General features: G+C 38.3%; 5 protein-coding genes and 2 pseudogenes across 14 annotated transcripts; 3 read left to right on the top strand and 4 right to left on the bottom strand.

Annotated features, from left to right (window-relative positions):
* Positions 1–14,290: 14,290 nt before the first annotated feature.
* On the top strand, positions 14,291–82,702 carry SANBR (SANT and BTB domain regulator of CSR). 2 transcript variants are annotated; one of them, XM_047782004.1, is made up of 21 exons: positions 14,291–14,429; positions 21,852–22,010; positions 30,490–30,676; positions 31,604–31,697; positions 34,906–35,144; positions 36,619–36,677; positions 38,340–38,500; positions 43,437–43,523; positions 45,685–45,795; positions 48,911–49,034; positions 51,860–52,012; positions 61,533–61,678; positions 62,403–62,502; positions 64,301–64,333; positions 65,398–65,497; positions 73,905–73,996; positions 75,112–75,140; positions 75,218–75,291; positions 75,755–75,843; positions 80,040–80,131; positions 80,994–82,702. In XM_047782004.1, the coding sequence occupies exons 2-21, from the start codon at positions 21,861–21,863 to the stop codon at positions 81,028–81,030; spliced, it is 2,157 nt and encodes a 718-aa protein (XP_047637960.1). In that variant the 5' UTR covers positions 14,291–14,429; positions 21,852–21,860; the 3' UTR covers positions 81,031–82,702. The 2 variants fall into 2 exon arrangements, with proteins under 2 accessions (XP_047637960.1, XP_047637961.1); XM_047782005.1 differs by lacking the exons at positions 14,291–14,429; positions 21,852–22,010; positions 31,604–31,697 and having other exon boundaries at positions 30,576–30,676.
* Positions 44,667–44,982, bottom strand: LOC125128042 (cytochrome c-like; annotated as a pseudogene).
* Positions 82,703–129,899: 47,197 nt separating the features above from the next.
* C5H2orf74 (chromosome 5 C2orf74 homolog) lies at positions 129,900–133,206 on the top strand. The gene is made up of 4 exons (XM_047782804.1): positions 129,900–130,123; positions 131,184–131,297; positions 131,398–131,551; positions 132,907–133,206. The coding sequence occupies exons 1-4, from the start codon at positions 129,900–129,902 to the stop codon at positions 133,078–133,080; spliced, it is 666 nt and encodes a 221-aa protein (XP_047638760.1). The 3' UTR covers positions 133,081–133,206.
* Positions 133,207–143,781: 10,575 nt separating this feature from the next.
* Positions 143,782–171,059, top strand: LOC125128040 (activator of 90 kDa heat shock protein ATPase homolog 2). Of its 2 annotated transcripts, none has more exons than XM_047782003.1 (9): positions 143,782–144,002; positions 145,248–145,438; positions 164,077–164,162; positions 166,670–166,784; positions 167,863–167,951; positions 168,640–168,750; positions 169,134–169,235; positions 169,932–169,983; positions 170,194–171,059. In XM_047782003.1, exons 1-9 carry the CDS (start codon positions 143,923–143,925, stop codon positions 170,364–170,366), a joined length of 999 nt encoding a protein of 332 aa, XP_047637959.1. In that variant the 5' UTR covers positions 143,782–143,922; the 3' UTR covers positions 170,367–171,059. The 2 variants fall into 2 exon arrangements, with proteins under 2 accessions (XP_047637959.1, XP_047637958.1); XM_047782002.1 differs by having other exon boundaries at positions 168,634–168,750.
* USP34 (ubiquitin specific peptidase 34) lies at positions 170,971–427,814 on the bottom strand. Of its 5 annotated transcripts, none has more exons than XM_047781997.1 (80): positions 427,584–427,814; positions 388,615–388,702; positions 380,167–380,587; positions 369,767–369,817; positions 369,453–369,602; positions 356,560–356,627; positions 354,459–354,651; positions 353,336–353,397; positions 342,339–342,420; positions 342,159–342,251; positions 332,086–332,211; positions 331,782–331,911; positions 331,113–331,148; positions 330,513–330,643; positions 328,546–329,159; positions 324,982–325,196; positions 319,861–319,976; positions 319,641–319,768; positions 312,991–313,080; positions 311,825–311,920; positions 304,755–304,837; positions 302,117–302,271; positions 299,192–299,305; positions 296,680–296,779; positions 296,384–296,543; positions 293,608–293,734; positions 293,364–293,511; positions 283,626–283,726; positions 283,209–283,418; positions 280,487–280,612; positions 278,437–278,559; positions 277,638–277,721; positions 276,785–276,871; positions 269,035–269,235; positions 266,741–266,823; positions 261,797–261,837; positions 261,505–261,629; positions 259,913–260,065; positions 258,504–258,608; positions 256,343–256,398; positions 256,115–256,235; positions 246,293–246,476; positions 245,696–245,856; positions 241,638–241,703; positions 239,675–239,821; positions 239,531–239,587; positions 239,358–239,435; positions 238,441–238,535; positions 235,083–235,255; positions 231,560–231,713; positions 229,877–229,955; positions 227,124–227,177; positions 226,917–227,012; positions 221,976–222,040; positions 221,812–221,887; positions 221,658–221,705; positions 221,502–221,567; positions 220,558–220,638; positions 214,012–214,097; positions 213,167–213,335; positions 212,987–213,061; positions 211,695–211,846; positions 208,060–208,108; positions 207,865–207,969; positions 207,741–207,785; positions 206,788–206,892; positions 204,725–204,872; positions 198,909–199,543; positions 196,387–196,544; positions 194,352–194,430; positions 192,830–192,956; positions 189,456–189,563; positions 187,505–187,609; positions 187,264–187,388; positions 186,124–186,247; positions 176,203–176,282; positions 173,799–173,939; positions 173,545–173,688; positions 172,410–172,569; positions 170,971–172,218 (listed from the first exon to the last, which is right to left on the bottom strand). In XM_047781997.1, the coding sequence occupies exons 1-80, from the start codon at positions 427,624–427,626 to the stop codon at positions 171,611–171,613; spliced, it is 10,644 nt and encodes a 3,547-aa protein (XP_047637953.1). In that variant the 5' UTR covers positions 427,627–427,814; the 3' UTR covers positions 170,971–171,610. The 5 variants fall into 5 exon arrangements, with proteins under 5 accessions (XP_047637953.1, XP_047637952.1, XP_047637955.1 ...); XM_047781996.1 differs by having other exon boundaries at positions 235,047–235,255; positions 427,584–427,794; XM_047781999.1 differs by having other exon boundaries at positions 235,047–235,255; positions 293,364–293,433; positions 427,584–427,794.
* Positions 370,706–370,799, bottom strand: LOC125128528 (uncharacterized; annotated as a pseudogene).
* Positions 427,815–458,260: 30,446 nt separating the features above from the next.
* On the bottom strand, positions 458,261–502,856 carry XPO1 (exportin 1). 4 transcript variants are annotated; one of them, XM_047781992.1, is made up of 25 exons: positions 502,689–502,856; positions 499,240–499,371; positions 492,981–493,082; positions 489,367–489,439; positions 476,465–476,526; positions 476,181–476,225; positions 474,871–475,052; positions 473,684–473,732; positions 473,487–473,606; positions 472,266–472,394; positions 471,345–471,503; positions 469,980–470,177; positions 469,008–469,146; positions 468,626–468,807; positions 468,387–468,543; positions 468,134–468,297; positions 467,424–467,558; positions 466,910–467,093; positions 466,484–466,590; positions 463,225–463,419; positions 461,752–461,920; positions 460,970–461,104; positions 460,725–460,884; positions 460,546–460,642; positions 458,261–459,343 (listed from the first exon to the last, which is right to left on the bottom strand). In XM_047781992.1, the coding sequence occupies exons 2-25, from the start codon at positions 499,363–499,365 to the stop codon at positions 459,197–459,199; spliced, it is 3,216 nt and encodes a 1,071-aa protein (XP_047637948.1). In that variant the 5' UTR covers positions 499,366–499,371; positions 502,689–502,856; the 3' UTR covers positions 458,261–459,196. The 4 variants fall into 4 exon arrangements, with proteins under 4 accessions (XP_047637948.1, XP_047637949.1, XP_047637951.1 ...); XM_047781993.1 differs by lacking the exon at positions 471,345–471,503 and having other exon boundaries at positions 502,689–502,848; XM_047781995.1 differs by lacking the exons at positions 499,240–499,371; positions 502,689–502,856 and adding an exon at positions 491,777–491,840.
* Between the last annotated feature and the right edge of the window lie 509 nt (positions 502,857–503,365).

Below are 503,365 nucleotides of genomic sequence, written 5' to 3'. Positions count from 1 at the left end.
AGTAAAATCTGTTTATCTTAGGAATATTTTTCTAACACCCACTTCGTCAAGTCTTCAGGTTAAGCACATTAAGTTATCTATATATTATTTTCCATATGTGTTCTACAATTAGAGGTTCTGCTTTATTTGGTTAGAGTAATTTTGGAAATTCTGTTCTTGAAACAAATTTTTGATAAAACAAATTATTAAATTTGGTTTTGGGACATCTAAATTGAATGCTAGAAGTGAAGCAGAAGTAAAATGTTGAGTCGGTGCCATTTAGATTTTTAAAAGGTGGGTCTTGAGGATGATAGTTGTGATTGGTTTTAAAGATTTATAAGGAGAAGAATATAGCATGGAATGAATGACAAAAACAATTTGACTTTTCTTAAGGTGTTTAATTTTTGGTTAAAAATGCTAAATTGGGAGTTCCCATTGTGGCGCAGTGGACATGAACCTGACTTGTTTCTATGGGGATGAGAGTTCAATCCCTGGCCTCACTCAGTGGGTTAAGGATTCAGTGTGGCCCTGAGCTATAGCGTAGGTCACAGACGCAGCTGGGATCCTGCGTTGCTGTAGCATAAGATGGCAGCTGTAGCCCCAGCCTGCGAACTTCATGTGCCGCTGGTGCAGCCCCCCCCCCAAAAAAAAGCTAAATTGGGAGTTCCCGTTGTAGCTCAGCAGGTTAAGGACCCAGTGTAGTCTCCATGAAGATGTGGGTTCGATCCCTGTCCTTGCTCAGTGGGTTGAGGACCCAATGTTGCCCCAACCTACAGCGTAGATTACAGATGTGGCTCAGATCCAATGTCACCATAGCTGTGGCATAGGCAGGCAGCCGTAGCTCGGATTTAACCCCTAGCCCCAGAACTTCTATATGCCACAGGTGTGGCCATAAGAAAAAAATTTTAAATAAAAAGCTAAATTGCAGTGTACATTATCTGACTGGTAACTATTTGTGTCTGAAAATTCCTTTTCTATTAAGAATCTAGAAGAGGAATTGAGGACTAGAATAAGAAATTTTGTAATGTTTTTATCCTGACAGTTTTAGTATAATTTTTAAATGATTAAATGTAATGTTTAATGCTCCAACTTTGTTGTTTTTAGGAACTTATTTAAGGACTGCTACTTGACAGAAATGATACCTGAAACTAACACATTTTCAATTAAATAAAATAATCACAAGTTACAAAAAGAAAACAGGTTTTATTTAAATTTTTTCTGATTGTAGTTTATCAGTGTAGAAAGAAAAGGGTAAGAGGAGTATAAATTTTCATGTTTTAATATTTTATTTAGGTGCTTGTTTTAGTCTGTCACTGTGTCATAATTATACATTAACTTGAATGCTACTGTTCTTGATGTTGTGCTTTCTTTAATAGAAAAAAGAATAGATACTAAGTGCAGTTAAAATTTTATTTTTAATAGATTGTGAAGTTACTTTTAAAGTATCTTAAACTTGGAGTTCCCGTCGTGGCTCAGTGGTTAACGAATCTGACTAGGAACCATGATGTTGTGGGTTCGATCCCTGGCCTTTCTGAGTGGGTTAGGGATCCGGCATTGCTGTGAGCTGTGGTGCAGGTCGCAGATGCGGCTCAGATCCCACGTTGCTGTGGCTGTGGTGTATGCCGGCGGCTACAGGTCCGATTAGACCCCTAGCCTGGGAACCTCCATATGCTGTGGGAGCAGCCCAAGAAATGGCCCCCCCCCAAAAAAAAGACAAAGTATTTTAAACTTGATATACATTTTTTTGTCTTTTTTTTGTCTCTTTTTTTTTTTTTTTTTTTTTGCTATTTCTTGGGCCGCTCCCGCGGCATATGGAGGTTCCCAGGCTAGGGGTCGAATCGGACCTGTAGCCACCAGCCTACACCAGAGCCACAGCAACGCGGGATCCGAGCCGCGTCTGCAACCTACACCACAGCTCACTGCAACGCCGGATCGTTAACCCACCGAGCAAGGGCAGGGACCGATCCCGCAACCTCATGGTTCCTAGTCGGATTTGTTAACCACTGCGCCATGATGGGAACTCCAGATATACATTTTTTGAAGACAAACTATTAACTCTTTTTCCAGGATTACAGTTAATATAAAAATCTGTCTTTTTCTTCTTATCTTTATTTATATTAAGTACTGCAAACCAGTGTGTCTGTTCTATTTCCTTGTGTTTTAAAGAAAATATTGGATTTACATTTATATAAAAATTATCTTGGAATTACCACTGGCATGGCGGTTAAGGATCTGGCATTGTCTCTGATGTGGCATGGGTTTGGTCCCTGTTCCAGGAACTTCCATTTGCTGCGGGTATGTTAAAAATCTAGATTTTGGGAGACCTAGATTCTAGTCTGAACACCATTACTTACTGTAAGATTTAACTCGCTTTTCACTTTCTTCATTGATGATATTGGAGATAACTGGTAAGAGGTTATGGCAGTTAAATATTTTGTAAATTTTTCCATGTATATTTAAACTTCTTACCGCCTTTTAAAATGTCACAAGGTGTTTATATCAATCTAGTGTTTCAGATTCACATGTAATTAAAAATTAAAATTAGTTCACTTGTACTTATAATCTTGCCCAAAATGTAATTTTAAATTACTTTGCTGAATATCAGAACAACCTAGAAAAACACAGTGGGATATTTGTTCAACACACAGAAATTTTGTTTTTTAAGCATTGCCTTCAAGTGTCCTTTATATTATATAGTTTATGGGGGAGGAGGTGTTGTTTGTTTCTTTCTTTTTTGGCCACCCCACAGGATGTGGAGTTCTCAGGCTGGGATCAGATTGGAGCTGCAGTTGTGACCTAAGCCAGTGGGATCCATTTAACCCATTGTGCCAGGCCAGGGATCAAACCTGCATCCCAGTGCTCCCAAGACAACACAATCCTGTTGTGCCACAACAGGAACTCCTGTATAGTTTTTTGTTTTTGTTTTTGTTTTTTTAACTTAGCCTGTCTTATTTGGGAGAATGAACTGTTTCTTTTAAAGGCAGCTGACTCAGGAATCCTGTGGGGTACATATTATATTACCTCCTATGCATAGTTTTTCACATTTAAAGAATTAATGTTTAAGTAATCCAACTTAAGTCTTAACTGTATTTCTCTGCTCATATAAGTGTTTTGTTTTTTAAAGATTTCATGTGCTCAGAATTGAGCCAGTCATTGATTATACTCTTTACTAATGACACCAATATCACTGGTCTGGGAAACCTAAACTTTTGTTCTGCTTCGTTTTACCTTAATTGTTTTTCTTCATCTCTTGCAATTCCATACTCCCCACTGTCTACTGTATTTAATGTTTATTCTCCCAAGCCATCTTCCAAATTTTTTATTTGTACCAGTTTGCACTTAGACCAGCAAGACAGGAGGATTTTCATTTCCTATAGATCTTCAGCAGCAATCTATATTTTCTGATTTTTGTTAATCTGATATGTATGAAATTGTATATTGTCTTAATCTTCTCTATCTGAGAAGGCTGATATCATTACTCATAAGGCTGAACATATGCTTTTTAGTTATGTTGGTTTTCCATTCTATAGACATGTCTATACTTAGAATTTGCCCATTTTTCTATTAGGTTTTTTCTCTTTCGGATTATAAGAAATTCTTTATGTAGTTTGTATAATGTTTCCTTGTCAGGTTCAGATGTTGGAAATAACTTGAGCTTGTCATTTAGTAGTTCTTGTCTTTAATGTCCTTCATGGAAAAAAAAAAAATTGGGGGGCCACACCCACAGCATATGGAAGTTCCCAGGCCAGGGATTGAACCTGTGCCACAGTTGCCACCTGTGCCACAGCTGCAGCAATCCTGGATCCTTAACCCTCCACTTCCTAGAAATTTTAAATTTTGCCTCCAATTGTTTGTATTTTTAGGTCTTGTTCTATCAGTGTTAGAGTTTTACCATTTACATTTAATTTAATTGGAATTATTTTTTAATATAGTATGAGGTATGAATCCAACTTTTTCTCCAGCTAATCATTAAAGGAAAAAGGGTTATTAACAAAACCAGGAGTTCCCGTCATGGCTCAGCGGAAACAAATCTGACTAGCAGCTGTGAGGATGCATAATCTATCCCTGGCCACCATCAGTGGGTTAAGGATCCAGTGTTGTGGTGAGCTGATGTGTATGTTGCAGACGCGGTTGGGATCTGGCATTGTTGTGGTTGTGGGGTAGACCAGCAACTATAGCTCCGATTCGACCCCTAGCTTGGGGACCTTCATATGCCACAGGTGTGGCCCTAAAAAGGCCAAAAAAAAAAAAAAAGTTCGCTCTCTAGAGGAAAATGATCTTGGATTTACTTTCTCCTTAGCATTATTTCCTTGAAAATCTACTGGCCTAAGATAAATATAGAATGCTAGCTGCTTACTCAGCAACATTTTTTTAATTGTAAAAAGCACAGGCTTTGAGATTTCTCTGAGTAAGGTACAACTGGTAACCAAGCTTGTCCCTCTGCTACAATGCACCTTCAGGGATTTTTACAACATAGTGAGTGGTTCTTGTGGCACATGAGGCTTACTTAAAGTGGATGCTCTCTATATGCCATGTTTACTGTGCTGTCCCTTGCCCCCAAGCTAAGTGACCTTGGTGCAAAGTTATATTCTTTTGGGTCATGTGAGTGTGAATGTTGAAAGATGTGCCTCTCCTAGAACAGGGAGAGGGCTGCTTTAGGCTCTTCCACTTTTAAGCGTCCTGTGGTCATCCTTCAGCACTCAGAGTATATCAAAGCAGAACACTTGGGAGTTCCTGTTGTGTTGAAATGAATCCGACTTGTAACCATGAGGTTGTGGGTCTGGCCTCTCTCAGTGGGTTAAGGACCTGGTGCTGCCATGAGCTGCGGTGTAGGTCGAAGACTCAACTTGGATCCTGTGTTGCTGTGACTGTGACATAGGCCGGCAGCTGTGGTTCCGGTTCAGCCCCTAGTCTGGGAACCTCCATGTGCCGCAGGGGCAGCCCTAAAAAGCACGCGCGCGCGCGCGCGCACACACACACACACACACACACACACACACACAAAAGCAGAACACTTGTGTATTCTCAAAAGATCCAAAGAGCAGAAGAAAAGAAAAAGGACTTCATCAGCACATAGTCTGGGAAGCCAGGTATAGCTAATAATCTAGGCTCATTCAGGCATTATCAGATTTTTTTTTTTTTTAATATATGGCATAACATATAGCATCATGTTGAAATCTCTTGAGTCATTCTGCACAAATCTGAACTGGCTGCTCTTCGCCTAATACACAGTTATCTTGGGTTCTGTCTTTGTTTTCCTGGGGAGTCTTATGATCTTTCTCGTTTCCACACCATACACTTGCCTGTTTCTTGGTTTCCTCTCTTAGGTAAAGCACACTTGGCAGCCTCCCAAGAAAGTCTACACGGTATGAGTCTTTGCATGTCTGAAAATCTCTTTAATTCTACTCTTGATTTGAATAAAAGTCTGGATATAGAATTCCAAGTTGGTTGTTATTTTTCTTTAAAATTTTGAAGGGATTTCTCCATTGTCTCTAGCTTCCCTTGTGGCCACTGAGAAGTCTGAAGCTGTTCTGATTCTTGAACTTTTGTATGTGCCCTGTTTTGTTTGTTTTTATTTTCTTCTCTGGAAGCTTGTAGAATTGTAGGATCATTCTGAGGATATTAATGATTATAAATTATTTTGTTTTGAAGTTTTGACTTTCCTACATAGTCCTCCCCCACCCCACGTCACTGTGTGTTTATGTTTTATCTCTATAATGATAGACTTTCCTTCAGTTTCTGCTGCTTATGTTTAAAAGTCTGAACAACTGACTGAAGGCTTTGAGCAGACAGGCAGGGATTGTGAACTTTGTGTGAGAGCTAGCTTGGAGGACATGACATAGGATTTGCTAATACTTCCCTGAATTAAATTTCTATCCAGTTTCAGGCAGGATGACCACCCACCTGACTCATAAAATGGTCAGGAAAACAGACCAGAAAGCACTTTAACTGTAGATAGGCAGCTCCAGTGAGAGAGTAGAGAGGAGGTGGAAAACTGCATTATATATTTTCTCCTTCCAAATTCAACAGCCAAATCTTCCCTCCCCTAAAAAGCAGTAGGTGAGACAGGGAGAGAAGGAGGGAGAACGAGGCACCAGAGTTATTCTAGAGAAATATTTCCATGTGAAAATATGGAGTAGGAAATTGTGTTTGATTGAGTAGAATGTTAAATTGAGTGTGTATTTTAGGGAGTTCATGCTGTGGCACAGTGGGTTAAGGAATCAGCATTGCCACAGCTGTGATACAGGTTACAGCTGCAGCTCAGGTTCAGTCCCTGGCCTGGGAACTTCCATATGCCGTGAGTGTGGCCAAAGAAACAAATTCAAACGTATATTTTAAATCTGTGTGTATATTGATTTTTTTTGTCTCTTTCCTGTTTCTAAAAGAAATATATTTAAAATCTTCAGTTGATATATTTTCATGGTTTTATTAGTTGCTATTTTATATGTTTTGCCTACTTTATGTTTTGTACTTGTCATACTTGCTGTTTCTTTCTTTTTTTGTTTTTTTGTTTTTTTAGGGCCACACCCATGGCATATGGAGGTTCCCAGGCTAGGGGTCTAATTGGAGCTGTAGCTGCTGGCCTACACCACAGCCACAACAACATGGGATCCAAGTCGAGTCTTCAGCCCACACCACAGCTCATGGCAACACCAGATCCTTAACCCACTGAGTGAGGCCAGGACTTGAACCCACATCCTCATGGATACTAATTCGCTTCCTTACCACTGAGCTGCAATGGGAACTCCATCTGTTTATTTTTTTATAGGTCAAATTTTCTTCCACAGGTTTGGAAGTTATACGTTCTACTTTTATTCTTTTTGTGGTTACTTCTAACCCACAATTATGGTTATTTTTCTCTACCAATGCTTAAACATCAGTATTAGGAGTCCCTTGAGAGGCAGCAGGCTAAGGATCTGGTGGTGTCACTGCAGCGATCCTGATTGCTGCTGTGGTACAAGTTCAGTCCCTGGCCCAGGAACTTCCTCATGCTGCAGGCATGGCCAAAAAAAAAAAAAAAAAATCCTCCTCTAAAAAAAAATAATAATAATAAAATTATCAGTATTGGAATCTTATAATAACGAAGAATGTTGGCATACAATCATCCTCCCTGCTCTCTCCAGACACCTTCCATATTGTCTCCCTGCATCTAGTCTTTCACCAATGTTGGTATCAATTACAGTTTTTATTCCAGATTGTTATCGTTTTTTTATTTTTAATATTTGGCTAGTTGAACAAACAACTTATCTGAAGTTACTGTTTATCCTTATTTACTATAAAGTTTTGTGCATCATTTACATATTTTTAACCATCAGACAGGTATAACCACATGGTATTAAAAAATCAAACTGTGATTAAAAACATATAAGAGGAGTTCCCATCGTGGTGCAGCAGAAACGAATCTGACTAGGCACCACGAGGTTGAGGGTTCAGGCCCTGGCCTCACTCAGTGGGTTAAGGATCCAGCGTTACCATGAGCTGTGGTGTAGGTCGCATACATGGCTTGGATCTGGCGGTGGCGGTGGCTGTGGCATAAGCTAAAAGCTGTAGCTCTGATTAGACCCCTAGCCTGGGAACCTCCGTATGCCGCTGGTGTGGCCCTAAAAGACAAAAGTAAATAAGATACTCCCCTGCCTCAGTCCAGAGTCCTGGTCCCAGAGGCAACCACATTTAACTCCTTGCTATTCTGTTTTAACCTTTTTATTTCTAAATAATACACTTATTTTGCCCTTTGACTTACCAACTTTAGAGGTTTTCTATTACCCTCTGCATCGCACCTCCATGGAATATTTGACTGCCTTACACTACTATCCCACACTTCCCCTTACCCACTTTCCTAAGATTATTTTAACTTTTAGTTAAGTCAGTGAAAATGTTTGCATTCTTGTGACCATGGAAATATTATTTCTTTCTTCCCTGTTGTTTATTTATTGAATAACTCTGATTTTCCTGGCATTGACAGTGCCTTTTTTTATTTGCCTTTTTCTGTGTACTGTATGTGGCTACAAGGAGTGGTGCCTGAAGCTTCCAAGTACTGGTCCTTTCAAGGGTTCTGCAGTATAAGTGGCCTTAATTGTTTTCAGAATCCCTGTCTTAGGTATAATTTCATCCCCTCTGCGAAGTTACCTTACATCCATTTGCCTTCTGACCACTTCTGAAAGTCTCATTCATCGTTGTCTTGTCTTTTATGCTTTTCCTGGTTGCTTAATATCCCTCATTCTTTTACCATCATTTTTGGGGACATTTTGAGAGGAGAGGAGAATAAGGTGAATAAGTAATCTCTTGTAATTAACTAGAAACTAAACATGGTTTTCTGCAGCCATGTTTTATATACCCTTGAGCAAGTTATGTATAGTACTGCCCATTCCACTTACCTCCCCCTGTTCTGTGTTGAACTTAATTCAGCAGGTTTTTCCCAACCCCTTCCCATCAAAAACAACTCTTGTTGAGGTCACTTAGTGACCATTACACTGCTATCCGGTGATCAGTTCTCAGTCTTCATTCTTTTTTTTTTTTTTTTTTTTTTAGAGCCACACCCTGGCATATGGAGGTTGCCAGGCTAGGGGTCCAATCAAAGCAACAGCTGCTGGCCTAGGCCATAGCAACTCAGGATCTGAGCCATGTCTGCAACAGCAACACTGGATCCTTTGACCCACTGGGTGAGGCCAGGGATCGAACCACATCCTCAGGGATCCTAGTCGGGTTTGTTACCACTGAGCCACTATGGGATCTCCAAAGAAGTTTTAGTTTAAAGCCAGTACAGTAAGCTTCAGTTGGAAACTAAGCCCTAGAGAAAAGACTACAAGTCATTTAGATAGCATACCTCTTAGAGGGCATACTTAGAATTGATACTGTAATTGCCCCCAACAACTTCGTTGTATTTATACTATTCATCATGCATTTGATTCCAGGATCTGTGGATCTTTGGATTCATCTTTTAATCAATTCTGGAAATTTCGCGTTATCTTCATTCTGTCTGTTCTCTGTAGAACTTAAATTATACATATGTTTAGACCTCATCCTACCTGTCTTTCATATTTTTCATCTATTTTTTTCTGTGCTGCAATCAATGATTTTTCATGTATACAGTATTTACGTGTTCACTATTTAGGTATTTCTGACATGTCACTGATTCACTAAGGTTTCTTTAAATTTCCATAATTATATTTTAATTTTTTTTTTGTCTTTTTGTCTTTTTGCCTTTTCTAGGGCTGCTCCCACAGCATATGGAGGTTCAAAGTCTAGGGGTCGAATCAGAGCTGTAGCCGCCGGCCTACACGCCAGAGCCACAGCAACGAGGGATCCCAGCCGCGTCTGCAACCTACACCACAGCTCATGGCAACACCAGATCCTTAACCCACTGAGCAAGGCCAGGGACCGAACCCGCAACCTCATGATTCCTAGTCGGATTCGTTAACCACTGCGCCACAACGGGAACTCCATAATTATATTTTAAATTTAACTGTATTTCAATAATTACATCTGGAAGTTTTTTTCAGTCTGCCTGTTCATTATTAATCATTTATGTAAGCATGCCATGTTAATGTCTACAGAAGTCCAATAGCTGCAGTCTTTGGAAGTTAAAATGCTCACTTTTTTTTGCTGACCCTCACACATAATATCTGGCCTCTTCACATTTATGGTGACCTTTATGAGTTCATTGCTTGTTTTTTGTTTTTTTTTTCTCTCTCTTTTTTTTGACCGCACCACAGCATATGGAGTTCCTGGGCCAGTGATCAGATCCATGCAGCAGTTGCTACCTACACCAAAGCTGCAACAATGCCAGATCCTTAATGCACTGTGCCAGGTTGGGGATGGAACCCAAATTCCTGCCAGAGACACCACTGATCTCATTGCGCTACAGCGGGAATTCATATTGCTTGTTAATATGTAAATTCTGCAGGCCAAAATTGGGGAAGGCATGACTACAGAGAATTCACCTCTGCCTCTGCTAATATAATGGGGGAAATCATTATTGTGGGACAAATTTCAGTCCTCCCTTGAAGGTCTTGAGTAAGAGTAGGAGATCTTTAACTTCCCTTCACTCTCACTCTGAGCCCAAAGCTCAGAATCCTGACAGCTAAATTGCTGTGGCAATCCACCCTCTGGACACCTATACCCTCTCTTCTGCCTTCAGTTTCCCATCAGTTTTGATAGATTTTTCCCTCTCTCCCTACTTGCTATGAGATCAGTAGTGCTTTAATGTATGTATCCCAGCCAAGGTCTTACTTGTTTAGTAAGAGAGTGTCATCACAGTTGCAAAAGTAGAAGTCCCTCCAATTTCCAGACTCTCATAGACAAGTATTTGAAATTTTACCTTGTGGAAAATCCAATATATCTGTGTTTTTGTTTGAGTTTTTTTTAAAACTAATTTTATAAAAACTAATCCTTACATTGAAATTACCCGGGAAATTCAACATTCCCAATGGAACATGAGGAGAAACCAGGAGTGAAGGAAAGGTATTAACACTGGAAAGTAAACAAAACATCATTTCTATTAATAAACCAGCAAGCATGTATATGCCATCTTATTTTTCTTGTTTGCCAAAAAATCTTCACAGGTCTTTAGGACAGACATTTGCAAACTTCTGCTTTAAGACTTGAGAAGATAGCTAAGTGCCTTCTGACTCAACAATGGAAAAAGCTGCTACATTTATAATAGTGTAGTTTTATGTATTTTTGTCATCTATGGTAACATTCTTTGAAATTCTCTGAAAATTGTTCATCCATATATGATAAAAGCAACTAAATTCACAAATTGGAAAAACCCACTTCTTACCTATTGTATTAATGATTAAACATATAATCCTTTACTCTTTTTCCATTTGTATGTGAAAGAACAAAATTTTAAAGCCAGGGACAATTTCTTAATATGAATGGCTAACACCTTTTCCATCCAAAACTTATTAATACTCATTAAGTTCAAAATAACCCCTTAGTTTATTTCCAGTGTAATGCTCACACCCATAAAAACCAGCATTCTTGCATTGCTGCTATTTAAGGGACTTGCTAAATCAAACTGTACATACCTGGTTGTGTTTTTTTGTTTTGTTTTTTTTTTTTTTTTTTTTTTTTTTTTTTTGCTATATCTTGGGCTGCTCCCACAGCATATGGAGGTTCCCAGGCTAGGGGTCAAATCGAATCTGTAGCCGCTGGCCTATGCCAGAGCCACAGCAACACGGGATCCGAGCCACGTCTGCAACCTACACCACAGCTCACGGCAACGCCGGATCGTTAACCCACTGAGCAAGGGCAGGGACCGAACCCGCAACCTCATGGTTCCTAGTCGGATTCGTTAACCACTGCGTTACGACGGGAACTCCCAAACTGTACATACCTGGTTAAGCTGACTGTGTAACCAGGTGATTACACAAACTCCATGTAACGAGGCTAATGAGCTAATTGGCTGCTCAAATGAATACTACCTTTTCTAGTCTCTTCGTGTGTATGTTGTAGCTGTTGGGATAGAAGTGGGAGTAATGCGTGTGACTTCTAGATTATGCCTTTAGAAGTATTGGGCATGCATTCCTTATTCTGTCTCCCTTCTGTGGGGTGTGGAAGCAGCCATTTCAGACGCCTGTTTAAACTACTGTATTTTGGGTCTCTATGTTAAAGCACCTTGGTCTGCACTAAAATTAATAGAGGGATAGATGATCATATAAGAAGGTTTAGACTGGGTGAGGACAGGAAGTGGATGAAGTTTTAAGTGAGATTGCCCATTCCACAGAAAAGGCCTCAGGAACAAACATCTGCACAATGCCCAAGATTCTTCCTCCAACTGTTTGGGTCACTGCAGAGACACAGGTTGGATCCCAGCCCAGTGCAGTGGGTTAAAGGATCCGGAATTGCCACAGCTGTGGTTCAGATTCAATTTCCGGTCAGGGATGTGGCCATTGAAAAAAAAGGAGGAAGAAAAGGAGTCTTCCTTGGGCAAATGTCATTCAACCTAAGGAGTAGGACAAGTCACTTGAACTTAATCTGTTTGACCTTAAAATGAAAAGACTGAAGAAGTTATCTCAAGGATCCTTTCTAGTTCTGTCATTCTATAAACATATATTGTTCTAGAAAAGGCTGGAGAGTGGTGAAGAAAAGCTTCAGATGTTAAGCACCTAAATTGATCCCTCAGAGATGCACAGTAGTATGTGAATCAACAGCAAGAACAGATGTTATGGATGGAGTCCAGTAGCAGAGCTCCATTCTCTTCTGTCTCTGCCTGCAAACTGGTTAATTAACTGACTTTATTTCTTTTGACCAAACCTTGCTAAAAGCACAGTGGCAGTCAACAAGAAACTCACATTCTGACCTTTTCTAAACCACTTCACTCAGAGCCCTAGGCTTAATAATCTGCCTTTCAAGTTAAAGCAGGTGAAAATATGTTTGGGAAGCGTCACCAGCCTGCAGATTGTGTCTACCTGCCACATGTACCTTGGATCTTTGTTACTGTAGCACATCACTTTCAGGGACTAACTTTCTCTTTTAGGGAATACAGTGAGATTCTGTAACAACAGATGCAAAATACAGTGGCTAAAGCAAGACAAACATTTTTCTCATGTAACAGTTCAGAGGTAGGCAGACAGTCTGAGGCCTGTTATGCAGCTTTGCCTCAAAAGGTAATTCAGGACCCAGGTTCCTTCTATTATTTCTCTGCAATCAATCCCACATGGGTTTTTCTTATCCTTGTGGCTTAAGCTGCCTCACCACCATCACAACTGAGTTCAAGCTTATGTGAAAGTGTTACCTGAAAACTGGGTTGCCCCAAGTAAGAAAAATGAAGATCTTTCCCAAAGCAGTGTCTCCCTGAATAGCAAAACTGGATAAGTTTTCAGGTAAAGGCACATGCAATTTCATGAAGGTGTTTGAGTGGAGGAGAATTCAGCATAGACTTGGGGCAAAGATTGGCTGAGTCCAAGTCTTAGTTGATTGAAGGCCAGAGGATTAACATCATTATTCCATCCTACACCTGGGTGGGGGCCTTAGTTCCTGCAGAACTCAAAGACGGATCATTATGAATATCTCTTGAGGAGGAGCTAGGACTCTGCTCTATCACTGCCTTTTCTCTGTTCCTGCACTCCTTTGTTCCCTTAAGATCATTATTTCAAGGGCAAGCATTGTGGCCAGGCATAGATCACAAAATGGCATAGGCCAAAATGGCTTCCCTTATTTCAAGAAAGCCATTCCTGGTTCTGTTTCTCTGGGGACCCCCTAACCTATCTGATTACAAAAGGAAGACAGGGCTGCAGCACTATTTACAATAGCCAAAACATGGAAACAACCTAAATGTCCATCGACAGAGGAGGGGATCAAGAAGATGTGGTACATATACACAATGGAATATTACTCAGTCATTAAAAAGAACGAAATACCAGCATTTTTTGCAACATGGATGGACCTAGAAACTATCATGCTAGGTGAAGTCAGCCACACAATGAGACACCAACATCAAATGCTTTCACTGACATGTAGAATCTGAAAAAAGGACAGATTGTACTTCTTTGCAGAACAGATGCTGACTCAGATATTGAAAAACTTATGGTCTCTGGAGGAGACAGTTTGGGGGGTGGGGGATGTGCTTGGGCTGTGGGATGGAAATCCTGTGAAATCAGATTGTTATGATCATTATACAACTACAGATGTGATAAATTCATTTGAGTAATTAAAAAAATAAAATTTAAAAAATATATTTAAAAAAAGGAAGAGAGGGAGTAGAGACCAAATAGCTTCTCTTTAAGAATTTACCTAACTAGCTTCTTTGTGGTACAAATCTTGCCTAACTTTAATGTTCATACTTGCTGAACCTATCAATGTATGAAAACTTAATGTGTAACCCACAGCTATTTACATTTTTCAAGAGATGCCTCCTGCTGAAGACAATGCTTCACCCAAATACTTTCGATGTCCCTCAGATCATGCAGCTTTCCCATTCTACTTGACCTAAGGAGCTATACAAAGCCAACAACGGTTTAATTCATTCTTTATCTGAGTTCTTCTACTTCCCCTATGCTCCCCTTTCTTCTGGACTCAGAGTTGATCACCCAAGTTCAGGGTTGGGGCATGTGGTTGCTAAGAGACAAGACGCTGAAAGGATGGCAACGCTGCACTGCGGCAAGCCTGAGAGAGTGAATGCGAGGGGGGCGGGGAAGAAAAAGGCTTAGGCTAGGCGCGGCGCCCGCTCACCGCCGCAGCTTCTCTACTCCCGCCCGCGCAGCAGGATCTCGTCTCTCATTGGCTCCGCTGCAGAGGCGCTGGCCTGCGATTGGCGGGCGGGGTCGATCCGGCGTTTCCCCGCCCATGGCGCTGGTACCCCGCCGCCGCCTGTGGGCTAACTAGGACAGCTAACTAGGACGCCCCGGCCGGGTTTGCGGGTTGGGTTGTGGGATCTTCATGGCCCCGGCAGTGCTGGCTTCTGCCGGTGAAGGAGACGCAGCGAGGGTCGCCGCGGCCTTGTGGAGGTGAGCGAGACGCCGAGGGGGTTCAGGTGCCGGCTAGGGGCGGGAAGTGCGGCGAGAGGCGGTACCGCTGGCACCTAGCAAGTTCCCTCCATGGCCTCCTCCCCAAGAGGAGGGCTGAGCTGGGCCGTCATTCTATTCGCCCAAAGTGCCCCCAAACGCCCCCACCCGCAGCCCACAGCCTGCCGGCCCTGTCTGCTCCAGAGCCCCGAAGCCTGCAGACCACCTGAGGGAGCCCCAAAGTCTGCAAGCTCGGCCTCGCCCGGGTCCCTTCCCTGCAACTGCCCCCGCCTCATCCCATTACCCGCCTGGCTCCTTTGTCCGCCCCCGGCTCTCTCTGCACCCAGAGAGTTTCGATCCGTGCGGGGGAGGCCGAGAGTCTGAAAAGGACTGGGGTGCCTTGAGGATGTGCCGCTCCGTAATCCCTGGGCCGAAGGTTTGCAGGGCTTTGATCCCGTTATCCTGCGTTTCAGCTGTGGTTTTCTTTGCTCCTTCACAATGAAAGCCAGCTGCCTCGGTTCTCAGTTGTGTCGGAAAGTCAGGGCACAAGGCTTATACCCCAGTGCTGGGTGACTCCGTGTTATCGCCCACTCTGTTATGCCAAAGGCCTTTGACCTGCTCTGCTGCCGCCCCCCACTCCCACTTACCATCCTCCACTGCCTAGGAAAACAAGTCTGTCTGCAAGACCATTTTTATATTTGAAAAAAAGGAAAAAGCAGATGCCAGTCGTGGACCTCTATTTTGTCTTAATTACTTGGATTGGTCTTATTAATACATTTAAATAATCCAGCATTATGGGAAAGGGAGAGAAGACATGAGATGTGTTCTTAAAAAGTGTAGTGTGTTAAACAAATAGAAGTTTTATTTTTGGCAAATAACATGTTTCACGTTGAAGAGGTTTTTGTTTTTGGTCTTGCCTGTGGCATGCAGAAGTTCCCTGGCCAGGGATCAAACCTGGGCCACTTCAGAGACAACACCAGATCCTTAACCCTCTGAGCCACCAGGGAACGCCTAAAAAATACAGTTTTCTTGTTCTATCATGAATAGGAGTAGATCTAGTAATACTGCAATTTGAGCTTCAAATTTTTCCCCATTGTCAGTTTTCGAGAAGTCTGTACTTCTTTTCCAGAATGGGGTGCACTGTGACAGCTATTCTGAGAGAATTTATGTATTTTTAAAGGTTATCCATCAGTTCTATGCCTTTCATACTTACATTCTGACTCTAAGGGATGCTTTCTTGAACTTTGATTTAAGTGAAATTAATACTGGATAATTTTCCCTTGCTTTGGTATTATTCAGTTGTGTAAAGAAAATATTGGCAGGAGTTCCTGTTGTGGTGCAGCGGAAACGAATCTGACTAGGAACCATGAGGTTGCGGGTTCGATTCCTGGCCTCGCTCAATGGGTTAAGGATCCAGTGTTGCCGTCAGCTGTGGTGTAGATCGCAGACACGGCTCGGATCCCTCGTTGCTGTGGCTCTGGCGAAGGCCGGCAGCTGCAGCTCTGATTAGACCCCTAGCCTGGGAACCTCCATATGCCTCAGGTGCGCCCCTAAAAGGACAAAAAGACCAAAAAAAAAAAAAAAGAAAATGTCAGCAGAAAAAAATTTTCACATCTAGATGATTTATTTTTTTTATTATTATTTTTTTTTGTCTTTTTGCCATTTCTTGGGCCACTTCCACAGCATATGGAGGTTCCCAGGCTAGGGGTCTAATTGGAGCTGTAGCTGCCGGCCTACACCACAGCCACAGCAAAGCGGGATCTGAGCCTCATCTGCAACCTACACCACAGCTCATGGCAACACCGGATCCTTAACCCACTGAGCGAGGCCAGGGATCAAACCTGCAACCTCATGGTTCCTAGTTGGATTTTTTAACCACTGAGCCACTATGGGAACTCCTAGGTGATTTATTCTTAAACATATATATTATAAGTAGACATTATATTTGAAGTACACATACAAATTTAAAATATGAACAGTATTTTTGATTAGCTAACAGGTGCCTGCATGTTGTAGACTACAATAAATATTTTAGAAATTTTAAAAGAATTGTTTTGGAAGTGAAGAAGAAACAGCATGCAAGTCCTTGCCCTGAATTCCATTTTAGACTTTCGTATCGAGGCCCAAACAAAATATGATAAAATACTCCATGCCCTAACATACATCTCAAATTGTATCATATGAATAGTGATGATAACCTGGACATATGAGTAAAGAACAATGAATTTCTGTAAATCTATTATCAACTGGGCTCAAGGCAATGTTTTATAGTTCTTAAACTAATTTGGGGAAATTTTTATGCCAATAATGGCCAAAAGAGAAAGGGGAAAATAATAATAGTAATAACAAATTATTTATTGAGCATCTTTTGTATGCCAGGTAATGTTATATATATATATATTGTTTAATCTCTAGCCTTAAAGGTAGATACTATTTTCCTTATGTTACAGCCAAGACCATTAAAATCATAGGTTGTACTGGAGTTCCTGTTGTGGCTCAGTGGTACCAAACCCAACTAGTATCCATGAGGATGCCAGTTTGATTCTTGGCCTTGCTCAGTGGATTAAGGATCCCATGTTGACGTGAGCTGTGGTATGGGTTGCAGACACGGCTTGGATCCCATGTTGCTGTGGCTATGGCGTAGACCTGCAGCTGCAGCTCTGATTCTACCCCTTGCTTGGGAACCATGTGCCTCAGGTGTGGTCCTAAAAAGAAAAAAGAAAGAAAGAAATCATAGATTGTACTACTGGGAGTGGTAAACTAGATAAGAATCTAGATCTGAATTTCTACTCATTTTATTGAGAACATACTTCATTGGAAAGTTGCTGTCTCTCCTTTCATCTGTTACATTTATCTTTATGAATCTGTGTAATCTGAGGATCTTTGGAAAGATGATGTTGCTACTACAAACATTTTATAGTAATATGTGCCAGGTAGCACTGTCCGTATATCCTCAAAAATATGTGGCCTAGCTACTATTATTCTTTGTTTTTCAGATGAGGAAATTGAGGCATAGAGATATGTAATCTGAACCAGATAAATCCTAAATGGTAGAACCAGAGCAAAAATTTGGGCAGTCTGGCTTCAGAGTCCATACCCAATGCAATTCTGACCCATCAACAAGGTATCTCTCTGGTTGCTAGGAAGCTGTGATTTTAGAGTGCTTGGAATTTTTCTTTGTTTCTTTTTAATGTTCATGCAGAAACAGGTAGGATGACTTTATGATGTCTGCCACCTGATGTCCTCTATCAGTGTTTTATGTAAACAATTTCATTTTACCACCCATAGTTAACTGAGAGCTTCTGCATTCCAACTCTCCAACCCACATTTCAACATCTCACATAATCCTTAGCACAATCCCAGGAGGTAGATACTGTTATTTTATACTGCATCACATTTGTGAGGTCATTTTATTGTCTTCAGAGTGCTTTTAGGAGTTCCCATATGTGGCTTATTGGGTTAAGGGTACGGTGTTGTCACTGCTGCAGCTTGGGTGGATGTTGTGGCGCAGGTTCAGTCCCTGGCCCCGGAACCTCCACATCCTATGGGCACGGCAAAACAAATAAAGAAGTGCTTTCACAAAATTATTCTTTTCATTATTTCTTTGATGTCGGAGGTATTACTTACCATCACTTCATTTTTAATGCAGAAGTTCAGATGACTTGCCTTGACTAACTTGTCTGGTGTTAAAACTCAAGAGCTTCAGACTCCTGTGTACATTGCTTTTTTCCACTGTTCTGGTCAGTGGATCTTCGCTTTACGCTTCTTGTCCTAAAATAGATAATATTATTCCATAGGAACAGCTTATATTTGGAGATTATATTCCTAATTCAGATTCAACATCAGTTAAGTCATAGATATGACTAGCTGTAAATCTTTGTCATTATTTTCATCTGTGGTTTTTTTTTTAAATGGCTGCACCTGCCACAAATGAAAGTTCCCAGGCTAGGAATTGGATCATGGGATCTGAGCCGCATCTGTGACCTACGCCACAGCTTGTGGCAATGCTGGATCCTTAACCCACTGGGCAACTCCAGGGATCAAACCTGCATCTTCTCAGACACCATGTCGAATTCTGAACCTGCTGAGGCATGATGGAAATTCCTCATTTGTAAATTTGTGTTCTAACTTGAGATACCTATCCTTGGCAAGTGGTGGGGCTTCAATAAGTGTTAAATTTCTTTTTTCTTTTTTTTTTTAATTTTAGCTTTACTGAGGTATAATTGACATAAATTCTTAAAATTTTCTAGGTTTGAAAGGTGTAGTTTCTTTTTCTCTTTGATATCATAGCCTTCTCTTTCCCTTGTCTCACAAACAGAAGCTTTCAGAATTGTTTCGTTGAATCATAACTAACTTTAAAATGTTTAGACTCTATCCTAAACCATCACTCCCAACTGCTGACTCCCCTATGCAGTACTTCTTGAGTGCAATGGAAAGAGCATGGATTTGAAAGTCAGTTTTACCTGGGTTTAAATCTTTGCTTTGACTTCTGTTAGCTCTGTGGCCTTGTACAAATTATTTAACTTTTCTGAATATATTTCTTCGCCTTCTAAAATTTGGGAAAGGGAGTTCCCGTCGTGGCGCAGTGGTTAATGAATCCGACTAGGAACCATGAGGTTGCAGGTTCCGTCCCTGCCCTTGCTCAGTGGGTTGACGATCCGGCGTTGCCATGAGCTGCGGTGTAGGTTGCAGACGCGGCTCGGATCCCGCGTTGCTGTGGCTCTGGCTGCAGTTCCGATTCGACCCCTAGCCTGGGAATCTCCATATGCCGTGGGAGCGGCCCAAAGAAATAGCAAAAAGACAAAAAAATAAATAAATAAATAAAATAAAATTTGGGAAAGCATCTATCTTACAGGGTTGTGAGAATTTATTTAAATAATGTATATAAAAACCTTAGCACAGCTCCAGGCTCCTAGTAAATACTCAGTAAATATATTCTTAACGTTTTCTAAGCTTGGAACTTCCTGTTGTGGCTCCTCAGGTTAAGAACCGGACATAGGAGTTCCCGTCGTGGCACAGTGGTTAACGAATCCAACTAGGAACCTTGAGGTTGCGGGTTCGATCCCTGGCCTTGCTCAGTGGGCTGTGGTGTAGGTTGCAGACGCGGCTCAGATCCTGCGTTGCTGTGGCTCTGGCGTAGGCCGACAGCTACAGCTCCAATTCAACCCCTAGCCTGGGAACCTCCATGTGCCACGGGAGCGGCCCAAGAAAAGGCAAAAAGACGAAAAAAAAAAAAAAAAACCGGACATAATGTACAAGAGGATGCAGGTTTGCTCTCTGACCTCGCTTAGTGGGTTAAGGATCCAGCATGCCACAAGCTGCGGCATAGATCACAGATGCGGCTCGGATACAGTGCTGCTGTGGCTGTGATTTAGGCCTCAGGGGCAGCTCTGTTCAACCCCTAATCCTAATGCCACAGATGCAACCATTAAAAAATTTTTTCTTCTAGAGTTCCCGTCATGGCTCAGTGGTTGACGAATCCGACTAGGAACCATGAGGTTGCAGGTTCGATCCCTGGCCTTGCTCATTGGGTTAACGATCCGGCGTTGCCGTGAGCTGTGGTGTAGGTTGCAGACACGCCTCGGATCCCGTGTGGCTGTGGGAAGGCCTGCAGCTACAGCTCCGATTCAACCCCTAGCCTGGGAACCTCCATATGCCATGGGAGCGGCTCTAGAAAAGGCAAAAGAGGAGTTCCCGTCGTGGCGCAGTGGTTAACGAACCCGACTAGGAACCATGAGGTTGCGGGTTCGGTTCCTGCCCTTGCTCAGTGGGTTAACGATCCGGCGTTGCCATGAGCTGTGGTGTAGGTTGCAGACGCGGCTCGGATCCCGCGTTGCTGTGGCTCTGGCGTAGGCCGGTGGCTACAGCTCCGATTCAACCCCTAGCCTGGGAACCTCCATATGCCGCGGGAGCGGCCCAAGAAATAGCAACAATAACAACAACAACAAAAAAAGACAAAAAAAAATTTCTTCTAAGGTTGAAATGAGTAACAGCGTTTTCTCTTTCATACCATGGCTTTCCCCTCTTCCATAATGCCACAGCAGTTGTGTCCCTCCTGTGCCCCTCGATGGCTCCCCTCTGCTTTGGCTCTCAGCAAATGATAATAAAATGATCTGTCTGCTTATATCCTCACCTCTCTGCTAGTAAACTCCTTGAGGACAGAAACATGCCATATTTATCTTTGTTTTCTCCAGAGCTTGGCTCATGGATGGTGTTCACTAAATGTGAAGTGAACTAATCCATTTGGAAAGCCATCTAGAGACTTTTTCCTTGGTCATCCTGTTGCTTGAGGTTCTCGGGTACCCATGTTACTGGAATGAACCAAAGGATGTGTGATGGGAGGAGATACAGGTGAGGAGCCAGGTGAAGAAGCAAGGAAAGCCTCTACTCTTGTAGGAGTGTGTGTGTGTGTGTGTGTGTGTGGAGGTACCTTGGCTTTTTATATATGACAGGGTGTGTGTGTAAGGATTAAACCTTATCAGGCCAGTTGTCACATTGCTTCTGAAGACAAGGAAGATAACTTTCAAAAAAATGTTCCTAATCTGTAAAATCAATACTAATTTGAGTATTAAATCTAATACTGCCCGTCACTTATAACTAATAATCACATGGCACAGTAATAATGATTATGCTTCTCCTAAAATGTTGTATTAACTTTATTCTCCATTTCATTTGATTATGTCAAAATTGAATATACCAAGTCAAAATTAAATTCCGGAGAGAATTAAATATGCCAAGGCATTCTCTTGTGGCACAGTGGGTTGAGGACCTGGAGTTGTCGCTGCAGCAGCTCAAATTGCTCCTGTGGCTCAGGTTTGATACCTGGCCCAGGAACCTCCACAGGCGTGGCCAAAAACAAAAAAAAATTAAATATACCAAACCTTCCTTGTTTGTAGCATGGACATTCACTAACAGAGAAACAAAGAAATTAGGGCCTAGGGCTGCAGTGAAATTATAATTCTTTTTAATCAGGTTTTTTTAAATAGTTTAATTCCACCATCCATGAACTGCTAATCAAAATATAAATCATGCACAAATAAGGATTTTTTAAAGGACCGTATATTGTAGTAAAGTTTTTCTCTCAACATTATGAAAAATTTTAAACATAGAGCAAAGTCAAGAGAATCTTGTAATAAACACTTGTATACTCATTAGTTAGAGTCTACCATTGACCTTTTATTATACTTTCAAATCACATATTTACCCATCTGTCCATCCTTCTATCCATCCATCCACCAATCCATGATATTCAAATGCTATTATATTTGAAGATATTTGAACTGTATATTCTGTATTGATTTTAGGTCAGTTTTATTTTTCCTTTATGTAATAGATAATTCTTAGGATTGGTTTATAACTGATTTATAATATGCAAACATTTGGATTTCAGATGCAAATAAATCTGTTTGTCTCCTCTGTCTCTAGTTCCAAAAGATGAGTCGTGGATATTCAGAAAACAACAATTTCCTGAACAATAACAACCAAATGGTGTTGGACATGATCCTTTACCCGTTAATTGGAATCCATCAGACCATCAACTGGGAAACTGTGGCAAGGCTTGTGCCTGGGTTAACACCCAAAGAGGTATATAATAATCTTCCAGATAGCTATGGAAAAGAAATAAGAAAAAAAAATTGTCATTTTAAAGGAATAACTACTAGGAGTTCCTGTTATGGCTTAGCAGGTTACCAACCCGACTAGTATCCATGAGGACTCAGGTTGATCCCTGGCCTTGCTCAGTGGGTTAAGGATCCTGTGTTGCTGTGAGCTGTGGTGTATGTTGTAGATTTGGTCGGCTTGGATCTGGCATTGCTGTGGCTGTAGAGTAGGCTGGCAGCTGTAGCTCCAACTCAACCCCTAGCCTGGAAACTTCTATATGCCTCTGGTGCGGCCATAAAAAAGTAAAGGAATAACTACTAAGAGAGAAGAAAAAATTTGAGTTGTACATGTTCATATGCCTGTGCAAATACTGAATATGCATATCATGATTAGATCAGTCTCTATAAATTATATATTAACCTACTTGGTATTTTTATTTTTTTAACCTTTTTTTTTTGGTCTTTTTGTTCTTTTTTTAGAGCCGCACCCACAGCATATGGAAATTCCCAGGCTATGGATCTAATCGGAGCTGTAGCCACCAGCCTATGCCAGAGCCACAGCAACGCCAGATCCAAGCCGCATCTGTGACCTACACCACATCTCACGGCAACACTGGATCCTTAACCCATTGAGCAAGGCCAGGGATCAAACTCGCAACTTCATGGTTCCTAGTCGGATTTGTTTCTGCTGCGCCATGACAGGAACTCTAACCTACCTGATATTTTAAAATTCTACCATGTCTTACATGTTTACAACTGAATGGGTGGATAAAATTTTTGTAAATCCAATTTTATTAAATTCCTAATGCTATGTTTCTTAAACTTGTATGATGTACTGACCTTTTTAAAGGAAAAAAGCTTGAAAACTCCCAGCAATGACTGAAATTATTATTATAGTGGAAATTAAATATATACTAATACTAGGTATAAATATACCTATATGACCATAAACCAAATTTACGTTTTATAAATACAAGTGAAAATGCAAACCAACATAATTCAAACTAATAAGCTTACTTAATATGGTAAGTAATAGTGTTTTGCTGAAATTAAATTGCTGATTAAAATGCAAATATTGTGTAGTTTCTTGTGGCACAAAATTTTTAGCATTTAGCCTGAACTGCCATGTGCCCCTCAAAGCCTTTCTTCTTTCTCCACTTCTCTCTCTTTAACCTAGTAGGCAGCTTTGCATTGCCCCAGGATGTTACTTGCTTTCCCTGGGCACTAACAAATCTCTTCTACCTTTGTCCTTTAGTAAAACTAGCTTTGGACAATTAAAGTATTTCTTTTTTCTTTTCTCTCTCTCTCTCTCTCTTTTTTTTTTTTTTTTTGGTATTTTTAGGGCTGCACCTGTGGCATATGGAGGTTCCCAGGCTAGGGCTAGGCTAGGCTCTAGGGTGCAGATGCCAGCCTACACCACAGCCACACCAGATCTGTCTGTGACCTACACCACAGCTCGTGGCAACGTTGAATCCTTAACCCACTGAGCAGGAGATTGGACGTGCATTCTCATGGATGCTAGTTGGGTTCGTTAACCGCTGAGCCACAATGGGAACTCCCATATGTGAATTCTTAAAGTGGACATGTAGAAAATGTACTACTTTGTTGCTTACTTTTTCACTCAGTGAACATTTCCATGTGTCAGTTAATAGACTTCTCAACATTTGATAATAGTATTGTTTTTATTTGATCTATATCATAATTTCCCAAACCTTTTTTTTTTTGCCTTTAATGTTTCCAGCTTTTGACTGCTACAAATCCACTGTAACAAATATTCTCCTTTCCTTAGGAAATAATCTCAGAAGCAGAATTGCTTGGTTAGAGGGCATGTGCCTTTTGAAGGCTTTTGTCAATATTGTGCACAAGAAGTGTCATCCCTGTTATGCTCCAGTCAACATAGCTGATAGATCCTTGCACTAGAATTCTAGTATCATTTATGTGTGTCTTTTCAAAATTCTTATTTATGTATGTATTTAACTTTAATAAATGTTAGTTAGCTCATTATGGTTTTAAGGTTTTTTTCTTTAAATCCTGAAGATGGTGATTTTTTTTTTTTTTGGCTGTGCCTGTGGCATATGGAAGTTCCTGAGCCAGGGATCAAACCTGCTCCACAACAGTCACCCAAGCTGACTGCTGTAACAACACTAGATCTTTAACCCACTGTGCCACAGCTGGAACTCCTTTGAATGTTTTATATGTTATCGTTCCATGTCCTTTTTCTATTTGTGAACTTACTGTTTTGTTACTAGTTTAATAAGTTTTCTTGTTTTTTTCTGTGCTTCTTTATTTATTAAGCTCTCTTTAGTGTCCTAAAATAGAATTTTATATTTTCCATAAAGCTGTCAATGCCAGATCCTTTAACCACTGTGCTGGGCAAGGGATCGAACCTGATCCTGCACAGCAACACAAGCCTCTGCAGTCAGATTATTAACCTGCTGCACCACAGTAGGAACACCTACTGTTATTTAATTTTTTTTTGACTCAGTGAATTTTTATTGTGCTTTAGTTGTACAACCATCATCACAACCTAATTTTACATTTCCGTCGAAAACCTCCAGCCTATCCCTACCCCTCTCAGCCTGTCCCCTTTGGTAACCATAAGTTTTTCAGTCTGTAAGTCAGTTTCTGTTCTGCAAATAAATTCATTGTATCCTTTTTTAGATTCCACACATAAGTGGTAGCATATGACCTTTGTGTCTCACTGCCTAATTTCACATAGCATGATAATTTCTAGGTTCATCCATGTTGCTGCAAATGCCATTATTTCATTCCTCTTTATGGCTGAGTAATATTCCATTGTGTAATACCAGATCTTTATCCACTCCTCTGCTGATGGATATTTAGATTGTTTCCATGTTTTGGTGATTGTATATAGTGCTGCAGTGAACATTGGGGTACATGTATCTCTTCAAGTCATGGTTTTCTTTGGCTAGATGCCCAGGAGTGGGATTGCTAAATCAAATGGTACTTCTGTTTTTAGTTTTCTGAGCAATCTCCATACTGTTTTCCATAGTGGTTACACCAGTTCACTTCCCACCAACAGTGTAAGAGGGTTCCTTTTTCTTCATATCCTCTCCAGCATTTATTGTTTGTAGACTTTTTGATGATGGCCATTCTGGCTGGTGTAAGGTGGTACCTCATAGTAGTTTTGAATTTGCATTTGTCTAATAATTAGTAATGTTGAAATCTTTTCTTGTGTTTTTGGTCCATCTGTGTCTCTTCTTTGGAGAATTGTCTGTTTAGATCTGCCCATTTTTTGATGGCTTTTTTTGTTTGTTTGTTTTTGTTTTTTGTTTTGGTATTGAGATGCATGAGGTTGTTTATGTATTTTGAAGATTAATCCCTTGTCAGTTGCTTCATTTTCAAATATTCTCTCCCATTTTGTGGGTTTTTTTGTTTTGTTTAGGATTTCCTTTGCGATGCAAAAAATGTTAAGATGTTTAATTAGGTCCCATTTGTTTATTTTTGTTTTTATTGTCATTACTCTAGGAGGTGGATCCACAAAGATAATGCTGTGATTTATGTCAAAGAGTGTTTGGCCTATGTTTTCCTCTGAGAGTTTTATAGTATCTGGTCTTATGTTTAGTTCTTCAATCCATTTTGAATTTATTTTTGTGTATGATGTTAGGGGGTATTCTCATTTCATTCTTTTGCATGTAGCTGTCCATTTTTCCCAGCATCACTTATTGAAGCAGCTGTCTTTTCTCCATTGTATTTTCTTGCCTTCTTTGTCATAGATTAGTTGACCTTAGGTACATGGGTTTAATTCTGGGCTTTGTCCTGTTCCACTGATCTGTATTTCTGTTTTTTTGTGCCAGTACCATACTGTTTTGATGACTGTAGCTTTGTAGTATAATCTGAAATCAGGGAGCCTGATTCCTTCAGCTCCATTTTTCTTTCTCAGGATAGCTTTGGCTATTCTGTGTCTTTTGTGCTTCCAAACAAACTTAAAAATATTTTGTACTAGTTCTGTGAAAAGTATCCTTGGTAATTTGATAGGGATTGCATTGAATCTATAGATTGCCTTAGGTAGTGTAGTCATTTTGACAATATTGATTCTTCCAATCCAAGAGCATGGTATGTCTTTCCATCTGTTTGTGTCATCTTTAATTTCTTTCATCAGTGTCTTATAGTTTTCAGAGTACAGGTCTTTTGTCTCTAGGTAAGTTTATTCTTAAGTATTTTATTATTATTGATGTGATGGTAAATGGGATTGTTTCCCTAATTTCTTATTCCAATCTTTTGTTGTTAGTATATAGAAATGCTGTCAGTTTCTGTGTATTAATTTTGTATCCTTATGGGAAGGAGTGGTGCCTGCCCACTGGTAGGTGGAGCTGATTCTTATCCTTCTGGTGGGTGGGGCTTTGTCTCTGGGTGTGCTTAGAGGTGGCTCTGTGCTTTGGAGGTCTTTAGGCAACCTGTTTACTGATGGGTGGGGCTGTGTTCCCACTTGATTTGTTGTTTGGCTTGGGACTTCTCAGACTTAATGGATGGGGCCAGGTTTTTACAAAATGGCCACCTCTAGAGGGGTTCATACTGATGATTATTCCTGAGATCTTTGCCTCCAGTGTTCTTCCCCCACAGTGAGCTACAGTCACCCTGTTTTTGCAGCATATCCTCCAAGAACTGTAGGCAGGTCTGACTCAGATTCCTATGGAGTCCTTGCTTTGACCTGGGATCCAGTGCACATGAAAGCCTGTGTGCACCTTTCAAGAGTGGAGTCTCTATTTACCCCAGTCCCACAAGGCTCTACCATACAAGCCCCGCTGGCCCCCACTGCCAAGTGCTCTGAGGGCTCCTCCTCCCAGTGCTAGGTCCCCAGGCATGGGACCCTGACCTGGGGCTCAGGACTCTCACTCCTATGGCTAAGCCTCTGCAATATAGTTACTTTTCAGTCTGTGGGCTGCTCACAAAGTGGGTATGAGGTTGCTTGCGTCACATAATCACTCCTTCTCCTGTCTTAATGTGGCTTTCTTTTGTCTATGGGAGTAGGATTTTTTTTTTTTATAGTTTCCAGCCTATTTTGCTGAAGGTTGTTCAGCAGTTGGTTGTAATTTTGTGGCTGTTTTATAAACTAAGCTCCAGTCCTACTCCAACATCTTAATCCCATCTCCCTTACTGTTACTTCAAAATGTATCTTTTTTTTAAAATGAATGTTGTTATGTTTATAGTTGTACAATGATCATCACAATCCAATTTTATAGCATTTCCATATCTTTTTTTAAAAGTCATATATTTTTTAAAAATTTATGGAAGTATAGTTGATTTATATAACTTTTCTATTAAATACAGTAACCATTAATTTAGCTTATTTTTCTCAGTTTGTTTTCAACCTATAAGTTACTATAATTTCTTGTATACAAGTGTTTAAAAGTTTATGTTAAAATCAAGAATTCCTGTTGCAGCTCAGCAATAACAAAACTGGCTAGTATCCATGAGAACAAGGGTTTGATCCCTGGCCTGGCTCAGTGGGCTAAAGATCCAGCGTTGCTGTTAGCTGTGTGTAGGTCGCTGACATGGCTTGGATCTCCTGTGGCTGTGATGTAGGCTGGCAGCTGCAACTTTGATTTAACCACTAGCCTGGGAGCTTTCATATGCCTCGGGTGCAGCCCTAAAAAGCAAAAAAAAAAAAAAAAGTTTTTGTTAAAATTCATGAATCTTTTACTTTGATGTCTTCCTTTTTTGTCATGTTTAGAAAATTTTTCTCACCTGAAGGTTATGTATAATACAGTCACCTGTATTTTCCTCTTTTTTTTTGCTTTTTTGGGCATCTTCATGGATACTAGTCAGATTTGTTTCTGCTGAGCCACAAGGGGAACTCTGCATTTACCTTAGCTGAAATCATAAATTGAATTTTTTCCAAAGTGACTATACTGTTTTACATTCCTGCCAGCAGTGTTTGAGGGTTCCAGTTTCCCCACATCCTTGCCAACACTTTTATTATGTCTTTTTTTAATACGCACCTCCTAGTGGGTATGAATTGTTAACTCATTGTGATTTTGATTTGCATTTTTCTAATGGTTAATGGCATTGAGCCTCTTTTACTATGTTTATAGGCCATTTGTAGAGCTTCTTTGAAGAAATATCTATTCAGATCCTTTGCCCATTTTTCAGTTGGGCTGTCTTTTTATCATTGAGTAGCAAGAGTTCTTTATATATTCTGTTTACAAATCCCTTGTCAGATATGTAATTGGCAAATATTTTTTCCTATTTTATAGGTTATCTTTTCATTGTTTTTGTTTTTGTTTTGTCTTTTGTCTTTTTAGGGCTGCACCCAGGGCATATGGACCTTCCCAGGCTAGGGGTTGAATCTGAGCTATAGCCTCCAGCCTACACCACAGCTCATAGCAACACCCAGATCCTTAACCCACTGAGCAAGGCCAGGGATCAAACCCACATCCTCATGGATGCTAGTTGGGTTCATTAACCAGTGAGCCACGATGGGAACTCTATCTTTGCATTTTCTTGATAATGTCCTTTTACATTTTATTTATTTATTTATTTATCTATTTATTTATTTTTTGTCTTTTGTTGTTGTTGTTGTTGTTGCTATTTCTTGGGCCGCTCCCACGACATATGGAGGTTCCCAGGCTAGGGGTCGAATCGGAGCTGTAGCCACCGGCCTACGCCAGAGCCACAGCAACGCGGGATCCAAGCCGCGTCTGCAACCTACACCACAGCTCACGGCAACGCCGGATCGTTAACCCACTGAGCATGGGCAGGGACGGAACCCGCAACCTCATGGTTCCTAGTCGGGTTCGTTAACCACTGCGCCACGACGGGAACTCCTCCTTTTACATTTTGATGAAGTCTAGTTTTTCTAATTTTTCTTTTCACTTATGCTTTTACTCTTATATCCAGGAAGCTATCATCTAATCCAAAGTCATGAAGATTTTTACCTGTATTTTCATCTAATAATTTTATAGTTGAAGCTCTTATATTTAGTATTTGGTCTGTTTGCAGCTAATTATTTTTTTGCCTGTTGTTGTTGTCTTTTTTTTTTTTTTAGGGCCATACCTGTGGCATGTGGAGGTTCCCAGGCCAGGGCCTAATTGGAGCTACAGCTGCCAGCCTATGCCAGAGCCACAGCAACACAGAATCCAAGCCATGTCTGTGACCTACACCAAAGCTCACAGCAACACCGGATCCTTAACTCACTGAGTGAGGTCAGGGATTGAACTGGAAACCTCATGATCCCTAGTCAGATTCGTTTCCGCTGCACCATGACAGGAACTCTGGTTTCCAGCTAATTTTGTGTATGGTGCGAGATGGGGGAGTCCAACCTCATTCTTTTGCACATAGATAGGATGTAAATTTTGCTTAAATACAAGAACATTTAGAGACAACATTTTCGTGAAGGACTGCTTAGCCATACTATGCTTAATGTACTCAGTATTTTCTAATCTCTTGCATTTTATTTTTTTTTCCAATTCCTAATTTGGATCTTCTGAATTGACTCCATGACTAACAGTGGGTTAAGAGAAAACACTGTGCTAGAACAAACTATGCCCAAATACATGGCCATAAAATGTTACTACAGTATTTTGTACAAGGTGAACCTTACTGTTAGTAAGAACAAAGACTTTTTTTTTTTTTCCTGTTTTTGGCCTCTCCTGGCTGCATGCAGAAGTTCCTAGGCCAGGGATTGAACCTGAACCACAACAGTGACAATGCTGAATCCTTAACCGCTAGGCTATCAGGGAACTCCAAAGACTCATTATTCTAATAAAAAAAATCTAGTGTCTCCATTCTCTTGGGATAGATCACGATGGAAATAATATGAGAAAAAGAATGTATATATATGCATGCCTGGGTCACTGTGCTATACAGCAGAAATTGACACAACAGTGTAACAGCTGTACTCTAATAAAAAAATTTTTTTAATTAAAAAAAATCTAGTGTCACAAATTAGATACTTTTTGATTTGCTTTCCACTGAAGGTCAGAATTTGGTTTTGTTCCTGGTGGTAACTTAATGTAAAAATAAAAGCCAAGTTTTTAAATTATTAAAATTGTCTGATGTAGACCATGGCGAAATATGGTCTATAAAGCCATTCTTCATTTTTTTAGATGAGCTTAAATATATTACGCCTTTGAGTTAAAACATATTTAAAAAAACCTACCCTAAATTAAAAAAAAAAACTAGAGGCTTTTGTGTATTGAAATATATGCTAATTTTCTGTTACCCAGCAGATTAGTATTCACTTTTTTTGTTTTTGTTTTTTTTTTGCTTTTTAGGGCCACACCCATGGCATATGGAGGCTCTCAGGCTAGGGGTCTAATCGGGCCTGCACCACAGCCCACGGAAACGCTGGATCTCCAACCCACTGAGCGAGGCCAGGGATTGAGCTCGAAACCTCATGGTTCCTAGTTGGATTCATTTCCACTGCACCATGATGGGAACTCCTATAAAAATTATTTAAAGGCCTCCCCACACCTGCATTTCCTTCCTTTATGTCATTACAGTGTGCAAAGAGGTTTGATGAACTGAAGAGCAGTGGAAGCTCACCTGTGGACAACCAGTATAGTCCCCTAATGGCTGCTGGAGAGAGTCCTATTGAAACATTAGCCTCATATATCAAATCCTCACTTCTGGACACACAGGGAGAATTTCAGGAGACTCCACTTGGTCAAGATGCAGTTTCTAGAACAGGTAAGGTTTTAAAAACAAAATGCAGTGCTTCTCCTTATGATAATTCTGCAAAATATTATGCATTCCAGTCGACTTTTCTTTATTTAAAGGCTAAGAGAAACCTTAATAGAAAAATCTACTAGTATTTGTATTTTCCTGAACTTCAGAAATTTATCTTTGCTATATTTGAAAAAAAAAAGTGAATGTTAATATACAAGTCAAATTATTACCAAAAAAGTTTTTTACTATATCAAAATATACTACTCCAGCCTGCTAGCCTAGCTATGTTGTAAATTTTAAAGAGATTGGATCTATACCTTTTGCTTAAACCTTTTTAACTGAGAGGATCTTGCTTGTCTCTCATGTTATTGTTTTTACAGCTCCCCGTTATTGAAATCAATAGGAGCTTCAGATGACACAGCAGCAGGGTAGTAGAGATACCTTCCACAATTATGTTGAAAATAATAACTGGTTTTAGAAATCTTCACAGTGTATTGAATTATTTTAGACTCAGTAGTAGCAGAGTATTGATAGAAGAATTTGCTTCAGGAAGAGAAAACTATTTTGCAGGTTTTTGAACATTTGATCCCTATGCCTATGCATCATTTCAGTATTTGGGGTAGGGGGCGTGGAGTGGAGGAGAAAAGAATAGCTTAATTGCTTTGCCAGGCAAAGGGGAACATAGTGGACTCATGGCTTCAAAACTTGTGTGTCCCTCATGTCAGAATTTTTTAAACCTTCGTTGTAATGGTAGCAAGTTGTGGTCCTTTTCTTATACTATTTCTTCCATTTACCTTTAGAAATACTAAGGCCCCTGACAAAGTACCTTTAACTAGTCTTAAAACCATGCATTTATAGTATAACCATTCAATAAGTAAAAACCCATTCTCAGCTAGAAATGCTAACCTCCCCGCTTTGTTTTTGTATGTGTTTGTTTCTGTATTTAAGGAAGACATAGTATAGCTTCCACAAGGAATTGTTCTTCAGAAAGTGAAAATTGTACTACTCATAATGGTGGAGAAAAGACTGAAGAATCTGAAGGGTAGGAGGCTGGTTCTTTGCTAGATAAGATTTAATATGAATATCATCTTTAAATTATAAAATACATGATTGGTGATTGTATATATCAGTTACCATAATTTAGGAATTTCTCATGATACAACTGCTGAAACAGTTGAAATCAGTGTAGTTCACGTGTTAAACTATAAACAATTGCTTGATAGCTAAACATATCTCATTCATATTACTTATAAATTGGACAACAGTTTACCACTTTAAAAATTCATCCTCATCTCATAAATATTAGAAATAATATATATTAACATAAAATTTTAAAAAGTAAATTTTAAAACCCAAAGAAAAATCTCTGCCATTAGTTATCCAGCTTTATTAAAGAAACCGTATGTATTTTAAGAACTGTTTGGGAAGTTCTCGTTGTGGCGCAGCAGTTAATGAACCCAACTAAGTCCATGAGGACTTGGGTTCAATCCCTGGCCTCACTCAGTGGGTTAAGGATCCAGTGTTGCCGTGAGCTATGATGTAGGTGGCAGACAGGGCTCACATCTGCTGATGCTGTGGCTGTGGTGCAGGCTGGCAGCTGCAGCTCTGATTTCACGCCTAGCCTGGGAACTTCCATATGCCGTGGTTATGGCCCTAAAAACCAAAAAAAAAAGGACTGTTTGAACATGATAACTCATTACTGAAACATTTAAAAATTAGATTATATCTTTCAATATAATTCACACTTTGATAATTTTGTATTGTTTTATGTATTTAACATAACTGCACATACTTTAAATATTCATTTTGATGAGTTTTAACAAATAGGTTTATCATGTTACCATCACCCAAATGAAGCTAACATTTTCATCATCTCTGAAAGTTCCTATGTGTATTTTCAATTTTGTTAGTTTTTATAACAACTTTATTTATTTACTTATTTTGAGCCACGACGGGAACTCCATTTACTTATTTTGCTTTTTTAGGGCCACACCCATGGCATATGGAAGTTCTCAGGTGAGTGGTCAGATTGGAGCTGCAGCTGCTGACCTACGCCACAGTCAGCCATAGTCAAAGCACCGTGGGATCTGAGCCACATCTGCAATATACACCATAGCTCATGCAACTCAGGATTCCTAGCCCGCTGAACAAGGCCAGGGATCAAACCTGCGTCCTCATGGATGTCAGTCAGGTTTGTCACTGCTGAAACACAGCTAGAATTCCTGTAACAGCTTTATTAATATATAATTCACATAGTATAAAAAATTTATCTTTTTGAGGAGTTCCTCTCGTGGCGTGGTGGTTAATGAATCTGAATAGGAACCATGAGGTTGTAGGTTCAATCCCTGGCCTTGCCCAGTGCGTTAAGGATCTGGCGTTGCCGTGAGCTGTGGTGTAGGTTGCAGACGCGGCTCAGATCCCTCGTTGCTGTGGCTCTGGCATAGGCCGGTGGCTACAGCTCCAATTAGACCCCTAGCCTGGGAACCTCCACATGCCGTGGGAGCGGCCCTAGAAAAGCCAAAAAAAAAAAAAATTTATCTTTTTGAGAAGTTCCCTTATGGCTTAGTAGGTTAAGAACCTGACTAGGGTTTGATCCCTGGCCTCACTCATTGGGTTAAGGATCTGGCATTGCTACAAACTGAGACGTAGGTCAAAGATGTGGCTCAGATCTGGCATTGCTATGGCTCTTGCGTAAGCTGGCAGCAGCAGCGCTGATTCGACCCCTATCCTGGGAACTTAAATATGCTACAGGTGCAGCCCTAAAAATAAAAAGAAGGCAAGTGGCAAATTTTATGTTAGGTATATTTTACCACAATAAAAAAATTCACCCTATTATAGTTTACTGAATTTTAGTTTATTCACATAGATTTTTAGCTGATAGGTTTGTGTGGCTCAAAAATTTGTCAATTTTTTTTTTTACTAGAATGATCTAGTGTTTTATTTTGTGGTCCAAAAAGCCACAGCAATTTTATGTTTCATTATATCAGCCATTACCTGATTAATTTTGACCATGCTTTCTCTGGAAGAACAATTTGCAAAGTTATTTGAATTCCTTTGACTTTGACAGAACATTGATCTCTAATCCTTTTTCTATAGCCAATTTTATTTCAAATCTAATTTCTTTGTATTAAAAACTTGAAGTTCGGTGAAACACATTATATTCATATCGAAGGAGAGTGTAGCTTTTCCTGTTTAATCTTTTCCTTTTGTTTGTTTTTCTTTTTTTTCTGTCTTTTTGTCTTTTCTATGGCCGCACCATCAGCATATGGAGGTTTCCAGGCTAGGGGTCCAGTTGGAGCTGTAGCCACCGGCCTACTCCACAGCCACAGCAACGCGGGATCCAAGCCACATCTGAGACCTACACAACAGCTCATGGCAACACCGGATCTTTAACCCACTGAGCGAGGCCAGGGATCAAACCCACAACCTCATGGTTCCTAGTCGGATTCGTTTCCACTGCGCCACAACAGGAAAACCTAATCTCTTCTTTTTGTAATGACATGAAGCAACTAGTGTTTCTTTTTGAGGTGATATAATTTTCAAGGGCATATAAATTCAAGGAGTATATAATTTTTGAATCTTCCTTATTATCTAAACTTACTCTTAAGTTTTTCTTAAATAGGTAAATAAGCATGGTGTAGTCTTAAGAATTTTTTAACCACATTCACTAATTTTTACTTATTGAATGCCTAGAAACAAACTTTCTTGCTATTAAAAATAACAAAGCAGCTATGCTAATTTTTTGATACTTCAATGAATAATTTAACTGTTTTTCCCAATAATAGTAAGAAAATTTTGGTATTTAATCTTTTAAATACCAAAATTTTGTATTAATATAGTATTAATATAAAATATTAATAAATATTAACTATTAAATAATAGTATTTTAAATACTATTAAAATTTTGGTGTTTAATCTTCTCATACCCATTATCATGTAAAAGTGCTATTTTATGTCCTTCGCAAGAATAAGAATGTATTGTTTAATTTTTCTTTGTGAACTGGTATTTTTAAAAACAATGTGATTAGCATATAATTTGAAGTTAGTAGTTTAACTAAAATTAGTCATAATTTTCAAATACAGCTCAGGTTATCAAGACATGAAAACTTCTGAATGTCAGATCCTATAAAACTGATGTTTGGTTAAGACCCTCAAAAACATCTTATTTTCCTACTTCCAATAAATGTAAATATTTTTGGCTTCTCTTCTAAAACTAATAATTTCGTTTCTGTGTAACATTTTTTATGAAGGCCAAACATGGTGATTCATGTATGTGATGAAGCAAAAAACTTGAAAGAAGATTTTATTTGCCCACGAGATCTTTTGATATCAGAAATGAAGTACTTTGCTGAATATTTGTCTATGGACGCCCAGCGCTGGGAAGAGGTGGACATTTCAGTTCATTGTGACGTTCATATTTTCAACTGGTTGATAAAATATGTTAAAAGGAATACTAAGGAGAATAAAGATTGTGAGATGCCCACTTTAGGTAAAGGACAATATAATATTTATTTTGTAGTGAAGTTTTTGTGTTAGCTAGTAGTTGCTTCAAGCCAAACATGACATGTGGAAAATTATTTGAACATTAGTATTTATGCTCCTATTTGTAGTCACCTTTTAAGAAACACCTTATCCTTTTTTAGTAAATTATAGTGAATTTATGGCAAGTGGGTCGGTCTCTAGATGAGTTATTTTTATTGTGTGGTACAGTGACCACTAGCGTCCTAAAGGTCCTTTTAGGGGATCCACAAAGTCAAGAGAATCTGCTTAATAATGCAGCGTATTATTTGTCTTTCTGTCTTGTGTTGACATTTGTTTAGCTGGCGCAGAAGTAATAGAGAGTAAAAGGGAGTTTTAGCACACATCAGGGAAAGAGCATCATACTGAATTTATTGGTGGTAACTTCTTCAACACCATATGCTCAAGTAAAGGGGCAAAAAAGAGAAAATACAATTGCACTTAATATCTTGATGAGGCAGTAAAAATTACTAATTTCATTAATGCTTGATTATTTGAGTATACATCTTTTTGATAGTCTATAAAAGCAATCTTTATTCTAAGAAAACTCATAATCGCTCATCATCCAGACCTTGGGTCTTAACTGGAATGGGTTATGTTACAGTTTCTGAGGAACTTTTTTTACCAACTCCTTCCTACCTTCACCATTTCTCTTTGAGAATCTTTAATCTAGAACTTTTGTTTAAGGAAAGATTAGGATTACTTATTTTAATCATTGTCTTCATAGTCTTTTTTTTTTTTTTTGGCTGTGTTTGCGGCACCTGTAAGTTCCCAGGCCAGGGATTAAACTTGCACCACATCAGTGACCCAAGCCGCTGCAGTGACAATGCCAGATCCTTAACCCACTGAGCCACAAGGGAATTCCTGCAGTATTTTATTGAGGAGGATATCTTAGTACTATAATGGTTAAAAATTTGTTTTCTTTTCCTCTGGTCATGCCTGTGAAGTTTTACTTAGTCTGCCTTCAGGAAGCAGTTTTGCATTTCTGCAATAGTAAATTTTATATTGTCTTTCAAAATCTTTTAAATTAAGTATTTGTTCATAACAAGCATTAAAATCACTTTTGAAGTAACTTCACTAATAACAAGCTCTCTCATTAATCATTTATACATTTTTTTCTTAGTGTGATTTTTGTGTGATGCGTTATATTCTCATTTTTAACTGTCTTTTTCTGTGGTTTAGTTAAGGAAGAGTTTGCACATATCATATCTTGGGTCTTGGAGGCTTGATATGAATCTAATTCCAGGGCAGATTTATTATATGTTTTCTCTATACCCTAAATTTTAACATCACATTTTCTTTTTTTCATGTATATAAGCCTTAGTAAGGCCTTATTAAATTGTTCTTATTAAGTAACATCCTCTTTTAAGGTGAGAAGGAGCCTGTTCTAAAGAGATTGAAGAACAAATCAGAAGGAGAATTTAATTTTTTTTCTTTTTTTTTAGAGCCAGGAAATGTCATTTCAATTCTTATTTCTTCAGAGTTTTTAAAAATGGATTCACTGGTAAGTATTAATAAAAGATCCAAGCTCTTCTATGCTTGATTTAGCATATGATTTGATTTTTCCTTCAAGTGTCTAGAAAATTCTAAGGTGTGTTACTGAAGTAGTTACTAATTCCAGAGTGTGAATCCATTAGAATAAACTGCTAGTGTTTGGAGGTACTTTTTTTGGCAAGATATTAACATTTTATTTATTTATTTATTGGCTTTTTTTTTTTTTTAGGGCTGCACCCACGGCATGTGGAGGTTCCTAGAATAAGGGTCTAATTGGTGCTGTAGCTGCCGGCCTGTGCCACAGCTACAGCAACATCAGATCCGAGCCATGTCTGTGACCTACACCACAGCTCATGGCAACTTCAGATCCTTAACCGAATGAGCAAGGGCAGGGATCGAACCCGCAACCTCATGGTTCCTGATTGGATTTGTTTCTGCTGCGCCATGAAGGGAACTCCTGGAGGTACTTCATTTTGTTGGGAAGGGGTTAAGGCTACTATTTATCTATCAAAGTAAGCATTTTATCCTCAAGGGGGCAGTTAGCTGTTCATTTATTTCTGCTGAGCCACGACGGGAACTCCATGTGGTTTTACTTTAAATGAGTATTTGCTTTTAGCCTCTGGTTAAACTACACAGAGAAAAATGTTCCTTTGCTGTGTTAACAGATGTGAAGTTTGTTTATTTGTTTGAGATTTTACTAGTTCCCTGTATATCTGCTCCTTAGTCTATCCTCTTTCATTAGCTGGTATTAATTGCTTCAGAGAAGGGTTTCAGAAAAAAAAAAAGCAGAGACTGGAAGAGTCTCTAACTTTTGATTTTTGAAATCTAAGCCCAAAAGGATGATTTCTAGGCCATAGCAAAATATTTAGAGAATACGTAGTTACCAGTGTTTCTCCTCCAAACCCAAATCTACTTCAAAAGCAAATAAATGTCAGAGTTCCTGTCATAGCCCAGCAGAAACAAATCTGACTGGGAAGTGTGAGATTGCAGATTCGATCCCTGGCCTCACTCAGTGGGTTAAGAATCTGGCGTCGCCCTGATCTGTGGTGTAGGTTGAAGACGCAGCTCAGATTTGGCGTTGCTATGGCTCTGGTGTAGGCCAGCAGCTATAGTTCTGATTAGACCCCTAGCCTGGGAACTTCCATATGCCTTGGGTGCAGGCCTAAAAAGACCAAAAAAAAAATAGTAAAAAAAAGTAAATAAATATCACTTGCATTGGAGAAAGAAGAAAGTCAGAGAGAAAGCACAGTGAAACTGAGAAAGCCCAGAAGTGACTGAAATTATTTATCTGCCATTCAGAAATGTGGAGACTGAAAATTGTCACTACGTTTCGTTATGAGAAGTCATAGATCTTCTACCCTTGAATTTGTGGACTAAGATTTATACCTGCCACAGTCATGGAAGTTATTCATTGCATGTTGTTTGAAATATTCTAAGAACTTTGAAAATTATTTTTCCAGCTATATGTGTATGTTTTTATAAATTGACCTGCTGGACCACTTTGGAACAGTGTAGGTTAACCCAAATAGGCAAAACTCAGTTATTGCTAGCAACGCATGGATTATTGATGTGACATTATCCATAAGCCACTGCAGTGACAGTGCCAGATCTGTAACCCACTGAGCCACAAGTGAACTCAACATTCATTTTCTATTCTCTCTTTTTTTTTCAGGTTGAACAGTGTATTCAGTATTGTCACAAAAATATGAATGCCATAGTAGCTACACCATGCAACATGAACTGTATTAATGCAAATCTTCTTACACGTATAGCTGATCTGTTCACACACAATGAAGTTGAGGATTTAAAGGACAAGAAAGATAAGTTTAGGAGGTAATTTTTTAAATTTAATTTTAAAAGTCATGTTCCTATTAAAAGAAATGTATTATTTCTATTTCATTTTAGTAAAAATTCTATTCTAGAATATATTTAGAAATATATTTACTTTTTTTTGGCCTATAGCATATAGAAGTCCCCTGGCCAGGGATCAAACCTGCACCACAACAGTAACCTGAGTTACTGCAGTGACAATGACAGATCCTTAATATGCTGTGCCACAAGGGAAGTGTTTTATTTTATTTTACTTTTATTTTATTTTTTCTCTTTTGGCCATCATGTGGCATGTGGGCCAGGGATCAGATCCAATCAGAGCCACAGTTGCACCCTAAGCTATAGCTGCAGCAACACCAGATCCTTAACCCACTATGCTGGGCTGGGGATCGAATCTGTGTCCCAGCACTCCCAAGATGCCACTGATCTTCTTGCACCACAGCAGGAATGCCTCATTTTATTTTAATTGAAGTAAAATATATCCTGAGCTGATGGCTCAAATTAGTAATTAAAGAGGTTCCTGGTGGCCTAGCAGGTTAAGGCCTAGTCAGGTTTTGGTGGGGGTTTTTTTTTGGCTTTTTGGCTTTTTAGGCCCGCACCCGAGGCATATGGAGGTTCCCAGACTAGGGGTCTAATCATAGCCACAGCTGCCAGCCTACACTACAGCCACAGCAACGCCAGATCTGAGCCATGTTTGTGACCCACACCACAGCTCACGGCAACGCTGTATCCTCAACCCACTGAGCAAGGCTAGGGATCAAACCCACAACCTCATGGTTCCTAGTTGGACTTGTTTTCACTGCACCACCACAGGAACTCCAAGGCTTAGTGTTTAAGGGAACTTCTACGTGCTGCAGGCATGGCCAAAAAAACCTAGTAATTAAATTAGTTCCTTTATATAAGGCACATATGAGCAGGTTGTGGTGGTGAATGACATTAAAAATTATTAAGACAGGCTTTAGTGTAAAGCGGAAGAGTGGTATGAGATGAGGTTTATAGTTGTCATATCAGTTAAGGGCTACTTAGGTCATAGCAAGGAGTATATACTTTATTCTAAGTGGGAATGGAAGCAGAGGAGTGGCATTTCTGCTTGTTTTTAAAAGCTCATTATGCGGAGTTCCCATCGTGGCACAGTGGTTAACGAATCTGACTAGGAACCATGGGGTTGCAGGTTCTGGCCTTGCTCAGTGGGTTAAGGATCCAGCGTTGCCTGAGCTGTGGTATAGGTTGCAGATGCGGCTCGGATCCCGCGTTGCTGTGGCTCTGGCATAGGCCGGCAGCTGCAGCTCCAATTCGACCCCTAGCCTGGGAACCTCCATATGCCGAGGGAGCAGCCCTAGAAAAGGCAAAAAGACAAAAACAAAAACAAAAACTCATTATGCTTGCTATGTGTAGAATAGACTATAAGGATATAAGAAGCCAAACCTACTAGAAGTGTGGTGCAGTGGTCTGGTGAGAGATGAAAGGCTTTAGACTGAAGTGGAAGTAGTGGTGCTGAAAGGAAGTAGATGGATTCAGAGTATGTTATTAGAAAAATTTGACACATTTTCAAACGGAATGATATGGGAAGACAGAGTATTCTAGGATAATTACCAGGTTTTAAGGTTGAGCAGCTAAGTGAGTGGTAATGTCATCAATAAGGGAATAAGGGAGTTCTTTGATGGCTTAGTGGATTACATCTGTGTTTTCACTGCTGTGGCTTGGGTTGCTCATGTAGTACGAATTTGATCTCTGTCCCAGGAACTGTCACATGATGCCAGTGTGGCAAAAAAAAAAAAAAAAAAAGAGAGAGAGAGGGAGGAGAGAGAAAGAGAGAACCTGAAATAAACTTTGCAACTCTCATTTAAAAAAAAAAGATAGGGGAATCACTAGAGTGAGGGGACTCAAGAGATGGGTTTGAGTATTGTTAAGATTAATATATTTAATACACTTCTTACACTCTTGGACATTCAGCTAGGATGACAGGTACATAGTTGGATATATAAGTCTGTAATTTAGGTCAGAGGTCAGGGCTTAAAATAGAAATATATGAGTAGATATGGTTTGGAGTTGCCTGGTAGCCTAGTGGGTAAGGATCTGGTGTCACTGCTGTGGTTAGGTCATTGCTATGTTGTGGGTACAGTCCCTGGACCAGGAACTTTTACATGCCACAACCAAAAAAAAAAAAGTAGGTGAGGTTTGAAACCACAAACTGGATGAGAATTCCTAGCAAGAAAAATCATACTTTATCCACTGAATTGCACTGGCATCTTTACTGTAAATCAGGTGACAATCTATGTGAGATGTCTCTGAATTCTTCATTTTGTTATGTTGATTTCTTTCTTATGTTAGTAGTACGCTGTCTTAATTTCAGCTTTCTAATGTTTTATGGTGTCTAACAATCTAAATTCTTCAGCTTCCGAGTTCCCGTTGTGGCTCAGCAGTTTCAGAACCCAACATAGTATCTGTGAGTGTTCAGGTTCAATCCCTGACCTCGCTCAGTGGGTTAAGAATCCAGCATTGTTGCAGATCCTGACATAGGTCACAGGTGCAGCTCATATCCTCTGTGGGTGTGGCTGTGCCTGGCAGCGGCAGCTCCAATTCAACCCCTAGCCCAGGGACTTCCATATGCTGTAGGTGTGGCCGTAAATTCATGTACATATGTATGTGTGTATGAATGAATGAATGAATTCATTCATTCTTCAGCTCTGCCTTTCTTTAAGATTGCTGTTTTGGAGTTCCCATTGTGGCTCAGTGGTTAACAAATCCGACTAGGAACCATGAGGTTGTGGGTTCGATCCCTGGCCTCGCTCAGTGGGTTAAGGATCTGGCCTTTCCGTGAGCTGTGATGTAGGTCGCAGACACAGCTCAGATCCTGCATTGCTGTGGCTGTGGTTTAGGCCGGTGGCTACAGCTCCGATTAGACCTCTAGCCTGGGAACCTCCATATGCTACAGGTGAGGCCCCAGAAAAGACAAAAAAAAAAAAAAAGATTGCTGTTTTGGTCATTTTATATCCTTTGCATTTCCATGGAAATTTTACAGGAGTCCCTGCTGTGGTATAGCATGTTAAGGATACAGCATTGTCTCTGTGGTGGTGTGGGTTCAATCCCCAGCACAGTACAGTGAGTTAAGGATGTTGCTGCAGCTGGGGTGTGGTGTAGGTTGCAGCTGTGGCTGGGATTCGATCCCTGGTCTGGGAACTTCCATATGCCATGGGTGTGGCCATTTTAAAAAATTTATAATCAGCCTGCCTATTTTCTCTCTCCCTCATACACTCACATACATACACACACACTTCACATTGGAGGGTTAATATTCAACCTGTAGATCTGGGAAAGAACATCTTAATAATATTAAGTCTTTCAGTTCATGAACATGGTAAATAACCCTCAATTTATTTTAGCAATGTTTTGTAGTTTTTAGTGTAGAAATATTTTCCTTTTTTATTAAAATTATTCATAGACATTTAAAATGTTTTGGTGCTATTATAAATCCTGTTTTTATTTTTTTGTCCAGTGCCTGTGGCATGTGTAAGTTCCTGGGCCAGGGATTGAACCTGTACCACAGCTATAACTAGAGACACAGCAGTGACAGCATTGGATCCTTACCCTGCTGAACCACAAGGGAACTCCTATTTATTTTATTTTCAAATTGTTAACAAGAGAGTATTGATTAAACTCTCCAACATTTAGAGGTTCAGAAGAGAAGTAGCCAGTGAGGGACTTGAGAGGAGTCAGGGGGTCAAAGGAAAAGCAAAAGGAAAAAGAGTTTCAAAAAGGAAGAAGTGATTAGAGTAATTAAGATTAGATTAGAAGTGGTCAAGTTTAGAGTAAGATGAGGACAGAAGCACAGCTAATTGGATTTAGACAACTTTTTTCCAGCTTTTTTGGTCTGAATGATTGCAGAAAAATTTAGCAGTAGCTTTTAGGGATAGGTAGACTCAAGAAAGGATTGTTTTTTTCTTTTGCAGCTGCACCCATGGCATATGAAAGTTCCCAGGACAGGGATCAAATCCAAACCCCACCTTCGACCTACACCACAGGTACGGCAATGCCAGATCATTAACCATTGTGCTGGGCCAGGGCTTGAACCTGTGCCACCTCAGAGATAACACCAGATCTTTAACCCACTGTGCCACAGCGGGAACTACAAGGATTTTTTTTTTTTTTTTTTGAAGAAGGGAGACACTGATTATGTTTATATATGCTGATCAGGATGATTCACTAGAGTGGGAGAAATTGGTAATGCAGGGGATTACCCCACACTTTAGTCCTTAAAGGGAATGAGACAGAGGGGAATTGTCTAAGAACTAAATACTTGAAAATGAGATCAGGATCCTAAATCCAAATTCTGGCCTTTTAATAGCAGACATTACTTGAGGGAAAACAGAGACAGTCAAGATATACACTTGGCATTAATGACACACTTAGATGACTGAAAGTGCATGCATAACATTATTATGTTATGCATAATAGTAAAGTTATTAACATTTAATTTTTAATGCTGTGTCTGGCACTCTTTAAAAACACTATCTAACTTAACCATCATAAAACCTTATGCATTTGAAATTATTAGCCCCCTTTTAGAGATGAGAAAAATAAGGTTCAAAGAGGCTAAGTTGCCAAAGATCACATACCGAATTATTGATAGACCCAGGATTGTTAAATTTCCAAAATCCTTAGTCTTGAATATTCCTTAACAAAGGACTGAAAGACAGTAGATAATGTGTCTCATTTTTCTGAGACAGAAAATGGATTCTTGATCAAGTAGTTCTCATTAGTAGGTTTATTTATTTAGAACAATAAACATGTGTTGTAAATTCCCAAGAAAGGACTTTGTAAGGATTTATTAGTCATTTTCTACATGTGCAGATAGCTCAGCATTTATTTTCATCATTATCAAGTAACTTTAGTAAAGTAGATATAGAAAATTAATTTGTTGATCATTTGTTTTTAATAGTAAACTTTTTTGTAAGAAGATTGAGAGACTGTTTGATCCTGAGTACTTGAATCCAGATTCTCGGAATAATGCAGCAACATTATACAGGTACAGTGAAGTGCTTTTCTTTGGTATGCTATATAATGCAACTAAATTCTTTAATTTCCTACATTAAAATTTTTCTGCTTGAGTGTTTTTGTATCTTTTTTAAAATGTTTATACAATTTTTAAAGGTTTCTTTCCATTTAGAGTTATTAAAAAATATCGCCAAATTCCCCATGTTGTACAATACATCCTTGAGCCTGTCTTATACCAAATAGTTGGTATCTCCCATTCCCCGCCACCCCTATGTTGCCCTATAATCGCTAGTTTGTTCTCTATAACTGTAAGTCTGCTGCTTGTTTTATTCACTAGTTTGTTGTATTTTTTTAGGTTCCACGTATAAATGATATCATATGGTATTTGTCTTTCTGTGTTTGACTTATTAATGCCCTCCACATCTGTCCATGTTAGTGCAAATGGCAAAATTTTGTTCTTTTTTAGAATTCTCACTGTGGCACAGCAGGTTAAGAATTTGGCATTGCTGCAGCTATGGCTCGAATTCAGTTGTAGGCCTGAGAATTTCCATATGGTGCAGGTGCAACCAAAACAAATTTTTGTTCTTTATGGCAGAGTAGTATTTCATTGTGTGTGTGCCACATTTTCTTTTCTTTTTTTTTTTTTTTTTTTAGATACAGATAATTTTAATGAAATTGGCGTAGTTAAGACCAAAAAGATAAATGGGACATTGTCAGTTTTTCTTCAGCTCATGCCTTAACAGGCTAGTGAACACAACTTGGAACACTGGTAAATCTTGCTCTCTATGAGATAGTGAAGGGATCTTCTCAGTATTTAAATATATTAATATAACCAGTTATAGAAATCTAAATATAAAACCAGTCTCCTATAGGTTCTGAGAAGGTATTTACCATTTTCCTGAAAAGTTTAACATTCCACATTCAAGTTTAATCATCTCTGTAGAAGGGGGAAACAGTGATAGTACTTGTTGAACTGGAATTACTACTAAAATTCAAAAAGCTGACCATATTCATTTAGCCACCAACCCATCTTATTTAAATCAGGACCATCCAACAGAAACAATTCCATCAGCCATACATGATCTGAATTCTAGTGTATGAAATCAATTTAAATATGGTACACATAAAAGTCATGAGGCATTCGGTCTTGTAATAAATAAGGCAGTGACCAATTTTACTCATTAGCAGCTTTTTTGAGATAAGCTACCAAGTCTTCCCTTTCTCCCTTCTTAATGCCAGTGAAGATCATTTTTGTTCCAGGGATGTACTTCTTGGGATTCTCCAAGTACTCCATCAGTGTCTCCTCTCCCCCATGTGATGTCTTTGTTCTTGTTAGCATCTGTGTAAGTGAATCCAAGAGCCTGACCTGTCTTCCACCCAAACAGACCATGGAGGTTTGGACCAGTCTTGTGCTTGCCTCCCTCTTCTACAGTATGGCACTAGGCGTACTACTGAACAAAAATCTTCTTGCCCTTCTCAACATCACCCATTTTAAAATCATTCTTTTGCCGAGCTCAACAGACAAGTGGCCACTCGCAGGCTGGATGTCCCGTTTTCTAGCCTATTTTTAGTTTATTGAGATATCTCTACTGTTTTCCACAGTGGCCGCACCAATTTACATTCCCACCAATGTGTATGAGGATTCCTTTTTCTCCACATCCTCACCAATATTTATTTGTGTGGTTTTTTTGTTTGTTTTTGTTTTGATGATAATCATTCTTTTTTTTTAATTTTTTTTGTCTTTTCTTTTTTTAGGGCTGCACCTGCATATGGAGGTTCCCAGGCTAGGGGTCAAATTGGAGCTGTAGCCACTGGCCTACACCACAGCCAAGCAATGCAGTATCTGAGCCGAGTCTGCGACCTACACCACAGCTCATGGCAACGCCAGATCCTTAACCCACTGAGTAAGGCCAGGGATCGAAACTGTGTCCTCATGGATGCTAGTCAGATTTGTTTCTGCTGAGCCACGACGGGAAGTCCTTGATGATAGTCATTCTGACGGTTGTGAGGGTATATCTCATTTTGGTCTTGGTTTGCATTTCCCAGATGATTAGCAGTGTTGAGCATATTTCCATTTGCCTGTGGGCCATCTGCATTCCTCTTTGAAAAAATTTCTGTTCAGTTCCTCTGCCCATTTTTTTAATAGGGTTGTTTGGGGCTTTTGGTGGGATTAAATCTTCTTTGTGTTATAGATGCTGTTTATGTAAGAAACTTTTAACAAAAGAAACTGAAAGAAGAATTTCTTGCATTCCTGGAAAAATCAATGTGGATCAACATGGAAATATTATCTACATTCACATAAGGTATAGAGAAAATAAAATACAGTTTTTAAAACATGAATTCAGAGTGTATTTATAAAAGTAAAACTACTCTTATAAAGACTGGGATAACATCTTTTTTGCATGTGATCCAACTTTGATTTAGAAAGTTGTTACTTTGAAAACAAAGTTGCTATAAAAGCTATATTTTATTTACTGGGTAAATTTCATGATGTTTTAAAACTTTAGTAAAAATTATTATTTTGTCTTTATGGAATATGGAAGTTCCCAGGCTAGGGGTTGAATGGAGCTGCAGCTGCCAGCCTACACCACAGCCACAGCAATGCCAGATCTGAGCTGCATCTGTGACCTATGCCACAGCTTGTGGCAATGCCGGATCCTTAACCCACTGAGCGAGGCCAGGGATTGAACCTGCATCTTCATGGACACTAGTCAGGTTTGTTACTGCTGAGCCACAACGAGAACGCCCAGAACCTTAGTAAAAATTATTATGCATTAATCTTGAAAGATAGTCTGGTTAGTACCATTAAAATGATTTCACTAACAGATTTTAGTTATCTATCTAAGTGTTATATTGACTTTGACAAGAGCACCAAATTTACTTTCAGATGAATTTTGTTAAATGAGGAAAAATGTCTTTAAAACTGGATTTTCTGTAATCTATTTATTCTTCATACTTTGTCAGCATTCCTTTAATGCATAGTCCATTTTTATTTCCCTTTTCATTTTTTTCTTTTTTTTTTGTCTTTTGTCTTTTTAGGGCTGCACTTGCAAAAAGCATATGGAGGTTCCCAGGCTAGGGGTCCAATCGGAGCTACAGCTGCTGGCCTACACCACAGCCACAGCAACTCCAGATCCTTAACCGACCGAGCAAGGCCAGGGATCGAATCCGCAACCTCATGGTTCCTAGTTGGATTCGTTTCCACTGCGCCACAACGGGAACTCCCCTTTCCCTTTTAATTTCAAAACTGTTCTCATTCTGAGTTGGGGAGTAGAGGGAGAGTGTTATAAGTTGGTATAATGTCTCAGGAAAACAAAAGCTTTAAAGCCTATATGTATATTCCCTGACAATATCCTACCGCTAGGAATGTATTCAGAGAGGTAATATTGATTTGTGAAAGCATTTAATAAGGACATTTACTGCCATATATAAATAGGAAAAAGTGAGAAAACACTCAAATGTTTAAATGAACTTAAATATATTCATTGTAATAGCATATAGGTATAAATCACATCAGTATAAATTCTTCATATGTAGCCTAAGAGAATGTAAAAGAATATTGTTACATAGAAAGTGGTTAGTCATAAATTAAGGAAAAAGACAAGGCAGGCTATAAAACAAAACTAGAGACTGTTCACTAAAATGTTAACTTTAGTGATGTTACCTTTGAGTGATAGTATTATGAATGATTTTCATTTTCTTTTTGGTTTCTTTCCTATATTCAAAATGTACAACACTTTATTATTAAAAAAACCACAAATGTTAGATTTCATATTTTAAACATTAAAAAAGAAATCCAGAGAAACTAATTTTTTTTTCTCTTTATGGCCACACCTGCAATATATGGAAGTTCCCAGGCCAGGGGTTGAATTGGAGCTGCAGTTGTAACTACACTACAGCCACAGCAGTGCCAGATTCATGCCACAGCTTGCAGCAATGCTGGATCCTTAATGTACTGAGAGAGGCCAGGGATCAAACCTGCATCTTCACAGAGATGTCAGGTCCTTAATCTACTGAGCCACAACAGGAACTCCAAAGAAACACATTTTACCCTAGTATTAATAGCACAGTCAACTTTAAAATGTTTCATTTTTGGAGTTCCCATCATGGCTCAATGGTTAAGGAACCAGACTAGTTAGTATCCATGAGGATGCAGGTTCAATCTCTGGCCTTGCTCAGTGGGTTAAGGATCTGGTGTCACCATGAGCTGTGGTGTAAGTCACAGATACGCCTCCGATCCCATGTTGCTGTGGCTGTGGTGTAGGCCGGTAGCTACAACTCTTATTAGACCCCTAACCTGGGAACCTCCACATGCCGTGGGTGTAGCCCTAAAAAAACAAAAGACAAAAAAATAGTAATAATAAAATGTTTCATTTTTATCTCCATATAAATAGTAGGGAGTATTCATTAAGTAGTAGAAATTTTATACTTTTTCTTCTTTTTTTTTTTTGACCACACCACCCATGGCATGTGGAAGTTCTCAGGCCAGGGATCGAACTTGCACCACAGCAGCAACCTGAGCTTCGGCAGTGACAACGCCGGATCCTTAACCCACTGAGCCACAACAGAACTCCTGTACTTTTTTGTCTTGAGATTTGATTCACCTTTTGAAAATTATTGCCATTTTGACAGCAATAATTATTAATATTACTATGTGAAAAAACTGATAATAATTCAACATCCATTTTTGTTCAAAGTGGTTTTTTGCAGGTGAGCTGTTGATAACATTTTAAAAATTGTTTTTAAATAATCTAAAGCAGATGTGACAATCATTTGTAATAACTTGATGGCATTTTGTTATTTATTGAACTAAGGACAAAAATAGCAGAAGTTCAGAAAGACTAGGGACTTGGATAAAAATAGGAATTTGTTACATATGACCGGAGCAAGTGAAGTTTTAAGCCTTGTCTGTTTAAGTTTATATCGCTTAACTTAAAAATGTGTATTACCAAGACCTGATTATATATTATTTTATTACTCACTTACTAAAAATACCTTTTGAAAATAATATAAAGAACTAATACATTAATGAAATGTTTAGAATCATCAATAATTAATAGCTTCTTTTATAATATGTACAATTAAAGGTTCCTCAACTGTTAGCCTACTCAAACTATATTTAGTATATAATCCTATCTCTGCCAGTCATTGTAGTCCATTGTAGTCTATCCCACAGCCATCATTTGGGGAATGTTCTTGGAAATAAACCACAAATTTAAAAATGCTTGCTTGGCTTTTCAAGGGCTGTGACCAAGTCTGTGGAGTCGCCCCGGGGAGCCAAAGCTGTTCTTCATCTTCCACCTCCCACTGCAGACAGTAAAGACCATTCATACCATAACAAACAAACAAAATTTGCTTAAAACAAATTGTTTCTATTGCTTGCTTGTAAGATAATATAACTGAGGCTCTTTTCCTTAGAGATAAGACTTGGGATGTTCATGAGTATTTGAATAGTCTTTTTGAAGAATTAAAATCTTGGCGAGATGTATATTGGCGCTTATGGGGAACAGTCAACTGGCTAACTTGTTCAAGATGTTATCAGGTGAGTTTGTTGGGTGTTTTTATTTTATTTTATTTTTTATTTTTATTGTTTGGTCTTTTTAGGGCTGCACCCACAGTATATGGAGGTTCCCAGGCTAGGGGTCGAGACGGAGCAATAGCCGCCGGCCTATGCCAGAGCCACAGCAATTCCAGATCTGAGCCGCGTCTGCGACCTACACCACAGCTCACGGCCAGGCCACCCACTGAGCAAGGCCTGGAATCGAACCTGCAACCTCATGGTTCCTACTCGGATTCATTTCCACTGCGCCACAACGGGAACTCCTGGGTGTTTTTAAACACTGTGCTCTGCAAACATTGAGAGCAGGCTCTTTTGATATATGCTGTTTAATTAATTTCAGTGTGTTTGGATAATGTCTGACATCTTTTTAAGAAATTAGTGACAAAAAATGATGGTGCTATTAAACACTGCTTGCTTTTGACTTCAATTCTCTTACTATGAATCTTCCTTTGTTTTTATTTCCATTGCTGAAGCAATGAATGACTTGCTGAATTTTTATAAAGCCAACAGGTTTTAAGTGAGCAAATCCATTTTTTTCCCCAAAGGAAAAAAAATACAGAATCCTTCTGCCTTTTATTATTTCCAGCCAAACTGTTTCTTTGTTAGCCCATAAATTTCTTTAGAAATTCAGGAACACCTTTGCAGACAGAGTGCTGTTATTAAGATGTGCCCTTGTTATAATAATCGCGTTATGACAGAGGCTTTGTTCATTTTCTTCTAACTGAAGTCTGTCATAAAAACACAAGAAAACTTGCTGTTTGAAGGTACCTATAATAAATCCTTTTATAGAATAAATAGATCTTTATTGGTCACAATCATTCCTAATTATAAACCCAGAGTGTTTTACATAAAATTTTATATGAATCCCTTAGATCTCCATGTCACCAGTAGTTTTCCTCTCTCACTTGGGTAATGATTTTCAGTAGAGGGAAGGAAGAGCAGAGAGCAGCTTATCGTAACAAGTGAGATAGGCAGTCATGGTCCTCCCCACCATGAGGTATCACTTATAATCAAAGATATTGGGCTTCTCTTAGCATGTCAGAATGCAGAAAATCTGAAGAATTTTTTCCTCTCTTCATAGCAAATTGAATATTTATAAGTTTTAATATTTATTGTGGCAGGCTCATAAGCTCATAAAATATTTTGTGTGCAAAATACTTTGTGTATGAATGTGCACCTTATAGTTTTTATCAGACTCAAAAAATTTTATTTAAAAACCATTGTTTATTTAAAAACCATCATGGCACAGCAGAAACAATCCGACTAGGAACCATGAGGTTGCAGGTTCAATCCCTGGCCTGCTCAGTGGGCTAAGGATCCGGTGTTGCCATGAGCTGTGGTGTAGGTTGCAGACGTGGCTCAGATCATGCTTTGCTGTGGCTATGGTGTAGACTGGCAGCTACAGCTCTGACTGGACCCCCAGCCTGGGAACCTCCATATGCTGCGGGTGTGTCCCTAAAAAGCAAAAACAATACAAAACAAAACTATTGTTTGAGGAGTTTCCATCGTGACTCAGTGGGTTAGGAACCTGACTAGTATCCATGGATGCAAGTTCAATCCCTGGCCTTGCTCAGTGGGTTACCAATCAGGTGTTGCCATAAGCTGTGGTGTAGGTTGCAGATGCAGCTTGGATCTTGTGTGGCTACTGCTGTGGCGTCAGCCGACAGCTGCAGCTCCAATTCAACCTCTAACCTGGGAACTTCCATATGCTGCAGGTACAGCTCTAAATAGAAAAAATAAACAAGTAAATAAATAAATAAAAACTGTTGTTTGATAATCATAATTGAATTATAGACTATCCTTGTTTTTGTGTTTAAGATCAGATCTTAAAATTGTCAATTTGGTTACTTTCTTAAAATTATCTTACCAACTTGTAAATGTATCTGAAACATAACCATTAATATTATAACTGAACCTTAATAAGTTTATTCACCAGTGATTCAGAGTTACTCCACGGTTTTCACTGATACTGAACATTGATGGATGAAAGGAACCTAAAACTCTTCTTCATCATCATCTGTATAGCAAATATTTATAAATATTTGATATTTATAAATATCAAATCTGTGTGCTCATGGATCCTAGTCGGGTTCATTACTGCTGAGCCATGACAGAAAAATTTTTTTTTTGTAACTTAGGGCCACACCCACAGCATATGGAAGTTCCCAGGATGGGGGTCACATCGGAGCTACAGCTGCTGGCCTATGCCACAGCCACAGCAACGAGACATCCCAGCTGCTTCTGCGACCACAGCTTACGGTGACACCAGATCCTTAACCCACTGAGTGGGACCAGGGATTGAACCTGCAACCTCATGGATACTAGTGGGGTTCGTTTCCTGAGCCATAATAGGAATTCCTGGAAAACTCTTTATGTGATTGGATGACTATAAAATTAGACATACATCAAGATCAGTTTCATTCTGATATGAATTATGAGTAAAGTGTTTTCATTTTTGCTTTTTAATAGCTTTATTGAGGTATAATTACATGCCGTAAAATTCATTCATTTTAAGTGTACAGTTTACTGATTTTTTTCATAAATTTACAGAGTGGTGCAATCATCCCCACCATTCAACTCTAGTACATTTTCATCACCCCAGAAAGATCCCTCATGTCCATTTGCTGCCACTCCCTAACCCAGTCTCACCTTTAATCCCACCACAGATCCGCTTTGTGTCTCTGGAGGTTTGCCTTTTCTGTACATGTAATGTGGTGGAACATACAGTATGTGGTCTTGAATAAAGCATTTTTGAGATGTATAATTTCATTATGAGACTAATACTTGATTTTGTGTATTTTATTTAGGCTTTTCTCTGTATAGAGTTTTCACATTGTCAGTATCACTCAGAAACAGTGATTTATCCTACTGCAGGAAGCTCAATGAGTACTGTTGGCACTGGAATTTATCCCTGCTGTAACCAAAAGGTTCTCCGATTTGACCCCACTCAGTTTACAAAGGTAAATTTTGAATGTTGCTCTTTTGTAGTTATTGTGCTAACACTTCATATTTAAATCGTTTCTCCTTTTACTAATTTTTGTTTGTTTTGTCTTTTTAGGGCCACACCCCCGGCATGTGGAGGTTTTCAGGCTAGGGGTCAAATTGGAACTGTAGCCGCTGGCCTACGCCACAGCCATAGAAAGGCAGGTCCAAGCCGAGTCTGTGACCTACACCATAGCTGACGGCAACGCCAGATCCTTAACCCACTGAGCGATGCCAAGGATCAAACTCGCGTCCTCATGGAAGCTAGTCAGGTTTGTTAATCACTGGGCCACAACGGGAACTCCTCCTTTTACTGTTTTTAAAATATAAATATACATCCATATAGAAAAGGCTTGATACATAAATAAGAATAGTAAAAAGTATAAATCTCTCTTTATACCAACTCTCATTTTGTACCTCTTCTTAGAAGTAGCCACTGTTCACCTCTTTCTTCAGACCTTGTTGTATACATTTCAAGTACAAATTATACATTTGTTTTTGTTTTTTTCGTTTTTGGCCACCCCTTGGCATATGGAGTTCCCAGGCCAGGGATCAAATCCAAGCCACAGTTGCAACCTAAGCTGCTGCTGTGGCAATGCCAGATCCTTAACCCCCTGTGCTGGACCAGGGATTGAACCTGCATCCCAGTGCTCCCAAGATACCACCGATCCCGTTGTGCCACCGCATAAACTCCTTTACATAGTCTTTTTATATTGGAAATGGGATCATATTATTCATATTATTCTGTAATTTGATTTTTTCACTCAACAACATAGCTGGGTGATCATTCTATGAAACATTTTGCAGTGTAATATCCCAAGATGTGTATTTCTCACAGTTTATTTAACCGGTCTCCTGTTGATGATCATTTAGGTTGTTTCCAGTTGACACTATTACAGTGTTGCAGTGACACATCCTTGCACATATGTGTTGGTTAGAGTCCTTGTTCACTAAGTTAGAGTCCTTGTTCACTAAGACTTTTGAAAATGTTATGTGATGTAAGGAACCTAAAACTCTTCTTCATCATCATCCATACAGTAAATATTTATAAATCACCAAAGTTGTTTCATAGTCTGTGCAAGGCAGAGATTAGTGTGTAAAATTAAATTTCTGTCTTCATGGAGTTTATAGTTCAGGCAGTAATATCAAAATCAGGGGAAAAGCATGCAAAAGAATGCTTGATGAATTTCTGTAATAAGCTGGTCAGATCTGGGCCTTGAGGTCAATGAAAACTTTGTTCCTCCTTAAGGGGAGTTGGTATTTGGTGGAGATCTGAAGGGGAGTAGGAATATGAAGCAAAGTGGAAGGAAATGAGCCCTCTGGTCAGAATAGCAAGGCCAGGAGGAACATAGTGGATAAACGAGACTGTGAGAAACTGCCTGCTATAGAAAACATGCATAGATCAAGACAGGGCTAGAGAGATCAGTATGTGTCGGGCCATGCAGGGGCAGGAACTCCAAGGCTGTGTTTGAGTTTTTTCTTTATTTCAGGTTTTGACGATAGCAGTTGTGTGTGGAGAATGGCTTGGAGTGAAGTCAGGTACAAGAGGAAGCCATCAGAGTCGTGTTAGAGAGATGATGGCGACTTAGACTAGGGTAGCGGAGACAAAGATAAATGAATTCAGTGTTTAGGAGGTAAAACTGAGCTGACTTGATTGATCGTTTCACAGAGGGAATAGGAGGAGTCAGGGATGACTCAGGTTCTTGCTTGCGCTCCTGGGAAGATGGTGGTGCTCTTCACTGATGGGGAAACAACAGAAGGACCACGTCTGGAGAGGAGTTCTGTTTAGGACATTTTGAGTCTGAGGTGCTTTATAAGATAACCAGGCAATGCGTGTTAGATATATGGGTTTTGGTGCTCAGAGAGTAGCTGGGCTGAAGGCTTTGTAAGTCTTCTTGCAAATAAGTGATCATTGAAACCAACAGCTATAGGTGAGCATAAGAGCCTAGGGCCTACAATGGAGCCTAGAGAAAGTCCAGCACCTGTTGGTTGAATAGAGAATCATGAGCCTGCAAAGGAGGGTGATCAAGAGCAGACAGAACAATAGGAGGAAAACCAAGAATATTGTTAGGAACGTCAAGAGAGCAGTATTTAGAGAAAGTGTGTCCACGATGCTAAAACAGTGCTAAGAGGTCTAATAAAGTAATGAAAGAAATGTGTCTTTTGGCTTTGGTGATCTGGAATTCATATGAGTGAAGAACTGTTTTGGTGTAGTGCTAAGCTTAGAAGCCAGGTTAGTATGAGCAAGGAGTGAGTAGAAGGAAAACAAATGGAGACAGTGTGATTGTCAACTCTTTGGGGAAATTTGAGAAAGAAAGGAGATGGATCATTATGAATAAATGAGGTTATTTATTGTTTCTGTTTTGATAGGAGAGACCTTTTTAAAGGTCAATAAGAAAGATCTAATTGAGGAAGAGATATTGATAGTATAAAGTTTATAAGGAGACAGTAAACCTATTCCAATAGGGTGGAATATTAAGTATGTGTGGCAATATCCATTAAGCCAGGAGGAAAGCCCCTCTATTGTAACAGGAGAGAAGAGTAGGATGGTTTCAGATAGTAGTAAAATTGTGTTTTGGGGAGTTCCTGTAGCGGCTCAGCAGTAACAAATCTGACTAGTATCCGTGAGGACGCAGGTTCAATCCCAGGCCCTGCTCAGTGGGTTAAAGATCCAACATTGCCATGAGTTGTGGTTTAGATCACAGACGCAGCTGGGATCTGGTGCTGTGGCTGTGGTGTAGACCAGTGGCTATAGCTCGGATTCAACCCCTAGCCTGGGAACTTCCATATAGCACGGGTGCAACCCTAAAAATACAAAAGATAAAATAAAATAAAAACAAAAATAAATGAGACGTAATTAAACTTAAAATCTTCTGCACAGCAAAAGAAATCATAAACAAAATGAAAAGACAACCCACACAATGGGAGAAAACCTTTGCAAACAAAGCAGCCAGCAAGGGAATATCCTCCAAAATATACAGCTATCTCATGCAGCTCTGTATCAGAAAAATAAACAACCTAATCAAAAAATGGGCAGAAGATCTAAATAGACATTTCTCCAAAGAAAACATATAGATGGCCAAAAAGAATATGAAAAGATGGTCAGCATCAGTAATTATTAGAGAAATGCAAATCAAACTACAGCGAGGTATCACTTCACATCAGTCAGAATGACCATCATCAAAAAGTCTACAAATAATAAATCCTGGAGAGGGTGTGGAGAAAGGGAATCCTCCTACACTGTTGGTGGGAATGTAAATTTGTGCAGACACTGTGGAGCACAGTATGGACGTTCCTTAAAAAACTGCTGGTAGCCTAGCAGTTAAGGATCCAGTGTTGTCACTGCTGTTGCATGGATTTGACCCCTGGCCAAGGAATTTCTGCATGTCATGGGCAGGGCCCAAAAAAACTCTAAAAATAGATTATGAATAATGCTGTAGCGAACATTGATGTAAATATAAACCTGTTTGATGTAATGATATTTTGAAATGGAAGCCTCCCAGTCTGTGAGTTCTGTGGATGTTTGCTTAATGATAGAATGGGAAGTTCTTGTCATGGCACAGCAGAAACAAATCTGACTAGCCGCCATGAGGTTGCGGGTTCAATCCTTGGCCTTGCTCAGTGGATTAAGGATCTGGTGTTGCCATGAGCTGCGGCATAGGTTGCAGATGCGGCTGGGATCCTGCATGGCTGTGGCGTAGGCCAGTAGCTGCAGCTCCAATTCAGCCCTTAGCCTGGGAACCTCCATATGCCATGGGTGTGGCCCTAAAAAGCAAAAAAAAAAAAAAAAAGTAATAAGAATGAGAGGAGAAGGATACTTCCTCAGAATTTTAGTTATCTCTCTGTTAGAGGTTATTAAAGACCCTTTGTACAAATCAAGGTGACAGAAGAACTAAAACAGTATGACAACAAAATTATAGAATGCAAATTCAAGAACAACAGCTGGATCTTTATGAGACAGAGAATAGCCAAAGTTTGCCTAATGCCTACAGCACTTCCAAGGCTGTGTACAACAGCATCTCCAATCCCATCACCAAGAAAATGTTGTTGAGTTCATTGACACATGTGCAGCAGCTTCTCATGGACAGAAGAAAAGCATAATGTGGACCTGCACACAGAGCTCATGCTCCCACCACCTCCCAGAAATCCTCACCCTTTGACCTAAGACCTGCCTCCAACTTCAAGATTGAGAGGAAAGATGAGAGAGAAAAAGTGTCGTTGCCTCATTTTTTTTAAAACCAGGGAAATTCAAGAAAGAATATGTCTTGATGGCCATACACATTTGACATTTTTCTTTTCTTTTCTTTTCTTTTTTTTTTGCTATTTCTTGGGCCGCTCCCGCGGCATATGGAGGTTCCCAGGCTAGGGGTCAAATTGGAGCTGTAGCTGCCAGCCTACGCCAGAGCCACAGCAACGCGGGATCCGAGCCGCGTCTGCAACCTACACCACAGCTCATGGCAATGCCGGATCGTTAACCCACTGAGCAAGGGCAGGGACCGAACCCGCAACCTCATGGTTCCTAGTCGGATTCGTTAACCACTGCGCCATGATGGGAACTCCTACATTTGACATTTTTCTAAAAAAAAGAAAAGTATTACAGCAGCCTGTAAGTATTTGATGTGTTTGTTTCCCCAGTACTACAGTATATCATGGACTTAAACATTTTATTTGTATCTGAGAAACTCAGTCTTACCTGTGAAATCTGAAGACTGAAATAGCCAAAGATTTAAATGAGATGGAAATCAGTGAAAAAGAGGCCTTGTTTATATATATGGATAACTTTCACTTGTTTGATTGATTGACTGATTTTGTTTCATAATGGCAACATGCATATGGAAGTTCCCAGGCTAGGGGTCGAATCCAAGCTGCAGCTCTGGCCTATGCCACAGCAATGACCTACACTTCAGTTCTCTGCATCACCAGATCCTTAATCCACTGAGTGAGGACACAGATCAAACATTCATCCTCATGGGTACTAGTCACATTCTTAATCTGCTGAGCTACAGTGGGAACTTAGACTTTCACTTTATAAAGTTAACAGTCTGGAACATTAAGCATATACAACACTGTATTTGTTTAGAAAATGGATTTCAACTATGGAAATTTTTCTTTTTTTTGGGGGGGGGGGTCTTATTGAGGTTTCCAGGCTAGGGGTCTAATCAGAGTTGTAGCCGCCGGCCTACGCCAGAGCCACAGCAATACCAGATCTGAGCCGCATCTGCGACCTACACCACAGCTCACGGCAACGCCAGATCCTTAACCCACTGAGCAAGGCCAGGGACCGAACCCCCAACCTCATGGTTCCTAGTCGGATTCATTTCTGCTGCGCCACAACAGGAATTCCAGAAATTTTTCCTTTTTAAAAAATTTAGGGGAAGAGCTCCCATTGTGGCTTAGCGTTAACAAACCCGACTAGGTTCCATGAGAATGCGGGCTCACCCTGGCCTCACTCAGTGGGTTAAGAATCCAGTGTTGCCATGAGCTGTGGTGTAGGTCACAGACATGGCTTGGATCTAGCATTGCTGTGCCTGTGGCATAGGCCAGCAGCTGCAGCTGCAGCTCTGATTCAGCCCCGAGCCTGGGAACTTACATATGCCACACGTGTGGCCCTCAAAAGACAAAATAATCAAAAATTTAGGGGAGTTCTGTGGTGTAGCAGTTAAGGAACTGGTGTTTATCTCTGAGATGGTTTGGGTTCAATCCCTGGCCTGGTGCAGTAGGTTAAGGACCCAGTGTTGCCATAGCTTTAGCATAGGTTACAGCTGCAGCTCGTATTCGAACCCTGGCTCAGGAACTTCCATGTGCTATGGGTGCAGCCAAAAAAGAATTAGGCGACGTCATTAAACTTTCTTGCTGTCATTTGTCATGGATTTCCTACATTTCTGAAATCTTGTATGCAAAAACAAATGACGGAATTGTTAATTATTGCACTGTATTAAACGACTTGGTTTGGCTTACATTTTAAGAAGTTGTTTTAGAAGTGTAAAAAAAAAGTAAAGCTCAAAAAAAAGAAAAAAAAAGAAAACCTAAAAATAGAACTACCATTTGATCCAGCATTTCCACTCCTGGGCATATATCTGAAGAAAACTATAATTCGAAAAGATACATGCACCCCAATGTTGATTGCAGCCCTGTTTGCAGTAGCCAAGATATGGAAGCAACCTAAACGTCCATCAGCAGAGGAATGGGAAAAGCAGATGTGGTACATACATACAACGGAATAGTACTCAGCCTTAAGAAAGAACAAAATAATGCCTTTTGCAAAAGCAACATAGATGGACCTAGATATTATCATATTAAGTGAAGTAAGTCAGACAGAAAGACAAGTATATCATGTCACTTGTATGTGGAATCTAATTTTTTAAATGATACAGACGAACTTATTTACAAAACAGAAAAAGACTCACGGATTTCAAAAGCAAATTAATGGTTATCAAAGGGGAAAATGTAGGAGGAAAGGATAAATTAGGAATTTGGGATTAACTACACACACTACCGTATGTGAAATAGATAACCAACAGGGGCTTACTGTGTAGCACAGAAAACTCTAGTCAATATTCTATAATAACCTATATGGGAAAACAGTCTGGAAAAGAATGGATATATGTATAACTGATTCACTTTGCTATATACCTGAAACTAACACATTATTATAAATTTACTCCAGTAGAATTTTTTAAAAGTGACAATTTAAATAAAAACAAATGCTAGAACTGAAAAATATAGTAACAAGTTTAAGATCATTGGCAAATTTAATAGCAAGTTAGATGTAGCTGAAGGATTAGCAAAAGATAAAAGTTAGAAGAAACTATCCATAATGAAGCACAGACAAAATTATGAGAAATATAAGAGACCCAGAGAATGTATGTCTTCTATTTTTAAAATTGTAAAAGAAACAAAATTTGCCATAACCGTTTTTTTTTTTTTTTAATGTATTCATCAGTAATGTTGAGTATATTCCTGGTGTGCAACCTACCTCCAGAACGCTTTCCTCTTGCAAAGGTGAAGCTCTGTACATCATCAAAAATTCCCCATGCCTCCTAGAAACCACCATTCTACTTTCTGTCTCTGACTACACTACCTCTACTGTGGAAGCATACAGTATTCGTTTTTCTGTGTGCAAGAAGGTTTAACTTTTTAGAGAGGTTTCCCATTAGAAGAGAAAGAAAATGTATCAGAGGCAAAATTTGAAGAGATAATGGCTAAGATATTTCAGAATTGAGAGACACTGATTTATAGATCCAGGAATTTCATTGACTCCAGTAAGATAAGAAATCCTATAACGTACAACATGATAAATATAACTAACGCTATTATGTGTTATATGTGAACATTGTTAAGCAGTATGCTGTATTCCTTAAACTTATACAGTGCTGTGTGTTGATTATATTTAAATAAAACTGGAAAAAATGTTTAATTAAAAAAATAATTTCTTTCAGAAAAAAATCCATACCTACATATTTCATAGTGGAATTGCAGAAAGAAAGAGAGAGAGAGAGAGAGAGAGAGAGAAAGAAAGAAGGGGGAAAAAAAAAGGGCATTTTAAAAGCAGCCAGAGGAGAATAATGTAAAATTCCTTCAAAACATCAGTAATTAGAGTTTGTTTCAGCAATAGCAACAGAAGCTAGGGTATAGTCCACTGGGTCTTTAGTGTATCAGAACAGTTAATAATCTAGAATCCTGTCTTCCTTAAATATCCTTTAAGAATGAAGGCAAAATAAAGATATATTTAGGCAAAGAAAAATTGTAGGAATTTGCAACCAGCAAACTACTTTAAAAAGGGCATACTAGTGGATGGTCTCAAGATACAGGAAGGAATGAAGACCAAAGAAAGAAACGAGCCTTTGGTGATTAAGACAGGGTGGGGAGTTCCCTGGTGTTCTAGTGGCTAAGATTCAGCACTTTCACCACTGTGGCCTGTGTTCAAAATCCCTGGTCTGGGAACCAAGATCACACATCAAGCTACTGCACACTGCAGCCAAAAAAAGAAAAAAGACAGGATGATACTGATGAAGTTTGAACAGATGGACCAGTAGAAGAGAATGAAATACAGTTGACCCTTGAACAACAGTGATTTGAAATGCATGGATCCACTTACACATGGATTTTTAAAAATAAATACATGCAGCACTACATGATCTATGGTTGGTTGAATATTTGGATATAGAATGCTGAATATGGGACTTGAGCATCTGCAGATTTTAGTATACATGGGGACTCCTGCAACCAATCCCCCACGGATGCTGGCTGACAAAGATGCTGTTATAGGCCAGTGGGCAAAGGATAGACTTCCCAGTAAGAGGTACTAGGACATTGGGATCTTAAAATGGGGGGAAAATAGCTGAAACTATTCCCCCCCAAAGCCTGTATGTGAAACAAAAACTAGAGCTATTAAAAGATAATACCATAAAGGAAGGGATTTTATTTTAATTTTTTTATTTTTTGGCCATACTCCTGGCATGTGGAAGTTCCTGGGCCAGGAATTCAATCCACCCACGCCACAGAAAGACATGAGCTGCAACAGTGACAATGCTAATCCTTAACCTACTGTGTCACCTGAAATCCCCAGGGAAGGGATTTTAAATTCAAGTATATTAAGTAAAATAAATTGGAACTCAGGAGACAAACTCACAGGTGGGACCAGGTGTTAGCAGCTTATCTTATGAAAGATTCATATTAAGATTTTTTTTTTTAACTCGGGTACAAATCAATAATAAGACAATAGGAACTTCACACAAAGTTCCTTGTTCAGAAAACATGAAAAGGAAGTCATGGAGAAATGCAAACTAAAACCACAGTGAGGTACCACTGCACACATGATCACCAGAATGACAAGTTAAAAAGTCTCACCAAGTGTTAGAATGTAGAGTAATGAGAACTCTCCTCCACTGTTTGTGGTTATATATTTTGGCACATGTGAGCACTTGTGCATCAGGGAACATATAAAAGAGTGTTCCTGACAGTATTACTTGTAATAGCTCCAGACCAGAAACAACCCATTCACTAACTGTAGAATAGATAAGCAAATTGTGATTATCCATGCAATAGAACACTATACATTAAAACAAATAGTGGTTACATGCAATAACATGGTTGAATCATGAAAACATAGTATTTAATAAAACAAATGAGGCAAAACTAAACTCTGGTAGTTTAGGGATGCATTCTTAAGGGTAAAAGGATAAAAGCAAGGAAGTAAGTACCATGAAATCAAAATAGAGGAGAAGGCAAGTATGATTGGGAATGGGCCCATGGGGATTCCTGGATATTGGCAATATTCTGTTTTTTTGGTGTGGATGGTGTTACATGGATATTTGTTAAGGTATACCTTTATATTTCACGTTCTCTTCTATATAAGTGTTATTTTTCTTGAGAAAATTTGAAAAATCATTGATAGGATGGTATTCCTGGGCAAAGAAGAACAGAAACATCCAGTCATCTTTAAAGGAATATTTCTGTAATGAACCAACCTCTCAAATTTAGTTTCTTACATGACAGGGTTGTAAAGTAAAGGACCACACGGTTGCTCTTCGTGATCACAGTGAAGGTGAAGATTTGCTGTCCTGTCCGACTGCTAGAATACTGGATGATCTGCACAAACATAAAGATGTCATTCTTGTGCCTTTTGCTAAAGATACAGTTAGGTGAGGTGGGGGAAGCACCCTACTGCTGCTTTTTATTCCATGTTTCTCATCCTAGAATCCTCTATCTGCTAGTGCCTCCCCAAATCTGTAATGGCAGTCCCCGAATGTACGTTATTTCAAAGAGCATAGCTGAAGTTATATGTCACCTTACAATAATAGCAAGCAGGCCTATATTTGATAGAAAAAACACCTCAAAATATTGGTGATCCAGGGGGAGGAAAAACTAATAGAAGGAGTTCCTGGTGATTCCAAAGGGTAGGGCCCGCCATTCAACTTCAGAGAGTTTTTAACACTTTTCCAAGTAACTTCAGCCCATTTTAGTTTGATTGATAGAACTAGAAAAAAAAACTCATGGTTGAGATTATCTTTGCATACTTTTGAACCCTTGGATTCAGTAATTTCTGAATTCACTACCATCATTTTTCAATTGCAGCAGGCTATTGGGCTGGGGGCCGGAGGACCCTCTAATAGAGGCTGTTTTCAGAAACCATCATAGCCTGTTTCACCACTTGGTAGGTATGATGCTTTGCAGTGGAGCTTCCTTCAATGTGCAGTGGCTTCTACAAGGAGGATCACTAGATGCATTAAGAAATGTAAACATTGAGGTGGCATACTTTATACTCAAGAACTATATTTCTGAAGAGCAGTTTATAAAATATTTGCAATAAAAATATTTAAATTCTTAAATCGAGCACTTCTCCATAAAATGTCTTTTTCTTTCAAGTGATTCTGGGGATGGTCCCTGTGATGAAAAGAGTCTAGACTGTGATGTTTTACTGGAGCCAAATACACCATGGGGCCCCAAGAGTGGGGAGCTCAATGCTGTAAGTAGCTTGTTGCCTTTATTCTTTATAAAAAGTTTTGTGAATATAAATATATTTTTATTTAATTTATATTTACATTTTATTTAATGAAATGTATTGGGTATTTAATGAATTTAATTTATTAAAAGTAGTTTTATAGGACTTCCTGTCATGGCGCAATGGAAATGAATCCATCTAGGACCCAAGAGGTTTAGAGTTTGATCCCTGGCCTCGCTCAGTGGGTTAAGGATCCACCATTGCCATGAGCTGTGGTGTGGGTCACAGACAGGGCTCGGATCTGGCATTGCTGTGGTTGTTACAGACTGGCAGCTGTAGCTCCGATTAGACCCCTAGCCTGGGAACCTCCATATGCTGCAGGTGCAGCCCTAAAAAACAAAACAAAACAAAACAAAAACTGGGGGCACTCAATGCCATAAGTCTCTTTCCTTTATTCTTTATTTATAAAAACAATTGATGACATTTAATCTTTGACAGAAACCTGATTGGTTTAAATTGAAATTGAAAAAATTGAAAAATACGCATTTCCTAACTATCCTAATAATGCTATATGAACAGGACTATAAGCGTGATAGGATACATTCCTTGCCCTCAGAGAATTAATAATTAACTTAAATTCAAGGGAAAAAATATATAGTCTTCAGGATTTATTATGGACAAATTATTTGAGGAATGAGGATAGTATAGGATATTTTATCTTCCAGTCCCATAAACTATTTTGTATGAAATTCTTTTTGTTAATTGTAATCAGTAATACATTTAGTTTTTCCAAGGTTTCAAAGCTGAGGGGTTTTTTGTTTCTTTGTTTGCCTTGCCTTCTGCATGCAGAAGTTCCCAGAGCCGGGGATCAAACCGTGCCACAGCAGCGACCTGAGCCACAGCAGTGACAACACCAGGTCTTAACCCACTGAACCACCAGGAAACTCTAAACTGAGGTATTTTTAAGATGACCAGAAAGCTTTGATTCCTGTTACTGACAGCAGTGAGTCTCTGTTTGCCTATGAACTTCCTGTCTTTATGTTGGTTGAAACAGCCTTTCCTTGAGAAGGTGAAATATTCATGTAAAATGTGTTTAAAATTCTAGATGGCTATAAGTATTTATTTATTTATTTATTTGTTGTCTTTTGCTCTTTTAAGCTGCACCCACGGCATATGGAGGTTCCCAGGCTAGAGATCCAGTCGGAGCTGTAGCTGCCAGCCCATACCACAGCTCACAGCAAAGCATGATCCGAGCCCTGTCTGTGACCCACACCACAGCTCACGGCAACGTAGGATCCTTAACCCCCTGAGAGAGGCCAGGGATCCAACCTGCAACCTCATGGTTCCTAGCTGGATTTGTTTCCACTGTGCCATGATGGGAACTCCAGTAAGTGTATATTTATTAACACGTATTTATAAATTATATACAAAATAGCAAATTAGATGTCTTAAATATCTGTATATCTATCATCTGGTTCCTTAATTTATAGTAAAATATGAACATTAAAAAGTGATGGAAATAATTCAAAATACGACTACAATTATATTATCTACATGTGATTTACTTGTCCTTTGGAAATGATACTTGAAATGTTGGGGTTTTTTTTTCTTTTTTGTAAACATACTACATCGTCATCTAGGCAAGGCATATAAAAGATTGTAATATATCACTTTCAGATAAGTTTAAAATTATGTTTCAGGATGGAGTTGTTCCATACTTGCAACTTTTTCTAACTCTTCCACAATATCTATATAAAAATAAGTAGCTGCAATCTGGGTAGATGCGGATATATTAATCGCTTTTTTTTTGTCTTTTTTATAGTTCTTGTCACTGAAAAACTGGACTCTGCAGCTGGTAAGTAAGCAACTATATTCCACTTTCATGAATCTCTTTCTTCCTAAATCAAAGTTTAGCTTAATAGAATCTCATCAGTATCTTATTTTACAGGTATTAAATGTTAAATGTGTATATCATGCTTTTTAGCTTTTATAATTTTACACTTACTAAAAATGTCATTATGTAAAACAGACAAATACTCCATTATCTGGCTGCATGATCCATAAATCCTCTTAAATGATTTTTTTAAAACTCACTTTTAAGTCACATTTAAGACATTGAACAAAGCAGCAGATCTATGAAGTTCTCGATTTGGCTGATTGATTTTTTTTTTTTTAACCTATTTGCCATTACTATCCCACCTGCCACTAGTATTTACAAGAATGGGACAGGAATTTGGATCACTGATAACAGATAGGAGGGTGGATAGATGCAGGAAACTTGATGCAGATACGTTAAGTAATCCAGGGCCACATCCACCCAAAGAATGTACACGTGCCTATTTATGAGACTGTGTTAATATCGACAATTATTTTGTTTTAATTTAATCTTAAGGAAAATACTTCCTGTTGAGTGATAACACGTGCAATTCAGAAAATACTAAGTATCTGTTGTGTGTCCATCACTCTGCTAGAATCTATGAAGGAAATAAATTAAAAAAAAATTTTTTTTTCTTTTTATGGCCACACTGCGGCATATGGAAGTTCCTAGGCTAGGAGTTGAATTGGAACTGCACCTGCCAGTGCAAGGCTGGATTTTTAACCAACTGAGCAAGGCTAGGGATTGAACCCATATCCTCACAGACACTGTGTTGGGTTCTATGTTGCTGAACCATGATAGAAACTGCAATTTTTTTTTTTAACTCCAAATTTTTTAAATATTTTATGTAATGTGATCCTGTCCTAAATGTAGGAATTCTTACATCCGTTTCCTGAATGTTGTGCTTAGGCAGTAGTCATTTTTTCAGTTCTTGTTTGGCTCATTCATCCAAAATAAATTTAGATAAATATGTTAGAGTTTATTGGTGATGTGATAATCTAAAGTTTTAGTAGGATGTGTTTTTTTTTTTTTTTTTAATTCAGAAACAACAGTCATTGTTTTCAGAAGAAGAAGAATATACTACCGGATCTGAGGTCACTGAAGATGAGGTTGGAGATGAAGAAGAAGTATCCAAGAAACAAAGTATGGATTTCTAAGTTAAAATCAAGTCTCATTTTTATGAATGATTGTATTCTGAAGGCTTCAATTCAAAGGATGAGGAATTGCCTTTATATGTCTATATGGTAGGTTACAACATGGAAAAAACATAAAGGAGGCCAAACTCCTCCAGATTCATCAAGATTGCCTAACCCTGATACTAACCCAGAGTACTTGGTATTATTATTATTTTTTTAACGTTAGCCATTCTAGTGGGTATATAGTTCTAGGCATCTTTTCATGTTCTTTTTGGCCATTGGTATATATTTTTTGTTAAGTATCTTTTTAAATCTTTTGCCAGGTTTTTAATTGATTGTTTGCCTTAATGAATTGTAAGAGTTCTTTATATATTTTTGGGTACAAATCCATATGTTTTGTTTTGAAGTCTAGTGGTGTGAGTCCTCCAAAATTATTCTTTTGTTTTAGTTTATTTTGGTTTATCTCTAGGTGCTTTGCTTTTCCTGTGCCTTTTAGAATGAGTGTGACTATTTCTCAAAAATATTCCTGGTATTTTTATTGGGATTGTGTTGAACCTGTATATTGGTTTTTTGGGTTTTTTTAAACAATGACAAGTCTTCCAATCCCATGAACACAGACTCTCTCTCCATTTAAGTCTTCTTTAATGTCTCTCAATAATGTTCTGTAGTTTAACTATGCAGATGTTGAACATCTTTTGTTAAATGTATTCCTAAGTTTTTTCTTAAGCTTTTATAAATGGAAGTAGGTTTTTAAATTTTTCCAATTGTTCATTAATGGTAATATTGAAATACTGATCTTTGTATCCCTTGACCATGGCTAAACTGACTTAATTTTTCTTTACCTATTAGATTCCTTTCCAGTAGTATGTCTTTAATATCTTTATCTTGCCTTCTAGCAATGGTTAGGATGTAAAGTTGAATGGAAGTGGTGAGAAGGTTCCCTTATGGCATAACTGGTTTTCTTTTTTGGCTACAGCTGTGGCACAGGCTGCAACCTCAGCAGCACAGGTTTGATCCCTTGCCCAGGAACTTCCACATGCCACAGGTGCAGCCAAAAAAAAAAAAAAAGGTGTCAAGAACAGACATTCTTGCCTCCTTCCTTATCTTAGAGAAAAGCATGCAATATTTAGCCATTGAGTATGTAATGTTAGTTGATGGTTTCTCATAATGCCCTTTTTCAGGTGGAGGACATTGTTTTCTATTTCTGATTTGCCAAGTTATTATAGTGAATGGGTGTTGATTTTTGTCAAATGCTTTTTCTCCATCTATTAAGATGATAATATAGTTTTTCTCCATTATTATATCAAAATGATGAATTAGATTGATTTTTTGACTGTTACATCAGTCTTCTAAGGTAAACTCCACTTGGTCATGAGGTGTTTTTCTTTTTATGTGCTGTATTTTACTTGCTCGTAGTTAGTTAAAGATTTTGTGTTCATTTCGTTTTGTTTGTCTATAATTTTCTTGTGATGTCTTCAAGTTTTGATATCAGGTTAATACTAACCTCATAAAATGAGTTGAAAAGTGTTGGCTTCTCTTTTCTGAAAGAATTTGTATAATATCTGTTTTTTGGGTTTTTTCTTTTTGTCTTTTTGCCATTTCTAGGGCTGCTCCTGCGGCATATGGAGGTTCCCAGGCTAGGGGTCGAATCGGAGCTGTAGCCACCAGCCTACACCACAGCCACAGCAACGCGGGATCTGAGCTGCGTCTGCAACCTATACCACAGCTCATGGCAACGCCGGATCCTTAACCCAGGGATTGAACCTGCCATCTCATGGTTCCTAGTCATTTTCGTTAACCACTGAGCCACACCGGGGAACTCCATTGTATAGTATTTGTATTCTTTCTACCATAAATGTATGATGAGATTCAATAGCGAAGTCATCTGGGCCTGGGGTTTTCTTTATAGGAAGGTTCTTAATTATATCTTTAATATGGTGCTATTCAAGTTTTCTGTTTCTTCTTTAATCTGTTTTGACAATTTTTGTCTTTCAAGGAATGGTCCATTTTATCCTAGTTGTCACATTTATTGGCATAAAGTTGCTCATGGTATTCCTTTTCTTTTTTCACATACTTCTGTGATTGCTATAGCTTTTTTGTGTTTTGATTTTTGACTTTGCCTGCACATGAAGAAGTTCCAGACCAGGGCTTAAACCCTCGCCACGGCAATGACAACATTGGATCCTTAACCCACTGAGCCATCAGGAAACTCCTTGTGGTATCTTCTTATTATCCTTTCCTACATGAAAGATCTCTAGTGAGGTCCCTCTTGCATTACTGATATTGATAATTTGTGTTTTATCTCTTTTCTTAATCAATTTAGCTAGAAGTTTATTAGTTTTATTGCTCTTTTCAGGAACCAGCTTTAGATTTCATTGACTTTCTCTATAGCTTGTCTGTTTCATATTTCATTGATTTTCATTCTTTTTTTTTTTCTCTCTTTTTGCTATTTATTGGGCCACTCCCATGGCATATGGAGGTTCCCAGGCTAGGGGTCTAATCGGAGCCGTAGCCACCAGCCTATGCCAGAGCCACAACAACGCAGGATCTGAGCCGCGTCTGCAACCTACACCACAGCTCACGGCAACGCCAGATCGTTAACCCACTGAGCAATGGCAGGGACCGAACCTGCAACTTCATGGTTCCTAGTCAGATTCATTAACCACTGTGCCACGACGGGAACTCCTGATTTTCATTCTTATATTTAGTGTTTCCTTGCTTGTAATTACTTTAGGCTTAATTTCTTTCTTTTTTTTTTTTTTTAGCTTCTTAAGGTAGAAACTTGCATCATATTTTTTTTACTTACCCTTTTTTCTAATGTAAGAATTTAAAGCTATAAGTTTCACTCTAAACACTGCTTTTAAGTATTCCCCACAGATTTTCATATATCTTGTTTCATATCCAATACAAAAATATTTTCAAATTTCCCTCATGATTTTGTCTTTGACCCACACATTTTTTAGTAATGTGTTTAATTTCTAAATATTTTCAGATTCTTCTGTATTCTTTTCAATTATAGGTTTCTTTCTTTCTTTTTTTTTTCTTTTCAGGGCCACACCCATAGCATATGGAGGTTCCCAGGCTAGGGGTCCAATCAGAGCTGTTGCTGCCGGCCTACACCAGAGCCACAGCAACGTCAGGTCCAAGCCACGTCTGCAACCTACACCACAGCTCATGGCAATGCTAGTTCCTTAACCCACTGAGTGAGGCCAGAGATCGAACCCACAAGCTCATGGTTCTTAGTCAGATTTGTTTCCTCTGCGCCACAGCAGGAACTCCCAGTTATAGATTTCTAATTTAATTCCATCATGGTGAGAAAATATACTGTTTGTTTGTGGTATCATACTTAAATTTATTGAGACATATTCCAGATATGCATGAAAAGAATGTGAATCTGCTGTTATTGGTGGAGTGGTCTGTAAATGGAGGGTCAAGGTGGTTTGATTTTTCTGATACAAGCCTTCTGTAATCATGCTCATTTTCTGCCTACTTATTGTGTCAATTAGTAAGATACTAGTGCTATAATCTCGTTATAATTATTTATGTATTTTTCCTATCAATCTCAGTTTTTGCTTTGTGTATGTTAGCTCTTTATGATTAAGGACATATACATTTATAATTAATTGACATTTTATCATGGTATATCCCTCTTCGTCCAAAGTAAAACTGCTTATCTTAAAGTCTGTTTTGTTTAATATTCACATAATCTGCTCCAGATTTCTTCCGTTTACCATTTGGATGACATATCTTTTTTCTATACTTTTATTTTCAACCTCTTCGTGTTTTTTTGATTTAAAGTGCATGTCTTGTAGATATCATATTGTTAGAAATTGCTCTTTTATCCAGTTTGACAGTCTCTGTATTTTGATAAGAACACTTATTCCATTTATATTCTCAGATATTTTGTTTCTGTTTCCCCTTTCCTGCTTTTTTTTGTGCTAAGAAAATAATTTTAGTATCTTATTTAGTTATATTTCTTTGCATTTGATCTAAAGATTACAACATACCTCTTTAACCTGTCTCAGTCTACTTAAAGCTCCAGGTAAAATATAAGAACCTTAAAATAATGTTATTGTTTTACTTGCCTCCGCTTCTTTATGCTATCATTGTCATATATATTAACAGTGATATGATTTTTGCTTTAAACAGTTGTATGTCATTTAGAGAAGAAAACAAGAAAAAAGTATACATTTTAGTCTTTTATATTTACCCATGTTTACTATTTCTCTTTGTATCATCTGATGTTATTTTCTTTCACTCTGAAGGTCTTCTTTCATTATTTCCTATAGTGCAGGTATAGTAGTGAATTCTTGTTTTTAATTTATCTGAAAATGAAAATGTCTTTATTTCACTTTTGTTTTTGAAGTACAGTTTTATCCATACAGAATTCTTGGTTAACAATTATTTTTTTCAGAGTTCCCGTCGTGGCGCAGTGGTTAACGAATCCAACTAGGAACCATGAGGTTGCGGGTTCGATCCCTGGCCTCGTTCAGTGGGTTAACGATCCGGCGTTGCCGTGAGCTGTGGTGTAGGTTGCAGACGCGGCTCGGATCCTGCGTAGCTGTGGCTCTGGCGTAGGCCGGCGGCTACAGCTCCGATTAGACCCCTAGCCTGGGAACCTCCATATGCCGCGGGAGCGGCCCAAGAAATGACAAAAAGACAAAAAAAAAAACCCAATTTTTTTCTTTAAGCACCTTTCATTGTCTTCTGGCCTCCGTTGTCTCTGATAAGAAGGTCAGTCATTGTGATAAAATTGTGTAATGTGCCCTTTTAATCTTGTTGCTTTCAAAATTTTCTTTTTATATTTTAGAAGCTTGACTGTGATATGCCTAGAGGTGGTTTTCTTTGTGTTTATCTTAGTTGAGATGTGTTGAGCTTCTTGAATCTATAAATTAATGTTTTTAATAACATTCGGGGTATCTTACAGTCATTATTTCTTTAAGCATTTTTTTCTACTCCTTTCTATTCATTTTCTGGAGCTCCAATACACATATGTTAGGCCTTTGATGTTATCCCACAGTTCTTTACGGCTGAGGGTTTTTTTTTTTCTTCTTCAGTCATCTCTCTATTTTTTTAATTGAATAATTTCCAGTGCTTAACTTCATGTTCACTCATTCACTTGTCTGCCATTTCAGATTTTCTCTTGAGCCTATCTAGTACATTTATTCATTTCAGTTAGTTGCTTCTCGGCTCTAGAATTTCCCCCAGTTCTTCTTTTAGAGTTTACATTTCTCTGTTAAGATTCTCTATGTGCTTTAGCAATACTACCATTTTTCCTTTGAACATATTTATAATAGTTTCTTTGAAGTTATTTTCTCCCAAGTCCAACATGCTAACCCTCTCAGAATCAGTTTTTATTGTTTCTTTTCTGAGTGGGTCCTATGTTTCACTTTCTTTATCTCATAACTTTTTGGGTGAAAATTGGGCATTGTAGATTATCTTTGTACAACTCTGAAATGTTTTGTTCTTCTGAGAATTGTTGGGATTTTTGTTCAGTTCAAGTTAATTGCTTACAAGAACCAAACTGCAGAATCTGTCGTTCTCCCCCAACTCCCTCCCCCCTACCCCAGAATGCAGTGGGTGGTGTCTCTGCACAGCTTTGTTTGGCAGCTCACTGCTACTGCTGCTTTAGTTTGGCCCACAACCACCACCGCCGCCAAGGGCCACACCAGCCTGTGTAGTTTTGTCATTAGCCAAGGATTTGGACAGAATTTTTATTCAGATTTGGAGGCTCACACCTGCTTAGTGGTTTCCTTGCTCTAGGGGGCCCCTCTGGATTTCTAGTTATTTTTCCAGTCCGATGTTTGACCTCTGATACCTCAAGCTAATAAAGACTTCAAGCCAATAAGACTTCTGCTCTCAGGAACTCCCACTGTGACACAATGGGATTGGGACGTCTTGGGAGCGCTGGGACAAGCATTCGATCCCCTGGCCCCAGCACAGTGTGTTGAGCATTACCGCAGTTGCAACTTGAGTGTCAACTGTGGCTCAGATCTGAACCCTGGCCTGGGAACCCCATATGCCATGGGGCTGCCAAAAATGGAAAAGTAAGACATAGGCTCTCAGAAATTCAAGGCAGGGAGAAATCGTTTAGTCAAAGGCATAAGAAACCCCCACATCCCACAAAGAGCAGTTCTATCTTGCAGGGGTCAACACCTGACCCTAGTTTCTGCTTGACTTTTCTTTTCTTTTCTTCTCTTTTCTCTTCTTTTCTTTTTTCATATTTGAGCTGCTAGAGTTCCCAGGCCAAGGATCAGGTCCAAGCCACAGTCATTACCTAAGCGGCTGGATCTGGGCAGGGGGTCAAACCTGTGACCCAGCGTTCCCAAGATGCTGCTGATCCCATTGTGCCACAGCAGGAACTCCTCTGCTTAACTTTTTAGCTGGGCTGCCTAGGGTCTCCCATATGCTTGTATCATTCCACACTCAGCTAGGAATTTGGGCAGACTTTATACTCATATTTTTGATCTCAGATCTGTGACTTTCTGCTTCCAAATCTTTCCCTTTAAATTTCCAGCTTCTCTGAAGCTTTGAACTCTATCATCTCCCTGGGACTGAAGGCTGTAATTTTCCTCCTCGAGCTGGGGGGGTAGGGGCGTGCCCTCAGACAAGAAAGCCACAAACTGACAGTTCTTGCCTCTTGCATCTTTCAAATGTAAACATCGAACTTTGTCTTCATTATTTGCCACTACCCACGGATGGTTGGTTGTTAATATTTTTGTTCTGTTATCATTGTTTTTTGGAAGGAATTGTCCAATCTTTTCACATTGTGATTATCATACATCCCACCTTATCATGGCTTTTAAAAAGCAGCATTATAACTCTTAGTAATCTCCTGCTTTAGCAAAGAGAGACACATGTCAGGGGCTCAAGCTTGCCAGCAGGCAAATAAATTTATCTCGATTATTGTTGTTGTTTTGTTTTTATTCTCTTGTCTTCAAAGTTATCTTTTATATAGCACATTTTATAGGTTTTTCATTTATGATGATATAAAGTTTCCCTTTTAAATGATAGAGCAAAAAGTGTGAAGATGATGCATAAATAATTGATATTTGGGAAACAGTGATCCAATGTATTATTCTTACCTTCAAACATTGTCTTTAGAGAAATACCTTTTCCCCCTCCCTATTTTCTGCCTCTCTGTCCTCTGCTAAACTGTCAGCCAGAATAAATTGAGACTGTTGACTACAGGAATGCCCTAGTTAGGAATATAGTTGTCCCAAATCTGCTTTTCCCCCAAATCCTTTCTGTCCTACCTCCATTTTCACTTTCATGGCTCCACTTGCTGCATGAACAAGACATTTTAAAGATTTTTTTGTGGAGTTCCTGCTGTGGCACAACAGTATTGGCCATGTCTTGGGTGTGCTAGGAATGCAGCTTTAATCCCCAGCCTGGTTCAGTGGGTAAAGGATCTGGCATTACTGCACCTGCAGCTTAGGTTGGGACTGCACCTAAGATCTGGTCCCTGGCCCAGGAACTCCATATGCTGCAGGGCAGCCAAAAAAGAAAAAAAAAAAAGATTTTTGGTTTTCCGTTTTTGCTTCTGTCTTTTTGCACTGCACCTGCAGCATATGCAGATTCCCAGGCTAGGGGGTCAAATCAGAGCTACAGCTGCTGGCCTACACCACAGCCACAGCAACACCAGATACGAGCTGTGTCTGCAACCTACGCCACAGCTCACAGCAATGCTGGGTCCTTAACCCACTGAGTGAGGCCAGGATGAACCTGCATCCTCATGGATACTAGTCAGATTTGTTTCTGCTGAGCCACGGCAGGAACTCCTATAGTAATTTTTTGTATTAAAAATTTTGAATTAGGAGATGACTTCACTGTCAAATTAGACTCAGAGAAATAAATATGTGGTTTCCCCACATTTTTCTATATTTCATTTCACTGGGACTTTGAAATCATTGCCCTCATTTCCCCCTCCCCAAAGATTTTCATCAAATAGAACAGAGAAAAGTAATTAAAATGAACCTCCATAAAGCACTTTCAGTTTGACTTCTCCCTATATTTACTTTGATCCAAAGGTAATTTGTTAGTTTTAAAAAACAGTGTTTTTTGGAGTTCCCATTGTGGTGCACCAGAAACGAATCCAACTAGTATCCAAGAGGATGTGGCTTCAACCCCTGGCCTTGCTCAGTGGGTGGGGAATCCAGTGTTGCTGTGAGCTGTGATGTAGGTTGCAGACGTGGTTTGGATCCTGTGTTGCTGTGGCTCTGCATAGGCCATCAGCTACAACTCCTGATTCGACCTCTAGCCTGGGAACCTCCATATGCCGTGAGTGTGGTCCTAAAAAGCAAAAAAAGAAAAAAAGAAAAATTATTTTCCAGTGGTTTTATTGTTTGGATTTGACAAGTACATTGGAGAAGTATATGGGACTTATGCTCATATCATTGACCTTCTGTTACCAGGGAAAAAGGAGAAGCCAAAGAAATTCACTAAACAACCAAAAAAGCAGATGTCTTCACCCTGTGGTCAGAAGAAAGAAAAGGCATTGGAGAAGGTAATTCTGTATTATCCATTACTGTTCTAAAGTTCATATAGAGAAGTAAGCAAGCAAATATAGCCAAGAAAAATCTGAAAAAGCAGAGTAGCGAGTACCACAGTGGAATGCTAGCAGTGTAACATGAGTGAAGAGGCATTCCCTCGTGACAGAGTGGATAAAGGATCCAGCATTGTTACTGCAGTGGCTTGGGTCACTGCTGTGGCGCAGGTTCAATCCCTGGCCTAGGAACTTTTGCATGCCACTGGCGTAGCCAAAAAAAAAAAAAAAAAGAGTGAAGAACCTCTGTAAAAATTGAAAGATCTCTAAGGTGAATTGACACATGAGGAAAGGAGAGCGCGGAGCACAATGTATAGTGGCATGTTATGCTACCACTTATGTAGAGGAGATGAAGGAATATCTCTGATCTTCCTTGTATATCTGTAAAATATCTGATAAGATTGTTTGCCTTAAAGGAAGGGAACTGAATGTCTTGGGGACCAAGACTTTTTAACTGTATGTGCTATTTGTCCTTTTTGGATTTTGAACCAGTATTACTTATTCAGAAAATAAAGTAGGCTTTAAAATGTTTAAATAAATTATATTATATGACGTTTTAAAATTATTCTTTTTTTCCTCATGCCTTCAAAGGAAGGGGTAAAAAGCCAGGTAGGAACAAAAGGACAGTATAACTATAGTTGGCTAAAAGATAAACTGTGGGTTCCAAAAATGTGTGAAAAGCTGGGGTTGAGACAAATTCCACACAATTACATTGGACAAGTTGTACGTCCATCTCCATGTTAAGGACCACAGGCATAGAATGAGTGAATTCTAAAAGATTGCGTGGGGGTGTGGGGGGGAGGGTGCCACCACATTAGACAGATAAAGCTGGGTTCTTATTTCTAGGTCTGTTTCTCTTTGAACAAATTTCTTAACTTCTCTGAAGCTGTTGTATTATAGAGATAATAATACCACCTCTCTCACATGGTTGTTTCAAGGCTTCAATGAAAGAATGCTTGTAACGCCCTTGGTAGAGTATCTTGCACTTAATAAATGTAAACTCTTTTTATTATTACCTGTGTAACACGCATCAGTAAATATATTCTAATTGGACCTTAATGTCTGCTTTTTTTTAGTCAGCGTCTAGAGATGCATCTCCTTTCATGTGAGTATGGCTCCTTAATCCAATCAGATATCCACTCTAAAAGCATCAGTACTAATTTTCATTGATTTTTTCAATAGCGTGAGTATGCAGAAGAATAAGTGGGATGCCACAAGATCCTTAAGATTCAACCAAGACGCACAAAGAGAAGATGGTAAGTGTTATTTGGATAAAATTAGGTATAAATGACCATGATAGGAACTTTTTATTTTATGAAGTATGTTCAGTAGCTTTTAAGGTTCTAATTGGAATAAGACCCAGAATTAGCACCTTCCCTTAGGCATTGACCAGAGTTTTATTACTGGACAATCCAAGTAATATATTGTTTTATGCATCTGTGGTTACGAATTCTCTCAGATTGACTTTTGCTCACTACTTCCACTCTAAAGAAAACTGAATATGTTTTCACCTGATTTACAGTAATTTTAAAAGCAGTACAGTTACCTGTGTATGAGCCGTTTTGCCACTTGGAGCCTAAAATTCTTCAAAGATAAATAGGTATATGTATCTATAAATAATATCCAATGGTATTTTCATAAACTCTTGATGATTGTAATCTTTAAGAAATAAATAAAACGTCCTCATAAAAAGTAAGTTTTATGAATTTCTACCTTCAGATCAGCGGCGGATGTCTGAAATTACAGGGCACCTAATAAAAATGAGATTGGGTGATCTGGACCGAGTCAAGTCAAAGGAAGCAAAAGAAGTAAGAATTGTGTACTGTGCTTGCTTATATATTCCTTCCTACTTTATTTTCATCAAGAGTATAAAGAGATTTTAGGCAGAATTTTAAAAGATAAGATATTTTTATGTATTATATTCTGTACCAATTAGCCAGTTCATTTACATAAAAGTTTTTCCCCACCTTTTATTATCCCTAGTCCATAGAGTCGTCTGTAACATACAGAGTAAAGTACATTGTCCTTGGAAGTGTAATGTCCCACCAAGAGGAGGTTAATTCTATGCATTTCTGACTATCCAGAGGGTGGCTTCCTGGACGTAGCTGATTTTGATCAATTCTGCATGAATGCTTGGATGTTATCTTTATTTTTTGTTTGTTTGTTTTATGATTTTTACTTTTTCCGTTATAGTTGATTTACAGTGTCAGTTATATCAGTTTCTACTGTACAGCAAGGTGACCTAGTTATATGTATAGGTATATCTCCTTTTTCTCACGTTATCTTCCACCACATTCCATCACAAGTGACTAGATGCAGTTCTGTGCTATACAGCAGGATCTCATTGTTTATCCATTCCAAATTCAATAGTTAGCATCACATTGTTTATCCATTCCAATGCAGTAGTTTGACCCAGGCTCCTAGCCATCCCACTCCGTCCCCATCCCCCTTGGCAACCACACGTCTGTTCTCCAAGTCCATGAGTTTCTTTTCTGTGGAAAGGTTCATCTGTGCTGTATATTAGATTCCAAATATAAGTGATATCATAGTATTTGTCTTTCTCTTTCTGACTTATTTTACTTAGTATGAGAGTCTCTAGTTCCATCCATGTTGCTGCAAATGGCATTATTTTGTTTTTTTTTTTTTTATGGCTGAGTAGTATTCCATTGTGTATAAATACCACATCTTAATCCATTCATCTATCAATGGACATTTAGGTTGTTTCCATGTCTTGGCTATTGTAAATAGTGCTGCAGTGAACAATGGGTGCATGTATCTTTTTCAAGGAAAGTTTTGTCTGGATATATGCCCAAGAGTGGGATTACTGGGTCATATGGTAGTTCTGTATTTAGTTTTCTGAGGTATCTTCATACTGTTTTCCATAGTGGTTGTGCCAGTTTATGTTCTCACCAGCAGTGTAGGAGGGTTCCCTTTTCTCCCACACCTTTCCAGCATTTGTTATTTGTTGACTCGTTAATGATGGCCATTCGGGCAGGTGTGAGCTCGTATCGGATGGTAGTTTTGATTTGCATTTCTCTAATAATTAGTGATGTTGAGCATTTTTTCATGTGCTTATTGGCCATCTGTATATCTTCTTTGAAGAAAGGTCTGTTCAGGTCTTTTGCCCATTCTTCAATTGGGTTGTTGGGTTTTTTGCTTAGATATTATCTTTAAAAGTGTTATTTTGCTGAAAATGATGACTAGCAAAACCTATACTTTTACTAGAATTACATGTTAGTCATATTATCATCATCATTGGTATTGGTATTATATATTCACAATAACTCTTGCCCCTAATTATTTAAAAATTTAATCCCCTATAAAAGTTCTAAAAGAAAACATAGGAAAAACATCTTTTTTTTTTTAAAGTAGCTTTTATTTTATTTTATTTTTGTCTTTTTGTTGTTGTTGTTATTGTTGTTGTTGTTGTTGTTGCTATTTCTTGGGCCGCTCCCGCGGCATATGGAGGTTCCCAGGCTAGGGGTCAAATTGGAGCTGTAGCCACCGGCCTACGCCAGAGCCACAGCAACGCGGGATCCGAGCCGCGTCTGCAACCTACACCACAGCTCACGGCAACGCCGGATCGTTAACCCACTGAGCAAGGGCAGGGACCGAACCCGCAACCTCATGGTTCCTAGTCGGATTCGTTAACCACTGCGCCACGACGGGAACTCCAGGAAAAACATCTTTATCACCATGGGTTGGACAAACATTTCTTAATTGCAACCCAGAAGCATGATCCACAAAAAAATTGGCAAATTGGACTTCAATTTAAAACTTTGTCTTTTTGCAAAACTCTACATAAAAGAGACACTTGCACATGTTCACTGCAGCACTATTCACAATAGCCAGGACATGGAAACAACCCAAATGTCCATCGACAGATGATCGGATTCAGAAGATATGGTATAGATACACAATGGAATACTACGCAGCCATAAAAAAGAATGACATAATGCCATTTGCAGCAACATGGATGGAACTAGAGAATCTCATACTGAGTGAAATGAGCCAGAAAGACAAAGACAAATACCATATGATATCACTTGTAACTGGAATCTAATATCCAGCACAAATGAACATCTCCTCAGAAAAGAAAATCATGGACTTGGAGAAAAGACTTGTGGCTGCCTGATGGGAAAGGGAGGGAGTGGGAGGGATCGGGAGCTTGGGGTTATCAGAGACAACTTAGAATAGATTTACAAGGAGATCCTGCTGAGTAGCATTGAGAAGTTTGTCTAGATACTCATGTTGCAACAGAACAAAGGGTGGGGGAAGAAAATGTAATTGTAATGTATACATGTAAGGATAACTTGATCCCCTTGCTGTACAGTGGGAAAATTAAAAAAAAATGTAAAAAAAAAAACTTCGTCTTTTTGAAAGGCATTATTAACAGAAGGAAAAGAAAAGCCATGAACTATGAGAAAAAAATATATATATATAATATTTATCTCAAAAGATTTGTGTCCAGAATACATTAAAAATTCTCAAAACTCAGTGATAAATAATCCAATAAAAATAAGTGGGCAAAAGATGAACCATACACTTCATGAAAGAAGGGATACAGGTGGCGGATAAGCACAGGAAAAGATTCAACATAGTCATTAGGGAAATGTAAATTAAAACCTCAGTGAGATACCACTATATACCAACTAGAATGTCTAAAATTTCTTTTAAACATAGTGGTGTGGATATAGAGCATCTGGAACTCTCATATATAACTAGTAAGGATGCAAAAAGGAATGACCACTTTGGAAAACAGTTTGGCAGTTTATTGTACACTAAACAGATCAGTTCACACACATTTTTATAGTGGCTTTGTTTAGAATTGCCAAAAACTAGAAACAACCCAAATGTCCCTTACCTGGTAAATGAATAAAACTGTGGTACATATAAAAAAGAATGAGGAGTTCCCATTGTGGCGCAGCGGAAACAAATCCGACTAGGTTGCAGGTTCGATCCCTGGCCTCGCTCAGTGGGTTAAGGATCCGGCGTTGCTGTGAGGTGTGGTGTAGGTTGCAGACGTGGGTCAGATCTGGCATGCTGTGGCTCTGGCGCAGGCTGCTGGCTACAGCTCCAATTAGACCCCTAGCCTGGGAACCTCCATGTGCCATGGGTGCAGCTCTAAAAAAGGACAAAAGATAAAAAAAAAAAAAGAATGAGCTACTGATACATAGGTGAATCGCCTACACATTATGCTAAGTGAAAAAAACCAAAGATTCAAAAGGCTATGGACTAGGTGACTCCATTTGTAATAATGTTCTAGAAAATGCAAAACTGTAGAGACATAAAATAGATCAGTGCTTCCCAGGAATTGGTGGTATCACACTGGCACAAGGGAATTTTCTTGGGGGTAATGGAACTGTTTTGTCTCCATTGTAACAGTGGTTACACAACTCTATGCATTTGTCAGAACTCAGAACCGTATATTAAAAAAGGTGAATTTTACTTATTAAAATACATACAGGAGTTCCCATCATGGCTTAGTGTTAACGGATCCGACTAGGATCCATGAGGATGTGGGTTCGATCCCTGGTTGCTCAGTGGTTTAAGGATCCAGCGTCAGCATTGCTGTGAGCTGTGGTATAGGTCACAGATGTGGCTCGGATCCTGCATTGCTGTGGCTGTGGCATAGGCTAGCAGCTGTAGCTCTGATTCAACCCCTAGCCTGGGAACCTCCACATGCCATGGATGTGACCCTCAAAAGACAAAAAATAAAAAGTAATTATTTTAAAAAGAATACATATAATTCAAAGAGCCTGAATTATAAAAATCAAAATTAACTTCCTTCTAAATTAAAAAGTCATACCATTTCAGAGTTCCCTGGAGGCTCAACAGGTTAAGGATCTGGCATTGTCGCTGCTGTGACTCAGGTTCAGTCCCTGGCCCAGGAACTTCCACATGCCCTGGGCACAGCCAAGAAAAAAAAATACCATTTCAACAAAGCAGAGCTGCTATTGGTTCCACAAAGATAATAACTTAACCTTGCTCCTTTACTCTGCAGTTTGCAGGAGGTATTTATTCCAGGCTTGAAGCGCAAATCAAGGCCTCAGTGCCTGTCAATGCACGGCAGAGCAGCTCAGAGAAAAACACCAGGTAAGTAAGCATAAATGAATTCAGAATGCCCCTGGCTTTGAAGTGATGTATCTATATATAGAGATATATATATATAATTTTTTGTGATATATATCTATATATAGATATGTATGTATATATATATGTAATTTTTATGAAAAAAATCATATGAACACTAGAAGCACATAATTTGATTTTAGTTTTATTTTGTTTCAGAGACTAGATCATCAGGAAATTGATCAGAACCATATTTTAATTTAAAAGTTAAGACTTTAAAAGGTCATGAACAAACATTTAATGAAAGTGTGGTTTTTAAATTTTTTGTTTATTGACTCAGCTGTTTTGAGCCAGCTGCTGATGAAAATGTGAGCTATAGAGCTACTGTGAATTAGCAGGATTTTTATACTGTTTGTAGGTTATATATGACTACTTTGTATAAATCATTGAAATCTTATTCATTGTATTTCTCTTAATAAAATCTAACTTACGGGTCTTGTGTCATTTTACCTCACAAATTTTATTTGAAAGATAAACAGTTACTAAAATTTGATCATCAGTGCTACAGGTCCAAATGCCTTATCTGCAGTTCTGAAATCCAGAAAGCTCAGAAACCCAAAAGTTTTTTCATACATTTATGGCAACTCAAGCCCAATCTGAGCTACTATGGTGCTGTTTATAGTTTTTATTTACCATATCATCTGCTCCGAAGTAATTATCTGAATTCCAGAGTACATCTTTTGTAAGAGTTTTTGCAAATGGATTATGGAGTTACATGAAGTTTCATTAAACTTTGACATTGTCAAACAATCATAACCTAAAGCAGTAGCAACTTCCTATTACTTCAGAAGCACTTCTGACCTTCTTTTCTGTTTAAAAAATCTAGGTCTAAAAGTCGTTTTGGTCAAAGTCGTCCTGCCTAAAGTACCTTAATATATAACTAAGAAGATAGAAGACACACCTCTGGACATCTGAAATTGCTCACTTCTTGAAGATATTCAGAAAGATGACATCTAAATGTTTTAAGTTATTTATTATTCTTGCAAGCCACATAAATCATAGTGCTGAGGGAACTGTATTCAGTAGGTCATAGTGAAACTTGTTAAGGCTAATTTTCCTTTGGTGTAATATGCTAGGCAAATTGGCATACTTAAGGCACCTAGTATTTGTTATCCTTAATTTATTTGAAAGAGGCCTAAACTCTCAAGTAGCTAAGAGCTTTTTAAGACCTTAAAAAATTAGGGCACAACTGGTAGTGGTAGTAGCGGTGTGCACTGATTATGTCTTTTGGGCTGTGAATCTTGTGATAGCATTGAGAACTTCAATTTGTATGATGAAATTTCCAATGATGCTAATTTTAGGTTTGCATGATTATTAATGAGTGACAGTCTCAAGACTGCATTAAATAAGGTTTCAAGGGAGGTATTTCCTGTGTTGGGCAGAAGGCTTAATTTTTTTCCGTGTTATTCCATAGGAAGCACAATGTTAATCCAATTCTTTATTTATTTATTTTTTTCAGTTCTTACTGCTTATTTATTGGTCATCTGAGCTGGAACTACTATTATCTCTTTCTTCTTTAAAGCTAGTGCCATTCTGAATTTGTTAAAATAACTGTTGATAGTTTTAGGACAGTTAACTATTTCAGTTGTATGAGACACCCACTGTTCAGTTCTCAGGGTGCTAAAACTCAGTCATGTTTCAGTAGCTACTCAAATAGCCCCTTAAGACAGTTTACAGTTGGTTATTACCTTAGAGATGTCTAGAAGGGAAGATACACAAATGCTTTTGATGGATAAAAAATTGCACATATTGAAGAGAAATCAAAATAAAATTCTATTCTATAGATCATGTTTTAATTTTTTTAACTAAGGAGAGAGAGTCCTCAGGGAAAATTTGTTCTAAACTATAAGGATATAAAAATTGTGTGTTTGGAAATTACTTACATGTAGCTCTTTAAGATGCATTGTTTCTATTTTTAGTTTTCTTTTGCCTCAATTTTGAAACTTCTTCAGATTACTAGAGAACAGACGTTTTTGTTTGTTTGTTTTTTGGGGGTTTTGGCCACACTCTTGACATATGGAAGTTCCCAGACCAGGGATCGAACCCAAGCCACAGCTCTGACAACACTGGATTCTTAACCCGCTGTGCCACAAGGAACGCCTAGAGAATAGACTTTAATAAGTGTATGACAGAACAGCACTTTCTATTGAAATGTCAAAGTGTTATACTCAGTTTACCCGTACAGAAATCATTTTTAATGAGTGTTTCAGTTAGTAAATGAAGCTAGATTGTATTTGATGTTATATTTGTGACTCTGCCAAGATTTCTGAACTTCCGTTTGGAAATTTTGTTGCAGTTGGTATTTTTCAATTGTTTGATATTTTTGAAATAGATTATAAAATTTTTATTTTCAAAAAAATATATTTTATAGTACGTGATCTGTACACCCTCTTAAATACCACAGTCTTGCTTAGTTTACTGTGTTCTCTGATCAAAAGGGTTTAGGTTTATACATGGTATATGGTGCTGTCATGGTCACAAATAAAGAGAAAAATGGGGAGCTCCCTGGTGGCCTAGCAGTTAAGGATTCAGTGTTGTTACTCTTGTGGCTCAGGTTCAATCCCTGGCCCTGGGAACTTCTGCATGCCGCTGACGTCAGAAAAGAAAAGATAAAAGAGGAAAATATGTTTGTTTGATTTTTAACTAATGGTAACAAGGCAAGTTATTTCTCCCCTGGGGAACTGTAGCACTGAATTGATTTTCACAAACAGAATTTATCAGAATTTGATTTTCTTCAGAATGTGCTGTTTATTTTGTTAATGTCTGTCTGTAGTTCATAGCACAGGTACCACAAACATTTGAATTAAAATCTTAATAGCATTTCTTTTGCCAAATAATTTGAGGTTTTACTTTACATTAATTCTGAATTCACATTTCTTTAATTGAAATAAACATTAATAACAAACTATGTTTGCAAAGTCCCTTGATCTGAATCATTCCATCTTTTCAAAAAGATCTGGGTGGGTACTATATCACACGTTTTCATGAGAGAGGTGAACTTTGTAAATTTTAAGATTGTTTTAAATGAGATTATCCTGGTAAAGATTCAGCAAACATTTAAGGGATAAAATACTGTAGAAAAGGTAGTTCCCTTTTAACTCAGCAGGTTAAGGATCCAGCATTGTCACTGCAGTGGCTCTAGATACTGCTGTGGCACAGGTTCGATCCTTAAATTAAAAAATACTGAAGAAAAGATAATTTGGTAACAGTGCTGATTCCATACCATTGCATCATTTTGTTATTTTCCTTCAGAACACTCAGCCAGGTATTGTAAGATAGGCTAATTGCTTTGGAAACTGAGGCCTAAGTCCCATCATACTAATCTGCCAAAGGCAAATCTTAGTATAAAAACAAGCAAAAAGTACCTTTTATCTCCAATACTTGAAATTCTTCAACCTTCAACTATTCGTTGAGAAACTATCATGGGAGTTCCCGTCGTGGCGCAGTGGTTAACGAATCCGACTAGAAACAGTGAGGTTGCGGGTTCGGTCCCTGCCCTTGCTCAGTGGGTTAACGATCCGGCGTTGCCATGAGCTGTGGTGTAGGTTGCAGACGCGGCTCGGATCCCGCGTTGCTGTGGCTCTGGCGTAGGCCGGTGGCTACAGCTCCGATTCAACCCCTAGCCTGGGAACCTCCATATGCCGCGGGAGCGGCCCAAGAAATAGCAACAACAATAACAACAACAACAAAAGACAAAAAAAAAAAAAAGAAACTATCATGAATCTCACCTTTCCTACCTCTCAGTTAAAAGGCACGGGGGATCCCTAGCCAGTCCAAGTCTAATAGACCAAGTCTGTCATTTAAAGCTCATCTATTGGAGAGGATGATATGGGCATAATATTATTCCCACCTTTTTAGGACTGTTAGAAGAGTAAATGATTTGGAGGGCTAAAACAATTAGCACAGTATTTTTCTGGCTAATACTAAACTGTCCAGAAATGTTAACTACTATTATTGCATTGTTATTTTAATATTTTGGGAAGTGCCCTTCAATTCTTTAAGATCAGAGATCAATATCCCTCTTCTTATAACTTGAGTTGCTAAGACTGATGTGTGTTTGTTCCTGTTTAATGCAAGAAGAAAAGAGGCACCTCATACTTGAGTGATTACTGTGACATTATTTATTACTTAGTTGTAATAAACGTCTTGCCTTATTTAATCAGCATAAACGGGATTCGTAGGAACTAGGTAGGAAAACTATTTCTTCATACGTAGTAACTTGTGCAGTTTTCAAAGAGGTCTACAGAAGGAGAGGATGAAGGTTGCAGCAGTGTCTTACAGCAGTTCTTCCAAGATTATTTTTCCTTGAGAAGATGTAGCTAGTTTACTCTTGCTGCTTGTATATGACAAGACCAGTTCTTATCAAACTAGAGGAGGCATAGAAGAGAAATTGCTAAATGTATATGCTGAGGATGGTTCTAGCTCTTATTTTTCTCAGTGTCTGTCTCCTCTCCCTCTCCCTCTCTCCTTCTCTCACCCACACACACATGTGGTATCATATCCGCTTTATAGGTAGAGAACAAAGTTCAGACAGGTAAACACACTGGGATTGGAATCTGGGCCTGTCAGCATGTTCCAGCGTCTTTTTGAAACAATTTTACCTTCAGAAGTTTGCCTGAAACATTCTCTCCTGGAGTGCTTCCTCCTGGCTCACTGGCAGCTGCTTCAAACTGAACACAAGTGACCTCAGCTCACTTCCTGTGGTTCCACTCTTGTTTATTCAACTGCCTACTTGACATTTATATTTGGAATACCAGTAGGTGTCTCTAACTTCACATAATAAGAACAGGACTTACGATATAGCTCCCCAGCACCCACCTCCAACTCCCTGCTTGTCCTATAAATGGCACGACTGCCCACTCAAGTGCACAAGCCGAATATCTAGAAGTTATTCATCATTTCTCTTTCCTTCACTCCCCATATCCAATTCATCAAGTCTCTTACACACCCTATATCCATTGGCTTCACTCCATCTTCAGAATCACCACTCCAAGTGATTAACATCTCCAAGCATTAACACAAAATCCTACAAATGCCTCCTAAGTGATTCCAGCTCCCACTCCCACCTCTTATCCACAAACCAACTGTAATGATTTTGAAAAGTGAGTCAGGTTGTATCACTTCCCCGAGTAACAGTCCAGTAGCGCGCCATCACACCCAGAATAAAATCCAGCCTCCATGCTGGCATTTACGAGGTCCTACACAGCTTAGCCCCTGCCAATCAGGTCTCCTTGCTACTAAGTTCCAGTCACATAACCTAGCTGTTCGCTGATAAGTAAGCTCATTCCCAACTTTTAGTTCCTTTTCATTATCTGTTCCCACTCTCTAGAAGGCTCTTTATTATAATTCAAATTTTAGGTTAGATGTTATTTATTTACTCCCAGGAGGCATTTCCATGCACCTAGTCTAACGCAGCTGCCCAAGTCACTCTTATCATAGGTTATTTCTGTACAAATATGACATTATTTCAACGTTGTTCTTTTTCGTTTGTTGCTTTGCACTCTGTCCCCCATGCCTGAAAATGAAATGCATCCAAATTGGAAAAGAAGTAAAACTGTATTCACAGATGACAAGATCTTTTTTTTTTTTTTTTTTAATGGCCATACCCGCAGCATATGGAAGTTCCTGGTCCAGAGATGAAATCCGAGCTACACCTGCAACCTACTCCATGAATGTAGCAACGAAATTTTGCCCACTGCACTAGACCAAGGATTGAACCCACGCCTCCACATGGACCTAAGCCACTGCAGTTGGACTCCTAATCCACTGCATCACAGCAGGAACTCCAGCATGATCTTGTATATAGAAAATCCTAAGAAATTCACCAACAACTATTAGAACATATAATTAAGTTCAAGATTTCAGGATACAAGATCAATATCCAAAAAACAATTTACTTCTATTCACTAGCAGTGAAAAATCTGAAAATGAAATTTAGACATAATTCTCTTTACAATAGCATCAAAAAGAATAATAAATTCAACAAAAGAAATATAAAATGTATACTCGAAACTGCAAGATATCCCTGAAAGAAATTACAGAAGATCTAAATAAATGGAAGGGTTATCCTGTGCTCATGGATCAGAACACTTAATATTGTTAAAATGGTAACACCCCTCAATTTGATCTATAGATTCACCATAATTCCCGTCAGAATGCCAGCTGGCTTTGTAGAAATTGACAAGCTGAGGAGTTTCCCATTGTGGCCCAGCAGAAACGAATCCGACTAGGAACCAAGAGGTTGTGGGTTCAATCCCTAGCTTCGCTCAGTGGGTTAAGGATCCTGTGTTGCTATGAGCTGTGGTGTGGTTGCAGATGTGGCTTGGATCTGGCATTGCTGTGGCTCTGGCATAGGCTGGCAGCAAGAGCTCCAATTAGACCCCAGCCTGGGAGCCTCCATATGCTGTGAGTGTGGCCCTAAAAAGACAAAAGACAAAAAAGAAAAATTATTAAAAAAAAAAAAAGGAAATTGACAAGCTGATCCTAAAGTTTATATGGAAACTCAAGGGACCCAGAACTTCCAAAACAATTTTGAAAAAGAACAAAGGACCCACACTTCTGATCTCAACTCTTACTACAAAGCTTCAGTAATCAAGACAGTGTAGTACTAACATATAGATAGACATATAGGTTGATGAAACAGAACTGAGTCCAGAAATAAACCCATCTATATATGGCCAACTGATTTTCAGCAATAGTGCCAAGACCTTTCATTGGGGAAAGAAAAGTCTTTTCTATAAATGGTGCTACAAAACTACAGTTTCATGCAAGAATGAAGATAAACCCATACCTCACAACGTATATAAAAAACAGACTCAAAATGGAGACCTAAATGTAAGGGCAAACTATGACACCCTTAGAGGAAATCACAGGAGAAATCTTCACAACCTTGGATTTGGCAATGGATATTTAGATATGTCACTAAATACACAAGCAACAAAAGAAAAAATAGATAAATTGGATTTCACCAAGATTAAAAACACTTGTACTTCAGTGGACACAACCAAGAAAGTGAAAAGACAAAAACAAAAAAGAAAATATTGTAAACCGACTACAATTAAAAAAAAAAAAGTGAAAAGACATCCTATAGAATGGGAGACTACTTACAAATCATATGTATGAAGGACTTACATCCAGAATTTATAAAGAACTCTTACAACTTAGTATTAAAAAGACAACCCAGTTGTTGCTCCTTTTTGTGGTGGTTGTTGTTTTTGTTTTTGTTTTTTTTTTCATATCCTCGACATAGGGAAGTTCCCAGGCCAGGAATTGAATCTGAGCTGTAGCTGTGACCTACACTGTAGCTGTGGCAACACCAGGTCCTTTAATCCATTGTGCCAGGCCAGAGATCAAACCCTTACCTCTGCAGCTACCCAAGCTGCTACAGTCAAATTCTTAACTCACTATACCACAGCAGGAACTCTGACGACCCAGTTTTTAAAGTGGTAAATGATTTGAATAGACATTTCTCCAAAGAAGATATACAAATGGCCAATAGCACTTGAAAAGATGCTCAACATCATTAACCATCAGGGAAATGTAAAGAAAAACCATCATGAATTAGCACTTCACATCCAGCAGGGCAGATATCGCCAAAAAATCACTTAATAATGTTGCTGATAATATGGCAAAATTAGAACCCTCACACACTGCTGGTGAGACTGTACAATGATGCAACCACTTTGCAAAGCATTCTGGCAGTTCCTCAAAAAAATTAAACATAGAGTTACATTTATCCACCAATTTATCCTAACAGGTATATCATTTTCTATTTAGTCTCTTCTTGTGTTTACCTAAATCCACACATCCATGCACAGAACAATATTATCTGCCTTTTTTTTTTTTTAACAGATGGAGAAACTGAGACCCAGACATGGCAACTTGTCTAAGGGCAACAGAAAATGGTGACCCAAGCTGTGTGCTCTTGATGACGATATCACTGTATTAAGGTAACACATGCATGTAAAGCACTTAGAACAGTGCTTGACATAAGTAAGTGCTCAAAAAAATGTAAAATATTATTATTAGACCATTATTACTTAGAAATAACTATATTGTGCTCACTCCCATTTTTGGCCTTGGCCCATGCTGTTTCCCTGTCTTGGCTGCTCTTTTGCTTTGCTGCCTGTGGAAGATTTCCCCTTGCTCCAAGACCTTGCTCAAATGTCACCTCCTCTGTGAAGTCGCTGACCTCTCTCTTCTCTGAATTGTATGGCACTCACAACAGCGTCACAATTTAGCAGTCAGAAATTCTCACTGCTTTTGCTATTATTGGTCTTAACTCCCCAACCAACTCTTATGGTCTATAATAGCAAAATTATATATGAAACATGCATGACAGTGTTCACATTTGTTAATTTTGAATGGTGGGTTGTTTTAGATTCTGCCTGTGGATAATATATTTTCCCAAATGGAAAAAAAAAAAAAATGAGGTGTTCTCATTGTGGCTCAGCAGTAATTAACCCAACTAGTATCCATGAGGATGCAGGTTTGATCCCTGGCCTAGCCCAGTGGGTTAAGGGTCTGGCATTGCCATGAGCTGTGGTGTACCTCGCAGACAGGCTCAGATCCTGTGTTACTGTGACTGTGGCATAGGCTGGCAGCTACAGCTCTGATTCAACCCTTACCTAGCCTGTGAACTTCCATATGCCTCAAGTGTGGCCTAAAAAGACCAAAAAAGGAAAAAAAAAAAAAAGAAGAAGAAGCCAGCCAGAAGCTATTTATAGACCGTTGAAATTATGAGAATTTCAAAAAAATTAAGAAAAAGCAAAGCTTCAGCAAGAAATGTAGACAACTGTCAGAATTATTTTACATCATGAACAAATACTTGAGGGGGGTTCTCTAAAGTGTATTCTTTTTTTTTTTTTTTTTTGGTCTTTTTGCCTTTTCTAGGGCTGCTCTTGAGGCATATGGAGATTCTCAGGCTAGGGGTCTAATTGGAGCCATAGCCACCAGCCTACGCCAGAGCCACAGCAACGCAGGATCCGAGCCTCGTCTGTGACCTACACCACAGGTCACAGCAACGACAGATCCCCAACCCACTGAGCAAGGCCAGGGATCGAACCTGCAACCTCATGGTTCCTAGTCAGATTCGTTAACCACTGCGCCACGAGGGGAACTCCAAAAGTGTATTCATTTCTAACCATAGTAAGTAGCTGTATGATAGTATGAGTGTATGGAGTCATATACTCAGGTAAGGAAGATAACTTTTTCCCAATAAGTACTGGAGCTGAATGTTTGTTAAATGACATCTAGCTTTGTCCAATGAATCAGCTAGTCTCTCTGAGAGTGGTTCTGGAATGGGGCCTAGAGTTAGTTTTTTTAAAAAGTGACCAGGTGACTCTATTGTGCAGTCAGGTTGAGAACCATACCGCTGTGAGACTAACACTGCAAACCTCAGCCAGAGGCCAGGAGCATTAAAAGAGTATCTAGAAAGCATAGGTTCTGACCTAGAGTGCTGCCATAAGGTGGTGCTAAAAGTGCAGTGAAACCATAGTATAAATCACATTGTTTCATGCTTGCTTAGTCTTTCTTACCAAGTGCGCATATGCATATTTTTTGTAGAAGGAAACAGAATATGGGAGAAAGAACTCATAAGAGAATAGCAAAAATACATAAGGAACCCTAGAAAGCAACTGAGAAAATGGAAGTAAATCGGAAGAAAACCCCAAGGAATGCCACTTATAAGATCAAGTTTAAAATGGATGCTCTTCTTTAATGCCAGAATTGCTTATTCTCATAGCCATATTTTGCATGTTTATCCTATAGGTTTTATATGCATTTAGAGGTCTCTAATAGTTCTGAAATATCAAGAGGGGAAACGTTTTAAAAAAACAAGAAAGTGATGGGAAATGAATTAATGCAAAATTTAGAATATAGAATAATGAAATGTTGGAGTTCCCGTCGTGGTGCAGTGGTTAACAAATCCGACTGGGAACCATGACATTGCGGGTTTGATCCCTGGCCTTGCTCAGTGGGTTAAGGATCCGGTGTTGCTGTGAGCTGTGGTGTAGGTTGCAGATGCGGCTCAGATCTGGCGTTGCTGTGGCTCTGGTGTAGGCCAATGGCTACAGCTCTGACGGGACCCCTAGCCTGGGAACCTCCATATGCCGTGGGAGCGGCCCTAGAAATGGCAAAAAGACAAAAAAAATAAAATAAAATAAAAAATAAAAAAATAGAATAATGAAATGTTTCTCCTTTTAGTAAATATTCAAACTTAGCAAGACCACATCTTCTAAGTGAGTAAGCTAAAGTCCAGATTATCTAGGCAGCTAAACTCTGCACTGTCCTCACCACAGTTAAATGAAGACCTACCGCCCTGTCCCTTCTATCTAGCTGGGCAGGGACACAAAGACACAGAGAAACCACATTGGACCATGGATTTTCACCAGTATGTTAATAGAGGTCATTTCAGGGATGGAGGAGGGGGTCAGGGTAAGACTTATAGATGCTCTTTCTTTTCATTTTTGTTTGCCTGTATTTTCTTTTTGCTTTCTTTCTTTTTTTTTTTTCTTTTTAGGGCTGCACCCGCGGCATATGGAGGTTCCAGGCTAGGGGTCTAATCGAAGCTACAGCTACCAACCTACACCACAGCCACAGCAACTCCAGGTCCGAGCCGCATCTGCCTACACCACAGCTCATGGGCAAGGCCGGATCCACTGAGCAAGGCCAGGGATCAAACCTGCGTCCTCATGGATGCTAGTCAGATTCATTAACTGCTGAGCCACAATGGGAACTCCTTCTTTTTAATTATTATTAAATATTTCAAATAGAGAAGTGCAGAGGATAATACAACAAACATTCAGGTATCTATCACCCAGCATTTTAACACAGTAGCATGGTATATATTTTTTAGGAGAAATGAACCATTCCAAATACCCTCACCCTATTATAGAGGATCCCGTTTCTAGCTCTTCCTTTCCAAGAAGTAAACACTTCCCTGAATTTGATATTTGTTATGCCCATGCATGTTGTTATATCTTTACTACATATACTGTGTATCCACAACATAATGTACTATTTAAACTTTATATAATGAACTTATACTGTACATCTCCTTAAGTGAGCTTTTATACTCTAAATTATGTTTTTAAGATTTATACATTTTGAGACAGATAGCTTCTGTTTATTTACTTTAGCTACTCTATGGTCATATATTCTATGAAATCTATGAAAATGTATCCATTTCCTGTCAATAGACATTGAGTTGATTTTCATTTTTTTTCTTAGTGCTATGATAAAAACTTTTGATCATTGTCCTTGTGCATTTGTGAGTTGCACAAGTTGACCAAAGATTTCCAAACTTTTCTGCAGAGTTGCTGTACTGGCTTGGCCTCCTGTTTACAGTATGTGAGGGTCCCTGTTCTGTTTCTTTAACAACGATTAAGGTTATGTCAGTCAGGATGACTAAAATTAAGCCACAATAACCAACAATGACCAGTGGCTTAATTCAGATGTTAGCTTTTATTTTTATTTTTGGCTATGCCTGTGACCTGTGGGAGTTCTGAGGCCAGGGATCAAACTTGCACCACAGCAGTGACAACACCAGATCCTTACCCTCTAGACCACGGGGAAGTCCCAAAAGTTTGTTTCTTGCTGCAAGGGCAATGCAAGTTAGCTGTGAAGAGCTATTTCCCACAGTCACTCAGGGACCTGGGACGAGAGGCTCCATTCTGACCCATGCTTCTGTGAGGCTGGGGGAAAAGAACTAAAAGGCTTGTGCTCTGACTGTGAAAATTTCTGCGAGGAAATGACACTCCTCACTTCTGCTCACATTTCATTGGCCAAAACAAGTCGTGTGATCACCTCAAAGGATCCCCATCCTTACTTTTAGGGTCTGAGTATTTTCGAATGGTTACCAAGGTACTGAAAGGTTTTAATTTTTATTAGTCCAGTGAGTATGAAATGATGACTTGTTATTTTTATTTATATGCCCCTGATTATTACTGAGGTTGAGCATGTATTCAGATGTTTATTGACTATGTGTGTTAAGTCTTTTGAAAATTGCCCATTTATCTCCTTGGGACATTTTTCTATGGAAGTTTTAAAATTTGATTTTGAGGATTTCTTTATATTCTGGCTACTAATCTTTTATTGATTCTATGCACTATAAATATCTTCTTCCAGACGGTGGCATTACTTTCCACTTTGTTTACGGTATCTTTGTTCATGGAATTTAATTTTAAAGTAGTCCTATTTGCCAAATTTTTCCTTTATGGTTGGTACTTTCTGCATCTTATTTAAGAAAAAGTTTCTGGAGTTCCCGTCGTGGCGCAGTGGTTAACGAATCTGACTAGGAACCATGAGGTTGCGGGTTCGGTCCCTGCCCTTGCTCAGTGGGTTAAAGATCCCGAGTTGCCGTGAGCTGTGGTGTAGGTTGCAGACACGGCTCGGATCCCGCGTTGCTGTGGCTCTGGCGTAGGCAGGTGGCTACAGCTCCGATTCGACCCCTAGCCTGGGAACCTCCATATGCCGAGGGAGCGGCCCAAGAAATAGCAACAACAACAACAACAAAAAAGACAAAAGACAAAAAAAAGAAAAAGTTTCTTATCCTAATATTTTAAAACCCTATAAAATACTTTCAGAAGTTTTGCCTTTTCACACTTAGATCTTTAATCTACCTGGTATTGACTTCATGTATGATAAGAAGTGAGGATCTGATTCTTATTTTTTCCCATTTAAATATAAAATGAATTCAGCTTCCTACTTTCTTCCCTGATTTATAATGCTGCCTGTTATCATGTCTCTATGTATGTATAGGCTCTTCTGGGATCCTTGCTTTGTTCCGTTTGTCTGGTCCTATGCTACAACGACATTATCTTAACTACTATAGCCTTATAAAGGCCTTTATATCTGGTTGAGTAAGTCTAACTATCTTGTTCTATCTTATTTTTTAAAAACTGTTTACATTGGTTTAAAAGTTAAAGGCTATAAAAAGATTGTTAGGAAACAGAAACCATACAAGGGGAGTTCCCACTGTGGTACAATGGAAAAGAATCCAACTAGCATCCATGAGGATGTGGGTTCGATCCCTGGCCTTGCTTAGTGGGTCGGGGATCTGGTGTTGCCATGAGCTGTGGTGTAGTCGCAGACACAGCTTGGATCCCGTGTTGCTGTGGCTCTGTTGTAGGCCAGCAACTGTAGCTCCGATTCAACCTCTAGCCAGTGAACCTCCATATGCCATGGGCCCTAAAAAAGCAAAAGAAAAGGAAGAAACCATATAAGGTGTTTCAATCAATAGATGATAAGAAATTGATCGAACAGGCAGTGGAGAATTTAAGAGATGAAAAGAGGACACTGAGGTATTGCAGGCAACAACCACCACCCTTGGGCTGAGGGAACAAAGTGAAGTTTCCTATTTATCATTTGTGCTTTTACTTGGTGAATGATGTCTTTTACCCATTCAGAAGGTTTTTACATTTACCTATTCAAATTTACCAATCTAGTCTTTCATGACTTTAGGTTTTTTGTTGTTTTGTTTTGTTCTGGTTTTTTGGCTGTACCCCAGGCATATGGAAGTTCACCAGCCAGGGTTTGAATTTGAGCCACAGTCGTGGCTCTTATAGCCCACTGCACCAGGCTGGAGATTGATCCCATACCTCTGCAGCTACCTGAGCTGCTGCAGTCGGATTCTTAACCCACTGCACCACAGCAGAAACTCCAGGCTTTGAGTCACATGTAGAGAGGCCTTTCACATTTAAAGCCTTCTAGAACTTGTATGATTTCATTTTTCCCATTGCAGTGTTTGATTCCTTTGAAAGTTTTTATAGTAAAATGTGTGAAGTATGGATCCACCTTTAGTTTTCTTTTGGATGGCTACCCAGTTTCCATGGTGTCAATAAACACACATACTGGATTGAATTCTTTCCTCCACTGGTTTGAGATGCTGAATTTATTACATACTAAATTCTGGTTTAAGGTAACGCTGACTGCAAACTCCAAAATGGCTCAAACACAATAGAAGTTTACCTGTCATTTGAATAAATTCCTAACAAATGTTCCTTATTAATAAATAGCTTCCTGTCTGGTGTTGCCGTGAGTTGTGGCGTAGGTTGCAGACACAGCTCGGATCCCGCGTTGCTGTGGCGGTGTAGGCTGGCAGCTGTAGCTCCGATTTGACCCCTGGCCTGGGAACCCGCAGCCCTAAAAAGACAAAAGACAAATATATTGTTTATATATAGATAGATAGATAGATATAGATATATACACACATATATCTTCCTGAATTGGTAATTTGTGAACCCAGCTCTTATTTTCTGGTTCCACACTCTTCAAAATGGCTTTCAAGTATCCCTGCTTATCTATCTCAAGTCAGAGGGTAGAGTAGAAGATTACTTGTGAGAAACTTCTGGGGCAAGCCTGCTAACGAAATACTTCACTTTTGCTCAAATTCTGTCACCTTGAACTCAATCACATGACCACACCTATTTCTCCATTTATTGAACCTTTTCCTTTCTAATTAGTTTTTCTTGCTACTTTCTACCTTTCTTAATGTTGTCAGAGGTTAATGATTTTTACAAGTTTTTAAAGAACCAGTCTTTTTTTAAAAAAAATTTACTGGAGTATAGTTGACTTGCAATATTGTGTTAGTTTCGGGTATACAGAAAAGTGGATCAGTGGTGCATACACAAATATTCATTTTCATATTCTTTTCCCATATAGGTTATGAGAGAATATTGAATAGATTTCCCTGTGCTGTACATTAGATCCTTGTTAGTTATTTTATAATTAATAGTATATATATGTTAATCCCAACCTCTTAACATATCCCTCCCCCAAACATTTCCCCTTTGGTAACCATAAATTTGATTTTGAAATCTGAGTCTATTACTGTTTTATAAATAAGTTCATTTGTATCATTTTAAAAATTAGATTCCACATATAAGTGATATCATGTTATATTTCTTTTTCTGACTTACTTCACTTAGTATGATAATCTCTAGGTCCATCCATGTTGCTGCAAAATGGCATGATTTCATTCTTTTGGGGGGCTGAGTAATATTCCATTGTATATGTGTACCACATCTTCATCCATTCCTCATTCGATGGCCATTTAGTTTGCTTCCATGTCATGGCTATTGTAAGTATGCTGCAGTGAATATGGGGGTGGGTGCATGTATCTTTTCAAATTTTGATTTTTCTCCAGATATATGTCCAGGAGTGGCAATGTTGGATCATATGATAGTTCAGTATTTAGGTTTTTTTTTTTTTTTTGGTCTTTTTGTTGTTGTTGTTGTTGCTATTTCTTGGGCCGCTCCCGCGGCACATGGAGGTTCCCAGGCTAGGGGTGGAATCGGAGCTGTAGCCACCGGCCTACGCCAGAGCCACAGCAACTCGGGATCTGAGCCACGTCTGCAACCTACACCACAGCTCACGGCAACGCCGGATCGTTAACCCACTGAGCAAGGGCAGGGACCGAACCCGCAACCTCATGGTTCCTAGTCGGATTCATTAACCACTGCACCATGACGGGAACTCCCAGTATTTAGTTTTTAAAGGAACCTCCATACTGTCCTCCATAGTAGCTGCACCAGTTTACATTCTCATCAACAGTGTAAGAGGGTTCCCTTTTTTCCACACCCTCTCCAGGATTTATTGTTCATGGAATTTTTGATAATGGCCATTCTAATGGTGTGAGGTGATACCTCATTGTAGTTTTTACCTGCATGACCCTAATAATTACTGATGTTGAGCATCTTTTCATGTAGTTTTTGACCATCTGTTTGTCTTCTTTGGAGAAATATCTGTTTAGATCTTTTGCCCATTTTTTGATTGGGTTTTTTGTTCTTTTGATATAGAGCTGCATGAGATAGTGGCATATTTTGGAGGATAATCCCTTGTCAGTTGCTTCCTTTGTAAATATTTTCTCCCATTCTGTGGAGTGTCTTCATTTTGTTTATGGTTTCTTTTGCTGTGCAAAAGTGTTTAAGTTTAATTAGGTCCATTTGTTTATTTTTGTTTTTATTTTCCTTACTTTGGGAGGTGGATCCAAAAACATATTGCTGTGATTTATGTCAAAGAGTGTTCTGCCTATGTTTTTCTCTAAGACTTTTATAGTATCCAGCCTTAAAACAAACAAACAAAAAAACTCAGAGTTCCTGTTGTAGCTCAGTGGGTTAAAAACCTGACACATAGTGTCCGTGAGGGTGTGGGTTCAATCCCTGGCCTCACTTAGTGGGTTAAGGGTCCAGTGTTGCTGCAAGCTGTGGTGTAGATTGCAGGTGCAGCTTGGATCAGGTGGTGTTGTGGCTGTGGTGTAGGCTGGCAGCTGCAGCTCCAATTTGACCCCTAGCCTGGGGAACTTCCATGCGCCACAGGAGCAGCCCTAAATTGAAAGAAGAAATTTAAGATTATGACTCATTCCTTTCCACTCTCTTTCCCCACCTCCCAAACCAAAACTTTGGAGATCAATACTGACCTTATGAAATGCATGATGCTAGTTACAGACCGCTTTTGCTGACATGAAAATTTTTTTTTCACATTCTTAGATCATGAAATTTTTAAAAATTTAGTGCAGGAATTCCCATTGTGACTCAGTGGTAACGAATCTGACTAGTATCCATGGGGATGCAGGTTTGATCCCTCACCTCACTCATTGAGTTAAGGATCTGGCATTGTCATGAGCTGTGATGTAGGCCATAGATGTGGCTCGGATCCTGTGTTGCTGTGGCTGTGGGGTAGACCAGCAGCTGCAGCTCCGATTCACCTCCTAGCCTGGGAACTTCCATGTGCCATGGGTGCAGCCCTTAAAAGACAAAAAAAAATTAGTAGCGAGAGCACTTTTTTAGAGCCCTGCTGGCATGACTATATAGTAATTAGTTTGTAAATACATAAATTGTCCCAAACTTGCAAAATACTGTTTGCAAAAGATACTTCTCAAAGCTCAGCTAACAGCAAGCTGACAGATTTATTTCCCCCCTTTTTTTAATCTAGAGAAATCATATATATTGCAAAATCTTGTAATATTCCTCAAACTTGTGTAATATATGACAATGTAAAACCCACATTGTCTATATAAAACTGTGCATTACACAGACAGAAGTCAGAGTGCCTAGACAGAAGTAAATTTAACCTAATTGACTATCTCCTGTGATAATAGTACGGTCATAAAACCTTTATTACAGACCAGTCACCAATGTGGACTGGTCATTTCCTGTTAAACTGCAGTTCTACTTATTGTATCTTTGTTTTCTTTTTCATTAATAATTTCCTTTGTGCTTGAGCACATACAAAAGTAGCTTCTGTTCATTGATAGGGTAAATCAATATTATAAATCTATTAATTTTCCCCAAATAATCTACAAGTTTAGTGTGACCTCAATAAAAATACCATTTTTTTTTCCTGGAACTAGATGAGTTGATTATAAAGTTAATATGAAAAATAAATATATAAGAAGAGCTGGGGGGGTGTTCCCGTGGTGGCGCAGTGGTTAACGAATCTGACAAGGAACCATGAGGTTGCGGGTTCGATCCCTGGTACTCACTAAGTGGATTGAGGATCTGGCGTTGCCGTGAGCTGTGGTGTAGGTCACAGACTCGGCTCGGATCCCGAGTTGCTGTGGCTCTGGCGTAGGCTGGTGGCTACAGCTCCAATTGGACCCCTAGCCTGGGAACCTCCATATGCCGCAGGAATGGCCCAAGAAATGGCAAAAAAAAAAAAAAAAGAAGAGCTAGGAAAATCTTACAAAGAAAATCCAATTTGGTGTGTAGGATGGACTGGCCCTATCAGGATATGAAAGCATTGAAAAGCCTCTACAATTGAAACTGTGTGGATTACTAGAACATGAGAGAAAGTCCACAGACTCAAGAAAATAAAGTACACGGCAATGGTAGCATCTCAAACCACTAGGAGAGATGGGCTTTTTAATAAAGCATTAGGACAACAGAATATTTTGAAAGATAGTTTTAGATTGTACCTGATCTCATACATTAGAATAAAACCCCAAAGAGCTATTATTTATTAATTAAATCATACAAGTGCTAGAAGAAAACTACATGAATTCCACTATAATCTGGGAGTGGGAGAAGTAATAAAGAAAAGACTAAAGATTTTACTTTTTTTTTTTTTCTTTTTAGGGCTGCACCCACAGCATATGGAAGTTCCCAGGCTAGAGGTTGAATGCGAGATGCAGCTGCCAGCCTACACCACAGCCACAGCAATGCAGGATCCAAGTCAGATCTGCAAACTACTCAACAGCTCACAGCAATGCCAGATCCTTAACCCACTTAGTGAGTACCAGGGATTGAACCCACAACCTGATGGAAACTAGTTGGATTCTTAACCTGCTGAGCCACAACAGGAACTCCTGAAAACTTTACTTTAAAAAAAAAAAAAAAAAAACTTTATTGTGGCAAAAATAAATAAATAAAAAATAAAGTCAGGAAATATTACAACCTAGAGAAAATGTCAAAGGTTTTATTACATAGGGCTAATCTCACTAATATACAATAACTTTTTTTTTTCTTTTTGTCTTTTTGCCTTTTCTAGGGCCGCTCCCACGGCATATGGAGGTTCCCAGGCTAGGGGTCTAATCAGAGCCATAGCCACTGGCCTACACCAGAGTCACAGCAATGCGGGATCCGAGCCACATCTACGACCTACACCACAGCTCACGGCAATGCCGGATCCTTAACCCACTGAGCAAGGCCAGGGATCGAACCCACAACCTCATGGTTCCTAGTCGGATTCGTTAACCACTGCACCACAAGGGGAAGTCCTACAAAAACTTCTTTTAAAATTAAGATTAAAAAGAAAAAAGACCAAAACTTGCGAGAAAAGAACAAAATATTAAATAGTTCACAAGAAAAAATATATGAATGGCCTTCAAGATAAACCACTGAGAAGCATCTCAACGTACTATAGGAGAAATGCAAATTAAAATTACATTGAAGTACCAATTCTCATAGAGGAATCTGGCAATATCTAGCAAATATACATAGGCATTTATCCTTTCACCCAGGAATGCCACTTTTAGGAAATTACTTGGAACTTCAAACCTTACAAATATAATATTACTCATTGTAGCGTTATTTCCACATAATAGCAATAATGTAAAAACACCTCAAATGTCCATCAGCAGGAAACTGGTTGAGTAATAATAGGACACCAACACATTTGAGTACTAAACAGCCATTAAAAAAAAAGGACAGGAAATTGCTGTGTGACGCAGCAGATTAAGGATCCTGTGTTGTTGCAGCTGTGGCGCAGGCAGAAACTGGAGCACAGGTTTTATCCCTGGCCAAGGAACTTCCACATGCCATGAATGCAAAAAAATAAAAGAACAAGGATGAAGATTATTTCTATGAATTGATATGGATATATTGTTAAGAAAAGAAGGAAGAAATATATAAAGCAAGGGTCTTTTGTTCAAAAAAGAAATAGAAACAAGAATCTAGATTCTGTTATTTTATATATATACATACATATATATATACACACACATATATACATATATATACGTATATATACATATATATATATATATTTTTTTTTTTTTGGCTGCACCTACAGCATGTAGAAATTCCTGGGTCAGGGATCAAACTGAGCCACTGCAGTGACCAGAACCACAACAGTGACAATGCCAAGTCCTTAACCACTAGGCCACCAGGGAACTCCTAGATTCTATTTTTAAACAACAAATTCACTTTTATTTAGCAATATAATTGTTGAAATAATATCCACATTTGTTCAACAACAAATGTTTATTTTTTCTAAAAGAAACAGAAAAGATCAAAAAATGAAACTATGGGGAGTAAGAATGAGGTGGAGGCGTTAAGAGTTGGAAAAGTTAGGCTTCTTTAAGGCGTAACTCTTTACATGGTTTTGATTTTTAAAAACTTTATTTTGAGGAATTCCCATGTGGCTCAGCAAGTTAAGGATCTTGAGTTATCACTGCTGTGGCTCAGGTTGCTGCTGTGGCATGTGTTCGACCCCTGACCTGGGAACTCTGCATGCATCAGGTGCAGCAAAAAAAACAAACAAACAAAAAAACTTTTTTCTTTTTTTCTTTTTTTTGTCATTTGAGGCCCAGACTCGGGCATATGGAAGTTCCCAGGCTAGGGGTTGAATCAGAACTACAGCTGCTAGCCTACACCACAGCCACAGCAACGCCAGATCTGAGCCAAGTCTGCAACCTACATCACGGCTTATGGTAAAACTGGATCTTTAATCCACTGAGAGAGGCCCGGGATCGAACCCACATCCTCACGGATCCTAGTCAAGTTTGTTACCACTGAGCCACAAAGGGAACTCCCCAACTTCATTTTGAAATCATTATAGCTTGGCTGAGTACTATAACACAGTCAAATTGGCACATAAAATTATGACAGTGGGGATAAAACAGGAAACATGAGAGTCAAGGGATGTTTAGGAAGTAAAACCAACAAAACTTGGAAATTGACTTAGGAAATGGTGGGAGAGAGGTGGGAAATTGAGGATAATCTCAAGTTTTTTTGCTCAGAAGATCCAGTAGCTGAAATGAGAAATAGAAATAGAAGAGCAGACTTGGAGTGGGGCATCTGGTAGAATTGTGCCCAACTTCTTTTTTTTTCTTTTTATGGCTGCACCTACAACATATGGAAGTTCCTGGGCTAGAGGTTGAATCGGAGCTACAGCTTCTGGCCTACATCACGGCTACAGCAATGCCAGATCTGAGCCAATCTGAAACCTACGCCACAGCTCATGGCAATGCCAGATCCTTAATCCACTGAGTGAGGCCAAGGATTGAACCTGCGTCCTCATGGACACTATGTTGGGTTCTTAACCTGCTGAGCTGCATCAGGAACTCCTGTGCCCGGCTTCTTGTCATTCATGCTGAAACAAATATGCCGGTAGAGAGACCCTCCCATGAGCACCGAGTGATAGACAAGCTTCTTCTTGCCTGATTCTTAAATGCAGCCATCAGCCAAGGAACATTGAAGAGAAAGCCTGACAGAGAAAGACCAATATAAACAAAGAGAAAAATGACCTGAAAGGAAAAGCTAATTCAGGTAACAAAATAAAACATTAAAAAATAACTTTAATAAATGTCCTAGGAAAAATTCGAGAAAATTTGCATCTGTCAAGTAAATAAAAGATAACACAAGAAAAAAAGAGAATAAAAAGGAGGTCTTTTACTTGCTGAAATAAAATCATGCAATAATAGATAAAATTGGAGTTCCCATTATGGCACAGTGGAAACAAATCCAACTAGAAACCATGAGGTCGAGGTTTGATCCCTGCCTTCACTCATTGGGTTAAGGATCTGGCGTTGCCGTGAGCTGTGGTGTAGGTTGCAGATGTGGCTCGGATCCCACATTGCTGTGGCTATGGCATAGGCTGGTGGCTACAGCTCTGATTCAACCCCTAGCCTGGGAACCTCCATATACTGTGGGTGCAGCCCTAAAAATAAATTAAAATAATAGATAAGATTAAGGAAATTGCTGAGCTCGTAGGGAGGAAATGATGACTGGGACCTTTTGATCCTTCTGCGACCTACACCACAGCTCACAGCAACACCAGATCCTTAACACACTGAGTGAGGCCAGGCATGGATACTAGTCTGATGCATTACCGCTGAGCCATGGTGGGAACTCACTCCACATTATACCATTTTATTTTATTTTATTTTATTTTTTGTCTTTTGTTGTTGTTATTGTTGTTGTTGTTGTTGTTGCTATTTCTTGGGCTGCTCCCTCGGCATATGGAGGTTCCCAGGCTAGGGGTCGAATCGGAGCTGTAGCCACCTGCCTACGCCAGAGCCACAGCAACGCGGGATCCGAGCCACGTCTGCAACCTACACCACAGCTCAAGGCAACGCCGGATCGTTAACCCACTGAGCAAAGGCAGGGACCGAACCCGCAACCTCATGGTTCCTAGTCGGATTCGTTAACCACTGCGCCACGACGGGAACTCCCACATTATACCATTTTAAATAAGGAGCTATGGCTTGTAATGAATTTATCAGATAAAACACAGCATTGCATATACTTCTGATATTATAGCATCAGTATTGAGGCTGATTGGTTGTTCGGGAAAATTGAATTTGAAGGAAAGGTTTCCATATACTGTGAAAAATAATAGTTGGGTTAATGGGTGTGTCTATACAGCATGCTTGGGATTAAGATAAACCATGCAGTTAGCAGCTGTGTATGCTCTTTGTGACTTGAGTCCTAGCAATCCAGCAGAAATATACAAGAAACCAGAAGCGTGGAGGAAAGAGACCTCTAATAGTGTTCCATCCACAGTTGTCAACTACCTAGAAGTCAGTTCATTGTGTGCAGAACTCAGCAAGCCACCGGCAAGCTACTGTGTCTAGAAAAATGCTGTTAGACATTTTGAATATAAATAGATGAGTAAACATTCAGCCATAAACTAAACTTTAAATAAGAAATACATGGATAAAATGACAAGAGGCTGGGAAGGAGACAAGAGAAACAAGCACCTGCAAAGATGTTTTCCCCTAAACTGCACAAATTTCATGCTAGACTGCAAAGATCACATGAGGTATGTATTGCACTATCGTGTCTTTGTCAATCAGCAAAACTTGAACTTAGCCATTTGGGGCTGTAGAAAGTGTATTTTAGTGACTTTCTTTTTCTTTTCTTTTTTGCCACTTTCTTGGGCCGCTCCTGTGGCATATGGAGGTTTCCAGGCTAGGGGTCGAATCAGAGCTATAGCCGCCGGCCTACGCCAGAGCCATAGCAACTCGGAATCTGAGCCAAGTCTGTGACCCATGCCACAACTCTCAGCAATGCTGGATCCTTAACCCACTGAGCGAGGCCCGGGATCGAACCCAAAACCTCATGGTTCACAGTCAGATTCGTTAACCACTGAGCCACAACAGGAACTCCGTAGTGGCTTTTTTAAATTGAGTGGCACGTTATGGAGTTCTTGTTGTGGCTCAGTGGGTTAAGAACCCACCTGGTACCCATGAAGATGCAGGTTTGATCCCTGGCCTCGCTCAGTGGGTTAAGGATCCAGAGTTGCTGTTAGCTGCAGTGCTGGTCACAGATGTGGCTTGGATCTGGTGTTGCTGTGGCTGTGGTGTAAGCTGGCAGCTGCAGCTTCAATTCAACCTATAGTCTCGGAACTTCTATAGGCTACAGGTTCGGCCCTAAAAAGAAAAAAAAAATGAGTAGCATTTTATGAAATTAACAATATAAAAATGGGATATGGTTGCTGAGCTATTTTTGTACTTTACTCACAAGTGACTGAGTAGGAAAAAATTGGCTAAAAAGGAACTAGAACACTTTCACTGCCTTAGCTAGAAATGGGCTACAAAATTTTCTCAGGATTTCCCATTGTGGCGCAGTGGAAAAGAATCTGACTAGTATCCATGGGTTGTGGGTACGATCCCTGGCCTTGCTCAGTGGATTAAGGATCTGGCATTGCTGTGAGCTGTGAGGTAGGTCGCAGATGCAGCTTGGATCTTGCGTTGCTGTGGCTGTGGTATAGGCTGGCAACCGTAGCTCCCATTTGACCCTTAGCTGGAAACCTCCATATGCCACGGGTGCAGCCCTAAAAAGCAAAAAGCAAAACAAAAAAAGTTTTTTCAAGGTCTAGTGCACAATTGTTCAAAGCACAGAGAGCTCCTAAAATTTAATGCATTTTCTTTATATCTCTAAATTTCCTTAAATATTTAACCATATATCAGGAAAACAACAACTGGAGAGTAGAAGTTCAACTGAAGGCTTTTTTTTTTAAAATCAATGACACGTATATAAAATATTCAAAGACCCAGGTGCATCTGTGTGAGCTGTGCGTATATAAATAGTGCTATTTTGTGTTTCATATTTAATGATATTCTACTTTGGAGCTCCTGTTGTGACTCAGCAGGTAAAGGAACTGACATAGTGTCCATGAGGATGCAGGTTTGATCCCTGGCCCCACTCAGTGGGTTAAAGATCTGGCATTGCTGCAAACTGCTATAGGTCACAGATGTGGCTCAGATCCATTGTTGCCATGGCTGTGGTATAGGCCTGCAGCTGCAGCTCCAATTTGACCCCTAGTCTGGAAACTTCCAGATGCCGTGGGTGAGGGCTTAAAATGAAAATGATAATAATAATGCTATTCTACTTTTGGAATTTGAGTAGATGTGTATAAAAATGGGTTTAATAGTGCATCATGGATCTGATTTATCTTACATTCATCATTTCTTAAAATTCTTGCATATACTTTTTTCAGTCTTTTTAGGGCCACAACTGCAGCATATGTAAGTTCCCAGGCTAGGGGTCAAATCAGAGCTGTAGCTGCAGGCCTACATCACAGCCAGAGCAACAGCAGATCCGAGCTGCATCTGCAACATGCACAGTTCACAGCCACTCTGGATCCTTAACCCACTGAGTGGGGCCAGGGATCAAACCCATGTCCTTGTGGATACTAGTTGGGATAGTAACTTGCTGAGCCACAGTGGGAATTCCTGCATTTTTTATAATAAAAAATAAAAGTGAGGCCCAAGAAACAAAGACAAACAAGGTATGCCATTATGAAATTCGCAATGCATGGAATAAAAAGACTCTAAAACCTTCCACGGAGGGGAAAAAAACAAGTCATATTCAAAGTATAGGCAATTGAAATGACATTTTATTCTCAAGAACAGCACTGAAAAGTAGAGAACAATGGAGAACAGTAAAGAAGACAATAGAAAATGCTTTGAGGGCTTCTCTTGTGCAGGGGGTTAAGGATCCAGTGTTGTCACTGCAGCAACTTAGGTTTCTGCTGTGGCACAGGTTTGATCCTTGGCCTAGGAACTTACACATGCCATGGGCACAGTCAAAAAAGAGAAAAAAAAAAAAAGAAATTGCTTTAAATCTAGAATTTTGTGTGTAAACTATCACGTGTGAGAACAGAGTGACGGGATCTTTAGTTAATCAATGACTCAGGAGTTCCTCTGTGGCACAGTGGGTTGAGAGGCCGACTGCAATGGCTTGGATCACTGCAGAGGCATGGGTTCAGCCCTGGCTAAAAAGGATTCAGAGTTGCTGCAGCTGCAACTGGGATTCTGTCCGTGGTCCAGGAGCTGCTATGTACCACGGGTGTGGTTATAAAAAAAAATTTTTTTTAAATCAATGACTCAGGAAGTTTACCTTCCACACATATTTTTTCAGGAGATTATTTGTATATGTAAAACATCAACAGAAGGAAAAAGAAGGTGTGGTTACCCAAAAAAACAAGAACCCAGCAGAGGAGAGACATGAAGAGGATCTCCTTTCAGTTACCCACTGGGACAAGAGAAGATGGTACCATCCAGAAAAGTCTTCGGCTCTTCAGTGAACAGTGGTTAAACAATCATCATAATGTAAACATTGTTTTTTGGTTTTCAACTTTTAGAATCAACCTATCTGGGAAGGGGCTGTGTTGAATCCTTTGTTCATAGATCACCCTTCTTTCCTACTTCATTCAAGCTGTGCCTTGGTCTTTTACTGGGCATCACAGCTGGTAATGAGTTGAAGATGTGAATCCTCTCAGTGTGACTGCTGAGGTTGAGAAGGAAGCCAATGACTAAATCAAAAGCCATGAGGGGACCGTGAGTGGAGGCTTGAACTGATTATAACTGGATTTAGAAAAATGCCTGAATGTTATAAAGTAAATTCATTAACCCGCTATATAAAATGTGGTGGGGTTTTTTTTGTTTGTTTGTTTGTTTTTTTGGACTTTTTGCCTTTTCTAGGGCTGCTCCCGCAGCATATGGAGGTTCCCAGGCTAGGGGTTGAATTGAAGCTGTAGCCACCAGCCTATGCCAGAGCCACAGCAACTCGGGATCCGAGCCGCATCTGCGACCTACACCACAGCTCACGGCAACATCGGATCCCCAACCCACTGAGCAAGGCCAGGGATCGAACCCTCAACCTCATGGTTCCTAGTCGGATTGTTAACCACTGAGCCATGAGGGGAACTCCCTAAAATGCATTCTTTTAATTTTCACATACACTGGAACACAGATACATTTAAAGAAATCTTTAAAGATTATTCAATTAAACTAAGGAGCATTGTGTGCTAGATAATGTTGGTTGCTTTTTTTCCCATTTGCTAAATAGAATTCAACTTTTGTTCAGGTATTAAGCAGTGAAATGCTTTCAAGGGAAGCTGGCCCTTTACTAGCCCCAGAATATAATTTTTTTTTTTAATAGGGCCACAGGTGTGGCATATGGAAGTTCCCAGGCTAGAGGTCGAAGCAGAGCTGCAGCTGCCACCCTACACCACAGCCACAGCAATGCCAGATCCTAGCTGTGTCTGTGACCTACACCACAGCTCATGGCAACACCAGATCCTTAACCCACTGATCAAGGGTAGGTATGGAAGCTTTGACCTCATGTACTAGTCAGGTTTGTTTCCCCTGAGCCACAACGGAGACTTTTAGAAGATGAATTTCGATTAGTCCAGGCTAGTAATGGTGAGTCAAGTTCCCTTGCCAGTGATTCATTTAAGAATGACCATGTGATTATGGATAATGAAAGGTGAGGGAAAGTCCACTGTGGAGCTTCTGGGAAATTTCCCTGATGTTTAAAACTAGGCATGAGTAAGGGATGTACTTTTCTTCCCTTTCAGGCCTTTGGATGTTGTAATATCAGAACATTAAGACTGGAGTTGCTAAAACTGCATTGAGTAGAACCAAGAGAGAACCAAGCTGCTACACTGAGAGATGGAAGAGGAGAACAACTTAAAGTCTTGGGCTGGTGATTAACTTTTTGGCTAAATGACTTTTCAGGGCTTTTTGTGAGAAAATGTGATTCTTTTATTGTTTCAGGCAGTTGAATTGGATTTCCTGTTACTTGCAAGCAAATACATCCTAACAGATCCCACATTTCTGGGGCCATGGTCATAGCCTGGCGGCTACAGCTCTCATTTGACCCCTAGCCTGGGAACTTCCATATGCCATGGGTGTGGGCCTAAAAAGCAAAAAAATAAATAAAAATAAAAACAGAACTCATCATCCCTGGAATATCTGGGCAGTTTGTGGAAGAGTGTTCTGCAAGTGGGAAATGATGGGCTTCTTGCTAAAAGGACTTTTGGCTAATTAAGCAATTGTTTGGAAAAACAGGCCATAAAATTTACCATGAGAAATGTGCCTTCCCTGTACCAGGAAGAGAAGAAAACCCTTATCACTATAGGCTGGGAATAGATACTGAAGTGGATTGCTATATACAAACTTACTGAAATAACTCATCTGTTTTGCCCTGCCCTCATCTATCTTGTAGCCACCTTTCCATAATTTACTGTGCCTAGACCAGACCCCTTTGCCTTGTCATTTCTTCATAAGTTTATTGTTTCTTTGTCTAAAAGGTATAAATGCTTTCTAATCTAGTCACTCCTTTGGATCTTCATTCTCTTGTGATGGTCCCATGTATATGTATGCCTTCCTCCTGCTAATATTTCTTAATGCCAGTTAAATTCTAAGGCCCAGCTGGAGACCTATGAGGGTAGAGAAGAATTTTTCCTCCCCTATACTCTCGTCAGCTTAGAAAAGCCTCAGCTCATACTTTAAATCATCCCTCTTGACCCAACATTTACCCTTCAGCCACTATCCTGTTTCTCTATTCTCCCTCTCAGCAAAAACTGAATTTTTCCTCAGCAGTGATCTTCAGAGTTTTTTGCCTACAACACCCTAGAAGAATTTTGTAAAGTTATGTACCCCTTTGGCATGTTTTTAGTTTAACATTTACATTTTTTCATATTGTTTACATAGTTGCAAAGGCTGTGATTTCCAGAATAATGTAAACGTTGGTGTTTTAATATTGGCACGTCAATCTTTAAAATATCCAGTACATCTAAATATGATACTCATCATTCACTAAAAAACCAAAAGCAATTTAAAAAGCTTATCTTTAGCACACAAATTGTACATCATTCCTTTGCTTAACTCTAGTTCTAATTCACTTCCCCCACAGAATTTTATCCTGATATATCTTCAAAGTCTTTTGTTTACCTATCATACTTCTTTGGAAAAAGCATATATGAAATTAAAATGTTTACATTTCCCATGACCAGAAGGCTCTAAAAGATAACGTGTCTTGTGGATTTATTGTAATTATTCAAACATAACAGATAAAAATCACATTGAAGTAACATTTTATTGGAAATGCTGTCAATGAAATGAGTAGATTTTTTTCAATTGGCTTATATTTTTGAGGATAGCTCAAAAAGGTTGGGACTCAGCATCAATTTTATTTCAATTTTTTATTATAAAAACTTGTTCACCTTACTGAGTCAGAAGAAAAAAAAAAGAAGAAATTCTATTATAGCAGTATCAGTTATTTCTTTGGACTCCTAAATTAATGCCAAAAATTACTGTGTACTATCATCACATTATTATCTATCATCTTACTCAATTTGATTGAAAGAATATGAAAACATCTGACTTTCAAGATAATTTCTTGGAGCTACTACTTTCTCAACTCGATGTCCATGTCTTGAATTGTCACTGTGCTGTGTCATCCCTGGACATTTTACACCCCAGAGAGATGTGCTGTTGTTATAGCCAGAGGAGATACATACCTTTCTTTTGTAAAAAGGGAAAAGGGTGACTGAAAGCTGAAGTGAGAAGGGAGAGGCTGTGCCCACAACAAAGACTTGCTCTTGGGAAGAGCATTTTTAGGAAAATGCACCTTTAGAAAAGAGTTTATCTTAAATGGAGGACTTGAAATTTGATCCCTTGAAAAGTCTTTGGGTTCCCTAGTTTGAAGACCACTGATATATACATGCTTTTTCTACTGACCTCTATTCACTCTTAAAATCCACCCTCCTTGCCATGCCATTGAAAATACTTTTACAAAGGCCATCAACAATATCCACACTGGTAAGTCCAAATAAACACCAAGACTAAGAAGCAGTTACAAGCTTCAGGACAAAATGAAAAGAAATTCTAGAAAGTTAAGGATAGGGCATTGCTATAGATGTGGCACAGGCCGCAAGTGCAGCTCGGTTCCAATCCCTGGCCTAGGAACTCCCACATGCCTTGGGCAAGGCCAATAAAAAAATTTCTAACTCTAATGCAGAAATCTGACCCAAAGTTGCTCTTAAAGAATTTTCTCTCACAGTGGTCAAACACTCTGTGCCCATTTTATAGTGAACATTACTAATAAAGACCGGGATGTAGGGTACATTAGTTTAGGGACAGGTCTCCCCATCCATCTGGCTCCAAATAGGAATGCCACAGTTGTGCAAGAACTTTGATGAAGCATCTCACAAGGTATGGGCAGCTTCTGAAATGGTAGGAAGAACCATGTTTTCAAGACATATTTGCCTCAGCCAATCTCCATCACACCTTTTTACCATTAGGTACTATTTGACATTGAAGTCTATTTATTTAGAAAGGGAAATTTAAAATATTAAGGTAATGTTTGGCAGAACTCATTTAAAAAATTCACTGGTTCCCAAAGAAACTGCTCTTTTCAAATCACAGATAATCAGAGACTGAGCATAAGATGTTTTTCAAGGAGGGGAGAGTAGAGCCAACATTATAGCTCTTGGTTGGAGAAAACAGTCCTCAGACTTCCAGAACCACCTCTCCAGGATTTAGTTTTAAAATGCTGGGCATTGTCTCTAGGAGCTTTCAAAAAAGTCTCACAAAATGCAGAAACATGACTGGTGCAGCACCTTTTTCGGAGTGGATGGTATCTTCCGATAAGGTTTAACTCTTCATCGCGTCAACCAAACTGAGAAGTCAGAGCATCTTTTTCTCTTTTTGTAAACAATAGATTCCCTCGCCCCGCCCCGGGCTTTTCCGTCTGGGCGCCTCTCTGTAGTGCAGCTTATGGAACACGAAGAGTATATAGCCTAGTATTAAGCTCTTGACGCCCTTGAAGGTCATTTATCACCAACTTCCTCCTCAATATAAAGCATCAATTCGAAAAACTTGCTTTAGACACTGTTTAGCGAGGGGCGGTAATAAATACCCGCTGATGTAATGTAGGGGGTTTTTCGTTTAGGAGCCACAGGAAGAAGCCTTGTTTGCAGTAGAATTCCTTCTACAAATCGGGGATGGTGACTCGGGACATATTCCGACAGCAGGGGGCCAGGCGAGACCTGCACCGCCAGCGCAGCAACAAACGCCTTCAGGTATTTGTGGAAAAGCTAAGAGGGCAGGTTTAGGAGCATGCGCAACAGATTTTCCGTTGGGAAGCAGTGAGCACGCGTACAGCTGATTCGATTCAGGTGAGACTCTTCGGAGCGCGCTGTGGAGTCCCGGCTCCCGGTAGCTGTGGTGGGCGAATCTGTGGATTCCCCCCTCCCCCCTTGGCTGGATTCCAGACTCGTGGAAGAAAGGCTGGTATATTCGTTTTTATGGCAAGAGTTTTTAAATCTTTTTTTTTTCACCTTCTTGAATCGTTGTTTTACAAATACAAATGTATACTGAATATGCAGTGTAAAATACCTAGCAATTGGCAATAAGCCAATTGGCAAAGGACTGGGGAACAAAGGCATCACAGAAGAAATAACCACAAATAGGCCTTAAACATGCAAAAAGATGCTTGGCATCAGTTGTAATAAGAGACAGCAAAGTAGAACTACACTAAGATACTATTTTTAATTACTCATGGGATTTGGAAACATTGAAGCCTTTGGTGCTATGCCATATAGGATGATGTGGGGGAAACAGGCGCTGTCTTACAGTGGGTTTGAGAGAGCAGAAGCTTGCAACCCTTAGTGGTTATCAAATCACAGCTGTATTCACACTTTGAGCCAACAATCACACTTTATGGAATTATTCCTATACATACACTTATTTACATGTGAAATGTAGAAGGTTGTTGATTGTAATTAGCAAAAGGTGGAAGCTACCAGAATATCCATGAAAGGACTGATTTTTTTTTTTCTTTTTTTACGGCCACACCTGTGGCATATGGAGGTCCCCAGGCTAGGGGTCCAGTCAGAGCTGTAGCTGTCGGCCTACACCACAGCCACAGCAATGCCAGATCTGAGCAGCATCTGTAGCCTACACCACAGCTCATGGCAATGCCGGATCCTTAACCCACTGAGGAAGGCAAGGGATAGATCCTTCGTCCTCATGGATACTAGTCAGATTGGTTTCTGCTGAGCCACGCTGGGAACTCCAAGGACTGATTTTAAAAACAGTGGTATATATGCACAATGGAGCATTACACAGCTGTGAGAAAGCATGAGGAGTTTCCTGTGTACTGATTTGGAAAGATCTCCAGGATATCTTGCTAAGTAAAAAGCCCAGGCAGGTGCAGAACAGCATGTAAGGTGTACCTTTTGTGTAGGAAAGGAGAATAAGACTTTATGATCCTTTCTCATTTCCCTATAAGTTTTGGAAAGATACGCAGGAAACAAGTAATCATGATTTCCTATGGGGCGGAGGGGAGGGCAGAGATGAGCTGAGGGACTTATGGATATATACATTATAATATACTGCTTTTTGAACCTTGTGAATGTTATCCATTAGACACAAAAAATTAAATTACAGTAACTTAAAAAAATCAGCAATATGTAGTATAAAAAATGAAAAATCCTCTCTTCTAAGGATAACCACTAAGTTGGGTGTATGCTCTTCCAACATCTTACTTGCTTTAATCTTAAAAGTCTTTTTAAAAATTCCATTACAATGTATGTTATTCACATGCTTCAGAAATATGGAGGAAAGGATTGTTTGTTTTTTAAATATTCTGAATATAAGTCCTTTGTACATGAATACTTTTTGGCTTGTCTTTTCACTTTAATGTGTTTTGATGAACAGAAAGTCTTAATTTTAACGTGGTCCAATTATCAGTTTTTTAAATGGATGATGCTTTTTCTCTGGTACTGTTTAACAGTCTGGTATTAAACCTCTTTATTGAGTTCTTAATTTTTTAATTCTATAATTTCCATTTATTTCTTTATTATAGTTTCCAGTGCTCTGCCAAAGTTGTCTTTTTTCTATGAATATATTAAGAATTGCTATTTTAAAATTTATGTCTGATAACTCTTCCAGTCTTTTTTTTTTTTCTCTTGATTTTTAAATACATCAACTTGTCTCCTTGTGTGCCTGGCTGTTTTTTTTTTTTTTTTTTTTGAAATGTCATTGCCTATGAGAAATTATAGAGAGAATTTGAACCCTAAAATTATGCCCTTTTCATCAGGAGAGAATTCATGTTTGCTTCTGACAGACGGCTAGGAGCACTGTCAGTCTCAGAGCAACTTCATTCATTCCAAAATTGGGCTTCAGTGCTTATGAGGGCTGGTTCAGCCTACTCCTAGAGTGTGACCCTTTGTATCCCAACTCAGAGCCTGAGGATTTGCCCTAAATGGTGTTCCCCTGCCCCATGAGTCTGTACAAAGCTCTATTCAGCTGCTCAACTGCATCTTTTCAAACTGGAAGATTGTCAGAGCCCCCAAGTACTGGACTGAGCGCCATAGATTTCCGTCTATCCATTTTCTCCTGATTCTTAGCACATAATTCTTCATGGCCTTATTTGCTCTTATGTGCTTTCAAATAGATATTTTAAAAACACTTCATCTAGGTTTTCCAGTCGCCCCTGTAGGAAAATTGGTCCAAATTGCCAATTCTGCAAAACGTTTTTATAACTTGAAAAAAAAATTGTGTGTTTCAAGACTTTAAAGGAGGAAAAAAGGCTTTAATTTTATGTTCTTTTTGTGTGTTTTGAGAGTAATACTGTCTTGGAGCCTTATCTATATGGTGAGCTTAAAGATAAAATATTTACAGCTGATTTCCAGACAGGCTTTTATAAAGCCTGTGTTGTTCTTTAAATCAGAAACTTTTGGGAGTTCTCGTCATGGCGCAGCGGAAACAAATCTGACTAGGAACCATGAGGTTGCGGATTCGATCCCTGGCTCAGCGGGTTAAGGATCTGGTGTTGCCATGAGCTGTGGTGTACCTTGCAGACATGGCTCAGATCCTGCGTTACTGTGACTGTGGCGTCGGCTGGAAGCTACAGCTCTGATTATACCCCTAGCCTGGGAAGCTCCATATGCCTCGGGTTCAGCCCTAAGAAGACAAAAAGACGGGAAAAAAAAAAAGAAAGAAAGAAAGAAAGAAAGAAAGAAAGAAAGAAAGAAAGAAAGAAAGAAAGAAAGAAAGAAAGAAAGAAAGAAAGAAAGTCTCAGAATATAAGGACTATGTTGTGTTGAGGCTGTGGATGGTGGAATTAGACTTGGAAATAGAGGGTACTTAAGCTGAGTGTGTTTTGAGAGCCCGATGTCTCTTTTGCACTGTCACTTCTCTGCCTCCATCTCTAGTCTCGGTAGCATTTCATGTAGGTGACCACTCCATTCTTCTTCTTCTTTTTCTTTTTTTTTTTTTGCACCCATGGCCTATGGAAGTTCCCAGGCTAGGGGTTGAATTGGAGCTATACCTGCCGACCTATACCACAGCCACAGCAATTCCAGATCTGAGCCATGTTTGTGACCTACACCACAGCTCGCAGCAACACCGGATCCCTAACCCACTGAACGAGGCCAGGGATTAAACCTGTATCCTCATGGATACCATTTGGATTTGTTTCCACTGTGCCACAGTGGGAACTCCACCCCTCCATTCTTCTTGAAGCATTTTCTCTGAACCCTTATTCTCCTGTTCCTTCTCTCTCTCTCTCATTCTTGATCTGTTTCACTGACTTATTTTCCTTTTCCTCACCTCTGGTTCCCTAGAGCTTACTCTAGGGTTTCTTTTCTATCTAAATTCTCTTCCTAATTGATCTCATGCTGACCCATGATATTAAATGTTTTGTGTGCACAGAAAAAAAAATCATGGACTTGGAGAACAGACTTGTGGTTGCCAAGGGGGAGGGGGAGGGAGTGGGATGGATTGGGAATTTGGGGTTAGTAAATGCAAACTGTTGCCTTTGGAGTGGATAAGCAATGATATCCTTCTGTATAGCACAGGGAACTATATCTAGTCACTTATGATGGAGCATGATAATGTGAGAAAAAAGAATGTATACGTGTATGTGTGACTGGGTCACCTTGCTGTACAGTAGAAAACTGACAGAACACTGTAAACCAGCTATAATGGAAAAAAATAAAAATCATTGAAAAGGGAGTTCCCATCGTGGCGCAGTGGTTAACGAATCTGATTAGGAACCATGAGGTTGCAGGTTCAGTCCCTGCCCTTGCTCAGTGGGTTAACGATCCGGCGTTGCCGTGAGCTGCGGTGTAGGTTGCAGACGCAGCTCAGATCCCGCGTTGCTGTGGCTCTGGCGTAGGCTGGTGGCTACAGCTCCGATTCAACCCCTAGCCTGGGAATCTCCATATGCCGTGGGAGCGGCCCAAGAAATAGCAAAAAGACAAAAAAAAAATCATTAAAAAGAAAAAAAAATATTTTGTGTGCAGAAAAATCTCAGATTTGCATCTCCATCTTAGATATCTTTCCAGATCATCTACTTTAGTTCCTCCTTTTTTTATTAAAAAAATTGATACATAACTGGCATACAGTGAAGTAGACAAGTCTTAATCATATAGCTATAAAATAAATTTTACATATGTATACATCCAAGTAGCTACCACCCAAATCTAGATATAAGGCATTTCTACTATGCCAGAATGTTCCACTGTGGCCTTTCCGTTCAATACCCTTTTCACAGGTCTCTACTATTCTGACTGCAATTTTGCCTGTTCTTGAACATCATATAAATGGAATCATACAGTGTCTATGTGTCTGGCTCCTTTCACTCAACGAAATGTTTTACAAATGTGTTTGTATTGCTCTATATATCAGTATGGCACTCTTTTATTGCTGCATAGAATTTCATTATATGAATATCCCACAGTTTATTCCTTTTCCAGTTGTTAGATATTGCTTTCCCCCCAGTTTTTGATTATCATGAATAGAGCTGGTCTGCTATGAACAATTTTGTACATCTTTTTTTGGGCTACTCTATGACACATGGAGTTCCTGGGCCAGGGATCAGATCTGAGCCACAGCTGCAGAAAAACTGAATCCTTAACCCTCTGTGCTGGGCCAGGGAACAAACCTGAGTCCCAGGGCTCTAGAAATGCTGCTGAGCTGATCCCGTTACACCACAGGGGGAACTCCTTTTTTTTTTTTTTTTACTATAATGCACATATTTCTTTTTATCCTATCGCATGCTTCCAAGATCTGATTAGATGGCTTACATAATACAGCATCCTAAGAAGAGAAACATTGACCTTGACTTTTTCTTCCAAGTTCTTAAATTCAGCAACAGTTAAAAAAAAAAAAGGCTAACACCCAAAATGAAGTGTTGTAAATCTGTGAAGATAACTGAAATCATCGGTGATAAAGAACTTTAACAGTTCCCATCATGACACAGCAGAAACAAATCCTACTAGGAATCATGAGGTTGTGGGTTCGATCCTTGGCCTCACTTAGTGGGTTAAGGATCTGGTCTTGCCGTGAGCTATGGTGTAGGCTACAGACGCTGCTCAGATCTGGTGTTGCTGTGGCTGTGGCATAGGCCGGTGGCTCGGCTCCGATTCGACCCCTAGCCTGGGAACCTCCACATGCCAAGGGTGTGGCTCTAAAAAGACAAAAGACAAAAAAAAAAGAAAAGAAAAGATAAAAAAGAACTTTTCAGAAAATTATAATTTTCCAACCCTAAGCAAACGTTCAAGAGAATTTCCTCACCAAGTTATATTGACTCCCTCTGCTGATGATTTTTTTTTTCTTCCAGGAACCTACAAATTATTAGCAGCTTCGAGGACAGGCAAAGAAACACATGTACACAAACATTTGGTTTCTTTATGCTGGTTGTAATTGTGCCAGGGAGACAAAAAGCAACACTCACAGTGGCCAAGACACTCTCAATCCACAGACCTAGTGCCTTTTGTTGACTATGTTAGCCCTTTTTCAGTGATCTTTTCTTCTCCTTTATTTCCTGGCTACTCAGAGTGTGGTCCTCCAACCAAGAGCATCACTGTCACCTGGAAGCTGGTTGCCTACTGTTGTATAACAATTTATCCCAATATTTATCAACCTAAAACAACACATGTGTTTTACCTCACTGTTTCTGTAGGTTGGGATTCTGGGCATGGCTTGAATGGGTTTTCTGCTTCATGGTCTCTCATAAGGCTGCAATCAAGTTGGCATCCCAAAGTCTGTGATGTTGTCTGATGGCTTGACTGCCACCAACCCTGAGAGCAGCCAGCTGGGGTCTGAGTGAAAGAGTGCCGAATTATTTATTTATTTATTTTTGGCTTTTTGGCTTTTTCCCATTTCTAGGGCCACTCCCGAGGCATATGGAGGTTCCCAGGCTAGGGGGCTAATCGGAGCTGTAGCCACTGGCCTACGCCAGAGCCACAGTAACGCAGGATCCGAGCCCCATCTGTGACCTACACCACAGCTCAGGGCAACGCTGGATCCTTAACCCACTGAGTAAGGCCAGGGATCAAACCCGAAACCTCATGGTTCCTAGTCGGATTCGCTAACCACTGTGCCACAACGGGAACTCCGTGGAGTGCTGAATTCTTTACCTGCATAGGGCACCCACACAGCTCAGGCTAATTCTGTTCATCAACTCAGTGATTTGGTCAGATCCCCTAATCCAATTCATCATCTCTAACAGCTTCAATCCTCCTTGTTTGTTCTTTTTCCTGATTTCCAAATAAGCTCTCTGGTTCTAGTCTCTGCCTCTTTTTTTCTGGCCTCATTTCCCATCATGATGCTTAGCCTCTTAAGGGCTAGGCCTGAATTGGCCAGCATTTTTTTTGTTAGAGTCTGTGGGTCAAAGTAAGTCACTGGCCAGCTCAGATTCCAGGGCAGAAGTGACTTCCCCTCATAGGAGGAGTGGCATGCATGCCCAGGGGACAGGAGAATTTTTGGTGGTCATCCTTGCACATAATCTACCACAGAAAGAAAAGTGGAGGATACAGATTTTTGCTTTCAAAAATTAACAGGTTATTTCCCTTTTTAAGAGGAACAAAATTCTATTTAAGAAACAAACTAACTCTAGGAACAATAAGGGTAAAGGGCTTAAAAATAAATTTTTTTGTTTTTTTTGTCATTTTAGGGCCGCACCCATGGCATATGGAGGTTCCCAGGCTCGGGGTCCAATCAGAGCTGTAGCTTCCGGCCTATGCCACAGCCAGAGCCACAGCAATGCGGGATCCAAGTTGTGTCTGTGACCCACACCACAGCTCACAGCAATGCCGGATCCTTAATCCACTGAGTGAGGCCAGGGATCAAACCCGAAACCTCATGGTTCCTAGTCGGATTCGTTTCCACCATGCTGCAATGGGAACTCTGGAGATAACAGTTTCTGAAAGAAGAGTTTATCAATGTTTCTCCTGAGATAGAGAGAATGGAATTCAAACTCTGGCGAATGTTCTTGGTCTGTTGGCATAACAACCTCAGAAAGGGAACCTTCTCTCTTCCACCCTCAGACATAGCAGCAGCAGCAGAGAGAGGAGGGAAGATGGGAGTTCAAGAAGATGCAGGTATGCCCTTTTCCTGCCCACACCTCTGATTCCTCTAACAGAGAATTCCCTGCAGAGGAATTACTGAAAGCTTGGGAATAGCGAGAGGGAATTACAACATGGTGGGTGACCCAAAAACTGGATACAAAATATTATGGTCTAAGGGGAAAAAAACCAAAAAAACAAAAAAACATGACTCTTCTACAAGGTTCCTGATCTTGCTTTCTTGTCTTTATTTATTTTTTTGGCCATACCCATGGCATGCAGAATTATCCAGGCCAGAGAACAAGCACTACAGCAGTGACCCGAGCCACAGCAGTGACAAAGCCAGATTCTTTAATACAAAGCTAGCGGGGAACTCTGTTGTCTTTAAATCCACCCTTCACTTATGTGTCAGATGTGGCCACAAGAAGTGACACAGGAGAGAATCAGGAAAACAAAGTCTACACTCACAAATCCTGGAGGCAGGATGCACAGCACGTCATGCGGGGCCACATGGGAAAGCACCTGTGTTGGTTAGGAGCTGAAAGGATCAAGGGAGCTGAGACCACAGCCTTTATTGGAGTTTCCACAGGAAAAGCAAGGCAAGGCAGGGGAAACAGCTTAGAACTGACTAGTTTTTAAATAATTTTTGAAGTACCTTTTATGGTTCAGTGGTAACAAACCTGACTAGGAACCATGAGATGGCAGGTTCAATCCCTGGCCTTGCTCAGTAGGTTAAGGATCGGCATTGCTGTGAGCAATGGGGTAGGTCACAGACAAGGCTTGGATCCCACGTTGCTGTGTCCATGGTGTAGGCTGGCAGCTGCAGCTCCAATTCAACCCCTAACCTGGGAGTTTCCATATGCTGTATGTGAGGCCCTAAAAAGCAAAAAAAAAAAAATTTTTGTGAGTTCCAAACTATATGGATGGTCTCTAGTTGCCTAGTGCCTACCCCTGGGATGATTAAAGTAGAGGAAAATTGCCTCCTGGGGTGCCTGGACCAGACTGGGGAGCTATTGCTCTGATTGGTTAGTATGCATAACCAAAAGCATGCTCCTACTTGAGCCTTTTGCTATCTCTAAGAACTGGCTAAACCTAGCAGGGCCTAGCCAGAAAGGTTTTTAATATGTCAAAATACCATAGTATAAACAAAATAAAGGAGTTCCCGTCGTGGCGCAGTGGTTAACGAATCTGACTAAGAGGTTGTGGGTTCGATCCCTGCCCTTGCTCAGTGGGTAAACGATACGGCGTTGCCTGAGCTGTGGTGTAGGTCGCAGACACGACTCAGACCTGGTGTTGCTGTGGCTCTGGTGTAGGCCGGTGGCTACAGCTCTGATTCGACCCCTAGCCTGGGAACGTCCACATGCCATGGGAGTGGCCCAAGAAATGGCAAAAAGACAAAAAAATAAAATAAAATAAAATAAAAATAATACAGGCTGTATTAGTCATATATTGCTGCATAACAAATGATCTTCAAACTTCACAGCTTAGAACAAACAGTTTCTATGGGTTAGGATTTTAGGAGTGGTGTGGCTGGTTGATTCTGGCTCAGAGTCTCTCCTGAGGTTACAATTAAGATATTGGTCTGCAGTAATCTGGAGACTCATTTGGAAGAGGATCCATTGGCAGGCTTATTCTCATGGTTATTGGCAAGAAGCCTTAGTTTCTTGCTAGTGGCGGAAAGGCCCTCCGTTTTTCACCATAGCTGCTTGAGTGTCTCCACAGCATGACAGCTGGCTTCTCCCTAAAGAGGTGACCCAAGAGAATAGCAAGGAGGAAGCCACAATGCTTTGTAAGACCTAGACTCAGAAATCATAGGCCCTCACTTCTGCTACTTTTTATTCACTGGAAGTGATTCACTAAGTCCAGTCAACACACAAAGAGAAAGGAAGAATAACTAAGAATTAAAACCGTTAGGAAGTCCAGCACGAACTTCATCTCCACAAAGTTAGCTCCATGGCAATGTAGCAAAAGCGAGACTATGAGTTTGTCTCAGATCCAATGATTCAGTCTTTTGGAGGCCATGGATTTTAAACCATGAAATTTCTTCTTTTTGTGGATTAGAGATGGGAGATTTGGGGAGTGAATCAAGGTGAATTGGTTTGGGGTCTGCAAAGGTGGAGGCTCCAAAATGTCCCAAAGTGAGGTTTTCAGAGAGAGGTTCTTTAAAGTCTAGAAGAGTCACTGGGCATAAAGACTGGGTTAGGTTGTGTAGGGCCAGATGCTGCCAACCCACTGCCATAGAATGGGCTCTTTCTCTTTTTTAGGGCCACACCTACCGCATATGGAAGATTCCAGATTAGGGCAATTGGAGCTGCACCTGAGGCCTACGTCAATACCCGTGGCAATGCAGGATCTGAGCCACATCTACGACCTACACCGCAGCTTGAGGCAAAGCTGGATCTTTAACCCACTAAGCAAGGTCAGGGATCAAACCCGCATCCTCATGGATACTAGTCGGATTCTTAACCTGTTGAGCCACAACGGGACCTCCAAGTGGGCTCTCTTCTTAAAACTACCGCTACAACCTGGCTGTACTGTTTACCAAACATTATCAAACATCAGAGAAAATAAAGGGAAAATATAAATGTGGACAAAGAGGAAGAAGACAATTTAAAATGTGAGAGTATATCAACAACATAAGGATACAAGTTGCGGAATTAAGAATAAGTGTCTTCAGGAGTTCCCGTTGTGGCGCAGCAGAAACAAATCTGACTAGGAACCACGAGGCTGCGGTTCTATCCCTAGCCTCACTCAGTGGGTTAAGGATCTGGGTGTTGCCGTGAGCTGTGGTGTAGGTCGCAGATGCAGCTCAGATCCCACGCAGCTGTGGCTGTAACTGTGGCCATCAGCTGTAGCTCCAATTCAACCCCTAGCCTGGGAACCTCCATATGTCACAGTGTGGCCCTAAAAAGCAATAAATATATATATATATATATGTGTGTGTGTGTGTGTGTGTATGTATATTTATATATATGTATGTGTTCAAATCCCAGTAGTGGGTCATCCTACAATATTATCTGACCAGTTCTCCTCATAACAGTCAAGGTCCTCAAGAACAAGGAAAAATCAGAGAAGAGTCCAAGGAGATGTGACAGCTAATGTGTAGCATCCTGGACCAGAAAAAGCCATTAGATAAAAAAGGAAATCTGAAACAACTATGGATTTTAGTTATTAATAATGTATCAATATTTGAACTTCTGTTGTGGCGCAGTAGGTTAAGGATCCAGCATTGTCACTGTGACAGCCTGGATTGCTGCAGTTCAGGTTCAATCTCTGGCCTAGAAATTGCCACATGCTGCAGGCACAGCCCCCCCCCCCCCCCAAAAAAAAAAGAAAAAAAGAAAAAAGAAAAGCCCACTGCCAATATTGGTTCATTAATGATAACAAATGTACCTCACTAATGTAATATGTTGATAACAGGGAAAACTGGATGTGAGGTATCTAAGAACTCCGTACTATTCTCTCAATTTTTCTGTAAATCTAAAAATGTTCTAAAAGATAAAGCTGACTTATGAGTTCCCTGCTGGTTCAGCAGGTTAAGGATCTGACATTGTCACTGCTGTGGCACCGGTTCTATCCCTGGCCTGGGAAATTTTGTGAGCTGTGGGCGTGGCCAAAAAAAAAAAAAAAGGAGGAATTGCTGTTGAGAAAACTGTCATAGGCAGTGGGCTTTGGGATGCAATCAATGGCAGCCACAGGAGTGTTTTAGGGCTGGCATCCTAGACTTCTAGCTGTAGTCACTCTGTCTGGCTTCCTTGGTTTCCTTCTTACATTCCATTGCCAATACCCGGCTCCAAAATTTTACCACTTGCCTGGATTAATATAATTTTTAGCTTCCTTAATACCAAGCTCTTTTCACTCTCAATCCTTCCTGTGTTCTGTCCCCAGAACAACTAAAATAGTCACAATCTACCTTATTTTCCATTATACTTAAAGTCAACTCTAAAAAAAGTTTTTTGTTTTTTGTTTTTTCTTTGTTTTGGTTTGGTTTGGGTTTTTTGCCCAACAGTAGCCAAAATCTTACACAGAAAGGAAGCATTAGGTAATCAGTGATGTACAATGAGCATTCTTACCTTGAGCTTGAAAAGATAACAGAAAAGTTGAAAGTGTTTGATTAATCAAATTTAAGTAAATTTCTAAAAAACTAAATTTGCTCAAATGGCAAATTTGTGAATCTAGGGGTTCTTTTAATTCAAATAAGGCAATAAAATTTTGTGATCAAGGAATACTTTGACACCTATACTAGAGGCTAACTTCTAGACTCAAGAAAATTGCTTCCAATCAGGAAGAAAAATGCGCTTATGAGAAAGTGCTTATTTATGAAATGTGTTTCTTAAAATTTAAGTCACATCACCAGTGCATTATTTTCTTTCTTTTTTTTTTTTCTCCCACAGGCAGGAATAGCTGTTGGGTTCTTCAGATGATTGTGATTTATTATCCCTCTTTGTACTAACTAATGAGACAAATTGTAATGAAATTGTAGTGTCTTTAACAGTTTCTAGGAGTTCCTGCCATGGCGCAGTGGAAATGAATCTGACTAGGAACCTTGAGATTGCTGGATCTATTCCTGGTCTTGCTCAGTGGGTTAAGAATCTGGGTGTTGCCGTGAGCTGTGGTGTAGGTCACAGACCTGGCTGGGATCTGGCATTGCTGTGGCTGTGGGGGTGGTGTAGGCCAGCAGTGTAGCTCCAATTCAACCCCTAGCCTGGGAACCTCCATAAGCTTCCCGTGCGGCCCTAAAAAGACAAAATACAGGGAGTTCCCGTTGTGGCTCAGTGGTTAACAATCCGACTGGGAACCATGAGGTTGAGGGTTCGATCCCTGGCCTTGCTCAGTGGGTTAAGGATCCGGTGTTGCCGTGAGCTGTGGTGTAGGGCACAGACGCGGCTCAGATCCCGAGTTGCAGTGGCTGTGGTATAGGCCATCGGCTATAGCTCAGATTGGATCCCTAGCCTGGGAACCTCCATATGCCATGGGAACGGCCCTAGAAAAGACAAAAAGACAAAAAAAAACCCAAAAAACAGTTTCTAAACCTAAAGGAAAACATTGCTTTTGCCTTAACAAAGGTTGAGAGGAGACTGAATCTAAGAAATTAGAAATAAGGTTTGTTTGTTTATTTGTTTGTTTGTTTTTAAAGGGAGTAAGTAGAAGTTAAAGATAATAGATCAAGGAGTTCCTGTGGTGCAATGGGAGTGCTGGACTTGGGTTCGATCCCCATCCTGGCGCAGTGGATTAAGGATCTTGCGTTGCTATGCCTTGCTGCATCTGGGCTTGATCTGATCCCTGGCCAGGGAACTCCATATGCCATGGGCGGCCACAAAAGAAAAAAAATAGTAATAGATCAATATGTAAGATATTTGGAACAGAATGACACAAAAGGGATGAGATTTAAGATAAAAGATAAAGCCAGGCAGAGCCTCCTTGACTGCCCACTTGCTTCTCTCAAAGTACCCTACCTGAATAGGTCTATTTCTTGCCTAAAAAAGAAAAGGTAAAGCCAGAAATCAATTAGTTTTTAAGATAAAAGCAAAGGTTAGTATTTGGTAAAAGATTTAATAGTATCAGAGTTGTGCTCACATATTTATGTACAAGTATGTCCATCAGTGTTATTTATAAAAGAAGTGGGTTGTCTAACAGTAAGAAAATAATTATAATGCTTATATAAAATGAAAAAAAGTATAGATATTAAAAATGATCCTTTTGAAAGATATTGGGAAATGTTCATAATAAAAATGATGTTATATTTAACAAAGTAAATATACACTGGCTCCAACTTAAAAAATTATAAAATACATATGTATTTTCTCAAAATGCTAAACATAGAAATACTATGTGACTCAGCAATTTCACATCCAGGTATTTACCCAAGAGAAATTAAAACATATGTCTATGCAAAAACTTATTCATGAATGTTCATAGTAGCATTATTTATAATAGCCAGAGTGGAAAAAACTCAAATTTGCAAAATTTGATGTATTCATAAAATGTTATTCGGCAATAAAAAAATATGAGGTACTGTTACATGCAGCAACATAAATCTCAGAAACGTTATGCTAAGTCGAAAGAAGCCAAACACAAAAGACCACATATTGTATGATTCTGTTTGTATGAAATGTCAAGAATTGGCAGATCTATAGAGAAATAGATTAGTGGTTGCCAAGGACTGGGGAACAGGGAGTAGAGAGTGACTGCTAATGGCTAAGTCATTTCTTTTAGAGGTGATAAAAATGCTTGGAATTTAGGTTATGGTGATGTTCGTGAAACTATATATACATAGATCAGTATATACAGTATAAAATATCGGTATATTTCAACAGTTTTTCTCTCTAGATGGTGGAATCATAAGAGGTTTTGTTTTCTTTTTTTCTGCATTTTCCAAATTTTCTAGTGAAAGATGTCATTTAAAACAAATAAATGAGAGAATTAGTAACCAGCACTATTCTAAATGTGATTTGCGGAGTTCTCATTGTGGCTCAGTGGTAAAGGATCTGACTAGTATCCATAGGATGCAGGTTCAATCCCTGGCCTCACTCAGTGGGATAAGTATCTGGTGGTGTTGTGAGCTGTAGTGTAGGTCGCAGACATGGGCTTGGATCCCACGTTGCTGTGGCTGTGGTGTAGGCCAGTAGCTGCAGCTCTGATTCGACCCCTAGCCTGAGAACTTCCATATGCTGCATGTGCGGCCTTAAAAAGAAAATACATAAAATAAAAATAAAGGTGGCTTTGTGAGCTGGTGCTGATCCCCAGGTGTCACTGGTCTGCAACTAAATGCATAAATTGAGGTAAAATACCTAGAAACTTTAAATAACTATTCTACATTGCTGTGATATCCAAGTGTATGGTCAGTTTTTTTGGCCATGCCAATGGCATGCAGAAGTTCCTGGGCCTGGGATCGAACCCAGGCCACAGCAGTAACCCAAACTGCTGCAGTGACATTGCCAGATCCCTAATTCGCTGTACCACAGGAGAACTCCTGATTACTTTAATTCTCTTTTACTAAAATATTGGTCCTCAGTGGATTGGGATTAAAAATAAAAACCTACTCCTTCACCATAGATAGTTAGTGAAGCCCTGCCCTAGAGAAATTCCTTAATATCCTTTTCAGAAATGTCAAGATCAAAGGGATTGATCGAAACTGAAACATTGTAAGAAGATATAGGAAATCATACTAGTACCAATGATTAGAGCAAATCATGTTTATAAGGAAATAAAAGCAAAAGGCTTATGGATTGAACAGAATGAATAGAAAGGGAGAAAAGAAAAAAACAACAACACTGCCATCAGTTTCAAACTGTCAAACAAAAATGCAAAAGGAGGTCTCCATCTGCCTCTCGATGATGGTTTCCACTGCTTGTAACAGGTGTGGCATTGTTGTAGGGGTAGGAAGGGGGAAGGGGGTTGGAAAACAGTGTGAAGCGCAAAACGCTCAGCCTGTCTGAACCCTGTGGCCGCCTGGAATGTGACATTGCCTCTTCCCTGGTTTGGATCCCTGAACCTCCCCAGAACCAATGAGCCAGGTCAGCTTTAACACGTTTCCCAGACATCTCGGGAGTGTGGAATCCAAGACCAATCAAAGGCTGTGGAATTTGATCTGCACTAACTGTGTAGCATGGGGCAAGGCAGAAGGTGCTCAATTTCATGGCAAAAACGTTCTCTGCCTGCAGCCTCACACTGCCCTTCACAAACCAGAAGGGTAGAATGGGACCACCGGGAGAATGGCTCAGTTGATGAATCTTCAACACTGTATTCTTGCATCTTCATGAACCCTGCAAGACAGAGGGACTTTAAAATGTGGCCCAAGATGGATGTGTACATGGATGTTGTGGCTACCATGGTTGAAGCCAGGCATGTACTGACCCAATGTGGGTCATTACAGCGTAATATTAAAAGTACATTACTTCTGACACAAAGACATTTCAATTCCAGATGAATAGATATTAGCTATAAAATTTTGCTAACTCTTTTGCAGTGAATTTGTAGGCTCTTCTGCTTAACTATAGCATTAGGGGGATTGGTGCCCAGTTCCTTAATGAGTGAAATGCTGCCTTGGTGTCATCACCAAATGCTGCCTTGGTGTCATCACAAGGACAGCGTTTCCTATGATATAGCTCAATGTTACTTGTTCCATGAGAAACAACTGGGTGATGAATGGATTACATAAAAACCTTATCAAGCTATAATGACTTTGATGTTTTAAATGGCTTCTTCATGAAAAGGTTAATTGTGAATCATGAATAATGAAGGCTTCTCTATAGAACAATCTTTCTCTTGTGTAGACATCATATATTCTGAAACTTTAGCCATTTGTCTTGATGTTTAATATCATTTTTTTTCTTTCTTCCTAAAATAAAACCTAAAGGTTTTGGCCATTAATGTAGAAGGAAAAAAAACTCTTTCAATCCAAGTGCCTTGTTAAATAAACAGCTCAATGTTGATGAGTTTCAGAAACTTCCATTTAATTGTCTAAAATCTGAAATAAGACCTCCAATCAGCACCCCCCCCCCAGCTGTGGTAGGGAAAAAGGCTGCACTAATTATATGAAAGAGAGAAGGTACTCATTTCATTCCACTTGTCCTTTGAGGAGAGGAGGGAACCTGTTTAATGTCCAACAAGGTCAGGACTAGTTGATGGGCTCAGTGGCTCTTGTGTGAGGAATAAAGGAATCTCACGTTAGAAGTTTTAGGGCTTAGAATGGGAGGCAGTGTGATGTTGGTTACACTGTGTTTTGGTCAGCAGTCTTGGGTTGCAGGAAATAAATGCCACTCAAACCAGCTTAGAAGAGCATTGGCTCATGTAACTGAAAGCCCAGTCCAGGTTTCAAGCCTTCTGGCATGGTTAGATCAGGCAGAGTCATTTGCAGTTTGACTCTCTCCATACCTCTCTCTCAGCCCGCTTTCTTCTGTGCTGGTAGTTTCTGCACATGTCTTTTTTGTCTTTTTTTTTCCCCCCGAGGGCCGCACCTGCAGCATATAGAAGTTCCCAGGCTAGGGGTCTAATCAGCTACAACTGCCAGCCTACAGCACAGCCACAGCAGCATGGGATCCGAGCTGCATCTGCAACCTACACCATAGCTCACGGCAACGCCGGATCCTTAACTCACTGAGTGAGGCCAGGAATCAAGCCCGTGATCACATGGATCCTAGTCAGGTTCACTATTGCTGAGCCATGATGAAAACTCCAGGAGTCATACTTTTGTCAGAGGACCTCACCAGATCACATGGATCAAGACTTCAGGAGGTGTCTGAGGATTCACATGCACCCCAGACCTATCTGGAGCACAAATTGTGGGGACCCTGTCACCAAGAGTCCAAACCCTCTGGCCACCAACCCCAAAGGTGACTGAAAGCAGGAGAGGGAGGCAGGACAGAACTGCTCACCCGAGGAGGAGTTGTCTGACTGCAATGTGCAGATGCCAGCAGTGTCAGAAAAACCCCCTTGCTCTAAAGAGAGCTCCCCATCTGCTGGCTGATGCCTGAAATTCTACCTCGACTCTCTCTCTGGCTTTTGCTGTAAGCCCTTGAGAGTGGAAACACTTTAAGTTTCTATCAGACATTCTTGGTATGAAGGATTAGAAAGCAGGTTTTGATAATAGGAGGGAATGAAGTTTTCAGGGTTCTGGGAGTCTGGGGTCAAGGAATAAATGGGGAGGAAGGTGAGAAGTGATGAAGAATATGAAAGAACAGCCACTTTCCATCATGTCCATGGCTGGAACTACGTGAGGCAAGGGTTTGTGATGCAGGTAGGTGCCATAGTGTCACTGAGTTGAAGTGGCAGCCTAAAGAGCAAGAGGGAAGGAAGCCCTGTGGGGAGTGATGGCTTCATGGAAAAGCAGTCCAAGAACCAAGTCTCAGAGGATTTAGAGGTGGGGACAGATAAAAGTAGGGGAGGACAATCACAGTGGGGAAATAACATTGAGCAAATGGATGGAGATTGAAACAAGTTCTCTATGTGCTGGTTGTCTTGTTTTTCCAGGGCCTGCCTTGTTACCAGGCTACTTTACAGATGGGTTACCTTTCCTTTGATACACAAATAATTTTTTTAATTGTGATAAAATGCATACAATACAAAATTTGCCATTTTAGCTGTTTTTTAAGTGTACTGTCTAGTAGCATTAAGATATTCACATTATTGTGCAACCATCATCACTAGCCATCTCTAGAACATTTTCAACATCCCAAACAGAAACTATATCCATTAAATAGTAACTCACCATTTCCCTCTTGCCCCAGCATCTGGTAACCACTCTTCTACTTTCTGCATCTATGAATTTGACTATTCCAGGAATGTGATATAATTGGACTCTATGATACAAGTCATTTTGTATCTGGCTTACTTCACTTAGTATAATGCCTTCAACCATTCATCTATGTATCACACATACCGGAATTTTATTCTTTTTTAAGGTTGAATAACATTTAATTGTATGTATATACCACATTTTGTTTATCCACTCACCTGTCAATGAATACCTGGGTTGTTATGGCTATTGTGAATGAGACTGCTGTGAACATGAGTGTACTATTTGAATCCCTGCTTTTACTTCATTTGTGTGTATACCCAGAAGTGGAATCGGTGGGTCAAATGAAATTCTATGTTTAATTTTTGGAAGAACTGACATACCACTTTCCACAGAACTATACCATTTTACATTTTCAACAGCAATGTACAAGGGTTCCAATTTCTCCACATCCCTACCAACACTTTTTTTTTTCTATTGTATTTTTAATAATAGCCTTCTTAATGGGGTGTGAGGTGGTAGCTCATTGTGGTTTTGATTAGCTCCTTTAATGGTTAGTGATTTTGAGTATCTTTTCATATACTTGCTAACCATTTGTACATCTTCTTTGGAGAAATGTCTATTAAAGTCCTTTACCCATATGTGAATTGGGGATTGTGGGGGGTGGGGGGGTTTAATGATTTTTATTTTTTCCATTATAGTTTATTTACAGTGTTCTGTCAATTTCTACTGTACAACAAAGTGACCCAGTCACACACATATATATGCATTCTTTTTCTCACATTATCCCCCATCGTGTTGCATCATATGTGACTAGATATAGTTCCCTGTGCTATACAGCAGAATCTCATTGCTTATCCACTCCAAATGTGTAGTTTGTATCTATTAGCCCCAGACTTCCAGTCCGTCTCACTCCATCCCCCTCCCCCTTGGCAACCACAAGTCTGTTCTCCAAGTCCATGAGCTTCTTTTCTGTGGAAAGGTTCATTTGTGCCATCTATTGGATTCCAGATATGTGATATCATATGGTATTTGGCTTTCTCTTTCTGACTCACTTCACTTAGTGTGAGAGTCTCTAGTTCCATCTGTGTTGCCACAAATGGCATTATTTTGTTCTTTTTTATGGCTGAGTAGTATTCCATTGTGTATATATACCACATCTTCTTAATCCCTTCATCTATTGATGGACATTTAGGTTGTTTCCATGTTTTGGCTATTGTGGATAGTGTTGCAATGAACATACGGGTGCATGTATCTTTTTCAAGGAAAGTTCTGTCCGGGTATATGCCCAAGAGTGGGATTGCTGGATTATATGGTAGTTCTATATTTAGTTTTCTGAAGTACCTCCATACTGTTTTCCACAGTGGTTGTACCAGTTTACATTCAAATCGGGGATTGTTGTTATTGTTCTGAGTTATAAGATGTCTCTTTAATTTCTGCTGTATATAAAAGTGACCCACTGAACAAGGTGAGGGATTGAACCCACATCCTCATGGATACTAGTTTGGTTCATTTCTGCTGCACCACAGAGGAACTTCCAAAGTGCATTCATCTTAAGCACAGAGTTTGATGGATTTTTTCATATGTCTAGACCTGTGTAACTACTAGTAGATTTATATAAAATATTACTATTGTGCATTGTTAGTGTACATGAGATGTGAGATGATTTGGGCTCTTAAAATCTCAATCTAGCGGCAGTGTAGAGTAAGGCGGCTGAGACAGGCTCTGATTCTTCTTCATCTGGGAGTCTTAACTGGAGGAAGCACCTAAAAATTCTTCTGACTCTGCCAGGAGTGACAGAAGTTCACATATTCTGCAAAATCAGCTTTGTCCTGAGCCCTCCAACAAACTCGATACACACATACACACACACATTCATCCAGTATTTGTGAAATTTGCAGGTTCTGACTTGGTGAAAAATCCAGAAATAAAGGACTCTATCCAATATTCTGTGATAATTTATAGGGGAAAAGAATCTGAAAAAGAATGGATGTATAACTGAATCACTTTCTTGTATAGCAGAAATTACCACAAGCTTGTAAATCAACTATACTTGAATAAAACTTAAAATGAAGTGGGGAAAAACAACAAAGATAAAGAAGTCCCTGCCTTTCTTTAAGAGAAGAGTCAGTGTCGCTGCATCCCCAAAGACCTCCCAGGGCTCACCTTCTGACTTTTTCGAACATGGTTAGCAGCAGCTGCCATACTCCTGATACCCTCTTGTTCTTCTCAGAAAACCCTAGCTCTGTTCTCCCTGTCCGTGCCATAGGCATCACCTACTCACCTGAAATTGGGTCTGATCATCTTATCCTACTCCTGTGTCTTCAGCTCTGGCCTCTAGAGCTGCCAGTTGTCTTGTGTGTCCAGGAATTTGGCCCAATGATGTGGGATCTGAAGGAAATGGGCCAGTTAGTTAGCCTGGAGTGAACACCATTAGGAGGTAAGTTGATCCCTGACCTCAGGGCTATAGAGAGGGATTTTTATAAGAAGGAGGTAAGCTGATTGTTTATGGTCTATGAAATAAACAGTATCATGAGCTCAGGTTAAGAAAGAAAAGGTTGGCATTTGGAGTGTAGAAAGAAAATCTTTGTCCGAAGAGTGGCCAAGGTGGTGCTGTGTGGCTTCTGCTCTGGTCCTCTCAGAGTAGAGGACACTCAGACTGTAGCTGAGGGGAGAGTTTCGTGGTTCTCCTGACTTGAGGTGATGGGTGAGGTTGGGCTGGTGCTCTGATCCCTCTAACTGAGCAGTTCCAAGATTCCGTGATGTCACTGAGGAGAGAAGAATGGGGAGCTGGGCTTAGCTCAGCTACTCCAATTCCTCTCTCCTCTGGATTCTGATAGTTTTTGGGGTGAGGGGAGGTGAGCTGAGTCCCACGTGTCCCAGCTCAGTCTCCCCTCTAGCCACCTCAGCCCCCACCACATTTATGGAGAGAGATTAACCAGTGTGAGTCCACACCATCAAAACAAACAGAGCATCTTTTATGAAGCTGATCAAAAGAACAACAATGAAAACATCCTTTTATTCTTCTGTTTCTAGAAAACTTAAAAGAACAAGAGAACTACATTGAAACTGAGCTGGAAAAGTATATTTGGACAATCTGTGATTGTGAGAGTGGATGAGTCTTCTAGATAACTCTACGAGCTTTGAAATCACAGTATTCACTTTCTTCATCATCCTTCTAATTTGCTTCAGTTTCATCTTCTTTTTATTGGTGTTTTTTTTATATAAATGGTATAAATCCATGCTGATAAATTGGGATCAGATTTCAAGTCACTCTAGCAAATGTATCTAGAAATAATATAAAACAATTTAAAATAGAGCAAATAATAATGTAGCAGCTATCTGTTTTTTCTATTTCAGGGTTTTAGAAATGCTAATTTCCTATTTAAAAATGAAGCTCCATATCAAGCCTTAATTAACATCAAGACCATTCTTCCTTTTCCGATTTTTTTGCTTGTTTGTTTCCAGTGCCCAAAGCAGGACAGATGAAGAGACAGAAAAAGGTCCTTGTACAGATGCCAATGGAGGTGAAGATTGTACAGTTGCCAATACAGAGATAAACAATTTAGAAGACCAAGAAAAGTAAGTCATTATCTTAGAATATGGTAGAATGCTACTTTTGTGTGTGATAACAGTGGCTAAGAGGCATGAGTTTTAAAAATGTTGCTGGTTGATTTTCTAGGACTCTTGTACCCATGAGGCCTGGCATTCTTGTCCAGAGACGGGTTAAAGAAGCGACAGGCACATTAGGAAATGGAGAGGAAGTGGAGGATGAAGAGGAGGACAAAATAAAAGAAATGCAAAAGCTTGAGAATGCTGGAGAAAATCATCAAGAGGTGATGGGCTTTTCTGTGCTCAAGGGGCAGATAGATTAGAGTTTGACTGAAGAAGAGGTAAATTCCGTGGCTAGGTATAATAAAGGATTGTCTTGTCTGTAACTGAGGTTTGTATCTGGAAGGAGTGCAGTGTTCACAGTCATTTAAACTGTTCTCCTTAGTTTATTAAATCATGTTCTTAAACCAATTACACATGCCATGCCTGGGCACTCACTTCATCTTCATTCTTATATTTGTGTTTTTCTTAACAATTGCCCTTCGGAGTTCTCTCTGTGGAGCAGTGGGTTAATGACTCAGCTTGTCTCTGTGGCAGCACTGGTTCGATCCCCAGCTTGGCACAGTGGCTTAAGGATCTGGCAATGCCGCAGCTGTGGCAAAGATCACAGCTCTGGCTCACACTTGATGACTGGCCCAGGAACTTCCATATGCCATGGGTGCGACTGAAAAAGAAAAAAAAACATTCCCCTTCACTTTGCTTTACTCAGAGTCCTAAGATCATAGAGCTGGAGAAGGCCTTGGAGGTCATTGAGGGATTCAACCCTCTCATGCTACAAATGAGAAAATAAGATGAACTGTTCAAAGTCACTCCTCCACGATGGCAGAGCTCAGGACCAGACACCAAACACCTGCTCTACTTCCAGGCTTCTTTTACAATTAGCATGTAAACTGTTTCACATGCATTGAGCTCCATGTTTGGGGCTCCCTAATAAGAACAACTCACATGCCTCATCCCTGCCAACTTAAAAATCATGGCCAGCTGGAGACAGAATGATGGTCCAGGAAGCTCTTGGGTTTAACTGCTTCGTAGAGAGAGTAACAGATGTTGCCAAATGCTATTTGTATTTTTTTAATTTTTTTTATTTTTGCCAAATGCTATTTGAATATAGCAATGTATACTTTTATAAACATAGAAATATGAAAATTAGATCATGATGGAATATTACTACTTGCCTATATCATTTAGAAGTCCTTTTTCTTTTTCTCACTAACAATGTACATATAACATTACATATATACATATACACTTTTTTTTTTTTGTCTTTTTAGGGCTATACCCATGGCATATGGAGGTTCCCAGGGTAGGGGTCTAATTGGAGCTGTTGTTTCCAGCCTATGCCAGAGCCACAGCAACACCAGATCTGAGCCACGTCTGTGACCTACACCACAGCTCACAGCAATGCTGGATCCTTAACCCACTGAGCGAGCCCAGGGATCAAACCCTCAACCTCATGGTTCCTAATCAGATTCATTCCTGCTGTGCCAATACGGGAACTCCAATATAACCTATATTTTTAAAAGCAGGGTGTATTGCATTCATAAATTGATCTTATAATTTTTGTCCCATTCTCTTACAGAATGACTATTTGCTAAAACCACCCATACCTGTCACTGGAAGTCCTTTGGTCATTGATAACCATAAAAGACCCTTAAAAGGAGTGACGTTTTCTAGGGAGGTAATTGTTGTGGACCTTGGAAAGGACAACCCTATAGCCCGAAGCTATACTCGATTACATAAAGAGAGAAAATGAAGCTCAAAAAAGGCTGAGAGTGGAAGAAATATAACCTTAGACTAACAATGAAATGGCTGGGGGTCCAAAATCTTATTGAAACAGCAAAAAATGGAAAATTAAGGAAATACAAATAGTATTTTACCTTTGTGCAGAAAGAAATGGGCTATGTGCAAAATGCTATAAGTAAAATACCCAGAGCTTGAATATAGATTTTTAAAAATTCAAATCTGAGTTCAAGAAATTAATTGTATTAAGTGTCCTTAAAATTCTGTCTAATCAAAGACTGTTCTCACATGTGAATAAAGTTATTTGTGTTTGTGCAAATGTCTTTTAGGTTAATCACACTCAAGGGTGACTTTGGAACCAGCACGGATTCTTGATGCTTTGATCACAGGCCTTTAGGACCAGTGATATTACTGGTATCATCATGGAAACTTCCAATAACTAGGACTAGGATCTCCTCTACATAATTCCCTTTGAACTCAGCCCTAAAACCTTTCTCATACTAACAACTGCTTTTTAAGATTAATACCAAAACAACTACCATCAACACCAAAATATCCTGTTACTTCAGACAAATCCTGAGATTATACTATTCTTGATTTCAGTAGTTTAAAATTTGTTTTTCATATGTGGAATATGACAGTACAGACCAATATAACATCATCCAAACCATTACAGTCAACATTTGTAAAAGGTATAAGGGGCTATGTGAGAGATTAAAAAGCAGAAAACAGGAGTTCCCGTCGTGGCGCAGTGGTTAACGAATCCCACTAGGAACCATGAGGTTGCGGGTTCGGTCCCTGCCCTTGCTCAGTGGGTTAATGATCCAGCATTGCCGTGAGCTGTGGTGTAGGTTGCAGACGTGGCTCGGATCCCACATTGCTGTGGCTCTGGCGTAGGCCGGTGGCTGCAGCTCCAATTTGACCCCTAGCCTGGGAACCTCCATATGCCGCGGGAGCGGCCCAAGAAATAGCAACAAAAACAACAACAACAACAACAAAAAAGACAAAAGACAAAAAAAAATGCTGGAAAAAAAAAGCAGAAAACATAGCATTTGATTAAGGGCCTGGCACATTGTCATGTATATGGCATATGCTTAATAAATGTTGACTAATGGGGAGAATAAGTGACAAAGTATTTATAATGTATGGCCAATGCTAACTGGGGGTGTATTGACAACTTTTGTTGAGAATTCCCTGTGGTCTGGGACCTTTCCACTGTGGGGAGGAAATGGAACTTACTGGAGTGGGAGGTTTGGCTAATACAGGCAGAGAGAGGAGTGTATTTCAGATGGTGAAAAGCAAAGCCAAGGCAAAGAGGTGAGAATGGGTATTGATTTTGTGGGACACCAGTTAGCTGTAGTGAGGTTGGCCTTGAGGGGAGTTGAGAGGTAACATAGAGAGTAGTGAGGAGTCAAAGTAAAGTAATTCTTAGGATCCCATCCCAGGTATAGAGTGGAAAGTGGAGTAAAGCAATGTGCACTGGAGTTCCTGTCGTGGCTAGGTGGTTAATAAATCTGACTAGGAACCATGAGGTTGTGGGTTCAATCCCTGGCCTTGGTCAGTGGGTTGAGGATCAGGCATTGCTGTGAGCTGTGGTGTAGGTTGCCGATGTGGCTCGGATCCCACATTGCTGTGGCTTTGGTGTAGGCCGGTGGCTACAGCTCCGATTGGACCCCTAGCCTGGGAACCTCCATATGCCTCAGGAGTGGCCCTAGAAATGGCAAAAAGCCAAAAAAAAAAAAAAGGAAAAAAAATGCAATCTGCACTGGAGGGGGTCTACAGAAGGATTCAGAGCCCATGAGACAATAAGTACAAGTAGAAAAACAAGTGGCCAAAATTTTTAATTGCTTATCCTGACTTTGTAATCAAAGAAATTCAAATCAAAACAATAATATGTGAATTTTAAAATCTATCAAGTTGTCAGATAAAGAAAGATGAACGACACAGGTAAAGGGATGGGTAAAAGCATAAATAGATGTATAAGTTGTTAAGTCATTCTGGAAGCTACCTGGGCAGTTTCTGTCAAAATATATCTGCCTTTTAACCTTGCAATCCTGCTACTTGGAAATTATGATACACTTGAAAGACTTCACTGATGTATAAACTTGCTTGCTTTTTCTAGCAAGGTTTCAGAGAGAGACCAACAGAGTGAGCATGAAGATTGGCGGGGTTTGAGCAACCCAATCCTGGACATGACATCCCATCACTTCTGCTATATACTCTATTCATTGGAAGCAAGTCACTAGGTCCAGCCCACATGCAAAGAGAAGGGATATACAAGGACATGGAAACCAAGGAATGGGGGTCATTGATGGTCATCCTAGAGGCCGCCTACCAGAGTCTCAGGATTGTACTGCCTTGGTTGGCTGGGTAGTCCTCTCTGGGAGAACTTGACTTCAGTAGAGGTCAAGAGCACTACCAAGTGAAGTGCATTTGCTTCCAGAGCTATTAAAATATGTGATGTGATTATAATGCTATGATATAATGTATTGGCAGAGGGGAATGTGACTCTCAGAGAGGTGAAAGACATCAAGGCAAGTTTTGCAGAGGAAGAAATATCAGAGCAAAGTGAAGGTGAAGGAGGTGAGAGTGGGAAAAAGGCCCCCCCAGGCAGAGGCAGAGGGTCCTGCAAGTGCAGAGGCAGAGGGTCCTGCAAGTGCAGAGGCACAGATGTGTTGGAGAGCCCCAGAGTTTGGCTGCTGTGTAGGATGCAGGCAATGAAACAATTCAAGACTCCTGGAAAGGCAGGCCAGGCCAGCCCTTGAGTGAGCCTTGATGAGGGGGTGGACATGAGGATTCATTGATAAATGTAAAGTAGAGCTATTATATAATGGTTTTGTTAAAAGAAAAAAAAAAGATTGCTGTGGATGTAGTGGAGGATAGATTGAAGAGGAGAGAGACTGGTGGGGGCAGGAAGACCATTAGGAAGGCCATTGAAAAGATCCAGGCAATAAAAGGTGAAGAGCAAAACAGGGTGGGGTGGAATAAAGAAAAATGATTCAAGCAGGAATTTCCCATTGTGGCTCAGTGGGATACAAACCCAACTAGTATTCATGAGGACACAGGTTTGATCGCTGGCCTTGCTCAGTGGATTAAGGATCCGGCATTGCCATGAGCTGTGGTGTAGTTTGCAGACACAGCTCGGATCTGGCATTGCTGTGGCTGTGGTGTAGACCAGTAGCTGTAACTCCAATTCGATCCCTGGCCTGGGAACTTCCACTTGCTGCAGATGCAGCTCTAGGAAGAAAAAGAAAAAATATATAGGAAGCAGACTTGATAGGCTGTCCAGTCAGCCATGAGGGATGAGAAAGTTTGCCTCACTGTACAACTCACAGTGCCCCTTGAGCTGGGCAGGGTGGAGTCAGATAAGTAGAACATCCAGCCCCTGGATGGTAGATGATGGTGCCCATAGGCCTACAGAGGGAAGCAAGGAGGGGAATAGAAGGAGGAGCAGGTTTAGGGAAGTGGCAGTAAGTTGGGGCTTATAAGTTATTCTCCAGATATACATCCTGTCTTTCTTCCTTTAGTAACAACCCCTCTCCTGTATTTCATCTGGGAGTCTGTGACTAGGTTCTGGTCATTGAGGTGAGCATAGAATTGATGTCTGCAACTTCTGAGTCATTCCCTTAGAGACACATGCCTGCTTTTGATCTTTTCCTCTTCTTGCAGGTAAGAATATGGAAGTGGCTGTGAGCCGTCTTTGACAAAGCAGATGAGGGTAGCATCTCAGAAGTGGAAGAGCAGCAAGGTATAGCCCAGAAGCCACATACACCCAGCTTCCACACTGCTCCTGAAGTACTAGTGAGAGAGGAATAAACTGCCAACTGGTTTAAACCATTTTGGGTGAGTGGGTGGGGCTTGGGGAGAGTTTCCTGCTACAGAAGCCTGGTCTGTATCCTGACTATTAGAGAAGTTATGTAAAAGTGGGGTGGAAGAGTTCCCATTGAAGCTCAGTGAGTTAAGGACCCAGCGTTGTCTCTCTGAGGATTTGGGTTCGATCCCTTGCCTTGCTTGGCAGGTTATGGATCTGGTGTTGCCCAAGCTGCAGTGTAGTTCACAGACGCAGCTCAGATCTGGCATAAGCTCCAGCTGCAACTCTGATTCGACCCCTGGCTGGGGAACTTCAATATACTGCAGGTGCTATCATAAAAAGAAAAAAAGAGTGGGGGTAGGAAGTGTTGGAGGAAGATGTTCCTCCTGCATTTGTGCCAAGGCCACCCTCGAGTGCTCCTGACCAATGTCTGTGCTGGCAGGATACTATTCCTTCAAAGATGCAAGACTCCTCTGACTGGCAGACTGGTTCCAAGAGTTGCCTTTGGCTTGGCTGAGAAATTAGGATTAAAGTGGATATTTAGGAGTATTTGGATTTGTTGGTAGTTTGTGTATAGGAATAGAGGAAACCACCCAGGGAGGGTGAGGATAAGACAGCAAGAACATTTTTAAAAGTGATTTATTCATGCCTGGAACTGTTATAAGAGCTTTAGTTGTATTAATTCCTTTAACTTCACACTACCTATTAGGGCAACTGCTAGTTGTCCCCCAATATCTATTCTTCCCTTCTTTCTTGGGAACAGAACTCTCATATATTGGCTGGGCACATGGTTGACTAGAACAAGAGTGACACTTCCCAGCCTTCCTTGCTAGGTATTGTGTGATGTGTTCTGGTCAATAGGGTCTAAGCAGAGTGCTGGGATGTGTCTTAATGTGTTGAGGATATACTCTTGCTCTTTCTTCTTCCTTCTAGTTAGAAGGTGGATGTGTTGGCTAGAACCAGACTCTAATGTGGAACCCACGTGTTGAGGGTTATTGATGTAAGCTCAGGTCCCTAAAGACTGTATATCTTCTATACTTGCCACAGACCACCTATTTTTACATGAAAGGAAAAAGCACTCACTTAGTGAGAGCTTCTTTTATTATTGCTACTTTGTGAGAGCTTATTTTACTATTGCTACTTTGTTACTAGCAGTTGAATCTAATGGTAAAACAGATAGGTAGTAACACAATCCCCATTTTGCAAAGTACAAAGAGGTGATGAAGTACAAAGAATTTAGGGAATTTGCCCAAGGTCATTCAACTGGTAAGTGCCAGGGCCAAGACTTGGATCCAAGCACTGGGCTTCAGAGCCTGCTAGTGTGGTCTGATACTGCTATGGGAGCTACAACGCAGCATTCACTGTTGTTGGTGTAGGAAGACTCTTCACTCTGGCTTTCACACCCTCCTCAAAATGTCCTCATTATAGCCTTAGCGGCCATTCCGTTTGTGTCCAGCCTACTTCCTCCCCATTGCTTTCCTGCTGTTCACATCATTGCTGATGCTTTTCTTCTTTGGTCTGGACTGATCTCTCCCATTTCTACTTTCAAAGCCCAGTTCTCGCCTTTCATATCTCTTCAACCAATGTCTTCTTTTACTCCTATGAAATGATTCATTCAACCAATATTTTTTCTTCTATGTATTAAGAATGACACTATTTGGAAAAATCAAGAAAATAGTCACTCAAATCATTTTCTGTGTCCTGTAGTTTATATGAGGAACTATAGTCAAGAAAGGCTAAACTAATGCTTCATTAATAGACATATGAACCGAGGTTAGTGTAAGTGACTTGCTCAATCTTCTGGCATATGGAAAAGCTAACAATGGGACATTCCTTTGCTAAATAGCCCCCAGTGTTATTATATAAACTCATCTATGGGAGCCATCTTAAAATAAATCCTTTTAACCTCTCCCCCTCTAACCCCTGCCTTCATTCATTCAACCAACAATATTTATTAAGATCTGCTGTGTGCCAGGCACTGGGGAGTCTACAGTGTGCAAAACAGATCAACAGCTAGTTGTAAGCTATCGTGCCTACCTTTGTGTTTGCTACAGCAGTGGCTTTCAAACATAAAAAAAACCCAAACCAAAACAACTACCCACTTAATATAACCATATCATACCACACACATGTGATAATTTAAGAAGCAATATTTACCTCTACCACAAGTAAACACTCATATTTAAATTCTATTTCATTAAAATAAAAATGATGGTGATGTCCGCTGAATTGAATTTACAGCCTATTAATACATTGGAGCATACAGGTTTGAGAAATATTTGTTCCTTTTTCCATCCATTTATACAAACGAGCCTCTCCTGGTGCCTACTGTGTGCCAGGCACAGCTCAGAGCCTAAGAGCAAATGACTGCACACAGTGTAACCACAAACTCTGCTGGGTCTGGGGCCAATGTGCATGCTGGTATAAACAAATGTGAATGGAATTAAATTCAACCAAGGGATAGGCATCAGAATCATAAAAATAAATCAGAATGGTGACTTCCCCAAAAGCAGAATCTTAGCCACTCCTAGACCTACTGTGGTGTGAAACGTGAATCAAAGTCCTGACTCTAGTGCATTGCTAACAAGACTCAATCCTGGATACATTCTTTTCAACTTCTTTCTTTAAATGGAGAAAGTGTAGTGCAGTTGTGTTCAGAAGGGGCGACAATGATTTGGGCTTACCATGGTTCAGATGGGTTATGGAAAAAAAAGATACATAGAGTATTTTGCATTTCTTCTCCCAAAGCCTGTCAGTGTCATCACTCTCACTTTGCTGTAGGTAAGATATCACCTGAAGTTTTCCAACTTGCCACCTCGTTCATCTCTCCCTCTCCCCAGATTACACTGACCAAAACCCAGCTTGGCATAGAAATGTGCATCTTTATCCTTTCTCTGTGGGTTTTCCCACCCCAGGTTGAGCTCCACCTGCCTTTGGACTCATATCCTCTCATTGCTTCTGGGGCTTTCCTCTACCTTCTGTCCCTCTTTCTCCAGCTAGTCCCCATCAGCAGCTTAAAATGTTTAAAAGGAAAAGGCACAATCTCCCTTCACCCCATTTCCCTATCCAGCTACTGTCTGCTTCTCTTACCCATCCTGTCAAACATTTTGAAAGCATGGTCTCAACCTTCTCACCTCTCATTCATTCCTCTGTCCACTCTTACCTGGCTTCCACCCCAGTGGTTGACTGGAACTGTCTCTGCAAAGGGCCCAATGACCTGCTTGTCAAACCAAAAGAACAATTTCTCTGTTATCTTACCTGCCCTCTTCCTTATCTCACACTGCTGACCATTCCATGAGGGCCCTTGGCTTCCATGATCAAATACCTTGTTTTCTTCCTCCTTCTTTTCGTGCCTTTTCAGGCTCCATCTTCTCTTCCAGTCCCCTACATGCTCATCTCCAGAGTTATAACCTAAGTCCTCCCCTAGCCTCTTTTCACTCTAGTCTCTCAAAATGATGGTAACTAACCAAGCTGAAAGTTCTAGTCTCTGAAAAACACTTCTGTTACTCCATTGCAACATCTGATCCATTCATTGGTTCCACTTTCAAATGCCTATCATATCTGCCTCTCCTCTCCACCTTGATATTCCCCCCTTCTAATTTTTATCCCACTCTGGCCTGTTGTTCAACTTGTCATAAGAATGATTTTTCTGAAACACAAGTCTGATCATGTCATTTCTCCATTGAGATCACCCCCAGTGTTTTCCTGTTTCCTACAAAACAAAGTCCACAATCCTCAGGAAGCAAATGAGGCTTTCCATGAGGGGGCAGTTTGCCCATTGGCAGCCTCATCTCCTGTAGCCCCCTTATAGGACTCCATTAGAGCCTCCTTGGTACAAAGTACTTCTCCATGTGTCTGTGCCTGGGCACTAGCTGCTCCCTCTGCCTGGTGTCTCCTTTGCTCTGTTAACAATAGGAGTCCTCACTCTACACGCTCCTCTGAGAAAAGAACCACACGAACACTACACTCCCTAGGTTAAATGAGGCACTTTCTCCTCTGTGCTTCTAGGGCACACTGGATTTACCATGAAGGTGAATTCACACCCCATGTCCTACTCAGTTTTGTGGTCACTTTAGCACATAGCTGACTTGGACTAACGGATGCTTGTGGTGTAATGCTTAGCCACCCCGGTACTGGACGGCTACCTACACTAGAGGCTAGAACCCATGCTTTGACCCTGAACATATCTGGACTCAATCTCCACCCCCCCCCATTTTTACTTTGAATAAAATTAATCTCACACTTACAGAAGAATACTTCACAGAATCCTCAGATAAGCTTCACCTACATCACCAGGTGTCAACCTTTTGTCACACTTGCTTTATCTACTTTTCCCTCTAAACTGAGTTAATTGCAGCCCTTATGACACTTTACCCATAAATATTTCAGCATGTATCTCCAAAGAACAAGAAAGCTTCACTTTGTAACCGAAGTTTAATGCTCAGAAAATTTAACATTGACACAATGTTATCTAGCAGGCAGTCCGAAATGCAATTTAAATCTCCCCAATTATGTCATTTTTAACTATTTGTTTTGGATCCTGGAGCTAATTTAGGATCAATAATTGCATTTGAGAGTTCCTGCTGTGGCACAATGGATCAACAGCATCTCTTCAACGACACAGGTTTAGTCTGGCACAGTGGGTTAAAGGATCCAGCATTGCCCCAACTGCAGCACAGGTTGCAGTTGTGGCTTAGATCTGATTCCTGGCCTGGGAACTCCATATGCCGTTGTGTGGATGAGAAAGAAAAGGAAAAAAAAAAAAAAAGAATTGCTTTTATTGAGTTCTCCTGCAGCAAAGTGGGTTAAGGAAACAGTATTGTCACTGCAGTGGTTTGGGTTGCTGCCATGGTGTGGGTTCAATCCCTCATCCAGAACTTCTGCATGCTGAAGGCATGACAAAAAAAAAAAAAAAGAATTGCATTTGTTGTCAGTCTTCTTAGTCTTCTTTTGACAGTCATAAAATGCTTATTTTGTCACCTAGGCTAGATCCATTTTGCAGAATTTCCCTCAATTTGGACTTTTCTGATTGTTTCCTCATGATTAGATTCAGAATAAACATTTTTGGCAGGAATGCTGCATAGGTGATGGTGTACACATGTCCGTTTACTCCATTATTGGTAATGCTGACTTTGATCATTTGGTTAAGGTGGTTAATTGCCAGATTTTTCCCTTGTAAAGATCACTTTTCCTTTTTGAATGTAGTTAGTAAGTAAACTGAGCAGGGATATGTATGAATGGTATACCTTCAAATTGCATGAATATCCTCTTCCCCAACAATCTTTTACTCACTGACTTAGGTTTTTTTTTTTTTTTTTAATTGCAGTAAAATACACACAACAGAATCTACCATTATGTATATAGTTCAGTGGCATTAAGTGCATTCATAACATCGTGCTACCATCACCACCGTCCATCTCCAGAATTTGTTTCATCTTGTAAAACTGAAATTCTACATCTGCTAAACAATAACTCCCCACTTTCCTCTCCCCTTAGCCTCTGGCAACCACTGTTCATTCTGTTGATAGGAACATAAGTCTTATTTTCCCCCAGATTCCAATTATACATCTCTAAACCTCACTATGTGCTTCCTTTTGTAATATTCTTTATGAACTGGATAAAAGATTAACAGCTAATCCACAAGAAAACAGTGCCCATCAGCATTGCCAATGAAATTCTATTTTCTTGAATATCTTGTGTTACTTGTTCGTGACCTTGGTGAAGCAAAAAAAGGTGAAATTAAAATGTCATTTTGTTTTGGGGGCAGTCAAAACACTTTGAAGCAGCCTGTTTACAAAACTTTTGTAGTTTTTGGAAAATGACTTTGAAACGTAGTGGCTCCAGCAAGCAAATGGAGAAAATATTGTCCACTAGTTGATTTTGTTGATGGAAACAGACCACGGGCAGAGGACAGGTCATCACAGGGAATAGAACAGGTATTTTAAGACTTCCAACATACCCGTCTGCCTGGTAAATAAATCTCCCCAGACCAGTCAGCAACATTTTCCAGATAGTTGGTGCGAAGTTTTTGCTGGAAGGTGAAAATTCGTTAATATCCCCTTGATTTTTGTAAAACCGCATCAATCTGCAATAATACGTGCTTGCAATCACATTCTTTTGTCATCAATACGGATTATTACATGAGTAAAATGTAAACATTCCTGAAATAACTAGGAACTTGGTAGCTCGTGCAACTTGAACAGCTGTAGGAAAGGTGTGAGACTCAGCGCCCAGGGGAGAGCCAGGGCGCACCAACTCCTTAGGAACTTTCAAGAAAACATGGAATATGGTGTAAGGAGAGCACGCTCCGCGGAGAACACCCCTCACCGTGAGCGCGCTCCGACCTCACAGTCGGTCGCCCAGCAAACAGGGTGACCAAGTCCCTCAGGTCGTGTCCTCGAGAAGACCCAACACCGACAGCACGATTGGTGGCAGCCTGACAGCCGCTTCCTTCCTGTAGCCCCAGGGTGCCTTGAAGGCGCCCCTTAGCGCCCCGCTCGCTAGCGCTTAAGGTAATCACTGCAGTAATAATGATGAATCCTTGAGAGGCGTCCGGCCTTTCGGAGGCGCCTGAGGTCCCCCTTTTCCAGCCCCTGCCCTTGCGATGCCCGAGTCGGGGCCCAGAGCCTCCCCAAACCCCGCTCGGCCTCTCGGGTCGCCGCCTCCCGAGCGCGGTGCCTCGGACCCCTCTCCCACCCCACGTCAACACCATTCCCCCTCCCCGCCCGGGTCTCCTGGGCCCCATCGCTCCTCTCCTGGCCCGCACCGCCTGGGGCCAGGCCTCTTGGGCCCAGACGCCCCCAGCCATCCTCCCGGCCCCGCCCCGCGCCCTCGCCTCTCGGAACCAGCCCGGCTCCCGCTCCCCCGGCGCTCCGCAACGGGGCGGGCGGGGCGGGGTGGCGCAGGGGGCGGGGATTTCTGGCACTTTCTGGGCGCCGAGAACGCTGCGATCCCGGGCTCGCAGGCCGGAAACGTCGGCTACGGAGCCGCACCGCAGCCGCGGCCCTTCCTTGTTCTCCGCTGAGGCCGCGCCGCTGTGCAGACATGGCCAAGTGGGGCCAGGGGGACCCGCGCTGGATCGTGGAGGAGCGGGAGGACGGGACCAACGTGAACAACTGGCACTGGTGCGGCCGGGCGGGGGCCAGGGCTGCGGTTTCTGGGCCTCCTCCCTCGGGAGCCGCCGGGCGGGGCGGAGCGGGGGGACCCTCTGCGTGCGTCCTGTGCCCGGGGGAAGGGGCAGCCGGGGTCTCGGGCCGCCTCCCGGGCCGCGGTGAGCTCCGGGCGGGGCGGGGGCTGCACAGGTGCAGAGGCTTGTCTTTAGCCTCAGGGCTCGGAGGAGCCCGCGGCGCCTGGGAGACCTGGGGGTCTTACCTGCACTGGCTCTGAGATTTCACTTTGCTGTTTTGAAAGTTAGGTTGGGCTCCAGGAATAGAAGTCACTCCTGACTTGCCTCTTTAGTTTTGGCAGTCTGTGACCTTAGGAGCCTTCTCTCCCCCAAGCTCCTTGAAGTTTTGGGGAGTTAAAATGAAGCTAGAAAGTGTGTGTGTGCGGGGGAAGGGAGTACATGTGTAGTGGAAAGAACAGGAATTTGGATCTCAACTCCGCATCTAACTTGATGGTCTCTGATGAGCGCTGCCGTCTAGGAACTGGAACTAGTTACCCATCTTTTTTCTATCTCTTCTGGAACATGGGCTAATTTCTGCCTCCCTCTCCCTTCTGCCAGAGCTTCGGAAAGTGATGCTCTCTGCCCTGCTCCTCTGAGGGCTGTGTTACCTCAAGGCCATCAAGGTGATGCTGAGGCAGGTTTAGGGCAGAGCAAAGCCTCAGCCTGTGAGGGGATCTTTCCCTGGGGAACCCTGGCCTGGGGTTGGGAAGAGCTGACCTCTCATTTCCCAGACACTGTCACCATGGGCATTTAAAGGACTTTCCTCAGCTTATTTTCACCTCCTAAAATGGGAACATTGTTTGGGGAGATTGTACAAGATAATATATGTGTGAAAACACTTGATAATTTGTCTTACGATAAAAATTACTTCAGTTATGACTACCTGTTCATGTGGCCCATGCTTTGCCCCTCTATTTCCAACAGGTGAGATTCCTAGGCCTCCCTTCGCCCAAATAAGCCAGTGTTTCTAAAGCAAAATACCACCCAACATATCTTAGAGAGCTGAGTGGGAGCGTTAGGAGATACTGGGTAGAAAGCTGATTTGAGAAGTGTGTAAGTTTGGGGGTGGTAGTTCTCTCACCGCTGCTTGAGAGGAATTGGGCTCATCTGCGCTGAGCCAGGGCACTGCTCTGACTCCCAGGCTGGACATGTGGCTACCAGCTGGGGCCTCCACTCATGGCTCTGCCCTTCTGGTCCCTGGCAGGACGGAGCGGGATGCCACCAGCTGGTCCAAGGGGAAGCTCCGAGAGCTCCTGGTGGGCATCACTGTGGAGAATGAGGCTGGCCACTGCGAAATCAGTGAGCTGAAGCAGGTGGAAGGCGAGGCTTCCTGCAGCAGCCGTAAAGGAAAGCTGATTTTCTTCTATGAGTGGAACATCAAACTGGGCTGGAAAGGTAACAGGGGCTTCCAGATACAGGAGGGGCTGGGGATAGCATTGAGGCAGAGTTGGTTGACTGACTAGTCATTTATTCCACAGATTTTTTTTTCTTGTTTTTTTTCCCACTTTTCAGGGCCATACCCGAGGCATATGGAAGTTCCCAGGCTAGGGCTTGAATTGGAGCTGGCCTACGCCATAGCCACAGCCACAAGGAATCTGAGCTGTGTCTGCGAACTACACCACAGTTCACGGTAATGCTGGATCCTTAACTCAGCAAGGTCAGGAATTGAACCTGCATCCTTGTAGATACTAGTCAGGTTCTTAACCACTGAGCCACAACAGAAACTCCCATTCTGTAGATATTTTTAGAACTCCTGCTCCGGGCCCCTGAATTGGTGTATGTAGTGCATGCACCCTTAGTGATGCCGAGTTCCTTGTCCCACCAGCTGGGGGCTTCCCTTTCTCCCAGCACTAGTGCTGCTTGGGGTTCTTTGCTCTCTGCAGGACTCTAGGGCCAGGCACTTGTGAGACCAGAGTCTGGTGGACTAGTGTCCTGTAGTTGCTGCCTGCTTCCCCGACATACCTGCCTGCTGGCTCTTTTGAGGTTTGCATCCTGAGCAGAGCCACCTGTCTCCATTTTGTAAGAATATCCGTTCCCTTCCTTGTATAATTTTCCTCCCCTGATTTATTTCTCCCCAAAGCACTGATATCTGGTATGTTAATATGGTTGCATTATTATTGTTCTGGATCCCCCTTTTCTATTTATCAGAGCAGAGATTTTTTTAAAATACAGACTTTATTGAGGTCTAATTCACATAGCATAGAGTTTGCCCATTTTAAGTGTACAGTTCCATGGTTAGTACATTCACAGAGATGTGCAGCCATCACTATAGTCAATTATAGAATATTTTCATCTCTCCCCCCAAAACCATGTACCCATTAGTAGTAACTCCCCCAGTCCTTGCAACCACTAATCTATTTCCCGTCTCCATGGGGTCGCCTGTTGTGGACATTTCATATGAATGGAATCATACAAGTATGTGGCCTTTTGTGACTGGCTTCTTTCACTTAGCATGTTTCAGGTTTCATCTGTCTTGTAGCGTATTTCATTCTTTTTTAGAGTTGTCTAATGCTCTGTGCATAGATGTAGCATAATTTGTTAATCTTTTCATAAGTTGATGGACATTTTGACTGTTTTTCAGCCTTTGGGTCTTGGGGTCAAGGATTGATTGGTTTTGTTTCTAGCCCCAAATCACTGAAACGTGTGTGTTTGCTAAATGAGTATATTTCTTTTACGGTGCCTAGCTCTTGGCTAGGTCGACAGCCCTTACTGAGTAAGTATTTGTTGAAATAACCATGATTGTGAAAACAAAGGGAAAAGGAAGAAGAGAGAGGGTGAGATCTGATTCTGGAGGATCGTGCTGTGTTAAAGTTTGGGCCTCAGCTCAAGAGTCAGCTCCTTTCTTGAGAGTTTGGGTTAGAGAGCTGCCCAGTAAGCTGGTATTAGACCTCTGTCCTCTTGGTTATCTTGCCAGCTTGAGCCAGGCCAGGGCCCAGGGAGGTGTTCAGCAAACATCAAAAGCAGTTCCAGGAGTTCCCATGTGGCTCAAAGGTAACAAACCCAACTAGTATCCATGAGGATGTGGGTTCAATCCCTGGCCTCACTCAGTGGGTTAAAGGATCTGGTGTTGGCATGAGCTGTGGGGTGGGTTGCAGACATGGCTTGTATCCAGTGTGACTGTGGCATAGGCCGGTGGCTACAGCTCCAATTCGACCCCTAGCCTGGGAACCTCCCTATGCCATGGGTTCAGCCCTGGAAAAAAAAAAAAAAAAAAAAAAAGACAAAAAAGCCTTGAACCTTCTGGGTGGGGGTTGGCTCTTAGCGGCTGCTGCTGGCTGGATCATAGCAGGGCCTGGCTCCTAACATGCCCCAGTTGCCCCAAGACAGGGCTCTGAGGGCCCCAAGGAAGCTCATGGTCTTGTGTCTCTTCCATCTTCTTTAGCTCAAAGCAGCAATCCACTCTTTTGCAAGATAAGACCCACCCATTCCCAAGCAGCAGCCAGGGCGCAGGTCAAACAGGGCTTGCCCTGACTTTGTGTGCCTTATCCTGTAACAGTGAGTCCTAGAGGTGGCTAGTGGGACCTGCTGGGAGGAGGCAGTAAATACTCTGGTCTGGCTTATTTTTTTTGGCCTTGCCTGCAGCGTGTGGAAGTTCCTGGGCCAGGGATTGAACCGGAGCCACTGCAGTGACAATGTCGGACCCTTAACCTGCTCCACCACAAGAGAAATTCTTGCTTGTTTAAAAAATTAAATTTTAGTTAAACCTTTTCAACTTTACTGAAATATAATTGGTTTATAGCATATGTTTAAGCTGTACATGATTTGATGTATGTATATATTGCAAAATGATTTCTACAATAAGGTTAATTAAAATATCTGTATCCTCTTATAGTTAAAATTTTTGTGTATGTTGAACATTCTTAAAATCTGATCTCTTAACAATTTCCAAGTATATGGTACCGTGTCATTCACTGTTGCTGTACATTACATCCTTAGAATTTATTCATCATGTAAGTGATAGTTTCTGCCCTTTGTATCTTTTGACCATCTTCACACCGTTCACGCCTCCCCATCAGTCCACTCTGTTTCTGTGATTGGGTTTTTCTAGATTACACATACAGATGAGCTCATACAGTATTTGTCTTTCTCTGACTTATCTGACTTAGCATAATGCCCTCAAGGTCCATCTGTGTTGTTACAGATGGCAAGATTTCTCTTTTTGTGGCTGAATAATAGTCCATTGTGTAAATGTGCCACATTCTTTTTATTCATTCATCTGTTGGTGGACACATAGGTTTTTTCCATGTCTTGACTACTATAAATAATGCTGCATTGAACATGGGGGTGCAGCTATCTCTGAGACAAGGATTCCATTTCTTTTGGCTACATATATAGATGTGGAATTGCTAGATGATTTGGTAATTCTATTTTTAATTTTTTGTGGCACCTCTATATTGTTTTTCCATAGTGGCTGCACCAGTGTACATCCTCACCAGAACTTATTTCTTTTTGATAGTAGCCATTCTAACAGATGTGCAGTGGTATCTCTTTGTGGTTTTGATCTATATTTCCCTGATGACACATTTCCCTGTTGATTAGTGATGTTGGATATCTTTTCATGTACCTGTTGGGCATTTGAATATCTTCTTTGCATAAATGTCTTCAAGTCCTTTGCCCATCTTTTTTTTTGGCTGTGCCCATGGCATGCAGAAGTTTCAGGGCCAAGGATCGAACCTGAGCCACAGCAGTAACAACACTGCATCCTTAACCCACTGAGCCACCAAGAAATTCCTTTGCCCATCTTTTTAATGGGATTATTTGATTTTTTTTTTTGCTGTTGAGTTATAGGAATTCCTTACATATTTTGGATATTAACTCCTTAACTCCTTATCAGACAAGATTTATAGATATTTTCTCCCATTCTGTATATTGCCTTTTCTTTTTTAATGGCTGCATCTGTGGCATGTTCCCCAGACCAGGGATCAAAACTGTACCACAGCAGCAACCTGAGCCTCTGCAGTGACAGTGCCAGATCCTTAACCTGCTGCACCACAAGAGAACTCTGTGCCTTTTCATTTTGTGCCCTATTTATTTTTTATTATTTTTTATTTTTTTATTTTTTGGTCTTTTCCTCTTTTTAGGGCCACACCTGTGGCATATAGAGGTTCCCAGGCTAGGGGTCTAATCGGAGCTATTGTTGCTGGCCTACGCCAGAGACACAGCAATGCCAGATCCGAGCCATGTCTGTGACCTACACCACAGCTTACATCAATGCCGGATCCTTAACCCACTGAGCGAGGCCAGGGATCAAACCCACAACCTCATGGTTCCTAGTTAGATTTGTTTCTGCTGCACCACGACGGGAACTCCTTGTGCCCTATTTTAAATTCCACATGTGATGTCATCTGCTATTTGTCTTTCTCTTTCTGACTTCACTTAGTATTATATAATTTTATTGATTATTTCTTTTACCATACAGAAGCTTTTTAGTTTGACTAGTCCCACCTGATTATTTTTGCTTTTGTTATTTGCGATTTTGATATCATATCCAAAAAGGATTGCAAACCCAACGTAAAGGAACTTTTCCTGTTTTATTCTATGAGTTTTAAGAATTCAGATCTTACACTTAAGGATTTAATCTATTTCAAGTTCATTTTTGTGTATGGTGTAAGATAGGGGTTCATTTATATTCTTTTGCGTGTGAATGTCTAGTTGTCCCAGCACCACTTATTGAAGATACTGTCTTTTACCCACAGAGTATTCTTGTTTCACTTGTTGTGTATTGGTTACCATATATGCATGGGTTTATTTCTGGGCTCTATATGTCTTTTTTCATTGCAACACCATACTGTTTTGATCACTCTAGCTTTGTAGTAAAGTTTGAAATTAGGAATTGTGATGCATCCAGCTTTGTTCTTCTTTCTTGGGATTGCTTTGGCTATCAGAGTGTTTTGTGATTCCATGTGAATTTTTGGGGGGCCATACCTGTGGCATGCAGAAGTTCCCAGGCCAGGGATTGAACTCACGTCACAGCAGTGACCTGAGCCATCAGCAGTGACAATGCTGAATCTTTTACCCATTAAGCCACAAGGAACTCCTTCTGTGTGAATTGCATTGAATGTATAGATGCTTTTGTTTAGTACAGACATTTTAACAATATTAATTCTTCCAAGACATGAACATGGGATATCTTTCATCAGTATGTTAAAGTTTTCAGTCTATAGATCTTTTATCTCCTTGGTTAAATTTACTCCTAAAGGAGTTCCCATTGTGGAGCAGTGGAAACAAATCCCACTAGGAACCATGAGGTTGTGGGTTCAATCCCTGGCCTCACTCAGTGGATTAAGGATCTGGCATTGCCATGAGGCTTGGATCTGATGTTGCTGTGGCTGTGTCCAGCTCTGATTGGACCCCTAGCCTGGGAACTTCCATATGCCATGCGTGTGGCCCTAAAAAGCAAAAAAAAAAAAAAAAAGGAAAAGAAAAAATTTACTCCTAAATATTTTACCATTTTTGCTGCAATTGTAAATGGCATTGTTTTATTTCTTTTTCAGATAGTTCATTAGTTCCAGGGCCAGGGATCAAACCCAAGCCACTGCAGTGACAACACCAGATCCTTAACTCACTCTGTGAGTCTGTTTCTGTTTTGTAGATAGGTTTGTTTGTGCCGTATTTTAAATTCCACATGTAAGAGATATCATATGGTATTTGTCTGTCTTTTTTTTTTGTCTTTTTGCCTTTTCTAGGGCCGCTCCCTCGGCATATGTGGAGATTCCCAGGCTAGGGGTCTAATCAGAGCTGTAGCCACCAGCCTACACCAGAGCTACAGCAGTGTGGGATCCAAGCTGCGTCTGCAACCTACACCACAGCTCACGGCAACGCTAGATCCTTAACCCACTGAGCAAGGCCAGGGATCGAACCCACAACCTCATGGTTCCTAGTCGGATTCGTTTACCACTGCGCCACAACGGGAACTCCTGTCTTTCTTTTTCTGACTTCACTTAGTATGATAATCTCTAGTTGCATCCATGTTGCTGTTGATTTTATATCCTGAAACTTTACTGAATTTATTAGTTCTAACAGTGTTTTGGTGGGATCTTTAGGATATCTTGCATATACAATCATGTCATGTACAAATGGAGACAATGTTAGTTTTTCCTTTCCAACTTGGATGCCTTATGTTTCTCTTTCTTGTTTGATCTGGCCAGGACTTCCAATACTGTGTTGAATAGGCGTAGTGAGAGAGGGTACCTTTATATTGTTCTTGATGTTACAGAAAAAGTTTCCAAATATTTCACCATTGAATATGATGTCAGCTGTGGGGTTGTCATATATATGACCTTTATTATATTGATTTTTTTTATTTTTTGGCTGCCCAATTGAGTATGAAGTTCTTGGGCCAGGGATCAGATCTGAGCCCCAGTTGTGACCTACACCACATCTGTGGCAACACTGGATACTCAAATTACTGTGCTGGGTCAGAATCTATCCCATGTCCCAGTGCTTCAGAGACACCACTCATCTCGTGCCACAGAAGGAACTCCACAAATGCTTTTGCTGCATGAATTGAGGTGGTCATATAATCTGTATTTTTCATTGTATTAATGTGATCTATCATGTTTGACTAGGGTATGAGCTGTTCTTCATCCAAGGGATTAATTCTACTTGATCATAGTGCAGATTCTTTTAACATACTGTTTCTTTCTTTCTTTTTGGCCACACCCTCATTCCCAGGTCAGGAGTCAAACCTACACCACAGCAGTAACCTGAGACGTAGCAGTGACAATGCTGGATCCTTAACCCACTGAGCCATATGAGAACTCTGTAATGTATTGTTCAATTCAATTTCCCACTATTGTGTTGAGAATTTTTGTATCTATATTCATCAAAGGTATTGGCCTATAGTTTTTTTTTTTGGTGGTATCTTTGACTGGTTTTGGAATTAGGAAGATAGTGGCTTCATAGAATGTCTTTGGGAGTGTTCTCTCCTCTAGAGTCTTTTGGAAATGTTTGAGAAGGATCCCTGTAGGTTCTTCTCTGTATGTTTGGTAGAATTCACCTGGGAAGTCATCAGGTCCTGGACTTTTGTTTGTAGGGTTTTTTTGTTTTGTTTTTTTGTTAATTATATATTCTATGTCACTTCTAGTAATTGGTCTGCTCAAATTATTTCTTTTTGATTGTTTCGGTGGGCTGTATGTTTCTAGAAAGTTGTCCATTTCTTCTAGGTTGTCAGATTTGTTGGCATATCATTGTTCATAATGTTCTCTTATTTATTTAATTTTTTTTTTGTATTTCTGCAGTATCGATTGAGATTTGTTCTTTTTCATTTCTTATTTTGTTTATTTGGGTTCTCTCTTTCTTCTTTTTGGTGAACTGGCCAGAGGTTTGTCAATTTTGTTTACCCTTTTAAAGAACCAGGCTTGGTGTTACTGATTTTTTTTCTGTTGCTTTTGGAATCTCTATTTTATTGATTTCCTCTCATCTTTATGGTTCCCCTATGCTAACTTTAGGTTTTGTTTGTTCTTCTGATTCTTTTAGGTGGTAGATTAGGTTGTATATTTGAGGAATTTTTCTTATTTTTTGAAGAAGGCCTGCATTGCCCTGAATTTCTCTCTAAGAACTACTTCTGGGGTATCTCATAGATTTTTGTACTGTTTTGTTTTCATTGTCATTTGTCTCAAGATGTATTTTAATTTCCTTTTTGACTTCCTTGTTGACCCATTGCTTTTTTAGTAGCATATTGTTTAGTTTCCATGTAGTCAGTTTTTTCTCATTTCTTTTCCTGTGGTTGATTTCTAGTTTCACGCCATTGTTGTCAGAGATGCTTGAAATAATTTCTGTCATTTTTAATTTGTTGAGGTTAGTATTGTGCCCTAGTATGAGGTCAATCCAAGAGAATGTTCCATGTGCACTTGAATGTATTTTTTTGAATGTAATGTCCTGAAAATATCAATTAAGTCTAACTATTCTATCATGTCATTTAGGATCTCTGTTGTCTTACTGATTTTCTGTATAGAAGAACTGTCTATTGATTTGTATGGGGTGTTGAAGTCTCCTATTGTTATTGTATTCCCATCAATCTCCTTTTATGTCTGTTAATATTTGTTGTATGTATTTGGGTGCTCCTGTATTATGTGCCTATATGTTGATGAGTGTAATATTCCTTTCTTGAATTGATTGCTTTATCATTAAATGGTGTTTTTTAAAAAACATTTTTTTAACTTTTTTATGGCCACATCTGTGTCATATGGAAGTCCCTGGGCCAGGGGTCAAATAAGAGCTGCAGCAGAGACCTACACCACAGCCACAGCAACACCGGGTCTGAGCTGCGTATGTGACTTATGCTTCAGCTTGCATCAATGCCGGATCCTTAACCCACTGAGCCAGTACAGGGATCAAACCCATTTCCCCACAGAGATGTTGGGTCCTCAACCCTCTAAGCCACAATGGGAACTTTCTTTCTTTATGGCCTATGTTTTAAAGTTTATTTTGTCTGATATGAGTATTGCAACTCCCACTTTCTTGTCACTTTCAGTTTGTATTCTTTGCCCTAAGGTGGGTCTCTTGTGGACAGCATATTGTAGGCTCTTGTCTTTTTTTTTTGGGGGGGGAGGGTTTTTAGGGTCACACCTACAGCATATGGAAGTTCCCAGGCTAGGGGTCGAATTGGAGCTGTAGCTGCTGGTCTGTGCCATAGCCACAGCAATACAGGATCTGAGATGCGTCAGTGACCTACACCGGATCCTTAACCCACTGAGCAAGGCCAGGGATCAAACCCGCTTCCTCATGGATACTAGTTGGATTCCTTAACCACTGAGCCTAGCGGGAAACTCCCTGTAGGATCTTGTCTTTTTATGTAGTCTGCTACTCTGTCTTTTTACTGGAGCATTTAGTCTGTTGACATTTAAAGTAATTATTGATACATAGTATTTATTGCCATTTCAGATATTGTTTTCCACTTAATTCTGTTTCTTTGTTAATTCTTTGTTCCTTTATTTTTTATTTTTATTTTTTGGCTGTTCCCGAGACGTGAAAGTTCCTCAGTCAGTGATCAAACTCATGATACGGCAGTGACACTGGATCATTAACCTCCTGTGCCGCAAGGGAACTCCTTGTTCCTTTCTTTTTCTTTTTATGGTTTTGATGATTTCCTTTTCTTTATGCTGGAGTTCTCATTTCTTTTGGTTTTTGTGAATCTTTTGTTTTTGATTTGTGGTTGCCCTGTTTCTCAGGTATGTTAATCTCTTCCTATCTGCTTGCTCTTGACTGATAGACAAAAAGGCTCAAACACATTTTTAAAAAGTCTACATTTTATTACTCTCCTTGCCCATGTTTTATGGTTTTGATATCCTTTTTTATATCTTCATGTTTATCCTTTTGCGGTTACTTGTGTTTATCATCGCTTTCACAAATAGATGGTTTTGATTTTTATTCTTTTTCATCTGTAAACTAGCTTAAGTGATTATTTTCTAATTCTTTTTTTTTTTTTTGTCTTTTTGCTATTTCTTTGGGCCGCTCCCACGGCATAGGGAGGTTCCCAGGCTAGGGGTCGAATCGGAGCTGTAGCCACCGGCCTACGCCAGAGCCACAGCAACGTGGGATCCGAGCCGTGTCTGCGACCTACACCACAGCTCACGGCAACGCTAGATCCTTAACCCACGGAGCAAGGGCAGGGACCGAACCCCCAACCTCATGGTTCCTAGTCGGATTCGTTAACCACTGCGCCACGACGGGAACTCCTATTTTCTAATTCTGACTCCCTTCGTCCTCTATTGTCTTAATTACTTTTCTATTTAGAGGAGACCTTTCAGTATTTCCTTTAGGATAGGTTTAGTATTGCTATATTCTTTTAGTTTTTGATTATCTGAGAAATATTTACTTCTCCTCCTATTTTAAATGACAGTCTTGCTGTGTATAGTATTCTAGGTTATAGATTTTTCCCTTTCAGAAATTTGACTATATCTGCCACTGCCTTCGGGCCTGTAGCATTTCTTTAGAGAAATCAGCTGATAGCCTTTGGGGGTTCCTTTGTGGTTAACTCTTTTTTTTTTTTTTTTTTTTCTCTTGCTGCCTTTAGAATCCTCTCATCTTTAACTTTTACCATTTTGATTATAATATGCCTTAGCATTGGTCTGTTTGGGTTCATCATGTTTGGGACCCTCTCTGCTTCTTGTGTCTGGATATTTGTTTCCTTTTTTAGATTTGGGAAGTTTTCAGCCATAATTTCTTCAGATACATTTTCCCTTTTCTCTTTTTTCTCCTTCTGGGATCCCTGTTATGCACAGATTGGCATGTTTTGTACTATCCCATACATCTCTTATATTGCTTGCTTGCTTGTTTCTTTCTTCCTTCCTTCCTTTCTTCCTTTCTTCCTTTCTTCCTTTCTTCCTTTCTTCCTTTCTTCCTTCCTTTCTTCCTTTCTTCCTTTCTTCTTTCTGTCTGCTGCCCTGATGGTTGATTTCCATTAGTCTATCTTCCAAGTCACTTATTCTTTCTTCTACATTACTTATTTTGCTATCCATTGCCTTTAGCTCAGCTTTCATCTTAGCAAATGCATTTTCTAATTTTTCTTTGTTCCTCCATATAGTTTCTAGCTCCTTTTTAAAGTAATCTCCATTTCTGTTGATAGCTTTTTAAAATTCCTTCAGTAATTTTCATTACTTCCCTTTTGAACTCAGTGTCTTTTAGACTGTAGAGGTTTCTTTCATGGTTTGTTCCTTCAGGGAAAGTCTCCTGTTCTTTTAATTGTGAATGTTCCTGTGTTTCTTCATTTCGCTTATTTCTCTTATTCTGTCAGTTTAGGAGAAACTATTATTTACTGTAGTCGTGGAGGGTTATTTATATGTGGGATTGTCTCTGGGTAGCTTACAATTTTTTTAGCACGAAGACTGCTTTTGGTTTGGATACTTGCTGACTCTTTCCTCAGCATGTTCAGGCTGTTTTCCCCTTGGTAGAGGGGGTGTCAGTGTACAAGCTCCATCCAGATGACTGCAAATTGCAAGGTTTTTTTCTTTTTTTATAACTAAATAGTATTCCACTGTGTATATGCACCACATTTTCTTTGTCTGTACATGGGACACTTAGGTTGCTTCCATGTCTTGGCTGTGGTGAACATGGGGTTGCATATCTTTTCAAATTAGTGTTTTTGTTTCCTTTGGATATATACCCAGATGTAGAATTCATAGATCATATGGTAGTTCTATTTTTTAATTTTTGAAAGCACCTCCATACTCTTTTCCATAGTGGCTGCACCAGTTTACATTCCTATCAACAGTGCACAAGTGTTCCTTTTTCTCCACATCCTTGCTGACAGTCATTATTTTTTGTCTGTTTAATAATAGACCTTGTAGCAGGTGTGAGATGATATCTCATTGTGATTTTGATGTCCACTTCCCTGATATTTAGTATTGTTGAGCACTGTTTCATGTATCAGTCAGCCATCTGTGTGTTTTCTTTGGAAAATTATCTCCTCAGATTGTCTGCCCATTTTCTTTCTTTTTTTTGGCCATACACAAGAAAATTCCTGGGGCAGTGATTGAACCTACACTATGTCAGTGGCCTGAATCACTATAGAGACAGTTCTTTTTTTATTTAGTTCTTAACCCAATGCACTACAGTGGGAACTCCCCATTTCTTTTTGTTGAGAGGTTTCTTTGTCGTGCGGAAGCTTTTCAGTTTGTCTAGTTTCTCTTGTTTATTTTTACTTTTGGTGTTAAATTAGATGCAAAAGTTGTTGCCAAGACCAATGTCAGGGAGCTTCTTGCCTATATTTTCTTCTAGGGGTTTTGTAATTTCAGGTCTTATATTCAAGTCTTCAATGAATTAATTTTTTTTTTTTTGTCTTTTTAGGGCTGTACTCGTGGCATATGGAAGTTTCCAGGTTAGGGGTCTATTCGGAGCTGCAGCTGGTGGCCTACACCACAGCCACAGCAACACTGGATCTGAGCTGTGTTTGTGACCTACACCATAGCTCATGGCAACACCAGATCCTTTAATCCCTTGGGCTGGGCCAGGATTGAACCCGAGTTCTCATGGATACCAAACTTGGGTTCATTACTGCTGAGCCACAATGGGAACTCCAAGTTTTTAATACATTTTTGAGTTAGTTTTTTGTGTGTGGTGTAAGATAGTGGTCCAGTTTCATTGTTTTGCTTGGGGATGCCACTTTTCTCAACATTGTTTATTGCAGAAACTGTCTCTTCTTCACTACCTATTCTTAACTCCTTTGCCATGGTATAATTGACCATATCTGCATGAGTTTATTTTGGAGCTCTCTATTCTATTCCATTGATATGTGTGTCTGTTTTTATGGCAATACTATAATGTTTTAATTATGGTGCCCTTGTAATATAGTTTGAAATGAAGTATGATGCCTTCAGCTTTGTTCTTTCTCAAGATTGCTTAGACTATTTGGGGTCTTTCTGGTTTCATACAGATCCTAGGATTGGTGTTCCCATTGTGGCTCAGTGGGTTACAAGCTTAACTGTATCCATGAGGATATAGGTTTGATCCCTGGCCTCACTCAGTGGGTTAAGGATCCGGCATTGACGTGAGCTGTGCTGTAGGTCACAGACATGGCTTGGATCTGGTGTTGCTATGGCTGTGGTGTAGACCAGCAGCTGCAGCTCTGATTTAGCCCCTAGCCTGGGAGCTTCCATATGCCACAGTTGCAGCCCTAAAATTAAAAAAAAAAAAAAAATCAAGGTTGTTCTATTTCTGTGAAAATGGCACTGGAATTTTAAGAGCCATCCCATTGAATTTGTAGATTTTTTGATATTTCCTTTCTTCTGCTAACTGTGGTCTTAGTTTTTCTTTTCTTCTTTAGTTCCTTGATGTGTAGAGTTAGATTCTTTATTTGAGATATTTCTTTTTTCTTGTTGTATGAGTTTATAGCTACAAAATTCCCTCTTAGAACTGCTTTTGCTTCATCTCTTAAGTTTTCATGTATTGTGTTTCCATTTTTATTTCTATCGAGACATTTAAGAAATATCCCTTTGATTTCTTTGAGCTCTAAGTTGTTCAGGAATGTTTTAACCATGTCTTTGTGAATTTTTCAGCTTTCCTCTGGTTAACTGATTTCTAGGTTCATACCGTTGTGGTTGGAATACATACTTACTATAGTTTCTGTGTTTTTGAAAATATTGATATCTGTTTTGTGGCCTAACATATGATTTATCCTAGGAAATATTCTGTGGGTGCTTCAGAAGAACATGCATTCTGTTACTGTTTGATGGAATTGTTCTATATATGTTTATTAGGTTTATTTGGTCAGTAGTGTTTTTCAGGTCTGATATTTTGTTTTTGTTTTTGTTTTTTTGGTCTGGATGATATATCCATTGCTGAGTGTGGGCTATCAAAGTCTCCAATTGTATTGTAAATCTCCATTACTTTTGTATTGCTATTTATCCTTCCATACAAGTTCTGTTAGTAATTGCTTTATGTATTTAGGTGCTCCAGTGTTAGGTGCATAAATATTTACAGTTGTTATATTGTGTTAATGAATTGACAACTTTAGCTGTATATAGTGACATTCTTTGTTTCTTTTGACCATTTTTAGCTCAAAGTCTACTTGTCTCATGTAGGTATAGCTACTCCTTCTATCTTCCTTTTTTTTTTTTTTTTTTTCTGCTTTTTAGGGCCGCACCTGAGGCATATGGAGGTTCCCAGGCCTGGGGTCTAATTGGAGCTACAGTTGCCAGCCTACACCACAGCCACAGCAACACCAGATCCAAGTCACATCTGTGACCTATACCACGGCTCATGGCAATACCGGATCCTTAACCCACTGAGTGAGGCCAGGGATCGAACCTGCACCCTCATGGTTCCTAGTTGGATTCGTTTCCACTATGCCACGACGGGAACTCCAACTCCTTTTTTCTTTTGGTTAATACTTGCTTGAAATATCTTTTTCCATGCCTTGCCTCTCAGTTTATATGTGTCCTTAAAGGTAAAGTGAGGCTCTTGTAGGCAGCATGTTGTTGGATCTTTTTTTTTAAATCTATTCAGCCATTCTTTGATTTTTTGATTGGAGAATTTAATCCATTTGTTTAAAGTAGTTACTGATAAGGTATGGACTTACTCTTGCCATTTCTTAATTCTTTCCTGTTTTGTAGAACTTATGTTTTTTCCTTCCTCCCTTGCCAACCCTTGGTCATTTGATGCATTTTTGTTGTGGTATACTTTGATTCTTTTATTATAACCTTTTGTGATTTTTTTCTTTGTAACTCTGAGGCATATATATAAAACATATTTATAACATCCTATTTAAACTGATAACAACTTAACTTTTTTTATTTGTGGTTGCACCCCCTGGCATGTGGAAGTTCCCAGGCCAGGGATCAAAGCCATGCCACAGCAGCAATCTGAGCTGCTGCAGTGACAATGCCAGATCCTTAACCCACTGCACCACAAGGGAACTCCAGTAACAACCTAACTTTAATAGCATACAGGAATTTATACTTATCACCCCCTCACATTTTATGTTCTTAATGTTACAGTTTACTTTTTTTTTAAATGGCCACATGGACGTTCTTGGGCTATGGATCAAGTCTGAGCCCCAGCTCTGACCTATGCCTTAGCTGTGACAGCACCAGATCCATTAACCCACTTCTCTGGGCCAGGGATCAAAGCTGCATCTGCACAGGAGCCCAAGCCACTGCAGTCAGATTCTTTTTTTTTTTTTTTTTTTTGTCTTTTCTAGGGCCATACTTGAGGCATATGGAGGTTCCCAGGCTAGGGGTCCAATCAGAGCCATAGCCACCAGCCTACACCAGAGCCATAGCAATGTGGAATCTGAAATGTGTCTGCGATCTACACCACAGCTCATGGCAACGCTGGATCCTTAACCCACTGATCGAGGCCAGGGATCAAACCCAAAACCTCATGGTTCCTAATCCAATTAGTTAACCGCTGAGCCACAATGGGAACTCCTGCAGTCAGATTCTTAGCCCACTCCTCCACAGTGGAAACTCCTACATTTTTTTTTTGTCTTTTTGCCTTTTCTTGGGCCGCTCCAGCAGCATATGGAGGTTCCCAGGCTAGGGGTCGAATGGAGCTGTAGCCGCCGGCCTACACCAGAGCCACAGCAACTCGGGATCTGAGGTGCGTCTGTGATCTACACCACAGCTCACGGCAACACCAGATCGTTAACCCACTGAGCAAGGCCAGGGATCAAACCCACAACCTCATGGTTCCTAGTCGGATTCATTAACCACTGCGCCACGACGGGAACTCCCTACATTTTTTTAATATTGTGTATGTAATAAAAAATTATCACAGTTACGGTTTTTTGTTTTTTGTTTTTTCTTTTTAGGGCTGATCCTGAGGCACATGGAAGTTCCTAGGCTGGGGGTCAAATCATAGTTGCAGCTACCAGCCTATGCCACAGCCACAGCAATGCCAGATCCAAGCCATGTTTGCAACCTATACCACAGCTCACAGCAACACCAGATCCTCACCCCACTGAGCAAGGCCATTGAACCCAAATCCTCATGGACACCATTTGGGTTCATAATCTGCTGAGCCACAATGGGAACTCCAGTTATGGTTAATTTATTTTATTTTATTTTAATTTAATTTTTTTGATTTTTAGGGTTGCACCCACGACATATGGAGGTTCCCAGGCTAGGGGTCTAATCACAGCTATAGCCGCCGGCCTTCGCTAGAGCCACAGCAATGCGAGATCCGAGCCTCATCTGCAACCTACACTACAGCTCACAGCAACGCCGGATCCTTAACCCACTGAGCGAGGCCAGGGATCAAACCTGCAACCTCATGGTTCCTAGTCGGATTCGTTTCTGCTGAGCCATGACGGGAATTCCTGGTTATTTTAAATATATTCGTCAATACAGGATTGTAAGTGAATTAATTACACACCACCATTACAATATTAGATAACCTGACTTTGTATGTTTACCATTACCAGTAAGTTTTACACATGCTTATGTTTTTATGATGCTATTTAGCATCCTTTTATTTCAGCTTGAAGAATGTCCTTTAGCATTTTTTTTAGGAAGGTTTAGTGGTATTGAGCTTCTTCAGCCTTAGTTTGGGAGAGTCTTTATCTCTCTTTTATTTCTGAAGTACAGGTTTGCTAGGAATTGTATTCTTGGCTGACAGTTTGATTCTTTTACTATTTTGAGTATATTATTCCACTGCTGGCCTATCAAATTTCTTTTGGGAAATCCACTTATAGCTTTATGGATGCTCCTTTGTATATGGAGAGTCTCTTTTATACTGCTACTTTTGAAATTCTTTTTGTTTTTGACTTTTGACAGCTTAATTGTAGTGTGTCTTAGTGTAGCATTTTTGAGGTTCAGCCTATTTGAGGGTCCCTTTGGGCCTTATGAATCTGGTCATTCATTTCTTCTCCCAGGTTTGGGAAGTTTTTATCCATTATTATTTTAAGTAGACTTTTTGTCCCTTTCTTTCTCTTTCGGGACTCCTAAAATGGATATGTTGTTTCATTTGATGGTATCACATGAGTCCCGTAGGCTTTCTTCACTTTTTTTCATTCTTTTTCTTTTTTTTCCCCTCTGGACAATTTCAAATAACCTGTCTTCTCTTTTACTTTTTTTTTTCTTCTGCTAGATTAAGTTAGCTATTGAAACTCTCTGTTGAATTCTTCAGTTGAGTCATTGTATTCTTCAGCTCCAGTATTTCTGTGAGTTTTTATTTATTTATTTGTTGATGGATGATTTCTATTTCTTTGTTGATCTTGTTTTATTCATGCATTGTTTTCCTAATTTCATTTAGTTGTCTGTGTGTTTTTGTCATTCACTAAATTCTTTAAGAGGTTTATTTTGAATTCCTGGTTATAGACTTTGTAGATCTCCATTTCTTTAGAGTCAGTTATTAGAGGTTTTTTAGGTAGTGTTATGTTTACCTGATTCTTCTTGAGCCTTGATTCCTTGTACTGGTGTCTGCTCATAAAAGTAAGTGGTCTCCTCTGCCATTTTTACAGGTTTGCTTTGGCAGGAGAAAACCTTCACCATTCAACTTGGGTTGTTGGATGTGTCAGTTAGTTGTGTCTGTGGACCAGTAGGGCTTGCTGTCCAGATGTCTGGTTGGGTGTGCTATGAGGTTGGGGTGGGGATAACCACTGACTGGGCTTTGTGGTTGGATGAGTTGACTGACTGGGCTCCATGTTGAAGCAGGACCGCTGGGTGGACTCCCTGACCAGGCATGGTTGATGGCTGTGCTTCACGGTTACATGGGGCCATGAGCAGGGCTCTGCAGTTACCTCTGGTCAGGTAGAGTCCCTGACTCTGTTCCCTGGCAGGGTGGTGCTGCTGGCTGGACTCTGATGGGGCAAGGTTATGGGCTGGGCCCCACAGTTGCTTCTGGATAAGTGGGGTCTCAGGCGGTTTTCCCTGACTAGCTGGTATGCTGATTAGACTCTGTGTGCAGGCAGGGCCACAGGTATGGTATCACAGTAGGTCCTTGCCTCAAGCTGTGTTCTGTGACTAGATGGGGACACAGATTGTGTCTGGGCATGTCAGCAGGCATGGCTTTACCATCTGTAGACAGTGGGGATGCTCTGCCCTTGAACAGGGTTGTTGGCATCATTCTCTGTATCCTTCAGTTGGGTGGGTCTGGAGACCATTCTCTGCACAGAGGGATCAATGCTCGGCTCCTTGTCTGGACAGGCCACAAGCTGTGTTAAGCAATTGGGCGGGGCTGTAGGCTGAGCTCTGAGGCTGCTTAGGGTCATTGTTCAGGCTCGCTGGTTATGTCAGGCCAGAGGCTGTGCTCAATAGTTGAGCAGGGCTGCTGGCTTGGCCCTGCCCCAGTGGGGCTGTGTGAATGGGCTCCTAGGCTGTCCAGGTTCTCTGGTCAGGCTCCTGGATGGTCAGGATGGGAAGCTACACTCAGCAGTTGACCAGAACTGCAAATTTCCTTCCCTGTGTGGGTGGGGCTCCACAGCTGGCTTTGGCCTAATGCTTGGGGACCTAAATCAGGCAGGATTTCCAGCTGAGCTTTGTTGGTGTACTGCTTAAGAACAGCATCCATCCAGATCTGAGCTCTGGTTGCTGAAAGCCTTCTCTCCCTTCTTGTTTCTATCTGATTCGCAGTGGTCTTCCTGAGTCAAGACCCCAGTGGGCCTCCCAGGAAACATCCCACAATGCTGGGAGGACTGCATATCCAGCTTGTTCCCTCTTTTCCCACTGGAGGAACTGCAGGGGGTCCTCTCAGTGTGGCTCTGCGCTGGCCTGGGGGAAGGGCAGTTTGGTTAGAGCAGTACCACTCCTCATACCCTCATACGCGGTCCTTCCCTGCCTCTGGTCCGGGAGAGTGCATCAGCCTCATGTCTGGGTTCTGGGATTTTCATGGTGGTATCTTGTCCACTCATAGCTGCTAGTTGGTCCTCCTGTGAGAGGGACTGAAGTTGGGAATAACCTGTGTCACCATCTTGATGTTACTGTAGCCAGCAGCCTGGTTTTAAAGGAAATCAGCTGCGTGGAGTCCGTATAAACTTCCCCAGGCCATGCATCTCTCCCTTCACTCTTTCCATGAGCAGAACTCATTGTCCCATTCTGGCTTCTTATCCCTTTTGTGACTCCTCTTCAAAATAGCCCTTTATCAGACATGGTTCTCTTGTGGAGCAGCAGTTTTAGGATCCAGTGTTGTCACTGCAGCAGCTCTGGTCCCTGCTGTGGCGCACATTCAATCCCTGGCCCAGGAACTTACACATGCTACTGGCATGGCTTAAAAACTAAACAAAACAACACAACAACAACTACAAAAGAAAAAAGATAGCCCTTCCTTTTGTCCTGCTTTGACTTGGTGAAGAATCTTGGGGGCTGAAGAAAGAAACACGGGTTAGTTAACAGACCCACTTACTCCACTCCCCTCCTTCCATGTGGCCCCTGGTTTTGTGTGCAGTTTCATTGGCCAGGTTCTCCACCACCTCTCTTGGGTGCTTTATTTCTGATGTGGCCAGGAGAATGGGGCTGGTTTTGGCCTGTGTGTGGTGGGGAAAGCTTGAACTTGCCTCGTCCCCACAGTGGTGGTGCCCTATGAGGAGGGTGGGCTATTAGGCAGGGTGGTTGCTTGTTAGTTTGTAATTGAAGAACACATTTTGTTCCTTTTAGGTATAATTAAAGAATCTGGTGTGAAGCACAAGGGATTGATTGAAATACCCAACCTGTCTGAAGAAAATGAAGTAGATGACACTGAGGTGAGGTATCTGATGGAGTTTCTTTCTTTCTTTTTTTTTTTTTTTAAATCAAGTTTCTGCTGTAGATGTTGGGCATTTGAAAAACTGTTTATCAGATTGTGTGGTTCCTGTATGGAAGGTTTGTTTTTTTTTTTTGTCTTTTTCTAGGGCCGAACCCACGGCATATGGAGGTTCCCAGGTTAGAGGTCTAATTGGAGCTGTAGCTGCCAGCCTACACCACAGCCACAGCAACATGGGAGCCTTAACCCACTGAGCAAGGCCAGGGATCGAACCCACAACCTCATGGTTCCTAGTCAGATTCGTTAACCGCTGAACCACGATAGGAACTCCAGTATAGAAGTTTTGACGACTCATGGCAGGCTTGTTTGCTGAGAAGGGTGGCTGCACTGTGCAGGGCAGCGTGGGGTTGGACAGAGTGGTGCAGGAGAAAGGTACGCTCACAAAGCCCTAGACTCTCTCACGGACCAGGAATGGGGCCTGGGGAGGTGACTGCACCCTCCATGGCCTCCTCATCTGTGAAATGGGGTTCATTAACCTTTCAGAGGTGTTATCAGGTAAGTGCGAAAGTGTATATACTGTAAAGTGTGCGGGCCACATACAGAGTTTGGGTGAATGGGATTTTGTTTCTCCTCCCCTGAATCTTTGCTCTTTCCCTTTCATAGTGAAAATTCTCAGCTTTTTGTTGTGATCTCCCTTATGTCCTTTTTTTCCCCCTTTTTTGGCCACACCACAACTTTTGGAGTTCCCAGGCCAGGGATCAGATCTGAGTCGCAGTCACAGCCTAAGCTGCAGCCTGGCAATGCTGGATCCTTAACCCACTGATCCCGGCTGGGGATCGAACCTGTGTCCCAGCACTCCCAAGACACTGCCGATCCCACTGTGCTACCATGGGAACCCTTCCCTTATGTCATGTTTTTTCATAAATTAGTATGTGTTGCTTTTGATTGGCTCCTCTAGCTGTCTTGGGGGTAGAGCCTGTGTAACTCGCATGCTTGCTTTGCAGTCAGTGCCCTCTTTAAGCTAAAAACTTGGCTCTGGGTGAGACCATTTGTACAGCAGTTCTATCTTCCAGATGAGGATAGCTTGATAAAGGGTCTTTTTTGATTTGTGAAATTATTCAGTGTGAAGGCCTTCAAGATATAAAAACTTAAGTTACACCAAACCACAAGTCTGTGAGTAGCCCTTCTTCAAGGTTATAAAATGCTCTAAAAGTGGGGCTGTTTCAGACATACCTTCAGACATGTGGTTGGTATACTCTGGGGCCATGGTTTCAGCTTGCTGTCTTCAGATCTATCAGCTGAGAAGTGATTCATCAGCATGTAAAATTGGTCTTTTAGATTCAGCTCTTGGTAGCATTACAGAACAAACCTGAGACCAGGCCCAGCTTGGCTGAACCACAGGGACACTAAACGATTTCAGACCAACTCCTCTCTGTTCTGAGAGCACTTCGGGCATCCACAGAACAGCATCTTGGTGCTTCCTTCTCCCTGTCTCCCTGTCTCTCCTCCTGCCCCTTTTCATCCCTCCCTCCCGCCTTCTCTTCTTTCCTCCTCCTCTTCCTCTCCCTTTCCCAGCTCTCTTCCCTGCCAAAAAAGGGTAGCCCAGGGCCAGGCAATTGGGAACTTGAATTTCCTAATTACACTGGTTTTGGAGTTCTAGACAAGTGCCATTCAGTAGAAATATTATGCAGGCCACGTAAGGAACTTAAAATCTTCTAGTAGCCATATTTAAAAAATTTTAAAAATCAGGTGAAATTAGTTTTGTTTTTTTTGTTTTTTTCTTCTTCGGCCACACCTGTGGCATATGGAAGCTCCTGGACCAGAGATCGAATCCAAGCTACAGCTACGACCTACGCCACAGCTGTGGCAACACTAAATCCTTAACCCACTGTGCTAGGCCAGGGATCAAACCTGGGCCACCACAGAGACAATGCCAGATCCTTAACCTGATGTGCTACAGCAGGAACTCCTGAAATTAATTTTAAGAAGGTTTTTTATTTTCTCCAGCATATAAAAATACCATTTTAACATGCAGTTATTTTCAGAATTATTAATGAGATTGTTTTACGTTCTTCTTTGGTACTGAATCTTCAGTCTAGTGTGTATTCTTTTACACTTAGAGCATACCTCAGATCAGACCAGCCACATTTCAGGGGCTCAGCAGCCAAATGTGACTAAGTGGCTACCATATTGGACAGTGTAGTTTTAGACCGTGATAAAGGCCATGGACTACATCATTATTGTAATACATATCCATGAAAATGTATGGCATTTAGGTAGTTCACATCCTAAGAAGCCTGCTCAAGATTTGGCCACCAAGCAGGTCAATGGACCCTTGATTAAAAACCCCTTACGCTTTGCAAACTGTGTGAAGAAACCTGTCCAGTCTCTCTTACATCCACTTCTTTCCCTTTCCTCACCATCATAGTGCTCTCATCCTTATGTTCCAGTGTTGTAAGAATACATCAAACCAGATTTTTCTTCGGTTTGTATTTTTCTGATTTGTAGGTGAACGTGAGTAAAAAGAAAGGAGATGGGGATATACTGAAGGATCTTATGAAAACTGCAGGCACCGCCAAGGTCAGGGAAGCCCTTGGAGATTACCTGAAGGCACTTAAGACGGGTAAAGAAGGCATCCCTTGTGAACTAGAGAGTCCCTTTTGCTTTTACCCAAGTAACGCTCTGCACTGTGGTCTGGATTCCAAGGTTAGGCTGATGTCCAAGGCTCCAGAAACAACTGCTTATGCTGCAGGATAAATTGTAGTCTGGAAGCTGAGCTAGTTATGAGTAAGACCATAATTAGTGATTATCTGTATTTTACCCCCCATGAGCCGTTTTGCCTCCAAAATTGTTTACTAGTTTTCTGGAATGATAATTATTTCATCAGTTGTTTGTATGTTTTTTTGTTTAATGTCTGTCTTCCCTACTAGACCGTAAGCTCCGTGAGGGTGTGGAAGGTGTCTATCTTGTTCACTGCTGTATTTCCAGCATCTGGCACAATGCCTGTCATGTAGTAGGTGCTTAATCTTTGTTGAATGAATGGATGAATGAATGATATTACAGGTGTAGTTGGGGTTTATCCAGATAATCCCTGCACTGTGTGGGACTGAGGGTACTGTCTTCTTCCCTAAATCAGAGAAGTTAACCTGCCAGGTAAAACAGCCAGCAGGGCCTGCATGTCTGCACCTCATCCTTGGACTCTGCTACTTGAGTACCTAGGTGTTGGCATCAGTGGTTTGGGGTTGCTACTTTTCCCATGAGGTCACCCACGTGGCTGGCATACAGGCCTGAATACTGTGAGACCAAGCTTTGTGAGGCGGTGGTGAAGCAACGAGCAAATGTCTGGTTTTGACATTAAGGGAAGGCCATAAAGCTGTTAGTAGTTAGTTGTATAAGACCTTTTTGGAAGAGAACATTTGAAAATTATGCTATTTTATCAAGAACTAAATAAAAGTGAGGCATCTGATAAAAAGGATAAAAGGCATTTGTTGTGGTGGTACTCATATTGTTAATGATTAGTTTTAAATTATGAAGTGGTTTTTGAAATTCTGAAATTTCAAAATTCTTTTTATCAAGGAATTCTTTTATCAAGTAACAGTTCCTTCATAGTCTTATATACTGTTTTCACTTTCTGCCTTTACTATTTGTGTCGAAAAGGAAAAAGTTCTTTACAAAAACCATTTCTTGGGTTTTCTTTGTAGAATTTACAATGGGGATGATTTTGCCAACCAAAGCTATGGCAACCCAGGAAATGACTGTTAAGAGGAAACTGAGTGAGAATACCTTGCAGGTATGATTTCTGATGGCCAGTATGTAGGGAGGGGAGGAAGGAAGTGCTCTAAGCTCTAAACAGCCCCTGTGAAGATGAATTATAAAGGATGGCCAGGAGAGCCAGTTAGTCCAGCCTGGTGTCCCCTGCCATTTTGGGGGGGGGGGAAATGATGAAATGAGACTTTAATCTTTTATGGGATTATATAAATAGGCCTTTTTGTGAGATTAAATATTGAGTTTACTTCAAGGCAGTGTTGTAAAGACAAGATTGTTTTGGTAGGCAACAGATTACAACAGGTGACTTGGAGGTTCATATACCACAATGGAAGAACATTTTCTCCAGACTCTTGGAGGACTGGGAGGTTTTAGATCCTGTTCTTGGAATCTGGTGATGGGAAATTGACAGCCTTTGGCCTGAGTGCCTACCTTTATTGGCCCACCCCGACCCCAGGCCATATTTACATATGAGAATAGGATTTGGGGTATGAAGGCATAGTTTAGGAGTGGAACAGAGCTCAAGCGCTTATAGGAACAAGGGGTTCTGTTTCCAAAATAAAGACTAGAATTGGTGGTGCTCAAGAGGCTTTTAGTGGAAAGAGGTAGTGTGCAGTTTGGGGGGATTTTGGTTTTATTAAGACTTGGGAAACTGAATTTTTAACGTCTCATCATGCTAATTATGCTTTGGAACCTTTTCTCTTGAGATTCAGGCCTCCTCTGCAGTGGCTCTGGGCGTGAGGATTCCCACGGTGGCACTGCACATGACGGAAAGGTTTGACACAGCAGTTGAGCAACTGTACAGAATCTTCACTGTGAAGGATGTAAGTAACTTCTGAAATGCTGATGTTGGGAGAAAACACGCTACTAGGAACTGGAGCTTGTTTTTGTTTTCCTGTACGGCCCTGCTTTTCTGATTGAAGGGTTCGAGAGTCTTTCGGATAGCTTCTGAAAAATTTGAGAGGGGAAAAGATGGGCATTTGGGGGGAGTTTATCAGCATTTAGGGGCTTGGGAGCAATTTGCTGAGTTTTCTTCGTCTGAAAGAGGAAAGAGATGAGAAAGCTGTGAGTAAAGCTATGCATTCACAATTAAAAATCCAAACCAAACCCCCAAACCACAATAACTGTTACATTAGCACTTTACATTTAGGATAAAAAAAGGTAGCATGTACCAGAGTAACATGTCTGTTGTGTTTTGCTTGCTTAGTTGGTGCAGAAATTTTCTAAATCTCCTGCTATATTAGAAGCTGAAAAGGGAGGGAAATTCCAAATGTTTGATGGAAATATCACTGGTGAATATATAGAATTGGTAAGTAATCTTATGGCTAAAGGAGAGTAAGCTGGGAATGACTAGTCTGTTAATATTGCTTTATTTATGCTTTTTTTTTTTAAACTTGCTTTGGTTTTTATCTGATTCACAGAAACTTGAGCACTTTATAAAGTTTGGTTGTAGGGCATAAAATGTAATATAAAATCTATCTATAAATTAATGTAGGGAGTTCTTGCTGTGGCACTGTGGGTTAAGAACCTGACCGCAGTGGCTTGGGTCACATTCAGTCCTTGGCCAGGGAACTTTTATATGCCAAGGGTGCAGCCATTAAAAAAAAAAAAAGTTATGTATACCAAGAAATAATAAAGATGAAGTCTTAGTTTTACAGTAATTGTGCAAACATTTATGCTTTTAGAAGAAACAAGTATAATTCTTCCCAACTCTTGGTTGGTCTAGAAGCTTCGGGTTTCTGCCACTAGAGTGTTTGCTGCCAAATGTCAGTTGCCTCATCGTTGACATGAGCTCTTTATTGATAACCACACTGATGTCCTTGATGTTACTGAGGTTCTGTTTAGGCACTGGGGACAGTGAATCCTCAATGGTGCCGGCATATAAACTGCAAGGCGGCTGTGCATGTTGTTCACTGGTTACTTCAATGAAAGGATTTGTTTTTGTTGTGTACGACTGTACAAAGTTTTAAGAGATGTTTTTAGTGGACTTTCCCTTTGTTTTCAGTTAACAAATAAAAAGATCGTCATGAAATGGAGATGTAGGAACTGGCCGGAAGGTATGTTACTACTAGCACCTTTTGTGAAAAGTCCAAAAAACAATCCCTGGCCCGGGAACTTCTGCATGCCCCGTGTGTGGCCAAAAAAAACCCCAAACCAAACCCACAGTCCATAAACATGTTTTTTCCCCCCATTATGAAAAGGCAGTGGTACCGTATGTATAAGTTTTCCTTTTCATAATGCAGTAATAAGCTTTCCTTTTCTTCCAGAGCACTATGCAACAGTTGCACTGAATTTTGTGCCTACTGTACGGCAAACGGAATTACAATTGGACTGTAAAGGAGTTCCTGTCTGTAAGGAAGAGAACATGAAATTCTGTTGGCAGAAACAACATTTTGAAGAAATAAAAGGTTTATTGCAGCTGACCACCCTAAATGGCTGAATTAGGTAGAAGATTTTATAAGGGCATTATCCTTTTGTAAGCAGAAAAAGTGTCAAGTTTACCTCTTCCCTATCATTTCCTTTTAAAAAAGAAAACAAATAGTTTTAATTTATATTGGAGGAAATCCATGAACTTAGAACCGAAAGCATTGGATCTTTACTGTAACTAGACTCTGCATTGTTAAAAGCAAGCAACATGAAATCAGGTTTAACTTTGCTTCCCATAGCTGCTCCTCTAGGAACAGACTGATTCCCTGAGTACAGATAGTTGAAGTGTCCCACTTGCTAAAGCTTGTCCTAACAAGTTTACTTTTAGCTGTAGTTTTAGTTCAGGAAGACAAAAAATAATGGCATGTTGATACTATTCCTTTATTTTATTTAGGGTTTTTAAGGTCTGCAGCTCTTAGGTTATGAAACAGTGGCATGCTGCATTCAGAAGCATGTTAAAGTGAGGGTGAGCAGGCTGTGTTGTTACGCCTCTCCCTGTAGCAGTTACGAACTTTGGGGTGAAAGAGTCTATGAAAAAGTTACTTTATGGACTGTGTACATCCCCCCAGTCACAGTTTTCTCACTACTGTCACCTGAGAAGACTGAAACAACGTATGTAAACAAATAAAAAGTCATCACAATCAGTTTAATTAAGTGCACAGAATAGCAATCAGTCATGTCAATAAAAATAAAACAATTATTTTTACATCAAGTGTGCTTTATTTCCTCCACAGGTATTCTGTTAAATAAAGCACCATTTATATACTGCCAGGCCACAGCTAAAGAGGATTCTTTACAGAATCAAATTTCTTGTGGTTGTTCCATATACAAGTAAACTTAATTTTGATAATAAGAACCACAGCGATCGGAGGCAATCTGCCTCTATTATAAGGTACAAAACTGGCACAGAGGACACCATATTATACACAGTAAAAATGCTGTAAGTTTAAATTACATTGTACAGGGCCAGGGAACCCTGTTCCTCCCAGACAGCCATATTAAATGAAAGCCACTACAGTGAACTCTTAATTACATAAAACATATCCATTATCTGATTGCCCTTTAGAAAGTATATTGAAGATGCAAATTTTTTCACCTGAAGTTCTGCCTGACCAAGAATTAAGCCTATGAATCTATCTTGCCATTCAAGCAGAGAGCACTGGACGAACTGAAGCACGAAAACAGAAATAAGCAAAACTTATACAAACAGCATTGGGGGGAGGGGGGACCTTAAAAGTAGACATGCTACATCTAATGTCAAGAAGCAGCTTGGTTTCCTTTGCCAGATATCCTTGTGACCACATGGATTGTAGATTCAATGGTCCTACACAGGGTATCTAAAATATCATGCTGCTGCATGTGACTAAAGAGTCCTCTGGAATGGCCACAACTGAGTGATAAAGCAGCCTCAGGGTCCTGGGAGGGCAAAGCTTGACTGTCACAGCTTCTCAAGTCAGCTAAGTCAGACAGAACTGCAGAGAGAGAAGTAGAAGGGAACTCAGATTCTTCCCCAGCGAGGTGAGAATCCTTCGAACAGTGGAGGTCTTTAAATTCTTTACAATCTTCAAATCTACCACTGTTGGACTGTTCTTCCACATGCCGTGACCTGACATTTGACGTGTCTTCTGAAAACGAAGATGGAACTTCCATTCGGTATTCTTTGACAGAACTATTTTCAGGGGAAGGAAGATCTTGCTCAGTTCCCGGATCGATAATTGAGGAGTCTCTTGTCTCATTGTCTGAAGTGCTAGTCGGGGTCAGGACCTCCCTGGTTTCTGTTTTCATCTCACTGATGCAGCTCTCTACAGTGTGCTCCTCATCACTGCTAACTCGCCTTCTTTTAATAGGAGTCGCCCCTTCATCATCTGTGAAAATGAACATCAAAACAGTTTCTCTGAAAGGAGTGATTAGGATCACAAAGGAATGTTTGTGGGAAATTTGGTTTTCTAGCATTTCTTTTCAGGAGGCTTATATGCAGCTACTGTAAAGTCAGGGGCACAGAGAGTATCCTCCCCTTCCCCCACTCTAAAGTATTTTATTAGTCCATAAAGCTGACCTTTAGTTTTTCTTTCTTTGGCTTCTTGCTCTTGGAGTGAGTTTCTCTGCTGCAAACAAGTCCTGCATTTGCTTAAAAGCTCTTGCAGAGTTGGAATTAGCGCTGGGTTTAATTGTTTCGGAGTGTGTACCGACAGGAGCAAAGCAAGTGCCCGCAAGTCCTGTAAAAACACAGACAGGAACATTTCAAATTCTGAAGCCAACATTTTGACACAACTGTTAACAGTTTAATGCACATATTTTTACTTTTCCAGAAATTCATCCTGGTTCCTCTGATATTTTTAGAAGAATGCTAAAGCCAGAAAGCTAGTGTTATGATGTTACTGTATTTCTATTTCATTGGATCCAGGTCACTAATACCATTATTTATGCACCACAGCACTAATTAAGTCAGATTGAAAACTCAAATAGTGTTTTCTGAAAATGGAAAAAAAAAAAAATCAGTGATAGAACTTATCTAGGAATTTAAAAAACAAACCCTGAATGATCCATGAGCAATTAAGGCCATATCCATCTAGGAGTCAGTTTTCAAATATGCTTGATTTCTGGTGGATGTCACAAATAGTAAGGTCTTCCTCACTTAGCTCTGTAATCCATTCTGGCATCTAAGCATTTTGTTACTTGGGAGGCTGCTGCTGGGCACGTGCTAACACAAGGCGTTCCATTATTCTATGACATAGCTACTACTATGGGAGTTTTTATAAGGCAACCAATTCCCTAGTCTGAAATGGCTTTATATTCAGATTTTATTTATATTCAGATACTTATAGGATCTGATTTTCAGTTACTTATGAGTCATACGCACTGACAGAAACATCAAGCAATGTTTCAAAAAATGTGAGAAAAAAGGATTGTCTTCTCTTAGTGGTCTTGTTGCCCTTACCATTTAATGACATTAGCTCATGTTTTCTATGGTAACAGGAAGTGTGTGCTACATACACAAAAGGCAAAGTGAACACCTTTTTATTTGGTTATTTCATCATATGTAGCTTTCAGAGTTTGAATAATGAAGTTATGTATAAAGTAAAAGCATACTAAGGTCAAATTTAGAGTTATTTAAGGAAAAGTTCTGAAGTATGTGATTATTCCCTTACATAATTCTTACCCCATTTATTTATTTTTATTTTTTTTCTTACCCCATTTAAAGAAGCACTTGCTTTGGAAATCTCAACTCGGTTGGTAAAGTCAGATTGCAGGTTCTGATACTGATTTATCAAGTTCGTAATAAGAGTACTGATCAAATTGGCACAGTTTGCTTCAGAAAACACTTGACCTTGAACCTGAAAAAGATGATTTAAAAAAAAAAAAGTCTCCACGAGACCAACACAATGAAAACACAATCATAACTAACTGGAAGTAACTCATACCTGGTTTCCAACTTGGGACATACCTTTAGAAGAAAATGTGTCATGAATGTGTAGACAATGTTGTTGTTTAGGAAGGTTCTTTCATCCATTAGGATACATTTTATATACTCTGCAAAAACGGGATCTTCACACAAAAGCTTGATGCAGTTTTTTGACATAGCAGACTGAAGTGGGGAAAAGAAGCACTGATTGAGCACTGAAATAACTGGAAATTGTAAATACACTGCTTGTGATGTATATAGCCAAAGTCATTTTAAATCCTATTGGAAAAGCAACTTTTTAATTCAGCTTATTAACTTTGCAGTTAGAGTGACTGTCCTCCTAATAAATGAAACTATTACTAACTTGGACTAACGATGAGTGTTAGAAGAGGCTTATAAAGTCTGAATGGCAAAACTGAACCAAAAATACATATTAAAAGAAATGCAGCTTTATTATCTAGCATTAAGAGAGCTAATAGGACTGGACAAGTAAGACTAATGAGATGATGTTTTCAGGGGGATATTAAGGTCACCAAATCACATATACAAAAAAAAATTTTTAAGACAAAAATTAAAAAGAAAAATTTTAAGAATTAAATGTATTCCTTAAAATGAGTTCAAACTTTCACTGTATTATGTCATTAGTAATAGTAATTTGTTTGGTAAACACCCTTCCCCTCACAAATATTGCAAAGGTAAACAGCAAACCTCTTTTCCTAATTATAGAATTAGTGGGTCCCAATGTATGTAAGTTTTACTAAAATTTGGTCATGGCTCTTAAACACAAGTAGTATGTCTTTAAGTAGATATATTCCTTAGATGATTTATATGTGTGTTTTAATAATAGATCATTTATAAGGAAGACGAACTATTTTTAAAAAATGGGACAAAGTTTAGATAATATGTATGTATATACTTATATATTTTACTAGAAGTAAGCACTGTGTTAAGTAAACGGCTCAAGGTCACCTAAGAAACTAGGAGTCAAGTAGGACCAGCATCACGGTCTTCAGATCCTTGGTGTCAGGAAAATCTGCCTCATTCTACCAGTCATAGTCTCTGCCTGCTGCCTACGTTTCTTACACAGCACAGCTGCTTCTGTAGGGCTCGTAGGGCCTCTGGAAGCCTTAAATGGTTTGGCTTTGTTTTAAGGGAAGTTTTGGGAGGTGATGAATTCTGTGGGAAAAAAGCCAAGTAAAGATCGCAGTATACTGCAGAAGCAGATGAAGCAACAGGGAAGTAATGGCTGGTGGTGGAGTACAGAAACCAAAAAAAAAAAAAAAAAAAGCCGTTACCTAAATCAAGAAGAATGAAAAGAGCAGCAGCAGTGGCAGAGAGGGGAAAAAAGCAGAGATCTGCTCCTATTAACTAAATAGACCACTCAGCTCAAAAACCAACTAGCAAGTTCTTTTCTAAATGTCTACTATGTACTAAGCCATATGATGAAAGTATAGTGACCTATCAAAGAGTCCTACTCTAGAAAACAAAATGACAATTCCTCAGGGAATAGAGATGAGTCAGATAAAGTCTCTACACTTGAGTTCTTCATTTGGGACAAGGAGATAGAGAAGCAACTATTATAATACCACGTAACACATCCATTAGGCGAATATACAAAGCATGACTGCCTGGGCAGGAGGCTGGACCAGACTGGATGTATTCCAGATACTAAGTGTTAAAGGTTTATGCCAAGGGAATTAATAAACTCATCTCTTCCTCTGGGAATGGGCAGGTGCACACAGGCAAGAAACCAGTAGTTTTTTCAGAGTCTAAAGACAGGATCTTTTATGCCTGATCCAAGGAATGAGCCACACCTTAGGATGAATCTGATTTCTCTCCCTCTCCCCCGCCATTCTCCCTCCGCAATTAAATAAGCATTATTTACTGCCCACTTTAAGAGGCTAGCTATTAGATCTTGAGGTAGGAAAAGTATTATATATAGCATTTCCTGTTCTCAATGAGATTGCTGATAAGAAAACAAATCCATCAGACTCTTAAACTGCTGTAAGCTTGTCGATAAGCAAGAGATAAAGGACAGGCTGCTGAAATGGTTTCTGCTAGAGCTTTTGGAATAGTGGAGGGGAGAAGAAAGATATGAGACATGTGAGGAAGAGCAAGAAGGGGCATATGCCTTCGTGCCCTAATATCTCTGTGTTTTAGATTTCTTCCACACTGTTTAACCTTTAAATGAGGAATTCAATTATAAACAGCTTATTTGAAATCTCCTTTGTGATACAAATCTACAGAAGCAAAAAACTTCAAAGGGCAGCTAGATGCCTATTGCTTAATAGTTTAATAGCTGTTTTTTCCATTAATAATATTTTACCTACCAAGATTCTAAAACATACCCAATTTCCAGCCATTTTTCAAACCGTTATTCCTAAAATTACTGACCACATGGTCAGATGAGATGAAGACCAAATCATCTAAAACTCATTTTCTTTACCTGAGTCTGGCATAGCTCAGTCCAAAGTTTGGGGAACAGTGCAAGATGAAGTGGCAAACCTTCATAGGCAACTAGGACACCTAATATTTGAAAAGAAATCAGAAAAGGTTATAATTATCAATTATACTACTGAGGTATTAAACTGCAGGCACAATATTATAGCTATTTCTAGTCATTACTGCACATGTTCTATGTTTTAGAAATATATAAAATACTTAAAGAGGAAGAATTCATTCAAATGTTTTAACCAGTCAAGAACAGAGTGTAGCACACTTTGACTTTGTATCCCATACCTCAGGAAGGACCTGAGGCAACTTAAATCAATTCTTCTTTTTGAGTATTAGAACAGTATCTGGGACAATTTCATAAAGATTACTGCAAGTGGTTCCAAAGCTTTCCAAAGATTAAGATACCACTCTGCTCATTACATAATTTATATGGGATAGCTAGACTGCAGTCAGGGGCCGGGGGGGGGGGGGGGGGGGGGCGGGCGGCAAGGTCAAACAGGATATGAAGAATTAGAAAACATCATTCTTTCCTCTTTTATCTTGTTTCTCTGAAGATAAGGAGAATTAACTTTATGGTAGATTTAAGTAAACTTTGCTCTAAGTCTTAACAGCTTCTAGACTTGTCCCTAGGATCTTCTGGGTTGATCATACTTAGGAAGCATCCTACTTGGAAGGTCTAAGGTCTTTCTTCTTCTCGACTACAGATGTCAAGTATGTCTTTAAGAAACTTGTTCCCCTACCCTTTGCCTTCCTAGCTCTCTCAAAGCACAGTAGTTGTAATGCCACAGTCAGTCAGTCATAGGTAAATTTTACATCCTCCAATGCTCCCACACCCAGGGAAAGTATAATTATGGAGGAGAAATAGTTACCCTTCTCCAATTAAGAAAGAAATTATGAGTAACATCTGAAGTTGACAAAACTTTTCTGTCAAGGGCCAAACAAACAGTAAATACAAGTTTCCCCCACTTATGAAAGCTTTCATAAGCTGAAATAGCGTTAAAGCGAAAAAGCAATTACCTTTTTTCAAAAAAGGCAAAAATCCTCTTTGGGGTCTTTCACAAAAGTGAAGTGGCATAAAGCAAACTTTGGAAAATTGGGGGATACCTGTATTTGTCTTTGCAGCCTATTTAGTTTGTTGCAAAGACTCAACTTGAGAGGTGGTGTGAATGCAGGCATGGACAACACAAAATGAATGGGTGTGTCTTTCAATAAAACTTTAAGAACACAAATTTGAATCTCATGTAATTATCATGCATTAGAAAATATTTAGAAAAACTTAGTTTTAAAAAATCTAGAAAGTATAAAAACCCTTCTTAGCTTTAAGAAGCTCATTGGTTATACCAAAACAGGCAGCATGTAGGCAACTGTTTGCCAACCTCTGTGTCAGACCATGGATTTGAGAAAATCTTTGAGAAAGGGAAATCAGATCTGTCACCCAATTTAGTCATCCAAGGATGCCTAGACTCCCTCTTGCAGGAAAGCCTATTTTACATCTTGCTGTCAAGATTAATCCCTTTGTCAAGACCCAAGGAAACTATCATCTTTCTCCTTTATCCTAAACCTAATCAGGTTGGAGCTGAAGGCATTTATTTACCCATCCTAACAGCACAATTGATGTAAACAAACAAGGGCATCATCAAAATTGTTGGCTACAGGGAAGAAAGTGTCTATGCTCCCATGTCTCTGGATAATAATTACCCATAAAAGTAGAGTAGTGGTTGGAAATTTGGCTCATAGCCCATCTTTCCTTTGCAAAAAGAGGCTGCCTTTCCAAAACCCCATCATGTGAAAGCAGGCCTTATACTATAATTTAAGTTTCTCTAGACTTTACTCCTCCCCCCTCCCCAGTTATTCCTCAAAGTAAAACAAACTATTCCTATTTTGCACAACTACTAAAAAGCTTGCACTATCACAATAAACAAACAAAAAAAAGAGGTCTTCTATGATCTAAAATTGTTTTCAAGTAATACTCAGATTCAAGTATCCTTATTTTACAAGTGAAGATGGAAATAAACATACTGATATCTATTGTGCTCAGTGTGTCAGATAACCACATTTACTTTTCTCATCAACTTTGGGACACGTCATGTTATCCTTATTTCCTCTGCTTTTTTTGGATGAGACAATTAGGCTCAGGGACCACGTAATCTGCTTAGTTTCAACCCAAAAGCCAGTGGAGTGATACAGTTAGTTCTATCTACCCCTCCCCCATTTATGATTCTAAAGCTCATAATCTTTCAAAAATCAGTGTTTCCACAAACTTTAGTCATTCATGTGTCATTTTCATTATCTATCCATCACCTGTACTGATTACTTGATACTGTTCTTAAGATTCATTCAGAGAGCTTTATACTACATTAGCCTTAGTTCAGGCACTACAACATCCAGGAAAATCATGGATTTGGTGTATGAGTTATATTTCTTTGTAATACAGTGAGATCCATTCATATTTATTAAAATGCAATTATCTTCCCTGGACATCTTGTACACTACACTCTGGATACACTGTGCCACTCACAGTGAACTGAAGACACTTCTTTCACAGTCTTAACCTATTCCCTATCTAAGCTGCACCTTTTTGGGAAGGAAGACCATCCCTTCAGGGCAGGAGTTTCGGTTTCTTTCCAGCATTTTCACAAAGCACTGAGGGTAAGGTGTAAGCTCTGTGACTTAAGTAGAGGCCAATGCCATCCTATTCCACACACTCCTCTAATACTTTCTGGGGTTTCTCACTGGGTGCAAAGCACAGGGAAGATGCAATCAGGAGCAGTCTCAGGAATACTTCCAAGCCCTGTCTCAGTAAACAGGATGAGCAGGGCTAACACATACTGGCTCCTGCATCACTTTCTTTCTTCATGCTTTAGGCATCCTTAACAGGGTCATTATCCCACCCCGTTCCACCCACGAAGGAATATACAATAATGAAAAGCTGCTTCAAACATATCTTTCTCTCATCAGTAGCACCTTATACTGTAGAAGCTGCTGGGTGTGTTATTAAAAGACAACTGTTTTTAAAAACACTTGTAGGTAAAATGGTAATTTAGATGACTGCTGTGAGGATAAAATATTTCACATGTATATTTACTAGTTAGGGTTTCTCCTATCTGAATTGTGATTCTATAGGAGTACTTATCCCATCCAAGCAGTATTCATGGGAAGTGGGAGCTTTAGCCACAGATTTAAAGCTCATGGCTAATGTTCCACTGCAAGATTGACTCAAGACATCTTACCCTAAGACTATCATATTTGAGTCTTCTACTCCCCCTATTTCTGACTTCTTATCTGCTAAGCAAGCTACTGTTGTTTATTCAGCTTCCCATGTAGGTTACTGGAAAAAAATCTGCTGGGCCTACCAAATAATAATTCAGATCCCTGTGTCAATTCTTTGTAAATTAGCAAACTAGTAACTGACCTCTGAATTATATTTTTGTCTATCAAATGTAATTACTATGTATTAGCCCAGGATAAATGGATTTGCCCTTGGTGGATGGCTAAATAATGGCTTTGAATGAGTGGAACCTGTCTGAAGTATATTCATCCTAAGAAGGTTTTGGGAAACAGCTAACCAAACCACCTTGATATTACAAAAAGTTGAAACATGAACAAGAGCTCTGCTTTTTATAATTTAAAATTTAATCTGTTTATAACTGTGCTAATTTTTTAATTCTAGACATTTTGAAGCTTATTGATTTACTAGGTACATCATAATGTTACTTGTGAAAAATCCTTGTTTTAATGCATTAAGAAAACTTAAAACTAATGTCAAATAATAAAGGTGATATTGTTTTATTTCTAAAAATTAAAATTATTTAATTGTACAATAATTATTTAATTATACAATAAAACCAAGGGATCTGCTACTTAATTTTACTTTAACATTTTGTTAATTGAGCATGTGCACTATGGTACCTAAAAAATTGTTTTGATTACAGAGTTTGCAACATCGATTTTCCATGTTTTAAAAAAAATTTTTTTTTCTCAAATATAAAACCAATGAATAAACAACACAAAAAGACAACCCACAGAATGGGAGAAAATCTTTGCAAATGAATCGACTGACAAGGGATTAATCTCCAAAATTTATAAACAACTTCTGCAGCTCCATACCAAAAAAACAACCCCATCAAAAAATGGGCAGAAGATCTAAACAGACAGTTCTCCAAAGAAGACATACAGATGGCCAAAAAACACATGAAAAGATGTTCAGTGTCACTCATTATTAGAGAAATGCAAATCAAAACGACTCTGAGGTACCACCTTACACCGGCCAGAATGGCCATCATCCAAAAGTCTACAAACAATAAGTGCTGGAGAGGATGTGGAGAAAAACTAGTACACTGTATGTGGGATTGTAAATTGGTGCAACCACTGTGGAAAGCAGTATGGAGATTCCTCAGAAAACTAAACACAGAACTACCATTTGATCCAGCAATCCTATTCCTGGGCATCTATCCAGAGAAAACCACAACTCGCAAAGACACATGTACTCCAATGTTCATTGCAGCACTATTTACAATAGCCAAGACATGGAAACAACCTAAATGTCCATCGACAGAGGAGTGGTTCCAGAAGATGTGGTACATATACACAATGGAATATTACTCAGCCATCAAAAAGAACGAAATACCAGCATTTTTAGCAACATGGATGGACCTAGAAACTATCATGCTAAGTGAAGTCAGCCATACAATGAGACACCAACATCAAATGCTTTCACTGACATGTGGAATCTGAAAAAAGGACAAACAGAACTTCTTTGCAGAACAGATGCTGACTCACAGACAATGAAAAACTTATGGTCTCTGGAGGAGACAGTCTGGGGCGTGGGGGGATGTGCTTGGGCTGTGGGATGGAATCCTGTGAAATCAGATTGTTATGATCATTATACAACTACAGATGTGATAAATTCATTTGAGTAATAAAAAAAAAACAATGAATAATCAACACAATTTAAATCTCACAGATTTTTTGTTTTGTTTTGTTTTTTTGTTTTGGTCTTTTCTAGGGCCGAACTCACGGCATATGGAGGTTCCCAGGCTAGGGGTCTAATCAGAGCTGTTGCTGCCAGCCTACACCACAGCTCACAGCAACGCCAGATCCTTAACCCACTGAGCAAGGCCAGGGATTGAACCCGCAATCTCATGGTTCCTAGTTGGATTCATTAACCCCTGAGCCATTGACGGGAACTCCAAATCTTACAGATTTTTAACCTAGAAAATAAAAGCATCCCATAATTTTATCCTTATAGAGTATAAACATCTATGTGGTTTTTTTTTTTTTTGCATATACTGAGTCCCTGCACTCCCCCTTTTTAAGAATGTGGTCATATTCTGTGTATATATTATATTATATATATATAATTATACATTTATTATTATTTTTTGCTATAGCTGCAGCACCTGGAAGTTCCCAGGCCAGGGGATGAACCTGAGCCACTGCTGCAGTGACAACCCAGAGCCGGATCCTTAACCCACTGCACAAGGGAATTCCTCCAATTTTTCATGTGATCCAAGGTCAATTCCTCTTTTTATTGTAAAGACCATCTAATATAAATGAACTATGTTTTACTTAAATAAGTTTTTATTGATGGACACTTGGTTTGTTCCCAGTTTTATTCAATACAAACCAAGTGAAAACAAACACCCTGTGTATGTTATTGTACACTTTTATGAGTAGATTTAGGGTGGATTCCTAAATATAGTATTGCTGGGTCAAAATGCACAATCAATCGAAATTGAAAATGCCAAACTGCCTCTCCAAACTGACTCCGTTATAAGATCTCCTCTTTCCCCCAACTGTTTTAAATATGCATATCATGTAACTTTATCTCACAGTTGGAGGGAAAAAAAAAAAAGAAATAAGTTTCGTTTGCTTTATTAATAAGGATGGACAACTTATATGGTTACCAAACATTTACTTTCTGTGTGTGTGTGTGTGTGTGTGTGTGTGTGTGTGTGTGTGTGTGTGTGTGTACTGCCTTGGTTCACGTCCTTTGCTTGTTTTACTTAATGTTCTTTACCATCTTACTTAATTCTAAAAACTCTTTGTATATTGGCACTGGTAGCCACTTATCTGCTAAGAATGCAAATTTTTTCATTAGCAATATGTATTTTAATTCAATTTACTGCATTTTCAACATGTAGTATCTTCAATTTTTATGCAGTCAAATTTTTCTATTCTGGAGTTCCTGTTGTGGCTCAGCAGTAACAAACCCAACTAGTATCCATGAGGATGCAGGTTTGATCCTTGCTCATTGGGTTAAGTATTGCCGTGAGCTGTGACTACTGCTGTGAGCTGTGGTGTAGTTTGCAGATGCACCTCTGATTTGCCCCTAACCTGGGAACTTCCATATGCCACATGTACAGCCCTAAAAAGCAAAAACAAAAAATTCAATTTCTTATTTGTTTCTGGGTTTGTATCCTGCTTAATATGGTCCTTCAAATCTCAAGGTGTGATCCATACGATCCTAAGTTTTTTCTTAAATACTTCCAGGATTTTACTTTTAACAAATATTTAACCCTGGGAGGTATTTTGACCTAAGGAGTGAAAAAGTAAAAGTCTTGTCCCAGACAGCTAACCAATTATCTCAATACTATCCATTCTAAACTACTGTGATAAGTTATCTTTACTATTTACCAAATCCTCGTATATCCTTGTTTATTTGGGGGTTGTTTTTCACTGTTCCACCAATGTGTTTCCATGTTTGGATTGTGTGGTTTTAATCACTAGAGTTTACAGTCTTTCTCTGGGTATCCAGGAGGAACTGGTTCAGGAACCTCTGATGATGCTTAAGACCCTTATGTAAAATGCAAGTAAAATGACCACAGTGGAAATTTCAATCTACAGTTGGTCCTTTGAGGATATGGAGGACTTTACAGAAGAAAGAGGAGAGGATCGCTTCTTGGCCTTTTGGCTAAGATCAAGTGAAGAAAGAGGAGGGAGGAGTTTCCGTCGAGGCACAGTGGTTAACGAATCCGACCAGGAACCATGAAATTGCGGGTTCATTTCCTGGCCTTGCTCAGTAGGTTAAGGATCCGGCGTTGCTGTGAGCTGTGGTGTGGGTTGCAGATGTGGCTTGGATTTGGTGTTGCTGTGGCTCTGGTGTAGGCCAGTGGCTACAGCTCCGATTAGACCCCTAGCCTGGGAACCTCCATATGCTGCGGGAGCGGCTCAAGAAAAGGCAAAAAGACCAAAAAAAAAAAAAAAAAAGGAGGGAAAAAACCCCTGTATTTGATGTTTTCATGCAAAAAATTTAAAAATGAGTGAAAGTGGTTGGGGTCAGGTCTGTAAGTGATATGGTGATTTATACCTTTTTGATATAGTTTTGAATTTTGAATTATGTATTAAATATGAAAAAGAATTTTAAAATGACTGTATGTTTAGTATTTTAGAAATCAATAGTGCCGGTATCATATTGTTCTTTTTCAGAATTTTTCTGGCTGAATTCTTTTTAAATGTCTAAATACTGTGATCTCAGATACACTACTATTTCACATGACAGTCAGCAACTCTGTTCACCTCCCCTGAATTCTCTCCCCACATTTTCTGTCTCCCATAACTCTATACCTGACTGTCCTCACTTCAAGAGTACTCCAACCTTCCCTTTCTTTACTATTTAGGACCTGCAACTCTATCTCCCCTATAATTCTAATTTACAACTATTATATAACTCCTTTTTATCCCAACAAATCTTCTAATCCGCTCAGTTACTCATAAAAGAATCACCACAGAGGCTTTTCCTCAAAACTGAAAACGACTTGCAATCCAATATAGGTGTTGACATAATTCCACATATGTTTATATACCATTCTGGCCCTTGGACCACCTAGCCTCAAGACTCAAATGATTAAGGACATAATCAATTTAAATACTAATTAAAATTCCCTATCAACTCTCTGCTTCCCGTTGCAGTCATTAATGTGGGCTTTGGTTTCTCAAGCACTTTCCTAGTTGCTTCTCCCTGGAAATAGTCATTTCAGCTAGAAGAGGGAGTTAACTTTAAATACTGGGACATAATTTCTCCGTTTGGAAGAGACCTAAAGAAAGCACTACTCAAAAGCATTAACTAAATTATAACCATGAAAAACTTTCCTCTCACTTTGTTAAGATTTTGGTTTATTTCTAGAGCTGTTCTATGCAATACAGTAGCCACCAGCCATATCTGGCTGTTTAAAAATTAGTTTGATTACAAAAAAAAGAAATAAAAAATTCAGTTTCTTAATGATGTTTCAAGTTCTCAATGCTCACTCACATATGGTCAGTGGCTATCAGATTGTGGATGGTGATGCAGCTAGAGAACATTTCATTCTTGTAGAAAGTTTTACAGAATGTACTTGTAGAGAGAAGTAAATTCCATGAGGCAGCACAACTGTACTTCATGAGTAGAAGAGTGATGAGAGTATAAAATATTATGAAAATTGATTCAGTTAATATGGACAGCTAAGTGTGTGTCCTTTCTTTCCTTCTTCCTTCTCCCCATGTTCAGTTTCCCCCAAACTGTGTATTTGTGTTGATGAGGAAGATAGTCCAACAGAGCAGAACACTGATTATTCATTACTTCATTATTTCAGAGCCATTCAAGTAGATAAAATAGCTCCTCACCTAACTTCTGGTATATATCATGTGAACACAATACTAAGAACTTTTCTAAAGGTCTTTGTAAGTCTTCCTCCTTATCTGGGAGCAAGGCTGTGTTACTATAACTCCTGGATAGTTCCCTACTCTCCATCATTGCCACTGCTATGTTTTAGCTTTTTACCAGGAGCAACAACCCAATTATATAACCATGAAATGGCCAATGTGCACATATTGGCCATTTCACCTGTTCCCTCCCCAATCTTCAGCTTCATGTATATAACATCAGCTAATGACAACAGGTGGAAGGAACAACCTTTCAAATCTGAAGGTGCTCTAATCACTTTTCTGAAGAGGAATTATCCCTGATAGCTGTTACCACTTCCTTCTTCTTAGAGAATGAAACCTAAGGTATGTTCACATCTTTGCCCTACATATAATGGATCAAAACCTTTTCCATAGGAAGGAAGGGATTGTGACTGAGAAGGAGCATAAGGGGCAACTTCTAGGGTGTGGTAATATCCTATTTCTTGAGCTGGGTGGTGGTTCCACGAATATTTTACTTCTCATGCTCTGAAACAAAACTAAGGTTTACTGAAGAGGCTCCTGGTCCATCCCTAAAGACGACAGACTCATAGGACACACGCAGCCTGAGGACTCTGCAGGGATACATATTTTCTAAAGGCTTGCAGGCTGAAAAAAGTCACCCAAAGGGACAGTTCTAACAGCTCAGGAATATCCTCAGAGAGACAATATTATATAAAAGTAATAAAAGTCCCCCCTCCCCATTCACTGATTTTTTTTTTCTATTTCTCATATCCTCTTTTTAAAGTTTCCCTTCTTCTCACTCACCTCTCTGTTTTATGAAACTTACCTCCTAATTTACTCATATATGCACCTCTGCTTCACCCTGGCAAGTCCACTCAGCTTGCTCTTGTTGCCAGCTCCAAAGCACAGCTGGCACTATTGATCTCATCTTACCCTCAAGATAAGGGCTGGGGAAGTCCATCTCTAAGCCTGCCTCCCTAAGCAGAGCAGTTTTTGGTTTTCGTTTTTAAATTCTGCTGGCCAGATGGAGGAGGACTTGGGCTTCTATGTATGATTAGCCCTACTCCACACTCCGTTGTAAGCCAGCCGAAACTCTGGGCAGAACTATTCAATGGAAACCAGTAAGTTGGTGTTTTCTTAATAAAAATTAAAAATGTTCCCGAGAATATTATTTTTAAACATTCATTTCAAAAAAGCAAAAAAGGACTGTCTCATTTTTCTTCTCCCCTTCCTGAATGGCTAGGGGCTTAAAATAATTCAGTGGAATTGACTGCTCATCTTTTATACTTACTCAGCTTAACTAATGTTTCAGTAAATTTTTCACAGTTGATTGCAACTCGGCATAATAGATGGATGAATTGATGATAAGAAAAGAAGTAGTCTAGCAGCATACGATCATAAACGTCATCTTTGCCCTGAAGGTTAAAGATGATAAAATGGTTGCACTTAAATTGTATAATAAATTAAAGAGCATATTTTGTGCAAATGTAATAATTTTAACTAAAAAGCTGAATATTTAAATTCTATAAGAACCTAGTTTTAAATTCCAAGTTTCTAGTAATGGTATTAAGATCTTAATCGTCACAAGTTTATCTTCAGTGTGCAAATGCTATCGATTAAAATTACCACTTATTTCTATATACTTTAATAAAGTAAAATTACTGTAGGATTTTAAAATGTGACACTTTAGCTCTATAGATATATCATCAAGAAGAGTGAATTAAATCTGATTTTTGAAATTGACTCCAAATTATTTTTGTAGTGGTTACTACAAGTGTTAATTATTTTTAATATTTTATCTTATAAAAACTTCTAAATTTATTTAAGATCCAAAGATACTGGGCAAGGGAGAATGTAAATCAAGTGGGGTAAAGAAAGATAAAGTGGAAAACTTGTTTAGAAAAGTGTTGGAACTAAGATATATTACCCTGTGTCAATGTACCTTCCCTCTATAATTTAAAATTAGCATTATTTTAGAGTAAGTATTAGAGGACAAGAATCAACTACAAATGATGATGAATCTATTAATCAGTGATAATTAGGCTTACGTCAAAGGATCATAATTAAAGGGCAGTAAAAGAAGTCATTGATTTTATGGCAAAATATAAACAATAAGTACCTAACTTGACTTTTCAGGTTTAGATATATGACCCAGTAATAATTTAGCCTAGTGACAAATACTAATAAGACTTTCTGTTAGGATTTTTTTTTTTTTTTGCGGGAAAAAAACTTACTACTTGTGCTTATTGTTGATTTTGCAAATATTCAACCAACATTTCAGAGCACTAAAAGGAAAAAGTCCAAATGAGACTAATCTTCTTAGGATCCACAAAATGATCATTTAAGTCTAATACACTCATAACTGCCAGAGGGGAAAATTTCAAACTACTGTGTACTAGAGAAACTTGGTTTCCCTGGCATCCCAACATACCTTACTGGTTTCCACCATTGTGGGCAAGAGGCACATATTGAGTTCAGGGCGCGGAGGCCGAATATTGCTTTTCCCTCCTATTAGCTTGATATTTTCTCGACAAGGGAAATAAGGTCCAAGAGACACTAAGGCATTAAAAGTGTACAATAAGAATAAATGGAAAAAATAAATCTCCATGTTTCAGTGCGCAGAAAGATTAAATGCCAACCATGATCAAGTAGTGTGCTAGATGAATACATACTTGGTATATTACTGTGATGGTAAGTACAATGGTTGTGTTGTAGAAATGGAACCAGAGTATGAAGAAAGTCATGAGGACTCAAAAGCACAAGTTCCTTGAGGACATCTGAAAATAAAAACAGTATGGGTATTAAAAAATTGTAGTATGTCAACCACTACTTTCAAAATCACAAATCCTGTTGGGATGACTGGCTGCAGTGCAGCAGCTAAAAATTTTTAATGAGTCTAAATCTAAAGTTTTAAAGAACCTAAGCTCTTAATAATGGGAGAAATTCTGTCTGATTCTTAATCAAATCTGGATTGGAAGAGTTACTAAGGACAAGAGGGAATATTTGGAAATCAAAGTTTAAAACTATTAAGAGAAGCATCATGGAGAAGTGCAATGAGGGAAAATTTTTTTTTTGTCTTTTTGTCTTTTTAGGGCCACACCCTCAGCATATGGAGGTTCCCAGGCTAGGGGTGTAATCTGAGCCATAGCCGCCGGCCTACACCACAGCCACAGCAACTCGGGATCTGAGCCACGTCTGTGACCTACACCACAGCTCATAGCAATGCCGGATCCTTAAGCCACTGAGTGAGGTCAGGGATCGAACCCGCAACCTCATGGTTCCTATTACGATTCGTTAACCACAAAGCCATGAGGGGAACTCCAATGAGGGAAATATTTAATGAACATTGATGATGTAGCTTCAAAATCAACCAAAGCAGCTTATAAATCTAAGGTTCAAAATTCCTTAGTTCTTTGGTGATCTAGTAGTTAAGGACTTGGTGTTGTCACTGCTGTGTCATGGATTTGATCCCTGGCCTTAGAATTTCTGTATGCTGTGGGAGAGGCCAAAAAAAAAAAAAAAAAAAGTTCTTTGGATCTGAGACAGAATAGTTAATCTACTTTTAGTGTTTCATGGTGCTAGCTGGACTGATTCTTTTTTTTTTTTTTTTTTTTTTGGTCTTTTTGCTATTTCTTGGGCCGCTCCCGCGGCATATGGAGGTTCCCAGGCTAGGGGTCCAATTGGAGCCGTAGCCACCAGCCTACGCCAAAGCCACAGCAACGTGGGATCCGAGCCGCGTCTGCAACCTACACCACAGCTCACGGCAACGCCGGATTGTCAACCCACTGAGCAAGGGCAGGGATCGAACCCGCAACTTCATGGTTCCTAGTCGGATTCGTTAACCACTGTGCCACGACGGGAACTCCCCAGACTGATTCTTATCATCTAATCATAGGAATAAAGTTCATGATGACAGGCTACTGGCAGAATGTCTGTCAATTAGAGGTTATTGCTATGTGCCCCTCTCCTCTTGCTGGAGAAGTATAGGCCATTAATTCCACAGATCAGGTCAACACTTGCCAGGACTGACTGCTTACACATGACAGCCAGTCACACACGTCATTTTGAGAAATTGTAAATAAAGTTATAATCTCTAAAGATGATTTAAATGGCTTCTAAGGAGCAAAAAATTCAATATGAATTTAAAACAAGGGGAGGACCTTAAAGAGACACAAATTATCGTTTTATTATAAATATGCAATAAAAAGATGATATACTCAGCAGTCTAAGAACAGCTATTAGGAACCTTTAGGCAAAAGAACACACAGTGAAATAATCACCCTAAACCTTTACAATGTCAGTTCTATTCTAAACATCTGATGATTCTCCCTCTTTTATACCGGATCAGTAGATTTCAGAACTGCAAGAGATATGAAGATAACCTGAGGTCAACAAGCCAGATATATGAAGTGACCTGCCTAAGGTCACACAGTTCATTATTGGCATGTTAAGAAACAGGATTTGATTTTTTAAGGTTCTGCTGGCCAGTGTGAGTCACACATAAAAAATACAAATGTCTTCCAAACTCTATGAAGCTAACATCACATCTTACACACACAGTATCCCAACCCATGCCTACAATCCACTAGGTTTTTACACAGGTATATCTTCCAAGTCACTTACCTATACAGGCATTTCTAAGTTCTGGAGGGCTATAGGAATTAAGAAGAGTTAACAGTTTATGGGCAAATTCAATTCGCTCCTGCCATTGGATTAATGCTTGTTTCACATCTGCAAAAAAAAGCATACATAAATATGTTATTTGAGAACTTCCTCATAATTATTTTCTGTTGCAAACTACAGAATGCTAATAAAAATAAGAAATAAAAATTAATTACATAAACATCTTTGATGAAAGCAACGTTAATTATTTTCATGATGGCTACTACTGTTAAATCTGCTAGATTTTCTTAAAGCACACATTTTAGTGATGAGTATGTCCCATTTTCTAGGAACTTATATGTCCTTCAGAGTTCACACTATCTAACAGAGACACAAGAGAGATATATTTTATAGTTTATTTCTCTTGAAAATAGATGATTTAACCTAAGCCATGGAAGTTTATAGCAGGAGAACTTGCACAAAACTCATGTTCCTACTATACTTGGAAATATTTTCCAATCTTCTAAATCTTGACACCTATAGCATGCCTGCCTATTTTCCAGGCAGATATAAATAAACAAGAACATTCCAGTTTTATATCAGGTCATGATAAACATTTTCCTGATGGTTAGCTAACATCAGCCACATTTTCTGTACATAAATTAGAGATAAAGACAAATCTTCTGAAGCATGTGGTTTAAAAATTAGCTTTATTTTGCTAAACTAACAAAAATAAGAAGCAGGATTCCCAACAATACATTAAAAGGATTGTACATCATGATCAAGTGGGATATATCCCAGGGATGCAAGGATTCTTCAATATCCACAAATCAATCAGTGTGATACAACACATTAATGAACTAAAGAATAAAAACCATATGATCCTCTCAACAGATGCAGAAAAAGCCTTTGACAAAATCTAACACACATTTCTGATAAAAACCCTTTAGAAAGTGGGCATAAAGGGACCCTACCTCAATATAATAAAGGCCATATATGAGAAACCCACAGCTAACATCATTCTCAATGGTAAAAGGTGAAAGAACTCCTGCTGAGACCAGGAATAAGACAAGGATGTCTGCTCTTGCCATTACTGTTCAACATAGTTTTAGAAGACCTAGCCATAGCAATCAGAGAAGCAAAAGAAAGAAAAGGGAATTCAAATTGGAAAGGAAGAAGTAAAATTATCACTATTTGCAGATGACATGATACTATACCTAGAGAATCCTAAACACTCTACCAGAAAACTGTTAGAGCTCATCCATGCATTTGACAAAGTTGCAGGATACAGTTTTTCCTTTTTTTTTTTTGTCTTTTGTCCTTTAAGGGCCACACAAGGGGCATATGGAGTTTCCCAGGCTAGGGGTCTAATTGGAGCTGTAGCTGCTGGCCTACAGCAATGCCAGACCCAAGCTGTGTCTGTGACCTACACCACAGCTCACCGCAATGCTGGATCCTTAACCCACTGATTTGAGGCAAGGATTGAACCCGCAACCTCACAGTTCCTAGTCAGGTTTGGTTCTGCTGTGCCACAACGGAAACTCCTGGATACAAAATTAATACATAGAAATCGGCTGCATTTCTATATACTAACGATTTCAGAAAGAGAAATTAGGGAAGCAAACCTGTTTACCACGGCATCAAAAAAAAAATAAAATACTGAGGTATAAACTTACCTAAAGAGACAAAAGACCTGTACTCTGAAAACTGTAAGATGCTGATGAAAGAAATCAAAGATGACACAAATAAATGGAAAGACATACCATGCTCTTGGATTAGAAGAATCAATATTATCAAAATGACTACACTACCCAAGGTAATCTACAGATTCAATGCAATCCCTATCAAATTACCAAAGACATTTTTCACAGACGTTGAAGAAAATATTTTAAAGTTTGTTTGGAAATGCAAAAGACCCAAAATAGCCAAAGACATCCTGAAAAAGAAAAATGGAGCTCGAGGAATCAGGCTCCCTGACTTCAGGCTATACTACAAAGCTATAGTCATCAAAACCATATGGTATTGGCACAAAGACAGATGTACAGATCAGTTCAACAGGATAGGAAGCCCAGAATTAAACCCACGCACCTACAGTCAACTAATCCATGACAAAGGAGGCAAGAATATACAATGGAGAAAAGATAGCCTGTTCAATAAGTGGTGCTGAGCAAACTGTACAGCCACATGTAAAAGAATGAAATTAGAACACTTCCTAACACCATGCACAAAAATAAACTCAAAATGGATTAAAGACCTACATATAAGACCAGATACTATAAAACTCTTGGAGGAAAACACAGGCCAAGCACTCTCTGACATAAACAACAGCAACATCTTCTCAGATCCACCTCTTAGAGTAATGACAATAAAAACAAAAATAAACAAATGGGACCTAATTAAACTTAAAAGTTTCTGCATTAGCAAAGGAAACCCTAAACAAAATGAAAAGACAACGCACAGAATGGGAGAAAATCTTTGCAAATGAATGGAATGACAAGGAATTAATCTCCAAAATTTATAAACACCTCCTACAGCTCAATACCAAAAAAACAAACAACCTCATCAAAAAAAGGGGCAGATCTAAACAGACAATTCTCCAAAGAAGACATAGAGATGGCCAAAAAACACATACAAAGATGTTCAACATCACTCATTATTAGAGAAATGAAAATCAAAACGACTCTGAGGTACTACCTTACACCGGCCAGAATGGCCATCATCCAAAAGTCTACAAACAATAAGTGCTGGAGAGGGTGTGGAGAAAAAGGAACCCTATTACACTGTTGGTGGGATTGTAAATGGGTGCAACCACTGTGGAAAACAGTATGGAAATTCCTCAGGAAACTAAAAATAGAATTACCATTTGATCCAGCAATCCCACTCCTGGGCATCTATCCAGAGAAAACCATGACTGGAAAAGACACATGTACTCCAATGTTCATTGCAGCACTATTTGCAATAGCCAAGACATGGAAACAACCTAAATGTCCATCAACAGAGGAGTGGATGAAGACGATGAGGTACATATACACAACAGAATATTACCTAGCTATTAAAAGGAATGAAATAACAGCATTTTTAGCAACATGGATGGACCTAGAAATTACCATGCTAAGTGAAGTCAGTCAGACAATGAGACACCAATATCAAATCATATCACTTACATGTGGAATCTAAAAAAAGGACACAATGAACTTCTCTGCAGAACAGATGCTGACTCACAGACTTTGAAAAACTTATGGTTCCCAAATGAGACAGGTTGAGGGGTGGGGGGATGCACTGAGGGTTTGGGAAGGACATGCTGTAAAATTTGATTGTGATGATTGTTGTACACCTATAAATGTAATAAAATTCATTAAGTAATTAAAAAAAAAAAAAAAAAGGATCATCCAAACCTTTTCTCTGAAGATATGGGCGTGTAGACTTCAAAACTGAAAGGAATATTGACAGAAGTTCTACTAAGTCTCCAGTCACATGGCAAGCTGTGGCTTCATGATACATCATGTGAAGTGTGTTGAAAGACTATGAGTGATTTTAAAAAAAAGGAAAATGTCATTTAATTTTAACTTTATTGAGCCACAAAATGGTACTGTTCTTCCTCTATGATAGATGTTTTCAGACTCAGATTATGTGTATGAATCTGTGCACAAAGCAAATTTATTTGCTTTCTTTCTTTCTTTCTGCTTTTTAGGGCCACAATTGCAGCATATGGACATTCCCAGGCTAGGGGCCAAATCAGAGCTGCAGCTGCCGGCCTACACCAGAGCCACACCAATGCAGGATACAAGCCTCGTCTGACCTATAATATAGCTCACAGCAATGTCAGATCCTTAACCCATGGCATGAGCCAGGGACTGAACCTGCATCCTCATGGATATTAGTCAGGTTCATAACCTGCTGAGCCACAATGGCAACTCCCAAATGTACTTGCTTTCTATCTGCAAGTCAAATCCTCTCATTTAGCTCTTTTAAAATACAAAACAGGAGTTCCTATGTGTGTATTAGTCACAATTTACAGCTGAAAATTCATAGCCTAGAATCTCTGGTGGTACATAAATTTAACAATGTACTTTGTGTGGCATTTAAGTTCTAAGCTATGAGGACAGAAGTCATGTCTGTCTTGCTCACTGCAATAACCCTAGCACTTAACACAATGGCTGGCACAGAGCAGACATATATACATCTGTTGAATGAAATTCTCACTATTCTTCACATACTTTTATTTTAGCCAAACAAAATACTTGGCATTTGTTGAATATAACTAACACTCTCTTGCCTTTGTGCTGATTAAGTCATTCATCTAAATGCTTTCCCATTTATCTCATCAAGTCCAGCTTCTTCAAAGTGCAGCTGCACACATGTTGTATTCCTATCCTGTAATAACATTAACTGAAAAAAATATCCTACCTCGTAATTCCCACGGTGCATTTGGCATGTACTCTTTCACCTTATCTCCATTATAAGACTAAAGGGTATGAGGCACCTCTGTAGACTTAAAAATCATCTTACAGTTGTGGATGTTCAACTGTAGCTGATTTTAACCACCTGTACTAGTCTCACTAGCCTCTGATGATGGAACTCTAATAAGCGAGCTGCTAAGAAATTATGTGTGTCCTCAATTAAGTCATACAAATTCTGTTTCTATTCTCACAAATAAAATGAATAAAACTAGTCTCTTTCAAGTTGTTCTAAATACAAAATGAGGGGAAAAGTAAATGATTATTGTGGAAAAAGAAAACAGCACCCTAAAAACTATGAACTAATTATTCCTGGAATATAAATTAGTATTTACTGATCTGCATATTTAAAATCCAGACACCTATAAAACAATGTACCATAAACTCTATCCACAAAACAAGTTTTGGTGAGAACATTAAGTTAAAATAAATCTATAGTAAAATGCAGTAAAATATTTACCTCAGTCATCAGGATCAACCCTCGATTAAATACCACAAGAAGTCGGTCTTCATCAGATTCTAAAAGTATTCGGAAGGCACTAGAAAAATAGAGTTCAATTTGAGAACTCAAAACAGAATACTCAGGTGATTAAAAAACTAAATTGTCATGAGGCTCTCTACTTTCTAAAAGAGATAGCTACATCTATTTCTTAGTAACATAATATTAAATAAGAAACCCTCAATGCAACTTAGAGAAAAGTTATGTTGACTAGTATCACACTGTTGAACACTTAATTCTCCACAACTGTGGAAGAGATGTGACGGAAACATTTTATTTATTTATTTATTTATTTATTTATTTATTTATTTATTTATTTTGGGTCGCATCCACGGCATATGGAAGTTCCCAGGCTAGGGGTCGAATAGGAGCTGCAACTGGCAGCTCAGGCCACAGCTGCAGCAACACCAGATCTGAGCCGAGTCTGCTCACAGCAATGCCAGATCCTTAACCCACTGAGTGAGGCCAGGGATTGAACCTGCATCCTCATAGGTACTAGCTAGGGTCTTAACCTGCTGAGCCCTGATGGGAATATTTTTAGTTTCTGCAGAAACAATGTTTCTTTTTATATGGGGTTTATCTTCTATATTATGTTAGGTTCCAGAAAGTAAAATACACTTGATATTATCAAAACACTCATGAGCTGGTTACTGAGAAGGGCAACATGAAGGGGAAAAATATATGTAAATCATCCAAAAAATAGCTGTATTACTCTTATTAACATACTTTCATTATTAGACACTGTGAAGTGCTATTACACAGTACAATTGGAGAAGATGTTTTCTTTCCTACTTTATTTTTTGTCTTTCAAGGGCCACACCAGTGGCATATGGAGGTTCCTAGGCTAGGGGTTGAATCTGAGCTACAGCCCCTGGCCTACACCAGAGCCACAGCAACGCAGATCCGAGCTGTGTCTGCGACCTACACCACAGCTCATGGCAATATCAGATCCTTAACCCACTGATCGAGGCCAGGGATCGAACCTGCATCTTCATGGACACTAGATTTGTTTCTGCTGAGCCATGACAGGAACTCCTTCTTTCCTTTTTTAAAGAAATAATTAGGAAAGCTCCCAATCTTCATTTGAAAATAAGCTTTAAGTAGTAAATCTTGGGAAAACAATGTTTCAAAATTAATGTCAAAATTTTTAAAGAGTTCCTTTAAAGAAACTTGGTGAAAGCACTGTTAATTTCATTTTGTGTACTAATCAAGATTCAAATTTAAAAGTTTTCTGAAGAAAATAATCTGAAATAACCTTATCTTGGGTTGATTGGCTTAAGATACTGAAATATTCAAAGAAACCATTGAGCAAAAAATGTGTGCCTAATAAAGAATATCAGCCCTAAGTCTTATAAGTAACATAAAGAAATCAACCTACATTTTATTTCTACAGTTAAAGGGAATTAAGTGTAATCTGTAGCAGCTCCCTTATAGCCATTCAATATTCAATACCTTCTGCTGTGCTGTACAATTAACAGTAAAGATCATATTTTGTTATTTTGGCTATATATGCACTAAAATTCCTATAGTACAATAAGATAGGAATATCTGGGTTAAATAAAATGAAAAACACATTGATAGTGAAATTTATCCAAAGATGGAGTAAGCTGTCTCTTCAGCTCACCAGAACTGAACTGTCCAAGCATAAGTGAGGATAAACTGCCATAGAGAAGAGGATTCAAGTTTTAGGTGGAAGACTGTACATTAAGGTTCCCTCCAACCCTAAAATTTTGTGATTCTGATAAAACATACACAAACAATCCAAAACCAAATTAAAATAAAAACTACTCAAAGTAGCTCAGTAACTCTCAAAGTATAAATTCCTCCAAGGTAGTCTAAAGGTTTAAATGTTTCCTCAGTCGGCTTAAAGAACTGGTAAACTTAACGGTTGTAAATAATTTAAATTATCCCTTTTTTAAGTGTCAAAATGATGGTTCCCATCCCCTCACTTGGATAAACAATATAAACCAAAACATACCAGAACATATCTTTTTACCTTATTAAAGTAGTCCAGCAGGATCGGCCATCTAAGCAACGTAAGTAACAGCTTATGGTTGTTTTCTTAAACTGTTTAATATCTTCTAATTCTTCTTCTCTCATATCTGGCCTCTGAGCTATGAATAGCTGCATCAGGTTAAATAGTTCTTCCACTGCCTAAAAAGGTTAAATAAGCATGATGATGACATTTTAACCTTACAACATCTTATGATATCAGCTTCTCATTTCTAAATGTTGTTATGCTCATTAGCCAGCTCTTAAAATTACACAATTAAGTTAGAATTTCAGGAAGATTAGAAACTACAAGTAAACAGTTCAATTTTAGTTTTAAAACTATTTAAAGTACTAGTTCTGTAATTTCAAAGTATGTCCAGAAATGCTATGCCAGTCCTTTGCCCCCTTTTCCATAATAAATGGGAAAGCATTACTTTGTCACAAAGATTTTACACCCCTCAATTATACCTGAATTAATACTGTTTCTGAAAAATTATTTATTATCCTTATTAAATACTAAAGATAATTATTTATAATCTGTTTAGGCTTATGGATAGTCTAGTTCAAGTTACCTGATGGATGAAATGTAGGAACTAATATTTTAGTAAAATCAGTAGCTGTGATTTTATAAACTCATTTACTTATTGGGCATGTAAAGAAAGGGTTGTTCTTCACATACCTATCAATGAAACGAAACCCCGACTTATTTTTCATGGCAAAAATTGATTTAAGCATCATTTTCATAAAAATCTCTAATAGTTAAGTTCTAAAGTAAAGATGTTACATTTCAATGTGAAGGGCAAGAAACAATATTAAGGGATAAATATTCTAACTCATCCAACACTCATCAAAGTATGTTTAACTATGGACATCACGCTTAGTAACTAAAGCACGGATTTTTTATGTGAATGCAATAGAGGTAAATCCACCACATCTTTGACTCCTAAGTTAGGCAGATTTTCATTCTTCTCCTTTTGTATTCTTGTTACCTTTGATTTGAACCTCTTTTGGTATTTAATATACTCACTTTCTTTCCTTTATTATGGGCATTCTAACTTTCCTGACAGGAAATTAGGTTATCTTTTTCTAAACAATTCACTACATTATATCTAAAGGACAGTTAAGGTCCTTTCTTCAATAAGGAAAATGTAGCACACAATTTAAGGATACCATACTTAAAATATCCTTGATTATAGCCATTTGATCAAACTCTTCAGTAAACGCTGAACATCTTGAAAAAGTTCTTATTCCTACACTCCCATCACTACGTTTATAGCCTCTGGGTTGACAACAGCTTGAAAAAGGGTTCTACACTCTGCTTTTCAACCCCCTTCCAAGACTGATACCATCCTGGTGTAATCTTCAGTTTACAACAAATAGTAAGAGGCAACAATGAAAAGAAATATCGAGGAATGACAGCTTAACGTGGAGAGGGGAAAACTAAATATATAACCTATAGTCTGCAGAGAAAAAGGGATCAGATTTAGATAGCACGTATTTGTATTCTGACAGGCCCACCTCTTTTTTTTTGTCTTTTCTAGTGCCGTTCCCACGGCATGTGGAGGTTCCCAGGCTAGGGGTCTAATCGGAGCTGTAGCCACCGGCCTACGCCAGAGCCACAGCAACACCAAATCCGAGCCCTGTCTGCAACCTACACCACAGCTCACGGCAACACTGGATCCTAAACCCACTGAGCAAGGCCAGGGATTGAACCCGCAACCTCATGGTTCCTAGTCGGATTCGTTAACCACTGCGCCACGACGGGAACTCCGAGAGGCTCACCTCTTAACCATCATTCACGTGAATGCAGTGTGTGTGTGGGGGGGAAACCCTACCAAAAACCCTTATCAAATACTAATGTTAAGATAAAATACTGTCTAGCATATAGCTTAGCACAGCACATAGATCATGATAATAAATATCTAAATAGTAAATACTTTCTTAAACCTGTACCACAAAGCTCAATTTTTTCATTAGGTGCATATAAAAGACTCATTAACAAAACCACAAACTAGAATAGATTAAGTTCATTCAGAGGTAAAATTTCAACATCAACCTAAGAAAAATTATGCACACTTATTTTTTTTTTTGACTTTTTAGGGCTGCACCTGCAGCATATGGAGGTTCCCAGGCTAGGGGCCCAACTGGAGCTACAGCTACAGGCCTACACCACAGCCACAGCAATGTCAGATCTGAGCCTTGTCTGTGATCCACACAGCTCATGGCAACGCAGGATCCTTAACCCACTGATCGAGGCCAGGGATTGAACCTGTAACCTCATGGTTCCTAGTCGGATTCATTTCTGCTGCACCAAGATGGGAACTCCTACACTTATCAATTTTATAACAATATTTTAACAGCATTTTATACATGTATTCAAGAAAACAAATATACTTTAAGTCTTTAAGAAAGAATGGTTGAAATTAGACTACACTCCCATATTTTGTCACTACTTCCTGCAAGGGGGAAAAACAAGTGTTTCCAATCAATTTGAGGATACAGATACAAGAGTTATAGTTTACTTACTCCAGGGTATTGGCTGGCATGTGGTGTAAGATTCTTAAAGGCCCACTGGATGTTCTGGTGAGAAGCCAATTGTCGTGTAAATGCAGGAGACTGCTCACAGCAGAGTCTCAGAATGCCGTAGTAGGCGGGCAGCATCCCACGGTTAAAAAGCACCACATCCTGATCATCATGGTCAGCAAGGATGTAATTGAAGGCAATGTTCTTGGTTACCACTGGGTTCTGAACAATAAGGCGGATATTCTCTGGACAGTCAGCACACACATTGTACCAAAATGAAAGCAAAGCCTGTTTATTGTGATTTGTAGCTATTGCTGGCTCAGAAAGTTTAGGCTGGAAAAGGTTCCACAAATCCATGAAATATGTGGAAAACATCAGCTTCTCAGTTTTGGAAATTAAACAGTAAGTCATAAAGCTAAAATAGGGCACTAGCTTTGTAGTGCCATGAACAGCAGCATCAACATAAAGTTTGGCTCTTGAGAGCAAACCAAGGAGCACGTTGTAGACCTGATGTAGGACTACTGTTGTGTCTGGACTGAGTGGAAGGTCACGGGTTGGGATGTGCAAAGACCTTGTTGACCGGAACATCTGGCGGAATGAATTGCTTGGTATAAGGGACACCAGAAGATAAGCTGCAGCTATAAAATGTAAAACAAAACTGTCAGATGCTTACAAGATTATAAAATAGATTGAAGAGCAGTCATTAAACACAAAGCCACTCTTCCCTTTAAAATTAAAATGAATAAAAATTAAGGGACATGAACATTTTAAAAAATATCTTTCTGCTCTACCACTGATACCAGATAAATATCCTAAGGAATGAAAAAAAAAAAAAAGATGCCTTCCATTCTGCATTGCTCTTTTTTTTTTGATCGCACCCAAGCATATGTAAGTTCCTGAGCCAGGGATCAAATCTGCACCACAGCAGTGACCTGAGCTGTTGCAGTGACAACACTGGATCCTTAACTTGCTGTACCACAAGAGAACTCCTGTCATTGTTATTTTTTAAGTGGTGACAACAATCACTTTAACAGAAATAGTTTTAAACCTCTTTTGTTTAGCTTTCTCAAGATGTAGAACATTCCCACTTGTTTTATTTCATCTCACAAAATATAGCTTAACAGGAAGAACACAGCGTATGGTGCCTGAAGACCTACCTAAGGCTGTCTAACATGGTCATACCATTAATTCAGGGTTTTAAGTTTTCTTATTCTTTATAAATTACAATTTAGCATTATTTTATAGATAATGGTCAAATTACTTAAGTTACAAAGATCTACCTAAATGTTTCTTATGGTATAAAGATTATATATATGGAAACTAAAGAACATTAACTCTGAAAAATGATTGTCTTCCTTTTGGTTTTTATTTTTTGGCTTTTTTAGGGTTGTACCCTTGGCATATGGAGGTTCCTGGACTAGGGGTCAAATCGGAGCTACAGCAACTGGCCTATACCACAGCCACAGCAATGCCAGATCCGAGCAACATCTGTGACCCACACCACAGCTCATGGCAATGCTGGATCCTTAATCCACTGAGGGAGGCCAGAAATTGTCCTCATGGATACTAGTCAGATTTGTTACTGCTGAGCTGCAACGGGAGGCGAACTCCCCTGGAAAATGATTACGTCTTCTAGGCTAACCTGAATCCCTTCCTTCAACATACCTGAAAAATGTTATTAAGCCTGTGGTATAATTCTAAGGGTAATAACTCATTACTTGAGCCCATCTGTAAAAGCAGTTATCAGGAGCAAGGCACTGAGCTAGGTACTTTATAAATATTATCATTTAATCCTCACAATCATCCTGGAGGTAGGTGATGTTACATTGGAAAAGCTGACTCTTGGAGAAGCAGAGACCAAGGTCACACAGATAAAGGAGGGGAACCCAGATTTGGCCTTGAGAAATAATGATGATGATGATGACAACGACAATAAGATAATGGTAACATAACAAGAATGATAATGGTAAGAACAAGGAATGCTAACATTTACCAAATGCTTACTTTTAACATCATAACTTAATGTAGTAGGTACTACTTTTATTAGCTCTACTTTTACTCAGGCTTAAAACAGTAAGATTACTCCATTTTATACAACTAGCGGCAGAACTAGAATTCAAACCTAGATTGTCAGACTCACAGGTAAATCCTCTTAACAACATTCACCACAGAGCCTCCTCAAGGTCTCAAATGCTTTAATCTCTTCAACATACCTGCCAATTCTGTCTGCCACTAATCTACCTATAATTTGATAATTTCCATAGTATTGCCAAAGCATATAAAGGCTTCTAAAATTAATTGTATTATCTTAAATATTTATTTCAAATTAAATTTTATTTGTGCACAATTACTTCATTTCTACATCTTTCGCCACCTATATATTAATGATTAGTCTGTTTTCAGTTAGGCCCAATTTGGTATGTGTTTCAAATATAAAAACCTGGCATTTAGGTGTCATCTTGATCAATTCTGTATAAAACTGCAATTAATAAGATCACTTGAATAAAAAAAATTTCAGTTTAAGTTACATACTTTTACCCCAACATTTTGAAAAAATTCTGAATACAGTGAAAGGTTGAAAACATTACTAAATAACGACCCATGGACCTTTCATATAAATTCTACAATTGTTTTGTTTCATCACATATCTAACCGTCTATTTCTATAAAACATATGTGCTTTTAAGTAAAAAGTAAGTTCTGATAGGACGAAAAAACACAACTTTTTAATTATGTTTAAGAACAATTAAGAAGATCGGTATGGAAAAACAGAATCTTGCTAAAGACTGCTTTGTGGTATGACATAAGAGTTCCTGGCTCTAAAGAACTTAGAACAAGTTCTACTTTGCTTTCTATGTGGCAACTCAACTATTTTTTTCAACTATTTTAAGACACCTATCACGTCACCATTTTTTTTTTCTTTAAACATTCTCATTCATTCCTTAAAATAATTTTGTAGGATTTAAAAGTATTTCTCTGTAGCTTTTCTTTTTTTGGTCTTTTTTTTTTAGGGCTACATCCATGGCATATGGAAGTTCCCAGGCTAGGGGTCTAATTGGAGCTGTAGCCACCGGCCTACACCAGAGCCACAGCAATGCCAGATCTGAGCTGCGTCTGTGACCTACACCATAGCTCATGGCAATGCCAGATCCTTAACCCACTGAGTGAGGCCAGGGATCAAACTGCATCCTCATGGATCCTAGTTGGGTTTGTTACTGCTGAGCCATGACAGGAACTCCTCTGTAACTTTTCTTTTATGCATGTTACCATCAATTTTATTCTAAAGCTACAATGATTCTATTCAAATATGTAGGCTCTCTTCTCAAATACATTATTTCAAAAACATGTTTTCATATTACTATGGTCTTCAATATTATAATTTTTAAATGATGCACTATAACAATTTATTTCCTAACTGAACATCCAATTTTAATTTTTCGCAATTATAATTAATGCTATTGGATATCCATATACTGGACAACTTACACACTTTTACTGGAATCTCTGAAATGGTATTACTTACCGAGTTAAAAGGGGGAAAAAATATTTTAAGGACCCTGTTACACACTGCTAAACCACCTTTCATAAGGGCAATATTACTTATATCACTGCGGTGTATGAGAGTGCTGTTTTTTCAGCACTATCACGAGCATTAGGTGTACTGGCTAGCTAAAAAGTTTTTTTTTGGTTCAGCATAGATGTTGTTGTTGCTATGGCCATGCCTGAGGCATGTGGAGGTTTCCAGTCCAGGGACTGAAACTGTGCTACAATCGAGATCTGAGCCATAGGTAATGCTGGATCCTTAATTTAGCATAGGTAATGCTATGCCACAAGGGAAATTCCAACGTCAAGTTTCTTAAAGTTTTTTTTCCATTCTCCATACTCTGCTCTTTGAAAATAAGTTACTAAGCTCACACTCAAGGGGTGTGGAATTTAGCTTCACCCTTTTTGGGGGAAGATGTAGATAAATTATTTGGGATTGTTCTGTGTGGGAGATTTATCTTTTCTCCATTTTATTTATTTATTCGACCATTTATTTATATTACTATGGACTCATGGATATTTATTTTATACTCTGGACTATAATTCAGTGCTATGCTAATTATTCTTTTACTCAAATTGCTTCAGCTTTGGGCACTGGGAGCTCTTTCAGATTAGCTCTGTCCCTTTTACATACTTTCATCCATTATGTTTTTGGAGTGCCTCTCTACTTTCTGGTTCTATAACATGCTCCAGGCTCATCTTGTATATTCTTTGCTCCAGTCCTACAATCAGCCATTTCTACAAGGAGTTGTGTGACTGTTTTATTGGAAGTGATACTTAGAAATATGGATCTGAGTATCTGATGTGCTTGTTGCTGCTGCAGTTATCATTGATTTTATGCCCTCTCTGCAGAAAACTAGGAAAAATGATTTTTTTAAAATGGCTTCACTGGCCCTGTGGGATATGGTAGTTTCTGGGCTAAGGGTGGAATCAGAGCTGCAGCTGCAGGCCTATACCACAGCCACAGCAATATTGGATCTGAGCTGCATCTGCAGCTTACTCTGCAGCTTGTAGCAATGCTGGATCCTTAACCCACTAATTGAGGCCAAGGATGGAACCTACATCCTCATGGACACTAGATTGGGTTCTTAACATGCTAAGCCACAAAAGAAATATGATTTTAATGACTAAATTGAATGATTAAAGAATCTTAAAAATTAACTACTTTTGAGTTTTCTTTTAATACTATCAAAACAAAACATACTATATTTATTTATGAGCAATTTTCTAATCTGTGAAATATCTATTTTTGCTATTTGTTCATCTGTCTTCCAAGATGTTTATTTCCTTCCGGCTTATATACCATAAAGGTGTTTACTATTTAATTCCCATAATTTCAGAGAACATTTTCTCTCAGCTTGTTTTGTGTCTTTATTGGTATTTCATTCTTAGCCTTTTCAAGTTACTTTTCTTTTGTCTTTTTAGGGTCATACCCACAGCATATGGAGGTTCCTGGGCTAGGGGTCCAATGGGAGCTGTAGCTGCTGGCCTACGCCACAGCCACAGCAATGCCAGATCTGAGCCATGTCTGTGACCTACACCACAGCTCATGGCAACACCGGATCCTTAACCCATTAAGCAAGGCCAGGGATTGAACCTGCATCCTCAGGGATACTAGTCAGATTAGTTTCCACTAAGTCACAACAGGAACTCTTCAAGTTACTTTTAAGATAGGATTTTCAGACCCTTTACTCTCTTCACTAATTCTGACCATGTTTTATAACTCTACCAAGAAAAGAAACAAAAATGATAATGGTTGGCAATGTCACCCAAGAAAAGACATGGTTTCCTATTCTTTATTTATTTATTTTTTTGCTTTTTAGGGCCGCACCCGCGGCATGTGGAAGTTCCCAGACTGGGGATGGAATCAGAGCTACAGCTGCTGGCCCATGCCACAGCTGCAGTAACATAGGATCCAAGCCATGTCTGCCACCTACACCACAGCTCACGGCAATGCTGGATCCTTAACCCACTGTGTGAGGCCAGGGATCGAACCCACAACCTCGTGGTTCCTAGCCGGATTCGTTTCCTCTGCGCCACGACGGGAACTCCATAGTTTCCTATTCTTAAAGAAACAAAAACACTACAGATATTTGTAAAATATTGCCATAGATATCCAAATACTCATATAACCTTAGCTTTCAAAACAATATCTCTAAGAGGCTTCGCATTATACAATGATCATATTGTGGTCACCTGAAAAACAAAACAAACAGAAAACAAAACAAAACTTCGAACAAGAATAAATGTTTGTTAAATTCTGAATATCTGACTTACAAGTCCTGACTCTAGGATAATTGTGAGCCAAAAGAAACCGCTCCACCCAGTTTTCCATATTCTGTAGGACCCAGCTGTGTGCCAGTTTATTTCGGGGTGTCTGCACTGCCAACCAATCCAGACACTGAGAAGGATTGTATTCAATTACCTACAAGTAAAATGACAAAAACAGAATATAAGGCCAACTGAATGAGCAGTTACTTTTCTGTTTGTTTTTTTGTTTTTTGTTTTGGTCTTTTTGCCATTGCTTGGGCCGCTCCCGTGACATATGGAGGTTCCCAGGATAGGGGTATAATCGGAGCTGCAGTCGCCGGCCTATGCCAGAGCCATAGCAACGAGGGATCCCAGCTACAAGCTGTGTCTGTGACCTACACCACAGCTCATGGCAATACCGGATCCTTAACCCACTAAGCAAGGCCAGGGATTGAACCTGCAACCTCATGGTTCCTAGTCATATTCGTTAACCACTGAGCCATGACGGGATCTCCAGCAGTTACTTTTCTAAATTTATTTTTGGTATAAGCATTAGACACTTTAAAATTGAAAAGTTTCGGAGTTCCCGTCGTGGCGCAGTGGTTAACGAATCCGACTAGGAACCATGAGGTTGCGGGTTCGGTCCCTGCCCTTGCTTAGTGGGTTAACGATCTGGTGTTGCCGTGAGCTGTGGTGTAGGTTGCAGATGCGGCTTGGATCCAGCGTTGCTGTGGCTCTGGCGTAGGCCTGTGGCTACAGCTCCGATTCGACCCCTAGCCTGGGAACCTCCCTATGCCGGGGGAGGGGCCCAAGAAATAGCAAAAAAAAAAAAAAAAAAAAAAAAAATTGAAAAGTTTTCTGAAAACTAGAGCCTCAAACAAATTTCATCCATGTTTCTTCCATTTTTAAAGCAACTTATTTTTATCAACAGGAATATATTCAGGAAAATTTCTCATTAGTTTAAAAAATAAAATTATAATAACCAAGGACTCGAAACACAGGACCAATAAGAGAATCCAGTACCTTTTATTTATTTTTTCTATTTATTTATTTATTTTTTTTGTCTTTTTGCTATTTCTTTGGGCTGTTCCCGCGGCATAGGGAGGTTCCCAGGCTAGGGGTCCAATCGGAGCTGTAGCCACTGGCCTACGCCAGAGCCAGAGCAACGTGGGATCCGAGCTGTGTCTGCGACCTACACCACAGCTCATGGCAATGCCGGATCGTTAACCCACTGAGCAACGGCAGGGACCGAACCCGCAACCTCATGGTTCCTAGTCGGATTCGTTAACCACTGCGCCACGACGGGAACTCCCAGTAACTTTTAGGTTTTGTGAAGTTTACAAATTTATTTAAAAGTGCTTTTAATTCTCTTAAAATTCTCATCTTTACTTTTCTCATTGGTAGCCCAATCTGTTACTATAAGTGAGAATGAAAACTAGCTCACTATACCACTAATAAGATTTTTATCATAGGAAAAGGGAATCTTAGGCATCTAGAGTGGGGGTTGGAAAACTATGGCTCTTGGGCCAAATTCTGTGATTTGCCTGTTTTTAAGTTTTTATTGGAACACAGCCTTGCCCACTCCTTTACTTATTGTCTATGGCTGGTTTTATGCTAAAATAGTAATTGAGTGGTTCCAATAGAGACCATATGGCCCATAAAGCCTATAATATTTAGTATCTGGACTGTTATGACAAAAAGTTTGCTGGGCACCAGGTCTAGAGAGTGGGCCTTTTCAACATTCACCAACCTCAGCAGTAACTCTAGAAGAAAGGAAGTGGTTGGTGCTTCCTCTGTATTTTCTATCAACTAATGAAAGCACCTGGTTTGTATGTCTAGGGCTTCTACCACTTTATGGACTCTTTTGTGAGGGTAGGGATAGGCTGAAGGTTGTTTATGACTCTACGAGAGAGTCTTTAAACATCTGAAACACTAACTAGCTAAGAATTCTTCCCCCCCTCCAGATCTTCAAGCTAAAGCATCTCTTCTTTCCATGCAAGAAGAAACTGGTACTTAACACAGGAATGATTATATTAGAAAAATAAAGTCCTCAGAAAAATAAATACTGAAACATGTGCTGCATGACTTACCTCCCATATCCTCTGCAGAATGTAAGATGCAAAGGGAGGCATTCCTGGAGGTCCACCAGCAAACTCCATTAGCATAGTCAACAATTTAAAGAAAGGATTGGCTGCCTGTAATATATATATATATGATTGCATATTTAGATCTGTTTGAACCCATCTCTTATAGCGGTAAACAAACACATCACATTTAAATCTGCTGTATTAAGTTAGAGAGCTCAGTATTCATATATATCAACCTGAACTATCATAAAGCAGGATGAGCTGAGGATACAGTGTCAATTGTCTGGGAGCCACATCTGACAAAAAAAAAAGGTATTTTTCTGGATGTCAATTTGGGGAGAAAAAAAATCAAAATAGCCTCATATTAATGAGACAGTCATGTTTATAGAAAAACTAAGATTAAAAGTTTCCTGTAGCAACCTCTGCTCTCTGAAGTATAATTTATATACGTATTTGACATGTATTATCAGAGTAGCTATAACATTTTCATTTTACAAAAATACTTTTGTACAATCCTGTATTCTATTTTACTCATACTTCTCCACCTAGGCAGAGTTTTGGGTTAGTCTACTTTCCTCTAAAGTACAATATGATATATGCTTCAAACCAATTAACTTTAAAGATTAGTACCTAGGTGGCACTTGATAAACTGAACTTGTATGTAAATTTACATTTAATTGGAAAAATTACATTTGTGATAACACATGAAGAGGTTTATTGAAGTCACACAGTTAAAAACAGGTTATTGTGGGAGTTCCCTGGTGGCCTAGTGGTTAAGGATTTGGTATTGTTATTGCTGTGCCCTGGGAACTCCACATGACCCAGGTGTAGCCAAAAAAAAAAAAAAAGTTATTGTGTTACCTTCATAATTTTTTTCCCAAAAAACAATTACACATTTGAAAGCAAAGTCAGTGCTGACAGTTGCTTGAAAAACAAATTAACAAACATCTACATACCTCAGGTGTCAATTTTGCTATTGATGTAAAAAGCATAGATACAATCTAAAACAAAAAAGGAGAATTTCAGAATATTCTTCTAAAAATTGCCAAAAAACTTTTAAGACTGTTTCTCATCACTTACATGTTCTGCAAGTCGATTATTGTATCGACAAAGGCTGAAAATCAGATTACAAGTCTGTCTTATATTGATGCCATCACGAATATGTTGAAACAAGAAGGGAAATCCCTGTTAAAAGCAAAAGTTGTTCATTTAAGAAATATTTTGTTTTTATTTTTGTGATTATCAAGTGGTCTAATACTGAGAAGGTATTATTACCTTTCCTCCTGTTAATGCCGCCATGTCAGTCTGTGATAATGTCAAATGCCTGAAAGAAAACATTAGTGGAAGTAAGTTTTTCTTTTCTCTGTACCACTTTACAGCCATCTGCATCATGACACACAAAAATTGTTGATTCAATTACAAGTGTACCAAGTCAGCATCATAAAATGAACTCTGAACTTTCTGCTATCTAGACTGGTTAACTAAATATCTTTTAGGCAATTTTTCAAAATTCCAAGAGTGGTATATCAAAGTCCAAATCTACTTTATTTCCATTTAATCACCTCAGTATTTTGGTATACTGTAACACTAGGATGGGTCTAATTTGGAGAGCTTTTTATGACATGAGAACCTTCAAAACAAAATGAACTTCTAAGAAATAGGGAATTTTACTTTCAATTTTAAAATCACTGCATATTTCTTTAACTTATGAAAAATTTCATACACATACAAAAGTAGAATATTGTAAGCATCACATCACTCGGCTACAGATTACCAACTCACGGTCAGTCTTGTTTCATTTGTACCTCTTACTCATTCAATATGAAAAATTCTGAGGCAATTTCAGATATTTTATCACTTAGTCCATAATCCCAATACATATCTCAAACATAATTTCAAAAACATAACATTTCCATTATTCACACCTAAAATAAATTAACAATTATTTATGACCATACAATATCCAATGTACAATTTCCTCAAGTTTCTAAAAAAATTTTGCTTTATACTTAATTAGTTTGAATAAGGATCTAAATAAAGTCCTCTACTGCCACTGGTTGAAATGTCTCTTAAATCTCTTTTAGATAACTGATTTCCCCTCTGATTTTATCTTGCAATTAATCTGTTGAAGAGGGCAGGTGGTTTGTCCTGTAGACTTTCCCAATTTTCCATTTTGCTGATTATATCTTTGGTGTGTTGAATTAACACATACTTCCTATAAATGTTAGATCTAGAGACTTGACCAGATCTAGGTTTGACTTTTTAATCAAGAATACCTTGTAAGAGGTGGTTTGAACATTCATCAGAAGGTACACAATGAAAAGATGTCCCACTTTTTTGTAATGTTTTCAACCAATGATGGTCATTTCTTGGATCCATTATTTCATTTGGGATACAAAATACTGATATCCTAATTCCAGCATTATTTCTTCATTTATTAGCTCAAATACTCTATGACGACAAACATCCCTCTCATTTCCCATCTGGTTGCCACGAAGTATATAATTCTTGCAGGTACGGTAAATGCTTGATATTTTTCTTTTATTAATAAGTTTCCAAAATTATTATTTGGTTTCTTAATATACTCTAAAAGTTGCCAATAACTTTTAAAAACTTCATTTTTAGGTATCATTATGAACTCATGGATGTAAACATCTGTGATGTAAAGTCCACTTGCAGTTATTCTTACTATTACTGATGCTCAAGTTGTCCAGTCTATGACCAGTAGAAATGTCCTTAAGTTGACTCTTGAGTCCTTTTAACATGAATGACCTCATTAGTCTCTGACAGCCTCCTTGCTCTCCAAAATGACAAAATATTCCAAGCTTCCCATTCACTTCTTGCCCAAGACCTGGAATTGGCCCATTTCCCAAGGAACCTTGATTTTTTTTTTCAGTGGGAAATGATATCTAGATGCCAGGATATCTCATTGATTCTGGGCTGGACAGGATTTCTAGGCCTTTTCAGAAAATGGCAATACATAATACATTTTCTGTTTCCTTAAGACAAAATATATCATGACCTCTACTGATATCCCCAAATTCCATTTTAAACGTTATATAAACACCCTACAGTTTTATATTTATCTTTTCTTTTTCTAAAAGTCTTCATTTCTAATGACATTAACAATTACGTATTCACTTTATTCTATAATATAGTTTCAAAATAACCATTCTGATTACACTAGTAACAATATAAGCAGTAAAACACTCTAGGATAATTTTACAGTTCTTTTTGTCCTTCAGGTACATCCACTAAAAATAACAGTTAAATTAGTGTGTTCTAAAGTCACTTTAATTTTTCTTCAGTAGCTATGTTGGCAACTCAAATTATAGTTAGGCTCATTTATTTCAGTCTTTTGATTTTTTGGGATTGCATTTTATTAACTTATAGTTATATTAAACATTTACATGATAGCAAAGATAAATCTAAAAAACAACACAAAGTACTATATTCAAAGAAGTCAAATTTCCACTCCTGTCCCCTTTAGCCTACTTTCCCCTCTCCCAACCATTGGAAGTTTTTTTTGGGGGGGGACGTGCCAGTGGCATGTGGAAGTTCCTGGGCCAGTGATCAAACCCACGCCATAGTAGTGACCTGAGCCACAGCAGTGACAACACCAGATCCTCTCCTTAACCTGGTAAGCCACCAGGGAACTTTGGAAATTATTTTTTTAAAGTTTATTTTTTAAAATTTAGTCTTGAATTAAAAAAAAGTCAATTATTGTTATTTGTAGTACTATGTTCTTTTATAAAGAGCTGCAAACCCAGTAATTAGTGAATACTAAATCACTGCTAATAGGGAAAATAAACAGGTTTCTGTGATTCTCTGGTCATACCATTTTTATCAACAGATGGATGTTATCTTGTTTTATGTATGTTTGTGTTCAAAGATACCCAATTTAATGTTGATTTATTACCACACAGCAAACAGCACTGTAACTCAAACCTGAACGAAGTTTATCTAATGTATTTTCCCTCTAGGGCAAATCATGGCCTTCTGCTTGAAAGCATGTTTAAATAGCAAAATCACCAACAAAAAGCATAAATGTGAAAATGTGGCATATACCACAGAAAAAAACATTCATTTACAATATAAGTAACTGAAACAAGAAAACAAGAGGTCATCATGTTTGACCTCAGCTGGGAAAGTGTGGATCAGGTCAACTCAAATTCTTTGCCACTCTGTATGTTCTATAATGTACAAATGACTATAAAAGCTCAAGTACTTACAAATAAATTAGTATGTAGGTAAATCTGCAAACTGGAGATCCATGAATAATGATGATTGATTGCATTCACAGATGTGCATACACACACATTCACACTCTCTCACTGTCATTTTCTCTCTCACAGTTTACCCTTCCTTACAAAATAGCATACTATTATATATACTTTTCTCCACCATGTTTTCACTTAGTAATATCTATCCTTAAGATTCCCTCATAATAGTACAGATATATTCCATACTTTCTGTTTTTTTCTGGTATAGAGTATTCTGAGTGGATGGATGCTGCATTTCTTCAACTAGTTCCCTCTTTGTGGACATTGTCAGTCTTTTGCTGTTTATAAACATTGCTTCAAAAAACAGCACTGCACATACATCTTTCTGTATTTTGAGAACAGAATCCCAGAAGTGGGGTTACTTGGCAAAAGGATGAATGCACATATAATTTTGCTAGATATTTTTTACTGTATATTTCTTCAATGTATATTTCTAACATGGCTCAGAAGCAAAGTAAAGAGTTTGGTACAAAGGATTGAAATACTTATGCTACAAGAGTTGATGAATAATGTTATTATTTAAAAGAAATTAAGTAACAAAAGCTACTGAGTTAATAATGGTAAAACAATTGTAAGAGGAATAAAATTAAACATGCTTTAAGCACTTTGAATGTTGAAACATTTCACCTTTCTGAGCGAGACTGTTCAACCAAAAGAGCAACTAAAGCTATCATTTTTTCAAGGGCAGCTGGCCTGTATTTTTCTTCTGCCAGAGAGAGAATATCTTCTTCCTCCTCCTCTTCTTCACCTTCTTCCTCTGACAACACTTCAACTTGAGGCTAGGACATAACAAAATTCATCAAAATTCAGTATTAAAATATTGGTTTTTAATATTATATTGAGAGCAAGTAGCTTGTTTTATATAACTATCCAGGGTTTATGGTAGCAGAAGCATGAATCAGGAAAAATAGCCACTAATCCTAACTTTAAAAGTTTAAACCACATTCAGGACAATTTTAGACTTAATCAGAGAAGAGCTGTAAAGATTTTCAATACTGTGATTATTTACCTTACCTAAGGAGATACATTTTTTAATAATATTTTATTCTTAAAGTCAAGCCCCATGGAAAATAAATCAGGATCAAATTTATATGAGTAAGATATAACAGTATTTCATATTTAATAAAAATGCTAGTTCACAAATTAAGAAATCTTTATTTGCAGTTTTCAGATAATCCAAACAGTAATAAGCATTTCAAAGAGATATTCATTTGGGTTTTCAAATGCCAAGAGTGAAAAGATTTTATGATCTAACAAAGCAAAAGAAAAGCATTCTAAATAAGTAGCCATCCAGGCTGGAATTAGGTAACAAAAGTACTTATTTGGAAAAGCATTACAGCATAATGTTTAATAGTTTCACTCAAGAGTCTTACCCAGGATTCAAAGCCCAACACACTGTAATCTAAAACAAGTTAAATTCTTAATGCCCCAAGATCCCATCTGTAAAATGGAGTTAAGAACAGTACTTACCTCTAAGAGGTGTAAGAAGGATTAAATAAGACAATGCAAATAGAGCAATCGATCCATTGTGGTCACTACCGACAACACAAAATTGATGTAATATTTCAATATTATGAACAGCCCAGCTACTTGAATTTTTGGAAGACTCTGACAGACTTAACATAGTAAGGGCTTAAAAAATAACCAACACAAATGTTCACCAAAAAACAACTTGCTATTAATAGAATGGTAAAGTAGGTGGTAGACATTTTGCCTAAATTTATTTGCCTTGATCCAGGGCCATACCAGTGAAATTTATCACTTGCTATGTCCATTAAAAATATCAACCAAACTCAGTCTCTTAAAATCATTTAATATCAGGGCTAGAAGAGACTAAAAGGGAATCTTTTATCTAATGACTTTTCATGATGCAAACTTGAAAACTCTAAATCCCTGATATGAGACAGAATTGTACTTACATTTTCAGGCCCTTTGGTTCCCATGTAAAAATGTACCATTGTAGATATGGCTTGCAGTGAAAGCAAGAATTGGCTCTAAAAATAAAAATATCAATTTAATAATATAAAATAAAAACAATTTAGCTTTAAATACTGAAAATAAGTACATAATTCAAAAAATAAACAAGGATTGAGTCTCACCTCTTCTTCACCCATTTTGGCAAATTCATAAAGGAAGGCAAAGTATTCTGTAAGATGTTTACTGTGAGGCTTTACACCATGTTCCATAATTAATAACAGAGTTCTTACAAATCGAGTGACACATGAACGGCCACCTATATCTTCTACTGAAGCATCCATATCATCAGACCTGAAAACATAATTTTATATACCTTAGAGAAAATGTTAAATCTGGGGAGAAATATTTTAGGAGAAGAAATATTTTAAAAACTTGAATTTATATCTTTCATTTTTATAATAATATTATCAATTATAGTAATAAAAATAGTTGGATTTCAGTTATTGCGCCTGGCTAAAAGCAATCAAAACAAAAAGACAAGTATTCCAAAATGTGAAGATTTTGAAAATGCACTTAATTAAATAAAAATAAGGAGTTCCCACTGTGGCTCAGTGGGGTTAAGCACCCAACACAGTGTCTGTGAGGATATAGGTTCAATCCCTGGCCTCACTCAGTGGGTTAAGGAGTTGGTGTTGCTGCAAGCTGCAGTGTAGGTTGCAGACTCGGCTCAGATCTCGTGTTGCTGTGGCTGTGGTGTAGGCTGACAAGTGCAGCTCCAACTTGACCCCTAGCCCAGGAACTTCCATCTGTGCAGGTGGGGCTGCAAAAAAAAAATAAAAACAAATTTTCCTTCTTGATTTCTATTATTACAGGTTATTTTATTAAAAAAAATTTTAATTATAGTTTACAGATTATTTTAAAATCGAAGAATCTAAATATTCCAGTGTGGATATTTAGAAATACTTTGTAGGCAGATCATCAAAAAGCTTAAAAGTAGATTGTTCGGTTCCAAAGATATACTTCTTACCCATCTTCCATTCCTGGCTGTAGATAGAGATGAGCGTGCACAGGTCTAAGTCTCTGAATCACATGGATACACAAACGCTGGAACATCTATACATGAAAAGATAAAACATCCTAAGAGTCAACTCACATCAGGTAACAAAGATACTGAGAAATTAGCAATGATCGAAAATTCTTTGTTGGCGTTCTTGTTGTGGTTTAGCAGATAAAAACTCAACACAGTGTCTGTGACGATGCAGGTTCAATCCCTGGCCTAAGTGGGTTAAGGATCCAGTGAAGGTCACAGATGCAGCTCAGATTCCACATTGTGGTGGCTGTGGTGTAGGCCTGAAGCTCCCATTCTACCCCTAGCCTGGGAACTTCCATATGCCTCAGGTGTGGCCATAAAAAGGAAAAAAAAAAATTCTTTATTACTCATTTATATTTTGCCCACGGATTATCTTTTGACATTCTAAAAGTTTCCCGAAGTCTCTACTACAGATTGAAGTTAAAAGGCAGGGTTAGCTTCAAAAACAATATTCAGTCTTACAATAAAGCAAAAAGGAAAAACAAACTATAAGGTTTAAGTAAGAGATTATCAAATACAAAGCCTTCATGAAATCTTCCTAACTACTGGAGATAAAAAAAAAGAAAACTTGGCCTTCATTTCTTTTAGAAGAGTGGAGTGGGGCAGGACAGTTGTTTATCAGAAGTTGAATGACTAGGAGAAGGAAATATGACTTAAGTTTATCCAAAAAAGTATGGATTACAAATATCTGGGGATTCTCTAAATCAGATATACAAACAGCCATTAAGCACATGAAAAGATGTTCAATATCATTAATTACTGAGGCAACGCAAACCAAAATCACACTAAGATACTACTTCACACCCATTAGAATGGATAAAATCAGGAAAACAATAACAAATGATGAAGAAGATGCAACAAAATTAGCATCTTTATAGATTGCTGGTGGGAATGTAAACTGGTGCAGACTTCATGAAAAAAGTTTGGTAGATCCTAAAAATGTTAAACAGAGTGACCATGGAACCCAGCAATTTCTTCCTACATATATATCAAAAACAAACAAAACACTGAAAACACATGTCCACACAAATAGCTAGATATAAATGTTCATAGAAGTTATTAATAATAGCCAAAAAGTGGAAATATTGGAAATGTTCATCAGCTGCTGATGGGATAAACAAAATTTGGTATTTGGAATATTTTTTGGCAGTAAGAAGAAATGAAATACAGATAGAAGCTACAACACATGGCTAAATCATAAGAACACTGTTAAATCAAAGAAGCTAGTCACAAAAGACCACATGCCATGTGATTATAATTATACAAAATGGTCAGAATACACAAATCCATAGAGACAGAAAATAGATTGATAGTGGCCCCAAGACTGAAGAGAAGGGACAGGATAAAATGAAAGTTACTGCTAGTAGCTATGGGATTTCTTTTTGGGGTATTACAAAATTAGATGATGGTTACACATTTGGGAATAAATTAATGACCACTAAAATTTATATTTTGAGAAGTTTTAATACATTTTATAAGAATCATTTTTCATTATAGGTTTGTCTGAATATACATCCAGGAGTGGGATTTCTGGATCATACAGTAGTTCTAAATTTGGTTTTCTGGAGTTCCCATTGTGGTGCAGCAGAAATGAATCTGACTAGGAACCATGAGATTGCGGGTTCGATTCCTGGCCTCCCTCAATGGGTTAAGGATCTGGCATTGCTGTGAGCTGTGGTGTAGGTTGCAGATGCAGTTTGGATCTGGCGTTGGTGTGGCTCTGGTGTAAGCCGGCAGCAACAGCTCTGATTAGACCCCTAGCCTGGGAACCTCCATATACCGCAGGTGCAGCCCTCAAAAGAAAAAAGACAAAGGACACAGACACATAAATAAATAAATAAATAAATAAATAAATTAGGTTTTCTGAGGAGCTTCCATACTGTTTTCATAGTGATTGTACCAATTTACATTCCCACCAACAGCATAGGAGGATTCCCTTTTCTCCGCACCCTCTCTAGCATTTATTATTTGTAGCCATTCTGTTATTGACAGCCATTTTGACTGGTGTGAGGTGGTACAATTCAAAAAGATAACATGCAGGAGAGAGGATTAAGATGGCAGAATAGAAGGACTGGAGCTCAACTTCTCTCCTAAAAACAACAAAATTCACAACTAAAAGCTGAGCAATCTCCACACAAATGGACCAGAAACCTTAAAAAAAGATATCCTACTCACGAAGAAAAAGAGGAGGCCATATCAAGTGGTAGGAGGGATGATTTCACGATATAAACAACCCCATACCTCCCAGGTGGGATGCTCCATAGACACAAAACTAACTGGTTCACAGAGACTCACCTACAGGAGTGAGAGTTCTGAGCCCCACATCAAACCCTCATGTGCAGGGATCCAGCACTGGGAGAAAGAGCCCCTGGAGCATCTAGCATTGAAGGCCAGTGGGGCTTGTGCGCAGGAGCTCCATAGGACTGGGGGAAACGGAGACCCCATTCTTAAAAGGCGCACATGGACTTTCACGTGCACTGGGTCCCAGGGCAGAGCGAGGTCTCCATAGGAATCTGGGTCAAACCTGACTGCAGTTCTTGGAGGACATCCTGGGAAAACAGGGGTGAATGTGGCTCGTTGTGAGGGAAGGACATTGAAGGCAAAGCTCTCGGGAATATTCAGCCGCTGCCTTTCTCTGGAGGTGGCCATTTTGGGAAAATCTGGCCTCACCCTTCAGTCAGTGCTGAGAAGCCTCAGGGCAAACAACAATCCAGGTGGGATCATAGTCCCGCCCCTCAGTAAACAGGCTACCTAAAGACCCCTCAGGCACACAGCTGCCTCTAATCCCATCCAGAGACTAAGCCCCACCCACCAGAGGGATTAGAATCAGCCCCACCTACCAGTGGGCAGGCATCAGCCCCTCCTATCAGGAAGCCTACAGCAAGCCCCCATACAGACTTCAGCCACAAGGCGGACAGACACCAGAAGTAAGAGAGGCTACAACCCTGTTATCTGTAAAAAGGTCACCACACCAAAAACCTATAAAAATGAAAAGACAGAGAACTCTAACTCAGATGAGGGAGAAAGGAAAAACCCCAGAAAATCAGCTAAGGGATGAGGAGATTCTTAGCCTCCAGGAAAAAGACTTTAGATTTTGATGCTGAAGATGATGCAAGACATTGGAAATAAACTGGAGGCAAAGATGGATAACTTACAGGAAACACTGACCAAAGAGATACAAGATATAAAACTTAAACAAGAAGAGATGCAAAAAACAATCACTGAAATAAAAATCACTAGAAGCAGCTAGCAGCAGAATACAGGAGGCAGAATGAATAAGCGAGGTGGAGGACAGATTAGTGGAAATTACGGATGCAAAACAGAAAAGAAAAAAGATTGAAAAGAAATGAAGAGAGTCTCAGGGAACTCTGGGACAACATTAAACGCACCAACATCCGTATTATAGGGGTGCCAGAAGGAGAAGAGAGAGAGAAAGAGACAGAAAAAATATTCAAAGAGATAATAGCTGAAAACTTCCCTAACATGGGAAAGGAATCACTGACTCAAATCCAGGAAGCACAATGAGTACCATATAAAATAAACCCAAGGAGGAATACACGGAGACACATATTAATCAAACTGACCAAAATTAAAGACAAAGAGAAAATCTTGAAAGCAGCTAGGGAAAAGAAACAAGTAACATACAAGGGAACTCCAATAAGGTTTTCGGCAGATTTTTCAACAGAAACTCTGCAGGCAAGAAGGGAGTGGCATGATATACTTAACATGATGGAAGGAAAAAACCTCCAACCAAGGTTACTTTACTCAGAAAGGCTCTCATTCAGATTTGAAGGAGAAATTGAAACCTTCACAGATAAGCAAAAGTTGAGAGAATGCAGCAACACTAAACCAGCCTTATGACAAATACTAAAGGAACTTCTCTAGGCAGAAAAGAAAAGACAGCAACAGGAAACAAAAATTCCACAAATGACAAGGCCCAACTGTAAAGGTATATATACAGTAAAGATACAAAATCATCCATGCACAATTATACCACCACAATCAGAAATCATGAGAAGAGGTGGGTACAAATGCAGGACACTGGAGATGAACTTGCAATTAAGAGAACAACAACTTAAAACAATCTCAAATACACACAGACTTGTATATCAAAACTTCAGTATAACTGCAAACCAAAAATCTACAATTGATACACAAACAAGGAATCTCTGGAGAAGAAATATATCTCATAGTAAATAAGTGCATAATCCACCATGAAGGGGGTCATTTGACATCATTCTTGGACTGCTGAAGTCTTCTTAGAACTGATTCTGATTTCCTCTCCATCAAAGAATTTATGATAATAATTAAATAATGCAACTGTACAATTAAATAATACAGTTCTACAACTGTATTATTAATAACCATTTCTCTCCATGGTATAATGTAAGGTCTATAATGTCTTGTTTATCACATCACCTAGAATGGTGTAATGCCTATATTGAAGAATCAATAAGATGTAATAAATTGTGAGGACATATTTATATAATTACACTGTTTTTTAACCAATTTATGCATTTTATATTTTACTTATTTTCAGAGGGTGTATTATTTTTGTTATTTTTACCAGTTATTCTTTTTTTATTATGCTATATAAAATATTTAATGGTATATAAGGCTTCCTTCTTTATAAATTTTAGTGGCATAATATACCAATTTTAATGTAATGCTAATTTTTAAAGAAAAATTGAAATGTAATAGATAATACTAAATAGTAAAGATAAAAGCCATACAAGATGAGATAAAGTATAGAATAAATTTCCTATTGGTCTCAGCATATTTTCCATTCCACTTCTCCAGAGGGAGTCATTTAATCTCTTTCTTAAGATCCTTGATATAATAATCTGTGTGAATGTAAATGTATTTAAATATATGTATTTTATTTTGTAAAAAAATAAAAATAAAATTTCACACACACACAAAAATGTATGTAATTTCAGAACAAGCCCTTAACTTTGTAACCTCTCAAGAATGTTAATTATTCTTATATAGTTTTATAATGGTAAAATCTGTTATCAAATGTTGCTACCTCCCCCACATACATGGTTTTTACATACTTTCATATTCTCCTTCAAAATTACATTATTATTTAGCCTTTAGATCTCTTCAATATATTAGAGAATCAAATTTTCATGAGTGTGTTTGAGTGTGTTATAATCAATTGACAATTTATATAAACTATCTTTGTATTCTTGATCACAGAAATATTTCTCCATTCATTCATTTAGGTCTTTCATAACTTTTGATGATTTTTTATAATTTTCTCCGTAAAAATCTTGTACATCTTCTTTGAATCACTGTACTATGTATCATGTGTTATTAGCTGCTGTAAATACATATATTTATTTTTAGAAAGAAAACAAAAAACAAAAAACAAAAAGATACACGATGCACCCATGTGTTCACAGCAGCACTATTCCAAATAGCCAACACATGGAAACAACCTAAATATCTATCGACAGATGAATGGATTAAGATGTGGTACATATACACAATGGACAACTACTCAGCCATAAAAAGAATGAAATAATGTTATTTGCAGCAACATCGAGGCAACTAGATATTCTCATACTAAGTGAAGTCAGAAAGAGAAAGTTAGACACCACAGAATATCACTTATATGTGGAATCTAAAATGTGGCACAAATGAACTTACCTACTGCAGAACAAAAATGGACTCACAGACATGGAGAACAGACTTGTGGTTGCCAAGGGGGAGGGGGGAGGGAGTGGAAAGAACTGGGAGTTTGGGGTTAGTAGAGGAAACTATTATACTGAATGGATAAGCAATGAGGTCCTTCTGTATAGCACAGGGAAGTGTATCTAATTTCTTGTGACAGAAGATGATGGAAGATAATATGAGAATGAGAATGTACATAAATGTATGATTGGATCACTTTGCTGTACAAGAGAAATTGACAAAACATTGCAAATCAACTATACTTTGTGTAGTTACATACAAAAAAAGATTATATTTCAATAATAACTGAGAAGTAGCATATTTCAGATTAAATTTTTGGTTTTGTGTCATAAATGCATATATACTTTTTCTTGTTAATTTTTCCAATAATTTAAGAACACATTGATTCATGTGACAGTTCAGAATCTATCAAAGTAATATACTATATGCTATTTATTTAACTTTCAAGGCCATTATAGTACCCTCCCATGGCTAGAGTATCTAAGAATATCTATGGGTCTAAAAAAGAATCTGCACAACTCGTTAAAGCAGTTAGAGTAAGAGCTGAGAAAATAGGTTACATAGCTGACTTCCTATAACCAGGAAATGTGAATGATTTTAATCACTTGACTGGACTGATCGTTGATTTGCCAAAAGAAACTGGGGAAAAGAGTAGCGAAATAACTTTTATTGTATAAAAGAGGTGTATCTTTTTAAATTACTTTCAATGCTGGGTTAAAACATATTCACAGGCAAATTTAGAATAATTAATTTGAAAGCCACTTTAAGTAAATTTTTTCTTACCTGTCTCACAATTTGATTAGGGCACTTAATTAGTATCTGCATTGGCCACCAATCATCATCAGCCATGCGGTCCAAAAACCACTGTAAGAAAATAGTGTGATTTTGACTCTAGTTGACATAAAGATTATTTTAAATTTTCACCAAAATAGATTCTTCAACTGTTACAAAGTCTAAAATTTTAAATGCTGAAAGTCATAGGGTCATCTCATTACTGGATTTCATGGATTCCAACTATATTACAGTGCACAACCTACATGATAACAACCTGCAGTCCTAACAATAAAAGTGGAATGACAGGGATTTCCCTTGTGGCATTGTCACTGCAGTGGCTCAGATGTGACTGCTGGCTGAGGCACTACTGCATGCTGCAAGTGTGGGCCCCCCCCCGCCAAAAAAAAAGTAATACTGTTTTCCTCTTAAACTTCATAAAGGTCACACTGTAGCCTTTTCCTATTGATAATATATGATCTGAGTATGATTCACTTTATGTTTAAAAACAAAATTTGTTGTCTTGATAACAAAAACACCTTTCTTTATGTTTAGCTAAGACAATTTCCCATTAATTTCAAGATATCTCTTTTTCTTTTTGGCTATGCCTGCAAAATGCAGAAATTCTGGGGCCAGGGATCAAACTCATGCCACAGCAGGGACCAAGTCACAGCAGTGACATCAGCAGATCCTTAACCTACTGTGCCACAGTAGGAACGCCCCAAGGATTTTTAAGTAACTTAAAAATCCACTAATTAATCAATGTAACAAATGTGATACATAATTATAACTTTCTCTTAGTGGTGAAGTAACTTTAGGAACAATTTACATTGGGGTCCCTATGATATGTAATAGATAAAACAATTTTGCTATAGCATCGAAAGTAAGAATAAAAGAAAACAAAACAAAAAAGTGAACCTTAAACTATATATTGCTTGTTGAATTATTCACCTCACCTCACAAGCTGCTTGACTATTATTAAACTGTTTGGTCAAGAGTTCAATCCACTGAAGCATTGTGGGCTAAAAAAGAAAAAGAAATTACTTAAGGTATTAAGAAATAACTGACAAATTATATAAATGACACAAAAATTTACAAAGTATAACACATACCTTTTCTTTTGAATGAATAAATGTCTCTAGGACAAAGGAAGTGCTTAACTATAAGGAAAAATAAAATTAAGCAAAAAAAGATTTAATTATTTTAAAATAGTCAATTCTGAAGAATATCTAAGGCTATATATATGTACATATGTATATATATTACCTTTGCTGTCATTAAAGACACAGCTTTAGGATCTGGTAATGTACTGGGAATACAACTACACAACTGCCACATAAACCTAGAATTTGAAAATATTAGGTTAAAATTCTTACAGAATAAGATTTTTTTAAAAAATAAAAATCTATCTTTAAATCTACCAAACTTACCCAAAATATGTATGTTCAAAAATGTTTTTGTCTTGAAGAAACTGCATGTTATCATGCCAAATCCACTGGAAAAAAAAAATTTTAACACTAGACAACAGAAAGCTTTTGTTTCATTACATTTTGCCAATATTTTTATTAGACAAAGGCTTGCTCTAAAAGAACAAAAGACAAAAAAAAACCACATGCACTTAAAATTCCATTAGCTTTTTCCCAGGTATGTGGAATATGAAAATATTTACTAAACATGATCCAATTTATCATTCCTTTTCTGGCTACCTCAGCAATCATGTTTTTTTAAAAAAAATGTATTTATGAAGATTTTAAAGAATTCTGAACTCCCATCTGTCTGAAGAGCAAATGCATAATGAATAAAAACTGTTACACTGACAACATACATGAAAATTATGTTTGATTGATATTCTGCTAAGAATAGGTTTTAAGAGATTTATGTTTAAAAACTGGCAAAATAAATTTTATTCAGGTTTGCAGGCCTAAATGAGAGATGATTTCCTTGTTTACTCTCTAAAAACAAGGAAGAATGATCATCTCTGAATATGTCCTATAGAAGTGCTTTGCTGACTTCAGTTTTTGTGTCCTCTCTCTGAATACCCTAAACATGCTCTAAGTCATTTTAAGTTCTATAAAATTATTTTTATCTGGAATAAATTTATGTTCTGATTATGGATATTTACTATCTTTATCCCCCTGAAGATTTAAAACCACCTCTACTTGCCTCCCCAGCCTACTACTCTACACCAGAACCAGGTCTTATAATCATGAATTAGGGCTCCTGCTCCACATTTGGTATCTGGAAAATCACAGGTCTGATCTGGCCTGCTTCAGAGTTCTTGGTCCTCTAGCATTTCTAGGCATATAGCTTTCTGTGTAGCTCCAAACACACACTCATCTGTCATAATTTTTGTCCCCCCTTTATCTCACAAGACCTTAACTCTTGGCCACTATTATCAGTTTTGAACCTGAAGTCTGGTAGACCTGTGGTTTCTAGCAGACTCAGTGCTTTTAATTCTACTCCATTTCAGTCCTACAGAAACATTCATCTTGTTTTCTGATAGTCCTTTTTACACTCTATGTGGAGCCACCTGTGCATGTCTAAGTGTAAGAATACTATATTACACTGGTGAGAACATTTCTAGATATTTTATGCATATCAACCAACTTCATCTTGGGCCACTTTTATTAAACATTACAGCCACAGAGGTTTATCTTTCAGCTTCTAAAACATGCCAATGAGCTCCATCCTTCCTCAGGGGATTTGTACATAATGTTCTCTTTGACTGGAGTACTCCTTACATGATTAACTCCTCAGTAACTTTCAAGTCTCAGTTTAACTTAAGTTAATCTGAAACATTTCTAGATCACCTTCCCCAGCAATCCCAATCAACTGGTTATCCTTTCTGATCACTCTATTTGTTTTCCTTTCTGATCACTCAACTAGTTATCCTTTCTGATCATTTCATTTGTTTTATCCAGAACAGTCATAACAATTCATAATGCTTGTTTAATAATATATTTTAAGGTTCTAAGATTTTCTATTCTCCCTTTTGGGAACATCTGCTACCAGCTATATTTTAACTGTCCAAATGTAAAGAACTAGATTCTAGTTAATATCTAAAAATCTATATTAAGTATCACAGTATTACTCTATTTTAAAAATTTTTAGTAAAATATATATGCAAACATTTTGAATTAGTAAGCCAAAACAATAATAGGTAAAAAATGTTTGGTTTATGTTTACAACCAAGAATATTCTAATGTAGTTCAGTTTGTTTTTCTTGTTACAGCAGAGAAAAAGTCTAGGATTCTTTCTTTTTTTTTTTGGCTGCACCCATGACACAGCAGCGATCCAAGCTGCTGCAGTGACAACACCAGATCCTTAAGCCACTGTGCCACAGGAAAACTCCTAGGATTCTCTTTTGTCATAACACAGATTAGTGGTTCTCAAAGAATGGTTTAGAGAGCTGTGGGGGGTGGGGTGGGGGGAGAGGTTTCCCTGTGAACATTTTAGGGTGTCTCTAAGGTCTAAACAATGTTCTTAGTAATAATACAATGCCATCTGCCTTTTTTTAAAAAAGACTCATTCTCTCCTCAGTGTACAATGGAGTTTTCTAGAGGTTTAATGAAAAGTAAGTTCACAAGAGACCAAATGCAGAGGCTGTTATGAGACTCTAGTTGTCTTACACTAAAGAAGGTATTAGATTTGCAAAACTAAAACAGGGCCATTTTCTCACTGAATTATTTTGTGAAAAATATTTTTCACTACAAAACATTATTTATATTAGCATATCATGGGTTTATTTATTTATTGTCTTTTAGGGCCACACCGGTGGCATATGGAGGTTCCAGACTAGGGGTTGAATCGGAGGTATAGCCACTAGCCTACGCCAGAGCCACAGCAATGCCAGATCCAAGCCGTTTCTGTGACCTACACAACAGTTTATGGCAATGTCACATCCTTAACCCACTGAGTGAGGCCAGGGATCGAACCTGCGTCCTCATGGATAATCAGTCAGATTTGTTTCTGCTGACCCACCATGGGAACTCCCATTTTTGTTATTTTTAAATAAATTAAAACAAATTTTGAAAATTTGTTTTAATTTCTAATATGGCAAATAAGGATACATATAACCACATTAAAACTAACAGTTAAAAATACTCTTAGAGTTCCCTCATGGCTCAGTGGGTTAAGAAGCCAGCCTGGTCACTGCTGTGGCTTTGGTTACACCTGTTGTTCTGATTTCATCACTGACCAGGAACTTCCACATGCTGTGGGTGTGGCCAAAAAACTCCCCAAACAAAAAACCAAAACAAGCCTGCAAACCAAAAATTTCTTAAAGGTTCTCAGTAATTTTTAAGACTACAAATAAGTCCTAAGAACAGGAAGTTTAAGAACGATGTATGTAGATAAACAATATACAGTTGACCCTTGAACAAGAGGGATTTAGGGTTGCCAAGATCTAGCCCAGTCAAAAATCTATAGATAACTTTTGACTCTCCAAACCTTCAGTATTGATAGCTTACCGTTAACTGGAAGCCTTACCGATAACATAAACAGTTGATTAATACATATTCTGGGAGTTCCTGTTGTGGCACAGTGGGTTAAGAACCTGACACAGTGTCTGTGAGGATGCGGATTTGATCCCTGGCCTTGATCAGTGGGCTAAGGATCCGGGGTTGCTGCAAGCTGCAGGGCAGGTTACAGACGTCACTGTGGCATGGGCTGGCAGCTGCAGCTCTGATTCAACCACTAGCCCAGGAACTTCCATATGCCAAAGGGGTGACCATAAAAAGAAAAGAAAAGAAAAAAAACCAAAAACCTCCCTGACATATTCTTTATGTGTATGTGTTACATGCTGTATTCTCATAATAAAATATCCTAGAGAGAAGACAATGTTTCAAAAAGCTTAAGAGAATATACATTTATATTACTGTATTATATTTATACTGTAAATTTATGTCATCTGTTTACAAGATGAGTCATTTTCATCAATAGTCTTATACAAAACCTTGTAGATATTATAGGTAGTACTAACACTAGATATCAAAAATAAGAAGATAACATGTAAAAGAAATCTGTATTTAACTAGACACTGTATTTACTGAAGGAAAAAAATTCACATAAGTGGACCCTGTAGTTCAAGCCCATGTTGTTCAAATGTCAACTGTATATCATTAAAATTTTATTTAAAATTTCATTTTATTTCGCAAGTGGGCTATCATTAAATACTGTTGTGTCCTTATTTAGAACATGGTCTAGATTTGTTTGAAAACCCTGAGGACATGAAGTCCTGCACATGATGATGATTATAATTTTGGTTATGATAGCAGTTGAAATAAATTTTTGTATAAATAGGTGAGTTTAATAGCTTGAAATCTAGTGAAGCATCTAATTTTGCTGGTAAGTCCAATTCGATGGTTTGAAAGAAGATAATATTCTTGGATTTTATTAGTAAATTATAGGAAGTCGAGATACTATTAAGAGTGCTCGGGGAGTTCCCGTTGTGGGTGCAGTGGTTAACGAATCCGACTAGGAACCATGAGGTTGCGGGTTCGGTCCCTGCCCTTGCTCAGTGGGTTAACGATCCGGCGTTGCCGTGAGCTGTGGTGTAGGTTGCAGATGCGGCTCGGATCCCGAGTTGCTGTGGCTCTGGCATAGGCTGGCAGCTACAGCTCCAATTAGATCCCTAGCCTGGGAAACTCCATATGCCGCGGGAGCGGCCCAAGAAATGGCAAAAAAAAGACAAAAAAAAAAGAGTGCTCGGGAATCAGGGAGGGGGAAAAAATGTGTTTGGAGAACAAAATCCCCTGTTTTAAAACTTGACTGTAACAATGGAAATGTCAATCAGTTAGTGAAAGCTGAACTGTCAAGATGAAAGAGTATGTTTTTATTAGATTATACATTTCTGGAGGTTTACTTTCTGCAGTTTTGGCTGACTGTTTACGACATACAGGTTGCGAATATTTTTTTTATAGATCTTAAAACATTAAAGTAACAGTATCACTTACTACATCATGGAAAAAAAAAAAAAGCCCCATTACTACAAATGAGATGTAAGTTTAAAATATATAATAGATGTTTTAAATGCATTTATAACATTGTATACTTGTAATATGAAGCATAAGAAAAGGAATACTTGGAATCCTACCTAGTCCAAGAAGAACTATCACAACCATAAAAGTTACGTTCTTACCTTATTTTTCTTCATCGTTACTAATAGTTGTTTTCCACTATCTTTAATCTCATTTACTTTATATTTCACTTGTCATATGTCAGTATTACCAAGACTATTTGTAAATACTGTTAAGTTCTACCTTGGATTATAGATAAATTATCTTTAAGCATACGTTTATATTACAGTACTAATGCTTGCATAAATACTTAACATGCTTTTAAATTGTTGCTAAAGTTAAATTAAATTATACCTCTAGTAACTCCGATGAAACATCAAATTTGTACTCTTTGCCATTTTCTTCCTCTGGTTCCATGCGTTTGTAAAACAGCATATAAGCACTATGTGTCTTTAAGAGGCAAAAAAAAGTATATTTTCATTTTTGACACAGTATAGACATAAAAGTAGACTACATGGAAGTAGAAAACAACGTAACATTATATATGAAAGAAATGGTTACCTTTTCAAAGGAGAAATCCATAAATTTATCTGTAACAGAGTCATAGGTCTTGGTCTGTTTTAAAAAAAAAAAAGTTTTTCATTCTTTAAGAAATGACTACCCTCAGCTATATTTATATATAAAATATTTCATTGACAGTTATTTTATACTTTATACTAGCTTTGTAAATAGTCCTCAAATAGCATAATATTCATAGAAACACTTGATACAAGTTTTTGGCTAGGGGTATATACTTAAAAACAAAGATTCAGAATATTTTTAAGGCACTTTACTATCAAATATATACAGCTTAATAAAACTGACTAGCAATCCAAAAAAATACCTTTTAAAAGAAGAGTTTTGAAAAGCTTACTTGTCGCTTTTCTTTTCTTTTTTTTGAGGAAATATCCTAGGAATAACATCTAGAGGTGCAATAGGTTTAGTTATTTACGGCTTTAATGTTAACTCATTATTATTCACATTATTTCCTTCTTCTACCAGTTTCCCAAGGCAGCATTTTGTCTACTTCTCACTTTCTATTCAGAATAACACAGAAGAGCACCAAAGAGCAGGAAGAAATCCGTTTCATTAAAATCCAGAATGTGAACAGTTATTTAACAACAAACATGGCTATTAAAAGGAAAAATAGGAGTTCCTGTCATGGCACAGAGGAAACGAATCCGATTAGGAACCACGAGGTTGAGGGTTCAATGGGTTGAGGATCCCGCATTGCTGTGGCTGTGGTGTAGGCCAGCAGCTACAGCTCCGATTCCACCCCTAGGCTGGGAACCTCCATATGCTGCAGGTGTGGTCCTAGAAAGAAAAGATTAAAAAAAAAAAAAAAGAGTAAAAGGAAAAATAACTTTATCTGGGCTTCTCAGTGAAATAGAAATGACTTTCTAATACTTGACTAGTGAGAATCAACAGGGTATTTTTAAAGTTTTCAGAAAACTGGTACTAGAGTAAACTGCATAACAAGAAGTGTAATTATACTCCAACCTGTCTTTTCATATCTCTTAACTGCTAATTATCTTAACAGATATTCTTTTTCTTTCTTTGAATTGTGTTTTGTTTTTTTTTTTTTTTCAGGGCCATACCTATGGTATATGGAAGTTCCCAGGCTAGGAGTTGAATTGGAGTTACAGCTGCCGGCCACAGGAACTTGGGATCTGAGCCATGTCTTTGACCTACACCACAGCTCACGGCAACAGCAGATCCTTAACCCACTAAGCTGGGCCAGGAATCGAACCCATGTCCTCATGGATACTAGCTGGGTTCATTACCACTGAGCCACAATGGGAACTACATGAGTTAAATTTTATTTGAGGCACAATGAGGATGTAAGTCTGGGAGGCAGCATCTCAAGTAAACCTGAGAAAACTGCTCCTTAGGTAATCTTTTTCTATCCCGCCACTAGTAATAACCAGGTTTCTACTGCTGGTATAAAGAGGAGTTCCCTAGTGGTTTAGCAGTTAATTATGTGGTGTTGCTGCTACTGTGGTGCAGGTTTGATCCCTGGCCCAGGAACTTCCACATACCCTGGCCACAAAAAGTAAATAATTAAATTAAAAAATAAAAAGGACTAAAGAAACAATCTTTAATGTTCTGCTTAAGCCAACTTTCTTGTCAAACACTTTTCAAAGACTTTAATTTTTTTTTTTTTTTTTTTTGACATTTAAGGGCCACACCAACAGCATATGGAGGTTCTCAGGCTAGGAGTCCCATCAGAGCTGTAGCTGCTGGCCTACGTCACAGCCACAGCCATGGCAGATCTGAGCAGAGTCTGCACTGAGCCAGGCCAGGGATTGAACCTGCAACCTCACGGTTCCTAGTTGGATTCGTTGACCACTGAGCCACAACGGGAACTCCTGCTTATCTCTCCTAAATGTAACAGTTTGGGGGTTCCTGTTGTGGCTCAGTGGAAATGAATACAACTAGTATCCATGAGGATGCAGGTTTGATCCCTGGCCTCACTAAGTGGGTTAAGGATCCAGCCTTGAAGGAGCTGTGGTGTGGGTCACAGATTCGCCTTGGATCCTGCATTGCTGTGGCTATGGCATAGGCCGGCAACTGTAGATCCAATTCAACCTCTAACCTTGGAATTTCCATGTGCTGCAGGTGTGGCCTTTAAAAGAAAGCAAAACTTAAAAAAAAAAAATTTAATAGTTTGCGTCTAATAGTCCCAAACTCCTAGTCCATCCCACTCCCTCCCCCTTCCTCTTGGCAATCACAAGTCCGTTCTCTCTATCTGTGAGTCTGTTTCTGTTCTGTAGATAGGTTCATTTGTTCCGTATTTTAGATTCCACATGTAAGTGATATCACATGGTATTGTCTTTCTCTGACTTATTTCACTTAGTATGAGAATCTCTAGTTCCATCCATGTTGTTGCATCAAAGACTTTTCATACTAAGTTCTTAAAGAGTAATTTCTTTCTGCTCTGTTCCCAAAGCATTTAAGTAAATAGTTTATTCAATCATAATGTCTCGTGTTAATGTAATTCAATTCCTCTACTACAATTCTTCAATTTGAAATCTTAACCTTCTTAATCAGACTTTTTTAATCAGTTGAAAAACAGTAATTAAAAAAAAAGATTTCCCAGTGTCTGGTTTCATTCCAAACATACTAAACTACACAAACAATAAATAACAATTGAATAAATTTTAGATTTAATCACAGAAATTAAAAGAAAGTTAAGTGACTCTGTTATTGGTTTTATGATATTGCAAAGTACTTGGAAAGCCTTGAACCATTTATAATTTTTGAGTAAAACTTACTGTCATCTCTCCACCAAAACATTCAGAAGCAAGCTGAGCAGAGTCAAAAGGTTTTACCTCAGCATCGTTAAAAAGATACCTAAAGCAGAGCATACAGTATTGGTCAAGCACATTTGTAGTGAATATGTCTGTATTTTGCCTATTCTTTAAATATTTAGGTTATATTCTATTATAAATATTAATCAAACATTAAATAGGGTAAATTCTAACTAAGCTTTACCAGAAAGAGGAACATAATTTTGCTTTGTCACAATGACCTTAAAATATGACAGATATATCTATAACCTAGGAGTAACAAGAGTTCATAAAAGGAATAGAAAGTTTGCATAAATATAGTATGACAGAAAACATTAATAAAATTAGAGAACTTACAAAGGTATTATTTCAAAATATAGAAATATATTCAAAAAACAAAAAAGGTAAAAGATACCATGGATATGATGGCTTAAAGAGAAATAGTTGAAAGAAAAATATTCTGCTAACTGCAGATCAATTTACCAATGTACTCTTATTTGAAGCAGTATCTCCAAAATTTAGAACAATGCTTAGCATGGCAATAGTCTCTAAACATGAGACTTTACTCAGCAACACCAGAAGATCAAAAACCAGCTATCAGGAGTTCCTGTCGTGGCTCAGTGGTTAACGAATCCGACTAGGAACCATGACGACCAGGTTCAATCCCTGGCCTTGCTCAGTGGGTTAAGGATCTGGTGCTGCTGTGAGCTGAGGTGTAGGTTGCAGACTCGGCTCAGATGCCTCATTGCTGTGGCTCTGGAGTAGGCCGGTGGCTACAGCTCTGACTCGACCCCTAGCCTGGGAACCTCCATATGCTGTGGGTGTGGCCCTAAAAGACAAAAAAACCAAAAAACCCCAAAAACCAACAACCAAAACCAAAAAACAAAAACCAGCTATCAAAGATTGACTAAATGACTTCCAACCAGTACCTTGGTAAGAGATGATAAAAAGAATGTATGTGTCAGGGAGAAAACGTAAAGTAAAGGGAATGGAGTATGTAGGTAATTTTAACTGGAATACATAAAGACTTTTTGGCCACTCTATAGAAGGCATTCAGTAAACAGTACTTGAGTAAGTGAACACAGGTAGGTAAGATTTGGAAAGTGTAATATTATCTATGAATCAAAAGTTGTGTGCACCTCATTTTTCTCAGGTGAGCATTTATCAAATTCTCAAAAGAGGAGTTCCCATCATGGCGCAGTGGAAATGAATCTAACTAGGAACCATGAGGTTGTGGGTTCAATCCCTGGCCTCGATCAGTGGGTTAAGGATTCGGCGTTGCCATGAGCTGTGGTGTAGGTCACAGATGCGGCTTGGATCCCAGGTTGCTGTGGCTCTGGCGTAGGCCGGCGGCTACAGCTCCGATTTGATGCCCTAGCCTGAGAACCTTCAAGTGCCACAGGTGCGGCCCCCCCAAAAAAAGACAAAAAAGACAAAAAAAAATCTCAAAAGAATCTGGAGATCTATAAAGTTAAAGCACAAGAGACTGAACTTGTATTTTGAAAGCTGCCTTCATTTAAATACGCTCTGTGCCTCTTTCTCAAATTTAGAGAAAATGTTTGGAAAACTAAAATTAGAAAGCATATCTCAAGAACTACTGTAAGTTTGTACTTTAGAAACAGAAAAAACAATTTTTAAAACCCCAAGAATAAAATACTTGAAACTCACCATTTATTGTTTTTATAAGCATGAGGATTGACTATATCTCTAATGAAGCTGTAATAGTGCCCACCATCTGCTGTTCCTGTGTGAACGGTCACTCCTATCAAGTCATATTCATAGCTCTCTGTGTCTTTTGAATGATCACTGACTTCCTTAAAACCTGAAATTATTTACATAAAAGAATGGCAATAATTTTGAAAATGCACACAATGACATCTTAGAATCACTCTATATACTATATTTTATGCATAAAAATAGGCATGGGATACTTTATATATTCAAATAGGCACATTAACAACTCTACTTCAGTAGTCATTGTCCATTCATAGTCTAGAATTTTAAGAACATTTACATAAATCATTAGAAAAACAACCATCTTTTAGTGTGTATTATCTCAATGTAATAGGTAAATATAAAATATGTTGTTTGTTTAATCTGGCTATTCTTTTTGAAATAAACTTGAATGAAGCCTTTTGTACTATCCTTATTAGCAGACAAACAAAAAATATGAAAGGCATTAGTGTATTAATACCTGTTAATCTCATCTTAAAGAAAATGGAGCACTGCACTGATAGCATGCTTCCAACTGTTTATCTGTTAACAGAAATATTCTGGATTGGGAGCTTTATGTGGACAGAAACAAAATCAACAAAATATATACTTCCCACCAAAGGATTATTACGATCTGTATTCCCACCAACACATAGAAAGGAAAGATATAAACAGAAGCAAATAAGTGAGAGCATATTCAATTAGTCTGAGTGCATAGTCTAACCTGAAAACTGAAGGGACAAATAGATGATAAGGAGGAAATGGAGGATTGCCAAAGCAGTGGCTGAGGAGTTTCTTTATACTAGGATCTGACTCTGTGGCTTAATAAATTTACTTGTGGCTTAATTCCTTTATCTTGGAATATGCTTTTGCTACTTCCACAAATTCAGTCCCCATGAAAAATACTATCACTTCTCTCCAACCCTACAAAAACTCTATCACTTCTCTCCAACCCTACAAAAACTCTATCACTTCTCTCCAACCCTACAAGACAGATACCACATTGTCTTGGTATGATTTTACAAGTTGTTTTAAAAAGTAGGATGTATATATATAATGTCCACTTCTTAACTTTGTTTATATATTCAAACTTACCTCTTCTGGCTCCTTTCGTGCAACTTCTAAAGATACTTAAATTCTAACTTTAAAATTCTCTCCTTTGACCCTGTATATCCCTTCATAGCTACAGTCACCATCTTCTCTCTTTAAAGAGTGTATTTTTCTCTTGAAAGAGTAGCCTACACTCATTGTTTACACCTTTCATCTCCCATATAGTGAGAGAAAAACATTTATTGGATTCTCATTAAGTGCCAAGTTTATTATTTTTTTCTTTTGGGGGCCACACCTACGGCGTACAGAGGTACATAGACTAGGGGTCAAATTGGAGCTGTAACTGCCGACCTATGCCACAGCCACAGCAACGGGGGATCTGAGCCTCGTCTGCGACCTACACCACAGCTCATGGCAGCGACGGATTCTTAACCCATTGAGTGAGGCCAGGGATTGAACCTGCATCCTCATGGATACTAGTCAGGTTCATTACCGCTGAGCCACAATGGGAACTCCAGTATAAAGATTAAAATATGGTTCTCTATCCTAAATCTTATAATGTGGAGGCTCTTCAAATCTTAAAAACTTAAATTAGCACAACTTTCTATGCAAGCAAACAAACGAACAAAACCCCAAAAAACTGTTAGGACCTTTGCTATGTAAAATGAAACTTCTCTGGCTAAAGAATGGGATAGGTAAGAGCTGGACCTGTTCTGCTTTCTTCTCTCCTCTCAACCATTTCCATTTCTCACCATGGTCCTTGTGGCATGTACACAAATGTATGAAAAAAATCACTAGGTCTTAAGGAAGTAACAGCAATTTGAGGGTAACTAATTATGAACCAAGTGCCATTTTATTATTATTTTTATGGCCACATCCACAGCATATGGAAGTTCCTGGATCAGGGACTGAATATGAGCCACAGATGCGGCAATGCCAGATCCTTTAACCCGTGCTTCGGGCTGGGGACTGAACCTGCATCTCTGCAGTGACCGGAGCTGCTGCTGTTGGAGTCTTAACCTGCTGTGTCACGGCAGGAACTCCTCAAGTGCCATTTTAAACTTATTGCATTATGCCTTCCTATTCCAACACCCAAATTAAACTGCTCTGATAACCAAAAATCTTCAATGTGTTAGATAATTTTCTGTCATGGTCTTATTGGAACTGTTCTTTTTCTTCAGCATTCAATACTTCCTCTTTTTTTTTTTTTTTTGTCTTTTTAAGGCCACACCTGTGGCATATGGAGGTTCCCAGGCTAGGGGTCAAATCGGAACTGAAGCTGCTGGCCTATGCCACAGCCACAGCAATGCAGAATCTGAGCCGCTTCTGGGACCTACACCACAGCTCATGGCAATGCCAGATCCTTTACACACTGAGCAAGGCCAGGGATCGAACCTACATCTTCATGGATGCTGGTCAGATTCGTTTCCGCTGAGCACAGTGGGAACTCCAGCATTCAATACTTCTGACCACATTCCCTCTCTATTTAGATCTTGAAATACTGATTCTACTATTCACCTAGCAGATCAAGGCAGAAACCTTTCTTGACTTTTCCTCCTCCCTCTAGTAGCAGACTGACTAAACTGTGTAAGCTTCATGGGACAGAGATCTTTTTTTGTCACTATACTTCCATTACTATAATAGCAAGTTAAGTAGTGGATAGATGTTACACAACCTTGTTAGATTCACTTATTCATTCAATCATCAAATTCTGTAAACTCTATCACTTCTCTCCAACCCTACAAGCATGCTTTCCCATCTATGCTACTATTTCTCTGGTTTGCCAGAATGGACTCCCCACACTCTACTTATCACCATCTCATCTATTTCTACTGTTAAAGTTGTAATAACCTTTTTCAGACCCCACCTGGTTATCTCAGTTCTAAGCTTAAAATTTTCCAATAGTGTCATATTGAAATCAAATTAACATGGCCTACAAAAAGAAAAATGATCTGGACACTACCCTTTTGATTATCTCATCAACCTCTTAACAATCACTCTTCCTCCAAAGTTTATCCATTCTTCTTAATCTAGCTCTTACTCAGACTCTTTAAACATCACCTTCTCCTGAAAGCCCTCCCTGATTCCCCTCAATCTCTGATACATTCACTCTTTGACAAAACATGTTCATAATTTCTTGTTCAATATAAGACATGCCCACTAGACTTAAGTTCTTCAAGGGCAGAAATCATGTTTATCTTTCACTACTGTATATTCAATGGCTAGAAAGATGTCTAGAACATAGTTCTAACAGATGCAAAATATTTATTGGTCATACTGACTGACTATGCCATATTGTCTTTAAAAATATTCTCCTTTCTAAGATTCCACTTAATTTTGTTAAATGTGTAATGGATTACAGCTTTATGACTACCTTATTATGGGGACTTACGGTAAACATAGGCAGGAGGAAGAGATTTTCCATTACCTTCTTTCCTATCACTCTTTCCCATAAGAAAATCTTCTGTATAGGGTGTCATATCCAGACGTAATGGGAAAGAAAAGTGTGTGTTAACTTTCTCTTTCATCATTGTGACCATATTAAATGTATACCTCATAGTATTGAAACTCAGAATTCGAGGCAATTTCTTAAAACATGCTCTGAAAGACAAAAAAAAAAAAAAAATCCAAACCAAAAAAATTTGTTAAAAATTATCTTTCAAAAGTACTCCAGCTGTTATCAATTACATTTATATTATTCTCATTTCAATATTCAACTATTAAATAATAAATGGCACTCTAAATCATGCTCCTATTAATTCTATCAATCTACCTATCTCTCTATATATACCCCTCTTACATGACTTTTTCCATTCTGAAAGGGCTTTCCTGTGTCTAGATAAGAAAAACAAAAAACTACTGTAGACTATGGCACAGTCCATAATGAAATACACAAAAGTGCTATGGGGGCATAAAAAAGAAGTCACATCATAAAAAGGCAAGGTGGTTTTCAGTTCAGAGTTTCCTTCCCCCCTTAAGTAAATAAACACGTGCTTATGTATTTATGTGCCACACCTGCAGCATGTGGACACTGAACCTGTGCCACAGCTGCGGCAACGCCATATACTTAATCCACTGTGCCACATGGAAACTTTCAGTAAGCATTTAGTTTTGTGCACTGGAATTGCAAAATCTGCCTGCATCCTTTACTAGATGTATGACCCTAAACACGTTATTTCACCTCTTTGAACTTCACTTCTGATTCGTAAAATGAAAATTAAAGTACCTACTCCCCACTACTTTTAGAATGCTGCCTGGCAAATAGTATTCAATGAGAGTTGCCTAATATTACAACCACCACTATAACAGCAGCAGCAAGTCAAGTAGTTATCTAAATCTTATGATACGACTTACTGCTGGTTTAGGTTTAAAAACCCAAAATTACAGTTTAAACAAAACATACAAACTTGGATTTATGAAAAATATGAATTTTAGGGAATTCTTCACTATGTATAGGATTTAAATCAAAATTTGTTTAAACAAAGATCTTAGTGTCTTTAAAAAAATAGGAATTTAGGGAGATGAGGAAGGTAGGGGAAGGATGTCCACAAGCAGAAGGAATAAGAATTCAACATTATTTATTACTTGGGAGACTGGTAAATGATGAGGTTATAACTACAAAGGAGTCAGAAAATGAAGGGCTTTGTGTGTAATCTTAAGAGTATGTACTTTATTTTGAGAGCTAGGAATCACTAAAGAACTTGTCTGTGGGGTCAGCGGAACCATACCTTAAGTCTGATATGAACAGATCTGAAGAAATGACCTGAATCTACTACAACACTCAAGGGGAGAGAGTTGGGGGAGGACAGCACAGCATTCTGAATTAGGTAAGACAATTTGGGAATCATTACCATGTCAGCAGAGATTCATGTGATAATGGTAGATAAAATTATTCAGGAAAGATTGAATAAACTGAGAAAATTAGAGGTTTGAGATACAACAAAAAATGATCCCTGGCCCATTTCTGTTAAAAACATTTATTATGCTGTTACAGACACCTAAAAGTATGATAAGAGCACAATAGGACTGAATAATATTTCGCCTGGGAGAGATATGACAGTATTTTCAAAAAATCCAATAGAATCGTATTAGCCAAAATAATGATTCAAGAAATAAAAGGTTATCAGTAATGACAGGTTTATTCAGTAAGTTTATTTATTCCAAATAAAAAGAGTTTCTCCAAGAGACTCAGCCTCTCAATTATCTTTTATTGGCTCCTCATTATATTCCTCCATAGTAACGAACTTATTTTTTTTGTCTTTTTGCTATTTCTTGGGCCACTCCGTGGCATATGGAGGTTCCCAGGCTAGGGGTCCAATTGGAGCTGTAGCCACCGGCCTGCGCCAGAGCCACAGCAATGCGGGATCCAAGCCGCGTCTGCAACCTACACCACAGCTCACGGCAAGGCCGGATCCTTAACCCACTGAACAAGGCCAGGGATCGAACCTACAACCTCATGGTTCCTAGTCGGATTCGTTAACCACTGAGCCACGATGGGAACTCCAGTAATGAACTTTTAACTGACTCCATCCTTAACTCTTAGCCTAAGCCAATTCTCACCACATGAGTTTGTCTTCTACCTGTAAGTGCCTGCACAGCTATGCTTTCTTTTGAGCACATCCATCTACAACTTCTCTCTCTTGCAATCTGACTTATAGAGATTAAAAAAAGAATACCATTCTTTTCAAATGTATATTACCTGGAAAAATCTTCTATTAAGCAATTTTAAAGATGGCTTTTCATTCTCTGCCTTCAAACATGCTCAGATCTATTTCAAGTAGAAAACGCCACAAAATAAAAAAAGATGATCCTATACTTGATCTCAAAGCTCTTTCTAGAGTCTATCTTCCTTGCTTTTCTTACTGCCAAACTTCTAAAATGAATGGTCTATACTTTATGCCATATACTGATGACCCTGATTCTACGGCTACAATCTGACATCACTAAACTACCTTTTTGAAAAATCTAATGATTTTACTCAGATGTTACTTTCTCCCCATTCTCTGTGGACTATGTCAAATGAACAAATACTTCTTCTTGATGTTCTCCTTCCCTGGTTGCTGATTCTTTTCTTTCCTGGCTTTGATTCTGTCACTTTTCCTCTACATTTTTAGCTTGGCTTAGGTCTGCGTTATTTGCAACAGTTATGTTCTTTCTCAGGCAGATGTTCTGATGGCTTTAATAATCCTCAAATCTAAATGTTGATCATCTGATGTCACTGTATATTACCTACCTTATTTTCTATTACTGGTAAATGCAAATGCTCTCCTTGAGGCAGGCTGGCCCAATCCCAGACCTCTTGTACTTACAAGGTTATTACTATTTCTTCACCTTTAACTAGGTTGAAAGAGCAACTTACGCAGTTAATTTCTATTTGTCCTTCTACGTTTATTGGCAGAATTAAAACATCTTTACCCAACTACTCTGCTGTAAACCAATCATTTTAGCTGGCTGGCTCTTGAGGAAAAAAAATCTCTCACTTTTAGAGATTCAGAAGAGGTCTTCAGTTCATGAGTGGACTCTATTATTCTCCACTGAGTTCACAGCAGACCTTGGTAAGTATTTGATTAATAAAAAGGAAAAAAAATCTGAAAAAATGTAAAGGTGTTTGAAAGTTTACTTGAATAACTGAATTAAAATTGCTGTGAGAATGAGCTCCAAGCAACTGACGTAACATTAATCACATAATTTTCATAAAGTTTAACATCGATTCATCCTAAGTTTGTGTTTTAACTTTCATTTGGTGATTTATCAAAATGATAAAAATTACATTTCAGAAAGCATACCTTTTTTCAGCTCGTACTTTCTTCCCACAATGAGAACAAGTATACATGTTGTCACCTTCTAAAGTATCTTTAATAGTAACTTCATCAAGAGATTCCTGTGTATAAAACAATATTTAAGAGTTTCATATTATTGTTTATAGCATGCAAAAGTACAAAAAAGCATTAATAACAATTTGGACAGAATGCACAGAGGCAAACTAATTTTTTTTTTTAAAGTGAATTCAAACTTAGTAAGAGTATCGACACGGTGCTGTGAATCTCACTAAATTAAAAAAACTCAACTATTTAAAGTTTAAGGAGTTCCCTGGCAGCTCAGCAGGTTAAGGATCTGTTGTCACTGTTGTGGCTTGGGTTTGCATGCTGCAGGCACAGCAAAAAAAAAAAAGAGAGAGAGAACAAAAAATTTTGATTGAGAAAAATCAGCTCTGCAAATTTTTTTTTGGGGGGGTCTTTTTTGGGCCACACCCTTGGCATATGGAGGTTCCCAGGTTAGGGGTTGAACTGGAGCTATAGCTGCTAGCCTACACCACAGCCACAGCAATGTGGGATCTGAGCCTCATCTGCGACCTATACCACAGCTCATGGCAAAGCCAGATCTTTAACCCACCAAGCAAGGCCAAGGGTTGAGCCTACGTTCTCATGAATACTAGCCGGGTTCACTACTGTTGAGCTACTACAGGAACTCTGAGCTTTGGATTCTACCTTTAATTTTTAAAAACAGTTTTATTGATGTATAGTTGATTTACAATGCTGTGATAATTTCTGCTGTATTTAATTCTTATTTAAGTAGTGTTGCAAGAAGAAGATACATAAAAACGTAAAAGCTAATTCTCTCTTAAGGTAACAAATAAGCCTGCTATATATGCAGATAGTTAAGACTAGAAAAAAGTTCAAAAACTATATATAACATTACTCACATAAATGTTCTTCATATCAGCCACCTGGCACCTCACGGTGTAAAACTCTTCAGCAGTCTGACTAACGTGTTCACAATCCTGGTCAATCAACAGCCCAAAATTGGTAAATTATTATAATAAGATAAAATACAAATTAAGACTTCCAAAAAGCAAAGAAGAGGTCAAATACTTACCAAGGACACAACATTGTTTGTAATAACACCTCCAAACAAACTTTTGACAGTATTTTTCTTAAAAACAAAAAACACAAAAGTCAATAATTGCAATAGAGTAAATCTGTACAAATTCCAAAGAAACTTGAATATTCCAGTACTAACCAGTTCTGGAGACATTTCCTCAATTTTAGTAATCAAATCAGTAAAAAACTCTGTCATATCTTTCTGCTCCCCAGTATTTAGAGGCTGTTTATCCATGGTGTATGTTTTACAAAAGGGTCTAGGATTATATGCTTTGCATTCACTCTCCTGTGAAAGAAAAAGGAGAAGGGAGTTATAAAACAATCAAATAAACAAATCTAAGTCTTAAATAGAAATTACCACCAGAAGGTTCTTAAACAAAAACAAAACAGGTAGTAAATCTACAAAGAAAGGATTAAAATGAGGAGTTCCCACTGTGGCGTAGCAGAAACAAATCCGACCAAGAACCGTGAGGTTTTGGGTTCGATCGCTGGATCCTCGCTGGTGGATAAGGATCCAGCATTGCCGTGAGCTGTGATCACAGATATAGCTCAGATTCCGCATAGCTGTGGCTGGTGCATAGGCCCTGCAGCTATAAGCTCCAATGGAACCTCCATATGCCATGGATGAGGCCCTAAAAAAACAAAAACAAAAACAAAAACAAAAAAAAAGAAAAAGAAAAAAGAAAGTATTAAAATGCACTCTTCTATTTCATTTTTGTTTGATTTTCATGGCATTTTCAGTTTACTTGTCTTGGTGCCAAAAGATGCTTCAATTACTGTAAGTGAAGACATTTATATTTTTTAGGTCTAGGAATTTCTAGGAAAGAAGCTGAAACCCAAAGGATACAGATTTGTATTGTGAAGCATAAAATACAAAACATTTGCAGGGAGTAAGTTTTCTTACAGACTGGACTTTTGTTGTTTAAAACAGCAATAAAACTATTTTGTCCATTCAGAGAGCATGTTCCAACTCTGTTTAAAGGAGAACAAAAGTGGGATCAAGGGGTAACAATTTTTCTTTTTTTGGGGTTCAAAATCTCATTTATTGAGCACTTATTAATTCTCAGAAGCTGAAATACATAGGAATAAATATATGATCTCTGTCCTCAAGATTCTAACAGGTGAGACAAGTAACTTTGAATACAAGTGCTGGCTCAACGGTAATGAACCTGACTAGTATCCATGATGACTAGGATTCAATCCAGGGCCCCGTTCAGTGGGTTAAGGATCTGGCATTGCCGTGAGCTGCAGTAGGTTGCAGACGTGGCTCAGATCTTACATTGCTGTGGCTGTGGCATAGCCTGGTAGCTACAGCTCCAATTTGACCCCTAGTCTGGGAACTTTCATATGCCATGGGTATGGCCCTAACAAGCAAAAAAAAAAAAAAAAAGTGCTGGTACAACAACATTTTGCTGACGTGGGGATACTCTGGAATTTTTGGTCTTTTGGAGGACAGGCTTTCTCAAGAAAACCAAATTGATTCTTGAAGGATGACAAGTCAAAGAAAATGGAGAAGAGCGCTGATAAAACAGTGCTATAGGCAGAAGGACTAGCATAAATAACTGCTTAAGTGATGAAGCAACAGGGTGAACTTCAAATGGTTTATCATTCCTGTAGGGTGAGGCTGGATGTGGGGAGAGATAAGAAATGAGGTTGAAGGCAAGGGGCAAAATCACAGAGAGTATGTGCCATACTAACTGAACCTGAATACTTTTCTGTATTCAGAATGAGCCACTGAAGAGTTTTAACTAGGGGAGTAATATTTTAAGATTTTTAATTTTCTTTCAAGATTGATGACTTTCATAGCTTTTTTGGGGGGAATTAATAAGGACAAAGAGAAATCAGTCAGAAACCCCTAAGATTACGGGGAGGGCCTTGTGATGAAAAAAGGATCAGATACAAGAAATTCTTCAAAGGATATGACTGAAATGTGACTGTTAAAATTCACTATAACACAGAATATCAGCAACTGAAAAATACAATTTGAAAAATAAGAGTATGTAGTTAAGATAAAGCCAATACAAATGAACTCTAATTCATGTTTTCACCCTTGGTCAAAGGGTATATCTAATTAGTTTTTCATATCCAATTCTCAGACATACCATTAAATATGTAAACATTTTTTGAAGCTCCAGAAGAGTGGTCTTGTGCTTCATATCTTCAGAATACTATAAATTAAGAAAAAAACTTTGCATTAAAGCATACCAATGGTGGTAAATTAGACATTCTAGAAAAGAAAGTATTACATGTGCTTATAGCGTTTAAAAGAATGTGTTTTCATTCTTTTAGTCATATGTAAGAAAAATACACAGTCTATATTCTTGAGCAATTTTAGCATCTTAAAAATTGGAGTATTTTGTTCATTATATAAATACAGCCATCACTACTATGTAAGGAAACTGAATAAAGAGATCTTAACTGCTTTCCAGATCAGCACTTATTTGGTTCAATGCTGATTTACAAGATGGCGACTGTGCAAGAACAGAAAACATTTTCTAAGTGTGTAACAAAGCTGTTTTCCACAAATACATCCATACATTAAAAAATATATTAACAGGAGTTCCCGTAATGGTGCAGTGGTTAACGAATCCGACTGAGAACCATGAGGTTTCGGGTTCGGTCCCTGCCCTTGCTCAGTGGGTTAACGGTCCGGCATTGCCGTGAGCTGTGGTGTAGGTTGCAGACGCGGCTCGGATCCCGCGTTGCTGTGGCTCTGGCGTAGGCCGGCGGCTACAGCTCCAATTGGACCCCTAGCCTGGGAACCTCCATATGCCGTAGAAACGGCCCAAAGAAATAGCAAAAAGACAAAAAAAAAATATATATATATATAAACAAATGACAAATCTTACCTTCATCTAGCCATATCTTTTTTTTTTTTTTTTCCCCTAGAACAGTGGATTCTTAACACTTCCAGGGAATATTGCCCAAGGTCTTTGAAAATTCTCTGAATATTCAGTACATTAACTGAGAATCAGGATTCTGGGTAGACTCATTTACTAGAGACTTTGTCCTGAATAGGACCTTATGAGAGTCCCACATTCATGCCAGGCACATGTTAGATATACTTTATCTCAAATATTAAAAAAAAAAAAATCCATGAAGTACCTAATATCCTCATTACAAATTATTACCTATCATAATTTTGAAGAAATGCTGACAGTGTCTGGAAATAATAAGCATCAAATACGCCAAAAGTACACATGTGTCAATTCTGTGGCAGGGGGACAAGTAAAATGGTTCCACTCTTTGGAGCTTCTAATCAAACTGAGGACACAAGATAAGGACTCTGAAATAGAAATCTGTTCAACGTATAGTTACTAAAAAATTATATGGTTTTACATGCAAGAGGAACCGAATAAAAGGAATGAACAAAACTGGCAAAACTACAGTGGAGTCCTGGCATAGGGAAGGCTATATATTCCATGAGATTATGAGAGTAGTCACATAAAATGACATCTTCCAGTATATAAGAGATATGATACAAACTGTTAGTAATTCAGAATTTTTAAATGGTCAGGAATAAAGACCTGGATTTGTATTTTTATTACTGGAGAATTACTAATTAATTAATTATTCATTACCGATAAATTTGGCTGAATAGAAATGACTGAATCCTTTAAAATCAAAACCAGAGATATTTTACTTAATATGCACTTTATAAGTAAGTATATATCTTATATATGTATCTATTTACTACTTCAAAGAATACATGTTTAGGAGTTCCCTTTTGGCATAGCAGGTTAAGAATCCAGTGGGGTCACTGCAGTGGCCTGGGTTGCTACTGTGATGTGGCCAAAAGTGAAAAGAACAAAAAAGGGTGTTCACACCTGTTAGGATGGCTATTATTAAAAAAACTCAGAAAATAAGTGTTAGTAAGGATATGAATAAATTGGAACCCTTGTGTATTTTTAGTTGTAATGTAAAAGAGTACAGCCACAGCAGAAAAATGGTGGCATGGTGGTTACTTAAAAAACTAAATACAAAATTACTACATGCTCTAGCAATTCTGCTTCTGGGCACACATAAAAAAGAAGTGAAAGCAGGGACTCAAATGGATATTTGAACAGTCATGTTCAAAGCAACATTATTCACAATAGCCAAAAGGTTATAAGTAACCCCAAAGAGCCCAATGACAGATGACTAGATAAACAAAATGTAGCATATATATATTATTCAGCCTTAAAAACAAAGGAAATTCTGACACACAATATAAATGAATCTTGAAGACATTATGCTAAGTGAAACAGGCCAGTCACAAAAGAACTAATATTAAATGATTCCACTTATATGAAGTACCTAGAGTAGTCAAATTCACAGGAAGTAGAACAGTGGTTACAAGGGATTTTGGGAAAAGGGAGAATGGATAGTTAAATATTTAATGAGGACGGTGAAGAAATTCTGGAGGTTGATGGTGGTCTTGGTTGCAATGTGAATTAATACCACAGAACTGTACTTATAATTGATAGATTTTATACTGTGTATATTCTACCACGATTAAAATACATGCAGTTTCAACTTTCTGCGGAAATCAGAAAGGAAATAATAAAAATTAACATTTTCATGTAAATAATCAAGTGCTTATTCAACTAGGGTATTTTCCAAAGCCATGTCAAATTCTATTCTGTAAGAATTTCCTATTTGGAGAAAGGTCTCTAAATTTAGAATGGTATTTTAACCAAAAATATCATTCATGATACTTATTCATAGTTAGCACATCTAATTATTCTTTATGTTGCTACATACTAACTCCTGACAGTGCTAATGGCTAAAAGGTAATCATTACTATTAAGAAGAGAAACCAGGAGTTCACTAGTGGTGCAGTGGAAAAGAACCCAACTAGGAACCACAAGGTTGCGGGTTCAATCCCTGGCCTTGTTCAGCGGGTTAAGGATCCAGCATTGCTGTGAGCTGTGGTGTAGACTGCAGACGTGGCTTGGATCTGGCGTTGCTGTGGCATAGGCTGGTGGCTACAGCTCTGATTAGACCCCTAGCCTGGGAACCTCCATATGCTGTGGGTATAGCCCTAAAAAGACAAAAAAAAAAAAAGAAACCACAAAGTACTATCAAATCACCAGTGAAAAGAAAATCCACTGGAAACATACTTCTTTGTTAATAATTGTTGTAAAAAATTATGCAGATGGGGCAACCAAATTTAGTCACAAAAATGTCCGAATGCTAAATGAAATCAATTATTCAACTATTTTAATGATAATCAGTTAGATGATAAACTTAACATTAATATAACTAAAGTCAAAAAACAACCCCACTTAAGTATACTGCAAATTTGGTTACCTTGAGGTATAACTTAAACATAGTAAGGATTCTCTGAAGGTATATAAAGAATTGCAATATTTTGTTAAGGGGGAAAAATGCTTGGTCATCAAAATGACATGATGGAGGAAGACAAAAACGCAAGACCAAGCATAGAGTTTGCCAAGAAATTATAAAAGCAGTGAAGAAGGCAAACTAAAAAACAGTCCATGGTAAACAAAGAATAAAAACTAGAAAGAGCAAGTTAACAAAAATTACATGAAGCAGAGCTTACTCAAATACACTAGGGCTCAGAGTTCCCGTTGTGGCACAGTGGTTAACAAATCTGACTAGGAACCATGAGGTTGGAGGTTCGATCCCTGACCTTGCTTAGTGGGTTAAGGATCTGGTGGTGTAGGTTGCAGACGCAGCTCGGATCCTGTGATGCTGTGGCTCTGGAGTAGGCTGGCGGCAATAGCTCCGATTAGACCCCTAGCCTGGGAACCTCCATATACCACAGGTGCAGCCCTAAAAAGACCAAAAAAATAAAAAAAAGTTTTAAAAAGGAATTATAATATATTATTTGGAGTAATGTACTGAGGTGTAAAAATAATTGACTAGTATCCATGAAGAGTGGGTTTGATCCCTGGCCTCACTTAGCAGGTTAAGGATCTGGCATTGTTGTGAGCTGTGATGCAGGTCGCAGATGTGGCTTGGATTCCACGTTGCTGTGGCATAGGCCAGCAGCTATAGTTCTGATTCAACCCCTAGCCTGGGAACTTCCATATGCTGCTGGTACAGCCCTAAAAAGCAAAAAAAAAAAAAAAAGAAAAAGAAATAAAAAAGAAAAGAAAATCTGTTTTAAAATTTTGTTTTGCAGTTTCAATTTTTAGAATAAGGGAAATTATACCTTAGCAGTGAAGACAGCCTGTCTTGCCTCAGGTATCATATAAAGTTGCTGAATAGTAGAAGCCAAGTAACAAGTAGCTCCAAGGTTAGTCAGGCCAACAAATCTACACTCAGCACGGACATCTTCATGAGGCCAATAGTCCCATTTATAAGGTGCATGAGCTGCTGAAAAAAGAGGGGGAGTGGACGCCCCCCCAAACAAACTATTAAACATAATGTATTTTGCTTTCATTAACAATTACTACATCCATTGCTTATTTAGTTCATATACATACACCATATATAATGATTTTTAAAATTAATAAGAACACATACTAAAACTAACTCATTCCTAAAAATTCAAAGCACCGTCAAAACTTTACTTGGCACTAAATTATTTAAACCCTAAACATGAAACTATTTCAGACATCTATAAAAAAGTCCATCACACCTGTTTTTTTTTCAAAGACCAATGTTTGTGTTTTAACATCAATGTCTTAGCAACAACAGTTTATAGTGTTAAAATGTATGAATAGTGAATTCTTTCATTAAATCATGCTCTCCAAAATGTCACTTCTGCAAACAAAATTTAGAAAGATTAAAGGAAAAGATTGCTTACACTGCATGTGTTGTGCCATAACCCAGTTATGTATTAGTCTGTAGTTTTCAACAGATCCCTTGACCATCTCCACTAACAAATCATATGCAGCAGCTCTTGAAGAATGTGATTTGCACTTGGGCTGTTGTCTATCTTTTAGACTAGGCAACAAAAACAGAAGATTGAAGATATCTCTTAAAAATTCCTGGGGAAAAAAGAAAGAAAGAACAAGTACATTATCTAAACTTAGAAATTAATTATATTCCAAATATAATGAGTGAGTTACACAGAGTAAACTGGATTATATGACAATCCACAATTTACTAAAAGATTTTTAAAACTTAAAGGAGTACTACACATCATCATCTGAAAGTATTCCCAATGTTCACTTCTCTTAGAGAAAATGGAATGGGGAGGGAGTGTCACCTTTATTCTTCCCTCCTTCTTGATAACTGCTAACTCATTTTTACAGAGTCCCATCTAGAATACTGTTATTTTCCATTCCATTCAGTGACCAAACACTTTTGCTCAGGTCTCATTACCCTATATTTAGGCTTAAGTTTTTCCTATTTTACTCTAATTATAGTAGTAGTATCAGCAAGAGCAACAAAAGCAGCAACTAACTCAACAATGAGCATCTATAAGTACCAGTTACCATTCAAAGGTCCCCAAACAAACAAAAAAAACCCAAAAGGGTTAAGAATCTTTCCTGGAGTCACAGAGTTGGAAGGTGCCATACTCAGGATTTAAAACACCAAGCTCTTAACCTCAATACGTGTGAAGTTCAAATTGAGGTGCAAAGTTATAATCATATAAAATACATTATAGGGAGCTCCCGTCGTGGCTCAGTGGTTAATGAATCTGACTAGGAGCCATGAGGTTGCAGGTTTGATCCCTGGCCTTGCTCACTGGGTTAAGGATCCTGGTGTTGCCGTGAGCTGTGGTGTAGGTCACAGACGTGACTTGGATCTGGTGTTGCTGTGGTTCTGGTGTAGGCCGGCGGCTACAGCTCTGATTAGACCCCTAGGCTGGGAACTTCCATGTGCTGCAGGAGCAGCCCCAGAAAAGGCAAAAAGACAATAAATAAATAAGTAAATAAATAAATACATTATAGATGTACTTTTCCCTAAATTTAATCTGTCTGAGAAAGGGTCACCTTTCCCTCTTGTTCTTTAGTTGGTCCTTTGCTACTTTTTTAAAGAAAGTTACTTCTCACTTATCTCACGTTGTTCCCCATTGTCCTGGATATAAAACCTCCTGAGGTACTGTGTAGAAAAGACATAATATTGTTAAGATGGAGACTTGCTATCCTTAGAAAAGCTGCATTATAATGTTGGCTCCAGGCTACCATCTGAATTCTTGAATGGTAAACAGTTCCCTCCTCTGTTATAAAACCTTTTCTAAGTAATAAAATGGCTAATTATGCCTCATTGTATTTGGTTTATGCAGAATACCTGCCTTCCATCCAGGAGCCTGAATTGCAGTGACTGTGGTCAATTATGGAGATCTTATGTGCCTACATGAACCAACCCTTGATAAAGCCCCTGGACTCCTACATTCAAGAGAGCTTCCTTGGTAGACAACACCTCATACATGTTGCCACACTCATTGCTGGGAGAATTAAGCACATCCTAATGCAACGCCATTGGGAGAGGACTCTCAGAAGGGCTTGCCTGGTTTCCACCAGACTCATCTCCATGCTTTCTTCTGCTGATTTTATTTTCTATTACACTTGTGATAAAGCTTCGTCATAAATACAATTACATGCTGAGTCCTTCTAGGGAATCACTGAAACTAGGAGTGGTCTTGGGTACCTCTGATACAGGTACTAAATGAAAACAATTCACAGTATTTTCCCATTAATGACTTCTCCTCTTGCATCTCACTATCATCAAATAAAGTACAATGCATTTAGTAAAGAAAATAAGTTTGGATAAGAAATATGGAAAGTGAATAGAGGCTTATTTCATATATCTGACAGACAATAAGATTGTATCTATTTTATAATTCAGAGGTGAGAGGACTGTCTTAGAGACACAGAGTAACACATTTACGTGAACTGGAAAATAAAGTCACTCACTCAAAAAGAAACAGACTTGGCTAATAACTAGTTTAACAATAAACTATCTTTGCTAATTAGTTTAGATCTAGAAACTGAATGAGCTAAACAGACATAGCTCCAAAGTTTTGACAAAATACATTTTTTAACTTTTTATTTTTTATTATTAGAGTTAATTTACAATGTTCTGTCAATTTCTGCTATACAGCAAAGGGACCCAGTCATTCATATATATATATACACACACACATACATACACCCTTTTCCCACATTATCTTCCATTATGTTCTATCAAAGTGATTGGATATAGTTCCCTGTGCTATACAGCAGGACCCCATTGCTTACTCATCCTAAATGTAATAGTTTGCATCTTGACAAAATAAATTTAAAGCCTGAGATAAAAGGATTTTACTGAAACATTATCATTGGTAAAAACATGCTGAAATGAACAACATATTTTCCTCACTCTGAGTTTACCAGGAAAGCAGGTGTCTTTCAGTGAAAAAGTAACATGTATAATAAGATACGCATTTGATAAACAACTGTAAAGCCATTTTGGTGTACTTCATATAAAGAAGAAGCTTAAACTGATGCTTGAGAGAATATTAAAAATAACTTTTATCATTATTATGTTTTTGTTTCTTAGGGCCGCACTTGCAGCATATGGAGGTTCCCAGGCCAGGGGTTGAATTGAAGTTACAGCTGCCAACCTACCCCACAGCCACAGCAACACAGGATCTGAGCTGTGTCTGTGACCTACACCACAGTTTACAGCAATGCCAGATCCTTAACCCACTGAGTAAGGCCAGGGATTGAACCCACAACCTCATGGTTCCTAGTTGGATTCGTTTCCACTGCACCACAATGGGAACTCCTAAAAATAATTTCTGACGACAGATCAGAGTATGGTCTTCAATATGTAATTCAGAAGAAATTCAAAGAGTTAAATAATCTTATTAAAACAAAATTTCCATTCCTACTGCAAACATTATATAAAAAAGTTTTCTTAGAATATAGAGTAGTAAGAGAATTAATGAACATGTGGTCGTATTAGCTTATTAAGTAATATCCATCTACAAATATACAAATTAATTTAAAGCCACATATCTTTTTTTTTGTCTTTTTGCTATTTCTTTGGGCTGCTCCTGCGGCGTATGGAGGTTCCCAGGCTAGAGGTCGAATGGAGCTGTAGCCACTGGCCTATGCCAGAGCCACAGCAACACGGGATCCGAGCCACGTCTGCAACCTACACCACAGCTCATGGCAACGCCGGATTGTTAACCCACTGAGCAAGGGCAGGGACCGAATCTGCAACCTCATGGTTCCTAGTCGGATTCGTTAACCGCTGCGCCATGACGGGAACTCCATGCCACATATCTTTCTTGCTAATGCTTTTCTTTTTGGTCACAGTTGCAGCATTTGGAAGTTCCTGGGCTAGGGATTGAACCCAGGCTGCACCAGTGTGAAAATGGCAGATCCTTAACCAACTGAGCCACAAGAGAACGCCCACGGTGCATATATTTTCAATAAAATTTCAGTTTTAATGTTTCATATTTACATGGCAAAATTCAAAGTATATTTACATTTGCTTTGACTGCCCATGCCCAAATACATATAATGTAATGATAGCTAAAAATAGAAGAAATTTAAGACAACACCATGTAGTCATAGGCAATAAATGCTTTTATCAATTTCAACAATTCCCTGGAAATTACATCCTTTAAAAATATGTAAACCTAGGATATACTGAGTAACAGAGAATGCAGCCAATAAATAACTATAAATGGAGTATAACCTTTAAGTATTACAAATCGCTATATTGTACACATGTAACATACATTTACACTAACTATACTTTCATAAAAAAATTTTTAAACTTGAAAACATTTAGAAATTTCTTAAAATTTAAAAAATTTAACAGGACACCTAGGTTTTCCAAAATTCTTCTTTCTGGGGGGAGAGGGAGACTGTGCCCTTGGCATGTGCAAGTTCCTGGGCCAGGGGTGGAACCCAAGCCATGTTTAACAGTGACAACACCAGATCCTTAACTTCTAGGCCACCAGGGAACTCCTCGAAAATGCTTTAAAGAATATGTGAGCAATAAGTTTGAAAATCACTTCAAAAAGTGATCTTTTCAAAGAGTATGAAAAAAGTATGCTGGCCCTCAATATTTTATCAGATTTATTTTGTTAAAGTATATTCCTGATGTTATTTGACTAACCAAAAATTTAAAAGGCCCCCTTTTGGAGTGCCCGTCATGGCTCAGTGGTTAACGAATCTGACTAGGGACCACGGGGTTGCAGGTTTGATCCCTGGCCTTGCTCAGTGGGTTGAGGATCTGGCGTTGCTGTAAGCTGTGGTGTGGATCGCAGACACAGCTTGGATCTGTGTAGGCTAGCAGCTACAGCTCCGATTAGACCCCTAGCCTGGGCACCTCCATATGCCATGGGAGTGGCCCTAGAAAAGGCAAAAAGACAAAATAAAATAAAAGGCCCCTTTTTTTAAGTTCCAAAAATAATGATTTGGGGAGTTCCCGTGTGGCTCAGAGGGTTAAAGATCCAACATTGTCACTGCAATGGCTCAGGTTGCTGCTGTGACATGGGTTCAATCTCTGGCCCAAGAACTTCCACATGCCACGGGCATGCTTTTCCCAAAAGTAATGCTTTTATTTTATTGCACATATAGAAATAATTTCCTGTGACTACAATAGATGGCCACCTAGCTTCCCAAAGTTACCTCCTGTATTTCCTCAAACTCAAGCCAAAGTGAACTAATCACTCAATAACCTGCACATACCCATGGTTTTGTAGGACTTATTTTTCATTAATACTCTTTTCTGTAACATAAAAGTTTCCCTTACTTTTCTACTTAATAAAACCTTATGCTGGTTTATCTTCTTCAAAGACTTTCCTAATCGTGTCAGTGCTATTCAATTTTCCCTACCTCTGATGGTATAACTTTAATGTCTCTTATTTTTCACCATGAATTACATATACCATAAGCAGTCATTATTTGTGAAGGCACATAATATTTTGCATAAGGCAGATTTTTCTCAATAATTACCTGCTGAACAAATAAACCATTAGATTGTTAGTTCTTAAGAATCATTCATTGGTTCAACATATATTTGCCAGATACTATACAAAGTAGTAGAAGTAAGAATGAGGTTTATATTTTTAAAATTAGAAGAATTCAAATTCTTCTAATTCTTATTAGAAGGGAGCAGGGAATTAGAAGAAGGGATAAGAAGAATGGAGCAGAGAGCAGAAGGGAGAATGAGGAAAGCGGAAAGGGGGGAGGAGGGGGAGAGGAAGAAGCAGCAGCAGTAGCAGTGATGGTGACAAGTGATGAAACCAAATGTGGCCTACAAAGCCTAAAATATTTAATATAAGGCTTTTTTTTTTTGGTCTTTTTGCCACTTCTTGGGCCACTCCAGTGGCATATGGAGGTTCCCAGGCTAGGGGTCTAATCGGAGCTGTAGCTGCCAGGCTATGCCAGAGCCGCAGCAACACGGGATCCGAGCTGCATCTGTGACCTACACGACAGCTCATGGCAACGCCAGATCCTTAACCCAATGAGTAAGGCCAGGGATCAAACCCGCAACCTCATGGTTCTTAGATTCATTAACCACTGCGCCACGACGGGAACTCCCTATAAGGCTTTTTATAGAAAACCTTTACTAATTCTTCAATAAAGTAAATTCCAGATTAAATTTTTTAAAATTCTTAAATAATAAAGTGAAATTAGAGTAGAAAAGATATTTTTATTATCTTGGAGATAAGGAAGACTTTTCTTAACAATACACTAACATCGAGTGCCTTAAGCACCTACATTTGGAATCTAATAGATATTTCAAATTTAAGATGTCCAAAACAGAACTCCTGATTCTGATACCCTCCCCTCCCCTAATCTCAAACAATGAGTTTTTCCTTTCTTAGTAAACGGCATTATCATTCAGTTAATTTCTCAGACTTAAAGTTAAGAAGTTGGAGTTCATGTCATGGCGCAAAGGAAACAAATCTAAGAACGACGAGGTTGTGGGTTCGATCCCTGGCCTCACTCAGTGGGTTAAGGATCCAGCGTTGCGGTGAGCTGTGGTATAGGTTGCGGACATGGCTTGGATCCCATGTTGCTGTGGCTGTGGTATAGGCTGGCAGCTGCAGCTCCGATTCACTCCCTAGTCTGGGAACCTCCATATGCCACGTTGTGGCCCTAAGAAAAAAAAAAAGCTAAAGTTAAATTAAGAATTCATTCTTGATTAATTTCTCACTCTTTCACTCACAATTTTATCCAAATTTAAGTCTTGCGAGCTCTATCTTCAACAAATATTTCAAATCCAACCACTTTTCACCGTCATCCCTTTAAAAACTTAACTAGACCTCTGACTACTCACACACTTGCCCTCCTAGTTCTCTACCTAGAGTCTAGATCTCCCTCTAGAACTGAAGTGAAGCTTATAAAATGTTAATTCAGGCCATATATCTCCTATACAAAAGTTTCTAAATGTTTCCCATCTCACCAAAAATGCAAGTGGAAACTATAGTTTTAACTACATAAACATTAAAACCTCAATAAACTACTATTACTAAACAATAAAAATAATTTATTTAACACTATTCTGGAGGTTCTAGGCAAAATTAGACAAATGACAGAACCGAAAATTAAGACTTAAATAAATGAAGAAGTAAAAGAATTACCTGAAGACAAACTAAAAACAAATGAAAAATCAAAAACAAAAGTGAAGATAAAAGCAAAGACAAGTGAAAAAAAAATCTACAAACAATAAGTGAACTTTAGGTGGCCTGGAACAAATTCACACACAAAAATCCTTACGCTACATAATGAAGTAGAAACAAAATTGAAGAGTCCATTTATGATACCAACAAAGAAAATAAGTTCTAGAAATAACCTTATTAAAAAATTCCTAAAATGAAAATTCTAAACAAAAACTTTAAAGTGAAAAACATAAAAACACTGGTCTAGTATAAATAAGACAAGTTCTGTTCTTACACAAGCATATTTAATATAATTTCCATTTTTCTACATCAATCTATAAATTTAACACAGCCCCAACTCAAAGGAGTAATAATGAAAATGGACCATCTCTACAAGATACTAATGACTGTAAAGCTACTTAATTAGGATATGATATTGGTGAATCATCAGTAAACTCAAACAGAAAGTACAGAAATAAATCCAAGTACATGTGGCAGTTTCCTTCATACAAAAATGCTTCAAATTGTCAAGAAAAGAACCTTGTATACATATGAAAGGAAAATAAGGACAGGATTTGAGCAGGGCAGAGAAAATATAAATAATAAACAGCTTTAAAATATATGAAAAGAAACTAACCTTATTCATAATTATGAAAAATAAAACTAAGAATTTTTCCACTTAGAATGGCAGAAATTAAATATTTGATAATACAATGGATTGATACGAATGTGGGAAAATAGGCACTTGGCTCACATACATGGGACCATAAATCAATCAGTTCAGCCTCCATAGAGGGCAAAAGGAATGAATTAAATCTACACATGGAGAATCTATAAGGTAGATGAAAAAAGGAAATTATAGAACAGTGTGTTTAAGGTTTTGACATCTATAGACAGTATTGCACAATGGTCAGAAGCTTGGTCAAGTAAAGAGTCTGCTGCTTGAGTGCAGCTGCAGCTCAGATTCAATCCCTGGCCTGGGAACCTGCATATGCTTTGGGTGTGGCCATAAGAAAAGCCTTGTCTGTCCTCAATGTAGCAAGCTGCATAACCTGTTTAGGTTTCATCATCTGTCAAAATGGGATCCAATTAATACTATCTACCTTAGCAGGGCTCAAATATTTTGCCTAAGATAATCATTTGTATAAATCAATTTTTTAAAAAAAGGAAAAAAGCAAGTGGTCTAAAAAAACAACAATAATAAAGACAAATAAGACTTGTGGAAATATTTTTACACATACAGGAAAAGAGTTGATATTTTCAAAATAAAGAACTTCTAAAAATAAAGAAGAAAACTTAATGGGGTTCCCGTCGTGGTGCAGCGGAAATGAATCAGACTAGGAACCTTGAGGTTGCAGGTTCGATCCCTGGCCTTGCTCACTGGGTTAAGGATCCGGCGTTACCAAGAGTTGTGGTGTCAGTCACAGACTCGTCTTGGATCCCGCGTCGCTGTGACTCTGATGTAGGCCGGCAGCAACAGCTCTGATTAGACCCCTAGCCTGGGAACCTCCACATGCCATGAGTGCGGCTCTAAAAACACCAAAAAAAAAAAAAAAAAAAGACACTCATCTTCAACAACAACTACAGAAATAAAACTAAACCTAAGAAATAAGACTTAAAAAGCCATCTAAAGAAATGTGAAGATGTCTAAGAAACTGGTACTCTTATATAGTGAGACAGGGAGTACAAACTGAGTCTTTTGCAAATTGATGTATTCTGATTAAAATGAATCAAACTTACTCTTAATTTATATGAGTACATAATGGGACAGGTAAACAAGGATGTTTGCTGCATTTTTTTTCTTAATTTAATCTTTATTGACATTTATGTTAATAGTTATTTCCCTCTTTATATAATTTTATCTTAACATATTTCCTTTTTTTGATGCATTCGTTTGAAATGAACACTACAAATCACAGAATGGTATTTACATAATATAAATTACATACCTATGTATTTAATTTAGCCACATAAAGTCCTAGGACTCTTCTTGTCAGCACTACCTGAAATTTTTTTCTTTATAAATGATACATTATCAGAAAAAATCAATTAATAATTTATATTTTCAAATAAAAAAAGGTACAGATTAGTTTATATATAACATGAGACTTAAACCAGCAAGACTAAATAAATCAAGTTATTACCAGTGAGTGTAATGAAAAAAATTTAAAAAGACCCAGAAGAAAACACAAAACAGCTTTGTGGAACAGGGGTAGTAGCACAGTTTAAGACTGATTAGACTGTTGTTACCTTCAGTTTACCTCAAGAATCCCCTAGCCTATTCTTGTGGAGACAATCTTGCATCCTTTTTCCCATTTTCTAACACAATCAACAACCTCAAGATAACCCTACAAACCAAAACTAACTCTCGAAATGAAGGCAATGACAAAAGTGTCAATGGCAGAGTAAATAATTTAACCTAAAGATTAAGCAGACATTTCTCGGTTTAGAATCATTAGGTGTTATCAAATAGTCATTAACAGAAATTTTTTTTTTAGAGCTGCACTTGTGGCATGTGGAGTTCCCAGGCTAAGGGGCAAATCAAGAGTTGTAGCTGCTGGCTTATACCACAGCCACTGCAATGCCAGATTTGAGTTGCATCTGCGACCTACACCACCGCTCACAGCAACAATGGATCCTTTACATACTGAGCAAGGCCAGGGATCAAACCTGCATCTTCATGGATCCTAGTCGGGTTTGTTTAACCACTGATCCATAAAAGGAATTCCTCAATAATGTATTTTATGTCAAATGGGCCTTTATCATATCAAACCAGTTAGTATTCTATAATGACTACTTACTAATTCCATTGTTTAAGTTTTTAATTCAGAATATTCAATCCTATAAAAATGTACTATTAAAGTAGAAGTTGCCTTTTTATATACAGTCATAGGAATTAAAACTACATTCTAAAAACAAGGCTAAGATTTACATTTCTAGGGTTCATTTTATTCAAAGTTCACAGTTCCTGCCAGCAATAAAGTTCAGGCAAAATTTATGTGTGCATGTTTAAAGAAATTTAACATATCCACATACAAAGAAACAAAAAAGCTCAATATTTCATCCTACCTGTCCTTCCCTTGAAAATTTAAAGGGTGGTTTGTGTTTAATAACGCTTGTTGCAAGCCTCAGGAGTCCTGTAAGGCCATCATCTTCTATATTACCATCTTGATGATCAAGGATCTCCCTGCTACAAAGAAGAACACAAGCAAAATAAGATAGTTATGTAATTATGGCCTTTATGTAATTATGGCCTTAATCTTGTTTCAATCACATTCAATTCACATCAAACCTTACCTTCGAATACAATCAGCCAAATGTCGTGCCAAAGCATCCAGGTCGAGGAGTGTTGTCTTAAAACAATGAGAAAAATATAAAATTCAAGTAATGAATTTTATCTTTAGTATTTCAGAATTATTAAAACAAAAAACTCTTTCAAATAACAAGAATTTGGTTCTTTTAAATTCATTAATATATCAGTTATATTACAAACAATACATAGCTACTCATACATAACATCAATAAAATTATGGTTATAAACATATCATTAACAGTCCTTTAAAAAAGAATGAATATTGGTAATAAATTATGATAGTCATGGTAATTTAATGAAGACACTAGACTTTTTAAAATTTAACCATTTTATTGGGATGTAATTCACATACCACTAAGTTTTTGTTTGTTTTTTTGTCTTTTGCATTTTTAGGTCCACACCTATGGCATGTGAAGGTTCCCAGGCTAGGGGTCGAATCAGAGCTGTAGCTTCCGGTCTACACCATGGTTACAGCAATGAGGATCTGAGCCATGTCTGCGACCTATACCACAGCTTACTGCAATGCCCGAGAACCTGAGTCCTCATGGATACTAGTTGGGTTGTTAACCACTGAGCCACAACGGGAACTCCTAAGGTTTGTTTTTAATATCATCTTCAGAGTAAATTTAAATATAGTTAATTTCAGAAATCTTTAATTCTCATTATAGCTGAGCAACAAAATTAAAATGGACTTCATCAAATAAAACTTAAGAGGATTCCCAAAGAAACTTGTATCTCTAAGAAAGAAAATTAACTAGCAAGCAAGAAATACTAGATTCCAACTTTTAAATCTGCAACCAGAGGGTAACAAAAAAAAAGAAACCAATGTTTATCTGGCACCAACATTTTATGGATAAAGTCAAATGCATTAAACATGTTTTGGGGAGGGGGAGACTAGGATTGCCAGTCAACAGATATAATTAAGCACTAGGAATGTAATGCACAACATAATAAATATAATTTACACTGCTATGTGTTATATATGAAAGTTAAGGGAGGGAAGTGAAGTGCTCATCATAAGGAAAATTTTTTTTTTGTTTCTTTAATTTTGTGTCAATATGAGATGTGATGTTCAACTAAACTTATTGTGGTAATCATTTCATGATGTATATAAACCAAATCATTATACTTACATCTTGAACTTATGTAGTGCTATATGCTAATTACAATTCAATAAAAATCGAAGAAAAAATTTAAAACATGTTCAACATTAATTTTTATAATTATTTCTCAAATGAAAAGGAGAGTAAGAATTCAGATGTAAACTGTTCCTTGAAAGTAGAAAGTCTGAATATTACAGGATTTTTAAAATGTGAAGTGTATATACTGGACTTTCACAGAAACACATGAAAAAAAACTGAAAAAAAATGTTTCCTAAATAATGCGTCTTTTTCAAATGTTTCTTTTTTTTTCCTGACATCAATGAGATGTATTTTAGCTTACTAAATTTACAATAAAGAAAAAAATTTATGCAGCAAGTTTGTTTTTGAAATCAACTTGTTTTGAATATTTGTTTGGACAGAAGTATCATATTAGTCTCCTATAAGAAAATTAGGAGATCAGCAAACTGACGGAGGTTTCTTTAGCTTAAAGTAACTGGTTTTTGTTTTTTCTTTTTCAGCCACCCCTGTGGCATATGGAAGTTCTTACGCCAGGGACTGAATCCTAGCCAGAGCTGTGAGCCACATCATAGCTGCAGCAACACCAGATCCTCAATCCACTGTGCCAGGCAGTGAATTGAATCCACTGTGCAACAGCAGTAACTCCTAGCTTAAAGTAACTTTTATTTGAATTGCAATTTTATTTTACATACTCAGAATCCACTTGCTATTTATAGAAAGCTGTATATTTTAAGTCTAAATTTCATGCTTCAAGGAAGATTTTACATCCACAAATCTTATTCAGAAGATACCAGAAACTACTTACATGTACACCAAGTGAAGATATTTCAACTAAGGTCAAAGTAAAACTGAAGAAAGGAATTAGAGCATAACAGAAAGGTACAAACACAGTAGAAAAACAATGGCATTTTCAATTCACTACAGATTGATTAAAATGACCTTAATAATAAGGACTTACATGTTCATGAACATATATGTGCATAATTCATCTCTTAACAAGATAATGTCAATTTTCTGAACATACCTGACTAGCATCCTTTATATGTATATTGTCAATTAATTTGCACAACAACCAAAAATATTCTTTACATCCAGGTTTTAACATTGGTTCTTCTTCATAATCATCTATCTATTAAAAAAAAATTTAAACTTTGTGAAAATATTTTAAAAGGGGGAATAACTTAAAATTACATTTTACAAACTACAGGCTCTATAAAAAATTAAATCTCTACAAACTCAATACTATTTAAAATTTAACAAAAAAAAATGTAGAGAACATTTCCAGTTTCTATAAAATTAGAGTAACTAGATACATAAAGTGAATAATAAGAAAAGTTTCAGAGAAATAATACTCTCAAATTACTTATAACCTACTTGGAAAGAATATGAATAACCTATAAATGCTAAATAATCTAATAGCAACTAAAAATTCAAAGAAAATGTACAAGGAATAGAAACCTATAGAAAATGAGTAAATATAAATCTACCCACAAGCAATGGTCTATTATAGTTTTGAAATCTGAAAATAAAGAATGCATTACATTCCTTACATAGTCAACGATAGTAAATATGGAGAAAAATGTAAATCCTACGATGCATCATACTTCTGGGATGAGTAAAATTAACTTACTAAGCTCTGGATAAATCATGTGCTATTGAGAATTCAGAGTAACATACATAAAACAACCATGAATGAATAAGAAGAAAGCTAAATTTATGAAGTTTTTATCATTCAACTTTTAAATTTTTTTGGCTTTTTTTTTAAGGGCTACAGCTGCAGCATATGGAGGTTTCCAGAATATGGGGTGGAGTCGGAGCTGTAGCCACTGGCCTACACCACAGCCACAGCAACGTGGGATCCAAACCATGTCTGTGACCTACACCACAGCCCATGGAAACACCAGATCCTTAACCCACTAAGAGAGGTCAGGGATTGAACCTATGTCCTCATGGATGCTAATCATATTTGTTTCCGCTGAGCCATGACAGGAACTCTGCCACTTTTAATTTTTTTGGTCAAGCCCACAGCATGGAGAAGTTCCAGGGCAAATGATCAAACCTGTGCCACGGTAGTGACCCAAGCCACAGTGGTGACAATGCTGGATCCCTAACTCGCTAGGCTACCAGGGAACTCCCTCATCCACCTTATTAACACACGAGGCTTAGAATCTAGTAAGGACAAATGCTATTTCCAAAACAGAATATCCCAGAGAGCTGAAACTAAAGCACACAGATTACATCCCTAGATATAACATGGACATAATATGTCACAATGCTGTCACTTTAAGAACTCTATAACTACTATCCTCCTAGTGAAAACTATAGATAGTAAACAAGTAATGGAAATTACATGGACAGATAATACAATGATAAACCTGGGGCAAAGGAAACTGCAGAAATAGGAAACTGCTCCTAAACACAGTAAAATCTTACCCTGATAGGTTTGAGTGCCTGAGCATCAGGAAGAAATTTCAATAATGTTGAGGCAGCCAGCAGCAAAAAAGAGCGATTGATTGAGTCTCCTCCATCCAGTCCTGACAGAGACAACTTATAAAGACCATTGCAAGACTCATGACGAACTGCAGTCTAAATGAAAAAAGAAAGTTCCAAAGATAGTCTGAGTTAGTATTAAGAAGTTAATCTTGATGTTAATTAAATGGCAGAAACAACGTTAGGTGGCTTCTTTAGTAACATATTTTAAAATGCAATGTCCTAATCACATATTCATGCATGTAAATAATATATGATCAAATGAAGTACCCCAATGTACATAGTAATAAGTAAAACATTTTATAAATTCGCAAATATGGTCATAAAAACAAACCAAGTAAACACAAGAATAGACAAATACAAAAGGGATTGAAAAGACAATATGCATAATAATTTACATGATTAAGTACATGAAAAATACTTTCAGAAATAGAAGAAACTTCAACCAAAACATTTAACATATTTTACAATCTTTTTTTTTTTTTTTTTGCTATTTCTTTGGGCCGCTCCCGCGGCATATGGAGATTCCCAGGCTAGGGGTCGAATTGGAGCTGTAGCCCCCGGCCTACGCCAGAGCCACAGCAACCACAGCAACACAGGATCCGAGCCACGACGGGAACTCCTAACATATTTTAAAATCTTGTCCAAATGTCACAACAATTACTTGGGAGAAGGTCAGAATAGGAACACATATGCATTCAATACAGAGCTAATAATATTAGAAAATGTACTCTAAAAAAGATGTGACTGGAGGTCCCACCGTGGCTCAGTGGTTAACGAATCCAACTAGGAACCATGAGGTTTCAGGTTCAATCCCTGGCCTTGCTCAGTGGGTTAAGGATCCGGCGTTGCCGTGAGCTGTGGTGTAGGTTGATGACGCGGCTCAGATCCTGCTTTGTTGTGGCTCTGGCATAGGCCAGTGGCTACAGCTCTGATTAGACCCCCTAGCCCGGGAACCTCCATATGCTGCAGGTACGGCCCTAGAAGAGACAAAAAAAAAAAAAAAAGATGTGACTACTGTGGGTAACTGTATTAGTAAGATTGTTTTCTACTATTTCATTTAGGAATATGGGTTGAGTAAATCAACATATAATTAATGAAAATGATACTGCCTTTAGTATCAACACTTAAATCAAAAGGAAAAATATTTAACTTATTTTTAGCCTCTTCCATATCCAAGGATGCACTCTAACAGAAAAAGCAAAAGAAACTTCTCTAAAACATCAATTACGAAAATAAATGCTCAAGTCCTTCCAAACACCCCCTCCAAAAAAAAGACTATAACAAACACTGAAAACAAAAGTGTCACAATGTAAACAAACATTGCAGAAAAAGACAAATATGAATGCTAAGAATATTCAATGCTCACACATCAGTGTACATGGTTCAAAACACTCTAGATCACTCAAGTACATTCCAGGTAGCATGATACATTTATGGAATCATGCTCACTTGTTTCCATTAGCTCTTCTATTATCAATTTAATACTATGAAAAAACATGAAGAGTAATACTAATCTTCAATCTTTAGCTTACCTCAGGAATAAGGAGAGTCAATTTCTTCAGCCAATCCTGTAAATGATCACTATCAGCAAGGCTAGATTTCACTAAAGAACAGCAATGAGCCCAACTCACCAAGAGCCACATTGAATAATGTGAAACTAAAGAGAAATCGGGAAAAAAATAATTTAGTCGGGAAAAAAATAATTTAGTCTAAAGGCTTGTGCTATAAAGAGAAAAAAATGCTCATTATTAAAAATATTGTACATAAACTTATCTAGTCTTCCAAATCTTTATCTATTAAAAATTAACTTTGTGGAACCCTTACCTTCATGTCTAGACCTGTGATCAGACTGAGCTTTCAAAACTCTGTAAAGTAAGAACACATCACCACCAATAATTAAATTCAGCAATTAATTAAAATAACTCAATTTATTACCACAAACCCTTTAACTTTCCCTGTCCCTCAAGAGATTAGACTTCACAAAAGGCACTAATTTATTTCCTATAGTTTTCATTTTTTATCTGAAGAATCACTGGCAAAATCTTACTACAGCAAACACCAAATGACTAGTCAGATTTAATAAAATCTGAGCGAATCCCACATTGACTGAAGCGAACACTTATAAAATACTAAAGCCTTGGTTACTAAAGAGAAATATATTACTAAAAGGAATGTTATAACAGTTTAGAGTCTGAACTTAAGAGTTTAGACTCTAAATACAATGGCATAAAATGCCCTTCCTTTGTTTTATTAATGCCAATGCCAATTTCTATCAGAAATGGTTAAAAGCAAATTATTGAAAATGACTAACTTAATTCCATATTATTTCGCTTCTATTTTTCCCCATGATATTTTAGTAACTTTAATGGAAAACGTCTTACCTCAATTTAAAAACTCAACACTAAATTTTTTTTTTTTTTTTTTGGCCACACCTGCAACATGTGGAAGTTCTGGGGCCAAGGAATTGAACACGCACCACAGAAGTAACCAGACAGCAGTGACAATGCTGGATCCTTAATGGGCTGTTCCACAGTAGAAATCACCAAATTTTTCATTTTTAACAAGACCAGTACAGAGCAATTTATAATCTGCCTTATAAATAAACTAAATTTTTTTTAAAGACACTGATCTCTAACATTCCCATATTGCTATAATTAACAAAATCACCTTTTAAAATCTCAAATACAAGACTTACCCATATTGATTTAAAGTAAAAGGTACTAAAAAGTTAAAACATATAAATCAAGTAGCTGGCCATATTTCACATTTAACTTTTATTATCATAGTGGCTTAATATATTTAACTTTATTACCAAGAGCAACCTACCCATCTATCTTTTAAATCTGTAGCAACCTAAGATTTTTTGATAATAGGCAAAAGGTTCATTTTAGCTACCTTAATTTAGATAAACCTCCCAGCACCATATAAACAGATGATGAAGGCTTATGAAAAGACAATGGCACAGGGCAGGAGCAAGAAAACATGCAGGTTGAGGGTGGGGGGCCCTCACATTACAAAGACTGTAATGAGATCTTTAAGAATGGAATCAAGAATTGCTAGAGAACCAGCTTTAATAGCAGCAAAATATGTGTTTTAACAGAGGACAAGGAGGAAGATTAAGAATCATTTAACTGGAGAGTAAAGGGTACTTGGTGTACAAATTGTATTTTTTTATTTTTATTTTGTATTACTTAATGAATTTTATTATATTTATAGGTATACCACAATTATCACAACCCAATATTATAGCATTATCATCCCCAAACCACAACAGATCCCCCCACCCCCAACCTGTCTCATTTGGAAATCGTTTTTCAAAGTCTGTGAGTCAGTATCTGTTCTGCAAAGAAGTTCATTGTGTCCTTTTTTTTAGATTCCATATGTAAGAGATAGCATTTGATGTTGGTGTCTCATTGTCTGACTTCACTTAGCATGATAATTTCTAGATCCATCTATGTTGCTAAAAATGCCGTTATCTCTTTCCTTTTAATGGCTGAGTAGTATTCCATTGTGTATATGTACCACATCTTCTTTATCCACTCCTCTGTCGGTGGACATTTAAGTTGTTTATAAAATGTATTTTATCATACAAATCAAGGTCATGTTATAGCACTTTCTTTGTTTCTCCACATTATCTATTTGTATGTTTAAAAAATAATGAGGTAAGGTACCTGGCACTGACAATAATAGGCAAAATCAGATATAGTTCATATAGAACTTAAGAGTCCAGTGAGGTAAAGCTGGACTTAAAATAATCATGCTACTTATATACAACCATTGCTATGAAGGTGACTTTTTTTTTAGGGCCAAACCAGTGGTATTTGGAGGTTCCCAGGCTGGAGTCGAATCCAAGCTGCAGCTGCCGGCCTACACCACAGCCACAGCCACACCAGATCTGAGCCATGTCTGCAACCCACACCACAGCTCATGGCAACACCAGATCCTTAACTCACTGAGCGAGGCGAGGGATCAAACCTGCATCCTCATGGATACTAGTCAGATGTGTTTCTGCTGAGCCATGGCTGGAACTTTTTTTTTTTTTTTTTTTTTTAAATGGCTGCACCTACAGCAGATCAGTTTCCAGGCCAGGAACTGAATCCAACCTGTAGATGTTGCAATGCCACATCTTTTAACCTACTGCGCAAGGTCAAGGATTGAACCTGCGTCTCTCAGCAACCTAAACTGACGCAATCCGATTCTTAACCCACTGCACCAAAGAAGGAACTCCAAAGGTAACTTTTTTTTTTTGCTTTTTAGAGCTGCACCTGTGACATATGGAAGTTCCCAGCCTAGGAGCTGAATTGGAGCTGCAGCTGCTGGCCTACACCACAACCACAGCAATGCAGGATCTGAGCCACATCTGTGACCTACATCACAGCTCATGGCAACACCGGATCCTTAACCCAATGAGCGAGGCCAGGGATTGAACCCTCATCCTCATGGGGCCACAACAGGAATTCACAAAAGTGACTTTTCAAAGCATTTAAAAACAAGTAACTAGCTATTAGCAATAAATAAAGTTAATAAGCATTTTTACAGCTATTTACATTAAAAGAACAAAATAATGCCATTTGCAGCAACATGGATGGAACTAGAGACTCTCATACTAAATGAAGTAAGTCAGAAAGAGAAAGACAAATGTCATATGGTATCACTTATATCTGGAATCCAATATATGGCACAGATGAACCTTTCCACAGAAAAGAAAATCATGGACTTGGGGAAGAGCTCGAGGTTGCCAAGGGGGTGGGGGAAGGAGCAGGATGGATTGGGAACTTGGGGTTAATAGATGCAGACTATTGCCGTCGGAATGGATAAGCAATGAGATCCTGCTGTGTAGCACTGTGAACTCTATCTAGTAACTTATGATGGAGCATGATGATGTGAGAAAAAAGAATGTATACATGTATAACTGGGTCACTATGCTGTACAGTAGAAAACTGACAGAACATTGTAAACCAGCTATAATGAAAAAAAATTACATAAACTTTTTTAAAAAATAAAGCTATTTACATTAGCTTTGTAATTCATTTGAGGACAACAGCCAACTTCAGCTCAACAACACACCTTCAGAATATATCTCTTGAAAATTAATTCTACATACTTTAACCTTATTTATGTGATTATTTAAGGCAAACAGGTTCTCATGAATTAACAATTATCATTTATATATTATTAAAATTCTGTACATTATTTCAAAAAATCTCCAACGCAGCCCACATAAATGAGATCATTTTAACATATTTAAACTATATTCTTAAACACATTATTTCTAGTTTTACCTACTGAGGGCCTAGAAGCTTCAGGAAACACTAACAGCAGTTAGTACCCATGTTTTGCAGGTTTTCCACCAACAGGAACTAGGGCTTCTTAAGGAAATGCTGATTACAGAACAAAACAGGGAAACTCCAAGCCTGGAAGATCTTGAAGTGACAGAAAGGAAAAAAAAAAGACTCCTCTCCTCTCCTCAAATAATGGGGACATAGCCAAAGGACACATGAACAAGACTGAAGAAGCCAACTCAGGTATAATTTGAGCTAAGGGAACAGTAAGAATAATAAATTATATTGAATGATTAAAAAAATCAAAATTGATACTAAATAAAAGGTAGAAAAAGATCTTCCGTACAATAGAATGTCAAATAATAAACATAAAATGAAAGGTAAGAGTTAGAAAATCACTAGGTTGCAAATATTATACTAATATTTAATTAAGGTAAGATTATCACTGAATTTTAAAAGTCAAGAATTAAAGTTTCATGAGAATCAGGAAATTGAAGCAGTTGCAAAATACCTTCCCACAGGGTTACTTTTAATCAGAAAAGAAAAATCAGAAATTTGATTGTAGAGAAACTTGGAGGAAATCAGATTAACTGATCAAAATTATTATCATTAATAAAAGACAAACTGATACTACCAGGATGCATTGGGAAAGCTACATTACTTGTGGGATATCCTGCTAAAAAGTGTAATCTGCATCTAATTAGAATCAGAAAGACCTAAATTGAAAGGCTTTATAAAGAATTGACCTATATACATGGAATGGATGGTCAAAAAAGGACCTGCCGTATAGCACAGGAAACTACACCCAATATTCTATGATGACCTACACAAGAAAAGAATCTGAAAAAAATGGATATATGTATGTGTATAACTGAATCATTCAGAAATCATCACATTTTAAATCAACTATACTTCAATAAAATTTAAAAAAAAAAAGAATTAGCCTATAATACTTGGAAATGTCTGTATCATGAAAGCAAGTCTAAAAGTATCCTCGATTAAAGGAAATGGAAGAAATATAACTACTAAACAGAGTATGTGATCCTGGACCAGGAAAAAGCTGCTGTAAAAGAATGTTAATGGGACAATTTGAGTATGGACTATGTGTTAGATAATATTACATTAATGTTAAAATTTTCAAACTTAAGTACTTAATTATATTTGTTAAGAAAATATCCTTGGTCTTAGGAGACACATCAAACTATTTATGGGTAAATGATCATGATGTCTAAACTCTTACAAGATTCAGGATAATATGTAAATAAATGCGTGCACAGACAGAGAAAATGCATGCTCATGATAAAGTAATAAAAATGTAGATAACAATATGCAAATCTAGTTAAGTGATGAGAGTTCACTAAAACACCCTAACAATTTTTTCTTTTAGATTTTAAATTTTTCTAACTGAAAATTTAAAGCACTATATTCTTACTAAAAAAAAAAAATATATATATATATATATATAAATTATGTAGAAACTTCATACCTAGGAGCCAGATTATCATATGTATAAGCAACAGACATGAGTCGCTGAATCAAACTTGTTCCTTGGACAAGAACAAGAAATACCTTCAAAACAAAAACATAAAAAAACCTATAAATACACTAAGACACAAAACTATTTTTAACCAAAGACTCCAAATTACCGTAATTTTTACTTATAAAAAAAAAGAGTAGCTTTAAAATGGTTATTGGAAAATACTATAAAATATTAAGTATTAGAAAACCAGATTTCTGTAACCAAAGAACAGCAACTTTAAAAAGAAAATACTGAAAATTTGGAAATATATATGCAAATCCTTTATTTATATTTGATTTACAGATTATCTGCATGACATCCAATAAATTAAGAAAAATATTATATATATTACATGTCATTGGATTTTCTTGGGCAGTAGGTAAAATAACATTTTTCACTTTTGAAATTAGAAAAAAAGTCAAGCAGTGGCAGTTTGGTCAACCATCCTGAAATAAATATAGAAAAGAATACACCACAGATTAAGAGCATGGATTCTAGGTTTAAAATCTTGAGGTTCAATGTTCAGTTCACTAACTTTCAAGTTCCATGACTTTAATGTGTAATTTCTAGGTTCTAGTTCTTTATCTATAAAGTGAAAAAAATACCTGCTAACGTAAGAATTATTGAATCCCTTCTAAAATAGAAGGGAATAGCAACAAATCTGTCCCTGGCAAAAAGGGGAAAGCTTCAAGAAAAGCTGTATTTAGGTTAGAATTTGAAGGTTCATTTTGGAATTTGAACCTTCTAAAAAGGCCATTAAAGGAGAACAAGTGAAATAATGCACAACGGTACATTATTACAAGAAAAAGTATTCTTCCTTGCTATCAGATGCTTTTATCAACAGAATTAGCATAAAAAAAATTTTTCCCCAAATAGCTTAGATTCACATACTAAGTCCTAATTACTATGATAAACAAATGAAAATATATAAAATATGCTCTTTTCCAAACTACAAAAACGTAACACTGGCATGTGTGAAGGAAAAAATCTGCACATAAAAAGATAACACATAAAACTATTAATGTTAGTGACCCACGATTTCGGGGAAGGTTCACATGCATATTCTAAATTATTTTCAGTAATTATGAACTTGAATAAGTTTATTTAAAAAACAAGCCAATTATTTAAAAATTCCACATTTGGATATATGTATTTCTATCAGTAACAACCCTGAGGATGGGCAGGTATGAAATGATGTGCCATTCTCAAAAGGTTACAAAATGAAGAAATTTCAAGTAAAAATTCATCTTCATCCTTCCCAAGTTTCCAAGTCACTGACAGAAACAATGGAAGGGCAAATATTTGATCACATAAACATCAATCTACAGTCAAAAAGAATTCTAATTGTATTGCTGGAGATGCTGGTTATTGTGTGATCTTCTTTTAGCTCTAAATCTACCAAACTGGGTACCTGCTGTATAATGTGAGGGCTGGTACATTATAAACTAAGTTCCTTCTCTGCCAGCTGGCTTCCCACCAGCTTTGTCAATCTAGGATATTAAAGGGATTACTTCCTTGCTTCTTCTCCTGGCACTGTTCCAGAAGTATTTTAATGGAAAGAGGCAATTGACTTCAGAAGCAGTAATAGAACCACTTTCTTAGAGACCTAAACTCCAGTTCAACAGGACCCCTCCTTTACGCTTCTCATTTCTGATAATCACAGCTTTTCCCATATATTCCTCAACCCCCCCAGAGGGTAGTGAATGGTTTTACTTGCCTCAAAAATCCTTTTTCTATTTTTAGTCCTCCAAACACACATGTGTAAAACCAGTTCTCTATTTTAAATTCGCTCTGTTGAAATACCTAAGGTGGTTTGTTTTCCTGAATGGATTCTGATACACTCAGGGTAAAAATCACTGAGACTAATTAATGAACTCAATCCTATAGTTAGATACCATTAAAATGGCATATAATTAATGCATTCTTGCATTCTGAATGATAAACTGAAATGTTATTACTGCTTCATAATTTCTACTGCTTTAAAATGAAGGCATCAACTCTATTGTTAGGTCATATAGTAGTAATCTGGGATTGTATTTTGTATACATTACTGTATTCACTTTGTAAAAACAAAAATAGAATGTGTATGTATACGTGTGACTGGGTCACCTTGCTGTACAGTAGAAAAATGACATTAGACTAAATCAGCTATAATGAAAAATAAGAAAAATCATTGAATAAAAACAGCAAAAATAAACAAGCTCTCTTAAAACACAAACAGAATTTACTACTACAATTTAATAGTAACTTCTATACTTTACCTCTGTTAATCTGGGTATATGAAGACCCTTTGCATGATCACCAGCAGCCTTCCTTGATTTGCCAGGCCACGTTCTTTTCCTATGGCTCTCTGCTATACCAGACCAGGCAAATACATCATGATAAGCTAAATCCAAATCTGATGGATCTACTGCAAACTGGCATATTAACTTCAGCAAGCAAGCAAGACAGTCTAGCTGCCACTGTGAATAAGAAAAAAATGTCATTTCCCTATATTCATTAATTTAATATGGTCATTATACAACTTGAAATTAAAGCCTGGAAAATAATTACACTTAGTATTTGACCCATGGGGTACAGAAATTTTGCTGCTTGTGTATTATGGTTGGTAAAAATTCAATCTTACAAAGATAAATTTACTAAACACTAGAAAGTATATTTAATGAAATGGAATTGATACTGCATTTCTATTATGAAACCATCATATAAATATATGTAATAGAGAGATACAAGATTTAAAAAAATATACTGCTCAGAATGTACTAAAATTTTTAAAAATTACTAATATGCTAATAAAGATATTTACCAACAAATGCTGGAGAGGGTGTGGAGAAAAGGGAACTCTCCTACACTGCTGGGAATGTAAATCAATACAACCACTATGGAGAACAATATGGAAGCTCCTCAGAAAACTAAAAATAGAATTACCATATGATTTAGCGGTCCACGCTTGGGCATATAGCTGGGACAAAACTGTAATTCAAAAACCTATTATCAGTCTACAGCCATACCACCCTGAACACGCCTGATCTCCTAAAAAACATACATGTACTGCTATGTTCACAGTAGCATTATTCATAATAGCAAAGACAAGGAAACAACATAAAATATCCACTGACAGATGCACGGATAAAGAAGAGGTGGTACATACATACAATGGAATACTACTCAGCCATTAAAAAGAATGATACAGTGCCATTTACAGCAACATGGAAGCAACTGCACATTATCATACTAACTAAGTGAAGTACAAAGAGAAAGACAAATATGATATATTATCACATATATAGAATCTAAAGTGTGGCACAAATGAGAAACAGGACATAAAGAATAGACTGGTGGTTGCCAAAGAAGGGGTGGGGAGAGGGATAGATTGAGAGTTTGGGGTTAGCAGATACAATCTATTAGATTTACAAAGGATTAACAAGGTTCTACTGCCTCGCACAGGGAAGTATATCCAATCTCCTGGGATAGGCCAGGATGGAAAAGAATATTAAAAAGAGAATACACACACACACACACACACACACACACACACACACACACACACACACACACACACACACACACACCCCCCCAAGTCGCTTTGCTATATAGCAGAAATTGGCATAACATTGTAAATCAAGGATAATTTAAAAAAATTTTTAAAGATGTCATTTACCCACAAAATAGAGTTGGGAGCAAAAATATTACAAGTTGTCTCTCCACATAGTGGCATAAATTCTAATATTTTGGAGTGAAAGCAATTCTCATCAATTCTAGAAGTAATTCAACTGAAAACTTTGTGCCATATGTATATTTAAAACAAAAATTTCATTTGTAAAATATCATTTAGTATAAAAAGTAAAATTTTTAAATGACTGAAAGCTCTACTTAAAATTTTTTTTTAATAAAACAATTTCTTCAAATAAGTATCACTTAGGTATGAGAGCCTCAAAGCTCTCTCCTGTTCTCTGCTTTTCCTAATACTACTTCTAAGTGGTATAGCTATACCAATAGACCAGGAAAATAGCAACACCATATAATTGATTTTCAAAATAACTACCAAGAAATTTGAGTGAGAAAAAGTCTTTGTTTCAACAAATGGTGCTAGAAAAACTGGACAGCCATGTGGAATACAGCAAAACCTCAACGTCACTCAAGCTACATATATAAAAACTTAACTCAAAACATATCACAGACCTAAATGTTAAAGATAACTATAAAACTTACTGAAGAAAACAAAGGACAAAAATATTTGTGATTGTGGAACAAAGATTTTCTCACTAGGATACAAATCTTGTCAAAATTGAAAACTTCTCTGCTTAAAAGACACAGTCAATATAAAGAAAAAGTAAACCACATATTGAATACACATAATCCTGGTACATATACTGATCAGCAAATTTGTCCAAATTGATTAAGGGAAAGAATCTTAGAACTCTTTACTAAGAAAAAACAAAACAAAACAAACCCCAAACAGATAAAACAAAAAAAGCCATGACATGAAGAGACACTTCACATAAGAAGATAAAAAATATGGTAAATATGAAACTTAAGGAATACAGCAAAAGCAATGTTAATGAGGGAATTTATACCTATAGATGTTTACATTCAAAAAAAACAAGAAAGGTATCAAAAATCTAACTTTACAGCTAAGGAACTACAAAAAGAACAAACTAGACCTAAAGCTAGTACCACGATGAAGAAAATAAAATCAGAGCAGAGGTAAACAGAACAGTGAGCAGAAAAACCTGCAGAAAAATCAGTGAAAATAAAAGTTGGTTCTTTGAAATGAACAATGAAATTTATAAGCCTTCAGCTGAAAGGATCGAGAAAAAAAGAAAACCGAAATCACTAAAATTAGAAACAAAAGTGGAAAGAAACATTTTGGGAGATCCTGTTGTGGCTCAGCAGTTTACAAACCTGACTAGTATCCATGAGGATGTGGGTTCGATCCCTGGCCTTGCACAGTGGGTTAGGGATCCTGCTTGCCATAAGCTCGTGTAGGTTGCAGATGTGGCTCCGATACTGCATTGCTGTGGCTGTGGCATAGGCCGGCAGCTGCAGCTCTGATTCAGTCCCTAGTCTGGGAACTCCCATATACTGCAGGTGTGGTCCTAAAATGCCAAAAAAAAAAAAGGAAGATAAAAAGAAAGTGGGAAAATTTCTACTAACTCTACAGAAAAAGAGAAGATTTTAAGAGAGTACTACTACAATTGTTGTAGAGTTCCCACTGTGGCTCAGAGATAACAAACCTGACAAGTATCCATAAGGACTCAGGTTTGATCCCTGGCACCGCTCAGTGGCTTAAAGATCTGGTGTTCCATGAGTTGTGGTGTAGGTCGCAGGTGTGGCTCAGATCTGGAATTTCTGTGGCAGTGGGGCAGGCTGGCAGCTGCAGCTCCAATACAACCCCTAGCCTAGGAACCACCATGTGCCACAGGTGTGGCCCTAAAACGCAAAAAATAAACAAGTAAATAAATATTTTAAAAAATAAAGAATACCAACAATCCTCAAACTTTTCCAAAAAAACTCAAGAAGAGGGAACTTTCTAGCTCATTTGATGAAGCCAGTATGACTCTGATACCAAAGCCAAACAAAACATACTATAAGAAAACTACAGACTAATATTGAACACTGATGCAAAAAGCCCTCAACAAAATATTAGGAAACAGAATTAAACAACATGTATGAAAAGATTATACATCATGACCAAGTGGGATATATCCTTAGAATGCAAGGATGTTTCAACCTAACAAGTTATCAGTATAATACTCCACATCGACACAATGAAGGAAAAGACCCTATCATCTCAATTAATTTAGAAAAGGCATCTGACAAAATCCAACATCCTTTCATGATAAAAACACTTAACAAAACAGGGAGGAAACTACCTCAACATAATAAAAGCCGTATATGAAAAACCCATAGTGAAAACCATACTCAACAATGAAAGACTGAAAGAATTTCTCTCATTAAGATCAGGAACAAGACAAGAATAACTGCTTTTCCCACTTCTATTCATCAAAGTGGTGGAAGTTGTGGCCTGAATTACATGAGAAATCACAAAAGAGAAATTACACAAGAAAAATAAAAAGGATTCAAATTGGAAAAGAAGTACAATTATCTATTTATTAACACAGAAACCCTAAAAACTCCACTCAAAGGCTCTTAAAACTAATAAATGAATTCAGCAAAACAGAAGAATATAAACATACAAAATTCAGTTGCATTTCTATGAACAATGAATACTATAAAAAAGCAATTACAAAGACATGGAGTTCCCGTCGTGGCGCAGTGGTTAACGAATCCGACTAGGAACCATGAGGTTGCGGGATCGGTCCCTGCCCTTGCTCAGTGGGTTAACGATCCGGCATTGCCGTGAGCTGTGGTGTAGGTTGCAGACGCGGCTCGGATCCCGCGCTGCTGTGGCTCTGGCGTAGGCCGGTGGCTACAGCTCCGATTCAACCCCTAGCCTGGGAACCTCCATATGCCGAGGGAGCGGCCCAAGAAATAGCAACAACAACAAAAAAAGACAAAAAAAAAACCTTTAAAAAAAAACAAAGACAACTTCATTTATAATATCGTCAGAAAGAATAAATGCTTAACCAAGGAGCTACTAGACTTCTAAAGCTACAAAACACTGCTCAAAGAAATTAAAAACATAAATAAACAGTAACACATCCCATGTTCATGGACTGGAAGACATTATTAATACATTGATACTACCCAAAGTGATCTACAGATTCAATGCAATCCCTAACAAAATCCTAATGATGTTCCTTGCAAGAAGAGAAAAACCCATCATAAAATTCGTAAGGAATCCCAAGGGACTCCAAATAGACAAAACAATCTAAAAGAAAAGAACAACCCCACTCCCCTTGGGTGAAAAAAAATCACAGCCCACAGAATCCTCAGGGCAGAGCCTCCTTGCCTGCCTGCTTGCATCTCCCATAAGCGTCCTATCTTAATAAATCTATTTCTTGCCTATCAAAAAAAAAAAAAAAGAACAAAAAAAAAGAACAAGATTGGAGGACTCAGAATTTCTGACTTCAAAATTCACTACAAATCTACAGAAATCAATACAGTGAAGTGGGCATAAAAACAGGCAAATAATTTAGAGGAATGGAAGAGAAAGCCCCCAAATTTATCCTAATATATACAGGCAAATGGTTAGTGACAAGGGTGCCATTCACTGAGGGAAATAGTCTTTTCAAGAACAGGTGCTGGAAAGCCTCCACATGCAAAAGAATGAAGTTGGACCCTACCTAACACCACATATACCAATTAACTCAAAACAAATCAAGGTCCTAAATATAAGACCTAAAATAATAAAACTCTTGGAAGAAATATAGGACAAAAAAGCTTCATGATATTTTATTTGGCAATACTTTTCTTGGACAGGATAGCAAAGGCTTTGGTAACAAAAGAAAAAAAACAAGACAATTTGGACTTCATGAAAATTTAACAACTTTGTGCATAAGACTACCCATAGTATCTTTAATATATGAAGAGATATTATAAATAGAGAATCTCAGTGGACTTGAAAGCAATCTGTGTCTCAGGCAGGATGGGCATCTCAGGTGTTGCCAGGCTACAATGTGTCCATATAGTAGTAAAGTGTTCTTAAAACTTTATAGAAGTATCCACAATTTTTTTTACTCTTTTTTGGGGGGAGGGCATGCCAAGCATAACCAAGTACATGATCTTTCTCTTTAGCCATGCTCATACCATGAAAAAATGCCCAAGACAGGGATAAAACCACAGCATAGCAGCAACCCAAGTTGCTGCAATGACAACACTGGATCCTTAACTGGCTGCACCACAGGAGAACTCCAGAGTATCCACAATTTTAAAAGGAAGCAGAGCGAGAAAATCTTCAGCATACGATTCCCTGCATATTTTATTCAAAACTAAACTTAGAGCAGTTTATATAAACAAAAGTCCTATAAATGACATATGGATAATATAAACTACCCATTAAAGATTTCAGTTAAAGTCTCCCACTTTGCCAAAGAACTAAAAGGCACTTTATAATTCTGAAAGATTAGTGGGGCAACAAAGATATGACTAACATTAAAACACAACATACATCTGAGCTATAAGAGAAAGAAAACATTTTTTTTCTCTTATCAGAAAAAATGAAAGAAAAATTGAAAGAAAAAATTTTTCCAGAAAGGAAAATATGTAAAATAAAAATGGAAAAAGGTATTAAAACCACTGGTAAGATAAACAAAATCTCTAAATAGCAGTGTGTTTTTGTTGTTGTTTTGGGGGTTTTCTGGCTATGCCCATGGCATGTGGAAGTTCCCGGACCAGGGATCAAACCCAAGCCACTGCAGCAACCCACGCTGCCGCAGTGACAATGGCAGGCCCTTAACCTGCTGCACCACAACAGAACTCCAGTAATATGTTTTTAAAGTGTACTTTTGTTTGTTAATCTTTTGGACATAGCACCATTTGATAGCAATCAGGAGCATCAGATTTCTAGGTTCTAAGGTAATTCCAAAAAAAAGGTACTAAGAGATTAATATTTGAATGCAATGTTAGATAATGTTACTTTTCTTTGCTGGAGGTCAGGAAACGAGCACTCTTTCCATTTAATACAAAACTGGATTATACAGTGTGGTCTAGCACTATGAATTTTTAAATATTATATGAGCAATTTTACTTTCCTAACATTTATTAAAACAGTGCTTCTTTACATTCACAGTGATAAAGGACCATTTTCTGAAACTTTCATTTTGTTGAGAATCAATAATTTTCTAAAATACTGTAAAAATAATGCAGCGCTATCCAATTGCTGTAAAAATTTCTAAAGGCTTACTCTTAGGTTCTATACCTATTTTACTGCAGACCAGTAAAAAATGATCTGGAAATTCATTTTTCTTTTTAGGGTCACACTCACAACATATGGAAGTTCCAAGGCTTAGGGGTTGAATTGGAGCTGTGGTTGCCAGCCTACACCACAGCCACAGCCACACCTGCGACCTACACCACAGCTTATAGCAACACCGGATTCTTAACCCACTGTGCAAGGCCAGGGATAGAACCTGCATTCTCACAGATACTAGTTGGGTTACAGCTGAGCCACAAAGGGAACTCCTGGAAATAAATTTTTTTTTTTTTTTTTGCCATTTCTTGGGCCACTCCTGCGGCATATGGAGGTTCCCAGGCTAGGGGTTGAATCAGAGCTGTAGCCACCAGCCTACGCCAGAGCCACAGCAGCGAGGGATCCGAGCCGCGTCTGCAACCTACACAACAGCTCACGGCAACGCCGGATCGTTAACCCACTGAGCAAGGGCAGGGACCGATCCCGCAACCTCATGGTTCCTAGTCGGATTCGTTAACCACTGCGCCACCACAGGAACTCCCTGGAAATAAATTTTTGAGTGGTGCTGATATAAAGGAAGAAATGGTCAAAAAAAACTGAATTAAAGAAAAAGGACATAAAGTTTTTCTTAAAAAGTATCCAAATTTAAAACTATAAAAAATGTTAATATATAACTTATCAACCTAAAGGAAAAATGTTTATGAATTACCAGTTTGGAGTCATTAATATTAGCACTTAAAAATTTTGGAGTTTCTGTTGTGACTCAGTGGATTAAGGACTCTATGTCATCTCTGGGAGGATGCAGGTTTGATCCCTGCCCTTGCTCAGTGGGTTAAGGATCCAGCGTTACCATAAGCATATGTTGGAGATGCAGATCAGATTCAGTGCTGCTGTAGCTGTGGCGTAGGCCCCAGCTGTGGCTCCTTTTGGACCCCTGGCCTAGGAACATCTATATGCCGCAGTTGTAGCTGTAAAAAGAGAAAAAATAAATTTTAACAGAGTTAACATGGAGCTCTCTTACCGCATAATTAGTTCATCAGACTCCTTATTTTTTCTTAAATTTATCTGTACTGTACACTACACTCTTTTACCACAATAAAGTCTGCAGCAAAAGTTACACTTGCTAATGGGAAATGCAAGTGGCTTATTAGAAAAAAAAAACATTATAACTGGTCAAAATGTTAATTTTCACTTACCACAGTCCAGGATTCCTGCTCTTTTGGCTCTAGAATTCCAGAATTAAAAATTTCTAATAACTGTTGAAGCCCTCCAGCAGCAACAAACTGTAAGCAATTATGAGAGTAATGTAAGAGAAGTAATGTAGTAAAGACCTGCTTTTTGATTCAGTAACTAAATGTGTGTGTAAAGAGAAATATATCTTTCCTATAGGAAATTATTCTTTGATTCAAATAACCAATATAACATCTATAAAATTAAGTATCAACTTTATTTTCAAGACTTTTTTTAAAAAAATTCTTGCAAAAATCTGTATATATCTATCTATCTATCTTTACATTCCATTAACCACTCAATCTCAGACACTGGGATGTTCTAACACAGCATTCCAATGAAGGGGAAAAAAAGTACTAAAAATAGAAGCCCTGGAGTTCCCGTCGTGGCGGAGTGGTTAATGAATCCAACTAGGAACCATGAGGTTGTGGGTTCGATCCTTGGCCTTGCTCAGTGGGTTAAGGACCCGGCATTGCCGTGAGCTGTGGTGTGGGTCGCAGACATGGCTCTGATCCCGTGTTGCTGTGGCTCTGGTGTAAGCCAGTGGCTACAGCTGTGATTAGACCCCTAGCCTTGGAACCTCCATATGCTGTGGGAGCGGCTCAAGAAAAGGCAAAAAGACAAAATAAATAAATAAATAAAATAGGAGCACCAAAGCATTAAACAATCTCAGTTTATTATTGTGAGTAGAGTAATACCTAATTTTTAAACCATGCTTTATTTAAATGATAAGTTTAAAATAGTAATTATGGTACCTACTTTGGAAAATTAGAAATAACTTATTTTTACCAATGCACTATAAAACACATATGGTCAAACCTTGCAACTCCAGGAATTTTTACTATTTTCCACTTGATCTTCACTTGAATCATCTGAATCTGGATAAAGATCACTATAACTTCCCTGTGGGAATGTCAAAAACAAACAAATAAATAAAGGTGACATCTGGACAAAACTATAATTCAAAAAGATAGATGCACCTCTACATTCACAGCAGCACTATTCACAATAGCCAAGACATGGAAACAATCTAAATGTCCACTGACAGATGAATGGATTAAGAAGATGTGGTACATAAATAACAATGGAATACTACTTATCCGTAAAAAAAGAATTAAATAATGCCATTTGCAGGAACATGGATGCAACTAGAGATTCTCAAAGTAAGTCAGAGAAAGACAAACAATGTATGATATCACTTACATGTGGAATCTAAAATATGGCACAAATGAAGCTATTTACAAAACAGAAATAAACTCAGACATTCCAAACAGACTTGTGGTTGCCAAGGGGTAGGAGGGATTGGGAATTTGGGGTTAAAAGATGCACGTTATTACATTTGACTGGATAAGTAATGAGTCCCTACTGCACAGGGAACTATATCCAATCTCTTGAGATAGACCATGATGGAAGATATAGTACAAGAAAGGGAATGTGTATATATGTATGACTGGGTCACTTTGCTGTACAGCAGAAATTTGCACAACATTGTAAATCAATCATACTTTAATTTAAAAAAATAAATAAAGGAGGCAGGAGAATTAAAAGATAATGTACTCCAGAATTTTGTTCCCGAGATGAAACAAACATTTAATGATAATAATGGAAATGCAATTACCGTAGATTCTCTCCTTATTCTTCTGTTAGGTTTTCCCAATGCTTCAATAATTTCCAGTGCATATAACAGCTTATGAGCACTCTTAATTTTGAGCAGTTCTTTCCAATTTGGTGCATCATTATTCTTAAATTAAAAAGAGAAGAACACAAGTTTCTCAAACCAAATTACAGAATACCCTCCAAAATAACTTAAAAGAAACTGACGCTACATTAAAACTTAAATGTTACATATATACTGAAATATATTCAAATAAGTGAAGACTAATTATATTATCATTGGTACTAATCATTTGCTTGAAACACCAACTATTCATTAAATTTTTAAAAAATTAATACAAAAACAGGAGTTCCTCTGCAGCTCAGCAAGTTAAAGATCCAGTGTTGTCCACTGACAGATAAATGGATTAAGATGCAGTACATAAATAACAATGGAATTACTGTTATTCCAGTGACTGCTGTGGCCTGGGTCACCACTGTGGTGCAGGTACTGTCCCTCACCCAGTAACTTCCACATGTCATGGGCGTGGCCATAAAAAAAAAAAGAAACTAATACGAAAGCAGTAGCATAGAAAAACATTTTATCTGTTAATCTCCATGACTGCTGAGCTAGTTTACCATCTTCCCAATGAAAAAAAAAATTGCAGCTTAGTTGAATGTGTGAACTTTCAAGGATACAGAAGTAATATGATCTATAACAAATACTTATAAGTGACACCCACCCATTTAAAAAGTCATATATGAATATATAAACTTAAAAATACTGTTCTTTTCTACTCTCAATTTATCAAAGTGTTATTCCCACTTAATGTGCATCCTTGACAACAATATTATTATTTGAGCTATACTGAATCATCAACCACCATTTTCCAGGCCCATCTTCTTCACTTTTAAGTTGTTTTAGACACAGGACCTTGTGAAATCACATAAAACATTCTGAATCATAGATAACTATTAGTATAAAATCAGAACATTATTTTTCCATTAGTTCTATAGGTGCTCTGTTGATAACGCCACAAAAAAAAACCCTCCTTTTATAAAGCTTTTTTTATTTTTTACTTAATTTTTTTGTCTTTTCTAGGGCGGCACCTGTGGCATTTGGAGGTTCCCAGGCTAGGGTTCTAATTAGAGCTGTAGCCACTGACCTACACCAGAGCCACAGCAGCATGGGATCCAAGCCACGTCTGTGACCTACACCATAGCTCACAGCAACACCAGATCCTTAACCCACTGAGCAAGGCCAGGGATTGAACCTGCAACCTCATGATTCCTAGTCAGATTTGTTAAACACTGAGCCACAATGGGAACTCCTAAAGCTTTCTTAAAAAATTTTTTTAATTTTAACAGACATCTTTACAAAGATATCTAACACTTAATATGTGAACTCAAGCCTCTGGGGAATATTAATAGCTACATATTAAGTTTCTTTGCCTCATTTTCCCCTAATTCTATCAGTTGACTTATATAAACATTTAAAACAAGCACTGATACAATGCCATTAAACCATAGTGTATTTTCCCTAAACATTACTTTTTGTTGTAAAAAAAAAAAAAGAAATGTTGGTATTCTTCCTGTGGCACAATGGGATTGGCTATGTTTCTGGAGCTCTGACGCACAGGTTCGATCCCCAGATCGGCATGCAGTGGATTAGGGATCCAGTGTTGCTGCAGCTGTGGCATAGTTGACCAGCATAGCTCAGATCCAATCCCTGGCCTGGCAACTCCGTATGCCGTGGAGTGGCCAAAAAAGACAAAAGGAAAAAAAAAAAGGCAATATTCACAACATTTAATATGAAGAAACATTTAATATAAAGGCTAATATTAATTCATAATTTTCTAACGATAATTTTAGCAAACATCTTGCCTTATATTTAGCCCCTATCATTCAGCCTCACAAATAAATATATGAACATTAAAAAACACTAGCACTTTTTAACCTATTAAGTGGGCAAAATTTTACTGAGGTTACAGGTTAACAAGTAATATCATTCACTGCCAGGAGGAATGTAAACTAGTACCATCCTCCAAGAGAGTAAAAGGATTCTGTGAACTTACCTGTTCATCTGAGATATTCTGGAATGCCATCAACATGTTAGGACATGTAGGAAGAAGCATCAGTAGCTCCCACACACGCCTAGAGAGGTTTTCTGCATGAAGATGAAGTTCTTCACATCTTAAGCTCTATATAAATGAGAACACCTGCTTATCAAGACATCAGGGTTTTTTTAAAAAAAAAGTTTGAATAAAATCACTATCAAATTTAATATTTAAAAATCTTACTTTAAAATTGAGAATAAGTCATCTGTTACACAGTAAATACTATGTAACAATAAATAGTTATGTCAAAGTGGTGGTTTTTCAACGTGTTATTGAACACTCTTCTGTTAAAAAAAAAAAGTGACCTGCAAGTCTGGCCACTTTCTTCAGAAAAACTTTTCAAACAGAAGTAAAAATGTCTGCTTTATAAAGCCATCCAAGTAAATTTCTATTTCCTTTTTGTAGGTTCCTATTCTACTAATGCCAAAGGAATCATCTTTATATCTACAAAAAAATAATTTAGTTCTTTTTGTATAATGGTATAAAGCTAATAGAATCTAAAGGCAAGAAAATCTTAAGAGATGGCCTTTCAAGGTAAACTTTGCTTTTCACAACCCTGATGAAGGAAGAGAAGCAACTCACTATCTAATACTTTTAGTTTAGTAGGGGACATGGCACTTAAAAGTTCTTCAGTAAAATATAATTCATTCCTTTGAAAACATCCTGTGTAAAAGGGGGAGGGGAGGGGACTGAACTCTATGCAAAAAGGAATTTAAAGGGGAAAAAAGTCTCCCAAGTGTACTTAACTGTGTTCTGTGTTACGACTGAAAGGCCCTACTATATGGGACATACACAGTGAAGATCTTTTACTTTTTGGGTAATCCTATTCAAGACTGAATCAGTCTTACTTGCAAAACAAAGAAACCTCACAGCACCAATAGCATATTTGTCACAAAGTTCAAAATGACTGCTTTCTCTCTTGTTTAGGCCTTACATGGATAATTATAGTGGCCTACTAATTGGTCCTCCTACCTCTGGTCTTTGTTTTCTCAAATATAATCCTCCACCACTAACACCTAAACTTCGTTTCTACAAGTCCAGAAAAGGTCTCAGTTTGTTGCTTTAAAACATTCCATGATAATAGCAATCCATTTTACAAAGAATAAAAACCTCTTAGGGTCTTTTGTTGCATAGATTACAATCTCCCTTTCACTCCTTATATTTGAATTACATTATACTCACTCTCCCAGTTTTTCAATCATGCATTTACTTTTCTGTGACTCCATAGTGCTCTCTTCCCTCTTTATCAGTAGCTAGACCTAATTTAAACAACTCTGCTTCTGCAGAAATCTTCCCCAAATTTTTGTTTCCTATGTTCCTTATAACACACTGCAGAACACTAGCATCCTCCTGGAAAACTGAGGAATTCTTAAAATTATCTTTCTTTTAAACTGGCAATACAGTGCTAACATGAAGTAAAAGGTCATTAAGCATTTAAGGCATAAAATTTAAAAGGTGAGGAAATGGAAGTTCCTGGACATCTTTACTGATTATTCTGCTTGAACAAAAGGCAGGTTTCTTAGGAAGTTAAGAGTGAACCACCACAAGAGAAAGTAGGTCATTGGGAACAGACGTCTCAATTTGGTCATTCATGACCAACCATATTTTAGAAACATAGAAAGAAGCTACTTAACATTCTTGGGAAAGAAAGAACAGTTAGCTTAACATAAGGAAAGTCACCACTATTTTATTTGCCACTCAACCTCAAAACTAATGATTCTTCCAAGAAAGAGTTGATGGTGCCCTGAAACAGAATTGAGGCAGTGGAAATAAATTAAGCGGACAACAGGTCAATGGATGCCTGTGGAACGTAAGTGGAATCGTCAAGTAAGCAACGGGATATACGAGTTTGGAACTCAGAGAACAGGTTTGGGCTGGGGAAGTAAGTTTGTAGGTTATCACTAAAAAAAGGTGTATTAAAGTCAATTCTTCCTTGGACTAGTGCATCGGGTTACTACTGCTTTTTCTGTTCTTACAAAACAAACCTATTACCTTCAAAATAAAAAGACATTAGTCTCTCCCTCTGCTTAAAATACTTCAAATGTCATCTACTTTACTCTGAGTAAACTGGAAACAGCTTGCAATGGCCAGTTTGGATTTGCTTACCTTTTCAATCTCATTCCTCTCATGTCACTCTCCCATTATCTTCCACACTCTACTTACTAGCAGCTCTCTAACAATTCCCAGACCTGCCTACGGAAGCCCTAAATACCAAGGGCTTCAGGAATCAGTTTACTCTATCCAGATCATTCCTCATTCTCTTCTTTTAGTAAACTCCCTTTCATCCTTGAAAATCAAATTACATATGGTCTCCCCCAGAGAAAACCTTCCCTGACCAAATATATAAATAAGTCTCTATCATCTGTTCCCAATAATAGCACGTCATGTTCATGTTTCATGTTTGTGTTTCATTCATAGCAGCTATCTCTACCTGAAACTATTCATCTGTTAGGCATGTCCATTAACTCTTCCCCACAGAATTCAGTGAAGGCTGAAACTGTGCCTATTTTGATCCTTGTAAAATAACACTTAAAATTGTAGCCTGGGATGTTAGGCACTTAAACAGTTAATGAATGAATACATGGGTTCCTAGACTTTATTGCTTTTAAGAGATTATTGAGAAAATTATTTTCTACTCAATAGAAGATAAGATTTTGTGAAAACGAAATGACAGAGTCACCTCACTATCTTCGACTGCCACTTTTCCTGAAGGTGGTTTAAATGATGCAAGCATCTCTAATAAATCAAAAAGAGTAGTTAAATGAGGTTCTTGTAAAAGCAAAAGCATCGGAATGTTGTCCTTCTGAGGGGGTGGCAGACAAGATGCTGGCAGCTGAACACCTTCCCCTTTCCGTTCTCTCCGTGGTGCACCCAAAGAAACAAATACCATCTATAAAAACAAGCAAGAGGGGAAAAATCAACATATAATTAGACATATCAAGTTTTTGGTTTAATAAATCTAAGCAGAAAATTACTTCCCTGACAAGGTTAATATAACAAAGGCAATGACAACTATTTTAGAACCATATCTTCAATTACATAACTATGACCATAACAGTCAATAGACAATTAAAACTCAAACCACATTTATGTGTACCTGCATATCCTTAAAACCAAGCTCGTGAAGTGCTTTCTCATCATAGTCTGTTGTTAACTCATGTCCAGATGAAATCATCCTCACAGGTCCCATAAGGCCTCCTTTAAAACAGCAGAAAATTTAAGTGAACATTTTTATAATACTTAACTTATTTGCTGACATGAGTATATGGTTATAGCAATTAATTCCACTGGGCGTTACACTTAAATATAACTCCTGAGCAAAGTATAAATAGTGTTAAGCATGCTTCCTGAGCTATTTTCTGTTGTCTGGGTTTAGCTTCAGGCAGTAAACATTACAAGAAAATCCTCCTTTAGCACCTGCCTAATTAGATCAATTCCTGCTTGCTTAATAGTATAAAAAATTTTACGATTAAAAAACCCTATGGAGCTTTCTGGGAACCTGCAACATTTCCCCTCAGCAATACATGGAGTAGGAACAGATTCATTAATGCCACAGTTCACAAGTTACCAGTATCTATTCATAATGATCAGAGTTCTCTCTTTGCTGTTATTGCCCATCAAAACGAAATAAGATAGATTATAGGGAAGAAAAAAAACACAGTTCTGACATGGAAAGAAAAAAGATGAGATACAACATTCTAGATTATGGTAACATCAATGAACTCAACAGACTGAGGCAATTCATTTCTAGGCTGCATTAAAGTGCTTTGACTTTGACTTCATTTCCCATCATCATCCCTACCTAAACATGCTTTAGCCACCCAAGTATGTTATTTCGTGAAAGCACCAAGCATATTCCCATCTTGCGGTCCAAGACGTATCTTCCCAGGAATTCACATGGATCATTTCCAGAGTTACTTCAAGCCTCTCATCAAATGTGAGATCTAAAAAGTCCTCCTCGGAGTTCCTGTCATGGCGCAGTGGTTAATGAATCCAACTAGGAACCATAAGGTTGCGGGTTTAATCCCTGGCCTTGCTCAGTGGGTTTAAGGATCTGGCCTTGCTGTGAGCTGTGGCATAGGTCACACATACACTCAGATCTGGCACTGCTGTGGCTGTGGTACAGATGAGCAGCTACAGCTTCGATTAGACCCCTAGCCTAGGAACCTCCATATGCTGTGGGTGCGGTTCTAGAAAAGGCAAAAAGACAAAGAAAAGAAAAGAAAAGAAACAAAAAGTACTCCTCCCAACTAATCAATCTAAGGAGCTTTATCTCATTATCAACCCCTTACTTTGATCTTTCTTTCTTTAAAGCACTTATTAGCATCTGAAAATATATTTAAGTATGTCTCTCCCCGCCTGCAAAAAAAAAAAAAAAAAAAAGCCCAGCTCCACAAAGGCAGAAATTTTATTATGATCATGGATATATTCCCATCATTAGAACAGCAGGCATTCAAATTAATTACTCTTTCTTTTTTTTCTTTTGAGGGCCACACCCTCAGCATATGAAGTTCCCAGGCAAGGCATTGAATCGGAGCTGCAGCTGCCAGCCTGCGCCACAGCCACGGCAACGCCAGACCCCAGCTGCATCTGTGAACTAAGTGGCAGCTTGCAGCAATACCAAATCCTTACTTAACCCAATGAGTGAGGCCAGGAATTGCACCTGCATCCTCATGGATACTAGTCAGGTTCTTAATCTGCTGAACCACAGTGGGAACTCTCAAATTATTTACTGTTTAACCCATGAAAAAATTTTAAAGAAAATGCTTGACTAAGGAAGAAAATTGAGCACAATGATTATATATCTGATGAATAAATTAAACTCAAATACTGTTAAATTTCATTAACTTAATGTAGGAAAATTCCATTGGACCACCATTACAACAGCTATTTTCAGGAAGAAAAGGACTACTGCTTTCCATAAAGACAAATAACATTTAACAATTATCTTTTCCCTCCATTCACATAAAAAAACTCTATCAGAAAATATTTCAAACACAGGGAAGGAAAATGAGTTCTTTCAGTAAGATTCATTTCAGTAATTTTCCTTAAGTGTAACCATCATATAGCTAACTGTTGTGTAGCAAAATCTACGATTGTTTCCTTTTTCATTATTTCTAAGACTAGAAACCCTGACCTCGGCCTCGCAATGGTTTGACAAATATCCAATCCTATTTCTTTTGAATTTTCCTAGAGTTTATTGTGTGTGTGTGCATGTGTGTAAAAAATACTTTAAATTCATCCTGAATATTAGAAACGGGTTTTTTCTTTCTTCCCCTAAACATGTCATATGAGACTACTTCTTTGTTATCTATTGCTATTTACTTAACAATTCAACAGATCATATTAGTTTTTAAATGTATAATAGAACATTTATTCATTTATTACTCTTTTGAATTTTCCTCTCAGAACTTGTTATTTTTTAGTTTACTCACAATTATTAAGAGTAATTTTATCCAATTTGAAATAAAAATTCATTCAGATTTAGGTAACATATTAAGAAAGAAATTAACATTGCATCTCTACAACAGAGATGTACAACAACATGCTAGATATTACCACTTTTTCAAGTGTTAGTGTATGTCTCAAAAAGTTTTATTCTCATCATTCCTCAAAGACCTCACATTAAGAGAAACCTAATTAAATTTTTTATATAGCTACAAAGCACTTGGTTTCTTTTTTTCATTCTGCTTTTTAGGGCTGTACCTGTGGCATATGGAAGTTCCCAGGCTAGGGGTTGAATCAGAGCTACAGCTGCTGGCCTATACCACGGCCACAGCAACGCAGGATCTAAGCTGTGTCTGTGACCTACACCACAGCTCAGGGCATCGCAGGATCCTTAACCCACTGTGCTAGGCCAGGGATCAAACCTGCATCCTCATGGATACCAGTTGGGCTGTTTCCGTTGAGTCGCAACAGGAACTCTCACTTGATTTATTTCCTATTCTTCATTATATTACCAACAAATTATGAGTTCCCTCTTATGATACTAATGTTTTATCCATTATTTCATGCAATAAAAAATTAGTGCTTAAGAAAAAAAATGGGCTACTACATGAACAGAAATTTTATACTAAACTTTTAATACTTTGACAGATTTTTATTAAATTACATCTTTACATTATTGAGATATCTTATACAATCTATGATTGTTGATCCTTCTATAATAGTGACATGAAATATCCTTAGTGAAAATGTCTTGCCAAAAGTTCCCATTATGGCTCATCAGGTTAAGAACCTAACTAGTATCCATGAGGATTCAGGTTTGATCCATGGCCTTGCTCAGTGGGTTAAGGATCCGGCATTGCTGCAGATGTGGCTCAGATCTGGCATTGCTGTGGCTGTGGTGTAGGCCAGCAGCTGCAGCTCTGATTTGATCCCTAGCCTGGGAACTTCTATATGTCGCAGGTGAGACTCTAAGAAGAAAAAAAAAAAAAAAAGGGGTTACTAAAATAGTATCAAGTTGATTTACTTCCTAGTTTGTTAGATACCCTAAACATGGATGACTTTGTTTTAAAACAACTTAGATTGCTAGTAGTTTAGATTTTGGGTATGTGAGATATGTCTATACATTGTGTATATAACATTACCTTCCAATTATAATGGTTGAATTGATTTTTACAGTTAACTGAAATTTTTAGTTGAATTGATTTTCACAGCTTTCTATCTTCTACTACATTTTTCTTTTTTGTCTTTCTAGGGCCGCACGTGTGGCATACTGAGGTTCCCAGGCTAGGAGTTGAATCAGAGCTGTAGCAGTTGGCCTAAGTCACACCACAGCACATTAGATCTGAGCCATGTCTGTAACCTACAGCACAGCTCATGGCAATGCCAGATCCTTAACCCACTGAGGGAGGCCAGGGATCAAACCCATGTCTTCATGGATACTGGTCAGATTCATTTCTGATGAGCCACAATGGCAACTCCTATCGTCTACTGCTTTTGAGAGTATCTTTTGAACTCCTGAATTCTTAAGTGAATTCTTAAATGAACTCGAATTCTTAAATAAATTGCTTGTTTCTTAACAGTTCTGGAAAAAGTTACTGCCTTAAAGAATGTAAACGCTCTCTTTTTTTTTTTTTGTCTTTTTAGGGCCGTATCTGCAGCATATGGAGGTTCCCAGGCTAGGGGTCTAATCTGAGCTGTAGACGCTGGCCTACGCTAGAGCCACAGCAACGTCAGATCTGAGCCGTGTCTGCGACCTACACCACAGCACACACCGGATCCTTAACCCACTGATCAAGGCCAGGGATCGAACCCACAACCTCATGGTTCCTAGTCGGATTCGTTAACCACTGAGCCATGACAGGAGCTCCAAAAAATGTAAACTCTTAAGGCAATGACTATTTCAAAACAAGAAATCTTAAAAATTCTTAGGTTATGATGATATATTAGACAACACACATCTAATTTTTTACTGTTTGAAACTGTAATAAATTAAAAATTTTTTATAAACATCTGATAGGGAAAAAAAAGAAATAGACAATACCAAGTTTTTAAGCTGAAATCCAATGAATTTACAGTAACAGAAAGACCTCAAAAAGTTCTATTTTAAACCAGAGATAAATTTATAATCTATAATCTCATTTATACTGATTTGGAACAGGAATAAGATCACTTATCAAAGGAGGGAAAGAGAAGTGGGAACAAAGTGGGAGAAAGGGAAGGAAGGAGCAAAAAGAGAAGGAAAAGAAAAAAAGAAGAAGAAAATAAAGGAAAGGAGAAAAGGAGAAGAACAGCATCTCAGTGGGCTGTGAGACATTAACAATCTGAGATACATTTAATTAGAGGCCCAGAAATTATGTAGATAAGTAAGGGAAAAGAAAACTATGTGAAAAAATACGTAATTGCTAACCTTTTTCAAATTTGGTAAATATTATAAATACATGGACCCTTAAGAAGCTCAAACTGCATAAACACAGAGACAAAAACACAAGAAGGCAAACAAGTAATCAAACTACTGAAAATCAATTTTAAAGAAAAAATACATAGCCTATTATACATGGAGGTCATTAACAACAAAGACTACTGTATAGCACAGAGAACTGTATTTAGTGGCCTATGATAAAACATAATACAAAAGAATATTTTTAAAAAGAATGTGTCTATATATGTATAATTGAATCACTTTGCTGTTTAGGAGAAATTAGCACATCATAAATCAACTATACTTCAATTTAAGAAATCTTTTAAACCAACCACAGTTACAAAAAATACATTGCTGGGAGTTCCCATTATGGCACAGTGAAAATAAATCTGTGGATTCAATCCCTGGGCTCACTCAGTGGGTTAAGGATCCAGTGTTGTAGTTAGCTGTGGTGTAGGTTGCAGATGAGGCTGGAATCCAGCCTTGCTGTGGCTGTGACACAGGCTGCCAGCTGTAGCTCTGATTCAACCCCTAGCCTGGGAACTTCCATATGCCGCAGGTGTGGCCTTAAAAAAAGCAAAACAAGCAAGACAAAACAAAACCAACCTAAAACAAAAACAAAAACAAAAACCACTGTTTACAAAGGATTAAAGATAGGAAAAACTATAAGCTTTCAGCCAGAAAGTTTGCAAGCCAAATGATAATGGGAAAACTTTTATAAAAAATTCCTGAAAGAAATTATCTTTTTACTTCAAATTCCAATCTAGTGAAAATTTCCATCAAAAATGAAAGTCAAAACCAGAGTTCCCTGACAGCTTTTCAAGTTTAAGGAGCTAGTGTTGTCACTACTGTGGACTGGGTCACTGCTGTGGCGTTTATTAATGTGGGTTTATTAATCCCTGGCCCAAAAACTTTTGTATGCTGCAGGCACAACAGCCCTCCCTCCAAAAAAAAAAAAAAAAAAAAGGCAAAACAAACTTCTTTTTCAGACATAAAAAACTTGAGAAAATTCATCACCAGACTTGCAGTATAATTTTTTTTTTCTTTTTCTGCTGCCCCCACGGCATATGGAAGTTCTGGGACCAGGGATCAAGTTTGAGCCACATCAGCAACTTACACCACGTGTACGCCAATGCTGGATCCTTAACCCACTGCACTGAGCCAGGGATCAAACCAGAGTCTCCACATAGACAAGGCAGATCATTAACCCTATGTACCCCAGGGGGAACTCTAGCATAAACATTTTTTAAAGGAAGTTCAATAGAAAGCAGAAGCAAAAAGAAAGCAAGTGGAAATTACAATCTATACCTAAGAATGAAGAATGCCAAAGTCATAGATATAAGGTTAAAGATGAGATGAGATTAAAAGAAAATAACTAGGTAATTAGGTAAACATTCTAGTTAAAATGCAAGCACCATGCATCTGGATTTAAGAGTCAAAAAAAAAAAATAGATGTTAGTTATATAAAAAGCATGACAGCAAAAATGAAAACCTCAATAGAAAGTTGCAAAATAAAATTTATAACATCTCTCAGGAAATTAAGACTCAAAGAAATGAAATACAGGAAAGGAAATAAGGAATAGTCCAAGAGATGAAACATGTAGAAGAATAATTTCTAGAGAGAGAGAGATGATAAAATAGAAGACAAAAAACCATTAATTCAAGAAAATTTACCCAAACTTAAAAAGACACAAGTTGCCAAACTAAAAGGGCCCTTTAAATACCTAAATAGTAAGGTACCCATTACAACTGATGAAAACAGATACATACTCAGGCCAACTATGGTAAAATTTCAGAATATTAGGAACAAGAAGATAAATTAAGCTCTCTCTCAAAGAAAAAAACTATCAAAAGTCAAAATGGCTTCAGAATAACACCAAAAGGAGAACCAAGAAACAAAATGGAGCAATACCTCAAATATTCTGAAACAAAATTATTTCCTACCTAGGATTCTATACCCAGCCAAATTACCATTTAGAGTACGAAAAAAATTACAAATACATTCTTAATTATTCAAAGAATCAAAAACCTTACCCCACAACAACCTTTTCTCAAGAAACTACTGGACAGGAGTTCCCATTGTGGCTCAGCGGAAACAAACCCAACTAGGATCCATAAGGATGAGGGTTTGATTCCTGGCCCCACTCAGTGGGTTAAGGATCCAGCATTGCTGTGAGCAGTGGTGTACGTCACAGACGCAGCTTGGATCTGCCAGTTGCTGTGGCGTATGCTGGCAGCTGTAGCTCCAATTCAACCCCTAGCCTGGAACTTCCATATGCTGCTGGGGCAGCCCTAAAAAAAAGAAAAAAAGAAAGAAAGAAAAAGAAAAACTACTGGACAATTGCTTTGCAGATCAGGAAAAAAAAAAAAGTGAATTAGTAAAGGCATGGTTTATTGGAAACAGAATATTCAACATAGGAAAAAGAAACAAAAATAATTACCAGGAAAATGAGAAAGCATATCCAACTGCTATGCATCAGATCTGGAGGACAATCAACACGATCAGTGTAACTAGAAAAATGTATTACTGAGGCCCACTGAGACCAAAAGCTCTGCTGCCTTCATAATACTTTCTCTATCTGAGGACTGAATGGTGAATGAACCTTGCCCAGGTTCTTCTCTGTACCTGGACCATCTTAACCATATGCAAGTGAAGTGTCTGCTCTCATCTTCAGGTCCTACTGCTTGAATGAGCAGAAGACATTCATATGATCTCACACAAGCAATTGTTTTGGTCTACTCCTGAGAGCTAAAGTAGGTCATGAAGAGATTAGAAAAAGACTCTGACTATATTTTTGTTGGCTGTTTCACCATTTTGTCAACATCACAGCACTAAGATCAGTCTTCAATGTGCCAAGACCTATACTTGAGAATTTTCCCACTGATAAACCTCAGATGAGGCTTTATATTGATCTTCAGGTAAGTACCTTCAGAAAGCACACCCTCTTTGGGTTGTTTTCGTCAAATGATGCCTTACGTAGTACCGCTCTTAGTGGCCATACTCCTCTTTTCCTTAATTCATCAAGTTTGTGCAGGCTTATCTATTTCTCAGAACTAAAACATTCTTTAGGAGGTAAAGAACACCAAAACCAAAATAAACCCTAAACACGCATGCGCGCGCGCACACACACACACACACACACCCTAAAAAATGAAGATAGTGTTGAAGTGGAAAAGGATGATATCAGGGAGGGAGGGACACACTAGCTTTTAATAATGTTCTAGTTCTTAATCTGGGTGGTAGGTACACTGGAGGTTTTCATTATTATTAATTTCATATTATCTTCCTTAGGTACAGTATATTTCAACATAATAAAAATAGATTTTTTTGACTTGAAAATTCCATAACTAGGTAGTTAGCCAACTTACATAATATATATATTAAGGAAATTCTCTATTAATACTATAATATCACAAGAAGAGAAACAACCTAAATGTCCATTAGTAGAGAATAGGTAAAATAAAGCATGGTAACACCCTATTATAGAATAAGCAGATCTTAAAAAGAATAAGGTAACTTTCATATGTACTAATAAACTATTGAACACTACAAACAAAGGGTAGTAGCGTATAAATGGAATGCTACCATTTATGTTTTAAGCATACAGTTGACCCCTGAACACATGTTTGAACTGTGCTAATCCATTTATAAATAGACTTTTTAAATAGTAAATACTATAGCACTTAATGATTCCGAGCTGGTTGAATCCCCAGACGCAGAACTATGGATATGGAAGAACTGTGAGTATGGAGGACCAATTTTAAGTTATACATGAATTTTTGATTGTGTGGAGGGTTGTTACTCCTAATATCTTCTTTTCTCCTGAAGACTACGTAAGAACATCTGCCTCAGGAGAAGAGAAATGGGAGGTTTAGAGACAGGTGTAGTAAGGAGACTTTCCAACATCTATTCTTCTACCAAGAATACTTTTTTTTTTTTTTGGTCTTTTTGTCTTTTCTAGGGCCGCACCCACAGCATATGGAGGTTCCCAGACTAGGGGTCCAATCAGAGCTGTAGGCACTGGCCTACACCAGAGCCACAGCAACACCAGATCCGAGCTGTGTCTGCGACCTACACCACAGCTCACACCAACACTGGATCCTTAACCCACTGAACGAGGCCAGGAATCAAACCCACAACCTCATGGTTCCTAGTTGGATTCATTAACCACTAAGCCATGACAGGAACTCCCTTATTAATTATTTAAGAACAAAATTTAAGATGTGATATACTTAAGATACATATGCTTTCATCTTAAACATGCTGTAGTAAAATTGTTGGCTCCTTACTAAAGAATGCCAAAGAAGTATCACTCTGCACTTAGGCAAGTTAAAAGTACTAAAAAGAAACTTTTAAAACTTTAGGATTTTTTTTTTAAAATATGTATTTTGCCTGTTATAATTTCAGACCTTTAGATTTTAAGTAAAAAATAACATAATTCATGGATATTCTTCTGATCAGCTCCTATTTTATGTGCTATGGGAAGACACTAAAAATCCACCACTGGCTAAACAGTAAGGGAGGAATCAAAAATACCTTTCAGGACCATATGAAAAATTTCTTAACGTGGTAACTTCTTTGGAGGGAAGGGGAGGTGCACGGATGGAATTTAATGCTGTATTGTTTTCATATGCTTTGAAAAACCCAAACTCATCAAAATAGCTAAAAAACTTATTAGGTAAAACTGGGTACTAGGTAGTTAGTATATGGACACTTAAACCCACATCGCTTATCAAATAACCTCCAAAAGTAAAATTTTTTTGAGAAAAAAATGCAGACAAGTGTTTGCAAATAACGTCTAAAGAAACCATTATTCTTGCCTAAGAATCAATGGCACTATACCCAAGGGTAGGGGAGAGATGGGGGGAGCCATGCATGAACATGGTTGGTAGTCTTCAAAGAAGTAAGGTTTGAAGTTGACATATAATAGAACCTGGAAAATATGAAATTTGAACTGGTGGACTTACCAGGAAACTCTCCCTTTCGGCTGCTTTGACCAAACTCCTGAAGCTGAGCTTGTTGATTTATTTGTTCTTTCTGTAAATTTTCATACCAATGAGTTACTTCAGCCCTAAGATCTGCTACCTGGTCACTAGGATACATTTCAATAGTCATCTGAAATATGAGATGCAACCAATTTAAAAATACAAAAAGAACATATATTGGAACTGGGAAATGTTATCAATTTGGAAACTAAAACTATGTCACTACCTTGTCAGGAAGTCCAGCTGGCTGGCATACAACCCTTAGCGGCAGAGACTGTTTGTCACTCAGTGCTTTCAAATGACTACTAATGCCAGTGCCTTCAATTTGCCACTGTCTGAGATGATATGCAAACCTAAAATACATAAAAACCACACATAGGAAGCATATAATTTTAAACCGTTCCAATATTACGTAAGTTTTTACTATTTTACAAGATGAAAGAGTCCAAAAAATGTCCTAACATTAAGTTCAGATTCATCATATGGAATCTAACTTGAATGTATAAATAGCTAAGAGCTCCTTAAAAAATAGTTTCCAAGAGAAATTACTGGGGGTAGGGGGGAGAAGAGTCCCATTAAGAACATTATTTTTTTTAAAAGGGGGAGGAATAGGCTGGAGGAGAGTAGCAGAGGCAGGAGGAATTTAAAGAAACCAACTAATCCAGTAAGTAAAATGGCAAGCTGTCATTCCTAATTTCAAGAGGAAAACAAGTATTATGAAATATTTTCAAAGACAGAAATGTATTCTGGTAAACACATGTTAATAACCAGCCTAAAAACCTGAAAGCTGACTCCACAACTGCTAAAATCATAAAATGAATTATGAAGATTAATATTTCAAAGGAGACAGGCATCATGCATGATGCTTGCTAAATATCCGTCAATTTTCTAACTGATTTTCAGTTGAAGACAGGATCCATGGAACCTGAATTTAATTAAGAAAAAAATTATCAATCTCTAAAACTAATAAGCAATTCTGAAATAAAAGAGTGCAAATAAGAGAATAAATGTACTTGATTTCCTAGAAGTGATTCAATGTTCAGCTTCTACAAGCAAAAGAATGATCTTAATCTTTTTGTCCTGAGGGGGTTATCTTGTGCACTATACAATGTCTGGCTGCGTCGTCTACCTACTATATGCCAATAGCATGGTCTTCTCCTTTAAGCTGTAATAATCAGCAATGTCTCTAGTCATTACCTCATGTTCCCTAGGAAACAAAATTGCTTCTGGTTGAGAACCAGTGTTTAAGCTTATAACCTTATCTCTTTTTAAAAAGAAAACCCTTTTAAAAATATGTATTTTTAAATTTTCTCTTTTAATATAAGGAATACACAAACATAATTACTACTTTATATTTTCATTTTATAAATGTTAGGCAATTTTAAATTAGGATTAGCACTAAGCACATTAAACACTTGAAATTACAATGATACTACACAAAGATTTGCATGGAAATTCCTAATATTTTAAAACTAGCTCTTAGTTTTTGAATACTCAATTCTATTTCTTTACTGGCAACCCACAAGTATTTATATAAATTATTTAACACCAACATTACCTTTTAGAGTAAAACGTGAACAAATACAAAGATTTCTATCAAGGATAGTACAAACATTTTTTTTGAATTGAAAAAAAATTGTACAGCTAAGAAGGGATTTTTGAACTGAAATTCATTAAACTTATAAAATGCATCACTGACTCCTAGGAAACAATACATTTTAAAAGACTTTTGAAATAGGTGCTAATTTTTAAAATATGGGTAACACTATACGAAGACTAAGGGCTTGAACCAACAGGACCTTTTAGTTTGTTATTTGTGGACCCTGCAGCACAGAGAAATATTAGAAGAATACTTATCATATCATTAACAGTAATTATCTCTGATAGGAAAAGATAAATTATAGAGACGTTGATATTTTATAATATTATCTAAGTGTAATATCTGAATTTTATGAGTACGTATTAATTTTTTCATTAATTTGAATAAGACATATGACCACATTTGCTTTTTATTTTTAGCTTTTAAAGTGGTAAGTTATGAGGCAGTATTAAGTTTCTGTGCAAAAAAACCTTAGAGTTCCCTTAAACATTCTTTAAAAACGCAAGGAACCATTTAAGTAGAATTTCTACAAATTACAATCATAATCAAAATAAAGAATTCTGTAATGCCTACATGTTTTAAATCATGGAGCCATGTTATTATAAGGAATGTGTAGAAATTTCTCTGTTATTCAGTATTTCCTGATATTTTAAGCAAAATGTCACTGTATCAATTATATAAGTTTTTCATTATCAAACTAAGCTCTGAAGTTGAAAAAAGTTATTAACAATTTTTTCAACAGTTCTTTGTACTTTCACATTTACTCATGATTTTTAACAAACAGAATTTCTTAATTAAAACTATCTACTCACCTTTCAATTCAGTCGATATATTCATAAATGTTAATTTGCTTTATTTCTGTATTACACAGGGTATGTCTAAATTAATTATACAGATATTCATTAACACAGAATTTTTTGATCATGTTTCCATGGTAAATGGAAATTCAAAATTAAAATACTGTCTCCTAGTCCAGGAAGAAAAAAAAACAGCAAATGAAACAAATGACTCAAATTGATTCAACTATGAGAGATTATCTGATGTTCTTGGTGAGGGTTTCAGTGAAACCTTCTTTGGTAGCTGTGTTCTGCTATCTCAATCACAGTAATACTTTCTTAGAGATGGAATCCTGTCTAGAGATTCTTATTCATGCACATGTTCTCAGAGTGTTATGATTTTTAAAGCTTTGCAATATTTACCAGGAATCCATACTGCCTATTCTGTGGTGAAATGGTACATATCATGATAAAAATTACTTTCATTACTAACTCTTCACTTTTGGTAAGTTATGCTTTCTACCTGCCCCCAAGAAAACCTTCAGTTTAATTTAAGAGTACTTTTGGACATATCAGCAATTTTTAAAAAGCCTTAAATTCATTCTAATAATGTATTAAAAAATTACCTTCTCCTAAATGCTTCCAGATGTGTCTTCAGCATAAGAAGTCCTCTTTCTATAACTGTGAGACTTGAGTGTGATTCCTGTTCAAGACTGCTAGAAGCTATCATTAGACTCTCCATACACTTACTAATAAATTCTTGCTCCTTCTCCAAACCCGTTTTACCTAAAAAATCAGATATTTAGACATGTATATCAATCTCATATTCTTGTTTAGGTATATTAAGGAAAAAAATTACACCTAAATAAGAAATACTTACATAAAAAAAATTACCTATTAGACAATATTTCAAATCACTCACCATTAATATAATAGGAGTTAATATACTGGATAGCTGCACGACTGACATCACCAGACTGTGCTCTTAAAGCAATGCCCCAAAATTGGTCCATACCACAAAGCTAAGAAAGAAAAATATGACATCTATAAATGGTATTATTTGTCAATGTAAATTATTAGGAGACTGAAGCAACAAATTTAAAAGTCATACAATACTAAAGAATTTTAATATCCTATAAAGTATTTAAAAGAAAAATCCTAATTACTTAGTGTTATTAACTAATACTAAATAGCAATAAGGATAAAAGCCTTGAAAATTTCCTCGATTACTGAAATCTATTTGTACTGGTTCTAAAAATACTTATATATCATCTAACTATGTATGTGTTTAACATTTAACTCAAAGTCATGACAACATAGTAGGAAAAAAACCAATCCTCAAAACATGCTGCAAAGGGATAACAACACACATATATTAACATAACACGTTGATGCTTTCATCCAACTAAGTCATTGCTTTCAGGTATTCACAGAAAATTAAAAAGATATGCTAATTCTGGAGTTCCCATCGTGGCTCAACAGAAACGTATCTGACTAGCATCCATGAGGACGCAGGTTCAATTCCTGGCCTCACTCAGTGGGTTAAGGATCCAGTGTTGCCATGAGCTGTGGTGTAGGTCACAGACATGGTTCAGACATGTTGCTGTGGCTGTGGCATAGCCCAGCGGCTACAGCTGATTCAACCCCTAGCCTGGGAACTTCCATATGCCATGAGTATGTCCCTAAAAAGCAAAAAAAAAAAAAAAAAAAAAAGATACGATAACTCAAACTGTCACTGAAATTTATGATGTTAACCATGAGATGAAAAGAACGTTCTCACTAAAAAGTACAGAAAAAATGAAGAATAAAAGTTCTCAAAAGTTGAGCAGGGTGAAGAAAAATAAACCGGTGACAGAACAGCCTTAGTATTTACATTATCTACTTAAAGAACAGTATTATCTTTAGAGAATTATTACTTAGATAAATTAGATCTGTCTGGTTGTGTGAAATCACCAAATTGAAACTTATCACAGTGCTATCAAACTAAGAGTTAGGACCAAAAAATTAAACGCAAAAACAGAAGTTCCCATGTGGCTCAGCAGGTTAAGGATCCAGCAATGTCACTGCTGTGCCCCTCTTACAGCTGTGCATGGGTTCAATCCCTAGCCCGGGAACCTCTGCATGACGCAGGTAAGGCCAAAAATTGAGAAAGAAAAATTTAAAAATAAAAGCAAAAACAAAACAAAATACTATTAAAATAAGAAAAGGTAGGGAGTTCCCGTTAGGGCACAGTGGTTAATGAATCCGACTAGGAACCATGAGGTTACAGGTTCGATCTCTGCCCTTGCTCAGTGGGTTAAGGATCCGGCGTTGCCATGAGCTGTGGTGTAGGTTGCAGACGCAGTTCGGATGCTGCGTTGCTGTGGCTCTGGTGTAGGCCGGCAGCTACAGCTCCGATTGAACCCCTAGCCTGGGAACCTCCATATACCGCGGAAGCGGCCCTAGAAACGGTGAAAAAAAAAAAAAAGAAAAGAAGGTAGGAAGACACTATGAAAGTGTGTTAAATATAGTTAAAATTATTCTTTACCACATGGATTAACATCAGTTTTCTCTACTTTTCTCTTTATAAGACACTCAATCTCTAAAGAAAATTAATGAAAAATGTGAGCAGATTCTGCATAAACCAAAGCTATCATTATTATTAAACTGAAATGTCCAATAAGGAAGGCTTTCAAATTAACAGTCTACATCAGGGGAGTCCAGGAATGAAGAATTCAACAAAAAAATCACACAGCCATCCAATAAAGTAAATGGAACTCTAAGCCATTAGAGATTAGCAGTTTGTGAATCTTCAGTTAATGAACTGATCATTATGCCTCATGGTCAGAGATGAGATAGGTATATTCTATTCCAGAACAGAAATCACCAAAAGGAACTCTGTAGTTACCTAAGAGCAACTAAAAGCTTGGTTACTATAAATGCCATGACAATCAAATTTTCAACAAATCAACCTTCTACATGGCAAAGTCTTTATTAATCAAGGAAGGAATAATTAGTTATGTTAATTAGCTTATAATTAACACACAATATAATAATTTCACGTATATAGCACATTGGTTCAATATATTTATACAGGATGAAATAATCACCACAGTAAGAGCAATTATCATCTGTCAAACACAAAGTTGTTAATATTATTGACTATATTTCCGATGTATACATAATACCCTTGTGACTTTTTACTTTATAGGTGGAAGTCTGTATCACAAGTTTTCATTAAGCACAACCAAGGTTATCTTTAGTAATGAAAAATCACCATCTTTGTTTTGTAAAATTTTTAAAACCTAAAGATAAAAACTTTTTAAAACCTTAGAAGAAAAGTCTCCATACTTAGTAGATTCAATGCTTGGTAGACTATATGATTCAGTAATCTGAGATTACTAAAAAAAAATTCCACAAGCTGACCTAATAAAATAACAAGCCTTAATCCATACCTCAGAGTTTGAACCACCATCATAGGCACTGGTAGCCAATCGAGCCAAGTTACAGAGATGCTGAAACAGGTTTAAGCCAGTCATGCTAATCGTTTCAGGTTTTAGCTGGGGCATCTTCAAAAAAAATTTTTTTGAAAATAGTTTTAGTGTCATAATTAAATTAGATTTCATTTCACTGGATTTAACACGACAGACTTAACAAACCTAGTTTTACTAAAAACACTGCAGAATAAAACACTTCAGCTCAGATGTTTCATGATAATTTAAAAACAAATAATTTTTTAAAAATGGGTGATAATTTTGGAGTTCCTGTCGTGGCTCAGTGGTTAATGAATCCAACTAAGAACCATGAGGTTGCGGGTTCGATCCCTGGCCTTGCTCAGTGGGTTAAGGACCCGGCGTTGCCATGAACTGTGGTGTAGGTTGCAGAAGCGGCTTGGATCCTGTGTTGCTGTGGCTCTGGTGTAGGTTGGTGGCTATAGCTCCGATTGAACCCCTAGCCTGGGAACCTCCATATGCCGCAGAAGCGGCCCAAGAAAAGGCAAAAAGACAAAAAAAAAGGTACTAATTTAAAGAAAATTTTATTCATGTCATAACTGAAACCTAACATGTTACATTTTTTAGATGAATATAGACACAAATCAGAGGAAAAGAATTTTATTATTTATTGTATACCTACACCATACACATTTATAAGATGCGTATCTTATACATGTATACAGCTTGTATCGAGTTAGAGCTTGAAAAAAACAAAATAAGATAAACAAAAAGATATTAGAGCCTTAAATTGTCATAGCTGAAGGGCCATTTGTAGTTCTTTTTTTTTTTTTTTTTGCTTTTTAGGGCCACACCCACGGCATATGGAGGTTCCCAGGCTAGGGCTCGAATCAGAGCTACAGCTGCCAGCCTATGCCATAGCCACAACAATGCAGGATCTGAGCTGCGTCTGCGACCTACACCACAGCTCCTGGCAATGCGGATCCTTAATCACTGAGCAAGGCCAGGGACTGAACCCACAACCTCATGGTTCCTAGTCAGATTTGTTTCTGCTTCTCCATGATTGGGAACTCCCGTACTTTTGTCTTAAATCTCTAAGCGATTAAGTTTATATTACCTACATAGAAACAATCTAAATGTATACTGACAGATGAACAGATTAAGAAGATATGGAAATATATACACAATATGGAATACTACTCGGCCTTAAAAAAAATAATGTATTTGCAGCAACATGGATGGAAAAAGACTCTACTAAGCAAAGTGAGAAAGAGAAAGCCAAATACCATATGATATCACATATCTGGAATCTAATATATGGCACAAATGAACCTTTCCATAGCAAAGTTCATGGACCTGGAGAACAGACTTGTGGTTGCCAAGGGGGAAAGGGGGAGAGTGTGGGATGAACTGGGAGTCTGGGGTCAATAGATGCAAACTATTGCACTTGGAGTGGATAAGCAATGAGATTCTGCTGTATAGCACAGGGAACTATATCTAATCACTTGTGATGGAACATCATGGAGGATAATATGAGAAAAAGAATGTATATATATACATATGACTGGGTCACTTTGCTATACAGTAGGAATTGACAGAACACTGTATATCAAGTATAATGGAAAAAATAAAAATCATAAAAAAGTTTGTTACCAAATTCTTCATGTATTTAATTCTACCACAAAGATGAGAGTTCACAGAGAGCCTTCATAATCTCAAAAATTAGCACAGAAAAATACTAAAGTCTATTGCTTTATTATCATTGATGTTTTAAAATTAAAATGGAAAACTATACCAGAACCAATTGTGGCATCTGATAAATAAAAACAAAAATTGGCTAGATGAGTATCTTTAATATCATGACAGCACCTCCTAAAAATGCACTTCACGGGAATCTACAAACATGAAGAATGACTTCTATTTTCCAGAAGACTGGCTAAAACCACAACCATATAACTAAGGAAAGAGTTGCAGAATACAGCTCTCATACTAGCAAGTGTGGGCACCAATGCCTGAAAAATTTAACTACAATATTAATAATGATTTCTAGAAATAAACATCAAAAACCCACCATATTTCATATTTGTCTTTATCCAAGAGTTATTCTAATTACTGTTAGCTGAAGTACCTTGGCTAGGGAATATATTTTTATAAATACAAACCAAGTATTCATTTAGATATAAACATTGGAATACAAAGCAAAATCTAAGGAGCAAAAATTATATAAGGATTGCTAAAAATAATTTATTTATTTATTTATTTATTTATTTATTTATTGTCTTTTTGCTATTTCTTGGGCTGCTCCTGCGGCATATGGAGGTTCCCAGGCTAGGGGTCGAATCGGAGGTGTAGCCACCGGCCTACGCCAGAGCTACAGCAACGTGGGATCCAAGCCGCGTCTGCAACCTACACCGCAGCTCACTGCAACGCCGGATCATTAACCCACTGAGCAAGGGCAGGGACCAAACCCGCAACCTCATGGTTCCTAGTCGGATTCGTTGACCACTGCGCCACGACGCGAACTCCAAATTTATTTTTTTAAACAAGTATGTTGAAAGAAGAAAAAAAATTAATACCGAGTTTATATTTCAAGAGAGAAAAAGGAAATTAAAAAAAAATAATAATCCTCTTGACAATAAAACTGTCAAGAGGAGTTCCTATTGTGGTGCAGTGGAAATGAATCCAACTAGTATCTATGAGGAGGCGGTTTTGATCCCTGGCCTCACTCAGTGGATTAAGCATCTGATGTTGCCATGAGCTGTAGTGTAGGTCACAGATGCAGCTTGGATTCTGCATTGCTGTGGCTGTGACATAGGCTGGTGGCTACAGCTCTGATTTGACCTCTAGCCTGGGAACTTCCATATGCCACAGGCATGTCTCTAAAAAAAGAAAAGAGAGGAAAAAAAAAATGTCAAGAAATAATATTACCTTCTCCAGGAAAAGATGTTTGTAGGTTTCCATTCCCATAGCATGTTGATCTTTACTTCGAACTTGATTTAAAAACCAGTGGAGTGCATCATCGTAACACTCAGAATCTTCTACTAAACAATGCCATAAAATATCAACTTGTTCCAAACTTAACCCTAGATAAAAATTACAAAATTTAAATCATGGTACATATAACATTTTTATCTGAATTAAAGGTACTGAAACACTAATAAATACAGAAATATAAAGGAAATATTTCACACTATTTTATAAAAGTATTTCATAAGAGATTTCATATAATTTATGCTTTCAAATATAGTTAACTATACTCCTCACATAAATCATCTAAAAAACACAACTTATATAGTATCCTAGAAGAGCCAGTAGGTCTGGAAAATCACTTTACCTAAAATATGAAAGTATTTTTGTATTATAGTAAACATGATTAAAGGGAGGCAATCACCAAAGTCCAGTTTGTTCTCATGTTTTAAGGGTTTAGAATGGATTGGATAAATGTTCAAAGCTCATTCTATGACAAAGTACATAAACAATAAATGCCAATAAGCATTATTTTTGTAAACTAGGAAAAAAAGGATCCTTCTGATTAATAAAATAAAAGGCAACTGACTAAAACAGAATAGCAACCCATCAGGGGAAATGAATAGCTGAAAAGTCAATCTAATAAGGAAATCTGTATGGTACTTTGACCCAAGTATTAGAGATTTCCAAAGTATGGCAAAAGGAATCACAACTATTCAGAATTAAGAAGAGGCATTAGGCAATTACAAGTCTGAATATAGGTAAGTGAGTCAATCCAAAAGAGAAGAATAAAAGAATCATAGGCATTTCTACAGTATATCATAAGGGCTTCTCAAGCCTGGGCTTATTCCCCAGGACTGGAAAGCATTTAAAAAGATAATAGAATCATAAGAAACCTCTTTCTCTCTCTTAGGAAAAGTAGATGAGATCCAGAATACAAAAAACAAAACAAAACAAAAAAACCCAACAAACCCTCAGAAATTATTTACCTAGAAGCAATATTAGTTTAAAGCATTTGATCAGAAAAATACATCCCATCAGTTCCTCACAGAAATAGTTAATGTATAGATTATTTGTTCTAAGAATTTGTGCCCCGGGAGCCAATATAAAAAACTAGAAACAATCTTCACTGCCTATTATAACTTCAATACATTAAGTAATTAAGAAGAGAGATAAGTGAATAGGTGAGAGTCCTTTAAAAAAAAAAAAAAAAAAAAGCCTCCGGGTTAATTACAGTAAACTATATGGCAAAACGAAAGTGTATAAATCAACAATACACATTCAATAGGCAATGTATAAGCTAAGTATTAACTTCTCAAATAAAACTTTGGAGTAGCAATATTATCCCTGACAGGAACCGTGCCAGTTACAGAAGTACAGTTATGATGTGGGATAAATGAAGTTTTCAATTTGACTATCTGGACAGCAGCTACTGAAAGCCCATACAAAAAGAGTATGTCCTATGCTCACTGGAATGGGAACAGCAAATTAAATTATTCAAATATTGAAAAGAGTGATTAACATTTTCCAATGAAAATCTATACTCAACAAACATGAAACTCAATGGTCATGTCAAGTTATTTATGCTGACAATATTTGTTTTGGTTTGACTTCTTCATGTCTAAGGTTGCTTTTTTATATTTTGTGTTATTTGTCTCTTGTATATTAGCAGTCATAATGGGTATAATAAAGACTAACACATGAAACAGAAGTTTCCTATCAAAGAAAGGTGTCTTCATTTTGAAATTTCTTGGTTTCACAATGTTAGTGGCGTTTGTTACAAACAGCTTGACCTAAAGAAGAAATCATACACTTTAACAGTAAGATAAATGCATGGCGTTATCTCACGCATAGATATGGACTTAAGAGTCATGATGACACCCTTCTGAGGCTAGTAAAACACTCACCAGTTTGACTATATTAACCACAGTTAAAGAAAGACAATGTCCTTCTAACAAACGAGATTTTTTTGACATGAAAAGGAAGAGTGTGGAACATGACAGAATACAGTCAGTCTAGCAAGAGATAATGAGCCCTGGCCAAAAAAAATTAAGCTTCCTCCTTTCTTGTGAGAAAACTGAACATGTGGATTTGGAAATGGTCCACACTCTGAATATATCAGACCAATCTCTCTTTTTTTGTAAAGATTAATTGCTAATAAAATTGAGTTTGAGATTCATCTAAATAAAACTATAGAGTCTCTAATTCTCTATCCCCTATGATGTCAAGCTATTTTGGATAAGATTAGCCCTTATCCAAACAGTGGATAACTGTGGAACAGTGGCTGTTTCCAACCGAGTGACAGGAAGATTCTATATCCAAAGGTAGGTAATTAAAAAAATACAGTCACCCTAACATGGTATGTTCTCCTATCCCAAAGATTTTGTCTTGAAATGAGCCAATTCACCACTAAGAAACTGGCATTTTAGGAGCCTGAAGCAAAAATGTGTCAGAGACAAGCTCCTATTGCTTTACATAACTGAGAAGACATTCAGTATTGAGAACAATTTGATCACCACAGAAATCTAAAGGCCTAAGTGCATTTAACTGGGCTCTTTCAAGAGTCAATACGGATCTAAAAACTGATTTAAAAACTTACTGAAATGATCAGGTGATCCCAGAGTTGAAAAGACACAAGTTAAGAACTGCAGTCGCACTTGAACTTCGGCACTATGGCTGTACCTATATTTAAAAGTCAATAAAATAATTAACTGAGAGATCCTTTTTTTGAATTATTTTTAAAAATTTAATGGCACTAATCTTAAATTATACTAATGGCCCTAATCTTCAATTATATCAAATAACTGGAACTCTAATAATTCATAATTATTAAATATTTTAATTATATCTTTGGTTATACACAAAAAAATGGCTATGAAGCCAAATGCTATGTTTAAGATTTCTTATTTAATATTCTAAAAAGCTGGAAACTATTAAAACACATACTTTCTTTTTTTTTTTTGTCCTTTTGTTTTTTGTCTTTTCTAGGGCTGCACCCTCAGCACATGAAAGTTCCTAGGCTGGGGGTCAAATCATAGTTGCAGCTGCCAGCCTATGCCACAGCCACAGCAACGCCAGATCCAAGCTGCATCTGCAACCTACACCACAGCTCACGGCAACGCCAGATCCTTAACCCACTGAGCGAGACCAGGTAGCGAACCCACAACTTCATAGTTCCTAGTTGGATTCGTTAACCAATGAGCCTCGATGGGAACGCCAAAACACATACTTTCAAATTAGATAAGAAAGTAGTAGATAAGAACTCAACAGTGGAACAAAAGAAATATGTCATTTTAAAATTATGCAGTATCAGAATTCCCATTGTGGCTCAGCAGGTTAATGACCCGAGGATATAGGTTCAATCCCTGGCCTCCCTCAGTGGGTTAAGGATCCTGCAATGGCCTAAGCTGCAGTGTATGTTGTAGATGAGGTTCAGATCTGGTATTGATGTGGCTGTGGCATGGGCCTCAGCTGCAGCTCTGATTCAACCCCTGGTCCTGGAAATTCCATATGCTGCAGGAAGGAATAATATTCCAATATGCAATATGTACACAGAATAGTTGATAAAAAAATTTCCATCTAGAAATTGCGTGTTTCATTATCACTGCCCCTCTAGGATATTATTATAGGAAAACTACATTCCTTAAACAAGAAATGTTAATATCATTCCCATAAAACTAACAAAGAATACAGCTGAGGAGTTCCCACTGTGGCCCAATGGGATCAGTGGCATCTCTGGAACAGTGGGACACAGGTTTGATTCCCAGCCCGGAACAGTGGATTAAGGATCCAGCATTGCCAAAGCTGTGGCACAGGCTGCAGCTGTGGATTGGATCTGATCCCTGGCCTGGGAAATCTCTATGTCACAAAGGGGGGGGGGAGAATACAGCTGATATAAAAATCAGCATTTCTTTCTTTTTTGGTTGCCCTGAGGTATAAAAAGTTTTGGAGTTCCTGAGCCAGGAATCAAATCCAAGCCAGAGTTGTGACCTACGCCACAGCTGCAGCAACGCCAGATACTTAACCCATTGTGCCCGGCAGGGATAAAACCCACGTGGCTGCCACTGCAGAGACACTGTCGATCCTGCTGCACCATAGTAGGACTCTGAAATTACCATCTTTGAATGTTATTTCAAGTTAAGTAATTGTAATTCATGTGCACAAAATTCAATGGATAATATAAGAGTTGCTTTAAAAGCCTGGTTAAGTAGATGTTTTCACATGGTTCTCAGGGAATTCAGTCTGTATGCATTTACAAAGCAACAGCATTTTAAGAAGCAAATGTTGGACTATGGTGGAGGAAGGGTAGGAGAAGGGTCTGAAGCAGTAGGCAGGAGCCAACTTGCATCCAGTCAAAAGAGTTTGATACTGTTCTAGAATAGATAAGGAAGTCACAGAAGGATGCTGGGGAGAGAAAGGTTTACATTTGAGGATTCCTTTAGTAACTCTATGAACTGCATATTGAACTATGTCTGTGGTATCACAACATTCTAGTTTCTACAAGCACCTGAGTACCCAATCCATGAGACTAAATCAATCATGAGTTTTTATCACTGTGTTACAAATGAAAAGGCTGGCTGTGGATAAAGTGCCCAAATTACTTTGCCAACAAAAAGCAGCCAGTCCGAGCCATGATATCTACTATATCCCAGTTTGCAGAGAGTTAAAGAGCCTCTTATATAAGCGCAAAATTTTAAAAGCTTCGCAAAATTAGCTGGTTTCACAAATTACTCAAGGTTCACTACTTAAGTTTAAAGTTAAGGTTTTCTAAAGATCTGAGTTTGCTAGATGTTATCTTTGCTTCTCTTGAATGTCTCATGTTAACACTGGCAAAGAAAAGATGAACTTCTGCTTCTTCATTTTTGGAGCTCCCTTTGTGAAGATGAAAGTACTTATAATAGCAAGGTGACTAGGAGTGGGGGAGAGGGGAATACAGTAATCAGCTCACAAACTAGAATACTCTTCAGAGAAAATTCAAAGCCAGCTTTTAATAGTTTTGGTCCTTTCATTGAAAGGACAGAGATTTTGTAGCAGAGACCTTGGAGTACCAGTTCAAACATGAGTTTTATCATACATCGGTTTTGTATTACTACACTTCTCTGAGCCTGAATATGGGGAACACTGGTCACAGACAAAAAAGGGGAATGATGTCTTGTCCTTTATTTCCTGACTACTTTCTTCCCCTCAACTTGCATCTCTGAGTAAGGGACCCATAACGCTAGAAAGCACAGATCCAGTCCCTTTGTCCTCTCTTCTTAAGCTTCCACTGTAATGCCATTGGCTCCATACTCCAAATGATTCTGCCTGTTGTGTCGGCTTATCACCGGCTGCTGAAATCACCATCCAGGAAATTCCTTAGGATGAAAATCAAAAGTGCTATCAATACTGCTAAATTCTAGTCTTGTCTATGGTTCCCAACATAACAGAAAATATAGCTGAAAATCATCTCTGTACAGGCATGAAACTTTAATGACAAATACCTTAAAAAAAAAAAAGTCACTCTCTTTGTAGCCTCAATGTTGACCCAGGATATTCTGTAGAGATAAATGGATTCAAGAAATACATAATATGTCCATTTATGAAATCAAAAGTTATCTTTAATGCCACAAGAATTTTTTGTCCTAGGTGAAAATCTTAGAACTTGCCTACTACCTCCGCTAAAGAAATGGAAAGTAATGTGCCACAAACTCATGAAGCCAGTATGCTGTAACAAAGAGCAACGAATGTACAACTCTGTTTTCAGCCTTAAGAAACAATGGAATTATACTGAAATAGCCCAGACCCTCTGTTTTAAGATTTTATTCTCCTAAGATGTCAGGAAACAAGGCACACTGGAGGACTGGAAGAACATTTTGGTATACCCTAGGAAAAGTATAAAACTCATCTCCAAAGAGCACTTTTTTCTGGGTCGGGGGAGGCATACCACAGAATGTTCCCGGGCCAGGGACAAAACACACACCACAGTAGTAACTGGAGCCACAGCAATGACAACACCAGACCCTTAATCCCTTGGGGCATCAGAAAACTCTGAAGTAATACTTATGTGAGGCTCTACCTCTGGCTCCACTAACAAAGAGAGCAATTTCCCTGTAGCTAATGCTGTGAACAACCAGGTCTCAGATCTATGCTCATTTTTTGGCACTCAATGGACTTTCTCTTTCTGAGGATGACTCATCTATGTCTTCTACTCCTCTCTTAAGCTCCCATTCCTATTCTTTAAGTCTAAAGGTTGTAGCTCTGTTGGGAGCTCTTTTGTAACTTAAGTGTTTATCTCACTGTTGACAGGTAATCTGAATTCTGCCTCCTAAAAATGCTGGTCAGTATGGTTTTATTCCTATTCCTTGTTCATCCTAAGGTTTTATATCTCTATATATCTATGGATATATAGATTCAGGAGGCCACAATTTTCCACACCTTTGCTTCGAGAAGAAGAATTAAAAGACAGACCGTTAAGAACACTTAGAATTCTAAAAGGACTTAAAGAGAATGAATCTTGTAGAGAGGTAACTTTTATTACAAGCAAAACTCTGGAAAAGAGTAAATTTAAGGAAATATCCCAGATATAATTTGACAGGCTTGCAGAACAAGATGTCTTAAAAAAATCACTGAACAATACACTGCAAAGGTTAGCTCAGTTTAGTTTAGATTTTATAGGGCCCAAAATATGAGGCTGAAGAAACCCAAATTTATCTCTATGCAGTAAAGAATGTAAATGGAAGTGGGAGGCAAGCTTATTTGTTTTATACCATAGTTTTTTTGGTTGTTTTTTTTTCTTTTTAAGGCCATAGTGCGGCATATGAGAAGTTCCCAGGCTAGGGGTCTAATTGGAGCTATAGCGGCTGGCCTACGCCAGAGCCACAGCAACACCAGATCCGAGCCGTGTCTGCGACCAACACCACAGCTCACGGCAACACCAGATTCTTAACCCACTGAGCGAGGCCAGGGATCGAACCTGCAACCTCATGGTTCCTAGTAGGATTTGTTTCTGCTGCGCCATGACAGGAACTCCTTGTTTCATACCATAGTTTGCTGTTTTAGCCAAGTAACTACAATATATAGATAATATACTAAATGCCAGATACAGTTTAGTAAACTATTTCATTTAAGTCTTAAAAAACTCATGAGGTAAATAATGGGAATTTTATAAAGCATTAAATAACTGAAATAAGGTCAAAACGAAAGATTCATAATCTAAACCCAGGTCACTATGCCTTCCTAATTAAATAAAGATAAGGAATTAATAAGCATGGGGGAGGCTGAGGGAAGAAGAGTGATTCAAAGGTCAGTTAAAATAGGAGTTCCTGTCGTGGCACAATGGAAACAAAACGTGGCACAATGGAAACAAATCTGACTAGGAATCATGAGGTTGCAGGTTCAATCCCTGGCCTCGCTCAGTGGGTTAAGGATCTGGTGTTGCCATGAGCTGTGGTGTAGGCCGCAGATGCAGCTTGGATCTGGCATTGCTGTGACTCTGGTGCAGGCCAGCAGCAACAGCACTGATTAGACCCCTAGCCTGAGAACCTCCATATGCCGCAGGTACAGACCTAAATGGACAAAAGACAGGGAGAAAAGAGAAAAAAAAAAAGTCAGTTAAAAGAACTGGAACAGTGTTTGCAGGAAGACAATTTCTGAAAAGACATGGGATATATTTTAGCATTAAGATAACTAGAGATTAGGAGTTCCCTGGTGGTTCAGTAGATTAAGAATCTGGCATTGGCACTGCTGTGGTGCGAGTTAGATCCCTGGCATGAGAAATTCTTTCCTTTGGGAAGGGCCAAAATAAATAAATAAATAAATAAAAGATAACTACAAATTAATGACAGTATAATGTGGTACTCAAGAATGTGAATTATAGAAAACAGACTATTCAACTGCTAATATTTTTATAAAATGAATTATATAAATTCTGGCTTCAATATTTATAAAATGTATAAATTTATAAAAATACACAATTGTGACCTTGGACAGGTTATTTATTGTCTCACAGCTTACATGTTCTCATTCTTAACATGGAACTTTCTACCTCTAATGAGTTGTTATATATATTAAAGTTAGTAGTATTTCTAAAGTATCTGCACATACTAAGCATCAATGAACACTGGCTACTGTTATCACCACCATCATTATTCATGCTTGGAAATAAAGGCATACAAAAAAGGCCCCAAGCCTCCACATTTCAGGTGACTAGGACGATGGTGGTACACTAAAGGGCATAGTAAAATCTGGAGAAAAAAACTGATTTGTGGAGGAAAATACCTAAATTCATTTTTAGAGGTGACTAAGTATGCCTTAAAGGACTATGGCTTTTCTGAACACTTCTACAGTGTGATCAGTTCTGATCTGTATGAAAGTTTTCTACGTGGAAATTTTTGCAATAAATACTATGGCTACTTTTCTTATTCAGTGACATGCTGATACCGACACTTAGCTGGTTTCCTTGACTATTAGCTTCCACCAAATGATTCACAAGCAGAAACTTTTTGAATTCTACATATTTCCTTCTAGGCAGGTATCTTCCTATAAGAAGCTTTAAAAACAGGTAAACCGGAGTTCCGTCGTGGCGCAGTGGTTAATGAATCCGACTAAGAACCATGAGGTTGCGGGTTCGGTCCCTGCCCTTGCTCAGTGGGTTAACGATCCGGCGTTGCCGTGAGCTGTGGTGTAGGCTGCAGATGCGGCTCGGATCCAGCGTTGCTGTGGCTCTGGCGTAGGCCGGTAGCTACAGCTCCGATTCAACCCCTAGCCTGGGAACCTCCATATGCCGCGGGAGCGGCCCAAGAAATAGCAACAACAACAACAAAAGACAAAAAAACAAAACAAAACAAAACAGGTAAACCACTGAGCAATTTCCATCAATCCATATCCAAACTGACTTCAATATATCTAGAGAATACTTTTTAATGATGAAATATTAACCAGTTACAACATCAGTTTTTAAAATTTTCACATCTTAAACTTTCTAATATTAATATCCAATTATAATAATAAAGGGAAATGTTTTAAATTAATTCTATGAAAAATATACTCACTTGGAAATAAGCATTTCAAAATTTGAGAATTAATGCCTTAATACATTAATATAAGGATACTGGTGACTTCTGAAAACAAAATATTTACTTTTGATTCCTGAAAACAATAACTTATGTACAGTACTCAATACTGAAGGTTAATCAACTCCCGAAGTTATACAACCTACATTTCCCTATGATTAAAAATTACAAAAATAGCCTTATAAAATTCAACTTTAAAAAGCTTTCTGGGAGTTCCCGTCATGGCTCAGTGGTTAAGGAATCCGACTAGGAACCATGAGGTTGCAGGTTCGATCCCTGCCCTTGCTCAGTGGGTTAAGGAACCGGCGTTACCGTGAGCTGTGGTGTAGGTCGCAGACGCGGCTCAGATCTGGCTTTACTGTGGCTCTGGCGTAGGCTGGTGGCTACAGCTCCGATTCGACCCCTAGCCTGGGAACCTCCATATGCCACAGGAGCGGCCCAAGAAATGGCAAAAAGACAAAAACAAAAAACAAAAAACTTTCTCTTAAAAGTTCTGTAAGTAAAATTTTCATTATATTTATTGTATGAAAGCAAAGGAGTAGGAACACTAGAAAATAATCTTTCACAGAAAAGACAATCAACATTTAACACATAACTAACCTAGTTAAAGTATACTTACAGTGCATGTTTTTGTCTCCCTTCTCTTACACCTTGAATATAATACACCAAATTATCAAAGAAAAGCTTCATCATGTTCAGTTCTTTTTCTGCCCACCTGGCCCAAGTGAAAGAAAAAAATAACTTTAAAGGCATAGGGTAAGAGAATAATCTCTTGTAAAGCAAGGGGAAAAAAATTTATCTAAAACTTTTTCTAAAGCAAAATATTTCAATTATCAAAAACTTGTAAGGACTAGTTATACTTCAATTGTGAAAAGACAAAAAGCAGTGCACCTTAAACATTGTTTTTTAATTTATTTATTTAAAAACATCTATACCTGTGGCATATGCAAGTTACTGGGCTAGGGGTTGATTGTAGCTGCAGACATGGCTCAGATCCGGCATGGCTGTGGCTGTGGTGTAGGTAGGCACCTGTAGCTTGGATTTGACCCTTAGCCTGGGAACTTTCATATGCTGCAGGTGCAGCCCTAAAAAGACAAAAAATAAATAAATAAAAAATGAATAAATAAATCCTTCATCAGGTTCAATTTTTCCTGAAATTTAACAGTCTCTGAAATCTTTCCAAAAAGTCTATTTCGAATAAAGCAATTAACACATTCTTAAAGGTTAGTGACATGCTTATGATAGCCAACTTTCTATAGATATAATAGTCTCAAATACCAGATCAATTTCAATCAAAGTACTATCCTTGAAGGAATTCCTTAACATTAATCATAAGTTCTCTATGTATATAAATGAGTAATGGGTGGTATCAAGATTATCTGCAAAATAATGTAATATCTAGAGCCAATTCATAGTAATGGGAAAAATTAAAGGCACCCTAGAGTGTTTAATGTGTGAATATTCTTCAAGAGTCCTTTGCTATGGCTAGATACACTAAAAATCTTAACAATCAGATTAACAGCATTAATTGCTATTAATTGCGACAGTATTTTTCTCACAAAACAATGAATACAAAGGTCAGATTTCCTACTTCAGGGATATAATCTCCATGGGGCTAAGTGGCAGAGACAGCACTCAGAAAACTAAGAAAACATCTGATTTATACAAAATTCAAGTTTTCCTGGTGCGGAATAAAGAATGGTAAGTTACTCAAAACCTTGTTTGATACTTATGACTTGAAAAAACTCTTTAAAATAAATACTTTTCTTTCTTTTATTTACTTACATTGTAATCCAATGTGTATCATAACTGCTCCCAAATTGCTGAAAAGTACCAAACAGTTTTGGAAGAAGACGAAGTGAAATTACTACTGATCTGAAACAGCAAAAACAGGTATTTATAGAGTAAAATAATTTTAAATACTATCAATAATTCTAGCTCTTAACAGAAATTCAGCTATTTAAAGTCTTTTTTTTATTATGGTTGATTTACAATGTTGTGCCTATTTCTGCTGTACCAGCTATTTAAAATCTTAAACATAAAAGGATTTAATGAACTTTACATATTTCCAAACATTAAAAATCTTTTTCCAATGTATCAATTTATTACATATACACTGAGACAAGAAAACCAAGTTTTAAAAATCTAATCCAATACATTTAAAGTAAAATACACTATATAAATATCTGAGTATAAGCAAGTCAACAGCATTAAATTTTTTTTTCCATGAAAGAATTCTTTAACTAATGAGTCATACGTGCTTCTAGGGATTTCATCAAGGAAAACAGGAATTAGGAGCTTAGGTAAATTATCCAGAGCAAGGCTTCTCAAAGTTTAGTGTACACTTGATTCACCTAAGGGAATTTTGTTAAAATGCAAATTCTGATCCAGTCGATTTGGAGTAGGTTTAGAATTGCAGTTCTAACCAGCTCATACTGCTGGTTTGTGGACCACATTCTAAGCAGTAATAAGGTATAAAACATTTTTTTAACTATATAAATTATCAGTTTCTCCCTAATTCTCACAATATAATCTGCACATAAACTGAAAATCACTCCATTATGAGCTATGTTAATAACGAAAGCACATTATATACTTCAAGCATAAAGGAGACAAAAGGCAATAGGAAATCATCCTAAAACCTCATGTAGATATCAGTAAGTTTATATTCTGGAAAAAAAAAAAATAACAGGGGTATAGGGAATATAATGACATGCAAATCCCACAAGACCTAGTAGTCAAGAGAGCTGCTTGTATGAGCCTGGAAAGAAAGAAGATAAACTCTAATAAGCTATCAAATTTCTTTTATTTTTAAGCTCAGGAGAAATACTGCTTCATAGAGAATTTTTAAAAAGAGAAAAAAAGGTAGCACCCTAACCACAAGTATGGTGTATAAATAAATCCTCAAAATGCCTCCTCTTTTTGAGACAAGTACCAGGGATATTAGAATACAGGACTACACTTCTGGGTTCGAGAAAAACAGTCGTGAATAATACTGAGTAGGAGAAATGAAAAATCTTCTGAATAAAATCCAAAGTACTTAAGTTGGACTATAAAGCTCCTTGTGATCTGTCCCCATTACTTCTATCAGTCTAACTTAATTTCCTTCCCATGGTCTTTTCTGCCATCCCTTCAACACACACAAGCACATTCCTGCCCATGGGCCTTTGGTGTAGCCTCTGCTTGGAGCTTTGAATGCTCTTCACATTAAAAACCATCTGAAAGACTTCTTCCCTCACTTTACTAAGGTTTCCTCAAATGTCAATAGAGAGGATGACCCTGACAACTCTATATTAAATAACACCCATCTGTTGCTCCATGAACCTCTTTATTCCTCTTGATTCCTTTTCCAATTTTTCTTCATCATCATCTAATGAATATTTCTTTATTTCATGTGTCTACCACTAGAATGTGCTCGATATGAGCAGACTGTCTTATCCATTAAAAAAATCCCTGCAAATGGTGCATACTGAGTACGTATTTGCTTAAATAACAAGACAGAAAAGAACTTAAAAGCAAGATTTTCAAGGAAGAAGAAAGATCACAGTATAAAATGCTTTATTACAGTTAACGACAAAGACAGAAAAAAACACTACCGGAAGATAAAAGAAACAGCGTTATTAGGAGAAATGTCAGAGGACTGAAACCACATTGTTATAAATTAAAGAGTACATAGTAAAGCAATGAAGACAGTAAATGCCTGATATCCAATAAGTATAAGGTAAATATTCTTTAAATATTCAAAAGCATTTAAACTTTAAAGTATATTTTTATATATTAAAATTTTTATTAATTTTCAACAATTTGCACAGTAATAGTGCTTGGGAAGATGGACCAAGGAATATCAGAGAAAATCAATTTCAATTTTAGATTATTCATCTAAAATCCTTTATCAAAATTTAAGAAACATTAGTAGAGTTTTTCCTAAAAATTAAGACATTAGAAAACCAGAATGAATACATATATATATTGACTTTATTAGCAAAGATATTACAAAGAAAAAAAGGACAAAAAAATTTCAAAATTACAAAAGCAAATTTCAAAATTGTCTGCCTCGTGCAATCTCAATAACAGTTTTAAAATACAAAGAAAAAAATAGAGATAACATATCTCACTTTCTCTAAGAAACTAAAGCAAGTCTTACAGTGTACCAGTTCTATATTTTCTGAAAACCTTATCTTTTTTGCAGTCACTATTGTTTAGAATCAGAATGGTTTAAATTTACTTACTCAATTTTCTACAGTAAACATGTTTTTATTGCATAAAATGTAATATAGACACAAATACATGATGCATGGCATTAGAGAACAGGACGCCAGGCACTGAGTGGGTTACTGGTTGAATTGAGTGGATAAAGACGTGGTTCATGTAAAAGAACCGAAAGTAAGATTGTCCAAATTGGACTCATCTTCCCTCAACCCCTATGTAAGCGAAATACTTTTCTCCATAATTTATAATATAAACACTGAGTTATGAAAGAATGATTACATCTTACATGACTAGAACCTTTATTTAAAAGTTCTTCCTAAAATTATCAGAAAAACTCCAAAATTTGCTCCTCAAAAAGTGATTTCAAAGAACACAGAAGACATATTTTAAGTACTATAAATTAAAGAACATAAAAAAAGACCAAATCCAGAATCAGTAAGATCCCAAAACACTGGAACACCTTATTTAAACTGATAAATTTTAAAGAAAAAAATGATATAAATAAATAATGATGATAGCCTGAATATTAGTAACAGTATTTACACAGGTTAAGATAATTTATTTGCTTGGTGACAACTTATATTCCATTGTTAAAGGAAACTTCACCAAATCAAATCTACCAATCTGTTCCAATTAAAATTATGTAGTAGCACTTCTCCTGTAACAACTGAGATATTACCTTAACCTATCAACTTTTTTGCCCAAATAGTTTTATAGTTGCTAATATATTTTGAAAAATATATAAATTATTGTTATATTCACACTTCACAAATTCTTTCACAAGAACATTTCAAATACGAAAACACACAATACTAGGCAATATGGTTAAGATTAAAGGGTTCAATTATCCAGAGTAGTAAGACAGTCAGACCTCTGAATCTGTAGCTTCCTTATCTGTGGGTACAGAGCCAACTGTTCCTCACTGTTTTATATAAAGGACTTGAGCACCTGCAGATTTTGGCATCTAGAACCAAACCCCCACAAAATACAAAGGGACCATAGAGCTAATTTAGACTCAAGAAAAATACTATTACCTGAAACGACCCTGTTCTTTTGCTTGATTTTAAGTTTTTGTTGTAACTGGAATCTTATTACTAGGCAGAGTGAGGTGTGACTCCAGTAATTACCAGTGAAACTTCATGCTGCCTCAGAAAAATGAATGCATTTGCTGGTGCTCTTCACAATTAAAGTCACACTTGGACTTTTTCCTGGTCCTAGACTCCATATTTGAAGACTTTGTGTTCTACAAATGCTAGTCAATCTTTTAGAATTATAATATACATGAAGAGCTAACATGAAATGCCCTATATAATTTTTTTAAGGGCTGCACTTGCAGCATATGCAAGTTCCCAGGCTAGGGGTTGAATTAGAGTTGCAGCTGGTGGCGTACACAACAGCCACAGCAATGCCATATCCCAGATCAATGCCGCATCTGTGACCTACACCACAGCTCACAGCAACACTGGATCCTTAACCTACTAAGCAGGGCCAGGGATTGAATCTGAGTCCTCATGGATACTAGTCAGGTTCATTACTGCTGAGCCACAATGGGAACTCCTATAACATAGTTTTTACAGAAGAAAAGCAAAATACATAGTACCAACCTTTTCTTAAATATATGAACCTTTATTTGTGTAAACAGAATTCCTGATACATGCAATCATTTTTACTTTTGTATACAAAGGCAAAAAAATTCACACTTAAGTTAAAGTACCTCAGTGGATCAAGAATGGCCAAAACAAACAAACAAGCAAAACAAAAGCCACACTGGATAGGTTCCCAGAGTCTAAAGTCAATTCTTAAGAAGCCACAGGAGGAGCTCAGTGTTAACAAACCGGACTGGTATCCATTAAGATGTGGGTTTGATCCCTGGACTCACTCAGTGGGTTAGGGATCCAGTGTTGCTGTGAGCTGTAGTGTGGGTCACAGATACAGCTTGGATTTGGCGGTGCTGTGGCTGTAGTGTGGGCCAGCAGCTGCAGGTCCAATTCAATCCCTAGTCTGGGAACTTCCATTGGCCTTGGGTGTGGCCCTAAAAAGACCACCAAAAAAAAAAAAAAAAAAAAGGCAGCCACCACAAGATGTGAACCCGATTTCTAGTTAAATATTAAACAACAAAGGGGGTGATAACAACCCAACCCCTATTTCCACCCTACTCACTGGTCACAAGTCTTACCTCACTCATCGACTGCAAAAGACCAAGGTGAAAAGCAGCGTTGTGAAAATTACTCTTTATCTCATGCTCTTACTTAATGACAACATTCTGCGAACCTGTCTACTATGTGTTACTTTAAACCTTCTGCACCAAAGAAATGTCATCATATGCCTTCTAAAACAATCTGCCTAAGGCTAAATGTGCATAAGGCACATATGCCGCACATCATAGAGACTATGTAAACATTTTGTATACAAGTGTTTACTGTGGATCCTGGATAAATGGTAGAATTATGAGCGATTTATGGAAGACTTTAATTTTCTTTTTCAGATCTCTATACTTCCTGAGAAGTAATGAGCCCATATTACTATTCAAAAGAAAACTAAGTACATTTTATAAAATAAATTGGAATAAGACCAAAGAAAAGCAAAGACAAACAAAAATTGCTAATAGGTCTATAAACCAGGGCAAGTGAAGAACTAGAAAGAAAATGAAAAAGTTAGCACAGAGAAAATTAAAAGAAATATAAAACCTCTGCTAAGTACATAAAAAAGTGACATCAAGAAGTAGACATTCGTGGAGGGTTTTTTTTTTGGTCAAATGTGAGGAAAATGGTAAATGTGTTAAGGTTGCAATGGCCCATTTGTTTCAACATTTAAGGAAGAGTTCCCCTATTAATATTAGTACTCTTGTACAGCATGCCTTTCTTACTGTGATGGCAAACTCAGAGGCTACACTTGGAGAAAGGATTGTGTTTAGAATAGGATTTACAACAGTTTTCCTGATTTTAAACTTTTTTATATAAATGGAGTAAAACAAATATCCTTTTTTGTATCTTGCTTCTTTTATCTGACATTTTGTTGATGAGATTCATCCACATTATTCCACGCAGTTGTAGTTCTTTCACTGTTACTATTACATATGATTTCATTCATTTTCCACAATTTAATTTCCCTTCCTATTTTTTGGGGGGGGCATTTGGATAGCAGTACAAAAAATAGTTATTTTGAATAGTGCTTTTAAGACCGTTCTTGAGTGTGTCTTTGTGACTTGTGGATATATTATTTTAAGGCACATATTTAGCAGTGGAATGACTGGGCCATAGCGTATGTGCAGATGCACATATGAGGAATATAAATTGATATAACTTTAAAAAACTGTTAAGTAGTTTCACAAAGACTTTAAAAAGATAATCAACATTTAAAATTTTTCTATAATACCTATGTAACTGATGAAATTATCATCCAGCCACTAAAAGCATTCCTTTTAAAGAATATATGCCAAATGAGGCAATTAATTGATCCACTAACAGAGGTATATTAATGATTTCTAACACCTGCATGAATAAGCAACTTTTCTCTCTTGATTGTTCATATTATAGCCCTTTAATGATAACAATTAGAAAATAAAATATTGTACATACTTTTTCTAATTCAATTAGGTAAAAAAAATTTTGAAGCAGTTAGATATTCAACAAAATTAGACATTAATGTTGGGCCCGAGAATATTAATAAATTCAATTAACATATTTCACAATATCTAAGAATGGAGTAACATTATCAAAGCAGTATAACACAAGGGAAACCGGAAATTTTATCAGTGGAACAGAAATGAAAATCAAGCAACTTGTGGTAGTAATTTGAGCTCCAATAAGAAGTACATCAACAGACCTTGAAACTAGATAAAAAAAAACACTAACCTATTCTTTGTGCCTACGGAAGTCAAAAGATCCACCCAGATGGATGGATGGATGGAGGAACAATGTAAGTTGAACTTCACTTACTTAGCTTCCTTTTTATATAAGTTCAAGAACATTTAACTGTAAACTGACAACATGGTAATCACCACCATGTTCCTAGAATCGGGAGTGCCAGAAAGTGCTAAAAAATTCAAGACTGAGTGATAAAATATAAACAGGGAGAGAGAAGAGAATTTAAACTTAATTATAAACACTATGATTACTAAAAAAACAGGCTAATGATATATTCAATGTATGAATCCACCATACCTAGTTAGTAATACACAAAATGAACTTTGTTTATTGCATAAAAAAATTTAAATTCCTATTTACCTGTTGTTTCCTAAATTTTCAAGGCAACCTTCAATGAATCTCATTCGAATCTGTCTATCTGTAAACCAACATACTAAGGAACAGAGAAGTTTCTCTGCTTCATTTATTAATCCTTCAGATAGATTAACCTACAAAAAAGGTATATACATAAAGTTACTGTTTATACTGATTGTATTTTGCTGTAATTTTTGTAGTCTTTTGATTCTATTAAATAACTTACTGCATCATCATCCTGGACTATATCCCACAACAAAGTGTTTCCTTTTTTGCAAACGTTATCCAAATTAATGTCTGTCACAGCATTACTGCTGAATTGATGTTTATGAACTGCAGGTCCTGAAAAGGCAAAATATAACACATTATAGAGGAATGCAGCTGAATGAAATCATAAAGTGAATTACAGCATTCATAAACTTAACAAATTCAAAGTAAAAATTAACAATACATCTGTTCAAAAATCACAAGATAAAAACAGGATTAACACAATAGTTGCAAGTTATGAAGGGGAGAGTACAGTACTGTTTAACACTTGATGCGAAGTTCCCATTGTGGCTCAGTGGATTAAGACCCCAACATAGTGTCCATGAGGATGTGGGTTTGATCCCTGGCCTTGCTCAGTGGGTTAAGGATGTGGTGGTGTTGCAAGCTGCAGTGTAGGTCGCAAATGTGGCTTGGATCTGGTGTTGCTGTGACTGTGGCATAGGCCAGCAGCTGCAGCTCCAATTTGACCCCTAGCTTTGGAATTTCCATTTGCTGCAGGTGTATGACTGAAAAAAGAAAAAAGAAAAAAAAATTTTAAAAGGAGTTTGAGGAGTTCCCATCGTGGCGCAGTGGTTAATGAATCCAACTAGGAACCATAAGGTTGCGGGTTTGATCCCTGGCCTCGCTCAGTGGGTTCAGGATCCGGTGTTGCCATGAGCTGTGGTGTAGGTCACAGACACAGCTCAGATCTGGCACTGCTGTGGCTCTGGCATAGGCCAGAGGCTACACCTCTGGACCCCTAGCCTCCACATGCCACGGGTATGGCCCTAAAAGGACAAAAAGACAAAAAATAAAAATAAAACATAAAAAATAGTTTGATACTACTAAAGTGAAATAAGAGTTCACAGCCTCTTCAGTATTTCTAATAGTTATGATTACTTAATGTTCTTCACATGTTGAGAGCTGTATATAAATAGCTGAAACCCAAATTAAGCACGAAGCACACAATTTACTTTAAGTAACTAAAAAGCTGGAGGTCCCTTTGTGGAACAGTGGGTTAAGAATCCAACTGCAGGGGCTTGGGTTACTGTGGAGACACCAGTTCAATCCCTGGCCCACCTTAGTGGGTTAAAGAATCTGGCTTTGCTGCAGCTGCGGCATGCATTGCAGCTGTAGCTTGGATTTGATTCCTGGCCCATAAACTTCATTTGCCACAGATGCAGCCATAAATAAACAAAATATTTTTTTAAAGAAAACTGAAAAGCCAAGAGACATTCCTCTAAATGACTTTCTGTAAAGTGTCTTATATCAAAAGATTTTTCTAAATGAAATGACTTACCTAAAACGTTCAATTAAATTCAAATATTCTATTATAATAATGCAAACTGAGTATCAGACTATAAATTCTCCCTAGCATGCTATATTAAGCAAAAATGGTTGTTTTTAAACAGTTTTACCATTAAATTTCCCTATTAAATTGTACAAACATACTAATTTTATTTAGAGATTGAGTTTTAGAACACTTTCAGCACCCTAAAATATTCTCTCATACCAATTACATTTAACCTCTGATCCCATTCTCCAGCCCTTGTCTGTTTTTCCACCCCAATAAATTAGACTTTTTTGGAAATTTCACATAAATGGAATCATAAATTACATATGTATACTCTTCTGACTTTGTTTACTTAGCAAAATTTTTTGAGATTCATCCATGTTCAAGCAACTATCAAGCAGTATATTCCTTTTAATTACAAAATGCTATTTCATGATATGAAAACATTACAGTTTATGTATCAATAGTTAATGAAAATTTGGGTGGCTTCCAGTTTTTGTCTAATATGAAAAATGCTGCCATAAACATTGATGTAATAACAAGTCTTTGTATAAACATATACTTTCCTTTCTCTTGCATGAACACATAGAAGTGGAACTGCTGGGTCAAAGTAAATGTACATTTAAAATTTGAAGAAATGGCCAAACTGTTTTCCAAAGTGGCAGTGACACTTTACATTCACAATAATGGTGTGTGTAGGGCATCAGTTCCTATTCATCCAAATCCTCCCCAACACATGTGTGTGTGGGGGGGTGTCATTCTTTTAGCCATTCTAACAGGTGTGTGGTAGAATCTCTCTGTGCTTTTCAATTTGCATTTCCTTAATGACTAAGGATGCTGAGCATCTTTTCACATGCATATTAGCCATTTGTGTACCTTCTTTGGTGAAATAAATCAAATCCCAATTTGTACTTAAGTTGTCTGGATATAGCCCTTTATTAGATATGCAATTTGCAAATATTTCTCCCAGTTTGACTTAAGTTGGTTTTGGCTTGTTTTGATATTTACTTTTAAAAATTAATTTTATTAAGTACAATGTCTATATATAATCAAGATACAGAACATTTCTATCACCCCAAAAGTTCTTGTGACCCTTTATAATCAATTCCCACCATCAATCACTAAGATTTCAATCATTATAAATTACCTTTAGAATATTTTAGAAGTATAATAAGGGATATATATACATTATGTTCTCTCCTGTCTAGTTTCAAGTGCTTAGAATGTTTTCTAATACTCATCCATGGTGTTAAATGTATCATTAGCTTTTTTTTATTCCACTATGTGAATATATCACAGTTTACTACCAGATAACTCCAACTGAGGCTCATAAATGAAGTAGATATGAACATTCACGTAAAAACCTTTGGTTACGTTTTCATTTTTCTTGGGTAAATACCTAAAACAGGAATTTCTGGGGCATATGGCACTAGTTTAACTTTATAAGAAACTAATAAGAGCTCTCTAACCTGGCTGTATTATTTTATACTCCTTGACAACAATGTATGAGAGTTCTAATTGCTTTACATCGTGTCATCAGATATCATTAGTCCTTAATTTTTTACCTATCATAGATGAGTAGAAGTATCTCATTGTAGTTTTATTTTTGTCTTTTTAGAGTCACACTCACGGCATATGGAAGTGCCCAGGCTATGGGTCGAAATGGAGCTGTAGCTGCTGGCCTATACCACAGCCACAGCAATGCCAGATCTGAGCCAAGTCTGTGATCTACACCACAGCTCATGGCAATGCCGGATCCTTAACCCACTGTGCAAGGTCCAGAATGGAATCCATTTCCTCGTGGATACTATTGGGGTTCATTACTGCTAAGCCATGGAAAGTGCTCCTTATTGCGGTTTTAATTTGCATTTCTCAGATGACTAGAGATACTAGTAGTTACTGCCCATTCCTCTATCTTCATTTATGAATTAACTAAACTATTCATATCTTTTGCACATTTTTATTTTTTGTCTTTTTAGGGCCACACTAGCAGCATATGGAGGTTCTCAGGCTAGGCAGGGGTCGAATCAGAGCTACAGTTGCCGGCCTACACCACAGCTACATCAACACGGGATCTGAGCTGTCTGTGACCTACACCACAGATAAAAGCAATGCCGGATTTTTAACCCACTGAGCAAGACAAGGGATTGAACCTGCATCCTCATGGATACTAATCAGATTCATTTCCACTGAGCCATGATAGGAACGCCAGCTCATTTTAAAATCGTATTGTCTGTCTTACTGTGTGGGAAGGGTTCTATATAGTATTAAATATAAAGTAATACAAGGTAGATTTGAAGAGCATTAATATGTTTAATATTTTGCTCACTTTCTAACTTCATATAGTAAAAAATATGTACAACACTGAATAAAAGGAAATGGGATAAGAATAAAAATATGGCGAAAACTTAATATGGTATCAAATTCAACTGGCCTCAATCTTATCCCGTTTATTTCTCAACAATCACAGTAACACAACAAAAAACATCAAAATAGTAGCCTTATCTAGATTATATACAAGTAATATTTGAAATGACAAAGTTGCTGCCACGATCCACAAGTTACCTTGTCTCCAAGTCTGACCATGGCCTTAGAGCATAAACCTAATCAATCTATCAAGTTGGAGTTCCCATCGTGGCGCAGTGGTTAACGAATCCGACTAGGAACCATGAGGTTGCGGGTTCAGTCCCTGCCCTTGCTCAGTGGGTTAAGGATCCTGCGTTGCCGTGAGCTGTGGTGTAGGTTGCAGACGTGGCTCGGATCCCGCGTTGCTGTGGCTCTGGCTTAGGCTGATGGCTACAGCTCCAATTAGACCCCTAGCCTGGGAACCTCCATATGCCACGGGAGCGACCCAAGAAATAGCAAATAGACAAACAAACAAACAAACAAAATCTATCAAGTTTACTTAGTTTGTCATTTACTGGCACCCCAAAACCTATTTCCTAGGCTACCAAGGGCTGATGGGATATAACCAAGCAAGAGGTTAAATATCGATCTTCATTTTTTAAACTTCCTTTCTCTGTTCTTATTTTTATTATTTTGGCCTCAGCATACAGAGGCTTTTTGTGAAAATCTCAGTTCCCAGACCAGGGATTGAATCTGGGCCACAGTTGTAAAAGAGTTAAGCCTTAACCACTAGACCACCAGGAAACTCATATAGACCTTTAAATCGCCAATTCTAAAACTGCTTTTCCCTCTTCATTTTTCTCCCTTCCCTCCTTTATCTTCTACTATTCTCTAACCTCCTCTAATCTCTATTCTTTCTAGTTTGGTCATGTCCTATTACTTTTCTGGACTGATTTAGATTAACTGGAACCATCATTTGTTGAACATTTTCATCACTTCAGATGAAAAAAACACTTTACCCATCCCTCTTATGTCCCCCCAACCCTCCTGAGCCACAGGGAAACATAATCATAATCTATACTTTCTATCTCCACAGATTTGTATATCTTAGTCATTTTATATAAATGGAATCATAAAATATGATTCTGTGTAATCTACTTTTAAACCCTAAGACTACTGAATATAAAATCTAATAGTCACATCTTTTCTCAAATTCAGAGCTATGTATAATTTTCATACATATAATTTATTTCCCTTGTTAAATACCTCTTGATGGAACTGGAATCTTAATATACATAATGGAATATTCAAAATTAATTTCATTGCCTTGGAAAGAAAACTATAATATGAAAGTTATTTGGCAAAAACACTGAAGCATCATAACATTAACTACTTATTCCTTTTAACAATGCTATATAAATTACTCCTAAGAAATACACTCTACTTACTACAGAACCTTACCTTGACTAAGATGTTCATGGTAGATAGATGCTAAATTGGGAAGATGTTGTTGGAGATGAGATGTTAGCTCTGCATGTGAATTAATCTGAACTAGCTCCTCTTCACACCCAGATTCTTCACCATCAAAATCAGCCATATTTTTTTCTGATTTTGCACTGACCTGGGAGCTACTGCAACTGACATCATCTGCACTTAACATATCATCAACCATGTGACTGTAACACAGAGAGGAGCACAACGTTTATTCATTACAAATTTACACACACTTTGTGAATAACAAAAATTATCTCAAAACATTTGGCACAGTTACAACATACTCAAGAATAAAGTTACATTTGTTTGTTAATAATATGGAGTATTGACAGCTTTACAAAAACTAAAAAGCCCACAATGTCAGCACTACATATTATTTTTACAATATACACACATATTATATGGCTCATCAATACATTTCACTAAAACAACTTCAAAAAGAAGAATTTGGGGGGAAAAATCAGTAAACTTATTGATAATTATTTTATAAACTCAAATCTTAAAATATGTTTATATTTGTTCATACAACTGCAGAATCAAATGAGATAACTACCAGAAAAAAAATTCAATTTAAAGCTGCGATTTAGGAGTTCCCTTTGTGGCTCAGTGGTAACGAATCTGACTGGCATCCATGAGGATGGAGGTTCAATCCCTGGCATCCCTCAGTGGGTTAACGATCCAGCATTGCCATGAGCTGCAGTGTAGGTCAGACACAGCTTGTATTGCTGTGGCTGTGGCGTAGGCTGGCAGCTGGAGCTCCAATTCAACCCCTAGCCTGGAAACTTCTACATGCTGCGGGTGCCGCCTAAAAAAAAAAAAGATAAAACTGTAATCTAGATATAGCTAATATTATTTGGGGGACTTTTAACTTAATAAATACCTATTAAGCACTCACTTCTAAAATATACCATAGAGAATGTTCTAAGGATGTAAGGACAAAGGGACAAAAATAACACAAAAAAGTTCAGGACTGATTTAGAGACTTGCAAGTAGAGCCATACTCAGAGAATATGGAAATGGCTAATGTAAAAAATTAAATCACTAAGTCTTTTTTTTTTTTGGTTGTCTTTTTGCCATTTCTTTGGGCCGCTCCCGCGGCATATGGAGGTTCCCAGGCTAGGGGTCCAATCTGAACTGTAGCCACTGGCCTACGCCAGAGCCACGGCAACGCGGGATCCGAGCCATATCTGCAACCTACACCACAGCTCATGGCAACGCCAGATGGTTAACCCACTGAGCAAGGGCAGGGACCGAACCAGCAACCTCATGGTTCCCAGTCGGATTCGTTAACCACTGCGCCATGATGGGAACTCCCTAAATCACTAAGTCTTGTTGGGTAGAGGGCAGGTGTCAGTAGGAGTGTGGGCATGGGTAGAGGGTTGATGCGAAGACTAAAAGGAATGTGCCATGTGCCAAACAGAAATTATTACCCTCCTCAGCTCTATGAACGAGCTGCTTCAGTATTAAGATGTCCTAGAGAGAACCCTGAATGTGCATATCTATAATTCAGACCATAATCCAGTGGTTCTCAATCCATAGCTGAAGGGAATATTTGGTAATGTCTAGAGACAGTTTTTAATTATCACAACGTGGGACATGTCTCTGGTATCTAGGGACAGAGGCTAGGGGATGCTGCTAAACATCCACTCTACAATGCACAGGGCAGCATTCACATTGCTGCATATCCAAAACAAAGAATTACCTGGCCGAAAATGTCAGTAATGCCATGACTGAGAAACACTGCCTTAAACTCATATGAATTAATGATAAGAATAAAAAGGCAAAGGAGGATAAGCAATGAGATCCTGCTATACAGCACAGGGAACTATATCTAGTCACTTGTTTTTTTTTTTGTCTTTTTGTTGTTGTTGTTGTTGTTATTGTTGCTATTTCTTGGGCCGCTCCCGAGGCATATGGAGGTTCCCAGGCTAGGGGTCGAATCGGAGCTGTAGCCACCGGCCTACGCCAGAGACACAGCAACGCGGGATCCGAGCCACGTCTGCAACCTACACCACAGCTCACGGCAACGCCGGATCATTAACCCACTGAGCAAGGGCAGGGACCGAACCCGCAACCTCATGGTTCCTAGTCGGATTCGTTAACCATTGCACCATGACGGGAACTCCGTATCTAGTCACTTGTGATGCAACATGATGGAAGATAATGTGAGAAAAAGTGTGTGTGTGTGTGTGTGTGTGTGTGTGTGAGAGACTGGGTCACTCTGCTATACAGCAGAATTTGGCAGAACATTGTAAATCTACTATAATAAAAACATAAAAATCTTAAAAAAAAAAAAGGCAAAGGAAATAAAGTAGGAATATGAATGGAGATACAGTTCTCCCAAACAACCACAGTGAAAATTTCCAAAGGCCTGGCAAAAAGGTCTAAGAAAAAAAACTGATAAATCACATATTTATATGTCATCATTGTCTGAACTATTACTACTTGCAATGGCAGTAATAATGAATGGCAGCTAATATTTATTAGGTTCTTATATGCCAGTGACATTAACCTATGAAATACTCAAAATAAACCCACATGACAGGTACTACTGTTCCTATTTTATAGACAAGAAAATGATGGAAAGTAAAATTGAGTACTTTGCCCAACATTGTAAACACTATTAAGTGACAGAATCACCTACTGTTAAACACCATAGGTATACTCCACAGATCATTAAAAGACTTTATACTGAGGCTTTGTCCTTACTAATATTATAAAATGTTCATAAAATTTCCCTTTTCATGATGATTTTTTTTTTGGTTTTTCATTTTTTTTTATAATAGTTGTTTACAATGTTGTGTCATGCTCACACTTTAATGGAAGCTTCCACAAGATTTTATATTTACTTTTAGCCAATTATTATACGGAGCTCAACTGTCCAATACAATAGCCACTAGCCACCTGTGGCCGCTGCACATGAAAAAGTGGGTAATCTAAATGGAGATGTGCTGTAAGTAGAAAATATATACAGATTATTAAAGACAGTACAAAAATAGTTTAATTAAGTTTACACTGATTAGGAGTTCCTATAGTGGCACAGCGGAAACAAATCTGACTAGGAACCATGATGTTGCAGGTTCGATCCCTGGCCTTGCTCAGTGAGTTAAGGATCTGGCGTTGCCGTGAATTGTGGTGTAGGTAGTAGTTGCAGCTCAGATCTGGCATTGCTGTGGCTGTGGCGAAGACCAGCGGCCACAGCTCCGATTAGATCCCTAGCCTGGGAACCTCCATATGCCATTGGTACGACCCTAGAAAGACAAAAAGGGAAAGAAAAAAAAGTTTACACTGACTGCATGTGGATATATGTGAGATATTACTGATTTATGATTAAAATTAATTTTATGTTTCATTTTGCTTTTTAGAATGTGCCAATTAGAAAATTAAAAATTATATATTAGAGCATGCATTTGTAGCTTACATTATATTCTTACTGGATAGCACTGATCCAGAATATACTGCAATTGAATAAATACAGGCTATAATTACCTCCCTTAAAATATAAGTTGTTTATTTTTTAAGTAGACTTACCCATCATGGTGGTGATGATGGTGATGGTGGTGGTGGTGGTGATGTTGTGGACCAATAAACTGCCGACAATTAAATAATTCATTCCCAATAGTCTCCCCAAGAAAGTCCCCAGTGCGTGTAATACAAGATTCCTGAGATGCTTGTGCTATATGAGCAGCATTCATTTCCCCTGAAATATCATGTTCTGGGTCTTCAGAGTGTGAACAGGCATCAAGCATTCGTATTCGATTATCTACTGATGGCAAGGACTCAGTGTTAAAAACCAAGTCCTTTCCTGTTCCATTGCTTGTCACACTTCTTTCTGATGGGCCTTGGGAATCCCCTAAGCAAATGCCTGCTTGACTTTCTAACTTTCTGTTCCGAAGATCTGTACCACAACTGCTTTTAGGAGGATTATGACCATGATCATCATCTTCATCTTCTTCTTTAAGAGCTTCAATATCCGCAATGTCTTCAGACTGTACCTCACTGCCAGGGCTCCCTGCTGACTGGCTTGCATGGCTAGAATTCACCTCATTGCTAGATCCGTCACTATGTCCACTACTGCTACCAGGACCACTGCTTCCATCTTCACCACTGTTGGCAGTTTCATCAGAACTTCCCTGCATGGACTCCTATATTTAGAAACAAAGAGATTAAATAAATATTTAAACTAATCAGAAAAAAGCAAATGGCATTAACACTCTGTACTTTTTTTAAAAGGCTGCCACAGTTTGGACACATTTCCTTGGAAAACATAAAATGGAATTAAAACGTCAAAGCAAAGTAAAGAACCTCAATGATACTAAAAACATAGGAGAGGAATTTCCTGGTGGTTCACTGGGTTAAGAATATGGCAATATTGTACAACTACAGATGTGATAAATTCACTGAGTAATTAAAAAAAAAAAAGAATTTGGCATTGTCGGAGTTCCTGTCATGGCGCAGCGGAAACAAATCTGACTAGGAACCATGAAGTTTCAGGTTCAATCCCTAGCCTCGCTCAGTGAGTTATGGATCCAGTGTTGCCGTGAGCTATGGTGTAGGTCACAGACACGGCTCAGATCTGGCATTGCTGTGGCTGTGGCAGCTGTAGTTCCAATTAGACCCCTACCCTGGGAACCTCCATGTGCCTTGGGTGTGGCCCTAAAAAGCAAAACAACAACAAAAAAAAACCCTTTGGCCTTGTTAGTCAGGTGGCTTGAGTCACTGATGTGGCACAGGTTGGATCCCTGGCCCAGGAACTTATGTATGTCAAGGGCACACTATGGCCAAAAATACCAAATAAAGGAGTTCTGTCTGTGGTGTAGTGGGTTAAGGATCTAGCATTATCTCTGTGGCTGTGTAGGTTGCAGCTGTGGCTCAGATTTGAACCCTAGCCCAGGAACTTCCATATACTGAGTGTTTGACCATAAATAAATAAATACATAAATAATTTTAAAATAATAATAAATAAAAGTTGAAAAAAGACAGGAGGAGCCTGAACAGGGATCATTATTTATATCCCTAGTTTAAAGAATAAACACGGCACAAAATCAAAAATCAAAACATCTGGAGTCCTGTTATAGTGCAGCAGATTAAAGTCTGGCATTGTCACTATAGCAGCCTGGGTCACTGCTATGGCACAGGTTTGACCCCTGGCCTGGGAACTTCCAAATACCACAGGCACAACAGCAAAAAAATCTCTCAGAGTTCCCATCATAGCTCAATGGAAATGAATCTGACTTGCATCCATGAGGATGCAGGTTTGATCCCTGGCCTTCTCAGTGGGTTAAGGAACCGGTGTTGCCATGAGCTGTGGTATAGGTCACAGACACGGCTCAGATCTGGCATTGCTGTGGCTCTGGTGTAGGCCAGCAGCTACAGTTCCAATTCAACCCCTAGCCTGGGAACTTGTACATGCTGCAGGTGAGGCCCTAAAAAGACCAAAAACAAACAAACAAAAAAAAATCCACTCTTTAAAAGGGGGAGGAAAAGTGTTTTCATACCTCTGTATCTGAAAGTCGCTGTTGCACATGTTTGGTTCTATTAATAAGTTGCTCATCCATTTCAATGTCACTGCCTCCACTTTGATGAGTATCACTGTTATCACTGCTTTGAGGACTGGCTGCAGGTGACCCTGTATTAAAATGATTTTTTCTTTTTACTTTTAATTTGTATTAACACGGATCTGTCAGAATGTCATAATCCTTTGATTCTTTGATATACCAAAGCTTCATGCTAGGCAGCCAAAAATATAATCTAGAAATATGTTAACATTTGCCATTTATTTCTAGAGGATATATATGATTTCAATTAAAAGTCAAGAAACTAATGATTTAAACAAAAAGGGTGAGATAGATAACTAGTTAAGGGTTTACATCTCCTGTACAAAATGAACTTTATGACTGATACAAGTATGCTGTATAAAATCAATTAATTCTAGAGGATCATCAAAATAAAACTAGATTGTAGCAAATGGATACTGCTTGTTTGTCACCTCCATATCCATAATCAGAAGGAAAAATAAAGGTTTTATGTAAGGCATTTAAAAATAATTAAATAAAACTGTAAGTCATCTTGCCATATATTTCTAAAACTCAACTTACAGGGTGATGGTGCAGCTCTTCTGAGCTCTTCTTCCTCTGAAGGAAAAGGGAAAAACAGGACAGAAATACTCTAAGTGACTGAATTTCTTTGGGACACATATCAGTTGTTCTTATTATATAATCAACAAGATATAGGTAGGGAAATCTGCAATAGTGTCAGTCCCCACCACTTGCTGTAGTAGCTGTGGGTGCCTGCACAGAAAAGCCTAAGAAAGGAGTAGTATATGATGTCAGGAGACAAAGACAGGGATAAAGTTGGCTAAAGTCTTAGAAAACCTTGTAAAGCTATACATGTAAAAACCACACAAAACACACCTGAAATGACAGAAAACTTAGAAAACAGAAAGATATCATTATGTTCTATTCTCAAAACCATTTCTAAAACAGCATTGTTGATTATTTGTCTTCTAACCACAAGCTCTAAAGCGCCTATGAAATAATTTTGTTTTTTTTTTTTAAGAGAAGAACCAACAACTACCGGAACTTTATTGCTATCACTTGAACAGTAAACCAAAACATGACCTAACCCCAATTTATTAATCTTTTCATAAGACCAATAGCTCCCATTCAAACTCATTTCAAAACTGAGATTGAACTGAAATTACGTGGCAGAAACCACTTCAAATCTGAGTTATAAACTTTGGACAACATACATTATACTTTACTAACCTTTCTTATTTCCAATGGGAAGATTAGTGTTTAACAAAGATGCAAAAGAACTCTGTTTAGATAGCTGGGCCTTAGCTGCTAGTGCATTATTCCATAATGCTTTAATTAACATCGATGCCAAGTACAGTGTCTTAAAAAAAAAAGAGAGAAGTTGAAATTAGAGGTTTTATGAAACATTGTAACAGATATAATATCCTTTTGCCTAACTGAAATGTCAACAACAATAAACTACAAGTTAACTCATCTGAATCAAATAAATTTTAACTTTCAAAAAAACAAACTCAAACTGAATGTTTTGAATTACCTGTTCAGTATGAACTCCTGGCTCAAGAGCTGAGACCAGATTAAGAAGATGTCTAAGTGGTACTGGATCCAAATTCTTGATAAGTGAAGGAAATAAGTCATGTATATACCGACTACAATGTTTCAACTAGAAAATAAAAGTAGAACAATAGTCAAAAATAACTACACTGCATAAATAATCTGATATCAAAAAAGTTACATACTTTAAAAGTGAAGAAGGTGGTAATCACACTAATATTTTTTAATATATTGGTAAAATTTTAATTACCAAATATCATAAATCACAGTACATAAAACTGTGAAAATAAAACTCCACTTAGACAGAACTTTATCTTACCCAAGCAAACCCACAAATGCTTTTAACTACAGGAGGAAGGCCCAAAATAAATACAGTTTCTGGAATCCAGGTATAAAAAGGATTCCAATTAAACTTAGCTACATATGATTAACACAAATACAAGTTAAACAGTGAATTTAAATGTAGGTAATTACAAATAAGATAAATTACACTTAGGAGAGAAAACCAAACAAAAAAATTTTAAGTGTACAGTGGACACTTGAAGAACATAGGTTAGACCTATGTGGGACCACTTACATGTGGACTTTTTTCCCCACTAAATATGTACTATAATACCCCATGACCCACAGATACGGACCAGTAGATATGGAAGGCTGACTACAAAATTAATACATGGATTTTCAACAGCATGGAGGGCTAATGCTCCTAATCCCCATATTGTCCAATGATCTACTGTATTGTATTTCTCATATTAAGAGGTTAGAAAGTATTCATAAGATGTTCATTTTAATAGAGTACACAACAGAAATCCTCTTATACTCAAGGTCTACATAATATAAACCAGTCAAGTCTCCTGTTATACTAAGCAGAATTATGTAAATATGAGGGAAAATATAACATTTATAAACATATGATTGCTAAATATTACAATGTCTTTTACAGCCATGAAGCAGTTGACTGCTAAATGAAGATACAACAACAAATATAACTAGGCCAGAAATACCCAATTTCAGGGTATATCCAGATTATATAAAGTATTCCTAAAACTTCACAAAACCCCGCAAACAACCCAATTAAATAGGCAAAGGACTTGAATAAACATTTCTCTAAAGATGTACAATGGCCAATAAGCACATGACAGGCTACTCAATATCATTAGTCATTAGGAAATGCAAATAAATGCAAATTGCAATCACAATTATATACAACTTCACACCTACTAAGATGGCTAAATTTTTTTTAAAAGACAAGTAAAAAGCATTGGCAAGAGTGTGAAAAAATTAGAACCTATCTGTATTGCTGCAATTGCTGTGGAAAAGTTTGGGGTTTCTCAAAAAGTTAAACCTAGATTTACCATAAGACTCAGGAGTTCTACCCCAAGGTACATATACAAAAAAACTGAAATCAGAGACACAAACATGTATCTATGTATCCACGTTCACAGAAGTAATATAATAAATAGTTAAATGGTAGAATCTACTCAAATGTCCACTGATGAATAAATGTCTTACACATACACATATTTATTACAAAAGGAAGCAAATTTTAATATATGCTATAACATGGATGGACCTTGAAAAAAATGGTGTTTAGTAAAATAAGCTAGACACAAATACTATATGACTCCATTAAATGAGATACCTAGAATATGCAAATTCACAGAGACACAATGTAGAACAGAGGAAACTAAAGTCCCCTGGGGGGAGGGAAGGAAGCAGAGTTATTGTTTAACAGGTATAGCCCTTTTGTTGGAGATAAAAGCACAGTTTGAATACAGGTAAGTGATGATTAAAAAACACTGTGAATGTATTTAATGCCACTGAACTGTATACTTACAAATAGTTAAAATGGTAAATTTTGGTTAATTATGTTGGCTGTTATTTGTACAATAAAAAATGTGAATAAAGAGTTTCCTTTGTAGTGCAGTGGAAATGAATCTGACTAGTATCCACAGGATGCGGGTTCCATCCCTGCCCTTGCTCAGGCTGGCAGCTATAGCTCTGATTCAACCCCTAGCCTGGGAATTTCCATATGCTGCGGGTATGGCCCCAAACAGCCAAAGAAAAAAAAAAAAAGTGAAGAAAAAATAATATATTCGTTAAAGATCAACAAAAAACTCAGAACAAATTTTTAAAACGCCTCATGGGATTAATGAACACTTTAAAAACAACATGACAAAAATCCTCCCAACAAAAAAATGACAATATATATTAGGTATTTATCTTCATAAAATATTAAAAATAAAATTTTTTGTTCAAAAAACAAAAAACTATTCTTCATGTATACTATACGGTTTTGACAGAAAACAAGAGTGGCTCTAGTATATTATATTACATTCAGCCAAATTCTTGAAGTACAAAGAAAACAGACATTTCAAGTGTGTAGAAACGCAGAATAAAACATGTATTAATTTCTCATCAGGGATGTTGAAGGAGAAAATCAAGACGACATGACTGCCAACTGACCTCTGAGCTGAAACTGGGTGACTTGAGGCTCCTCACTCCCTCCTCTGTCACTGGAATGTATGCTCTTCCGGCTGTTCCCTTAAGGACATAACCTTAAGGTGCTGTTGAGACCATCTAGACAGTATATACGCCTGAACCCAATTAAGGCCTCTTTTATATACTGCTAAGATTTGGCAGGTGGGTACAGAGATCTACTCATCTTGCAGCCACTGAAGACAAGTCTCCTAAGTTAAGATCCCTTGTTTATTAAACCTACCATCCACCAGTCTGAAGTGGTCTCTGCCTCTTTCTTTGGTCTTTCCCTGACCTCTGTGTCCAGGCCAGTTTACAAACCAACAAGGAAAACAAAAGCCTACTCTGTGAAATCCACAAGAACAAACAAAAAGTAACCGTAGAGTATGGAATAGAGAATGATAGAAACAGGAATGAGGAAAAAGGATTTGTGGTGAATCATATACCTAAATACAAAGTTAATATAAAACAACTGTGGAAATTATGATCATCATGTAGAACTTAAAAGTTACACAACTTTATAAAATATAAATAACATAATAGGGGAGTTCCTGTTGTGGCGCAGTGGTTAACGAATCCGACTAGAAACCATGAGGTTGCGGGTTCGGTCCCTGCCCTCGCTCAGTGGGTTAACGATCCGGCGTTGCCGTGAGCTGTGGTGTAGGTTGCAGACGCTGCTTGGATCCCACGTTGCTGTGGCTCTGGCGTAGGCCGGTGGCTGCAGCTCCGATTCGACCCCTAGCCTGGGAACCTCCATATGCCGAGGGAGCGGCCCAAGAAATAGCAACAACAACAACAACAAAAACAACAAAAGACAAAAAAAAAAACATAACTGAAAAGTGGAAAATAAAAGAAAAATGATGAGAATTTCCTCATCTTTCATAGAAGAGACTCATTATTTTAGAATGAGAAGAGAAAATTAAAATCAGTAATAGATTAAAATAAGTAATAGATATGAGATGTCAACAAATTTCTGAATGACTAAAATGAATGGGAACCCTCCTGCACTGCTGGGGGGGAAGTAAGCTGGTACAACCACTATGGAAAACAGTATGGAGGTACCTTAGAAAACTATACAAAGAACTACCATATGAGCCAGCAACCCTACTCTTGGACATATATCCAGACAAAACTTTCCTTGAAAAAGACACATGCACCCGCATGTTTGTTGCAGCACTATTCACAACAGCCAAGACATGGAAGCAACCCAAATGTCCATGACACATGATTGGATTAGGAAGATGTGGTATATATACACAATGGAATACTACTCAGCCATAAAGAAGAACAAAATAATGCCATTTGCAGCAACATGGATGGAACTATAGATTCTCATACTGAATAAGTCAGAAAGAGAAAGACAAATACCATATGATACCATTTATATCTGGAATCTAATACATGGCATGAATGAACCTTTCCACAGGAAAAAAAACCTCATAGACTTGGAGAATAGACTTGTGGTTGCCGGGGCGGGGGGGAGGGAGTGGGATGGATTGGGAGCTTGGGGTTAATAGATGCAAACTATTGCCTTTGGAATGGATTAGCAACGATGCAGCATGATAATGTGAAAAAAAAAATGTACACATGTATGTGTAACTTGGTCACCATGCTGTACAGTAGAAAAAAATTGTACTGGGGAAATAACAATTTGAAACAATAACAGTTGTATTGGGGAAATAACAATAGGAAAAAAAAAATCATTAAAACCAAGAGCTGGAGTTCCCGTCGTGGCGCAGTGGTTAACGAATCCGACTAGGAACCATGAGGTTGCGGGTTCAGTCCCTGCCCTTGTTCAGTGGGTTAACAATCCGGCGTTGCCGTGAGCTGTGGTGTAGGTTGCAGACGCGGCTTGGATCCCGCGTTGCTGTGGCTCTGGCGTAGGCCGGTGGCTACAGCTCCGATTTAACCCCTAGCCTGGGAACCTCCATATGCCACGGGAGCGGCCCAAGAAATAGCAACAACAACAACAATAACAACAACAAAAGACAAAAAAACCCCAAAAAAACCAAGAGCTGGTTCTTTGAAAGGGTAAACAAAATTGACAACCCTTTCACAAGGATTACCAGGAAGAAAAGAGAACCCAGGAGTTCCCACTGTGGATCAGTGATAACAAATCTGACTAGCATCCATGAGGATGCGGGTTCAATCCCTGCCCTCACTCAGGGGGTTAAGGATCTGGAGTTGCCATGAGCTGTGGTGTAGATCACCGACATGGCTCAGATGTGACGTTGCTGGTTGCTGTTGCTGTGGCATAGGCTGGGAGCTACAGCTCCGATTCAACCCCCAGCCTGGGAACTTCCTTCCATATGCCATGGTGAGGCCCTGGAAAGACAAAGAAAATTCAAAATTTAAAAAAAAAAAAGAGAGAGAGAGAGAGAGAACCCAAATAAAATAAGAAATGAAAAAGAAATCTCAACTGATACTGCAGAAATACAAAAAACCTAAGAGAATACTATGAACAATTATATGCCAACAAATCTGACAACCTACAAGAAATGAACAACCTTCTAGAAACATAAAGCCCACCAAAACTGAATCAAGAAGTATATAATGTGAAGACTGATCACCAGAAACAAAACTGAGCATGTAATAAAATAGAAAATTACAGGACAATATTTCTGAGTAATAGATGCAAAAATTCTCAATAAAATTTTAGCAAAATGAATCCAACAACACATAAAAAAGATCATACATGACCAAGTGGAATTCATCCAAATTCAAAAGAATGGTTTGACATATGCAAATAAATACATCACGCTAACAAAAGTAAAAAACCACATGATCATCTCAATAAATTCAGAAAAAGCATTCAACAAAATTTAGCATTCGCTCATGATAAAAATTCTAACCAAAGTGGGTACAGAGGGAACGTATCTCAACATAACAGAAGCCACTTATGACAAACCCACAGTCAACAGAACACTCAATGGAGAAAAGCTGAAAGCCTTCCTACTAAAATCTGGAACAAGACAAGGATGCACACTCTCACCACTTTTATTCTATACACTATTGGAAATCCTAGCCACAGCAATCAGACAAAAGAAAGAAAAGCTATGCAGACTGGAAGACAAGAGGGAATACTATCACTATACGCAGATGACATGATACTACATATAGATAAACCTGAGGACTCCACACATAAAGTACTCCACCTGATCAAAAAACTCAGCAAAGGAGAAGGATACAAGATTAACATTCAGAAACCAGCTGCATTTTTGCATACTAACAATGAAATATCAGAAAGGAATATTAAAAAAAAATACTTTTTAAAAAATCACACACACAAATACCTAGGAATAAACCTGACCAAGGAGGTGAAAGACTTATACGCTGAGAACTACAAAACATTAATCAAGGAAATTAAAGAGGATTCAAAGAAAAGCAAAGATATCCCATTTTCCTGGACTGGAAGAATTATTAATGCCCATATATTCAAAACAATCTACAGATTTAATGTGATCCCTATCATGACATTTCTCACAAAAATAGAATAATCCAAAAATTTATATGGAACATAAAAGACACAGAATTGCCAAAGCAATCCTGAGGGAAACAAAAAAGCAGGAGGCATAACTCTTCCAGACTTCACACAATACTACAAAGCTACAGTCATCAAAACTGTGTGGTATCAACACAGACACATGGATCAATGGAACAGAATAGAAAGCCCAGAAATAAACCCACATCCCTACAGTGAATTAATCTTTGACAAAGGACACAGGGAACTATACCTAATCACTTGTGATGGAACATGATGGATGATAATGTGAGAAAAAGTGTATATATGACTGGGTCACTCTGCTGTACAGCAGAAATTGACAGGACACTGTAAATCAACTATAATGGAAAAAAATTAAAATCTTTACATAAAGATTCTTGACAAAGGAGGCAAGAATATAAAGTGATATAATCATAACATAAACCATACAAATGGTTTCTGGGTCAATCTCCCAAGGCAATACTAATAAAAACAAAAATAAACAAATGGGACCTAATCAAATCTACAAGCTTTTGCACAACAAAGGAAAACAAAAATAATGAAAGGACAACCTACAGAATGGGAGAAAATAATTGTAAATGATGAAACTGACAAAGGCTTAATCTCCAAAATACACAAACACCACATAAAACAAAAAACAAACAACCAAATCAAAAAATGGGCAGAGAAGTTCCCGTCGTGGCGTCGTGGCGCAGTGGTTAACGAGTCCGACTAGGAACCATGAGGTTGCGGGTTCAGTCCCTGCCCTTAATCAGTGGGTTAACGATCCGGCGTTGCCGTGAGCTGTGGTATAGGTTTCAAACACGGCTCGGGTCCCGAGTTGCTGTGGCTCTGGCGTAGGCCGGTGGCTACAGCTCCGATTCAACGCCTGGCCTGGGAACCTCCATATGCCGCGGGAGCGGCCCAAGAAATAGCAACAACAACAACAACAAAAAAAAAAAGACAAAAGACAAGAAAAAAAAAAAAAAAGGGCAGAAACCTAAATAGACATTTCTCCAAAGACGACATAGAAAACGGCCAGTAGGAACATGAAAAGACGCTCAAGATCACTAATTACTAAAGAAATGAAAATCAAAACTACAATGAGGTAGCAACTCACAGTGGTAAGAATGGCCATCATCACTTAAGTTTACAAATAACAAATGCTGGAGAGCGTGTAGAGAAAAGGGAGCCCTCCTAGACTGTTGGGAATGTAAATTGATACAACCACCATGGGAAAAGTATGGAAATTCGTCAGAAAACTAAACAGAGAATCACCACATGCTCTAGAAATATATCCAGACAAAACTATAATTCAAAAAGACACATGGACCCCTGTGTTCCCAGCAGCACCATTCACAATAGCCAAAACATGAAAACATGGAAACATAAACGTCCATCAACAGATGAATGGACTACAAGATGTGGTATATCTATAATGGAAGAAGAGCTAGCAGGCTTGAAAAATGATTTGCGAGATATGGTAACTTTAAAACACATCCACAATTTTTTGAAATTCATTTCTAAGAGGTGGAGATTCCTAAGGCAACAGAAATAAAAGCTAAACAAATGGGATCTAACCAATCTTATAAGCTTTTGCACAATAAAGGAAACCATCAACAAAACAAAAAGACAACCTACAAAACAGGAAAAAATATTTGTAAATGATGCCACCAAAAAGGGCTTAATTTCCAAAATATACAAATAGCTCATACAACTCAATAACAAAAAAAACCAAAACAACCCAATCAAAAAATGTACAGATGGAGTTCTGTGGCATAGCAAGTTAAGGTTCCGGAATTGTCACTGCAGCAGCTTGGATCACTGCTGTGGCACAGATTAGATCCCTGGCCCAGGAACTTCCATATGCCACAAGTTGCCCCCCCCAAAAAAAGAATAAGCTTACCATGAAATAAAATCTATATGTGAATAACTAAAATACTGAATGATACAAAAGAAAATAAATGGCTTATCATGTTCTGTACAGAATACAGACCTTCACTTCTCAAATTAATAACTATAACAAAAAAAAGTAAGTAAATGCTAAATTCACAAGGAATAAGAAATGAAAGGGAAATTTCTTTACAAAAAAATATAAGGCTAAAGAATTGGCCTTGACAGATATTAAAAAATATTACCTAGACACAAGGAGAAGAAAGAAAAGACATTAGTATAAAATAAGGAATCAGTAAATTTTCTTTGATGGGCCAGACAGTAAATACTCTAGGATTACAGATTATAAGGTCTCTGTTACAAATGTACTTTTTCTGTACTCTCTGCCATTGCAGAGCGGAAGCAGCCAAAGACAATATGGAAAAGAATGGGCAAAGTTATGCTGCCAAAAACTATTTACAAAATCAGGTGGCCAGCAGAAGGCCCTAAGTTTATTAGATCATGCTGGATATTATCAATAGGTCAGCCGACAAAGTCCAAATTGGCCCAGTCAAAATAAAACTGGTATCTCAAATCAGTTTGGTATCTCAAATCAGAATGGAATGTGAACAACTATGTAACCAAACAATGGCGGGGGGAAGGGGGGGATTTCTGGATATATACATTACACCTTGAACCATGAGAAATTCCAATGGATCAAAGATTAAAATATAAAATTGAAAAAAACCTGTACAGAAAGAAACTAATGGGGAATTTTCTTATCATCTTGAAATGAAGGCACTGCAAAACATAACACAAATGCCATGGGCCACGAAAAATTCAACCCTAAATTTGAAACTATAAACTTGAAACTAAATGACAAAAACCACCTTAAGTAAAGCAAAAAGACATCAAAGTAGAATGTAAAATATAGAATGCAGTCATAACTCATTAACAGACAAAAGTCCAATTTCATTGATATATAAAGCTCTCCTGCAAAAAAGAAAACAAAGCAACTGATAAATGGCAAAGAATATAAACAGATATTCCAGAAAAGGAAACAAAAATGGCTATTAAACACAGGATTTTCAACCTGACTCATAAAAAAGAAATTCAAATTTAAAATATCAATGATATCACTTTTCATCCACGAGTTTAGCAAATATCAAGAAATTTAAGAACATAATTTATTGAGAAGGATAAGGTAAGTCACTATCGTGCCATTAGCTATAAGTAAAGCTACCAGAAGCTTTAACCTAAAACTTCTACTTATCCTACATAATTATTTTGTACACAGATGAAAGGAGTTTCATAATAAGTTACTTATTATAGCACTGGTTATAATGGAAAGGACTGGGAAAAAATATAATGCCAATGAATAGAATTGGTTAAATTATTATGGTACAAGCATATCATGAAACACTATACAGTTCCAAGAAAATAATAAGTGCGTCACATGTTGATATGGAATAGTAATTTCCAGGTTAAACTGTAAAGTGAAAAAAGACAAGTCCATTTAGTATGATACATCTGTGGAAAAGAGGACAAGGAAAGAAAAATGTTTACAGTTACCTATTGATATAGAAAATCTACGATGCACCTGAGAGGTTAGAAATTGCATGCGTGGGAGAAAGAGGAAGGAGGGAGAAAATGTCTATTCTTTTATAATCTACTTTACAACATCTGAACCATAGGATATGTGCCTATTCAAAAAATTAAATTTAAAAAAAAACCTGTATAAAAGAAAACACCGATACAACATTCAGGATAGAAGAACTGATTGTGTAAATATAAAAGAACTGATTGCATAAATGTCTCTTTATAAACCAAGAACCTCCCACTGACTGACTCTCATTTCCCTCAACTGTACCAATAGTACAGACCATAGTATATGTGCCTATTCAAAAAATTAAATTAAAAAAAAAAGCCTGTATAAAAGAAAACACCAATACAACATTCAGGATAGAAGAACTGATTGCATAAACGTCTCTTTATAAACCAAGAACCTCCCACTGACTGACTCTCACTTCCCTCAACTGTACCAATAGTACAGTAAGACACAGACTCTAAAGCTACAATTCATAGACTCCATCCCCAACTTTTTCCATGTCTTTGTTTCTTTAGCTACAAAATGAGAATGGTAATAGAATTTACCTTATAGGGGAGCAAAACACTTAAAAGATATAATAAGGAAACACCTAATAAATGAAAACTACTGCTATTACCTGCGCTGCAGCCCAAATGCAGTCAATATGCTGAGTACTCAGTCGTCCTTCTGCTGCCAAAAAATTCAAAATCACTTGGCACTGTTTGATAATCTGGAAAATAAAAACTTACTATAGTTAATTTTTCAAAACATTCTTCTCTCTTAATAGAGCAGAGAAATCATACACATATCCACAAACCTCAATATGTAAATTTGGTCCAAATATATGCTCTACCACATTGTTGCTTATAAGCCAGTCTGCAAGTTCTTTAGCAATCGACCTAAAGTCAAAAAATAAAAATAGTTAATCCATTAAAAAAAAAATAGTCTAAAAGCAGATTCAGTTGCAAACCTAAATTTGTTCATATACAAGTAATAAAGAAGTGATTATATACAATTAACTTTATATATAATTATCGGTTTAACAAGAGAACTGAAAAAGAAATACAAATGGTAATAATGGCTGAATTTACAAACAAGCAAAAAAATTCTGGCAAGTTAGGATAACTAATAACCAGGTACACAGGTGACAATACCAAGGGTAACACCTAAAAAGTGATCTATTTCCTTACTAAAAGACTTTACCTTCCCATTTTAAATTTACGTAGTAGGCACTGAAGCATTTCATTTTCTAGAATTTCATGTAAAAAAGAAAAAAAAAAAAAGATACAAGAGTTCCCTGGTATCTCAACAGGTTAAGGATCTGGTGTTGTCACTGCAGTTTAGTGAGTTCAATCCCTGGCATGGGAACTTCCACATGATGTGGGTGTGGCAGGGGGAAAAAAGGTACTGTATTTTAGATTATTATTATTTTAGATTATTTTACTCAGCATTAAGATTTATCCATTTTGTTTTGTCATTAGCTCATTGGTTCCTTCCAGGTTTGGGCAATTATGGGTAGAGCTGCTATAAACACCTGTGGGCAGTCTTTTGTGTAGACATAAGTTTTTACCTCCTTTGGGTAATGCCAGGGAACACGACTGCTAGGTCTTGAGTATTCTGAGTTTTCTAAGATACTGTGAAACTGTCTTCCAAAGAGGCAGTACCTTGTTGCATTCCCATCATCAATGAATGAGAGTTCCTAATGCTCCATATTCTTGTCATCATTCGGTGTTATCAGTGTTCTGGATTTTGACCATTCTAATAGGCGTGCAGTGAAATCTCATAAATCTTTTGATTTGCATTCCCCTGACTGAAAGAGGAAGCATCTTTGGATGTGTTCATCTGCCATCTGTATATCTTCTTTGACAACATGTCTGTTAAAGTCAGCATATTTTTTAATCAAGTTGTTCATTTTCTTACTATTAAAATTTTTAAGAGTCCTTTGCCTATTCTGGATAACAATCCTTATCAGATGCCTTTTGCAAATATTTCCCCATCTATGGCTTGTTTTTTCATTCCCTTGATAGTGTCTTTCGCAGAACCCAGTTTTTAATTTAAAAAAGTCCAACTTATCCATTCATGGGTCATGATGTTGTATCCAAAAGGTCACCACCACACCCAAGGTCAGCTAAGTTTCCTCCTTCGTTATCTTTTAGGAGTTTTATAATTTGCAATCTAACTTTAGGTGTGTGTTCCATTTTGAATTAATTTTTATAAAAGGTGTGAGATCTGTCTAGAATTTATTTTTGTTTCAGCACTACTTGTTGAAAACCCTATCTGTGCTACATTGTACTGTCTCCTCCTTTGTCAAAGGTCCGCTGACTATATTTATATAGCCCTATTTCTGAGCCCTCTGTTTTCTTTTTTTGCTTTTTATGGCCACAGCTGCAGCATATGGAAGTTCCAGGCTAGGGGTTGAGTCCGAGCTACAGCTGCCAGCCACAGCCACAGCAACTCAGGACCCAAGCCGCGCCTGTAACCTACGCCACGCTCGTGGCAACACCGGATGCTTAACCCACTGAGCAAGGCCAGGGATTGAACCTGCATCCTCATGGATACTAGTCAGATTTGTTTCTACTGCACCGCAACGGTAACTCCTGATCCCTCTATTTTGTTTCACTGATCTATTTGTCTATTCCTTCACCAATACCATGCTATCTCAATCACTGTAACTTTTTTTTTCTTTTTCTTTTTTTTTTTTTTTTTTTGCCACATTTGCACCATGCAGAAATTCCCAGGCCAGGAATTGAACCCATGCCACAGCAGCAACCCAAGCCTTAGCAATGAATGACAATGCTGGATCCTTAACCCACTGAGCCATCAGGCAACTCCTCCATTAAGTCTTGAAGGTGGGTAATGTCAATTTTCCAACTCTGTTCTTTCAACACTGTGTTCTATTCTGGGTCTTTTGACTATATAAACAAATGTTAGAATCAGTTTGTCAACATCAACAAAATAACTTAATTGGGATTTTTGATTGGGATTACATTTAATCTGTAGATCAAGCTAGAAAGAACTGATACCTTTTCAGTTTTCAGTCTTCCTATCCATGGACATGGAATTTATGTCTTTTTTTTATTGGTCTTTTGTTTGTATGTTTTAGGGCCGCATCCAAGGCATATGAAGCTTCCCAGACTAGGGGTCCAATCAGAGCTACAGATGCTGGCCTACACCAGAGCCACAGCAACACAGGATCCAAGCTGCATCTGCGACCTACACCACAGCTCATGGCAACACCAGATCCTTAACCCAATGAGTGAGGCCAGGGATCAAACCCACACCCCCATGGCTGCTGGTCAGATTTGTTTCCATTGAGCCAAAGGAACTCCAAATTTCCACTTATTTAGCTCTTCTTCGCTCTTTCATCAGAGTTTTATTTTCCTCGGATAGATATAAATGTAACAACATACAAACAAGATCTAAGTATTTCATTTTTTGTGTGCTAATATAGATGGTATTCTTATTTTAAATTTCAAATTCCACTTCTTCACTGCTGGTATAGAGTAGAGACTGATTTTTTATTAACTTTGTATCCTGAAATTCTGCTGTAAATGTTCATAAGTTCCACAAGTCTGTCAGTTCTTTCAGATTTTCTACATAGCCGATCATAATATCTACAATCAAAGACAGTTTTATTTCCTCCTTCCTATTTCTTTCTTCCTTCCTCAATATACCTTTTACTTCCTTTTCTTGTTGTATAGCATCAAGTAGGACCTTCCAGTACATTGTTGAAAAGCAGCAGTGAGAGGGAACAACCTTTCCTTGTTCCTGATCTTTGTGGAAAAGCTTTGAGCTTCACACATTAAGTATGATATTAACTGTAGGGGTTTTTACAGAAGATTTCCTTTTGGGGGGAGGGTCTTTTTAGGGCCACACCAATGGTATATGGAGGTTCCCAGGGTAGGGATTGAATTGGAGCTGCAGCCACTGGCCTACACCACAGCCACAGCAACAACAGATCTGAGCTGTATCTGCAACCTAAACCACAGCTCCCAGCAACGCGCTGAGGTCAAGGATCAAACCTCCGTCCTCATGGATGCTTAGTGAGATTCTTTTCTACTGAGCCATGACAGGAACTCCTAGATGATCTTTATATCATGCTGAGGACATGCCCCTCTCTGCCTAGTTTTCTCAGAGTTTTTATCACAGATGAGTGTTTGTCTTTGTCAAATGCCTTTTCTGCATCTATTCATCATCATGTGACTTTTCCTTTTCAGCCTATTGATGTGATAGATTACATTAATTGACTTTGAAATGCTGAGCCAACCTTGAATACTTGAGATAAATCTCACTTGGCTGTAGTGTATCATTTTTTTCATACCTTGTTGTGTTCGATTTGCTAATCTTTGTGAGTATTTTTACATGTATGTGCATGAGAAGTACTTTTCTGCAGTTTTCTTGTAATGTCTGGTTTTGGTATTATGGTAATGTTTGCCTTAAAGAATGAGCAAGGCAAGATTCCCTCTGCTATCTTCTGAAGGAAACTATAGAAAATTGGTGTAATTTTGTCCTTAAACATTTGGTAAAATTTACCAGTGAACACATCTGGGCCTGGTGCTTTCTATTCTAGTTTATTGTTAATTCAATTTATTTAATGGGCCCTTTTAGATTAATTCTTTAAAAAAATTTAAATGGCTTGTAACTACAGAAAAAATTTTAGTGAAAAAAGCAGTGATAGGTATATTCTGGGTAGTAAAAAAACAGGTTTCAAAATAATACGTGCAGTGAAAAGACCCCAAGTTTTTTCACCTATATAAATTATTCAGAGACAAACCAGAAGGATTAAACAATTTCTTTTCATATTTATCCACAGACTAATTATAGTTAATTAAGTAATCAATCTAACAAGGCCTTACTGTATAACACAGGGAACTATATTTAATATCCTGAGAAAAACCATAATGGAAAGGAATATTAAAAGGAATGTGTGTGTGTGTGTGTATATATATATGTATATATATATATATAAAACTAAATCACTTTGCTGTACAGCAGAAACTGACACAACATTGTAAATCCACTATAATAGTTCAATTCAAAATACAAAATTAAAAATTTTATTCCAAAGATCTAAAGAAGTTATGAATTAGATTTATAGCCTCAATAAAATATTAAGATAAAACTACTAAGATATATTTTACCTATTTCTGAGTAGCTCTACAGAGGCTATGATCCATGAAACAACTCTGTGATTTGCCTAACATGCACATGGACAGTTCCACTACTAACAGTAATTCTAAAAAACAAATCCCATTTCTTCAGTTTCTTGAAAGACATTAAAACACTCAGGGACTTTTGTTAACAGCTGAGAACTCTAACTAGAACTTAGCAAGCATAAAACTGGACCACATTATCAATAATAACCATTCAGGGCTCTGGAAACATGTATACACTCGGTCTCCCAGAAGAAGTAAGGGGGAGCAGAAAAAAAAAGCTCAAAGAATCTATAACCAAACATACCAAATTTGATGAAAAAGGTTCATCTACACATCTAAGAATCACAACAAACTTCAACTAGGATAAATACAAGGATATCAATACCCAGACACAACACAGTCAAAGTGTTAAAACCTTAAGACCAATGAAAGAATCTTAAGAACAAGAGAAAAAGAGATAAGCATATACAAAAGATCCACAACAGGATTAGCAGCTGACTTCTTATCAGAAACAAAGGAATAGAGCACTACTGAAGCAGTGATCCTATATCTTACTAGACTTGTTATTAATCTGAAATAGACAATAAATTACTATTAATAAGATGCATACTTTAACTCATAAAGCAACCATTAACAAACTAATTTTTGTCACAGCCATAGCATGTGGAGGAAATTCCTGGGCCAAGGATCAAACCTGTGCCACAGCAGTGACCTGAGCTGCTGCAGTGATAATTCCAGATCCTCAACCCACTGCACCATGAGAGAACGCCATAAAATAATTTTTAAAGTAGTAAAAAAGGGAATTAAGGGGGGTGGGGGGATGCTGAGGATTTGGGATGGAAATGCTATATTATTGTACAACTATAAATGTAATTAATTAATGTAAAAAATTCAAGGTATAGTTAACTTACAATAAAAAATAAAAACAAATAAATAAAAATTTAAAAATCCTCTGTAGGAGTTCCCGTCGTGGCACAGTGGTTACTGAATCCGACTAGGAACCATGAGGTTGCGGGTTCGATCCCTGCCCTTGCTCAATGGGTTAACGATCCGGCATTGCTGTGAGCTGTGGTGTAGGTCGCAGACGCAGCTCGGATCCTGCGTTGCTGTGGCTCTGGCGTAGGCTGGTGGCTACAGCTCCGATTCAACCCCTAGCCTGGGAACCTCCATATGCCGCAGGAGCAGCCCTAGAAAAGGCAAAAAAAAAACAAAAAAAAAAGTCCTCTGTATCCATGGGTTCTGCATCTACAGACCCAACAAACGGAGGGTCAAAAATACTTTTTAAAAAATTCCAGAAAGTTCCAAAAGGCAAAACTTCAACTTGCAACATTCTGACAACTATTTATGTAACACCTACATTTTAAATTATGTAAGAGGATGTATATAGCTTATAGGCAAACACCTCATTTTATATAAGGGATTTGAGCATTGGCAGATTTTGTTATCTGCAGGGAGTTCTGAAACCAATCGTCCAGATATGTCAATGGACCACTGTACTACCATGTATCTACATAATGCAAAATAAAGTACTAAAGGAGAGATAGGAAAAAAATGTTTTAAAAGAAGACATGTAAGAATCCAAGAGCTTGGGGGAAATAACAATAAAAATTAAATAAATAAATAAATAAAAAGAATCCAAGAGCAAAATGGCAGATATAAATACAACTATATAAATAACATTAAGAGTGAATGGATTAAATACCAATCAAAAGGCAGAGTTGGTAGGAGTGATTTTCTTTTTTATTTCTTTTTTGCTTTTTAGGGGTCACACCTGCAGCATATGGAAGTCCCCAGGCTAGGGACTGAATCAGAACTGCAGGTGCCAGCCTACGCCACAGCAATAGCACCTCCAGATCCGAGCTACATCTGTGACTTACACCATGGCTTGTGGCAACACCAGATTCTCAACCTACTAAGTGATGCCAGGGACCAAACCAGCATCCTCATGGATACTAGTCAGGTTTATTACCTCTAAGCCATAATGAGAACTTCCAAAAAAAAAATTTTTTTAATCCAACCATATGCTGCCTCCAAGAGACATACTTTGGGTCCAAAAGCACAAACAGATTGAAAGTAAGAGGATGGGAAAGGACCTACCATGAAAACAGCAATCAAAATAAAATTACAATGACTGGGCTAAATACACTTTAAGCCAAAAAAACTTTTTAAAGAGATAAAGAGGAACATTTTATAATGATGAAAGGATGAAATTACCAGGTCTATAAAACCTATAAACATATATGTACCTAACAAATTGTCCTAAACTAACATGAAGCAAAAGCAAAACACAACAGAACTGAAAGGAGAAAAAGAAATACAGCTAATTCTTGTAACACTTGGCAGCTATATTCTGTAATGTCACTGCACTGTTTGCTAACACTGAACCCTTGAATATTTTCTAAAATTATTGTCACCCACCGCTTTAATGGGTAAAAAGAAAAAAGAAAATGTCATTACCATCAGGTGCTTGCACGAGTGGGTTCTCTTTAAAAAAAAAAAAAAAAAAAGACTCAGTGCAATAATGTAACTTGCTATATGCCTTTGACTGGAAAAAGATAGGGTATGATTAAACATAAATCTTATAAAGTAACTTTAGGTACACAATTTGTTCTACAATCCATCAGAATCCCTTTTGAAGACAGATGTTTCACAACATTAAGATTTGTTTTCAAGTTCTCACTTAAGTCAGGACAATGTAAGGGAAGCTTTTCCCCTTATGTAAAAATGCCATCACAGACCATCACCATCTGTTCCCCCAGGCCCATTCATTTCAGTATTAAAATTATCTCTCAATCATTTCTTTCTTTTATTTGATAGTTTTTCTAAACATTTTTAATATAACTGAGGTACAACAGATATATTGCACTAGTTTCAAATGTACAACATGATGATTCAATACAGTATATATTGCTAAATGGTTACCTACTGTGATAGGTAACTACACTTAGAGTTAACAAACACCATTATACACAGTGACAAAATTTTTTTCCCCTGTGATGAGGACTTTTAAGATCTTAGCAACTTTCAAGTATGTTACACTGTATTAACTACAGTCATCACCATGCTCTGCATTACATCCCCATGGCTTAATTATTTCATAACTAGAAATCTATACCTTTTGACCTTGGGTTTTTTTTGTTTTTAAAGTCCATATATAAATGAGAGCATATGGTATCTTTCTCTGGTATATTTTAGTTAGTATAATGCCTTAAAGGTCCATCCGTGGTATCATAAATGGCAAGACTTCCAGAGAAAATGAGGTTCAGAAGTGTTTAGGTGACTTGCCTGAGGTTCCCCAACATCAGGAGCTAGAGTCGGGATTTATATCCCTCCAACTAGCTCAGAGCCACAGCTTCTGGCACTACACTGCACTGCATACTACCACTTCCATCCTCTGGTCATCTCTGTACCAGGGTTCAAACAAGAACTCAGAGAATCACCTTGTTTGACTTCATTTGGGAATGTGCATGTGGGGACACTCAAATTTTTTACTGCTCTGCACATTTCCACAAACAACCATGAGAGTACCACCAGGATTGATTTGAGGGTTACAAATTAATTGCAGCAATGGGCAAAATCATAAACAAAGAATCCACAGAGAGGATCAAGTGAAATTGGGGACTTCAATGACCTACTTTTAATAATGGAATAGAAAAATAGCTAGAAAATCAACAAGGATATACAAGACAAGCAATTACAAACTCTTCAGATGTAAAGGACATTTAGAAAACACCCCATACAACAGCTGAATAAATAGTCTTAATAACCACAAATGAACTTTCTGCAGTACAGATCACACTCTAGTCCATAAAGCAAGACAAATAATGCAACTAAAAACTGGGCAAAAAAAACTGAACAATTCCCCAAAGAAAGAGGATTGCAAATAACCATACCAAAACATGTTCAATACCAAGTGCAATTAAAACCAAAATGAAATGCTACTTTACACCCCAGAATCAAAAAGACCTAAGTGCCGGCGAGACTGGGGAAAAAATGGAAACCTCATACATTGGTACTGGGAGTGTAAAATAAATGAACACTGGAAAACATTTTAAGTTTCTTTATAAGTTAAACATAAAATCACCATCCAAACTAGCAATTATACTCTTATAAATCGACCAAGTGAAATGAAAACACATGTCCACAAAGACTTGTACACAAATGTTTAAAGCAGCTTTATCCATACTAATCACAAAGTAGAAAGAATTGAAGTATCTATCAAATATCCATCCTTAATAAAGAGATAAACTGTGATATAGTTACATAATGTAGTACTATTCAGCAATAAAAAGGAGTGAAATGCTGATTCACACAACATAAATGAAACTCAAACAGTTTAAGTGAAAAGTGGCAACTCGAAAAGACAACTACCGGGGAGAGGAGAGGAAGCGGGATGGATGAGGAGTTTGCAGTTTTTAGATGCAAACTATTACATTTAGAACAGATAAGCAATGAAGTCCTACTGTGTGGCACAGGGAACTATATCCAATCTCTTGTGGCAGAACATAATGGAGGATAGTTTGAGAAAAAGAATCTCTATATATATGTATGACTGGGTCACTATGCTTTACAGCAGAAACTGACACGACACTATAAATCAGCTATAAAAACAAAACATAAACCCTACTGTGAGGAAAATAAATAAGCTACAAGGATATATACTGTACAGCACAAAAAATATAGCTAATATTTTATAACAACTATACATGGACTAAAAATTGTTGAATCACTATGCTGACACCTGCAACTTATATAATATTGTACAAGCATACCTCAATTAAAAAATGAACACACCCTGAAAAAAGAAAAAGACCACTATCAGAGTTCCCACTGTGGGACAAAAGGATCAGTGGCATCCCTGCAGAACCAGGATGCACATTCAATCCCCCACCCATCAGTGGGTTAAAGGATCTGGTATTGATGCAACTATAGCTTGGATCTGATCCCTGGCCCAGCAACACCGTATGTCGTGGGGTGGCCAAAAAAGAAAAAAAAAATTTTTTTAAAAAGGTGAAAATATTCAAGTACTACATTTTATTTAAAAAGAAAGAAAGAAAGAAAGAAAGAAAGAAAGAAAGAAAGAAAGAAAGAAAGAAAGAAAGAAAGAAAGAGACCACTATCATACGACTTCATTTATAGGAAATGCCGCAAATGGGCAAATCTATACAGACAAAAAAGTGGAGCTGGGGATAAGAATAGAGACTGACTACAAATGAGCAAAAGGATCTTTCTAAAGTTGTATAATTGGATTGTGATGATAAATGCACAACTCTGTAATTTTACTACAAATGAACAAAAGGATCTTTCTTATGTTCTAGCATTGGACTGTGATGATAAATGCACAACTCTGTAATTTTACTAAAATTTATTATAAAAACAGGTGTTATGATATGTATAATATCTATACCTTAATAAAACTGCTTAACGAGACCCAATTCACAGGCTCCAACTATATTTATCACATTTTTTGTTATTTGCTTCAATCTTTTCACACCGTATAGATCCTTGCCTTCCCAACTTAAATTCTCTCTATCCACTATTCCTCAAAATTTTTACTCCTCCCTCTTAAGCATGTCTTTAGAATATATAAACCTGACACATTTTTGAATGGAATACCTTCTTACTCTCTATCCACAGCAACATAAAGACCCAGGCTGGACATGTCAGGGTTACCGCCCTGTTGATTCCAGGATTTTTTTCTTTTTGTCTTTTTGCAGGGATGGGGAGTGATACCACATTGGTAATCTTAAGATTCTCTTAGAGGCAATCTAACCGAGTCGGAGAAGAGGCACTGAGGGGTCAAAAGGGAAATCCAGAGCTGTAATTTCATATACACTGGAAATAATCCATGTAATGTTTTGACTCTGTGAAATAGCACTCCTAATATGAACCAGAATTTATAAAGCTAGTACCAATTCTGGGCACACATTCTAAAGGGACCACTGACAAAGAATGTTGCCAATATGAATGATTCGTGTGGTGATAAATTATAAAAACCATAATACATTAGGGAAAAAAGAGAGACATAGTCTCTGGTTTTCAAATTCACGAAAGATTGGCTCAACTGAGATTAGCTTCATAGAGCAAAACTGGGATCAATGCAGTACAGTAAAACAAAAATGATTCATTCAAATAATTATAAATTTTCTAACACCTTAAAACTGTATCTATTCAAGCAGAAAACATTACTACCCACTGAAATTAAAAAACATTTCTATACTGAATGGACTATTAAATGGAACAAATATTGGCATAAATAAATATTTCCAAGTACTTAAAAAGTCCGAAGCTATAGAAACTACTTCTTTTCATACATGAGCATCACTAACTTGGTTTCCCTGCAAAATCTGTTGAATGCTATCTTTTTCTGCAACAAGTGTGGTTTCTAACAACAATCAGCACCATTTTCTTTACTACTAAATTCTCCTGTACAAATAGCATCTGTTTTGCATTTTGTACAAATAACATTATATGCTTTTAAAAGAGAAATGTTTCAATACATTGCTCAGAAAACTTATTAAAGACTGTACAAATGAACCCACAAGGCAAATAATTTCTAGTAAACATTTCAAACATAATAAAGTCACAATTATATTTACCATATAAACAGCTGCACACTGAATAGTGTATTTATGTATAAATTAACGATCCTACTTACGTTTCTGTGTCTGACACCAATGATTCATTATTGCACACATCATTGAAGGTATGAAGTTGATTCTATAAACAGAAAAGAAATTAAAGATTTTCCACAAGTTTTCTTATATATGTTAGCAATTGCCAAGAAACATCATTTGATATACATAGATCATTATCATAACTAGATCAAATATAAAATAGATGATAATCAGATACACATATATACTTCCCAAGTCTAGCTATTTCCTTTATCATTTTTAAACACTAATTCATTCCACAAGTAATAAATAGGCTTTATTCCACTAAAAACACTAAAGAAAAGCTGAATGAGGAGAAAAACACAAAAATCTAATGCAAGACAGCAAGTAACATTATTACAAACATGAATTTCAGGAACGGCTTCCTAGACATATACTTTTTAAGATTTGACTTGGGAAACTCATCAAGTGTTTTCTACAAAGTCCAATGCATGGGTAAAAATCTAGCTACTTCTGAATAACTACATTACAAAAACAGGCAGCAAATGTAAAGGAGTAAACTAATGCAGATTTTGGTAAACCAGAGAATGTAAATCTATTCTAAAGAATGCAGCTAACTACTTAGCTCTAGCAAATTGTGGTCAACTAAGAATACATACTCAAGGATACTAGGTCTTATTCTCCACCCTACTGGCAATAATATGTACTTTTCCCTATTTAAAACAGTATTTGCTACCACACAACCCAAACATTCCTGTTAAGGTCAAATCTGGCCTATGGCCCAATTAATCTGTGGCTTCTGCCTAGAAAATGAACTAACTACTTATAATTTCCAATTCTTTTTCTCTCTGAAAAACTGCTTTCTAAATATGAAAAACTGAATAGTTGCTGGTTTTGTTTTTAAATTAAGGAGCTGGAAATAAAAAAGACCTAAAGTATAAATCCTTCTGAAGCTAAGCCTCAGCCTCCCCACAGTTAAAATAGGGAAAATGAGAATATAGAGAAATTATTTGTAAAGACCATACAAAGTAATGTATGAAAATACTTAGCACAATGCCTAGCGTAACATAAGTGGCTCCAAAAGTAATAGGTATTAAAATGATAATGATGATAGTCTAAGAAGGCAAGTAAAAAATTACAAAAAATAAGCCAAATACAGCTTACTGTTATCTGACTTAGTCCAGCCAACCTCATAGTCAACGTAGGCGACATAAAGTACTTAAATGCAAGATCTAAGCTTTCTTTATCAAAGCATAACGTCGTATCCAATGGTTCTTTCACTGTGCTCCACATTAAGTCAGCCATGTTGCGAGCCGCACTCTGTCTTAACTCCTGATCAGAGAGCTTGCATAAATACCTGAAATGATTTAGAATAAAACATACACAAAAACTTACTATTTCTGAAGATCACTGAATAATCCAGTAATATTCCTTTGCTCAGTAATTACAAAATGTTTAGTACAGTAGAACCTGGCATCCTGGGATTAATATTCTCAATTTCAACTATTTCTAAGTGATGTTTCAAAGACTGTTATCTGTGGCAGTGTATCCCTTGCTGAGTCCAACATGAATCAGAAACACAAAGTCTAATACAACACTGTAAATCAACTCTATTTCAATGTAAATAAAGAAAAGAACAGCAAAGAGCCAAGTCATTTAACATCAGATTCTACAACTCCAGTAAAGCTTTACTATTCTCTAATACATGTATACTGCTGTTTTAGTAAATTTTGGGTGAATTCATGTAAATAGTACATCTACTCCCCTACAAGCCAACACTCTTCAAAATATGTACATTTTAAACATCATTCTTCTTTGGCTTTCAAAAATCACCAACCATGGAGTTCCTGTTGTAGTTCAGTGGGTTAAGAACCTGACATAGGGTTAAGAACCTGACATTGAGGGTGCAGGTTCAAAACCTAGCCTTGCCCAGTAGGTTAAGGATCTGGCACTGTCACAAGCTGCAGTGCAGGCAGCAAATGTGGCTCGGATCCAGTGTTGCTGTGGCTGTATTAGAGGCCATCAGCTGCAACTCCAATTTCACCCCAAGCCCGGGAACTTCCGTATACAAGTGCAGCCATAAAAAGAAAAAGAAAATCATAAGCCACTGGTTTTCTTCTCAAGCTCTGTATTTTGGTTGGTTCCTCCTCTATTCAATCTTTCAAGATTAGTTCTCCTCTGGGCTTGCAATGGATTGCAAACAGGCCCAATTACTTTATACAGTTTTTACAATGTGACTTTGCCACTTTTCCCAACAAAGACATCATTTATCACCCTACTTCCTTGCATCTGAGCTTTGCCATGACAGTTCCTTTGGCCAATGGGATATTAATAAGAGATTTGAAAGGTGTTCCCCTGTGGTGCAGCAGGTTAAGAATCCAGTGTTGTCACTGCAGCAGCTCGGGTCACTGCTGTGGCATGGGTTTGATCCCTATGCCTAGGGTGTGGCCAAATTAAAAAAAAAAAAAAAGATGCGACATAAGCAGAAGCTTAAAAAGCCTTTGAACTTGCCCCTTCTCACTGGGAACTCTCCCACCACCAAGAAAGCCTACAGGATGAGAGAGACATGGCTGATGCCCCAACTGACATCTAGCCAACTGCCAAGTTAAATATGAACATCCTTCTCCACCAAGACCTGCCAACTAAAGGACATATGAATGAGGCTATTTATCCTAGCGCATCCAGCCCAGTGAGCCAAATTAGAAGATCTAGCCAAACAGAGAACTGAGACAATAATAAATGGCTGTTATTTTAAGCCACTAGTTTGGGGTGTTTTCTTACATAGCAAAAGCAAACTCACTGAGACCTTTGTAATTATAGTACACTCTTTAGAATTTTCAACCCACCTCTGCTGTGATTTTTCCCTCTAATACTTATCCCTTTCTGATGAACTATATCATTTACTTATTTTCTACACAGACTGCACAAAAGAGTTTTCTTCTCTGCTATATCCCCACTGCCTACAACATAGTATTTAGTATTTACTTGTTGAATGAATAGAGCGAAATATCATGTAACCATTGTAAATCTCTTTAATCCTTCTTACATACTCTGCAAAAAAAATTTCAACATAAATTGTTTAAAAGCAAATACTAAATATAAACCTACATATGTGCATAAAAAACACAACAAATTGTCAATGAAAATTTTCTCTGGCAGATGTAAATACAAAGGACTGACAAACCATGTAAATCTGTACTATGGATATAAATTGTTTAAACATTGTTATATTAATAACCAGAGGGAAAAGATTATATTAACTCACCTGATAACATATGTCCTAAAAGGGATAATGTGCTGCATGACAGCAGGGATATGTAGCCATATTCGAATCTATAAAGAAACATAAAAATGTACAATGAATATGTCAAATACATATTAATTAAAAACAAGAACATTTAGTATTTTGTCGCCTCTAAAAATTAAATACATTTCATCTATTTTGAAAATATTTAATTAAAAAATGACTGCACACATTATCAGGTAAGTAACTTAATCTATATACATTTCTAATACATACAACAAAAGTCAATCTGAAGAATTAATACTAGCTTCTTGTTCAAAAGAGAACCATCTATACAAGTACTATCTTACTACATGGTATTCCGTATCTCTTTGTATGGTAGCAATCCAAATAGTACAGAACTAAAAAAAAAAAAAATTTTTTTTTGTCTTTTTTGCTATTTCTTGGGCCGCTCTCGCGGCATATGGAGGTTCCCAGGCTAGGGGTCGAATCGGAGCTGTAGCCACCGGCCTACGCCAGAGCCACAGCAACGTGGGATCCAAGCAGCGTCTGCAACCTACACCACAGCTCACGGCAATGCCAGATCCTTAACCCACTGAGCAAGGGCAGGGACCGAACCCGCAACCTCATGGTTCCTAGTCGGATTCATTAACCACTGCGCCACGACAGGAACTCCAAAAAAAAATTTTAATAAATCATCTTGGTTTTTACTAAGCCATCTCATCCTTCCTTCTAAAAAGTACTGAATTACCTGATTTCTAGGCACTTCACTATCTAAATATATTTTTTACAGTCATTTACTGACCACAGTATCAACTATTTGTTGAATTAAGCACTTTAAGTATCCTAATCTAAGTTATAATAAAACTTGTAACAAATCTGTTAATTTTTTCTGCACAATATTCCAGCCCATTTTTAAATCTACCGTGCTTATATTAGCTTTATTCTCATAAATGGTTTAAATATCACATAAAATCCTAAGTAGGAGCTCCTGCTGTGGCTCAGTGGAAACAAACTGAGGATGCAGCTTCAATCCCTGGCCCCACTCAATGGGTTAAGGATCTAGTGTTGCCATGAGCTGTGGTGTAGGTTGCAGACACAGTTCGAATGGCATTACTGTCGCTGTGGCACTGGCCAGCAGTTGCATGTCTGATTCAAACCCTAGCCCAGGAATTTCCATATGCCATAGGTGCAGCGCCCCCCCCCCAAAAAAAATTTAAGTAAATCATTAAACGAGAAACTATGCTACTATGCCTTAACACATGCAACTAACACAAATTACAAACAAATTTGGAAATACAGATTGTATGGCTTCACTTTAATCAAAGAACATAAGTTCTATAGCAAATACAATACTAATAGTGAAATGTTAAAACCCTTCCTTCTAGGACTAGGAACAAAACAAGAATACCTTTAATTCAACTTAAACTGAAGCTCCTAGACAGTGCAATAGGCAAGTAACTAAATAAAAGCTCCTATAGGACTAAAAAGAAGAATTACAATCAATATTAGTCTAAGTGTAAGTAGGAAATCCAAAAGAACTTTCCAATAAACTTTTCTGGAAATAACTAGTTTAGCAAGACTGCTGCTTAGAAACATCAATAGAAATAAATGAATATACACACAAACTATTTTTTATATATCCATATATATATCTTCCCTGCCAGAAAAAAATAGTAAATGAAGTTTTCAAAAATATTCTCTTCTGGAGCTCCTATTGTGGCTCAGTGGTAATGAACCCAACTGGTATCCATGAGGACACAGATTCTATTCTTGACCTCACTCAGTGGGTTAAGGATCCAGGGACGCCATGAGCTGTGGTATAGGTCGCAGACATGGCTCAGATCCTGGGTTGCTGTGGCGTAGGCTGGCAGCTGCAGATCTGATTTGACCCTCTAGCCTGGGAACCTCCATATGCCATGGGTGCAGGCCTAAACAGAAAAAATTCTCTTTACAACAGCAAAAAATATCATGCGCCTAGAAATAATCTAACAAAGCTATATAATATCTCTGCATAGAAACCCAGAAAATTATAGTTTTAAATATAAAAACACATTTTCCATATTTGGAGAAGACTCCATACTGCAGAGATAACAGTTCTCCCAAAACTGATCTACAAATTCAAAACAACCCAAAAAGGTTTTATATGTGCCACTTATTCCAAACGCAAAGGTCCAAGCGGAAGCAAAATACTCTTTAAAAATGACACGGAGTAGAGATGTAATGTACAGCATTAACAGTATGGTTAATAAAACTGTATTGTGTAATGAAAGCTGCTAAGAGAACAGTTCTTAGAAGTTCTCATGACAAACATAAGAAAAATATCTGTTAACTCTGAATGGTGTCAGATGTTAGACTTCCTGCGGTAATCATTTTATAACATATATAAATATACAATCACCTAAAACTAACGTCATATGTCAATTACACCTTAGTAAAATTTGTAAAAATCATAGGGAGGTAGAATTTGCTTTACCAGATAGCAAGATTTCTTAGAAAGCTGCAGAAATTAAGATGGTATACAAAGAGCACAAGACAGATCAAATAGACTAATGGAACATACTAGAAATCCCAGACCCATTCACATGAAGACACATAAGACAACTGATTTGGAGTTGCCGCTGTGGCACAAAAGGATTAGTGGCATCTCTGTAGTACAGAAACACAGGTTTGATCCCTGGCCCAGCACAGTGGATTCAGCATTGCTGCAGCTGCAGCTCAGATCTGATCCCTGGCCCAGGAACTCCATATGCCATGGTATAGCCATAAATTAAAAAAAAAAAAAAAGACACCTGATTTATGACAAAATGGTACAGCAGAACTATAAATACTGATAGATAGGATCAGTGGTTATCTACATGGAGAAAAAATGAATCCTGATCCCTCACAAATACCACATATCAAAGTCATTCCAACTAAACTACAGATCAGAATGTCAAAATAACACAATAAAATTTCCAAAACCTAAGAAAAATATCTTCATGACCTTAGGATAAGAAAGATTTTTTTTAAACATTAATGAAAACATTAACCATACAGAAAAACTTTAAACAAATTATACACCATTAAGTTTGGTTAAGAAGTAACGCAATGCAACATCCAGACAAAACTTTCTTTGAAAAAGACATATGCACCCATACGTTCACTGCAGCACCATTCACAACAGTCAAGACATGGAAACAACCTAAAGGTCCATCGACAGCCAACTGGATTAAGAAGATATGGTATATATACACAGTGGAATACTACTCAGCCATAAAAAAGAACAAAATAATGCCATTTGCAGCAACATGAATGGAACTAGACACTCTCACACTAAGTGAAATAAGTCAGAAGACTAATACCATATGATATCACTTATATCTGGAATCTAACATATGACACAAATAAACTTTTCCACAGAAAAGAAAATCATGGACATGGAGATCTGACTTGTGGTTGCCAAGGGGGTGGGGGAGGGAGTGGGATGGACTCGGAATTTGGGGTTAACAGATGCAAACTATTGCATTTGGAATGGATAAGCAATGAGATCCTGCTGTACAGAGCTGGGAACTGTATCTATTAATTATGATGGAGCATGATAATGTAGAAAAAGAGAATGTGACAGAACACTGTAAACCAGCTATAATGAAAAAAAAATAATTATAGAAAAAAATAACTCAATGCAAATCAAAACTATAATGAAGTATCACCTCACACCAGCTAGAATGGCCACCATCAAAAAGCCTACAAACCACAAATACTGGAGAGGGTGTGGAGAAAAGGGAACACTTTTGTACTGTTGGTGGGAAAGTAAATTGGTGCAGCAGGAGTTCCCGTCGTGGCTCAGTGGTTAACGAATTCGACTAGGAACCATGAGGTTTCGGGTTCAATCCCTGGCCGTGCTCAGTGGGTTAAGGATCTGGCGTTGCCATGAGCTGTGGTGTAGGTGGCAGACGCGGCTCAGATCCCACATTGCTGCGGCTCTGGTGTAGGCCGGCAGCTACAGCTCCAATTAGACCCCTAGTCTGGGAATGTCCATTTGCCATGGGAGCGGCCCTAGAAAAGGAAAAAAAAAATTGGTGCAGCGAACTGAAAACAGTTTGGAGGTTCCTCAAAAAAACTAAAAATAGAGCTAGCTTATGATCCTACTCCTGGACATAAATCTGGAAAAGACATAATATCTAATTTGAAAACATATATATACCCCACTATCCATTGCTGTACTAGTCACTAGTCAAGAAATGAAAGCAACCTAAACGTCCAGTGAAAGATGGATAATGAAAATGTAGTATATATAGAGAGTACTATTCAGGCATAAAAATATAGAATATTATTCAGCCATAAAAGCGAATGGCATAATGCTATCTGCAGCAACATGGATGTAGCCAGGAATTACCATACTAAGTGAGGTAAGTCAGGTAGAAAAGGATAAGCAGGAGTTCCCGTCGTGGCGCAGTGGTTAACGAATCCGACTAGGAACCATGAGGTTGCGGGTTCGGTCCCTGCCCTTGCTCAGTGGGTTAACGATCTGGCGTTGCCGTGAGCTGTGGTGTAAGTCGCAGACGCGGCTCGGATCCTGCGTTGCTGTGGCTCTGGCGTAGGCCGGTGGCTACAGCTCCGATTCTACCCCTAGCCTGGGAACCTCCATATGCCGCAGGAGCGGCCCAAGAAATAGCAAAAAAAAAAAAAAAGAAAAAAAAGAAAAAAAAGGAAAAAAAAAGAAAAGAAAAGGATAAGCATTATTTGATATCACCTCTAGGTAGAATCTAAAAAAAATAATACAAATCAACTTCTCTACAAAATAGAAACAGAGAAAACAAACACATAGTTACCAAAGAGAAAAGGGAGGGATAAATTAATAAGGCCATGGGATTTATAGATGCACACCTCCATATATAAAATTAACAAGGATTTGTTGTATATTTAATGGACTATATTCAATATCTTGTAATAATCTATAATAAAAAAGAATCTGAAGCTGTACACCTGAAAATAACATAATACTACAATAGTAACTACAGTTAAATTTTTTAAAGTAACATTTAAAAGACACAAGAGAATGAAAAGCAAAACCAGAGTGAAAGAAAATATTACCAATTACATAAATGTGAGTCAACAGACTTAAATCCAAAATATATACAGAAATCTTGTGGATTTTTTTTTTTTTTTTTGGTCTTTTTAGGGCTGCACCTGTGGCATACAGAAGTTTCCAGGCTAAGGGTTGAGTCGGAGCTATAGCTGGAGGCCTACACCACAGCCACAGCAACAAAGAATCCAAGCTGCGTCTGGGACCTACACCACAGCTCAGAGCAACCCTGAAACCTTAACCCACTGAGTGAGGCCAGGGATTGAACCTTCATCCTCATGGATACTAGTTGGGATCATTACCAACTGAGCCACAACGGGAAAGCCTAGGAACCTCCACACATTAGTAAAGAAAGACAATTTGATTTTTATAATGAGTAAATTAAAAAAGAAAATTTGAACAGACACTTCTTGGAAAATAGCCAAAAGGCTAATATGCCCATGAAATGGTGCTCAATCACTTCAGTCATTTAAAAATATAAAATAAAACTACAAGAGATACTATAAGTCCATCAGGATCTCTAAGAATAAGAATACTAGGTGTTGACAAAGATAAAGAGCAATGAGAACTCTCAATCTTGGTAGGAGTGTAAATTAATGCAACCCCTTAAGAAAAATCTTAGCATTAATTGTGTAAGACACATATGTAGAACGTTATGATCAAGAAATTCCACTACTAGATATATATTCAAATAAAACACAAGCACATATGCACCAAAAGACATAAGAGAATGGTGACACATTAATCATAACTTAAATGCCCACCACCAGTAAAATAGATCACTGTTGCTATGTATTATTTTGTCTGTTTTATTTTGTTTTTGGCTGCGCCCAAAGCATACAAAAACACCCAGGCCAGTGACTGAACCCACACCACAAGAGTGACCAACACCAAATCCATAACCTGCTGGGCCACCAGGGAACTCCAATGTTGGTATACTTTTTTTGTTTGTATGCTTTTTAGGGCCCCATGTGCAGCACATGGAAGTTCCCCTGCTAGTGGTGGAATCAGAGATGCAGCTACCAGCCTACACCACAGCCACAGCAACGTCAGATCCTAGACATATCTGTGACCTACACCATAGCTCACAGCAGATCCTTAACCCACTGAGCAAGGCCAGGCATTGAACTTACATCCTCACGGACACTAGTAAGGGTCATTATCGCTGAGCCACAATGGGAACTCTAGTTGGTATATTTATACACAACAATAAAAATGAGCAACTAGAATTACATGCAATGTAAATCTCAGTGTTAAACAAAAGCAGCCACACATGAAAGAATGCATTGTTTGTGATTCCACTTACATGGTTAGCAAAAGAGACAAAACTAAATCATAGTACTTAGGAACAGAAGCTTAGGTAATAAAAAATAAAGAAAAGCAAGAAATAAAATATGAATTGTTTACCTTTAAAAGCAAAGAGATGGGATAGTGACTTAGAGGAAGCATGAAGAAGCCTTCTGGGAGTTGACAAATTTTTTTTTTCCAGCATAGATAGTGGTTAAATGGGGTATTCACTTTGATAAATCACTGAGCTGTATATTATCTTTTCATACACTTTTCTGTATGAATGTTTATTTCCAATTTTTTAAAAAGGTTAACAGACTCAATTATATACAAGATACTTTAGAGAGAATGAAAATAGGTATAGTAATGGGAGTTCCTGCTGTGGCTCAGCGAGTTAAGAACTCAACATAGTGTCCCCAAGGATGCGGGCTCCATCCGGCATTGCTGTGGCTGTGGTGTAGGCTGGCAGCTGTGGTTCCAATTCAATCCCTACCCTGGGAACTCCCACATGTCACAGGTGAGACCCTTTAAAAAAAAAAAAAAGGGGGGGGGGGGAAGGAAAATGGAGAGAGAGAGAAAAAAAAAGAAATAGGTACAGAAATACTTTTTATTGGGGGTGTAACAAGACACCAACAAATAAAAATTTAAATAAAATGACAAGGAAAAAATGTCAACATTGGAAGGAAAATTTTTTAATAGAACGAACAGCTATCATTCACTGAACCCTTAATATTCCCATTCTAATGGATGGGAAAAAAAGAGCCTTCTGGAGTTCCCTTTGTGGCTCAGTGGTTAATGAATCCGACTAGGAACCATGAGGTTGCAGGTTCGATCCCTGGCCTCGATCAGTGGGTTAACGATCCGGCATTGCCATGAGCTGTGGTGTAAGTCGCAGACGCGGCTCGGATCCTGTGTTGCTGTGGCTCTGTTGTAGGCTGGCGGCTACAGCTCCAATTGGATCCCTAGCCTGGGAACCTCCATATGCCGCGGAAGCGGCCCAAGAAATGGCAAAAAGACAGAAAAGACAGACAAAAAAAAAGAGCCTTCTAATGTAATCAAAATTAGATAGTACATAACAATTACAATTCAAACCTCAGGTTATTTCTCTGTAAATTCCTCATTCTTTAACAGCACTATGATGCAAAACATTACAAGAATCAAATTCCATATGGCATTAATCATATAATTAATGTCCTTTTTCTTTCCTTACTCTAAGTTTTGAGCTTCTAAGGCTTGCTTTCCCCCCTCCCCCGTGACAAGAGAATTCCAGCAGCCCTTCTAAGTATGTACATGTTAAAAATCCCAGAAATAGGAAAAAATGTTCTCTGATCCCTGATTAACTGCACAAATGCAGACAGTATTCTGCATTACAAAGCTAGTTTTAACAAAATGGCAAAAAGAAAACAGAACTATCAACCAACTCTCCTGACCAGTGTGAAAACATATGAAAATGTATAATCACAGCCTAACTTCTGATAAAAATAGTCCTTGCCAGTGTTTTTGTAAAGTAGTCTTAGGACACTGAGAATTCAGAAATTCTTACTGTGTCCTCTAATGTGTTACTATAAGTTTTTGCATCTCTGATTACATCTCTTACTTAATAATTTATCCTGTTTTCTAAAGCATATATTCATAAGGTTTCTTAAGGCTCATTTATAATTTTCCATTCATGTTAATAAAATAAATGTCATGACTCTTAAATCCTTTAAATTCTTAGATTTTATTATTTTTAAATTAATAAAGTGTTGTCTGAGATGACTAACTCAGGCAAAGAGCCAAGGGCTGAATCAAGATACTATGAACTAAAACCAAATATAACTCACCATGAGTCTCAGTCGGGAAACATCTATGAGGACTCCACATTCTATTTCTCTAACCTGTGCTAAATACTAGTTAACTATTTTGCTAAAAACCTAAAGGCTAATATCAAGTAAGAAAACTACACACATAAAAACTACAGTTTTTTTCCCCTGTGACTGCAGCCATTATTTCTAAGAACAGATCCTTATAATAGTGAAGTAACATCTGTGTAAAACTGAGAAATCTCCTAACAGTAAGTGTTTAGAAATGCTAAAGCAAACATGGAGACTGGAGTTCCCATCGTGGCGCAGTGGAAATGAATCCAACTAGGGACCATGAGGTTGCAGGTTCAACCCCTGGCCTTGCTCAGTGGGTTAAGGATCCAGCATTGCCGTGAGCAGTGGTATAGGCTGCAGATGCGGTTCGGATCCCGAGTTGCTGTGGCTCTGTCATAGGTTGGTGGCTACAGTTCTGATTAGACCCCTAGCCTGGGAACCTCCATATGCCATGGGTGTGGCCCTAAAAAGACAAAAAGACTAAAAAGACAGAAAAAAAAAAATTGGAGACTGAAATAAATGGGCTTGAGAGTATTAACAAATTTGAGCCTTTATCTGATGAAGTAAGAGTTTTCTTTCTTTGCTGATAATTCACTCAGGGCAAAGTGAGTTTTCCTGTGCTGCAAGCTAAGGTTCTAGGAGATAACACTCACGACCTGAAAAAGTTGCTTTTCCTTATTAAGAGTGAAGGAACCACTTTAGAAAACAAACAGAATGGTTTGTTTCCAAGAAATGATATAAACATGTTTTCTGTGTGATTTATTATAGTAAATTGTGGGAGAAATAGGTACCCAGTGAGGTCAGTTCTTACCTGTCTTACTATAAAAATGGTTTATAATTCATGGAGTTTTTTGCTTTTCAAGGAAAGGATTGCCCTAAAATCCAATAATTTTTTTCCTTATTTAAATGTAGTAGCTTTTGTTCTTGTGTGAAAGCCAATGGAAAATCAGAAATTCCCAGAAAAGCCTTCCTGAGGCTGAAACAACATGGCTAAACAAGCTGCCTATTTCTCATGGAGAGAAATAAAACTTAAGTTTCTTAAAATGCAAAGGGATGTCTATCTCAATTGTTTAAAGCGACCACTAAGTGTTTTTATATACACTTCAAGCACAGTGGTCAAACTGCCAAAAAAGGTCAGAAAGCATCCCATTGCTTTAAATGTAACCAGTCCCTTAAGAAAAACTCCAGACTTTGGGGGGTGGGGGGTAATGCAGAAAACTTAATTATAAAAAGAACCTTAAGCTCTTAATGTGCAAAGTATAAACTGTATTTAAAAAATGAGAATGAAAAAAAGTAAAACAAAAAATATTTTTTTATGAGGAAAAGATGCCAAATGAGTTATTCAATCGAGTTACAAACCTTTTGTTAAAGAGTACATATGTTATATGCTCAGGAGGAAAATAAACAGATTACAATATCCAAACAATTATTAATGTAAACAATATGACTAATTTTAACTTAGGTTTAATGGCTTCAGTTGAATTAAAAGATAAAAGTTACACAAATTTACAACAGCTCACCAATCAGCAGTCATAAAAAAGGGTGAAGAGAAAGAAGCAATAGAATCTAAATCTTTTTCTTTTCTAAACATTTTTTAAAAATATTTTTTCGACCACACTCCCAACATGCAGATATTTCCAGACTAGGGACTGAACCCTTGCCACAGCAGTAACCAGAGACAAAGCAGTGAAAATGCCACATCCTTAACCTGCTGAACGACCAGCGAACTCCTTAAAACTTTCTCTTTAGTAAAGAATTACTTCTCAAGACATAGTAATAAGTTAAAGTCTTTTTTTTTTTTTTTTAAGGGCCAGGCCATCGGCATATGGAAGTTCCCAAGATAGGGTTCGAATCGGAGCTATAGCTGCCAGCCTACACCACAGCCTCTGCAACTCAAGATCTGAGCCACGTCTGCGACCTACACCACATCTCATGGCAATGCCAGGTCCTTAACCCACTGAATGTAACCAGGGATCGAACCCTCAACCTCATGGATGCTAGTCAGGTTCATTAACCACTGAGCCACAACGGGAACTCCAAATTCAAGTCTTTAATGAGCCTTCCATAATAGATTTAAACCAAGAATTAGTAAAACTAACTCAAGAACTACATTTTAATTTGGGTAATATTCCCACTTAAGAAAGATTATTGATAAATTATTTTGTGAATTTCAAACTCAGTTATATTCCTTCTCTGAATTTCCCACAGTGTAAATTTTAAATGTCAACACAGAATTTAAGTTCCTTCAAAAGTTTTCATTTTATTTTTTCTCCCAAAGGAAGACAAACTGAATAGAACTTCCTTTTAAACAAGTAAGGTCAATTAGAATAACAAAATCAGATGATTGTTAATAACAGCTACTTTTTTGTATCAAGTGCTATTCTTTCTTAAAACCTCACAGCCACCTAAAGTACATCAGCATTTTCATCCTTCCTACTCTATGAATTAAAAAAGTAAAAAAAAAAAAAAAAAATTAAAAAAAGGAGTTCCCGTCGTGGCGCAGTGGTTAACGAATCCGACTAGGAACCATGAGGTTGCGGGTTCGGTCCCTGCCCTTGCTCAGTGGGTTAACGATCCGGCGTTGCCGTGAGCTGTGGTGTAGGTTGCAGACGCGGCTCGGATCCCACGTTGCTGTGGCTCTGGCATAGGCCGGTGGCTACAGCTCCGATTCGACCCCTAGCCTGGGAACCTCCATATGCCGCAGGAGCGGCCCAAGAAATAGCAAAAAAAAAAAAAAATTTAAAAAGTAAGGCTCAGCAGGTTAAGAATCCAGCATTGCCATAGCTGGCACAGACACAATGGCAATGCACGATCCATCCCTGGCCCAGGACTTCCACATGTCATGGATAAGGCAAAAAACAAAACAAAAAACAAACAACAAAAAAAAAACTTGAAGCTCAGATCGAGAATTCAAATGCAATTGTGAATCCAAAGTGTACATTTTTAACCTGCCATGTTATATTGCCAATGCATGTAGTATATTCAATTGTCAGGAATCAGGAATTTGGGAGTAAAAATAAATTTATATCAAATTATTTACTTGAAATATGGAAAAATGATAGTCTAGACAGTCAATAAATCTAAGTAAAGCCAGTATCCCTTCCAGTATACTTCTACACTGAAAACAACACAACAAAGTATTTTTGGTTGAGTATTTTTTCATTCTGTACTTTTACTTCACATATATACTTGAAATATTTTACCGTAGTTACTATTTAAGCTAATTCAGTCAAGAAAAGAATTCATGGCTGAATGGTTAATGAACCTGACTAGCATCCATGAGGACACACGTTCAATCCCTGGCCTCGCTCAGTGGGTCAGGGATCCGTGTTGCTGTGGTGTAGGTCAAAGACATGGCTAGGAATCCAAGTTGCTGTTGTTGTGGCTGTGGCCAACAGCTGTAGCTCCAACTGGACCCCTATCCTAGGAAATTTCATATGCCGTGGGTGCAGCCCTAATAAGATAAAAAGACAAAAAAAAATTTTTAAATAAAATAACAGAAGGTTTTCATAGGTTAAATATATAGGCAGTAAAAAGTATTTCTTTCTGCTTCCACACTTGTGCTTTACAGTAACTGACATTCACAACATACAAAAGAATTACCTTCTTTATAAGACAAAAGAAATGTTAGATATTTACTTATAATATACAGGAAATCAGACATACTATAGAAGTACCTGAGGCTAGGCTAACTATCATTTAAGGAACAAAGGACTCTAAAAGGCCAAAAATTCCCCAGCACAAAATCCCAGGCAAGGAAAATTAAAATCAACATAAGATTTCTGTGCTTTTACCTATCTTTTATTTTATTATTATTTCTTTTGACTGTGCCCCTGGCCTGGGAAAGTTCCCAAGTTAGAAACTTAACCCAAGCCATAGCAATAACTCAAGCCACAGCAGCCACAATCCCCAGTCCTTAACCACTAGGACACCAGAGAATTCCCCTATCTTATATTTTAGATGTAAGAGGTGGGTGGCTGAATTTACCTATTTAGCTTAAATTCATTACCTTATACAAATTCCAATTTAATTATAAGAAATACTTTTTTAAAAAGATGTACTCAATTTTTTAAAAAATATAATCCAGAAAAAAAAAAAAACAGTATTACACATGCAAATCACTCAAAACCTCTCTTTTCTGGACATAAAATTATATTATTAAAATAACAGTCTTTGGGGAGTTCCCACTGTGGCACAGCGGAAATGAATCCAATTAGGAACCATGAGGTTGCGGGTTCGATCCGTGGCCTTGATCAGTGGGTTAAGGATCCAGTGTTGCCATAAGCTGTGGTATAGACTGCAGACGTGGCTCAGATCTGGCGTTGCTGTAGCTGTGGCGTAGGCCGGCAGCTACAGCTCCCATTAGACCCCAAGCCTGGGAACCTCCATATGCCTCAGGTGCGGCTCTAAAAAGACAGAAACAAAAACAGACTTTGGGAGTTCCCGTCGTGGCTCAGCAGTTAGCAAACCCAACCAGCATCCACGAAGATGTGGGTTTGATCCGTGGCCTTGCTCGTGGGTTAAGGATCCCATGTTGCTGTGGCTCTGGCGTAGGCCAGCGGCTACAGTTCTGATTGGACCCCTGGCTGGGAACCTCCATATGCCATGGGTGTGGCCCTAAAAAAAAGAAGGAAAAAATAAATTAATTAATAAAATAATAGACTTTGTTTCCAAGATTAAAACCAATTCCAAACAATACTTACATTAGATACAACTGTAATAAATGCATGTGCTATAAGAAATGGCAAAGTTTCAGGAGTTCCATATTCAAAGCAATCCTTCATGAGAGAAAGGCCATTTTTCCCACAAAACAAACATACATAACGAAGCAAATGCAAAGGTACTTCTACATCCTGAAGAAAAAATGAAAATACATTATTTTAAAACTTGTCTGGAATAACTCATTTTATTACAAGTATAGGAAAGATACTGTTCAGACATAAACTCAAAAGACATAAATAAATAAAAACAATGAAATTTTCCATTAACCTAAGAATGAAAAAAGATAAACACTTACATTCATATCACAGAATGCCCCTAATATGTTGCTTTCTTGCGTTGATATATCCTGATCCAAGAAAAAAAAAGATAAATAGTTACATCAAACTACTATACAACAATCTTTAAAAACTATAATTTTCTTAAGAGTGATTTCAAAAAAACTCAGATTTTGCAATTGCTTCTCATGATGAACAGTATTATTCCTACTAAAACTAATGATTCAGATTCATCTCTATAGTATATTTTAACTCTTCTCTAAAGAAATCATTCTACAATATGTGCTACACATTATTTTGCCAAAAACGATTTCTTAAAACAGGTTAATTCCTAAATACATCTTAACTTAGCTAAGTGGTTTTGAAACTTTGTTCTGAAATTCTCTATAGGTATACTAAAAATTCCACAATGAGAATTTCTGTTGCGGTGCAACAGGTTAAGGATCCGGCACTGTTACTACAGCAGCGCTAGTCTGATTACCTTGCCCAAGAATTCTACATGTGGCAGGCACAGCCAAAAAAAAAAAGGTCCACGATGAGCTTTCCACATATAGGATTTAAAATACTTGAAAGGACACTCATCCACTGTTGGTGTAAGTATAAGCTGGTATGACTTTGACTTTGTTGGAGGGCAAAATTTGGTAATACCTATCAAAATTTAAAATGTACATTCCTTTTAACCTAAGACCTAGTAACATAAAACTCCCAGAAGAGGTCAAAGGTAAAACATTCACTGACATAGATCAAACCACTGTTTTCATTTTTTCCCATTTTTAAAGTTTTATTAAAGTATAGCTGATTTACAATATTGTGATAATTTCTACTGTACAATAAAGCAAGTCAGTCATACATGTACACACATGCATTCTTTTTTGGGTTCTTCTCCCCTAGACCATCACAGAATACTGGGTAGAGTTCCCTGTGCTATAGAGCAGGTCCTCACCGGCCAATCATTCTATAAAAATATGACAAATCTGCATGTCATCCTCACTCAGGAGCCACACTAATCTTCTTTGTATTGTTCCAATTACAGTATATGTGCTGCCAAAGCAAACATGATACCAGTGTTTTCTTAGGCCGGTCTCCCAAGGCAATAGAAATAAAAACAAAAATAAACAAATGGGACCAAATTCAATGCACAGCAAAGGAAACCATAAATAAAAGGAAAAAACCTACAAAAATGGGAGAAAATATTTGCCAATGATCCAACTGAAAAGGGCTTAATTTCCAAAATATACAAACAGCTCATATAATTCAAAAATAAAAAAACAAACAATCCCATCAAAAAATAGTCAGAAGATGAAGTTCCCGTCGTGGCTCAGCAGTTTAAGAAACCCGACTAGCATCCACAGAGACAAAGGTTCGATCCCTAGTCTCACTCAATTGGCTAAGGATCAGGCGTTGCTGTGAGCTGTGGTGTAGGTCACAGACTCAGCTCGGATCCTGCGTTGCTGTGGCTGTGGCGCAGGCCAGTGGCTATGGCTCCAACTGGACCCCTAGGCTGAGAACCTCCATCTGCTGCAGATGCACCTCTAAAAAGACCAAAAAAAAAAAAAATGTCAGAAGACCTAAGCAGACACTTCTCCAAAGAAGAAATACAAATGGTCAACAGGTACATAAAAAAGTGTTCAACATCACTAATCATTAGAGAAATGCAAATCAAAACTACAGTTAGAGGAATTCCCGTCGTAGCGCAGTGGTTAATGAATCCAACTAGGAACCAGAGGTTGCGGGTTCGATCCCTGCACTTGCTCAGTGGGTTAACTATCCAGGGTTGCCATGAGCTGTGGTGTAGGTCACAGATGCGGCTCGGATCCCATGTTGCTGTGGCTCTGGTGTAGGCCCGTGGCTACAGCTCCAATTCAACTCCTAGCCTGGGAACCTCCATATGCTGCGGGAGCGGCCCAAGAAATAGCAAAAAGACAAAACAAACAAACAAACAAACAAAAAAACACTTCAGTTAGATACCATCTTCGTATAGGTCAGAAAGGCCATCACTGAATCTACAAATAACAGGAAGTTCCCATTGTGGCTCAGTGGTAATGAACCAGACTAGTATCAGGATTCGGGTTTGATCCCTGGCCCTGCTCAGTGGGTTAAGGATCTGGCATTGTCGTGAGCTGTGGTGTAGTTCGCAGACACAGCTTCGATCTGGTGTTGCTGTGGCTGTGGCAAAGGGAGCCAGCTGCAGCTCCGAATCAACCCCTAGCCTGGGAACTTCCATATGCTGCACCTTCGGCCCTAAAAGGCAAAAAATTACGTCAAAATAAAAAGTCTGGGAGTTCCCATCGTGGCGCAGTGGTTAACGAATCCGACTAGGAACCATGAGGTTGCGGGTTCGGTCCCTGCCCTTGCTCAGTGGGTTAAGGATCCAGCATTGCCGTGAGCTGTGGTGTAGGTTGCAGACGCGGCTCGGATCCCACGTTGCTGTGGCTCTGGCGTAGGCCGTCGGCTACAGCTCCGATTTGACCCCTAGCCTGGGAACCTCCATATACCGCGGGAGCAGCCCAAGAAATAGCAAAAAGACAAAAAAAAAAATTTTTTAAAGTCTACAAAAAACAAATGCTGGAAAAGACATGAGGAAAAGGGAGCCCTCCTACACTGCTGGTGGGAATTTAAGTTGGTCCAGCCACTATGGAAAACAGTATGGAGGTTCCTCAGAAAACTAAAAATAGAACTTCTGTATGATCCAGCAATTCCACTCCTGGACATATATCCCAACAAAACTATAATTCAAAAATAAGAACATGCCTATGTTCATAGCAGCACTATTCATAACAACTTAAATGTCCATCAATAGATGAATGGATCTAAATCAAAAAATTTTTGCATGCCAAAAATTAAATTCATATTTAATATATTTCTATCATGTCTACTATTAACATTTCATGTTGTGCTGAATTTGTGGAGACTATGCTTTGAAAACACAAAGTTTCTAAATTTTTCCTCGGGGGGGTGGACATGAATGGCTTAAGAAGATGTGGTACATATATACAATGGAATACTACTTCACCATAAAAAAGAATGAAATAATGCCATTCACAGCAACATGGATGGAACAAGAGATTTTCATACTAAGTGAAGTAACTCAGAAAGAGAAAGACAAATACAATATGATATCACTTATATGTGGAATCTACAGTATGACACAAATAAACCTATCCACAAAACAGAAACAGATTCCTGGACCGGGAGAACAGACTTGTGGTTGCCAAGGGGGAGGGGGATGGAGGAGGATAGAGATGGAGTTTGGGGCTAGCAGATGTAAGCCATTACACACGGAGGGGCTAAACAAAGAGCTATGGTTCTGTAGCACAAAGAACCATATTCAACATACTATGAAAAACTATACTGGAAAAAATACTTTTAAAAAAGAGCATTACTGAATAACTCTGCTGCGTAGCAGAAATTAACACATTGTAAATCAACTATATTGCAATTTTTTAAAAAATGCACATTACCTTTGACACAGCAATTCATCCCCTATTTACTGTAAACAACTAGTTAAAGAAGTGTTAGAAAATATATGTATAATGATGATCACTGAAATTATTTATATAACATCTCAAAATCAGAAACAACTTCAATATTCATCAATAGGATGACTAAATAAATGGTGGCATCAATATTTAGAGTCCTATGTAGCCTTCGAAAATAATAAAGTGAAATGGCATGAGGAATGATGTTTTGGGGATGATGAAAAAGTTCTCAAATTGAAATGCAGGAATGGTTTCAGGGCTTCATAAATTTATGAAAAATAATGTATACTTTAAACAAGTGATTTTTATGGTATGTAAAGTATACCCTTAAAATGCTGTTAAAAATAAGATGAATCTATATGCACAGGCATAGAATGATAACAGCTTGTATTACATTTGTTAAAAACAGAAGAACAAGATCTGATTTTCATAGTTTTTTAAATGTCAGAAAACATGTGAACTAGTGTCATAAATTTTTTTTGAGAGGATAGAGAAAGAGTCTCTAGGCTTTCTTCGAATTTTGTATAGTTTTGGAAGTTTTTGTTTGTTTGGTCTTTTTAGGGCCACACTTGGGGCTAGGGGTCCAAGCAGAGGTGCAGCTGCCACAGCCACAAAGGATGAGCCACATTTGTAACTTACATCATAGCTCTTGGCAACACTGGTTCCTTAACCCACTGAGCGAAGCCAGGGATCAAACTCGCATCCTTATGGATACTAGTTGGGTTCACTACCACTGAGCCACAACAGGAACTCCTAGTCTGTGTTTTTAGTCATATTCAAAGTGGTACTTTTATAACCAGAAAGTTTACTTTCATCTCAAAAATGTTAGCTGTAAAGGGAACCCATTCATTCTTCACTGTTACCTGTTTTAATATAATTAAGTTCAACTGCTGAAATACAGTTTGAAAACAACTGATTGAGATCACACATAAAACTCTCAGAACATTTCAGAATAATCAAAAACTGTCCTAAGAGGTAAAAACACTTGTCACATTAAGTATACTAAACCTCCTTATACGTATTCCCAAACCTCTACTACCAGAAGTACAAAGTTTTAAGTTTATTCTTAACAAATCTTTTGTTTTCCAAAAACACAGAATACTCTTGTGGTATTATTAAATATAGATTCATGGAGCAGATGAACCATGTTGAAATATTAGATCAGAGTTAAGATTTCTGGTGCCGGACATGGACCCAGCTAGAAAATCTTGTAAGAGAACTCTATTATGATTTGAAAAATGTTACTCACGGACTTGATTATATCTATTGCGGTGACTCAGAAGATCTGTTTTACCATTTCATATTTCTATTCTGGATACATGAAGCCACCACCCTAAGGGTGTTGTTATAGCCTCATTTTAAATAGTATTTAAAGAGTTAACATAGATTTGTAGGTAACAATACTAGAAGCAACACTAGGAAGTCTTGCTAAAGGCTAAACCATCATCATTCTTCTAAAAGCTCTCTTGATAGATGATCCCTGAAAAGGTCTTGAAACCTAGCAAGAATTTTTAGGAGGAGTTCCCAACATGGCTCAGCGGAAATGAATCTGATTAGTATCCATGAGGATGCAGGTTCAATCTCCTGCCTCGCTCAGGGGGTTAAGGATCCAGTATTGCCATGAGCTTGGTGTGGGTTGCAAACCCGGCTCAGATCTCCTGTTGCTGTGGCTGTGCTATAGGCCAGCAGCTGCAGCTAGCCTGGAAACATCCATGTGCTGAGAGTGCAGCCCTGAAAAAAAAAAAAAAAAGGAACTTTTAGGAGTTCCCATTGTGGCTTAGCAGGTTAAGCAGCCTACATCGCAGATGCTGCACAGATCTGGTATTGCTGTGGCACAGGCCTCAGCTGCAGCTCTTATTTGACCCCTGGCGTAGCAACTTCCATATGCCACAGGTTCGGCCATAAAAAGAAAAAAAAAAATTAAAGTTTTTATATTTTTCCAAAACCTCACATTTACTAAATAATCTAGAATTAAATAGATGAATTTGCCTATTACTTTAAAAGAGAAATAAGTAACTAGAAAGCAATTCTGTACCTAATTAAGCAAAGACTGCTCCATGATGCCACCATGAAGAATTGAAGGCCAGTGGATTAGGAGTAAGATTTTTGCTTAAAAAGAAGGCCCTGGTATTGGAATTAGATAGCAGTGAAGATTGGAATTAGACAGTAATGAAGATTGTAAAACTCCTAGGAATATATTAAAACGTATTTACTTTTAGAAGTATATAATTTAGGCATATATTTAAAGCATAAAGGGTAAATTTTAATTTTTTTTTTGGTCTTTTTGCCTTTTCTAGGGCCACTCCCACGGCATATGGAGGTTCCCAGGCTACAGCTCCAATCAGAGCTGTAGCCACTGGCCTATACCACGGCCACAGCAACGCAGGATCCACGCCATGTCTGCAACCTACACCACAGCTCACGGCACTGCTGGGTCCTTAACCCACTGAGTGAGGCCAGAGATCACTCATTAACCACTAGTTAACCACTGCACCATGACAGGAACTCCTAAATTTTAAATTTTTTTAAATTAAAAAGTCAATGGAAAGCAGCAAAGAGGAGTTCCCATTAAGGCACAGTGGAAACGAATCCAACTAGGAACCATGAGGTTGCGTGTTCAAGCCCTGGCCTTGCTCAGTGGGTTAAGGATCCAGCACTGCCGTGAGCTGTGGAATATATTTAGGTCACAGACACAGCTCGGATGTGGCTGTGGCATGGGCTGGCAGCTGCAGCTCCGAATGGACCCCTAGCCTGGGAACCTCCATGTGCCATGGGAGTGGCCCTAAAAAGCAACAACAACAAAAAAAAAAGGAGCAAGAAAAAACCAGCCTAGATTCAGAAATTTGGACTATAAAATTACAATGTATATATTCAATCTGCCTGATCATCCTTTAACAGAATGGCAGTGGTTTCTCTCTGCAAATTTTTTTTGTTTTGTTTTTGTTTTTGTTTTTGTTTTTTGGCTGAGCCCACAGCATGTGGAAGTTCCCAGGACAGGACTGAACCCACACAACAGGAGTAACCTGAGCTGCTACAACACTGGATCCTTAACCCACTGCACCACAAGGGAACTCCCTCTTCTTTTCACACTTTTTATACTCATTTTGCTATAGGGAAAAAAACTTACACTAGAGCAATACTTCATTTCTTAGTATTATTCATGATTAAGAAAAAAAATGCCACTGGCCCCTCCAAAAAACTCTCACCCTTAATTAATACCATGCATTTATTTTAAATTACTGCATCTTTAAAATTATCAACTTCAACAGGAGGCAAAGAAGGATGATGACAGGAAGGGAGAAGGACTCCAAATTCCCATTTTACTAATGGCAATGGACAGTTACAGCCATCAGTTTTGAACAATTCAAATGTAATGAAGGAGAGTAACACCTGAATTCTAGAACTCTCAGCAATATGCTATGCAAATCTCACCAAAATTTTTAACCTCTGAAAGTCAGTTTCCTCTTGTATAAATTAAGGATAGTAGTTTCTTAAGTCACAGCTATCAAAAAGCTAACACAGGAGGAGTTCCTGTTGTGGCTCAAGCTAACAAAACCAAATAGTATCCATGAGGACACAGGGTTTGATCCCTGGCCCCGCTCAGTGAGTTAAAGGATCCAACGTTGCCATGAGTTATGGTGTAGGTGAAAGATGTGGCTCAGATCCTGCACTGCTGTGCTGTAGAGTAGGCTGGTGACTACAACTCCAATTCGACCCCTAGCCTGGGAACTTCCATATGCTAGAGGTGCAGCCCTAAAAAGAACTGCCCTCCCTCAATGAAAAAAAACAAAAAGATTAACACAGGAGTACTGAATCTTCTCCTAGAGTCTTGGCCAATTTACATCCCTCAAAAAAATACAAATTTAAACACAAAAGCCTTATCATGAAAGGAAGCATATAGTAGTCTGAGGGAAAGACTGGATGGACTACTTCCTTGTAAAAAGATGGGATTCAAAATCTCTAGGATGTTCCCCCGTGGTGGTGCAGCAGGTTAAGAATCTGGTGTTGTCGCAGCTGTGATGTAGGTCACAAGTGTGGCTCGGGTTCAATCTCTGGCCCAGGAACTTCCACATGCTGAAAGCAAGGCCAAAAAAGAAAGTCCTTATTACTATTGCACTGCATAATAAATAATAGTTTTCTTAAGATATCTGTGTGTATTTATATACAGACACACACATAATTTTATATATGTACACTACATCAAGGTTTTGATCTGAGACCCTCTGAAGCATGGCCACAAAGACAGAAACTAGAAACTTTAAAATATGTGTAATAGATTATTACTAAGATATTAGGAACTTGGGATAAAACTATTATGAAAAGAATAATATTAAAGAAGCATCCAGAAATTCTATATAAGGAGAATAGAATTCTGTAAAAGAATATAGAATTCTGTATAAGATTCCTCCTTTATTATATCTAAGTGTTTCTTATTACAATTTTACCTAAAGACCTCATGAAGCCATTGCATTCAATCATGTGGAATGATCCCTAAGAACATTAATGTGGTATTTTATTCCCCGTACAAGGAGAAAGTATAGAAATTATGCCTACCTTTGGAGATCAAAAATTTTGGTTTTGCTTTGGGGGGGGCAATACCTGTGGCATACGCCATTTCCCAGGCTAGGGGGTGAATCAAAAGCCAGAGCCAGCTTGTGGGAACGCCGGATCCTTAACCCATCAAGCAGGGACAGGGATGGATCCAGCATCTTCATGGATACTAGTTGGTTTTGTTTCCACTAAGCCACAACAGGATCTCTGGAGATCACAATTTTTAAAAATAATTTTAAAAAACTGATGAAGAAACTGATTTTAAGAACAAAATAGTGTGGAATTCCCTTGCGGCACAGCAGGTTAAGGATCTGGCATTATCACTACTGTGGCTCTGGTTACAGCTGTGGCACAGGTTCCATCTTTGGCCTGGGAACTTCTGCATGTTGCAGACACAGCCAAAAAAACAAAGCTAAACAAAACCAAACTAGGAGCTCCCTTGTGGTGCAGCAAGTTAGGATCCAGCAGTGGCTCAGGCCACTGCTGTCATGCAGATTTGATCCCTAGCCAGGAATTCCACATACCATGGGCACAGCTGGGGGGGGGGGGAGGGAGGGGTAGATTTAGTATTTCTATAACTCTATCCAAGTTTTTTTTTTTTTTTTTGGCTGCACCCAAAGCATGTTCAAGTTCCCAGGCCAGTGATCCAACCTGAGCCACAGCAGCACAGCAGCAACCTGAGCCACTTGCTGTGGGTACAGCCATAAAGAAACAAAGAAAATAAAATGAAACTTTACCTCTCCTCTCACCTAGAGATAGAGTCTACTTGACACCCCTTTGATGTGAGCTGCCCTTGTGAACTGCTTCATCCGACTTGATGTGGCAAAGTGGATACTGTGTCATTTCAGTGCTCTATCTTATAAGTGACCCTATAGCTTCCACTTTTGCTGGATCGATGCTAAGACTACCATGCAAGGGAGTGAGTCTATCGTAGTGGAAAACACCAGATCATGCAGAGAAAAATTCAAGGAGCCCTATACAATAGCCATCACTATCAGAAATGTGAGTGAGACCATTTTCGACTTTCAAACCTGTTCAACTCTCAAGGTAAACCTAACTGCCTAAGTGAGGCCACACAAAAAAAGGAATTGCCCAGTCAATCCACAGAATCATGAGAAATAAATCACTGTTGTTTTAAGCCATTATTATAATATATTATCACCTAACTATTTCAACTCCTGCTATGTGTAGAAAGAAATGCCATTATCTAAATTAACCCAAGAGAGGTTACCAATATGTTTCAAAGGCTTGTAAAAATATCACTGGTGGAAGAGGGAGGGAGGGAGGAAAAAAAAAAAAATCACTACTGGAATGGGTCAAATATCTTCATTTACAAAAGAAAATACTATTGTTGGAGTTCCCGTTGTGGCGCAGTGGTTAACGAATCCGACTAGGAACCACGAGGTTGCGGGTTCGGTCCCTGCCCTTGCTCAGTGGGTTAACGATCCGGCGTTGCCGTGAGCTGTGGTGTAGGTTGCAGACGCGGCTCGGATCCCGAGTTGCTGTGGCTCTGGCGTAGGCCGGCGGCTACAGCTCCAATTCGACCCCTAGCCTGGGAACCTCCATATGCCGAGGGAGCGGCCCAAGAAATAGCAACAACAACAACAACAAAAAAGACAAAAGACAAAAAAGAAAAAAAAAAGAAAATACTATTGTTATTAAAAAGCAGTAATTACAGGAGTTTCAGTAGCGGCTCAGTGGTTAACGAATCCAACTAGTAACCATGAGGTTGCGGGTTCAATCCCTGGCCTTGCTCAGTGGGTTGAGGATCCGGTGTTGCTGTGAGCTATGGTGTAGGTTGCAGACACGGCTCAGATCCCCGAGTTGCTGTGGCTCTGGCGAAGGCCGGTGGCTACAGCTCAGATTGGACCCCTAGCCTGGGAACCTCCATATGCTGCGGGAGAGGCCCAAGAAATGGCAAAAAAAAGACCAAAAAAAAAAAAAGCAGTAATTACAGATAATTTGTTTAGCATTTATTACTACAACATATCAGATAATTTGTTCAGCATTTTTTTCTCTACAAACAGAATTCCAAATTCTGTTAACCTATGTTTCTGAGAATGAAACAAAATTCTATATGCTTTTTCCTCACATATTTGAAAGAGTCACAGTAAGTAGAGCACAGATCTACATCAAAATGTTATCAACTGACGGTTTAGTTTTTCTGAGTTCAGTTTATAAATCTTTCCTTAATAGAACCATGATGAGCAAATGTTCAACACACGTTGCTAAAGAAATAGTCTGGAGAAATCAGGAATAATTTTTAACAAGCGATTTTTACAATTTTCCCATCATTAATGACTATCTTCATATTTGTTCCTAAGTGAGAAATTACCAACATAATAATGACTTGGTAGTACTTAAATTTTACAATACCTATTTTTACATACCTCTATAGTAGGATGAGTATTATGCTTGTAAGCAGTATATAAGGGAAACTGAATTTGAAAAATTTTTGCCACACAAAGTAAGAGTTTTTCCTTCTCATCTGTACTCCATAAACTAAAAGGATCAGAGCCCTTTGAAGATTCCTCCTCAGTCAGATTACAAATTTTTGTAGAGTTTGATTTTTTCTCTACTGATTTTTGTCTTTCTGTACTTCCTTCATTACACTCTCTTTCTATGTTCAGTTGTTCTTCTGCTTGATTACTCTCATCTTGCCACGTGGAATCTATGTTAATAGTAGTACAATGTTTACAAAGCTGGTCCCGGAGCACTTGAACTTGGGCAATCACTAAGTTAATAAGTGCACACACTACTTGGTTAAAAATCTCCAGATGCTTATATTCTTTGAAGCAGCATAGACATTGCCTATAACAGAAAAAAAAAATTTTCAATAATCAATACTTCCTCAAGAGGCAACAATTATATCGTTTTTTTCTTTCCTTGGGCCATGCTTTTGCCATGTGGAAGTTCCTGTACCAGGGACTGAACCCATGCCACAGCAGCTTCCCAAGCCCCACATGAACACCAGGTCCTTAACCCACTGGACCATGAGAGAACTCCTAATTATATCTTTTTAATAAATAATATTTAAAAAGTAAATACCAAAATATTTTATGAATAATTTTTATTTCCTCCTTCCTGACAGAGGAGCACAAGAACTTTAAAAACATAGTATCACACCAAAAACTAGTACTTGTAAAAAGTCACCATATTAGGTTGACAGCTATCATCTTCGGTTTTATTTATGCATTTATCTGTCCCTCTACACAAAGCACTATTTAAGAACAAGAATTGTGGCTATATCTTTGCTTCTGTAAGTACTAAGACTCAATACATGTTTAGTGAATATAAGGAAACTGACTCAAAATACCTTATTAGTAAACCTAACTGATTTTACATAAGGGATTTTGTCAATTAATAAAAAAGCTACATTTTAAAATTAATAATTTGGAGTTTCCATTGTGGCTCAGCAGTGAAGAACCCAACTAGTATCCATGAGGGATTCGGGTTCAGGCTCAGTTCTAGCATTGCTGTGGCTGTGGTGTAGGCCAGCAGCTGAAGCTCCAATTCAACCCCTAGCCCGGGAACTTCCATATGCCACAGGCACAACCCTAAAAAGAAAAAAATTAAAATTAATAATTTTATTTATTAATAATTAATAATAATTTGCTTGAATGCTACTTAGGAGAGATATCCACGCCTTATCTGGCATATACCAAAAGTCTTTAGGAACAAGACACACACACTATACACACACATAGTTTCACTTCAGATCCAGCAGAAAATGAAAATAAAACAAGTAAGAATCAGTAATTATTACATGAAAATCCAGTTCTCTTAGACATGTTGTTAGTAGCACAATGCCTGGCGTATTGTGGATAATCAAAGAGGTCTGGTGAATCAATAAGTAAATGATATCAAAGTACCCAATTTTACTGTATCCAATGACAGAAAACAGTTAAAAACTATCGCTTACAATTTGCACCTAGTCATATTACCAAAACAAATCAGAATATCCATATTGTACCAAACAGATCACCGAATTCCTTTATGTCCACGTAAGAATAATTTCATTTCTCCAAGTGTGCAGATTTGGGTATGGCCACAATTCTTTAATACTCTTCCCTTTATAAAGGTGAAGCCCAATTTTCCTCCCCTTAAGTGTGGACTGGCCTTAATGACTGGCTTCTAATGAATGGAATGTAGCAGAAATGACAGTGTGACATCTGAACCTAGGTCATAAAAGACATCACCACTTCTACCTTGTTCTTTTTTGGAGCATTCACTCAAGGAGAAGCCAGTTATCATGTAAGCCACCCAAGGAGACCCGGGCCAAGTTCACATGAGAAAAAAACTCCCACAAACAACCAGCGCCAACTTACCAATTGTGGAAGTGAACAGGGAAGCAGATCCTCCAGGCTCACTTAAGGTCATGCAAAGAAAACTATAACCTAGCCAAATCTTGACTAAAATCTTTTTCAGAAATCCAAATCAGGAGTTCCCGTAGTGGCGGCGCGGCAGAAACAAATCCAATTTGGAACCATGACGTTGTGGGTTCGATCCCTAGCCTCGCTCAGTGGGTAAGGATCTGGCATTGCCATGAGCTGTGGCGTAGGTCGCAGAAGCGGCTCAGATCTGATATGGCTGAGGCTGCGGTGGGGAGTAGGCATGTGGCTACAGCTTATATTCAACCCTCAGCCTGGGAACCATCATATGCCACGGGACGGCCCTAAAAAGCAAAAAAAAAAAAAAAAAATCCAAACCAAAACCAACCAGCTAAACCACTCCCAATACAATAAATAATAAATATTTATAACTGAGATAATAAATGTATCTCTGAGGAAAATAAATGTTAATTTTTGTTTTAAAACACTACTCTTGGAGTACTTTGTTACAAAGAAAATACGTAAATGATACATCAGAACTCTTCTCAGTGGCAAAATGAAGGTGATTTTAACTCTAAGGCTTTCTCCAGTTTTAAAATTCTGTGATCACAATTTCTACAAGAAAAATAAACCCATTATTCAACATTTATCTAATGAACAGCTTCTTACTTTAGGTTTAGGAAAAAACCAAGTTCAAAATAAAGAATCAGACATGACTCTCTCTTTAGTGAAAATGAATCTGAGTTTCCAAGGAGAGTTTCAAGGAGAATTGAGAAGATAAGTGAACATACACACCCATTTAAAATCATTACATATTATATAAATTATACACTTTATTGTATATTAAATTCTGAGAAGTCTAGGTATTTGAATTCTCAATATAGCATTTCTCTCTATATCCTATATCCATACCCCACAATCCAAGAAGGGGAAAGTGTTTGGTCTTTTTTTAAATAAAAACATCACTTTCATGGAGTTCCTATTGTGACACAGCAGAAAAGAATCCAATTAGTGTCCATGAGGATGCAGGTTCAATCCTTGGCCTCACTCAGTGGGTCAGGGATCTGGCATTGCCATGTAGGGCCCAGACATAGCTTGGACCCTTTGTTGCTATGGTGTAGGCCGGCAGATGTAGTTCCAATACGACCCCTAACCTGGGAGCTTCCATATGTGGCAGGTGTGGCCCTAAAAAGAAAAAAAAAAAAAAAAGGAAAGAAAAAGAAAAAGGAGGGGAGTTCCCACTGCAGAAAATGGGCTCAGCAGCGTCTTAGGAACACTGTGAGGGGATTCAATCCCCAGCCTGGTACTGTGGGTTAAGGATTCAGCACTGCCAAAGCTGTGGATTAGGTCGCCACTGCAGCTAGGATCTGATCCCTGGCATGGGAACTCCGTATGCCACGGTGCAGCCAAAAAAGAAAAAAAGAAGGAAATAAGTGACACTGTGGAATAAATAAACTTGGAAGTGGGAGTTCCCGCTGTGGCTCAGCCGGTAACAAACCCACTGGGATCCATGGGGAACTGTGTTGGATCCCTGGCCTCACTCTGGGTTAAGGATCTGGTACTGCTCTGAGCTGCGGAGTAGGTTACAGCCTTGGCTTGGATTCCAAGTTGTTTCGGCTTTGGTATAGGCCAGCAGCTCCATCTCCAATTTGACCCCTAGCTTGGGAAATTCCATATGCCGTGTTTTCCACCCTAAAAAGACCAACAAAAATAAATAAACTAGAAAGGGACCACAGAAGACTATATCAACAAAATGAAAGATTACCTCTACAGAATACTGCAAAGCTCAGGACTAAAGAACTTCAGATACTTCTGAAAGCAGAAATAAAGCAGAGTGAAAAATAGGACTAGGAGTTCCATTCGTGTGACTCAGTGGAAACAAATCTGACCAGGATGCATGAGGAGGCCGGTTTGATCTCTGGCCTTGCTCAGGGGGTTAAGGATACAGTGTTGCCATGAGCTGTGGTGTAGGACACAGATGCAGCTCAGATCTGCCATTGCTGTAGCTGTGGTGTAGGCCAGCAGCTTCAGCCTGGCTTCGACCCCTAGCCTGGGAACCTCTATATGCCTCGGGGCAGCCCTAAAAAAAAAAAAAAAAAGAACTAAATGAAAGGTACCTTTAAAACCTGCAGATACCGTTGCAACTTGACCCAAGGAAATCAAGTTCTCTCTGTACATAAAGTGAACGAGATAAACTCAGGAAAACACAATAGTGAAGAAGGAAGAGACACAACAAACTGAAAGCCAGAGAATTAAGTGAAATTATAACTGAATGGTTAAACTCCTCAAGTACCTTTTCCCTCCCCAACCACCAGACTAACAAATCTTAAAGTAAAAGACTTGGAAAATATTAGGAGTCTAATAGAAAAGCCCATTTATCCCATTATGAAGTCTGTTCACCATTTGACCATCATAAATGTTGCCAACATCTGAGATGCTACATTGACCCAGGCTTTCCAATTCATCTTTCAGTGGCCTTCTCCTAATCATGAAAGGATAGCTAAGGGTAATAAGACTTTCAAGAAAAAGCTGCATCACCAAAGGGAGATCATAAACAGTAAAAAGAAATTCATAGGAAGTGGGTAAAATGCAGGACGAAAGAAGATTTTAATTAATTTTTAATCTTTAGAGACATGAAAGATACTGCATTACTGAAACAAGAACAGAAAACTATTAAAAAATGCACTCCAGGAAGTCCCTGCTGTGGGCTCAGCAGGTTATGAACTCAACTAGTACCCATGAGGATGCAGGTTCAATCCCTGGTCTCACTCAGTGGGTTAAGGATCCGGCATTGCTGTGGCTTAGGTGTAGGCCGACAGCTGTAGCTCCGATTCAACACCTCACCTGGGACCTTTCATGTACCACAGGTTCGACTCTAAAAAGCAAAAACAAACAAACAAAAAAAACCCTGCACTCCAATTACAAGACAGAATACTTTAACGAGTACAAATATGCATTACATGCATTCTGTGTATGTATCATTCACAATTTAAAAACCAATTAAAATTACAATTTGTAAAATTCAACGGAAGATCCAGAAGTAAAACTGGAAAAATCTCCTAGAAAGCTACCTAGACAAAGACAGATAATGGGGAGAAATAGACAAACAAGCCATCAATCAAGAAAGTATAAGAGTTCCAAAAAGACAGCAGAAAATACAAGAAATTAAATTATAAATTTTCTTAAAAATTTCAGAACTGGAGTTCCTGTCATGGCTCAGTGGTTAACGAATCCAACTAGGAACCATGAGGTTTCAGGTTCAATCCCTGGCCTCACTCACTGAGTTTAAGGGTCTGGCATTGCTGTCAGCTGTGGTGTAGGTCGCAGACGTGGCTTAGATCCCACATTGCTGTGGCTGTGATGTAGGCCAGTGGCTACAGCTCCAATTAGACCCCTAGCCTGGGAACCTCCATATGCCGAGGGTGCAGCCCTCAAAAAAAAAAAAAAAAAAAAAAAAAAGACCAAAAAAAAATTTCTGAACTGAAAACCCACCAAAACACATATCATCATTAAATTTTTGAAGCCAGGAGTTCCCATTGTGGCTCAGCAGAAATGACCCTGACTAGTATCCATGAGGACACAGGTTCGATCCCTGGCCCCATTCAGTGGGTTAAAGAATCCCGAGGGTTGCTATGAACTGTATGTAGATCACAGATACAGCTCAGGGATCTGGCACTGGCTAGCAGATGTACCTCCAATTCAACCCCTAGCCTCCTGGTAATTTCCATATGCCATAGATACGGCTATTAAGAAGAAAAAACAAAATTCTGAAGCCATGGAGATAAAGATCCTCAAGGTTTTTAGGCAGAGTGAAAACAGTGATAAAGAAGGAGGAGTTCTCTCATGGCACAGCAGGTTAAGGATCGGGCATTGTCAGTATCCTGAACTCAGCCTGGGTCGCTGCTGTGGCACAGGTTAAATCCCTGTGCCAGGAACTTCCATGAATCACGGCACAGCCAAAAAAAAAAAAAGTTTAGGAATAAAAAGAGCTAATATGTCTCCAAAATGATAGTGGAAGCTAAAATACAACAACAACACTTACAAAATTCTGAGAGAAAATAATTTCCTATCCACAATTCTATATTCAGCAAAAATTAGCAATAACAAGTAAGGTTAGAAGACACATTTTTTAGGCAATAAAGGTCTAAAAACCTTGTCTCCCATGTACTTCTTCTCAGAAAAGATGTCATTCTAACAAAATAAGAAGTAAACCGGAGTTCCCATCATGGCGCAGTGGTTAACGAATCCGACTAGGAACCATGAGGTTGCGGGTTCAGTCCCTGCCCTTGCTCAGTGGGTTAACGATCCGGCGTTGCCGTGAGCTGTGGTATAGGTTTCAAACACGGCTCGGGTCCCAAGTTGCTGTGGCTCTGGTGTAGGCTGGCAGCTACAGCTCCAATTCAACCCCTAGCCTGGGAACCTCCATATGCCGCGGGAGCGGCCCAAGAAATAGCAAAAAGACAAAAAAAAAAAAAAAAGAAGTAAACCAATCAACATGGCATGGAATCCAGGAAACTAGAGATACAGTGCAACAGAAAAGCAAAAGTTATTTTCAGGGATGATTTGAGGTAATCCTAGTGAGAAATCAATACAGATTAGAGTAAGAAGATAAAGGCCAAAGGTGATGGGGGGAAAGGAGGGAAATTAGATTACTTTTTTTATTATAGGCCTCTTTTTTTAACCATTTTATTTTTTAACTCTATACATATTTCTTGTATTTGTACACCAATATCATAGACACTTCCACTATATGAGCTTATCCTATTTTCTTCTCAGTCCTACCCCTATTATTTCTAGTCTGATAAGACTATTAGCCAAGGAGAGTTATGTGCTGCCCATCTGATTGGAGTACACTTACATTTAAGAACATACAATGGCGGAAAAAAAAAAGAAAATGCAATGATAAAAATTTCTAAATGACTAGCATAAAATATGTAGCAGCAATTAATACAGTAAGAATACTAAAAAAAAAAAAAAAAAGAATACTAACTGCACATTCACAAGAAACCTATGATGTCAAGATTAAGTTATTTTAGGAGTTCCCTGGTGACCTAAAACAGGTTAAGGCTCTGCACTGCCACTGCTATGGCTCAGGTCACAGCTATAGCACAGGTTCAATCCCTGGCCCAGGAATTTCCTGCACACTGAAGCTGCAGCCAAGAAATTTTTTTTTAAACAAAAAATAAATTATTGGATTTCATAATTCTATCTAACAATAAGTAGTCCAATAGAAACAACATTTTCCCTGGCCTGGCAACTGATGAACACATGAAAGGACTACTAATCCACAGTATCCAACCTTAACAAAGTTGTTTTATTTAAAAGCTAACTTTTTTGGAGTTCCCATTGTGATTCAGTGGTTAACGAATCCATCTAAGAACCATGAGGTTGCAGGTTCGATCCCTGGCCTCCCTCAGTGGGTTAAGGATCCGGTGTTGCTGTGAGCTGTGGTGTAGGTCGTAGACATGGCTCGGATCCATGTTGCTGTGGCTGTGGAGTAGGCCGGCAGTTGTAGCTCTGATTAGACCCCTAGCCTGGGAACCTCCATATGCCCCAAGTATGGACCTAAAAAGCAAAAAAAAAAAAAAAATCAATACCCCAATGGTCAAATTTCTTTCTTTTTTTTTTCTTTTGGTCTTTTTACCTTTTCTAGGGCTGCTTCCCTCGGCATATGGAGGTTCCCAGGCTAGGGGTTGAATCGGAGCTATAGCCGCGGGCCTACACCACAGCCACAGCAACACCAGATCTGAGCCGAGTCTGCAACCTACACCACAGCTCAAGGCAAAGCCAGATCCTTACCCAACTGAGAGAGGCCAGGGATTGAACCTGCAACCTCATGGTTCTTAGATGGATTCATTAACCACTGAGCCATGACAGGAACTCCCCAATGGTCAAATTTCTTAATGCCAAAATAAAAAGTAGAGCATTAAAGAAAATACACATTGATCTATTCAAAAGCAATAGTGTCTAAAACTGTTCTAAAAAATAAAGTTCATTAAAACAATGAAAATAAGCAACAGCCTCAAACATTTATTAACTACAAATGACAGGTACGAAAGGTACACTTTTTAGCCTGGAAATACAAAGATCTGACAGAACCTCCCCTCAGCCAGCAGCCAGAATTCTTTTAGGAGAGAAATCTTGAAATAACATAAAGTAGACAGGTAACATAAAACAAAGAACCTTTAATTAAGCCTACTAAGGCATCTGCAAGAAATAAACCTGAATCTGTTTTGTGATAAGCTTTAAACAAGTAAAAAAAAAAAAAACCTAGCAACAATTCCACTAAAGATTATGCCTTAAGCTACCAATGCCTTCATCATATATGACATTTCTCTCATACCCATATATGCTCTTTTCCAAATTCATTCTTCAATTTATTCTAATTATTCTGTCACTTAATGACAAATGTATACAAACTAACACCCTAAAAGGAAAATTAGGTGACAATGTATATTTAAAATTCAACTCACAAAGTCAGTGTTCGAAATAGCTAAAGATGCATACCTCTGTGTCCAGGAATTGATATAAGCAAATATTTTGAGAGTATGTTCCTTTCTGAGCTGTAGTCCATCACCACCTTCTATATCTGATACTGAAAAAAATTAGAAAAGTAACTTTTAATTTATGAATAAATAATGCTAAGCCAATATTAAAGCTTTTTGCTTAATTTACAAATACAAATATTTCGGTAACTTTTTTTTTTTACTTTCACCAAAGAAAATAAATTTGGTTTATTTAATTCATGACTCATTTGAGGCTAATACTGTCCCACAAAATCTGAGAAAGTCTCAGGAATTGGAAACAGAGTACCTCTGAAATTACGAACAAAAGTGGGGCTAAGAAATATTAAAGTCTCATTAAGAAGCAGTCAGACACTCCCCCATTCCCCCATCCCTGCTCCCAACCCCCACTATCTCCAAAAGCCTGTTTCCTCACTGGAGATGCTGAACCAGAGAGAGCAGAGTTTTGGAAAATCAGGTAACTGAAAGCCAGGAGGATCATACTGAAAACATTTCATCTCCCTGTACAGGCATTTCCCACTATGCCAGGTAAGCATTACTGAGAAGGCTCATGTGATATAAAATCTTACAATAAAGAAAACAAGGCGCAGTGGAAACAAATCTGACTAGGAACTATGAGTTTATGGGTTCAATCCCTGGCATCGCTCAGTGCATCAAGGCTCTGGCGTTGCCATGAGCTGTGGTGTAGATCACAGACATAGCTTGGATCTGATGTTGCTGTGGCTGTGGCGCAAGCTGGCAGCTGTAGCTTCTGGGAACCTCCATTTGCCTTGGGTACGGCCCTAAAAAACAAGAAAAAAAGAAAACGAGACTAACAATAAAACTTTAGAAGCAGACTACTCAAAATCTATGCAATTTAGTAACCAGAACACCAACAAAAGTCTGATTTAAATTTAAAAAAAAACAGTACACAGTTAAATCTCTGTTGGCATTTGCACTAACCAGTATCAGTCAACTTTCTCCAACTTTAAACCTAGAGGTTCATGCTTCATCTTTTGATATGAAGGTACCAGAGGGTATTCAATTCTAATAAAGATCATTTCCAAAAAATTAAAGATCAAATATTACCAATCTCATGAATTCATCATCTTAATGACTCTGCACTTACTTCCTTCACACAACTCTACAAGTAGAAAACATAGGGGTCCTGAAGACAATAAACCAATCACCGCAGGCACAAGAAGGCATTTCTGAGGAGTATCAGCTTTGATACTATTTTTTCACATACTATTAGGGTCTTCCCTTTAATTACATGAAAATTTGCGGAGTTCCCGTCATGGCCCAGCGGCTGACAAATCCGACTAGGAATCATGAGGTTTCAGGTTCGATCCCTGGCCTTGCTCAGTGGGTTAAGGATCTGGCGTTGCCGTGAGCTGTGGTGTAGGTTGCAGACGCAGCTCAGATCCAGTGTTGCTGCTGCTCTGCTGAAGGCCAACGGCTACAGCTCCGATTAGACCCCTAGCCATGAAAGTTTGCATGAATCACTGTAGAATATTAATGTGATAAGGGAAAATCCCATATGAATCAATAAAATGTTCCATCATACTAATATCACTGTATATGCAAGTTTTCACCTTAAAAACTTTTTTAATTTTCACTAAAAAAACAAAACAAAAAACCTTGTTCTAGTTCAGATTAATATACTCAATGTTTGAACTTAGGGTACTCTTCCCCACTCACTTCCAGAAATTACTTAAGTCCAAGTAGGAGGTTGGATGATTCCTCTCTGGTAATACTGACTAGACTAAGAGGGGTATTAGAAAAAGGAAAAAAAAAAAAATTCTCTTGGTCAGAAAGAGAAGGAAAAATTATAGGGCAAAAAATATATGCCAAACAAATTAGTAAAAAAGTAATAGCACCTGAGGCCCTGAAAACCAAAGACACTAATACCCATCAGGGAGAAGATCCTAACAACAAAAAAACCTAGCAACTGTGACAGAATAAGATGTGGTGGGGGGGATGAGCTAAGAGTACTACTAAAAGCAAGCTCTTGGTTTGTATGATTTCACCAAGATAAGACCACAACACACAATGACAGTTTCCTTCCCCACCTGAAAACACAAAGGAAGAAAGTGAATCCAAGGATCATAACCCGTCTCTAACACAAAACACAAATGGCACACATTCTGGAAAAAGCGTACATGTAATGAGAAACACCTATCCTCCACCTGAGGCCCACCTGGCAACCTCACTAATCACCTACACAAACTTTCTAACTCATTTCATTATACCTACCCCATAACCAGAAAGGGAAAGAAAGGATATCTTCTCAGAGTTAAATAAACTAAAGTCTTCTCCAGATAGACAGCAAACACCATACTCAACAATTTAACATAAAATGGGAAAAAGACAATCTTTTCAGCAATTATTGCTGGGAAGCCTGGATAGCTGCATGCAAATCAATGAAACTAGAACACACCCTCACACACCATGCACCAAAATAAACTCAAAATGGCTTAAAGATTTAAATATAAGACAAGACACCATCAAACTCCTGGAAGAGAATATAGGCAAAACATTCTCTGACATCAACCTTACAAATGTTTTCTCAAGTCAGTCTTCCAAAACAACAGAAATAAAAGCAAAAATAAACCAATGGGACCTAATCAAACTGACAAGCTTTTGCACAGCAAAGGAAACCAAAAAGAAAACAAAAAGACAACTTACAGAATGGGAGAAAATAGTTTCGAATGATGCAACTGACAAGGGCTTAATCTCTAAAACATATAAGCAACTTACACAACTCAACAGCAAAAAAAGCCAAGAACACAATTGAAAAGTGGGCAAAAGACATGAATAGACATTTCTCCAAAGAAGATACACAGATGGCCAATAAACAAATGAAAAAATGCTCAACATCCCTGATTATTAGAGAAATGCAAATCAAAACTACCATGAGGTGTTCCCATCGTGGCGCAGTGGTTAACGAATCTGACTGGGAACCATGACGTTGCGGGTTCGGTCCCCGCCCGGATCAGTGGGTTAACGATCCGGCATTGCCAAGAGCTATGGTGTAGGTTGCAGATGCGGCTCAGATCCCGCGTTGCTGTGGCTCTGGTGTAGGCCCGTGGCTACAGCTCCGATTCGACCCCTAGCCTGGGAACCCCTAGCGGCCCAAGAAATGGCAAAAAGACCAAAAAAAAAAAAAAACAAACTACCGTGAAATATCACCTCACACCAGAGAGAATGGCCATCATTAATAAGTCCACAAATAACAAATGCTGGAGGGAGTGAGGAGAAAAGGGAACCCTCCTGCACTGTTGGGGGGAATGTAAGCTGGTACAACCACTATGGAAAACAGTATGGAGGTACCTTAGAAAACTATACATAGAACTACCATATGAGCCAGCAACCCTACTCTTGGACATATATCCAGACAAAACTTTCCTTGAAAAAGACACATGCACCCGCATGTTCGTTGCAGCACTACTCACAATAGCCAAGACATGGAAACAACCCAAATGTGCATGACACATGATTGGATTAGGAAGATGTGGTATATATACACAATGGAATACTACTCAGCCATAAAGAACAAAATAATGCCATTTGCAGCAACATGGATGGAACTCGAGACTCTCATACTGAGTCAGTCAGAAAGAGAAAGACAAATACCATATGATACCATTTATATGTGGAATCTAACATATGGCACAAATGAACCTTTCCACAGAAAAGAAACTCATGGACTTGGAGAATAGACTTGTGGTTGCTGAGGGGGAGGGGAAGGGAGTGGGGTGGATTGGGAACTTGGGGTTAATAGATGAAAACCATTGTTTTTTTGTTTTTTTTTTTTGTCTTTTTGTCTTTTTTGTCTTTCTAGGGCTGCACCCATGGCATATGGAGGTTCCCAGGCTAGGGGTTCAATCACAGCTGTAGCCAACAGCCTACACCAGAGCCACACCAACTCTGGATCTGAGCCGCATCTGTGACCTACTCCACAGCTGGCAATGCAGGATCTCCAACCCACTAAGCGAGGCCAGGGATGGAACCCGCAACTGCATGGTTCCTAGTCGGATTCATTAGCCACTGATCCACGACACAAACTCCGAAAACTACCTCTTTTGGAATGGATTAGCAGTAAGATCCTGCTGGCAACTATGTCTAGTCACTTACGATGGAGAAAGATAATGTGAGAAAAAAGAATGTATAAGAGTTCTCCTCGTGGTGCAGCGGACACAAATCCGACTAACCAACCATGAGGTTGTGGGTTTGATCCCTGGCCTTGCTCAGTGGGTTAAGGATCTGGTGTTGCCGTGAGCTATGGTGTAGGTTGCAGATGTGGCTCAGATCCCGCATTGCTGTGGCTCTGGCGTAGGCCGGCATCTATGGCTCCAATTCAATTCGACCCCTAGCCTGGGAACCTCCATATGCAGTGGGAGCGGCCCAAGAAATGGCAAAAAGACAAAAAAAAAAAAGAATGTATACATGTATGTGTAACTGTACCATGCTGTATGGTAGAAAAAAAATTGTATTGGGGAAATAACAATAAAAAATTTAAAAATAAATAAACAATTCAAGACTGAAGCTTCTCCTCTATCATCAGGAACAACACAAAGTAGCTGCTTTCACAACTTCTTTTCAATGCAGTACCAGAAGTTCTAGTCAGATTAATTAGGCAAAAGAAAAAACTGGAAAAAGTAAAATTACTTCTGTTCATGGGTAACATGTAGAAAACTCTAGAGTCTACATACACACACATATATGTACAAAACAGTAGAATAAATGAATTCAGTAAAGTGACATGTCACAGAGTCAACACATAAAAATCTACTGCAGTTCTATCCACTCACAATAAAAAATATGAAAAGGAAATACAGAACATAATTTCAGTTATAATAGAATCAAGAAGAACAGAAAACTTAGGAATGAACTAAACCAGGGAGGCGAAAAGATTTGTAAACTGACAACTACAAAAAGCTGCTGCAAGAAACTAGACACAAATAAACAGAAAGAAATCTTATATGCATGGAGCATTTAACATTATTAAATGTCAACAATGTCCAAAGTGATATATAGAGTCAATACATCCCCTAGGAAAATCCCAATGTCTTTGGCAGGAATAGAAAATTCTACCCTTAAACTCACATGGTATTTCAAGGGACCAACCCCCTCCCCCCAAAAAAAACTTGAAAAACTAGAACAAAGTTGCAAGACTCACATTTCATGACCCCAAAACAAAGCACATAAAAACTACAATGAGCTATCACTTCACACCCACTAAGATGACTACTATTTTTTTTAAAACTTCATTAAATAACAAGTATAGGAGGATGTGGAAAAACTGGAACCCATGCACACTGTTGGTATGAATATTAAATAGTGCAACTGCTATGGAAAAGAATACAGCAGGTCCTCAAAAACTTGCAATAAGAATTACCATATGGGAGTTCCCGTCGTGGCGCAGTGGTTAACAAATCCGACTAGGAACCATGAGGTTGCGGGTTCAGTCCCTGCCCTTGCTCAGTGGGTTAAGGATCTGGTGTTGCCGTGAGCTGTGGTATAGGTTGCAGATGCGGCTCGGATCCCGCGTTGCTGTGGCTCTGGCGTAGGCCGGAGGCTACAGCTCCGATTCGACCCCTAGCCTGGGAACCTCCATATGCCACGGGAGTGGCCTAAAGAAATAGCAAAAAAAAAAAAGACAAAAAAAAAAGAATTACCGTATGATTCAGCAATTCTACTTTTATGTATACCTATGGAAAGAACCAAAAACAGGATCTCAAAGAGTTATTTGTACGCCTATGTTCATAACAGCATTATTCACAACAGGCAAGAGACAGAAGTAACTCTACAGAGAGAGATACAAATGCAGATATGCATATGTGTAATTGAATCGCTTTGTTGGATACTATAAATTAACACAACATTGTAAATCAACTATATTTCAATTTAAAACAAATGGTTAAGATGAGAAAATTCATGTTGTTTTACTACAATTTTTTAAAAAATTTAATTAATAAAAAAAGGAGATAGGGAAGCCCAGACTGCAATTTTAAAAAAGCCACTGATTGGAGAGTTCCCCAGTGGCACAGCAGGTTAAGGACCTGGCATTGTCACTGCTGTGACACTTTCATCACTGGCCTGGGAACTTCCACATGCTACAGGTGTGGCCAGAAAAGAAGAAGCCACCACTGATCTTTACAAGTCATCCGAGATTCATTAAAATCCACAATATAATAAATTAAAAAAGGAAGGGAAGAAGGAAGGCAATCTCAAGAAATCCTTCCACCTTTCCTTCAGAAGAGAACTATATTCCAACTCTTAAGGGTCAACCACCTAAGCAGGCAAGAGGGCAAGGTGGGGGAACTGTCACACATATTTAGAGAACAACAAAAATAGCCCAATGAAGAGATCAAAGTAGAACTGGGAACATAAAGGCTGGGTAATACCGAAGAGTAACAGAGATACCATCCCCCCAAACCAAGAAAAGGAACTTCAGTAACTGAAAGAAATATACCCACCTGATACAATGCATGAGGTAGAAGGGTGGAAAGAGGGTGGAAAGTAAATGACATTCACCAATTAGATTTTAAAAAGGAAAGAAAGAAAGAAAGAAAATGCTCATAAAAACTTCAAGATCAGAAACGGCTAATATGATGGCAAGTACAGCCTCAAGAGAAAACACGAGAGTACAAAGCATAACCCAGAAGTCTAGTAGATATGACCCAGATCTTGACCCAAGCAAAGGATAAGTATTCTCCTATACAATGTCACAACTCATCAGATGAAAAAACTCATGACTGCTAATCATGCCAAAGGTGCTAAATACAACCTCACGTAACTTCTTAGGAGCCAGTAAGAAAGGTACCATCAAGCAAAGTCTCAAAAGCACACCAACTGTGGAGTTCCCGTAGTGGGGCAGCAGAAACCAGATCCGACTATGAACCATGAGGTTGTGGGTTCAATCCCTGGCCTCACTCAGTGGTTAAGTATCTGGCGTTGCTGTGAGCTGTGGTGTAGGTCATGGACACAACTTGGATCTGATGTTGCTGTGGCTGTGGTGCAGGCGGGAAGCTGTAGCTCTGATTGGACCCCTAGCCTGGGAACCTCCATATTCCTCGGCCCTAAAAAGCAGAAAAAAAAAAAAAAAAGCACACAAACTTTAAGAAATTGGGCCCTATCCAGAACCCTGTCCAGCAGTAAAGTTAGTCATTGAGACCAACCCAGCTTGGTAAAATGGCTAAAGTACAAACAGCTCCAGGAGATCAGTACTGGCCAGCAGTTGTTCCTTGGGTAAACAGAAATTACTAGACTAATGCTTGATCTTAAAACTTATTTCAGTTTTCATGTGGTGCAGCAGGCTAAGGATTCAGCACTGCCAAAGCTGTGGTCCAAGCCACAACAACTGCAGCATGGGTTCAAACCCTGGCCTGGAAACTTCCACATGCCACAGGTACAGCCAATAATAATAATAATAATACACATTCACCAATCTTTTGACACAGGGCCTTTTCTTAGGGTTTTGGTCCACTAACGGGAGCTCTGCATCTTATCTCTTCTTTCAAAAGAAACAGAAGCAGTGCATTGGCTGTCATTTCCATTCCAACTTTCTATTACAATAGTTTGAACACTTATTCATTCTGCAAAGCAATTTTCTTTTTTTTTTGCTTTTTAGGGCCGCACCTGAAGCATATGGAGGTTCCCAGGCTAGGGGTCCAATAGGGCTGTAGCTGCCAGCCTACCCCAGAGCCACAGCAACGCCAGAGCCTTAACCCACTGAGTGAGGCCAGGAATTGAACCTGCAACCTCATGGTTCCTAGTTGGATTCATTTCCGCTCCACGATGGGAACTCCTGCAAGAGCAATTTAAATACAGAACACTTTATAGATTGTAAAATTTCCCAACCCAGGAAGTTCCCATTGTTGCTCAGTGGTTAGCAAACCCAACCAGCACCCGTGAAGACGTGGGCTCGATCCCTTGCCTTGCTCAGTGAGTTAAGGATCTGGCATTGCCGTGAGCTGTGGTGTAGGTCGCAGACATGGCTTGGATCCTGAGTTGCTGTGGCTGTGGTGTAAGCAGGTGGCTTCAACTCCAATTGGCCCCCTAGCTGGGAACCTCTGTATGCCTCAGGTGCGGCCCTACAAAGACAAAAAAAAATAATCCCAACCTTTCAATTTTAACCGTATGTAATTCAAGAAAACTTTTTATGTAACTCTTCATCATCAACTCTTTCCATCTTTTTTTTTTCCTGAACCTAAAAAGCAAGATGTGGAAACAGTCTTGGAAAGGGTTAAAGAAAGTTTCCTAAAAGAAATAACAATTAAACTGAAAGACAGGAGTTAGAAAAAAAGAGAAGCAAGAAAGGAAAAGAGAGGAGAAAAAAAGAAAGACTACACAGAGTAACAATAATGCAGACATCTGACCTAAAGAATAAAACCTTCAAATTGTTAAAATAATGACCAATCTAGAATTTGATACCCAGAGTAAATCTCAGTAAGAAGGGTGAAATAAGATTTTGGACAAATGTATATGTTTACCATTGACAGACCATGAACAGAAACTTAAGATTAAGAGGTACCTCAAAAGGGGGGGAAGGGAAGAAATCCAAGAGAAAGAAGCAAAAAAAGATATGGTTAAGAAGGAAGCAAACAAGTGGGTAAACCTAAATAAGCAAACTGGCAAAAAACTAATAATACTTATTATAGATCTTTCTTGACTTACAATGGCATTACATCCCAATAAGCCCACAGTAATTTGAAACATATGTAATTTGAAACAACATAAGCTGAAAATGCATTTATTACATCTTACTTGCTTAACACCATAGCTTAGTTTACCCACCTTAAACATGCTCAGGGAGTTCCTGTCGTGGCGAAGTGGTTAACGAATCCGACTAGGAACCATGAGGTTGTGGGTTCGGTCCCTGCACTTGCTCAGTGGGTTAACTATCCGGCATGAGCTGTGGTGTAGGTTGCAGATGCGGCTCGGATCCCGAGTTGCTGTGGCTCTGGTGTAGGCCAGTGGCTACAGCTCCGATTTGACCCCTAGCCTGGGAACCTCCATATGCCGCAGGAGCGGCCCAAAGAAGTAGCAAAAGACAAAACAAAACAAAAAAAAAACATGCTCAGAACACTTACTTTAGCCTACAGTTGGAAAAAATCATTTAACACAAAGCCTATTTTATAATAAAATGTTGAGTATCTCAGGCAATTTATTACATACTACACTGAAAGTGAAAAAAGAATGGCTATATGGATCCAGAATGGTTGTTAGCAGATGTTTACCCTCATGACTACACAGGTGATGGGGTGCAAGGCTGAGAGAAAGGTACAGCTTACTGCTACTGCCCATCATCACACAAGAATATCATACCCACATTACTAGCCCAGGAAAAGACCAAAATTCAAAGTACAGTTTCCACTGAATGCATATCACTTTCTCACCATCTTAAAGATGAAAAATTTTAAGCTGAACCATCTGAAGTCAGGATGTGTCTGTTGTCTGGCAGCCTTTAAAAGTCTAATGAGAGAGTTCCCGTCATGGCTCAGTGGTTAACGAATCCGACTAGGAACCATGAGGTTGTGGATTTGATCCCTGGCCTTGCTCAGCGGGTTAAGGATCTGGCATTGCCATGAGCTGTGGTGTAGGTCGCAGACCAGCTCCAATCCCGCACTGCTGTGGCTCTGGCATAGGCCGGTGGCTACAGCTCTGATTAAACCCCTAGCCTGGGAACCTCCATATGCCGCAGGAGCGACCCTAGAAAAGCCAAAAAGACAAAAATAAATAAATAAAGTCAAATGAAATACTAGACAATAACAAAAAAGATGATGGAAATAAAGACTTTTTTTTTTTTTTTTGCTTTTTAGGGCTGCAGGTGCAGCCTATGAAAGTTCCCAGGCTAGGGGTCTAATTGGAGCTGCAACAGCCAGCCTACAGCACACCCATGCCAGATCTGAGCCTCATCTGCGACCTACATCACAACTCACAGCAATGCTGAATCCTTAACCCACTGAGTGAGGCCAGGGGTTGAACCCATATTGAACCTGCATCCTCATGGATACTAGTCGGGTCAGTTACCTCTGAGCCACGATGGGAACTCCCTAAAGACACATTCTTAATGTGCTCTGAATTGATATGTCTGAGCACATTAAAAAATTTTAATTATAGACAAAACAACACAAAAGCCAAGTTCCAAGAAACTACAAACTAGGACAAGTCTTTGCAAAAGAGTTACCTATGAGTTCAAATAAACAGATCAGAAAAGAAAAACTGTCCCATTTTTTAAAAAAAAGGACAAAAAAATAAAAAATGATATATGTGGTTCAAACATACCAATGCAATACTTTTTCTTACAAGATTTGCAAAAAAAGCTTAACACCTAGTGTTGATAAACTTAAAAAACAGGACTTTCAAACATTAGTAAAAACAATTTGACAATATTTATCAAAATCAAAAATAGACCATCCTCTGAGTGTTAGATAAGCATCTTTCTCTCTATATTTTTTTCTCATCTAAAATAACACTCATCAATATTCAACATAGCATTGTTCATAATACCAGAAGACTGCAAATAATCTAATGTCTATCAACAGAAGACAAGTTAAATTCATGTTAATAATGGAAAATTATGCTTCAGAAAAAGGGGGGATGCTCTTGATAAAGTGGTATTAAATAATCCTCCAAAAGTTAGGTGAACAATGACAAAACATCATTTTTAATTAATTTTATAACGATCCTCAAAAAAAAGACTATCATCAATCAAATTTTAACAATTCACTGTTTGAAAACTGAGAAATCAACAAAAAAAATCAGGTATTTATCCTGCCTTCCTGTACTAGTGGTAACTCAAAGTAATTGAACAGGTAATAGAAGTTTTTCCTTATGCAGATAGAAGAACTGATGAAAAATGATAGAATTAGAATATCACCATTTTGCAAATGCTAATGAAATAAAAGATCTAGGCTATGGCATTACCAAAAAAAAAAAAAGGCAACAAAATGACATTATTTGCCTTCTGATGGAAGACTACAACATATCCTATAAAACAGTAAGCCAAGAAACCTAATCTAAATCTGATTAAGCCCCTAAATTTAATCACTAAATTACAGAAAAAAGAAGACAAAAAAACACATTCAATAATTCCACAAAGATAAAATAAGCAACATCCAAAATGAAAAACATCTATGGGGGGTTCCCATCATGGCACAGTGGTTAACGAATCCAACTAGGAACCATGAGGTTGCAGGTTCGATCCCTGCCCTTGCTCAGTGGGTTACCGTGAGCTGTACCATAGGTCGCAGACGTGTCTCGGAACCCGAGTTGCTGTGGCTCTGGCATAGGCTGGTGGCTACAGCTCCGATTAGACCCCTAGCCTGGGAACCTCCATATGCCGTGGGAGCGGCCCAAGAAATGGCAAAAAGACAAAAGAAAAAAGAAAACCTCTATGGGATAAATGATTCATGGAATCAGTAGTTTCCTCAACAATAAATGGCAAGAAAAAAAATTTTAAAACACACAGAAGAGAGGTACCAAAAGACTAAAATAGTCTTAATTAAGTCTGATTAGGAAATGACTCCTAGAAATCTCTCCTTAAAAATAAAAATTTAGGGAGTTCCCTCATGGCTCAGCGGTAATGAACCAACTAGAATCCATGAGGACGAGGGTTCAATTCCTGGCTTCACTCAGTAGGTTAAAGGATCCGGTGTTGCCATGAGTTGTGGTGCAGGTCACAGACACAGCTTGTAGTTGGCGTTGCTGTGGATGTGGCACAGGCCAGCAACTACAGCCAAAATTTGACCCACAGCCTGGGAACTTCCATATGCCACAGGTGCAGCCCAAATAAATAAATAAATAAAAATAGTAACAGACTGGAGTACCCGCTGTGGCACAGTGGGTTAAGGATCCACTGCCGTCTCTGAAGCTGCACAGGTTCAATCCCAGGCCTTGCACAGTGGGATAAGCATCCAGCATTGCCACAACTGTGGTGTAGGTCACAGCTGCAGCTTGGCTTCAATCCCTGGCCCAGGAACTTGCATGTTCCATGGGCACAGCCAAAAAATAAATAAATTTTAAAAAAGCAATAGGCAACATGGATAACTTACATACAAATAGTACATAAAGTTAATTTCCATTTTAATTATACCAAAGACAAACCTAAGCTTGAGTTGTATAAAGTACATGAGTAGACAGTCATGTCATCAAAATAGCAAAATGGAAGTTTTCTACCACCTTCCAAAGGACACTTATTTTGACATCACCCATGGATAACACTGCCTTTGTGGAAGTCTGGAAGTACAGCAGAGAAGTTCCAACACACACAAAAAATCCAAGATTGGACACAATGAAGAAAATAAAAGGAACAGTTTCAATTTATCTGTGACATCCTTTCCCCAAGGCAGCACAGCACAATGCCAAGAGAAATCTTGCCTGAGGATGCCCCCAACCCCAAAGAGGCACTCCCCAACTCATCATATACCTCCCTCACACACACTCCCACCCTGTAGCTAGCTCCCTATCTACACCCCTAAGGGCAGCAAAAGCAAGCCTTCACAGACAGCTAATGAGTATGTGCAAAAAGCTGTCCCAACTTCTGTTCTGCAGAAATGGAAGAAAGTACATAAACTAGAGAATTCAGCACCACTGTTAAGGAAAGCAAATAAGAGGCAGTCCACACTCAACATGGCTTTGCATGATCAGCAAAGGACATAACAATCTTTAAGAATTATCCTCCAAAAGAGAACAAGAAATGAGGAATAGATATACCCACAGAAAAGGTCTGAGAAAGCCTCAGAATTCCCAACAGGGCTGAAAGAAGCTATGTCTTTCCTGAAGCCAGTCAGTAAAAACTGAAGATGACTGCTTCTTCAAAGGCAAAAACAGCAACTCAAGATATCATGGAACATGAAAAAAAATAAACAATAAACCACCAAAGGAACACAATAATTTCCAGTAACCAACTCCAAGAAAAAGGAGATATACAGTATGTCCAATAAATAATTCAAAATAGCTGTTTTAAGAATGCTCAATGAACTACAAAAAACAAAACAACACAGAAAGACATACACAAATACAATGAATAAAAACAAAAATGCAAGAGGGAGCATCAAAAACATACTTGATCAAGCAGAAGAATCTATGAAGTGGAAGAAACTGAAATTACCCAGAGAACTAAGAAAAAAGAATGAGAGGAAACTCAAAGAAACTATGAAATACAATTATGAGGAAAAATCTATTTCTGGATTCCCAGAAGGAATAAAGAGGAGGAAAGGAACAAGAGTTTACTTGAAAGAATAGCTGAGAATGTCGCAGATCTGTAAAGATACTTAGACATCCAAATTTATGAAGCTCATACTTCCTAAAAAATTTCAATTCAAAAAGATTCTCTCCAATACATATTAGAATGAAACTATCTATAAGAGGGGGAAAAAAAATTCTTTGTGAGAGTTTTGTGAGATCTTTCCTCACAAATCATCTGTAAGACTATCAGTGCATTTCACAGCAGAAATCTTACAAGTCCAGTAAGAATACAATGACATAGTCCGAGTGCTAAAAGAAAAAAACTGCCAAGCAAGAACACTTTATTCAGAAAAGCTGTCCCTCAGAAATAAAGTCTACTACTATAATATGGTGGCATGTCAATCAATTAACTACAGCATAAAGGTTAAAGAACAAAACTACTATAGGTAATTATAGTTAAAATAATTTGTTAATGGACACCTAATACAAAAAGATGCTGGACGGAGCTCCCCATTGTGGCTCAGCATGTTAAGGACCCAACACTCTCTCTGTGAGGATGCAGGTTTGATCCCTGGCCTCATTCAGTGGGTTAAGGATCCTGCATTGCTGCAAGCTGCAGCATAGGTATAGATGCAGCTCGGCTCCAATGCAGCATAGGCTGCAGCTGCAGTTGCAGCTCCAATTCGATCCCTGGACAAGAAACTTCCATATGCCACAGATGTGGCCATAGACAAAGATGCTGGCATGCCCTGTTGGCTCAGCGGGTTAAGGACTGGCATTGTCACTGCTGTGGTATAGGTTCAATCCCTAGCCTGGGAAATTCCACATTCCTTGGACACAGTCTCCACATCCCCCCAAAAAAGATGTAAACTGTGATAACAAATACTAAAAACTAGGAGCAAGAGTAAAAGGATAGTTTGTGTACACAACGTTGTTATCTGCTTAAAATGGACCATTATGTCTACAACATGTTTTATTTAAGTCTCATGGTAACCACAAAGCAAAAACCTAAAGTAGATACACAAAAGGTAGGGGGAAAAAAAAAATCAAAGCATACCATTAAGGACATATCAGTTCACAAAAGCAAGACAGTAAGAAGAAGAAAGGAAAAATGAAACTATAAAACAGCCAGAGAACAATAAAATGGCACGAGTCAATCTATACCTATCCATAATGACTTTAAATGTAAATACATTAAATTCTCCAGTCAAAGGCACTGTGGCTACGTGGATAAAAAGAACAATATCCAATTAGATGTGGCCTAAAATATTTAGACTCACTATGTAAGGACACATATAGACTCAAAGTGAAAGGAAAGAAAAATATATCCCATGCAAATAAAGAAAGAAGGGAACAAGCCATATTTATATCAGACAAAATAGACTTTAAGCCAAAGACTGTAATGAGACAAAGAAAGTCATTATATAATGATAAAGGTGTACATTCATCAACAGGACACGAAAACAGTAAATAATATACAGGTACCCAACATCAGAGCTCAAGACAGAAAATAGACAATAACAGAAAGGAACTTCAATATCCCACTTTCATCAATAGATAGAGCAGAGAGAAGATCAATAAGGAAACACTGAACTTGAACTATACTTCACAACAAACGGGCCTGACACATATAGAACATTTCATCCAACAGCAACAGAACACACATTCTCCTTAAGCACACGTGGAACATTCTCCAAGTCATATGTTGGTCATTAAACAAGTCTTATCAAATTTAAGAAGACAGAAACCATACCAGTTATCTTTTCCAATCACAGTGGTATAATATAGATCAATAATAGGAGGAAAGTTGGAAAATACACAAATATGTGGGCATTAAATAAAACACATATGAACAATGAGTCAAAAGTTAAAAGAGAAATAAAAAACATCTTGAGACAAAAGTAGAAACACAACACACTAAAACTTATTGAATGCAGCATATATAGTCCTAAGAGAGAAACTTACAGTAATAAATGCTACACTAATAGAAAGGAAAAAGAAAAAAAAAATCTTCAAATAACCCAGCGTTACACCTTAAGAAACCAGAAAAGGAATATGCCAAGCCCAAAGTTAGCAGAGGACATAAATATCAGAGCAGAAACAAATAAAATAGAAACTGGAAAAACAGAAGAAAGAAAAACAACAACAAAACTGAAAGCTGGTTCTTTGAGAAGGTTAATAAGCAAAAAAAAAAAAGAACAAACCCTTAACCAAACTAAGAAAAAAAAGAGAGCAGTTCCCATTGTTGCTCAGCAGGTTACGAACCTGACTAGTATCCAGGAGGACACGGGTTCTATCCCTGGCCTCTCTCAATGGGTTAAGGATCCAGAGTTGTCATGAGCTGTGGTATAGGTCGCAGACATGGCTTAGATCCCACACTGGTGTGGCTGTAACACAGGCCAGCAGCTGCAGCTCCTACTCGACCCCTAGCCTGTGAACTTCCACATGCTGTGAGTGTGGCCCTAAAAAAGACAAAAAGACCAAAAAAAAAAAAAGAGAGAGAGAGAGAGAAAACACTCCAAATTAGAAATAAAAGGAGACAACTGAGGTACTACAACTGAAGGATCTTAAGAGACTACTAGAAACAATTATAAGCCAACAAGTTAGACAACCTAAAAAAATAATTACCTAGAAACCTACAAGCTACAAAGACTGAACCATGAGGAAATAACAAATCTGGATGGGCCAATAATGACTAAGGGGAACACAGGCAAAATATTAGCTGACATCAAGCGTACAAATGTCTTTATTTAGGGCCACACCAGCAGCATACCGAAGTTCCCAGGCTAGGGGTTGAATTGGGAGCTATAGCTGCCTGTCTATGCCACAGCAACACAGGATCCGAGTCACATCTGCAACCTACACCACAACTCATGGCAACGCCAGATCTTTAACCCACTGAGTGAGGCCAGGAATCGACCTGCATCCTCATGGATACTAGTCAGGTTTGTAACTGCAGAGCCACTGCAGGAACTCCAGAAATGTTTTCTTAGGTCAGCTGCCCAGGACAATAGAAATAAAAACAAAAATAAACCAATGGGACCTAACCAAAATTACAAATTTTGCATAGCAAAGGAAAACATTAAAAAAAAAAAATGAAAAAGACTAACAACAGAATGGGAGAAAATAGTTTCGAATGATGCAACTGACAAGGGTTTAATCTCCAAAATATACAAACAACACATATAACTCAACAGCAAACAAACAACCCAAATGAAAAATGGGCAGAAGACCTAAACAGACATTTCTCCAAAGAAGACGTACAGATGGCCAACAGGCACATGAAAAAATGTTCAATATCACCAATTATTAGAGAAATGCAAATCAAAACTACAATAAGGTACTACCTCACACCAGTCAGAATGGTGTGACTACAATAAGACTACAAATAACAAATGCTGGACAGGATGTGGAGAAAAGAGAACCCTCCTGTACTGGTGGTGGGAAATGTAAATTGGTACCACCATTATGGAAAACAGTATGGAGGTTCCTCAGAAAGCTAAACATAGAACTACCACATGATCCAGCAACCCCACTCCTGGACGTATATCTAGACAAAACTTTTATTCAAAAAAATACATAAAGGAATTCCCACTGTGTGGCTCAGCAGTAACGAACCCAACTAGTATTCATGAAGATGCGGGTTTGATCCCTGTCCCTGCTCAGTGGATTAAGGATCCAGCACTGCCATGAGCTGTGGTGTATGTCATAGTCATGGCTCAGATCCCAAGTTGCTGTGGCTGTGGTGTAGGCTGGCAGATACAGCTCCAATTGGACCCCTAGCCTGGGAGCTTCCATATGCCATGGGGGTGGCCCTAAAAAGACAAAAAAAAAAAATACATGTACCCCTATGTCCATTGCAGCACTATTTACAACAGACAAGACACAGAAACAACCTAAATGTCCATCAACAGATGAATGTATTAAGAAGATGTGGTGTATATACACAACGGAATACTACTCAGCCATAAAAAGGAACAAAATAATGCCATTTGCACCAACATGGATGGAACTAGAGATTCAGGTTCTAAGTGAAGTTAAATCAGAAAGAGAAAGACAGATACCATATGATATCACTTACACATGGAATCTAAAATATGGCACAGATGAAACTATCTACAGAACAGAAACAAACTCACAGACATGGACAGCAGCCCTGTGGTTGCCAAGAGGGAGGGAGAGGGATGGACTGGGAGTTTGGAGTTAATTGATGCAAACTGTAACATTAAGAATGAATAAGTGGAGTTCCTGTCGTGGCTTAGTGGTTAACGAATCCAACTAGGAACCATGAGGTTTTGGGTTCGATCCCTGGCCTTGCTCAGTGGGTTAACGATCCAGCGTTGCCGTAAGCTGTGGTGTAGGTCACAGACAGGGCTCAGATTTGGTGTCGCTGTGGCTCTGGTGTAGGCCAGCAGCTATAGCTCCAATTCGACCCCTAGCCTGGCAACCTCCATGTGCCATGGGAGCAGCCCAAGAAATGGAAAAAAAAGAAGAAGAATGAATAAACAATGTGGTCCTGCTAGCTCAGGGAACTATGTCCAATCACATGTGATGCAACATGAAAAAGATAATATAAGAAAAAGAATGGATATATATGTATGACTGGTTCACTCTGCTATACAGCAGAAATTGACTGAACAATATAAATCGACTATAATTTTAAAAATCAAGGAAAAAATAACAAGAGAACTGAATTAATCAAAAACCTCCCAACTAAGAAAAGTCAAGGACCAGATGGTTTCATTAGTGAATTCTACCAAATATTTAAAGAATAATTAAATCAATTCTTTTCAAACTCTCCAAAAAAAACTGAAGAAGAAGGAACATTTCCAAACCGATTTTACATTAAAGGCAAGAATCACCCTGATACTAATGCCAATAAGGATACAAGAAAAGAAAACTACAGGCCAACATTCTGATGAATATACATGCAAAAATTCTTCAGTAAGAGAGTTCCCGATGTGGGTTAATGATCCAGCTTGTCTCTGTGCTGTTTCCGGTTCAATCCCTAGGCTAGTGCAGTGGGTTAAGGATCCAGCATTGCCACAGCTGTGGTGTAGGCTTTAGATGCAGCTTGGATTTGATCCCTGGCCCAGGAACTTCCATATGTCACAGCTACAACCAAAAAAGGGATAAATAAAAAATTCTTCTGCAAAATACCAGCAACCAATTCAACAGCACATTAAAAACATAAATCAGGAGTTCCCGTTGTGGCATAGTGGTTAAACAAATCCGACTAGGAACCATGAGGTTGTGGGTTTGATCCCTGCCTTTGCTCAGTGGGTTAATGATCTGGCGTTGCTGTGAGCTGTGGTGTAGGTTGCAGACATGGCTCGGATCCCGCATTGCTGTGGCTCTGGCATAGGCTGGCAGCTACAGCTCTGATTAGACCCCTAGCCTGGGAACCTCCATATGCCACGGGAGCAGCCCAAGAAATGGCAAAAAGACCAAAAAAAAAAAAGAGAGAGAGAGAGAGAAATAAGGAGTTCCCATTGTTGCTCAGTGGTTAACGAACCTGACTAGTAACCATGGGGTTGTGGGTTTGATCCCTGGCCTTGCTCAGTGGGTTAAGGATCAGGTGTTACCATGAACAAACAGTAGTGTAGGTTGCAGACACGGCTCAGATTCCACATTGCTGTGGTGTAGCATAGGCTGGCTGCTACAGCTCCGATTCAACCCCTAGCCTGGGACCCTCCATATGCTGCGAGTGAGGCCCTAAAAAGACAAAAGACAAAAAAAAAAAATTAATTTAAAAAAAAAAAGGAGAAATTGACAGTAACACAGTAATAGTGGGGCACTTTAACACACCACTTACAGCAATTGAGAGGTCATTCGGATAGAAAAATCCAAGGAAACACAGGCTTTAAATGATGTATCAGACCAGATGGACTTAATATATATATTTATAGAATATTTCATCCAAGAGCAACAGAATACACATTCTTCTCAAGTGCACATGCAACATTCTCTAGGACAGATCACATTCTGGGCCACAAATTAAGCCTCGGTAAATTTAAGAAAACTGAAATCATATCAAGTGTCCTTCTTGACCACGCTATATGACTAAAAATCAACAAGAAAAAAACTACAAAAAACAAAAAAACACATGGAGACTAAACAACATGCTACTCAACAACCAATTGCTCATGAAGAAATCACAGAGGAAATTAAAAAATACCTAGAAGTAAAAGACAACAAAGACACAATCCAAAATCTATAGGATGCAGCAAAAGCAGCCCTAAGAGGGAAGTTTATAGCAATACAAGCCTACCTCAGCAAACAAAAAAAACCTCAAATAATCTAATTTTACACACAAAGCAACTAGAGAAAGAACTGACAAAACCCAAACTTAGCAGAAGGAAAGAAATCATAAAGATCAGAGAAGAAATCAATGAAATAGAAACAAAGAAAACCAAAGAAAAGATTAATGAACCTAAAAGCTAGTTCTTTGAAAAGATCAACAAAACTGATAAACCTTTAGCCAGACTCATCAAGAAAAAAGAGGACTCAAATCAACAAAATTAGAAACGAAAAAGGAAGAGTTACAACAGACATCACAGAAATACAAAGGATGGTAAGAGACCACGCTATGTCAGAAATGGACAACCTAGAAGAAATGAACAAATTCTTAGAAAAGTACAATCTTCCAAGACCAAACCAAGATGAAATAGAAGATACACCAACCAATCACAAGCACTTGATTAAAAAACTTCCAATCAACAAACGTCCAGACCAGATGGCTTCACAGGCGAATTCTATAAAAAATTTAGAGAAGAGTTAACACTTATCCTTCTGAAACTATTCCAAAAAAAATTGTAGAGAAAGGAACACTCCCAAACTCATTCTATAAGACCACCATCACCCTGATACCAAAACCAAAGATATCACCCACAAAAAAAGATAAGTACAGGCCAATATCACTGATGAACATAGATGCAAAAATCCTCAACAAAATACTATCAAACTGAATCTAGCAATACATTAAAAAGTATTATACACCATGATCAAGTGGAATTTATCCCACAGATGCAAAGATTTTTCAGTATCTGCAAATCAATCAGTATGATACACCACATTAACAAACTTAAGAAAAAAAATCATGATCCAGGAGTTCCTACTGTGCCTCAGTGATGACAGGCCCAATTAGTACCCATGCAGTTGTGGGTTCAATCCCTGGCCTCACTCAGTGGGCTGGGGATCCAGCACCGCCATGGGTGGCAGAGAAGACGCAGCTTGGATCTGGCATTGCTGTAGCTGTGGTATAGGCCGGCAATTGCAGCTCCAATTCAACCACTCACCTGGAAACTTCCATATGCCACAGGTGCAGCCCTAAAAAACAAACAAACAAAACAACCCATATGATCCTCTATTCAGAGAGAGCTCTTGACAAAAACCAACAACCATTTCTGAAAAAAAGCCTCCAGAAAGTGGGCACAGAGGGAACCTACCTCAGTATAACAAACCCACAGCTAACAAACATTCACAATGATGAAAATCTCAAAGAATTCCCACTAACATCAGCAACAAAAAAGACAAGGATGTCTGCTCTCACCACTACTATTCAACATAGTTTTGGAAGCACTAGCCGTGGCAATCAGAGAAGAAAAAGAAAGAAAAGGAATCTAAATTGGAAAGGAAGATGTAAAACTATCACTGTTTGCAGACAACACGATACTATACCTAGAAAACCCGTAAGACACTACCAGAAAATTGTTAAAGGAGATTGGGTCATGGCTCAGTGGAAATGAATGTGACTAGCTAGCATCCATGAGGACACAGGTTTGATCCCTGGCCTCACTCAGTGGGTTAAGGATCCAGCACTGCCAAGAGCTGTGGTGTAGATTCGCAGACACGGCTCGGATCTGGCTTTGTTGTGGCTGTGGCGTAGGCCAGTGGCTACAGCTCTGATTCGACCACTCACCTGAGAGCCTCCATATGCCACAGGTTCAGCCCTACAAAGATTAAAAAAAAAAAAAAACAAAAAAACAAAACTGTTAGAGTTCATCAATGAATTTGGTAAAGTTTCAAGATACAAAATTAATACACAGAAATCAACTGCATTTCTATATACTAACCATGAAAAATCAGAAAGAGAAATTAGCGAAACCATCTCATTTACCATCATATCAAAAAATACTTAGGAATAAACCTACCTAAAGAGATAAGAGACCTGTACTCTGAAAACTACAAGACACTGAAGAAAGAAATCAAAGACAACACAAACAGATGGAAAGATACACCATGCTCTGGATTGAAAGAATCATGCTCTGGATTGGAAGAATCAATACTGTCAAAACAACTATACTACCCAACGCAATCTAGAGATTCAATGCAATCCCTATCAAAGTACCAAGGACATTTTTCACAGAATCAGAACAAAATATTTTAGAGTCTGTTTGGAAGAAGAAAAAACCTGGAATAGCCAACGCCATCCTGAGAAAGAAAAATGGAGCTGGAGGAATCAGGCTCCTTGAATTTGAACTATACTACAAAGCTATAATCATCAAAACAGTATGGTGCTGGCACAAAGACAGAAATATAGATCAGTGGATCAGGACAGAAAGCCCAGAATTAAACCCAGGCACCTACGTTCAACTAATCCATGACAAGGGAGGCAAGTATATACAATGGAGAAAAGACAGTCCATTCAGTAAGTGGTGCTGGGAAAACTGGACAGCTACATGTAAAAGAATGAAATTAGAACACTCCCTAACACTATACACAAAAATAAACTCAAAAATGTACTAAAGACCTAAACATAAGACCAGATACTATAAAACTCTCAGAGGAAAACATAGGCCAAACACTCTGCCATGAAGCACAGCACTATCTTCTCAATGCACCTCCTAGAATAATGACAATAAAAACAAAAATAAACACATGGGACCTAATTAAACGGAAAAGCTTTTGCACAGCAAAGGAAACCCTAAATAAAAAGACAACCCACAGAATGGGAGAAAGTATGTGCAAATGAAGTAACTGACAAGGGATTAATCTCCAAAATATATAAACAACCTGCATTCATGCAGCTCAATACCAAAAAAACAAACAACCCCATCAAAAAAAATGGGCAGAAGATCTAAACAGACAATTTTCCAAAGAATACAGACAGCCCCAAAACACATGAAAAGATGTTCAACATCACTAATTATTAGAGAAATGCAAATGAAAACTACTATGTGGTGCTACCTTACACCAGCCAGAATGGCCATCATCAAAAAGTCTACAAAAAATAAATGCTGGAGAGGTGTGGAGAAAAGGGAACCCTCTTACACTGTTGGTGGGAATGTAAATTGGTGCAACCATTATGGCAAACAGTATAGAGGTTCCACAAAAAACTAAAAACAAAATTACCATATGAACCAGTAATCTCACTCCTGGGCATCTATCCAAAGAAAACCATGACTGGAAAAGATACATGTATCCCAGTGTTCACTGCAGCACTACAATATAATCACCAAGACATGGAAGCAACCTAAATCTCCATCAACAGAGGAGTAGATGAAGAAGATGTACATATACACAAAGGAATATTACTCAGCCACAAAAAAGGAATAAAATAATAGCATTTGCAGCAACACGGATGGACTCAGAAATTATCATACTAAGTGAAGTTAGACAGACACCCACATCATATGCTATCACTTATATGTGGAATCTTAAAAAAGGATACAATGAACTTATTTGGAGAACAGAAACAAACTCACAGACTTTGAAAAACTTAGGGTTACCAAGGGAGAAATTTGTAGGGGGAAGGAGGGACTGGGAGTTTGGGATAGAAATGTTCTAAAATTAGGTTGTGATGATGGATGTACAAGTATAAATAAGATTCATTTAAGAAAAAAAAGAAAGGAAAACCCACATCGTATCCATGAGGATGCAAGTTTGATCCCTGGACTCAGATGGTTAAGGATTCAGGGTTTCCTGCCACAAGCTGCAGCTTAGGTTGAAAACATAGCTCAGATCCTGCACTGCCATGGCTACGGCGTAAGTCAGAAGCAGTGGCTTTGACTGGACCTCTAGCCCAGGAACTTCCATATTCCACAGGGGCAGCAGTATTTAAAAAAAAAAAAGTTAAAAAAAAACTCAAACTAGATTCAAAAATGAATTCCAGGCAAATCAACATAAAAACAGATATAAACACATCATAGTAAAACTGCTGAAGACCTAAAATGAGGAAATGTTAAAGTCAGACAGATGAAGAAAGAACTTACCTATAAAGAAGCAATAACAAAACTGACGGCTGATGTATCAGTATGACCTATTAAAGCCAAAAATTTTAAAAGTGGATTGACTTACTGAAAGAAGCAACAGTACCCACCAACTTGTAATTCAATACCCTATTTCAGTGTTTGCTTGTCTGAAAATATTTTATCTCCATTTTAAAAGACAAGCAACTATTGGGAAGGTCATCCACAGCAGAACCACATTCAAGGAAATGCTAAAAGAAAAACAATCCTAGATAAAAGCCCAGAGATGCTATAGAGAACAAAGAGCAACAGAAAGGTTAAATGTGGGTATATCTAAATGACTACTGACTTTATAGTAATGTCTTATAGAGCTTTTTTTATAAGTAAGTAAAATACACTACAACAACAGTATAAAAGACAGGAGCAAAATAAATGGAATTATTCTAAGGCCTTCCTACTCAAAGTGTGTTTTAAAGACCAACATCATCAACATCACCCAAAGCTTTGTTAGAATGAAAAATCTCAGTCAAAACTGAAGACTACTTGAATTAATCTGAATTTTTAAGAAAATCTCCAGGTGATTCACATGTACATTAAAGTTCCAGAGGCACTATTCTAAGGTCTGGAAAGTAGAACAAGTACTAAAATAAATTCCAGTGTGAGAAATCCACACAGTTAAGCAAGATTTAGATAAAGAAGCAGTCAAGAAAATAAATATGAATACAAGACGAAGGACTCAGTTTCACTTTTGTTGAATATGAGGACAAACAAGGATACTTAAATAGGAATGTCTAGCACTAAGTTAAAGATACTGGTCTGACACGTGGAAAATCAGTCAGGGTTAGAAATATATTGTGAAAGTTGTCTGAAGGATTTTGACATCACTGGGAGTAGGGTGAATCCTTAATTCAACCTCCTCATGATAAAAACAGCAAAGGACTAAGTAACCTCCACACTGAAGAGTTTAGAGTCACAAAACTCTGAATAAGAAAGAGGAACTTTGGGGGGGGGGGGCGCACCCTCAGCATATGGAGGATCCCAGGCTAGGTGTCAAATCGGAGCTGCAGCTGCCGGCCTATGCCAGAGCCTCAACAACGCCAGATCCAAGCTGCGTCTGCAACCTACACCACAGCTCACAGCAACGCCGGATCCTTAACCCACTGAGCAAGGCCAAGGATCAAACCTCCAACCTCATGGTTCCTAGTCAGATTAGTTTCTGCTGCGCCACAATGGGAACTCCCCCACAGAGGAAATTTTTAAAATCATGCTTCCCAGGAGTTCTCAGACTTTTTGTTCTCACAGCTTCCTTGCATGCTTAAAAACTGAACACTTAAAAGAATTTACATTTAGGAGTTCCCATTGTGGCTCAGTGGTTAACGAATCTGACTAGGAACCACGAGGTTGGAGCAACGGCTCCAATTCAACCCATAGCCTGAGAACTTCCATATGCCATAGGTGCTGCCCTAAAAAGCAAAAAAAAAAAAAAAAGATGATTCACACTTTACAATTTCTAATCTTACTTCAAAGTTACAGTAATCAAGACAGTACAATACTGGCAGAAGGACAGACATATATACCAATGGAACAGAAATGAGAGTCCAAAAACAGACCCATGGCCAACTGGTTTTCGACAAAGGTGCCAAAGGGCTACTCAATGTCCAATGTCATTTTTTACAAATGGTTCTAGAACAACTGAATAGCCTCGTGCAAAAGAATAAAGTTGGGCCCTTACCTCACACCATGTACAAAGAAGTGACTCAAAATAGATCAAAACCGAAATATAGGAACAAAAACTATAAAACTCTTAGAAGAAAAGAAGTCTTCATGTCTTTAGATTTGGCAATGGATTCTGACAACATATATGACCCCAAAAGCGCAAGCAGTAAAAGAAAAAATAAACAACTTCATCAACATTGAAAACTTTTGTGCTTCAAAGAATACTACTGATAAAATGAAAAGACAACCGACAGCATGGGAGGAAAAAACTGCTAATTGTATATCTGATAAGGGATTTGTGTCTAGAATATATAATGAACTCTTACAACGAAACACTAAAATATAACCTGGGAGTTCCCGTTGTGGCTCAGTGGTAACAAACACAGCTAGCACCCATGAGGATTTGCGTTCAACCCCTGGCCTCACACTGTGGGTTAAGGATCTCATGTTGCTGTGAGGTGCAGTGTAGGTCATAAGACACAGCTTGGATCTGGCGTGGATGTGGCTGCAAGCCAGCAGCTGCTGCTGATTCGACCCCAGGCCTGTGAACTTCCATATGCCACAGGTGCGGCCCAATAAATAAATAACCCAAGTAAAAACTGAGCAAAGGGGAGTTTCCATCCTGGCACATCAGAAACGAATTCGACTAGAACTGAGGTTGTGGGTTTGATCCCTGGCCTTGCTCAGTGGGTTAAGGATTCAGCATTGCTGTGAGCTGTGGTGTAGGTCACAGACGCAGCTCGGATGTAGCGCTGCTGTGGCGTAGGCCAGAGGCTACAGCTCCAATTAGACCCCTAACCTGGGAACATGCATATGCCGAGGGTGCCGCCCTGGAAAAAGACAGAAAGACAACAACAAAAAAAATTTTAATTTTTTAGAAGTAATTCCCAATCTTAGATTTTTAATCCATAGGTATTAATATCAAGCAACACTTCGGGGGGGGGGGGGTAGGGTGTGAGAGGCCTAACAAAAAGAGGTTTTAATAAAAAAAAAAAATTGAAGAAACACCTTTTTATGAAGGATGGTGGCAGGCAGGACATCACAAAAGGATTAACAGTATTCAAAGTAGCCAAAAAAATTGAGAAAAACAGAAAAATTTACCACATCCAGACTACCCTCAATCTCTTCTATTACCCACCCACAGTAATCTTGAGATTTTTCAGGTATTTTAACAGATACATATTGATCCTAGCATGTGTAGGCACTGTGAAACTTAACATTAGTTTCAATCACAGAACTTATAATCTTGTATACTGAAAAAAATAATTTGTTTAAACAAGTAAATAAAAATAAACACGTAATTCTAAACCGTGGTAAGAACTATGAAGGATAAGAACTAGAACTACTTTGGATGTTCAACAAAGGCCTCTCTGAAAAAATAAAGACATAAAAAGGTGATTAAGCACCAGGCATAAATAAAACGCTCAGGGGTAGCAAAGAATATTATGGAAAGAAAGCAAAGCAAGCAAGGGGATGGAATTATCAGTGGCTATGTCATGCGAAGTTTCACTAATCACGGTAAGCTATTCCACTTCCCTCATTCCCAGCAACTATTCCAACCAGCTAAAGGCTCTGTTCAATCTTCCATTTTCCTTGAAACCTGCCTAATCCACTTTATCCAGAATTAATCTCGCTATAGTTCCTGAAACAGTTTTTCAGGCATTTCCCAACTCCCAAAGTCAAGCTCCTCTTAAAAACAAGAACAAAAACAAAAACAGCATTGTTAGGAAAAAGTATACTGAGTAGAACAAGAACTAAACCCTAGTCCTAGTTCTGCTACTTATTAGCTGTGTAACCTTGGTCGAATCATTCTATTTCTCGTGATTTTTATGAGGTATCAGGAAGATATGTGAAAAAGCACAATACTCAAATAGCTTCAGAAGTAAATCTTTTTTTTTTTTTTTTGCTTTTCAGGGCCGAATCTGCGGCATATGGAGGTTCCCAGGCTAGGGGTCTAACTGGAGCTACAGCTGCTGGCACAGCAATGCCCAATCCTTAACCCAATGAGAGAGGCCAGGGATTGAACCCGCAACCTCATGGTTCCTAGTCAGATTCATTTTTGCTGTGCCACAACAGGAACTCCAGAAGTAGATCATCATTGTGTTGTACATAATTTAACACAGTATTCCAACTGCACGAGCACTTCACTACTACCTTCTGGACACCATACTTTTAATACTTGAAGAGAGCAAGTTTCATGCTGTGTTGGCTTTTTGAGCACCAATACTGTTAATGGTTTTCAAGCTTATTTATGAAGCGGCTACACCCTTTTCTCCCCAAAAGAAACCTTACATGGAACCCCAATTTACAAAACAGATTAAAATGAGCTTTTTGTTTTGAAACAAAGGAAGATTCCAAAGTCACCCTCATTCCCCTGAAATAAGGATAATTCCATTCCAAGGAACAGTCTGCAACCCAAGGATCATCACTAAAAGTCTTGAAGAGGAAAGAATTAAGGACAAGATTCTGTAGTTTACCACCAGTGATGGCCTTCCAAGGTGACCAAAATAAAACACAAAACAACAAAATCTCATCTTTTCCACAGACAGCTTCAGATTCTGTCAAGTGCCTTGATATAATTGAAGTATGTCATATCTATAATGACACTTCCATGTTTTACCATATTGATGTCTTGATCAAAAACAGAGAGATTGGTTTGACATAAGTTACTAATGGAGTTCCTGTTGTGGCTCAATAGTAACGAATCCAACTTGTATCCATGAGGTCCAATACCTGGCCTCACTTAGTGGGTTAAAGATCCAGCGTTGCCATGAAGCTGTGGCGTAGGTCTCAAACATGGCTTGAATGCCACGCTGCTGTGGCTGTGGCGAAGGCCACCAGCTGCAGCTTCAATTCGACCCCTAGCCTGGGAACTCCCATATGCTACAGTGAGGCCCGCAAAAAAAAAAAGTTACTAGTGCCACATCCAATTTCTTACTATCCCTTCATTCCTTACTAAGTGATTAATTACCTCACAGTGGCCACTTTCTCTTATAGTTCCCAAAATGAGGAGGGAAAAATAAAGATAATACTTGTCAATTTCCGCTTTTCTAGAAACTTAATAGCTAAAGGTTCATAATCACACGCAACCATAGCTCTACCCCACAGACCTTGGATCCAAAATCAACACTAGATGATTATGAAGTCTTTACACTAATGCTCTGATGTTAGAAGTATAATTTTTAAAGTTTCATCAAATTGCCAGATTTCCTTTAGATATGTTGCATGAGCCACTCAACAATCTGATATCAGAGACTATATTCATGGTGATAATCAGACAATTACAAAGTCATATAACAACCCAAATGCCCATCAATATGCAGACTGGTTTCAATATACAGAGTGGTTAAGCTACAGTATGACCAAATGAATACTACAATGAGGCCATTAAAAATGATAATGCAGGAGTTCCCGTTGTGGCGCATTAGAAACAAATCTGACTAGTAACTGTGAGGATGTGGGTTCAATCCCTGGCCTTGCTCAGTGGGTTGGGGATCTGGCATTGGCATGAGCTGTGGTGTAGATCACAGACACAGCTCAGATGCCTCGTGGCTGTGGCACAGGCTAGCAGCTGTTAGCTCCAATTTGACCCCTAGTGCTGCAGGTGCTGCAGGTGTGCCTCCCCCCAAATAATAATAATATAAGTGCATAGAGACGTAGAAAGGTACCTGTATCTTATTCATAAAAATAACACAGGATAACATATAACCCAGTTTATTTACACAAAATAGTATAGTATATCTAAGGAAAGAGAGAAAAGAATGACTCAAGATATGTTTACAGGAAGTTCCCAGGTGGTCTAGCGGTTAGGATTCGGTGCTTTCACCACTGCAGCCTGGGTTCAATCCCCGGTATGGGAACTGAGAACCCACATCAAGCTGCTACACACCGCAGCCAAAAAAAAAAAACAGAAAGAAAAAGAGAATATGTTTATAAAAACATGAATGATCTCTTTGGTCAGTGGAATTTCAAGCTATTCCAATTTTATTATTTTCTGTACTACTGGGGGTTTTTTTCCTAAAAAAAAGCAGGTATCCTTTTTAGAATGAAAAACAACAAAGCTACTTTCATTCTTTTGAAAAAGACTAAGCACCTTGGTAGAGAGATGAGTAAGCAGTAACAGGGGTTTCTAAGTTTTTCCCTGCCACCAAACACTACAGATGACACTTGCCCAATATGTTCTAAGAAAATAAGCCAGATTGTAATGAAGCACTCACAGCTAAAGATCACACCTAATCTCCAATACAGGAGAGCTCATCAGGGGGCAATACAGAAATTAAAACTCTTGGTTACACACTGACTCAAATGGTATGTACAGGGGAGACAACGCAAAAGGAGCTCTAGCTTCAGTATTAGAAGGCCACCAGAGTATAACCTTCTTTTTACAGAACATCACTGTCAACTCGTTCCACAAGTTTGTCCCAATTCTCTTCTGCAAACAGCCTACTCCACTTGCTCATGTTTCTGTTCCTTCACATCAGCTTAACAAAGCACTTACTTTGGTTTAGCTACTCACAGCTAACTGGCTCTTTAGTTCAAATACTCAGAAAGGAAAAACCTGATTGATGGACAACAGCCCCACCAATCCACCAGGTCAGAAGTCTATCTGGAATCCAATCTGCAATACCTAGGGAGAAGGGCCTTTCAGGGGATGTACACTAGCTAAGATCTCTAGAAGAGGTTATGGCCATGGCAGGAAGAGAAAACCTGTCTCTATCACAGTAAGGAAAGTGCAAGCAGCAGCTAGGTATATATTACATCAATTCTCAATTAACTGAGTAACCTACACTTGCGGACTGTTTTTAAATTCTATGGAATTTGAGAGAAAAATAACATTAACAGGTGTTAATCACATTAAAAGGTTAAAAGTTCAATTATTTTCCTAGTATATAAAGTCCTAAGTAAAAGCAGTTTAGCAAAATGTAATCCCACAGACCCAAATCTCACCATTCATGTAGGAAAATGTTTGCCTTTTGCATTACCTATTAATTTAGAACATAGGTGGTTAAGGTGGATATTTTAAGTATATGCCTACTGACTTATGAATAAACAATATATGTGATATAATCTGTAGCTACAGCCCAAGAACACTGATTTACCTAGGCAATCACTTTCTTCTACAAAAACTATTAGTTAACTAATATAATCTTTCCTTAGCTGTTTACTTAGCAGCTACTCTCTACAAAGCACTTTATTAGTCCTGAGATAACAAACAAAACATGGCCCCTAACTTTAAGGCATTCACCATCTTTACAAAATGAGGGGGCTATAAGAATGTATTCTAAACTAAAGGGCGTAAGTCATTTTAAGAGAAATTGGAAAAGATTTAAGGCCTCACAAAAAATGAGAAGTGAGGCTAGAAAGCTGTTTGGACCAAACTGTGCCAATATATGCCATGCTAAGAAGCTAGGAATTAACTTTTCAGGCAATGAAGAGCTATGATGGTAACATGATAATCATATGTCGTTTTCTGTGGTTGTTTTTTTTTTTTTGGGGGGGGGGGGCCGCCCCATGGCATATGGAGTTCCCAGGCCAGGAATCAGATCGAAGCTGCAAGTTGTGACCTATGCCACAGTTGTGACAAAGCCAGATCCTTCTGCCAGGCCAGGAATCAAACCTGTACCCCAGTGCTGCAGAGATACCACCAATCCCACTTCATCACAGTGGGAACTCCAATGTATTGTATTTTAAGATGGACAACTCTGGAGAAGCTGCACCATAAAAAACATTTTCTAAAAACTTGTAATTAAAAATATAAAAATGAGGAGTTCCTTCTGTGGCTCAATGAGATTGCCAACGTCTCTGTACTGCCAGGAGACAGGTTCGATACCCAGCCCAGCACAGTAGATTAAAGGATCTGGAGTTGCTGAGGCTTTGACGCGGGCTCATATCTCATCCCTGGCATAGGAACTCCATATGACATGGGGGAAGCAAAAAAAAATTTATATATATAAAATTTTATATATATAAATGTAAAACATATTTATAAAATATATAAACATAAAATATATTTTTATATATAAATTATATATATGGGAAGATATGAAAAAGCAATCAAAAAAGTGTGAAAGATGAAATTTAATATATATAGGGGACATATGAAAAAACAATCAAAAAAGCAGGAAAAAAGTATAAGATGAAAAAACCTAGTGTTGGTATACTCAGTAACTGAACAGCTCTTATAAGTTTATAACACAAATCATTAAAACGTAAAGATTTTGGGTTTTAGAAAAAAAAAAAAAGGGAAAAGAACACAGGCAACACATTAAATAAGAAATGCAGGAGTTCCCATTGTGGCTCAGCAGTAACGAACCCAACTAGTATCCATGGAGAACTGGATTTGATCCATGGCCCCCTCAGTGGGTTAGGGATCCAGCACTGTCTTGAGCTGCAGTGTAGGCTGCAGATGAGACTTGGATCTGGCATTGCTGTTGCTGTGGCTTAGCCAGGCAGCTGCAGCTCTGATTGGACCCCTAGCCTGAGAACTTCCATAAGCTGTGAGTGCAGTATTAAAAAAAGAAATTCAAATAGCCAATAAAAATGAGTGTTTAAGCTTACCTCTAATAGGTTACTACATTTTTTGCCAAAATATTCAGCGCAACTCAGAGTACTAAAGTTGAGCAGATACCGTTGAAAGAATGGAAACCAGTATTTCCTTTCCAGAAAGCAACGAAATAATATAAACAAAAAATGTTTATAAAATGGTGCACCAAGATTAGTGGCATTTCTGATCCCTACACCCAGGCATAGTGGGTTAAAAGGATCCAGCACTGCTGCAGCTGCGGTGTAGGTTGCAACTGTGGCTCGGATCTGCCTCGGAACTTTGTATTTTTGCAGGGCAGCAAAAAAAAAAAAAAAAAAATTTGTTTTTAAAAATAAAAATAAATTCTAAGAATCTATTTTAAAGAACCAGTGATATAATTAAAAGATTTATATGCAAGGGCACTCATTTGCAGCATTACTTATAATATGGAAGAACTGCAAACATACATACAAATAGGGAAATACTAAATTGTACACAAAATGGAATATTGTAAAGACAAAAAAAATTTTTAAATATTAAGACAAATGATGAATGTTAAATGAAACAAGCAAGATATTAAAATACATGTATCTCATTCTCAATTTTTTTAAAATATAAATGTGTATCAAAAACAAAAGATGGAAAAATACTTCAAAGAATCAAGAGTAATCATCATTTGATGGTTAGATTATGGGTAATTTAAACAAACAGATGGGCAACAGGCATATGAAAAAATGCTCAACATCCCTGATTATTAGAGAAATGCAAATCAAAACTACTGTGAGGTACCACCTCGCACCTGTCAGAATGGCCATCATTAATAAGTCCACAAATAACGAATGCTAGAGAGGGCGTGGAGAAAAGGGAACCCTCCTACACTGTTGGTGGGAATGTAAATTGGTACGACCACTATGGAAAACAGTATGGAGGTACCTCAGAAAACTAAATATAGAACTACCATATGACCCAGCAATCTCACTCTTGGGCATATAACCGGACAACACTTTCCTTGAAAAAGATACATGCACCCATATGTTCATTGCAGCACTATTCAAAATAGCCAAGACATGGAAACAACCTAAATGTCCACGGACAGATGAATAGATTAAGAAGATGTGGTATATATACACAATGGAATACTACTCAGTCGTAAAAAAGAACACAATAGGCTTTCCCCTCATGGCACAGCAGAAACAAATCCGACTAGGAACCATGAGGTTGTGGGTTTGATCCCTGGCCTTGCTCAGTGGGTTAAGGATCTGCCATTGCCATGAGCTGTGGTGTAGGTCAGAGACACAGCTCAGATTTGGTATAGCTGTGGCACAGGCATAGGCCAGTAACTGTAGCTCCAATTAGACCCCTAGCCTGGGAACCTCCTTATGCCGTGGATGCGGCCCTAAAAAGAGAGGGGAAAAAAAAAAAAAGAACAAAATAATGTAATTTGCAGCAACATGGATGGAACTACACACTCTCATACTAAGTGAAGTAAGTCAGAAAGAGAAAGACAAATAGCATATGATATCACTTATATCTGGAATCTAATACACAGCACAAATGAACCTTTCCACAGAAAAGAAACTCAAGGACTTGGAGAACAGACTTGTGGTTGCCAAAGGGGAGGAGAAGGGAATGCGATGGACTGGAAGTCTGGGGTTGGTAGGTGCAAACTATTGCATTTGGAGAGGATAAGCAATGAGATCCTGCTGTATAGCACAGGGAACTATATCTAGTCACTTATAATGGAACATGATGAAAGATAATGTGAGAAAAAGAATTTGTATATGTGTGACTGGGTCACTTTGCTATACAGTAGAAATTGACAGAACACTATAAATCAACTGTAATGGAAAAACAAAAATCATTTAAAAATGAAAAATAAACTTAAATAGTTGTTTAAGTTATTCTCATGTCTACAATGAAACTATTCCATCTTTTTAATTAGGAAAAATTAAAGTGACAAAGAGAAAAATAGCCTAGACCATTCGGCAACAGTCTGTAATACCTTAGTCAAGTCATTATAGAAAAGTTTCTTTCTTTCTGGAAAAAAAATTTTTATTAATGCACATTCAATCTAGACATAAGAAGTACTTGTAGATATATAGATACTATCATAAAACATATAAAAATATTAACATATTTCACCAATATAGAGCTAAAGCTACATATCAATAGTTTTTGACAATGCAGATAGTCTGCATAATAATCTACTACACTTTGTAGTGCTTCATGGCTTTTAAGTTAATTATAAAGATATTTGAGTTGAAATTGTGAATACTATTATCTTTAAAAACCTGTTTCAGCGAATCCAGCTAGGAACCATGAGGTTTCAGGTTCAATCCCTGGCCTCACTCAGTGCATTAAGGATCCAGCATTGCTGTGAGCTGTGGTGTAGGTGGCAGATACAGCTCAGAGCCCATGTTGCTGTGGCTGTGGTTTAGGCTGGCAGCTGTAGCTCCAATTGGACCCCTAGCCTGGGAACCTCCATTTGCCGCAGGTGCAGCCCTTAAAAGCCAAAAATAAATAAATAAATAAATAACAGTTTCAGGAGTTCCCACCACGGCACAATGTGTTAAGAATATGATTGCAGGAGTTCTCATCGTGGCGCAGTGGTTAGCGAATCCAACTGGGAACCATGAGGTTGCGGGTTCGATCCCTGCCCTTGCTCAGTGGGTTAACGATCCGGCGTTGCCGTGAGCTGTGGCATAGGTCGCAGACGAGGCTCGGATCCCGCGTTGCTGTGGCTCTGGCGTAGGCCGGTGGCTACAGCTCCGATTTGACCCCTAGCCTGGGAACCTCCATATGCCGTGGGAGCGGCCCAAGAAATAGCTAAAAAAATAGACAAAAAAAAAGACAAAGAAAAAAAAAACAATATGATTGCAGTGGCTCAGGTCACTGCAGAGGTGCAGGTTTAATCCCTGGCACAGTGGGTTAAAGGATCCAACATAACCACAGCTATGGCAGCTGTGACTCAGATTCAATTCCAGGGGTGTGGCCATAAAAATCAAAGGGAAAAAAAAAAAAACAGCAAGTTTACAAACTCAACAGAACAAGCAAGGGAATATATATAAACTTAAAAATATTTCCTGGGAGTTCTGATAGCCTAGTGGGTTGAGGCTCCTGCGTTCTCACCACTGTGGCTCTGGTTGCTGCTGTGCGGCGTAGGTTCAATCCCTGGCCCAGGAATTCCCACATACTGCCTGTGTGGCAAAAAAGAAAAAAAATATATATATACAAAAAAAACAAGAGAGAACCTGAAATAAACGTTACAACTCTTAAAAAAAAAAAAAAGAAATTTCCTAAACTGAATGCACCCCACAAACTGACAGCAGCAAAATTCACTTAATACATTTCCCACTTTTAAAACATCTTCCCTTTTTAAAACAAGGCATTGAAAAGAATATGAAAACTCAAAATTGTTGAGACTGGTTATTCTAACACTAATGTCAAAGGGTATTCTTCAAGTTTTCGGCTATGTGTCAAGACCACGCTTCAGGAGTTCCCTTGTGGCGCAGCAGGGTACGGAAGGGGCATTGTCCCTATAAGCGGCTCAGGTCACTGCTATAGCAGAGGTTCAGATCACTGAACTTCCATATGCCTCAGCATGGCCAAAAAGAAAAAATTAAAAGACCATACTACAAAAGGGGATGAGAAGCCAAAAAAAAAAAAAAAATGGAGTTCCCATTGTGGCGCAGTGGTTAACGAATCCGACTAGGAACCATGAGGTTGCAGGTTCGGTCCCTGCCCTCGCTCAGTGGGCTAACGATCCGGCGTTGCCGTGAGCTGTGGTGTAGGTTGCAGACGCGGCTTGGATCCAGCGTTGCTGTGGCTCTGGCGTAGGCCGGCGGCTACAGCTCCAATTCGACCCCTAGCCTGGGAACCTCCACGTGCCTCGGGAGCAGCCCAATAAATAGCAAAAAAAAGACAAAAAAAAAGGGGGGGGAATGAGGAGGTCCTTTTAACTGAGTCCTTAACCTGATTCCACAGACAGGCTTCAATGGGTCCTTAACCTACAGGCAGGCAAAATGTTCTCTGTATACCTGTATGGGTTTCTATGATCAAAGTTTCAGAGTCTCAGCAAGACTAGAGGTATAACTAGTAATGTTAATATTCTCATTAAGAACTTACGACGACAAAAGCAAAAAAAAAAAAAAAAAGGAAGAGTTCCTGTCATGGATCAGGGGTTATGAACCCGACTAGTGTCCATGAGAATGCAGGTCTGATCCCTGGCCTCACTCACTGGGTTAAGGATCTGGCATCACCATAAGCTGTGGTATAGGATGCACACGAGGCTCAGATCCCGCATTGCTGTGGCTGTGGCATAGGCAGGCAGCTGCAGCAGCTAGGATTAGATCCCTAGCCAGCAACTTCCACATGCCAAAGATGCGACCCTAAACATAACAAATTAAAAAAAAAACACTTATGATTAAAAGGAAGCTATTTACTATCTTTTGTTACCAATTTTCATTTTAACTACATTACATTCTGCCAGATTTTAAAATAAACAAAATTTAAAATACATTCTGCCAGATTTAAAAGAAACAAATTCATTGTCCTTATCAAAACTGTGTGTATCAGATGTAAAGCTATACTACCCACATTTAACACACAAAATTTGCAGGTTATACATTTACTAGTGCATCCATGGAGACTTTAAGTTTGATTGAGTGTTTGCAAATTTGACAAGAAACAGGTTTTTGGTATTTAAAAAAAATGATTCTATCTTTCCAACATCAACTTGAAGCAACCTATCTCAAAATGTACTAATTTCATTTCTTCTCTTGGTTAAATTGTTATGGGAGTCGTGCTGAGAGAGGAATTCTGAGCACATATATTTTGGGACATTACCTCTGAATTTCTAAATGAAGGATGAACTTATGCTCATCTTTGCACAAACTATATATGGCGGGAAAGGGCAGTCTTTTTGTTTTGTTTTGGTCTTTTCTAGGGCCGCACCCACGGCATATGGAGGTTCCCAGGCTAGGGGTCCAACCAGAGCTGTAGCCGCCAGCCAACACCAGAGCCACAGCAACTCCAGATCTAAGCCGCGTCTGTGACCTACACCACAGCTCACGGAAACACCGGATGCTTAACCCATTGAGCAAGGCCAGGCATCTAACCTGCAACCTCATGGTTCCTAGTCGGATTCACTAACCACTGTGCCACGATGGGAACTCCGGCAGATTTAATACACAATGTTATGAGTAAGATTACAAGGAAGGCATATAACCTACTGTAATTCAACAAGTTTTATCAATTTCCAACCATCATGTTCCTACCCAGCAGTGGATAAATGTTACTATAATGAGGTAAAGTAATACCCTCTGCTCTCAGGGAACTTAAGCATCTTATGCTTGAGATGCAGGACTACAAAAATGAAAACAATTGGAAAACAACTATGGGGCATGGGAGGGAAGCCATTTGTTATAGCTTGATATAACCTACAAATAAAATTGCTGAATTTAAAAAAAAAAAGAAGCTTCATTGTCAAATTAGTGCTTAAAAGGCAGAAGTTTTAACAGCTTTATAGTAAATATTAAGATACTAAGTATTTTTAGAGACCACTGGCTTATGCACAAATAGAAAACCCTTACCTGTTCATTAAAACAGGTTTCTTAGAGGGTCCTCATGGCCCGATTTTGTGAACTTTGTGAATCTGGTTCAACTAACCATATATAATTAAAGGTAACAAAAGCTAAATTCTACTTCAATTCACATTTCCAACTCTCCATAAATCCATTCCATTTTTGTTTGATGTCTTTTAGACAAAGTTTTATGGGTTTCCCAAATAATCTTCAACAGAACCTTTCATTATGTCCCTTTTCACAAGATAATAAAGGTTAACAAAGTTTACTTTCTTTTGATACTAAAATTAATTTTCATAGTTAAGAATAAAATAATGTTTTAAACACCAACAGAACTACTAAAAGCAGTTTTTGCTAATACGTTAGACACCAAACCTGTTCATTTTCCAATTTCAGAATAACAAAGCCATAATCACACAACTTATACCTGAGATATTTAAAATACAGTTCACTGAAATAAGCACTAAGGACTTTACTATCACATCATAAACCACCTGCACCAAAAATAAAAGTAACTCAAAATACAAATAACCTTAAAATTCTAGGAAAATTAAGACTGACACAGATATTGCAAAGTATAGGCTGAATTTGTGCAAAAGCCTGCTTCCACCTGTCAGGAAGTAAATACAGAGCTGAAAGTAACCTAGAACGCTTCCACGTTTATTTTTGCCTTTGGACATTAAAGTAAATTTCAAATAGAAGACGATACCTTTTATAATCAATTTTTTTAAGAAGCTTATTAGAAAACCGTTTGGAAGTTGTTCGAAATTTCACCTACAGAACACAAATCCAAAACCCACAAAAGCCGCTCGTAAATGAGCATTTTCTCAACAGTTAACTTTTTGTAAATTAATCTTTTATCTAATTCACCTCGTCCAACCAGGCCTTTGGGCCCAGAAGTAGTTAAGGTGCAATACGTCTTGTTTCTTTAAGCTACACCACCAGTCTCTTAAAAGGGTCTGTAATAAAATAATCTAACGAGAAAAGAGCTATGTACGCTCTGTAATAATCAAAAGTACAGGGAATGAGACCTTTCATTCCAGGACATAGGCCATGACTATCCCGGGCTGGTATCTGTAGTACATAAAGCGCTCTCCTTAATATAACAGAATTTACCACTAAAACGACGAATGGTACACTAAGAAGAAATATCATTAACTAGTTGGGGTTTTTTTTTTCCCCCCAATAGCTATAAGGCTTCCAATCTTCACTATCACAGCTCATTTTCAGCTATTTAAGGACTGGCAGAAGGGTTTAATACACCCACACATCCCCAAGGAAGGGGAAAACCACCAACCACCTCCCAAGGAGTTTAATGAAAATTAGCAGGTAACAGAGGCCTCAGCAGCACGCTGAAAATCAAAGAGGGCGGCCGGAGGGTCGAAGGGTTCGGACTGCAGAGAGCTTCGTCCACGGTCCCCACCTCCCCTCACCTTCTCGGCAGGGCAACGGAGGCGAAGGCTCATTAGTGCCTTCGTTAATTGACACCTGTAATGAGGAAACTTTCCGAGAGCTGAGACCTCTCAGGCCCAGCCTAACCAGAGCTCCGCCGCGGCCCCTACTCGGGCGCCCAGGTAACTGGGCCGGGTTGGGCCCGAGGCGCCGCGGCGGCCGCGCCGCCGCGCACCTTCCCGGGGCGCTAGGCCCGCACGCCGCCCGGCTCAGCCGTCGCCTCCCGCAGGCCGCGGCAGCTCCGGGAGGCCGGAGAGCGACGCGGGGACCCCCAAACCGAGCACCCGGACAGGCCGCCGCCGCGGCTACTTACTTTCATTTAACACCTCCACCAGGTCTGCGCAGTTCTCGCACATCGTTCGGCCGCCGCCCCCCCCCTCCCCCGCTTCGGATCGCACTGACTGATCCCGACCGGCGGGGGGGAGGGGAGAGAGGCGGAGGAGGGGGCCGGCCGGCCGGCGGGGCGGGGAAGCAACGAGGGCGGGCGGCGGCGGGGACGGGGCGGGGAGCAGGAGAATGGGGGAGGGGGCCGGCGGTCCCCGGAGCGGGCGGGGGAGAGGAGGGGGGCGAGGGGAGGTGCGCAGGCCGGAGGGGCGCGGAGGCGCCGGCGGCGGGGAAGGGGGGGAAGGACGGGGGGAGGGGAGAGGGAGGGAGGGGGCGGGTGGGGAGAGAAGCAGCAGAGTCACTTCACCGACCAGACGCCGCGGCCACCGCCGACGCCGCCGCCATTTTAATAGAGCGTTCGGACTGCGCTCGGCTCTTTCCGTCCGGGCGAAGGAGCCGACGAGTAGTGCCTCGCGCTCTCATTCCTCCGCCTCCCTCCCTCTCTTCGCCTCCCGCCCTCCCACCTCTCCCTCCGCACACACGCCGCACGCCCCACACCCCGCCGGGGCCGGCTCGCCGCCCTCCTTTTCCTCTTCCGTCCGGCCTCCCCGCCCTCGGTCCACCCCCTCCGCGCGCTCGCCCACCCCGCCCAGCCCGGATCTCAGTCAGCGGCCGGAAGGGAAACGCGAAGCCAGCGCCGCTGCGGGGGGAGTCGGGTGAGTCGGAGAAGATGGCGGAACAACGAGCGGGTCGCGGTTGCGCGGCGTCGCCCACCGCGGCCACTCCGCGGGCCCGGCGGCCCAGCGAGCGCCGGGTCGCTCGCGCCTCCCTGTCCCCCGCCCGGCGCTTCGCCATTTTTCCTCCGGGCCTCCGAGGCGGGCTTGATGCTGATTTGTCCCGTTCTCCTCCCGGACTTTGAAGTGCAGGAGGCTAGGGTTCGGGAGAGCCGGCCGAGGAGACGCCGCAGCCCAGGTGGGGGCACGCGGCCCTCTCCCCTCAGGGTTTTGTGAGAATGGAACAGCCTGGGGCCGGCTTAACCTGCAGGCGTGTTTCTCGCTATTCTCTACTCTGTACGGCTCATCAGTCCTCGAGGAGAAAGACACCTTGATGTGACAAGAAATGGCGGAGCGAAGAGTGTTCGCTTGGCATCTCCTCCTTTTTACGCAAGAGGGCCCCCTACGAATTCCCCAGCTGCGAGTCTTCACCTGAAGTAGCGTATTATCCACCCGGGCGAAGAGCAAACAAGTCGGGTATTAAGAAGGGGAGGGGATGATGAAGAACAGGTGGAGGGAAGGGGGCGCTCAGCTGGAGTTTAATGTCGCGCTAACTAGCCAGCTTTGGGGAAATTTCCCTCCCCTGCACCGATAACTTCTTGATTTCTATAAACATTACGTTATATGGAGATATGACTGAAAAGTCCAGAAGTAGTCTACATGATATTCATAAGATATGTAGCCAGAGCAGCTGTGGAGGCCTTAATAGCAATTCTTGCACAGGTTTTGTTGAGTTTAGGTCACACCATCTCTCTATGCCAGGACCACCTTCCCGGTATTCTTTGCCGTTCTGCCGCTTGAAATAAATGCTATAAAGTTTTTGCTAAACCTATTTTAAGTTGTTCCATCCGAGCAGGTGATCCATAAAAGCTATAGCTATTGTGCCATCATCTTCCTTTCTTCCCGTCCTTCCCACAAAACATGGGTTTCTTCAGACTTTAGATCCTGTAGCAGCCATTGCCCATCCAACGCCCATTCCATCCACCCCTCATCTCTTTCCAAACCCAAGTGTGTTTGTTTGTTTTTCAGGTCGCAAGTGAGACTCTGAGAAGCCCCAAGGACTATTTGTGTTTGGTTTAAAGCATCGAGTATGATTTCTCTAGGGTTGGCCATATTGTTTGAGTTCTTGCCAATAAAATGTAAGCAGAAATCTGCAGAGTGGGTCTTTGGGAAAGAATTTCCCATTCCTAATAAAAAGGGCCAAATTCAGCAGATGTGCCCTGCCTGAAACATGGCCTTGATACTCAATGCAGCATCCCAGTTTGATTTTTTTTTTTTAACGGTTAAACCACAAACAGTAAAAGCCAACCTAAAGTTGATGATAAAGTATAGGACTTTGCAGAACTGATGCATTGCACAGCAACTATCTACCCTTTATGTGAGAAAAATGAATGCCTTTTTTCCTTAAGCCACTCTTAGATTTCCGTTACTTGTAGCAAACACATTCGTAACTGATGTATTCTTTTAATAAGTATTTGTAAGTATCTGTCAGCTATGTTTTTTAAGACTAGAGAGAACCCATAACAGTTCTTGAAAATGAGGACAATTCCTACCATAAATGTGAAGTACTAGGATGTATAGAAGACATATTCTGATTTTTTTTTTTTTGTCTTTTGTCTATTTTTTTAGGGCCAACCCTTGGCATATGGAAGTTCCCAGGCAAGGGGTTGAATTGGAGCTACAGCTGCCGGCCTGCACCACAGCCACAGCAATGCTGGATCTGAGCCCTGTCTGTGACCTACACCACAGCTCACAGCAATGCCAGATCCTTAACGCAATAATCAAGGCTAGGGATCGAACCCAAGTTCTCATGGATACTAGAGGGGTTCATTAACCACTGAGCCACGACGAGAACTCGCACATTCTGATCTTTAAAAAAATATTTTTCTGGAGTTCCCGTCGTGGCGCAGCGAAAACGAATCCGACTAGGAACCATGAGGTTTCGGGTTCAATCCCTGGCCTCGCTCAGTGGGTAATCTGTGTCTCTTATCACAACTACTCAACTCTCTTTCTCTCTCTGCACCCCCACCTCCACCCCCACTACTGGAGCCAGCCTGTGCTTTCTTCACATCCATCTTTCTCTCTTCTCTCTTAATAAATATCTTACTTGCCTCACTAAAAAAATTAATTTTTTAAAAAAATATCAAATATAGATAGGAGTTCCTGTTGTGGCTCAGTGGTTAACGAATCCGACTAGGAACCATGAGGTTGCGGGTTTGATCCCTGGCCTTGCTCAATGGGTTAAGGATCCGGCGTTGCTGTGAGCTATGGTGTAGGTTGCAGACGAGGCTCGGATCCTGCATTTCTGTGGCTCTGGCGTAGGCCAGTGGCTATAGCTCTGATTAGACCCCCAACCTGGGAATCTCCATATGCCACGGGTGTGGGCTCTGAGAAGACAAAAAGGAAAAAAAAAAAAAAATATATATATATATATATATATATATATATAAAATATAAAAACTATTCTTAGCCCATAGGTCATACAAAAAAATATAAAAACCATTCTTAGCTCATAAGCCATACAAAAATATAAAACTTCCCAGATTTGGCCTATTTTGGTAAACTATTGGCTATAGTTTACCAATCCTTTACTTCAGCTGCTTAAGAGATAAAAGCATAGAAGCCAATAAAAACAAGGCTACCTGCCTCCTAATTCTAGAATCTTCACTCTTCTGTGCTGACTTGGTATATGTATCAACAGAGACCTCTTAATGTACTCGAAAGGTGTGTGTTGCAAAAGACTAAAGCTGAATGGCTGTTAAAATATCCCCTGAATTCCTCCTGTAAATCTGGATTTTCAAACCAATAATCAGCAATCACCATACATACTTTTATAGCTAGGAGATAGATAAAGATGACTGTCTTCAATATTTTGTATACATGTCACCATCTAGTGGTAGAATTATGCTTTCAGTAAAATTATTCAATCTACTTGGAGATATCTAATTTTTGAGTTTGTAGTATATTTGTGGTATACTCCTAGGTACTTGCCTGAAAACTAGCCCACATAAACAACTTTGGGAAATTAATATTGCTGTGGAAATTATTTGCTCTTAGCATTCTGATTGCAGTTGTTAAATGTAGGATTTTTGTCTATGGAGTTTAGGGTTAAAGTCTGTTATTACTGTCAGAAGCCAGTTACTGCAGAATTTTCTCTTCTTCCTCACAACATTGTGGTTTTGTGAAACATAGGGCCATTGTTAGAAGGCAGGTGTGCTATTTTATTCTCTCCACGGCACTTGGTTCAGTGCTTTGTACATAAACTCTGCAAATTGCTATTTCTTTCTTCAGTTGCTGTAATAAATTTGATTATATCACTTCCTTACTTAAATCCCTTCAATATTTCCTGTTAGATTAAGAATAAACCCTACTTGGGCCTTCCCCAACTTCTCCAGTTTTTAATGTCACTTTTACATTCCAGCCACTCTGGTGTGCTTTCGAACAAAAAGTTTTTGTGAATGTTGTTTCTTCCTAGGACATGCCCTCTAATTTTGAAATGGCTAACTTCTTATGCTCAAAATTTTGACTTAAGCTTCTGGAAAAAATAACTCCCCTCTAATATTTTATCACAGCACTGTGTTTATTTCCACCATTGCTGTTCCTATAATTTATTTCTATCAAGGATGCATTTGACCATTAGTAAAACAATTTTCGGAATTCCCTTGTGGTTCAGTGGGCTAAGGATCCACTCTTGTCACTGCTATGGCTCAGGTCATTGCTGTAGTGCAGGTTGGATCCCTAGCCCCGGAACGTCTCACTCTGTGGGCAGGGCCAAAAAAATTTAAAAGAAAAAAAGGGGGGGACTTCCCATTGTGGTTCAATGGGTTAAGAACCCAGTTAGTATCCATGAGGATGTAGGTTTGATCCCTGGCCTCAGTGGGTTAAGGATCCGGCATGGCTGTGGCATAGGCTGGCAGCTGCAGCTCTGATTCCCAACTGACTCCTAGCCTAGGAACTTCCATATGCTGGGGATACAGCCCTAAAAAGAAAAGGAAAAAAAAGTGGCTTAAACAGAGCTTATTTCTCTTATAACAGACAAACAATAGACAGTATAGGGCTGGTACAGTGGCTCAAGGATATGGACCCAAGTTTCCTGAGTCTCCACCCTCCTCATATTGGCTTTGTCATCTCCTCATTGTAAGATAGCCATGGGAGCACCAACTTTGTAATAAAGCACCAAACTGTCTGCCTTAAAGACAAGGAAGGAAAAGTGGTGATGGCTTATCTTGGATTGGATTCACCTCAATACAGGCCCTGAGACAAGGACACAAACAAAGATAGTTTGTGAAGAAACTGGTGGAATAGTGGGAAAGTGAGACAGGAAATGGGGGGGGGGGTTGGCTAATCAGTAAAGGATTCATTATTACTCCCCTTTACTCCTTAGGGTTACTGAAGCCTGGTCCCACTGGGAAGCTCCTAACCAGTATAAAACATGTGCCTTAAAATCATCCTACCTGAAGGACAAAAGCTGGATATTTACGTCTCCCTTTAGTCATTGATTGAGTGTTCCTACTGCAGAGGGGTTGTAGGCAGCAAAACAGGTTTTGTTTTGCACAGGTAGAAAAACCATCAGACATAGAAATGCAAGTACTAGCAGCAGCTGGAAGTTTGGGCACTGCACATGAAGTGATAAGAACTAGGGAATATGGACAGAGCACTGGTAGGATCTTGTATACCCCCACATCACTCTTCTGTTTGCCTTGAATACAGTAGTATCTGGAGAAGTAGCAGCAATCCTGAAACAATAAGTCTAGGCAAGAAGCAAAAGCTAAGGCATTTGAAGATGAAATTGAAGAGAAAATGTCTGGGTCCCTAGTGGCACTATTAAGCAACTGAATCAGTGTTAGTAACTGCCTCCTTGGTGCTGTATAAGACATTTTGTTACCTAACAAAAATGAAACCCTAAAGCCACTCTTGGAGTTTTTGTAGCCCAATGCAGTCATTAGAAATTGTGTGGTTGGCACAATAAGTTCTCCCACCTGCAAAGATGTCCATGTCCTAATTTCCAGAATGTGGTATCTTACATGGCAAAGGGAACTTGGCAGATAAGGATCTTAAGATGGGAAGATTATTTTAAATTATTCATGTGGGCTCAGTTAATTACATGGGCCTTTCTTTTTTTGGCCCCCCTTGGCATGCAGAGGTTTCCAGGTCAGGGATCAACCAGCACCACAGCAGCTACCCAAGCCACAGCAGTGACAATGCTGAATCCTTAACCTACTGCACCACCAGGGAACTCCTCATGGGGCTTTAAAATTAAAATCTTCCCCAGCTTTGTTCAGAGGGAGCTATGACTTACACAAGAATAGGCAGAGAAATGCAACATTCCTGGCTTTGAAGAAGGAGAAAGGGGGCCCTATGCCACGAAATGTGGGCCCTTTAGAAGCTGAAATGTGGGCCTTTAGAGACAAGGAAACATTCTCCCTTTTAGCCCCCAGAAAGGCATGCAACCCTGCCAACACTTCTGTTTAGCCCAGTGAAATCCATGTTAGACTACTAATTTAACGGAACTATAAAATAATGTTTTTAGGGTTTTTTTAATTTATTTTATTATTTATTTATTTATTTATTTATTTATTTTTGTCTTTTTGCCTTTTCTTGAGCCGCTCCCGAGGCATATGGAGATTCCCAGGCTAGGGGTCGAATCTGAGCTGTAGCCGCTGGCCTACGCCAGAGCCACAGCAACGTGAGATCCGAGCTGCGTCTGCAACCTACACCACAGCTCACGAAAATGCCGGATCCTTAACCCACTGAGCAAGGCCAGGGACTGAACCCACAACCTCATGGTTCCTAGTCGGATTCGTTAACCACTGAGCCACAACGGGAACTCCTAAGGTTTTTTTTTTTTAATGGCTGTACCCACTGCACCAGGCTAGGGATCGAACCCACACCTCCTCAGCAACCTGAGCCGCTGCATTTGGATTCTTAATCCCCTGTGCCACAGCGGGAACTCCAAAATAATGTTTATTACCACAAAATCTGTGGTAATTTGTTGCAGTAGAAATAGAAGATTAACATAAATTGCATGCAGATCTAGGGAACAGCATATGGAAAACCTCCAAGACACAAGATTCCTTGGCTGTTGATAGGAACAGAAATAAAGCCAGTATGACTAGAACATGGTTGGAGGAGAAGGCCTGTGCCAAACAGCAGAGCACCACCAATCTTGCTAAGGTTTTGGCCTAGATCCCAAAAGCAACAGAATGCTTTTAAGTGTGGGAGCAGCACAATTAGATTGTATTTTAAAGTACTTTGACTAGTCTGTAGAGAATAGATTGAAGGTAGGGACAACTGAGGTTATTTATATTTATCCAGAAAGATGATGATAGCTTGGAATAGGGTAATTGGAAAGAAATGGAGGAGAGAGTCCATCCTAAGAATACTTTCGAAGTAGAAAAAAAAAAACACAGGACTTAGTTGATGGGTATGCAGAGAAAAGATGGTTTTAGAGCTGTGATTTGCACAACTGGGTAAATGGTGGTACCATTCACCAATATAGGGATCATTTAAAGGAGGACTAGAGAGAAATGTAGTCAGTACTGACGAGTACTAATTTAGAAGTGCTCCACTTGCGGTACCTGAGAGGTAACCAAAGAGTTGTTGATTAGGCAGTTGTTTAAAGCTCAGAAAAAAGTTCTGGACTGGAAATGTTAATATGAAAACAATTTTTAGTATGCTAGCTCTTTGCCTTATAGGGAAAAGATAACTGCTAAACGTTTAGCATTACAAGTTCCAGACATAAAGGAGGAGGAAAGAACCAGTTCCTTCAACTGTCCTCTTATCAGAAAAAGCAAAAACTTTCCAGAAACCCCTACAGCTAACTTTATATTTGGTCTCATTACCCAAAACTCTTACATGGCCTCCTCCAAGAAGCCTTAAGCCTCAGAAAGAAATCCTGTATTTCACTTTACAGCCTCTAAGGTAGAAGCACTAGCTAGCAGTGAGTATTGAGTTTATTTACAGTAGTTACTGTAAGTGGTAAATGAAGCCATGAGATCGCATAGGGAGAGGGAATACAATGAAGAGAAAAAGACCAAAGAGAGCCTCAAGGAACCCTTAACCTCTAAAATTTGAATTGAGGAGGAGAGGTTACCCCAGAGTTTAAAAAATACGATGAGAGAAGGAGGAGGGGTTTGGGTACCATTTAAGTCAAGGAAATAGAACTTAAGAAGGATGAAAAATATACTTGTTGAGTGCTAAGAGGTCAACTAAATTGAGGTCTATCCAATATTCATTAGATTTAGTACATAGAGGTCATAGAAGGAGGAATTGGGGACACTGAAGCCTCATTACAGTAGAGAGAAAACCATTTATAATAGAAATGTTTAAAGTAGAAAACAGTTTTTTGGAATTCCCATCATGGCGCAGTGGTTAACGAATCCAACTAGGAACCATGAGGTTTCAGGTTCGATCCCTGGCCTTGCTCAGGTTCGATCCCTGGCCTTGCCCAGGATCTGGCATTGCTGTGAGCTGTGGTGTGGGCCGCAGACGCAGCTCGGATCCTGCGTTGCTGTGGCTCTGGCGTAGCCCGGTGGCTACAGCTCCGATTGGACCCCTAGCCTGGGAACCTCCATATGCCGCGGGAGCAGCTCAAGAAAAGGCAAAAAGACAAAAAAAAAAGTAGAAAATGGTTTTAAAACTTTGGATTCTAAAGAGAAGGTGGGGTAAGTAGATGAGGAAGAAAACTAATATGTATAAATGCTAACAGAAACATGAAGATAATAGGTAACTTTTACTGTACATTCTGTATAACAGACCCTGTTTTCAGCACTGTTTTAATTAATTCTCACAGCTACCTTGTGTGGAATGTTCTATCGTTCTTCATATTTCCCAAAATAGAATAACTTATCCCAGAGACTTATGGGTTATTATACTAGGACAGAAAAGTCGAGAGTGATTGCCATAAGTTTTCTAAGAAGCTAAGAGGAGATGGACTCCATTGCATAGACGGAAAGATTGATAATGGGGAGGAAGGAAAGGATGGGGGTACCCACCTGTATACTTTTGATGATCAGGAATTGAGGGAGTTCCCGTCAGATGAATTGTGGGGTTTTTTCTGAAATAAGAGGCAAAATCATTTCTTTCTGAAATTTTCCACTTAATATTTTTGGACCACACTTAATATCAGGTAACTGAAACTGCAGAAAGTGAAACTAGAAACTGCGGATAATGGGGGGCTACTGTATATGTTTGCATGTATCAAATTTTGGGATTGGGCTTTGCAGACTATTAAGAGTACATATAAGGGGAGTTCCCGTCATGGCTCAGTGGAAATGAATCCAACTAGTATCCATGAGGGTTCTGGTTCAATCCCTGGCCTCACTCAGTGGGTTAAGGACCCAGTGTTGCCATGAGCTGTGGTGTATGTTGCAGACGCAGCTTGGATCCCGCATGGCTGTGGCTGTGGCGTAGGCCAGCAGCTGCCACTTTGACTGGACCCCTAGCCTGGGAACTTCCACATGCCCCAGTTGCAGCCCTAAAAATGCAAAAAATAAAATAAATACATGTAGGAGTTCCCATTGTAGCTCAGCAGTAATTAACCAGACTAGTGTCCGTGAGGATGCAAGTTCAATTCCTGGTTTCACTCAGTGGATTAAGGATCTGGCATTGCCAGGAGCTGCAGTGTAGGTTGCAGATGCAGCTCAGATCTGGCCAATGACTACAGCTCTGATTTGATCCCTAGCCTGGGAACTTCCATATGCTGCAGGCATGGCCCTAGAGACAAAAAAAAAAAAGAATTCATGTAAAAATCAGGGAGTTCTCACTGTGGCACAGTGGGTTAATGATCCAGTTTGCCTCTAGAGGCGCCGGTTCAATCCCTGGCCAGGTGCAGTGCATTAAGGATCCAGCATTACTGTGGTGTAGGTCAGAGCTCTGGCTTAGATTCAGTCCCTGGCCCAAGAACATCCATGTATGTAAAAATCAGAAATTAATACATTAATTTTGTTGGAGATCAAGGTCAAAGTCTTCCTATGTATTTAGTGAAACAAAAGCATATATTGCTAAAATCTAATTGGCGTAGTAACTAGCAGATTAATTTTATTTTTTAATGGAAGTAGGAAATAAAGCATTTAATAAGATGAAATAAGAATTGACTATAATTTGTATAAAGATGTTATATGATGTGACAAGAAGTTAAAATTACCTTGACTTATTTATACCTTACTTGAAATAAATTCTTTAAAATATTTAACCTTGATTTTATTTATTGTATCCAAGAATCATCCCCAAATTAAAAACACCATCACCAATAAATATACTGCTTCTGCTATTCAAATATGATTTTCCTTTCAGCCAATGGTATGTCTTAGGAATAAGTAATTGAATAGGTGGGGAAAGTAATTGCTTACCTTTAACTATAGGGTGGGGAGGAGTCATTTCTGTGTGTTTGAGGTTTACTTTGCTTCTCTCAAGAGCTATTCATTCTTTGACAGTAATTAGGAATGAAAGAGGTCACTCTGACCAGCCCATTCTACATACAGACATATTTCGTTTTTTATTTCGCTTTACAGATACCGCCTTTTTTACAAACTGGAGGTTTATGGCAGCCCTGCATTGAACAAGTCTATCAGCACCATTTTTCTAATGCCGCTTGCTCACTTCATGTCTCTGTGTCACATTTTGTTAATTCCTGCAAGATTATTTTTCATTATTAATATTATGTCTGTTACGGTGATCTGTGATCAGTGATCTTTGATGTTACCATTGTAGTTGTTTTGGGGGCCACAAACTGTACCCATGTAGGGTGGCAGACTTAACTGACTGTTGAAATGACAAAGGATTTAGAATTTTATGTAAACTCAGTTGATAAAAACAAGGGGAGGGTTTGAAGGGATTGACTCCAATTCTGAAAGCTCTATTGTGGGTAAAATGCTGTCAAACAGCATTACATGCTACAGATAAATTGTTCATGAAATGAAGAGTCAATCTACACAACAAACTTCACTGTTGCCTGATTTTAAGGAATTGCCACAGCTGCCACAGTTGCCACAGCCTCCCCAGCCTTCAGCAACCACCTACCTGATAAAGCAGTCAACATCAAGGCAAAACTCCACTGAACCACCAGGGAACTCCAGCAATAAGCTAAATTAAGATATGTACAGTGTTTTCTTAGACATAATGATTTTGCACACTACAGTATAAACATACCTTCTATATGTATTGGGAAACCAAAAAATTCATGTAACTCATTTTACTACAGTATCTGATTTATTGCAGCAGTCCGGGACCCAACCCACGATATCTGTGAAACATGCCTGTATTACCTGATTATTATTTTGTTTAACTTTTTAACAAAAAAGTATAACAGGGGAAGAAAATCCTATAGAAGCATGTAGTGATTTAACTAATCCTAAAGGAGACTTTCCAAAAGCCAATAATTTGAATTGTCCCTTTGTTCCCCACACACCCCTAGGTTTTTTTATACTTTCAGGCAGTGCCTCATTGTAATGAACATGGAAGTTGAAGGCCTAGAAATTGATGCCCTGAAAACTCTCCATACTGTGGTCCTTTGGAAAGTGTTCGTAAAACCCTCTATGTAAACCCTCTTCTGAAAACCACTGCTCTGAAATCTTTGCCTTATGGCCTAGTTGAGGCATAAAGATTCCAAACATTCACAGGTTTGATCTTTAATTTATAGTCCTGATGTTACAGACTGGAAGAAGTTTATTCTATCTAAAGAATTTTTTTTTTCTTTGCTTTTTAGGGCTACACCTGTGGCATATGGAGCTTCCTGGGCTGGGGTCTAATCTGAGCTCTATTTGCCGGCCTACACCACAGCCACAGCAGTGCCAGATCCCAGCCACATCTTCCACCTACACCTCAGCTCATGGCAACGCCAGATCTTTAACCCACTAGCAAGGCCAGGGATGGAACCCGAAATCTTCTGGTTCCTAGTTGGATTCGATTTTGCTGTGCCACTATAGGAACTCCAAGAATTTTTTTGTAATAACCACCACTGTGTGTCCTTGATCATGTTACTTAATCTCTCTATGCCTCTGTTTCTTTAACTATACAAGGAGCACTAATGATAGTACCTACCTCCGGGTTGTAAGGATTAAATGAATTTATGCAGATGAAATGTGTAGAACAGTGTTTGACTTAATAATCACAGAATTAAATGATCATCTTTTGTTTGAGAGAGAAAAAAATTACATCAGAATTTTTGCTGTCTGGTGAATTACTCTCAAATTATTTGCAGTAATTCTTAAACTTTGGTTCCCATGAGAAGAATTTAGAGTGCCTTGTTTTTTGGGGGGTGGGGAAAGAAAACATATTCCTTGCGTATTTCCCAGAGATTCGGATTCTGTTGGCCTGATTTGGGCCCAGAAATCACCTGTTTTAACAAGCACTCCAGGTAATTATGATGCAGATGGCTCTTGTCTGACCCTGTTTATTTGAAACACTATAGTCAGGTTTAATCCCATTTCATCAACATACATCCTGCCTATATTTAAAAGCAAGAAGTCTGGTTTCTATTTTGACTGACTTTTCTTTGGCCCAGAACACCCAGAGCTCTTTTACCTCTTCCTCATGTAACAAGGTTTCAGATTTGTACATGGTCCTGATTGAGAAATTAAGCCTTGTCTAGAGAATAGCAATGTTTTCATGAGATATGGTATCTAGAAATACAGTCTGACCTCACAAAGTAGCAAAAAATTATGATCTTTTTTGTTCTAGACAACATACTCCAATTAATTTAGCCATATAATATTTGGCAACTCTAAACTGCAGTTAATTAAAATATTTAGATCTTTTTCACATTTTCTGCTGCTATATCTCTTCCTATATTTGTGCAATTTTTTTAACCTACTTGCAGTATTTTGCAATTATTTCTTGTAAACTTTTTTCATGTAAAAGTAATACTACTCACTGTAAAAGCTAAAGAAAAATTTTCAGCATGGAAAAACTAAATACTGACCATTATCCAATATCCAATCATAGGAAGTATCAACATCTTAATACATGTCATTCTTTAATAGGCATGTAAATCTTCTTCTATCAAAATGGGATTAACATGTATAAATGAAACAAGTATTAAGAATTTTTTATTAACATGTATAGATATATAATGCTTTTATTGTCCTTAGTATAGCATTTCATTGTAATGATTCACTGTAATTACATTAAACTGGACTCAGCTGATGAACATTTAAATTGTCTCCAAGTTACCCCTCTTAAGCAGCACCGCAATAAACTCTCTAATGCATATATCTCTGTGTACTGTTTCATTTATTCTCCTAGGATAAATTCGTACAAATGGAGTTATTGCAAATGACTAACTTCAGATAGACCCTCTGTGTCCTGGATGTTTGTTTTCTGTCTCCTTTACTGACTGTTTTTCATCTCTGAACACTGGAGTACCCAGGGCTCAGGACTCCACCTCTTCTTATTTACTCTCTAGAAGATCACATCCAGTCCCATGGTTTTAAATACCACCTAAAAACTACTAAATTCATACCTGCAACCCATCCTATGCCCTGAGTCTAAATGTTGATTGGAAATCTCCACATAGCCCCTGAGCATTTCAAACCTAATAGGTCCAAGTTTGAGCTTTTGATTATCTCTGCCAAGCCTGCTCCTTTCCTGGCCTACCCCAATCCAATAAATGGCAACTTCATTTAATTCATTTAATCTATTGCTTAGGCCAGAACTCTCTGGGTTTTTTTCTTTTGTTTTTGTTTTTGTTTGTCTTTTTAAGGCCTCACCTGAGGCATATGGACATTCCCAGGTTAGGGGTCGAATCAGAGCTATAGAAAATATATCCAAAATCTGGCCTCTTCTCACTCCTCCCACCCAGTGCAAGCCACAGTCACTTAAAGCTTTGATTTTAATATTACTTCTCTGGTCAACGCTTCCAATGGCTTCTGTTTTTGTTTAGAATAAAATACATAATCTTGCCATGACAGTTAAGTCATACATTATCTGACCCTCATCCATCTCTGACCTTAGTTCTCTACCACTTCCTCCTCACTTCCACCCTAGCCACCCAATCTCTTTGTTGTTCCTCTAACACAGTGATTTTCAGCTGGAGGCATTTTCTCCCCAGGGGACACGTGTCAATGTCTGGAGACATTTTTGGTTGTCACAACAGTGGCGGGGGCCATTTTACTGGCATCTAGTAGGTGGAGGCCGGATATGCTGCTAAACTGCTTACGACTTGCAAGACCACCTCTACAACAAAGAACTACCCTGTCCAAAATGTCAATAGTGCTGAGGTTGAGACACTTTGCAGTAATATACCAAGGATGTTCCATTTTAGGACTTTGCACTCACTGCTTCTTTTGCCTTGAATGCTCTTTCCTTAGCACATGCTGTGCTTCTTTACTCCCTGCTGAAAAGTCACCTTATCAGAGAAGCCTTCCCTGATCACCCCATGTAAGGTAACATCCCATAGTCACCCACTATACCTATGTTATGAATATATTTGATTATCTCACTTCTTACCCTAGAATATAAGCTCCATGAGAGCTAGATCTTTGTTTTCCTTGTTGTATCCTGAGCACATTGCAGGCACTCATTAAATATCTATTAAATTAATGAATGCATTAAGATTGTATCATTTTATAATCCTATCAGCAGTGATGAGAGTTCCCATTTCCTTATATCCTGAGTATACTGGCTATGTAGTCTTTAAATTTTTGCCCATCTTATGGGTGAAAAATGGAATTTTTGTGGAATTCTATTCACCCTATTTGGAAAGTTTTGTTGTTTTTGTTTTTTGAGCCTGAATCTGTCATTCAAACTCTTAATTTCCAATTCTCTTAATCATCTGATAGTGGAATAATAATTAAGATTATTATGAAACATAAAGTTTTAGGGCAAATTTTTCTTTTTTTTTTGTCTTTTTAGGGCCGCATCAGTGGCATATGGCGGTTCCCAGGCTATTGGTCCAATTAGATCTGTAGCCGTGGGCCTACCCACAGCCACAGCAATACTGGATCCAAGCCACGTCTTCGACCTGCACCACAGCTCATGGCAACACTGGATCCTTAACCCACTGAGCAAGGCGAGGGATCAAACCTGTGTCCTCATGGATTCATTTCCACTGAGCCACAATGGGAACTCCCTGCAAATTTCTAATTGAGAAAAATAAAACTGAAATTATAAATCAAGCAAGGAACTTTCAGTGTAAATTACATTATCACAACTGGTTTAAAAACCTAAATATTGGGAACCCTCCTACACTGTTGATGGGAATGTAAATTGATGTAGCCACTATAGAGAAGAGTATGGAGTTTCCTTAAAAAACTAAGAAGAGGAGTTCCCATTGTGGCGCAGCAGAAACAAATCTGACTAATAATCTTGAGGTTGCGGATTTGATCCCTGGCCTCACTCAGTGGGTTAAGGATCCGGAACTGCCATGAGCTGTGGTGTAGGTCACAGACACAGCTCAGATACCAAGTTGCTGGGGCTATGGCGTAGGCTGGCAGCTGCAGTTCCAATTAGACCCCCAGCCTGGGACCTTCCATATGCCCCAGGTGCAGCCAGGAAAAAAAAAAAAAAAAAAAACTGTATTAAAAAAAAGAGGAGTTCCCGTTGTGGCGAAGGGGTTAACGAATCCGACTAGGAACCATGAGGTTGCGGGTTCGGTCCCTGCCCTTGCTCAGTGGGTTAACGATCCGGCGTTGCCGTGAGCTGTGGTGTAGGTTGCAGACGCGGCTCGGATCCTGTGTTGCTGTGGCTCTGGCATAGGCCAGTGGCTACAGCTCCGATTCGACCCCTAGCCTGGGAACCTCCATATGCCACGGGATTGGCCCAAAGAAATAGCAAAAAAAAAAAAAAAAAGATATATGCACCCCAATGTTCACAGCAGCACTATTTACAACAGCAAAGACATGAAAGCAACCTAAATGCCCATCGACAGATGAATGGATAAAGATATGGTATATACACACAATGGAATACTACTCACCCACAAAAAAGAGCAAAATAATACCATTTTTTGCAGCAACATGGATGGACCTAGAGATTATCATACTGAGTGAAGTAAGTCAGAAAGTAAAGACAAATACTGTATGATATCACTTTTATGTGGAATCTAAAAAAATACAAATCAACTTATTTACAAAACAGAAAAAGACTCACAGAAATAGAAAACAAAGTTATGATTACCTCAGAGTTCCCTTCGTGGCTCAGTGGTTAACGAATCCATGAGGTTGTGGGTTCAATCCCTGGCCTCACTCAGTGGGTTAAGTATCTGGCATTGCCGTGAGTTGTGATGTAGGTTGCAGAATGCAGCTCGGATCCTGAGTTGCTGTGGCTCAGGTGTAGGCCAGTGGCTACAGCTCCGATTAGACCCCTAGCCTGGGAACCTCCATACACCACAGGTGTGGTCCTAGAAAAAACAAAAAAGACAAAAAAAAAAAAAGGTTATGATTACCAAAGGTGAAAGAGTTGGGGGAAGGATAAATTAGGAGTTTGGGATTAAAAGATACATACTACTGTATATAAAACAAATCACCTACTGTATAACACAGGGAACTATATTTAATATCTTGTAATAACCTATATCAAGTGGGATTACATCAAATTTAAAAGCTGCATAACGAGAGAAATGATCAACAAAATGAAAAGGCAATCTACAGAATGGGAGAAAATTTTTGCAAACCATATATTGGATAAGGAGTTAATATCCAAAATATATAAAGAATTCATCCTACTCAGTAAAAAACAAACAAACAAACATCCAAATTATAAATGGGCAGAGGAACTAAGCAGACATTTTTCCAAAGACCTCCAAAGGGCCAACAGATAAATGAAGAGATGTGCAACATCCCAAATCATCAGGTAGTTGCAAATCAAAACCACAGTGAGATAACACCTCACCCCTCTTAAAATGGCAGTCATTAAGAAGACAAGAGATAGCAAGTGTTGGTGAGGATGTGAAGTAATGGACTTCTTTGTACACTGCTGGTGGGGATGTAAATTGGTTTAGCCTCTATGAAAAATACTACGGGATTCCTCAAAAAAAAATTAAAAATAGATCTAACATATGATCCAGCAATTCCACTTCTGGGTCTATACCCAAAGGAAATGAAAATTGGTATCAAAGAGATATATGTACTCCCATGTTTATTGCAGCATTATCCATAAACACACACACACAACATGGTATTATTCAGCCATGACAAAGAAGGAAATCCTGCCATTTGCAACAACCTGGATAGACCTTGAGGAAATTATGCTAAGTGAGATAAGTCAGTCAGAGAAAGACAAATATCATGTGATATCACTTACATGCCAACCTCGGAGTTCCCACTGTGGTGCAAGGAGATCTGCAGCATCTCTACAGCGCTGGGACACAGGTTCAATCCCCGTCCCAGATTAGTGGGTGAAGGATCAAGCATTGCCACAGCCATCGGTGGCAACTGGGGCTCAGATCTGATCCCTGGCCCAGGAGCTCTATGTGCTGTGGGGTGGCCAAAAAAAGAAAAAACAAAAACAAAACAGGAGTTCCCGTTGTGGCTCAGCAGTTAACGAATCTGACTAGGAACCATGAGGGTTAAGAATCTGGCGCTGCCATAAGCTGTGGTGTAGGTTGCAGACACAGCTCAGATCCTGTGTTGCTGTAGCTGTGGTGTAAGCTGGCGGCTACAGCTCTGATTAGACCCCTAGCCTGGGAACCTCCATATGCCTTGGGTGCGGCCTAGAAAAGACAAAAAAAAAGGCAATATATAATGTATCAAAACAAAGTGTTGTACCCCTTAAATTTATACTGTGTTATATGTTAAGTAATAAAAAAATAAAAATTAATCATTCAAAAAGTACTAAATTGGCTTCACAACCTTCTAATGGGTTATAAACCTGTTATGGAAAACACTGATAAGACAACACCCTCACTTTACAAATAATTAAACTGCCAGTTTGTTTTTCAAATTTTTCATAAAACATTTCAGTAGACAATAACAAACATCCATTTATCAACCATTCTGCCCTATCAAATCCTCTATCCATATTTGCTTAATTTTTTCTTAAAGAAATAAAACATCTACCTCTGTATTCCTAATAGCATTTTACACCCCCACTTTTCCAAGTAATCATAATCTCTTATTTCAATTTGGCATTTTTCCACACATTCACATCTTTATATTATCAATACATAATATTATATGCATTAAAAATATAACACAAAAACCTGACATATTTTTCAAACTTTAAGTAGATGGTGTACTATTTTTAAAATTGGGGAGTTCCATTGCGGCATAACGGGATCTCTGGAGCGCTGGGTCACAGGTTCAATCTCTGACCTGGCACAGTGGGTTAAGGATCCATCGTTGCTACAAGCTGTGGTGTAGGTCACAAGTATGGTTCAGATCTGATCCCTAGCCTGGGAATTCCATATGCCATGGGGAGGCCAAAACAAGAAAAAAGAAGATTGGTATTTTCACTCAAGTTATTTTTTAAGTTTATCCTAGTCCATTCATTATAACTATATATGGTATCTCAATGTATGACTTTATCAAAATTTGTCCATTCTCCTGTTGGACATTTAGTTTATTTCCAGTTTTGGGTGTTAGAAACAATAGTGCAATAAACATTCCTGTACATCTCCTTGGATACGTGTTCAAAATTATCTCAGAAATATATTCTGAGAATTAGTACTGCTGGATTCGGGATAAACGACTCTTCAGCTTTTCTAGACATTGCTAAATTGCTCTCCAAAGTTCATGTGCTAATTTATACTATCAGTAGTAGACATAAGATTTCCTGTTTCTTCACATCCTCACAAAACTTGGTTCTTATCAGACATTCTTAATCTTTGTATAAAATGCTGTCTCATTGTTTTAAATTGTACTTTCAAGATGACCACTGAGATTGAGCAATAAATCATTCTTAAAAAACCCAAGGCCATTACTTTCAGACAGAATTCTCCCTCTGACATCAAAGCACTATTATAACACTGTATTTGTATTCCTGTTTGATGCTTACATGTCCCTGTCCTCCTCCGCTGGACTGCTTTATGCCTTCCTAACAACGGTGGAAAGAACATATGGAGCTAGAGGCCTGGATTTGCATCACAGCTGCTCTGTCACTCCATAATTCTGTCCCGGTGGGCAAGTGAAAACTTCACCTGCTCAGATTCCTTCACCTGTAAAACAGAGATGATGGCATTGACAAGGTTCTTGAGAGGATTAAATGTTACAGCAGGTTATTATTAGCTATCATTGTATCCCAAACAGCTCCTACCTTGGTATACAGTAGGCTTGTTAATGAGGGCACGAAGGGCCACTCTCTGCCTCTATCTATTCACTTCTGTGTTCTGCAGACACATCACATTACACTTTGGGGCATTCATTCTTGCTGTTTTCTCTGCCTTGTTTGCCCTTACCACTTTCTCTATGAAGCTGATTCCTTGGTTCTTCAAGGCTATTCAAAACAGTGTTCCCTGCCTTCCCCAACGTGCCCAGTCACTTCTGGATTAGGTGCCCTTCTTTCATATCCCATCACAACTTGTGCACACTCCTATCATTGAGCACTTTGAATTTTTTTCTGTATCTCTAGTGGAAGATGGGGCCCTAGGTATTCTACTCATCATTGTAACTGCAGCAACTAACAGAACCTAGCACTTAATGAGTAGACTCAGGAGTTCCCATTGTGGCTCAGTGGGTTAAGAACCCAACTAGTATCCATGAGGATGCAGGTTTGATCCTAGGTTTCACTCAGTGGGCTAAGGATCTGACACCTCTAGCTGTGCTGTGGGTTGCAGACATAACTTGGATCTGGCATTGCTGTGGCTGTGGTGGGCTGTGGCTAGGCCAGCAGCTACAGCTCTGATTCAACCTCCACCCTGGGAACTTTCATAAACAAAGCAAAAAAAGCAGACTCAGCGTTTGCAGAATTGAAAAACATTTGCTCACCAAGCATTTTGCTGAATTTTACCTCCTCAGAAATCCCAGGGGCTCATAATGCTGCCATGGTGTTCAGGCTCCAACCACAAGACCACCAAACCATTTTTGGGTTCAGAGAATGACAGTAACTTGCAGCCCATCTGACAAGTTTATTTCTACTTACTTATTTTTGTCTTCATTTTAAGGATCACACCTGGGGTACATGGAGGATCCTAGGCTAGGGGTCAAATCGGAGCTGTAGCCGCCAGCCTATACCATAGCTACAACACCACCAGATCCGAGCCACGTCTGTGACCTACATCACAGCTCAGGGCAATGCTGGATCCTTAACCCACTGAGGCCAGGGATCCAACCCGCATCCTCATGGATACTAGAGGAGTTGGTTACCACTGAGCCATGACAGGAACTCCTAGAGAAGTTTTGAGGATAGCATGACAATGTGAAATCACTTTTGATGTGTGCACACTCTTAGATATTCAACTGATTAGAAATATCCCCACCAAACTGAAATAATAGGAAAGAAGTATAGGAAAGATAAAAACGCACTATTTGAAAAAAAATTTCTCTTTGCCTCTGAGTCAAATGGAGAAGCACTAAATGAAACTAAGGTAGCAAACTTACCTTCTGTCCTTGAACATTCTTAAAACATTCAAGGTAACAAAACAATTTTAAAAAGACTTAAGCCCCAGGATGCAGCTTCAATCCCCAGCCTGGCACAGTGGGTTAAAGGATCAAGCCTTGCAGTGTAGGCTGCAACTGAAGCTCCCTGGCCCAGGAACTCCATATGGTGTGGGATGGTCAAAAACGGAAAAAAGAAAAAACGAAAGGGAGAGAAATGGGAATTCTCACGTATTGCTTGTGAAGGGAAAAAAAGAAAACAGAAATAATCTTTATGAAAGTCAGGAATGATATTCAAAATTAATAAACAAATTTAATTAAATCATTCCCTTTTTTTATTCCCTAGATAAACTAAAAATACATATATTACAAACATTACTAAGTTAGGGCACAAACTGTGTTGTTCATCAAATTGTTCTTAACAAGTTTTCACTGATTTTTAGATTTTTTTTTTTTTTTTTTGCAACATTTGTGGCATTCAGAAGTTCCTGGGCCAGGGACTGAACATGCACCACAGCAGTGAGGCCAGATCCTTAACCCACTGAGCCACCAGGGAACTCCCAAATTTTAGTAACTGTTGGTGTTATCTTTTCTTTGATACAACTGTCACTTAGCTACATGTAGCCCTCAATGAATAACAAAGGGAATATTCAGGAGTTCCAGTCGTGGCTCAACTGAAACGAATCTGACTAGCATTCATGATGACACAGGTTTGATCCCTGGCCTCACTCAGTGGGTTAAGGATCTGGCATTGCCATGAGCTGTGGTGTAGTTTTCAGAAATGGCTCAGATCCTGTGTTGCTGTGGCTCTGGTGTAGGCCAGCAGCTGTAGCTCTGACTGGACCCCTAGTCTGGGAACCTCCATATGCCCTGGTGCGGCCCTAAAAAGACAATAAATAAATAAATAAATAAAATGTTTAGAATCTGTTTCAGCTTCTGCCGAACTACAGGAAAAATTAGTTTGAAAATTTTCTAACTTTTTAGTATGTTTAACCTCACTACTATCAATTAAATCATAAAGTTGTTTCTTGGAATCCTGTGGTTAATTACTTGGTTTAATAATATTAACTTTTGTTCAGTTTCAATGCATAGGACATCGCAATTATAATCTCACCAAGATTTAGGTTTCAGTAGTGAAAGAACTCCGTATTCAAAGTTCACTGTATTTTTCATTTCACTTTAATGATCAAACAACAAATACATGTTCCTATAATTTCTTTGATAATTTAATTATCTCTTAGAATTAAATATTTTATATTGTTCTACATTTCATATTTATTCATTTCTATAAAATCTTTTACTTTACTTCCATAGTTTCCTTACTTTAGTTTTATATATTCAATCATTTTACTCAATTATTGGATTAATCTGTCAGCTTTAATAACTTAAACTGGCTTCCCAAAGATCCAAAAAATATTGACATCTGTTAGGATGCTGTTTATTAAAACCAAATCTTTAAAGAGAATTTTAATTTCCAAAGATTATCCTAATTTCATAATTTCTGTTAAACTAAGTATATGAGGATTGATTCAATTTCTTTTCTTTTTTTTCTTTTTTTTTTTTTGTCTTTTTGCCATTTCTTGGGCCGCTCCTGCGACACATGGAGGTTCCCAGGCTGGGGGTCTAATCGGAGCTACAGCCACCAGCCTACGCCAGAGCCACAGCAATGCGGGATCCAAGCCGCGTCTACAACCTACACCACAGCTCATGGCAACACCGGATTGTTAAACCCACTGAGCAAGGGCAGAGATCGAACCCGCAACCTCACGGTTCCTAGTCGGATTCGTTAACCACTGTGCCACGACGGGAACTCCTGATTCAATTTCTAAACTGCTTATTCAGCTCTTGTACCATAGGCTGCCCATCAAAGTCCACACATTCTTCTGATTTTTATTATTCCAATTCCCTATTTTTCAACCATATATTTTAATTTCCTTTGATTTTTTTGATGTGCAATCAAAAATCAAACTTACCCAATGCTATTTAAAGTGACTTATTTGATTTCCATTTTTTGTCGCATCATCCAGAGATAGTTGAATACAATGAATTAATGACAAATGAAAATATCAGAATATTTTCTAAACTTTTGGTTGAAAGTCCAGATTTTCTTTCTAATTCTTGCTCAGTCTGTACAAAATTCAATCTGAATTTTACGTAAGATTTCTTATTGAACTCTCTCTCTCTTTTTTTTTTTTTTCTCTGACTTTTTAGGGCCACACCTATGGCATCTGGAAGTTCCCAGGCCAGAGGTCAAATCCAAGCCAGAGCTGCTGGCCTATGGCACAGCCACAGCAACTCAGGATCCGAGCAATGTCTGTGACCTACAGCACAGCTCACAGCAACGTCAGATCTTTAACCCACTGAGCAGGGCCACGGATGGAACCTGCATCCTCATGGATACTAGTTGTGTTCATTACCACTGAGCCACAGTGGGAACTTCTATGAGTAGGTTTATTCTCATTTTATAGATTTGTTGAAAAATCCCTTGTATAATAAGATACAGTTTGAGTCAAAACTGTATCAAGCAAGCTAGATAGCTGAAATGATAAATTTGGGATATACATGCATGTGCCTGAAAGGAGGGTTGCTAACTTTCATTACCTTTTTAAGAATTTCAGGCTATGAAAGAACATTTAGTCTTATGTCAATTGTATATAACCATGATTACATCTATGTCCAAATATATGAACAGAAAAAGACTGAAATAAATGTAATAAAATAATAGCATTGGAGTTCCCTTCGTGGCGCAGTGGTTAACGAATCCGACTAGGAACCATGAGGTTGCGGGTTCAATCCCTGCGCTTGCTCAGTGGGTTAACGATCCAGTGTTGCCGTGAGCTGTGGTGTAGGTTGCAGACGCGGCTCGGATCCTGCGTTGCTGTGGCTCTGGCGTAGGTTGGTGGCTACAGCTCCGATTCGACCCCTAGCCTGGGAACCTCCATATGCCGTGGGAGCAGCCCAAAGAAATAGCAAAAAAAAAAAAAATAATAATAATAATAATAATAATAGCATCTTACACTAAAACACTAAAATTCCAAATGGAGCAATGATTTAAATGATTGCAAAGAATGAATCTAAAAAGCAAAACAAACAAACCAACATAACAAAACAGAAACAGACTTAACAGATACAGAGAACTCTGGGTAATTGCCAGAGAGGAGGGGGGTAAGGATATGAAATAGGTGAAGATTAAGAAGTATAAACCTCCAGTTACAAAACTAGTAAGCATAGGAATATGATCAATAATACTGTAATAACTTTGTATGGGGACAGATGGTTACTAGACTTATTGTGGTGATCATTTCATAACATGTGCAAATGTCATATCTCTATTTTGTGTGATTGTCTTTTTACTCTATTTTGGGGAGATCTCAAGTTATCCTTCAACTCTTAAACAGTAGAAATAAAGAACTTAAATTTCAAAAGTTCTTACTTGTCTAAATTTACCTTTAATATAGTATTCTCTTATTTCTGGCTTGCTATAGCTTCTTTTAACTTCTCTGAGGTTATTGGTTAGTTTTCTGTTTACTTTTCCTGCCTATGCATGGTTTTTGTTTTCTCTAAGTTTTTTTTTTCCCCTGATTGTTCCTGTTCTAGCTTTCATATTGAGACTGCCCTCAGAGGCCTAGGTAATCCTTAGTTGTCTATTTGTACTTAAAGTGAGAGAATTAAAAAAAAAAAAAAAAAAACCCAGACAAAAAAAAAAAAACCTGACTGGAAGGCTGTGCCCATGAGTGGGGCTCATCTGCTGTGATCTTCATTGCAGAGTGGTCTGACTGAGTTTTAGTCAGAGAACTTCTACAGGTACCTTTGGTTCCTTCCTCCTGAGTTGGTCAGATTCCCAGAGATGATTCTTGCCATCTTTTGCCAGAAGCGTCAGGGTCTAGCTACTAGTTTTCCTGGGAACCAAGAAGGGAAAGAAGGCTTAAGAATGACAGCATCTAGATTGCACAGGTTCATTTAATTTTCCTGTTTTCAGAAAAGGAACCCTTTCCCCAAAGTAAGAGTGACTAAAGAAAAACAAATAGGTACAAAATGGTGCAAATTGGGGTGGATTCATGCTCTGAATCAAAAAACTTACACAATTGGGGAAACTGGTTGAGAAAAAGAATACAAAACTACAAATACACAATTATGTACAGGGAGTTCCCATCGTGGCTCAGCAGTAATGAACACAACTAGTAACCACGAGGACTTGGGTTTGATCCCTAGTCGCGCTAAGTGGGATAAGGACAGGCGTAGGCTGGCAGCTATAGCTCCGACTGGACCCTAGCCTAGGAACTTCCATATGCCGTGGGTGTGGCCCTCGAAAGACTAAATAAATGGATGTGTATGACAGAGGGGGAAAAAAAAGACTTAATAAATAAAGTACAAAAGTGAATACTTACTGAGAATGAGGACAGAAATCTTAATAATCACACATTTCAAAAACTGCTAACTACAAATATCACACATACCTAAGATCCCTAAAAGGCCTTGGAAGGATCTCTGGCAAGACAGAGGCCTTCAAGTCTAAACTTCATGAGCTTCATGTTAAACTCTTAAGGGCTAGACAAACTTGAAAAGGTGATCAGTGTGGGCTGAATCGTGCTGGGTATTCAAGACAAATCTTCACATTGGAATACTTGCTTCTTTGAGGTACTCCAAATTCTTATTGGGGTACTCTTTAAGTACCTTTAACAGAATCAACCACAATGTAGACTTTAATAGTGATCTTCCCCTAAATGTTTCAGCTTAACTCTCTCATTTCCCTTTCAAATACCCCCTCCCCCACTTTTTGAAGTTATGCCTCTCATCAATTCTATTGCTTCACAATGTGACAACTTCCAAGAGACAATTCCAGAAGGCATAGCTCTTAAGTTACTTGTGAGGAAGGCAAAGAGAGTTTTGGATGAGGGCGACTGTAACTTTATCATGCTGGTAACCTTGGTGAGGTTTTATATCCTATCATCTGTCTTTTTCTGTCTCTGTCTCTCTTCCCCTTAGGACTTGAAAGTAAGAAGCAGGAAAGTTCTCAGAGGAATACATTTTTTTTTTTTTTAATTTGAATGCATGTATCTGAAATTTTTTTTAAAAAAAAACTTTTTTTCTAGAGTTCCCCTGTCGTGGCACTGTGGAAACAAATCCAACTAGGAACCATGAGGTTGCGGGTTTGAACCCTGGCCTTTCTCAGTGGGTTAAGGATCTGGCATTGCTGTGGCTGTGGTGTAGCCCGGCAGCTGTATCTCTGATTAGACCCCTAGTCTGGGAACATCCATGTGCCGTGGGTGTGGCCCTATAAAGCAAAATAAATAAATAAATAAATAACATATACACACACAAATTAGATTATTTGTCTATCAGGGAAGCAAGAGTGTTATGTTCAGGACAAATCTATTATGTCTTGCTGGAGTACAAAAAATAGTGTATCCCAGCTCTCATGGAACTTTGGTCTTATCCTAATAGGTTAACAGAAGAGAGATGTAATAAACTAAGTGCAAATTGATTAAGTGTAAAGAAATACTGAGAGAGTAAGACAACAAAGGAAGATTTTTGAAAGTGTAGCAAGTACTCCCATGTCAGGAAAGAAAATGTTTAGTCGTGTCTTGACAGAGGGGAGAGTAGCGATAGGTCAGGAGTAGATCAATCAAGAAAAGGACTCTGGAATTTTTGATACCCATTTTCCCAAAATATCTTTTTCACAATGGAAGTGACAGGTTTCCCATATAAGTTTCCTCAACTCTCAGACATGGCCCTTTCCCTGTAATTACTCCTCTTCTTTGGGTTTTAAAGTCTTCATCTTATAGTCAGCTTCAGCAGTTTTTTTTTTTTTTTGGTTGGACATGCAAAACTTCCTGGGCTAGGGAACGAACCCACATCACAGTTGTGACCCGAGCCACAGCAGTGACACCACCAGACCCTTAGCGCACTAAACTACCGGGGAACTTGCAGGAGTTTCTTTTTATTTATCTCGAAAATCAAAAATACACAGCAATTAGTAATAAAGAGGAGTAAATGTAACAAAGAGGAGTAAATGGTTTTGTCTGCCATCCTGTAAGATGGATTTTCTTTTCTGAATTGTCTATAGTGAATGACGAAGGCATCTGCCACAGGAGCAGCAATTCCTTTGGCATTTTCAGTAACTCATTGCTTAGGGAAGTCTTTTTACTTTTCTCATGGAGACTTTTTTCCTTTAATTTTTGATGAACTTGTGCTTGGGACTATTTTCTTCAGTTCACTCTCCACCATTTCTCATTAATAGAATGCCAATTTTACTGAGTGGCATGCATTCGACTTTAAGATTACATCCCTCAGCTTGTCTTGTTGGGTGAGGCTGTGGAGATGATTCAAGTGTTCTGTAACTTGTTCCGAGTCTTAGAAAAGGAAGCTTTTATCCTGTCACCTAAAATGTAGATGTAATAGCTGAAATTTCCATAGCCATATCTGACCTTGGGGTATAACCCAGGTGCTGAGGACAGAAAAACTCCTAAATTGCCAAAACCTTGCGATATCATATAGCTGCCCTTGCCAAGTTCTGAATTGCTTCTCTGGACTTCACTGATACAAGTACAACAAAATAAATACATAAATCACTTATTACCTTTTTGTTATATGACCCCAAAAAACACCTTAAAAATATTCACTTATAAAAAATATTCTTAGGAGTTCCCGTCGTGGCGCAGTGGTTAACGAATCCGACTGGGAACCATGAGGTTGCGGGTTCGGTCCCTGCCCTTGCTCAGTAGGTTAACGATCTGGCGTTGCCCTGAGCTGTGGTGTAGGTTGCAGACGTGGCTCTGGCGTAGGCTGGTGGCTGTAGCTCCGATTCAACCCCTAGCCTGGGAACCTCCATATGCCACGGGAGCGGCCCAAGAAATAGCAAAAAGACCAAAAAAAAAAAAAATCTTAAATACACCACCACTTTGTGAGCTAGCGTTTATTCCCTAAGGCATCCAGGAGAAAATTGTAAAATTACCACTAATTTTATAACTGAAGTAAAAAATACAAAAAGCAGTAAGAAACTGTAAGGTAATGAAAGTATTATCCATAAGTATATTTTTAATGTAATAATTCATTTTGTCCATGAGCTTTTTTCTTGGGGTGGGGGAGGGGGGTGCCAGAGGCATGCAGAAATTTCCAGGTCAGAGACAGAAACCACACCACAGCAGTGACCTGAGTCACAGCAGAGATGACAGATCCTTAACTACTAGATCACCACGGAGCCTCTCCACTAGCTTCTGATCACACCAGCATAATCAGTTGACTTGCAACTTTTTGAACCTCTTTTCCACAGACTTAAGCCTTCATACCATTATTGAATTAATTCTTCTGGAAACTTTCTGGGAGGAAAACTCAACACACATACCGCTAAATCAGACCAAATCCTCTCAACATTCTTTTTTTTTTTTTCAACATTCTAATAATATATTTTCTCCAACTCTTTTTTAATGTATGTTGTATACTGGCATCAAATCGTGAAAAGCCTGAAGCTTAGGTAAGTTTACTATAGATTCTGCTCAATATGGGGTTGACAGTCTATGAAGACACTTGTTATACTTACTGCTCTATTTCAAATCTAAGATATCAATTACCAAGATGTGGGATTCTGCTGTATAGCACTGGGAACTGTGTCTGGCCACTTGTGATGCAGCATGATAATGTGAGAAAAAAAGACTATATACATGTATGTGTGACTGGGTCACCTTGCTGTGCAGCAGAAAATTGACACAATACTGAATCAGCTGTAATGGAAAAAATAAAAATTATTATAAAAAAAAAACACTTATCAACCAAAACAGTAAGTCCTTACCGCAAAATGCATGAATTGGTTGCAGAACCCCTTTTGAAATTTCATTATCAACTTCTCATGAATAAAATTGCACTCATGGCATTTGGTGAACAAGTCTTTGCTTTACTGCTCATGGGCAGCCCTCCTGCTCAGGTCCCAAAGGAAAATGTGGTCACCACTTTGTAAGAAAATATTGAAGTTTATTACCCTTATAACAATGGGTACCTCCTTCCTTACCAAGTTTATATCTTGCTGCCCCTGGATGCCTATTTGCACAAAGATGACATTTTTATTTTGTTGCCAAGCAAGCCTTCGTATTTTTTTCTTTTGCTACCCCTGAGGCACACACAAATTACTAGGCCAGGAGTTCCTGTTGTGGCTCAGTGGTTAACAAATCTGACTAGGAACCAGAAGGTTGCGGGTTAGATCCCTGGCCTTGCTCAGTGGGTTGAGGATCTGGCATTGCCGTGAGCTGTGGTGTAGTCCGCAGATGCGGCTCGGATCCCGCATTGCTGTGGCTCTGGCAAAGGCTGGTGGCTACAGCTGATTCGACCCCTAGCCTGGGAACCTCCATATGCCACAGGAGCGGCCCAAGAAATGGCAAAAAGACAAAAAGACAAAAAAAAAAAATTAAATTACCAGGCCAGGGATTGAACCTGTGCCGCAGCAGTAACCAGCCAGATCCTTAACTGCTAGGCTACCAGGGAACTCCTGTAAGACCCTTTCAAATAGCAATTAAAACTAATAAAGGCACACAGCTCTAATTAAACTCACACATGGACAAACAGGGAAATGTCATTAGTATTGCCTAGCCACCCTAAGTTTTAAGATGCTATGGACTATAAAATAAACCCCAATTTCCAGGGATGCCAAAATGTGAAGAAAAAAATGCATCTTACTCTCGATGAGATATCCTCACAACTGACACAGGAACTAGCTTTGTGACCCATTTTTCTAAGTTCAAATGAGTGCATATTAAGCACCTAGACTAAGATTCAGATCTACTCATGAGACAATTTCAGTTCTCCCCCACAGTTTATAACTGAGTCACTGCCTTGTTCCAGGAATTAATCAGCCCTAAACCAAACATCTCAAATGACCAGGCATCAGTATGCTTTGCTGTCAAATATACTGATGTTGGCCTGAATTATGATTAACTGTCAATTAAACAAAAAATGCCCACCCTAGATTTGCTATTGCTGTCATGTTCTCATTTTGGCCAAATCTCCCTTGATCACACTCCTGCAACCAATCTTCACACAGGGGATTTGAAATATGGAATGGAAAAAAACTGATGACATCTATTATTATTTTTGGCCATGCCCTTGGCATGCCTAAGTTATTGGGTCAGGGACTGAACCCATGCCACAGCATGAACCCGAGCCACAGCAGGGACAACACTGGATCCTTAACCCATTGAGTCACCAGAGAACTCTGAGATCTACTTTAAATCAAAACAAAACAAAACAAAACAAAAACCACTTAGGAGTTCTCATTGTGGCTCTGTGGTTAACGAATCTGACTAGCACCCATGAGGACGCAGATTCAATCTCTGGCCTCACTCAGTGGATTAGGATCGACCTGGCATGGATGTGAGCTGTGGCGTAGGTTGCAGATGCTGCTCAGATCTGGTGTTGCTGCGGCGTAGGCCAGCAGCTACAGCTCTAATTTGACCCCTGGCCTGGGAACCTCCATATGCCACAAGTGCAGCCCTAAAAAGCAAAAACAAAAACAAAAGACACAAAAAAGACCAAAAAAACAAAAAACAAAAAAACACCTCCACTTAAAACTGAGCTTTCTAGTTCAATCTATGTACAAATGTTCAATGAACGTGTCTTTATGTTTTTATCTTGAAGAAGTGATTCTTTTTACCTATGGCTATTAACAACTCGCTTTAATCTAAATAAAGGTTTAAGTTTATGTTTGATAGTGGTTGCATCCCCAGTTGCAAATAATTTTTAATTCAAAGTGAACTGCCCTGGTTCCCAAGCCAGAGCTTGGTTTCTTAAACATCCAGAACATAGCAAGGTAAGCAATGAGGCTGTAGAAAAATAAAATGATATATGACACTGGGTGGAAATGGTGACAGCTGTTCTAAACTAAATACAAATTATAGCTGATTCAAATAGAACAATTTGCACCTGAACTCTTACTGATCCAAGAAAACCTCATTTTTTAGGTAAACATCAATGATAAGATCAAAGATTTAACAAAGCTAAAGTTTTAAATCAAGTCTTAACAATATTCTTTGAATACGTTTTAAAATCTAACCATTTGTTCTAGAAAATATTATTTATGAGATTATATTCTACTGAAACGATGCCAGTTTTTCCAAAACCCTCTAAAACTAGGAGTATAGCAATTACACCAAGTTGTTGATTCTCCAAAAACATGAAGCACTTCAAATGCTTAGGGATTCAATCCTAACTGGAGGAGAGAAGATGCTTTTTTAACTGCAAATGAAGTCACAGAGAAGAACAGAGGTACCTCAGGAGCATGTTCATTTTATACAAGTGCTGCCTTTACTCAAAAACCTTAGAAATGATATTTGGGAGTTAAGAGGTACCAAATTCCATTTAAAAATGTTACCTAATACCTAAACACAAATAACCACCTTTATTAACATAGGAATAAGTTTGAGCCAATAGAGGGAAAATAAATGTAAACCAAGTTTATTTTGCTTTTTAAGTAGTGTTCTTAAAGCACTACAGCTTGGTAAACAATGTAAATTAGTATAAGTCATCTCAAAAGCCAGAGTTTTGTTTTGTTTGTTTTTTAATGAGTTGTTAAAAAGATGCAGCCTATTCTAACAGGATAAATATTTTTAACCATTTCACTTCGAGTTAATGAAGGCTCACAAATGAGCAACACTCCTCATTGAGGAAAACAAAAAGCTGTTGTCGACAAGCGACAGCACACACACACAAAAACAAAAAGAACTGTGTAAAAATAACTAACTGTGTTCCCATATTTTTTGAAGTTGCTTTACAATGGGATGATATGCACATGATCTTGCTGCAAACTTGCCATACAGACTTGTAATACATGTAGTCTAGACAAACGATTCAGTCCAAGAGGTGCTAACTCCAGACAATGCAGCACTATAATCCTTTTAACAATGCAATTTGTTTTACTCATTATCTTTTCTTCTAGACTGAAATACAGGCTAGAAAGAAAATGCTCCCTAATTAAAAATGGGTATTGTTTACAGGAAAAATTGTATAATTTTGCATTAGAATTTACAAGTATATGTTCAAATTGAATTTGCCTCCTCCCCCCATCCCAGCCACAAAATGGGCATGAAGTAAAATTTTAAAAAATGCCTTAATTTTCAACTTCATGCAAACTAAATAAAGATGACCAAAACAAAAGCTTAAACAATGGAAGGATATTTCACAGAAAATTTCTTATACAAAAAACACATAAGAAAAAGGGCCACTAGGTGACATTTTAATTTACAAATTGGCATCATTTTGGTCGACAAATATCCAGATGCTGTTTTCATCTGCTAACAAGAGTTGCAGAAGAAAAGAAAAAAAGAAGTAAAGGAAAAAAAAAAAAACCCAAGAAAAACCCAGCATGACTTCCGATTTTAATCACACATTTCTTCTGGAATTTCATGTGGATTAAGGATGCCAGGGACAGACATTTGAAGTTTATGTTTCTCTTCCTGAGCCTGTCGAAGGGCTGTTTCTCTTTCTTCCAAAAAGAGATCAGATGTATCTTCACCTGCAAACTCCTGTGAAAAAAGAGTTGAAATGTCAGCACAATGAACTTGAATTTGGAAAAAGACTTGCATTTGGAAAGAAAGAAAATTGTAGATAAGCACTTCCCTGCTTAAACAAGTGATAATTTATTCATCAATTGTTGAGTTGAAATTATACATAATTGAATTAAAATCAAAGGTGTTATTTGGGGGGGAAGATTATAAAGAGATAGTGTAATAGCATATATAAAATACACTTCATAAGAAATAATATTAAGATGTTCCTTCTTGTCGTGAGCTGTGGTGTAGGTTGCAGACGCGGCTCGGATCCCGTGTTGCTGTGGCCCTAGCGTAGGCTTGGCAGCTACAGCTCCGATTCGACCCCTAGCCTGGGAACCTCCACATGCCGTGGGAGCGGCCCAAAGAAATAGCAAAAAGACAAAAAAAAAAAAAAAAGAAAAAAAAGATGTTCCTTCTAAGGCTAATGATGATCACATTTAACTATATAATTATTGTCCTCATAATTGCATTTTACACAATTTTCATCCTTTACACACTATCTATGAATTTTAAAAAACTAAATACACATATAAATAATATATGTATATAAATACTTTCTTGTAATCAGTCTCAAAATAGTAAGAAAACTCAAGGCTGAACAGATTTGAAATGTTTGGGGGATCTTTTAGAAGATATAAATGTCTACACTGCAACACTGTGACCGAATCCATAGATTTTTTTAAAGGAGTGGAATAGGAGAACGAAACAATGGTAGTTTCTTTGGGATTTTTATACCCGTTTGTAAGGAACAGTACTTATGGGGAACTTTGATAATAGCAGATAGCCTACTTTTCTTTCTGTAACTACTTCCTAGACCATGTGTATATTTGAAGTCAATTCTAGATACAACAGGCGTTCCCACCATGGCGCAGTGGTTTACAACCCAACTAGGAACCATGAGGTTGCCGGTTTGATCCCTGGCCTTGCTCAGTGTGTTAAGGATCCAGCTGTTGCCGTGAGCTGTGGTGTAGGCTGGAGACACAGCTTGGACCCCGCGTTGCTGTGGCTCTGGCGTAAGCCAGCGGCTACAGCTCCAATTAGACCCCTAGCCTGAGAACCTCCATATGCCATGGGAGCGACCCTAGAAAAGGCAAAAAGACCAAAAAAAAAATCTAGATGCAACAATCTAACCATATTTTACTCAATACTTATGCAACAGTAAATAAAATACATACTTTTATTTGTACCAGAAAATCCCTCAGATGTTCCTTGAATGCCGGAATATCCTGATTTAAGCTGAAAAGTCCTGTCACGAAGAGCTTTACTTGAGCACTGCAAGTCAAGACACAATGATTAAATAACTGCTTTTTTAAAAAAAACTTATAAATTTAAGGTTATTAAAAACTGTATTTACTCTTGTAGATGAGGGAATGCAGATTTAAGAAGATTAGCCACGTATTCCTGAATAAACATTTGGTTGTTTACTGGATTTCCAGGATTTAATGGTGTACTAATTTTTCCTTCTTCGACCAAATTAAACATATATGCAAGGATAGATGCATGCATTGTCAGACCTGTTGATAGGAAGGACATCATTAACCCCAAACTGCAAAAACAACCAGAACACTTAATGTTTTTATGACTTTAATAAATTCTTACCAGCAGTATGTGAGGTGTCTGTGACAACAGAAAAGATGTGCTGAAGAATATCACAAAAATAAGTCTGATAGAAACTCTGAGCTGCAGCTTCTTCTTGTGCAACATTTTGTAAGAGTGTAAAAAGGATCTGTAAGCCTAAAATACATACAATGCCAAAATTACTACATAATGACAACATTCATAAAAAGATTTCATCTATTAATTCTTTTAAAGCCCATTCTCAGGTCTTTTTTTGGTAATGACTAACATTATTTGTATGTATTATATTGAATCAGTAATGAATGTAATTAAACTAGAATCAATGACTGCTTACTTAAGACTATAAGCTAGCCATTACCACCTTGCCATTGTTTCTGAAGGTTTAGATGCTCCTCTCTACATCCACCCCCAAAGCAGCACAACTGAGTAAGATTTTTCTATTAACATAAACCAATTACTATTTAAAAGTAAAACAAACAAATCCCCCTGCTAGAAATAGTTTTCTTGCTTTATTCTTAGCTGACTCTTAGTGCCACAGAGGAAAAGCATATGGGTAAAGGGAAACACTGGTGAGGACATGGATATGTGATGCTCTCCTTGTCTTGAATCTTACGCACATCTCCTCATAACTCAGTTCTGCCAATGGACTCACTCTAGAACAGATGGATTTAACTGTTTATAGGACTTATTCCACATATGTGTGCAACTGATGCACTCAAACAAGTGAAGTGATACCTACTTATCTACGACTATCTGTAGCTTGGTAGGCAAATACATAAAGAATACTGTTCCCATGTATTTACCTGTATCTGCTACATTCCTCATAGTATGTTTGAAAGCCCATATAATGGAATCCAAAACAAGTTTAAATTGTGCAGGTGGAATAGCCAGGAATGCTGGGAAACAATGAGAATTGACAGCCTGAAGCAGCAAGAAAAAGTTCGTTCTGTGTTCAGGATATTCTTCGAAGTCCTAAAAAGAAGTGGTGGGAACAAAGGAAAGTTTCAATGCCTCAATTATGGAAGGGGAAAAATAAGTCCTAATTCAGTATAAATGTTTGGAGTTTTTAGTGGATCCCATAAGATGTATGGCCTGCTGAAAAAGCAAACCCAAAGACAACAGAATTCCCCTCTCGAGTAAGACAAAATTACTATTTATTATACCAATCACTTCCCAAAACAAAGGAATACAAGGTCATTTAATTATAAAGAGAACTCATCAAAAGCCACATAAGAGGAGTTCCCATTGTGACTCAGCGGTAACAAACCTGAACAGTATCCATGAGGATGCAGGTTCTATCCCTGGCCTTGCCCAGTGGGTTAAGGATCTGGCCTTGCTGTGAACTGTGGTGTAGGTCGCAAATGTGGCTCAGATCCAGCCTTGGTGAGCACACAGGCCAGTAGTTGAGCCATAGGGTGGGAAAGAGTGTGGCCCTTAAAAGACCAAAAAAAAAAAAGCAGCCACCTAAGAACCACACACATTTTCTAGTAACTTTGACACAATCACTACCAACTTTTTTTTTCTTTTTAGGGCCAACCTGTGGCATATGGAAATTCCCAGGCTAGGGTTGAATTTGGGCATCTGAGATCTATACCACAGCTCGCGGCAACACCAGATCCTTAACCCACTGAGCAAGGCCAGGGATAGAACCCACATCCTCATGGATACTAGTTGGGTTCTTAACCCAACTCAGCCACAATAGCAATTCCATCACTACCAATTTTTTTTTTTTTGTCTTTTTGCCATTTCTAGGGCCGCTCCCACGGCATATGGAGGTTCCCAGGCTAGGGGTCTAATCAGAGGTGTAGCCGCCAGCCTACACCAGAGCCACAGCAACGCAGGATCCGAGCCAAGTCTGCGACCTACACCACAGCTCACAGCAACACCGGATCGTTAACCCACTGAGCAAGGGCAGGGACCGAACCCGCAACCTCATGGTTCCTAGTCAGATTTGTTAACCACTGAGCCACGACGGGAACTCCCACGACGGGACCAATTTTAATGACCTTGAGACCACTGTACAGATTAGAAAATTGTTACCTACTGCATAAGTGTATAGATTTACATGTACCTTTTCTTCCTCTTGGTTAATACATTTCCCCATTCCTTATAAGGATATACTATACTTATAAAAACTAAAAATGTAAACCTGCCTGTTTATTTCAACAAATACAACTAAAGCCAATTTTTCAATAAATGCAAGTTGCTATTTGAACAATCTCAAATGTACCTTGCTATTATAATTTCTCGTACATTAAAAAATGCAGGTCACATACCTTATTTATCATATTCAATGTGCATTCAAAAACAGCATCAAATATTTGAGGTATTTCAGCTGTTATATGTCCTCCTAACTTGTTGACAATAATAGCCATAGTACTGAGCACTTCTGGTTCTCTAGCAGCTGGGACATTTCTCTGATAATCAATGAGAACGGCATCCAACAGAGGAGGAACAAAATTTTCAGCTACCTGTTAAAAAAAGGAAAAACAAAACAAAAAATTTTCAACATTAATTTAGGCACTTGTTAACTCTTATTAAGCAGCTAGGTCAATATCATCTCTAATGTAGGTTGAGTATCTGCTGAAAACTGCTAACTCCTATACTTTAAGTTTAATGTATTAAAACTTTCTACCAAGAGATCATGATAGTCTGAGGGGGCCATAGACAATGTAGTTTAAATCTGTTAATTATTAAAGGAAACTGAGGCCTCAAATCAAGTGACTAGCTCTAATGCAGCAGGACCAGGATTCTAAGGTACTGTGTATGAGGGATGGTTAACTTCAAAGTAGAGACCCACCACTTACTCTCAATAAACAGTCTTATTAAGGCGTAACTTTCATGTTTTTAATAGGTTCTCCATTAAGATGTTTAACAATAAATACAACCAATGTTTCCGTTAACTAAAGATTACTGGTTAGTAGTGTCCCACTATGCAAAACAGGTCTAATAAGATTTTAACAAGCAAAAAATTATTGTCCTTTTACCCATTTGGTTTCTTTTAAAACTAGTTCTTACTTATTTTTCTTGATCTTCAAGTCTGAGACATGCTTAATGTACAGCACTGTATAACTTTACTTACAATTTTCTTATATAATACACAGCAATGTTAGTTCTATTTTAAAAAACTTTTTTTTTTAAAGTGCTGCACTGCAGCATATGGCAGTTTCCAGACCAGAGGTTGAACTGGAGCTACAGCTGCCAGCCTACACCACAGCCACAGCAAAGGAGGGGCTGAACCGAGTCTGCCACCTACATACACCACAACTCATGGCAATGCCAGATCCTTAACCCACTGAGCGGGGCCAGGGACTGAACCCCCATCGTCATGGGTACTAATCAGGTTTGCTAACACTGGGCCACAAGAGAACTCCTCAGCAATGTTAGTTTTACTTATCGTTTTTGTACATCACATCCTTAGTTCTTATTTATATTAAAGTTTCATCTTTTGACTACCTTCATTCAATTCTCCCTACCCCATCCCTCTCCTCTGGTAACCACAAATCTGATCTCTTTTTCTGAATTTGTTGTATGTTTGTTGCTAATGTTAACTCCTGTTACACAGCATAGTGATTTGAGACATCTCATATCTGTGACTCATTTATTTTTTAATTAGAGGTTTGAACTTTTTAAGTTTTGTGGGTTTTTTTTTTTTTTGTCTTTTTAGAGCTGCACCCTAAGAGGTTCCCAGGCCAAGGGTCCAATGAGAGCTATAGCTGCCAGCCTATGCCAGAGCCACAGCAACATGGGATCTGAGCCAAGTCTGCGACCTACACCACAGGTCACAGCAACACCAAATCCTTAACGCAATGAGCGAGGCCAGGGATCGAACCCACAATCTCATGCTTCCTAGTCGGACTGTTTCTACTGCACCACGACGTGAACTCCAGAAGTTTGTACTTCATAATCTACCTCACCTATTTCTTTCTTCCTCTACCCTCAAGTATCTACTCTTAATACTGAAATTATTTACCTGTAAACTGGATCTTTTAATTCAGTCTCAAAACTCAAACCTTAGTTGTAAAATAAGACCTTTCTTGTTATTAACACTAATACTTCTGAAATTACTGCCCAAATTTTTATAAATTATGAACTTCTCAATCCCTTCAGTTCATCCTATTTTTTACTTTCCAATTTTTTTTGTCTTTTGTCATTTTAGGGCTGCACTTTCGGCACATGGACATTCCCAGGCTAGGGGTCTAATCGGAGCTACAGCTACCAGCCTACGCCAGGGCCACCGCAATGCCAGATCTGAGCCGCGTCTGTGACCATACCACATCTCACAGCAACGCCGGGTCCTTAACCCACTGCGTGAAGCCAGGGATCAAACCTGGTTCCTAGTTGGATTCCTTAACCACTGAGCCATGACAGTAACCCCTACTTTCCAATTTTAAGTTAAGTTCTAATCTCATAATGCACCTTTAAAACCTTTTGGTATTTAAGGTTGATACCTTAAGAATTTCCTAAAAATTTTCCCTATAAATAGGAACAATATTGAAATTCCAAAATTATGAAATAAATGGCATACTTATCAATAGTATTTCCACACAAAAGTGATAAACAGAATAAAATTTTTGTAATGTTCAATGGATCAAGAGAATGTAAGGTGGAACAACAGAACAGTAGTTCCTGCTGTGGCACAATGGGTTCAGCAGCGTGTCTGTTAGCGCCAGGATGCAGGTTTGATCCCTGGCTCCACACAAGTGGGTTAAACGATCCAGCATTGCCACACCTGTAACACTGGTCACAACTGTGGCTCGGATCTGATACCTGGCCCAGTAATCCCATATGCCACAAGGTGCTCAAAAAACCCCATAAATCACATTTCCACCTAGCTGAGACATATGGAACTGGTTTAGTTTCTAAAAACCATTTAAGACTAACAGGAATAAGAGAGCAAAAGAGACTCTGAAACCTTTAACTGGTTGATTATCCCCACTTAAGAAGCAAACTAATGACAGCTTTGCAAATTGCTCTCAAAATTAAGAGGAAAACAAAAAATTTCACCTGAACTCCATCTATGGAAAAATAAAAACAACTCAGCTATCTTGTTACATCACCACCCCTTACCCCACTAACAGCAATTTCTCTGGGAAGATGGTATTTTTGCTATTTTTTCCCTTGTCTTTTTAGGGCTGTAATCGTGGCATATAGAAATTCCTGGGCTAGAGGTCTAACTGGAGCTGTACCTGCTTGCCCATACCATAGCACAGCAATGCCAGATCTGAGCTGCATCTGAACCCATACCACAACATGCAGCAACATGGGATCCTTTAACCCACTGAGCAAGGAAGGCCAAGGATTGAACCCCCATCCTCAAGGATACTAGTTGGATTCTTATCCATGGAGCCACAGTAGGAACTCCCCATCTTGCTACTTTAATGTACTTAGACTCCAATAAAATAAAATGTTATAAAATAATCCTAAATAAAAACATCGAAATTACCTTTAAAATAGTTAAATGCATACAGAGATATATGCACATTCCAGAGAATGCAGCGTTAACTTTACAAACAAAAGGCCCATCTCACTTACCATCTGTGGATCATTGGACCGGCTCACCCAACCAGATATTAACTTTAAAGTTTCCCTTTTTACTGTTCGCATACTTCTAATCAATGGTTGCTTTGTAACCATCTCACCTAAAAAACATAATCAAGTGGAATCCAACTTGACAACTAAAATTCTATATTGGCAGTTATGTACTTCAGATATTAATTCTCATTTACTATTAGAAAACAAAGACAAGAGTACAAAGATAGGTATCCTGGGAAAATAAACTAAGATTAATTTTTTAAGTGAAAGGGGTATGTGACTGGTTATAAACAACTGCCTAAAAACATGGGAGGGATTAATTAAAATCTGTGAGAAGTGCTGAATGCTTATGCTAAGGCAATGAATATGAATATATAACTGACTTGTTACTACTCTATCACTCCGTAAGAATTCAGAGTCCTTTACCATTAGCCTGGATAGCTGCAGAAATATTTTCACTGAGGCACTTGTATACATTAAGCATATCTAAATAAATTCTCCCAAGCTGAATCACAAAGGGGTGTCCAACCGCTTTGCAGGCTCTCACATTTGTTTTCAATATGCTACCAAGTTGCTTGACTGTTTCAGGATCTTTAAGTATGTCCACATTCTGTGAAGGACAAAAAAACAACTCCACTTACCACATGAAAATTATCTTTGTAGCTAAAGCAAAAAACATTACCTGCCTTATTCCAAACCATTGTCACATTTATAACCTTAAGCGGTGAAACGAATGCAAGACTTTATCACTAAGAATAGACCCTTAATTTTCCATCAAAACAGAGTAAAAATACACTACAATTGTTTCAATGTGCAAAAAACATATGTAAAAGAAGTTATGGATCAGATACAGAGATGTCAAAGGTACTAAATTTACTACTTGGTAAATAATCTTTTATTAAATTCCATAACAACTTTTAAAAGAAGTCATAAAACTTACTTTGGTTGCTTGCTGGATTATGCTATCCCAAACTTGATTAGGAAGTAGCATGTATTTTTCTATCAAATGTTCTTGTACTGTTTGGTCTGTCTGTGCACCAATCATGTACCCCACAGCTTCATAAAATGTATGGACCTATGTTAAAAGGCAGACAGTTTACTTTCATGCATCTAATAAGGAAGGCCACAAACATACTATATATGTGTGTGTGTATACACGCAAAAAAATATGTATTTAATAAACTTTTTGTTACAGTGTCAGAAATAATTTATATTAAGTAAAAAGCAGCCCAACAAACTTTTGGTTGAACTTCTGTCTCAATATAAAAACCAGAGATACTTGAAAACTGAATCTAATAACGGCTTTCCTTCTACTCCCACTAATGAATTCTCATAAAAACAGTAGTTACTGGAGTTCCCATCATGGCTCAACGGAAACGAACCTGACTAGCATTCAGGAGGATGGAGGATCAATTCTCGGCCCTGCTCAGTCTGTTAAGGATCTGGCGCTGCAGTGAGCTGTAGTGTAGGTTGCAGACGCAGCTCACATCTGGCGTTGCTGTGGCTGTGGCTTAGACTGGCAGCTATAGCTCCAATTCACCTCTAGCTGGGAACCTCCATATGCCATGGGTTCAGCCCTAAAAAGACAAAAACAAAACAAACAAAATATTAGTTACTTTCCAAGAAAAATATGCTTTGTGCTTCACATACCTGTTGTGGCTGAAGATCACAAATTATAGTGTTAATGTTGTTCAAGATCTCATCAATAAATGGCATTACTTCTCCAACCTGAACCTGAACAAAATGCCTGCGGCATTTCTGAGCTATTTTAATGAAAGTATCACAAGCCATGTCCTGGACTCCATCATGGGTCTCTAACAAAACAAGAACAATTACCAAAATTTTTTTCAAAAAAACTGTTTTATTCAGCAAAAATAAATAGAATATATTAAATAAGATTTACCATGCATGAATTCAAAAAGCTTGTTAACTACTGTCTTCAAAAATTTCCAGTGAGCTCTTAAAAATCGTGGATATTGACCTACTATATACATGATATTTGATGCAATAATAGCTTTATTATCTTTGCCTCTTTTCTGTTCACATAATCCTAATAGATCCTGTAAAATAAGACAAAGTCCAGTCATTTGTAACAAAGCACACTTATCTAATGGTTCCAGTACACACACTCCTCTTGCCTACCTTTATAACAGTGACAAGAAATCGTTTTTCATCCTCTTCATGCATTGCTCCACTAATGGAGCCTATTGCCCAACACAATGTATTCAAATTTTTCCATGACCACTCTGTACCATTCACTTGATTGTGAAGCTTCTCAGTCATTATTCTTTCTGTATCTGCATAATCCAGATGAGTAAGATAAACTACAAGAAAGCAAAAAAGTTATAGAAGCCTCAAAACTCAAAACCTGATGAGCAAAAAGATTTTTACTAAGAATAGCACACAAATATGATGGCTATTAATACATTTAGAACCTAAGCATGCCATACTTCCTAAAAAGTATTTCTATCCCAGAACAGAATTACAAAGATAAAGATTTAATTAACAGCATTTATTAACTTACCTAATGTTTCTCTCATATTCTTATATAAATTTATGGAATCTGTATCCTTCATGAATTCTCTTACAACTTCTCCCTGATCATTTTCTACAACCAATACTTCCTCTGGCTTAGCCATTCGACTAACCATCAATAAACGGACCTGTTTAACAACATACAAGAAAAAAAACCTGTTAGATCTCTGAAAACAGCTACATAAATAATTCCTACTATGGCACAGTGGGTTAAAAATCTGACCATAGGAGTTCTCGTAGTGGCTCAGTGGTTACAAACCTGACTAGTATCCATGAAGACACGGGTTTGATCCCTGGCCTTAATCAGTGGGTTAATGATCCAATGCTGCTGTAAGCTGTGGTGTGAATCATAGATGTGGCTCAGATCCAGCGCTGCTGTGGCTGGCAGCTACAGCTCTAATTCAACCCCTAGCCTGGGAACCTCCATCTTCCATATGCAATGGGTGTGGCCCTAAGAAGCTAAATAAATAAATAAATCTGACCACAGTGGCTCAGGTTCAAACCCTGGCCCGGGGCAGTGGGTTGAAGGGTCTGGAAGGGTCTGGTGTTGCCACAGGTGCTGCGTAGGTCACAGTTATGGCTTGGATTTCATGCTTGGCAGGGGACTTCTGGCTTGGGAACTTCCGTATGGTTTGGGTACAGCCATAAAACAAAACAATACAGAAACCCAGACTCATCAAATGAAGCCCCCACTCCCTGAAAAACAATTAACACCAACATACCAAACAAAACTATTCCCACAATATTAAAATATAACCATACTTAAAATGTAATTCTACAATGACTTTCAGTCTTTATTTATCATGGATAAAAATTAAGTTTTGTTTTCAGTGTTTCATTTGCATTGCCAATACTCACAAGTGGTGCTTGGATAGACTTAGCCAAAAAATTAAAGTCAGTATTTGCATTTAAGTCCTTGAAAATCACAGGAAGCACACTCGAAAACATATTTTATTGTTACCTTGGATAATACAGGCAAATACAGCTGTCTTCTGGGAGGAACATCAAAATGTTGACTTCCAGATAGCAATGGAGAGGCAGATGTTGAGAATGGGCTCTCTCTATAGAGTTCAGCTGCCAGATGATTCCAGTACTCAAGACAAATCTTAAAGATTTCAGTTTCCTCTACTTCAGACACCAATAACATATAATGAAGGGCCTACACAGAACAAAACCATTAAAACAAACCTTTATTAACCAATCTCAAACTGCTTTCCATTTGCTATGTTAAAATTCATGCTGTGGAGTTTCCACTGAGCCTCAGCAGTAACGAACCTGACTAGTACCCATGAGGACACAGGTTTGATCCTTGGCCTCACTAAGTGGGTTAAAAGATCTGGTATTGTACAGTGTAGGTCACAGAGTAGACTCAGATCTGGCGTGGCAATAGCTGTGGCTGACAGCTGCAACCGTGACTGGATCCCTAGCCTGGTAACTTCCATTTGATGCAGGTATGGCCCTAAAAAGACAAAAATAATAAAGTTGTATTTTGTACAGCTTCGAGTTTCATTATTCATCAGACAGCATAAATTACCCAGGAGTAAATTATGCTTTCTTCTGACATGTCCTAGAATACTTCAAGAATCTTATATATTGTAAAAAAAGTATGAATATTAGAAAACATTTGGTATAGATAAAAAGGCATGTTCTGGAATTCCCACTATGGGTTGGATTCAATTCCTGGCCCAGGAACTTTCATATGCTGCTGGTGCACCCCCCCAAAAAAGAAAGAAAGATAGAAAAAAAGGTGAAATACTGGTGGTACATGCTATAACATGCTAACTGAAAGAAACCAGTAACAAAAGACCATATATTAGGATTTCATTTATATGAAAGGTTCAGAATAGGTAATCTACTGAGACCTAAAGAAAATGAGTAGTTGCTAGGGACTTGAAGGAGAACAAAATGAGGGAGGGACTATTTCAATGGACATATTACCTTTTGTCAATGATGAAAATATTTTGGAATAAATATGGTTGATAACACTGTGAATATACTAAATGACACTGAATCACACAATTTTAAATGGATAGTTTTATGATATGTGAATTACACCATAATTTTAAAATGTCTTTAGACTTTTCATCTGCACACCTTTAAGGAATTTAATTTTCATTATAGATTATTGATTTGGCATTAAACACCACAAAATCAGGAAACTAAGTTTTTAACTACAATTGAGAATTGGCAACATGTACTCATAATGCACAAACAAGTAATAGGTAAGAAGATACGTCAAAAGACACATGAAGTTTAGAAGAAAGGCATGCTTTTAAGTGTTAATTATGCACAGATTTTCACAAGCCAAAAGCTTCACAGAGCCTACCTCCATGAGTGTTTCCCTGAGATTTAATCTTTTTTCTATAAGTTGACCGTGTTCTTTAAGAAAGGTACAGAGAAACAAACTGAGATTTTGAATAAAGTTCTGTTCATCATCCTTTCCATTTGAGTATGCAAGCCGAATATTGGTATTTAAAGGAAGCATCTGTAAGTTTAAATATGCATCATAAGCCTTCATGTTAAAAACAACAAAGACACCGCATTTAAGCTGTAAGATTCCATCTCCTCTCACTACACACAGGGAATTAAATGGTTTAATTTAATTGGTGTATTATACCCATTTTGGTACCCTTTGTCCTAGCTTTTGGGTTTTTTTGATGTTGCAAAGATTTCCTCAAACATTACCCTTTTGAGTTTTGCCTGTATCAGTTTTCCCACATTTGTGTTATTAAGAAATATAAGAATATTCAATTGATTCAGATTATAAACATACGCAATATTCTGATTAACCTTCTAGATAACTTCACATATACCTAGTCAAACTGGGATTGAATCCCTTCATTTAAGAGATGTAGTATGGTCAGGAGTTCCCACTGTGGCGCAGCAGAAACAAATCCAACTAGGAACCATGAGGTCGGAAGGTTTGATCCCTGACCTCGCTCATTGGGTTATGGACCTCGTGTTGCCGTGAGCTGTGGTGTAGGTTGCAGACACAGCTCGGATCCTGCGTTGCTGTAGCTATTGCTATGGCAGGCAGCTGTAGCTTCAACTGGTACCCTAGCCTGAGAAAATCCACATGCTGCGGACCTAAAAAAGAAAAAAAAAAAAAAATCTAGCTTACCCTTCCATAATAAATATTCATTCCCATTACAGCTGATCTGTTTACAGTTATGTTGTGATGAAAGGTGATGTGGGTTCATTTCTAACCCAACTTTTTCTAAGGCTGTTTTCAAGAGTGTTGCATTACCTGTTTTAGCTGCATCATTGTCAGTGTAAATAGTGTTACAAACTGTTCCTCATACTGGCTTACACTCACACCAGCAATCTCCGTGAGGCACTTCAGAGAGACATTTCGAAACATTGGAACATTCAGGAACTATTTAAAAAAAAAAAAAGCCCAGGGGGAGGGCGCATAAAATTAAATAGTCTCAAGCACTTGAAATTAATAATTAAAAGAAATAATAAAAGATTTAAAGATCAGAAAACTAGACGAAAAAAATCATAAATAGATGATAAGGGTTTTGGTACATATCTTTTACGCAAATTTCCTTATTCACCCAACTGACAGTAAATGCTTTAGGAGCAAACTGTGCTTTCTTTTGATGTGTCCTTAGGTATCTGAAAAGCCCAAAGTTGCTTAGAAACTTTCCCCAAGTGATCTACTATAATACACTTAAGGACATCATGTTTTCTGTGTAATCTTAAAAAATTATGATTGTTTAGAATTTAGGAGATGAGCCATATATATATATACCTAGGATTAGTGAAGGTGTGAGAAAAACTAGTTTTTACATTTTATTGTTGAGAAGGCGTATTTATTGAATTGAGAAGTACCTAAATGTCTGACCTTACCTGCAGTACTGTAGACAATAGCAAACAATTTTAAATAAATTGTAGCAATAAAATGGTGGCTTCAGTATATTAAATTCATATTAGAATAGAATATGACCTTATCATGCCCTGAGAGTTACAAAGCCCCAAATTTAAGTTATAATAGTCTGCTTTTGTAAGGTCTTGGTTAAATACATAATTTATTCATCATATCTGATTAGAAAACACCTGAAAATATAACAGGTTAGTAATTGATTGTCTCTGGATGAATGATTATATAAGATTTTTATATATAGGCATTAAATGCTACTACTTTAAAATTATCAGAAAAAAACACATTTTCCATTTCATAGAAATATCCCTTAGCTTACCTCACTGTGACATATATAATCAACTAAAATAAAGGCAAACTAAATTCATTATTAGTTGTTCACATGGAGAGTGCGCATGGTACAGGTGGCAGAATCCTGAGATTTTGACACTGTTTTAAAGAATGACTAGCTGAAATTATAGAAAATTTCCTCATTTTAGAAACAACATTGACTATGGCTAGGAATGTAGAACGGTTTTTCTATATAAAATAAGAAAATACACACAACTATCTAGTAAAAAATGTAACTGAAATATACCACCATACCTTATAAATTAATGTGCTGATTAACTTGGTCTCAAAAATATATCCAAGTGGAATCCAGTTAAGAAATCTGAGCAATGTTTCCAAAGTTGCATGTACAAGTGGAGCATTTTGGGAATTTTCCTACAATAAAAATACACTTGTAAATCATATTCTCATGTATGATCATTATTTTTAAAAATGAAATTAAAAGCACTTACCATCACAAACTGACACAGCTGAAAAATTTGTGAGAATTCATTGCACATGCTAAAAAATGAAAGTGATCCATTTAGAAGACACAGAAATAAAAATACTGTGATTACTTACATACTAACATAATTGGCAGCCTGGACATTAAAAAATTTAATTACTTCTATTTACAAAGTTATTAAAACTATGTTTGTAGTATCACTCTTAAAACTCACCTAAAGAGCATTAATTTTGTGGTTTTTTTTTTTGAGGTATGGGTTTTTTTGTCATCCTTATTCCATCTGAATAATTTCAATCAATTCAGTCTTTTAAATCAAGATAGGAGACAGAAAATTCTCCGAAATAAGGAGTGGTATTAGATAGATATACCCCAATCCTAAAATGTATCTATACATCAAATCAAAGGAAAAAATTCTAAATTCTGAAGCTAGTTTCAATACATAAAGATAATACTTCTCTTCCTTAATGACTAAACACATTTTATTACTATGTTGAAGAAAATAAAATTTGACATGTTCCTAGCGTTAACTATTGGGGAAGTGACAAAATGCAGAATAGAAAGATTCACTAGACATTTGGACACACGTAATTTCCTTGGACCTTAATTAACTAGACACCTTATAAAACAGATTCCGAAAAGGTTCTTGGGAAGTCTTACCCTATACTACACCCCTTCCACGTGACATGTATAAAGCTAATTTGCTGTAATACCACATATACTTTTTAGGCCTTCATATTTAGAGTATTAGACCACTCCTTTACCTTTTTTTTTTCTTCTGTCTCTTTAGGGCCATACTCACCGCATATGGAGGTTCCCAGGCTAGGGGTCGAATTGGAGCTGTAGCTGCCTGCCTACACCACAGCCATAGCAGCTCCAGATTCAAGCCACGCCTGCAACCTACACCACAGCTCCTGGCAATGCCAGAAACCCAACTCGAGTGAGGCCAGGGATTGAACCTGTGTCCTCCTCATAGATACTAGTCAGATTCGTTTCTGCTGAGCCGAGACAGGAACTTCCTCACTTTACCACTATTTAAATTATTACTCAAGAAGAACTGGAAATGTGCTAGTTTTCAACAATCATAGTTTCATAAAAATTTATAATCTACATCCGAATGCCTTGGAATTGTTAGAAAAATTACTTTAAAATTCTAATTGGCAGCCTGGCCAATTATATATATAAACAAGTACTTGCCTGTCTTTTAAATGCTTAGCTTTCACTTGGGTTATCTGTCCACTAGAGAAATCAAATACTTCTTCACTCAAGAGTTTCAGAATCACCATATTATTCTGACAGAGACTTTCACTGGTCCTACTTGCTCCAACAATGTCACTGATAAAAGTTGGCCAGTGTTTTGGCCATTCTTGTTTCAATATCTAAAATAAGACAGGAAAAGTTAATTTCATTTTTCAATGGCAAATAAGACAAACTTCATAGACACTGTGATACCAGAAGCTGGAGCAAATACCAACCATCTTTGGTTTTCTCCCTTCTCTTACAGTAAGACAGGAAATGTGCTACTCTCCATATAATACACTGAGTAGAAAGTACAACACTGATAAAGTTCTTTGTCTCAAAAGCCCCATTCCTCCTCTCAATTATCCTGACTGCTCTAATCTGGCTCTAAAGTGTATCTGTCAGACATGTGCAAATTATCCTAGGAGACTCAAAGATCAAACTCTATGTGATAAAAAGGTGATGGGCAGGGAAATATAGTAGGGTTTGGATATATAAACTCTGAAGAAAAGCAGCATTCCCAATGGGGACAGAATCATCTTTGACCAAAGGCTTAATAGATTTTAAGGTCTGTACGGCTTATTTTGTACACTAGGGATTTCCAATCCAGATATTCTATAATAGTACCTGTTACTAAGAGGTAAGCAAATTAACCTCTTCGTACTCTTTCTTTTCCCATGCAGGGACAGGTTTACAACAAAAAGTCCTCAGTATAAAAGCCAGCAGAACTTAGTAAAAATCCAAGTGTTGGGGAAAACCCAATGTTCCTATAACTTATTTTACAGAAAATTCTATCTTTCTCATATATCAATTAATGTTCTCAGAACTTTTTGAACATATTTTGAAAGATACGTAAATATAAAATTCCTAAAGTTAAACATATAGAAAGGTTTTTTTAAAAATGCCAAATATAGAGATCAATTAAAGGGATGCTTGGATTCAAAGGAAATTTTAAATAAGCTTGAGACTGCTGACATGGAAAAGAAACATCCAATGTGAGACACATGAGAACTTTTTTTAACCAGTCCAATACATATTGGAGCCAAATAAGTCAAAGGTTTATTGTATTTGGGGTTTCTTACACAGAACAGTACCAGATTTAAATGCCAGACAGTAAGATAACCATTGTAGTTATTGTGTACATGACTATCACTACTCTGGCAGGATCGGAGTTATTCAATACGGTAAGTTAGAATCTTTTGTTCAACTAATCTGCCTGAAACATTTTAATTCTTCTCAGGGAAACAGTGTACCAAGTAAAAACTTACCTGAACAAGAATCATATTTAATTTCCCGATATATACCTTTTCCTTCTAAGAAAAGAAAAAAGATAGATTAGATGAGGACCTACAACAGATAACAATAACAACAAATGTAGGCAATCCCCCTCACCCTCTGCTGAGAGAAAAAAAAAATGACTGCAGATCTACTGAAAATGATTATGCATACATACATGTGTGTCTGCATGTCTGTGACAGAAGCAGGTTTAAATTGAAGATCCAATATTTACATGATTTTACACTGTGGCAATAATCTCCAAAAAAGCTCTTACCTCTACACAAGTTGGGTCAGATGACGTCTTGATAATGAGGCCAACAACATATTTTTTTATTCCTATTAAAAAAAATTATTCAACACTTTTATAGCATGCTAATAAATCTTCAGGAACCAAAAGAACTGCGGGTTGGGAGGGCAGAATAAAATCCCATCACCAATTACGGCATTTTTGAAAAATGCCAATTAGTTTAGTGTACCACTCCTTTAAATTTTAATTTCTGTTAAGTTTAACAATTACAAATTATTGTCTTCTATGACTCTTTAGTGCTAGATAGTCAAGAACACTACGCTGTGATTTTTTAATTTAAGAAAAAAAAAAAAAGAAGCCACAAGGGACTAATGTGTTCATTTAAGTAAATATATACATTTTCCTTGTGGGTTATAACTACAAAACCCCTGAAGATATATAAAACTTTGTGAGCACTGAAAGAAGCTTACATAAAGCTTTTGTAAAACACTGTACAGTATAATGTACTTTAGTTAAAAATACTTTAATAGTATAAACTACCTTTTAAACAGTTAAGACTTCATGCCTTTGATTTTAATTTGTATCTTTCAGAATGTACCGAGCATATACTACAAGTCCCCTTAAAATTTAATTTCTTGTGGTACACTTGTACTAACATACCCTAAGGGTCTGAAGTAGGATTCCCTAATCCAACAAATTAATTATAATAACAATAAAAAATAAAGACTACTCTCACATTTAATAATTTAGGCTTTGCCATCAAAATCAATTGACTTTGAAGATTTCAAATTTTCAGAGCTATATAAACTTTGGAAATACAGGTAAGAGTTTCTGAAACTGGATATCCCAAGTCTCATCCAACAAATCTACAACACTGGACTCAGTATCCACTGAAAAAGAAATATGCTAAGGATACTAAGAATTAGAAGGAAATAGAGTCAACTTGAGGGCAACAAAACACGTATTTGACTGTAATCTTTGAGCTGAAGTACTGAATTCACACTTTCAATCTATGGCTCCTTTTCACTGGTACATAAAAATAATCACTATTAATTATGGTGAAACTGTACATTTCCTATTTAACGTCCCAAATTAAAAAAAAAAAACTTTTAGTATTAATTACAAAAAGTTTCCTAATTGCAGAATAATTTAATGCAACAAAGTCATACAATAAGCGTTATTTATCAACTGAAAATGTAATGTTATGTATTAACAATATGCACAACATAAGAATCATTTAAAAGAAACTACCTGTCAGGTGCCAAAAATTTAACTGTTACATACCAACACATACAACCCAATGAAAACTAGTTATTGCTATTTTTAAAGATCTACATTAGCCAAAGACCATGGAACTAATTGCTAAAGACAATATTCATGAATGAATGGTAAAACAAATGGGCAAAACTTTCAGAAGAAATGCATTATCTGCATAGTCTTAAATGATCTTCCCAAGATATTTATCACATTCAAAGTGAAAAATAGTAATTTTGTAAATGGAAAAGTAGCTAGCACCAACCTAACTAATAAAGGTCAATAATAAATGAATAATTAAACACACTGACATCATATACCCTGGTTTGGTGGACTGAGGACACATCTGTGTGGTATTCCTGTCCCAAAATATGGAATCTCAGTCTAATTATGAGAAAACAAAAAACAAACCTAAATTGAAATACACTAAAAAATAACCAGAACTCATCAAAAGTATCAAATACATACCACGCAGGAATTAAAAACTGTCACAGATTAAGAAAAATAAAGAGATACAACTAAATAAAGTGAAGAACAGGAAAAGGACGTTACAGAGAAAACTTGTGAAATCTAAATTAAGGTCTAGGAGTTCCCATTGTGGCACAGCAGAAACGAATCTGACTGGGAACCATGAGGTTGCAGGTTCAATCCCTGACCTCACTCAGTAGATTAAGGATCTGGTATTGCTGTGAGCTGTGGCTGTGGCCTGTAGCTGCAGCTCTGATTAGATCCCTGGCCTGGGAACCTCCATATGCAGTGGGTGCAGCCCTAAAATGCAAAATTAATTAGTGTCTATAATTCAGTTAGTAGTACTGAACCAATGTTCATTTTCTGGTTGTGATAATTTTATTACAGCTGTATAAGTTAACAGTGTGGACTAAAAGCTGTAAGTATATTTTGTACTTTTGGGGGACAATGTTTCTGTAGTTTAAAATTATTTACTTTTTTAAATAAGAGGCAGAAGTTCCCTTATTTCGATCCCTGGCCTCTACTCAGTGGGTTAAGTAAGGATCCAGTGTTGCCATGTGCTGTGGTATAGGTCGCAGACTAGGCTCGGATCCCACATTGCTATGGCTCTGGTGTAGGCCAGCAGCTGTAGCTCTGATTCAACCCCTAGCCTGGGAAGGTCTATATGCCACAGGTGGTGGCCCTAGAAACCAAAAAAAAAAAAAAAAAAGTTTAATTAAAAAAATAAATAAATAAAAATAAAAAATAAAAATAAATAAATAAAAATAAAAAGAGGCATTGTGGATATAGCCCAAGTACAATCAAGTCTAGATTCAATATTAAAAAAAAAAAGACCACAGGAACCAGTTTTATTTTACTAAATTTCCTAAATTATACAATTTAGTTAGGGTAACCCAGTCAATATGCCCTCAATATCCATTAGATCTGGTATTGCTGATCCTTCTGTTCTCTGCACATACAAATTACTATCATTATGGTGCTACAAAATTAAGGAAAAGGGCCATTCTAAACAATCAAAAAAGCATCCCTCTAAAATCTAAATACAAGCAAAACAATTTAAACCAAAACCAAAAATACAGCCTACTCTCTCAGATTAAATGACTGATAATAACAAATAAGAGATTCAGTATATGTTTTCTTCTAAATCTGTCATAAGGGACCAAAGTAAACTATAATCCCTGCCTCCAGTTCAGTGATTCTGGAGGCTCTTCTCAGCTGTGGAGAATAAAACAGGATCAGGAATTCCCTTGTTGGACTGCAGGTTAAGGATCTCAGGTTGTCACTGCAGCAGCTCTGGTTGCTGCTATGGCTTGGGTTCTATCCCTGGCCCAAGAACTTCCACGTGCTGTAGGTATGCTCCCCCCACACACACATGCAATAACGCACCCAACTAGTATCCGTGAAGTTGCTGGTTCGATCCCTGGCTCTGCTCAGTGGGTTAAGGATCCAGCATTGCCGTGAGCTGGACACAGCTCGGATCTGGCATTTCTGTGGTTGTGGCTGGCAGCTGAGACTCTGATTTGACCCCTAGCCTGAGAACCTCTTCATATGCTGCAGATAGGCCCTACATTAAAAAAAGAAAAAAGAAAGGAGCAGAAACAGATCCTTCAATTCTTCTGTTATCAATTAAATAAATACCTTCTCCCTCTTTTGAGAGGCTTCTGACACTTACCTCTAGATGGAGCAAAGGGTAAAAGATGAAAACAGGAGAAATGTAAAATAAGGAGTCAGAAAAAGATAAGGATCTCAGAGACAATAAAGTCTCAATATAGTATCACTCTACAATGCCCAGTACTTCCATCCATTCAAAGCAATGAAACTATATATATATATAGTTTCTGATTAAGTACTGCTACTCATAAAAGCATAAAAGTGTCTGTCTAATCTCCTGCTGCATAGAAAGTTTATTTAAGTACCATGTGACTTGCTTCCCAAATTCCTTTACCATAAATTTAACAGATAAAAGCAGCTCAACTGAGATCTATTTTCTAATTGTGAACTGTACCTTTAAAAAGAAACGGTGCCATCCATATCAAGGTAGAAAGTCAAATGTTTACAAGTAGTAGAGAAAGAAAGCTCAGCTTCTGAGCTTTAGCAGAAAACTATTATGAGTCCTTTTTTTTTGGCTGCCCTGTGGTATATGGAGTTCCTGTGCCAGGGATCAGATCCAAGCTGCAGTTCTGACCGATGCAACACCTGTGACAACTACGGATCCTTCAACCCACTGTACTGGGCCAGGGATCGAACATGTGTCCTGGTGATGCAGAGCTACCACCAATCCCATTGTGCTACAGTGGGAATTCCAAAACTATGAGTTTTGACCAAAAATACTAGAAAAAAATACTCAAGAAATAGTAAACAATAGAAATTCCTATTGTGGCACAATAGGAACACATCCGACTGGCAACCATGAGATTACAGGTTTGTTCCCTGGCCTCGATTGGTGGGTTAGGGACCGGTGTTGCCATGAGCTGTGGTGTAAGCTGCAGACACAGCTTGGATCCTATGTTGCTGTTGCTGTGATGTAGGCTGGCAGCTGTAGCTCAAATTCAACTACTACCCTGGGAATCTCCATGTGCCTGGGTGCAAACCTAAAAAGCATTATAGGGGAAAAAAAGAAAAAAAAGAAACAAATACTGAATAATGACAAAAATTTAAAAATAAAGTTTGTATACTTTAGACAAGCGCAATTATGCTCTTATATAGTTACTTTGTCAAGTTTTTCAAAGGATCCTTTCAATGATCTAGCATACTTATAATTCACAGCCCTCCACTCCATTCTTCTAAACAATAATTTCACCTGCAAAGTTAAAAAAATAAACCTTCAAATTTGTTACTGCAAAGTATTACTTTTTGAAATTCCCAGTGTGGCACAGCAGGTTAAGGAAGGATCTGGAGTTGCCTCAGATCAGGCAGAGGTTGCAGCTGCAGCTTGGACTCAATACCTGGCCCAGGAACTTCCCTATGTCAATGGGTGCGACCATAAAAGGGAAGGGGAAGGGAAGGGAGGGAAAGGAAAGGAAAGAGAGTTTTTTAAAAAGGACCAGCCACGTATAACTTCTTGAAAAAAAGGTACTCTAGTATAAAAATGCCTAACTAGGCACTAGAAAGCAGTTTATGGCACTTAAATCTTTCATATCCAAAAGTCCATGCATTTTCAGAGTTCCCGTTATGGCTCAGGGGTAATGAATCCAACTAATACCCATGAGGCTGATGGTTCGATCCCTGGCTTCACAGTGGGTTAAAAATATGGTGTTGCTGTGAACTGTGGTATATGCTGACAGCTGCAGCTACAGTTGGACCCCTGGCCTAGGAACTTCCATATTCAATTTCAAGAAAAAAAGTCTTTGAGAGTCCATATCTTTCTTTTTTAAAGGTTGCACATGGGGCATATGGAAGTTCCCAGGGTAGGGGGTCAAATTTGGAGCTGTAACTGCCAGCTTATACCACAGCCATGACAGATCTTATCTTGTATATAAGTTCATTCTTATCATTTTTTAGAGATTCCACATATAAGTGATATCAAATGATTATGTCTTTTTTATTTTTTGTCTTTTTGCCTTTTCTAGGGCCACTCCCACAGCATATGGAGGTTCCCAGGCTAGGGGTCCAATCGGAGCTGTAGCTGCCGGCCTATGCCAGAGCCACAGGAACGTGGGATCTGAGCTGAGTCTGCCACCCACACCACAGCTCATGGCAACACCAGATCCTTAACCCACTGAGCAAGGCCAGGGATCGAACCCACAACCTCATGGTTCCGAGTCAGATTCGTTAACCACTGAGTCACAACGGGAACTCTGATTATTTGTCTTTTTTATTTCACTTATGATATGATAATCTATTATAGGGCCGTACATGTCACTACAAATGGCAGTATTTCTTTTAAATGGCTAAGTAACATTCCATTTTGTGTGTGTATGTGCATATATATATATATAAAATATTACATACAATCACCACCCACCGCCTTTAATAAAATCTATATGTGGTTCCTATCTCTTAGGTGGATGTCAGGTAAGGAACAGGCATTTAAGTGAAGACTTCTTATGGAAGTTCCATGGAATTAGAAACTTTGGAGGGACCAAGCTGTCACTACCTTAACCAGAAGTGGTGGGGGAACTCCTGTCGTTGCTCAGGGGAAATGAATCTGAGTAGTATCCATGAGGACACAGGTTTGATCCCTGGTGTTGCTCAGCGGGTTAGGAATCTGTCATTGTCCTGAAGTGTGGGGTAGGTCGTAGACACAGCTCGGACCCAGTGTTGCTGTGGCGTAGGCTGGCAACTACAGCTCGATTCGACACCTCACCTGGGAACCTCCATGTGCCGTGGGTGCGGCCCTAAACACACACACGCACACACAAAAGTGGTGGGAAAATAGTTTCTGTCAATTATGTATATGATGCTGAATATAATGTAAAAGAACATCTTGAAAAATATTACATTATATAAAAGGTAAATTTAATAAGCATTACCTTCACTTTATTACCCTGTCATGGTATAAAACTGGCAAATATAGGGAGTTCCCGTCGTGGCACAGTGGTTAACGAATCCGACTAGGAACCATGAGGTTGCGGGTTCGGTCCCTGCCCTTGCTCAGTGGGTTAACGATCCGGCGTTGCCATGAGCTGTGGTGTAGGTTGCAGACGCGGCTCGGATCCTGCGTTGCTGTGGCTCTGGCGTAGGCTGGCAGCTACAGCTCCGATTCGACCCCTAGCCTGGGAACCTCCATATGCCGCAAGAGCGGCCCAAGAAATAGCAAAAAGACAAAAAAATAAAATAAAAAAAAATAAAAATAAAAACTGGCAAATATACATAAATATGAGTGCCTATCAAATCTGATATTAAACTGATATTTTAAACAATACATTGGGGGTGGGGGAGGAATTCCTCCACTAATTTGCTTAAGAGTCCAAACACTTACATTTTCTTTTCAAAATAAGCAACAAAGGAAACCATCGCTGTTCAACAGGGAATAACACTATCAACCTAAACATGCATGTAAAGAGGGTGTGAAGGATACTCAATAGTGTTAATAATTACAGAAATTCAAATTAAAACCACAGAGCGAAGACATATATATGTTAGAGTGGCTAGAATTAAACACTGACCATACCAAACTTTTGTGAGGCTAAGAAGCGTATGAGAATGTCAAAATGACACAACCATTTTGGAAAAAAGTTGAGCAGTTAAACACACAGCTAGCATATGATCTAGACATTCCACTCCTAGCTAATCAAATAAGTGATAGAAAGCAGACTGGGGCTAGGGAGGTAGAGAGACAAAGATGAAGGTCTTGAGTGTAGTGGTTTCACAAATGTATGCATGCGTCAAACTATCAAATTATATACCTTAACACATGCAGTTTACTGTGTATGTCAAATACATCTCAAAAAATTTTAAAAAGGGCAAACACAGATAACTTTTAAGAGGCAGTACTGCTTAAAGGCAACATGTTAAACCCATGATATTCTGTACGATGGGAAATTTTAAGCATGGGAATGACCCGATTAGTTCTGCTTTTAAAATACCATGCTAAATCCTTTGTAGTGAATGTAAGTGGGTGTCAAAGAGCCCAGTAAGGATGCTACTGAAGAAATTCCAAGGCAACTTGAGACTGTTATACGGTTATTCAATGAAATGGAGAAAAATCAGAGTATTTTTATGGAAGAAGACTGTCAACACACATTTATCCATAGTCAGCACCTAGATATGAAGGTCTTTACACACATTATCTCTTACATCATATTCCAATAACCATTCAGGACAATCAAGAAAGTATGAATGTGGTTTTATCTCTTTGAACTATTTTCTTCATAAATTTACCACTCTTTTCAGTGCCAGCAAGTTTTTAATACGGCTCATGAAATGTAATGATCTGTAAACCACATGCCTTAACAGATTAAAACATAATCCTTTGGTTTAAGTCAAAAATAGATTTCCTTAAAAATAGTTTTTCAGTAAAAGACAAAGGAGCCCCCCCCCCCAACTTCTTTATGGTTTGAATTTTTTAAACCAAGAACAAAAATTATTTTTTAAAAGGCAGGCAGGCTACCTGGATAATTAAAGTTGATGTGTATTGCACACAAAGACAGAATCAATGCCACTGACGGTCCTAGTGTACCTTTAACTACTTCAGTGACTAGAACCCACTCCCTATTTGGAAATTATTCTACTCCATACATTAAAATGTCTCCTTTATCTTTCTTAAAAAATACTGTCTGGGGAGTTCCCGTCATGGCTCAGTGGTTAACGAATCCGACTAGGAACCATGAGGTTGTGGGTTCGATCCCTGGCCTTGCTCAGTGGGTTAAGGATCCAGCTTTGCCGTGAGCTGTGGTATAGGTTGCAGACGTGGCTCGGATCCTGCGTTGCTGTGGCTGTGGTGTAGGCCAGTGGCTGCAGCTCCGATTGGACCCCCTAGCCTAGGAACCTCCATATGCTGCTGGTGCGGCCTAGAAAAGGCAAAAAGACATAAATAAATAAATAAAAATATCGTCTGCGAGTTCCCTGGTGGCCTAGCAGTTAAGGATTAGGCGTCATCACTGCTATGGCTCAGGTTCAATCTCTGGCCTAGGAACTTTCACACACATACACAGACACACACGGTCTTGACCTAAAGTAAATCACCTATGCAAATATTCACCTCAAAAATTAACCTCAAAGATATCAATTATATAAATACACATAACTTATAAATATAAAAAGCAAAAATTCTGAGAAAATCATTAGGCTCTTAAAGTAGAGCTATGAATTCCAAATAGGGAATAGATGCTAGTCACTTAAATAATTAAATAATAAGCAATTCATTAACTGAATAATTATATACTGAACACCTATATATCAAAGAATAAGAGTGCAATAAAGACATCTTCTGATCCCCAACACCTATAAGCTTACATACTGGGGAAAAGAGAAAGAGTGAGAAAAACAGTGATAGTCAAGTGGGATAAAGGTTATAGTGGGTAGGGGTGGCCAAATAGAAACATTTTTCTGACCTGAAATAAAATGGTAAAAACCCGAACAATGCAATAAATTTTGTATTACATAAAGCTAAATTCGTTTAAAAAATGATTATGAAGGCTATATCTCCCTTGCTTTATTTTAGTTAAAATATCTTTTTTTTTTTGGTCTTTTTGCTATTTCTTGGGCTGCTCCCACGGCATATGGAGGTTCCCAGACTAGGGTGGTCCAACTGGAGCTGTAGCCACCGGCCTACGCCAGAGCTACAGCAACGCGGGATCCGAGCCGCGTCTGCGACCTACACCACAGCTCACGGCAACGCCTGATCATTAACCCACTGAGCAAGGGCAGGGACCGAACCTGCAACCTCATGGTTCCTAGTCGGATTCATTAACCACTGCGCCACGACGGGAATTCCAGTTAAAATATCTTTTAATTAAAAATTTTTTAAATGTCTTTACTTGGCTAACTATTCTGTCTTTTGCTAATTAAAACTTTACTCATCTGTGATCTCCTGGTACAGAACACACTAAGGGGAACAACATACAGCATGAGACATCTAAACGCAACTAGAACTGTCAGGTAATGCCCTAATGAAAATGCCATTCCCCTAAAAGAACATGTGAAAATGAATATACGCTTACAGACAAAAACCTAAAAACAGATAACATAAATGCTACACTGTAAAAAATGTACGAAACTTATTCTGGCTTGCTGTTTGCATAGCCAATTCTATCTTTCTTTAAAATATACATTAAGCATTGTCATTTTCGTAAATGAGCTTGTCTAAAGGACCCAACTTGATTATTCTTTTAGCATGTGTAGCACTAATTATATATACCTAATTTAACACATATTATTTTAAATTTATGTTTCATCTTTCCACCTATGACGCTCTTATGTAGGAATATTTACATGGTCTTAATACCTAATAGTGTTTTATACAAAGCAGATACACAGTATGTCCCATATACATAAGAAAATTGGACAAAGACTAGCTAAAGAGTGATGACAACAGCTTTAAAAAATATGACAATGATAAATAAAAAGAATGTACACATATTTTGTGAGATTTATGACTGCAGAAGCCTCTTAGGATTGACAAAGTTGCAAAGAAATAAAAAAATATAGGAGTTCCCATCATGGCGCAGTAGTTAACGAATCCGCCTAGGAACCATGTCATGAGGTTGCAGGTTTGATCCCTGGCCTTGCTCAGTGGGTTAAGGAGCCTGGGAACCTCCATATGTGGCAGGAGTGGCCCTAGAAAAGGCAAAAAGACCAAAAACAAACAAAAAAAAAAAAACTAAAGAAAGAAAAAAAAAGTATTGAATTTGTTTTCCATGTTTTATAAATGAGATCAATCACCTTGAAAACACAAATCGTTAAATTAATGCAAAGCTGCTACTGCATATCTGAAGTTAAGAGTTCACTAAAATTCTCTGGGAATCATTTTAAATGATCTGAGCTTCTGAAAAGACCCTAGAAATTATATCACACTTTTCCCTCCATGTAATGATTTCACTGACAGTGGCAACTATACATCCATGACAGTAACTTCAGGTACTTTTAGAAAAGGTTATATCCCACACAATCTTATCACTGGCACTGATGGGAAATAAAGGGGGAAAGGTGATTCTGATGTTTTTTGTAAGTACCTCACCAACACAGAATAGGAATGCATAAATGAAACAGAATTCTCTTAACTTGGGCAGAATAATCACTACCACTCCCCCACCAGTTTTTTCCAAATAAGATGACAAGACTTTTAAAAATTAAACTCTTATGCTCTCTGGAATATGTGCATATTTGATACTTACACAGAAACATATGGAAGCTTTTAATGTATGATAAAAACCAAAACATGTCACCCTCATTCATATAGAAAGCAAACCATGTCAAGTCCTCAGGGAGAACTTTAGCCTCTAGTTTTTTCAGTAACAAATATCACCATGACTTTGGTAAGCTACTATAATTTTAAACTATTTAATTTTATAGCTAGAAAATATCTTGGGAGGATCTAATCTAGCACAATCCTTATGTGATAAGCAGCAGATGTCTAGGTGTTAAAGGGTTACTAAAGTAAAAAAGTATCGAAGTAAAAAAATTAAATACTTTTTTTGCTGGTATGATAAGCCATAGCCATTGTTAAATGAAGCTCAAACCACAACTATAAAACAGCAGTAGTAGGAGTTCCCATCATAGCTCAGAGGCAATGAATCTGACTAGTATCCATGAGAACACGGGTTCAATCCCTGGCCTCACTCAGTGGGTTAAGGATCCAGTGTTGCCATGAGCCGTGGGGCAGGTCGCAGACACGGCTCAGATCTGGAGTTGCTGTGGCGTAGGCCAGGGCCTACAGGTCTGATTCGACCCCTAGCCTAGGAACCTTCCTATGCTTCAGGTGCAGCCCTAAAAAGACAAACAAACAAACAAAAACAAAAACAAAGAAAAACAACCTACAGTAGTAAAGGAACCAGGACTGCACATAAGGTCCCTAAAAAGTAATGAAGCACAGGACTTCCCGCTGTGGCGCGACGGGATGGGCAGTGTCTTGGAAGTTCCCACCCTGGCCCAGCACAGTGGGTAAAGGATCTGGCATTGCCACAGCTGCAGCTTATGTCTCCACTGTGGCTTGGATCTGATCCCTGGCCTGGAGCTCCATATGCCACGGAGGCCAAAAATAAAAAAATAATGAAGTATACAGGATCTACTGGGGCCACAGAATCCAAGTGTACTAAACTAATTTCTTATAAGGTCACAAATCTAAAATGGTTTCAAGCCAAACCAAACCAAAACATTTAAAGAATGCTTTGGGGAGAACTATTTCCTTCTCTACTATCATACCTTTTTTTTTTTTTCTCCTGTCTTTTTTTTTTGCTATTTCTTGGGCCGCTCCTGCGGGATGTGGAGACTCCCAGGCTAGGGGTCCAATCGGAGCTGCAGCCACCAGCCTACACCAGAGCCACAGCAACGCAGGATCCGAGCCGCGTCTGCAACCTACACCACAGCTCATGGCAGTGCCGGATTGTTAACCCACTGAGCAAGGGCAGGGACCGAACCCGCAACCTCATGGTTCCTAGTCAGATTCGTTAACCACTGCACCACGACAGGAACTCCTCTACTATCATTCTTAATCCATAGTTTATAGGGTATGAAGGATATCGCCATTAAAATTTATCCCATTCACCTCTAAACATGCTAGAAAGACGTCAAGTCATACTGAGTAAACTGAAGTCACTATCCCACCCTAAAGATGACATGAGAAAGCAGGTGAAAGCAACTTCCTAAAGAGCAACAGCCAAAGAAAGGGGATATTAATAGAAGAAAATGACACCAAACGCAGTACAACCCCCATTATCAAGTCTAGATTTGTATTTCAAACATTAAACAAGTAATACAAAAGACAAGTTCTGGTTGTGGATCAGCAATAACGAACCCGACTAGTACCCATGAGGATGAGGGTTCAATCCCCAGGCTTGCTCAGTGGGTTAAGGATCCAGAGTTGCCGTGAGTTGTGGTATAGGTCGAAGATGCAGCTCAGATCTGGCGTTGCTATGGTGCAGGCCGGTCAGTAGCTGCAGTTCCTATTGAACTCCTAGCCTGGGAGCTTCCATATGCCACAAATGCGGCCCTAAAAAGACCAAAAAGAGTTCCAAGACCCTAAACTTGCTTCAAGTTTCTTAAATCAGGACTACTTTTATAGAGACAGTACCAAGGGTAAAGTTAAAATATTACCAGGCATCACCACATCCTCATTTTTTGATCTTTCCTTATTTTAGAAGTCAACCTCTTATAAGGTATGCACAGAATTTCAAAAAGTAAAAAGCCTTGTGATTTTTAAAACTTGGTTTTTCCTCTGCTGTTATATTCATATATTATCCCATGTATTACAATACTAATTACTTGCTATTGCATGATGAATTTAAAATGATGCATAAGAGGCACATATTCAAATTTCATTCCCTTTAAACATGGTCCAGATTAACTATGAGTTGGTACAAATTTCTCACCACACATTACTTACTTTACTAAGTTTAACCAGCTTTCCCCAAAAAGATAACCTTTCTTTCCCTTGCCCCCCGAATTTAAACAGAACCTGCCTTGCCACATGATGAAAGCAGTAATCCATTAGCAGATAATAAACTAGAAAAGATTCAATGGATTCCTCCTGTCCAATACTCAACTATAACAAAAATGCCCAGAATAATACAATCCTGAATTTATAACTCTTTAAAACATTCTCCTACCTTCGCATTGGTTCCTCGGAAGAATCTTCCACCTTGTTTTTATCACATTTTCCAAAATTTGTAGTCCATAATACTGAAAATTGGAGAATAGAAGCATGTGAATATATTGCTATAAGACAGGCAACTTTTAGGATTCACAAATGGACAGACATTCACACATTTACATCTAAAATTTCAAAAACATTATGCTACCAAGTTTAATTACATATATTAAACAAGGATCTATTCACCCATAAACTGAGTTTTCATGCATTTTCCTCATTTTATTGTTTACTACTCTAACGTCCTGCTGTTTAGACATGCTCACACCAGGAGAAAAAAACCAAATAAAAAGCCCTTTAGCAGCCAAATGGGCTTAGTCTGTAGAAGGAAAAGTAGCATAGCAGCCAGATATGAATTCACAGCATAAATGACTGCTTATATAGGCTCACGAACTTAACACGACCAGGCTCCTAAGAATTAGCAGCTTGGATGCTCTCAAGCTTCCTACCATCTTCTAGGAGTTGTAAGCTCTTGGCCAAGTATTAAAGTATTATCACAAATAACTTTCTATAGAAAGTGTTTACAAACATCACTGGTGTGTTACTTAAGGAGCAGCAAGACAGCCCAAGGGTTTAATTTTAAATTTTAACCCCACCCTTACAGTTGCTATTTCTACTAATTTAAAGATAAACTTTTGTGCACAGTCAAAATAATACACAAATGCATGTTGCAATCTGTATCTACCTTTCAGGTATTCCTTCCAAATATAAAAATGGTATCTAAAAATGTAAGTTAATAAATACAAATACCACTTTCAAGCCATTTTGTCCCTCCTGTTGATTACTCACTCTAAATAGTCAATCACATGTATAACAATTTATAAGGCTACAGGAGTCATTATCCAAAATTATTATCATGACCAATTAGTGTGGATAGACAGGAGGAAGAAAAGGATCAAAATTGTTGTGGTATGTTTTCAACTGGTTGAAATAGGGAAGATTCAGCAACAATACCTGAAAGGTAAATTCATCCATATATAGACATATAACCTCAGATTGCAAGTTTTGGCTGAGAATAAGAGTTCATCTTTAAAATGGTTAGTCATCACACAATAAAATAGGAGCATTAGTATTTCAACCAAAGGGATCATGTGAATGCACACTTTATCCAAAGCACAATATAGACTGTCCCAAACTACATTGTGCTCAAATAGTAAATGTTTTTGCTGTTTTCTTTCATTTTTAAGATTTCATACTTTAGGAAAAATTTGCCATTTCAACCAAAATCCTACATTCCTTAAAGACTTCAAAAACAAAAACAAGGCCAAAGCAAAACTCTGAAATTACAAATTATAAATTTGATGCCATTTAAGTTTCATAATCAGCAGTAAATGGTGAAGCTTTCTATCCTGTTCATTTATATCTCTTTATAGGTCTGGGTCTCAGAAAAATATAAATGAACCAAAAAGGTTTCTCATTGACTAAGATTCTAAATTAACTTTTAAAAACATACTACCCTAAACTTGCTTTAAATTAATTTTATAGGTATGAAATCAGTGTCAGAATTTTTTAGTGAGTCAAAACAATGCATTCTTACTACACAGAATATATATCCTCTTACTAATTCTCAACAAATCAAAAAGATCTTAAAAAAACCTAAGAAACAAAACCCAACACAAAACATACCAATTAAGAAGTAACAATCTTAATAATTTCACCAATATATTTTAGCCAATGTATTTTTCAGCTTACCTTTTTAAATTGAAGGATATTCCCCCCTTTAGTGTCGCATTCATTTATTTACTTCTTCCTTTATGCCTGATACTTTCTTACCTAAATTACCTATTTACTAACCTCTAGTCCTTTCTCCAACTGTAAAACAAGTAGCACAAGCTTGCTGAAGATACAATTCATATTTTCCTCTTTCTGCCAACAGGGCTGAGGCAGGACGCCCAATGAAAGCTTTTCACAAGTTAGTTCAAAGGAATACATAGATCACAACCACAATACCCTAAGACCCAATTTCTCCTAGACATTAAGACTTATCACATGAAGAGAATTCACATTTCTTGGAGGAGTACTTTGATTAAAAAATCTGAAATGACAGCCAAATCTGAGAGCCAATGATAAGTAACTACTTTGGAAATATACTACTTTTGGAAATCCAAACACCATCCTGAAGTACTACATTTCTGTTTTACATTACAGGACTTGAGAAATCCACTGCTGAGTTATGAAGATGAGGGACAGATAACAGCAAAGACTAAATGAAAAAATAAATGCATGAAATGATCCCTATGGTAGAAATTTCTACTGAGCCCTTAGAAATACTTATTTTATGCATTGAATTCCCAGTTCCCCTCCCACCGCCCATGAAACAAAAACAATTGATGAACAGAATTCAGTTAAAGGGAATCAAAAGGGTAGACCTTGTGGAGGCCTGCCGTCAAAGCCTAGCTGTGTCAGTTGCACAGGAAGACACCCCTTTTCTTCCTATTACAAGCAATCAACATAATGGAACATTATGATTAATATCAGGTAGTGTTAACATCTTTAAAGAAAAAAAAAATGATTGCATAAAAGCCAAATGTCATAGTGCATAAATTTAGCACCAAATCATTTGTAATTTATGTAAATTGAAGAATTCTTTACCTGTTGCTTTCTTTCTGTTCCTCTAATCATCTCATTTTTCACAAGACAAATTTGAGTTTTTAAAAATACTGTTGATAAATCAACTTAAACATTAGTAATGTCTGTCAGTATAAAAAGCAAAATTTACCAGGCAAGCAAACAGGCAAACACTGTTATGTTACTTAAGGTTAGCACTTTGAGGAAGTTCCGGACTGTATTTTTGCCCTAAAATTTATAAGATGTCAAAACTAATTAATATTTTAAAACTGTTAATTAACACAGTCTGATTTCAGAAACAGAGGTGAACATGGCTATTTTCTGTTTTAACACAATGTATACCAAGTGGAAACCTTGTGTGTAATTTAAACAGAATGCCATGCACGGTATTTTATTACTTCAAGGCAGTTTAAAGTGTGAATCATTAAGCCTAAACAGTCAAAACACATTTTGATCAACCCTTCTGTTCAAACTTAAGAAGAAAAAAGGACCCAAATGATAACATTTTCAATTGCAAATAAAAACTGAGTGCTGTCCCATTAAAAGCATTGGTACCATTGAGTAGGGTTTTACGCTGCCCACACATCTTGGTTTTGGAGATGCCTAACCTGTATTATATTGATTACTTGCCCAAAATAATGCCTCTGATGTTGTTTCATCTCTGAGTAACATTCAGAATTTATGCTTAGATCTGTACACATATTCTTTAAAAAAAAAAAAAAAAAAAAAAACCAAAGCCAAAAAAAAAAAAAAGCCCCAAATTTAAAAAAACAACAACAAAAAAAGCCACCTTGCATACTAGTCCCAATTATAAAACTTCATTCATAATTCTTAGGACTATTTGCAAGAATTAATTCTATGTTTAAAAATAAATTTTGAAATAAGTTAACATTAGTAAGTGATTTGAGATAACAAATGCTAATACTAAAAATGAGATACCTTCCTCAAAGTTCATGACTGGAAGAAAAGAAGAAATAATGGATTTTAAAACCACCACTTGCTTACTTTCGTGTTCATATTCTGTGAAAATTCCAAAATTGTGTCGACTCTTGTCCATGCATCAGGATGCTCCTTTAAATGTGTCAGTACTTCTTGAGCCATTCTTTGCTAAAATATTATACAAAAAGAATTTTAAGCTTACTTGTTATTTTGAATGGTATTGAGTAAGGCACAAATCCTAATAGGACAGATAGCCTATCAACTTCCAGACAGCCTATCAACTTCCAGACAGCCTATCAGCTTTTTAAACTTCAGTTAAAAATGGGACTATTCCTTTGAAACAGAAAAGTTTATTTTCCTAATTTGCTTTATTTGGTATCCTCAAAACTGAAATTAAATTCAATAAATTCTGGGGAGTTCCCGTCGTGGCGCAGCAGAAACGAATCCGACTAGGAACCATGAGGTTGCCGGTTCGGTCCCTGCCCTTGCTCAGGGGGTTAACGATCCGGCATTGCCGTGAGCTGTGGTGTAGGTTGCAGACGCAGCTCGGATCCCGTGTTGCTGTGGCTCTGGCGTAGGCCAGTGGCTACCCCTAGCCTGGGAACCTCCATATGCCGCGGGAGCGGCCCAAAGAAATAGCAAAAAGACAAACAAACAAACAAAAAAAAAGACAAATTCAATCAATTCTAACAAAGATCTACTCCTTTACCGACATAAAGGTAAAGAGTTCTCAGCACAGTCAACCAAAAGCAATATATAAAAATTCACATCAACTTAAAAACCTTTGAACCTTCAATTTACTGCATTGAACCTTCAATTTACTGCAAACACATTTTTGTCTCTGAAAATTCTCTTATTTCCATATATTAAGTCATAGCCTATTTTGGAAATTTTTTTTTGCTTTTGTATTTCTAAAATGCAAACCCAGAAATAGTTAAATCTATGAAAACATCATCTAGAATTAACAAATGTTAAGGTTTTTTAAAAAGATTTTTATTTATTATAGTTGATCTACAATGTTCTGTCAATTTCTGCTGTAAAGCAAGTGACCCAGTCATACATATATATAATTTTTTTCTTATATTATCCTCCATCATGTTCCATCACAAGTGACTAGATATAGTTCCCTAACAAATGTTTAAGGAGTTCCTGTCATTGGTCAGTGGTTAACGAATCCGACTAGCAACCATGAGGTTGTGGGTTCGATCCCTGGCCTTGCTCAGTGGGTTAAGGATCCAGCATTGCCGTGAGCTGTGGTGTAGGTTGCAGATGCGTATCAGATCCTGCATTGCTGTGCCTCTGACGAAGACCTCTAGCCTGGGAACCTCCATATGCTGCGGGAGTGGCCCTAGAAAAGGCAAAAAAAAAAAAAAAAGAATTCTTTTCCTCTGACAACAGATAGAAAAAAATCATGAATGTGATATTCTATCAACCAGCAGTACACTATTTATTGTTTAGATGAAAAATTTGACAAATATACACCCACTAATTTAGGTAGTGTTTCTGTACCCTGACAATAACACCAGAAACATTGTGGAACTTGAAAGAAAAATCAGATGCCTGGGTTCTATCCTAAAGGTCTGGTATTAGAGCTAGTGTCTTGAAATACAATCACACATTTTAAATTTGATTTCATTAAGGTCTGATAGCTTCAAAGGGTTGTAATTGTGTTATATAATAACCAGAAAAAATACAAGAAATAGAGATGAGTTGTCCAGGGCCAAAGCCCATTTTAGCGGTATTTTGATTCTCTTCCTGAGAATATTTAAATAGATATTCATTTCTAACTAGATAGAGACATATAAAACAGTAACGAATATTAAGATATATCAAAGATACATTCCTAGTGTTATCTGGTCAAGATACAACCTCATCTGATTTTTCTGAAGTGATGAGCATTCTACACATAGAATACGTCCCACACTATCACTATTCATTTCCAGCTCTGCATAAATCATGTTCCTTTTAAGTCATCCTTCTTGTTGTAATTTTACTCTATAAAGTTATAACTTCTAGTATTTGCACTTTAGTGTCTTTAATTGTCCTAATACCACTGTCCTCACATAATATATTCTTTTACTAACTTAAAACTCCAGGAAGGGTTCAAAAAGACGCAAAAGGAAAGAGAAAGAAAATCTGGCATCTCCCTGTGTTACTAATTGAAGGGTGAAACTATCTAAGTTGCTAAGCAATAGATAAAAGAGTTCAAGACCCTTAACATAGTATTGGAGAAAACAATCAACTCTTCCATATCCTTCCCCCCCACACACCCCCAGCGGCCTAGTTGGCTAAAAACAGAAACATGTTTTTAACAGAAGGTAGTCCTAATATTACAGTGCTAAGTTTCCTACTATACTACCATCTAGGCAGAATTTCTATTTACAGATTAAACCCTTCTAATAATTTCATTCCTTCCAAAGTTATACAACCCTTTTAAGAGGCTATATACAGGTGAGTTTGAAATTTTAATTAGCATAATTTCCAGTTGCTATTTCTTTCTAGTTACATATTTTATGATAAACCAAAAACAACCAAAAAACCCCTCACCAAACCGTATTTTAAAACTATGAGTCTGTATCACATATGCTAAATCTTCATTATACTTTCAAAAGTACCCTTTAAACAGAATGTCTAAGTATCAGGCACCAGTAACAGTCACTTTACAAAACCTCATCACTAATCCTCCAGTATCTTGCAAGGTAGGTAACACTTTGTAGATGAGATTCTAGAGGAATGACTACAAAATATCCTAGAATAAAATTAAGACATTTAACACTAAAAGAATGTTTTCTACTACAGCCTTCTACTTTTTATTCAAAATAAAAAAGTGGTATATAAGAAACATACTAAACAAGGAAGTTTAAAGATATGACTTTTAGAAAAGGGTTTAACTGACTTTAAACTCTAAGCCTATCTCCTAATATCAGCTTACTGATTATCCAACTGATTTGTCCCATGAAAGATCTAACTACACATAAAATTCTTACTTTTGGGAAAGTTAATTTTGCCTTTATAAATGGAAAATATTTGTAAACACTTTTCTAAATCTATTCATATTAAAAAGTCAAATTTAAAACAAATCATTACATCTTAACACTGAAACATTACTACAAGTAGTACTGCAACATATTCTTTATGATAATTACTACTGCTACTTCAGTTATAAGCCTAGAAGAACACTGTTTAATCATCATACTTTCAGATGTTGTGAACCAGAAATAAGATTAAACAGCAGTGGTAGCTTAATCATGTGATAAAAATTAAATGTCCATCTTCCTAATGTTTTACAGACTTGTTCTAGTAAGTCAAAGTTGAGCCCTTACTTCATGCATTTCAACCTCACTTTCACACTTTCTTCCCAAAGCAGCTGCTTTCTATACATCAATGTTGGGATGAAATGAGGCTTAAAGCCCCATGTTGATGTAGAGTCATCAGGAAACAACTACATGATATGTATTGTAAATTCCAGATTAACTTTTCCAGGAATGCTTTTGGAGACAAGAATACTGGTCAAAAGCCCCTAGGAGTATAAACTGCACTAACGAACAAGCTTACAAAACCACTTTAATTTTTTTTCACTCATACAACTTTCATAGTCTTCTTCCTTTAAAATTTTCTTTATTGGAGTTCCTGTCATGGCTCAGTGGAAACAATCTGACTAGCATCCATGAGGATGCAGGTCGATCCATGATCTTGTTCAGTGGGTTAAGGACCCTGCATTGCTGTGAGCTGTGGTGTAGGCCAGCAGCCACAGCTTGGTTAGACCCCTAGCCCGGGAATCTCCATACGCAACAGGTGATGGCCCTAAAAAAAAAAAAAAACAAACAAAACCCCCAAAACTCTTTATTATAGTGAAATTTATTACAGGGAATAGAAATAATTACGCACTTGTTAATATTTATACATCATCTTTTTTGGACTATTATAAAAAGATACGGCTACATCCACCTTTCAGAGGTTTCTAAAAAGTATGAAGGCAGAGTTGCCAAGTGTGGTGCAACGGGATTGGAGGCATATTGTAAGCACTGGGATGCAGGTTTGATCCCCAGCCCAGCACAGTAGGCTAAGGATCTGGCATTGCCACAGCTGCTTATGCCGAGACTAAGGCTCAGATCTCATCCTTGGCTGGGGAACTCCCTATGCCAAGGGCCAAACCAAAAAAGTATGAAGGCACTCAGGGTTTAATTATGTAAATTTAAATTAGAATCTTGAAGATATAAATAATTTCATATACACTAGCTGAACATTATCTATCACATACCTTTTTAGCAATAAAACTAATAGATATTTGTCACATCACCTTAAAAGGTTTTAATTCAAAAACAAAAGCTTTTTTTTTGTCTTTTTGCCTTTTCTAAGGCCGCACCCACAGCATTCCAGGCTAGGGGTCTAATCAGAACTGTAGGTGCCAGCCTAAAGCCACAGCCACAGCAACTTGGAATCCGAGCCACCTCTGCAACCTACACTACAGCTCAGGGCAACGCCGGATCCTTAACCCACTGAGCAAGGTCAGGGATCGAACCCATAACCTCATGGTTCCTAGTCAGATTTGTTAACCACTGAGTCACAACAGTAACTCCTCAAAAACAAAAACTTTTACTCTTTTAAAACTACATTAGGTCCACAGATTGAAGTTTCAAGATTGCCCAGTTTCATGTAACATAAAATTTTAAACTTAACAAACATTCCTGTCTCTTCTACCCCCCCCCCCCTTTTTTGGTCTTTTTGCCTTTTCTAGGGCCACACCCATAGCACATGGAGGTTCCCAGGATAGAGGTCTAATCAGGGCTGTAACCGCCAGCCTACGCTACATCCCCAGCCAACACCAGATCAGAGCCTCATCTTCAACCTACACCACAGCTCACAGCAACATCGGGATCCTCAATCTGCTAAGCAAGGCTAGAGATCGAACCCGTGCCCTCATGGATGCTAGTCAGATTCATTTCCACTGAGCTATGACGGGAATTCCTCAACTATCTTTCCATTGATAAATAAGTTTCAAACTGATTTTGAAATATTTAACATCAAATATTTAATTTAAACTTATCAAAACATACATCACCTGTAAGCTAATTCCTTACTTTAACAGTTCCACCTTCAGAGTTCCTGTTCTGGGCAGCGGAAACAAATCCAACTAGGAACCATGAGGCTGCGTGTTCGATTCCAGGCCTCACTCTGTGGGTTATGGATCCGGCATTGCCATGAGCTGTGGTGGAGGTCACAGACACGGCTTGGATCCTGAGTTGCTGTTGCTATGGCTGTGGCATAGGCCAGCGGCGACAGCTCTGATTAGACAGACCCCTAGCCTGGGAACCTCCATATGTCACAGGTGTGGCCCTCAAAAGACAAAAAACACAAAACAAAACACAGTTTCACCTTTGCAAGTGCTAAAATACAAATAACTGTATAAATGCTTCATATCAGATTTTTTTTTTTTTTGCTTTTTGGGGCCGAACCCTCGGCATATGGAAGTTCTCAAGCCAGGGGTCTAACCGGAGCTACAGCTGCTGGCCTACGCCACAGCAACTCAGGGTTTGAGCTCATCTGCAATCTAAACCACAGCTCCTGGCAATGCCAGATCCTTAACCCACTGAGCAAGGCCAGGGATCAAACCTGAGTCCTCATGGACACTAGTCGGGGTTTGCTACCACTGAGCCACAACAGAAAAATCCCTGGATTTTTTTTGTCTTTTTCTAGGGCCCCTTCTGTGGCCTATGGAGGTTCCCAGGCTAGGAGTTGAATTGAATCTGTAGCTGCCAGCCTACACCTCAGCCATAGCAATGCCAGATCCAAGCCTCGTCTGCGACCTGCACCACACACAGCTCACAGCAATGCCAGATCCTTAACCCACTGAGCAGGCCAGTGATCAAACCCCCAACCTCATGGTTCCTGGTCGGATTTGTTAACCACTGAGCCACAAGGACAACTCCCAGAAAATCCCTGGATTTTTAAAGTAACTTTTATCTGTGAAGTACTTCTGCAATTTAAATGTTTCAAAATGCAATCATATTAGCTTCAAATATATGAAATACATATAGCAATTTCAAATATATTAAATACAACCTTTAATATCTAAAAAAAATTTAATACATTGGACTATATCTTTTATTAAAAGGAATAAAGGTTTCTAAAGGACAACCAATATTCCAAAACATCCCACTCTAAACCATTTCAAAATATAATACAATTTTTTTCTCCAGACCACCTCTCACAATACAGAATTCCAATTTAATACAAACTACAGAATACTTTCTATTAAAGGCAGTAATTTAAAATTTTTATTTTAAACATTGTTACACTTCAATGTTTTGATCAGCTACTTTACCTGGGCTCCTTCTCCATGGTATAAGCAATTCACCACATTGTCTAAAAGGTTGATATCCAGTTTTTGGCTGAAATCAAGCAGCTGGCGAGCTGCATGGTCTGCTAACATTGTCATAATTGCTGGCATAGATTACTGAAAATAAAGAAAAAAAAAATTTAAAGTGCCTGAGAAGTTCTGATATTATCAAAGAATTTCTACTCAAGTTATTTTACTTCAAACTATGTTCTTATAAATATTTTAATGAGTATTTTACAGATTTTACCTAACAACTGAGATAGTAAAAGCAAATAAATGCTGAAGTTACTTAGGTACTCCATAACTGCATTAGTCATTAGGATCCACTTTATCTTTAAACCCCAGAAAAAATTCTACTGTTCTTTACACTGATATGTATACACAAAGTTACCCTAACCCATTTAAAAAATAATTAAAGAATTCATGGTCCTAAAAACTGATACAACTCAGTCTTGATCTCAAATTTTTATACAGATGAAGCTCAAATGGCTGTTTCCCCCCCTTCCTAAGTAGGGTCTTCTATTTCAATAAAAGCTCGCTTTCCCTCATTTCATGTTACCTTAATTTTTAAGATATGAAAATTACATGTGGGTGGTATAAAAGTTTTCCTATACATAGAAGAAATGTAGTAAGTACCCTTAACACATAGAAGAAATGTAGTAAGTACCCTTAACCTCTGCAAAATTCAAGTTTCTGCCCTCAATTAAACCATCTATATTTGTTTCTTTTATCTTTGAATGAATTTGAAGATTCAAATTAAAGTGTACAAACTCCTTGACTATATACAGTCTTAAAAAAACCTTTTTGGTAATACATCAAACAAAACATTTTTTAAATTTCCAGGTATTCACTGGCAAAGCATATGGCTGTAAAAGCTTGCCAACTGTTTTCCAAACAAAAACAAACTTTATCATAACAGAAAAATGAACTTCTTCACCTCAAATAATGTACTGGCCAAAACCTACTGGGGTTCATATGCAATGTTACCCTTTTAAGAGGACGCAACTCTAATGTGCTGGCACACTTTCACATTTTTGTTGCCCAGTATTATAAAAATCTTCCCTTTTACTTTTTCTTCAAAGCCAGAGCCACTTATGTCTGATTGGCTATATCAGTACTCCTCAACGTTTTTTGGGTCAAGATGCCTCACAATCAGAGGAACAGGATAGCTCTTGCCAAATTAAAAAATTTGAAAACTTTTCATACAACTGCAGATGATTCAGGACACCCTGAAAGCCATGCCTCAGGTTAAGTACCCTTGGTTTACTGTACATAGATCCAACAAGGTCAGATGGTCATCTCTACTTCTCCCCCACTTAACCTTTCCAGATCAGGAAATGAGTGGTTAATTTGATTACCTTATGTTTGGACAAACTAGCTTGATAGAAAAAGGGCACTATTTCTTGGCTATTTTACTACGGTTTAAAAATATTCTTAAAAATGGCAGTAATTTCAACTCGAATGTCTTAATGATAATGTCAGTTACGACAAAGTAAAAGTCGGAAAGATCAATCAGATAAAATATAAGATATAATGTAAAAATTGAGAAATTAAGAGTTTAAGGACTTTCATTCAAGTTTTCTGATCCATTGACAACAAAACTGATGAGATTTCAAAAATTTCTACCAGCAGTTATTACCTAACATAATCTTTGACCTAAATATTAATACAAAAAAGGAAATATATATTTCACAAATTAAAGCGTTAAATCTCTCCCCTTCAAGTGTCATGTAATTTTAAATGATCAGCTCAATCTTAAAAATTGAGCCTGAAAAGCAATGTCCACGAAGAATCAAGATCTACATATCAAATGTTCTATGGGGGGGAGTTAATTAAAAACTGAACGAACTTTTCTCCTATTTAGTCCTATCATAATGTAATAGCCAAAACAAAAAATAAAGTAACTATAAAAAGTTTCATTTTCAAGTACATTGTCTTTACAGAGTTCAAGACAAATCCTGTGAAAAAGCAGGTTTAGAATAGAAGCTTCTGTTAAATACAGCAGGGTATGCCACCCTTAGAACTAGCGACTATCTTCGAAATGACCTACCTAGCCTTAAACTGTACGTAGTACAGAAATGGCGGCTTTCTGGTCAATGCCAAGCACATTTAGTCTCCCAAATTAAATAGCTTCCAAAACATTCTTTCCACCAACAGCAGTGTCCAACGCGCTTAAGATATACAATCAGGCAGATAGCAAAACAGCCAAAGCGGGAGGTGAAAGAAACCACAAAAGCTTTCTCCGTTCCTTGGGACACTCAATGCTAAATTCCACTCACTGCACAGCAAATACAAGGTACTGTCCAGCCATGTGGTGACTCTACAAGTGAATACCAAAATACCTTCACAGCCACTTCAAACTGGCAGCTACACACTGCCAGCTCCCATCCAAAAGCCAAAAAATCATAACCGTTGCTTAATGATGACTACACAGTAGGTCAAAAAACAAGTCGCTACAAGGAGAAAGACTGCTACTTTAGGTGTGTGGGCAATTGCCTGCTTCATTCAGTAGAAACACACCTCACTAAGGCCCGCCCTCCCCTCTCTTCCCACCCGAACCGATCCGCAGCACTTCTAACTATAGCATACTGGAGCACGCACTCACCCCGCCCATACTCGGAGGAGGCATTTAGACCAGGCGCCTGAAGTTCACCGCCCCATTCTCAATGCAGCATGGCCTCTGCGTGATCAGGTCCGTGCTGGGCAGATCTTTAATGCTTCCTCTAAGTACACCGCTTCCTTCCACCCACCCCAAACTCAGACATCGGAATGAAGCAGAATCAGGATATTGTCCACTGTACAGCGCCAGCAGTAAACGTTTTGATCACTTAACACACTCAAGTCCGTGAAAGCAAAACTACAGCATGGAACCTCACCTGCAGATTCCCCCCCAAAAAAACCAAATAACCTTCCCTACTTTTAATCCTACTTTGCAAAAACCCAAAGATTCTGAGTTTCCCTGCAGGAGGAGCAGGCATCAGCCCCTCCCTCCCGCGATCCCAAGCTCTCCACCGAGGGGCCACGTGATGCAGGCGGACGTTTCAATGCTGCTGCACTAAATATTTCTGGAAACTTCCACTCCTAATAATTTCCTGAGATGTTCCTGAAATCACCCTAACTTCTCCCCGGCCCCTCGGGCTGGGGAAGCCCTTCCACTGCCGCGCCGGGCCCCACTTCACTATCACGCTCCTTGCCTTCCTCCACCGCTACCCGCACACGCGAATGACCCAAGCAAGCGCTCCCCTCCCGCGGCCGCCTCCCCGCCTCCATCCCCCAGCGACAGAAGCGGCTCCATTCAATCGCAGGCTGTGCTGTGGGCCCGCCGCCGCCTCCCCGGCTCGTCTCCCGCGGCCGCCGCCGCGCCCCACACCAGCCTCCTCCCGCCCGGCCGCGCCGCCGCCCGACCCTCGGCCCCGAAGACACAGTCGACTTACCCAGAGATTGAACCAACTGCTTCTTCCTTCCTTGTCGGGGGATTAGGGCGAGGGAAGATGGGGAGGGGGGGAAGAGGGGAGGAAATCAAGGTGGGTTTCACAGTTTCCCCACCTTAAAAAAAGAAATTTAAAAAAACGAAGGCGATAAGGGCAAAAAAAAAAAAAAGCTCAATATTTACTATCTCAGGGACACCTCCCCCCGACACACACACCCACCCTCCCCCCCCAAAAAAGAAGGGGAATTAATATGTGGAATAAATGCTCCCGCCTGGCTGGGGCGTGAGGGAAGGGGGAGGGGAACCGGGTCAGGTCCCAAAGATTCAGCCCCAGGGGGACCCTCCAGCCACAGGCGGCAGCAGGAGCGGCAGGAGTAGGGGGTGTAGAGTCCACACGGTCGGGGGACGCTCTGCTGCCAGTTACAGTCCGACTCCCCCCTACCAAAATACGGCTCCCTCTCTCACGCGGCTCCGGTGCTGGGCCCCCCCCACCCAGGCTCGCCTAAACTTTCCCCCCTTCTCTTGCTCCTCAGCGACTGGTGGTTCCCCCCTCCCCCTCTGGGTGGTTGCACGGACTGCAGCAGCAAAGACTGGAACAGGCACCGCCGCCGGGGCTGTAGCTACTGTTGCTCTTGCTGATGCTGTAGCTCCCGCTGCTCCTGCCGCGGCCGCTGCAGCCGC

Source organism: Phacochoerus africanus, chromosome 5 (genome assembly GCF_016906955.1).
Source record: "Phacochoerus africanus isolate WHEZ1 chromosome 5, ROS_Pafr_v1, whole genome shotgun sequence".
Classification (NCBI taxonomy): Eukaryota; Metazoa; Chordata; class Mammalia; order Artiodactyla; family Suidae; genus Phacochoerus; species Phacochoerus africanus.
Note: the sequence above shows the minus strand (reverse complement) of the source record. Positions and strands in the feature narration are given on the sequence as shown.

What these genes read in the sequence shown, in the direction of transcription:
- C5H2orf74 (XM_047782804.1), top strand. Translation starts at nt 129,900, where the DNA reads ATGGTTAGCAGCAGCTGCCATACTCCTGATACCCTCTTGTTCTTCTCA. An exon ending in AATTTAGAAGACCAAGAAAA is followed by an intron (nt 131,298 to 131,397) that starts GTAAGTCATTAT and finishes TTGATTTTCTAG; the next exon opens with GACTCTTGTACCCATGAGGC. An exon ending in CTGGAGAAAATCATCAAGAG is followed by an intron (nt 131,552 to 132,906) that starts GTGATGGGCTTT and finishes ATTCTCTTACAG; the next exon opens with AATGACTATTTGCTAAAACC.
- LOC125128040 (XM_047782002.1), top strand. Translation starts at nt 143,923, where the DNA reads ATGGCCAAGTGGGGCCAGGGGGACCCGCGCTGGATCGTGGAGGAGCGG. An exon ending in CATCAAACTGGGCTGGAAAG is followed by an intron (nt 145,439 to 164,076) that starts GTAACAGGGGCT and finishes TGTTCCTTTTAG; the next exon opens with GTATAATTAAAGAATCTGGT. An exon ending in CTGGTGAATATATAGAATTG is followed by an intron (nt 169,236 to 169,931) that starts GTAAGTAATCTT and finishes CTTTGTTTTCAG; the next exon opens with TTAACAAATAAAAAGATCGT.
- SANBR (XM_047782004.1), top strand. Translation starts at nt 21,861, where the DNA reads ATGAGTCGTGGATATTCAGAAAACAACAATTTCCTGAACAATAACAAC. An exon ending in TTTTAAAAATGGATTCACTG is followed by an intron (nt 36,678 to 38,339) that starts GTAAGTATTAAT and finishes TTTTTTTTTCAG; the next exon opens with GTTGAACAGTGTATTCAGTA. An exon ending in CTTGTTCAAGATGTTATCAG is followed by an intron (nt 49,035 to 51,859) that starts GTGAGTTTGTTG and finishes TATTTTATTTAG; the next exon opens with GCTTTTCTCTGTATAGAGTT.
- XPO1 (XM_047781992.1), bottom strand. Translation starts at nt 499,365, where the DNA reads ATGCCAGCAATTATGACAATGTTAGCAGACCATGCAGCTCGCCAGCTG. An exon ending in GCTAAGCATTTAAAAGACAG is followed by an intron (nt 473,733 to 474,870) that starts GCAAGTACTTGT and finishes TTCATTTTTTAG; the next exon opens with CATGTGCAATGAATTCTCAC. An exon ending in GCTTTTTGAATTCATGCATG is followed by an intron (nt 468,298 to 468,386) that starts GTAAATCTTATT and finishes TTGTTTTGTTAG; the next exon opens with AGACCCATGATGGAGTCCAG.
- USP34 (XM_047781996.1), bottom strand. Translation starts at nt 427,626, where the DNA reads ATGTGCGAGAACTGCGCAGACCTGGTGGAGGTGTTAAATGAAA. An exon ending in CCGAAAGGGAGAGTTTCCTG is followed by an intron (nt 283,727 to 293,363) that starts GTAAGTCCACCA and finishes GCTGTTTTAAAG; the next exon opens with GAGGCCTTATGGGACCTGTG. An exon ending in AAAATTCCTGGAGTTGCAAG is followed by an intron (nt 276,872 to 277,637) that starts GTTTGACCATAT and finishes AATTGCTTACAG; the next exon opens with TTTGTTGCTGCTGGAGGGCT.